Source organism: Hemibagrus wyckioides, linkage group LG09 (assembly GCF_019097595.1).
Source record: "Hemibagrus wyckioides isolate EC202008001 linkage group LG09, SWU_Hwy_1.0, whole genome shotgun sequence".
Classification (NCBI taxonomy): Eukaryota; Metazoa; Chordata; class Actinopteri; order Siluriformes; family Bagridae; genus Hemibagrus; species Hemibagrus wyckioides.
Genome location: NC_080718.1, coordinates 12,541,955 through 13,118,670, shown reverse-complemented (window position 1 = coordinate 13,118,670; position 576,716 = coordinate 12,541,955). Strand labels below are relative to the sequence as shown.

The following is a 576,716-nucleotide window of genomic DNA, read 5'->3' as shown; positions in this document are numbered from 1 at the left end:
TCACTTGGTCTTCTTGCAGTTGCAGTAGTTTTGAGATGCTACAAACTCACCTTGCTTAGTCCTCAAGTAGGATTGAGGTGTCTATTCATGTTTAGCTTACATTTAGTAAGTTCATGTAAATATGAAGCATTGAATATGGACATGATTGTAATTTGTAAGACACAAGACAGAGAGAGAGAGAGAGAGAGAGAGAGAGAGAAGAAGAAGAAGAAAAGATAGCTAGCTAGATAGATAGATAGATAGATAGATAGATAGATAGATAGATAGATAGATAGATAGATAGATAGATAGATAGATAGATAGATAGATAGATAGAAAAGAAAAGGCTAGATGCATATAATCATATACTGCCATGTTATTTGGTATTCTCTGTTGAAGAGATATCCTTTTAATTTATGAACACAAACTCCTCTACCAAGGGCCTCATTTCTCCCCACTTTGTACACACTATACTTGTGTAGTCTTTGGAATAGAGGACTAATTTGAAAGCAGGATGTATATATCTGTGCCTGGCAGGGCAATCTTTTCCGAGGAAGATTTAGAGATGTAGAATCCAGTTTTACATTTGTGAGGTAGGAGGAAAGTTCATTTAAGGAACTCTTTAATTTTCTATATCCTCCACTTTTGGCACTTTGCCTCCTAACTCCTAACTGCCATTCATAATGAAATCTATCTTGATGGTGGAAATTTTACACACACCCACACATACACACACACACACACATATTTATATATATATATATAATATGATATCCTTACAGCTTTATACATAGAAGCCTCATGTTGAGCCCCATCCAGTCAAGCATGAAGTCTGCTCACTCACATAATGAATGAATGTGCTTCAGCCAAAGAGTTATTAGGCTATAATAACTTAGCTTTTTATATTTCCGTACTGCATTACACTACTCTTTCCATCCTCGTTCGGCTTCATTCTTGCTCCACTATTCCTGCCAGGTGCAGCACAAGCTTTCACAAGCCATTGAATTCTGGGGTCCACCATGCATTCAGAGAGAAAGACAGAGGGAAGGAAACAGGTTTTGTCTGGAGTTCCTGAGTCGCATAGTCACACAGTTGTGGTGGACTAAACATCCACTTGCAGGAAGACCGGATCTGTACAGTAAGTAGATGGGAATAGAAAAATAGAGGAATTTACATGGTCATCATGGTCAAACAAGATGGTAACCAAGGACAGAAAAGTCTCCTGGGACCTGGGGGAAGGGTTGAAGCTTTATCATGTTCTCCTTCAGACCTAGAAATATGTCTTCACATCAGTTTACACAGATTCAGCACAGTTAGGAGAAGGGTATCTTTGCTGAGCCAACATTCTAGGAGTCAAACACTGAATCAATTGCTGCACCCAATCCTAGCCTTTTAAAACAAGCAACAATCGAAACTTTTATAGTTTATTATAACTTGTAAGTAAGAGTAATAATAATAATCATCATCATTATCACCATCATCATCATCATTATTATTATCTAGGTAAATAGTCCAAAAATGTGAGACAAATCACAATCTCAAAACAGGCCATGCAATCAACAAACAGGCCATTATAGGCAATGGCAAAAACACAAGAAATCAAGAAAAGGAAACTCTGGTCCAGACAGGGGAATCAAAACAATGAGCAACTGCTTGGTTTCGTCAGATATAGTCAGTTAACTGAACAAATACTTTGTTAAATACACACACAAATCTATACATGAAATGAAAAAAGGTGAGACTAATCATTACAAACAAAACATATCAAACAAGGAACAAAGCAGACAAAAGCACCATAGCGCTCCTCAGAGCGAGGCTCACAGTGTTCAGCATAATGGAGAGATTTGTGCCACTATGAATTTTGGTCAGGCCATAAAAAAGTGAGAGCATACGATGTGCCTGTATGCTTGCATAGTTGCTTCCAAACGTGACTGTATCCTGGCCTCTCAGTGATAAATAAATGCTCAATGCACTCAATGCACCAAGTGCTTCACCTTTTTTCAGATGTGTAGTCAGTGCAGTCATCAAATTTCAGCTATTGAATCTCTTGTCATAGCTAATACACACAAACTGCACCTACTAGAGTCTCTCCGTCTGTCTTAATTTGGGTTGTTCTAACAGAATATAGACCCAGTGCCAGAAAACTTCAGTGGTGCAAATGTAGTGACAGGATGTATATACACTGTGATCTCAGCACATCGACTATCCCACAGAAAACTGAGCATGCTGCCACTGGACCGAAAGCAGTTTCAAGTTTACAGAGTAGCTTTGTGGTGTTCTTGGAAATAGGGGGGGAAATGATTTTCTTGGAAATACTTTTATATTTGACACTAAAGCCGCAGACATGGTTGCACACAGTATGCAAACAACATTTTAAATGAGGTTTGTTCGGACTTTAGATGGTAAATAATTGTCATTTAAATGATCATAGCCATAAAACTACCCCCTGCAGATTCCATTTCACCCTCAGAAAACCTCACTAACCGTTCTCTCTTTTTTTTTCCAGAGAGATAAAAAAAAAATAATCAGCATGCAGTGAACTAGGCAGTTTAAATAGTTATGAAACTATAACTTGTGCAATAAACAGTTACATCATGAGGTAAATTGTTCTGTAACATATTGTGTGGGTAGTCCAGTTTATAGTGTTTTGCTCATACTATCATAGGTAATCTATCACCTTGTGCCCAGTTGTTTCACAATCTTAAATCCAGTTCATGAAGACTCTACTGATGCATGTTGATAGATTTGACATGTTCAGATTCATGGTTCATGACAGTATAATAATTGTTTTATCTAAGTAAACTTTATCACTACTTTATCTAAGTAAAGTGTTGCGTAATGTTCTCGACAAAACAATATATGGATCCAGTTTAATGTATGTAATATAATATGTAACCCACTTGAACTTCCATATTTTTTTGGAAGTGAAATGAACTAAATTAATTATACAGTACATAATTTGCCATAAAATACCTACATTTGTTTAGGTATAACCAGCTGCCTACAAAAACAGAAATATACAAAGTTCTGGGGAAAATATCAATATCAGTCATGCTTTGATTATAAAAATAATAAATAATTCTTTGCAGCATCATTAAATCTGTTATTAAGAATGGCAATAATATGTCACAAGTGTTATAAGGGCAAAGGTCAGAAAAGCCACCAGGAGACCAAGAGTAAAGCTCAACATGATGCTACCACTTCCATGCGTCACTGCAGGGACATTGCTTAAACAGTTTGGGGTGCCAAATATGTTCAGGATTTTCTCTGTATCATCACTTTGAAACCCAACTATGTGAAGTGAGCATGTTGTAGTTGTCCTGTGAACAGCTTTTCCCATTTGAGCTCTATGTGGACTTCATTATATAATATAACAACTAATTATCTGACTTACATCTAATTATATGATGGCTGATGGCATATGTTGCACCAAAACTAATTTACGGGGTTCATACCAACCGGGGGTGGATACTAATAATTTTCTTCCCTCTTTAATGTTATGGGTTGTGTCTGTGTGGATTTGTGCCATACAGTATAATCCCGACAAAGTTATAGTATAGTACTATAGTAGTATTATAATATTGTAGAATACAATAGAATGTCATATAATAATAGAGGATGCTGCTAGTATAAATAGTAGACAGTATATACATCAGTATGCATATATGTGTTCTTTCTACACTGTTTGAGCCATTGTGTTGTTATTGAGACAGAAATTGCAGCAGAAACCAGGTTTTAGCTTTCAGCCTGTGAAAATATTATTGTGAAATGAAATGAAATCTCAATGGGAAGCTTTCAAACATAGCAAGCTGTGCTTGCATTACATCTTTCACGCTCTCACTTTTATTGCAAGCTGTAGATCCTTTTTCTTCAAAAAAGTAGGTGTGATAAAAGTTTTAAGCTCTAATATTTGGAGTATCATATTTCTGGTATCACCAGAAAGTCCACAACTCACAAAATGGAGGTCAAAGTGACTCCAAATGATGGAGTAGGTAACATATAAACTGCAATGAAGTTAAAGGTTGTCCAACTACTCTTTGTCAAAACTAGCCAGTCGGGGCTCTTCCACTCTCTCTCTCTCTCTCTCTCTCTCTCTCTCTCTCACTGAGTTAACAATATCATCCAGGATCTCCTGGTCCACTGTCTGTGGGGGGTATTACACCTGAATGTGAGCTTTTTGTTTACACAGGCCACCTTTAATAAAAGACTATGAGAATTTATGACCTGTCTTGCCTCTGTATGAGTCTCCGTCAGGGTACAGAGATACAGTGCAGCCCTGCAGTGTCTGTTAATTAATGCAGGGAGGAAGCAGGAGACCTGGTGGATCATGTCAACTGCAGTGCAATGAAGAAGACAACTGATAGGAATGCAGTTGAAATAGGAATAGCACTGAAGAATGTATGTGTTTAGTGTACTCTGAGCTGACTTACTGTGTAGAAATATGGATATAGAATCATCTATATAGATAAGTTCATTTACTTACAAACAAACAAAATCAAATGAAATGTTTATAGGAGTGTTAGGATATAAAGGCTAGATTGTACAATATGCTGTAGATGGTGGATTAATGTCTATGGAAGTGAGGTGTGTATCTCTCTCTCTCTCTCTCTCTCTCATTTAGAGGCAATGGTGACCTGATTAAGGACCAGTAAGAAAAGGGTTAAGGAAGCCATCTGGGAGTCTGGGTTATCACTAATTGACAGCTGCTGGCCCTGAGGGCTTTTTCTTCTAACCTGGAGACCTCAGCGTAATAGAAGGGCAGTACTCCTTTGGCTCCATGTGAGAAGTGGCTGTGAGTGGAAGCCAGACCGCTGTTGCTGGCCTCTTCCTCCATGGGAATATCTAGAGAGGGGGTAGAGAGAATTACAGCGTCTAGCTTGTAACGTACAATTACAGTCACAGAGAACCATGAGCATTCTCGAGAGTGGAGGGTCTTGGTCCAATAGTGCCTACTGTTCTAAAAATGTTACTAAAAATACTTTTATTATAAAATTACAGTTTATGTCTAGTATTGTTTTATTGTATGGTGGGCTGTACTGGAGTTTACCAAAAGCAGTCTGTCTCAGTGATATGCACTTCTGTCCTTGGACTTGATGAGATCAGCTTGACTGAGGAGCAGCATTAAGTTTAGCAGCACTCACTGACAATTTGATATAATGAAAATATGGGGGGGGACTTGCAGACTCTGTTTAACTTTTTCTATTCTTTAAAAAAGTTGATAAAATACAAACAATACTTATTTTTTAAAATAAGCTGCATGAGTGCCTGGTCAGCTTGTCCTTTAATCTATGACCTTCTTGATACATGCCACTGACAAATCAAAATAGTGAATTAAAAACATAATAAAATCATGTACATTTTCTCTCTCTCTCTCTCTCTCTCTCTCTCTCACACACACACACACACACAGTTTCACCTCTCTCTTATGTCTTACCTTTTACCAGCTACACTAAATTGTTATTACATTACATTTTATATAGTTCTTGTAATTTGTTTATTAGAGTCTCTTGCTTACATGCTGCATTGTTTTGTAATTGACAGTATTTATTTGTTTGTTTATTTATTTATTTATTTTTAAAATGCATGATCTGCTTATTCAGTCCACACTTTCTGTCCTTTTGTGTTTAAAGGCAGTGACCTGGATGTTATTTAAACCCTCATCTCCAACACTTACTCAAGAAAAACCTGGAAACCTTGGAAGCGTGAATTACACATTAGTGATTTCAATAATTTAAACGGTCCGTCCAGTGTAAATATTGATGTAACTTAAGAGCTTAAGTCACCAACTCTGAATATAGCCTGGAGTTTGGAAGATCAGTGCATTTTAACTTCCATTGCAGCTTAAGAAGCTTTAAGAATTACTTAATGTGTTTTTTTTAGTTTAGAATAATTTCCGTGCTGTTGAATGTCCCCTTGTTGGCATTCTGCTGCTAGTGTGTCTGTCCTTGCATAATGTGTACTAATGTGAGATTCGTCTCACTGTTTACAGCTTAATGACTTAATGCTTAATCAATACTTGTACATTTCAGTACCTACTGTGTACATGCAAAAAAGCGTACATACTGAAACAAGTGAAGTGAGTAGAATAACTCATTTTGCGAATGTTTGTTTTTGTATGAAACCAAGAAAAGGACAATGTTCATGCGAGGTTTTTAAACTAATAAGTGTTATGAGTACACAGTAGGGAAGCCAGCCAACGTGTATAATAGGTTCTTATTGCTCAAAATGATTGCAGAAATGTTTCTGTGCTTTGCTACATTCCTCACAGAAATTCAGAGTTGTTTACTATTCTATTAACATTATGAATTACATCATCCTAATTCTGAATAAAAATATATTGATTCCTGTATAGCTGGAAATGTGGCTCCTGAGCATTTAAAATCCATAAATCCTGAAAAGACAATTGCAACTGTGTCATCTCTACTTTATGTATTTCAAATGAGTAATTATTTTTACAGGAAACATAAATTGAATTACATTAGTGAATCAGCCAGGCTATGATAAGGCTTCTCTTCTCTTCTAATTATCTTTATATTACTGTAATTATTCAGAAGTGTGCAAAACGGATTATTCCCCTAGCATAAGCCCCGCTGAGAGGTGATCCTCTTTCAGCCTGGGCCAGAACCTGTCAGATGTGCTTTTCCTCACCGTGCTTTAATAAGGACCCTGATATTTGCCAAGCAACTGATACGAATGCTCTTCTAGTGACTGGTTCTTTCTTTCAAGAATCCTCAAAGACCTTCAGTCTTTTTTCCTTCAATTTCAGATCAGATAAGAAAACTCATCTCATTCATTTCTAGTTGTAATTGTGTAGCAACTGCAATGAGCAATTAAATTCTTGTGAATAAAAGTGTGTGACAAATCTGCTACACCATTTAAAGAAATTTCTATATCATGAGTGGCTGCATTGGGCTGCACTAGCTAACAGTACTACTAACAGTAAACAATTGAAATATCCCACAGTTAATACAGTATGTATTAAACAGGTCATTAAACAAAATGTTCCTTATATAATTTTAGAGATGAATTCTGAAATGTTTTATTTCAGAAATACACCAATCAGCCATCACATTAAAATCACTGGAAGGTGAAGTGAATAACATTGTTACACTGGCACCTGTCAGAGGGTGGCATATATTAGGAAGCAAGTGAACAGTCAGTTCTTAAAGTTGATGTGTTGTAAGTAGGAAAAAAGGGCAAGGGTAAAGATCTTAATGACTTTGACAAGGACCAAAATGTGATGGCTAAGATGGCTGGGTCAGAGCATCTCTAAAACAGCAGGTCATGGGGTATTCTTTGTACATAGTGATTAGGAACTACCAAAAGTGGTCCAAGGAAGGCTATCCAGTGAACCAGTGACAGTGTCATGGGCTCCCAAGTCTCACTGAGTTGACAGTAAAGGCTAGATCATCTGGTCTGATCACACAGAAGAGCAACTGCAGCAAAAATGGCTGAAAATTAATGTCGGCTCAGATATAAAAAAAAAAAAAGGTGTCAGGACACACATCATCACATCACAGCCTGCTGTTTATGGGGTTGTGTAGCCGCAGAGTGGTCAAAGTGCCCATGCTGCTTCATGTCCACCACCAAAAGCACCTATATTGGGCAACTGAGAATCAGAACCGAACCATGCAGCAATGGAAAAAAGTGGCCTGATCTGATGAATCATGTTTTTTTGTTTTGTTTTTACATCATGTGGACAACCAAGTGTTGTGTGAGTGTGTGTGTCTGTGGCTTACCTGGGGAATAGAATAGACAGCACCAGGATGCTTTATTGGAAGACAATAAAAACAGGTAAAAACAGGTGGTTTTAATATTATAGCTGATCTGTGTTTTTTTTTTTTTAAATGACAACCGTCATGTCACACTACTGTCACACATTTTCCATGTGTGCTCTTTTTCATTTTTACCTGCAGTTCAGCTGACAGTATTTTAGTTCTATAAACAAGTTTGGTGTAAGTTACAGTAAGTAACAGCCAGAAAATGCTATTACTGAAGAAGGCACTTTAACCCCAGGCTGTTGTTTTTTTTCCACACTCCTCCACATTTCCTAATATCACCAACATATCTTGTTAGCTAACACTCTCTCCCCTCTATACTTTATAAAAGCAACTGGATATAAAATCTTTCTCACATATACTTAGTGATGTGACAGAACAGTCTGAGCAATTTAAAAATAAAAACAGAGAATGCTCTAGTTCAATGACGTTCTCTCCAAAATACCTTGCCATTGGTCAGTCAGTCAGTAATCAAATTCATATGCAATGAAACGTTATGCTTGGGTCGATATACCACAGAAGTGGGAAGTCAGATCTTGGAATTATGTCATGTTCACCATTTATCCTTTTGTGATACAAGGCTTTTGATAGCAACAAGCTAGCCAGCTATCATGTGATCTTGTGACAACTGTGATTGGTTTTATATATTTATATTTATTTACCTCCATAAAACAACGAGTTGTACAGTCAGCGTTATAGATTTAACAAATGAAAGTACAAGTGCTTCTTTGTTGCTTTGCTTACTTGTTGATGCTGTGAGCAAAAATATTGATTTGATGTCACCTGCTAAACTCAGGCTTGGTTTGGACAGGAAAGGAATTGAGAAGTTGAGTTTTTTTTTCTTAGATGAATTATGAATTATGAGTTACAAAGTTTAACTGAAAGCTTCATTAGTCCAGAAAATACTGGATCACCAAAATGTATTCATTATGTATCTGTGTATACATACATATGTCATAGTAGAGGATATATGTATATTTGAGTGAGATGTAGCATGACTTACAGCTGAATTATTCATAATATCTTCCTAATATCATCTCAGGGCCACCACTGCTAGTGGTTTGCTCGTCAGTGCACATTTACATAAACAGAAAAATACATTTTGATTTTATAATCTGATCGTTTGTATTCCTGTAAAACTGCATGTCCATTGTTAACTATACACTATATATTGTATTTACTATACAAATAAAATTGTATTCAATTGAATTATGAGATCATCTGCTTCGGAATAATAAGAAATATATTATTAGAATTGACAATACAGTGAAAAGAAACAGTCATTTTCTTTCAGAAACAAGGAGGAAAAGGCAAAAATGTAGTTGCCCGCTGTGCTGTAAATGGCTCAGTAAAGCTTCCTGCTGTGTTATGATTGGCTCAGTGGTCTACTGCAATTAAAAGGTAGAGCAGGTTGGAATACTTTTCCCCGAACTGTTTTATTCGCTTGCAGCAGGAAGAAGTATAATACGTGTTTTTTTTTTTCTTAACTGCTTAGTATGCGTCATTTATAATAACCACCAGTCCCACACCCCCAAACCTTTTGTCTTTACTTTTTTTAGGTGGGGTCATTGTGTTAATTAGGGAGGTCAGAAACCCCATAACCCTTTTCTTGATGGTTTGCACCTTTGTCACACTCCCAGTGTAACCAAATTAGTATGCAGCAACACAGGAATCATATATGCTCTAATCTCTTGTTAATGTACCATTGCTGAGTTTTCTGATCATTTGAAAATAGTCTTTACTGTGAATTATAAATCATGATTTATTGAATCTTTAATAAGCTCACTAAACTTATATCTAATAGATTTATTAAGAAACATTGGGATATGTTCACCACAATTAATTTCTGAAGATTTACAGAAGAGTCCAGACTGGAAATCAAAATGTCTGAGGTTTCATCAATAATTCAATTCAATTTATTTGTATAGCGCTTTTAACAATGAACAAAATAATCAAGGATTCCTCCCACCCGAGTCATAAACTGTTCAACCTCCTTCCATCCAGGAGGAGATACAGGTCCATCCTCACCAGAACCAGTAGGTTTAGGGCCAGTTTTTTCCCTCAACCATAAATCTACTGATCTATCTATCTTAAAGCAGCTTTAGAGAAGTATGGAAAAGGTATTAAAATACTAAAGATTAAAATTAAGTTACATTTTATCTCTAACATTTATCCCAAATGAGCAAGCTGGAGGTGATGGTGGCAAGGAAAAACTCCCTGAGATAATATGAGGAAGAAACCTTGAGAGGAACCAGGCTCAGAAGGAAACCCATGCTCATCTGGGTGACACCGGACTGTAAATAATGCAGATGTAAATAATGTCCTTTGTACAACTGTTTATAGTCAGGTGGAATTTATTTATTTTTGTATATAATCAAATCAGACCTTTTACACTTTTTTACAAAATTAAAAAAACAGCTTTACAGTAGTGAGTATTATCTGCAAAATATTGTAAATACTTATTTCATTTCATTTTCTCCTTTAGGGCTTTTCTGTCAGTGAGTTATTGCTGAAATCACACTGTATGAGTAAGAGTTGTGTTTGGCAGGAATTCTACACAGAGTAAGCGTTTCCAGGGTCAACAGATTCTTGTGGAGTTGTGAGACACATGGAAGGTCACCCTAATCACAAACTCAGTGGGAATTGCTCTTTGATCATCTTGCTGTAGCTAATCCACCAGACTTGATTGCAAGTTGTTCATGGCCAAACCCACCATTCGAATGCAGCCTGAAAACAGCCTTGTTTTCTAACACTGGTCCATTTCTGAAAATTGATTTCGACTCAAAGTGAACCAACATCAGGTAGCATGAAAGCAGAAAAATGATTATTGTAGAACTGAAGTCTCTCTCTCTCTCTGTCGGCAACAGAACTTATAATGCACACTTTTCCTTCAGCCTTGTCAGATGGGTTGATTGCATGTTTTTGAGGCCTCTCAGAACTGGAAACAACACAATGGCATTTGAAGCATTGAGTGTTTCTCATGTTCCTTCAAATGTAATGTCAAAAAAACAAAATCATTTCTCTGTGCTCTTTTGAACATGGCTTTTGTACAGTGTGTGTATAGAGGCATTAGGTAAAATTGGCACTCTAGCAGTTACTAGGTAAACTATTTAAATCTTTTGACATGAACATATAAGTGTTAAAGCTGTATTAACCAAAAGGTTTGGTATAGAAAAAAAAAATTTGTTTTAGCTCGCAGAGAAGAAACATATCTATCATCCCTGTAAATAGCAACACCATGGAGATATAAATTAAAATAAATTTACATATAAAAAAATCTCATTTGTATTCTGAATTTTTATATTAGTTTGAAGCTGCTTTGTGACAATGTCCATTGTTAAAAGCTGTATACAAATAAAACTGAATTGGATTGAATTGTACTTCTAGCTTCTTGTGTCATTATGTTTGCTGGCAGAAAAGCTTATAATTTTGCAGCAAAATACTGTTTACCAGTTTTTTTTTTGTTTCTGACAACTGAAATGGGGCAAAATGTCAAACAACACCCATGTTTTGATCTTTACTTCCAGAATTGTACTGTGTCAGTGCGTGGCATTAGCATCTTAAACGAAACAAAAGAACTGTTACATAAAACAAAGTGAAATAAAAGCATCCAGATAGCTTTCAGAGATAAAACTTTACTTTCCTCATACCACATGCTTCTCTTTTTGACCCAGAACAGGCATGTCAAGGTGTTCCATCTCTCTGACATCTCTTGACCAGGACAAGCATCTGTTCCTACTTCAGCACAGACCCAGAGATCACCCCCACAAGGGCTGCACAGAACAGCTCTGATCACGTATACAGAGTTAGAAGATCTCCTTTGATAACCTGACACATTTTACAGTGAAGAGTGATGCAAGTGATTTTTACTCTGGCGTTAGTGTTCTACTCATACAGAATGGAGAAAAGCTTAGATCAGAGGTTTACAAAAAAGTATTTTAAGTTATGCTACTGTACGTTCACACATGCAGCGATTTTATTGCCGCAAGTCTCCAGTCGCTGTACTACAGTATGAAGTCTTCAGTAGACATTCCTAATACTGGTTCCTATAGTAATATAGTTTAGCAGCGGGTGGTGCAACTAGCATTGAAAATCAGATTCTTGCCACTAAAATTAAACCTTCTAGAGAGAGATATGGTGTTTGTATATAAAATTCAGCAGTGTATATATGCATCATATTATTATACTACTATTATACTATTATTCTACTCTCTTTACTTCCATTTGTAGTCACTGCACTGCACTGAGTTGCTCCATATTTGCATAAAGTTAAACTTTTCTCAACTTTGGATTGCTGGTCACGCCCACATCTAGTCACCAATGGTTGCAATTGCTCATGTTGACAGAGGTCTGTAGTCGCTGTACGTGTAAACCTAGCATTAGAAATTAAACATTATGGGGTAGCGGTGTGATACACAGTGCCATAATGTCTCTGTTCTTGTGATTTGTAGATTCTGCCCTCACATTGATGTTTGCTGTTCTTCTGACCCTGTTTTTGTTTTTCAAATCTCTGCTTGCTGAATGTAATGCTGGATTTGTTTGCCAGCCTTGTGATTTAAAACTGTCGTTAAAACTGTCTCCGACTCCCTCTTCTGAAACATTACCACTCTAAAGTTGATTACTTTCCAGTCAAGGAACATCCCAAAGTGTTTTATTCCTTTAGAGTCACAACAATTTGTCAACATTATATATATATTTTTTATTTATTAACAAATGATATAACCTTATAACCGCTATAAACAATCGTTCTTTCAGCAGCCTTGCTTTTTTAGCCCTCTCTTGAAGGCAAAAACAATCAGTTTGTCATGTTACCGATAAACCACAAAGCCACACTCGAGACTCTGTTCAAAAATGTTCAATAAACATCTCTTCACAGAAAGCTTTAGCATATCAATGAATCATATCATTCCTCGTGTAAGTTGTTATGAAAATGTATTGGAACGAGCAAATTATTATAAACAATGCGGCTGTAAAACTTTACTCTTAGAGACTTCCTTATATGGGACATAAATTAAGACTTTCTGACAAATCACATTCTGAGGATGAAATAAAAGAAAAAAAAGAAAAGAATAAAAGAAATTTAGGATCTTCAGTAAATTTCTTTTCAGAATACCAGCACAATACAATAACTTAGGAACGAAGAGAAATTTATATGATGACTTACAGTGTGCTTCACTCCCAGTCTGCTGTACCATCCAACATGAGTGATGATGCAGATGGGTACTGTTTAATATGCTTCCTGAATTGAACAGCATGGACTAAAACCTTTAGCCTTATCAGCCATTGGTGACTAGGTAGAAATATCTGAAATATCTTGGCCCAAAATATTGACTGCATGTATTTCTGACCATTGGTTTTTTCTTAGTTTTGTACCAGCAGGGGTACGGTACATGAGAGAAGAGCTGCACGTTCGCTCTCTTCATAAAACCTGATAAAGAGTCAAACTGAGAAGGAGTGAGAGAGGAAAGGAGAGAGCAATCAGCTGTATCAGCAACAGAATCCTGTAGCCCTGGCTGGGTTTCAGCTCCAAAGAGCAGCATGGATAGAGGCAGTTACTGACCTTCTGACCCCTTCCTGAGTCAGGGATGGGATTGGATTAATTCAGTACTGGATCTGTGCCAGAGTCTACCCATAACAAATATGGCTCTGGATAACATATCTTTTAATTACTAGCTACTGCACCTCAGTCAGATTCCTCCAAGCCGGGCGCCAGCGCCTAGAGGGGTCATTGCTCCTACTGACTTCATACATCAAATAAAGGATAATGTGATTGTAGGCCAGGTACAGCTGCGGGTAATACAAGGCTATGAATGCACTGGCAGCACTGTTTGTCTTCTGCTTTATTGTGTCAGGGCGGGGTGGGGATGGTGGTGGTGGTGGGGTTTTGGTTAGATTGGAAGTGTTTACACTCTGTCAGCATTATTCAGCACTATGAGATGACTGGAGAATTAAAGACTTGCTGCTCTCGATCTGGATTCCATCCTCCATGATTACATATCTTAATGAATATTAGATGTCAAATAAATAGTCAAATGCATTAGTTCAGTAGAAAAGAGAAAAGGAACAGGGTTAGATCAATGCTCCTTTTTAAACTTCACACAATATTTTTCTAAATAAAGTAAGTAACCTGCTGTTATTCAGGAGACAAGAATGACTAAAAAATAAAGTGGTAATCAAGTCAATAAATCAGAAGAAAGGCCAGATATCTTTTTGAATGTTCTGCATCTAATTTAAGCATTTTTCATGTGCTTTCCATTTAAATTGTTATTTGAAACTGCACATCTATGTTGTGCTGTCTTTATTCTTCTGCACCTTAGCTGTGCGGTCACTGAGGTCCAGATTTTATCTTCTTTTTTTTTGCCGTACCTCCCACATAGCATATCTTTATTTGTCAAATTAAATATGGAAAAAACAGCAACATCCTGATAATGTAGTGGAGGAAGGTAGCTTAGTAGGAAATAATACCCAGTAATGATTTGTTTTTGGTGTGCTATAGACTTCCTCAGCCATTATGTTTAGCGCTAATAGAACATTATGCTGCAAGGTTTAAACTGGTTTAGAATTATGTAATGCACATCTATGCACATGCAGATGAGCTATGATACAAACGTCTAAATTTATGAGAGAGAAAAAAAAAATGCTAACTACTAGTTGCTATGCAAATCTGCTTGCTGGTTGCAGTAACATTAGCTGATTTGCACTGTCGTTTCTTTAGGGTATTCTGTATAAGAGAAGAGAAAAGGAGAACAAGCAAACACAGAGAAAACAAGAATGAGATGTTAACCCAAGAATTATGAGTGTAGAGACCATTCAGCATTGTGGGACTTCTTAGAAATATCACAGCAAAGATGCTGAGATGGACACAAGTCAGGTTAGTGCACTTAAAAACAATCCAGGTAAACAAATCCAAAAACGTTAGGCATGTCAAGATGAATAAACAGGTAACATTCAGGCAATCAGCAGTGCACAAAAACTATGAGGAAAACAGGGTCAAAAGCAGATAATCAGTAGCATGAACAAAAGTTTTGGTGTTGTTAAAACCCAGGGGAAAATCACTAAAATTATTTCTTGTGCATGTGGAGTTCTGCATTCACTTTCAAACATTTTTTTCAATAGTGTAACTTTCAAACTTTAGAAACATTTAATTCTTAAAAATTTATCTTTAATAAGAAAATGGAATTTATTGAATGCTACCTTGAGGAAGGACATTCATATGCCATGATTTTGGATATACTGATACCATACTACGGCATAAAGATTAGTGTGTGATGTCTAGAAACACACCTAAAGAACACAGGTATGTTTAGAATCAACTTTCTACTGCTGCAGCCAGCTGTACTTCTTTTATATATTGACTGACAGATGTCTCGTCCAATCAGCGGTAAGAATTCCTTTCGCAAACTTTACCTACCTACCTACAGTTTCTCTAATTTCTATTGTCGTTGTGTTTTCGGATTTGTTATTTTGATTTTGGATTTCTTATTGTGTTTTTTGATTTGTTATTTTGTTTTCGATTTCTTATTTTGTTTTGCACTTCTCAGCCGCCGTAGAAAATGAAAGCATACTATGCAATACAGTGAATATAAAGGTGTACAGGGGGTGAGTGTGTAATGGGGAATATTTTGAGTTGAACAGTTGAGTCTGGTGCAGCCATGTTTGCAGGCCACAGTGTGAGTCTGAGGTGTGAGTCCAAAATATCTTGAATATAGTAGAATGATCCAGTATTTTTTATTAAAAGATTACAAGTAGCCCTATATTTTTAGACATATTAAACTATTTTTAAGCCTAGAAATTGGTTTAATAATCATATATTCGGTTTATTGTCATCATTTTTAAAAGAAATGGTAGACAAATTAAATAAATTCCAGATATTATCACTTGCTAAGATGTCGTTTTTTGTAATGTTTATTTAACATGAAGTGGACCGCATTAAAATGTAGATTCTGGTTACATCCCTACTCATACACTTCAATTCCACTTTGCATTAGAATGAAAGCTCATTTGGTGAAAGGTCTCTGTCCCCTGTGTGGTCCTTTCATCCCATCCTGATTACAGGGTCTGTGACTGAAAATCCCAATGATTGCAAAGCTGCTCACGGTAGAATCAGGTAATAAGGCAATTATCTACATACCAGAATGTGTGCATTATTGAGGAGGTAGGAGTCAGTGCAATGATGCTATCTAAATGGTTAGCGAGTTACTGGAACAACTGCAGACAGAGGGAGGATTTTACACTGGCTCATAAAAAAAAAAAAAAAAAAAGCCTTTTACATTTCATGCCAAATAATGAAATCCAAAACATTTCGCAAAGAAGATGAAACCCGAGATGGTCGTGGGGCGCATTTTAAACACCACGTTCTAAAGCCTGCCTTGAGGAACGGCAATTATAAAAAAGGATCTGGCTCCATCCTTGCTGATAAGACCAGGGATCTAGACTTAATATGACCTACCAGGTAGTGTGTAAAGAATAAGCAGGTTTATCTCATGCATACACGTGCATTCACGCATGCAGACTTACAGACACATACACTGTGTAAGCATAATCACACAACCAGTAGGCTATGTGTAATACATTTTTCCCCCAGTATTTATTCCCGGACATAATCAATAACTCAAGGAGGATTTAGCACCGTGAAGCCGTATGCTCTCGGATAATGGTTCGAAAATATATAGCAACAGCAACAGTGGAGGTGTAACTCATGCCCAGTAATAGTTGTATGGATCAATCTGCCTGCAGTGAAGTTAACTACATGGAGGTGACCTGAGTTTGCTGAGCAGCAAACACACACACACACACACACACAGTGCCAGTCAGCAGAACAGGTGTGTATCTGACACCATCCCGAAGCGCCTGTCAATGTGTATCAAACCCCTGCTCAGGAGAAGGCTCGGGTTCTCCAGTGTAATGATACTGTTTAATTATTTTGACTCACTAAGTGGAATAGTTGTCTCAGCAATTGCTTTATGTAAGCATACAAAATGACATTTAAAACGACCTCTTCAGCAAAGTTAACAGCAAACTGGAACATAACAATGACAGCAGTAAGAAGAGCTGTCTGTCTACATGGGACTGTATGCAGAGTTGAGTTAAACGAGGGGGCAAACTAGACTTAAGAGCTATTCAGAGAGTTTGAGGTACATGAGCTGAGTTAAGCACACATTGTAATGTTTTAATAGCAAAACTCTGCACTAATAAAACTACAGACTACAGAAATTCAATCCTGACACAACTATTTGCATGATTTGGGCTCAAACAAGTATCATTAATCAATACAGCACCACCGTCTGACATTTCAACCCAAATATTTAATGCTGAAATATACATTTTGTGTAAATATATGTATTAAAAAATGACATTTAAGACTCTTTTTTCCTCATATTACATGTGACAGACAAGAAAATTGCAATGTCCTTCTTTAGTCCGCATGTTCTAGCCCTGAAGGCATGTTTTTGTGTTTAACAATGTCTAATGAAGCATTATTGCACAAGCAAGAGTTCGGCTATAGCGATCATAAGCATGGCTGTGCCATGTAATCACCCATATGTAATGATATTCAGTAGAACCATGCAATTGCAAGTTTGATATTGCTTTTATACACAAGTTAAATAAAATAAGAAATGATATCAATTCAGTGACATTTCTGACACAACGCGGTCAAAAGTTCTGTTTATTTTAGGAAATAGATCCCTAAGAAGTCACACTCACTTTATAACACATCAGCTAGAAGCAGATTTGCATAGCAACTAGTAGTTAGACGAGATCACGTTGATTTGTACATTGCTGTTAAAGGTATTTCCGGTAAAAAAAATCCTCTTCCTTTTTTAATCTTAAGCTGATAAGCTTTCATGCTTTAATTAAAAAATGAAATATCCTTTTTTTAATTGTATCTGAAACAGAAAAGTGAAATGACATGACATCTGATCTGATAAGAAATTAAAAACAAATTTGAACAAATGATATATAGGTGATACAGTTGGATTTGTTCAGTCCATACAAATAAAGTGAAAGGAAAAGGTCCAAACATTAACCCCATCCTAACCCTAAGCTTAATCTTTCATGTAACCTGAGTTGTGTGAATAGTTACGCACTATTAACTTGTCCGTGTGAGTCCATGTAGGACGATGTACAAGGACAAGTATCAGAGCGTTGGGAAAGAAAAGAATCGTTTTGACTCTTCGGTGACCTAGTCCAGTCTCTGAAAAAAAGAAAAAAAATTCCTTACTCACATTTGCTGATAAATGTGTGTGGGGTGTGTTGGTGTGACCCAAATAATTGATGTCTGAATATTTATCTGCTACAGATCACTGTCAGTTCCGAGTTTCAAGTTTCCTGTCTTCCTGCTTTTCTATGCTCTTCAAGTTAGAGTTTCGCATTTATTTCCAGCGGTGACCTTTTGCTATGAAATGCAACATTAGTCTTCTACTCTGCTGCATGTCCAACATGGACATAGACTAATGTGATGTTTGACCCTGCACACTGACCCTTTGCTGGCCGGTGCAATGAGCTCCACATGCCTCAAACTGCTTTGTCCTTTCCCGTCCAAGCCATGGCACATGTTGTGATGCATGTAGCCAGGTATCAGTACAACTCAGGGATAAAGGTCTCTAACATATACAAGAGATTTGGAATGAAACAGTCACCTGTGTTGGAAATAGATTTGGATAGGTTTAGATTATGGAATTTATTTCTCCTTTCTGAATGCTATTACGATCTACATGACGAAGAACGTTTCATAATGTGGGTTGTGCTGCACCTTTCTCCACTAAGCATACATAGTAATCTCACAGCCGAATGAAGAAATTCCAGGCTATGCCCCAAACTGCATAATGTACACGAAATAACTGTAACTGTGCTCATTCTGAATATAACAACTATTTAGCTAGCCAGATAAAATATGAGTTGAGGTGAGGTGAAGGAAAAATTTGCTTCTCTGTAGTCTGACAGAGTGCTGCTCAGGGACTGGCAACAGGTTGAATGTAGAGGCATTTCCCTGAGGCTTTACACTACATCCAGGACTGATAGCATCTAGACCTCTAACTCTAGGTATACCCATAATCATAGCGTAGAGAGCAAAACACAATGCTTTGATCTCCCTGATTTGTGTTCCCCTTGTGTTATCTATATCTAAATTGTTTGTTTGCCAGTCAGTGTATGGTGGTTAGTGTTTACCGTGTTTGACGTGTTTAAGCATTTTACCAGGGTTGGGGGTTTGATTCCGAACTCTGCCATGTTTGCATAGAGGTTGCATGTTCTCCCTGAGCTTTAAAGGTTTCCTCCAAATACACCATTTTCCTCCCAGTTCAGAGAAATGTGTTGTAGGCTGATTGGCATCTCTGAACTGTCAGTACTGTGTGAATGTGTGTGATTATGCACTGTGATGGATTGGCACACCTTCCAGAATGTCCCCCTGCCTTATGCACCAAGGTTTTTGGGATAGACTCCAGGATCACTGTGGCCCTGTGTAGGATAAGCATTTCAGAAACTTTAGCAAACTAAATAAAACCCAAACCACAGTATAATGAGATAGATTAGGCAAGCAGAAGACTCAAATCATTCGCTGTTACTCAACATAAATTAGTTTGAAAAACAAAATACTTAGAAATTCTCCAAGACCTTGCATTAGACACTAGTCTGCTATCCTGAACCACTGCACACTGATACAAACTCCGTAACAAATAATCTGTCATTTAATAGTTTTCCACCAAAATAAAGTATAAATAAAACACCTTATTTGTTTGTTTGTTTGTTTTTTCAGCACGAAAAAATGCATCAGCTCTGAATCCTAATTTTTATTGTAAACTATCCAAATCTTGTTGAGAAACAATAAAATACTGCAACAAAATAATAGCAAATAACTGAAAAAATACCCTTAAAGGACAAAATAACAGCCCTATTTATAATAGAATTCTAATCTTAATAATATTTTTTATTTATTTATATACTTGTGTGTGGGGTGGATCAATTTAGCAAACAGCAATTAACGTCTAATAATTTGACCATTCAAATTTCTTAAAAATAATGGCTGACAAATTTACACTTGTAAACACTTTACATCACATCTTGATCATTTCAAAGCGACATTAAATACTTTGAGATGAATTAGCATCCTAAATAAATGCCCTGATTTGGCACAACCATATTAATTAAAAGGAATTTATATGAATACATTCAGATAATGTATCGCATTATGAAGAACAGTATATCAGTGTATATGGTGTGCTACAACATGTATTATGTAACATGAAAGATAAACAAAAACAGCGTTTAATTCCTGAGAACTCACACATCAAGCGATGCTTTAATTATTTTCATTTCCAACACTGGTGCATGTCTGAGTTAATGATGAGCAATTTACCCTTCTAGGTTCTTAATGTGTGACTTCCTCATTTGTCTCTTATTATTAACTTATTACTTTCTGATGAGTTATTCCTTACTGAATGCTTTAATTACTTTCAGTTCTTATACCCTTACTGGAAAGTGTTACCATATCAGACTATTTTTTCCCCTTGCTTTCACTCCCGTTTGTTTATTCTCTTATGTTTTTTACTGTCTCTTCGCTGATTATTTGCTGGCTCACATTTGTCACTACGTAGGCGGACTTCGTTTATGCCAGAAGTTTGGGCGTGATGACTTTTGAATTATCCGAGATGGTGTACGACGTGTACAAATTTCCAACCAATTCTGACCCCTGACACAAAACTGACTGTGCGTGATTTACTATTAGGAGACTTTATGAACATCATATTTTAAAGAAAGTATTTTCTTCTCCTCTAGCTTGTTTTGTTTTGAAATAAACTTCCTGATTTATATTGACAATGTAAATGACCTCACAATGCTAGGTCTATTTATTCTATTTAGCCAGTCTTTCACCCACAGTGTGCCCTATTTCGGAAAAAAAAAAGAAAGAAAAAAGAAACAAAGACAACTGTGATTGACAGGTTCAAATACCTTGGCATATTAGCATCTTAATTTCGGTCACTGTCAGATGCAGTTAATGTCCACTCCTCAAGTGGCTGTCTAATAAAGAACTGTGATTTGTACTATTGAACAGGCCAGCCTTTATTACTTAATTGCTTTTGGTTGAATGACTTAAAAAGTAATTAATTACAGGGGGCACATTGTAATGGAGTCTAAGGTGTACATGGGCCTAACAGATTTGATGTGATAATAGCAGGTCTGGAAGAGAAATTTCCTGGGTCTTCTTTTCAGTAGCATTTGAACAAATACAATGGAAAAAAGTCTTTCAGGACATCTGCAAGGATGAAATGATAAAGAAATTCAAAATCGGAACATTTACGAGGCAGGCTAAGTGAAAAGCTGTTGAAATAATTGTAGGCTGCTATTGGAACTATCACAATGCCAAACAGCTCTCAAAGTAAAGTATAACAGGCTATCTATTGAAGTAACTGAAGTAAATCTCAGTCTCCTTAATTATACACCCTGTATTTTAGAAGGCTTCAAAGCTTTGTTAGAAAAAATACTGCAGTGATTTCAGCTTTAAGGTAAAAGGAATGAGGATTGGTATTTTCACCCTCTGGTGATGCTTTTAAAAGTTTAAAACACTAGCTTCTCGCATCATAACACCACTGTCTATAAGCTCCAGAAGTAAATAGCATGGTAAGAAAATGTTATTAAGAAGCAGAGAGGGTAAAGATTCCGAGTCCCTAAGAAACCTTATACACATTACAATGTTTAGGAAGAGAAAAGCATTTTATTAAGTCAAACTGAAATAATGAAATTATTTAAGCAATATAAATTATGCTGATTGGCAAAGGCTACCAGGTTGAAGTGACTACCTGCACTTTTCTGCTTTAATGTGACAGGTTTTCTTTCAGAACTGTGTGGACACAAAAATCTTTTCTTTTCTTCATATGTGGTCCAAGATTGGCCATTTGGCATGAATAAGAATGGTCAGGTCAGAATTCATGCAGCTTTTTCCCCAAAGCACTATTCTGACAAGTTATTAGGAATATCTGTACGCCTACTCATTCATGTAATTATCTAATCAACCATTTGTGTGACAGCAGTGCACTGCATACAGTTTGGTGTATAGAAATGCATACAAATTGTGGAGCAGTGGGTACAGTCTCGCTAAAACTGGACAGTTGAAGACTGGAAAAACTGATCTGATGAATCTTGTTTCCTGCTGATGCACAGTCAGAAGAGTCAGAATCTGGCACCAACATCATGAATGCATGAATCCTTGTGTCAACAGTCCAGGCTGGTGGAGGTGGTGTAATGGTGTGGGGAATGTTTACTTGGAGCACTTTGGGCTGAAAATGAACAGAAAATTCTTGTTGATGTGTTGGAAGCAGGAAAAATCATCAAGCATTAGGATATGAACAAGGACCAAATTGTGATGGCTAGAAGACTGGGTCAGAGCATCTCTGTGGTCTTGTGGGGTGTTCCAAGCATACAGTAGTTAGTACTTACCAATAACTGTTCAAAGCAGGAGAACCAGTGAACCTTGGACAGAGTCTTGGGCAACCAAGGCTCACTGATGTTGATGAGGACTGAAGGCTAGTCAGAACAGTCAGTGCACCACAGCTTGCTGCATATGGGGTTGTGTAGCCATAGACTGGTCAGTGTGCCTGTCCTGTCCACTGCCAAAAGCTCCTACATTGGACATGTGAGCATCAGCACTGAACCATGAAGCAATGGAAGAAGGATCTGATCTGATGAATCACGCTTTCTTTTATGGCTGGGTGAGCATGCATCGCTTAGGAAAAATGCAGTGTGATGTTCTGGGCAATGTTCTACTTGGAAATCTTGGGTCCTGGAATTCATGTGGATGTTACTTTGAGACATACCACATACCTAAACAATGTTGCAGACCAAGTATACCCTTTCATGGCATGAAAAAATAGTTCATGGTTGGTTTGAAAAACATGACAAAAGTTCAAGGTGTTGACTTGCTCTACAGTTTCTACAGATCTAAATCCAATTGAGAATCTGTAGGATGGGCTGGATAAACAAGTCTGATACATGTAGGCCCCACCTCGCACCTTAGAGGACTTAAGGGATCTGCTGCTAACATCTTGATGCCAGAGAGCGCAGCTTCAGAGGTCTTGTGGAGTCCATGCTTCAACAGGTCAGAGCTGTTTTAGGGAACTTATACAATACTAGGCAGGTAGTTTTAATGCTGTGGCTGATTGGTAATAAATACAGTATTAGTCTGTCATCCTCATCATCTAATGTATACAGTGCATCAAAACAATGCGAGACAGCAACAGCAGTGACTACATTCACTGACAGGAGAAGGAAATTTGAGATTTAGTTAAAATCCAGGGGACCAAGGAATGTTGGAAAGAACCTACTGAAACCAATTAGCTAAGAAATGTGTGTGCTTATGTACTGTATGGTATTTCAGGGGACAGGCCAATTTCAGTCACAGTTAAGAAACATCTTGGTAGCCAGCTCCAATCTGAGTTTTAAAAAAAAAAATTAAATTGCGGAAAGAAGCTTGTAATGTGGATGTTGCCAATGTGCCATTTTAAGGTGTTAATTGGTACCAAACTTTTAAAGACCTCAGTTCATTACTACTTTATTATTTGCATTGAAATATATCTGACAAGCAATGCAACTCCACTAAGTTGTGTTCTGTGCTTCAAAACTCACTGGAGAGACATGGCATTACGGCTTCCAGGAAACTTTATCATTCCTCTGCTTCTGTTTTTCAACAGGTCAAGCCTCACACAGGCAACTCAAAATGCCCCACTCATACAGTTTTGCTTAGTTCCCTCAGGCAGTTAGAGAGTATTGATTTGCAGCCAGAGAAGCTTTGTTTAGTTCCATTTTAACTGACCCTTGCCAAACCATGAAGCCAGGGTGTAGTGTAGCTCCATGGAGAGAGAGCAGAATATTACATGCCATACTGATCCAAGACCCATCATCATTTTCAGCACACTTTTCATGTTATTTATGGCTACAAGACTGCAAGTGTGAATTACAGTGGGCAAAGAGTTTATTATTTGCAGTTAGAATCTGGTTTGAATGAACAGAAGGGTTTTAAGTGCAGTTTCAAAAGTATTAGAATTTCTGTTGGAATTGTGTAGGATTTTAAATCCAATAATTATGAGCTTCATGAGATAAAGTAATTTCTAGGTTGAAATGATCAATTGCTCCCCAGTTTAGAGTCATGTGAGTCTGGCAAGCAATTTAGTGTGCAACTGACCTTATGCTTCCACTGTAAACTTAATTCAGATCATATTCCATGTTACAGACAGCGCTCACGTCTATTATTTGATTGAAATTCCCGTTTGTTTGTTTTTTTTTTCATGTTATTCACAACATTTCACTTGTGAGATTTCTCTGTTTTTTTTACTGCAAACTCAGCTTTTGCTTCCAGGTCTTTTGACTTAGATGATGCCAGACGAGTGCACTCATGACTTTGGCTCAGATCAGGGCACTTCACCTTTAAACACTAGTGGAGATAGTCTTTCAGGAGGAGGGGGAAATGTCTTAGCTCAGCGGTTTGTTTTTTTGAGGGGCTCAGAGCATTTCCTCTGCCTGGTTCAGGTTGCCGAGCAGCAGCGGCTCATTGTCTCTTCCGCAAAAAACTAAGTATGGGTCTGATTGACGGCACTGGATCTTAATAGGCAATGGATTTTCCTGCTTAGGCCCAATATACCCAGTTCAGTGTTCTCTTTGTTCCTGCTACATGAAACACTTATGGTGCTGTGGCTTACCACAGCCGGACGAAATCAAAGCTGGGCCTCAGCCTTTTGAGAGCCTGAAGCAGAATCTGTTCTGGAGGCCTCACTATTACAAATCAGGTCACATTAGAAATCACAGACAGGACTGAAGGGCGTCTAATTATATGGTTTACCAATGTAGGACACTAGATGGCAGACTGAAGGTGTGGCTGTAAAAAAAAAAAAAACTATACAGACAGCTTCAGCTGTAGTGTTGGTTATTTCAACAATGTTCTTAAAAACTATACTTTGTATCCTTTAACCTTATTTGTACCTAGAAATAATAACACAGTTATAATGTCACTGGATCGACCTGTATGTGCTGTGACCATGAGCTGTGTTCTAAATGATGTACTACACACTATGCACTTACTGTCTCGTGTATGAATTTGAAAACGGTAGTAGAGACTCATATGGAGAGCTAATGGCTAATCAAAAGTTTAAGCTGTCTCCCCGTCTATGACAAAGCTTTAGCAGAATACAGTGGTTTTTTGAAATTTTGAAAAATAAATCACACAATATGGACTCATTTTAAATACATTTGTAAGATGTTTTGTCCAACAGAATGTCACCGGCTATCTTGGAAAATATTATTCATCCAGCATCAGCACCTGGTAGTCCCGTCCCTCATCCGCTACATAAGCAAAGCTACGAGTGAACTTTTTCAGTTGAAGTTCACTTCTTCTTGTTGGAATTTGGCTTTAGAGCAGATTTTATCTGTTATAACAGATTGATACGGCCAATCTTAATCACCATTAAATGCCTGGCCACCTAACACTTAACTTATGATGTTATATGATCTCTAAACATCTTCACTTTTATTCAGTTTTTTAAAACTTGGCTGATGTTTTGGGTTTGCGAGTTAAGTGACTGAATAACAATTGATTGCATTGCATTAGCATGCTTCAAGCGCTTATGTGAGATAAATGAATATTTCTAATACATAAACATTTGTAATAGTGATAGGTGCAGATGTCATGTGCAGGTTATATAGTTATTTGATGAGCGTTTTCTTTGCTAGATGAAAGTAATTCACTCAGCAATTTGAAACAAGGTTGACCGCAGTAGTGCCATTTCTGACAGTTGGCAATTTATTTATTTATTTATTTTTGTAAAGTAGTAATCTGGATGATACATAACAATAAAAGCAAGTACTTTAGCTCTGCTCTGTGCATTGTCGCAAATTTGAAAAAAAAAAAAAAAGATCTTGTTATTTATTTCTTATTTAATATCACCCAAAAAGAAAAAAAAATCCTGCACCATTTCTATAACATATAAGGAGTAAACAAAAGAGCTCAGTTAGACAAAAGACAATTTATAAAAAGAAATAAACAAAGAAAGAAATTATTTAACAGATTGAAGTCTATCTCACATATTACCATGAAAAAATGCTTCCAGATGGTATAAAAAATTTAGGACACAACCTCATAGAGTGATGAATTTTCTCCGGTGTCAAATAAAAAATGTAATCTCTGACCCACTGTTTAAAAAAAAATGAAAGAGTTTGTCTTTTTCTGTTTAATTAGTGCAAGTCTCCTAGCTATAATGGTAGGGGATGCTATCATGGCAGAATTCGATATAGCAAGTTCCTCTGGAACTGCAATAATGGGAGTAGTTTCAGTGATCATTCCCCAAACCTGTCATCCTTATCAAACCAAAACATGTGAGAGAGAGAACCTGACTCCATTTTACACCTATCACAGTACCATAATATCAGCAATGTCGATACTATAGACCATTTCGGATAATAAGAATTATAAACTGAATGGCTGTATGATGCAGACAGATTGAGACTGACACATTTACTGGCATGTATCACTGACTAGGAACACACACACACACATTGTTGAGATGTACGTAAAGTGGTCACTCTAACTGATTTTTAAGTGTCTGCAAGTTCTAACTGATTTGATGAAGTCCAAAAGATTTAACAGGTTTTTTAGACCTTATTATATCATAGCAGTGAGACTTTTGATCGAAGATAAGATCTAGGTCCCATTCTAAGTGCGTGCACTGTGCTATAGCAGAGCAAAAGGTCATTTATAGTCTTATGTGAGGATTAGAAATGATTAACAGCTAGAGAGAGAGAGAGAGAGAGAAAGAATGAAAGCACCTGTCTCTTTTAGCTCTCACGCTGGGCTCGGGAACTCAGAGGTCTACCATGCTGCGCATGTTTGGAGCCCTTTTTTGCAGAACACAGCACTAGTAACAGTTGTTAATTACCACTACTCACAGCTTTAGTGCAGGTTTGTAATTTACAGAAGAGATCATAGTGTGCATGAGATAGATTTAGACTCCATGGTGTGAAAAACAGAATGACCTAATGTGCTCATACAGTATGCAGATTATTTATGAAAGTTCTGCAAGTGCTCTATTAAAGCTCCAGTTAAAACTGTTTTGCAATTGTTCTTGATTCTTTAGGCATCTTAGGAAAATAGTTTGGCTCAGATATACACTCACTGTCCAGTTTAATAGGAACACCTGTTCGCCTTTTTAATTATGCAGTTATCTATTCAGCCAATCATGTGGCAGAAGCACAATGTATAACATTATGCAGAAGCAGGTCAAGAGCTCCTGGACAGTTGAAGACTATAAAAATACCAGATTGGTTTTTTTTTTTTCTAATATTCAGCTGCTCAGGTTGGGTAAGTCTGTGCCCGTGAGAGTCTCAGATTCATGTTCAAAACTGACAGGTGTTGAACCTGATGAGGGGCTTATTGGTTAAGGTGTTGGACTACTGCTCAGAAGGTTTTGAGTTCAAATCGATGGGCCACCAAGCTGCCACTTTTGAGCCTTTGACCTTCAAAGTCACTTTGGATAAGGATGTTTGCCAAATGCCAGAAATGTAAATGTGTCTCTGCTGTTGTAGAGACACCTTAAAGTTCGACATGTACATTCTGAGATGCTTTTATGCTCACCACAGTTGCTTATTTGAGCTGTCATAGATTTCCTCTCAGTTCAGACCAGTCTACTCATTCCCTTCTGATGTCTCTCATCAATAAGATGTTTCAGCCTTCAAATCTGTCACCTACAGGATCCTTTTTTTTTTTTTGCAACATTCTGTGTAAACTCTAGAGACTGTTGTGTCAGACCATTTCTAAAGATCAGAAGTTTCTGGAATACTTAAACAGCCTATCCCCACATAGCAGACGGGTCTGGGACAGATCTGGCACTACGCCGGCACTGCTGGCTGAGTTCTGGCAAGGCAAGTGGTATGTCAACCAGATGTGGACCAGGTCTGGCAGTGATGGCACTGTTTAAATGTGTGGCCCAGTGCTGGCCTTGTGCTGGCCCATTTTGGCCCACCTTTGGCAAAACAGATATGGGGTTAGGGTTAGGGTCAAAGTCACTGAATCAAGTTTTCCCAATTCTGATGTTTGATGTGAACATTAGCTGAAGCTCATGATCTGTATTTGCATGCTTTTTTGCATTATGATGCTGCCACATGATTTTTTTTCTTTAAAAAAAATTCTTGTTATTTGTGCAATTCTAGGATCCATCACTTTGCAAGAAACCATAAGTCAGACCAAAAGGGCTTGCAGGCAGGTCAGAAGCATCTCAAGCAAGAGCTGATAACATTCTAAGGTAGACGATAAGCTTGAGGCTGACTTGGAGCACTTGTAAACTTCTAACCTTTGAACACATGCTGTCTGTTACTAGTGAGAAATAAGTGGTTCAAACACTGGGCAAACTAACGCAATGTCCTGTGTTCTACAGCCAAATTAGATTAAAAACGACTCCAGTCCACTGTGAATGAAAAAAGAGGTGGTTAACTGTGTTAGGGCCAAGAAACGCAGTGTCCTGTGGTCTGGAGATGGATATACAGAAGCATGCAATCTTTTTCTCATGTCTTTCCTCTTTCCCCATACTAATAATTGGATATGTCTTGTTTAATATACACATACACATACATACACACATGTGAACACCGACAGAACACACAGCACAGACTAGAGCTCTGTCCCGCCACCCCTCCCTGGATTTCTGAAGCTGACATTCCTGGCAAGCGGAGGACTTTGAAGTGGGCAATGGGAGCTGGCTCGACTTACAGGGCCAAGCCCTGAGAAAGAGGATCTGTCTGGCTGCGGAGGGCAATGCTAGCTCAGGGGTTAATCACAAGCACAGCACACTGTGCTTGCTCTGTCCCTTCTGCACAAGCCTCGATATATTTTGGGGTTAAGAAATCCAGCACACTCCAGGACTTTGAAGTTGAGTGGCAGCTATGAATTGGACTAGGAGATGAGAAGGCTTTTTTTTGCTTGCTGGCTCTGTGTGTATAAACATACAAAGGGTCATAGGGTGTGTGTGTGTGTGTGTGTGTTTGTGTGAAGTGTGTGTTAGAAATGAAATGTGTAATCTCTCTCTCTCAGACCACAGCACCCCGCTTCCCACCAGAAACCTTTCTGCTCTCGTCTTACCTATTAGGGCGGATTACCCCCTTAATCACGTCTTGCTGCCACAGATAGTTTCAGTCTACATCAAATTGTGTGTTGTGAGAATGTATCACAAGAAGCTTGCTAGTGATACACCAATTTCTAAAATCTATAAAAAAACAAAAACAAATCTATGCTAACAACTATGGGCCTGCAAAATCCCTTCACATGGTTGTGGTGTTTCATTTTTGAATGTATCTCAGTGAAGTAATATTCTAGCATTTTATAGCAAAAAGGTGAAAATCACAGCTAAAGATTCAATTCCAGTACCTCTAAAAGGCACCTTTAACTCTGTATTTATAAATTTAGTATTATTTTCTACAAGTCAAATTTTAGAAAATTCAATTTTACAATGTGTTAAAAAAGTTACCACTAATATCACATCATCCGCATCACCCTCTGTCTCATCACCTGAGGTGAAAAAAAAATTACTCGCCTGTCCTTCGCCTCTCCGCCAAATGGAAATGAACTGCTGATACGTTCAATCAGTTCTATTCTGTTGACATTTTAAAACTTTGTCTGCTGTCATCTGTACAGAGTCTGTAAGTGCTTGACGTGATGGTGAATGAGCACAGCGGACATTCTGACAGCTGTTATCTGATCACCAACTGAATCGCTTAGACTTATGTCCATTTTATTATGACATACAACTATTTAAAACCTTGATGAAATAATGAGGAAATTACACTGACTAAATTCACTGCTCTGATCTTCGCTGGCAGACACCAATTCAAGGTTAGAAAGTAACCTAAATAAAACATTTCCACATCCATTTTCTGTATTACTTATTCTGCACAGGGTACAGTGCAGTGGACACTCAGGACACAGTGTCAAATCATCACAAGGCAAAATCCCACACACACAGGACAATTTAGAGATGTGAATCAGCCTACAACACGTCTTTGCACTGGGGAGGAAGCCAAAGCACCTGAAGGAAACCCCTAAAGCACTGGGGGAAAAACACAAACTCCACACACACGGCAACTCCACACACACCACACACACTAACTGCAAAGCTATCATGCCACCCAGTTCCACACCAGGTTAATAAAACACATTTCTAAACTCTTTGTCAAAGTATTACTGGCCTAAAAATTAAAATCTTTGTTTGCCATTTCCAGAATGCACCCACAGTGGCATCCCACTGCTTTTTATCCTGAGCCGCTTCACATAGAAACTTTCTTCCTGATGATCTTTGCAGCACTGTAACCACCGGAATCCCAAGTCAAACAAAACAGCTCTTGTGGAGAAGAGTCACATATAAGAAGCGCAGTCGCCTAATGGCAATCTCCAGATGACGCTGTGCTATTATTCTGAAATTATGAAACCATTAGTGATGTGCAGCCAGCATGGCTATGCTGCATGTTCACATTTAAATGCCTTTTATTTTAACTCTACGCTTGAATGAGAGCGAGGGGGGAGTTTTGCATTTTGCTAATAACGCTATGAAAAGAGACTGAAATGTGGTGCGGCAACAGATAAGAGTGTGCAATGTTGCCACTGAAAAACACATTTAGGAATAAATTACAAATTTCATGCTTCTGCCCAGTTCTTTATCAGTCGTCACACAGAGACTATCAGTCGACAGGGGAAACGACAGATATTCATGAATGTTTTTTTTACTTCAATCTAACAAATCTATTTGTTATATATTGCTTCATTTTTCTAATTATGTACCTAAGTTAACTTGAATAATAATACTTCTTCTGTAGTTGAAGGACCTCATGAGGAGATTCACTCCAGGTCGCTGCTTTTTTACAATATAATACGTAGCAGATTCAGGGAATGAAAACATGCCTTGTATAGTCAGATGTGTTATGTGCTAGGGTTTATAGTAGGTCTTGTTTTTATAGCCCTGAAAATACTAGTTTCATGGTATTTTAACTGTCTTCTTTTGGTTACAATAAATTGACTCACTGGCTCTGAGAGCCATAAGCACGTCCACAGTTTTTGTTTTGTTTTCTTTTGGTTTTTTTCACTTCATCTTGAAGCTTATTGGAGAAAACACTGCTGTGTGTGTTGTACCCATACTCCCTGAAATATGGGGAGATAAATGTTCTCATGTCATTGTACAAGTCACTGATGATTCCGCAGTACATTTGTAATATTAATCATAATGTGAACATGCCAAGCTAGCTCACATGGTCACTGGCCTGTAAGAGGCGGTGAAAAGATTTTCGGTTCTGGCAGCTGTTTGAGCATCGTCTCCAGCAGCTTGAACGCAGCCAAGACAAAGATTCACAGTCTGAGCTCAGTGTATCTAGATGCTCTGTGTCTCCCCCAGGAATCCCAGAACAATGAAGACCTGGATATGTGGGTGTGACTAAAACACAGCATCAGGATAATAAATCACGTAGCGAGCATCTGCATGTGGAAAACCTGGTGGACGGCATCCAAGCACCAACACCAATATGATGCATATATATTGATGAGCAATAAATATATGCGCTGAGTCAGTGGACTGATGGTGTTCTGAAAAGCGCAGCTTCTGCTTAACTTATTAACACTTTGTCAAGGCCATGGTTGCTTTTCTCAATGAGAAGATTCGTGCAGATGTTGCAGTGCTCAGTGTCTAAGTGTCTTTCCACAATGAGTATTATATTAGCACTGCTGAGCCAGAATTACATTTCAGCTTGACCCTGTGCCAGGCTTAAGCCAGCAGGTCCCCATGAGGGAAATTGATCTTGAGTCAGAATGACTAATTTTAGACTCTTTGCAATTTTGGGCCTGATCTAATCTGTTTTCTTGGTTTTTGGTCTGAGGGATGAACCAGTTAAAGGCCAGGTCAGGAAGGCCAGTTCCCTTCTTAGGCTCGGCCAGCTGCATGCTTCTTTGACAAATGAGCTCCGTGAGCAGTGTCCCACTCTAAGTGCATTAGCAGACATGAGCCTGCGATTCACATTAAGTTTGTGTGTTCAATGTTCATGATATATATGATGGCCTTAAATGCAGGCTATGCTCCAGAGCACGTAGTCGAGCACTGAAGTGCCTGCAGCTTCATGTTCCTGCAGGGGCATTTGTTTTCTTCTTTGTTTACCCAAGGCTATTTGGAGGAGCCCTGTACACGCATATATATCTGCATAACTCTGCAATTGAACCTAGACAGCATGCGTTAGTTGTGTGATTGCCCTGATTTGCATGAGCTCTATACATGTTTGTGTGGAACAAAGGCAAACAGCATGTAAATGTTTAGCTTAGATTTGCAGTTGCCCTTAAACCTCTGAGCGATTGTCATGCCTTGGGTTGTATAAGCAGAACATATGCTGGAGGGCAGCAACAGGAAATGCTGGGAGAGCATGTTTAGTATCATAGTGCTTACTGCTGAAGATTCGCTCCCTATGAGACCTAGCATTTAAGACATGCCTAGTACAAACTGAGAGGTTTGTATTATTCATTATGGTGGAGGGCATATTATGGGTGACTGTGTAGTGTATCTTCAAGTGAAACTCCTCGCAGGTCTAATACTGAAGTGGCGGCTATGCTCAACTGTCTCTGACTGGGAATGAGAGAACAGTGCAGATAATCAGAACAGCTATCCTTGAAGTGTTTCAGCATCCTGATCAAGATGTCAGATCCCTTTCTTTTGGTTCTAGGGGCACTTTGCATCCAGCAAGTTGTATAAGTGCCGTGATAATGATGTTGACTGACAGTTTGGAAAAGTGAAAATTCACCTATTATGGTGGTGTATGAGACAGATCTCCTAATCTTTTTCTTATATACTTTTATATATTCCTCTACCTTTGGGGTTGTGGGTTTGAGTCTAGCCTCCACCCTGTGTGCATGGAGTTTCTCCCTGAGTTTTGGGTTTTCCTCTGTGTACTCTGGTTTCATCTCCTATTCTAAAAAAATTCATTGTTTATTCTCATATCTAAATTGTCTGTATTGTGTGAATGTGTTTGATTGTGCTCTGCGATGGACTGGCACCCCGTCCAGGGTGTCTCATGCCTTGTGAACTGAATCCCCTGGGATTAGATTCCAGGCTCCCCTGTGACCCTGTGTAGTACAGAAAATAAATGGATGGATGGATGGATGGATGAATGGATGGATGAATGGATGGGTGGTTGGATGACATTTATACAGAAGAATCCCAGGAGGTAATGAACAAGTGGTGAGTACAATTAGTAAATGGAAAATTTGATAGTCACTATTAAACATAATGCCTTTTAGAGAAAAGAATATTATGATAAGAAACATATGATTTCTAGTTGAGAAGCTCTTTTAAACATTACAAACTGCACCTAATCTGTAATGGACTGGCCAGAGTGTATTCCTGCCTCGCACTCTGATACAGTGGTTAGTGAAGATGAATAAGTGAATAAAACTGCACCTTATAGGAGCAGTATGACTTTGAGCTTCAGATTTTGCTAAAGTACCCCCTGTCTCTAGTGCCACAGAGAGTGAGTGAGAATTTTTCTGCAGGAATGAGACAGAATGTACTTTAACCTGGAGCTCCTAGGAAGTCCTTCTGCAATCTCAGTGACGAAAATCCAGCCAGTGGGACAATGTCATCAACCGTGTCCTCAGCAGCGCAGTTCAGGAAAGGGAAGCGGGGCTCCTTTGAAATAACACGAGTAAGTGACACGTTTCCTCCCCCACTTTTCACACTCTAACACGTTTTTCACATACGCACATCAGAGCCATCCGAGGCTTTAAAAAAAATGGCTTTCATTTCCTTGGACAGCGTCCACTCCTCCAGATCCTCGCCGCACTTTCATTTCATGGTGCATGATTATTTCTCTTTCTCAGGTACAGGGGGAGAGTTAATGTCTAAGGAAACTGATGTCCCTATCAGACGCCTTGCTTCTCCTTTCCCCCAAGTTCCTCTCCTCCCCCATATAGCCTGTCAGCCCATATAGTGCTGCATTCATATCCAAATAAGAAGCTCCTCTCCCTGGCTCACTGCCTCACACACTGGCCCACACACACAAGAACTCTCCTGACCCATAATTTTGCCGAGCAAGCAAATGAAGAGCCGCTAAGCATATGTCATCAGGCCTTGCATTTCGACCCTTATTTACATGTGCTGAATGAGGAGCCATCTACTTAAACCTGGCTGGAGTGGTGTTTAATCTGGCACTGAGATGCACCGCATCAGCATCGCACAGCTGCCACCTGCCTGCGGCAACCAGCCAGTAGCTATGAGATGAGGTCATTCATTGCAGAGCTTACAGTTTCAATTATGCAACATCCACCCATTTTCTGTAGTGCTTATCCTACACAGGGTCACAGGGAACCTGGAGTCTATCCCAGGGGACTCTGAGCACAAAGCAGGGGACACCCTGGATGCCTCACATGGTACAATCATGCACACACTCACACACTATAGACAATTTATGGATGCTGATTAGCCTACAATGCACGTATGTGGAATGGGGGAAATCAGAGTATCCAGAAGAAACCCCAGAAGCTGTGAACTCTGTAACCACTAACCCACCCACTATAAACATATACAGTGTTCTATAAAAGTAAACAAATTTTATTTTAGCTTGTCTAAGTTCAAGTTTCAAATAAATATTGTCCAGGTACATAATATTCCTTACTAGTTAGTTCTGAAAAACTCTAATATTGAACAGGGTAAAAATCTTTTAAAAAACAATAAGAAGTTTCTTTTCATAGTGGTGCTTCCCTGTCTAATAATCTTTAAACTCTGTTTTTGTCATTGTGGTTAGTTTCAAACACTGATGCTTGCCTACAAAGCCAAGAATGGACCAGCACCATCTTACCTCAAAGCTCTTATTAGTCCTCGCACTGCACCTTGCTCCTTCTGATCTAGCACTGCTCGTCTTGTCCCACCATCTCTCAGGGTAAGAGGTAGATATACATCAAGACTCTTTTCTGTTCAGCTGAGTCACTTGTGGCTGACAGGTGAAGACCTACCTCTTCCTGAAACACTTAAGCTAGTTCTTATTTTCCCTGTTTGTATTATTTATATATAAATTTAGGCTGATGGTATCTGTGACCTTTTAATTTTTAGAGACTTTTGTATGTTGCTCTGGATAAGGACTTCTGCCAAATCCCAGAAATGTAAATATAAATATAGTTTGTTAATCATACCAAAGAAGGCAAATAATAAAAAATGTAAATAAGTCTTTGACCAGTCTCAACTTTATGCAATTACCATCTTAGGCCCTGTAGGATAAACCACAACAAAGCATCTGCTATAGAATCCAAGCTGGGTCATGTGTTGAAAACTAGCCACTAACTATTTTTTCACATGTTTATTGTACCTGCTGCGGTCTTTTAAAGTACCCCTTTTTGTCAACTGGAAAGTGGGATTCGCTGGATGATGACCCCTGAGCTGTGCAGTGTAGATCCACAGCCTTATGTAATATACACAAATACCAGATTTTTAAATGTTATCTTTTAGATTTTCTACAACCTCTAATTGTAGACCTATTTATATTTGCAAAATGCAGAATAAGCAGTCTGTGTATTTCTGTGTATGTCTGGGCAAGAAAGTGCTTCACCTGCCTACAAATGTGTTTCTACACCAGGCTCTCACTCTGAGGCATGTGCATCTTTTGTGCCACCTGGGACGACTGGTGTTCTCAATACCTGAGTCCTAAATGACACACTCATTCATAATTAATTTCCATATCATTTTATTGCTGTGTAAGCCTTTCCATTCCAGTTTCTCCTGTACTACAGCCACTTAATATCCAGATGCTCTTTTTCTTTTCGGCCTTGATGATACAGAACTGTTTGCCTGCAATAGTGATTAAGTGCATCTTGGATGGTTTTGCGTCCAATTTGCACTGGAATCTTGAGGAGAGCCCAGTCTTTAACTTTTCCTATTTGAGTTGAGCAGCACAGAATGCGTGCTGTATTTCCTTTCACATCTGAATTTAAATTAGTCTCATCATCCTCTTGATTGCACTCAATATTTCCCTCCCTGGCAACAGATCCTAGGTGACCTGACAGCTCCTAAGACAAATTATTTCAAATGACTGAAATAATCCTTCACACCACTCTGGCTTAAGCTTTAGGAAACCAAAAGCCTTGAGCCAAAGAGGTACAATGAGAGGAAAGAAATAGTCATTCAGGCCAGAGAAACTTTGCTGCTCCTGGTATGACCACGCTAGTGAAAGAGAGAGCATCCACAATGCACCTGCGACAGCCGGCGCACTTACACACTACTCCTATAGAGTGGCCTATACTGATGACGATGTTGCTGATAAGGCCAGTGTTATTTTAGGAGTGCTCCTGCATGCACTTCTGTCATCACTCCGCCACTGTCATTAGGTTGGGAGCCGGTGCTGTATAAAAGCCCCAGAGACTGGCTTGGTTCATACCGTGTCAACACATAATGCAGTGTGAGAACTGCAAACGCCTGGACATCTCAGCAAAGATAATTAGAACATCTAGCCATGCACTACTGTGAATATGAAAAGGAAATGTGGGTCAGGTTGATGTACTATCAGTATCCGGTCTTTCCAAACCTGTGGTGATTTGTTTGATATATCATCCTAGCCATTATAAGAAAAGAGAACAAAATAATAAATGATCACATAAAATGTCAAAGGTCTAGTGTTAAATTGTTCTCGTTCTTATAATCAATAAAATTCACCTTGACAGTACTATGAATCAGTTTTAATCACTGAATTAAAAAAAGAAAATAAGAAATTGATTAAACAGAGTGTCTCAGTGTCTCTTGAGCACATATTGTTGATCTATGAATTGTTTTTTTCCATCACTAGTTATGTTGATGTATGTGTATGTACGTGTCTGGATGTGGCTGAAAATCTTAGAAATTATGCACACATGCTGCTGAATTAATGCATTGTGTTTGCCTAATATTTGTACAGTGGTATATGTGTATGTATGGACTTGCGTATATACAGTATGCATGCATGTCGTGTGTATATTCTCCTCACATGGTCAGCTCTGGTACTGCAAGTTAAGGTCAGATGTACAGACACACAAGAGTGACTGTGGTGTGTGTGTGTTGTGTGTCCAAACATCTCACCCCTTGTGTGGCATTCTCACTGATTTAGCAAATCAGTAATGCTTGTCTGAGAATTAATTAAATGGATCAGTGCTGGCAGATTCTTTAGGCAGCTGCTGCAGTTACAAGTGAGACAGAGAGAGAGAGAGAGAGAGAGAGAGGCCTTGAACATCAGACAGCCCACCCGGCAATCCTGCCTAATCACCCACAATCTATTTCAAAGTCAACTTGATTGGACTTCTATCTAGAGAATAATGGAGAATTAAGCAGCAGCCAGACAGTAACCGCTCATATTTGCATACTTGTACATGCCAGATGAGCTCATTCGCCCCTCAGAGAGCCCGAGAGGTGAATGCTAACTCTTGCACCACTGCTAATGTTTGTTGCTTTCTAAGGCTTATTAGATAAGTAATGGTGTAGAGCATATTCGTAAGCACATCCCCCACGCCACCTTACAATTTAATCCGTTGTTCGATATGCTTATTATTATAAATGGGTAAATATGTTCGAGCCTCGTGGCACTTTACCTGAGAGCCAAAGAAATGAGGCTGTCATCTGATGGATGAGCAGGAATATTCGGAAAAGCGGCATCAACCGTGCAGAGACTGAGCAGGAGCGCAATTGGAATTAGTGATGTTCATTTTAATTCATGCTCTTCTAATGTCATGTTTGTGGATGAACAGAAACAGCTGCAGGACGAGAGGAGAATCATGTCAGTCTCCACTAAAGCATACAGCATGTCTGAACTGACTGGCCTCTCCTCTCCTTCATGCCCACATACACACACATATACAGCATGCACACACGCATACACGCGTAGATGGAGAGCGGTTGAGTGCTGACAAGTGTGGACTGCAGTGTACATGTAACCCTGACCCAGACAAACACAGGCATCAGCACACACACAACATTTCATGAACAGACATATCCCCCGCCTTACCCACTCTCTCATTCTCTCTGATATTCATAAATTCAGCACTCGGAATACTCCATTCCTTTTACCTTGCTCACGGCAAAGCGCAGTCGAAAAGTCATTCTGCTTTTATCAAGTTGTCATTTCACTCTCCTTTTTTTTTGGCTGCCAGATTTCAGATTTGAGCTGCCACTCCAAGCCCTGGCCACATGAGAACACCATTGTACAACAGCCTGAGGATGGAGTTTTGCACCACACCGCACAAGATTGCAAATAGCTTTCATGCTCAGCTACACATACACACATACACCCCACACACACAAACTCCCCGCACCCTTTTTCCTGATAAATGACAATGATGTGAACATTTGTTTGGTGATTGGCTTCAAAAGATGAACAGAACAAATTAGTTTCTGCTACCAGATAAATCACTCATGGGGCATTATTCAAACTATCAAATGATAAAATATTGCAGTATCCAGTGTAGTATTATGATGAACATCTTGTTGTTTTGCCTAGCTTCCCTCTGGCTATTTTATGCCCCTTTCATTTATTTGCAGTTTGTACATCATGAATAATTGCTTTAAGACAAATAAATCCTCTGGCCTAAACAGATTCTTTATTTCAGTTAGCTTTATTTCCTATGTTGTCTTTTTTTATCCTCATTTATGGTATGTGTGCATTATTTTTCTTGTCAAATGCATTTAAGCATTAACATGATCTTTTTTTTCTCATTCATTTCTTCAGGCACAACTCTGTAGCCAGTTCCTGTTTATCATTTGCTGCAAATAAGTACTATTATTGGGCCTTTCATTTATAGTATGCATGCTAAAATAATTAGAACACCTATGGCGATGTGTCTTCTTTGATGATATCATAAGGAGCTTGTTTTGAAATTTAGTCATTTGAATTAATGTTTAATAGCAATGATGTCCTCTGGCCAACTGCATTTTTGCATTATATCAAGTGCTTTATACTGAATTTTAAAATATTAAGCATCAACTCAACATTTTCCCCCAGGTTGTCCTAATTCTTTTATTATTATTATTATTATTATCATTATTATTATTATTATTATTATTATTATTATTATTATTATTATTATTATTAGCAGTAGCGGTAGTAGTAGTAGTAGTAGTAGTGTCATTGTGCAAACCATCAAATTGTTTTAGTTTGCATAATTGAATGCACAACTTGCAAGATCCATCAAAAAGGTTTCATTAAAACATCTCAGCCTTAGCCTCGCATATAAAATGACTCTAGGCAAAACTGAAGATCAAGACACTGAACAGAAGTCTCTTTATAGCAGAAAGATATAGACCATTGTACCACTGATGCGCTGTAATTTGAAAGTAGACTGATTTCAAACCCCATGTTGCTGAGCTAACTGTGTTCATTACATTCTTTTTTTTCTCACTCTGACATATTCAGCTACAGCTCACAAGAAACAGCATCAGTGAACACAACAGTGTTTGGGGGGCAGGCGACAGTTACAGTTTTTATCTTCATGGCTCATTGTGGGCTCGTGGAAAATAGCTCAGCCCTTTTCTCTACTCCGCCAAAGCACTGCTTTGTGGATTGGGATTAAAGCCTGACTGATTTTACTCTCTCTCTCTCTCTCTCTCTCTCTCTCTTCCTTCAGTAAAGACCTCTCTCCTTCTTTCTCCTTGCCTCTCCTTACTGTGCTGCCACACTAGCCAGTCCTCAGTGTATTACATCATCCTGATGTAATGTCTAACCAATCACATGACTTCTCTGCTAAACCTTCAAGGATTATGGAGCCCAGTAGCTCAGACTCCATAATAAGAGAGAGACAGAGAGAGAGAGAGAGAGAGAGAGAGAGAGATATTCCTGGGGCTAGCTTTTGGATCAATTTTCCCCTGCTCTTCCAGTTTAGCTTTACCTGAAGGAAGAAATAATGCAGCTGGATCTCAGGCGTATCTCTTAGACAGAGTGTAGGCATCAAGGTCTCTGTGGATTTTTTTTTATTATCTTTGGAAATGTGCTCATAAATTTCTTATTTATCATGAGTGAAAATTTGCCCTTTAGTCATCAGACGGGCATCGCATTTCACCCAGTATTCTAATCATTTATATATTAATCAAGGGTTCTTTAATGTAGTCCTGATTAAAATTAAATTATTTAACAGTATCTTAATCTCAAACAGCAGCAATGATTAGAATCCATTCAACCTTTTACTATTCCGTTTGCTTATGGTCTGGGTCACATTGGGAACAAAAAGGGTGGTGCAGAGAAGGAGAAAAAGGAGAAAATGGAAGAAGTAAGTGTGGTCAATTTGGTGTTCAATCAGACCTGGGGCACTGAGGCATCACTGTAGATTGAGGCAGTAACACAATAGGGCACTAAGATGGAGTAATATTGGGTTTCGCCAGGATTGGTCTTGAAGGAGTCAGTTACAATTCTTTGTTGTAAAGAATGAGTCACAGATCGTTTCAGTATTCAGATTAAAACATAACGCAACAATATACACATGCTGTGATGGACAATACCGCATGGTGTAGTACCATGATGAACTCAGGACAATTGCTAGGAGTCATTTCCTGTTTTTGGCCTGTTCTTATTACCCTTGCCTCATAATTCTGATTTTAGCTCTGATCTGTAATAAACAAACTTTACCTGCACATGGATCCTAACTCACTGCCTGAGTCGGACTTCTTATATGTAGTATGATTTCCTCATATTTCTATCTATTAACCAATCAGCAGCATCTAATACCCTCAGTGTGTGCCCCCTGGTTCTCCAAGCTGCTAGCTCAGCAGGCTAGCTCCTGTATCTGCTAATATGAAGTAATATGAGTCATAAATCAACGATGAAAGAGGTTCAATTTGAATATACTGAATAATTAATTAAAGATTGTGGAACATTTTTATGAACAAAAATTAAGAACTCCAGAATGCTTTACCCATCGGAAAGAGCTCTTAGGGGGGTAGTTTAAAGAGCTCAGATAATATTAACTACTAAGCTTCTAAGCATGCTTAATATGAACAATATGGATATATTTTCAAAATTTACAGTTTGCTAGCTGAAATGTAGTGTGATCTTCTGGAAGATGACTGGTGTGTTCTGAAGTGATGATGGTGACTGGTTAATAGAAATGTTATTTCTACAACAACAATGAAGTATTTATCCAGGACCACTCCCGTATTGACTCATCTTCAGTAACGACCTTATCTTAGACAGGGTTTTGGTGTTTTTGGGAATACTGGACAGTACAATTCACCCAGTGTGCCAGTCCATTCCATGGACCCTTGCATAAAATTTATGCACTTATTCACAACTAGGTGCAATTTAATCTAGCCAATCTGCCTATCATCATGTTTTTGGATACTGGGAGGAAACCAGCGAACTCTAAGGAAACCCAGGAGATCATACACAGGGACTCAAACTGGAGCAATGATCTGCTGCACCACATTGCTGTTCTAATCCAGGAACATGACTTAGCTATTCATTCATCCATCCATTCTCTGTACCCCTTCACCTTCAACCACCAAGAGTCATGAGGAGCCTAGAATCTATGCCAGCAGACTCAGGGCAGAAGGCAGGGGACACTCTGGACAGCCAACCCATTAGACCCACCGAGGACAGTTGATGGCAATCAGCCTACAATGCATGTCTTTGAACTGGGAGAAGAAACCAGAGTACCCGGAGGAAACCCCATGCAAACTCAATGTGCTCTCCATGTGGAGTAGGCATTCAAACCTCCACTCAAACCCTGGAGGTGAAAAGCAAAAATTCTACCAATATGAGGGCTTTTAAAACAGCAAGGTTAAATGACCTGATCAAATTGATTTCTTGATTTTATCCAATTATCAATTATTATTAATTATCAACATTATCAGTTATCAACACACGGATGACTGAATCGTGGTTTAAAAATAAAAATGGACAATATCTGATTAGACATGATATTAGAATTAACATATGTAAATGAGATGGGGAAATGAATAAGTTGAAGCAATTAAGCAAGCCTTTAGTGCTGCTTAGCCATCAAAGGTCCATACAAGCATGTAATCTCCAGTCCTGTGACATGACAGATAGCCTCGTGACTTCACATAACCCTCCTCATCTCTCTTACTCTGTGTCACCTTGGCCGAATTTAGACATGGAGTAGTGTGAGACATGGTGTCATGTCCCTGTATGTATCAGTCTTCTATTCTTCAACCTTGTGCTTTAAACTGCACATTACACTTTAAAAAGTTACAGAAGCAAACATGATCGGATTGGATCAACAAGCAGAGCTTCCAAAATCCTGCACATGAGGAGAGAGAGAGAAGGAGAACATGAGAGATTAATGTAAATCTCAAAAATAAAGAATGCATTAATATTTCATTTGCACATCTTAATTTCCCATGTGAAAGACACCCGGGTGCAGATAACAGAAATAAGAGATTTTATTTCTTCTGTCTTTCGCTGCCGGTGTCACTTTCTCTCCTTTCTCCTCCTGCAATACATCAGCACTTGGATCCTTTTTTTTTCTAAAATCTTTCCAGAGCCGACAGCACTGTGTAATTACCACCAGCTCTGCCTTATCTCACAAATGAGAAATGATGAGATATTTATGAATCGAATGCATGTGGCGTCTCGTGCACACAGACATGCCGTGACCTCCTGCGTTCAGACGCAAATTCACTTTAACATTTCACAAACAGTGAGGTATAAAATATGTGTCCCAGTTAATAGTAGAGTTAATTTACCAGGATGGGGTGCCCTCTGTAAGCCTTCCTTATAGAAATGATATTTTGCGTATAGATAATGCTGTTTCGATTATCTAAGGACTCAGAAATACATTTGTGGTCTGTTAAAGGACAGTTCCAGTTAAATCTTAATGTGCTATTAGCCATAAACTATGACAGTAGGTTGTAGCTACAAATAAACTAGCAATGAATCACAAAGTATGTAAAGAAAATTCTCTGAAACCACTATGAGAACCTTTCATTCCGCTGCTGGACTGGAAATCGCCTTTTCATTCAGTATAAACAAATGAATTATTTCATTGTTGTAAGACTGTTATAAAAATGAGTCAGGACACTGTTGGTTTTCAGTGTGAGATTATATCTCTTTTGGATAACCTTACACAGAATTTTAGTAGCTGAAGATAACACCTTCAAATTTTAGATGCTTATGAACTTGGAGCATCTCAGAGAGCAGAATGGGTTTGATATGATTTAAAGATATAAACGTTGAAATAAAACAAGCCGTTTTTGGTTTTTTTGGAACTTTTCTATGAATATATTCCCTCTAGTAGGTTAGTTATAAATAGTTATAAAAAAAGCTCTGAGTATACTGTCATATGAGCCATTAACACGTTAAGCCTTTAAGAAATTCAATGCGGAACATGTGCACCCTAAAAAAGGCCAAAAAATTTGTTCACCTCTGGTAAAAAAGATTATTTTGCACATAGTGCATGCATCTTTGCTAGTGGTAACTGTAAAAAAAAAATATTCATTTCAAATAATGTTAAAGTATGAGATCAATTACTGTTATATAAGTGTTGTTATTCTAACAAATGTACTTATCTAAGATTTTTTCATTTGACAGGCAGAATCAATTAAGTAGGAAAAACATTTTTACCTACATAAAAAATGTTCCTTCAAAAACAATTTTCTAATATATTTTTTTATTTTCTAGTGTATTTTTTCTATTTATCTTACACAAACTGAACTATCATTGATCACTGAACTTCAGTAATTCATAGCTTTTGTGACACAAGAATACCAGGTTCGAAAAAGCTTTTCTTCACCATGTTCTGTATCTTCAATCCACACCACGTATATAGAATGTGTGTAAAATATATTTCAATGAAAATTGCTGACTGTATTTAATTGTCAAACTGACAAACTTGTTCAAATCATCTGTCATCTAAGTCATATTAGGTTGCTTAATAGGGTAAAATTTACCTCCAGGACCAACTTCTGAACATGGAGCCGACGTTGACTGACAGTGATTAAAAAATGAAACGGTGAGCAGTAACTTCTTTTCTAATTATTCACAAGAAAAGGCAGACTGCTTCTGTTTTTCTTTATTCTCTTCATTAGAAGTCGAATGTGATTATTCAGCAGAACGTCTCTTGCTCTTTGTGTGTGCCAGGACCACGGGGCCGTGTTGTGTTTGAGTGTACCTCTCATGAAATATTAAACATTCTTCCCACTTGCTACATATGATTTATCTTTTCATTAAGTTCCTCCCCTTATTATCCCTGCATAATTAGGACCTTTTATGCAGAGTATTCATAAAACAAAAGGCACATGCATTTATCTTAACATTTCGTCCCCTGAAATGCCTGTCGAGATTAAATTTAATTTGAGGTGTAAAGATCTTTTTAGTTTTCATTCTTTCATTAATAATACATGATATATTAAGGCACACCTGATGCTATAGTTTGGATATTATTGGAGATTTTGTTTTAGTACAAAAATGTTTTGCTTTTTTCTATCCTCAGTAAACCATATGTAAAAGATTTCTTTATGGAAAAATCACATGCATGTGTTGTTCACATGTGATAAGTTTAGGAAAATGTGAAAATAAGTGAAATGTGAAAAACATGTGAAATTGTATTTCAGCATATTATACATTAGGGATGTAACCAAATACGAATAAATTACTTGGAACAGATAAGGTATCCTAAAATACAAATACAGATATGAATACTACACTATTTTTTTCTTTCATAAATCAGAAAGATTCACTGGGGAACTGGTTGATACAGGATGTGTTCATTGGGACTGGGATCATGCAGCATGTAACAAAAAGTCCCACAAGCGGGTGATTTTATTATTTTTATACTTTCAGACTCATAAAGGGCACGGTAAAATGACAGCATTCATTTCTGAATAGACTCACAACTATATTTTTTTACAATATTTATCTTTAAACTGGCCCCAAAAAATAGCAGAGATAGTGTACGATCTTTGCATTAGTCAGTGAAACTTGAAATAAATGACTGTACCTTTATTGCACATGTTTCCTTTACTTGCCTAGTTTGCTTTGTCGCATTAGATAGAAGTCTTGACCACAGGGCATCTGGCTCAGAGTAATTCTGAACAAAAGTGAATTAGCTGAGGAACTGTACAAGTTCAGGGGTTGAATGAATTTGTGTTCTGCTATTTGTTTGCTATTTGCTGTTGGAACTATGACTTCATATTCCCAGCATCCCTGATTTTTTGTTTGGTTGATTTATCAGGACACCATAGTTGGTCCATGCCCACTTCTGGTTTAAACAGATAAACAGATACAGATAATGACATTACATTACAGCCCTAATATACATGATGGAAGCGATCTTTCCATAGAGAGGATCCTTAGTTTTAGAAGAAAAAACATAAATATGCTCATGATAGATAGATAGATAGATAGATAGATAGATAGATAGATAGATAGATAGATAGATAGATAGATAGATAGATAGATAGATAGATAGATTTGTAAGCATTTGTATCCAAGTGTAAGCAAGGCACTTGGACATTGTGCAAAAAAAAGTGAGGAAGTGTTCCATGAAGTAGTTCTATTAGTACTACTAAATAATAATAATAATAATAATAATAATAATAATAATAATAATAATAATAATAATAATAATAATAATAGTAGTGTCCTGGTTGTGTCTGGTCAGTGGGAGGTCAGTACTGTTGAGGCAGTGACTCATTATGCAGTATAACTGCAGTGAGTGAGAGTGACATGGCATGATGCTCCTTAGTACAGTGCAGGTGCATCAGTATGTCACTGAAGGTGCCTCTGAAGGTGTTTATCCAGTGTGTGATGTAAGGGATTTGTGGTGTTGTCCAAAATGTCTAGCAGATGAGTATCCTTTGTTGTGACCAGTGAAGTGACCTTCAGAAACAGCACCATGTCTCATCAAAGTTTAAACATGTCATGCCTTGAAGTGGCTTGTGTCTGGAACATGAACATGTTATGGTCTTGAGAGAAATGTCATGCTGTGAAGAAAGGATTGTGTAGTAACATAAGGTGAAATAAGATGCAGATATAAGATCCTCTTTTTACCAAACCAATTACACAGATTCATTAGTGATGCTTCAGACCAGGACAGCTGCTGGAAATGTATGCATCCTAGACATCCAAACTGTCTGATCTGTACCGCAAAGACTGTGACCACCTCGCTGCCGGAGATGTCACCTTTGATTAAATAGTGTGATTGCCTCATGCAGTCATTAGGCAAAGGGAGAATGAAAACATGTGTTTGGCTTTCGGATATACAGCCTCCATCGACTGGCATCATTAAATCTCCAATAAAATTGGAGTCTAAGTGCTCTTATAAATTCATCTGCAAATTCAGTTTGGCTCTGCTGATTAGGCAATAGCTCATTCATACCCAATTAAAGTATGCCTCGACACTACGTTAGGCAATTGTGTTGCACTGTTATTGTCACATATTTGCAATCTTTTTTTTCATATACATTGGATGCTTTTAATAGGGAACAATGTTTTGTGGCAGTTACAGCTGTCATCAGTGTAAAATATGGAGATCATTTAGGAATTTTAATCAAATCTGTGTCACATCACCAACATTTTGAATGGCTTGCTTGTATTACTGAAATAAGTTATTATATAATGTCAAGCAAAATAGCTTATGAGACGGATACATTTAAGTGTTTTCCAAAATGCTTTTCGTTCACCCTGAGAGGAAGTATGCTGTTTGAGGCTTTGTGCCAAGTAGCAAGCAATGTACCATTTTAAACTGCTAATTATCTAATTAGTTTCAGCAACTGCACTTAGCAATTTTCATTAATGGTTCTCTTTATATTGGTGTTAATTCTATATTAGAATAATTACATAACTCACATTTATCACTTGCCAGTCATCCATCAGTTTAGGCCTGACATAACTCAGCTTTGGTGTGTTGATAATGATGGACGTGTTCCTCAGATCCACCTCCAGCAGCGTACATGATTTATGAATTTTAAGGAATAAAGCGGTATGTTTTATGTAACACTGGCTATTATTTTGTCCTAGAAAATGCCATATTCAACTGGCAGAATGTACTGACATAATTTAATACATTTATTAAGTTTTCTGGCTCGTATATCATATAAATTATATATATTTAGATGGTTACAAATGCAGATAAAAATCTCTCTCACTGTTTCTCTCTCGCTCTCTCTCTCTCTCTCTCTCTGTCTCTCCATTCTTTTGCATGAGAAATCAATAACGTTTCACTCCACCAACTAATTGGATTGCATGTATGTTTAGCCCAACATAACCCTGCTAAGGCTGTTGATGGTGATAGAAGCATTCGGTTCTCTGATTTAGTCACCTTGTCTGTTTTCTCAGAGCCGCATCATCCAAGGTCGACTTCAGGAGTGTAAACGTGTCGCATTCTTAAGCACTTTCAATTTAAACATTAGGACATGACTTGAAAGACACAGCTGGCTTATAATAAGTAAATAAATAAATAAATCTCATGGTCAAAATTCATATTGCTACTCATTGAATCGAATATGTGACATGTGTGTTGATGTCACATAAACAGCGCCTAGACTGAACAGCAGTAAAAAATAAATTTTAAAAAAGTCCATAAAAAGACTAAGGTCATTTCTGTGCAATCCTATGGAGTTTTAATGTAATGAGAGCTCCACATACTTACAATTGACCTGACTTGAAAATGAACTGTTTAAAAGTACAATAGAAACTTTTAACACTCCTCTTCTCCATTCATCCTTACACGGAAGTCGTCCCTTTTGTCAGCGCTTCCTCATGTTCTAATGATGCTTTTGAAATTCCTGTTACACAATGGAAGTCATACCTTTCTGAGGCAAGTGTGGTGAATGAGTTATGGAAATTGCATGCCTGCAGAACCCTTTTAATGGAATGTTTCTCCTACCTTAATGAAATGTCTCCCTCTTATCACAGGCACTCTACTATCCATATGTTAATGTCTAGTGTTGAACTATTTATCTGTTCAATTTGCTCCCTTTTCTCTTCTTGTGTTATCTGAAATTATGCTGTAAAGTTGCACGGGGGTGAAACGATAATGCTTATCGACCCACCCCTAAACCTCATATTCAAATTTTTGGTTGCATGATTAGTCCTATTTATCTGGGTAATTGGATTGGTTTATTGCCCTGCATGTATCTGCGAATGGAGGCTTCAGATTTAAAAGCCCCAGACCAAACCCAGAAAGAAAGGCTGGAGAAGACAGGCTTTCATAATTGCATTCGAGATTAATTATATTTGTTTAGAATCAATAGTTTTACCCTTGGATTTTCTCGGTATAATCAAGTTATTCTTGACTATGAGATTATATTGAAGAGAAAAGACTGTCACTGGTGACAGAATGTGAGGGAAGGATTGTGAAGGATTGTGGGATGGATTAGAGTTTGGGGCTGTGGTAGCTTTGCACTAGAAAAAAAAAAATGGAACGGTGCTGCACAATTCTAAGCAATTGTTTTAAGTCTGAAGTAATTCATGCAGCCATCCACCAGTCTATTTATACCTTCAATCTAATTGTGTCATAGATGAAAGCCAAAATTAAAGTGATTCTGGCACAGGGTCAGCTTTTGTTTGTAGGAATGAATATTCATTGAGTTCTTTATGTGCAATGTTTCTTTATAGGTTCTGTTAGTGGATCTGATTTATGAATTTAAAAGAATAATGCAGTATGTTTTATGTAACACAGCCTAGCCTGCTGTTATGATCCGGTGAAAAAAAAAAGGATACAGTGTATTCTGATACTTGAATTCACTGATGATTAACATGCTGTCTTGTGCAAATACCTTGCATTAACATGGTAACATGGACAAAAAGACAGACAATGAACAGATAACTGGCTTTAACAATTTATTAGACTCACTCTCTGTCTCTCTCTCTCTCTCTCTCTCTCCTTTTGTACCGGAAATCAATATTGTTTCACTCTGCCAACTAATTGGATTGCATATGTGTGCCAGGGGAGATCAGTATGGCAAGGTAACATAAACAATGTTTTTATAAAATTACTTTCTGCAGAGGAAGACCTTAATCCAATGAATAATGTATTTTGTTTTTTATTTGTCTCCTACAAATGAAATGAGTTTTGAAACTCATGACAAGCAGGTCTTCCGCCAGCATAAATTACAGCTATAATAACCTTACCAGGACTTATGAGCTGTTCCACTTCTTAATGATGATTCCATAAGGACCTCAGAGTGAGTCCTGTTTATTTATCAGTGAATAATAAGTCATTTGTGTAAATTACTGGGTACCTGGCTGAAATGGGCAATGCCCTTTCACCTGCTTGGATATACATTAGTATTTAATAAACAAGGAAAGATTTGAAAATGAACAAACAAATTATGAATCATCGTGAGTATATTGGGCGACATGGAGAGAAATAGTAGCTTGCACACACATCAATAAGATTCGGGAGTGCACAGTTATGTGTGATTGATCAGTCATGTAACTGCAGTAGACTGTTGCAGTTTCTCTAGAGTAACTAGATGATTGTTGGATTAAATCCATGACTGTGTGGCTCTGAGTACTGGCAGCGTTGGAGGGCTGCAGGTCATGCATTTCCTTATCTACCCTGTTCTTAAGAAGGAGTTTTATGGTGAGGTGGGGTGATTCCATTTTTTATAGGTGTTACTTATTTCCTCCTTCAACCCCTTAAAAACATTAAATGTTTACTGTTTTCCTCAGCAGTATTCAAAATATGTTAATTGTGTTTCTGCACTTCGGCTCATGCATGCCAGAAACTTTTAGATTGATGTATGACAGTATTCACAACAAATACCACTGTTATCTTTTCTTTTATCCCTTTCTCTTTCTTGCCCACAAGTACACCATATGGATATATGCTGGGCAGAGTGGGGCTACAGTTGGAGCTAGGATTTTGTTGAGAGTTTTAGGGGATTTGGACAGCAAACCCACGTCTGAACTCTGTGGCACATGTTCTATCTAATAAAATGGCTCTTGAGCAGGTCAGGCTGGGCCAAACTCCTGCCACTGATGTCTGCATCTCATTACTCTCACCAGTCTAAGCACTACAACCAGATGTTTGCTGCCAAAGTGCTGAATATAGACATACTGATGATGTTATGGCATGCACTGGCAATATGTTACTGTTAGCACTGGAGCAAGCACTCTCTCTCTCTGTCTCTCTCTCTCTCTCTCTCTCTCTCTCTCTGATCGATACCTAAAATATAAGAAGGGGGTGACTATCTTTCATGTTCATTCACACCGTCAAGTGTGGTTAGCACAGTTTGCTCTGACAGAAGTGTGCAAATTAACCCTATATAATCTGCTCTGTGTACTGGGCCTGATAGAAACCCTAGTTAGGAAAGTGTAAGTTGCAGAATTATAAATTCAGTATGGTCAGTCAGACCATCTGGGCTAATTGCCGAACCCAGTGCACCATTCCAGTGCTCAAAATAGTCTTGCACAAGCCTTAGGCATACATGCACAACAGGGCAGATCGCGCATTTCCCTGTGTATATTATGCCGACCTCTGACACAGCATGACTGGCACTTTGAGAAGATAACCTTTACCCTCCAGCTTGGTAGCTGTCCTATGATATGATAGAAAAGACCTAACTGGTGGGTGGGCCACACATTAACCAAGGCTAAAATTAGGGAGAGAATCATGGAGGAAAAAAAATTCTTGATTTAAATGCCTCCTTCTCATCTTGTAGCAATGTCTCGAAACAATATTCCATCCTCACAGAGCACACTTCTAAAGGGCAGCTCCTGGCGACAGGATGTTACACAGCAGAAAACATCACTCATTCAGCAGACTACATTAGATCTGTGAATCCATCACAGTATCAAAAGTCTTTTTAAAGCTCAGGGTGTCTTTGATATCAGACCCAAAACATTACAAAACAACAAAGCTCTGATCTGAGAAGTTTTTTTTAGACTTTACAGTTCGAACAAATGAGTTTTATTCAGCTTGCTACCGTTGGAAGGAAGAAGACATGGATTGTTTCATCCAAATCTATATATAACAGGGTTGGATTGGTTCTTAAGACCATCCCTTTTCATATTCAAAGGTTGTCAGATGTAGTTCAAGCCATGCAACATCAAGATGGATTCATATGTGTGGAGCTGTGTGATGCCTCCATGTCCCCAATGCCCCAAAAAATCCGACTCTTTCTAAGGTTTGTGTTCCAAGCCCTTCAAAAAAAGGCATTCAAAAACAGCTCACACTGAAGCAGGCCACACAATTCATCAGCATGAGGCTAGTTTGAAAATGAGGCTAAAAAAGGAAATCTAGCCTTGGTATGTGGCAGAAATTATTATGCTTGACTGTCAGATTAAGCCAGGTGAGAAAATGAAAGGAAGCATGTATTCAGAATAGACTTCTTGTTTTTGTCAGATGGCCATTCAGTGGATTGAGCCTTACACCACAGGTGGGTTTGAGATATATGCACTCAGCCTTGAATTTCCTGGAAACCAGTGGCATGGAGACACTTCAATGCTATTTCCACAACTGGTTCCTACATGCCCCTAGCAAGGACTAGGTCATTCAGAACATGTAAACCCTCCACATAGACTGGAACTAGGAAAACAGCTCCCTAACACTGAAGCAAACCACACAACTAATCAGCATGAGCTTGCTTGAGTATGAGTCTAAATAGAGAAATCTACATTAGTCTGTAGACATCATTATGCTTTGCCATCGGATTCCGCCAGGCTCTGATTAGAAGATTGAAGTCCCAACACTGCAAAGCTTCCACTCTTTGGCCCTTGAGCAAGGCCCTTAACCCTCTTTATATAAACTACAACAATTTAGATGTGGTCAACAACATAATCACCATCAGATATCTAACTTTAGCAGATCGTTTTTTTTAGCTTTCCAAACTTACAGTACAATTAGATTTCACTCAACCTAAATGAATTGAGTTTCCAATAAAATTGTCCAGAAGCATCAGGTGGTTTTCAATACAAGCAGCACTTACTGGATACAGACGATCATCATGTACTCAGCACGCTGTCATTCTCTATCAATCTTTTTCTGATGGATATCTATCATCCATTTTATTCCCTGGGGCTATCATATTAGATCATGTGTCATGAGGATTCCCCTAGCAGGAGCATGAAGAAATTTCACCACGATTTCACAGCGAGCCAATATGCCCAGGTTCCATTTGATGAGACAGTACTCTGTAATATTTTTTGTGCTTCGAGAAGAAGTGCCTCAGGTGTGTTGTCTTGTCAAAGCTTCCTAAGAAAGAGAAAACTAGCAGTTGGTGGTGAGCTGAACTCATAACGTAACATTTTTTCTCCACCTCACCTTGATCTAGATCTATTGCTTATTATTTATACCAGACACTCCAAAAAGAAGTTGTCGATGAAATATGCAGGAAACCGTCTGTTACGTTTTCACTCAGGATGATGAAATTGCACTGCAACGCTGAAATAGGAGCTTGTTTGAAGTGGCCACTTTGCTGACCAGAGACATGTCTCCGGTGCCTCGGAAAATCAAATTATCAGAGGGATTCTGTGAACCATCACTGAAAGGAAATAATGGAAGGGTAAGAAAATAACAGAAATGTTTTCAGAATGGATTTCTTCTTTCTGTCAGATGGTCATTTAGACCATCAGAGATGTTGCATCAAACTTTAGATGCTTTAGATAAAGAAGAAACTGTATATAGTGCTAGAAGCAACTAGTAGGTTCTGCCTATATGGGTTATCAATGATGATGCATATTTGCCAATTTAATAGGTAAGAAAATAAAATTTTACATGTCCATTTCTTCTAACTAGTTAAAAGTCATTATATTCTAAACATACACAAAATGTACTTTCTTGATCTGTGTAGCCTGTCATAATGAAATTAGCAACAGTAGCCTCAGCTCCCTGGGAAGAATAGCATGCTTGTAAGTCATCCATGTTGTTTTACACTCTGTTGGTTTGTTTGCCAGTTTATGTGTTCAAGTCATTAGCTGTTCAGCCCAGCATGCAGCTGGCAAATGTTATCTGAAAACAAATTAACGTTATTACTATGCACTTTCTGCCATATAGCTGGTGGACGTAATAAATGCACAAAAAAAATTCTCTCAATTTTTTTTTTGCCTGTATCAATTATACCGGTTGCGCAGCCTGTTTTCCTATTTTAATTTTGCATCTGCCACAGTACTAATGCTCTAGAAGTAAGTTATGTTGAAACAGCTACAGTCATGCCATTTCCTTTATTAAGTCAGTTCAGATATCCAGTCCTGTATAGATTCATATTTGACAATAAAGTCAGCATTAATGACAGGCAATTAATCTCAAATATTAGTTTAAACCTTCCACACGAGAACGGAGTATTAAATCTAATGTGGCGGAAAATATTTGAGCTGATATTTAAGCCCTGGAGGCTGGGTCAATATGAGCAGAGCAGATACCAGACTTTTAACTGCTGGTCTGTGCAAGAGGACAGGTGGAGGTTAAGCGCCTTAATCCATCTCTCCATCACATTAGGCTTGACTGTGGAACATACACTGCATTGATCTGGATAAATGTGTATAATTCAGTGTGGGCCTCATTTACAAAATTGTGCATGGTAAGTGAACATGGTGAATAGAGGATGCCTCTGTATGGAAGTACACTCTCATTCTCCTAGCACACAGTAAATGGGATCAGTCTGATTAGCTCTGAAGTGACCGCTACGGCAGGCCTCTCTCTACATTTCCATGGGGAGATTAAATGGACCTGGTCATGTGAGCACAGGCTTGGACAGCTTTTGGGGTAGATCTACATTAGGAAATGGGGGCAAACCTATATTGTACGGTAAATTTTATCTATACAGCCTAAGCTATTGGGGCCCAGTCTATTAGATGTTATCAGTAAATTCTCCTGAGGTGCAGTGCCTTCATGAATGTTTAAATGATCATTATGTCTTAATGGCATATACTTTTACACATATGCAGTTCATGCAGCTTTGGGTTAATTTTGGTGCAGACAAAAATCTCTTTTTTAACAAAGTATTTGGCCATATGTTGAGACCGTAGAGTTCACCAGTGGCTGATTTAGTGCCAATGTGACCTAAAAAGGTAGTGTGAGAAAAAATTTAATCGAACAGTGCGAGCTCTTTGTAAAAGATCCACCAGGTGTAGGATGTCATAGATTGATGCAAAAATTGAAGCGCGAAATGTTTGTCTAAACACGCAATAATGTTTAAGCAAATTTCAAATAATGACCTGCCCACATTAATTAATATATCATTACCACTCTACTTGCTTGAGATCTCATACCTTGTGCTTCCATATTCAAGGTCACTATGGAGAATGGGTATTCCACATTGTTGTCTTGTCCTCCGTTACCATGTGTTATCACGATTTACCAATAATTTCTCTTTTTAGCCTTTTAAAGCATGTTTTCTCAAGGTTTAACATTATAATGCTAAGGGTACATTTTTGGAATGAGACTGGATCATGCTGGTTGATGACGCAGGCAGGACTAAATCAGCGATAGCTTGTTTTTCTTTTGTTTGTTTTTGAATGTTTGCTCATTTTTAAGGATTCAAACATTTTTGAAACAAAATCCAGTTACTTCAAGCTTCCCACATGAAATATATTAAATATAATGTTATATTTTACAACTTTCATATGGGGATTCAAACCACAGCATTCTGCTCTGTGCCTGTTTGTAATAAAGTCAAAATCCTGTTACCTTTAAAATAATTACAGCTGCATTCTCAAGTTAATCTATATGTACCACACCTGTTTCTTAAAGAAATTAGAACAAAAGAGAGTCTGTGGATGTTTTTTAAGGGTTCACGACTGAAAAAACTTTAAAAAGCCCCCCCCCTCTTTTTTTTGCAGTTTTTGTGGCAGACAATAAGCAATTGTATTAAACTGTACTTTTACATTAATGTGAAAATACCATTTTTATATTAACATTTATATACTACCAATCAATATATTTTTTATAATGTGGCAAAAAAAATGAAGACAATTCTTTCATGGGCAGGTTTGTCTTTTTAACTGGTAGTGTATAGTGTGGTGTGTGTCAAGTGCACTGGATATTTTTTAAAATCCTAGTAATACTACTGAAATATTTTGTGCACATTTTTACATCACTATGTTTCTGACTGAATGAAGATGAAATTAAAGTACTTTCAGCCTTACATGTGTTATTTAATTGATCCTGGTGTTAATGTGTTAATTAATGAACTTTAGATTTGATTAATCCAAGACAAGTTCAAATCATTAAATAAGGTTGGAAATTCTCATCATAGATATTTGACTTCTGTATGCATCATAATTAACAGTGATGAGGCAAATTTAAACCAAAATTAAAACTCGTGAGCAAGCTGATTAAACAAGACGATGAATCTTAAAGTTGAATCTTGAATATTGTTCGTATGGCAGGAAATATGTGGTATTTTGAATGAGTTCTGGCTTTGTTTTAGTTTCAAACGTTGCTTTTCTTGCATGATTTATTTGGAATTCATGAGGTGTCCAACGGCACAAGTTGACACAAGTCTCCATGGAGATTAATTATTGAGTGAGGCAGTTAAAAGTCTTTTTCATTAATAATGCACAAGCTTGTGTACCTTCCATATGTTATTATTTCTTTTACAAAGGCATATGTTGCTTGCTGCTTCCAGTGCTGTCATTATATCATTATTCCTGGGCTTAATCATGATACAGTGTCTATTTTTGAGGCCTACAAACAAAGAGATTCGTTTCGATTTGCCGTTGCAATCCCCAGCCCATCTACTAGGCGCAGGGCTTAACTGCCTATGTTTCTGTGAGGAAATCCTTGTCTCGCCTTTCAACGAGATTATGCCTCTGCTCACTTTGCTTTCCATGGCATTACCGTGAAGAATGAAGTATAAAGCTTAGGCAGCATCTCTATCATGAGATCATTCGGGACTTTCTAGAAGTCATCAATTGTCCTTTCGTGCTTGTAGTCACACCCTGGAGGAGCTTTATGATTTGAACCGATTGCTGCAGCATGTGTGTGTGTTTGCATGCCTGATTCCTATGGACAAAAAAGCAGTAGGACAGGGAGTTGGGGATTGGAAGAGGTGAACCAGTGAAAGCAGAAGAAACCTCTGATGGTGCTGCCAGCCTTTTCTTCTGTGCCCGCTCGTCCTGAGACAATCGTGCAGCTGTCTACCGTGCTGGCCGCTCCGCAGGGGAGCCAAGGCACATCCATCATGCACACTGCTTGCCAGTGCCTCTTCTACTCAACACTCCCTCAGTCTGGATGGACGCCAGCCGTTCCCCTCCTCAGCCCAATCCCAAGCTGGCACTTCTCAGCCGAGATGCTTTCTAGAGACTCAATAAATTGGGATTGGTCCATATGTGCCAGCAGGGGTTGTTGATCTCTACTGTACTCTGGGGTTTGGGCTCATCTATCTAGAGGAACCATTTTTGGAAGATGCAGAACCTAGCATTGTTTCATATAGACACAAATATGGCAGCTTTTGCACCTACTGCATGTTAGTAATTAGTGGTTATGTTTATCCCAATTGCTGAGCTGTGTTTCATGGGCAGGGATTGATACTGTGCCTTTAATGGCTGTCTTGTTTGTTAGGACATGTGTACAAACTCTGGAAATATTCTGTAAGTCTTTCCTCACTGTTAAGTTCTAACAAGCCACACTGTGTATAATACAGCTGAAGCACTTTGGCAAGACAGATGCCTAGCAAAATTTCTTAAGGCACTGTCAATTAATCATTTTCTAAGAGCTAACAAGCTGTGGTGCAGTTTGGAGGACATCAAGAGTCAGACTTGACAACAGACTTTCACAAGTAATTTATTTATTTATTAAATAGGACAGCATGCACACACACACATATATATGTGTATATATGTATATATATATATATCTCATGAGGAAAATACATCTGTTGCACTGGTCCTTAGTTATACAAATAGGTTCATTTTCAGACTCCGGATAAGCCCAGTCTTCCGATTCTAGGGCCAGTACAAAGTCTGTTCTGTCTCTAAGAAACAGGTGAATACACAGCATATCTTCACATCTGAAACTGTTTTATTCTATAACAAGCACCCAACTATATTGAAAGAAAAAATAAATTCACAGTCAGGATAATGTAGGAACAATAGCAGTAGGTACAGATTTATATATTTTTGCCATTTATCCAAAAAGACAGAAACCAGGTTTTCACTTGGGGAGTTCACTGTGTCTCCACTGTGCAGCCACTACTGAAAGATCAACTCTATCAATACCATCTCACATGTTGTGAGAGCCACATAAAATTTAGAACTGTTACATTTTGGAAATCAATCCTCCTTCAGGCAGACACATTTTTCAATACATTTTTTTATATTCATGGTTTGTGTTAGCTTGCCCTATAGGTTCTATAATAAATGCTCTATATACACTATATTGCCAAAAGTATTCGCTCACCCATCCAAATAATCAGAATCAGGTGTTCCAATCACTTCCATGGCCACAGGTGTATAAAATCAAGCACCTAGGCATGCAGACTGTTTTTACAAACATTTGTGAAAGAATGGGTCGCTCTCAGGAGCTCAGTGAATTCCAGCGTGGAACTGTGATAGGATGCCACCTGTGCAACAAATCCAGTCGTGAAATTTCCTCGCTCCTAAATATTCCACAGTCAACTGTCAGCTGTATTATAAGAACGTGGAAGTGTTTGGGAACGACAGCAACTCAGCCACGAAGTGGTAGGCTACGTAAACTGACGGAGCGGGGTCAGCGGATGCTGAGGCGCATAGTGCGAAGAGGTCGCCAACTTTCTGCAGAGTCAATCGCTACAGACCTCCAAACTTCATGTGGCCTTCAGATTAGCTCAAGAACAGTGCGCAGAGAGCTTCATGGAATGGGTTTCCATGGCCGAGCAGCTGCATCCAAGCCATACATCACCAAGTGCAATGCAAAGCGTCGGATGCAGTGGTGTAAAGCACACCACCACTGGACTCTAGAGCAGTGGAGACGCGTTCTCTGGAGTGACGAATTGCGCTTCTCCATCTGGCAATCTGATGGACGAGTCTGGGTTTGGCGGTTGCCAGGAGAACGGTACTTGTCTGACTGCATTGTGCCAAGTGTAAAGTTTGGTGGAGGGGGGATTATGTTGTGGGGTTGTTTTTCAGGAGCTGGGCTTGGCCCCTTAGTTCCAGTGAAAGGAACTCTGAATGCTTCAGCATACCAAGACATTTTGGACAATTCCATGCTCCCAACTTTGTGGGAACAGTTTGGAGCTGGCCCCTTCCTCTTCCAACATGACTGTGTACCAGTGCACAAAGCAAGGTCCATAAAGACATGGATGACAGAGTCTGGTGTGGAGGAACTTGACTGGCCTGCACAGAGTCCTGACCTCAACCCGATAGAACACCTTTGGGATGAATTAGAGCGGAGACTGAGAGCCAGGCCTTCTCGCCCAACATCAGTGTGTGACTTCACAAATGCGCTTCTGGAAGAATGGTCAAAAATTCCCATAAACACACTCCTAAACCTTGTGGACAGCCTTCCCAGAAGAGTTGAAGCTGTTATAGCTGTAAAGGGTGGACCGACGTCACATTGAACCCTATGGATTAGGAATGGGATGTCACTTAAGTTCATATGCGAGTCAAGGCAGGTGAGCGAATACTTTTGGCAATATAGTGTATTTGATAAAAATGCATGAGAAGTAGAAAAGGTGTTTAAGAAATCTGATCAAAATGCAAGTGAGAACTGTTCCTTTCATTTGATTTAGGATGTTTGTCATTTGCCATGTCTTTTGTCATTTATGATTCATACTTTAAACTACATAACATTTTGGCCCTGCTTAGTAATAAACATGGTTGTACAAAAATGTAAAATTATTTATGAATAAATAAATGAGGCCATAATTGAAGTCCTTGGTGAATAGGTCATTTACTCAGCCATCCCGTCACTTCCTGGTTAGGGAAATTCATTCTACATTCGATTACCAGGTCAGAGGAGAGTCATGATGCATTTGTACATTTAGAGATGGGTGGTCCAGTACAGCTGTGTTAGAGGTTTGAATGGAGTCTGGAGAGAGTGATAAGTGCATTAAGATAGCTGGCTACTGCGGTAGAATCTTGAAGGGAGTGTGGAAAGAGTGATAAGTGCCTTAAGATTGGTGGGTACTGGTTATTTTTGACCTTGTTGGCAAGCATCTGTGTTTTACATCTGATGGAGGCAGCTGGAAACCAATGAAGGGAACACAGCAGTGTGGTGGTGTGGGAGAGCTGGGAAGTTTAAATAAAAAGTCTTGCATTCTGGATTAGTTGCAAGGGTCTGATGATGTGCTGAGACTGGCCTTCCAGGAGAATGCTGCAGTAGACTAGTCTCAAGATAACAAGGGAGTGAATAAGTACCTGACTGGCATGCATGGATATAAATAATTGGATCCTCTCAAAAGAGTAAAGGTGAAACCTGTATAATTAAAGTCAGATACCTATTATCACTTAGTTGGCATAAGCACAGTCTAGTTTTGGTAGCTGACTAAGTTGCCTAATGTTACTAAATTTCTATTTTTTTTGCATTCTATACATATTGAACCACAAGTACATTACATAGTTATCAGCTTGTAACTATAATTAACAGACATCCTTTCCATCAAAGCCAGTGAAATATCTCTTCTGCTTTGGTGGGAGTAATTGTATACTGTTGTGTTAACTAGCTTCACTAGATCACAAATCAAGCATGGCCAAGTGGAACCTTCACATGGTATTTTATATTATCAAAACCCAATTCCACATTCCAATCCACACATGTTACAGTCCACTACTGAACCCCAATCTTCTCAAACCTTAGGCTTATGAATATCTAACAATAAAAATATGTTGCTCTGAACAAGACATTTGTTTTTATTGTTACAAAGACAGTGTCAAAATGGGTTGACACTGCAATGCAAAACAAGGGTTTCTATTTAACAAACTTCTTTGTTTTAAAGGACAGCAATTTCATTGCAATTATATATTTGAAGGCATTGACTTAGTAACTAAAGACCCTCCTTTTATCATTTATTATCTATGCTATGTAACTACAGGATTATTTCATTGCCATGGACCTGCCCTACACCTATTTTGTGTTCTTAGACCACAGATGTTTGCTTTTTTAAGGTTTCAATTCAAACTTCTACCCTTTGATCTACAGATGTGGTGTTTTCAAGAGGTATGTGAGTGGCCTTTCCTGCTGATGGCCAATGGCATCAAGATAATACTTGAAAGACTGTCTCTTATGTTCCCCCACCAAGGAGCATGCCAATCAGGACAAATACGTCCTCCTCCTGTGAACTAATGTGTTGCAGACATTATTATGCTTGTGAATCTGATTCATCCAGGTCACTGTGTACAATACTTGCTCCAGTTGAGGATGCTAGGATTACTGAGAGCAGTTACATTAATTATCTCCAAAAACTTGATGACATTACAAATTTTTCAGAAATTGGTTTCATCCAATGGCTGGTACAGGCTATAGATACCTGGAGATGCAAAAATCTTTTTAACAAAAGAGGTACCATTAGGAGGAGTGCCCTACAATATGTAAGAGAAATGACCACAAAAGCTTCCTGTACTTGCTGGGGAGCAGTGTTTCAACAGGGGTCACAAAGGGTATGTGGTACCCTAGGGAGAGATATTATTCACCTCTAAAGTTTAACCTCTCATACATGTATGATGACATTTCTGAAACTGGTGCATCCACCATGATTCTTCATGAACCCTGTGAGGGATTTTTCCCTTGTGCTGGTTCCCCTCCAGACCCCTCCTTATGAGCCTTTACAAGATTGAAATAAGTGTCTCTCAAGATGTTTTTGCTACTGTAGCTTCTGCAGCCTTCTCTAGTGCTCAGACCACCCTGGTGACCTCCTCATCAAATACAATTGCTATCCCAAAGGGTGGGAGAGATTTAGCAACCCTATGTAGGTCACCTGCAGTTAAAGCATTTGACTACTGATCGGAAGTTTGTGAGTTAGAATCCCAGGCCCACCAAGCTGCCACTGGTGGGACTTTGAGCAAGGCCCTTAACCCTCAATTACTCAGCTGTGTGAAATGAAATAAAATATAAGTTGCTCTTCATAATGCCATATACCAAATGCTGTAAATGTAAACCTGTGCTTATGGGTTTGGTCCCTCTGAATAAATTTGAAGACATCACCCTAGTCCAGGAAACCTTTGGATGAGTGACTTTCACAGTTAACACCCATCAATGCCTTGGATGTGTTGGTGGTAAAATGACCTTGTGGTTGAACCTGGCATTTCTGTGTAAGGTCAGAATACCATATTACCAATGCATAGTGTTACTGCTTAGTCCAGTGTATATCCTATGGTGCTATTTAGGCTGGGCAGCAGCCATCCCTAGACCAAATGTTTTTTTTGCCACATAGAAAAAACAAGACATGGGGTGAATCTTTACTCAGGAGATAATATAGATGGGCTGAAGGCCCAGCCCCTACCACTACATGCCACTTTATGTCAAGTGCCTCCACTTGATGGGGATTAGTTACTGGTATGCCACTCCAGGAAGTCTGTGCTGCTAGTATCTGGATGCCACCATGCACCTTCTCCAGTTTCTCATGGAAAATGTCAGAGTTCCATGTCACAGAGAATCAAAGTCATCGAATGAGTTTAAAAAGTGGCTGTATGACCAAAATAATTTACTGTTTCCCTTTGAGGACACAGAGTTTCTAGCTGGCTCTTGCCATGACTAGCAGTTATCTATTTTTATTAAATTATTTTTACATACATGACAACCTTTTTTTGGTATGAATAATAAACAATTCAAGGTATGATGGTGAACACTGAAGAAGGCTCATGAAGAAGGCTCATGTCCATAATTTTAAATAAATCATTTTTGGATTATTAGATAAAATGACAGATTAACTTTTTTTTTAATCACTGGATTCACTTTTTTCATCACATGCTTTATAAACAATCTATTTTATAAAAATCATTTATCTTATCACACTAGTCATCACACTAGGTATGAATGGGGGAAATTAATCTGGTGTCAAACTTGACCTATTCCTTTAATGGTTACAACTATTACCTGATTGTTGTTTTGTTGTTGTTGTGTCTTCACAATGGCTTGCTGCACCTCTGATCCAATCAAAATGAAACAGAGGCACTCCATGCACTGCAGAATTCTTTTTGATTCAGTCATCACTCTACAAGCGAAGGATGGTCAACATAGGGCTACTTTTATCATTCCAGCTTCTGATGCCTTATGTTGTTGTTTGTACAATATTCCCCAATTTAGTCATTTTATTGTGAAAATGGAGGTCATAGGTATTCCACACTCTGAACTCTAACCCAGGGGTTAGCTTCTCTGCTCTGCCTGACCAGGTGTAAAATTAGGAGCAAGTGAGGTGCTCGTTTTAAATCATAGGGAATATCTATGTTATTCTCAGGAGTGAATTGGAAAAAAAAAACAGTCCTAGCAAAACACTCAGTATCCACCAAGGACACCTATGAATAACTGCAGGCCAGCTGAGGTTCAAAAAAGCATGCACCAGGAACACAGGCTTCTAGATATTTGATGATAGAAGTGAAATCTTTGCACAAATATATCCAGGAATATTGCACTGCAATATGGAGCAGTGCAGCAGATCGTTTCTATTGGCGTCTTTGTTGGATTCAGAGACGGAAGCGGTAACCCACACAAGGAAGAGGCAAAGCTGATCTAATACAGTATCAAATGCTAATGAATTATTCTAAAACTACGTCAAGCAGATTTTGTGGCTTTCTGGAACTCAACAAGCCACTCAGTTAGTATTCTCTAAATTTAGTTTGGAAGAGTGGAAGTGAAATGGATACATTTTGGGAAGATTATTATACATCCCATGCTTAGACTGTGCTCATATCAGTAATGCACTAGGGTCGAACCTTTCGTGCTGGAGCATCCTGTCATGAAATGTTACACCACATGACAGGAATTACTCAACAGACCCCATCTACATCTGATCTATAATCTGGACCCAAAATGATCTAAAGATATTAATGCCTCACTCCACTGATTGGTGAGTTTGATTTTCTTAATGCAATAGTGTTCTAAATGTGTATGTCTCAGTAATTTAATAATGGCCATTTCATGCTGCTCTGACTTTTCAAACAGTTTGCCGGAGGCGACCACAGGGACTGAGTATTGATTGAAACCCATAAGCCTAGAGATGTGAGAGAGCCATTGCAGAAGGTTTCCCAGAGAGCAGTCATCACATGCTCTGATGTAGTAACCTTCTCCACTCTTCTTCTTAACTGTTCAACATGACATAATGCATGTGTGTGTGTGTTAGTATACATGCGTTCACATATGTTAGGGAGTAAAAAAGAGAGAAGTAATAGAGATAAGAAGAGAGTGATGGAGGTCGAGAAATGAGCCGGCCCCTACACACACACTCACACACACACTAAGCAATTGTTTGTTTACATAAGGTGATGAATAATTTGGCCCCTACTGACTTTGACTAATGTAGCTTTTAGCCTGTTCTCCTTGTGCAATGACTTACAGCTACATTTTAAACCAATTCTTCACACAAGCTTTGTATAATATCTACCACTGACCCCCTTATTCAGCAGAGTACTAAATGCCCTACAACACACTCACTTACAAACACAAATCTTTTTAAGACAGCCCTCTTAAACATGGTAATCTCACCAGACATGCACTCTATAGACTCAGTATGAACTTTTCCTGGAATGTACACACATCCCCTTACAGGCGGTACTTTGAAGAATAGTTTGTGGTGCAATAATTATGATTGTGCATTCTAAAACAACATTTAATACAAATGTCCTGTGTCCTTGACTTTGATCTTTCTCCCACTGCAGTCATTTAAGCATACAAAGAAGATCTTTACTTAATCTTGCAGTAATGTTGGGGAAGGAAGAAAGACTGAATAATCTCAAACGATGGTCTGGTGTATGGTCTAGGGAATTGAGCAATTTTAACAGGAAGCCTGCATCACAGTATGTTAATACTGTAATATTCATTGTGCATGTGTGCCTAGTGGTAATGAGCATCTTTAAATAAAGCCACAAATAACACTTTCCTTGCACACACTACGCTTTTTAAATGTATAAAGGATAATCACATTGTTGTATGAATGAAAGGGACATACAATTCATTCAATACTGCACTTTTTAGCTGATTGTTGCTTCTTAATCCAGGTGCACTTTTTAGCTTGCCTAAGACTGGGCTGAAGTCTTAACCAAATCTAAAAGCAGAGCCATTTGAGGATCAGTCAGATAAATAATTCAAAGATAGCTTTCCTGCTGAAATGCTTAAAAGACCCCTGATGTGATGTACTGTAATGTATAAGCTCCAAAAAAAGACAACATTCACTTCACACATTATCAAGTTTTTCCTTTTAGCGTTATAATTCTTATTACAGAGCATGATTTCCTGCCTTGTTTCGGTACAATTAACTTCTTAAAGCATGTTTAGGGAACATGCAGGACTGCACTGTGGCTTTGTATCTGTACAGAATGGCTCCTGGTTTTGCTTTTATGCTCTTTGTGGGAAATGGTGCAACCTTTTATTGATGTTGTTTGTCTATTATGTAATGAAACTGCTATTTGCTCTGTAATTCGACAAATCATCAAGTAATAGTTTTAAATATCCCAATAAAAATTACTGTAGGGAGAAAAGTTATGGAGTTAATTTTGTTCCAAATTAAAATAAAGAAATTACAACTCCAGCAAGCTAAATATTAAGTGTCACATACTAAAAATAGATGTTGCAAATAGAAATAATTAGAATTGCATCATCCATATCCTTTTTTTTAAGTTGTTTCTTTTTTTTCTGGAGACCCTTTAGTAGTTATTGGTAGTTATTTCTATTTAAGAATTTAAAGAATTTGTTTCTATTGAAAGAAGAGGTTTAAGAAAAAGCTCACACCATAATTTAGTTCATTGGCATTTGGAGCAATGTGGCAATTAATAGTGGTAATGTGGCAGTTAATGTAAACCACTGGTATGTTACTACAGCTAACGAAGCCCCTACAAACCAGTTTATTATATTACACCAGTACTATTGGCATCTGAAATATAATTTATTAATCAGTTGTTTCTGGATGCACACGTTAGTCATACAGGTGTCTTCACCACATTCAGTGGATAGATTAATGTGGTAAAGAACAACTAGTGCCACTATAGGCTCTGATAGTTTAAATAAACGTGCCTTGTGCCAAAAACAGATATGTCTGCATACAGTTACATCGGATTCCCTGTTAGATTTTTGATGTGTCCATATGCAAACACATACACTTACTGTACACTTTATTAGCAACAGCTATACATCTATACATTTATGCAATTATCTAATCAGCCAATCATGTAGCAGCAGCACAATGCAAAAATCATGCAGAAACAGGACAAGAGCTTCAGATAATGTTCACACCAAACATCAGAATGGAGGAAGATATGATCTCTGTGATTTTGACCATGGCATGATTGTAGGCGCCAGATGGGCCGATTTGATTATTTCTATAGTGTATTTATATAACTGCTGATCTCCTGGGATTTTTACACATAACAGTCTCTAGACTTTACTCAGAATGTTGCAATAAAGTAAAAACATCTAGTGAGTTTGCTGCAGCTCTGCCAATGGAAACAACCTGTTGATAAGGGCAGACTAGTTCTAGCTGACTGAAAGGTTACAGTAACTCAGATAATTACTGTGTACAATTGTGGTGAGCAGAAAAGCATCTTAGAATGCACAACATGTTGAACCTTTAAGTGAATGGACTACAACAGCAGCCCATCACATCAGGTTGTACTTCAGTTAGCCAAGAGCAAAACTCTGAGCCTGACCTAGCATAGGCTCAACAAACCTCCCGTCTTCATGTCTGGTCCAGTGAATCTTGACTTCTGTTGAGGCACACAGATAATAGAGTCAGAATTTGTAACCAACTGCATGAATCCATGCACCCAATCTGCCTTGTGTCAACAGATCAGGCTGGTGGAGGTAGTGTAATGGTGTGAGGAATGTTTTCTTGGAACACTGTTAGTAACAATCCATCATTGCTTGAATGCCCCAGTCTGTTTGAGTATTGTTGTTGTACATGTGCATCCCTTCATGTCAATAAATTTCTAATGGCTACTTCCAGTATGACAATGCACCATGTTTCAGCAAAAGTTGTTACAATTTGGTTTTATGAACATGACAATGAGTTTGTTGTTCTTCAGTGCTCTTCAGTCACTGGATCTGAATAAAATAGAACACCTTTGGTAGAACAGGAGATTCACAGCATGAAAATGTAACTAAAAAATCCACAGGATGCAATCAACATAGACCAGAATCTCAAAGAAATGTTTTATCCTGTGGAATCCCTGTCACAAAGAGCTGAGGCTGTATTGCAAAAGGGTAGAGCAACTATACTGATTCTGGGTAGAGCAAAAGGAAGCTCTACCCAGAATCAGTATAGTTTTTCTTATAAAGAGATCAGTGAGTGTATGTTCTTGTATATGCTCTTTGGATGCTAAAAACAGAACTCTAAATACAGAAAAATGTGTAATGACAAAATGAATTTTGACCGAAGCTTGCAATATCTGCTGCTGAGCATCCTGCCCAAGTTCCACAATGTTGAATGAAATATTTCCACAATGTTGTAATGAATAACGTTTTGTTGAGTGGACATGGTTGTTTCAGAGGTCTTGTCATTCCATAGACATTGTTCAATTTCCTCTAAGACCCACACGCCCATGAAAATGCTCAGCTGAGTTGAGATCTTGTGAGTGCATTTGATTCACAGCATTTTCAGACTCATCAAACCACTGTGCCTTGTGGGTGGGGGTGTTGAAAATTTTGTAATAGGTTGCACCCATCAAGATATTTTATCAAATATTTTATCATTGGATAAAGGTGATCAATCAGACAATAATATTTTTTTTATTGATTTGTAGTTGCTACCTAGGGGACTTTCTTAGGGGACTGTGTTTCCTTCACATTTCAAACATATGAAGATCTACCACCAAGCCATTCACTTTAAGTATTTACTTCACCATAAAAATACCCCTAGACCTTCCTATAGGCTGTACAAAATCATTACATAATCATTTAATGTCAATAAATCAAATCAACAAATGATTTATGGTAATTTTCTAATCTCTCATTCTTTAACTGTGACAAAGAAGCTTACAGTGGTACAGGACAGTACATTTCCCTCTTCTCAATGAGTCAGACAAGTAAGCATTTGTCCACTCATCACTGACTACATCATAGTCTTGTAGTCATCACCATGGAGCTCAGCTTGATGTTTGTTTTGTGGCAAGCTGCGTGGCGGTGTAAATACAGGTTTGTGTTAAGCTGGGTGTTTTATTTAAAGTGAGCCAGTGTTCAATAATCCTGAAAGGAATGAAAGTTAATGAAAGGCAAACACAAGCAGAAGATGATCTTTGCTCAATATGTGGAAGATGAAAAAGCTTTCTGCAGTTGAGCTGCAAGGGTTAGCATGAGGTTGCGGTTGTTCACAGGTTCATGGTGGTACAGTTGAACCCAAAGCAGAAGAGGTAAATGTCAGATAAAAAAAACAACGTATTTGTTGGTGAAAGTTGCTCTCACATTATTGTAGTATTCACCCTCATAAAATAAGGGGTTACAACTATGGATAAAGATTATGGATGATTATGGAGAACTTATTTTTAGATTAGTGTTTTAATTTTCAAGCAAAATGAATACAGCATGAATACAGAAACCTGAAATCAGTTCTCACAGGTGCTTTGTATAAAACTGTATTGATTTTTTATTGTTTTTACAAATAACATGAAAATATCTGGGGAATAGTGATACATGGTGAAGCAAGGACAGTCATGTGAAAAAGAGAAAGTACAACGCTTTCGTTTACACGCTAGCAAATAACCTCAGGTAACAACAAAACAACACAACAAATTTTAATATGCAGTCATTTTTCCCCCAAAAAAAGTAAACCAACACTTAGAAATCAAATAAATATATATAAATACACCCATCCTACTTCCGCAATCATTAAGTAAATAGCAGTCACGTGTTACTAATGTAAAAGATTAGATAATCATCAAAAAGTGTGACTCTCTCTATAAAAGCAGAAATTTATAATAGCAGTTTTGGGCGTTTTGAAGAAAATGCTCTCAAAAACATAATGACTGCATTTATTTATTTATTTATTTATTTATTGATTGATTAATATAGGGTAAATTAGCTAGATTTCCCCTGGACAAGACTTGTGAATATAAATTAATAAACTATTTGGATCTGGGTGTGTTAGGATTTTGCATTTATACCTAATGTTGCCATAACTGTACATTCTCAGTTTTACATGGATAAATGGGAAAGTTGGACTAGTTACAGAAGATCCAATGACATGTACAGTAGACTTGTTTGAATAGTAAACTCCATGTTGGATTTCTTTAATGTTTTTGTATCAACCAATCATGAAGTTATTCGATACAGAATGTCAGACAGGCCAAATAGAATAAAATGACTGACAGCTCTCTGTCAAAGAGCAAATAAATCATTCCAATAGTTTCCTTACAGCACCTAAAAAGTTCCACTTCTACCCAAAGCACTATTAACTTGCCACAATTTTAACACTTAAACGTTTAACTATTAATTCTACATGAGGTCCTGTCAGTTTAAGTAGATAACATTAGACAAGCATATGTCCAACCGTTTTTCCCCATAGGGAAGGACAATCACCAGGAGGAGCATAAACAGACAGATGTGGCTGCCGTCGGCTGCAGAACTTCACTGTCTCAAACAAACAAGTGAGAGAACAGCGTGAATAAATCTCCTGCCTTCTGACAGCACAAACAAGGCCCTGAAAGAACAACAAAATCTTCTCAACTTTTCAGCACTAATGAGTGGGTGAAGCCTTTTAAAATCTCAGACATTGTCTTAGAAAAATGTATTCAAATTACATTAAATCACACCTCTCCTTTCAGCCTGTCATGCTGCCATTATTTTTCTGATATGTGTGTGCATGTGTGTGTGTGTGTGTGTGTGTGTGTGTGTGTGTGTGTGAGAGAGAGAGAGAGAGAGAGAGTTCAGGCATGTGTGTAGAGCTGTCATAGGAGTGCGTCAGTGTCAGTGAAGTGCAGCTTTGCCTGTGTAAATAATGCATGTGTTTCAGTGGAAGCTAAGCTAATAGATCGAAGAGGTTCATTAGCTCCCTCTGTGGCTGTGGCTGAGTCTCTGGTGCTAAAGCAGATAAGTGCGCCTGTCATTGACAAGGCAAATCCCACTTCTGTCCTATGAGATGCCTGAAAGAGCACTGCATACCAAACACTTTACCTTTAATATCAGCCACTCTCCTTACATTAGCATTAAACACAAGAGTTCTTAAAGAAATACTTTACTTAAATATCCTAATGCTGCTAAAGAGTAATAAAATGTCTCTATGGGCAAGTGGTGGCCCGACATCTTAATTGGAATTATTATTTTTATTTAAAGTCGGAAGAATGTTAAACTGAATGTAGATCCACCATGATCCTGACTAGGATAAACAATTACAAAATCTGAGATGCCTTAAAGCTATACTTTATTATTTATTTTTTCTAAACAAACTTAAAATATAAATATGTGACTCTGGACATTGATCAATATTCATAGTCCTTTCTGAAGGCTAATATAGAGCTTGATTGAAGAAATTACAAGCCGATAATATTCCCACAATGATCTGCGTGTTTATGCTGCATATAAATGAAGGATTAATTGCCTGACTGCTGGTATTACCGCTACGATTCTGAGGGTTAGTAACGCTCACTGCCTTCACTGAACTCCAGCCATTAGCACTCTTATGAATAAGTCACTTTTCCATGTGTGTGTGATATGTTGCATCATCTATAATAGCTTTTCAGCTAAAAAAGAAAGAAATGTCAAATGATTCAGATATTAACCAAATTAATTAAAGCCTAGAATAGTTTGCTTGAAACAAGTGCTCAGTAACATTGTATGTATATAGTCTGTGGTATATGCATTCTTTTTATGTATTTAGAAGTAATTATTTGTTCAGTTCTACATTCCTCGAAAGCTAAGAGTGGACATTGCTTGTTGCCAGGGACTGAATGAGTTCAGTAGTACTACAATGAATGCTGAGTTGTCCTGTGGTCCCATTCAGAGGACAGGATTGCAATTACGAGAGTGCCACCATCTGCCCATATACAGCATTTCACCCACAACAAGTGTACACACTCATACACACACACATACACAAACACAGATGGAGAGAGGATTATGATCAGTATGAATACAGGGCTGCTTTTTGAAATAATAACTGTCAGAGCATGAAAGGGCCCTGTTGTTCATTTCTCTTCTCACTGATCTCACTGTGGTGCATCACCGTTCCCATATCTGAACAGCATTATTTCTTATTACGTGGTTTTATTCTTGATTGAAAGTTGTAATTTATTCAAAGACAGACAGACAAACAGGCAGACGGATAGATAGATTCAAGAGTCTGGCTTCTAAATTTGTAGCTCCCCTGCTGGCATTACCAAGGGCCACTGGAGCAGAGAGGAACTTTTGTTCCACTCAGTCAGTACAAGCCCTCCACCTCACTCCCCTGCCCCATCCTCGCTTTGGGCATTTAAAACAGACCATCAGAGCAAAGGGGGGCACAAAAGAAGCAAGGTTCCTGCACACAGACACTTATTTACCCCCTAAACCCCCACCCCCAATCCCTAGAAGGAGGATAGTGTTGTGGAGCTATTGATCCCAATTCACTGGAGCAGTAAGCATGCAACTTTGATTGATTCCGTCTGTTGTGCAGGCCTCAGTGCACAGTCCAATCCTCCCTTTTCCTTCCCTGTTCTCTCTCTTTCTTTCTCTCATAAAGCATCAATATGCATTGCAAGAGAAGGGTGCTAAATTGAGCAGAAGAGGGCAATAGGTGAATAGACAGGAGATGGGATGTACTGGATATAGCAGCACTGGAGATTCGTGACACAATATTGCTGGAGATTTTTCAGGGTTTTTTTATGACGGTTCTTAAATGCTGCATGTTCTACAAAAGCTTCCAACTGAAGTAGCATGAAATGTGTGCTTGTGTGGTTGAATTATTGGTCCAGCAGTTATGAAAGAACTTCTGTTAAATGAAATTAAATTCTGTGAATACACCAATCAGCCATAGCAGTAAATCCAATGTCGGATGACGTGAACAACACTGAACATCACGTTACAATGTTACCTGTTAAGGGTGGAATATATTAAGCAACAAGTGAACAGTCAGTTCTTGAAGTTGATGTGTTGGATGCAAGACATATGGGCAAGCATTTAGATGACTTTGACAAGGGCCAAATTTTTATGGCTAGACAACTGGGTTAGAGCATCTCCAAAAAGGCAGATATTTTGGGGTGTTTCTGGCAAGTAGTCATAAGTACCAACCAAAAGTGATCCAAAAACAGACAACTGGTGAACCACTGACAGAGTTATGGGCTTCTAAGGTATTCATTTGGGTGCTACATTGACTTCTACCACCTATCTAAACATTATTGCAGACCAAGTACACCACTGATACCAATGAAGTGATCTCTGTTAGCCGGATAATGCTCCCTGCTACACTGCAAAAATTGTTCAGGAATGGTTCAAAGAACATGACAAAGAGTTCAAGGTGCTGAATTGGCCTCCAAATTCCCAAAGATCTCAATCTGATTGAGCAACTATGGGATGTACTGAATAAATATGTCTGCTTCATGGAGGCCCCACAAATTACAAATTATAGACAAGAAACTGTATCTTTGCCAGATACTACAGCACACTTTGAGAGGTCCTTGCCATGACAGGGAAACCTACACAATACTAGGCAGGTTGATTTAATTTTATGGTCGATTGGTGTATATGAGATTTTGTTTTCACTAACCCTATTGTAAACATGCCGTTAAAACTAATTTAAAATATGCCAGGCTGCAGTCCTGAACATTCTTTCAGTATACTTTCAGATCACTCAGAGAACCAGAGAGATGCACATGTACATGCTTCTTAGAAGCATGAGGACAGAAATCCTACAGGATTTACGTCAGCCCACTGGTATTCCCATCAAGGATGTATGGAAAAAGCATGTCTTCGTGAGATATGCAGGGCAATAATGGCTATTCTGTTTAGCAGCAAGGAGCATAAAGGAGTAGGCATGAAAATGTTTGAATTTGTTCCTTTATCCTGATGTTGTGGCTAGCCATCTGAACAACAGCAGGCCATATGCTGAAATAAAGTATCAATTAAGTAGTGCAGCTAACAGATGTGAGCAGCACATTGGCTCAGCAGGTAGTGTCGGTGCCTTACAGCTCTGGCGTCCCATTCAGGGTGTGTTCCTGCCTTGCTCCCAGAATTGCCTTTACCACAACAATGATGAAGCAATTCCTGAACATGATTAAATGAAACAGACCATTGTAGTGAAAGAATTCACAGTAAGGTCACACTATAACTATCTCAATATTTCTAATTTATTTTTTGTTAGCACGAGAATTAAAACTGACCAGATTCATCAGTAAAGATTTTTACAGGCAGATGAAGAAAGAGTGTGGTTCCAAGGTTGTTGCAACCATCTATCAACTAAAGATCTTTCCTCCATTTCTCTTCCACAGTTCACATAACCAACATCAAGCTGTCAAGTCGTGCCAGAGTTTATCCATTGCACCACTCTTGCAGGGGTGGCTCTTGTATTGCAGGAGCATCTAGTGCAAATTAAGCATTGCTAGAATATCTCGTGGCACTTGACTAATGGTTCCATATGGGAGGAGACCTCATTTTCAAGAGAGATTTTCAGAAATAACACACTAATGACAGGAAATTAAAAGGCAATATGCTCCACATCTCTATGATCATAACAGGGGATTTTGCCATGCGCTAAACTCTACCCGAAATATCTTAGATGCTTGTGGAATTCGGACGATAAACTTCTAAAGATATGCCCATCAATTTAATCAAAGGCAATATGACATGATGCAATGGACTGTCAAACACAGCCAGTGCTGGGTAATGGGCAACAGTGTGCTGTCTAATGAATGCGCTGCTCCCTCCACTGGGTCATCCTTTATTTACTAGTGAGACACTTCCTGAAGTAAAGCCAGTGAGCACTGATCATGTGTAAACACATGAGTCTTTTGCTGCTTCGATACAGGAGTTCTATTTCTACTCTGACGCTTGATCTTCATTCACTGGATGCAAGGGAGGATTGCATTGAGCATTCAGTTCAGCACTACTGAATGACAATTTGCTGTCACCGTGACATTTAACCTTGACAGACACTTACAAGCCACTTTATTAGGAACACCTATAACCCTGCTTATTCATGCAGTTATCTATTCAGACAGTCATGTGGCAGCAGCACAATGCATAAAATCATTCAGGTAGAGGTTTTCACAGATGAAGATCATTCAAACATCAGAAAGAAGAAAAATTGTACTCTGTGACTTTGACTTTGAGGTGACTGGGCTACAACAGCAGAAGAACACATCAGGTTCCACTCTGAGTTTTTGTTTTTAAACTCTAGAATTTGTTGTGCGTGAAAAGCCCAGATCAGCAGTTTGAAATACTCAAACCAGCCTGTCTGGCACCAGCAACTATGCCACAGTCACAGTCACTGAGATCACATTTTTTTCCATTCTGATGTTTGATGTGCACGTTACTGAAGCTCCTGACTTGTTTCTGCATGATTTTAAGCATTGCGTGGCTGACACTTGATTGGCTGATTAGAGAAGTGCATGAATGTGTATGTGTGCAGGGGTTCCTGATAAAGTGATCAGTGAGTGTGTTTTGCAATGTAAATACAGTTTTAAAAAAAATGATACAAAGCAGATATTAAATATATAAATATAACAAAATAATGCATTATAATTCATGTTAATTATTACAATTAAATTACAATAAAACATTTTAATTATACTGATATTTAACTAATGCTTTCATAATGATAAATTAATACATGCATTAATCATTGTGCATCAGGAAATAAGTAGGCGTTGACATTAACAACCAACTGAGTAAATTATAAATCACCATTAATCATGGTAATAGTTAAGTATAATTAATATCATGCCTTATTCATTAATAATAAAGATAATTTGCATTATATTTGGAGAGCAATGTAGGTTAATTTTATTTATACTCTATAATGTTTCAGTTTAAGAGTTTTTTTCTAGCTCTTGTGATTCTAATCTAAATCATACCACAGCATTTATTAATATGATTTAAATAAATATGAATTATATATCAGATCAACCTCCTGTGAGATCATCATACCCATTTTTATAACCTCACACTTAAAATGTGGCTTGATTTAGATCATGTGATCTAAGAGCAACTCAGAAAGTGTGATGTCTTGCTTAACCTAAAATGTGTACAAAAAGATAATGTAAGTGGTTATTATTTATAGTTAAATCATTATATTCATTAACAGAATGAGGTTACAAGGTGTGGCTATTAATGGATATTCATATATGACCCAGTTGGCTGTTAATGTTCTGTATATTGTGTGTACATGTCTACTATCTATGTATACTACATTATTTCCTGATGAACCAAGTACTAGTCCATGTATTGATTTATTTATTTTGACAGCAATATATTGATATATTCTTTGGGTCCCTGTATATGTAACTGCTGGTCCCAAGCCTGGATAAAAATAGGAGGGTTGCATCAGGAAGGGCATCTAGCCTAAAACCTGTGCCAAATAAAATATGCGGACCAGATGATCCGCTGTGGCGACCCTGAACAGGGAGCGGAGGACAACAACAACAACAAATTAATATATTAAATTTACATTTATGGTATTTTGCAGGTTTCCAAATGTTATCCATATTGACTTACAGAAGTGCTTTGATGTCTGTATCAATAGATAGATAAATGTTGTATTGGATAATTGGGTAATTTGTTGTCAAGTGAGCTGTATTGGATGATTAGTTGTCTCTGGCAACAAAGAGATAAAGAATTATCCAAAATGTGGGCAGAATGTAATGTCTGAGGAAGACAAATTTGAGATTCCAAAAAAAGTACATTGTGGTGCAAGCATTGGTTTGATTTGATAATCCTGATTTTGTCATATTGACATAATTTGTGCACACAATTAGTATGTTGCCACAGAAACACAGTTTAAGAGTTGAATTTGAATTATTCTGATATATGTATATGGCTCCACTTAACTCTGTGTCTGAACTATATTTTAATAAAAACTGACAAGTAACCGATTAACAGGCTGATGTGACAAAGACATGTTGCTTAGGTTGGCAAAATTGTACTCATCTGGACAAGCAGCAGCCAGACAGTTTATTGCAGAAGAAGCAAAGGTGTGGATTCCCCTTGTGCCAAGTGTTTCACTGTTGATTCAGGCTCTTTTAGACCCTGATTTATTTGCACATGGCATCTGGTGCATTAGCATAGGGTTAACACAGTCCTGTTAAAGAAAAGAAGTGGCCTCCCCAGAGTTCTGCACAACAGATCTGCTATGCAAATCCTTTCTGAAACCTCTCTGTTTTTCTTCTCCAATCCAAACTGCCAATTCTGTGGAGGAATAAAGAGGTAACAGAAAACAGGCTCTAATATGGGTCTATTTTGCTGAAGATGGAAAAGTGATGTATGGAGATGAGAGTAGCTGAAGTCTATTTATCCATTCCTCTCTCTCTCTCTCTCTCTCTCTCTCTCTCTCTCCAATGATCCTAAATGGCATCAGCCACTACTGGCATCTTGCTTGTTATTCTCTAACACCTCCCATTCCTGGCTGTCTTCCTCCTCGTAATAAGACACTTCCCTAGCAGGGAAGAGTGCTTTGTTGCAGGGTACAGCGTGGCCTCCAGCTGTGCCAAGGCTTAGCGGACCACTAGTGTTTCAGCAGGAGCAGAAAACAGTGGCCGAGCTTATCTTCTCCCTCCCAGCAGCAGTGTGACAGAGGGCCACTGGCTCATTAAAGAACAGGAGATCAGAGCCCATCTAGGCCCATGTCATCCACATACACACTACAACATGCACCACTGATGAGACAGCTAAGGATGATGTAATGTTGACACCGTTTCTTACATTTTTCAGTTGTTGTTTTGTTTCTTAATAAGAGTGAGGACAGGATTTGTGAATATGATTCGTTATATGCATACATTTAAATGCTTATGTGTTATGTATATATTTAAACACTTAGCTTGGCTTTCTATGAGTGAAGTAGATGCTCTGAGAAACTTATCTTAAGCTCTATAATTAACAACAACAACAACAACAACAAAAATCACATTATGCAACCATGAGCACACAAAGCTATCTGTGCCTGGCTGTCAATCATTTTGCAGAGAAGTGCAAGCCTACTAGGAGAAAACAGCAGTAGGCTAATATAAATGCTGGGTGGCATATAAAAATGACAGATGGCAGAGCAATATGTCCTGTTTTGCCAGTAATTATGAGAATTAAGATCTATAAAGAGTATTGGAGTGAGGGCTAAAAGAAGACGGTGTAATCTTTAGTTATTTGTTTTCAGTGTTTCACTTGAGTAGGACTTTGTGACTATATTTAAGTATTCTTTTGTCATACTTCACTTGAGAAAAAAAAAAAAAACCTCAAAGTACTAGATACGAATCATGTGTCTTCTCTCATCTAGCCAATGACTATAAATTATACATCAATCTTATTGGTTTAGCACACTGAACAGTTTAGTATACAATTAAGTTTATTAATATGATAATAATTCAAGAATCATCCCATCTTATCATCTTCTTATCATCTTATGTAGCTATCCGGTGTATGTTTGAACATGTATAAGCCAACAGACTGCGTTGTTGAACTTGAGGATGAGCACCTTGTTTCTATTTTAGTAAAAATTTTTAGTATGCTGGAATAAGTAAATTCAAATCTAAAATCTTTTTTGCCTACCTAGAATTCCAGCTAATTTGGAAATATTATTCAACATTTTTACTGAGTTTAAAAATAATTTATTATATATTATAATATTTATTGTATTTTATATTTTAATATAAAATAATATAATATATATTTTTTATATTTCTCAGTACTTTTTTTAACTTTTACCTAAATCCTAATATCCAACTATTTGAACTTGCAAATGTGGAAACCTGAGTACTGAACGTCCGATTCCAAAAAAAATGGGTATAAATATTGAGTTGTTTCCCTCAAGGATTTTCCACTAGATTTTGGAATGTGGCTATGAAGAGATTGTACACTGATGTCGGGTGAGAAGGCCTGGTCCACAGCCAAATCCAGTTCATCTTAAAAGTATTCAGTGGGGATGAGGACAGGGATCTGTTCAAGCTGCTCGACATTTTCTAGTCCACATTTAGCAAACCATGTTTTTATTGCTTACTCTTTGTTCACTGGCATAATGAAACACATTTGTGGCTCTTAGATCCAATGTACAGCATGCAAAGACATTCTAGGGAATTCTATGCTTCTAAATTTGTGGCAACAGTTCAGGGAAGTCCCTCATATGGATGTGATGGTCAGACATTCACATACTTTTGGCCATACAGTGTATTTTCCATTTGTATTGTGAGGTCTGTTTAAACTGGAAAGGTTTAAACAAGAGGACAGATTAGCTATGTGTAAAGAATGTGGAAAAACATTAGTACCCTTATCCCATTTTCTAATAAATATCTAGCCATGGCTTCTGTTGCTATAGATAAGGATGGCAGTTTTTCTTTGTTAAGCACACAGGTAAACATCCACACAAAGCTTAATAGCTCAAATTATTGATTTGTTAAGTAGCACACCATGTCTAATCCTCCTCATCCTGCTCCTGCAACAACTTCCCACTCAGGGAATCCACTTGACTAGATCAGTCTCAGCATGAAGACAAAAACATACGACTAAATTTTGATACCAATATCAAGCGCTTTCACATGTGTCCAATTATCTCCACTGTTTTGTTTATAGTGAGTCACCCTAGTTTTTTCTCCCTATGGTTTATCTTTTGTGTGTGTGTGTGTGTGTGTGTGTGTGTGGTGTGATATGCGTGTGTGCAGAGGGTAATGCTTCACAGATTGATTGCATGATCATTCTGGCTTACATTATGCTCCATTTATCACAGTCTCTCAGGCATTGTTGTTTTAACACATTAACTCTGGTTTAGAATGAAGGACAATTACATGTATGTGTGTATTTTTGCACTGGGTTATGATTTTGTGTGTGTGTGTGTGTGTGTGAGAGAGAGAGAGAGAGAAACCTAGCAGAAGCAGATGCAGACAGCAGGAAGGTTGATCCAGGGCCATCTGAGCCTCAGGCTTACTGAGTGGATCTGCTCCAATATCAGTTCTGTACTGTGGTTACAGTGGCCCTTCTAACCCAGTATGCACGCACACACACACACACACATACACACACACACACACACACACATTCACACCGAGAAAGAGAGAGGAAAGGCAAGAGGCCAGTAGGGTGTCTGATCCTGTCAATTGTAGTGATGGGAATGGTGGTCAGTTGGCTGATCTGCCTGTGTGGATGTTCCAGATTTCAGCTAAAACGCAAAAGAATGTATCACAGAGGCCCAAGAAACACAATGAGATCTCATTAAATCAGCAAAATTGATTTTTTTCCAATAACAATGTCTCAGTGTGTTTTATTCCTCTTATCCCACAGCAAATGGCCAACCCTATATCTGTTATTTATTATAGAATGTGACATGCTGTTTCTTCATTTATATTTCCATTTAAGTTATTGAACATCTGTGAATAAATAAAAAAAGAACACCATCTTTACAATGGAACAAATAACAGAATAGTCTGGTTGTATTTATTTTTATGACAGCACAAGTGATTTTAAAATAAGACACACTGTTCCTATAGTGAAAACCCCTTTCTTTTTTTTCCGATCCAAGAACTCTTGAAAAAGGACTGCTATCCCCCTGTTAGGTGGCAGATGGAAGTGTTCTCGGGTGGGATCTCTCCTGATCCAAAGGGACATCTGAGCTATTAGCAATGGAAGCATTAGTCTGTTTTTGATGAACCACCAAACATCTCAATGGGAAAGGTTGATTGGACTTGCCCTTGGCTTACTTACAGTCTTGGCAACCTGCATAGCTCACAAAGTTCAGGCACACACATTCACACTGATGGATCCACTTTTTAATCTGTGTGTATACATATTACTTTAATTCAGGAGGAAATACAATTTGATAAATTACACTGCAGCATATCGTCTTTTCATGAAGTGAAGATGTCGTGCCAGTGGAATCTGCACAATTGCACAGAACCATAGATAATCATATCATATTTCATTTAATTATAATATTATATCAAATTAACCCAAAGACATGAGACTCTGCAGTAACATCAGTAAAATTTTACAGATTTTGTCTTGACAACACAGTTTGTCCCTTTTCTCTTTCTGGTACATACATTGCATAATACTCAGAACAGAGTATTCATCAGAGTTCTTTAATGGAACTATATGAGTTTAAGGATACAATCTAAAGTAAACAAAAGTCAAGCCAAAAATCAGTTGTGTATTAGAGGATTTTTCAATATAATGGCAGATAATGGACACATTTCTCAGCAACCAATATTTTTTTACTCCAACTTCTCTTACTTTCAGAGAATTTGTAGTCATTTACCCTTTGTAGAATTTGTAGTCATCTAGAAAATGTATAATGTTGATAGCCCACCCCCACCCCCACACACCTTTTTTTAATGTTAAAGCTACCAAAAATGTTGAATGTTAGCCACCAAACAATTAGCAAGAGCAAACAGAAAGGTATTCCTTTTTTTTTCTTTCTAGTGTTGCAAAAACAGAAAGGGCCAGGCTATTTTAGGTGGGGGTCTTGCGTTTTCTTGCTTCAGTCTGAGCTGGCTCGCTGCCTGCTTCCATTCTGCAAGAGCTACGTTATTATAACTGTCAGTCATTTGTCTGCATAAAGGCTTTCATTTGAAAGGCTCAAAGCAAATCTCCTATTTCACATGAAACAGTCTTGATTTATGTCCTCCTTCCATCCCCAGACTTGATAAATCTATGCATGGCTCGGAATCTATGCTTTCTACATAGGAAGGAAGTTGTGTAAAAAGGGATCTTGCACTTTTTGTCCCTTATTCAATAACTGTCCAAAACCATCACTTATGCAGAGGTGGAGAAACTATGAAATGAAACAGAACCTGGGGTATTTCTTTATGCTCTGAACTGCCAGGGTGGTTTCCTTTTAGAACTAGTGGAGTCTTTCCATGAGCTTGATTCTTCCCAAGAACAAATTTCATAGTCGTCACCCTGTGACCATGACTGCTATGTCACATTTGTCCTTTTTGTCTATTCTTGTTTGGCAAGAATTTGAGAAAGTGTATTCAAGATGCCAAATAGAGCATACTCTTCCGTTCAAAAAAATGGAAATTGGTAATCAGTGGTGGATTGCCTTTTCCCTTTGCAGTGGACTCAGTGGGGTTTTATAAAATCGGATCATTGGCTACTAAATACACCATGTACATGATGATTTATAATCACTGTTAACCACTATCAAAGACAGGGATCAGCCCCATCAACCACTTTGGCTATAGCATGGTTGTGCAGTCACAAGTTAGTATTTGTCTTAGACCATGATTGCCTGGCCAAGGTTTTTTATGATACTTGTCTTGGCTTCAGAAAAGTGCTGTTTTGTATACTACACATAACAAATGTATACATTGTTCCAAAGCACTTTTCATTTCATTAAATTATGGCCATTGGTGTTCTCTGTGTGAAGAGGTCATTTATAACAATTGGCAGCTCTAACAACAGAAAGGTTGAGAGGGGTGTGTGGAAAAATCTGAGAATAAAAGCACACTAAATATATGTGACCGAGAGGAAATGAGTGAAATGACAATACCATGGTAATATTTTACAACAACCACCAATGGGACAAACAATCTCTGGAAGAAGGCAAATTCTATGCCTAAGAGCCACTGACCTTCAGGTTGATGCTTCCAAATAGACTATATGTTATCTTGTATCCTGGGACTAGCACCTACAGCAGCATGGATGCTGTCCAATGTGGCTCACAAACAGCAAATGCATTGGTGCACAACTGGCCAAACCTAAGCCATATGCTTGAGCATCTCTGCCAGTGCTCTGGTTGACACTGCAGTGCATCCAGCCACCTCATCACACCACTTGTCCACTATTGATATGGCAGTCCCCAATTCAGGGATGACCATGTGTGCGGACAGCTATGCTGGTTTGTTTTTGGCAGAGGGGACTAGTGGACAGGTTTTGCCTCTTGCAGGGAGCTACCAGAAGAAAAGACACATGCAGGCCTCTGCCAGACCATGCAAGCCACCAACCAGGCATCTGTTATGAAGCCCATTCATAAGCCTCAACGGTGTGACCAGCCTCAACTGGCACCACATCCGAAATAAGGACCTGGTTGCCAGTTGCCAGTAATGCCAGGTGCTCCCACAAAGTGCCCTTGAAATGGCATGAATGTGGTGTAGGTCTGTGATCACATGTCTGTTTGTTGGTGGAATCATAATGTTTTTCTTTGCTTTCTGAAGTTGCTTGAAAAATATTAAGCCACAGGTTGCTGTTTTTCCAGATTTGTTTTGTGACTGCATAACAGATAACTGTGAATGTTTGTCTGTGGCTGTTTACAAGGATAATTTAATCTCATAAAGGATGGAATTCCACAGTGTAGCCCCCTCCTATGTCACATTAGGGCACTATTTTATCTCAATACTCTGAACACACTTAACTCTGATCAAATTATTTCCACCTTTATGTGGAGTGTTAGGCTACATATGCTACAGATGATTTTCCTAGTGAAAATGGATTTACACGGCTTACAGTGACTAGATTTAGGAACAGTCCTTTATAATGAATGGTGCGACTAAATCTCTTTGCTGGCGCCTATCTGTTTCTTCTTCAAGCTTTAAAATCGTTTTCGGAAACTTGCTGAAGCTTTCCCTTAAACTGCATCTCTATTGATGTAATATCTTTCTTCCTCTCTAAATTCTTTTCCTCCAAAAATAATGTCAGTGATGAAATGAATCTTGGATGAGCGAGTATCCCACTGCTGCAGCCTTCAGAGGTATGTAATCACAAACCTCCCACAGCGAGAGATTATCAAAAATAGTGTGTACCAATTCATCTCTCTCTCTGTATAAACAAAAAAAAACCCTTGAGGCTCACAGAATAGCATGCATACATTGAGACGATTACCTAAGCTTATCATTATGCATTCAAGAGGTGCAATGTGCCATAACAACAACCACAACAGCCTTCGTTTATATTCACTACATGTCAGGGCAGTTCCTCGGGCATAGCATCAGTCAGAGTAAAAGCCAGTAGAGCTTGTTGGAGCATAATCACAAAGCAGTGTACAGAGAATACGCACAAGTAAACAACAGGACTCGGTGCATTAGTGTGCTATTATAATTAACATAAAAACAAATTCCAGGCATGTGAACAAATCTATGAATTTTTTGATATCCAAAATCCCCAGCTCATACTTTGAATTCCAGAATGTTTATTGTTTCAATTGCAATAAAATTAATTATGTAATAGATAGCATATCAAATCTAGGGAAAAATCCAGGTATAATCTGAAGTGCGCAAACACTCAGCACTAAGCTTGGGTAATACGGTAAGAACATATATAGAAATATATATGATGATATGACACACATGACCTCAATAAACCATTTCTGTGTTGCTTTCATTCAAAACTGAATTTTATTGGAGCATTATACAAGAGTGCTTTTACTCCTTAGTTTTGTCATCAAAACTAATTGCACAATACAAGCGACATTAATCATTTTTGCACACAGCTCTTATATAGAATTAGCTAATAACGCCAGAGGTTCCTCCAACTCCAACAACTGATTGTTGTTTATTAACCTTGCTGTTTTTTAGCCTCTAACATAGCTTTTATATTAGCATCTACCCTCAAAGGGCACTGATGTGTTTCGTGAATATTATATTTGATTTAAGCTGATTGATGTTATTGTCTTGTCACAATACAGAAATATTTGAAATACTTTTAATTGTTAGAGCTACAAAACTTTGCATAAGGGAAGGCTAATGTTAACATTTTAGAATTTAGCATTTGCCCACTCAGTCATTCAAGCACTTGTGCACAAAGCAAGAAAGCACAAAATTTGGCTCCTTATGATTAATGACAGTTATCAGATATCACATCCTGCATGACAATGTTACACAGGTACTGCAGCTAGCATCAGAGCTCTGTGTCTCTGGTGCTAATGTTAACATTTTAGCATTAGGCCTTTAACATGAATGAAATCTGGGTATAGCACTATAGGGAAGGGGAGGAGTGTCTATAAAATGACACCCAAACTATTCTGTTTCCGACTAAAGTGCAGTTTTGCTATTGTCTTTTCAGCCACAAAATACATGTGTGCTGAAGTCACGGCTTAAACCATTATTTTTATACTGTTCTGCATATTTTCCAGGTAATGTTTACGTTTCCACACACCTATTTCCCCTATTCTCTCTTTTCTATCTCATTAAACACAAATTTTGCGTGAACAAATTATATACACACATACACACACACACATATATATATATATATATATATATATATATATATATATATATATATTCAAGTCCTCTAAGTTTTGATGTGGGGCCTCCATGGATCAGATTTTTTTGTCCAGCACATCCCACAGATGCTGACTGAGATTGAGATGGATATTGATATCTGAGGAATTTGGAGGCCAATCAACACCCTAAACTCGCTGTGCCCATCAAACCATTCCTGAACCATTTCTTTGTGGCATGGCACATTATCCTGCTGAAAGAGGCCACAGCCATCAGGGAACACCATTTTCTATACCAATTATCAGTCCAGGCCACCATCATCCATTGCTCAGTGGTCCAGTTCTCAAATGCCCATTGTTGCCACTTTCATGGGCATCCTGACTGGTCTGCAGCTATGCAGACCCATACACAACAGTGATACTCTGTATATACTCTGTATTCTGACACCTTTCGATCAGAATCAGCATTAACTTCTTCAGCAATTTGAGCAACAGTAGCTCGCCTGTTGGATCAAACCACACAAGCCAGGCTTTGCTCCCCAAGTGCATCAATGAGCCTTGGCCGCCCATGACCCTGTCACGGGTTCACCACTGTTCTTTCCTTGAAACACTTTTGATAGATACTGACCACTGCAGACTGGGAACACCCCATAAGAGTTTACGTGGAAGGGGCACGGCGTCTGAGGCTGTTACGCTGTCCTGCAGACATTGCACAATGTAAATGAGTAGAATAAAGTATTAATTGATTAATTAATACTTTCCACACCAAAATATTCTACTATTTTTGCCAAGTGGACCACAAACATGGACTCAGCTCCTTGCCTATTTCTAAAATTCTATATATCTAAATTCTTTATTCACCTACATATAATATTTATAATTATTATGTTTTCCAATTTGAAAGGAGGAACTGATGAGAAACAACTGTTTCTACAATGTATCTGTTTATTAAGATCACTATTCCTCATTGATAATCAGGTATCAGATTTAATCTCATACGTGAAACACACTTGACATTTTATCGCTACATTCATGAAACATTATATATATTATGATAACTAAAAGTCAATGCAACACAATTACCCTGTGGATGGTAGCATCAGTAGACAAATTCATCTTCCTGGATAACAGAAACATTGTGGGAAAAATTGTGTTATTGTGCATACAGATCATTATTTATATTTACTGACAGTTGACTAACAAAGCTTCCAAAACGTACAATTAAGACATTAAGGATTTTGTCCATGGACCAGACAGAGAGAGCTTTGTGACACTGGGATTTGAATTCTGAATCTTTGGATCAGGTCCAGTAAGACTTAACAACCAATACACTGTTGTGCCTAACAACAAAACAATTTGAAGTTGCAGCCAGACTTGATGCAAATTATTAAATGTTTCATAATCACACACCCATCAAGTCATATAACTAACTCAGGTTGCTTTCTGTAGTTTAGGATCGACATGCACATGGTAATTGTCTAGTCCCATGCTTAATTAAAAAGCTAAAAGGCTAATGGTGACTTGACTTATTGGCATTCCTTCAGCAAAATATTGTAGTCCAGTCTAAGTAAACTGTGTAATAGCAAAGTCCACTCACAACCATGCTTGTGCTATAAGCCCTGGGAGACTTAACTGACCCCAGTGAACTCCACAGTCAGAAATGTTTAGCTAATGTAATCAAGGTTGACCAAAATTACCTGGTGTTTATCAGTAGATTTATGCAACACTGTTTTTAAGTTTCTTAATTTGTCAGCTTCACTTTGTAAATAATATTCCAGCTAACCACAGCTCGAGCCATGAGGAGGATAGTTTAAAAGTAATCTAGGGTCTGATAAACACGCTAAATTATACTGAGGTCCTTTTTCTTCTTGTTCCAATTTTTCAGCTCCCATATAATTCCCTAGTGAAACAGTGTACCCTTCCTTTAGTTACATAAGTGTCTGCATTTCATTACCACACATAAGCTGAAAGTGGTTCTCAAATGCTTCCCTGCTTCCTACAGTATATAAGGGCCTTACATAGGGCATGAAATAATGATTTCTAACCCATATGTTATGTCCAATAGGGACCAATATGGGATTCAGCCAGGGGTTGTGCAAGTGTATAACAGCATGATGCTAATGTGAGAATTTGATGAGGAGTTCTTAATAAGAGAATTGTTTTTATCAATCGTATATATATATATAGGATTTTAACATGAGCTTTAAAAGAATTTGTCTTTTAACAAATTGGATTATTAATTATCTCCTATTTCAGCTGCCACATGTGCAATACAGTACATTAATATTATTACAGTTAAATAATTGAAGGCAAACTATTTGCATGCCCTCTTTATGTACTTCTAAATCTCTAATAGACTTTCAGGTTAGGTGAATGTCTCTGCCTTATCTCTGTGCTTGTAGTGCCTGTCTGTCACTTGACTAGCCCTGAGTGTTTCAGCTTCAGTGCCTGCCATCATAAATCAGGCTAATGGCATATCCAGAGATGGGTGGAGAGGGAAAGAGGTTTACCTCAGCATAGCTCTAGAAAACATCATCATCTCTGACATCTTTGAGCAACTCGAGCACCAAGAAAATAAACTGTTGTTCATTTTCATACTCTAAACTTTGCCAGTGCTGGCTGACCCATTTAAATAAAAAAACATTTACTGCTTACCTTTTAAAAAATGTATTTAATATTTGCAGTACTTAATTTCAAAGTTAATCGAAATGAGATATTTGTCACTAAGCAACCTCCTCATGCCTGAATAGCCAATGTAATTCTAGTCGAAGGAAAAATTGCCCTCAGTGTGCCAAGTGAAATTGTGTAAGGGCAGACAGCCATGTTTTTTTTTTTTTTTTTTTTTTTTTGATGGCACACTGCACTGTGTCAGAGCACACAGATAGCAGTTAAAGAGCTTATTTCCCCAAATCTCTTTATCCTCTCCAGACCTGTGAGATGCTGACAGAAAGTCAGCTAACTCTAGCCAGTGGCAGCTGCCTTGGTTTTGCATAATTAATTATTTATTCCACACCAGACACCATAATTACCATCCAGATGAATATGATATTCTAATCAGGCATGCTTTAATTTTAATTGCCCTCCAGCATTGAACTGTCAGCTTTGGCTTGGTTTGATAAAGTAGAGGGGCTCATGAAACTCTATTAGACATCTGCTTTAAGACCATTGCCTGTGTTAGCCATCACCTGCTGCCCTTAAAATCAATAGTGCTAGTGTGTTTGTATATCTATAGGGAAGAGAGAGAGAGAGAGAGAGAGAGAGAGAGAGAGAGAGAGAGAGAGCTTATGCATTTCTTAGTGGAAAGAATATTTTGTCCCTGAGTAAATGTACACTGGAAAGAGGATTTTTATGGAAGGAGGTTTTCCTACTGCAGGATCATTTTGGTTGGCTTAGATTTACTGTATATGAGAGCTTTAGAATAATAAGCCAATGACAGATGGGGTTGTGAAGACAATCAGCCAGCCTCATATGGCAGTGAGTGTACGTGCCCAGAACATAGGAGGATTACTGGAGCCTCTTGTCTATGTGTTCTATTATGGTAACTTACTTGGAATTTGAAACAAGGAGCAAGTTACACAGTCATGAAACTATTTACATTTATTTATTTATTTATTTGGCACTTGTTTCATTTTTTTTATTTCACAGCTATGACAAGGGCCAACTTTCATGCAAAGCTCCACAACTAGGAGGTAAAATGTCATACTAGAGTGTAATGCCAAGAGCTACAAAATAGAGTGAGTACTGATAAAAAGGATCAAAGTCTATTTCATATAATGAGAAGGACAGCATGCTAATAGCGGATAATTTAAGCCAAAAGGATGATTGTATTGTAATATTCTGTAATATCTGCACATTCTGAACTGTTACTACATGAAACATAATTGCACATTATGCACATTCTTTTTTTCACCTTTTTTTAAACTTTTAATGTATATAACTGTGTATGTGAAAAATTTTGAATTATCTTCAGTTACTAATGGTGGTGCAGCTTATTAGTGTTGAAGCTTCACAGATCCAGGGTTTCAGGTTCAGTACTGAGCTCAGGTTACTTTCTATGTTCTCCCTGTGTATGTGTGAGGTTCCTCTGGGTTCTAAGGTTTCTTCCCAAATCCTAAAACATGCCTAAAATGTTCCATGGTATGAATGACTGATGAATGTACAATGAACTGATGTCTACCCAGGGTGTACTTCCACCTGTGTTTACAGGTTAGATGTCAGATTCATTGATATGACCAGGTTAAAGCGTTTACTGAAGATGAACGAATGAAAATACAATAAAAGGGAGAAACATCTAATGCAGCATAATGCTGAACATAAAAACAAGTGAAAGTATAAGTAATAGTTTATTAGGAACATATGATCAAAGAGTCTAAGATTCTTAAAGAGATTCTACAAGATGAACAGAGATGTAAACATGTCTTTATTCACAAAGTGTGTAGGATGGAATACAAGGTTGAATGAGTGACATTGTGTAGGTGGGTGCCATTCCACTGACAGCACTGAAAGCGGTCAACTGATGAGGATGATACTGGATGTGGGTGGATAGATCTGTGTGATGCGAAGAATTGATCATCACCAGTCAATGAGGTGCCTGGTAGAGGTAGAGTGTGGTGGATGTAAAGGAGAGTTATTGCTGTTATTAATGTTCTGAAAATAGGTATTAAAATGGTATTGTTGGAAGAGAAAGAGGATTATAGAGTTCAGTTCTCAGTCAGATCTTTAACATCATTCAGCCTTTCTGCAGTCTCAGAAGCATGGGGGTGCATGCACAATATTCTGGAGAAGAGATGGCTAATGAAAAGTTTTCTTTAGTCAAAAAATGGACCACCATGCTTCAATGCACTAGAGGACCTTTGCTGTGTGTCGATTGTTTGAGTGTCTGGGCTATGGATGTCCTGTGAACAGTTTTTTCTGCACTATGGATCTCTGCAGCTCCTTAAGAGATTCCCTTGGTTATAACACTGCAAAATGCAGATATGTTTGCAGATAACCTTAGGCCACTCACTGTAAAACACAAGCACACTAAACTGACACTGACATTCTCAAAGCTTTTTTTGGTCATGATCAAACCCCAAGGATACCCCTTGAGGACAATGATGTACACATTTATAAAAAATCAAACTGGATCCCTGAACAGAAGGCAAAGTCTGCTGCACCGATCTACCCTGCAAAGTCCTGACAGACCAAAGCAAAAAAACTAAACCATAGAACATGGAATATGCCACCATGGGAACCATAACGCAAAGAGGGATTTCATGACACATAGAGTAGCAGATATGTTTGATATATGAATGATAATAATCATTTTAATATGTACACTTGAACTGTTACAGATAAAACAACAATTATTTTTTAAATGAAAAACCATTCATTCTTCCTTAACACTGTAATCACTTCAAGTAATGACAGAAGTACACTGTTCCTACTTCTGTGTTTTGGCACAGTTTTTGTGCTGAGAGCACCTCAGTCAGAGTTTGATCTGGCACTTTCTGCTGTTCAAGGGAGCAGCGTTGAGTTTCTGTCTAAGGCTTCAGTAGCAGCAGCTTGCTTTGCCTTACAGCCAAGCTTGGCTCTAACAGTGGAGAGGAACAAAGCAGTCTGTTTCAGTGCTAATCCTGCTTCCAAAGGCTCATGTTCAGAAGTCACAATAAAGCAGCCAATGAATTTGAACCTCTGGTTGATGAGAGGCACATGGTCCTTTTTTGCCTTAGGTCAACTCAGAAAAGTCTAATGAGTCTGTTGATTGGCTCCAAAACTTCACTGAAAATGCCATTCAAGGTGAATTTAGGCTCTGCTCTTCGGCAAAAGGTCTACTTTTCATGACTGCACACTGACTATAACTCCCTGGAAAATAAGTTTGGAAGTTTTCAAATTAATCCTTAATAAATATAAACTTCTCTTGAGAAGTTATATCTGAAACTAAACTTTTTCAGTGTGCCTGATGTTTTGCTGATTTCATTTTGCTATAATTAAAAGTGTTGCTCATATCATGGTGTGCATTAATCGTGAGAAAGGGTAAAGATGGTAATTAGTGGTAAAAGATTGACTGATTATATGGTGTATGGGGAAGCTGGAGATGGCATTAGCAACAAAGTTGGGATACATTTCCACAGATTGCCCTGAAGCTTTTAGTGGGAAGTTTGCGAGTTCGGTTAAACTTGATTAACTGACTTTTCATAGATTTTCCCAATATAGCATGTTCTGTTTATCCATCTGGAGGCATACTTGGTCATCTTAAGTCTCATATGTTTGAGTGACACCAGAATTGAGCTCATTGGAGCTTTGCTGCACTAAGCTGACAGTCTTTCTCATTAATGTTGTCTTATTACCATGCTTGCCTTTATCTGAAAGACCTGAACTGTAAGGATGACCTACAAAGCTTCACAACCAGCTTAATTTATGCTAATCCACCCACAAGCCTCGGGTTATCTATAGACATTCCTTGAATACATATTGGATGCATCACAAAAACAAGCAACCAGGGAATCCATAAGGTGTGAATATGACTTTCTTTCAAAGTTTTATATGAATATTTTCCCTGATAAAACACCAATGCAGGAAGTCCACGTTTGCTTGTGCTGATAACAGGTGCTGCCCACATTCCCATGTTTCACGGTTGTTCATGCTAATGGATTCAGTGTTATATCCGTTATGGTTATCAATTTGTTTCCCGTCCTTTTAAGCCATGTTACTAAATGAGGCTTCACAATCCCTCTGAATGTGGCTGCTCAAAGCAAACAGTCAACACTGGCGTACGAATACATAGTCTAAATTGAGCCCTCTGAGACCACTCACCAAGACCGAATGATTGTTAGCCAGCTGCCAAGACTAGAGGTGTTAGTCCTATAACTTAGGAATAAAGCAGAGGATAACAGTGATGGTTGCCGAAAAGCAAGATCACGATCAGGCTGGCTAAGCTCAGCACAGGAGGCAGACCTAGCCAATATAAACTGAAGCTTGTGATGGTGAATAAGTGTGGACAGACAGGCTCAGATCGTAATGAGAAAATGTGAGCAGCATACTAATAAATGCTACTAAAGGATTAGATTGCAGGGTACAGGATGAAAGAAGAGCTCTTCCACAAATGGGTAAAGGCTTCATAAGGATTTTTTTTTTTCAGGAACATCGGGGAAAAAAAGCCTTTTTTCCTTGACAAGATGAAATTCAGCAAACATTGTCATAAATATTAGGATGATATTCAAGCATTGCGCTGAAAAGGCTAAATATAATATGTTTCCGTCTGTTTTATTCTAGAAGCTTCTCAGTGTTAGAGAGAAACCAGAAACCACAAACTCATCTGTTCTAAACTCATCTTTTCTTGCCTTTTTTTTACAACCTTAACCATGATTGAATGTTTCTCTTTGTTACATGTTTTATCCAATTATTTTATAGGCTACTACAAATTCAAGTCACTGTGAATGATCTCTTAATAAAGAAATGATAACTTACTAGAAAAATCATGTTAACACAAACCAGTCAATTATGTTACAGACAGAACTACTGTATTGTCGAAGAAAACAAATCCACTCTTGATCCAGGCATCAACCAGAACTGTGGTGTGATTCATTACTATTGACATCTGGTTTTAACAAAGATTTTTTTTTTTGTAAAATATTAGATTTGTCTGCAGTGAAGTTGTCTTACTTCTGAAGCATTGGGATTCTTCCATCCAGCCTGGACATTTCCATTATTGTGCTTGTAACCACGTTGGATGCTACTGATTGTATGCCTACACACATCTGTGTTCTTACTGTGCCTGTTTTGAGTGGGTTCATCTCATAAAGTGTCAGTATATTGTCAGTGCACATATGACAATCTGTCTAACAGAAACAGTGAGTCGTATTATCACACGGTATATACTAGTAATATACTGTATGTCCAAGTCAATACATAAAGCAGTGTTTCACAGAGCAGTGTTTGCTCAGGAAACTGTCCTAGTATGATTAATATATATATTTATGTAATGATTTCAGCGATGATGTATATGACCAATAGATACAGAATGATGGATATTACAAATATTAAAAATGTCTACCCTCACCTCTCTCTTATTCCTACATTCTCATCTCCACCTAACTCACCTGACAGTTTAACTCCTTCAACTGGCACTGCCAGTTAAAAATGATTTCCTCACTATTGCGTTGTCGACTGCAATTATAATCCGACACAAAATTAATATTGACGTTACAATCATTGGAGTTACAATTATCGAAGTTTCTCCATTTGCTTGTTTAGCAAGTCATTAATTTTTCTAATGAATTCCTGCATTTAAATCGCAGTCTCTCATTTAAATTCATTCAGTGTACAATGCTCTATACCGTTCCGTGGCATACAGTCTGACTGATCCAGTGTGGATCATAATCAAATCTTCCTAATATGAATGAGTAAAGTACATCTTGTTCTTATATTTATGGTAAATATTTTTAGTAAGATTTTAAGTCAATGTTGTTTTTCAGAGTGTGGGTGCAAGATGTAATCAAGTCAGAGGTTAGCAACCAAAGTGTGCTTAAATATGTTACTATATAGTTTTTAACACACTTTGTAAAACGAATCTATTAAAATCTATTTTAATATCAAATGTATTTTTTGTGAAACTTAAACTAACTAATGTATGTAAGTGTATTCTAATTAGTTTTTTTTACCGTGCAATCAAATTATATTTCCTAGAATTTGAGATTAATTTGACTATTTTTTCATATCATTTAATTGACTACACAAGTTTGATCATATATTTACAACATATTTATACTCAAAACAGTATATTAATATGCATGAGACAAGAATGTCATACAGACCATCACATCACGTACCTTAACTGTTTTCCTTTGCGTTCCTATATTTTAGTCACTAATGTCTTTGTTCGAGCTCAGTAACTTTCTTTATTTGTCTTTGTAGCTGCCAGGGGAGCGAGTGATTGCTTATCTTTCACATTTGCATATGGAGATAACTGTAATATGGCACAGGCTAATCCACCCTCTAAGCAGTAGGTAGTGGATCATTTTTAGTTTGCAATCCCTTAATGAAATTTGTTTGAGCACTGAGTTGTATCATCAGCAATAATTACTGGAAGAAAGTTATTATTTTCAGTTATCTATAATTGTGTGTTTGGTTCTCCGCATTTGCATATATAGATTGCAGTAATAATGTCTCATTAAGTGATATAATTTGTTTAAATGGACTTCTTGGTTATGTACAAAGGCAGTAAGCTTATAGCATTGGGGGGAAATTCAAACCGTGTCACTCATAATGAAGGATTTTTTTTAAATATATGTTTATATCATTTATGGCACTCAAATTTAACGGTTTTACATCTGTCCATACTATCAGGAATCTTTCATCTTTGTTATATAACACAGAGGTGAACCGTTCACTCAGCTACATTTTGCTTTTGCTTTTTTTTACTCTAAGCCTGTTTCTTATTTCAGTGAGAGATTTGTGGAAGGAGGATGTTTAGACAAGCCATCAGGTTCACTCCAAACATGGAAAGTGCTTGTTGAACATGGCTATAAGTGTGTACAGGGTATTAAGTGACTACATTGGAAAACACAATTATCATAACGCATCGTGAGGTCGTATCGTGGCGGATTCCACTGTTTACTGCTTCTCTGCAAATAAACAGCTCACTGCAAGTTTTATAAACTAAACTGGCTTTTTTACTGACTCAGAATTTTCGAGCTGTGAGTTTATGAGTTTGAGGAGGGAAGAATGTTGTAACACATTCCTTTATGTTTGACAATGACAGCACTGTACCCTTGTTGATCAGGAAACACATTATTCTGCTGCAACATATTACTCTATTCTAATCATGGTAATACTTTACAATTACTGTACTTTTTTAATTATTAACTGTTAATAATTAAAAATGATGTAATGATGAGTTAAGGTATGTATTAATCAATAACTAATGAAGAGCTAACCTTAACTACTACATAAGTCTTAGTTATGCAATGCGTGATAACGAACAATTTAAGTAAAGTCCATGTTAGCAAATGTTTGCTAATTAATGGATTAATTAGCCTGTAGTGGTACTCTTAATCAAACATGTTCTATCTAAGACCAAATCACCAGGAAAAAAGATTATTGAACCAGGGTTTTAAATGTTAATAGATAATAGCATCTGCTAAATGAATAAATGTTACTGTATTAATTTCACCCTTGTGGGCAAAGGAGCAAAGCCCCAGGGCTTTAACTCATCGTTATCAGTCCCTAGAGGGTTTCACAATTTTCCTCTAGGATTTTGCGATGGCAGAAAATAACGTAAAAGCAAGCAAACTCCAGATATTCTGAGGAGCTTGCATTTTTTTAGACATACTAGAAATTTTCTACAGATTTGAGCAAAGGCACGGCATGTGACATCATCAAAATGTGCATTCAGCTAAAGCTGAATTCGATTCACATGCATCAAACATGAGTAGAGCTATCATAGAAAGTAATTACATATGTATCTTTACTTTCTACCTAAAAGAAGAATGAGCTTGCAATTTCAACAATTCAATTTTTGGCTACACCAAATAGAAAATAACTCAAACTCCTGGAGGGATTAATTATATTCCAGTATTAATCCAGGTATTATTACATGAATATTCATGTAGTGTTACTGTAAAATGTTACTATGGTATTATATCCACACAGGCTGACCATGAAATGTAAAGTGACATAAAGTAATATGTGTGATTATATTCTGGTTTGTTTCTCCAGATGTTCACAAATCAAAATATCTTACTAGATTTTTTTTCCAGTCTATGTCCATCAAACAATAGCAAAAGTTAGTAAGCAAAAAAAGTTACATTATGTAATTGGAATACTTTTGAGACAAATAATAAAGAAAAAATAATAAACCATAATAAAGGCTGTAAGGATTTATCTGCAAAAAACACAAGAAAATGCAAGAGTCTAACATCTCCAGAAGAACTCGAGCGGATTCTCCAAGATGCTTTAAAAAAATCTACCCAAAAGCATCTGAGAGACTACTAGTGGGTTTAAAAAAAAATAAATAAAGCAAAAGGATGTTCTACCAAATGTTGTTTTTGAATGTTTATTTTCATTATAAGTTAACTGGTGTTTTTTACAGCATTTTTTTATTAAGAGTTTTGTACAGTAATGTATGTTACTATACAGAAATACAGTATGATGACTATGAAAAAGACATAATTGTAAAGTACTAAAATTTAAAATCATTTTAAAAATATGCCCATTGTATCTGAATTCAGTTATCAGTGATTCATATACATGTGAAATGCAATACATTAAGGCATACAAACTTCAAATTATTGTCAACATTTTGAGCTTATATATGATATAATAGTTTTCATAAGAAGTAGCATTTAGTCTGAACAGCATTGAGCATCTAACAAGACTGGATCTTAGGTTGCTCTGCTATGAAGAACACACTCCTTCATAATGTTATGTAGACTACCTCCTTTAATCTTTCTCTTCAGACACACAATTTTTGCAAAACATACATATATTTGTGTCCCACAACAATTTCTTTGTGGTCAATATCTTGTAGAAAAATGTATCTACAAAAAAGTCTTAAAATCTAGCAGAGGTAACAAGGTTTTGGGCAAAAATATCCTAGAATTTATGATGCCCCTGGATGTGGTCCCCATAGTATTAATGATCCACCATCATTTGTTCAGTGGGTATCAAGTGCCTTTCCTTGTTTGCAGTCTTTTTTTTTTTTTTTTAACCAAACATGCCTGTGGCTTGTGGCTCAGTGGTTAAAGGCTGTGGGTTGCTGATAAGAAGGTCAGGAGTCCAAGCCCCTCCACTGCCAATTTGCCACTGTTGGGCCCTTCAGCAAGGCCCTTAACCCTCTCTGCTCCACGGTCTCTGTATCATGGCTGACCCTGTGCTCCGACCTCATCTTCCTTACATACTGAGACATGTGAAGAAAAGCATTTCACTCTGCTGTAATGTATATGTTCATAAATAAAGGTTTTCCTTCTTAAAGAAGGCTTCTTCTTTCTTCTGGTACTTTCATTGACCCTTGATGACATTTGAGAACATATTGCACTGTCCCTAAGGTTGTTAAGATGAATACAATTACAGGTTAGTGTTGTTTTAGTGACACTTCAACTCACAGTGTAAAACATAAGGCAAAGTAAATCGGCACAGGTCAGGCGATCGGCAAACAGTACAGTACAAAACAACAATACATGGGGTTTAAAAACACAAACTATTCAAGGAATAAACTTAAAACAGCTGCAGGGTAATAAAGGCATGTAAGAGAAACAACAAATGGCAGGACATGGGTGGAGACAAGACCAGAATCAAAACAAAGACACACATGGAGACAAAGTAGGCGTATCTCAAAAAAAGGTTTCTTTCTTATAATCCTTCTAAACAGCCTTCCTTTCCACCCATTTTTGGATATATTACATTCCATTAAGTTTCAAATGATATTCCACATCAGTGCTCATTTTAAATAGGAGATTGAAATGACATTTCGTGAGATCATAATACTGCAAAAATTGCTGAAGTCACATGAAAATTTATTGCGAATTCATCCATTCTTTCACCTTCAGTAACTGCTTTATCCTAGTCACATCACACTGGATCTGGCGTCTAGTCCGGGAACGCTGAAATACACTGTGGATGGGATGCTACTTCATTAAAAAAAAAATAACATGGACCCACACATTCACACATACAGACAATTTAGCATATCTAATCCACCAAACTGCATGTACCCTTAACTTTACCATCCACCAACCATTAAGAACGGATATATATTTTTCACAAGAGCATCACTGAATGTCAGTTTCCTAGTACACAACCAACAATACCTTGTTTTCTTACTAATGTCTATATATATATATTTTTTTCAACTTTATTGCCTGTGAACTATAAAAAATAACACCCAGACTCATTAAATTAATTGAGTAGTAAAATTTGAAGTTAATGACCCTGTGAGCAAATCAACCTCACCTGACCATGCTTTTGGATTACAGTACGCATTCTTCCATCAGAAATTATGCCTATTTGACAGCATAGTATTGGGAGTGAACCTCTTATTACTGAGGGAGGTTTTCATGTTCAGTGTATGAAGGTAGATTTTGGATTTATAAGCTACAGATTATACAATCTAAATTATGCAAGCCTGGTTCAAATGAGCATTTTCTTAAAGGTGCAAAAAGGAATTTGGGGAAGGATTTGTTATATTGCATCACAGTCCTTTCTTCTTCTTTTCAGGCTTTTGTTTAGAAATCGATTTAGAAATTTCAGCTGGAACAGAGCTGCTCTGCTTTTTCAACCCAGGTCGGTTGGGGAAAATGGAAAAGGCAAAGGCTTGTTAGTTTTTTCATTATAAATATGAGTTGCCTCTTAAGCATGGGGTATACTTGATGCGTGATTACATGTATGTGTGCAGATGTGGCAGCTAAACAAGCGTTATTGTTCACATGCTCGCCTGTGTACAATGGTTGGATGAAATAATGAAAACACCACATTAAGCGTATCAGCTATGAAAGAGATCTGACTTCGATAGCACTTCTGTATATGTGAGATTTCAAAGCAACATCAAAGCATCCATTCAAAGCATCTGGATAGATTTATGTTCAGAGGAAGCCAAAGGATGCTTTCTGCCCACACAGTCTATTGCCAACTGTTAAGTACAGTGGTCCAGTGATCACTATGCATGGTTGTATAACAGCCAAAAAATATGAGGTAATTTAACAGGACCAGGTGCACCATCTAGTGCAAACATTCTCCCCATATACCAAGATCATAATACAACCATACATACTGCTACAATTATACGAGAGTGGTTTGATAAACACCAGAATTGAGTGAAGTGCCTTCCATTGCCTTCTCAATCACCAGATTTAAACATCATTGATCCTTTTATAGGAAATTCTGGAGCTCAGACTGCAAAGCAGATATCGACTTTGTTCATCCCTCAAAGAACTGGAAGATTTCCTTTTTGATGTATGGTCCAATATTCCACCACAAACCACTCACAACTTTCATGAATGCAATCCAAGAAGGATTAAAGGCAAACGGTGGTCCTGCTCCTCATTACATCCTTGATATTAATATACAGTATTGTTACACATTTCCCTTATGTTGTTCATCATCTGTAGCTGAATAAATGAGTTGAGAAACATAATGAGTGCAAAAGCTTCCAGACAGATGTACTGCATGACACAATTAACATTCTACTATGCTCTTTGGCACATAAAAAAATTGCTGAACAGGCCCAGCTGACCTGGATTTTGAATGAAGATGGCAAGAGGAAAAGATCTAAGTGACATTGAAAGAGAGTCTTTATTAGGGCTGAATGGCAGAAGCTTCAGTTACAAAGACTGAAACTGGCTGAATTTCAACAGGAACCATGCCTAAAGTGACAACTGCATTTATATCAGGAATGGGTTCGGAAATTGTTGTTGAAATTGCGCATTCAACTACTGCATTAGTGTGATTTGTAAGGAAAAAGAGAAGTGCTGTTTGTAGGTGAATGAGAAAGTCAATGCAGGACGAAATCAGACTATCAGCAGGAACAGTAATGTGGCTGGAGACCTTACTATGACTGCACAAAGTGTTGCTTTTCCCTTTAATTTGTCATCCATTTTGTGCATAGCTACAGCCTAATGCTTAATAGCTTTTCTGATGGACAGGTCCACTCCTGTGTTAATACAGAATATTAAAGCTTTGCATATGTGCCAGGCATCTGCCGAATGAGCAACGAACTGTCAAAACCGCCGTCTGTCCATGAGTGAGTAATTGGCAGGAATTAGAAAAGATGAATGCATGTGGGTATGTCTCTATACTGAGTTGACTACTTACCCCCCTTCCCTGTAGGCCTCCTGGGAGGAGTTGAGCTCAGACCGGCCCCCACTGCTCCTGGCTGTATGTGTATGCATTACAGCCAATATCCTGCTCTTGCCCACAAACTTTAAGTACCCGAATAAAATATAATTGGTCGTCTGGAGGCAGACGCTATATGTCATACATACATTCTGAATACCGAACCTTCTTTTTTTGTTTGTAACAGATGGTATTTGTCCACGGGTCTTGCGGAACTAGTGCCTCCCAGATAATGGCAGAGTTTAAAATTCAGCAGCATATGTGATCCAGCCGGGGTGTTAGTCATGGTGTACTAGCTAAATCCCAAACAGGTTGTAAAACCAGGTCTGCCACTTGTGTCTCTGTCTCGCAAAATGCCCTACTTTCACATAGTATATATAAATTTGCAGAACAAGCATCGCTACAGGCTAAGAGAGTTAAAAAAGAAAAAAAGCCCTGATCAGGGATTCAGCACTGATGCAGCAGACATGGTACTACTGATAAGCCAGGCCAGACTATCTTGTACTGAGCACTCCTCTTGCATGTATGATACTTATTAATTCATATCCCTGTTCACTTTCATCATTGAATCCATCTCACTGACGTCAAAAATTAGTAACAGCATCAGTCTGAATGTTTGCGCTCCACTGTGCTCTCCCAAACATTACCAAGAGGTAAGCCAATCATGCCTGAGCTGCACAACGCCAAGCAAAACAGATTTATTAAGGCCTTTTAAAAACCTGGAATTCCTGGGCGCCCTCCAAAGTGTGAACAAATTTCTTCGAGGGCCAATGAATCTTTATGTATTGACTGAGAAGATATAAACTGGCTTAATAAACTCAAGACAATGGGAGACCCTGCGAAATAATTCATCTTCAGGCGGAATGAATTACACCATAAAAGTTGGTGCTTTTACAGAAATCCTTCACTTCTACAACCTCTCTGCAGAGGACTGAAATACTTTCAAGAGATGCTTTTAGCTTTTACAGACCACTTCTTAACACCTAAACTCAGTCATACACTCAGGAAGCGCTTATCCTGGTCAAGGTTGCAGTGGTTCCCAGGAAAAAAGATGAGACTCCAATCCATCACAGAGTACACACACATTTACACCTTTATCCACCTAGGGACAATTTAGCAAAGGCAGTCCACCCTTTGGTATGTTTTAGGAAGGTGGGAAGAAAACAAAAAACACTGAAGAATCCTAAATACAAAAAACATACATAATTTTACAAACAAGATAACCCGAACTCAAGATGAATCTTGGGACCCTTGTGCTATGAGGTAGCAATGCTTTTCACTGTGCTCCTCTATCACCTAGACTGGACATCCAAAATAGTTGCATAACATTAGTAAGGAATTAGGAAAATAGGAAAATAATTCCGCATGGTGGCACTTTATTCCTCTTTTACCACAAAAAATTGCCAATGATTTATCTTCTTTATAAACTGACTGTTCATTCATGCAGCACTATACAGCAAAAGGACAAATGGAAATTCAACAAATTAAAATTGATATTCTGAATAGATATATTTCTGTAAAGCTGCTTTGTCAAAGTTGTTAATACTGCTATACAAATAAAATTGAACTCAATTGAATTGAATTGAATTGAATTGAATTGAATTGAATTGAATTGAATTGAAAGCCCTGAAGGATGTGTCACTAATAACATGATGAGGTGATCCATCCATTGACTCTCCTTCTGAAAGCAAGAGTCCCTGATGAGCCCTTTCCAGCAATCAGGACAGGCCTCTTAAAGCTATTATACAATCCTGCACCTAACATGCTGCTGCCCTGTTAAAGCCTACTTAAGCAAATTCCATTAAGAAAGTTACAGGCCTCTCATGAGGTTCTCATCTCCAATCACCTAGGCAACTTTAATGATCTTCAAATCTCCAGAAATGCCTGGATGCTATTAATCCAACTATAGATCTATAGAATTAAGTTTCTGCTGCCCACTAGCTTAAAGCATGCTGGAAAAATGTTTCTCTTTATGTTTGGGCATTTCTTATGTGGGCTCTACTAACCACCAAAAAGACTTAAAGGCCTCTATAATGGCTCTCATCCTGTCAGAGGGTTTTTCGGGATAACCAAGCCATTAAAAAGGACTATGGTGTGAGAAGGCAGGAGGGTGGATTCACATCTCATTAATCTTGTTATTTTTTACATAACAACTTGAAATGTGCTCTAAGGGCAGGAAAATGTGAATGCTTCCCGATGTGGAGCAGGAGCTTGTGGACGTGCAATCATTTCCCCAACTGCCATTACCAGCTATTTGGGCTACACACAGGGATCATGCATGGCTCTTGGGAGTGCCACATGTGGAAATGCACACTGGGGCAGCAGAAATAAATTCTAAGTGGCATTACACAACCCTCCCAAGAGAGTGGTCTTGAACCAGACTGTAGATTTTGGTCTCACCGTTCTTCGTCTTAATAGCCATCCTGTTTAACACCATTCACACTGTCTGAAGGAGTTATTCCAGACTGGTCAAGGCAATGCAGCAGGCCACATCAATTTTGCAAAGAAGGAATAGAGGGGATAGTGTTCTGTTCAGTGAAAGCTGGGGCTACTAATGCACAAATTATGTATCATGGTCTCCGCAAATATTGAAATAACTTATTCTACCATATATTCCAAAACTTTTGGAATAAATATTTGAATTATATAAACATAAGTAATTATTTGTCCAATATGCATAATATTTAACTAATGAGATCTCTTCATAGCATGCTATTGATTACCGACAGACCTATTTACTGTATATGAATTGCTCTGCTTTTATAATGGAGGAATTTTTGTATAGTATTTTTGGCATAGAACTCCTTTTGACCATTCTTAGTTGATCAAACTGATTTGACAGATCACTTTTGAATGACATTTAGCAGAGAAGTACAGAATTCTGTATTACTCACCTTATTACATTCTTGTGTTCCAGATTAAACCTAGTCCATTCATCTATTTTCTGTGCTGCTTATCCTGCACACATTTGTGAGGAGCCAGAGTTTATCCCAGGGGACTCGGAGCACAAGGCAGGGGGACACCCTGGACAGTGTGCCAACTATCACAGAGCAAAATCACACACACACTCACACACCCACAGATTATGGACAATTTAGAGAGCCTAAAATGCATGTCTCTGGACTGTGGAGGAAACCAGAGTACCCAGAATAAACCCCTCAAGCAACAACATGCAAAGTTCACACACACAGGGCAGGGATTCGAACCCGCAACTGTTAAAATGTGCTATTCACACTAACCACCATGCCCACAAGATTAAGTCTAGTTTGACTTAATTAAACTGACAGTGGGGTTTATCCTGAAAACTTTTCTACAGAATGAATCATTTTAATCTCTCTTCAGAAAAACCATCTCTATGGTCCTAGACCTGATTTCATTTGTTGCTCTGTAGTCCTACAATATTGAGTTATTTTGCCACTAAAAAAAACACATGCAGGGCTCACTTTCAATGCCTTCACACCATAGAGAGTTCTCATTTTTCTACTTGATTAATCAATAAATGCCCTGCAATTTTGCCCAATTAGTTTCACACACACACTTTTCATCGATTATAGGAAAAGAGATGGAAAAAAACATACTCCATTTTGATGCACACCACTGGCAGCCTGACACCTCATCAGGTGGTATTGATTAAGCTTGGCCACACAGGCTGAACCGAGTAGTGCTACAGCCGCATGCAGATCATTAAGCCTCAGTTTTGAGCGCTGTAGTCCCCTAGAGTGAAGCCACCCTTCCCACCCTGTCTGCACTCATCCTAATGTAGCGGCAATGACCCCCTGTTGGCGATAATGGGGTGAAAATCAGGCCCTGGCGTCAGGATGCATCTCATCCCCTAGGGTGATGGACCGCTGGTAATGAGGGCAGGCGCTGTCATCCTGCATATCAATGTATGCGCGCACACACACACACACACATTGGTGACAGTTGAACAAGAAGCTGCACAGGTCTTATGAGTTTGATATCGTAAAAGGCTGCTCAGAAAAGAATTCCCTGCTTCTGGGAGATGCCTAATTAAATTGCTTTTACTCTGTCCTCCAATGACTGTATTTTCATTTTGTGAAGATTGTGTGGTTTGTTAAGCATGTGGTGCAATAAACATCTCTATGTTTATTGGTTATTATTCATTTAATAGTTTACAAAAACTGCACTTGGTGTACATTTGCAGCAAGAGGCAACCAGTGGAAGCAGACAGATCAATACTTGAATTGCTAAACAAATTAATGCGCCTGTGTCGGCAGCCTGGGGAAGAAAATGAGTCTGATAGTACAAATTACAACTGCACTTACAATCTGACCCCTGACCTCTTCCATTTGCAGTCCCTGTCTTTACTATGCGTTTTATTAATCACCAAAGGATATACGCCCGTTGTTTTCATATATACAGATAAAATCGGATGCATGGATTACAGTGTTTTACTCGCCTTTAATGACACAAAAGATGAATGTTTACCTTAAGCACCAGACCTAAAATTTGCACCTATTCCAGAGGTCCAGAGTTGGATCTTAAGATTGGGCTGCTTTCAGTCTAGTTATTCATATGTTCTCTGAGTGTTCATGTGAGTTTCCTCTAGGTTCTCCGGTTTTCTCACATGTCGGGAAACATGCTGTTGGGGAACTTTATTATAATTATTAAATTTCACCTAATTATGAATGAATGTATATAATGAATGTATGTTATGTGTCCATGGTTCTGTGCAATTGACTGCCATCCCATGCAGAGTGTATTCCAACATCATGCACATTTTCCCCAAGATAGACTAATCTGATTGATTGATCTGGATAAAGAAGTAACAGAAAGTGTCTGAGTTGGGTGAGAGTGACTAAATGAGTAAAAATAAATAAAAGAAACTTTGATGCAATAGGCTACCAATCAGCGGTCATCTGGGAGACTTGTGTACATAGCATATTTATCCATCCTTTCACTTAATTATCTTTGCTAGAACTTAGCTGCATCCTTGAACTCAAATATGTGCAGCTCAGAAAAAAAGACAACAATTTTCGCAAAAAAACGATGTTACAATATAATTAAATGGCATATCTATAAAGGTATTTATACAGCCAAGATGGACACAGGCATGGGCATATTAAAACACTCCCAACATGCTAGACGAAAAAACACAAAAACTATATCTTGCCTTTGGCTAGAAAACACTTCCTTCATCCACTGTTGTCAGTTTTGAGGCAAAATCTTAACCACAACCAGCAAAGACAAGGACTCAGAAAAGCTTCACTGCTGCCTGTATTGCTACCTGTTTGATGGGAACTAAATGAATTATGCATTGATTGATGCATGTAAGGGCCTCCTTTTCAAACTCAGTGTTGTACATCGCCACCTCAAGATATTTTAGTACGCAATCGATAAGTCCCAATCAAGTGGATTTCAGAGAGACCAGTACAGATGGTTTTGAAGTCTCTGGACAAGCTTAACATGGTCCGGTGCTCAGTGTACTAATGGACACACTCTGAGGAATGCATTTTTTAAAGGCTACTCATATTTAAGTAATACAATAGTATGGCATCCAGGGTATTAGACCGGCCCTGATAGTGTGCATCGTGGTAGAAAAAAAACTCCTATGCTTTGAACACAGTTCGCCCAGAGCAAGAAACAAGGTCCGATTCCTCCCCACCAGCACTTTTGAAAGGTTTGACAGCTCCAAATACAATCACCAAAAAAAAAAAAACCTGTTATGATTTTTGTGGGTTTATTTTGTGGGAAGGAATAATGCCCTCTGGCAGTGTTCTCCAAGAGAGAACTGTGTCAAAAAAAGCTTTAGTTAATGAAGCCAGTCAGGCTCTTAATTCCTTGAACAAGCCATTGATCAATTCGAAAAAGCTTCCTTTTGCATCCCTCTGTGTCTCATTTACAGTGTGCTTTGATTGATACACTGATACAAGCATGAATAAAAAACAGCCCCAAGAGATTTCTTTTGTGCACAGAAGACACAGAGATTAAAAAAGAGATTTTTTTCCCCTTATATCTTTTTGCAAAGGTAATGCTATAGACTGGAGGCTCTTCAATATGGTGTAACTCAGTGACAGTGCTGTATGATATTTTTCCCAGCTCTCTTCAAATCCTATTTCTGACTGTGGTGTTTGTCAGTTTCAAGGCGACCTGTCAAACTCTGAAATGACACTTTGTCATTGCTGAAAGAAATGCTGCTGTGAAGCTGGGGAATAATGATCCAGTTCTTGGTACGTTTAGAAATAAATTATTTAAGACGATCACAGAGGCGGTACAGTAATTTTGATACTAGAGTTGTTGCACTCTTTTTCAATGATTCCATAAAAAAGTGTAATAAAGTTGTGTTGGGTTGTATTGTAAAGGTAAGCCCCAATCAAATGTTTCTCAAACTTTTGATAAGAACTCTCCTTTGCCAGTAAAGCAGTGTGTATGTGTATAAGGTATATTATTAAGAGTATGTTGTTTATGTGTGTAACGTGTTATTTTATACAGCATTAACTATACAGCATTAATTTTATTCTATTTTGAACATCAGAAACCAGAACACAACAGAGTCAATTTGTCATGTCCTGGTGCTTTAACTGTTGGATGTCTAAAGATTAATGTGCTCCAGATTCAGCTGTGCTTAAAGGTATGTGGAGGCCACCTCTTCCCCATCCCCCATCCGGCCTTTAGATAAACCTAGTTGGGACTGACTGCTGATACTCAATTACCTCTCTCACTTTGTGGGCTTGGACTCTAGAGGCCATCCGCAGACACTCGCCTATGGGCAAGACAACGTATTCCTTCCACATCTCTTGATGCAAGAACGTGACATCCAGTGAGTGAGAGAGAGTGAGAGTTGTCCATCACTGACAACTCGCAATACCTCGGCCACATCAGGCAAAGCATCAGGGACAAGCCGCAAACGCTGCTGCAATTGGTGCTTCCTGGGTTGGAACCTCCACCTGACTGGTTGCCAGGCAGACTCTGCTCTCTCCATGAGGCAGTTGGCAGAGATCTCTTTCCCCACAGATGAGCAGTTGATTGCTGATGACAGCTTACAACACTGTACAATGATGGCTCTTTTTTCCCTAAGTGTGAGACCCATTTTAACCTTTTCACACTTTTTTCTTGTGTTAGACCCAGAGTGGTGATTGATGAAAGCTGTGTACAAATACAACAGCTCAAACACGGAAGACCTTTCAGACACTGAAGACACTTTAGTCAATAGTTTAGTGCGTTTGAACCGCTGTTGTCCCCAAAGGTACCTTTCAAAAAAACATTTTATTTAAAGCGACACATTATTGGAGCACTCAGAGTTTTTTAATAAGCAACATCAACATCATTATTGTGTTTTTGTTATTAGACAATTTAGTAGAAATTAACCTTCCTGACTTGCTGAACCTAAGGTATTTATTTAAGGTAATAAATTAAGGTTGAATACATTTATAATTGAAATTGATTAACATATTCCAGGCTAAAATATTTCTATTGTTGCAGAGGCTTTCTTATAGCATTTCAATATATGGCTGCTGACTAGTTGTCACGCAGTGTAATGAAATTAATGTCTGCTGGGAGTTCCCATGATGGCTTTGAATACCCCAGGTTATACACAAGAGAAACCACTGGATTAAACTCTCTTTTTTCTTTCTGTGTCAGAATGCACATGAAACATTTAAACCATTATAAATATTGTGGTGACTGGGACAACTAGAAGACCATGCAATGCAAGAGACAGTAAAACAAGACATTTGGGATGAGCTTTCAGACAGAGACTGTGAAATAAATTTGTTTCTTCAAGTTCTAAAGTCACAAAAGTGTCACTATTGTTGAGGCTTCGAGGCTGTTTTATTTGCTTGGGTGTTTCAACAGTAATATATTCAAGATAGTGCTATGACTCATTAATTAACCTGGCCAGTGAAGCTTGTAATTTGGCATGTGTGGCCTTTCTGTCACTGTGAGTTGCTGATATATGACATAAGAATGTACAGGTTCTGTGATTGAAACCAATGACTTATCTCATCTAAAGTTATTCAGACAGCCTATTTTTTCCTCTTTTGTCCAAAGATGAAAAGATGAAACAGCTGTATTTAGGATGAGAAACGACTTTTTTTAACCTGACATATTGATTGCAGCAGGACAATGGAACAAATTGGAAAGTGAGGTGATTGAGCTCCATCTACATGAAGGTTGTAGCTGCATTTGATCATGGCCTCCTAAAAGGCAACGACTTAAAATCTGGATCTCAGTAGGACTGCAGTCAATAGCAGAGGAAGAAAAGAAGAGAAAGAAAAGGTCCCAGATACTGCAGCTTCTGAAGGCTTGATTCTCCAGGGGAAGGTCTGCCTTGGAGTAAGGCTTTAGCACAGCTATATGGTAGACAGATGGGAAGCAGAGGTACACGTTATCTCTAAAAGAAGCCCACAGCATTGTCAGCAGTACATGGAAGCACACATGGGTTTCTGAAGGATCAATTACTTGTGTTTTGCTTTGGATCTGTTGTGCAATGCTCGGGGGAATGGAGAAAGAAGAAAGCGTGATCAATGCAGTTTGCCTTGAGCACATGTTAGACCACTTGGTAGCACTGACCACTCTATATGTTCCTATATACTGTATGTTCTACAGCCTCCAGGTTATTCATTGGCAAGTTATTACCCAACCTACAAGGACACAGTTTGTTCAATTAGGTATATATTACAGGGTTATATTACATGAAACACATGGCAATATCATCAGTCACTAAAATACAGCCTAGTGTGGATAAAAACATAAGCAGCAGCCATTCACATGGTCTAATTTTGACATTTTCTACTACGTTTTATATTAACATAAATACTTTTAAAAACTAAACTGCAGGCTTTCCTAAACTGATTTTGCTGTAGATCACTTAAAATCTTAAAAAGCTTTTAAAATCTGGTTAGCCTTAGTGCAAAAGAAGAAAACTACATTTAAATGTTCCATTTCCACAGAAATGTGTCGAAACACCAACTATCGAAAAGCATCTACTTATTGATTTAATTAGAATTAATTAGAAATAAGATCATGAAAATGTTGATGCTGATCTTTATAGCTTTGATGTTTAGACTTCTTACTGACACACACTTAATATGGTTAGCAAAATTTACATCTTCAAATTTTCCATCATGGGGATATCAAACCCATTCCTGCTCTTTGAGATGCCCCAAACGCTTGTTCATAAGCATCTAAAATTTGAAGGTGTTATCTTCAACCACTAAAATTCTGTGTAGGTTTGTCCCAAAAGAGAAAAACATCTCACACTGAAAACCAACAGCGCCTGACTCATTTTATATCACACTTAAAATAAAGTAATAAAGTAATTCATTTGTTTATACTGATTGAAAATGTCCAATGTCCAGTGTACCGGGTTAAACAGGTTTAAAGGTTTCTCTGATGTTGTATAATGTGTATAGTATATGAGCATGTTAGCTCTCTTCTCTCTTTTGATGATGATGTAACTGATCACAAATTGAATTGATCATGATTGTCTGTTTCCCAATGTAGATAATAATCAAATATTTGAATTAAAGCCTGACATTGTTTATGTGAGGAATTCATATTTAGCTAGCAGGCTTTTATATGTCATTAGGCAGACTGAGTTTATTTACTGCTGTGGTTCTTAATGGCTCCTTATCATTATTAGCTCAGGCAGACACGGTAAGAAAGTAGCTTAAATAAAGACATTTATTTATTTAACATTTATGTATCGTTTCTTAAAATAGAGATGTCAAAGTAAAATAGTGGCAAGAAAAAATCTGTTTTGTTTTGGGGTTTTTTCCAGAATTCAGCCATAGCAATATTTGGAGGGTTTTTCCAGACTGCCACATGAGGTAAACCACCTGATATCTACTATTGATTTGCTCTGCGCCCTGTATATGCAACTGACTATGGAAATGATTTTTTTCTGGGACAGTTGACATGCTACCACAAAATACCTTCTAGCCACCTGTGTATTCCTACCAAACGCTGACACCTTGTTGTAGTAAGCCACCTGTGTTACCTTCCACCAAAATCAAAGTGATGAGGCTGTCAACTACCTGTATGCATGCATTACTGTCAGAGCCCTGAATAGTCCTGAATATATTTACCATTTCAACCCATTACTGGAGCTCACCACTTCATAATCTCACCATTTAAAGGGTTCATTCAGTGCCATTAATTGTTGCGCTTGTGGTATGTCAGCATCTCGTTAATGAGTAAGCCTGTTATGTGGTCGCCGTCAGTTCTGCTCCACTGGGCACATCTGCCCGTGCTAAAAACCAGAATCACAGAGGTGTCAAGTTGAGAAGCGCACCCCACCAGGTATTAGCATATTGTCACCTTGGCTATTAAAAGCAAACCTGGGCTGATTATGATCCCATTCACCAGGGGGGAATGACATGCACATGTGAATGATGCCACATCATAAGATCGTTCATAAAGCGAGTGTGAGGAGTGTGGAGTGGAATACATAATGCCTCATGCTCCAGACTGTCTCGACGGTCTCTTTCTCCTCCACTGTCTCACTGTCTGCCTCTGTTTCTCTCTACGTCGGTTCTGATTTCTCTTCTTCCTTATCGTCTATTCATTCACACACACAAACACGTCTCCTCCCCCTCGTTTCTCATGTCTGTACTTTCTCTGGCGGAGGTAGACTCTGGAAAACGTAAAAATAAACCAGCGTGATTTACTCTACTCGGTGTGTTTACCCTGAGGCCCCTAAGGGCTACATCGATTTGTTTACAGAGGCCTTCGTGTTGGTCATGAAAAATGAAGATTCCTGTGGAATCAGGACATCAAAGGTACCTGTATATTCATGTGCAACAAATTGCCTGCGTACTAGTATGGCAACAGTTTAGCATGAGACGTAAAGCTCTCCAGTAAAGCTTCATCTGTTTTTCATATTTTATCTGGAGTGTCTGGTGCAGGCTGTAAATGCTGGAGGCTAAGTGAGGCATTTAGACCTTTCGACAATGTCTCTCATTAAAGCCGCTCCTCAGACAGCAGGACAGGGATGGTGATGAAGAACAGCAATAAAACATTCCTAGAGGAAATCAGTGGGCTGCATCCACGCAGGCTGAAGTGCAACTTTTAATATGTCAGCTGTTTTTATCGCACAGCAGAGGAGTTTATGCTAGTGGTTTCATTGCATAAGGCTGCATCCTGGGGGGCAAAGAGAGGCAGGTTTATGAGATTAGCACAAGTAAACTTGTCAAAGTGAAGCACAGAGAGTTTTGGATTTGCAGGAAATCTAATTTGTAAGCAAAACCGTCCTTTACACCGGGGGTGATTTTGTGTGTGTGTGTGTGTGTGTGTGTGTGTAGTTGGATCCATGTGTTGGAATTAAGTCATTTTTTGGCGAGAATTACACTAAAGTTAATGAAAAGATGAAATGTGGGCCCTCTGTTTTGTGTTTACATTTTATGCTCTTTTGTGGCAGTGTGGTTTGTGCTAGGTATGTACACTTATCCATACATAACAAGCTGTGGTCTTTTCACCTAAAGTGGACATGACTTAGTTCAAACATTTCTGGGTAACACTTCACAATATTTATGTCTCATGCTGGCAAAAGAAGATGGATGAAGGTCTGTGCTATTAATGGTGTTTTTTTGAAAGGGTAGTTTTACTTGACCATTATTGAAAGGTAGCCATGCAGAGCAGCAGACGGACACTTTGATTAATCTAGCCGGGAGGTAGGGGTGGAGGGTGAGGGGATTTACACAACTACTGTAGACATTAATACACTTCAGGAATGTCACAAAAGCAGAAAATTGAGCACATGTAAAAACAAAAACAAACTCTTTGATGTTATATTTCCTGCATGTGATCCTTGGTCATATTGAATGAAATTTAGGGATTTGCTTTTAATGTGATACTAATACATAACAGTAGACCTTAAGTGTATATGATAACTTTTTTTCTCTATGTTCTCCCAGTTTGGTCATTTTGCCAATTCCCTCTGCTAGCTAGCTCCCCCCTATCACAACATCTACCACCCAAGAAGACTGAGGTTACTATTGCAATTTGAACTTTGCAATCTCCTGACAATAGGACGAACACTTTCCCGTTGCTCCATTCCAGAGTCCATATGACATCTTTTAACCCCTTCAATATCCAGGACTGGTCAGCAGGTTTGCACTTATGTTCCTTTCTGTAGATAATTTATAGTAGCTACCAGGTGAAATTCTTTAAAATTAATAAAATAAAGTGAGACATTAATGGGGTTAAACTATTGATAAGGTAATGAGGCTTAACAGGGGCCATGCTGTGTCAAGCTTTAGTTCCATGTAACCTCACACTTTTGTTTAAGTGCCATAATATAGAATGTCTTGAGCCATTGAATGAGTAAAAGTGTATAGAACCTGTAATGTCTGTTTAATGATTCAGAAAGATAATTTTAGTCACAAGTCAGAAGATTTTTTATAAATGTGGTCAGATTTCACCAATGATTTAACAGGTCTGTTTTTTTTTAATGGGTGGGGTTGTTTTTACATATCTCATGATCTAAATCAACGACATGATCCTAGATTACTATAATAGATCAGTCTCTGTATGCACAGCAACAGCTGCTGACTCTGCATACTTATAATCCTCTTTATTACAGGCCCTGTCAGTGGCCTCTGTAATTAATGAAAGAGTTTTCTTGATGAGCTTTACCCTATTGAGGGCTGGGACAGATTGCATCAGCTGGTCATATGGAGTGTGCTGTAAATATAACGGTTATATTTTTATTATGTAAAGCCACCGAAACCTTGTTGTAGTCTTTATAGACTTTAGGAAATGGACAAATTATTGACAGACAGACAGATAATTGATTTTTTTTATAATTAAGAATTGATGATGGCCACATAGAGAATGTTATGGTGTTCAATACGAAATCCCCCCAAGGGTGGGAATATCTAACAGTTTTGACCTTGTGGGGACATTTGAGTAAAAAAATTATTTAAAAAGCTGAAAGAGTCAAAATGTTTCTTTTTGGTTAATGGAGTTAAGGTTAGATCCCCGCAAGGATAATAGGATGTGCATATGTTTGTGTGTGTGGGTGTGTGTTTGGTGGGAGTGTCATAAGTGTTTTCAGAACCATTTTGTTTTCTGCATGATATGAAGAAGGCCTAAAATGTATTCCAGTGCTCTAAGCTAAAACAAAAGACACCATTTGTTTTTTTGATGGTTTTTCTCTCTTGAATTATTCCTCACAAAATATTTAAATATTTTAGCCAACCAGTGACACACGCTCCTCTGAGTAATCATTCTCTGAATATAGAAACTGGTAACGAGTTTTATAATTGGCAAGATTAATAGTATTTACAGCATGGCAATGCAAATTGTTTTTGCACACAGGAATAATGAAAAGTATGCAATTATTTTGAATAGTTTATATCTGAGACTTCTTTAGCGTGATTCTTTTAACAACCAGCGGGCAATTTCAGCTTCTCTCTCTCTCTTTTTTTTTGTGACAGCAGCACTAGGTGTTGTAATTACCCCAGTGCATCAGTGCCTATTAATTGCTATGAGAAAGTTCTTCTACACCAGTAGGGAATTTCTTCTGAAGCGTGGTAGGCTAGAGATAAACAAGAGCTTGCGGCTTAGTTGTGGAAAAAGGAGCATAAAAGCTTTGTGGCTTTTCTACCCGAACCATACACACACACACACATACGCTCACACACATACTGGCACTGGCCAGCCCTCACGAGCAGAATATTGATGTTGAGAATTAATTACTTGTTTTTACATAGATCAAGACAAAGCCCTCAGAGGGATGTAGCGAGCTCAGAGGGAGCTGAACAGACATTGACGGAGGTGGGAAATTAGAACAGGGCTCTGTGTGTGAGCAATGGGAGAGAAGCTAATGGGCTAACAGAGTTTGGCAATGATAACAGTAAGTGCTTCCGGTGGAATAGCTTGGTGCTGTGAGACCTGTTTGGCAGACAGCATTGTTAGAACTGTTTTTTTTTCTTATTCAGGGACTCATTTAGTCTGAAAATTACCATATATATAAAAATTATACAATTGTGACATTGTATAGGTTATTTAAAAACAACCATTGTATGTGTTGCCTTTAAAGCTATGTTCCTTCTTCTAAGTGCGTGTGGGTGTGTGTTTAATTCCTACTGAATACTACTCTGGATCATGTCAGTCACCAAGGCTTTCAGTGCAGGCCTTTCAATTCCCCTTGTTTCAGACTTGCTCTAGCTAAACCATTCCAAAATGTGCAATCGATTGGCTTGCCGTAATGTGTCCAACAGATTTCCTGAATCAGGTCCTGATCTGGAAACCGCTGCTGCTGGATTAAGGGAACCATGGATGGTCATCGATTTCATCTGATGCAATCATTTAATTCAGGCTTAAATCCTTTTGCTGTGGCATGGAGGCAATCTCTTCACAGATCTTTTAATTCCAAAACAGGGCCTTAATTACAACACCCACCAAACACTACATGTTGGACAGGCATTCTGGGCAAAAACCATCACTACTACCAAACTTATTAATTAATCTGTAATTGGCAGCTAACATCTTGCTTCCATCATGTTCATTTAAACATGCTCTCAATTTCTAAGCTTTATGATAACTATTCAGGATACCTATAAGATCTGAAAGTTGCAATACACAATAAACAAAAATGGATTTTTCTAAAATGCTACACAATCCAGGGCTCAGTGGTTCACACATTTGTCTCGCACCTACAGGGTTGGGGGTCTGATTGCTGCCTTTGGCCTGTGTGTGCAGAGCTTACATTTTCTCCCAAAGCTTCTGGGGGGTTTCCTCTGGGTACTCCAGTTTCTTCCCCTAGGCCAAGACTTTCCCTAGGCCAAGACTGCCAAGACTAGGCATGCACTGTAGGCTGATTGACTTTTATATAGAGTGTGAATGGGTGTGTGAGTGTTGTGTGGTTGTGCCCTGTGATGGATTGGCACCCCATCCAAGGTGTCTCCTAATCTTCTGTTCTGACTCCCCTGTGATAGATTCCAGATACCCTTCAACCCCGTGTAGGATATGTGCTACAGAAAATGGATGGATGGATGGATGGATGAATGGATGGATGTATGCTGCAATGCTAACTGAGAAATGTTTCCTTTCTGAATCTACATTGGATAATTCCTCATGAGTTGCTTATAATGAACAGATTCTTTCACACAAGCCTTAAAAAAAGTTTGTTTTGTTTTGTTTTGTTTTTTACCCAAATTAACTACCAAGCTTAGGTATTGTAATAGATCAGCATATCTTGCTACATTATAAAACAGATCATTTTGGGCTGCTGCTATTAGCTAAGAGTCAGAATAAAAATTATCTTGTTCACTAGCATGCACAGCTATGCCCTACTCCTAAACATGACGACTAGTGGCTAGCATACATTTAAACATATTGGCTACTTCTTCCATGCTAATCATTACTGACCTTTGTTTACTTTGGTGAATTTATTTTCCTTTGCATGTTTTTTTCAGCACATGTTTATATTTACCATAAAATCTTTCTATAAATATATAAAGGTTAAAGGTTTTTAAATGTCACTGGTATGTTCTAGCGTAACTAGAGTATATTTTGCTACATAGAATCCTGAACATTTTCTGCACATCCATTATACTGATGCCTCAGATTAACTGCAGCTGACTCTTGTTCTCATCGGAAGCAGCTCATTAACCATCCCATATATCACACTGACATAGACTGGATTTAGACATTCTTCACTTTAGTCCTTAATTTTATTTGGTAAAATTTGTGATTCTAATTAGAATCCTAATCATGAAGTCAAGCAAGATTAGACTGTATTGTTATTCTTCAGTTTTGGGGGATTTTCTAAACATTTCTACAACTATGAATGCTACCCTTTATTATGTCAGCACATGAAACCCTCTTTCAACCTCACAATATGGCTTCATTTCCCATCAGCTTCACAGACTACAGCCAGATCACATGACCCAATCACATGCTATAGACCTTCTGATTACACTCACGTGTTTTGTGTTTCCACTTGATTACTGTCCTAAATTACAAGACGAGAGTTCTAGTGCTGCGTATCAAATGACGTACTACACACTACTCACTTACACTATGCACTATGTATTCCATCGTCTAGTGTATGAAGGGTAGAATCGTCTCAGATGGAGCAGTTTTTGTGAAGCAGAAGTATAATCGTATTTCCCAGTTGATGGCGAAAGATGTCAAACACATGTAATGGGACGCCTCTAGCTTTAGCAGAATACAGTGAATTTTTTAAAGTGTTGAAAAATAAACTACACAACATAGACTAATTTATATTCATAAGACATCTTGTCCAGTGTTATCGGCTGTCTTGAAAAAATTTTTCGTCCAGTATCATTGCCTGGTAGCCCCACCCCTCTTCCACTATGTAAGCAAAGCTGTGAGCTTTGAGTGCATGAAGTGTCCAATAAACTACACTTCTTTTTTCAGTTGAATAAATGCATCATCCAGGTACTTGAGGTGGACATTTTCTTGCTGGAATTTTCATTGTACACACAATTCTACAAATTACATCAGTATAATATATAAGTATGTGATTTGGGACCTTTTGTTACATTGCTAAGCTTCTTTTCTATGTTGTATGCTTCAAGCCATGTTCATGAACCATTTTGTTTTTAAAATGTATTTCGGTGCTCTAAGCTTAAACAAAGGATGCTGTTTGTTTTTCTGAGAGTTGAATTAATCCTAGTACCATTTTAAAATATTTTAGCCAACCAGTGACACACAGTATCTAAGACTCTATGTAATCAGTCTCTGAATGTGGAAACTGGTAACAAGGCTCATCTGGCAAGATGAATAGTATTTACAGAATATAAATGTATTGTTCATTAACATTGTGCCTTTTTTTTAATCTAAACTCATATTCATATTAATCGCATTAAACATAAATAACTACTGCATATTTTTAGCATATTGTTTATTTGGTGATAATAAGGACAAAAGATCTTGACTAAAAATATATATATGCATTTTCTTTCATCTACCAGATTTGAACCCTTTTTACCAGTATGCTGGTGGACATTATCAATAAGTACAAACAAATGAATTATTTTATTGCAGTCTGATTTTAATTAGTTAGGACACTGTTGGCTTATTATTTTTTCTCTCTGTTGTAATAACCTTACACAGAATTGTAGTGGTTGAAGATATGAATATATGATATAAATATCTAATAATCTAATCTAATAATATAAGATATAAATCATGAATATATTTGTGAGCTAGGTAAAAACAAAAACACTTATGAAAAACTACAAATCCTTAAAGCCTGGTATGTCTACTTTTATATGAGCCATTAATCGTCACTGTGGAGTGTGACATGGGAGAGATATTCAGTGCTCAATGCTGAACGTCATTCAACCTAAATCAGGCCAAATTTCATTTTTTGGCCCCTGATAAAAAGATTTACTGAAAAGACACTTGGTCACCAAGCTTGCAGAATGGGAACAAGATCACAGTAGGTTCACTTTTTAATCAGTATGTTATTATATAAGATACCAACTAGTGCCATGTAATACATGCTCAGACACTTTATCAGTATCATAATTTACATTTATTAAATTTGTATTCATGGAAAATAAGACATGGTGATTAGATAACTCCCTGTTGAGCACCAGTATTTACAATCAAGTCCCTTTGAAAATACATCTGGCCAGTGTAGCAGTCTGTGGAAGTATACAACCTCACATCATATTAAAAGCTTTAGGTACTCAATAACCTTTATCAAAATATCCAGTGACTATATTGACTGACTATATTGAAGTACTATGTTCTATTTAAACAAAATCTAAAGAGTTCAGGGTCTCATATGGATAAGCTTAGATAGTGATTCACATTCTCTCTATCCATTCTGCTCATACAAATGTTAATCTGATTGGACAGAGGTCATTATAAGCCCATTTTTGGGGAGCAGGGATGACTGTGGATGTACTATTTGGTCAATGTAAAAGTAAAAGTTGAATGATTTGGGATAACCTGAATAAGGCAGATGCAATTGATTCCTCCCCAAAGGCCAGGGATGGGCTGTCTGTTATATTAGTTTATAGACTCTTTGGCTTCCTTCCCATTATTGCATAGTGTCTCTCCCACGCTTGCCTGATATTCCCTGTGCTGAATATGTTCTCTAACTTGTTTTTCAGCTTGAGCTTTGCGTTATTTAAGTTTCATCTTTCTTTTTCTTCTTCAAATCAAAACCCTGTAACCAAGCAATGCTACATTTAGAATTCTTCGGTCAGCTCTAGCTTATTATTTGGAAATATGTTTTTCAGTGTTTATGAGCTGAATGTGTGAGAATATGCAATCCCATGTGTTAACCCATGAGGATCTGTACACAAGTCAAAAACAGCTGCCACTGGTTTCAAAGCAGTTCATTAGTACCATCATCTTCAGTTTCACTTTTCCAAGTCTGAGAGATCTTTTCGGTTCCATATGCTGCCTATAGCTCATATTGTCCCAGGAGAGAAGGACTGTCAACCATGTCTTAACTCAGAAGGTATGTGATGATAAATTCTGTGCTAGTAAAGACTTTTAAATTGATCACTGGAAACCTCTAGTGTCATTATTTCTTTTTTTCAGAAATACACCAGCATGATCATTACTTTTAGCAATTAAATTGCTGAATGAGGTTTTTTTTTTTTAGGTTTTTTTTTATATTTTGAAAACAGAAGTAGGGACCCGTGCTGGTGGCATGTACAGTAGTTGAGGGTTAAAGCAAACATAGTTAGTAACAAAGTAAACTGGCCCACTTCCATGCTGACATGAATATTATCTCAGGAAATACAAAACAGTGCTCAACAAATACAATTATTAAGATTCACTCAGGCATCATGCAGCTTTTAGATTCTGCATATAATTTGATTCAGCAGGGATGTCAGCTAGCATCTCCTGTATCCTCAATTCACACTTCTTCCTCGATTAATGGTGGTCTCAGCAAGAAAGTGAAGGGGCCTGTGGATGTTGAGAGGAAGCCTGCAAAACTGGCTCCTCTCCAGGCTGTCGAGAAAAACTTTGGCTCAACGGTCGTATTTGACCCCTCATATTGATTTATTGTAATCAACTGGGGGCAAAGAGGAATTCAGGATGGCCATCTAGCACGCCATGGAAAGGCACCTTGGGACAGCAACAGACAATCTGCTCCTCTCCATCAATTTCCAGATGACAGGAGCGAGTGCTGGAGGAGAAAGGTGGAGAACGAGGGAGTAAATGAGCAAACGAACAAGACAAGGAGCGAGGGAGGGGGAGACGGGGCGTGAGGAAATGAAGAGGATCCCTCAGGCGCTGCTAGTTAATTAGCTTTGTGAGGAAACAATCAGACTAACAAGCAAAGCAAAGTTTTTAAGCTCTCTTATTATCCTGCATGGTCTACAGAGCCCTGTCTGAATGAAGAAGCCTCACACTTCTCATCTAGTAACTACTGTATTATTTATAGAATACATATAGGAAATTGATTAATCTCTAATTTCATAAATCACTCTTCTCCTCTAACCTTTCATATCGATAATGAAAACAAACGATAGCAAATGTAGATGGCAAATTTTGTTATCAAATGTAATGTCAGTACTTTTGTGCACACATGTAGCATTAAGTCTCTTGTCTTAAGCAGAATCTTTCCTAACTGTGGAACTTCAACCAATAGACTTAAAGTAGTTTGAGGAAGCACAACTGGAGTCTGTGATAAAATGAACTCAGCACATAAAAAGGCAGCTGCCCACACACACACACACACACACACACACACAAACACACACACAGAGTGATGGGCCCTTGCTCTGGATTACAGCAGCCACACTAGATGTTTTGCACTCCCAGTACTGGTGTAAGGTTCCACTTAAATCGACGGAGATGAGAGGAAATCTCTAATTTGGACCAATCCCCAAGCAAACACTAGCTCGTGTGGGCTTGTAACTTAAGCTGGCCGCTCTATTGCAGAACACTGCTCCATGCAATGAGAGATTTGCTTCATTTATGGTAACATCAGTGAGACCCAGCTATTTTCAGTACAATGTCTGCACCAACTTTTATATATATATATATATATATATATATATATATATATATATATATATATATATATGCATAAAACTGATGTGTGTTATGGTTGATTAGTTGGGGCTTGGGGAAAAAAAAAAACAAACAGATGCCATGATTCAGGGGTGCGGTTGGCAGAGAGCTACTTGGCTTGGCCAGAGGCCATCTTCTCCTTATGTTCTGGAGCCAGCAGGGATGCTCTTATTATAGGTTTACCTCCCTGCCACTGGGACTAGGGGATCCAATTTAATACCAGCCAGCTGTCTTAGTGGTAAGGCTCATGCTGCATGCGTATATATCTGTGGGTATGTCTGTGTATGTCAGCCTGAGCTCAACACAAATGTGTGTACAAAGCCACAAAACTGAAGTGAATTCACTCTAAAGTATGGCAATTTCTTACACAATGCCTGCTTTGGGTTATATGTTTAAAAGAAGCTCTTGTACTGTTTCCAAGAAGATGCAGTGAGCCAGCTCTGCTCTCAAACCATCACGCTGGTGCTTTTTGTGTCACACACAGTGCGCTGTGTTCCCATTTTTGAATAGTGCTGTTGAAATCCCAAACTGGTGCCTTTTAAGCCCCTTCAACAAAAAGACAAAAAAAGTCTAAAGTTTTGCATTCCTCTTCAGTAACATTTTATTTTATATTGATTACCATATATGCTGCTTATAATTATATATAATTAAATGTGTGTGTGTGTGTATGTATATATGTATTAATCAATAATTTGTTCATGTGTCCTATGTTTAACCAAACTCTACAAGCAATAAAAACACTTGAATTATTGTTGTGTAACAAATGATTAAATACAGGTATTTCCCTATAACTGCTGTCAGCCCTGATGAACACCCCCCTTTATAATAATGGATGCTCCCAAATGTGACATGAATTCAAGGAGGTGACATTTTCATGGAGGGAATACAGCTGTAGAGAGCATTTTTGTCTGTTCTGTCTGATTTATAATGTTTTAGACTGTGTAACTGCTGGTAAAAGCATACAATGACTACTCTGTTACCTATATTTTGGAGATTAGGGCTGAGATCCAGCGAGTGTGCAGGAATCTGAATATAAATGTTTAATAACTTCATCGCTTCATGGCTAGAGTTTAGCTTCTCTTGGCTACTTCTAGTATGATAATGCACCATGTCACAAGGCACTAGGAACATAAAACAAGTTGCTACAGATTGCTGAAATTCCTGAATCTCAGTCTTATCGTCCAAAAAGTACATTATATGGCCAAATGTATGTGGACACCTGATAATTTGTGATATGTTTCCCACAGTTTTGGAGGCACACAATTGTCAAGAATGTCTTTGTTTTCTGTAGCATCAAGTTTTCCATTCAAGAGGCCCAAACATGACGATATACCTGGACACAAAGCGAGATCCATAAAGACATGGTTTGTCCAGGTTGGAGTGGAAGACCTCGAGTGGCCTGCACAGAGCCCTGACCTCAACCCCATTGATCACCACTGGGATAATTTAGAATGCTGACATCAGTACCCGATCTCACTAATGCTCTCATGGCTGATTGAGCACAAATCGCTACAACCATTTTCCAAAATCTAGCTGAAAGCCTTCCCACAGTTGGGGTTATTATAGCAGTAAAGGAGGGATTAAATCTAGAATATTATTTTCAACAAGGACATATGGTTGTGATAGGTCAGGTGTCCACAAACTTGGACCGATGTAGTGTTACTGTATGTAGTGTCCACCTGCCAATGTGGTGTTGGACATTATGAGTTCAGTGTTTTTTTTTCTTGTAATATTTTCTTAAATCAGCATGGCTCCATGATCACTCCTTCATTAGCATGATGCAAAAGAAACCCAGTTTCATCTGCACAAATTTTCCACGTCTCACATCTCCATTGGAAACATTTTTTTCACAGAAACTTTTATTCTTGCTAAGCAGCAGGTTCTTAGATGACATATAGCACACAAAAGGTTGAATTCAGGTGGAATATGTCCAGCTGTGGTCTGTCTGTGTGCCTGCATGAGTGCCACTATTCTCTTTTTAGCCTTTTTGATCCACCATAGTATCTCTAACGACTAGTAGTTAAATGAAATGCTTAAACCAATTGCGCATAAAAAGCTCAGGGAAGCAGGAAGATTGGCAAGTTGGTATTGGGAAGCCTAGTGCCAGCCATTATGTCACAGTAACTAATGCCACTTATTTTTGCCCATTTCACTGCTGAACAATAACTGATGCTAGAAGAGCTGTTCTGCCCGATATATGTCACACACACACACTGCAGTAAAAGAGATGTATGACTTGTTGGAATGAACAAATTGTGTGAAGGTGGGGGATGTAATAAACTGGCAATTCTGACATAGCATACGAAGAATAAAGTAACATAACTCTATCACAGCTCTGCAAAGACCCATAAAAGGGACTCACAGTTTAAAATAGAGTAAGGTTTTAAAACATCATCTAAAGCATAACATGCTGAAACACAGCAACTAAGATTCAAGCAGAATGTAAGAAACTGCATTATTTTATATGATTAGATTGATGTTTATCAAATTATATAACAAATATATAATACCTTATGAGATATACTGAAGAAAATAAAATTCCAGATTAAACATTCATTTGGACAGTACACCAACACAGCAGCTAACATTGCCACCTCTTAGCTGCAGGGTCCCTTCCTGTCTATGTGATAACCCAAGGTGAATGAGAGTGGTAAGGGTGCAAATGTAGGGCAATAGGTTATAGCTGCTATAGGCATATAAAAGCAAGATGGCACTGTATGGTCATACATCACTGCCCTTACTCCATTAGGAGACGTATGAGTATATGGGTCATATGTCATCAGATTTCTAATTATAGCAGATGTAAATACACCTCCAGTTGTTTGATTAAAACAGACTACTAGAAACTTGAGCAAAACTGTAGGATGTAGGTTAATGTAAATGTACATTGGGACACAAATGATCATAAAATCAAAAATTGCCCGCCCCAAAAAAAATTTTTTAGTCTCAGTGATCAAGTGTAGATCTACCAAGACTTAGTTTAAGACTCTGTAACTACACATATAGCCTAAAAAATAATAAATCAGACTAGTTTTATTTAGTAACTGTAATCTACATAATATGTAATATAAACTACATAACATCAGGACATATAAGCTTCACGAAAAATGCAATTATTGTAAAATATTCATCTAAAGCACTTAAGCTAGCTTAGTTACATCATGAAAAACACAACGTACCTGACTAACTAATCTAAGTACTAATCTAATTCAACAAGCGCTAGCTTCACTAAGGAACTGGCGTAATATCATGAGAACTAAGAGAACAAGGCAAATTAAAAGCACATATTGTAGACTTGTAATGTTGTAATTTGAAATGATTTGAAGTTATTTGAATTGTTTTTGGAGTACAAACAGCCACAACAATTACAGTGACTGGTTAGATGTTCATGCCAGGAATTACAGTACCAGTTGAGTTATATAACCCTATAAGACTGTTCCCATCAAGAGACCAGTGATGTAAGAGATTATATGTCATGTTGTCCACAGCTGGGCATCTGTTATGTATATTTTTACACAATTAAACTTCCATGGTCTTTTCTAACATCCTTACTCCACTATAGAGTCTGCATAGGTGTTTGTTTCAACAGTGTGTATGATGACATCATCCTATGCTGTGAATGCGTATAGTTGTGTTTTACAGATCAAAAAAAAAGAATAGACAGTTTTTATTTACTGCACAGCAATATTCACAACTTGTTAAACAAGCAGCCAAAGGCGGATAAATCTTCATACAGTGCGTATTATTGCTATTTTTTTATTCAGGAATCTTTCTGGCTGCACAAACAACATTTGCTTTAACACTGCAATCTGTTTCTCCCGGCAGCCATTTTTAATGGACTCTGTACGTTTCATATTCATAGCGGCGTGAGCAACAGATAGCACAGTGAAGGTTATTAACACTACCCTCTCCAATAATCCATTGAGTCACATCAGTGATCATTTGAAGAGGCTGTACAGTGAATTATGTAAAATGTTTGGCAACGTTTCACCTGATATTACTGCAGTAAATCACAGCAGCTCCTTATGAAGAGTCAGGAGTTCTCTGTAAATCTATTTAGGGGAGCTGCGACTACACAGGCTTTCTCCCTGATAATTAGGGTTGGGCTGCAGCTTTGCTTTCTAAAACACAGTAATCTGTTTTATCAGTTTGCCAAAGGAGAGGGCTCAAATATAAATACAGTCTTATGTTATTTATTGCCAGTGATGCTGGGGTAATGAAAACGTGAAATATGCAAGCACATTGCCCTGCACAAATAGTAACTGATGACTTCCATGCCCTTTACTAGCAATAACACATACAGTGTAGAATGCTTTCTTATAAAATGCAATGGAGATTTTAGAAAGGGACCGTATATGCAGTATAGAGTTTCATTTTTAAGTCTAGAAATGTTAGGGAATATTAAAATGTGAGATTAATCTCCTAAGTGATGGGTTATCCATGAAGAGTCATAGTGCGTGTGCATGTTTGTGTGTGTGTGTGCCTGTCTGTATGTCTGTCTGTCTGAGCATGTCTATCTGACTATTTGTGTGTGTGTCTGTCTGCCTGTCTGTCTGTCTGCCTGTGAACGTGTGTGTGTGCGTGTGTATGTCTGTCTGTCTGTCAGTCTGAGCATGTGTGTCTGACTATCTGTGTGTGTGTGTGTGTGTGTGTGTGTGCGTGTGTGTGTGTTGGTGTGTATATGTCTGTCTGTCTGTCTGAGCATGGGTATGTCTGTCCTGTCGGTCTGTCTGTCTGATCATGTCTGTCTGTATTTCTGTTGGCATGTTTGCATGTGTGTGTGTGTGTCTGTAGGACAGTCTGTCTATCTGTTGGAAGGTATAAGTGTGTGTGTGTGTGTGTGTATGGAGGGGTGTCTAGGAGGTGTTCTAATGAGGTCAGTTTCAAAAGGTGAAAACTATAATCCATCACCCCAGCACCCCTCTCCCCAGTAACCCTGCTGAACCCCAGGTCCAGGGTCTGTTTGAAGAAAACCAGAGGTTGCCTGTCCCATAAGGAAATCCCTCCTCCCCATATATAGGACTACAGGAGAGATACAACATCCTGTGTTGACAATATGTAACTCCAGGGCTTATCTCAGGGCAACATTTCAGTTTTAGCAGTGAATTAATCAGTGTGATGTCACTCTGGAGGGCTGCTAGCTGGTGATGGACACAGTGGCTATTGCACATACTGATTGCTGTTGTTCACTAGTTCTGTGTTCAGAAGAGTGCACAGTCTGCTGTTTATGAGTTTTAGCTTCAGTGCCAGGATGTTGTTCAAAATGATTTCTATATAATGCAAAAGCATGTTCCTTTTCCTTAAAAAAATAAAAAAATTTTAAAAAAAACGAGAGCTCAGACTGTCTGCGTTTCTATGGAATGAAGCTCACAGGTAAAAAGTAGAATAAATAATATTTCATTTAAGCCTCCTTACTAAATCTGTTTTTTTTTGTTTATTATTATTTTCCTTGTTTTTCAGGAAAGCAGAGGTTTAACATTGTGAGTTAGTTTGTTAAAATGACTTAGCCAAACTTGCTGGAGGGCAGCTTTCTCCATAGCAGAAATGAAGGTATTAAAGGCTAGGATGGCTGCTGGCCCGAGGAAGGTCGTGCTGGCCTGCATTTTTATTTTTTTTTAATGAGAACAGCTGCTCCCTCTGCTCCTCTGTTCACATGCATGTTTGGTTAATCATACAGTCTCCCCTGCAGGGTGAAGATAATGTGGGCAGCTTAGGTAGCAAGAAGCCAGTAAAGAGAGCTACAGAGGTTATGAGAGAGAGAGAGAGAGAAACGAGTGGAGAGAAAAGATGATGATGGAGAGAAAGATCTCTGTCAGAGAGAGAGATAGGGAGAGAAGATTTCTGGCATGATAGCTATAGTACATTAGAGAAATGTGTGGAAAAAAGAAAGTCATGGTTGGGAGAATGTTAAGCGCCCCAGGTTTTCAGGTCTTCAATTCTATTTATTTGGACAAAAATGGGGAAACAAAGGAGATCCTTTTCTATGGAAGATAGAAACGCTGACGTAGCCCAGGGCTATGAGTCCTTGCACCTGTTAGCCTGAGACCTTTCCAACTATCAAAATATGGATATAATAAAATAAGAAAACAGTCAATACACTTCTTTTCCCACTGTCTGAATAAATGCTTGTATGAAGTACAATTTAGGATATGTGACTGAAACCAGAGTAATCTGTTTGCTGCAAAAAAAAAAAAAAAAAAACACAACAACAATTTTTTAGCAACTAAATATTTTGAATGTAGACAAATCTGGAAGGAAGGAAGGAAGGAAGGAAGGAAGGAAGGAAGGAAGGAAGGAAGGAAGGAAGGAAGAAGCAGCAACATAACTAAAAAACACTCACTTCCAACTAAAATGAACAGAGCCTTAATCCTAGATTGGCTTTACCACCTGTTTTACCTATATTCACTTAATAAATTCATACACAAAACTATGACAGCCGCTTCTTGTTTACACCACAGCTGTGTGTATGCATATGTCTTCATAGAGATTATTTATCTATGCTTGAATAAATCATTTATAATGTTAGTGAGGGAGAATGTACCACTACAAATATCACTGCACTTGATTAAATCTTTAGTGCTCCAATTAATGAGATAATACATTCATTGCACTGTGTGATGAAGCAGTTTGATTATCTGTCTTGACAAGCAGAATTCAGTGCTGAGCTCTTAATACTAGAATTAGCAACAGAGACGGCCTGCAGTAGAGTCTAAGTCTTCAACTGCTTTTACACAGTGACTATGTAGCCATGATTTTTCTGCCATCTGTTTAACAATATGTATATTTATTTTTAATCCTTATTGTTAAAGGTATCATTTCTGAGCATGTCTGTCTGACTATCTGTGTGTCTGTCTGTCTGCCTGTCTGTCTGTCTTTGTGTTTGTGTGGGTGGGTATGTCTGTCAGTCTGTCCATCCATCTGTCTGAGCATGTGTGTCTGCCTGTCTGTCTGAGCATGTGTATGTCTGTCCTTTTTTGTACTGTGATTCTAATGGTTATTAGTATTAATCACCTGTAAATGGATACTTCAACACATATAGACAACTTAATTCAACTTAAGATTCAACTTTATCTGTGTGCACCACACCTGTAGTGCATGTGTGTGTGTGTGTGTGTGTGTGTGTGTGTGAAATTAATGTTTGATAAAAACAAATTAATGTTTGATAAAAAGTTCCTTTTAGCAAACGGTATTTACTACATAAATAAGTGCATTAAAAATCCATGGACATTAGAATTAAGTTTTGTTAATGATTTAATTCATGTTTGTTTAAATCACTAGTCAATCCATGTCTAAAATTAAGTATGAATAAATAAGTAAAAAAAAAAAAATAATAAATTCAGGTCAAGTTCAGGTCAAAGTGACACAAATTTGATTTTCTTTTCCAATTTGAATTTTTTTTTCTTTTCAGACCAAAAATCTGTTTGTTTCTTTGTTTGTTTTACAAATTAAACCTCAGTCACTCTCAAATGTGTTGCTATATCATATCTAATGAGTGGCCATGAGGCATGAATGAATCAGTCAAAATGGCTCCTGACTATATCTGTGGTTTTTTTCAGTAATAAAGATTATGTAGTCAACTTTTATCTATTCCTTGTTCACATTGTAAATCTAACAGACATCATACTGTTACTGTAGCTAACCCTAAGTCTACCTTTCAGCATCAGGGCCTCTCCAACAATGAGATTCTTTAAAACTTGTCTTATAACTGTGCTCTATAAAGTTTGGCTTGACTTTATTAGCATTCATATGCATTTTCCTAACATGCATGCTAATACCACTGCCTTCATCATTATCCAATGTTGACAGTGGAGCAATGCAGCAATGGAGGACACCAAAAGTGCCATTCAGTGGAATGAAGGAGCGAGAGAAGGAAACTGGTTATTTACTTGATATCTGGGGAATCAATTCAAGCACAAATGAAAGAGAATAGTGAAGCAAATGCCCAAGAAATCTATTTGTGTATGCATGGTGTTTCAGAGGACAGGTGCATTCAAATTACAGACAGATTTGGGTCACTTGCAGTTATGAATGCGAATTGTCGAGATAGATAGATCCAATTTGAGACAAAAATCAGAACTGTGCAAAGAAGCATGTAATGTGAACACAGCATTAGAGCATGTCCATGCAGAAAATGTTAATACAGTAATTCACTAAACTCTGGTCTACATCTGTGCAATACAATTTCACTTCTGATTTTTGCCACTTAATAAGTAAAGAACCACAAATCCTGCCTTGGACCATTCAGTAGTGTCCAATTCACTGTTTTCACTAATGCAGTTTTTTTTCTGAATCAGGTACAGTAACAGAAAGTGTATCATGTGTCACCTGAACGTATCACAATCCTGTACAAATAAATCATTTAAATTCAAGATGTCTCATAATAGCTACTGCTGCATGTCTAAAGACACAGGACTCGATTTCAGTTACAATGTTACAAAGCATGAAATGGTGTAGGCCAATGTTCCAGGCACAAGGCTAAACAGCGGCCAAACGCTGTCTTGGCTTGATATGCATTGGCCCAGATGTCAACAGCTGGCTGCTGAGAGAATGCAGCAGAGGCAAAGAGCGAGTGGAGTCAGTCTGTGTCTTTTATAGTCGGATTTTGACAGCAGAGCAATCTGAAACAGAAGCCACTGAGCCCTGGAAGTCTGGCAGCGTCTGCAGACCCACAGGGAACCTCAGCACTTATGGGCAATTAGAGGGACCCACTGCTGTTGTTCTTAGGCCGTGTGTGTTAGTGCTAAACTGTAAATATACTTCACAAGCATCCATACTCATTCAGAATGCATTTATCATGTCATCACAGGGACAGTGAGGATCACATGCACATATACATACATTGTCCTGTTTGGTTTCTCTATACAGGGCTGTAGGGAGACTTCGGGTAGTGGAGGGGTGCTGGTTATCATTGTCATTGTATCATGGCTGTATGTGTTATATTAGGCTCGTTTTGGACATATCACTCTGCTGTGGTTGCTCTGCTGCACCTTTCTGCTGTACTGAGTCATATGATACACTGCTGAAGATCAGATACAATGCAAAATATGAGCATAACAGGGATGAATGTGGAACCCTGTGTCTATATTACTATGCCTCACTGTTACTTGCCCTTCTCTATCATACTGTATGGTGCTACATGGTGCTCTAACCAGTGTCATTGTCATTGTTTCCAATGCCAAGTAAGCTCTACTGGAAATAAGTACCAGGTACCAGGCATGCCATACTGGGTTTTATAGGTGAAACTAAATAGTGGAGACAGAGTATTACAGCAATCTTCAATAGTAGTATTTGGACCAACTTTCTTTCTCTTTTATCACACTAATGTTTTCTTATCACTGATTATAAGCTTTACCCTTTTTTTTACATTTACAGCATTTAGCAGACACTATCCAGAGTGACTTACATTCATCTCAATTTATACAACTTAGCAGTTGAGGGTTAAGTGCCTTGATCAAGAGCCCAGCAGTGGCTGCTTGGTGAGCTTGGGATATGAACTCACAACCTTCTGATCAGTGGTCCAACATCACTGAGCCACCACTTACCACCTACTGCTTCCCCATCTGTACAAACTACATTTTGCATCTGGAAAATCCACAATCTTTAATCTACATTTTCACTGCTTATTACAGAGAGTATAACATAATTGTTGACATTGTACACCATACATGTGTATATAGTGTGCTATATGAACTAAAGAATGCCATTTCAGTTTCAGCCACCAAGAAGAATTTAATTTATTTATATAATATGTTTTAGCATTTTTATTTCATTCCTGTCAAAAGAAATTCTACCCTATATAAAAAGTGTGCTAGTCACCATGACATTCTAAACACATCTCCTATTTTCATGGACAGCATTATGCAACAGATATTTTGGCCAGGGAATGGACAGTTCTGGATACAAATTCATATCCATACTGTATGTGCCTTACTTGGTTGTCTGGTACTATTAAAGAGCAAGCCAAAGGACACGCTGAGAGATATTCACATTGAACTCATTTCACACTTTTCTCTAACTCGGCAGGTCATAAATCCTCCCTGCTTCAGCTGGATTGCCCCTGCTGGCACTTTCACGAGCTCACACATCGCTGTCTAGGTGCATGCAAGCAGCCGTGCTGTGCCGTAACAGAGAGGCACTGTGTTACTGAGCGTGCTCAGGACAGTTGACTAAATCACACAGCACTCTGTATGGGAGCTGAGGAAGAAGACTATTTTTCTTAAGGGGCAACACAGGAAAGGAGACAGTTTCTCCTTTAGAGATTCAACAATATTGATTTGCCAGTGTTATCCTGTCTCCCCTGTGGTGAAAGTACAGAGGGATCATGTTGTAGTGGCATCTTGGGCCTTTCTAACTCTCTTTCTTTTGTGACATCTTAACATCATGCTTTACCAAGTTACTGATTTACCTGGATTAAGACTATAATGGTAGGGAATTTCTTAAAAGTTACATGAAGTTGCATTACAGTTGTTCTCATTGGTTTCTTCCTCACAATACTGTTCTGTTGATTTGTCTAGTCCCGTTCTGTGTATTTATTGTTCTGTGTATATCTTACACTTGTTGTGTATTGGTACTTTATGTGGTCCTGTTTTCTGTGCTGCTCTATTATTACATATTCTGAAGGAACAACTTTTCATTTCAATGTAAACAAGTTATAAGAAGGGATGGCAAACTGAACTGAAGTTCCCAAAATGTTAATTTAAACCAATGAGAATTATGCTTATTTGGTGGTGGTGTGCCCTTTTGGAAAAAATCACATACATGTTACATGGATTATTTTTTTCCACATCATGTGAGTAATATATGAATTTGTGTGACATCATCCAAAATTTTACTCATGAAGTTTGTGTGACTTTACTGCAAGGGTGTGCCATAACTTTAAAACCAATGACAGAGTAACATCTTGTTACAATGGCACCTGTGAAGGCGTGGAATATATAGGGCAGCAAGTGAACAGTCAGTTCTTAAAGTTGGTATGATGGAAGCAGGAAAATAGGCAGAGAGTCTCTGAGAGACTTTTGATAGCTCAACAACTGGATCAGAGAATCTCCAAAGCAGCAGGCCTTGTGGGTGTTTAGTGGTAATGCAGTCCAAGAAAAGACAATAAAGAAGGATGCTTTAAGCTTTAAGCTGGTTAACCTCAGGTCCTGACATTCATGTGGATGTTACTTTGACACCTACCACCTACCTAAACATTGTTGCGAGCCAAGTATATCACTTTATTGACAACAGTATTCCCTAATGGCAGTGGCTTATTTCAGCAGGATAATGTGGTATCTCAGTGGTTAAGGTGTTGGACGAGTGATTGGAAGGTTATAAGTATGAATCCCAGGTCCACCAGGCTGCCACTGTTGGGCCCCTGAGCAAGGCCCTTAACCATTAATTACTCACTTGTATAAAATGAGATAAAATGTAAGTTGCTCTGAATAAGGGTGTCTGCCAAATGCCAGAAATATAAATGTAAATAATGTCACACTGCTAAAATCATTCAGAAATGGTTTGAGGAACTTGGGAAAGAGTTCAAGGTGTTGACCTGGCCTTCAAATTCACCAGATCTCCGTCCAGTTGAGAATCTGTAGGATGTGCTGGATAAACTAGTCCAATCCATAAAGAACCCAGCTCACAAATTACAGGACTTGAAGGATCTGCTGCTAATGTCTTGGTGCCATATTCTACTGTTTAGAGGTCGAGGTCTTGTCGATGTCTCAATGGGACCTAGCTGTTTTGGTGGCACAGGGGGAACCTACACAATATTGGGCAGGTGGTTTTAATGTTGCAGCTGATCACAGTGGGATGCAAAGCAGATTTTTGTGAATAGGGAAATGGTGAACATACAGTATATGGATATGAACAAATTTACTCGAAAATATATTCACAGGACCAATTACACAAGAAATTTGGTGCTGAATTTCAGAAAAACACTGGCAAATTTATAAAGGTTAATGTGTAAATTGATATCAAGCTCAACTTGATCAACTTCAAGCCACCTACTTTGCATGGATTACTGCTTCATATATGGATTAATGTATACTGTAAAGCATAAATTGTTTACATTTATTACATATACAGCATTTAGCCAACACCCTTATCCAGAGCAACTTATAGAAAACAATAAAAGCAAATGAGCTGTGTCAGGATCATGCTTTGCACTTTACGGGTGACTGGCATTCTTCAACAAACGCATCCGAGTATGAAGAGAATCGCTCGCTTTGGCTTACACAAATGTTTACACTCAACTTTACTAAAAGATTGATAAATGAGGCCCAGCGTTCCCACTGAAATCTGCCTCAAAACACAATGTAACAGCATGTGGAGTTTAGATGTGAAGTATGTGCATACATTGAACTTCTACAGCATTCATGATTTGGTGCCAAATCCTTATTTCTTCCCTGTGTCATATTTGCACAATGTAAATGCAAACTGTATTAATGACCTTCTATGCGTTGCCGTGCAACCCACCTCTTTAAAAGGTCTTCATCAGAGACATTTCAGATTGATGGCTTATCAAACTGTGCGACCTCCGGTGCCTTTTTCAGCCTCCGAGGGACATACTTTGAAAAGTTACCTTTGAAAATAAAGGACAGAAGAAGAAAAATGAACAGAGCACTTGGAAGTTGGCAGAAAGCCTGCCCTCTTGTTAGCCTGCCTCGTTCTTACCCACCAAGCACACACACAGGATTGATTATTGAGATGAACGGCTATAAACTCGCTATTTTAACATGGTGGAGTGAAGGGGGCTGTGAAGTAAGAAGATGCCTGGGTCTTAAGCTCACGGGTGAGAAGGCTAAATGGGTGTAGAGGGATTCAAGGGCTTAGTTGGGATAAGAAACTGGGATCTAGATAGTCTCTCTCTCCACCCTAGGGGCTTTCAGCACTGCACTTTCCAACAGCCTGTGACAAAAAAAAACGATAGTTTAAAGGAAATCTGGGCAATGTCCAGACTGAAACACTCTCTAACGGTGACAAGGGGCTTGTAAAATATTTACAAACAGGCATGATTAGTGGAGCATGGTTTTACTGTAGGGTATCTAGTGATTTGATTAGCATTCATGTTTTCAGTTGCTGTTGCAGATGTAACCAGGGGTTAAATTTCGGGGAAGATTTCAGAAAGTGGAGCTTATGTCTGGTTTATGTTAATTGAAGAGTGGAATTTAGCTCCTGTATTTTAATTCGATGCATAGCATGATGATGATTATAATATTAATGATGATGATGATGATGATAATGGAATAAAGGTTCACACCGCTTTAAAGAAAAATGCTTACATTTCAACATGCAGCCTATCACTTAAGGCAACTGTTAATACGTTTAATCACTAAAGTAATATGATCTTGTAGCTGATTTTAAGGCTTTACTGTATTTTGATGCCAAATCTGATAAACTTGGAATGCCAAGATGATAACTGGCAATCTGGCACATCATATTAAGCTAAGCTACTCAATTGTATTAAATGACATTAGACGCTTAGTGCAGATACAAGTATATTAGCTATAATGTTTAATAACTGCATTCTACAATATAGTGAGTTGGGGATTGCAGTGAAATTGTGCTGTTGTAGGAATGTAAACAGTTTAAAATGTCTTTGTTAAATGCATTTAATATGTTTAACTATTCAGGGTGATAGATCTTACTGACAGGTGATCTATGTAAGGTATACTAGCTAGTAAACTCCACCAGGCCCTAATAACACCCCCATACACCCCCCTCTCCTGCCGTAATGTGACTTATGGTGTGGAAGTATGGGATTGCCACATACTAATCATATTTTTCTTTTTTTTTTTTCTGATTGTTTTTTATATATACTCCTAATGATACACCTCTCCAGGTCTCATGACAGCTGCTGGTTATAAAAGTTCTGCTTGCACCACCTGACGTTCCCTACTGATCACTAATGTTTCCCAACAGCCAGTCTGATCCTGTTTGTTTCCTAATGAGCGATCAATGACCACCACATGCACACTGCACACTGGTTTTCAATTTAAACTCTCTTTATTTGCAGTGCAAGTAATAAAAACTACAGTAAAGTAACCCTTTCCTTCTTGTTTTTTTTCCCTAACAACTACTTGCCACTGCTGCTTTTTTTTGTTGTTGTTTTTGTTGTTGTTGTTGTTGTTTTTTTTGTCTTTTTGATAGACATGATAGCATTTTGTAAATATGATTTAAATGTAAATATGACTTGACTCTAATTTGTAAATACATAACCATTTTTCTTATTCAGGAACATGTTTGCTGTTTAATAGTATTTCAGCTTGCTCATATATTAGTTTACAATGCCTTAATCTGTATGAGCCCTAGATTAATTCTACATCAATCTGAATTCATTCCCAAAGCTTTCTGTTGCATTTGTAACTATAGCATGCATGCGTTGAATAACGAGATCAAACTGTCAACACATTTTCATATAATAGATATATGCATATACAGTATATAAGACGTTATTCTATTTATTATGTGTTTATATATAAAGAGTAAGGATCCATTTAGGATTCAACCAGATACTTATGTTTTCCCCTGACACTGAAATTTAAATACAAGATACATATCAAGTGACTTCTTTTTCATTTGGGTAGCTGGGCAATGTTTGAGGTTTTTTTTTTTTTTCTGATGTTGCTACCATTTTATTTTCAGCATCTGTGAAAAGAAAAACATTGTCATATAGGGCAAAACATGCCATATACCAAAACAATATGAAAGCTGGAATTTGAATCTGAGCTTCTATGACAGTTGATGGAGCTTTAAACAGGTCTTGCCATTAATGGCAGCAAAACAAAAATAGATCTTTTTTGTCTTTTTCTTTTTTTTAAGAAAAAAAACGGATACACAGCTGTGAAACAACTCAGCAGCCTTGGTCTTTGATTTATTCCTTTGGGGAACAGAGAGGATGCTGTGTGAGTAGGGGTTGAGAGAGAGAGAGAAAGAGAGAGAGAGAGAGAGAGAGAGACCTGGAGCACAAAATGAGCGTTCCAAGCTTGCCACATGAAATCAATTACTTAGAGTGGTCAGCTAAAACAGAAAACATTGACAATACAGTGAATCAACTGATTAACTGCCGAGACATTACTGTGAAAACATTTAACCGAGCCAAATTTTATTCGCAACTTGTTTTTTCTTGTTATGACTCATTGGTCTAGTTGAGCTGTCAGCAGTTCTATATTTTTCCTCATTCTCCATGTTTTTTTTTTCCCTGAATATTATTTTTTTCACGTTCAGTAGAAAATCAACTGATGCTGATTTTATGAATGTGCAGTCAACACTCAGCTCGTTTCCTGGAGCATGATGACACATCGAGCTCACGGTAGGAGAGCGAAGCTGTGGATAATAAGGTGTGTTGTGTCACACTTCGGTGAGCTATGACTGTCGGAAGACTGGACGAGACAACTGAAAAATATGGAGATGAAGGTTGGATGTGGTGTTATACGTTTTTAATGACATTTCCTTGTGTGTTTAAATATTTAACACTTCATCCTGTAGAATCTCCAGGAACACGCTGTAGGGTTCCAACCCAACATCCGAGTAAGAGTAGGCTAATCTTGCTGGTGATAAAACCTATTTCTCGATGAAAGGAAATGCTTTCGACAAAGGTGAGCTTATCAGCAATCACTACAGTATGCTAAGATGTTTGGCAAGCTAAGCTGATTAATTTGTCCACTTATTTTCAGTCTTTAGATGTTTTTATTGATTTTTCCAGTTCCTTTTTCCAGGAAATGTAGTGAGACAAAACTCCACACTGCCTTTCTCTTTTCAAATAATTAAAAATCTTAATGTACCCACTGTTGGAGTATCCATCTAGAGCTAAGACCAGGGCTCCTAAGAAAAATACCAGTACCAGAGGATGTGTTCTTTTAATGATAAAAACAAGACTATCAAACCTCCAATGCCAAATATATCAACTTCTGGGACTAGTAAATATTCACACACAACATATATGTTGTAACCTATGCAAACCAGTAATGGAAATATTGTTGCATGTTAAGTTTAATGATTAAGTATTAATTTCATCATTGCTTTTCCTCAGTTTGACAAAGTAACTTCAATGTAGTTAGCTACTTTTGCTTAGTAGCTTGTTATGAGTCAATGAATCTAATGTAGCTTTCCTCAACACTGTGTATCACATACTACTAAAATCACCAAGGAATTCAATCACCCTGGTAACTGTTGCAATCAGCCGTTCTGTACGATGATGGCTAAAACTGAGAGGCTCATGAGGAGCTTTTTCCCCTCAGGCCATCAGACTCCTCAACACTGACATGCCCAATGTAAGATCCCTAAGGAATCCATAAAGACACATTTACTCCACTGCCATTCTGCACAATGCACTGTTACTATTACTACATGAAATTCACCTTCATGTTAAAATATCACTTTTCATTCTATAATGTTTGCACATTTTCTATCATATTTTATTATTTCTTATTTCCATTCACCCTATTTTTAATTTAGTTCCATAAGCTTAGATATTTATATGCACAGTCTAAGGAGGAGGGGCCGGGTTTTCAATTCACTGCAAGTTATATACTGTATACATGACTGTATTGATATCTATATTTTAGACTAGGTACTTACAGAATAAAGTGTAAATTAGATATATGTATATATTTTTTACAATATACTATCGATGTACTGATAATATACACTTACCAGCTGCTTTGATAAGAACACCTGGACTCCCACTCCTTCATGCAATTTCCAGATCCTCCAATCAGGGAGCAGCACAATCCATAAAATCATGCAGTATTGCCTGGCCTTTTTTCCAGTCCTCAATCATGCAGTTACAGTAAGCATGTAGCCAATTGTAGCCTTCTGGCTTTAATTATCAAATATAGTGAAACCTGGTGTGGTCTTCTGTGGCTTATAAGTTCACTAAGTAAGCTGCTTTTCTGCTCACCACGGTTGTTTAGAGTGGTAAGTTAGCCTTCCTGCCAGCTCGAACCAGTCTGTCCATTCTCCTCTAATCTCTCTCACAAAGTATTTCCACCCACACAATTGCTGTTTACTGTTTTTTTTCTGTATCATTCTTTATTATCTTTAGAGATTGTTGTGTGTGAAAATCCCAAATCAGTCTCTGAAATACACAATATGTTGGCCCGTCTGGCACAAACAACAACAGATATTTCATGTAAACATTACTAGAAGCTCTTGACTGAATGATTTTTTTTTTTTTTTGCATTGTGTCGCTGCCACATGTTTGGCTGATTTGATAACTGCATAAAAAAGCAGATGTACCTGTGTTCCTAATAAAGTGGCGGGTGAGTGCATAGTGTGTGTTTAACAAAATGTGATTGGATTTTATACAGTCCTAGATCATTATATTTCATTTATATTCAACGACATCTGCGTTTACATGGATAACCGTTAATTAGTTATATCAATTATGTCAAGCCTCCACTCAGGCACTCAAGTCTTAAATGTAACAGGAAGTAGCGAGGAACAGATCTAGTAGCACACACATGATCTGAAGCCAGGAATCCCCAGTGCTTCACAACCACATAAACACACACCTTCCCAAACTGTGATCCACCCTGTAACCCTCAGTTTGGCAGCTCATCCTGGCTTGGTGGTATTAGTGCATTGGTGCCAGGCTTCCAAGCCTTTAGGACCAAACTCTTATAGCATCAGCCAATCACTCACACCACGTTTCACATTATTCAGGGTCTCATGGACAGCTTCCATTTGATCCAAAACTTAGGTGGCCCTTGTTGACTTTCTTGCTTCTGCAACTTTAATTAAGTGTGGGTTTTTTTCCTGGATGCAGTGATGAAATATTGAAGGAGTCGCTACATGGTGTGCGCAGTATATGTGGAAGAGAAGTATGTTGAGTTTCCACTCTTTCCCGGATGGAGCATACTGATATGGGCCAGCTGTTGCATATTTCACAACACACACATGACCAGATGTGCATTGCAACAGTCGGTGTAGATCTGTTTGGTCGGATGTGTGATTATTTATGATTACAGGAAAGTCTCTGGTCATCAGTTGTGCATGCTTTGATCATAGGCTACTTTTTAGTGTCTGGTTTCATGTGCTCATGACTTTAATGTACACAAGTATGGAAATGGTCAGAAGAAATGGTCAGAGATGTCATTTTAAAATCTGTCTGTTGTAAATGTAATGTATTTTGTCTTTATGAGCACATGAGGTCTGGACGTACATTTGTAATGCTATAGTGTATTAGGTACCGAGACATGTTTACTACCAGCACATAGACTTTCTTCTGTAGCTTTTGGATAGTAAATACTGCTGTTCACTTTATTGCAAAAAGTAAAGAAATAACTGAGCTCCTGTAAGGCTGTGAGCTTCTCGTTGACAACTGAACCTAAGACCCTGGGGCTTCTCTGTGGGAATTAATGTAAATAGTTGGAAAATTGGTGTGTGAAAAGAGAGAGAGAGAGAGAGAGAGAGAGAGAGAGAAAGAGTGCTCAGGAATCTAAACTAAAGCAGAAAAGTTTCCCCTCACATTCATACTAGTCAATGTCTAATAATGATTAATGCACATGAAAGTTATTGTCACCAATCTCTACTATAAAACCCATGAATCGTCACTGCACGGGAAAAGGTATGGATATAATATATAATACAGTTGTGTTAAAGATGCAGTCTGAGTAATTGGCTGAGGGGAGTGTGAGAGTGTGCAACGGCGTGGAAAGACGTCTGGCAGTGATCTACAGGAGTCCATTAATTACTGTATGAATGCTCCTCTCACATACATCTCCCCAGTGCTGCTGCGAGAGTTAGAGAGAGAGTGAGGGAGAGAGAGAAAGAGAGAGAGGGAGAGGGAGAGGGAGAGAGGAAGATGGGTCACACTGTCTTCCCCAGCCCATATCCGTGCCAAACTCATAATGACTAAAACCCCTAATTAATCTTGCTATCATGGGTAACTATAAGACTATATAGATGAATTATAGGCCTATTTGCAATGGGGAGTGTGTGTGTGTGTGTGTGTGTGTGTTTGTGTTTGTGTTTGTCTTCAAAGCAGGACTAGCACTCTCTCAGACTAAGGATTTTTTTGATTAACCAAAGGCATGATTTTAAAGTTAAAGCAAACGACCTCTCCACAGGAATCAGTTCACTTCAAATTTGTTTGCTCCTTAAGCTTGAGTGTTGAGACTTGAAATATATACAGTACATTACATAAGTTGGTGCACTTTAGAAGGACCTTTAGAAGACTTCAAACTTTGCAAGAGTTTCCCAGGAATATTTTCTTAATCTTGGTTCCTCTGTGGGTTCCTTAATGGTACTTTGGATGTTTAACAGATCTTGCAATGTTATGGTTCCCTGAGAACAACAACTTAAAGTACCTGAGGTAAAGTATCTGTTAGGTTGCTAGATGGATATTTCTTTGGTTAATTAAAGGGAAGCTTAGCATGGCCAGGTAAAATTTAGCATTACAATGTCTTGCACATGCACATTATAAAATTGTGAATCATATTAAATGCTTTATTTTGGTAAGAACAAATCTTTAGAGTTTACATTGTACTTTCTTGGAATAATCATTACAGATATCAGATTGCACTTACTTACACATTGCACGTTAATTATTTTGTGTTGTAACTACACTGCAATGCAAAGAATTAAATAAGGAATACGTGAAGGAAGAAATAAATGCTATTACAGATAAATATTTAGTCAGCCAAGAAAGCTGTTTACTTCTTAGAGGGAAGAGCTTTAATATCGGTTATGTCCACTGTTAAATAGTAAAGTGCATATCATTTTCATGGTGAGGAATCTTCCAATATTTGTAAACAAACCAGTAAATATATAACTTACTCTGAAAGCACGTATTGTGTATAACTCAACTGGACAGTAATCTCAAAGTATTTTGCTTTTTGAAAGCTGGAAAGTGGAAAGTATGTCCCACACTAAACAGCAGGGAGAAATAAAACAACGTTCCTACAGGATTGCTCTTTATAAATGCTGAGAAACACCTACAACTAGAAGAATTTCCTGGCCCACGAGGCCCTGATAGCTCTTAATGTGGCGTGCTCTCTGAGCTCTCCGAGGACTGAATGCTGCGCTGACCAACAATGGGCCCTTGTGCAGAAATCTAATTGAAGTGATTGATGAATTCACTGAGCCCTTCGGTTCAGTTCCTACACTCCGGTGTGAGAGGAAAAACATAACACTGAGCGTATGGAACATGCAAGGCTATAACCCTGTGTATGGGAGTTGACATCTCGTCCCAGCATTCATAATAACTTTCTCTCTTGTGTCATCAGTGTTACTCTGTGGGAAGTGAACAGGTTGTGACATGTCAGGATACAGGATTTTGATGCCTGCTGGCCATTAGCCATCAACCTCTGGTGCGGCCAATGCTGTCTAAGACCTGAGAATGTTTCGGGGGGGGGTTGGAGGACTGATTTGTCCAGGGAAAATGTGGGATTATACTACCATCTTGTGGAGATTTTAGGTATTGCAGCATCAAATGACGTTCACTAGTGGCCTGGGGTTTGCAAGTTGTATTTGTTTCTAATTAAACCCAGCACTTGTTGGAGCACATGATCTGGGCTGGGATTGGCATCCACGACGATACAGGCAGGGTTCTGGATCCTCTTGTAGGCTTCATCCACTCTAGAAATAAGCAGACAAAGTGAGTAGTGGATTTAACATGCTGAAATGAAAGATATGATTTTTAAAATCAGTGGTTCATTTATTTTTATGGACTCCTATTTATCATAAGCAACATTCTTTTTGATTTCAAAAAGCAAGTCATAGCATTGGCACCACCAGATGTTTAACTAACATACATGACATCCTTGTGAGTTTTTTGCAGGCAAAGCCTGACAAACTACATTGTTTATGTCTAGTGGTGTATTGTGTAATATGTTACTTTCTTTATTGACATACAGACATTTTTCTGTAACATTTCAAGTTCTCTTGGAAAAGTAATGTTTGGGAATCTAAAATGGTTGACAATACTGACTTGTTTGTTTTTACTGACCGAAGTCTAAGAGTTTTTTTTTTTTTAATTGTTATATTATAGTTCTATTATAACATACTTGCACATCACATTTTATCATATCTTCTTACTTCTACTATTTCTATTCACACTTTTTTTTTAAACTTAAATCTTAAGTTTGGTTTTGTTTATTTATATACATAGTATAGAAGGAGTGAGTGGGTTTTCATTTCACTGCAAGTTGTAAATTGTATAAGAGTGTACATTAGCTACAGTACAATAGTTTTCAATTGAGTTATCAAGTCTCCTCCCCATGTAAAACTAATCCAGTCCAAACAGGGATTGAGACAGAAAAGAAAGTGAACAGAGAAAAGTTTCTGTTTCATTATGTAATCAGTGTTTTGCATTTCACAGAAACCATGCCTGTTAAATGGATCCATAGACTGAACCATATGTTGCAGTTTTTAATAAGCAAATCCATCTATTCTGCACATGGTTTATGAAGCACCACAGGTTGCGCTGCATGAAATTTGAACAGGATTGTGGAAAACAGAAATGAGTTGACCTACTTGCGACGAAACAGGTGATTGATCTCCAGCTGGCTTTCCTCCTCGGTTTTGTCGAGCCCTCTGTGTGAAAGTCTGCGCAGCCTCTCCTCAGGGCTTACACTGAGCAGCAGGACCATGCTGGGCCTCAGCAGGTCATGGGGCCACTCATAGATCTCTGAGCCAACAGCTGGAAGGTTCTCCTCTCGTCCACTCACTGCCGTGGCTATCGCATACGCTGCAGTGCTGTGCCAGTACCTGAGAAGAGAAATCGCTCTACTTTTAATTATTTTTAAAATAATAATTTTTTGCTGGAATGATGTAATTTCTCAGTAATTCAGTTTTTTTTCTGTGTGTCAAGTTTTCTCTTTTTTCTCTGTTTGTCTCTCTCATTCTGTTTATTCGGAATGAACCAGATTGAAATCCAATAGATAACACAGTTCAGTTTTAGTTTTGGCTACACAGATCAATATTTATATTCTCTCTTTCAGTCTTTTTCTCCCTGTCTTTCTCTCTTAATCAGAGTTTCCATCCACTTGTGCAAACTCTAATTTTGTCTATTCCAGTCTTTTCTACCTTTTTCACGGTTACATAAACTTCTGTATTATTTAAACATACTGTTTAGTGTTAGTATATGACTTGTTGGATGGCATTTGATGGTTACTGTTGATTACATCATCTTGTTACTCCCTCTACAGAACATTTTTTCTAGGTGCATTTGATGAAAATATGACAATTTGTACTTTCTTTTATCTGCTTCAGTGATATATAACATTTGGACTGTAGCATATCTTTACACTTTACTCTTTGCCTCCCTTTTCTGTTTCACTTATACACTCATTCCCACATATCTCTAAAACAAGTGAAAATTATTATGTACATGTCTGCTACAGTTTGTACCTGTCTGCAATCACAGGAGCATGTGATGACTCTCTGGCTATCTGTGCTGCAGTGATGTAGTTCCCTAGGGCATAGAATGCCCTGCGAATGAGTGGTGGCTCTGAGTCAAAGCGTGGTCTCAAGTGAGCTAGGCACTGAGGAGGAGATTTTAGTAGAACTGCACCCAAGGCCTTCTGCAGACTGCAGGTGAGAGTAGTTTTACCTGTTTACATTGATAGGAGTGAGAGAAACCTGTCAAATCTCTTTTGTCTACCTTAAAAGTGGCATACACCGATCAGCCATAACATTATGAGCACTGAGAGGTGAAGTGAATAACACTGATTATTATCTCATCATGGCACCTGTTAGTGGGTGGGATATATTAGGCAGCAAGTGAACATTTTGTCTTCCAAGTTTATGTGATAGAAGCAGGAAAAATGGGCAAGCGTAAGGATTTGAACGAGTCGGACAAGGGCCAAATTGTGATGGCTAGACGACTGGATCAGAGCATCTCCAAAACTGCAGCTCTTGTGGGGTGTTCCCGGTCTGCAGTGGTCAGTATCTATCAGAAGTATCCTTTAAGCCCTGTAAGTCCTTTAGGTTCTGTAAGTATCCTTTAACTCCTATAAGTTGCGAGGTGGGGCAGCAAAAGTGGGACCAACACAATATTAGGCAGGTGGTCATAATATTATGCCTGATCGGTGTATGTCAGTGCAATTAAGTTACACAAAGATCCTTGTATGCAGCCGCACAAGATACATACAACTATATATGTATCTTCTAACTACAGCTGTTCAAGTACTCTTCAACTCTAAGTCTTAATTCAATGACATGACATTTGTTAAGGCTTACTGACTTATTCCTCACCTGTAGCATCCAGTCCCTCTATTACAATGACTGGAAACCTTTCATCATGAATGCTGTTTAATTCCAGCTGTTGCGCCTCCACCAGCTCCAACACTGCCTTGGACTCTGGTATGACATCACTGCACTGGGGACCCAAAAGCACAATCAGGGCTTTCTCACATCTCACATCTGGGCAATGTATTTGAATAGCACAGTTTTCCACTACTTCTGGACAAGATTATGAGTTTTGTATTTGTATGTGTTGGTGTTACTATCCGGTGTAAAACCTGTGCCAAATCAAATATGCAGACCAGACGATTCACAGTGGTGACCCCAAACAGGGAGTAATCAAAACAACAACATGTGTTCGTGTTGCCATAATACCAAACATTTGGCTTTCACACTGATACAATTTCATATCTCCAATCTAGAATATAGGACATCCAGTAAGACTGCGATATGATGCAAAAGGTTTGATTATTTATTAATTTGGAAAGACGTAATGCTTTAAAAGAAATAAACCAAAACAGTATCTGACTATTACCTCTTGTAGCACTTTGTAAGCATCTTTCATTTGGTAGAACACGTCCGAGTTTATAATGTTCAGTGTTGAGGGATGACGCAGTGGCGCGGGTGCAGGGGTGACGTAATACCTCCGCTCGCGCTCCGCAGGCTCGTCAGCCTCATCTGAGCAGAGATAATCTCCGTTTTGTCCGCGTGTGTAAGTGAACACACATACTGAACCTTTCTGCCGGAGGTGGGTTACAACTCGCTCCGCAGAGGACAGTACAGAGTTATCCCGCAAAAAGAATCCCCTCACGAGCGAGTTTTTGACGTCAGGGAGAAAAGAAGCCGTGTCTAAAAGCTGGCATCCTGGCGGCAGGTCTTCAGTCAGGGCGCTTTTAAGGTGCGCGTGAGAGCGAGCGCTCTGAACTCTATCATCGCCAAGCGCGTGCACAGAAAACAGCTTCCCGCTCCCGAAAAGCGCCTCCAACTCCTTGTTACGAGCACTTGGTGTTGAGCTTAATGCGAAATAAATCGGCTCTGTCTTCTGGTTGATTTCCACCATAAATACTCTGGAGCACCATTGTGCTAAACGGGACATGGATCTGTTCGCCATTCTGTATACGAGTATACGTTCACAGTGCAGTGTGAACATGATTGCACGAGCGCAGTTTATTAGGAGGCAGAAAGCGAGAAGCGAAACTTATAAGAAAAGCGAAAGTGCTGAAGGTTAAACTGCTGAAAGAGCGCCTCTGTGCAAGACGAACACAAATGCTGATCTGCAAATGCCCTCAGCTTGTCCTCAATTTCCTTGAATAAACAAATCCAGGAGTTTTCTAGGGTTGCTTAAAAATGTTAAAAACATAATGTTGTGTATTCAGTTCTTTACATGTTTAAAAAACATTAACGTATAAACATAGCGGAAATACAGAAGAAGAAAAAAAAGCATGCACATGCACTAATGAGTGCACTTGTACAGAGAAAGGGGGAATAATTCAATATTTTTTCCAGCGCAAATTTTCCCGCTTTTTTATTAGCCTGTCAATCTCCTGTAACAACTACTATTCATGCATTCAGTGTATAATTGAATAAACACACACAGCTCTGTTTGTCTTAAGAATCCAATACTAATTATATTCATTTATATTCAGTCATGTGTATGTTCCTAGGTTTCTATGTCTCTGATAACTCAGTGTTGTGAGTAATATGAGCTGTGAAGTTGCCATAATAAAGTGTGTGTGTGTTTGTGTGGTTGGTTTGTGTGTGTTTGTGTGTGTTATTAGAAAACGAAACTTGTCCTTGCAACTTTGGTACCGTAGGAAATATTTTAACTCTGTGTAATGCTCCTTGAATGTTTTACCATAAAGGGTGAGGTGTGTGTGTGTGTGTGTGTGTTGGATGAGTGTGTGTGCGCGCGTGAGCGTTTGTTTATGTAATCGCCTGATCTTGGTGTGAATAGGTTTCGATTTGCAAGAATAAGCTCTGGTTCAAACTGACACACTTTCGTTTCCCATTCTCCACCTCGTCTATTACACTGCTCCCTATATAAACACAGCTCAGCAGTCAGCTAAACACAGTGGTGAGACACGGCAGCTCAACAACATGTTGCTTTCCAATCAAGCAGCCTTGGTGAGGATGCTCCTGCAGCTGTGTATTAGTAATGTGCACTCTATTCTTTCGGAAGTGGTGAGACGAGTGTTTTCTTTTTGGATGAGAGAGAACCGGACGCAGGTGAGCATGCAGCCCAAACGCCCTAAACTCAGCAGCACGGCGCCAAATGAAGTCACAACACCGAGCAGTGTGAATTATCATTTTACCCGCCAGTGCAATTATAAATGCGGCTTTTGCTTTCACACGGCAAAGACGTCCTTCGTCTTGCCTCTAGATGAGGCAAAGAGAGGGCTACTACTCCTGAAAGAAGCAGGTAGGTGAATAATGCAGAAATGACGCATGGACTTTATACGAGTTTATATGAGTTGCATATGATTTGCCCTTGAGGGATGGATGGAGGGAGGGAGGGAGGGAGGGAGGGATGGATTTCACTGCAAGCCACAAGAGACATCATTTCATTAAATACCTTTTAAGTTTATACTGGGCAGCTGTAAAGGGGTGGAATATGAATAGAGTTTGCCACAAAAGTAACTGACTTGTCAGTAGGGCTAAAATTTCTATCATCCCTAATTTAGATCTTAACCTTTTTCTCCTGTTCTACCTATCAACTATTATTTTCATTAGGAATGGAGAAAATCAACTTCTCGGGTGGAGAACCTTTCTTGCACCAGAAGGGTGTCTTTCTGGGAGAACTGGTGCAATACTGCAAACAAGAGCTTCAGTTACCGAGCGTCAGTATCGTCAGCAATGGAAGCATGATCAAGGAAAAGTGGTTCCAGAAATATGGTAAGCTGTAGGAAACCATTTGACCAGTAGATGGCAGCAACACCTCATTCAATAATCTCTTGCTCCGGCTCATGATTTAGACAAAATGTTGACTGCTCTAAGAGCATGAGAATTGTTATCAGTGGACTAAATGTGATGACGTTAATCTGTTTTTATCTATCATTCAAGCTAAGATTACAGCAAAATCTATAAACATAGAAAAATCTAATGACAATGTACGTCATCTGTGTCTTTACTAGGAGAGTATTTGGACATTCTAGCAGTATCCTGTGACAGCTTTAATGAGGAAACCAACCAAGTAATCGGTCGAGCCCAGGGCAGAAAAAGCCACATAGACAACCTGTACAAAGTGCGGAACTGGTGCAGACAGTACAGAGTGGCTTTCAAAATCAACTCAGTCATCAACACCTTCAATGTTCAGGAAGACATGACTGAGCACATCACTGGCCTTAATCCTGTGCGCTGGAAGGTAGGGAGCATTTATCTCAGCATCATGTAGTAGATGTAATGGGGCTTCACATATTCTGCAGGTACAAAATATCTAATGTGTTCATGTATCCCGTAGGTGTTTCAGTGCCTCCTGATTGAGGGTGAGAACACAGGCGAGAATAGCCTTCGAGAGGCAGAGAAATTTCTCATCACTGATCAAGAGTTCCAGGATTTCCTAGACCGCCACCAAAGCATAAAATGTCTTGTCCCAGAGTCGAATCAAAAGGTAATATAAATTAGAATGATCTATATCAGGTCCAGATCCAGCATCTAGTTTAACAAGCTTAAATATATACAGAGCATTGCATTGCAGTATATATTTTTATTTATTATTATTCATTTTATTTATTATTAAGTTACTTACAGTTCTGAGATGTAATGTATTATTCACCTTTATTTTGCAGATGAAAGACTCCTACTTGATTTTGGATGAATATGTAAGTGTTTATTAAGTGTTTATTCATACAGAATACTATGCTAAGTCAGTTTTGAATTTAGTTTTAAATTTCATGTATATCTCTGACAAACTATAATGTAATGTAAAGAACAATTATTTCCTGTGTATATATGACGAACATACTTCAACATAGTTATTTTTTACTCCTGCAGATGCGCTTCCTTGATTGTCGAGCAGGCAGAAAAGACCCATCAAAGTCCATTCTGGATGTCAGGGTAGAGGAAGCTATAAAGTTCAGTGGATTTGATGAGAGGATGTTTCTGAAAAGAGGGGGCAAATATGTGTGGAGCAAAGCAGATATGAAGCTTGAGTGGTGATATCCCGCAGTGTCAATCACATGTAATAGTTGTTAGCCTAAAGTTGACTGCACTTTTATTTAAGTTTCTATTTTAACAACCACTTAAAGGAAGCAATTTTATTTCATTTTGTATTTATGTTTTAAGGCTTTTATTGTTATTAATTTCATTTTAACAGTCACTTAAACAGCATTATTTTAGCTTATATTTATTAGCTTATTATTATTTAAGCATTATTTTATTTTATTCTATTCCATTTTTCCATGTTTAAAGCTATTAGTATGCTATTGGTAGCAGTTCTGCAAAATACTATTTTATGCCCTTTTAAAAAAACAAATGTATTGTGCCTATATGTCTCCTAAATAAAGATTTATATTTGTAACAAAATGCTCTGTTATATTAGATTTCATAAGAGGTTTCATTTGTAATATTTTTTATTTCTTTTGTGTCAGATCTGATCTTCCAGTAAATAAAGTAGGTACAGTAGGCAACATATTCATATCATGGCATAACAGGCTCTCTCTAGGCTCTACCTGCATATACCTATGTGTTGTATTTCTGTCAGTTTGGCTACAGTATGTAGACTGGTTGCATATTTGCTTCTTAAGTTGCTTAGTTACATCTTCGTGTCTTCAGTATTATTTAGTATTCTTCAAATACGGTATATACAAGAATTGTGTTATCTGCAGTCATTGTCTAAAAAATACTAATCCTTAAAAGAGGTTGTTGCCAACTTCAACCCTGTATACTGTAAACATGTTTGTAATAATCTTGGTCACACACATGCTCAGTAAAGAAAGGTTTCTGTAATGCTTATTATCATTCTATCATATTATCAAGGTTCTACCTGGAACCTTCTGTAAAAAGAAATCTTTCACAAAATATATAAAATAATAAATAAAATCAGGGGCAGCATGGTGGCTTAGTGGTTAGCACTGTTGCCTCACAGCAAGAAGGTCCTGAGTTTGAGTCCCAGGTTCGAACAGGCAGGGACCTTTCTGTGTGGAGTTTGCATGTTCTCCTCGTGCCTGCGTGGGTTTACTCCAGTTTCCTCACACAGTCCAAAAACATGTACATCAGGTTGATGGGTAATTCTAAATTGCCCGTAGGAGTGAGTGTGTGTGGTTGTCTGTCTATATGTGGCCCTGCAATATGTACCCCTACCTTTCACCCTATGTGCGCTGGAATAGGCTCCAGCAGACCCCCATGACCCTAACTAGGAATAAGCGGGTATAGACAATGGATGGAATATATAAAATCATTATACACAATGAAATGGCATACAGAAATGATTAGATAATGTATTATAACAATAATATAGAGATAAATAGAAGGTGACATTGCATTTTCATAATTCTCCCTTCATAGGGAATTTGGTGGAGATAAGAGGTGTACAACTGGAATAGAATCCCACAGGACAAGTTATTCAAACAGATGTTTTGCTGTAACAAAGTTAATGATACAGAGACTACTTTCACATGTTGCACAATGCAATGATGCTATTCTTTAGGGACTGTCCGGCCAGGATTACAGGAGTTTATATTAGTTTGATTGTGATTTTATTGTGGAATTGACCAAACTAAATTTGTTAGAAACAAACAAAGACAATAACTTCGATAGGGTGACGTAAAACAGTCCTCAATCTAAAGTTTTGACAATTTATGAAGTCTGGTGAAGTAGCTAAGGTTAACAAACTGTCAGAGAAAGAATTCACCATGCTGACAGAGCTGTCTTTTTTTTTTATCTTATTCTGTTTTGTCCCCTCAGTGTTATTCAGTGTTTCCAGAGGCATAGTCCAAGGGTTAATATTTAATGTTAGCTCAGCTGTTTTGGGTTTAAATCCACAGGCATGGTTATTTGTGGCAGTAAAACATACATCTCTTGTTCCCTCGGGCCAAGGGAAGGTCCAGACGGCGCTGGTGGAATTCGTCGAGTAGAGAAGGATCGAGGATGTCATCATGATCCACCCACGAACGTCCCTCCAATCCGTACCCTTCCCAGTCGACCAGATATTGCAGGCGGCCGCCCTGACGCCTGGAGTTCAGGATGTCCCGGACCTGGTAAACGGTGTTGTCCAACATCGATCTCAGGTGGCGGCGACACCTCGGGCTCTGTGGAAGGAGGGAGAACAGGATTAGCAAATGGTTTCAACACAGAGACATGGAAGGATGGTGAGATCCGGTAGTGCTCCGGCAGGTTGAGCTCATAGGTCACTTCATTAATGGGCCGCCGGATGGTGAAGGGACCTATGTAGCGGGGACTGAGCTTTTTGCTAGGGAGCTTAAGCCGGATGTCCGTTGTGGAGAGCCAGACTCGGTCGCCCGGATGGTATTGAGGTGTTTCTTTCCGGCGCGAGTCAGCCTGGCTCTTCTGCCGGCACACTGCGCGGCGCAGGTGTACATGTGCCGATTCCCAAACCCTCTCACTCTCTCTGAACCAGTGGTTGACCGACAGTATTTCTGATGGTTCACCCGACCATGGGAACAGAGGCAGCTGGTAGCCGAGTACGCACTGAAATGGAGTGAGTCCGGTGGTTTCTTGGCGGAGAGTTCTGGGCGAACTCGGCCCAAGGGAGGTATTGGCTCCAGTCGTGCTGGTGATCGTGGCAGTAAGCTCGGAGGTAACGTGCCACTTCTTGGACCTTCCGCTCGGTCTGACCATTAGTCTGAGGATGGTAGCCAGACGACAGACTTACGGACACTCCCAGCTGTTTAAAGAAGCTCCTCCATAATCTGGAGACGAATTGCGGTCCCCTGTCGGACACAATGTCTTCAGGGAGGCCAAAGTGCTGGAAGATGTGATGGAACAGAGCCGCCGCTGTCTCCCAAGCAGTGGGCAGGCCCTTGAAAGGTAGTAACTTGCACATCTTGGAGAATCGATCCACCACAACGAGGATGGTGGTGAGGCCGTTGGACGGGGGTAAGTCTGTGGTGAAATCGATTCCCAGATGAGACCAGGGACGATGAGGAACAGGAAGGGGCACGAGCTTACGCAGATGGCGTGGTGTAGATGTTATGGCACACACTGGGCATCCTCCCACGAAACGAACTACATCGTGAGCCAACTGAGGCCACCAATACCTTCCCTTTAGGAGTGAGAGGGTTCGTTGTCTGCCCGGATGTCCAGAGCCCGGAGAGGAGTGTACTGAATCCAGAAGAGAGATACAAAGAGATGTTGGCACGTATGTCTTCCCTTCCGGACCTCCTGGCGGAGCAGGTTCGTTGGCTGTGGCGGCACAGATCTCCTCGTCGATGGCCCATATGAGAGGGCAGACAAAGAGATCAGGAGGGAGTATGGGCATGTCTTCGTCCTGCTGCGGCTCGGGGGAGTGAATACGGGAGAGAGCATCGGCCTTTGTGTTACGGTTTCCTGGGCGATATGTGACTGTGAAATGAAACCTGGTGAAGAATAACGCCCAACGAGCTTGCCGTGGATTCAAGCGTTTCGCTTCTTTGAGGTACTGAAGGTTCTTGTGATCCGTGACAACCTCGAATGGGTGGTTAGCTCCCTCCAGCCAATGCCGCCACTCTTCTAGGGCCAGCTTAATGGCGAGTAGTTCCCTATTGCCGATGTCGTAATTTTGCTCCGCCGGGGATAACTTCTTGGAGAAGTACGTGCACGGGCGGAGCGCAGGCGGTTCACCTCCTCTTTGTAATAGCACCGCCCCTATGGCTGAGGCTGACGCGTCCACCTCTACCACAAATGGTCGCTTGGGATCTGGGTGCATGAGGGTAGGTGCTGAGCAGAAAGCGGCTTTTAACTTCTTGAAGGCCTCAACCGCTGGAGCCATCCAGCATAGTGACTTGGGGTTGCCGCATAAGAGGGAGGTGAGAGGCGCGGTGTGTGTGCTGAAGTTGGCGATAAACCGACGGTAAAAGTTCGCAAACCCCAGGAAGCGCTGAAGTTCCTTGATTGACTGAGGTTGCGGCCAGTTCTTCACCGCTTCCACCTTGGATTGATCCATCTGAACACCTTCTGCGGAGATGATATAACCTAGGAACTGGATGCTGGGATGGTGGAACTCGCACTTTTCAACCTTTAGATAGAGGCAGTGATGGCGGAGACTGTCGAGCACCTGCCGAACATGAACGATGTGCTCCGACTGGTTGGATGAATAAATAAGGACGTCATCGATATAAACAATCACAAACCGGTGGAGCATGTCCCGGAATATCTCGTTCATGAAACTTTGAAATACCGCGGGGGCGTTGGCGAGACTATACGGCATGACTAGGTATTCATAGTGCCCGGATGGAGTGATGAATGCTGTCTTCCACTCATCGCCGCGCCGTATGCGGATCAAGTTGTAAGCACTTCTCAGATCAAGCTTGGTGAAATGGCGAGCTCCCCGTAGTTCCTCAAGCGCCGCAGGAACTAAAGGCAGGGGGTAGGCGAATTTTACCGTCTGGGAATTGAGACTCCTGTAATCTATGCACGGCCGAAGCCCACCATCTTTTTTGGCTACAAAAAAGAAGCTAGAAGCCGCTGGGGAGGTGGACGGGCGTATAAAGCCTTGGCGTAGTGCTTCCTGAATATACTCCTCCATGGCTTGTGGCTCCGGCATGGACAATGGATAGATGCGCCCTTTAGGCATCTTAGCTTCGGGCAGAAGGGTTATGGCACAGTCCCAAGGTCGGTGTGGTGGCAGTTTTGTCGCGGCGGCCTTACTAAAGACATCCTGGTAGCTCTTACACTCAGCAGGAACATCCACATTGCTGTTTTGTTGGGGACTCTCTATGGTTGTTGCCCCCAGAATGGCTGTCTCAGGGACCGGAATCGGGAGAGCTCGCAGGCAGGACTGTGAGCAGAAATCGCTCCACTCTTTGATATTCCCGGTGCTCCACCTGATGTAGGGTTGGTGGAGCGCTAACCAGGGGCATCCCAGGATGATGTCTACCCAAGCTTCCTCCAACACCAGAAGGGAGAGTGTCTCTTCGTGGAGACAGCCAATTCGGAGGGTCAACTCTGGGGAGATCCACTGCACCAGCCCATGACCCAGCAGTTTTCCCTGGATAGTTGTTATTTGATAACGTGTCGGGCTTCGGTGTCTGGGGAGGTGACAGGTGGACAGGGCACGCGAGGAGATGAAATTCCCTGACGCACCAGAGTCGAAGAGCACGGTAACTGGATAAGATCGAGAGTCATAAATTAAAATGGCTTCATGGTAACGTGGGTTGGTGATAATGGAACTTAGATGGAGGGTACTCACTGCTGGGCATGGAGGATGGACTGGGCAGGTATGGAGAAAGTGACGGAACTCATCGCAGTACCCACAGAGTCCCAGCTGGAGACGACGCTGATGTTCGACCGGATGTATTCAGCCTTCCGCATGGCCGCGGGCGCGGGAGGATCAGCGTGGGGTGAGGTATCGGATTTGGTGCAGGAGGTGGTCCGGCGAGGATTTGCTGCAAGTCCGGCATGGGAGGCCCGTCGGAATTCAGGGCTTGCATGTTCAGGTGAGTCTTTTCTTTTTATAGCGGGGCGAGTATTTCTGTAAGGACAGGACTCAGAAGGCAGAGAGAGAATCCAAACGTGCTTTAATGAACTCAGTCAGGAGCAGGAAAAGCATAACTAAAAAAGGCAAACGGGCAGGTAGGTAAAATGTAACTCAGATAAATCAGAAAAGGCAGGTTGGCTGACAAACGGAGCATGCACTTATGGCACATGCACCTAAACAGTCTTAATACTCGCCGCTGACGTTAGCGAGAGGGGGCTTTAAATAGACGCCGAGATGATTGCGTGCAGGTGACGTGATTAGTATTCCGGTGATTGAGAGCGGAAACGTGTAGCTGGGGCCGGCATGCCCGTTACATTATTATTATTATTATTATTATTATTATTATTATTATTATTATTATTATTATTATTATTATTATTATTTCTGGAAGCTTTAATTATTATTTATAAATTTTATACATGAAGTTTATTCAGAAACTCCAATCTGTATCTCAAACAATCCCACGTGGGGTCGCGAGCAATCTCTGCACCTCTGACGTCACCTGCGTGTTCACTTAGTATTGTTTATTTGGGTTTAAACTGTCTCCATGGTGATGATGCAATCCATCCAATACTTTTAAATCAACACACAGCATTTGGACTTCTCATTGGATACGGATAAACAACTTATCTCTACAGCATCTCATCTCTACAGCATCTCAACTCTATAACAACTCATCTCTACAAACAGCGACAACCGACAAAGAACTTCAGACAGCGATGGATACTTCAGTGCTGGAGAGCAGAACAGCACCTGCTGTAATGTTGAGGACAACAGTACAGACTCCTCCATCTCCCAGTCTGGGGTATTGTACACTGCTGCAGCTGAGATACAAACACACACACACACACACACATTCTACTAATGTTGAGTTTTGTTCCTTTATTTCTAGACAGTCCAGAGAGTCGGCTCCGCTGGCTTGAAACTGCTCACTGCTGGACTCTCGAGGTAATCACAGTATTTATTACTCTCATGAAGAGATTCCACTATAACGTTTATTAAAAGAGAACTTAAATGAACTGAAGTTGTAGATCTTGAGTTTCATCTAACTGTCGTTTGCAGGGATTCCCTTTCCATAACATCTGTGAGGACAGTTTCCATGGCATTCAGGTAAGGGGTTGTTCATTGTGTCATCACTCAATTGTGTTAATTGCAGTTACTGATTGTGTTTGTGTGTTTTAAGGTCGGTGAGCCAATCCTTCAGCTGCTGCCAAACGAACACCACCAGGAATCTTCACCCGTCCTTCTGGTAACCAAACCTTTCATTTATTTACTAAAGCTGATCACTGGATTTCACAGGGTTGTTTTGACTGCAAGGAAAGTGAGAGAATGTTACTTGTGTTATTATAAAACTGCTGTGATAGGAAGCAGTTATATTCATCATGCTCTTCATTTCACAGACGCTTGATGCTGGTGAGCTGATCAGCGCCTGGCGAGATATCCAGTTCCTCTCTGCACGCACCTTTACCTTCCTGTCTGGGGTATTCTACAGTGCTACAGCTGAGATACAAGCACACACATCCTTCTTTACAAGTTCTAATGTTTAGTTTGGTTTCTCTATTTCTAGGCAGTGGAAGTTAAGGGATACTTCCTCGGGATGATAAGGGGTCCTGAGAGTCGTTTTTGCTGGTTTAAAACCACCAAGACGCGCTACATCGACCAGCTGGTAATCACCATCTTTGTTACTCTGATGAAGAGAATTGATATTAATGATTATTAGATGAACACTTTTGAGAAGTAGATCTTCAGTTTCAGCTAATTGTCATTTTCAGGGATTCCCTTATCAGACCACCATCGAGGACAGTTTCACTGCCATACAGGTGAGGGATTATCTGTTGTGGCATCACAAAACTTTTGTTAGTTGCAGTGACTAATTGTGTTCACTTCAAATTGTTCTCTTAAGGCTGAATTTGGGAAGGTTACAGAGCTCCTTTCCTGTAACCGGGTGGAAACCATCATGGAGCCACTTGAGGATTTTCTGGTAAATTTATTGCAATGTCATGAAGTCTGTATTTTAGATAGTAACTCTTGAAAACTGGTAAACATACGGGTCTAGAGTGTTAATTTTTTTTAATTTAACAGCGAACCTTGGTGTCCTGCACGTTCCTGCATGTGGCTAAAGATGGTCAGGTGAACATCTCCACCTGGGAGCAGGAGCAGGTTGACTCTCCCCACAGTGATTCAGAGGAACAGTACGACTCTGAGGTAATTCTGTATTTCAGACCTGATGTGTATCTACAGATGCTGCTATTCCCCTGAATGATAGGCTGTAACATTTACTGTGTGAGTTTTAATGATTTATTGCTAATGTGTCTTGCAGGAGAGTGAGGAGAGCCTTAGCCAGGAGGAGATGGAGGTGCCCTTTACTTGGTACGATTCTCTTCACAGTTTAATGGTATAAAGGTGTAATGTATGTTTAATACACTAAGCATGTAAATCTTTGTTTCTTAGGGACCATCTTACAGAGAGAGGGGTAACTGATATCAGCCTGAAGCTGCATGCTCTCCGTGAGGCGTTCGCTGTGAGTAAAATATTTGTTTAGCTGCTGTTTTTGTGCAGGTAAAGTCCACTCTGTTTTAACTTACATTGTGTGCTGTCTTATATTCAGATTCATCTTGACTGCATCGATAATCAGAACTTCTTGTTCGTTATGGGGAAGAAGATCGTGATGCGTCTGGCAGCAGTTAACAACCAGGTGACTTCAGAATGATGATAGACTGTTTCCTTGTGCAACATACTTTCAGTTACTGGGCTTGAAAATGATGTAGTTGTTATAAAAATGTGGTAATGAGGAATCAAGGAATAATAATTATAATAAGAAGCATCAGTAGCCCATTTTTTTTGCTTTATAACAATCACAGCCTGCTAAAAGTGAAAGACATTCTTAGGATAAATATTAAAATAAAATGTTAATAAATGTTAATAAAATTAAAACATAATGAAGATGGCTCTGGGATATGAAGTAGTTGGACATTTGGCCCATGTAGAACATCATCTTTGTATCTTTAGTAAAGTACTGGACATGCTGGAGGCTTACATACTGCTTCTTGTCAGGGTTTAAAATGAGTTGCCACGTTGAAAACTATAGCCAATGTGAGTTACAGAGATTTATTTTGTTTGTTTGTTTTAACAGGATGCAGGTCGTGTACAGCTGGCCTACGAGGCTCTGATTCGGTTCCTGAAGACTCCTTCTAATCAGGACTCGATTGCAGCAGAGCTATGTAAGCTTATAAATGCTTGTGTAACATGACTCATGTTTAAATATAAAAGATTTTGATGTGATAGAAAACAGGACTCCATTATATAAAGCTAATTTCTTTTTGTAACTTTTCTCTTCTGTGCAGGTCTACCACTACAACTTCGTGGACATCTTTTTCGAGGTGCTTCTATTCAGCTACTTCACAAACAGCTCAACACCTGAGACAGTAAGAGTCTTATCAGGAGATTTAAAAGCCATGCTTGAATGTAGTTTCAGAACATGGCTTATTTGATCTCATTTTGTTTTTCCATGTTGTTAACCCTGATATGACATGATATTAATGGAGCTTGTCGTCTTTCTTTGCTAAAGCTTAAGGGAGGATTCTTGGAGCGCCTGTTTGCCCTCATCAGCATGTGGGAGGTAGACGTGTGGAAGCCTGCAGCAAGGACCTACATTAAAGTGCTTATTGTAAGTGTCTAATATCTTCTGATGCTGTGATTCTCAGTATTGTATCCTAAACTCAGTGACACTGTGTTGGATTGTGACAGTGATCATGTAATTTGTCTATAGGACCAGCTTACAGATCTTGCTGAAGTACTGTTTACTCAGCCCCCGGAGTTCTACCACGACCCAGCAGCCATAGCCAGCAAACTGAGACCTTTCCTCAGACGGCGTGTCCAGACAATGATGGACATTTTGTGGAAGCTCTGAGCAATGTCCTTCCTTCTACCCAATTCCTCTTTTCTTCCTTCTTTCCATTTCTTTTCTATACATTGCTCAAGCTCTCCACACGTAAGTAGAAATTAATTTTATTCTCATTTTTGTTTAACTTCATATTAAAGTATTCTCTTTTCTTCCCTACAGGTCTGTACAGTGAACCCAGCACCCAAGGATTAGTTTTAATTTCCCTCATCCCTCATAGAGCTTCCCTTATTAATCTATCCCTCTGTCTTTGTCTATTTAGATATATGTAAATTGTAAATAGTATAAATAGCACCTGCAGGTAGAATTGTTGTAAATAGACTTATAGGTGTGTATTGTTTATATAATTGACTTTAATAAATGTTTTCATTTGTTCCTATGACAGTCTCATTCTGATTATTTTTAGTCATCAGTATGTCTATAATTTCCCTTTAAAAAGCAACACAACACTAAATGAACTTTTCACTCATATACAAATCCTTTTTAAAGAATTTCAGAAACTTTGTAAGGTTTACTAAAATGTGAAAAATGACAAATAACATCAAACAAAATCCAGATATTTATAGTCTTGGAAAGTCTGTTTAAAGCCCCAAAATATAGAAAAATCTGTAATATTTGGAGAATCACACGTTTACATTTAAGCATCCAGAGCACAGTTGTGTAAAAAAAACTCTAAAATCTTTAGATAAAAATCTGAAAATCTAAATTGTAGAGGACTAAAACAATGTGGATTTACAGTTTACACCAAATCACACCACTGTAGCACATCATTTATAATGCAGTTACTCTGAACGCTCAAGGTTACTTTTTAAGAAGAAACAGTTTATAATATCAGCAGTCTTTATGGTGTTTTCCAAAATAAATAAATAAATTAAAATCCTGTTTACAAAAATGAAGGTTGGTTAGAATTTTAAAATGGAATGGAATGCATTTTTTCTTTCAGTCATTTCCAAACGCACTGTTAGAAAAACACCAGTGATTTAATTTGTGTGTTTTTGTACTTTCTAGTTTCTTAACAAAGTACATTAAAGTACAGTAAATAAAACAATAAATAAAATTGAACTCTGTTTCTTTCTCCAGTTTGGCTTTAAGCAGTTTTATTATTTAGAATGGGATGCTCATGATTTTTGCATAACTTGCTGTTCTCTAACAAGGTGCTTAATGGCAAAATTCACTACTGGTGTTTGATCCATGATTCGACCTATAACTTTTCTGGTTCACTTAGAATTGGTATTTAAACAGTCCTCTTCATCATGCTGTTCACATTTTGACATCATGAGACCAAGACCACACCTAACAATTGATCAATAGTACCTCACCATTGGGAGGCTTCAAACAGGATGTTCTCAGAGGGAAGTGGCCACTGAGCTTAGAGTGTCACAGAAAAAACCTATGGGATCAGCTGAGTGCGCCGTGTAGAGGCTCGTAACCCTGCACCCCAGAACCTCAATGACCTGAGGGCCGCCCTTCAAGAAGAGTGGAATGCCATGCCTCAGCAGACAGTAAATCGACTCGTGAACAGCATGAGACGTCGTTGTCAAGCTGTAATTGATGGTCAAAGGCACATGACAAATTATTGAGACACTGACATTTTTTGTTGTGGTATACCCACCACTGTTGTTGGCTTTTGTTTCAATACATTGTTGAGATGAGGAAATCACCACTGCATGCTTCTACTTAAATGCCCTACATATGATATAATATCACTTTAGTGTGAACTTTTTACAATGTTTTATCCTGAATTTTGCCACCGGAGTGTAGAGGAATTAAGTAAATGTTGAGTGTTTTATTAGAGCACTGTGGCCGTTTACTGTACACGACTTTGACTGACATCTCTCTCCGCACACTCACACACACACACACACACACACACACACACACACGCTCGCGCCAAAATACCGCGAGAGTGTACACTCGAATATGCGCTAGAATAGCTCTCGCGATACTTTAATGTCATACACTTATCGGTCTGCGCAGCGCCGCTTTCACACCACGTGACTAAAATACCTTACAGCCTTTGAGCAGGACAGCAATAAAAATGTCAGAAAACACAACAATCTTATTATTCAGATAAAAGTCTAACTTCTAATATTTAATGTTAACACAGTTGATAAAAGCAGGCTAACAAATGTATGTTGTGTCAAAAAGGAGGCCCACTGTCTCTGATTCTGAAAACCCCTGACATATAGGACCCGTTTGATTATTATTCCATACCCAAGACGTAAAAAAGCCTTAAATTAAATAAGCCTAAGATAGATCTAAATAAAATATAAACTGTTAAAGTGCTAAGATATTACAGTCTGAACATCATGACTTTCTATTATTCAACTAATGCAGTATTTAAGTTAAAATACAGACATGGTTTAGGTGAACAATGGGCCAGAACAGACTCCATCATTCGGCTGTTCTGTCAATAGAAAAGGAATTCTCAGCACTATAAATACTAGTATGGTGACTCAAGTCTCGGAGATACTCTCTGATGATTTCACCCTCAAAGAAATAGTATAGAAAAGTCACCAAGAGCATGAAGTAGACAAGATATAAGCAGCGAGACAGATGAGAGATGAGAGAACAATAAGAGAAGAGAAGCTGTAAAAAAAACAAACAAAAAAACAAACAAAGAATAATTCATACAGTAGTGGCAGCATAAATCAGGAATCTTCTCCCTGAGAAGATGCTGGTGAACTACACTGCCATCATCGAATCTATCCTCACATCCTCCATCACAGTCTGGTTTGCTGCAGCTACAGCCAGGGACAAGGCTGCAGTCTCCCATCTCTCCAGGAGCTGTACCTCTCCAGGACTCGGAGACGCGCAGCCAAGATCGCAGCCGACCCCTCTCATCCCGGAAATGAACTTTTTCAGTCCCTCCCCTCTGGCAAGAGGCTCCGGTCCATCAGGACCAGGACCTCACGCCACTAACAGTTTCTTCCCCACTGCAGTCAGCTTGCTGAACAGTGCCTCACTTACCCCCAGATGATCCCCCCAACCCTGACACTCACTTCCACATTGTAAATTGCACTACTGTTCATTCAAACTCACACTTTTGTACACCATATTTATCTCATTCTAGACTGTGTACATACCTCACATCTGTATATAGGTTTGGACAGTCACTTTCACTTTTTACATTCTATTGCACTACTTCTCATGCAAGTCACTTTATACAGTATTTATTTAACTTATTCTAGCTCTTTTCTAAAATTGTGTACATTTGTACAGATATCACATACCTGTGTACATGTTTGCACCTGACACCAAGACAAATTCCTAGTACTGTAAAGTGCTCTTTGCTGACGCTTTGCTGTACCTGGCAATAAAACTTTTTCTGATTCTGATTCTGATTAAATAAAAGGTGCATGTATAATATAGATTATTGTAAAATAATAGAAATAATAAAGGATCTCCACGGCACAGCTACACACACAAGCTGTAAAACAGATAATATTGCATGGCACACCTGTGTGAGAGAGAAAAGTTAAATTAATTAATGAAATTAATGAACTCCTTTTTTAGTAGCAAGACTCTGAAATGATGGGAGGAGTCAGAAAAAAGATTGAACTTGAAGTTGCATACTGTTTGTGTTAATTTGTGTTTATTGTTAAACATTATTACATAAAAATGCTTTTACAAAACATGTTATTCTTGCTTACCCCCTCTCTCTAAGTAGCCCCTGATGTTTCAGGCTCAACCCCTGATGTATTCAAATCCTAGATATGCAGGTGAAGGTGGGACTTCCTTTTCTGCCATGTTGTGAGATGAAGGTAAGATTATTTACTTTGGTATTCTAATTTAAAATGAGATTAATTGTAAATTAAAAATATATGTGCATGCATGAAGGCATAAAGAAGATTTTCGTCATGGTTTAATGTTTTTTTGGTACTTTGCATGTTTAGAAAATAAGTTTTTCTTTTTGTTGCCTCAAGGCAACATTGTGTGATAAGGGGTAGTTTTTAAGGAAGTGTTTTGATGTCATCACAAGTATTTATGCACAATATAAAAATATTTATTTTCTCTTTTGGATTTAATTTTACTTCTTTTAACACATTGTGCCAGAAAAATGGACATAAAGTTGTTCTATGGAAAGCAAGTGCAGAATTGGAATGTTAGGCAAATCATATCTGACAGTGAGGACAGTGAGGAGGAGTGGAATGGAGAAAAAAGGTTTATGCAGAAGAGGAAAAATAATTTTCATTTAGGGTTTGGATTGTTGAGCTCATTTGTACACAACGAGGTCTAATGAGTTGATTTATTTCCTGTAGTAGAATGGTTGTGATAGGTTTATGCAGGAGACAGCATAAAAAAATAGTAGTCAAATGTCACACTGTTTTATTTTTGCTGTGCTTTCATTGGAAACTAACATTTTGTATATTTTTATAGATAGTCAAGATAGATGTAATACCACAGAGAATGATGAAGGTGAAATTTTGTCTGAAGATGATGAGGTTCTTTCTAAACCCCTCAATGGAAAACATGTCTCACCACTGCCTCCAGTTCACCCTGTATGGTTACAGATCCCTCCATCAGCTGGTGAAATTCAAACTACTTCTCTCTGATGACCTCTATGATCTTATTGTTCATATTTTGGTGTGATTTATACACATGGGTTTATGCATTCTGACTTTTGGAGGCTTTATATTTATATTTTATGATGAAACATGAAAAGACTTTAAAGGTCATCTGTCTTGTTCTGATCATGTTAAATACACTACATTGCCAAAAGTTTTGGGATGTCTGCCTTTACATGGACATGAATTTTAATGTCATCCCATTCTTAATCCGTAGGTTTTAATATGGATTTGGCCCACCCTTTGCAGCTATAACAGCTTCAACTCTTCTAGGAAGGCTTTCCACAAGGTTTAGGAGCGTGTTTATGGGAATGTTTGACCATTCCACTAGAAGCGCATTTGTGAGGTCAGGCACTGATGTTGGACAAGAAGGTATAACTCATAGTTTCTGCTCTAATTCATCCCAAAGGTGTTCTATCGGGTTGAGGTCAGGACTCTTTGCAGGCCAGTCAAGTTTCTCCACACGAAACTCACTCATCCATGTCTTTATGGACCTTGCTTTGTGCACTGGTGTACAGTCATGTTGGAACAGGAAGGGGTGATCCCCAAACTGTTCCCACAAAGTTGGGAGCATGAAATTGTCCAGAATGTCTTAACGACACATTCTTTCACAAATGTTTGGAGAAGCAGTCTGCATGCCTAGGTGCTTGATTTTATACACCTGTCGCCACAGAAGTGATTAGAATACCTGAATTCAATGATTTGGAGGGGTGTCCCAAAACTTTTGGAAATACAGTGTATAAACACAACTAGACTGAAATATACCAGTATGATATGCAACTAATTGTTAAACATGAATTAACTAAGGAAACCAGTAGATATCAGTTTATACCAGGCTCAGCAGTATCACTCTCAGTTATGATCAGTTAATTCAATAAAAAATTCATTAGGCAAGAGGAATTTAGGGAGAAACTTATTAATTAACTGATGAGAAACTGAACAACTGTGTTTACTCTAGTGATCCACTGTGGACCAGCAGAGCCAGCATCCAAGCACACCTCCTTTAATGCATCAGTTGCATTTCTGGGTTTAAAATGTGAGTGAAAGCAGGAAAATCACCAAACTGGATGCTGGCCTTTCAGGACTGGAGTTTGTACCTACGGATTAGTTTATAACCAGTGTCCATCTGCTGTGTGACAGACATACGAACATGTGTTTTAAATGTGGGGTTGGTTGTCTGTATTGAACCAGGGCAAGAAGACACCGAATAAGGAGTGAGAGTGTGAGAGAGTGTGTGTGCATGAGAGAGTGACGCAGAGAGCAGTATGTCATCCTTTGCTTATATCTGCATGGAGACATACAGAAGGGTCTGATTGGTCCTTTCCTTCCCTCCCCTCTGACAGCTGGGTCTGAGTTCAGCGTGGCTTTGAGTTGTTTCATTCTCTTCATTCGTAGTAAGTCATTTTGCATAAAAGCAACCAGCAAATCCACTAGTGAATGCTGCTAGAAAAATGACAGTGATCCGAAACACACCAGCAAGTCCACCTCTGAATGGCTACAAAAAAAAAAATTAATGTTTTGGAGTTAGCTACCTAGTTAAAGTCCAGACTTAAATCTGATTGAGATTCTGTGGCATCACTTTAAACAGACTGTTCATACTAGAAACCCTCCAATGTGGCTGAATTAAAACAATTTAAAACAATTCTGCAAAGAAGAGTGAAGCAAATTTCTTCCAGAGTAATGTGAAAGACTCTAAATGCCTAATAACTAAATGCCAGTTATTGCTTATGCTTGATTGCAGTTGTTCCTGCCGAAGGGGCCACAAACTGGGGCAATTACTTTTTCACATGGGACCAGGCAGGTTTGGACAGTTTTTTACCCTTAATAAATGATATCATAATTTAAAAACTGCATTTTGTAATTACTCGCATAATTATCTTTGTATAATAAAACTGATGATCTGAACCATTTAAGTGAAAAAAAAACTTTTCTTTTTACACTGTATATACATATATATATATACATACAGTGCTGTGAAAAAGTATTTGCTGATTTTATATAGAATAATATTGCATAAGAAATAAAGCTCAGATATTTAGCGATAGACGGCCATGTTTTTTTTAGCGTGAGGGGAATCCCCTCATTACGTCACAAGATCCCTTGACGTAATGTTTATGTTTAAACTGAATTTCTAAGGTGTCGTGGTTGTGAAGATCGCAAGACTTGGATTATCCTTTGCTTTGTGATTTTTCTACACGCCTGTTTGGGATTTCTTCTTACTCCGCTACTGGACCTGACTTCTACACCGACTCTACAGCAGTGATGATGAACTTCAGAGGAGGAACCGCGCTTCAGCAGCACCAGGATGTGGAGCCCGAGCCCGGATGGAGCGGACTGGACGACCCCTGGAACGGTCAGTTACTGACTTTTCTCTTTTTCTCTTAAGTAGAAAGTCCTTTAAACACCGCGGTATTAGAAAAAAACTGCAATTGGGAATATCGTTTTATTTGGTTAGATGATTTGGAGAAAATCTGTTCGGCTAATCAATATTTGGCTAATCGCTTTACGGACACGATCATTATGCTAAAGCTAGCAGACAAAGTGGCAGACTCCGGTGAAACGAGCAGGGAGGAAATAAACAGTGTTAATGTTTTCAGATATGTTAAAATCAGCTTTTTATAAAAGTCGGAATGTTTATTTGACTCTTATTAAAGTTTACTAAGACAATTATTATTATAATTATTATATAGAGTATTAGCAAAGATTAGCTAGACCGCTAGTTAGCATGTAGCTAAGTAATTGTTTTTCAGTGTTCATATTTTTTTTAAAGAGTGAATAAAACAAGTTAAAATGTTTACAATAACATGATCTATTTTATTATTTGAACGATTTTTCATTGTCCGTGTTTGTCGAGTTGTTAAAGCGGAGAGAGGAAGGGGCTGTGAGGAAAGGCAGCTAGCTGAACAAAACCAATCGCTAGAAATAAATGGAGCTAATGTAGAGTGCAGCTTAGGCAAAAATATCAAGCTGTTTGTTTCACTTCTGTTCAGCAAGGATTTGTTTATAGCTGTAATGAATAAAATATTTAGGAGTAGTGTCATTTACGATAACGGGCGAATTTTTGAGAGGAGACACAAATGGACTCAAAGGGGATGTGAAGCGTTGGAGTAAGGAACTGATAAAGAAACACTGTAATAGAAATGTAGTTTAATCTGCATTGTTTTGGGGAAGATACTTTTGAGCATTGAGATAAGTGACCAGTGTGAGTAACAGTGAAGCCGTGATAGCGTAAGTAACTCCTATAAATGCAGAATATAAATACTGAGTTTTTCTGCACTGTTATAGGAAGATTACAGTAATATAGCTTGTGTAAATACGTCTTGTTTTGATAGGGAGGTTTTCCTGCTTTACAAAACATACACAGTGCTATTAAAAAAGGGTTTCTGCTTCTTTTTATGAGATGTTTTTAAATGTGCTGCATTGTCTGTTCATCTTGTTTGACACAGGGACACAGAGGGAGACGTTTGTGTTTCCGGAGGATGAGGACGATGACAACTGGCCTATGAGAAGCCACTCTCCTGTATGGATCCCACCACCTGTGGGGAGCCCAGCCCCACCTATGAGAGGTCCCTTTTCTGTATGGACCCCACCACCTGTGAGGAGCCCATCCCCACCTATGAGAGGCCTCTCTCCTGTATGGATCCCACCACCTGTGAGGAGCCTCTCTCCTCTATGGAAACCACCACCTGTATGGATCCCACCACCTGTGGGGAGCCCATCTCCACCTATGAGAGGCCTCTCTCCTGTATGGAGGAGACCATCCCCTTGCAGAAACCCTTCCTCTGTGATGAGTCCATCCCCAGTAATGTAACCATCCCCATTGAGGAAGCCATCACCTTCAGGGAATCCACAGAGTTTCACAGTTCCTCTGCCCCAGCCTCATGTCCAGATTAACCCCCACCACATAGTGGCTGGTCAGCTGTACGTTCCTGACCCACGCCAGGGCATAAGGAGGAGGAGGGACGAAGAGGATGATCAAGAAGCCCCTCCAAGTAGACGGCAGCATGTGGATCAGGATGGGTAGCTGGGTTTCATCAGGAGGATCATCCGATTCCCCGTTCACTGGGTTTCTATTTACATGGGAGAGCTGTATGTTCAGAAGCTCAGTCATCACCTCATCTTCATCACCTCATATCCATGATGTATGGTAAGTATCTGTGGTAAGTATCTGTGGTAAGTATGTGTGGTAAGTATTTCACCCCTAGATTTCAGCATTTGTCTTTTTCAGCCTTTTAACATGTGGGGTGGTGAGAATCTGTTGTTTCTTTTGTATTTTGCATTTGCATTTAGTTTGTGTTAAATGTATAGGATTTTTATAATATTAATTTTGTTTATTTATATATTTATATATAATATTTTATATATATTTATATATATTAATAAATAAATAGAAATTGTATTGTTGTAGAATCATGCCTTGTTGTAAATATGTGAATATTACATTTTTAAGATTTAGATTTTAATATTAAGTTATAGAAATGTAGTGTTGCATTATAAAATGTTAAAATAGTGTATAAAATATTAATATCTGTAATAGGTCCGTGTACTTTTTGGTATTTGCCAAATTACCAAAAAGTACACGGACCGTAATAAGTGTACAGTTTGTCATTGCTTGTAAATAGTTAATAAATTATTTTTTGGTTCAATTCACACGTGTCTCAAGTGTCTTTTTTTTATAACACATCATAAACATTTCTCATTTGTTTCTCATATAATTACACAGTAAAAAGAGTACAGTATTGCTGTATTACATATCAGTATTTTTCTAAAACAACAGCCATGTTACAGTGTGAAATGCTGTCAGACTGTGTGTGTATGTGTGTGTGTGTGTGTGTGTAATGAGATGAATTCATTGAAAGCTAAATAAAATCTGAAGGAATTCCAATCCCAGATCCACCACAAGGCCCTCAACCCTCAATTACTCAGTTGTATAAAATAAGATAAAATGTAAGTTTCTCTGGATAAGGGCATCTGCTAAATGCCAGAAACGTGAATGTAAATGTCTGATATCTGCCTCTTGTCTCCTCAGTTCTGGTTAAACCTATGAGAGTGTCACACTTATTCAAAACACACGTCACTAAGACCTGTTACAAACATATTCTGTCTAATTTAACTCTGAATGAAATAAAACTTCATAAACCTCCTGATATTAATTATACTTTTTTCCACCCTCATCGTCCTGACTCCTGACCCTGAGGCTGACCAGTGTGATGTTATCCAGTGTGACAGTGCTGTTAAAGATTTAATATAATTTGGTAATTTAATATAATTTAAAACAGCTTTTACTTGTACTAAAGATTTTAGGAGTACTTCTACTTTTATATATATATATATATACAGTATCTCACAAAATGTGAGATAAGATTGTTGTGTTTTCTGACATTTTTATTGCTGTCCCGCTCAATGGCTGTAAGCAGGGGCGATTCTAGGATTTTCATTTAAGGGGGGCCATTTCATTTCAGCCCCCAATGAGGGTATAATAGTAAAAATAAATAAAATAAAATAAAATAAAGGTTTGTCTAACAGGGTATAGGTAAACTTATTGCAGCATTCCACTGTATTGCATAGATGTGTATAACATTTGAGTACTGAACAAGCCAAATACAAGTCTTCCTGATCACACACAACCGCGGTGAAGTTAGTTTGATATTCGGACATTAGACGGACATTTGGAAGCGGTATTTTAGGGACCGTCGACAAATTTCTGTACGACTGAAATGTGGTACTTATTACTTACCTGGCTACGTTCCCCAGTTATTCTAATTTCTTCTTAAATATACATATGGCATGCGTCATTGCAAACAGATTTTGTTTATTTATAAATAAGAATTTAATTAATAGATAGTATTAATTATGTATAATGTGAATAAATTTTTTATTATTAATTTATTTTTTACTATAAAAATTAGGCCCTATTCCTTCAATAGCTGGTAGGTCATGTAACCCTGTGACCCCAAACTAGTACCAAAATAATATAATTGGAATCCCCCACAAGATACATCTTTGTATCTTCTTTTATTTTTATTTAAAAAAAAAAAACACTATTTCTTCAGTAGCTTCTAGGTCATGTGACCCTGTGACCCCAAACTAGTACTAAAATCTATCTCTATCTCTGTCTTAATTATTAGTAGATAGATAGATAGATAGATAGATAGATAGATAGATAGATAGATAGATAGATAGATAGATAGATAGATAGATAGATAGATAGATAGATAGATATGCACAGTGTGTGGGAATGGAAACTTTGCAGCTTCAAACAGCCAGAAAAAAATATGGAAATGCTGTTTGTGTGTTTAAGAAGACCACTGAGTAATAACAATAAAAAATTGTGTTTAATCGTGAGAAAAAATGACTTGTTTATTTAAATAAGAAAGGAATTAAACAAATGAAGAAAATAAACAAATAAATAAAAATCAATGAAGACATATTTTGGGATAGCAAGTGGAGTACTTTGTAGGGATGACCATGGATTATTTTTGGTACTAGTTTGGGGTCACAGGATCACATGACCTAGAAGCTATTGAAGAAATAGTGACTTAATACAATTAAAATTAAATAAAAATCAGTGAAGATGTTTTTGGATAACAAGAGGTGTACCCTGTGGAGGTTTCCAAGTAGATTATTTTAGTACTAGTTTGGGGTCACAGGGTCACATGACCTTGCAGCTATTGAAGGAATAGTTTTTTTTTTTTTATTAAAAAGTAAATTAATAATTACAAATTAATTCACATGATACATAATTATTGCTATCTATTAATTAAATTCTTATTCATAAATAAACACAATCTGTTTGCAATGACGCATGCCATATGTATATTTAAGAAAAAATTAGAATAACTGGGGCACGTAGCCAGGTAAGTAACAAGGACCACATTTCAGTCTTACAGAAATTTGTCGACGGTCCCTAAAATACCGCTTCTGAGTGTCTGTCTAATGTCCGAATATCAAACTAACTTCACCGCGGTATCCAGTGTGTACAGTTTATGGAGAATCGCAGAATTTTTAGGGGGGCTGAGTAGAAATGTTAGGGGGGCTAAAGCCCCCCCCTAAAAATGGCCTAGCGACGCCCATGCTGAAGAGACATTGTTAAAAACATTCATCTAATTTCAGCTTTTGTCTAGACAGGCACTGAATTCTGCAGCCCATAAATGAGCACCTGTTGTGGGAAGTAGTAGCTCAGTGGTCAAGGTGTTGGCTCAATGATTTGATGATTGTGAATTCAATTTCCAGGACCACCAAGCTGCTGCTGCTGCTGCTGCTGCTGCTGCTGGACCCTTGTGCAAAGCCCTTTACCCCATAACTGCTCTGCTGTGTAAATGTGAGTTGAGTTGGATCAGAGTATCTGCCAAATCTTCTAAATGTAGATGGTACTGTTTGTTTGTAGTCAAATAAAGTGTAAAGCTGATTTTACATTGAAAGTGTAGATCATTAATTAACTGTGTTTTTTTGCACTAGTTTAGTAAATAACTATACAACATCTAAACATGTGTTACCATTTAATATGATCACATAATGTTAGTTACATAAGTTACATTATTCCTATGCACTGTGGCAGCCAGTATAAACTAGTACTAACCAGTATAAACTAGTACTAACCAGTATAAACCAGCACTAACTATAACTAACTTAAAATCTATCTATATCTATTTTGCCAGATCAAAAGGGCAGAAATATGAGGTGTGTCTGAGTTTATTTGATGTCCAGAGAATGCACTCATGGAAGATCACGTCTGATTATTTTTTAAGGCTTCATCCAGAATCTATTCAGCTTCTGTTTCTGTTGACATGTGAGTCAGAATATAAAACACTCTTACGGCTGACAAGTGCATGAATTCTACACACTGTCTCAACACAGTAGTTTATAAAGATTTAGGTCACAACAGAAGATGATTTTTACCTATTCATAGTGTAAAGACTGAGCTTTATGTAACTACAGTGATTGGTACAAGCCTCTGAAATGGCATGTTCCGTTAAATATCTACACCAATACAAAGGTCATTGGAAATACCAAGATCGTGTGCACATGTGCGCATGTTTGTCTAGACATGCTGGATGGGAGAGTATGTGATGATAGGATGATATATTTTAGTTTGTAGTGGTTCAATTAGAACTCCATCACCATATCACACAAAAATAATAATAAAAATAATTTATTTAGAGTAAGCGCTCTGTGTGCTGCCATTGTCCAGTATAAAGTCCACTGTGATTAACTCATGTTAATAAGAAGAATATGAACAATAAAATAATTACAACACAGGACAGCTGTTCTAAATGTTAGATAAGCTTTATTTGAACTCCACTGATCAAAATGTTTGCTTACAGTTCTCTTTTAGTCCTACTGCCAACACAATTTTTCCATTTTCAGACAGTTCACATTTATCTAGGACAAGAAGCAAGATATGCCACAAATGATCTAAAACCACACCATCAGACTGAGCTTTGTCCAGCAACTTCCATGTACATTAGTGTCTTAAAAATCAATTTCACCCACAGCAGTATGTCAGAGCTTGAGATACATTTCCTCAAAACACCTGGAATCAGTTATAAATGTTGCCTGCACAGACAAAACAAGGACATTTTAAGACACATTGAGGCAATTTCTGTCATAAATGAACACACTTAAATTAATACACTAGCCTTCAAAATAAGGAATGTACAACTACAGGTCAAAATCAATACAGAACAAAAATAAGTAAAAGAACAAGTTTCTTGCTCAAGGGTACAATCAAGGAAGTTATGTTTTGTACTGGGTCTTGAACACACAACCTTCTTATCAGAGACTCAAAGCCATCACTACAGCTAGCTTGCACTGCTTCACTGGAATCTTTAAGTGCCATTAATTCAGTGGGAATAATAGCTGAATCAGTGCAAACTAGTTATGGTGTCAACTGCTGTAACATTTAGAGCGTTTTGGTTTCTTATGTTCACTAATCATTAAAATATTTAATACACTTCCATTTCTGATTTAAGGCGAGTCGTTTGGGTTGTAGTCTATACACTCCCAATATCACATTCTGAATGCCCTTAAAATGCAATTTGAGAAAGGATAGCATTCTCACAAACTTCTCCACAGGCCAGCCCTGTTAGACATGACGGATAAGATAAAAAATATTACCAGATACATTCTCAGTAGATTGTCCTCCTTTTCTCTCAGAAACAAGGGAAGGCCACAAAGTGCTGCAGATCTCCTGTGTGTCAGGATAGCAGTGGTCTAAAACACAAATAGGAAGCAGGAAGAACATGGACAAAGTAAATGGCTTTTACTACAACTAACATTTGTAGTATGCAGTTATGTTTTTTAAAACCTCACAATTTGAAGTAATCTGATGTTGTTACCCGTTCATCAAGTCTGTCTAGGAGTATTTGAATTTCTCCTCCCAAGGCTCCACTTCTTGATCTATAGAGCTTGATCAATCGTGGTGCAAGTGAGTCCAAGGAACTAAGAAAGATCTGCCTGAGAAATAGTTCAAATTCACTACCCTAATGTTATGTTTGGGGATGAAAACATCCACTAAAATAAACTGCTGTAAAAATATATCAGATGATTTTTTTTCAACTTTTGTTTGCATAAATCTGTTAATCAACCTCAGTTCTGATCAAAACTACTAAATGTTCAAAACAATCCAGGACTTTAACTCTTTAATTGCCAAGTTCATAACTGATGTCACTGATTTGGGAAAAAAAACACAAAATGACTGATTTTCAATATAAAAAGTGATTGTGGACTGGATATTTTTTTACTTTTTATCACAGTCTTGGACATGTCAAAGATTAATAACAACATTATATTTGATGCATTTTTATTTTTTTTTTGCAGCATCAGATTAAATTTTTTCTCCCTAATTTACTGTTGGTGGCTGTTTTTGCCCAATAGACTTCCATTATAACCACATTTTTTGACTGCACAGACATGACACTATGTAATCATGCATGCTTGATTGTTGCTGGTTTTCCCTGTTGGGAAGAGGTAAAATTTGTGATTTTTACTGTTGATGACCAAGTGGCACCATTAACCCTTTAGACAGGCCTGTGCAAAGAAAGCTTAGTTCCTGCCTTTTTTATATGGAGTTATATGGAGTATATCAGCATATTATAGTGTGTGTGTGTGTGTGTGTGTGTGTGTGTGTGTGAGAGAGAGAGAGAGAGAGAGAGAGAGACCTTTGCACACTAACCTTGTTGTGTATGAGAAAATCAAAATATGTACCTCAGCTCTCAGAACTACATGGAATACACAAAAACAAAGTGTATTTATGCACCTGCAGCCTTTGGATGGTGAGAAGACTAAAGAAAAACAAGGTAAGTGGATTTAAACACTTGCATATCGTCCTGCTGGTCATTTAATGGTGAGAAGAGCAGCAAGCACCATGAGGAAAGGCTTCACTTGTACCAAAGTTTTGGAAATGATTATGCAGCCTGACCCCTCCAGCAAGCTGAAGGATATATTGTCTTATCCCTCTGACACCACAGACTCAGGAGAGTCAGATCCTGATTTTGTTGTGGCATCCTCATCTTCCTCTCCAACTTCTTCCATTGAAGGCTATGAGGATTCAGAGGATCTTGGATCTGGGTGGACTGGGAGAAACTCCCTTTGTTCAGCCTGCTAGAGGCGTGACTCCAGGGCTAATGTGTTATGCCATCGGAAGGGTCCAGAACGTGGATTCTGCATTCAACCTGTTTTTTATGGAGGAGATGATTGACCTCATTGTCAGAACGACCAACCTCCATGGGTGCCGCACAGTGAGAAACTGGACCAGGGTGGACTCCACAGATCTCAGTGCCTACATGATTGTGCACATGATGATGGGGCTACTGATTTTGGCCGGCATCTACAGGCGAGGGGAGTCCACATGTTGCCTGTGGAATGATCGCAGTGATGGTGCGATTTTCAGAGCCACAATGTCCCTCTCAAGATTTCATGAAATCAGCAGAGCTCAGAGCTCTATTTGACGACAAGCTGCAGAGACCAACTGGCCATAGAGAGGACAAGCTTGCCCCGATCAGATCCCTGTGGGAAATGTGGACGCATCGCCTTCCCCTCCTATTCAACCTCGGCAAAGATGTCACAGTGAATGAGCAGTTGGTGCCATTCAAAGGGCGATGCAGCTTTCGGCAGTACATGCCAAAAAACGTCCAAATATAGGCTAAAAATTTGGGTGAGTGCTGATGTCGCCACATCCTATTGCAGGAGGTGTGATATTTACCTGGGAAAGGCAGGTGATGCTGCAGAGGTGGGTCAGAGCTAGCGTGTCATCATAGAGATGACAGAAGGATTCCAGGGCGTCACTGTCACTTGTGATAACTGTTTTACCTCCTACTCACTTGCTCAGGAGCTTCTGCAGAAGAAAGTAGCCTTGGTCAGGACGATCAGGAAAAATAAACCGGAGTTGCCACCCAACCTGGTGTAGGTTAAAGGATGACTTGCTCTCTCCGCCATCTGCGCCTTCACGAAGAACACCATGGCCGCGAGTTACATTCCGAAACGGGGGAAGAATGTGATCCTCATCAGCACAAGGCACCGCGAGGCAGTGGTGACAATGTTCATAAATCTGATGCAGAGTAGATTTTTTACAGAAAAAATAGAAAAGTGTATCGCTGAAGGATTTTAAGGTAGTTTCAAGCTGGCTTTAGATAGTTGTTAAGTTAGTTATAGTTATAGTTAGTGCTGGTTTATACCGGTTTATACTGGTTTATACCAGTTAGTGCTGGTTTATACCGGTTTATAGCAGTTATTGCTGGTTTATACTGGTTTATACCAGTTAGTCCTGGTTTATACTGTCTCATATAGAGTTCAATTTTTTTTTTTACTTAATTTACTGTACTTCAATGTACATTTGTTAAGAAACTAGAAAGTACAAAAACACACAAATTAAATCACTCTAGTGTTTCTCTAACAGCGTTTTGAATGACTGAAAGACAATATGCATTCTTTTCCATTTTAAAAATCAACCAACCTTCATTTTCGTGAGCAGGATTTTAAAATTTTTTTTATTTTGGAAAACACCATAAAGACTGCTGATATTATAAACTGTTTCTTCTTAAAAAGTAACCTTGAGCGTTCAGAGTAACTGCATTATAAATGATGTGCTACAGTGGTGTGATTTGGTGTAAACTGTAAATCCACATTGTTTTAGTCCTCTACAATTTAGATTTTCAGATTTTTATCTAAAGATTTTAGAGTTTTTTTTACACAACTGTGCTCTGGATGCTTAAATGTAAACGTGTGATTCTCCAAATATTACAGATTTTTCTATATTTTGGGGCTTTAAACAGACTTTCCAAGACTATAAATATCTGGATTTTGTTTGATGTTATTTGTCATTTTTCATATTTTAGTAAACCTTACAAAGTTTCTGAAATTCTTTAAAAAGGATTTGTATATGCGTGAAAAGTTCATTTAGTGTTGTGTTGCTTTTTAAAGGGAAATTATAGACATACTGATGACTAAAAATAATCAGAATGAGACTGTCATAGGAACAAATGAAAACATTTATTAAAGTCAATTATATAAACAATACACAACTATAAGTCTATTTACAACAATTCTACCTGCAGGTGCTATTTATACTATTTACAATTTACATATATCTAAATAGACAAAGACAGAGGGATAGATTAATAAGGGAAGCTCTATGAGGGATGAGGGAAATTAAAACTAATCCTTGGGTGCTGGGTTCACTGTACAGACCTGTAGGGAAGAAAAGAGAATACTTTAATATGAAGTTAAACAAAAATGAGAATAAAATTAATTTCTACTTACGTGTGGAGAGCTTGAGCAATGTATAGAAAAGAAATGGAAAGAAAGAAGAAAAGAGGAATTGGGTAGAAGGAAGGACATTGCTCAGAGCTTCCACAAAATGTCCATCATTGTCTGGACACGCCGTCTGAGGAAAGGTCTCAGTTTGCTGGCTATGGCTGCTGGGTCGTGGTAGAACTCCGGGGGCTGAGTAAACAGTACTTCAGCAAGATCTGTAAGCTGGTCCTATAGACAAATTACATGATCACTGTCACAATCCAACACAGTGTCACTGAGTTTAGGATACAATACTGAGAATCACAGCATCAGAAGATATTAGACACTTACAATAAGCACTTTAATGTAGGTCCTTGCTGCAGGCTTCCACACGTCTACCTCCCACATGCTGATGAGGGCAAACAGGCACTCCAAGAATCCTCCCTTAAGCTTTAGCAAAGAAAGACGACAAGCTCCATTAATATCATGTCATATCAGGGTTAACAACATGGAAAAACAAAATGAGATCAAATAAACCATGTTCTGAAACTACATTCAAGCATGGCTTTTAAATCTCCTGATAAGACTCTTACTGTCTCAGGTGTTGAGCTGTTTGTGAAGTAGCTGAATAGAAGCACCTCGAAAAAGATGTCCACGAAGTTGTAGTGGTAGACCTGCACAGAAGAGAAAAGTTACAAAAAGAAATTAGCTTTATATAATGGAGTCCTGTTTTCTATCACATCAAAATCTTTTATATTTAAACATGAGTCATGTTACACAAGCATTTATAAGCTTACATAGGACCCGGAGAGCTCTGCTGCAATCGAGTCCTGATTAGAAGGAGTCTTCAGGAACCGAATCAGAGCCTCGTAGGCCAGCTGTACACGACGTGCATCCTGTTAAAACAAACAAACAAAATAAATCTCTGTAACTCACATTGGCTATAGTTTTCAACGTGGCAACTCATTTTAAACCCTGACAAGAAGCAGTATGTAAGCCTCCAGCATGTCCAGTACTTTACTAAAGATACAAAGATGATGTTCTACATGGGCCAAATGTCCAACTACTTCATATCCCAGAGCCATCTTCATTATGTACTTTTTATTTTAATATTCATCCTAAGAATGTCTTTCACTTTTAGCAGGCTGTGATTGTTATAAAGCAAAAAAAATGGGCTACTGATGCTTCTTATTTTAATTATTATTCCTTGATTCCTCATTACCACATTTTTATAACAACTACATCATTTTCAAGCCCAGTAACTGAAAGTATGTTGCACAAGGAAACAGTCTATCATCATTCTGAAGTCACCTGGTTGTTAACTGCTGCCAGACGCATCACGATCTTCTTCCCCATAACGAACAAGAAGTTCTGATTATCGATGCAATCAAGATGAATCTGAATATAAGACAGCACACAATGTAAGTTAAAACAGAGTGGACTTTACCTGCACAAAAACAGCAGCTAAACAAATATTTTACTCACAGCGAACGCCTCACGGAGAGCATGCAGCTTCAGGCTGATATCAGTTACCCCTCTCTCTGTAAGATGGTCCCTAAGAAACAAAGATTTACATGCTTAGTGTATTAAACATACATTACACCTTTATACCGTTAAACTGTGAAGAGAATCGTACCAAGTAAAGGGCACCTCCATCTCCTCCTGGCTAAGGCTCTCCTCACTCTCCTGCAAGACACATTAGCAATAAATCATTAAAACTCGCACAGTAAATGTTACAGCCTCCCATTCAGGGGAATAGCAGCATCTGTAGATACACATCAGGTCTGAAACACAGAATTACCTCAGAGTCGTACTGTTCCTCTGAATCACTGTGGGGAGAATCAACCTGCTCCTGCTCCCAGGTGGAGATGTTCACCTGACCATCTTTAGCCACATGCAGGAACGTGCAGGACACCAAGGTTCGCTGTTAAATAAAAAAAAAATTAACACTCTAGACCCGTATGTTTACCAGTTTTCAAGAGTTACTATCTACAATAAAGACTTCATGACACTGCAATAAATTTACCAGAAAATCCTCAAGTGGCTCCATGATGGTTTCCACCCGGTTACAGGAAAGGAGCTCTGTAACCTTCCCAAATTCAGCCTTAAGAGAACAATTTGAAGTGAACACAATTAGTCACTGCAACTAACAAAAGTTTTGTGATGCCACAACAGATAATCCCTCACCTGTATGGCAGTGAAACTGTCCTCGATGGTGGTCTGATAAGGGAATCCCTGCAAATGACAATTAGCTGAAACTGAAGATCTACTTCTCAAAAGTGTTCATCTAATAATCATTAATATCAATTCTCTTCATCAGAGTAACAAAGATGGTGATTACCAGCTGGTCGATGTAGCGCGTCTTGGTGGTTTTAAACCAGCAAAAACGACTCTCAGGATCCCTTATGATCCCGAGGAAGTATCCCTTAACTTCCACTGTCTAGAAATAGAGAAACCAAACTAAACATTAGAACTTGTAAAGAAGGATGTGTGTGCTTGTATCTCAGCTGTAGCACTGTAGAATACCCCAGACAGGAAGGTAAAGGTGCGTGCAGAGAGGAACTGGATATCTCGCCAGGCGCTGATCAGCTCACCAGCATTGAGCGTCTGTGAAATGAAGAGCATGATGAATATAACTGCTTCCTATCACAGCAGTTTTATAATAACACAAGTAACATTCTCTCACTTTCCTTACAGTCAAAACAACACTGTGAAATCCAGTGATCAGCTTTAGTAAATAAATGAAAGGTTTGGTTACCAGAAGGACGGGTGAAGATTCCTGGTGGTGTTCTTTTGGCAGCAGAAGAAGGATTGGCTCAACGACCTTAAAACACACAAACACAATCAGTAACTGCAATTAACACAATTGAGTGATGACACAATGAACAAGCCCTTACCTGAATGCCAGGGAAACTGTCCTCACAGATGTTCACAGACGTGAATCCCTGCAAACGACAATTAGATGAAACTCAAGATCTACAACTTCAGTTCATTTAAGTTCTCTTTTAATAAACGTTATAGTGGAATCTCTTCATGAGAGTAATAAATACTGTGATTACCTCGAGAGTCCAGCAGTGAGCAGTTTCATGCCAGCAGAGCCGACTCTCTGGACCCCTAACCAACCTGAGAATGTCTCTCCTAAGCTCCACTGGCTAGAAATAAAGGAACAAAACTAAACATTAGTACTTGTAAAGAAGAGTGTGTGTGTGTGTGTGTGTTTGTATCTCAGCTGCAGCAATGTACAATACCCCAGACTGGGAGATGGAGGAGTCTGTACTGTTGTCCTCAACATTACAGCAGGTGCTGTTCAGCTCTCCAGCACTGAGGGGCTGAAACAAAACTAAATATTAATACTTGTAAAGAAGAGTGTTTGTGTGTGTGTGTGTTTGTATCTCAGCTGCAGCAGTGTACAATACCCCAGACTGGGAGATGGAGGAGTCTGTATTGTTGTCCTCAACATTACAGCAGGTGCTGTTCTGCTCTCCAGCACTGAGGGGCTGAAACAAAACTAAATATTAATACTTGTAAAGAAGAGTGCTTGTGTGTATGTGTGTGTGTGTGTGTGTGTGTTTTAGTATCTCAGCTGCTGCAGTGTACAATACCCCAGACTGGGAGATGGAGGAGTCTGTAGTGCTGTCCTCAACATTACAGCAAGTGCTGTTCTGCTCTCCAGCACTGAGGGGCTGTGAAAAGTAGAACATGAATCATAGCAGTTTCACACTAACACTTTCAAACATTCTGTCACTTGTAAAACCGAGCGATCAGATTTAGTAAATAAATGACAAGTTTGGTTACCAGAACAACAGCTGATGTGGGGTGAGTTTCGGTGGGCAGCAGCGGCAGGTTTGTCTCAACAACCTTAATACACACACACACACACCCTTAGACAAAAGCAGTCTACACGTTTCAAATGTAGTTGAAATATTTTACTGACACATACCTGGAGGACTGAGGGAGTATCTGATGATTCTCCCAGCAAATCCACAGGTTCTGCAATAAATTAGTTTCATGTAAGTTTAATTACAACTAATATTTTCTGTTAAATGTACAACATTAAAATGGCCAAATTTATCAATTAGTAGATAGGTAGAGAGAGAGAAAGAGAGAGAAAGAGAGACAGAGACCTTGAAAGTTTTCCTCTCCTTTCTTTCTAATGCTTAAACGTTAATAAACCTGTGAGTTAGTTAGCTAGTTAATTTGTGAAGAAACAGACTAATTGTAGCATTAGTAGCTTGTGTAAATTCACTGTACATGTGACTGATTAAACTCTCTAAATCATCAAGTCCCTTTCCATCACCTAAAATCTATAAAAGATATATTGTATAATTATTAAAACAGTAAGCTAACTACTTTTATACTCACTATGATATTGTGTAAATGAAATGATTAGTAAAGTTGTCTCGGTAGATAACATACATCTGTAACTAAGTCCTTTAGACCTGACTAAATCACTAGTCTAGTCATGATTTAGTCTAAAACCAGTACTCAGGGGTGGGAAAAGTCACCTATTAAATAAGTAAATATTATATTGTGGAAATAAACTAAATTCTCGTTACTCGAGCTCATCAACTCGGTTCAGGATTTTAGTGTGTAATTTAAAGCAGCAGCATGTTCACTAGCAGGTGAACTATTATTAGGAGAAATATCATATTCACATTAATATAACCAATAAAGTGTTAAATAATTACAACAAATATACAAGTTCTCTCGGTAGATATGATTAGTCCAAATATTACACTGTCACTGAAATCGCTAAAAATCGGCTAAAGTCCGTTAGCGCGCTAGCTGCTGAATCACAAAGCTAAGCACGATTTATTTTATTAAAACCAGGAGAAGGGGTTGTTAAGAATGGACTTCTAATGGGGTAAATATTTCATTGTGGAAATAAAATAAATTCTTAAACCGAGCTTAATGATTTTATTGTGTAGTGTAAACCAGTAGCCAGGTTCTCTAGCATGGTAACTAACATTAGGCTAATTCGCCGCAACATGACGTCACTTGTGTGCTACATAACATTAGACTGTAACACTGTCACTAACATGATTTATTGTAGAAACAGTGTGGCATTAAAGGATAAAGATCATCCTACCTTGAGGAGACTGAGTGTGTTCCTCAGGAGCTCCTTCTCTCCACAGGCTGCGGTAAACGAAGTAACCCGCACCGGCTGTGAAAGCGGCCAGACCCGCAGCACAGGCGATCTCTCCCAGAGTCCAGCTCTTCAGGCCCTGCAGAAATCGCCGGAAATCCATCGCTGTCTAAAGTTCTTCGTCAGTTGTCGCTGTTTGTAGAGTTGAGATGTTGTAGAGATGAGTTGTAGAGATGAGATGCTGTAGAGATGAGTTGTAGAGATGAGATGCTGTAGAGATGAGTTGTAGAGATGAGATGCTGTAGAGATGAGTTGTAGAGATGAGATGCTGTAGAGATGAGTTGTAGAGATGAGTTGTTGTAGAAATAAGTTGTTGATCCGTATACAAGGAGAAGTTCAGATGCTGTGTGTTGATTTAAAAGTAGATGGGTCGCATCATCACCATGGAGACAGGGGTCATAAGTTGATTGCAATTGGTCGTTTAGGGGCCAATCAGTGACCTGGCATTTTTCAAATTCTGAAAAGATACATTTTTATTGGTTTACAGAGAAAAACATGTGATGTCCATTCCAATGGACGAAGGGACTGAAAGGGTTAAAGACAAAGAAACAATACTAAGTGAACACGCAGGTGACGTCAGAGGTGCAGAGATTGCCGGAGCACGTGACCCCACGTGGGATTGTCTGAGATACGCATTGGAGTCTCTGAATAAACTTCATGTATAAAATTTATAAATAATAATTAAAGCTTCCAGAAATAATAATAATAATAATAATAATAATAATAATAATAATAATAATAATAATAATAATAATGTCAAATTATTTTAATAATGATAATAATAATAATAATAATAATAATAATAATAATAATAATAATAATAATAATAATAATGATGTCAAATTATTTTAATAATAATAATAATAATAATAATAATGTCAAATTATTTTAATAATAATAATAATAATAATAATAATAATAATAATAATAATAATAATAATAATAATGCTTTATTATTATTATTATTATTATTGTTATTATTGTTATTATTTATTATCGCTGTTGTTATAATAAAATATTATATTGTTATTAACATGAGTTAATCATAATGGACTTCATACTGGACAATGGCAGCAAACAGAGCGCTTATTCAAAATAAATTATGTTTATTATTATTTTTGTGTGATATGATGATAGATTTCTAAATGAAACACTACAAACTAAAATATTTCTGCTGTATTATTGTAGTACATGCCCACAAACTAAACAGCACACAGGTGATACTTCAGGAGTTTGGTGTCTGTCTGTAAACAGCTGTCTGTATTTTTAACTCAGATCAAATCAAATCACTTCATTGTCACATCACCATCCACACATGTAGAAGTGAGTGAAAGTCTTGAGTACAGCTCCAGACATTGCAGAAGAATATGTAATGTACAAATTTAAATACTTCTATATACAGTCTGTAATCAGCCTGAAAAGTCTAAATTGCAATCTAAACATATACCTTGGATAAACAGTATGGTAATGACATATGATACATTATTGTAGAGTATACACAGTAGACATGGCACAGTATATTACAGTGTGATCATGTATAACAGTGCAGTGTGTTACAGTGTGATCATGTATAACAGTGCAGTGTGTTACAGTGTGATCATGTATAACAGTGCAATGTGTGTTACAGTGTGATCATGTATAACAGTGCAGTGTGTGTTACAGTGTGATCATGTATAACAGTGCAGTGTGTGTTACAGTGTGATCATGTATAACAGTGCAGTGTGTTACAGTGTGATCATGTATAACAGTCCAGTGTGTTACAGTGTGATCATGTATAACAGTGCAGTGTGTTACAGTGTGATCATGTATAACAGTGCAGTGTGTGTTACAGTGTGATCATGTATAACAGTGCAATGTGTGTTACAGTGTGATCATGTATAACAGTGCAGTGTGTGTTACAGTGTGATCATGTATAACAGTGCAGTGTGTTACAGTGTGATCATGTATAACAGTGCAGTGTGTGTTACAGTGTGATCATGTATAACAGTGCAGTGTGTGTTACAGTGTGATCATGTATAACAGTGCAGTGTGTGTTACAGTGTGATCATGTATAACAGTGCAGTGTGTGTTACAGTGTGATCATGTATAACAGTGCAATGTGTGTTAGTGTGATCATGTATAACAGTGCAGTGTGTTACAGTGTGATCATGTATAACAGTGCAGTGTGTGTTACAGTGTGATCATGTATAACAGTGCAGTGTGTGTTACAGTGTGATCATGTATAACAGTGCAGTGTGTTACAGTGTGATCATGTATAACAGTGCAGTGTGTGTTACAGTGTGATCATGTATAACAGTGCAGTGTGTTACAGTGTGATCATGTATAACAGTGCAGTGTGTGTTACAGTGTGATCATGTATAACAGTGCAGTGTGTGTTACAGTGTGATCATGTATAACAGTGCAGTGTGTGTTACAGTGTGATCATGTATAACAGTGCAGTGTGTTACAGTGTGATCATGTATAACAGTGCAGTGTGTGTTACAGTGTGATCATGTATAACAGTGCAGTGTGTGTTACAGTGTGATCATGTATAACAGTGCAGTGTGTGTTACAGTGTGATCATGTATAACAGTGCAGTGTGTGTTAGTGTGATCATGTATAACAGTGCAGTGTGTGTTACAGTGTGATCATGTATAACAGTGCAGTGTGTTACAGTGTGATCATGTATAACAGTGCAGTGTGTTACAGTGTGATCATGTATAACAGTGCAGTGTGTGTTACAGTGTGATCATGTATAACAGTGCAGTGTGTGTTACAGTGTGATCATGTATAACAGTGCAGTGTGTGTTAGTGTGATCATGTATAACAGTGCAGTGTGTGTTACAGTGTGATCATGTATAACAGTGCAGTGTGTGTTACAGTGTGATCATGTATAACAGTGCAGTGTGTTACAGTGTGATCATGTATAACAGTGCAATGTGTGTTACAGTGTGATCATGTATAACAGTGCAGTGTGTTACAGTGTGATCATGTATAACAGTGCAATGTGTGTTACAGTGTGCTCATGTATAACAGTGCAGTGTGTTACAGTGTGATCATGTATAACAGTGCAATGTGTGTTACAGTGTGCTCATGTATAACAATGCAGTGTGTTACAGTGTGATCATGTATAACAGTGCAGTGTGTGTTACAGTGTGATCATGTATAACAGTGCAATGTGTGTTACAGTGTGATCATGTATAACAGTGCAGTGTGTTACAGTGTGATCATGTATAACAGTGCAGTGTGTTACAGTGTGATCATGTATAACAGTGCAGTGTGTTACAGTGTGATCATGTATAACAGTGCAATGTGTGTTACAGTGTGCTCATGTATAACAGTGCAATGTGTGTTACAGTGTGATCATGTATAACAGTGCAGTGTGTTACAGTGTGATCATGTATAACAGTGCAGTGTGTTACAGTGTGATCATGTATAACAGTGCAGTGTGTTACAGTGTGATCATGTATAACAGTGCAGTGTGTTACAGTGTGATCATGTATAACAGTGCAGTGTGTTACAGTGTGATCATGTATAACAGTGCAGTGTGTTACAGTGTGATCATGTATAACAGTGCAGTGTGTGTTACAGTGTGATCATGTATAACAGTGCAGTGTGTGTTACAGTGTGATCATGTATAACAGTGCAGTGTGTTACAGTGTGATCATGTATAACAGTGCAGTGTGTGTTACAGTGTGATCATGTATAACAGTGCAGTGTGTGTTACAGTGTGATCATGTATAACAGTGCAGTGTGTTACAGTGTGATCATGTATAACAGTGCAGTGTGTGTTACAGTGTGATCATGTATAACAGTGCAGTGTGTGTTACAGTGTGATCATGTATAACAGTGCAGTGTGTTACAGTGTGATCATGTATAACAGTGCAGTGTGTTACAGTGTGATCATGTATAACAGTGCAGTGTGTGTTACAGTGTGATAATGTATAACAGTGCAGTGTGTGTTAGTGTGATCATGTATAACAGTGCAGTGTGTGTTACAGTGTGATCATGTATAACAGTGCAGTGTGTTACAGTGTGATCATGTATAACAGTGCAGTGTGTTACAGTGTGATCATGTATAACAGTGCAGTGTGTGTTAGTGTGATCATGTATAACAGTGCAGTGTGTGTTACAGTGTGATCATGTATAACAGTGCAGTGTGTGTTAGTGTGATCATGTATAACAGTGCAGTGTGTGTTACAGTGTGATCATGTATAACAGTGCAGTGTGTTACAGTGTGATCATGTATAACAGTGCAGTGTGTGTTACAGTGTGATCATGTATAACAGTGCAGTGTGTGTTACAGTGTGATCATGTATAACAGTGCAGTGTGTGTTAGTGTGATCATGTATAACAGTGCAGTGTGTGTTACAGTGTGATCATGTATAACAGTGCAGTGTGTTACAGTGTGATCATGTATAACAGTGCAGTGTGTGTTACAGTGTGATCATGTATAACAGTGCAGTGTGTGTTACAGTGTGATCATGTATAACAGTGCAGTGTGTTACAGTGTGATCATGTATAACAGTGCAGTGTGTTACAGTGTGATCATGTATAACAGTGCAGTGTGTGTTACAGTGTGATCATGTATAACAGTGCAGTGTGTTACAGTGTGATCATGTATAACAGTGCAGTGTGTTACAGTGTGATCATGTATAACAGTGCAGTGTGTGTTACAGTGTGATCATGTATAACAGTGCAGTGTGTGTTAGTGTGATCATGTATAACAGTGCAGTGTGTGTTACAGTGTGATCATGTATAACAGTGCAGTGTGTTACAGTGTGATCATGTATAACAGTGCAGTGTGTGTTACAGTGTGATCATGTATAACAGTGCAGTGTGTGTTACAGTGTGATCATGTATAACAGTGCAGTGTGTGTTAGTGTGATCATGTATAACAGTGCAGTGTGTGTTACAGTGTGATCATGTATAACAGTGCAGTGTGTGTTACAGTGTGATCATGTATAACAGTGCAGTGTGTGTTACAGTGTGATCATGTATAACAGTGCAGTGTGTGTTAGTGTGATCATGTATAACAGTGCAGTGTGTGTTACAGTGTGATCATGTATAACAGTGCAGTGTGTGTTAGTGTGATCATGTATAACAGTGCAGTGTGTGTTACAGTGTGATCATGTATAACAGTGCAGTGTGTGTTAGTGTGATCATGTATAACAGTGCAGTGTGTTACAGTGTGATCATGTATAACAGTGCAGTGTGTTACAGTGTGATCATGTATAACAGTGCAGTGTGTGTTAGTGTGATCATGTATAACAGTGCAGTGTGTTACAGTGTGATCATGTATAACAGTGCAGTGTGTGTTAGTGTGATCATGTATAACAGTGCAGTGTGTTACAGTGTGATCATGTATAACAGTGCAGTGTGTGTTAGTGTGATCATGTATAACAGTGCAGTGTGTTACAGTGTGATCATGTATAACAGTGCAGTGTGTGTTACAGTGTGATCATGTATAACAGTGCAGTGTGTTACAGTGTGATCATGTATAACAGTGCAGTGTGTTACAGTGTGATCATGTATAACAGTGCAGTGTGTGTTACAGTGTGATCATGTATAACAGTGCAGTGTGTTACAGTGTGATCATGTATAACAGTGCAGTGTGTGTTACAGTGTGATCATGTATAACAGTGCAGTGTGTGTTAGTGTGATCATGTATAACAGTGCAGTGTGTGTTACAGTGTGATCATGTATAACAGTGCAGTGTGTGTTACAGTGTGATCATGTATAACAGTGCAGTGTGTGTTACAGTGTGATCATGTATAACAGTGCAGTGTGTTACAGTGTGATCATGTATAACAGTGCAGTGTGTGTTACAGTGTGATCATGTATAACAGTGCAGTGTGTTACAGTGTGATCATGTATAACAGTGCAGTGTGTGTTACAGTGTGATCATGTATAACAGTGCAGTGTGTGTTACAGTGTGATCATGTATAACAGTGCAGTGTGTGTTACAGTGTGATCATGTATAACAGTGCAGTGTGTTACAGTGTGATCATGTATAACAGTGCAGTGTGTGTTACAGTGTGATCATGTATAACAGTGCAGTGTGTTACAGTGTGATCATGTATAACAGTGCAGTGTGTGTTACAGTGTGATCATGTATAACAGTGCAGTGTGTTACAGTGTGATCATGTATAACAGTGCAGTGTGTTACAGTGTGATCATGTATAACAGTGCAGTGTGTGTTACAGTGTGATCATGTATAACAGTGCAGTGTGTTACAGTGTGATCATGTATAACAGTGCAGTGTGTGTTACAGTGTGATCATGTATAACAGTGCAGTGTGTTACAGTGTGATCATGTATAACAGTGCAGTGTGTGTTACAGTGTGATCATGTATAACAGTGCAGTGTGTGTTAGTGTGATCATGTATAACAGTGCAGTGTGTTACAGTGTGATCATGTATAACAGTGCAGTGTGTGTTACAGTGTGATCATGTATAACAGTGCAGTGTGTGTTACAGTGTGATCATGTATAACAGTGCAGTGTGTGTTACAGTGTGATCATGTATAACAGTGCAGTGTGTGTTACAGTGTGATCATGTATAACAGTGCAGTGTGTGTTAGTGTGATCATGTATAACAGTGCAGTGTGTGTTAGTGTGATCATGTATAACAGTGCAGTGTGTGTTACAGTGTGATCATGTATAACAGTGCAGTGTGTGTTACAGTGTGATCATGTATAACAGTGCAGTGTGTGTTACAGTGTGATCATGTATAACAGTGCAGTGTGTGTTACAGTGTGATCATGTATAACAGTGCAGTGTGTTACAGTGTGATCATGTATAACAGTGCAGTGTGTGTTAGTGTGATCATGTATAACAGTGCAGTGTGTGTTACAGTGTGATCATGTATAACAGTGCAGTGTGTTACAGTGTGATCATGTATAACAGTGCAGTGTGTGTTAGTGTGATCATGTATAACAGTGCAGTGTGTGTTAGTGTGATCATGTATAACAGTGCAGTGTGTTACAGTGTGATCATGTATAACAGTGCAGTGTGTGTTACAGTGTGATCATGTATAACAGTGCAGTGTGTGTTACAGTGTGATCATGTATAACAGTGCAGTGTGTGTTAGTGTGATCATGTATAACAGTGCAGTGTGTGTTACAGTGTGATCATGTATAACAATGCAGTGTGTGTTACAGTGTGATCATGTATAACAGTGCAGTGTGTGTTACAGTGTGATCATGTATAACAGTGCAGTGTGTGTTACAGTGTGATCATGTATAACAGTGCAGTGTGTGTTACAGTGTGATCATGTATAACAGTGCAGTGTGTGTTAGTGTGATCATGTATAACAGTGCAGTGTGTTACAGTGTGATCATGTATAACAGTGCAGTGTGTGTTAGTGTGATCATGTATAACAGTGCAGTGTGTGTTACAGTGTGATCATGTATAACAGTGCAGTGTGTTACAGTGTGATCATGTATAACAGTGCAGTGTGTGTTACAGTGTGATCATGTATAATGGTGCAGTGTGTGTTACAGTGTGATCATGTATAACAGTGCAGTGTGTGTTACAGTGTGATCATGTATAACAGTGCAGTGTGTTACAGTGTGATCATGTATAACAGTGCAGTGTGTGTTACAGTGTGATCATGTATAACAGTGCAGTGTGTTACAGTGTGATCATGTATAACAGTGCAGTGTGTGTTACAGTGTGATCATGTATAACAGTGCAGTGTGTTACAGTGTGATCATGTATAACAGTGCAGTGTGTGTTACAGTGTGATCATGTATAACAGTGCAGTGTGTTACAGTGTGATCATGTATAACAGTGCAGTGTGTGTTACAGTGTGATCATGTATAACAGTGCAGTGTGTGTTACAGTGTGATCATGTATAACAGTGCAGTGTGTGTTACAGTGTGATCATGTATAACAGTGCAGTGTGTTACAGTGTGATCATGTATAACAGTGCAGTGTGTGTTACAGTGTGATCATGTATAACAGTGCAGTGTGTGTTACAGTGTGATCATGTATAACAGTGCAGTGTGTTACAGTGTGATCATGTATAACAATGCAGTGTGTGTTACAGTGTGATCATGTATAACAGTGCAGTGTGTGTTACAGTGTGATCATGTATAACAGTGCAGTGTGTGTTACAGTGTGATCATGTATAACAGTGCAGTGTGTGTTACAGTGTGATCATGTATAACAGTGCAGTGTGTGTTAGTGTGATCATGTATAACAGTGCAGTGTGTTACAGTGTGATCATGTATAACAGTGCAGTGTGTGTTACAGTGTGATCATGTATAACAGTGCAGTGTGTGTTACAGTGTGATCATGTATAACAGTGCAGTGTGTGTTACAGTGTGATCATGTATAACAGTGCAGTGTGTGTTAGTGTGATCATGTATAACAGTGCAGTGTGTGTTAGTGTGATCATGTATAACAGTGCAGTGTGTGTTAGTGTGATCATGTATAACAGTGCAGTGTGTGTTACAGTGTCATATATACAGTGTGTTCACAGCCATATGCTTTTTTGCTCTGTGTGCATATGCTTGCCACAGAGCAAAAAAATAAAAATCACATTTCGAGGTTGTACACAAAAGCTGAAATTAGATGAATGTTTTTAACAATGTCTCTTCAGTCGGATTAGCTGCAGTGGTAGAGGCATCCAGGTATCTAAATGCTTCATAGATAACAGAGTGATACTTATGAAGAATATTTAGAGGGAGAAAATAGTAACTTCATTATTATTAGAGCAGAAAGTGATGTAAAAATACAAGTATTTGCTTCCGCTTTACACCGATCAACCTCTGGTGTATTATACCAACAAACAATGTTTTGGAGGTTAGCGGCCCAGTAGTAGTTCATAAAATTAGGAAGAGCTAGAGTCCCTCCCAGGGACCTGTGTCTTTCAAGAAGCTCCTTATGAATTCTAGGATTCTTCCCCCTTCACAAGAATGATGAACTAGGTTTATCTCTTTTATCCACACTAAGTATGGAAAAAAGCTTTATGGAGAAAAACTGGAAGGGACAGAAATAAGCACAAGAATCAAGGTAAGACATTCATTTTTATACAATTCACTCTGCCTGCTAGAGATAAGTATAGTATGTCCCATCTCTGAATATCAGATTTTATTTTACTTATTAGAGGTAAAACGTTTTTCACATGTAAACCTGAGCTCCCAAACGAACCAAATGAACTCCCAAATATTTAAATCCAGATTGAGAAATCCAAAATGAAAGGAATGCTGCATTAATTTGTGAAGCAAGGGAGATAATTGGGGGAAACATTCCCTCTTAGGAAGGTTTCATTTATATCCTGAAAAACAGCCAAAATCGGATAACTTCTCTAGTATCTTTGGGACGTTTTCCACCGGATATAAAAATGTATAACAACAGGCATCTGCATATAAAGAGACACTGTTTTCCATCCACATTCGATCAATGCCCTGGATAGACTGCAAGAGTTTAAGTATAATGGAAAGTGGCTTGATTGCTAATGCAAAAAGGAGAGGGTTTAAAGGGCAGCCCTACCTGGTGCCCCTCGATATTGGAAAGAAATGCGAAAGTATTTTGTTTGTTATAACAGATACTTTGGGATTAGAATACAGCAACTGGACCCAGGCTATAAATTTTGGGCCAAAGCAAGTTTTTTTTTTACAACTGTAAATAGATATCTCCATTCCACTCTATCAAATGCCTTCTCTCCATCCAGGGACATCACTACCTCTGGGGCCTCCCTGGATGCAGGAGAATACAAACTACCAAGGAGTCTCCTTAAGTTAGTAAATGAGTGGTGACCTCTAATGAGGCCTGTTTGAACTGGTGATACAATTTCTGGTACAATGGTATCAATTCTAGAGGCTAATCATATTTTGCTTTAAGTTCCACTCTCTTTTTGAGTAGTTCTTCAGAGGGCGATAGAGAAAATTGTTGATCTAATTTTCCTATTCAATCTGTTAGTTGTTAGTTTTGCATGTTTTAACCTATTTATAGATACAGAATAAGATTTCGCCCCTGATGACAACTTTAAGTGTCTCCCACAGAACCCATGGTGATACCTATTCTGAAGCATTTGTGAGCAAAATGTTATCTATTGCCATTAATATAAGCCTATGAAAATTTTTATTTGCTAACAAGTTAGAGTTTAATCTCCAGGTAGGACGCTGGGTGCAGTGGTGAGTAAATCGTAAATCAAGAAGCAATGGTAATCTGATATTATAATTGTAGAATACTGTGTCTTTTCCACTGAGGGAAGTAAATGTCTTATCTATGAAATAATAGTCTATTCTTGAGTATGAAGAATGGTCAGGGAATAAAGGTTGATAAAGCTTAAGATATTTCAGACTGAGATTTCGTTTTCGGATTAATGACACAGTTCAGATCCCCACTAAAAATTAAGCAATATAAGTTTAAATCAGGTAAGAATTAAATCTTTTTATAGGATTGCTGATCCTCTTGCCTTGCTGTTGAACTGGGAATGGAAGACCTGACCAATCCAGGGTTTTCTGAGTCACATATGGTCTGCAAGCTGCAAATATGTTTCTTGCAGAAATGCTATTTCAGTATTCATTTTTTAAGGTGAGCAAATATAAAGGTATTTTGTTTGGCCCAAGAAATAGAGTTGTGTACTTTGTCCACCTCTGGACCTGAGAAATACCTTTGAATTTCTAGAACGCATTTTGATTTTGACTTTAAAAATGGAAAACTTTCCATTATTATTATTATTATTAGTAGTAGTAGTAGTAGTAGTAGTAGTAGTAGTAGTAGTAGTAGTAGTAGCGGTAGAAGTAGTAGTAGTACTTTTTATTTTTATTTATTTAATTTTATATTTTTTTTGGTGAGAGGAGACATAACCCTGGACATACCTGAAGGGTGAGGATGTTATGGAGATGGTTAACAATTTTAACTTAATATTTTAAAGACACACACACACACACACACACACACAGAAACATTTTCTTCTAGCAAAATCTTTGAAACTAAATGAAACAAACTTTTACCACTGTAAAAACAAATACACTGACTGAGCAAACATTTAGGTGACATAATAAGAACATTGTCCAAAAAAGACCATCCCAGGGAAAGGGTGGGGGATGCTTTCATTTTACAACAAACAGAAGGAAATCAAAGTCAAAAATCTCATTTATACATAAGTTTACTTGCATGTCAGCTTATGACCAAACTAAATGTTTATATTTTTGTTTGTATATAGTTTATATAAATTTCCCCAAACTTCTAAATAATTTAAATAAATTCCCATTAATTACCATAAATTTCCGTAAATTCCCATAAAGTTTTCAGCTTGGAATATTTCCAAAATTCCCGAGATGAAGTTCCCGTGGAAATTTCCATCCATTTGCGGCAATGAGGTCGGGGAAATAGATGATTCAAGTTCATCAGCAGTTTCCTATTGTGTCAATAACACAATTACACACACTCAAAAATACAGTAATTCTGTTCCAAATGATTTAAACAGGTCAATTGTATTTTGAGGGAAGGAGAGATGCTTTTCGGCCACTTGGTATCAGTCAGTTAATACATTAACTGCCACCTACTGGAGGTTTTTATTTTCTTACTACATCATTTTATTTTATACATACATCTCTGGAAAAAAAATAAGAGACCACTGCCCAATCTCCAAATTTGAACCCTATTGAAAACCTCTGGAATGTCATCAAGAGGAAGATGGATGGTCACAAACCATCAAGCAAAGCTGAGCTGTTTGCTTTTTTGCAAAAAGAGTGGTATAAAGTTCCCCAACAGCAATGTGAAAAACTGGTGGACAGCATGGAGCCAAAAAGCATGAAATCAGGGTTATTCCACCAAATACTGATTTCTTAATGTTAATTTAGCCAAAGCATTAACACAATTTATTTACAAATTATTTGCATTTTGTTTTATTTGAGTTATTAAAGCTCTGCAAATACTGCATGATCTTGGGTTATTTTGATGTGTTGTCATTTCCTTTAAATATACACTCTAATAGTTATATGTTGAATTTAGGAGAAATATTGTCAGCAGTTCACAAAAAAATGAAACAAAACTCTTCATCTCAACAATACATGCACCTGTAAGAAAAAAACTTAAGAAACTGATCTTTTTGCTGTGGTCTCTTATTTTTTTCCAGAGCTGTATATATATAGAGAAAGAGCCCCCACCCCCCTGGCCCACCTGTGATATTACTTGGCCCACCCTTCATCTCGTATCTGGAGCCGGGCCTGAACAAAATTGCTGATACTGATTCATATTTAAATGGATCATAACATCACTTCACAGCATACACAGGAATTTAAAAAAAAAAAAAAAAAAAAAACCCTCAAAAGTCATTTCTGACTTCTGCATTTCATTTTCAGGAAACCCTGCTCAGAAACGACAATACGGTGAAGAGGAGGAGGAAGAAGAAAAACAATAGAAAAAAAATCTATAAACACCATTATTATTATTACAATATTGTTCTAAGTCATATAACTGATTGAATTTTTATTAAATTTTAAAAATAAACTTTGTTATTTATTTCCAACTCGAGAATTTAAATCTAATAATTTAATCATCTAATAAATCTTATAATCTAATAAAAGTTAGGTGATAAAAATATAACAATAATATACAAATATATTAAATATCATATAATATATATATTATATAGATTAAATATAGATTAAAAAAATATAATGTTAGAAATAGTAGGATTTTCTTGAAGAAACATCATACATACATATGCACAGTACGAGCACTGTGTCAGAACACTGTTATGCCGTTTTGTGGAGGAGGGTGGGTGTTTTAAATAAAAAATAAAAAAATCATCATAATGCCTGTTGTCATCTCTGTTGTCAGTGGGTTTGTATAGGCTATAATCTAAAACAAGACAGTTGGTCAATTTTAAGTTGATTTAGTATTTCATTTCCTCAGTATGGCATTATATAGTTTACATTTATGGCATTGGGCAGACACCATGATCCAGAGCAACTTTGAGCAACCCTGATAATTTATACAACTTAAGGGCTTTGCTCATGGGCCCAGCCATGGCAGCTTAGTACATCTTGGGATTTTAAACTCACAACCTTCCAATCAGTAGTCCAACACCTTAACCACGGCAGACTAGTGCACAAATACTGCAAGATTAGTGCACAAAAACTGCAAGATTAGTGCACAAATACTGCAAGATTAGTGCACAAATACTGCAAGATTAGTGCACAAAAACTGCAAGATTAGTGCACAAAAACTGCAAGATTAGTGCACAAATAGTGCAAGATTAGTGCACAAAAACTGCAATTGCCTATTGCACCCCAAAGCATTAGTTACTAAATACTAAAATATTGTTTGAATTTGAACTGTTTTTCCTGAATCTGTAGAGCACCACTGTTAAAGTAAATCTGCTTAGATCCTTGCTTGTCATTTGTTTAAAACTGATTGGATCGGATCACACGGGCCAGCCTTCACTCCCCATGTGCATCGATGAGCTGTGGCCACAGATGACCCTGTCACCGGTTCACCAATATCTTTTGATAGATACTGACCACTGCAGATTGGGAACACCCCACAAGAGCTGCAGTTTTGGAGATGCTCTAATCCAGTGGTCTAGCGCCCTTCATCAACCTTGCTCAAATCCTTACCCTTGCCTATTTTTCCTGCTTCTAACACATCAACTTTGAGGACCAAATGTTCACTTGCTGCCTAATATGTCCCACCCACTAACAGGGGCCATGATGACGAGATAATCAGTGTTGTTCACTACACCTCTCACTGCTCATAATGTTATGCCTGATCGGTGTATAAATTGGTAGACCAAACTGCTGCCCCCCCAGGTCAATAAACTGATCAATAAATCATTGAGATCTAATTGCCCGATTCTTGTGATATATTCTTAAAACAACTTGGCTGTGATAGTTCATCAGTGGCAATAAGATAGATAAATAGATACTTTATTCATCCCAAAGGGAAATTCACAATAATAATTCTCCATGAACATATTCATTCACACCTGAGAGTCACTCATTTATCCAACTTGCGATTGTTTTAAGGTGTAAGTTAACCCAAGCAGACAAGACAAGCCCACTGGAAGAGTTTGGATTCTTGTAAATAAAACAACTGTAGGAGAAATGTTGCGTTTAATCCGGCAGGAGGCGCTCGTGTGCAGTGCGTTAGGAGATGTATTGGCACTCATTATTTTCCCCTGAAGCGCTAACTAGGAAGCGGTCAGACAAATGGCGTCTTCATAACACATCGGTCTCATCAGCTGATTCTCCCAAACTGCGTGGAGACCTGCGGTAAGCAAAACAAGCCCGCTGAGCTTGACTTCGACCTGACATTGCGTGGATAGAAATACTGAAGCTTTAACATGCATGCTGGGTTCATATTTTAATCTCTAAAGACGGAATTTCCGTCTCACAAACACAGGCAGGTTAGCGAGGTGGGTTTTCCCGTCTCCGGCTAGCGCCTGGGTTTGTTTTACTTCACAGGAGCTCGGCGTGCTGTCTCACATTATATTATATTTTATTATATAGCTGACAATACAATACGGCTTTTTAACGTCGACAGCTAGGTAGCCAATAATATCTTTATACGTTTTCATGCGAGTGAATAATTGTTTGTTTGTTTGTTTGTTTTTTCATCGTTTCTTATCCACAGGTTATTCAGGTGCTTCTCCGTGAGATGAAGACCTCTCAGGGCGGATGGTTCCTGGCTGAAGTCTGGCCATAATGTTGTACATTTAAAGCCTATGGAGCTTCATGGTGCTCACATTGCACAGGAAGCTAACCAGCGCTAGTGCACTAAAGATAGCAGGCTACTGTTAGCTGCTCCACATCCTTTGGCAGTAATCTGTTGTCTGAGGATAACACACACACAGAGAGAGAGAGAGAGAGAGAGAGAGACAGTTTGTAGCTTCTGAAGCTAGGACTAACTCGGACCATATCTCTGAAGCTAAGGTGAGTAGTTCTTTAATAATAATAAATACTTTATGGCTACAAGCATGATAAAGAAGTGATGAGCTGCATGTTAAAAAAAAATTGTTTTAATCTTGTCCAATGAAATACAGATGTTTTTTTTAATGACATTCTGGTGTACTTGTATTTATTTATTTATGGCTCGCTACATGCACAATAGAAGTGCCAGTGCCCTTTCATAATCTCTACTTAAAGAGTCAGTCTCTACTCTTTAGTCTTTTCAGCTCTCTCACCTGGGCGCTCTGTTCAAACTAACAAGATGGGGTTTTTTTTGTGGCTCATTTGCCAGCTGAGCAGAGCCTCTGCTGTAACTCCTAGTATTGCATTTCATTGCATTGCATTGCATTTTCTCACCGTTGTCCCCTTCTGACATCAGCAAGGCTGCTTTTGTTGTTCTCGTGGGAAACAAATTAGCATCCAAATTTCCAAACGCCCCACAGATGTTTTAACATCAACATGTTTAGTGTGCTTCAGGTTGAATTTGCCCTTGGAACTTGCACGTGGAAGATGATGTGTGTGTTTGTTTATTTGGGGAGGAAAGTCATTTTAATATAGAAATCCCCAAACCATATCTGGACATGATTCACATTCACATTAATCCATGACTCGATGGACAACCCCCCTGATGTGATTTGATATCAGATCAGTTTCAGCTATCAGTCAATAGAAATAAAAATGTGGAATAAATGGGATTAGTGCATCTCTAGTAAAATCCTTTGGGTGGATCTTTGGTGAGAGAATGGAAGAAACCTTATAAGGTAGAGCTAAGGGAAGGAGTCAGCTTTCTGTGGATGGGTAGGACGGTGAAGAAAGTAGAAAGAGCAATTGCAGATATACTGAGTGCAGAAAGATGCATCAGCATTGCATAGCAATAGGAAATGTGTCTTTTCAATCTTAACATTTGGCGAACAAGGGTCCTGCTGTGTTTTTGCTGACGGTAAACGGACGGTTGTTTGTGCTTTGTGTTGAACTGCTTCTGTCTCAGCTCCCTATACTGTAGTTTCAACATGTTTTTACATGGTATATGCCTTTAGCTTGTATACTGGAATGTAAAATGTCTTCCTGTTATGGGTCGGTGTTAGTGACTTGAAAGTTATGTTCAGATCACTGGTCTGTTAGAAAGCCATTATCTTTCAGATTTATTGTGCCGCACTTGTAGATTTCCTTCTATAAAAAGTATCAGCCAGATGAATAAATGTAAACATCTTCCTTAGTGACCTACTGAAAAGCACAAGTGGTCCTATTACTATTGCTTATTATGATCAAATTGACCTCTGGTCAGAATACAGCCCCATTTTTGTTTTAGTATAATCTAATTTATTTTGGCTCACCGCTCCTGAAAGGATATTGTCATACTCCTTATATTAAACTGTTTCAAATTGCGTAAGGTTACAGACAGAGAAGTCGGAATGTCCCATTTTCTCTCGAAGTGCTCTTAAAACCACAGCGTTTGTGCTCTTTATCCTTCGCAGCCATGTCTGCCCAGTATACTGAAGTGCTGTGTCGCTGTATTCCAACGGATAGTAGGTCACTCATGCTGTAAGAGCATCAAAATGGTGTAGCGGCAGAGGCAGAGACCTTCTCTTGCCAGGAGAATAATGACTCTAGCTTTGGCAAAAAGCCTGAAGTTTTCTGCTTGATTGGAGAATGAGGAAACAGCAACTTTATTTTTCCCTCTTTAGCACCAGTCATTTGATATTCGGAGAACTGTAAGACATCAGTCCTTGAGGTGACGCTCGAGATGTAATCGCTCCACATCAGAACTACTTGTGAGTCATGAGTCAGACTTGAAACCGTGCTGCCTTTTACTAAATTACTGTGTCTGTGATTAGGACTGAAGGAAACGTCTGGTGAGTACAAAGAGCATTAAGTTAACTGTTATGATTATTGTTATTAAGGTCTTAGGAATTTTATTTATTTATTTATTTTGATTTTTGAAGCGTTAATGTGGTAGTCATTTCAGCGAATGTAGAGTAACACTATAGGATAGCATTTGCCAAACTTATCCTTAGATCACCAAATTGTAGTTTTCCACTCCCCCCCCCCTTTTTTCCCTTTTTACAGCATGCCAGGGCCAAGCCATAAAGCAGGGGCTGTCAAGGGCGTGTTTTGGAAAGATTATAACAGAATAAGTGCTTTTTATGGATTATCCATTTACCTCTCATGTAGTTTAGCATAAACGGGGAAAAAATGTCTGATTTTAGTTGCTCATGTTTTCGTTTTTATCCAACACAAGCAACTTTTAAGCAACAATTAAGATTGGTAACACTGCAATTTGACCTCGATACCTTAAAAGATTTGGGTTTAGTTCTAAAAATTTGAGCTGAGTCACATTCAACGCTGTTGTAAATTCTGTATTCTTTTAAACCAAGCAAATAAAAGTGGTATGCTTAAGCCGTTATTCTGTCAATAATTTCAATGTTGTCTGTTTGTATGTTACTTAGAAACCAAAGCTTACTGTTAACACATCAGAGAAGTTTTGTTTATTGCTAATATTATTCATTATACACCGATCAGACATAACATTATGAGCACTGATTATCTCCTCATCATGGCACCTGTTAGTGGGTGGGATATATTAGGCAGCAAGTGAACATTTTGTTCTCAATGTTGATGTGTTAGAAGCAGGAAAAACGGGCAAGCGTAAGGATTCGAGTGAGTTTGATGAAGGGCCAAATTGTGATGGCTAGATGACTGTATCAGAGCATCTCCAAAACCGCAGCTCTTGTGGGGTGTTCCTGGTCTGCAGTGGTCAGTATCTGTCAGAAGTGGTCCAAGAAAGAACAGTGGTTCAGGAATGGTTTGATGAGCACAACGAGTTTGAGGCGTTGACTTGGCCTCCAAATTCCCCAGATCTCAATCCAGTCGAACATCTGTGGGATCAGATCAGGGCTGTTTTGGCAGCGAAAGGGGGACCAACACAATATTAGGCAGGTGGTCATAATGTTATGCCTGATTAGTGTATATGGACTTGTTTATTTACAGATTTTATTTTATTGCTTTTGTCACCTTTTTATTATAGGAATAAGCTTAAAGCCTCTACAGGATCAGAGACCAGAACAGGAGCTATAAAAGATGTATGAAAGTCAGTTGTACAGGAAAAATCGTTACTTCATAAATAGAACGACTTTTTACGCTTGCACCTTCTTACATGTGTCAAATGCCGTGTTATTAACGGTGTTGCTATGTGCGTGTGTTCATCTCAGACACTCCTTCTAATGACCAGTTTGTACATTGAGTCATGCAGGTAAGGGCAGGTTTATATATTTTTGTGGTGTTCTGGTAACTTCTATTGTGTAAAAATTAGGCTGCTTTCTAAGTTGGCTTTTTGTGAGCCACACGCAACCAAACAGAAGAATAAGCACTATGGCTGAAGTCCAAGATTAAAGTAAAGAACAAAGACGAGTCTGTCCGAGTATGTGCTTTGCGTCTCTACAGGCGAAGTCACAAGAATGGCAAAGAAGCCCAAGTCAGAAATCCGAGTCAGTGTCAGCGTTTCAGCGCCTCTAATGAAAACAAAATGACCTTTCGCTACTGGAGAAGTGAAGCACGAGGCTTTGATACGAAAAGAACAAAGTCTGTTGCAGTGAGTCATGTCTCAGTAGAACCTTCACCTCAATAATCAAATCAAAAGTCCATCACGTTATTATTGTTAGTGTTAGCACTACAGATATCAAGAATTACAGGCATACATAATTATATATTATCTGTCATAAGGCTAATTTAGGACAAATTGTACAAGGATCAGGACCTGTTTTCTGTACATTTAATCAAAAGGGTTTTTCTTTTTACATTGTGGGGATTTACACTGTTATATTTCTGTATTGTGTCACTTTTCTGGAAACATGTAGAAACTTGTCTAAAAAGCGGTGTTGTAATCAAGTTCTTAAGCTTCTCCCTTAATAAATTGCAGTTATTAATTACAACAATATTTTCAGATCGAGGAAAAAATATATGTGGACTGTTTCCAGGTTCAAGAATACAGACTGTTACGGTGAATTATTAAATAAGGATTATTTGGCTGTTAAACCAAATTATAGAATTGTGTAATTAAAGATAAAACAACCCCGTCCTGTCCCCTGCCCCACCCCCTCACGGTATGATCAGGTAAATGACTCGAACCAACTGTGTAATGTAATATTGCGAAAATAAATTATTTACCGAATTAAGGAAATGTGGACTAGTTATATTATACTAAGGTCCACCTATTCTTGTACTCTACATGTCTGTGCCCTATCACCTAGCCTAATACATATGGTTCCACATGACCCACATGAAAAAATAATGCTGGTATGATTGTATTTCAGCAGGAATTGTGTAGTCCTAGATTTCAGCCCTACTGTAGAGCACACGCGATGTGATTAATAAGCTGAAGTCATGTTTAGACGAGACCTTCGCTCCCGTTCGCCGTGTCAGTGACCGAGCATCATCTCTTTGAGTCAGAGTTTCGCATCTCCTTTGTGTTCATCTGGTTCTCCTGTAGTCATGTCACAGCTTCGGTTTGTCAGCATCTGTGGCTAGGAAGAGACTGATGTGGTATGTTGGTGAAATATAAGAAATAGGCCGAAAGGTGCTGGCTCATCATTTTAGAGAAGTATTTATTTCAGGAAGCAAAACGTGACTTTCTCCGTACTGGCTAGAGTGCTGTGTAAGAGGTTATCTCAGGGGTGAGAGAGGAATGGCAGCAAATTCAATTTGGGACCATTAAAAGAGGAGAAAACGTGCTGTAATGGATGAAAAAGCTGCTCATCTTTTATTTAGGGGAAATGTTAACGTGTTTGTTTGCTCGGATGCTTTAATGAGGTTTTTTCCCCTTCTTTTTTTAATGCAGTTGTTCCTCTAATTTTGTATGACACATGTAATGCTGAGAGCTGCATTTTGCAAAATGATTAGTAATACATCATCTTGATAGAAGTGGATTATTAAAAGTCATTATGCTGCACTATGAGGCTTGTGAATACAGCAGTAATGTCTCCTCTGTGTGTTTGTTTATTTATTTATGTTGACATTTGTCACCTTCTGGTCAGTCATCATCATACATTTTGTGTCATTTGTTATTTATGAGTAAAAAAAAGAAATATCTTGGTAATATCTCACAATACACAAATTACTGTACATTATAAAAAATCTCCAGAATTGCACGTCGTGCTGTCGTTTAAGAAAAGCATTGTGCCTCGTCCTCTCTATTCTGAGGTCGGCATCTGTCTATGTGTCTGTCATTGTTGAGAGACAGTAATGATGATTGTCGCTCTCACTGGGCTAAATTGCCTCACTGTGCTTGACAGTACCAATTGAAACCAGACTGGGAGATATTTAAAAAAAATAAAAAATATCGCTGAGTGTCTGCCAGTAATATAGCAGAACCAGAAATAGTGCTATTTCTTTCTGAAATGTATTTTACACTAGGAGTTTGTCAGTATTAATGTAGTCACTGTTGTGTGTCGAGACATGTGCATTTGTCAGCATGAGACAGAGAACGTGTTGAAAGGCTGAGTGAAGCTGAGGACAGCGAGTCTTCAGGCACTGGCCGAGTCATGCGGCTTTGTTTTCGGTTCAAGTGCATCTCTTGTACACAGAGCACCAGAGTGCTGCATGTCGAGAAGTAGCCACTCTACACTGTGTTGAAGCCTGCCCACTGTGCTCACATAGACTGGATTAGATACTGGTTAATTAGCATCTGATTTTGATTACGTTAAGGAAAGAGTTATTGAGTTATCTGTTTTTGGTTTCCTGGAAAATGTGGCCACTAATGTAATGAGGAGATAGTTAGCTAGATAAACACATTCATTTGCAATGGAACTGAATGAGTATGTAATCGTTGTCCTCTTAACAAAATTTCTAATCTAGCACACCGAGTTTCAGACCTTGACCAAGTGCCAGTATTATTAAGAAAAAAAAGTCTGGCTTGCAACTTAATTTTTTGAAAGTTGGTGAGCTCCTGACCATCACATCTCTGTGAGCTTGTTAAACATCCCATTCCAGATGAAATCCACCCTTTGCTGTTGTAATGAGTTTCAATTTCCTCACATTGGCTTTCAATTAGAAACCATAGAACTGTGGGAATTTGGTAATTAGAGCAATAGTGAGGTCAGGCATTGATGTCGACATTGGTAAAGAGGCCTGGTGTGCAGGAGAAGTTCTAGTTTATCGCAAAGATGTTCAGTGAGGTTGAGGTCAGGGCTCTGTGCAGGACCTAGTTCTGGCAAACCAGCCATGGCGAACTGTCTTAATGGACCGGACTTTGTTTTGTGCACAGGGGCATGTCATGTGGTACGTGTTTGGGCCTCTTAGTTTCTGAGAAGGGAAAATGTAATGCTGCAACACACACAGATATTGTATGCAAATATTTGGGGAAGGTGCATATACACCGATCAGGCATAACATTATGAGCACTGACAGGTGAAGTAAATAAGACTGATTATCTCCTCATCATGGCACCTGTTAGTGGGTGGGATATGGTAGGCGGCAAAGGAGGAAAAATGGGCAAGCGTAAGGATTTGAGCAAGTTTGACAAGGGCCAAGTTGTGATGGCTAGACGACTGGATCAGAGCATCTCCAGAACTGCAGCTCTTGTGGGGTGTTCCGGGTCTGCAGTGGTCAGTATCTATCAAAAGTGGGCCAAGGAAGGAACAACGGTGAACCAGCGACAGGGTCATGGGTGGCCAAGGCTCACTGATTCATGTGGGGAGCGAAGGCTGGCCCGTGTGATCCGAACAACAGACGAGCTACTGTTGATCAAATTTCTGTAGAAGTTAATGCTGGTTCTGATAGAAAGGTGTCAGAATACACAGTGCATGATGGGTCAGGGCTGTTTTGGCAGCAAAACGCAGACCAGTACAATGTTAGGCAGGTGGTCATAATGATCGGCGGTCAGCTATTCACAAGGCTGCCTGTGCCCTGGATTTAGTTACACCATCGAGGTGTATTGCACCACCACACCATGAGATGTTACGTGGGTTTTTGTGACACTCGGTAAGGAGTGGGTTTTTTTTTTCCACTTGCCAGGCAACTTTGAAAAACACAAACGAAGAGCCTGAACACAATAAGTATCTTTCTACCAATAGTTAGCCACTCCCTTCCTCTTGTGGTCTAAGTCATATGCTTGTTTTCACTGTTGCAGCTGAGGTTTTGCTGAGGTTGTTTTGGTTTGTTTTTTGTTTTTTTTCCTATGCACTTTTTGGAATGCAGAATACTGAGCGACACCAGATTGCAGCTGAGGCTGACCTCGCACTCTTACTGTCTGCACTTGTCAATAGAAATAAGCAGTGTAGCTAATGGTTGTCATTTCTTTTTAATTTTGTAGACAGAGATGATATGCCACAGGGGTTCTGGAGGAGATGAAGTCATTTATATGCTGCTGTTTCTGCCTGAAATGGTGGACGTTAATCATTTTTCTTTCTCTCCGTTAATAGCTTTTTTTTTTTTTTTATTTCAGTTTAGGCCACCTATAGGCAAACTGACACGTGATTTATACAGTAGATCGGCTGTATGTATTTTCACTTCATATTTAAGAGACCTAGATGTGCCGAGACTGCGATATAATGCTAGATATTACAACCATGTATACTTTTCTTTCTTTTTTTTGTATAAAGGGTGCTAGCTGCAGTAAGGCAGGACAGCAACGTAATCAGGTTTGGACAATGTCTGAGGCGTAAGCGGTACTAATCCCTGACACAATCATCTAGCATCCTGCAGAGCCCTAGAAAGGCAGGGCAGGGGAAAAATAAGAAACCAGTATGATCAACGACAAACAGGTTACCATGACAACCAGACTGTAAACAGGCATAGGTTTTCTGGTGTCAACAAAATGATCTACATGAAATTAAATTAATATATGAAGTTAATATAAAGCTCTCCATAAAACCTTTAAAGTTGTTTTATACGCTGTATGTAATTACATATTTGGAGTCTGCTGTTTAAACGAGACCGAGACCGACACAGACTTCTTCACACAGATTTCTTTATTGAAACAGTCTTTGTGTTTCAGCCCTGTTAGGGACAAGACAGGATTTGTGAACTGGGATTTTCTGCACCTGTAAAATGCTGCGATTTCCTGCGAAACATGTTCTTGAGTGTTTTTAGAAAACCGGAAAGTACAGCTGGTGTACTACATTAACCCATTTAAATGCTGAGATAACCTCTGCTAATTTCTCCAGGCAAGGAAGGCACTGCATTTCAACAAGGCGGTGGAATGTTGACTCAGGGTTGAAGACTTGATTTAACCTGTTTGGAACATTCATGATCATCAGTCTGCCCACTGTGAGATGCGAAACAACACGTTCTTTAATGGGGCTCGAGTCGAAATGACTTATCATTCTCTTTCAGCAGGTTTCATCATTTCCCTGAAGTGTGTCTCACCCATCAGGAAAGGAAATTCCCTACAGGAAGCTGGCATGGGTATCTGTTCAGCCTTTTTTTTTTTTTTTTTCTTTTTCTTTTTCTTTTTCTTTTTTTCTTTTTGTCCCGATGTCTGCTTACTTATCTTAACTAATCAGTAGATAACAGTTATAGTGTTTTTTGTTTTTTTACCTGACCTGAACCGAAACCTTGTTTAGGCAGTGTCTTTTGGCTGTGCATCATTCAACGTCATTCATTTTTGTATATTTTGAATAGAGTGGAACATTTAAATCTCACAGAGCCACCTCTGAGGAGTGTGACAGCACACGGTAGCAGAACAATTACGAAACGAGACCGCTTTTAATAGAAACGACACCTTTTAACGACGGCACCGTCGCATGGTGTTATGGACAGAGGGAACATAATTGCCAGCTCTTAGAGACGGAGCTGAAACACTGAAATAAAATAAAGATCAGGTGATGAATGCGAGACAGTCAGACAGGCTTTACATAAACATCCGTATGTGTTTCTTCTCCTCTAAATTGCCATTTGATTGCATATACCTACGTCTGTCTGTGTGTCATCTGATACACAGGTTTCTTTCTTGGTGTCTTCCTGAACTCTGCAGCAGCCTTTTTTTTTCCTGAATGAAGAAAAGAACAATAGTTTGGAAGTGCATGAGCGAATTATAATTCACCTGGTGCCTACTGCGATGTCTGTTTTACATAAAACCATTTCAGCGTCATGCAAAATAATTTGCAAAGGGTAACTTAAGGTTAAAATGACAAAACATGTTTTGATGCACCAGACAGCGTTTCATTCTTACGCAGAAGCTCACAGTAAGCTAACCACATTAATTACAGCTCACTGCTTTGTGATTCTGTGGTCGTGAGGCTGAGATGCGAGGGTGCACTTGTTAACAGGAAGTCTGGAAGATGTGATAATGGAGTGAATTTGTACACCGTCTACGCTATATGATATGATGTCAGGATTGTGATATCTTGTCATATTTTTCTGAGATATTACTGGCATTGTGATGCGTGTACAGCTTTTTAAATCATTATTATAAACACTGGAAGAACATTATTAGATTAGAAATGTGACATTGTGGTTATATACTGTAGATAGTGCTAACAAACCTGCATACACTCCCTCCCTGGGCACTGCTCCAGTCAGTTAATCATGTTGCAGCAGCACATACAATCATGCAAATCCTGGCTAAGAGTTTCACTTAATGTTCACATCAAACGTCAAAATATGCAAAACTGTAATCTAAGTGACTTTGAGCATTGGTGCCACACAGGCTAATGCTGAGAGTATTCCTCCTGGGAAATGCCTTGTTGACGACAGTGGGCAGAGGAGAATGCCGAGACTGACAGGAAGGTCTTGGATAGCTTGTATGAATAACCACGCTTTACGACTCGGGAGTCAGCATCATCACCAAACAGAAGACCTCGCTGGCTTCTGCTCCTGTCAGTCAAGAACAGAAACCTGTGGATACATTCGGATCAGGCTCGCCAAAAAGCTCGGAAAAACATTCATAGTATTGTTTAGCTGCTTTTGTGACTTTTATGCACTATACTGCAACTGCTGCTAACTATTTAACTGTTAATGAGGAGGTGTTAAAGATGTTCCTATTAAAGTGAGCGTGTGTCATGATGCATGTTATGTGTTTTGCGATGCAGGATGGTTTAGTGGTTAGCACGTCTGCCATCACCTCCAGTGATTTGATTGCTGTCTCCACTCTGTGGGCTGAGTTCACTTAAATGCATGTCCGTCTGGGGTTTCCTCTGGGTATTTCGGTTTCCTGTCCCAGTCCGAAGGCATGCATTGTAGTCTGGCATCTCTAAATAGTCTGAAGAGTGTGTATGTATTGTAGAAAAGTCTAGTAATGTGATATGTCGGTTATTGCAGTGGATTTCAACTGCATTTAAGGACCATCAGGAGGAAGACATTTACATTGGTGTAGTCTGGCTTTAATGCAGAGATTGGTGATTAAAACTCAGTGATCAGATAAGGGTAGCATTACTGTCTGGCTTCACGGTCTGGGTTTTTTGTTGTCTGTTCGGGGTTTCACATGTTCCTCCTGTGACTATACATTTCATCAGGGAGCTGTGGTTTCCTCTCACTTAGAATGATGAATATCCGTGTTTGCTTGTTTCACCAGATGAAAGCAGACAAACGTGCAGCTCTGTTTCTTCCCACACCATAATGAAATCTTATTTTTCGCATAGCAAACTAGTTGATTTTAGCTTCTAAAGTAGTTGTTGCTTAGCTGTCAGAGTTTGTGCTCTGTGTGTGGAGTATGAGATTATAAAAGCTCATTGACAGCATCAGTGTGAAAGAATTTAGTAGGCTGACTTGACAATCTGATAATCTCTGGCTTTAAGCAGTTTAAGGTGATTTACAGATACATATAAAACCAGATACATATAAGATACATATAATTGCTTGGTTCTATTTAGACCGAATGTGAGAATGGTAAGAAGTTCTGTTTTCTGAAGTTTCAGCACCTCGGGTTGCATTGTGCAAACCCCCCCCAGGAAACATGCATTGACAAGTTTAGCGTCAGAGTGCATCAGAGCTGTTGCTATGTTTGGAAGCGGAGACTGAGTGGTTGCTCTGGTAACAAGCCAAAACCTGCCTTTATAGCCCTGCTGTGAATGCGTGTAGTTTTAGCAACTATAGGTAGATCATGACATGGATTTCACACAAGCTTTTGGCACTGCTATAAAATGAGTGTCTACTGTGGATTAAAGATTAAATTAAAATCCAATCCACCTGCTATCCCTCAACAGCTTATTGGGTTTAATCAGAGGAAGATCACTTAATCACAGCTGTCTTATATGGTGATGGCGATTCTGCTGTAAGACATTTTAAAGACCAATGCCAAGTGTGTCTAGTTATCTGTCTATCTATCTGTCTACCTGTCTGTCTATCATTAAATACTTATATTTGGATATGTATCTATCTATCTATCTATCTATCTATCTATCTATCTATCTATCTAGTTAATAAGACAGATTTATTTACTAAAGATTGAGTGATGAAACCTTAAAGCGTTTCAAATGTATTATCATTAACCCTTAAAATTGATATGTATGTATTATAAGGTATGTATTTATACTAAATTCAATTTAGTTTCCCCTTAATCATTTTCATTCATGTTTTTCTTATAAAGCTAACTTGGTTCTTTTAAGAAGGAAGTGATGTCAGCACGTAACACGTCCTACTTTCTCCAAGAGACGCATCTTTCCGTAAATCTCCCAAGTTTTAGGAGGGCAGACTATTTATATAGATGATTATGTGCAAATTAACTTCAGAGTTTTGTCTAGAAACAAAGCACAAAGCAATTTGTGTCCCAGCAGGGTGGATTGGGGAGCAGATGCTCCACGCTTGCTGTAAGAAAGAGCCCAAAATGAGGACCACTTTCTTGCAAGGTGCTTAATTTTGTTGTGCAAGACTAAAAAAAAGGGAAGTTTGTTTAATAGCTATGTGAGCAGATAAATTGCTGTTTTCTCCTTTCACTGAGATTCCCTACCACAATAGAATTTTAATGTAGAAAAACGTTTTGGATGCTTTGTTGTTGCTGATGGCTTTGCAGAGGAATAATAAACCTGTGGTAAATGATGCAAGCGCAGGAGTTTTGAGCAGATGTTTACTACCATGTTCGGTTTATGGCTGTAATGAAAAGACAGTAGTTCAGGTTCATGTTGGTCTGAATCCCACGTTATGGCGTCGGTATTTCAGTGCTATGTCATTATTAAGGTCACTGTATTACAGGTTTTTTTTTGAGTAAAAAGTATGTTTTATGTTCTTTGTCACTATTGATCTCTATCTCATTAGTATTAAGCAATTAGGTGCAGCATTGAATATTTTACTTAGCTCTGTTTGTTTTTGCTAGCAACAAACTCCTAGTGTGAGGATATGGGTTATGTTTAAGATGTCATTGACTTTTAAACATTATCTTTAGAGAGAGCCAGAACACCAGTTCTGATCATGCAGAGAAGCATCAGCAAGCCTGGTCATTAAAATTGAACAGAGTGTAGACGAAAAGTGCACTCGCGGAACAGAAGTGCTTTCACGTGCATCTGTCTGCATTGCACGCTTCACTGCTCCATGGTCGTGACTAGGTTAGAGCGCATGCAGGTTTCCATCAGTGAACAGCTGATAACAACATGGACTCCATGTTAAAACTAAAATTAATCTCCATGTTTGTACTTTTGGACTACACCGATCAGGCATAACATTATGAGCACTGAGAGGTGAAGTGAATAACAGTGATTATCTCATCATGGCATCTGTTAGTGGGTGGGATATATTAGGCAGCAAGTGAACATTTTGTCCTCAACATTGATGTGTTAGAAGCAGGAAAAATGGGCAAGGGTAAGGATTTGAGCGAGTTTGACTAGGGCCAGATTGTGATGGCTAGACCACTGGATCAGAGCATCTCCAAAACTGCAGCTCAGTATCTATCAAAAGTATTTTTTAACTACTGTAAGTATCCTTTAAAGCTTAAAGGATCTGCTGTTAACATCTTGGTGCCAGATACCACAGCACACCTTCAGGGGTCTAGTGGAGTCCATTGTTCGACAGGTCAGGGCTGTTTTGGCAGGAAAAGGTGGCCCAACACAATATTAGGCAGGTGGTCATAATGTTATGCCTGATCTGTGTATATACTACAGTTATAGAAGGGAGTTATTTATAATCATAGTCTCTGGTGTCAGTCAGATCAGGATGGGTTCTCTCGAGGTTTCTTCATGTCATCTCAGGGAGTTTTTCCTTGCCACTGTAGCCTTTGGCTTGCTCATTAGGGATAATATATATTTCAAATTTGTATCTTGAAGTGATAGATTTTTGGAAAGCTGCTTTATGATAACAGCAATTGTAAAAAGTGCTATACAAATACAGTGGAATAGAATTGACTACAATTATCTCATGCTCACTTTTAATGACCACTCTTGCTTTACATGCTCAGGTTTCCCCTGCTCCTCTTCCTCTTCATTAAACAGCTCCATGAGATATTTTATCAGGACCCTCGTATTGATGCATGATGCTGTAGTTCCGCCTTTGGATATTTGCACCGAGCAATTTGCAGTCTGCTTTGTTTGCAGTGTTTGTAAGCATCACTTACCTAATTGTAAAAGAGTCCTAGTTCAAATCACAAACAAGATCAAATATTTTCCCAACATTTAATATCCGCTCCCTCTTGGCTGAGGTCGGTGCACATTTGCATCATGTTATGCAGTGTTGAAGAATGATAAGACTGTTAGCAGAGGTGGATAGGGAATGTGGCAGCGATGGATGGATGTGGAATACAGAGCAGCAGGCCGTGGCAGAATGAGGAGAGACTGAGGGATGATGTAAGCCTGGACTATGCATACAGAATTAGCCCTGGTCTCGTCGGCTTTGACTTGGGATTAGGTGCTACGCTGTTCCACGCCGAGGATGATGGAAGTCATTTATCACAAATAAAAAGCTTGTTAAGTGCCACAAAGCATCCACAAATCACCTCGTAGGCTCTGAATCACAGAAAACTTGTCTTGGTCAAGAAGGAAAAAAAAATCGTATGACCTTCTCTGACTTAAGTCAGCCATCTCACTGGTTCAACCGAAACATATTTATCAAATAAATGATGTAGAGAATGTCACACGAGCGGTCAGCAAAGGTTGTAGTACAACCAGTGTAGTGTATAGTTGCACGGTGACCTGCTTTTTCCAGACCAGATTTTATTTGTTCCACCTTCTCATCAAATGTGATTCAAAATAATTGGATAGTTGTTGCAGTGCAGTGTAAGTTCATGGTGTGTTTGAAAATGTTCTGCAGCTTGGTGTTTGCATTGCATACAGATTAGATTAGACGATTCGTTCATAAAGTTTTCATTATATTTTTGCTTTGAAGATTCTTTGGATTTTTTCCTCTGTGGCATTGAATATCATCAAAGCGTTGTGTAATTTCAGCTACTTTCACAGTATGTTCAATCTGCAACTGTTTTTGTGGAGGTTCCTCTAAATCTTGCACAAAATGAACAGAGTAATTTCAGGGTTAGCTGGCACACTAATCACTGATACAGTGGTATCACTGCTGTAGAGAAATACACTTTTTCTGCAGCTAAGATGTAAAGTCTTGTTTGTGAGGCTGAGGGGAAAACCCGTCGGGTATTACTGTAACAGAATTCTAGATTTTGTCCAAAAGGGACTTTTTCTGCGTGTAACCGACTCTACCTCAACACTTAAGACACCATAAACATATTTCACCAAAGACAATGCCGGAAAGTTTTTATTTACTTTATAATCTTCCTTACGCAAACTTCCTGCGAAGATAACGTTGGGTAATCAGCCAGTTTGTGGTGGAAATGTTGTCTAAAGATGTTTAACACCAGTATAAATGTTAGGCTTTGATTTGTATGTTTTGTGTTGTAGTGATATGAACAGTTCCTTTTCACTTTTAGGATAAGCTAGCTGTTAAAATGCTTTCAATTTGCATGTGATGGCTTAAAGTGTTTGGAGACATGACCTTTACACCAAAATGTGATTCTTCTTCAAAGTAGAGTGTCTAAGTATGCTGGAACATTGAGATTTCCTTTCTATGACGCGAACAGGCTCAAACATAATTTGTAACGGTGATGACTCTATGCACAAAACGAGGACCATCAAAGACGTGGTTTGCCCAGGTTGCTGTGGAAGATCTTGAGTGGCCCTGAAAATCACGCACTGAAAATCTTTAGGTTGAACTGGAATGAAGACCCAAGCATAATCCCTGACCTCACTAATGCTCTTGTGGTTGAATGGGCAGAAATGACTCGCTCCAAGATCTAGTGGAATGTCTTTGCAGCAGAGTGGAGCAAGAAGGGGAACAAACCGGTGTTAATGCCCATAGATTTGGATTGAGCACATGGGTTTGATGGTCAGGTGTTTATATAGGTCCTTTTGGCTATACAGCTGCATAAGATTGCATAACTTGCAGTCTCTCAGACTGACTGCCTCTCAGTATCTAATGCTATTGTTCCACACTCTGATTGAGCTACAGTAGGTTTTATTGGCTTCATCAGGCTTTCCACCACAATCTGTTCTGAAAAGAGTCTGCAAGGTCAGAAGCACTGCCCAGGTGTCAGCCTCACAGATTCATTCGGGTATTCTATCTCTCTCTCTCTCTCTCTCTCTCTCTCTTTCTCCCCCCCCCTCCCCCAGCTGTGTGAAAGCCTGTTACAGGTGCTTCTGCTCTAACCACAGAAAGCCCTTTGACTGCACTTGACGTCGACTTTCACATAAGCACTTCCTGTAAACACTTCAGACACAAACTGGTCTGTGTGGCGGAGCCCGGCTCACAATGAGAAACAGGAAGGCACAGAGAGAGAGATGCCTGCCAAAAATAATCCTCCTCCCTCGATCTGCAGAGGAGGACTTGGAGGCACAAGCAAGTGTGATTTCTGCACCTTTTTTTAGAGCCAGCGTGGAGTTCCAACTAAAGAAGTCTGAAAAGAGGGCCGTTTCCTCTCCGCCTCTCAGTCTGTTGTGTGGGCCTATGTGACTGAGCATTTTAAGCTCAACTAAAATCTTATTCCAGTACTGTTCCACTATGGAAAAAGCAAGCCCAGGCTGAAGTGAACTGACCTTTTTCTCAGTGGCATCCGTTAGACCTTTTCACACAGTCGTACCTTAATGTGCATCTGGAGTGTTGGACACTTTGTTAGTGTTGTTAGCGCTGTGCATTATGAAAGCACTTAGTGTTACAGCTGTCTCTACAGCTTGCCATCAGTTGAGCTGTTTGAAGGTCGTTTATGAGAAGGGGCAGATTGTTCAGTTCGAGAACTTGTGAGCTCCATTTCATTTAACTGACTGTAACCGAAAACCTATTTTTCTCTGCTGCCTTCCTCATAGCTTTCATCAGTCTGATCCCGAGACTAAGAAATGCTCTAAATATTATTCTTTCCTTTATCCGTTTGCCAAGCAGAGCATGTTTTTCTGTGGTCTCTTTAGTGTCCTTTGTAACTTGCACTGTTTGCAAAAAGCGCTTGGATCTCTCAGATCTCGGCTTGCACCTATCTTATTATTTTTTAAGCTTTGTAAGAGGAAAAACGTCTGTCTTTGCATTTGTGCTGTCAGGAACCATGACGACGGCTCGCTATAGGCCCACCTGGGACCTGGCTCTGGACCCACTGGTGTCCTGCAAGCTGTGTCTAGGAGAGTTCCCCCTGGAGCAGATGACCACCATCACACAGTGCCAGTGTGTGTTCTGTACACTGGTGAGTATAAGACATTTCATCCAATCTCCCACCAGGGCTGCTGTGCCAGACAGAGATGAGTTTAAACATGTAGACATTCTCAGGTAGCTAACAGTGTATGAAATTAAGCATTTGATGTATTTAGATTAGCTTGTGGAGGATGAAAGGTGGCATATTGCTGTTATTCTGGTGTGTTTGCTGCTTGCTGGCCCCGTGGTCGCCTCAGTTTACTGTTTACACACTGAATTTTCCTTCTCTGCTGTTTCCTGTCTCCTGTTAGAGCCAAAATCAATTCCAGTTATATTATTTAATTTTGTTCTGCAGTCTGTGTTTATTGGCTTTTCTACCACAGTTTTTGGCCTCACCATCATCATTCACTTTGTTAATATAGCACCTGAATTCTATTAAAATGCGGCCCAAACACGGCAGACCCAAAAATCAATTAAATAAACGTCTGTAACACGGGTTCGATGATGTGTAATATGAAGTGTGAAACTAATGAAGAGGTAAATACACTGAATTTATCACCGTCACGTATGTTGGATGCTGAAGTTAAATAAATGGGTTTTAAAGCTGGGAATATAAGGGGGGGTTGTTCAACAGTTTTAGCAGTGCAGTCCAGCGCTTAGGAAACAACAGTTACAGGCCAAGAAGACTGTTTGTTATGCCCACATGGCTGAGTGTGATTCAGTTCCAGGAATAAACATTGGAAGCAGCTCTTGTTCTCTCGTGCCCCCTGTGGTTGTGCACTGTGTTGGGACAAGCTGCCCCTTTACACTGATCTGAGGCCAGATTCATTATTCAGCATGTGATGCTAAAGGAAGAAGTGAAATGTGAACCTTTGCCAAGAGGAAAGGTTTAGCCTAGGTGTGGTTTGCTCACTCAAACACCAACAGCAGCCCGCTAGTGTGAACCATCACAGCATAGAAAAGCAATGTGACGGTTGATATTTTTTCTTAACAGTATAAAATGAATAAGCTGGAAAAATGTTAACAATGTGATGAAAAGAAAATCTCAGGAGAAAAGCGTCATGAGAGAACCTCTTTGGGCAACTGCATGTTTGTGTGTATATGCCTATACTGTCAGTCATTTTATAGATGCTCCCTCACAATCGCTCCCTGCTCATTGTGTTCTGCAGTGTGCATGAACGTGATGACGATCCTTGCTAATTTTAACTTTAGCTGAGCTTTGTGTTCATGAGTTAGAAAGGGGGGGGGGGGTGGACACCTAAAAGTAGAAAAATCACTCAAATCTTTGGTGGGAAGGAGCCAAGACAGGAAAACCTTTTGTCTGCTTTGCCAAACAGTAACAAGGTTTAATTTTATAGAGTAATATATATTCATTCTTGTTGTTGATGGTGAATGCTCTATTTGTTGCTGCATTGTAAAGCCCTTATCACTGTTCCCTCTCTGGAGATCAGTTAGTCTAGGAGAAGTGACAACTGTGAAATTACGCTAATTGAGCACTTATTGTTGCTGTCTGGTTGCAAGAGCAGCGAATTACTACGCATCCTGATTATCAGTACACGCTATATTACATTATTACAGTATAATCACGGTCCACAGACAGTGTATGTAATTAAGGGTGTATAGAAATGTAATACTCAGCAACCATTTTATTAGGAACTCCTGTACACCTGCTCATTCATGCAGTTATATGTGACAGCAGCACAACTCTAACTGAAGCTCGTGACCTGCATCTGTAAATGTTCACATCAGAATGAAGAAAAAGTCTGACCTCTGAGACTTTACCCGTGGCGTGGAGGTTGGTACCAGATGGGCTGGTTTAAGTCTTTCAGAAACCGCTGATCTCCTGGGATTTTCTCACACACAACAGTTTACACAGAATGGTAATCGGTACCGATCCAGAAACAGTGAGTATGTGACAGTTCTGTGGGTGGAAATGACTCGTTGATAAGAGGTCAGAGAAAAATGGACGGATTAGTTTGAGCTCCCAGGAAGGATATAGTTACTCAAATAAACACTCTTTACAACTGTGGTGAGCAGAAACGTATCTCAGCATGCACAAAACATCTTGTTTTTTTGTTTTTCTTCATGTGGAAAAACCCAGAAGGTCAGCAGTTTCTAAAATACTCAGAACAGCTCTGGCACCGAACTAACATGACACACAGATGACACTTTTTCCCCCCTATTCTGATGTAACATTACCTGAATCGAGCTCTTGATCTGTATCTCTGTGAGTGCTGCATTTTGCTACTGCCACATGATTGGCTGATTACATGACTACATAAATAACTCGGTGTACAAATGTTCCTAATAAAGTGGTTGTTGAGTGCATTACACTTATGTTCAGCCTTAATTACATACATTGTTTTTAATATAAACACGACATGTATGTCTGCTATGGATCCTGACCACCAAGTGTATTATTATTATTTTTTTACTTGAGACTTGCATATTGAGCAGATAAACTAAAAAGCTGTCCTTACTTTCTTCACAGTGCCTGAAGCAATACGTAGAGCTTCTCATTAAGGAGGGCCTTGAAACTGCTATTAGCTGTCCGGATTCTGCCTGTCCAAAACGAGGACATTTACAAGAAAATGAGGTAAATTCAATTCAGCCTTTTCTATTGCCTTGAGTGATGAAACAAACATTTCTTTATTTTTATTTATTTACTCGCCTAGTTGTTTGTGTATTCATTTTTAAAGCAACTGTAGTCAGCAAGTTTGGAGTTTTGCCCCTACAATATGAAAATGACATTTTGGAGCTCAGCAGTCTATTATGGCAAAAACTCCGCAATGACCATAAGCAATGAGCAAAACAGACCTCACTTGTCTTTCTGAAAAATGACCTCCTTTCAGAGCAATAAGTTAAGAGGATTTATTTCCCTGAATATTGGCATTTTTAGTGATGATTGCTTTCTTAGCGAACAGAAAATCTTCACAGTGTGTGGGCTGGTCAGCTCCTCCTGCAATAAGCATTACAATATTAAGGGAAGAGACCGGTCATGGACAAGAGCTTTTAAAATAAATCTCACTCACTGTGTTTATTTTTATACACACTGGATGTGTCTGTGTGAGGTAAGTGCTTTGGGTTGAGTGTTTGATCCCTGGTTACTTTGCAGAGGATTGCTGTGTGTATAACCCAATGTGTCACAGAGGCAAATCTGAGTCGCTTCATCTGGAAGCTTTAATTTCTTTTAATGCTATGTCTCTGTGTTTGTAGGGTCTCTTTAATGCTGTTACCATCTCTCTCTCTCTCTCTCTCTCTCTCTCACTCACACACAGATTGAGTGCATGGTGGCGTCAGAGATAATGCAGAGATACAGGAAGCTGCAATTTGAAAAAGGTGAGTGAGAAGCTCCTCTGTCCATTATGTTTGATGGAACTGATATTCGATCAATGCATAAAATGATGGTCAAACGCATTAAGTGCCTTTTAAGTACATCATAAGGAAGATGAGGTGCTTTTTGACATGGTCCAGCTTGTTTAAAAAAAACAACAACGAAAGGGAAAACAGCTGGCTCGTTCTATTAGTGCACACTCATAAACATATAGAGACCAAATGTTTGCACAGGTAGATTGGTACTGGAAATCTCTTCAAGGGGAGTAATACCAAAATAATCAACAAAATAATTATTGAGATTTGAAACTATCTGCAATAATGCAAAATATGATACAAGTTTATATTATGCAGCTTGCTTTTATCCCTACATGCCCAACCAGAAATGAGAGAAAATGCAATTATCCCAAAATAAATGGCACCAGAAATAACAAAGAATAATAGTATAATACATAAAACGTACAAGTTACCTTGTACAAACACTGGCAAAACATCATGACCTCAGTATTAGAAGCTTCTGTGCATTACATTTTGGTTGAACATGAGTTAACCCCGTATTCATGTAATCATCTTATTCCTGTGTTCTGGTATTCTTTGTTCTGTGTATAAAGCACCAGGCCAGCATAAGGGTGGAATCTGCAGATAACACGGTCAGCATAAAGCCCGAATCTACAAAGCACAAGCCATTCTTTATATACACACCCACTGCTGATAGACGAGACTCCATTCACAGGACCGATTGACCATGCACAACACCGGAGCACTCAAACGGGTGGCTTAGTGGTTAGCATGTTTGCCTCAGTCTTCACTCTGTGTGTGTGTGTGTGTGTGTGTGTGTGTGTGTGTATGTAGTTTGCATGTTCTCCCATGCTTCAGGGGTTTCCTCTACATACTCTGGTTTCCTCCTCCAGTCCAAAGACGTGTTGAAAGCTGATTTGTCCTCTGAATTGTCCATAGCTTGTGTCCGAGTGTGTGATTGTACCCTGTGATGGGTTGACACCTCGTCCAGGGTGTCCTCCACCTTGTGCCCCGAGTCCTCTAATGGTAGACATTTAATGAATTGTTTAATTTATTTATTTTTTTCTCATTTTAAATTGTTGCCTCATATTGCGGTTGAAAGCAAAGATATGTGTAAGTCAGTTGTTCAGACGCTGATGGAAACCAGTGTCTGACGTCTCTGCTGATCTGTCACAATTCTCAGAGGTGTGAAAAAATATGTAATTTGAATAATTTGAACGGAGAGGCCAGAAAATCATCTTCAGTGCTTATAAACCCTGATTCTGAATATGAAGAACTTTCCCTCTGTGTATACTGATGTTTACCTTAAAACTTAATTTGGCAATGCTGAATAGGGCCTCAGAATATATACAGTAAACCTGTTACAAGGCACTGATATGGCCGGAAGTTGATTACTGAATGTTCCCTGAGCACATGAGGGTCAGTGCTTATAAGTTGCTCTTACAGCATGTCTGGACCTTACAGATCCTACACACCTGACATAGAATATGAAGAAGACCTTTGATTAAACAGCAGCACTGGATCTGTATGTGTGTGTCAAAAAGAGCAAGAATGATTTTAATATGAACTGGATATTAAAATAAAGTGCAATATGTTCACTTTTCATATGTTCATATGATATTGAACATCTATTTTTATTTATAGAAGCACTGCAAGGTCACTTGGGCTCTACTGTTTTACAGATTGAAAATATCTGAAAAACAGTTTGATGGGGATTGTATGTCACGATGGCTCTCTCTCCCAGTGTGTTTTTTTTTTTTTTTTTTTTCTCCTCCTGTATTATTTCTCTTCGCTTTCACAGCCATGAGCATGGAAACGTGTGTGAGAGAGAGAGAGGGAGCAGGAGTGTGATTCAGTAAACCGGTGTCTGTACATGTGCATCCTGTGGAGGTCACGTTGCCTGAGTGCAGTCTCTTTCACCTGAAGGTCCCCGTGGTGCACACAGACACACACACAGACATGCACACCACCTACCACCTGCTTTCATTCATCAGTGTCAGCCAGAACTATATGCTGCCATTTTGCTCACACTGTTTTATTATTCCTGAAGCACAGGAGGTCTTTGGATTCCACATCCATTTCCGAAAGAGGAGTAAATCCTAAGCTTGTCTTCACTCCTGAGGATAAACACTTCTCACATGCATTGTTGGTCCCAAATGACCTGATTTACATTTAGCCAACAGAATCTTGCATGCTCATAGCAACCCTCAGAAATCATCAGTTGAAACTGATAAGTTGTATAGCTTGTTTATATTGTATTGGTCAGGCAAATTGGAATGAAAATGCATTGCAAATATCGTATTATTTATAGTGTATTGTGTAATAATCTCAAAGGTATGATCAGTGTAGAGCATAAATCAAACAAGTGGGTTCATTTCTGATAAACGATGGGGTTAGGGTTGGTATAGCTCTCATGATGATCTGCTGCCATTATATACAGTGCCTCCAGGAAGTATTCACCCCTGGTATTTCTATTTTTGCTGTATTTCTACATCATATTTAAGTATTTTTTGCTTTATTTGTGAATAAATAATTTAGATATAAAAAAAAATATATGCTTATTTTTTAAGCATTCAAAACTGTATATAAGTATCCCCCACACATTTCACTGGTCTAAATTAAAGTATTTAATTTTCTTAAGCAATCATAATAAATATGTTAACTATAGGGTGGTAAATATGTGATCATTTCAAATCAACCTGTGTTTAATTGTATGGTTGCAGAACAAATATCTCTGACCTTTGGAGGCCTCTCAGCTAAAATGACATCTGGTCTGATGTCATAAAGAGCAGGAAATTGCCCTTGAAGCTCTGAGATCAAAAACGTTGTCTGAAAAGTGGAAAAATATGGCACTGATCATACACTACCAAAATCAGGTCGGCTTTCCAAACTGGGCACGTTGTGAGAGTTCAGCTAGAACACTGAAGGGGTTACCTCAATTTGTAGACTTCAATATCAGTAGCTTTCTACAAATCTGGCCTCTATGGGAGCGTGGACAGAAGGAAGCCACTGCTGAGAAAGAGGTTTTTTGTTTGTTTTTTTTTTTGTTTTTTTTTTTGTTTTTTTCCCCCCTCAAAATCAGAGAGCTTTTGTAATATGCTTTTCAGGCATTTGCTCCAAAAGCAAAGCGAAGACACTTTGTGTTTGAGAACGGCAAAGTCAAAGAACAGACTTGAATCCAACTGAAAATCTGTGGCATGAAATTACTGTCCATCAGCATTCTCCATCTAGTCTGGGAGAGCTTGAGAAAATTTGCATTTTATATGGTCAGTATATTGTCACCTTGAAAACATGAAATCTCTCTTCAGCTTGTGATAGAAAATAAGAACTGTGGGATATCAGTGCACGTCTGATGTGTTGCTAAACGCTGACCACCTTATGACATGGTCAGCTCAGTATACAGAGTGTGTCTTAACTAATGCTTCAGAGCTGAAAGAACCAGCCCTGTTGCCAGGTTAATTGAGAATAGTTTTGCACTAAGCCCTCCTCGATGTTACCATGGTGATTTGACAGTAAACAGCTGGGCAGCTTGGGTAAACACACACTCGCTACTCTTGTGTTTCCCCCGATACAGAGGTGCTCTTGGACCCGTGCCGGACATGGTGCCCGTCATCATCGTGCCAGGCCGTGTGCCAGCTGAAGGAGGCGGACTCCGCCCGGCCGCAGCTGGTACGCTGTGGTAACTGCACTCTGGAATTCTGCTCAGCCTGCAAGGCCAGCTGGCACCCAGGCCAGGAGTGTCAGGAGAACCCACCCATCACCGCCTTTCTGCCAGGCGAAAGCAGGTACCGCTTGAGATCACAATCATCTTCAGCCTCAGTCTCGCAACTTTCCGTGTTCCTACATGAGCCCCAGTGTAAAAGCTTTTGGCATTGTGTTGACATTCAATTTGAATGTAGCTGTGAATGTACAGATAATGATCACACCCGTGTCCTCTGCTTTAGTTTTAGGCATAAGTCTAAATATATTTTAGCGCACCGAAATGAAAAGTAATGCAGCAGAGCTATTCACTGTACTGAAGAAAAAACAGTCTGTACTCAGTGACTCCAGTTTTTTTTTTTTTTTTCTCACGAACCATTGTGCTTTCTGTAGCAGATCTCTTTTTTTTTTTTGCAGCTTGTTGTAGCTAATGATGTTCTTTTATGTAACACATTTACCTGAAGGTATCTCCTAGAGAGAAGAGTTTTCACAGACTTTCATACTTTTTTTTTTTTTTTTGTATTATTTAATTTTTCTTCACTGATCTGATATTGTAACCAAGAATGTTTTAAAGATAATTGTGTTTATTCTTGGCTCAAAATAGATGCATCTTATCTGATAATAGTTTTTGGTCCTCCTCATAAGTGGAACAAAAATATGAACCAAAACAAAAGCACTACAGATCTGTGTGTCTTATTTATAGCCATGAGCTAATCATTAATGGTCATGTATTAGAAGGTTAAAATGTAACTGGTGTCAACATTGAGGCATGTGAGATACTTATCCCGACCTTTGTAACCTCACAATTTTCTGTAGCTGGACTTTCTCCAATTTTTAATTCTCTATACTGTTTACATTTATTTAGATTTGCAGCAAATTGTGAATGTGTTCTAAGCAAAATGGAAACGGTCTACGGTCTGTCAAGTTTAATTTGAAATCTAACTTTTACAGATGAAATTTAGTGCTCTACACTTTGGAGTCGGTTCAGTTAAAGAGGAACACCGTGATTAAATCTGCTCTCTGGAGATGATCATCATAAAAAAATGTTTTAACTTGTGATTTCAGTTTCTTGTGTTGATGGATGACAACCTGTCTCTTTCTGTCCCAGTTCTTTCTTCAAGAGCGACGATGACGATGCTCCGATCAAGCGCTGTCCCAAATGTAAGGTTTACATCGAGCGAGACGAAGGATGTGCCCAGATGATGTGCAAGAACTGCAAGCATGCTTTCTGCTGGTACTGCCTGGAGTCTCTGGACGTAAGTGTTTTTTAACCTTGTCCATCTTGCATCCTCTCACACATGCTTCCCAGAACAAACACATCCTTAGCATGCTTATATTGCTGCTTGGTGGCCATGTGCCTGTCACTCGTGCCATGCTGTGGCCACATCCCAAGCCTTTTGTGCGACTGTCCCACACACCCGCCGAGATAAACAGCGCCCTCTCCTGTGTTTGACAGGACGACTTCCTCCTGATCCATTACGATAAAGGACCCTGCCGCAACAAGCTGGGCCACTCCAGAGCCTCTGTGATTTGGCACAGAACACAGGTGGGCACCTCCTCTTCCTTTCTCCTTTTTTTCCCCCCTGTTATTTTCTCCTTTACTTTTATGAAAAGAGCACTGAGGAGAGCACACGTGCACATATATATGTGCAAAACCCATTTATCTGCTGATTCTAGGTTTGTAGTATACTCTCACCTAGTAAGAGTATAAGCTGTTATTTGTGTTTAAATACCCTTTTATTGTACCACTCACAGTATGACAGGTTGTCCTACATCACAAATTATTCTACAGTGTCTCCAGGGGATTCTGTTCAGTTCAACTCGGAGTTCAACCTCCCTCGTTTATAAGAAAGAATAACACATGCATGCATATGCAATATGTGCAACATATTTGATTATTATTTAACAAAAAATAAGACAACTGGGAAATACAATAGGATCACCGTTAATGTTGAATTCACAATTCTGTTTGTGGTCATATTCTTCTGCAACAGCACGGCTCAGACGGTAGTATCAACAGTGACGGTAAATTTCACACATTAATTCATCATGGTTTCCATGGCAACAGCTGATTCACAGGGAATCACCAAATGAGTCGACGGAGCTCCTTTGAATGAAAAGGAAAATGTCGTTCGGACGTTGCTATGGTTCGGTTTCACGTAGGAGGTGATTAAAATAAGGCTCTCATGGCTGACCCTGTGCTCTGACTCCAATCCCCTAGGATGGGATATGTGAAGAAAGAATTTGACTGTGCTGTAATGTAAATGTGACAGACAAAGGCTATTTCTATTTCTTTTCCAACTGTGACTCATGTCCAAAATTACTGGACCTCCATCCTAAAAGACTTTTCAAAATTGAGTAAACTGAACAGTGCACTCAGTTAGTAGTGGGCTGAACTCTTTACCTGACAGGACTACTGCTGTTATTAAGGCAAAATAGAGGCTTTACCTTTTTGAGTGTTGGGGAAAGAAATAACAAAAAGCTAATATTTTTGACTAGGGAGCTTGTATTCCTCTGACTGCATACCCAGCCATGCTTTATTCCTTATATATTCTGTATGTAATGCAGCTTTCTTACATCATTCTGGGAAGGCAAGTAAGGGATTTAGAGGCACTGTGTTACAGACCTACACAAAACGAGTCTGTCTATTTTCAATACAAGTCTAGTGTTATGTCCAAAACCTGTTATCTTTTAGACATTCTGTGCTAAACATAGCCTTCTTTGTGCATGCTAGTCTGTGCTGGGTTCTTGTTTTCTTTTCATTTTCATTACAATGACACAAGGCATGACATGCTAATGACCTTAGCAAGAAGCAGAATGAAAATTGAACAAAGAAAATACAGATAATGTTTTAAAAAAGGAGCGTTTTATTACAAGAGCGAGAATCTACTGTTATTTAGCGCATACTTTAAATCTGAAGCTACTTTCCCTGTTGAATAAATTTGAAAATGTCTCACAGACCGCATTAGTTGTACATTTAAACTACATGCAGTGCCTAGAATCCAGATTAAGTTTAGTGCTTACGTCCACATCGAAAAGGGCTGAAGTTGGGTTTTTTTTACGCAGAGCCATCTGTTGCTCAACAGGGAGTTTGGAGTCCACGAGCCGACGTCGACATCAACACCACCACCTTAGTCTCTGCAGTATTACAACTGCACCCTCGTCACTGAGCAGAGCTGCAGGACATTTTACCGATTCTCTTTCCTTTCACATGAGCCCTTTCTTCGCATTTCACTAAGAATTTGTAGTCATCTGTGAACAGATTAACAAGAGATGGGAACTTGAAGTTGTATATAAAAGGAAATACCAAGATTATATCTTTTCCCATGGTGTGTTTATGAATCCTGGTCTCCTGAGAACCTTCGTGGTCTAAGCCAAATCAAGTCGCTGTGAATTCAGAATGAGTCACGCATGGTGCTCGAGCATCCTTGGGTGACAGACACAGAAAAACGTCCTTTTGCAGTTGCTCAGTTTGTGGCACAGGAAATGAATGCACCTTTTTAGATGGCATTGTGAAAGCGCAGAAAGCTGTTGGGGTAGTTTAAATATCAGGTATTAGCAGATTTTAGAGCATGAGGCAAGCTCAAACCTCCTGGGCTGAATAAAAAAAGGCAGCAGCTCGTATTCAGCCTTGGAGTTTTGAGCACATGCTCTAAAACCTGTGTCTAAAACAGTTTAGAAACACATCAGGTGTATAAATGTCAAAATTTGGAATTACACTAGTGTAGAGGCATACTGTATGTCTGTTGAAAAGACATTGAACAGACTAAACAGTTCTTTTTTTTTTTAAATATTTTTCTTATCGTTTTAGATTTATTTGGGATCTGTTCATTTGATTGAATATATAAGAATAGGCTAAAATGAGTAGCCTTAGTTTATGATCCTTCAGGGGCTCATAAAAATGTTGACACCTTCTGTATGTGAGCTTTGCATTGAAGTTTTGTGTCCTGTTTGTTTTGCCTGAAGATGATATTAACCCGTGTGTGTATGTGTTTCCAGGTCATCGGTATCTTTGCTGGTTTCGGCCTGCTCCTGCTAGTAGCCTCTCCGTTCCTGCTGCTGGCCACACCGTTCGTGCTGTGCTGCAAGTGTAAGTGCAGCAAAGGGGACGACGACCCCTTACCAACTTAACGGACGCCACGGCTGCCATCTCTTTTTGTTTTCTTTTTTTCCTCTCCCCCCACACACTCCGGCTTGGAGCTCTTGGAGTGCATTTGAAGCCGCGCTGCGACCCATCTCACGCCACAACTTGGCTCAATTCCAGGAGACAGGTAGCAGATAGTGGGCACGCTGGCATGATGGCACCAGGCAAGACCTTACACATGTGCTGGATGTAACACAGTACATGAGAGCGGTGGGGTTGCCAAGCGTGCACTCTCGGGGTGTTCTGATTCTTAGGGGACGTGACTTGTTTAGCTTGATGCCTGTTCTAGCCGGGGGTTTTGGGATTATAGTGGTTCTGCTTGTGGAGAGCTCATTAATGAAATACATACTCACACTGCACTTCATGTAGCTCTGTGTGTGTATAGTAGCACTTGGGTCACTCAACACCAGGTTTCTCACGTGGACACATAAGGGGCTCTTTGGTCACTTTACAGCCTGCTGTGTGAGTAGGGTCTTTAATCAAATGTACAGCATGGTGTTTACTTTTTAACCCTTTTTTTTTTTTTTTTTTTTTTTAATCACATGGTCATGTGTTCTTGTTGTTAATGCAATGATTAACTCACATCAGCATTGCTGCTATTAGCAGGAGGTTCTGTTACATACCATTACTAAACTTCTTGCTAGCTGACTTTTTTTTTTTCTTTTTCCTTTACTTTCGTCTCCTTGTATCAGGTTAGGTTTTCTTACAGCATGTGAAATTCTTCACAAAGCACTTTACAAATTTGACCGAAGCATGTTAGTAAAACGGCCCAAGTTCCAAGCACCAAAAATATTTTTAAGATGACAGACGTTCAAACCTTCCCTTAAACAGATCCCTTTAATAGAACAGTGCAACCAGTGCCACTTGCATGTGCATTTCGTTCGTGTGACTTGAAAGAGAAAATCCACATAAAAAAAAAATAAAAACAGTCATCGTGGCAGGGATTCTAAACTCAAGACTGTTTTAGATTTATTCTAATTTAGGTCTTATCTATGCAAGTTTGGAAACTTGGAGATGTGGTTTGTGCGGTCTGTTTGTCCTGCAGGCGAAACAGCACCTCCGACAGGACACCAGGACGTGTTGCAGACGTGAATGTTACAGATGAGGGCCGGGGTCACCTTCCTATTAAACACTTTGAAGCCTGTATCAATTAGAAACTTATTATAATTTCTAAGAAAATTGTCATGCACTTACAGGGGGGCATGTGTAGTCAAGCTCTTATGCCACGTCATTTATTAACAAAAAATAAATAAAACTGAATTCATCACATCAAGGATATGAGAATGTGTTAATGTAGCTGGACAGTATGTAGTTCGCTCGAGCCGTGTGGATCTTTTGTTTCTGTGTTCACCGAGTAAAGGTGCCATATTAAGAGAATAATATAACAAAGCATCTGTTTTTGTTTTTTTGCAGTAGTAAATCTTTTTCCACGTTGTTAATTGGTTAATGTCGTTCTTGAGTAGCGATCAGCATTAAGATCATTTTAGCCTTAAGTTCTGAGTACCTCACTAACTCCCTCACTCTTGTAGCTTTGTTTTCTGTCATTTATTCTCAGGTCTACCTGAATGAAGCAGTTTGTCACTGATATTTTTTTAAATTTTTCGATGTAGATATGTTTTCAGGGCCATCCACAGATGACATTTGTGCCAAGCAGCTTTTAAAAAGGGAAGAGTTCTTGACACGCAAATATGTGCTTTGTATATTTTGGCCCCCTTGTTCTGTGATCCAAATTTTTCATCTGGCTGACTCAGCATGTCTTCGTTTTATTATGGATTTGCGCACACACACACACACACACACACACACTGCAAAAAGATGAGCGTCTTAGCAACTGAGAATTTCTTGAATATATCAGATTAGTATGTGACTAGTTTTTTATATTCGAAGATTACACTCAGCAAATGATATGAATATTGAATAATTTTCTAGACAATTTTACTCATTTCAATCTTGATGTAGTCTTGTTTGACTGGCAGATATTTATTTAAATTGTAAGCATTTATTTCTAGAAAGTTTAAAGAAATTTTACAAGCTTTAAATTCATAGAAGTGTCTAAGAACAGGCTGAACATGTAATTTATAATAATCTCATTATAAGAAATGTTAAGAGATTTTTGCTTGCTAAGATGCTTTTTTTTTTTTTTTTTGTAGTACTTCTAATTTTTTTTTTAAATCCTATACAATTCAGGGATTTTATTTGAGTTCACTGACTACACTGAGGAACATTAGCCAAATGACTAGATTTATTTGGTTAAATGTTCATCTTACTTCATCACTTTAATACCTACAATATTCTAGCTGCCGGTTTCCCCCACACAGGCAACAATTATGGCTCTTGCCCAGATATATACATGTATATTATTTGTTCAGCAATGTGATGTCTCTCTTGGAGAGAGTTTCTTTTGTACAGTTTTACAGTTATGGTTCTCTTTTTACTGCATGCCTATAGCTCTTTTTGTAGCTAGTTTGTTTGTGAGATTTTTGTGTCTTAACTCTCCAGCTTTGCCTATTCCAGACATTTGTCCACCCCTTACACTTGCTTTATAAGGAGAGAATGTATGACCATTGTTATGTAATTTCGGGGGTCTTTGGCAGTGTTGTAACCTTGCTCCAGAAACTGCTATTAGATGACCTTCCTTTAACGTGTAATTTTGTTTGATTTTGATACATCATAGAAATAAATATTAATTGTATTTTCTGAATATCATCCAAAAAAAAAATAAATGCACACCCCCTTTTCATTTGGATGGTAAACCTGTACATTTGCATGTGTGTAAAGTTCTACATAAAAAGAAATTATAGTTTGTCCCTTAAAAATTGTGTATTTGTTATTCTCTGTGCCATCAAGACTGAAATTGTACACGAATTTCTCATTTTATTTGTACCATTTATTGGTGTTATCAGGAAGATCTACAATGATCATCCATAACGGTAAAAGCGCCTGTCTAATATTGTGTAGGTTAACCCATGTGGATTCCACAAGACCAAGACAACAGATCCTCCTGTAAGTTGTGAGGGAAAGCCTCCATAGATCAGACATCAGATCAGTAGATCGGTTTATTCAGCACATCCCACACATGCTTGATTAGATTAAGATCTGTGGAATTTGAAGGCCAAGTCGACACCTAGAACATTATCCTGCAGAAAGAGGCCACTTCATGATCTACAGTAATATTTCGGTAGGTGGTACATGTCAAATTACTGTCGCATGAATGCCATGGTCCAAGGACGAACATGGCTTAGATGAGGCCAGTTGTAACAGACCTATGAAGTGGGCAACCTTGTCAAGGTGAGATCACACCTGCAGCAGGAGATCCATTTTGGGAATTAGGTCCAAGGGCGCACAAATCCTCCAAGGGATTTGAATATAATTGTTCTGCAGCAGCAGGAACAGCACATTTGTTGTAAAGAGTAGATTCCCATGTGTGAAAGGGTTGTAAGTTCACCCCAGATAGACTCCAGCATCTTCACCAGTATCTAACTTAGCCAGTCTGTAATTCACAGGGCCGAGCTTCTGACTGATGCGGAGTGGGCCTTCGAACAGTGGTGCCAGTTTTGCTGTGAAGTTAGTTAGGGCATTAGACTGCTGTGGAATCGGAGGATTGTGAGCCCTTGGACCATACTAATTCCTGACATGGATCTCCTGCTCCAGGCACGTGGTGTGATCTTACCTTGACATGGTAGGTTGCCCACTTCATAGGTCTGTTACACAGTGAGCAACCAAGCTTCACTGGTTGTTCTTCTGTGGGCCACTTTTGGTAGGTAGTGGCCACTGCATACCAAGAACACCGCCACAAGACCAGCTGTTTTGGAGATGTACAGACCCAGTCTTCTATCACAATTCGGTAAATAAATAAAAGTTTAAAGTGTTTTCGTACTGCGCAGTGCGGATCCACAGACTGCTCGGAGGACAGAAGAGAGGTTTAAGCCTCCATGTATGGGTTGAAAAGTTTGCATTCGTCTTTCTAAGTGTGATATAAACCTAATTGAATAACTTGCACTATATTACTGAAAGAATTTAATATGGAGTTGGCCCACCCTTTGCCGCTATAACAGATTCAACTCTTTTGGGAAGGCTTTCCACAAGGTTTAGGAATCTGTTTATGGGAATTTTAGACCATTCCACTAGAAGCACATTTGTGAGGTCAGGCATTTCACCCCAAAGGTATTCTGTCGGGTTGAGGTCAGTTCCTCCACACCAAACTCGCTCATCCACATCTTTATGAACCTTGCTTTGTGCACTGGTGTGCAGTCATGTTGGAACAGGAAGGGGTCATCCCCAAACTGTTCCCACGAAGTTGGAAGCATTAAATTGTCCAAAATGTCTTGGTATGCTGAAGCATTAAGACTTCCTTTCACTGGACCTAAGTGGCCAAGCCCAACCCCTGAATTCAATGATTTGGAGGAGTGTCCCAAAACTTCTGGTAATATAGTGCATGTCCACTCAAATCTTTTTTATTCCTGTCTCTATTCCTCTTTAACTCCATCGGTTGTAATACCCGACATCAGCCACAGGGGGCAGTGTTTTCAGCGTCGGCAAAAAGGGAATGTTTTTTCCTACCGCTTTCCGGTGGAATCCCGCCTTCTCCACCGGGATTGGTTAAGTGTTTTGTGTCCGTCCAATCACATTCCTGTCTGTAAGAACGACTCACTAACCGGTCACAGTGAAAATACGGGTGGGAAAAAAATCGAATCAAGCACCATATCCTGGTAAATATTTCTGATCCGGAAGCAGACCTACGGAGAAGTTCAGTGGACATTAGACAGTATTTCTGGCAAATGGTGGCTTATTTTATTTTCTAAAATTGACGAGAAGACACTAAGAGACACGTAGACCGCAAATATCACCATGGGTGCGGCTTGAAAAGCCAATTCGAGTGCGAATCAAAAGAGCACGAGCTGGAAATGATCTCCTGAGAGATCTGGTGGATTCCTGAGAGTGAGGTGAGACTGAGATAGAATGAAGTTTGTGGTCGTTTTGAGCCTCGCGTTAGCGCCTTTATGGGTGAAGTGTGCACTGCACCCCAGATCTGCGGAGACCGAGCTGAGAACACAGGAAGATGAGGAAGAGTTTGGTGAGTAGCTTTTAGCTGACAGACATTTTAGCTCCAGTTCCGTTTCTCACAGAAACACAAAGCTGATCTAAAAACAACAACAACAACATTCATTTCTCAGCGCGAGCTGTCTGCCTCAGTGACTTAGTTTCTCTCTGTTTTGGCTGAAAGCTGACATTAGTCTTAAAACTGTTTTTTAAAAAAATTAGTATTATTTTTTCCCCCTGTTTTCTATAGCCGTAAGGCTTTAATGTAAAGTAAATCATCCCAGAGCTGCAAAATGACATCCGGCGTATAAACCGCCACAAAAATTCACATTTAAATCACATAATTGCGTATTATTTATATTTATTTTTTCGCATTAAGGTCTTAAAAACAAAATAATGTTCCATGACTTCAATCATACGGTTTTCTGGGTTAAAGAAATGTTTAGAGACCATTTCAGCTAAAGGTACAGCTCAAGTACAAGGCCTTCGTTTTTAATGTACATTAATGAAATTAAAAAGCATTAGATTTTTTAAATTCAGCTTTTATAAGATTGTATGTCTCTCTTTTTTTCTGAAGCAGTCACAGTAAAGCTCAACAATTACTACAGACTCAGTAGAGATGGACATTCTGCGCGGTTTTAGACCACATTATGATGCACTGTCTTGCCAAAAGTATTGGGACACCCCTCCAAATCATTGAATTCAGTGGTTTGGTTTGGCCTCTTAGGTCCAGTGATACAAAGACATTTTGGACAATTTCATGCTCCCAGTTTTGTGGGAACAGTTTAGGGATGGCCGCTTCCTGTTCCAACATGACTGCACAAGGAGTTTGGTGGGGAGGAGTCCTGACCTCAACCTGATACAACACTGATGATGGACGAGAAGGTCTGGCTCGCAGTCTCCGCTCTAATTCATCCCAAAGATGTTCTATCTGGTTGAGGTGCAGGCCAGTCAAGTTCCTCCACACCAAACTCACTCATCCATGTCTTTATGGACCTTGCTTTGTGCACTGGTGTGCAGTCATGTTGGAACAGGAAGCGGCCATCCCTAAACTGTTCCCACAAAGTTGGGAGCATGAAATTGTCCAGAATGTCTTGGTATGCTGAAGCATTAAGAGTTCCTTTCACTGGAACTAAGGGGCCAAACAACACCTGAAAAACAATGCCTGAATTCAATGATTTGGCAATATAGTGTATATACAGTGAAAAAATGAATGGAATATATTTCAGTTGTGACTGCATTAGTTTGTCCATCATAAATTTTGGGAAATTAATACAATGTGCCAAGTGGAATGGGCAAAAATTGGAACATGTTGCGAAAATACAATACAATAAAATAAAGTAAATAAAGCTTCTCTCTCATGCTTCGAAGCTGTAGAAACAAATGCTCATGTTGCTATTGTTGTCCCTTCCTTGTCATGCCTGAGCGATCTTTCCCTTATTTTTTTCCCCCCTCAAAATCTTTATTTATCCATTTTTTTTTTTATGTGTTTTGCTCATACTTCTAAGAAGAACATTAAGTTATGGTGTGTGTGTGAATCTGAAGTGGACATGTGTAGTGGGAGTATTTGTACTTATTCCTCCCCTCACTGTATATGTACTTAGCCATAAGCTTTATTTTTCTCAGTTTATTCCCTGAAAGCTGACAACATTTTAATTTGAACAACTATGTAGTTTATCGTGAAATGAGCAAACTTTTGATAAAGTTGAACGTATAATACATGTTGCAAAAACATTTTTCCAAATGTGAATGAATCTCCTAGCTCTAATCTCTGAGGTTTATATATAAATCTCTAATATATGAAGAAGGAAAATAAAGCACTCATTTTTCCACCAAAATACCAGAAAAACACTGAGGTCATGCTTTGTAACTATTACACAAGAGATTACCTTAACTCGCTCTCTCTCTCGCTCTCTCGCTCGCTCTCTCTCTCGCTCTCTCACACACACACACCCATACCCACAGTCAGTAATGTCCATTACTCATGCCAACGGACCATGACACATGTGTGAAGTTTCGAAAGTAATGTAGGAAATAAAGATATTTTCTCTTGCAGAAAATGTTTTGGATTGTGGTGTTCTTTCTGTTCATGTCATTTATGTCATTTCCCTGACAGATAAAAGAGCATTTGGTTCCTTCCTTGTTGTTTTGGTTTCTAAAAAGATAGCGACATCCAAATCTGCATACTGCTTTATTAATACCGCTGCATTCAAATAACTGTCTGGCATGAATGGCTGATTGTTATAGCACTCTGTGTAGCGTGTTAGTATGATGGTTTTGACTGTACTACACACAACATGCACTATGTTGCCAAAAGTAATTCAGGTGTTGTTTTTCAGGGGTTAGACTTGGCCCCTTAGTTCCAGTGAAAGGAACTCTTAATGCTTCAACATACCAAGACATTTTGGACAATTTCATGCTCCTAACTTTGTGGGAACGGTTTGGGAACAGCCGCTTCCTTTTCGAACATGACTGTACACCAGCGCACAAAGCAAGGTCCATAAAGTCATGGATGAGTGAGTTTGATGTGGAGGAACTTTAGAGTCCTGACCTCAACTTGATAGAACTCCTTTGGGATGAATTAGAGTGGAGACTGCGAGCCAGACCTTCTCATCTAACATCAGTGCCTGACCTCACAAATGTGCTTCTAGTGGAATGGTCAAAAATTCCCATAAACACACTCCTAAACCTTGTGGAAAGCCTTCCCAGTTGAAGTTGAAGCTGTTATAGCTGCAAAGGGCCAGCCAAGTCTATATTAAATTCATATACATATAAAGGCAGGCGTCCCAAAACATTTGGCAATATAGTGTTAACCACTTCATGTGTCAGGCTGATTAATTTTAGCCTATTACTGAGTCATTAAAATATGTAGGGATTTGGTTTGCCAGCTGTTTATTGACCCGATGATTCGGTATGTGAAGAAAAACAGATGGCCTGTCGTTTATTAATGAAGGAATTAAATCTGACATGATGTTATTATAATTCAAAAATAGTCACCAGTGTGGTAGAGTGATGCAGTCCAACAATCTATGTAGTTCAGGTTAATCTCATGGAAAATCCATTAGACAAATTAGATTGATGGATGGATAGATGCATAGATAGATGGATTGATCGATATTGATCCCATGAGGGAAATTCTTGTTACAGCAGCTTGGTTCCTTTGAAAGTTAGTCACTTTCAAATTCTAAAATATATGTAATAAATGATAATAATTTGCCTGTAACCCTAGTACTTATAGAATGGTAGGTTTACCCCAGATTCGCCAAATTTTACTCCACTATTCAGTCACCAAATGACTGATTCAGTCACCTTTACCCCACAAATCAGATATCTCCAAGACTGGAATAAAATTCTGCTAATCAAAAAAGGTGGTTAGGTTTTCCCATCATAATGACAATAAACAGTACGATGCCTGACTTTGTACCTATAGCTAATATAGATGTTTAGGTTTAATTGTTGTTCAGTTCTGCTTTGGTTTGTGTTACGTGATTGATTTTCCCTCTGCTTTGCTCGGTTACAGAGAGCCTCAGCTCGATGCTGGCAGACTTCGAAGTGCTTCCTGCGTCCAGTCTCCAGCAGCACTCTTTAAGGAAGAGAGACGTGAACTCTGTGTCACACGTCGAACGTCTAGTCAGCTTCACAGCACTGAAGAGGTAAAGTTGTGAAGTCCAGAGAAGGTTTCTACCATAAAAGTAGTTCAAATAGTACTAATTGTACTAAAAACTCTTATTAGTAACCTTACCAGTGTGTGCCGTATCACACTGTTATTAGCCTGAAGTTCCAAGTAGCATGGGCTAAATGTTTCTGGCGAAAGTTTTGTTTTGTGATTTAAATGAATCTTGAAAACACTGAAGATGCGAGACTGTCCATAATAAAAATAACCATTTTGTTTGATTTACTTCTCTCTGTCTCTCTCCCTCTCCCCCTCTCCCCATCAGGCATTTCAAGTTGTACCTGACCACCAACACTGAGCTTTTCACGGACAGTTTTAAAGCCGTGTTCATTGATGATAAAGGGAAGGAGGAGAATTACGATATCGAAACGCAAAATTACTTCAGAGGGCATGTAGTAGGTGAGCTTTTCAGTTAGGAATTGAAGAGAGAGACAGACATGAAGACTGATCACTCTGTGTGTGTGCGCATTTTGATTCAGGAGTGAAAATATTAATAATAATTAGTGTTAGTAACAATTATAATCATTTTATTTATAAATTATATTGTATTTGAACTTGGTTTAGAGCCAGGACCTAAAGAATAAACAAGTTCTGCATAAAACAGCTAAACAAAAGCAGACAAGATTAATGTGAGAATAACTTGATGATCCTTCACTCTCATATCCTCAGGTGAGGAACATTCGCGGGTGCAGGCCCACATGGATGGAGACGAATTTTCAGCGCATATCCTCACTGATGAAGCCGAGTACAATGTGGAGGTAATTATGAAGCACGACAGGAATCTTGCCTCAATGTGGCTTCGTTCTTTTCTGCCTTGGGGCATAAGTCAACATGAAAGTACAGCTATGAGTGTGTGCGTGTGAGAATTATCTGAATTCACGTGTCCGTGTGTTAGAATTCATGAGTGCAACTCTCTATCTCCCTTTTTCTCTTCTCTTCACTGCTGTTAGCCTTTATGGAGGTTCACAGAAAAAGCCCCAGACAGCCGCCTGCTGGTCTACCGCTCTGAGGACATCAAGAACATTAGCCGACTGGCCTCATCTAAAGTATGTGGCTACGTCAACGCTGAGACTCCACAGTTGCTTCCTGAAATGGCCAAAACAGCAGCAGAGGCACAGAAAGACCAAGGTGAGCATCAGCTTCTCTTGAGACCCTATGAGAAGAAAAAAGGGTACAGTTTAAAAGGAGTGAATCAACAGTATTTGGATTTTATAAACCAAGTGAGGTTTTGCTCACGTTTCATCCTGATTTGGATTACACTGGCAATGAATGTTACTTTGCTCAAAGTGCTGCGTGTCATGTGTTACAACAGGGAGCGTGTCAAAATTTCTAAGAAGATGAACTTCACTAACAGGGTTGCACTGATGTGTAAAGTAGAGCTAAACAAAAATATTTTATTTGGCACGTGTTCAATAGTTTGTCTGTTCTTTTCCGCTGCTGGTTATGATGCAGTTTCAGTACTGAATTTTTGGTATTGCGGTGTGGGCAGTATGAATGATGGTATGATGTGTCATTTTTCAACTTGTATTTGTGTGAGAAATTGCCAATTTCTGTTTGAGTCCATCTGTGGTTGCCAAGTCCTCTCAAAAGCAAGAAAAACAGGAAGCAGCGTACCAGACAAAACACAGAATATATATTTTAACCCCTTTGAAAGGAATTTGGAAAAATATACTTATAGAGGTCTGACCTTTAGCCTCCAATAAATCCCTGATTATTCACAATCATGTTTTTTGCATTAATCTGTACAGAAAGAAGCCAGAGAGTACGGAGACAGACACACAACCACAAGAAGAACACCTGCACGCTGCTACTGGTGGCTGACTACCGCTTCTACAGGCACATGGGTCGTGAAGAGGAGAGCACCACACTGAACTACCTGGTAAACAATAATGGCTAAAGCCACTGAGCAAAAGTGTGAGAGAACTAAACTCTGTTTATGAAAAACAAGCAGGCAGTTTTGATCTTTATCTGTAGAGTTTTTAAGCAAAGCAGCATATGGTTATTTCTTGATTAAATCCAAGGCTACATTCATGTTTGCCTTTGTATTATACCATCATTAACTGAGGTGACAAACGGCATCATAGAAATATTTACATGAATCAATTTTTCATGATGAATGAATTTAATGTCCACTCGAGCTGGAATGGAATCAACAAATTGTTGTATAACCTGATCAACCTCCATGTCTGGTGAAATCCATCAACACCTGCTTCAGTGAAAATGATATGATAGCTTTTCTACAACAATAGTCACATGGTCAATATCACAGATCTGCCTAGACATAGTAAAGATGCTCAAACATGGGATATTCAAGATTTTGAACATTTCCATTATTTGAAAATTGATGCACATGGACAGATTTCAGTGAACAATGTCTGGTGAAACAAAACAAAAATGGTGTAGGGCTTTCTGTCTATAACATGGGTTATCCACAGAAAGCTCATTAGGCAAGTAAAGGAGTTGTATTTAACAAACCGAGCTTCAAAAGCAATGGTAGGCAACTCATAAAGGTAGGAATAAAGATAGATATGCCATATACAAAACATATTTCAGTATAGGAAAGTGTGTAGTTTTTAAAACATTATAGAAAAACCTCACAGTGTGAAGAAGTTTCATATATACTTTAGGAATATCCTGCCTTGCTAAAAATGTTCATAACGCATATTTATTTTACAGATCGAGCTGATTGACCGAGTGGATGATATCTACAGGAATACGTCATGGGATGATGAGTTTAAAGGCTATGGTGTACAGATTCACCAGGTCAGTACCACACAGTTGACAAGAAACCTATTATACCAGGAAGCGGCCTCCAGCCTGTAATGTTTATGGTCTCGGTTGACACACGGTTTTTAAACCTTTTCCCGTCTTTCTCTGACTGACTTTTCATTATCCATTTATCATGAATGGTGAAATGCCATTCTCCACTGAGTCATTCCTCATATGACATTCACTCAAACAAGCACAATGTCCTCAGTGTCTTCTTCATAATCATGATGTGGTTAGATTCTTCACTGTGTGTAGTGACTGTTTTGATATTCAGCTGGTGTGTGTGGTGCCCTGTAATACCTCCTGCTTAAGCTGTCATTCTGTTCCATGTAACAGATCATCATAAACAAGTATCCCACTACAGTGTCTACAGGACAGCTTCACTATAATATGGAAGGCAGCCCACGACCAAAAGACAACCACGTGTGGGATGTGAAGAAGCTTCTAGAAGTGAGTGCTCCTATTTTAACTATTATATTATATTATATTATATTATATTCTATTATATTATATTATATTATATTATATTATATTATATTATATTATATTATATTATATTATATTATATTATATTATATTATATTATATTATATTATAACACTTTTTTTGTTTATTTTAGTACATTTATTATCTGGTAAATGTATTAAGGTATTATTAAGGTTTTCTGGTTTTGTAAATAAATTTTTTTAAATGTTTTTATTAAAAAACACACACGGTTATTTCTCTAATGCCTAGAACATAGCATGATCTTACACTTTTGTCATTTTGACAAAAGAATAACTAAGTTTGTTGTAAACAAAACATTTTTATACACACACACACACCTGTCATCAGAAGGATACTCTAATATGTCCAGAGGTTTTGTGTGTCTTTGCCATAAATATTGATTATGGTCCTGATATTTGAGAACATGCCAGTAGGGTCACACCTATTTGCGTATGCATGCATCTGGTACTCTGTGGTGTCCTGGTGTGGGTGTGTTTGTGTGAGACCAGTGTTCTCTGGATACCATGATCCTTACCAGAACAAGTATTTTTCATATTCAGCTATATTGACATAAAGCCAAAATAATTGGCCAACAGCATGGCTAAGTGGTAAATAAAATAAGACTTTCTTTAATTCTGTCACTGTTGACCGTCTGTTCTCAGCAATTCAGTTTGGACATAGCGGATAACGCCTCAGCCGTGTGCCTGGCTCACCTGTTTACCTATCAGGACTTTGATGAAGGCACTCTTGGACTTGCGTATGTCGCCTCCTCCAGAGACCAGGCCTTGGGAGGACTCTGCTCAAAACGTATGTCTGGGTTTCAAATTAGTCAGAATATACCTTTTCAAAAGCAGGCAGAGGTTAACAGGTTAAACTAAGACTTTTTTCTTTTTTTTTACAGCTTACTATCCGTCCCCATCAGTGAAAAAAGCCAGCTACTTGAACACTGGATTAACCAGCACTAAGAACTATGGCAAGACCATTCTCACCAAGGTTTGTGTGTAAATACATCACATGTGACCACATTCTACTTGAGCATGTTTAAGAGGAGTGGTTTTTGGTTCATTCAAACATGCTCTTATTGTGCAGGAAGCAGACCTGGTGACCACCCATGAGCTTGGGCACAACTTCGGAGCAGAGCACGACCCCGACAACATTGCTTACTGTGCTCCTAGTGACGAGCAAGGAGGCAAGTTTGTAATGTACCCCATCGCCGTGAGTGGAGACCATCCAAACAACAAGGTATCAGTCTACATACTCTATGTCCTCTGATACTGACGGGTTTTTCCTGATATTGATGGCTCTCATAGATTTTATAAGCTAACTGGAATGTAAAGCAGCAAAAAATAATTAACTAGCTTGAATCATACAAACTTAAGATGAGGTTAAAAAAAATAAATAACATCCACACAATTAACATTCTTTCATCTGCTCATATTAAATAAATTTTCCCAGTGGTTTAATACAGGTTATTTGTTCATGGCCTATTATTTAAGTTCTGGGTTATTTATATCTATTTCAGCGGTTCTCCAACTGCAGTAAAGCCTCAGTGAGCAGGACACTAAGGGTCAAGGCTCCACAATGCTTCAAGGTACGCACCAGCAATTTGTGTGGCAACTCTCGGGTTGAAGAAGGAGAGGAGTGTGACCCCGGGCTCCTCCATCTCAAAGATGACCGCTGCTGTACGGCCAGCTGCAAGCTGAAAAAGGGCATGCAGTGCAGGTATGCTGAGAGACAAAGCAGATTCATGTCAAACATTTGAAAGAAACGGATGGATCAGTTCAGGATTCCGATATGTGAAAACAATCATTCACAAATCCAGTAAAATGGGAAACTTTGAAGACACTGTTCTTGTATTTAATCATATACACCCCAAAAAATCTCATGTATATGATTCTCAAAGGCATTTTGTTTGTATGAGTTTGTTGACAATACATTATCTTAAGAAAATCCTGTTTGATGCTTATTTAAAAGCAACATTAAAAAATTGTATATAAAGCTCACAGGAAAACAGATTGTGACACAGTTAACATGATATTAATATTATATCATCATGTTACCCAGCCTTAGGGGTTAATTTAATAGAAAATTATCATTATGTATAGATATTATACGTCCAGCAAGTTTTGATCTATTGTTTATTTTGTCTGTACCTCAGTGACAGGAATAGTCCATGCTGTTTCAACTGCATGTTCCAGGAAGCTAATAAAATCTGTCAGGAGTCCATCAACGCCACATGTAAAGCGAGCTCATCGTGCACAGGTGAATCAGAGTCTCATTATTATCCAGAGTTATAAGCTGTACACATTTATACAGTTATATAATGTATAACTTCACACAGCAGTGCTTTAAGACAAAAAAAAAAACACTTTTGTTCACGTGGAACAATAACAATTAACAGCAGTCTTCAGTGATTTTTGTATATTACTTTTTTTCCCTATCGATTTTCTCACCAATTTGGTCACCTGACTGTTTGCACCCAGCTCTCCCCTATTATATAACAGTTACTATCCGGAAAGGGTGAACGCTAATACTGCCCTCTTCCTTTTAGACTGCTTCTCATACGGTGTAATTCTTTATACTGGTTGTAGAGGAATTCTCTGTCGCCATTCAAATCGGTCAAATGAAAACTAAACATGTGCTTTTGTCTGTATTTTATAAGTCTGTTAGTTCTGGATAGAGACCTCTAACATTTTTTTTGTCTCTAGGCAACGGCAGTGAGTGTCCAGCTCCTGGGAATCTGCCTGATTCTACAGAGTGTGTGGATAGAGGCCGGTGCCGCAGAGGCGAGTGTATTCCTTTTTGTGAGGCAACACAGAAACTCAGCTCTTGCGCATGCAATGGTGAGAATCTCAGCTGGTACTGTATCTCAGACACTCTGACCCAACTACAGTATTCTGGTTTCATGTGCTACCAGAATGATCCTACTTCCAACGCACTCGTAGTAATGTTTTGTTTCTTTTTCCATTTTTTTTCTTTCACCTGACGCAACAGTTAGCTAGCTTGCTGACGATGATGTAACTGAAGCTATTTTCAAGGTGTAAAAATGTACAACATGCATAGAATGGTTGCTGATGTACATAAATGAATATGAACAAAACGGTAAGTGCTAGCAATTAGCTGAATTTAGAAAATTTAATAAAACCTGTCAAAGTCCTCTGCCATGTTGAATATTTAGGACTCCTGACATTTGGGGAAACTCTGCTCAAAATTAACCTCGGAGTTTCCAAGTGGTGATTAAGGGTCATTCATGTGTAACTTCCTAGTGTAAAACCAGTATTTCTGTGAAGTCTTGCATCATACACTAGACTGTAGTCAAGTTTGCAGATTTATTTTAAACCTAGTGTTGGACCTATGAATAAATTAGGGTTAGTATACTAGTAGTAGGAAGTATACTTCCTGTTTCTGTAGAGCAGGGGTTTCCTAACATTTTTATGCAAATGAATCTTGAATTTCCAGTGACCCTGTGTCTTGACTACCCTGTTGTTGTTGTTGTTGTTGTTGTTATTATTATTATTTAATTATATATTATATAATTATATAATAATTTATTATAATTTATTTATTTATTTATTTATTTTTTTTAAATTTCCAGATTTATAATTTAAGACTTTTTTTGTATGATCATGTTCGTAGCATGTGTTAGGTAAGTAACAACTAAAAGACAAAGGAATATCACTTGCACTGACTTACCGGACTAATAGGAAGGGTGAGTTTGTATTGCTTGATGCATCTTGTTGAAGGCAGGAGATGTACTGAAAAGGCACATGAAGCAACGACCTTGAAGGAGACCATCTTTTTCAGTGCGCTCACAGAAATAGCAAGGGTTTTTTTTTGGTACCAAATTGTACCACATATAAGGCATTTTAGTTTCTTGCACTTATTTACTGTCAGGCTTCTAAATCTATATTCAGTACATTTTTCATATGCATGTTTTTGTTTCTGTTTATCATACTTTAGTCTCTGGGTGTTTTCAATCAGTTAGAAGTGGTAGCTGGAGAGACTAAAATAGACAGAAATTTTGAAATGTCCACCTAATTCAAGCTTTGCTTTCTTACAGATACAGACAGCTCATGTAAAGTGTGCTGTAGGAACTCCAACGGAATGTGCACTCCTTTTAAATTTCCCAGTGGAGATTATCTGTACCTGCGGAAGGGGAAGCCTTGCACTGTGGGCTTCTGCGATGGCCATGTGAGCGCCTTTATTTCCCTCTCCTTCACTTTTTGTGGTGATGCATTTTGAGACAATTCTGTTTAATTATTGCCACAAAATATTAACCTGAGTCTTTGTCTCGTTTAGGGTAAATGCATGAAGCAGGTCCAAGACGTTGTCGAGAGGTTGTGGGACTTTATCGACAAGCTGGACATCAACACATTTGGTAAGTGGTGATAGTTGATTAATTGCTTTGTTGTTTGACTCCAGCTACAGTCGGAAAATCACAAAATGTAACTGTAGCTTGTTCCAGTGTATATATATATATATTCACTAGAAAGGTGATCAACCCTAAGTGCCTGTTTGACTTGGGTGTAAAGATAAGGTCATACAGAAGCCATGTTTCCTTAGCCATCAGGGTGGAAAAGATTTGGAGAAGAGATCAGTTAAACAAGCATTGGCTATTGAGCTGGAAATGCTCGTATAGAATGCTAGAGCAATAATTAGGAACCAGAGCTGTAATGAACCTGCCTGGGAAAAGTGCATACTTCCCCCATGCACAGTATGGAGGAAGTGAGAGAGGCAATCATTTCCCCACGCATCACAGTTGGAGATTTGCAGACACGTATTTGGGATAACTAAGTCAATCTGCAATTAGACGCTGCATCAGTGGCAGTAAACTAATCAGAAGGCGTGTCAGAACGGCTTATTTCCATCTAAACGCAGACATATAAGCAGTTTAATAGGAGCTGCTGAAACCTTGACTGGAAATGGGATTTGTGGTCAGATAAGACAAAGCTAGAGCTTTTTGGCAATTAATCAGTCAAGGTGGGTTTTTTGGCATGAAAGGAGGGACAATTACACAGAAAACTCTGGTGTTATGGTGGAAGATCTGTAATGGAGTTGTGGTTTTCCCTCTAAAAGCCCTAGAAATCCTGATACAGAATATGATCCTTTTAAATGAAAATCTGGCTGCATTGCCTTGAGACTGCAAACGCCTCATGGTTGGATCTTCCAGCAGGACAATGATACAAATACACATCCAGATCTATGCCAAAATGATCATAGAACCTTTTGAGTGCTGCATCCCAGACCCCGGAAAATGTAGAGTCCACTAAAGAGTATCTAGGACCCTGAAGGATGTGGAGAGATTGTGTATAGAGGAACGGCTCTGAGTTTTTTTTTAGAATACTCTGTATTCTCTAATCTCATCAGGCTATTTAGGAAAATACTCTGCTGTTCATTTAGATGTTACATAAAGTACTTACATGCAGGAATGTTAATATACAATATTGCCAAACATTTTGGGACATGCACATGAATGTAATAGAGTTGGCCCGCCCTTTGCAGCTATAACAGCTTCAACTCTTCTGGGAAGGTCTAACTACAAACGTTGTCAGTAATTCTGAAGCTGAGTCTAACCATCTTCTTTCTTCAGGAAAGTTCCTGGCTGACAATATAGTGGGTTCTGTGGTTGTCTTTTCCCTCCTCTTTTGGATCCCTCTGAGCATTCTGGTGCACTGTGTGGTAAGTGTGTCCTCTGTTTTTATTTATTTATGTATTTTTTTTTTGTTAAGGAATAAATGACCGAATGGGCTGTAAATAACCAGACGATGCACTATATGGCCAAAAGTTTGTGGACACCTGACCAGTCACACCCATAGGTGCTATTGGTATATAGCATTCTGGATTTAGTCCCCTTTTATGCCATTATAATATACCGTCCGATCTTCTGGGACGGCTTTTCACTAGATGTTGGTGTGTAACCCTAAGCTATAAGATCATTAGCGAGGTTAGGCACTGTTGGGTGAAGAGGCCTAGTGGGCAGTTGGCATTCTAGTTCATTCCACTCCAACCTTTTCACACCATGCATTTGTAGAGCTTGATTTGTGCACAGGTGTATTGTCAGGCTGGAACAGGTTTGGGCTGATCAATTCCAGTGAAGAGAAATCGCAAAATACTACACAATACAAAGACATTCCATACAACTATATGCTTGTGGCAACAGATTAGGGGAGAACCAAATATGGCTGTGATGGTTCAGGTGTGCACATACCTTTGGCCATTCAGCCTGATACATGTTTACTATCCTCAAATTAATCATTTTCCAATGGCAGCACATAACATGTGTTTTATTCCTTATATAGCACAGTAATTTGCCAGTGATTACAATTTTTATGTATAAATAAATTACATACATTTTAGTTTAGCATACAATTTATGCTCCTCTTATCACATTCACTAGCTTGGTAACCATACAAGACCTTGTTTATGAACTGTTAATATAGTAACGATAAAGCTTCGGTCCTAACCCGAGACTTTCAATGCCATGCTGTTGGGGAAATTAATCAACCCCTTCTGACAAAACAGATTTGAGAACCTAACAGTACCCTGGTGTTTATTATTATTATTATTATTAGTGGATAGAATGGTAAGGCTTGGTCTAAAAAGTCTTTTTTATCAACGTTTTATCTGTCTGTCTTGTTTGCAGGACAAGAAGCTGGACAGACAATATGAGGAGAACTCCAAGTCTCTAATATATCCAAGTGTAAGTGGCTGTTTACTTCACCCATGCACCATTAGTCCAGAGATGAGAATCATTTTAAATCTCTATAATAAGCAGGTCAAAAAGACAGCCAGCATAACTGTGTGTGTGAAAGTGTGTAAGCTGCAGTTAGCATGGCCTTTTCAGAGGAGCTAAACACATTGTTTGAGTGTATGAGTGAGTGCGGCTGAAGATGTGACCTGTGGCTCCACTGTTTGCTCTGAGCCCCGTGGAACTGCAGCAGATGATGGTGGAAGTGTGTAGTAAAGCCTGAGGTGAGTGTGTCACATGGTCTTTGCCCGTGTAGAGTGTAGTGTGTCTGTTAGCTAGTTGTTTTCTAAGGTGTGTCGAATGCTGAGCACGGTTGCGGTGTATAGTGTTGTGCAGTTGGTGTCGATGTAAATGTTTACCGAAGTGTAGAAGTGTTATGAGTGCATGGCTTTTTGAGACAAATGGCACAACCCCCAAGAACGCTCGGTGCCCTTGGAACCTGAGATGTGGATGATTTGCCTGAGCAGCTCATGGGTGTGTAAGAGGCTATGTCAGTGTAGCTAAAGGAATCTGGCATGTTTGTCATGTTTACAACATTTCTCGTTGTTCTAGTCAAATTTCTTAAGCTCTAGTTTGCAATATGTCAATTATTCCTAAAACCAAAAGAATAATTCGTTTTATGTTTGCTTTTATGAAACTAACCTCTATCACTGAGGGCACTGACTACTTAAGCACTATTTTTTATTTATTTTTTTTACTGACTGTTATTTTCTCAGTTTTGTTGATAATGACTTTCTCTTCCTCTCTCAGAATATGGAGATACTGAGCAGCCTGGAGGGGGCTCCCATGCGCATCATCAAAGCCCCTTTTCTTCCTCCTCCTCCTCCTCCTCCTCCTTCTTCTGTTTCAGCAGCGCGACCCGTACAGGGACACCCCAGCGGCAGCAGCACCTCTCCGCCTACAACCTCCTCTTCCGAGCCCAGAGCGGATCCTCCGCGTATGGCCACCATCGAGGAGGACTCCAGCGGTGACTCTCCACCAGGGACAGCCTTCCCCACGAGCTCTGCGACAGCCAAGTCGTTCGAGGACCTCACCGAACATTCACCACTAAACCGCCAAAACAAGCGACTGCAGAGACAAGCACGTGTTGAGAGTAAAGAGACGGAGTGCTGAGAGACGCGTGACTGGTCAATTCACACAATTTACACACACACACACACAATCTGTCACAAGTATGCACTTTGGTACACAACAAACAAATGAGCCTTTGTAAAGAATCCGTTTGGAGACAATCCAAACTCAGTATACTCTAGTGCAGGTGTTTTGTGCTAACTGATGAGTATTTTTGGTTAGTTGTTGAAATTTGTGTGTAAATTATAATTGTATTTTTTAAATAGAAGAGCAGAAAAGTAATGTATAAATGCCTGAGGCTGCAGTCTACATGCCTGGATATTAAAGGTGCCATTTGTTGATTGTGCTAATAAACACAGTTCTCTTTTTATCTGATCCCACCCCATGCATTAAAATTTATGGCTTGCCTTTTAGGAATAAGCAGCTGTGCTGAGCAGCACTCCTTTTTGTTGTGGGACAGGGTTCATTTCAGGGCCAGAAAATATGTAATCAGAAACCTGAATTGAGCAAACTAGCCTGATCTGTTGCTTGGGCTTGTGAACATGCATTAGACTGTACTTTTAAGCATTACAAACTGCACCTTTAAATTATAGATATGATGTTAATGAATAATACATAAAAAAGTGCCTTGTAGATCTTCTGCCGAACCCCATTAGAAATTAAACGCAGAAAAAGCTGGAATAGTTTTACTAGTCACTGAAATGCCTGCAGTGTGTATGGATTCTTTACTTGGAAGTATTCTTCCTTGCTTTTGGATGTGATTACTCCGTATTTTTGAGTAAAGTTCAGCCTTAAAAATGCATGTTAGAATCTTTTCCTTTAAAATATTCATTAGCGGCAGACCTGTGCTGAAATTCAGTCTGCTCCTGTCTAAAGGCGTGATATTTCAGGTGTAGAATTGCTGCAGGAAAGCCACCAGTGCGTTGTGACCACTACTTCTACTAACTTCTGCTCGAAACGGTGATTTGATTATGAATCAACAAGAAAAAGTTACTCTTAACACTCTTGCCATTCCTGTCTCTGCTCTGCTGTAGCACTTCAAGCTACCATGCTTAAGATTTTCTATTTCATAAACTGCCTGGAAATTTTAACTGGAAGAGTCAATGAAATATAAATACACTGAATTCTAATTTAAACGCACAGACACAAACATATCAGGCGACGTGTGTTTTATGTCCAGGCACTGTGTGTACTTCAGGTGTTGTTTAGGTCTTAGTGTCTGTGGACTCCTCTGTGTGTGTGTGTGTGTGGTCCATAATGATTCAGAGAACAGATAACATTATGGCTTTATGATTAAAGCACTATGGATGTGAATGTCATTTTACTCTTGACACTGACTTTTGGAACATGTTTGCTGTGCTGTGCATTTTTCGGTTATCATCTCTAGATTTTGCCTTTCTCTTGATGTATTTTATATCCATTTTGTTATGTATGAAATGCTACACTCAATACCACTCTAATTGTTACTTAAGTGTTATCAATTATGGCTTAGTGATAGGCCATGAAATATAAATTTACTGTGCCATAAACCCATGGAATACTTTCCGTGGTGTTTAAATGTTCACTTCTAGATGTATATATCTTTATATACCTACATTGTATTTACTTACACAATAATAAACTCGACCACTACACCCTTGTACTGAACGTGACTGCAAACACACTGGATAGAAACCTGTTTAATCAAAATCACATCAATCACTGTGTATCAGTGCAACGAGAAATGAATAATTGAGAATATGAAGAAAACCTGTCATTACAGATTAAACACTGACTTCAAGTCTCAGGTTTAGAGCATTTCCTGCATTTACGTGTTCTGTGTTCCGAATAATGCCTCAATTATCTAATATTGCTATTTACACATTATTGTATATTCACATAGATTCATGCTGGAATTACAGTCATTGGGTCATTAATAGGAATATAAAAGCAATAGTGAACTCTATACATTTCTATTATTTATTGACAAATAATAGTGTGAGTTTGTGTTAGCTTTAGAAACTATTCAAAATGAGTCCAGGGAGATTTAAAAAGCTAACAGCAGAACCTCTGAACCGCCGGCTTGTAATTCCAGCATGACGTGAACACACTTGCTTGAGCACCCGGTTCTTATATCTCATCCCTCCCTTAAATACAAGTGCAAATCAGACTGAAAAAGACCTAAAAGATGGAACCATTTACAGTAAAACCAGTCAGATCAGATCAGAGATTCGGTGGTTTCTGACTCTAATCACACAGCAGGCTGTTCTCAGGGTTCTTGCAGTCTACATCAGCCCAGTACGGCAGGATGAAGGGCAAATCAGCTACTTTGCTCTCCAATAATCTCCACACGTGCTCGGCTACAAACTGGTTGCCCTTCTCGGAGAGATGCAAGCCGTCTGACAGGTACACTGAGAAGTCCTGAAGGAAAAGGAATAAGATAAGGTTTATCATAGTTATACTGCTGTTGACGTATAGACTGCACTGCTACTTTAATAACTCACACCAGCTGCTTATATCTACAATGTTTACACTCCACTGCACTACTACATTAAACTCTTGCACTTTTTTTTTAATATATATATCTATTTTGTTTAACGTGATAAGTAAATACTTTTAGTGTAACAATAGCTTCATTTCTGAAATGAAGACAGAGAGAAAGAGAGAGAGAGACAGAGAGCGAGAGAGGGAGGGGGGAGTGAGAGAGAGGGAGAGAGAGCGAGAGAGAGACAGTGTGTTAGAGAGAGAGAGAGAGAGAGAGAGAGAGAGAGAGAGAGAGAGTGTATGTGGGAGCGAGAACTTTTTTTTACATATTCTGAAGCTGGTTAAAGCCTGGGTTTGTCCTCTGCTGACCAAGACACAAAGATGAACTTTGTGACTGCTAATACTGTAACACTTTACAAATATACTGTGAAGCCCTTAATACATGTATTCATACAGCTTGTATTTTTGTTAATTGAATTGGTAAGTGTAAGTGTAATCATAGGGGTGTGTGTGTGTGTGTGTCTAGCACCTCTCCATCTTTTTGCATGAGAGACCAGAGGTTGATCACATCCACACCACACTGTCCTGCCGTCTGGACACAAACCTGAGCATACTGACCAGCCACAGAGTTCAGACGGTTCAGGGAGAATCCTGGAGAACATGGGGCAAAATTGATATGCTTCATCTTAAAATGCAAAGAAACTATCAAATAAATAAATAAAATGGTGACTGACCTTTTAATATGCACTCTTTTTCCCAGAGCTTCTCTTGAATTGGTGGAGGAGTGATGAATATGACTTTGTCCTTAGGCACGCCAGCTGAGGCCAGATATTTCACTATGTCCTTCAGATTCTCCGAGTATTCCTCACAGGGAACATGCTGCTGTGGGTCCTTATCTAAGTGAAAAATAGAAAACGTCCAATAGTAGTAGTAAACACAAATAAAGTTAACTGAGTGAGAGTTAATGTAATTAAATGTTGGAAGCTAAACCTTCCAGGGCTGCGTCATTGGCGCCGAAGAACACGGTCACTGCTGCGATGGAAGGATGAGAAGCACCATGATCCGGGATGATCCGGGGAAGAACCAGCTTAGCCCATCGAGTGTTATATCCAGATAAACCTCTGTTCACCACGTCACACTTTCTGACAAAACAATATAACAGATACAGTACAGCAGAGCGATCGGACACATAGAGGAAGACTTTTCAAACTATTTTTTTAACCAAAGAACTATTTAACTGTAAAATAACTCTACACAGAATATATATAATAATATAATATAATATATATCGATCAGGCATAACATTATGACCACCTGCCTAATATTGTGTTGGTCTTCCCTTTTCATGGACTCCACTATCCCTGATCCTTGAAGGTGTGCTGTGTTATCTGGCACCAAGATGTTAGCAGTAGATAAGTCCTGTAAGTTGCTCCCATTGTTGGTGCTTTTGGGCGGTGCACAGGGGTCAGCATGGGCACGCTGACTGGTATGCAGCCCCATACGCAACAAACTGTGATGCACTGTGTATTCTGACACCTTTCTATCAGAACCAGCATTAACTTCTTCAGCAATTTGAGCAGCAGTAGCTCGTCTGTTGGCCTTTGCTCTCCCACATGAATCAGTGAGCCTTGGCCGCCCATGACCCTGTCACCGGTTCACCACTGCTCCTTCCTTGAGCCACTTTTGACAGATACTGACCACTGCAGGCCGGGAACACCCCACAAGAGCTGCAGTTTTGGAAATGCTCTGATCCAGTCATCTAGCCATCACAATCTGGCCCTTTGTCAAACTCGCTCAAATTTTTCCTGCTTACATACCTATACACAGCTCAAAAAAATTAACTTTTCATTTCAGTGGGGAAAATATCATGCTGGATATCTGATATGGACTGAGTAATGTGTTAGGAATGAAAGGATGTCACATTGATGGACATGAAAATAATCAACCTGAGTCCATTTGCTGAAATTTCATTTCAGCAACTCAAAATGGTACTCAGTAGTTTGTATGGCACCCACGTGCTTGCATGCATACCTGACAATGTTGGGGCATGCTCTTAATGAGACGACGGATGGTGTCCTCCCAGATCTGGACCAGGGCATCACTGAGTTCCTGGACAGTCTGAGGTGCAACCTGGCGGTGTTGGATGGACTGAAACATAATGTCCCAGGCAAGCACAGGTGCCATTCACTGGTATCAATTCCTTCATCCTCCAGGAACTGTCTGCATACTCTCGCCATATGAGGCCAGGTATTGTCAAGCACCAGGAGGAACCCAGGACCCACTGCACCAGCGTTGGATCTGACAATGGGTCCAAGGATTTCATCCCGATACCTAATGACAGTCAGGGTGCCATTCTCTAACTGGTAGAGGTCTGTGTGTCCCTCCATGGATATGCCTCCCCAGACCATCACTGACCCACCACCAAACCGGTCATGCTGAACGATGTTACAGGCAGCGTAATGTTCTCCACGGCTTCTCCAGACCCTTTCACGTCTGTCACATGTGCCCAGGGTGAACCTGCTCTCATCTGTGAAAAACACAGGGCGCCAGTGGCAGACTTGCCAATTCTGTTGTCTAGAGGACGTTGGGCCGTCAGGCCACCCTCATGAAGTCTGTTTCTTATTGTTTGGTCAAAGACATTCACACCAGTGGTGGTAAAAACAATTCTTTTTAAAGACTCGGGTTTCGTCGAGTCACTTACAGAAATGAATCGAGTCTGTGATTTCTTTTGAGTCAGTGATTCTTTTATAGCCCTCGTTTCTTGAACCTACTCTAATCATGGTGGCTAACCACGATAGTATTGGCCTATACAACTGCTTGTTTATAACATATTTGACTTCAGTGAATTCAGTATGTATCTGAAAACTGTAGACTACAGACTCGTACATTATGACTGATTAATTAAATTAAATTATTACTGGATGGTATATTACTTTACAGTATTACTGGATAAATCATCACGTAGTCTACAATGTGCTGAAACTCAAGTCTGACTCATGATCAGTAGGTCTACTTCACGCTGACCGTGGACTACTAAACGTAAGAGTCTCAGCTGAATCAGTCGATGAACCGGCTCCGCGAGTCAGCTAAGAATCAGCTAAGAATCATCTGAATCAGTCGATGCACCGGCTCCGCGAGTCAGCTAAGAATCAGCTGAATCAGTCGATGAACCGGCTCCGCGAGTCAGCTAAGAATCAGCTAAGAATCAGCTGAATCAGTCGATGCACCGGCTCCGCGAGTCAGCTAAGAATCAGCTGAATCAGTCGATGAATCGGCTCCGCGAGTCAGCTAAGAATCAGTTGAATCAGTCGATGAACCGGCTCCGCGAGTCAGGTAAGAATCAGCCGAATCAGTCGATGCAGCCATAGGGCAAATAAGAATCGGGTTAATTTAGACCTCGGACTCATGAATCACGAGTTAATATGCAGAATCGGTTCATTTAACTCGGGTGAGTCAGTCAGGGCCAGTACTAATCACACCAGTGGCCTGCTGGAGGTCAGTTTGTAGGGCTGTGGCAGAGCTCATCCTGTTCCTCCTTGCACAAAGGAGCAGATACTGGTTCTGCTGATGGGTTAAAGACCTTCTACATCCCTGTCCAGCTCTCCTAGTGTAACTGCCTGTCTCCTGCAATCTCCTCCATGCTCTTGAGACTGTCCTGGGAAACACAGCAAACCTTCTGGCAATGGCACGTATTGATGTGCCATGCTGGAGGAGTCGGACTGCCTGTGCAACCTCTGTAGGGTCCAGTTATCTCCTCATGCTACCAGTAGTGACACTGACCCTAGCCAAATGCAAAACTAGTGAAAAGATGAGTAGGGGAGAAAGCATCAACGGCCTCCACCTGTAAATTTCCCTACTCTTTATAATGAAGATTATAAAGAAGTAAACTCACCTCGCGAGCCTGTTGGCGATATCAGAGCCCCATCCTTTCGCTTGGAAAGCAAACTGAAAGACACGAAGTGTGTGTGAATGGAGGAAGTCTGTGCACCTGTCTGTGTGTGAATCTGATCCGATCCTACCTGTGTGATGGAGTCTCCAAACAGAACTACCTGAGGCCAGACAATACTCTTTATTTTCGACATTGTACTAAATGAAAGTACTTGGGTATGTTTTTTAAAGTCTTCTTCCCTGTTTCAAGCCGCCGGTGGTTCAGGGCAGGACTTTCTCACCTGCGCCCCCTAACGGAGCTTTGGACATCTCCAGCAGCAGTGTTGTTTCTTTATTCACTTGGCCTAAATAACTCGGTGGTTTCTAGTACTGATCTTTCATCTTTCATCATCTATTTCAAAATTTAGTCATGGAAACATATTAGGATAGTCTGAATACAAAAAGAAAGAAAGAAAGAAAGAAAGAAAGAAAGAAAGAAAGAAAGAAAGAAAGAAAGAAAGAAAGAAAGAAAGAAAGAAAGAAAGAAAGAAAGAAAGAAAGAAAGAAAGAAAGAAAAGGACGCTGTGTCTGGGTGTGAAGTACTGTCCTATTTTTCTGTCCAAGCTTTTGTCTATAGTGATATTTTCATTAAAAAATGATCTCTTTCTTTTTTACAGCAGGCTTTAATACTAATCTTGATCATTACTAAGCAAGCTTTCATGTAAGCTCTGCAGATTTCCTTTTCATACGCGTGTATTTGCATTCAAGTTAAAAGATTGAGTCCTCCTTATTAGCTGAACTCCATGTTTTTGTATTTCCATGCATGTTAATAACGTTGATTATTACCTCTTATTTCCTGTCATTAAGTTGCACTGAAGTTTGAAGCTTGGTTGCTTTTCACCTTGATCACAAATCCATCACGCTATCGAGCTGTAGTGTAAAAAGTTAGGCTCGCGCACTGCGGCCCCTTTAAGCGCAGCTGGGTGGAGTCGCAAAGGAAGTGAAGTGTCAACGCTAAGGCTCGCCAAAACACAGAGAGAGAGCCGGAGACGCGGTGCTTTTTCTTTTTTTTTTTTTGATGGTCATCGCCTCGGTACGATTTTACACTGACCCACCCCAAGTCCAGAGCAGAGGTGAGACCCACGACGCCATTACACCGACCCCGGTCCGCGTGTGTTTCTTAAAAAAAAGTCCACTTTCTTTAAAAGAATAATAAAAGTCGGCGGTAGAGTGTGTATATATGTGTGTGTGTGTGGGTGGGGCAAAGGGGTTCTCCTAGCAACGAGCTTCCGTTACTTCCACGGTAATTTCATTAATGAGAAAGCCACGACGGGAGATTTTTTTAACGCTCGCGCGCACTGTATAATCCCAAGAGAGCGCGCGCGCCGGTTAGAAGCTCGAAGTTTACTATACGATCAAGAAGGGTGTGGGTGCGTGAGCCTCGAAACAAGCACGTGCCGCTGTTGAGGTTTCGGTTTGTCTCACAGTTACAGTAACATTAATGCTCTTTATCAGCACTTGATCCATGAGCTGTGTGTAGGTTAGAGTCCAGGGACCGCACATCAACAACAACAACAACAACAACAATCACACCGCCGAGCCGCTGTGAGGGACTGCAGGGGTGGATGGGGGTGTGCATGGACAACTGGCTTTCGGTTATATATGAATAAAATGAGAACTGGTTTGTTTTTGACCCCAAAGGAAAACGAGATTCATGTTACAGTAAAGTTATCTGTAGTTACTTTGATCCACAGTGGATCCTGGAGCCATGTCCTGGGAGTGTGAAGGGAACACACACTTGTTGTGGGAAGCCAGTTCTTTGCAGGGCACCACACACACACACACACTCTCTCTCTCTCTCTCTCTCTCTCTCTCATTCATAGCCAGTAAACTTAAACAAAGAACCCTGGAGTAAACCAGACATAGAGTCTTGGAGAACACACACAGAAATGCCACATAGACAGAAACCTGAGCTCAGGATTGAACCCCGGAGCTGTGAAGTGTCTACGCTACCTGATACCAACACTCACTTGCTGTAGTGTCTGATAAACTGTCATTTGTAGGTGAACAGTTCCTGACTAGAGCCACATCCTTCTTACATGTAAAAGGACTGCTGCTGACCCGACATTATTTCAGATCAATTCAGTTTTATTTGTAGCAATGGCCATAAAGAAGCTTCACTACACAAGAATGACTTCTGATTTTAGCAAGATTTAAATTTTCGAATTCTATTGGCTGATTGTTCATTTATTTGCTCAATTATTCATTTCTAAAAAAGAAACAAATTATCTGCCAAAAATAGTGAAATATTTCTAGAAATAGGCTTAGTAGTCTTAGATTTTCTTTATTATAATTTTTATGATAAGAAATGGTACCTACATTTGACTAGATCCAAGATATCGCTTGCTAAGATGCAATATTTTTTGCAGTGTTTACAGAAATGCCATATTTATATTTATATATATTTTTTTTTCCAATGAGAAAGCCAGAGGCGAAGATGGGAAGGGAAAACTTCCTGAAACGTTATGAGGAAGCAACCTTGAGTGGAAGCAGACTCAAAAGGGAACTTATCTTCATTTAAGTGACACTGTGAGAGTGTGATTCGAAATCATTCCTCTTCTAATAACTGTGTATTATTGATCCAAGAGTGCAACTGTTTAAGCAGGAACTTATACCAATCAGGCATAACATTATGACCAGTGACAGGTGAAGTGAATAGCACTGATGATCTCCTCATCATGGCACCTGTTAGCGCGTGGGATATATTAGACAGCAAGTGAACATTTTGTCCTCAAAGTTGGTGTGTTAGAAGCAGGAATGGACAAGGGTAAGGATTTGTGCGAGTTTGACAAGGATCAGATTGTGATGGCTAGACGACTGGATCAGAGCATCTCCAAAACTGCAGCTCTTGTGGGGTGTTCCTGGTCTGCAGTGGTCAGTATCTATCAAAAAGTGGTCCAAGGAAGGAACAGTGGTGAACCGGTGACAGGGTCATGGGCGACCAAGGCTCATTGATGCACGTGGGGAGTGAAGGCTGGCCCGTGTGATCCGATCCAACAGACCAGCTACTGTTGCTCAAATTGCTGTAGACGTTAATACTGGTTCTGATGGAAAGGTGTCAGAATACACAGTGCATTGTAGTTTGTTGTGTTTTGGCAACAAAAGGGAGACCAACACAATATTAGGCAGGTGGTCATAATGTTATGCCTGATCAGTGTATGAGCAAATTCTGACTATAAGCATAATTTTGGTTTTAACTTAAAGTGTATCATATCAAACATGGAGACTTGTTAGCAAATGCAGTCCTAAGACTATCCGAGGACATCTACATGAACAGCTAAAGCCATGTTGATGGATTCTCTGTGGTGCCATCCACAGTAATGTCATGGTGATGTTAAGGCTGTGTGTGAGAGGCCATCCTTAGCAGCAGTGAGTGATTTTCAGGTGATGAGAACTCCAAACAGTAATTTGGGTAGTGGTCTATTCTTAGTACAGAAGAGACACAGATATGGCTGTGTGGGTGTGTGTGTGTGGTGATGTGACAAATGTTTCAGCACAGCAGCATTGTTGGGATTCTTAAAATACTGTATAGTGCTTCTTTATTAGATACACCAAAATTACTGACTTGCCTTGTATGTGTAGAACTGAGACTATAAGACTTTTAATGCAAATCTTTGTTAATTGTCCTCTAGTTATTCTTCATTTTTTTGGAAATCTTTTGCAAAAAATTCTCAGCTAGAAATAGATCCAGAAATCGATGCCTTAATGTCAGCTGAGTGTCTGTACCAGCATAGAGACAGCAGAACTCTCCACTGTTTATGTACAAAGGCAGACTGATTAACGATCTGCTTTCTTCTTTACTCCTTTTCCAAGCATTGCTTGGATTGTGTTTAGAGGACTGGTGTCAGGAGGCCTGCAGCGCTGGCGTCATGGTGAAGAATGTGGTGTCGTGGTGAAGAATGTTCCGCAAGGTCAAGAAGCGCCACAGCAGCAGCAGCTCCCAGAGCAGTGAGATCAGCACCAAGAGCAAGGTGAGCAGCGCTGCAGTCATGATCTCCGCTGTGAGTCGACTTCAGTCATGACATTCACGCCGGTTCTCTTCTTATCTAGTCTGTAGACTCCAGTCTGGGAGGCTTGTCCAGGTCCAGCACAGTCGCCAGCCTTGACACAGACTCCACCAAGAGCTCAGGTTATCTGTCATACATTTGATCTAAACAATACAGCATTCATCTATACCTAATCTATAATAAATAACAAATTCTACGCTGAACCTGTAGGTAACAGTGCGTCTGAGACATGCGCTGAATTCAAGGTTAAATATTTGGGAGCTGTTGAGAAGCTGGACTTTGAGATGAGCAAAACCCTCCAGGAGCCGTTAGACCTGATCAGCTATATCGATGCAGCTCAGGTAATTCTTCCCGTTGAATCGAAGCATTCTGGAAAATATCCACAGCTCTAGAAATTTTTTTTAGGGCAATGCACAGATTGTCTTGTTGCCCTGATTCTCTATTATTATTATTATTATTATTATTATTATTATTATTATTATTATTATTATTATTATTATTATTATTATTATTATTATTATTATTATTATTATTATTATTATTATTATTATTATGCTGACAGGCTACCAGTTTTCTGACTTTAATTCTTGGAAACTTCTGTGTTCTCTCCAAAGCAAGACGGAAAGCTGCCATTTGTGCCCGGAGAAGAGGAGATGATCCTGGGAGTGTCCAAGTACGGAGTCAAAGTGGCGTCTTTGGACCAGTGTGTAAGTCTCCTTGTGATGCTCTGCGTGTCTTTAAAGAAAATAACACGATAAGGCAGTTCTACTAAAGGGAAGTGCAACATCCTCATGTGTTTTTAGTTACAGTAAAATCAGATTAAAAACATTTAGACAGTCCACACACACTTTGCTGCATCCTATATTTGAATCTTCATTTATTTTACAGTTAAGGGCCTTATTTTGCATTGCCTTCTGTAAGAGAGTGACCACCACATACACTGAGTATAGAATAATACATGATGGGTATGATGTTGTCAAAGAATATAATCCATGAAAGAATATAATCCATAATCCAAGATCTAGAACAGTTAACTTATCTGTTTATATGCTAGAATATATCATTATTTTATTTTTCTTGAAGTTAATAAGAGTTAAAAAGAAATCTCAACACACAGAGCACTCTGTAGTGGAAACTTTACTGTTACCAAGGACACTTAAATGGAAATCTCTACATTGTTATAGAATAGATATTTTAATTTGTTATATAACGGCATGGTTTTTTTTGTAATGCGTTTATTATTAGTCTGAGATTATGTGAAGTGTCCACCGTACAAGACCAAGAACATTTAGGCCTGTGATCTGCCTCAACACTATCATTAGAGCCGTGCTGTTATATGATATGACTCTCTGATTCGAACGTTCAGCAGTGCTGTGCTATAATATTCATTAGATTGTCATTTCTCAAGGATTTTGCACATCAGCACCAGCAGATGTTTTCTCTTCTCTCAAGTCAGTCTTTTGTAACCAGCTGCTGTTTCAAAACTGAAGCGAAACAAGCATCGTCATTACCGAAGGTCATTCTGATGTCTACAATAATGGAGACCGAGATATTACAGCAAAAAAAACCAAACAAACGAGATTTATTTAATATTAATGAACGCTAGATTTCTATCCCAGCTCTTTTTACTCCTTATTTTGAGCTAGCAAAATGATCACGTTAACTAAAGATTTCGCGTCTCATCAAAAATTGCACAACCACATCGACATCGGTTGTTACTTCATGTCATGCAGTAGCTTTCTACTCAGAACAATAATATGCAGTGCTGTGTAGCTGCATGTTACTTGGCCAACATGAATCGAACTAAAAAAGGAAAGGTGAACTGAACTGATGAAAAGTTACAGCAAATGCTCTTTCATTTATCTCTAAAACACACATGCTGCTGTTTGTCTTTCCGTTAGGACGTGTTACACCGCCACCCTCTCTACCTGATAGTGCGCATGCTGTGCTATGATGACGGTCTTGGAGCTGGGAGAAACCTCCTGGCCCTCAACACCACCGATGCCAAGCAGCAGGAGTGCAGCATCTGGGTCTACCAGTGCAGCAATGCGGTAAACTGATACACCACATCACTGACTAGCCTGAGGACTTCATATTTAAGTGTTTTCCTGTTGGAGTCAGGAATTCATATCTGGTTAAGATTCTTATCCTGTGGTTAAATTCCCATTTTGACAGTCTCTGTATTTACATTATCATGTTTAAAATCCAAAATCAGGGGGCTTGTTTACCTTCAGGGTTCGATTTTCATCGACACCTTGCGTGTGGAGTTCTCCCTGTGCTTCAGGGGTTTCCTCCCCCTGTCCAAAAAACAAGGCAGATTGGCATCTCTAAATTGTCCGTATTGTGAGGGTGCCCTGTAATGGGTTGGCACCCCATTCAGCCTTGTGCCCTAATTCCACTGGGATAGACTACAAGTTCCTCACTACCATGTGTAGGGAGTGAAGGAAGGATGGATGGAAGGATAGATGGGAGGATGGATGGATGTATGGAAGGATGGATGGATAATTTTTCATTTCTTAAAGAACCACATTGTACTGTATCAGTTGTGCCTTGTATTTGTGCCTAATGAGAAACAGAGATCAGATTTTTCTAGACATATTCAGTAGCCATACCTGTACAAGTCTTTGTATTGAGTTTCTCTTGTCATAAAGTTTATAAATTTGTTATTATAGCTTTAGCTGATTTTAAAACTGTAGATATGTTCTGTATGTGCTGCACTCACATCAGAATTGTGAGAAAAAGAAGGAGGGGATTTACTCGATTGGGTGTAAAAGTGGGCTTCTCACTATGAAGAATAAGTCCTTGTGTGTTGGTCAGGACGAACTATCCAATAAACACTCATTCTATTGCCTGTGTGGAGCAGAACATACAGCAGAAACTTGTGTTGAAGCTTTTTGAAATAAAATCTTATTTCCATGATGTCCTAAAGTCACAGTATTATCCGACACTTGATTCTCTCCACTGCAGGAGCAAGCTCAAGCCATCTGTAAAGTACTCTCCGCTTCCTTCGACTGTGTTCTGGCCTCAGACAAATCCTGAGGCTTGTGCCTCCCGTCAAATCCACACCTCTAACAGACCGTCAAACTGCCATGAAGGCATGATCCCTGGATAATGCTCAGAGTGTCAGAAGAAATCTCCTCGTCTTGTAGCGGTTAAGTTCAGGATTACAATACAATAAATCTGCTCCACGATCAGTATATAAGAGCAGCCTCTGCAGGGAGCAGTGTTTACATCAGCCATGTACATTCTGCTTCTGATATTACAATCTCTGTCACCTGAAGGCCTTCCAGGCAAATCATTAGCCTAATTTAATTTTATTTAATGTAAATATACACTGAGCTCAGCATACGGTTTCTCCAGTAACTGAGCATCATGTGGGATTAATGCTATCAGCGGTACAGTGAGTACGAAGGAGTACAAGGGATTATTCATCAAACATGCTGTAAATTCCAGCTATCTGTAGCCTTGAGGGAGGAGGGTTGAGGGGTCTGATGTTCAGTGCTGTGTGTAACAGATCACCCTCTCCTGTCCTCTCATAAATCCTGGTCCAGATGCTGCTGGATCAGTTCATACGGTACTATAATCTAAAAAAAAAACCGGTACAATAAACTTTTCAATTGATTGTTTTTTAAAAAGAAATCATATTGTCTTTGTCCTTGATAAAAGCCTGGTATGGTCCGTCTCACCAGTGGAGGTGGATTTTTCATCGCTGTAAATGTCATGTCATGTAAAAAATTAAAGAAAGCAATGTGTTCTTTTAAGAAATAGGACTTATTACTTATATATAAAATAAATAAGGAGCCTCTTTCTAAGTTATGTTATTAAATGGGTTTGTGTAGATTTCATACAATGAAACTGTAGCATTTTTCCCCAAACTATTTACAAATTTGATCCGATTGCTTCCAGTACATATAATTATATAATAATCTTTTGATAATCTTTTCATTTTAGCGCCATGTTGCCATACGGTAACCCGTGTACAACAATGAAAACAGGCCATCCACTGAATCCACATTTCTGTACGTGTGTGAGGTTGTGACAATGTTTTAGAAATCACTGATACACCTTGAACACATTTTTTTAATCATTACAAAAGGTTACACATACATGTTCTAATACCACTGAACTAATTTACAGCTAAATGTGATGTGAGCTGGAAGGACTATAGGGCTTTTGACAGGTTACAGTTTTTATTCTTGCTATAATCCTAAATTTGAGCTCCGGAGTTGTCTCCACTTCCCTTCTGGCTGTAATTTTCTATCCGGCTGAAGTTAAGCAGGAGCACCGCTAGCCAGCAGGCGATTATTTGATCCACAGGGAAGGACACCGGACACCTACACTACGCTTTACGTCTGTTGCAGAGCTCATCGTATAGAGGCAGTGCTTAGCTCAGTGTCCGCGCCGTTGAAAATAAAACCTCACAGCTTCATTGGGCACACAGTATGCATAAGGAAATTGCTGAATTGTGAAACTACAACAAGGCCAAGCAAAAAGTATTAGTAGTGGGCTACTGATCAGAAGGATGGGGGTTCAAGCCCCAGCACCACCAAACTGCCACTGTTGGGTCCTGTTTCCGTAGAGCTGGCTGACCCTGGCTTCCTGAGCTGTGAAGAATATGTCCTGTAATGTTTGTGACAAAGGCTTCTTTTTCCACAGCAGGACTAGAATAAATAAAACGTAGACATGATGGTGGATTTATTATTGCGAACTAATGAATGATTTCCTCATGTTATTCACTGATACTTTAACATCTAACAGTGCACCAGTGTCTATCGCTGTACTCCACTAGATGGTGATCTTGTTATAGTCTTCAACAAGGGGTCAAGGAACAAGCTGGCCAGTGTGATTGTTTATGGATAAATTAAAAAAAGATAGATCCTAGTGAAAGTCTCAAGCTCCATTTTCTTTGCAAACACATATTCAAGCAAAATAAATCAATAAAATCTCATTAAGTTCTAACAAGGCACAGGTTTGATTTAACTTCCAGTTTTCCCATTTTATTTATACAATATTAAGAGTCAACAGTGACAGTAAATGAGAGTGAAATGTTCCTCCTTGCTTCATTTTCGAAATATCCGGACGTCTACACACCCGGTGTAGAATTTGATACACGATATCATTGCTCTATCGGTTCAGTTTTCTGTTTACAATTAAATATACACATAGAAACTCTTCAGTTATTTACAGCGCCACATAAGACAGAAGGTCGTATTCGTTTCCAGTGAGTTAAAAGGCAGAGGAAGATTCTGGAAGTTAATTACACGGCTCTTCTCATTGCTAAAGTTACAGGTCACTGTGTTTCAAGCTCAACAGGGACTATGTAGAGTTTAATTAAAATGTCATAGAACATTCTATAGAGTTGCTCTGCAACCAAATGAAGACTTCATCACATAAAACGTATTGCTGTACAATATTACACGTGCAACCTCCACTTCAGGAAAAGAAAGGAAAGAGGGAAGGGGAGATTCGGGGTTAGGGGTCTGGAGATGCACGGTTACTGAGGAATGCTTTTCTCCATTAAAGGGTACATCAGGAGGGTTGGTCCTACATATCCTAAAACCTGGGTAGAAGTTAATTACCCAACTCTAAAAAGTATTAAAATCTCAACGAGAACTACAGGACATAAATATGAGCATTGGTCATATTAACATAAAGCTAGTATAAACTCAGTATGAGACTATTATTAGAGGAGTGAATTGAAACAATGCGATTGTGAAAAGATGACAAAGCTGCAGGAAAAAAAAAGGAAGACAGCAGCAGATCAGGGGAACAGCAAACTGCTCAGGCCTTCAGAAGACGCACGTCTTTTTTAACACCCAGATGTTTGGATAGTTCTGTGATCTGTGCTGGTTGTCCCAATCGTCTCGATCTCTCATGACGCATCAGGTACTTGCTTCTTTCTTTCAGTCTAATATCATAGTATGTAATATCTCACACGTTATATTACTCCGGTCGACCGTTTCCTTCCAAAACATGCATGCTGTGTATGTCGTTCTCATAGAAATGTAGTGTAGTGCAGCGCTCCCAGCTCCCAGGTTTGAGCATTGGAAGATCTATTTATAAGTTTTGATGTGGGGCAGCGAGTATGGAAACGGGGACAGTGAAGGATCCCAGGGGGAGGCAACAGCAAACTTTCCCTTTCTGCTCCAGTGCAGTGCTTTTAAAGAAAACCACCTCCATTTCTCCTTCTGTCCAGTTCCTTTAACCAGGTGAAAGACGGAAAGATGCTATATCACTCATATTCTCAGATCTCATGAAGAAACCAAATCCTCCTGAATCATCTGCATCTAAAAGCTGCATGGATGGGAATAGTTCATTGTTGAGATCCATAAAGATCCCCCCCCCCTTTTTTAAGAACTACATAAAAGTGCATCATTGACTACAATTTTTTTTTCCTACTCAACAAAATGAGCTGAAACACTCAAACTATTTACCGTCTTCGAACATAAAGGAGTCAGGTGTTAAGACATTCAGGAAGAAGAAACCTCCAGTACATGAGTCGAGCAATGCTCGCTGGTGCAAGCTAATTGTCTGGGAAGAGTCAGTACAGGCACAAGCTTCATGATGGAGGTGAAACAGATGATGAGAATTATTAATAAAGTTCAGGTGTGTGGAGTTAGAAACATGCTAGGGGATGATCAGATCAGCCTGGGTCAGCATCGGAAATCTTTGACTGTCAGTCCACCATGAAGTGTACGAATGTGACGGGGAAGGCACCTCTCCTCATCGGTTCACCTTCTATATGGCCCAGCTGGAAGAAAAACAAGAAGAAATGAATTATTATTTAAACATTAATGCTCATTTGTGCAATTATCCAATCAGGTAACAGCAGCACAGTGCATAGGATCAGATAGATGCAGATCAGTTAATGTCTACAACAAACAGATTTCAAAGCCAAAAACACATCCAGTGACCAGCACTGAGGTCAGAGGAGAATGGCCAGACCGGTTCAACCTAACAGAAAGGCTACAGTAACTCAACTAACCACACTTTACAACTGGGGTGAGCAGAAAAACATCTCCCAAATACACAAAATGTCAAATGTAGATCCCATCAGCCATAAACATGAATCTGAGCCTACACTTAGCCCAGGTTCACCTAATCATGACGGCTGAAGATCGGGAAAAGAGTAGGATCGTAAATACTAGGCATAACATTATGACCACCTGCCTAATATTGTGTTGGCCCTCCTTTTGCTACCAAAACAGCCCTGATCTGTCGAGGCATGGACTCCACTAGATCCCTGAAGGTGAACCAGCATTAACTTCTTCAGCAATTTGAGCAACAGTAGCTCGTCTGTTGGATCGGATCACACGGGCCAGCCTTCGCTCCCCACATGCATCAGTGAGCCTTGGCCGCCCATGACCCTGTCGCCGGTACACCACTGCTCCTTCCTTGGACCACTTTTGATAGATACTGACCACTGCAGACCGGGAACACCCCACAAGAGTTTTGTTGATGCTCCGATCCAGTCGTCTAGCCATCACAATTTGGCCCTTCATCAAACTCGCTCAAATCCTTACCCTTGCCCATTTTTCCTGTTTCTAACACATCAAATGATGAGGAGATAATCAGTGTTATTCAATTCACCTGTAAGTGCTCATAATGTTATGCCTGATCGGTGTACATTGCTGCTACAGATCCTCACGTCAACTGAGATACCCCCCCCAACCTATTTTGGAGTGCCAATAACAATACACTTAATCTAGAAGCACTTCACTTCACATTAATCATGCAAAAGGGAAACTGTCTATCTGTGTATATTTTACAACAAGCAAAAAAACCCCCAAAAAACAAGAGCTTTTCAGATGGTTCCCACGATCGAATTATGCAATGAGCTTTCATGAGAGTTCACAGTAGGAACAGATTTTAACCAGCAAGAGCATTAAAAACCTTGATTAGGATTAAATATGCCTATACTGACATACTTCTAGCTGTAGCTCAACACCAGGTAATTTCAAATGTCTGCGAAATAGATTCATATGAAATAAATATACACATAACATCATATTAAGCCTAAATTACAATATGTTCAAATTCTAATTTAACACAGCCTAATAGTTATTAGGGAACTGAATCCATAACATGTAACTTCGGATTGTTTTCAAGTCCCCAGTGATTCTCTAGATTTTGAATAACTGCCCTTAGTGTAAAGCTTTAACACAACACAGGGCTTATACACAGCCTGATGCAGTCAAGAGCTTTGTGGCATTTCCACTGGAAACAAATGACCTCTTGTTCACTTCCTGTACTAAACATGTGCACAGCTCGGCTGCTGATAAACAAAAACATGAACACAGCATGGTCATGTATTCCCCAAAGACTCACATCTGTATACAACTGAAATGTTCTGAGATGATGATGATGATGTTGATGATGATGGTGGTGATGGTGGTGTGGGTGTGCTGTTGATGAGGCTCTGTGGAGCTCGAAAGATTAATTGCAGCCGTTGGAACAAAGATATGAGGAAAGGCAAACAGCAGCTGGCCTGCATTCCCAAACCAGAAGGAAAGAATGAGGTCATCGCGTGTGTCCAGGCCACCATGGCAACTGGAAGTTGATAAAGCCTCTATCTCACCCTTATTTCTCGCACACTCTGTTCTAAATCCTGACCTCCTTCATTCTTCCTACTTACTTAGAAAGGCCAGCTCTTCCTCCTTCTCTCTCTCTCTCTCTCTCACACAGACTCACCCACCACTCCTGATCCTCTTCTCCGTCTACAACGATCACCTCGCCCTCAGTGAACGTCAGCTCATCAGGGTTATCAGCCACACAGTTATAGATGGCCTTCACCCTTTTCGGCCTCTGCTTCTGATACACACACACACAATGCGCAGAATAAACATCTGTAATCTGGTCTGTGTTGCACACATGGAAACATCTGTTTACAGTTTAATCACATGAGGTTCAGGTATTTCCTCCTGATATGATGGAACTTACCGGGTATGTTTTCCTGGGTATGTGGCCAGGAGCCAGAGACTGACCACTTGTGCTCTGAGGGCATCCAGGAACTTCCTTTGCTGCTCATCACAAGACAGGAAATGACATCGCAGTGAAAACAAAGCAACAGCCAACATGGCAAAACTTCAAGCAACTCGATTCTTGAGGCACCCGCACCCTTTATTCAGACCGCACACAGAGTACAGTTGTGTGATTTCATACTTAATCATTAACTCACAGATTAAGCCGTTTCTCTGACATCTACCTGGTCTCTCTGTGGTGTCCGAGTGGGAGGGAGGACCCTTGCTGTAGCTTTTGTCCGAGCTGAATACAAAACAAATAAAACACAACTTTATTTCAGGGATCATTTAAACTACTGAATTTTCTACATTTTCACACACACACACATACACACACACACACGCATACATGTATGCGCACACACACACACACACACGTATGCACACACACAAACGTACGCACACACAAACACACACGTATGTGCATGCCCACACACTTGTACACGCGCACACACACAGACACACACACAGGTGATCAGATAAACATTCCCACTACATCATTCAAACTATGTGGAGAAAACATCAAGCTCTAAAAAAAAAAATCTATATAATCGACTGAATCGATTAACTGATTAAAGTTAGAGCCGTTTTTACTGAAGCTAGTCCAAGATAAAGAAGGTAAAGATGACTAGAGAAGGTAGATCAGCTCTAAAATAACTCACAGCATATTTTGTATTATGGAAGAAGTAGATTTATCAACACAGTGGATCAGAGAGGTGACTGAGAAACATCCTTATTTGATTTAAACATGAATAGCATACAGACGAGTGACAAATTAAAGCAAAAACCAACATATGTGACTTAAGTCAGTTGTTAGGCCACTATAACCCTGAAGCTTTGCTGGATGGATGAACATCCTTCTTCCTAAAAATATTCCCTCCATTGACGATGATGTTGCAGAGCGCTCACTCCAAAATCTCCCACAGGTTCAACATCTCCTAACTGTAAAGCCCAAAAACTACAAGCATCATCATTTCCATCCATTGGTAACCTGTGGATGGGGGTGGGGTCACCCTGGAAGAGACCACTCCCATCAGGATGGAACCATTTCAATACTGATTAACTTCGCAACGAACGCACTCAAACGCAGAGCAACAAAAACTGAAAAAACAAATCCATTACTTTTTTTGGACCGTTAATCTGTCACCCATCTGTACAGTGTTGATTTATTCTGCATTATCTCCATGATGATCACTGTAGTCATTCTTGTGCAGCCCTATTTAGCACACTATGTGGCTTACTTCTCTGCCTCTCTAGCATGTACGTGCTTGGAAAAAGTCCTTGAAGAGGAATTAATGATCTGAACAAAGCCGCAGTTCCCTGTAGGCCTTTTCCACCATTTTTTTGCATTATATATGTGCAAAGTGACCCTTGTGTTCACTGATGAGATGTTAGCTGTGGGCAACAAAGACATTTCCTGTAAAAAGAGCCTCGATGCTGACGCCAGCGTCTAACTCTTTGATTCTGGTTTAATCTTATTCTGTCATTAAGAGCAGTGGGGGACGAGCTAATGTTGATCGAATAAACAGAGGCTGCAAATATTTAGTCAGTCATCACATGTACGTAGAGATGTGTGCCTTAATCATATATCTACAAATACATACATGTGTAGTGTGATGTAGTCACAATTCTGAATAGTAACTGTGATATAAACATTCTTCATGGAATTTTTTTTAACCTAAAAATGACTATGAATGAATATTTGAATGTAAAGCTAATGGACACTTTTATATTAATAATAAGCATTCATAATTCTGTCTAATCTTGATGGCTGTATAATTTGCAATAAAACATGTACAACAACCTTATAATGAACGTATTTGAAAGATTCAGAAGGCACACCAGGGCTGTACAGAAGTTGCAGCAGTTTTGCCAAGTCTCTAGGAACGTGATTTCATATAAAACATTCTTTCTGAGACTAAAGATCAGTCATTATATAAATATACGTCCTTCAATAATAAGCATTCGGCATCAATTAAGCATCAAGGTAACAGTATGAAGCTAATTATAAAACCGCATGACATTGCAGGACTAATTTATCAGCTATATATATCTGAAAATCTTAAGTGGTCTGTGTGTGTGTGTGTGTGTGTTATATTTCTGACCTTGTAGCAGTACCCCTGGTAATGCCCTGGCCCTGAGGCACCGGTCCGGTTTTGCTCTGCATGGTCATGGCGTCCATCACACCGGCTGGTTTAGATACAGGAGGAGGAGGAGCGGATGGCGCTATGACTGCAGAGAGCACAGTATTAATGGTGCAACGTAACATCAACACCATTCATGTTTACTGTGTAAATCTTCATGCAGAATTCCAAAAATGACACTTGTGTATCTTCTTGTGTATCGTTTAATCTCCATGCAGCACAAACTCACAGGAGGATGAAGTGACTCGCATGGGTGGAACAGGAGGATGCATGTTCGGGGGATCTGAGGAGGATCTCTGCCTGCCTGAGAGATCTATAGAGCCAGGTTTCCATGCTGGAGAACTTTGGAGAACTCCGCTGTGACCAGTCAGCTGCCCTAAAGAGATCCGAGAGACAACAAGAGAGGCCTTAGATGTTTCAGACTGAAATGGAAAGTTTGCTTCCCCAGAGTCCCCACACACCCCCACAAGAGGCTGCTTTTTGTTTCTGGAGAGGAAGACGAAGTTCCCGGCCGATTCTTTTTCTGAGCGGTGGCTCGGCTCCAGGTCTTAATTACATTAGAGTGTGGGAGGACACGGCACAGTGCCACAATGTGAACTGAGTCATGTCAAGACGGCAAAGAGACTCGGTCCTGCAAGAGACAAACCTAACTAAAGTCTAGGTTGGTGAACTATATTATATACACACACATAGTTTATGATGCTGCAACAGTCCTGCAATATAAACAACCCACATACCATGGATATAAAAAAGTCTACACACCCCTGTAAAATGTGAAGAAATGAAATCGTCAGAACTTTTTCCATCATCGAGATGAAATTACAATATGTAAAAGTTAAAAAAAGCAATCAAACGTAAATAGTAAAGTTTTTAAAAGTAAAAAAGCAAAAGTTAGTAACCTGGTTACATAAGTCTTCATGCCCTTTCATAATTGGGGGCATAGTAATTATCATATAGCTAATATCAATGAAATGATTCTGATTAACCCCAAATACAGATCAGCTCTTTCTGTTGAATTTTCTTCTTTAAGTCTTTGTGGTTTCATCCGACTGCTGAAGCCAAGGTCCACAAAACATGCATGATATCTATCTTGTTGAATGATGATTGATCAGGAGAGGAGTATAAAAGAATTTCCAAAACATTAGATGTGCCATGGAACACAATAAAAGCCATCATCAACAAACAGAGAAAATGGAGCGACACAGTGACATCACCAAGAACAGTGACGTCCATCCAAAATGTATAAAAGGAACCTACAGCAACATTAAATGAGCTGCAGGAAGATACTGACAATTACTGAGATATATATATAGCTGCTTCAACAAAGTATTAATTTAGGGGTGTGCAAACTTATGCAACTAGGATACTTTTCCCTTAAAAAAAAAAAGTCTTCTGTTTGTTTTTCAATTAATTTTTATATGTTGTAATTTCACACTGAGGGTGAAAAAAGTTCGGACACGATTTATTTTAGCTCAATTTTTTTAAGTCACAAAAACCTGCCATTATTTTATTCTGCCATAATTATAATGTGTTCTACACAGCATTACAAAAAAAACCTCTCAAGGGTTAAAAACTACAAATTCAATGGGAGTTATCGGTATCCTTTCAAATAAAGCGTGCCACTAAATTTGGAAAAGCTTGTGCGCTAAGATAGAAGGCAAAAACCTGATCCTGGATCCTGGTCTTGCTTAAAGGGGAATTATTAATATACTGGCCTTGATAATGTGAGATGCTGCTATAAAGGATGTTGGGTACTTATAGCTTGTGCTGCTGAGTCATTCATCCTCGTCTGCTGTCGAATATGCGGTCATGGCTTTTAGCCTTTCCGCCACATTCTATTGTAACAGTACATCAAGTAAAGTAGCTTTAATGATGGATATATTTTCATTCAACTTACGCAGAGTCGATACTGACCTCAAATACTGGTCAGTTATTAGAGCTGATTCGACATGTTTTCTGTTCTGATACGCCGAAGTTTACGCTCATGTACACCGTGTTTTTGAACATTTTGACTGACAGATTTTACATGACTCCAGTGAGTCCAGATTTTGCTCTAAAAAGTACCATAAGACAGCATCAATATTGGATCAGGGTCAAACTGTTCAGTACTCAGAGTCTTGGGATCAGAATAAGCTTTTCAAGCAATTTCTTGAGAAGGATATTTAACCCTCACATCGTGATGTTATATATTTCACAATCCCACCGAAACAAGACTTCATACAAATTTCTGAACCACAGATCTATGTAGAACGTATCAAAAGCTAATCATCTGCCATTAATACATGTGCAATTAATCCTTAATTAATGTTCCAGTCCTCACTGCCAACTATTAATTCAACATTAACTGATACAACAAGTGAACAAATAAGCAGCTCAGCAGAAGGTACCGATATTTCTGGGAGGCAGTGGAGGTGCTGATGTTGATAAGACCCCGCTGGAGGGGCTGGTGTTGACAATGGTGCCATACGTCTCATTGTTGACCAGGTTTGGGACGTAGCAGCGCTGTTGTTTGTCCTTGGACCCACTGGTTGCACTGGGCTGCATCACTGAGCTGCCAGGCGTGTAGCAACTGACCGGCCTCTCCTCTCGTCGGAGGGGACTGGACTGGACATAGGAAGGTTACAGGTCAGGAAGATATTCACAGTATTATCAGCACACACGTCAATAGTCTTACAGCTACATCCGGAAAAGTGTCAAATGCAAAAACACACACAGAGTTGATAGAGAGTACACTATATCTAAAATCCTGGTCTTCTTGCTATGTCTTAGTTTAATTTAATTCTAATTCTAAGCTTATTAGATAGGTGAAGCTATATCACACAACATTGTTCAGTTCCTTATCTAACTTGAAACTGTAAATTAAAAAAACAAACAAATGTCAATTCTATCTAGCAGCTATTTTAACTAAATAGTTTATTTAATTATTATATTTATTTATTTTTCCAAAAATTTCATTTTGAATCTCTGTCTTTTAACAGTGTCATTGTTTTTCTTTGAGTAAAAAGTTTAACTATATAGTTTATTTAATTAGTATATAAATATTTAATTATTCATCCATTCATTTTTCCAAAAAGTGGCATTTTGAATCTATATATATATATATATATTTAACGTTTTCTCTCTCTTTTAACAGTGTGACTTGATTTTCTTTGAGTAAAATTTTTAACTAAATAGTTTATTTAATTATTATATAAATATTTATTTATTTATTTATGTATTTATCATTCATTCATTTATTCATTACTCCAAAAAGTGGCATTGTGAATCTATCTATCTATCTATCTATCTATCTATCTATCTATCTATCTATCTATCTATCTATGTCACTGGTTTGATTTTCTTTGAGTAAAATGTTTAACTAAATTAATTGTTTATCTATTTATTTATTTATTTATTTATTTATTTATTTATTTATTCATTCATTCATTCATTCATTCATTTATTACTCCAAAAAGTGGCATTGTGAATCAATCAATCTATCTATCTATCTATCTATTGCTGTACTCTTTACCAGTATATGTACATTTACATAATGAGGATTATTGTAGATTTGATTCATATACTGAATCTGTGCACTGACTTTATTGATCATTTTTTAGGTTCGAGAACTCTTGGACTAGAGGAATACTGGGGTACCTTCTCATCCAAATCTTCATCACTCTCGTCTAGGTCTTCGTGCTGTAGCCGCCACTCATATTCAACGTGCACGTGTGCATTAAACTTGCCAGCGAGCGCCTGGTTCAGCTGTACACAGAACATAGATAGTGTAACCCTCTGGAATGTCCAGCTACATGAAACCATATGCAGTGTTAAACACAGTGAAGGTGACTCACCAGTTCCTCACACTGCAGATGTTTGAGTCTCCTGGCAATGTCCAATGGTGTTTCTCCCGCCTCGTTAGCTGCACACGCCAATTCAATAGTTTTATAGTTTTATACTCAGACGTATCATTAGCAGCTCTAAAAAAATCTACACCGGCAGGATGAAGTGAAATGGAAGGGGATTTCACACAATTCACACTCACTCACTCTCTCTCTCTCTCTCTCTTATTCTCTCTCTCTCTATATATATATACACATACCATACACACAAATACACACACCCACACCCGCACACATACATTTACACGCACACACAACCATACACACCTATACACAAACACACACACCCGCACACATACATTCACGTGGGCACACACACAACCATACACACCTACACACACACACCACAGAGCCATGCTACACTGCTTCTAGCTCTTTTGCCTGTGCCGAAGAGCATTAATTAACTCAACTCCCACAGACAACACTGGGGATAAAGCCAAACACAAATCCTGTCTCTTATCACTACAACCAGCTCTCAAAACAGCCCAAGCAGAAGAACGTGAAAGAATGAAGCCAAATAAAAGGAAAACAACTTGAACAGACACACTGGAAGCCTTTCTGATTTTCCCACAAGAGGGAACGGAAAAGCAGGACACGTTAATTACAGGATCAGTCGATGCTTTCTTACCGATGTCTATGGAAGCTTTGCCTCTTAGGAGCAGTTTGAGACACTCGCTGTTATCTGTAAGACAGCAGTAATGCAGCGCTGTGCTTCCCTTCGCCGTCTGCTTATCCAGATTCACACTTGAGGCGCAAAAGGACAAGGTTCGGTCACTCGACTCAACATATCAACATCGACATCAACTCCCACATGAATATCTTAAGCGGAGCTCTGTCACTAGAAAAAGAACAGTGAGCTTGTGTGGGTCTGCAGGTCATTACCTGTTCTGAGTCAGGAAATCTACAATATGTAGTGAGGTTCGGTCTACCAGCCTCACTGCCAAATGCAGTGCTGTCTCTCCTTGTTCCTGCAAAATAAAAACAACAACAAACTCAGAAAACATTTCACATTAATATCCTGCAGAGTTCCTGCTCTTTTGTAATATTATATAATGACAGCTCTCATCGCTCCCATCTGCCGATAACAACAAAGTCAAACAAGCAACTCCTAACGATCTCTTACTGAGCGAATGAAATGTTTTACCTATTAATCATTTGTACAAAGTGTCTAAAAAGTACTAATACAATACAAGAAGTCAGGATTTTGTTATCTTTTCACAAATGAACAAAAAAAAAAAAAAGACTCGAGGACATTTGGAGGAGCTCGTGATTTATAAACAACAGACTTTCCGCAGATACAGACCAAGACGTGTGATGTGACGTCATCACGAATCACGACGCACAAGCTCGATTCATGTGCGTCAAACAAGACTACAGTGATCATAGAAAGTAATTAGATATGTCTTCAGTGAAAGGAGTTCGAAATAAAATTCATGTACTTGCAGTGTTAACAATCCAAGTTGTTTTCTACAGAAAAACACACACACTCGATGTAGATTCACACATTTTGAAAAAGCACAAAATCTAGCATTTTTGGCTGCGTCAATCCCCAAAAAAACTCGAATACGACCCAAACTTTAGCTCCTGAGCGGTGACTCGGTGAAGTGCTCAGCTTTCATTGGGAGATCATAAATTTGATGCCACTGCAGTTTGTAGCAAAATTGCTCTGTAGATGTGAGGGATGAATACTATCTCTTCCCTGTCAATCACACTAACACTAACTGATCCTGGGCATCTCTGACTGCTCTAACTGCTGAATACTTTGCATGAACCTTCATGACTAATTGGGGATTTTTGAGATCAGATCAAAACAATCTTTGATAACAACTCAAATCCAGTCCAGAATTGTCCAGGTTTCCTTAACCGTGTTCTCCTGCTAAACTAAAGCAGTGATTTTTAACCGCTGTGCCGAGGAACACAAGTGTCGTGAGAGATCGTCAGGTGTGCCGTGGGAAATTCTCCAATTACACTTAACTCGCCCCCCAAAAAATTATTATTTAGTTTATTACTGGCAGAGTAATAATTTTTTTTTTTATGTAAAAAAAATATGCCAAGGTTGAAAAATACTGAACTAAAGTGTGATATATAACTCTATACAATATAATGATAATATAATTATTTCTATTATATCGAAACCAGGAGCTGATTTAATCAAAAAGCATCAAGACTCACATGTCCATTGGCCAGAGGAATGGGCTCCATTAAGTCCACTCCCTCAGCGTAGACCTGGATGAGGGAGAAGATGTCGCGGGCCTTCACAGCTTCACACAAGGTGTGCAGTCTGGATGCGGTGTCTGGGCTTTTCTTACGAGCAAAGCGTTTCTCAGTGTATTTGGCTGTGATGAAGTCTTTCCTGGCCTGCCTGAGAGACACAGAGAAAGGAGAGGTTACTGTCAAGGAAAAAACACTTGAGAGGGGTCCAGAGCTCTGGACCTCTGACACTGTAGAGCACCAGTGTTTTGTCCGTTTATATAAACGACACACCGGCTGTGATAACCTTGTTTATTTAAAAAATGTTTATTTTGCCACTCCCAAAACTAGAAAGGCAGTTGAGTTAAACCATGCAGCTTCACGTGAGGTGGTGTGGCTGCAGAGAAAAGGTGTGATTGCTTTCTCCGAGTTGTGCAAAGTCCCTGTGATGAAAAATCCATGCACACAATGCACTTTGTGTTTATTTGTTCCAGAGTTTGTTTCAGTGCAGTTTACTTGATTGTTTAAACAAATCCAAACACTGTGTGCTAATGGGGATATTCTTGTTAATGCTCCAGAGTGAAATTAACATCTATTTATATCACATGGCCAAAACTGATGTGTACACTATTTTAGACTGAAAACATCTGAGCTACATCATCCATCTTTAGTGGCAGCTGCACACACACACAAAGAAACAAAGAGGAGAACGTGAGAGCATCACTTACATGTCACTGGTAGGATTTGGTTTGACCGTATCTTCGGAAGTCAGACACGCTTCCATGATCTCGTTAAAGCCAGCATTCCCTACGTTTTTGGCCAGCTGTAGGGCGCACACACACACACACGCACGCGCACACACACACACCAAGTTAAAAAAGGGGCTGCCACAGTCATACTTCCATCTACTTAGTCACAGCTTACATTTTTATTTATTTATTTTATTTTAAGGCTTTTATTAGTTTCAGACCAAACAAGAAGTAATTATAATTATAAATACTACTGAGTCTTTATCATCTGATGTAATGATCCACATCTGGCATAAGGTCATCAGCATGAAATGCACTTACAAAATTGTTTTAATTATATTTTTAAATAAATAAATGAATAAAGTCACTGACCAAGAGTTCTGATGTGCTGAGGACATCCAGCGTGAGGGACTGAATTCTGGAGTAGTGCACTCCCAACTCTCGGTGGATCCCGGAGCATTCTATACAGGTGAGAATTCCCAGGTTGGTGGACAGCCATGTGGGACCTGGAGAAAAGACATGGAGTGTAATTTTTCACAGAATCAAAGAGGATGTTAAAACAGGGGTGTGTCGTGTGATATACCGTGCTTTGCACATTCCTCTTGATTTTTACCTGGACACAGACTTTTGTTGGACAGTATTGTCTAGGCACAGTCACGGTTGTACCAAATTCCTACTTTTTTTTAAAAGACGGATTTATTTCTGCTCCAAGTGAGCTTCAAATCTGGTCATAAATCATTTTAGACACATTTCTAGAACTTATCCCAAAGACTGCTCAGATTGCTCCTTAGTCTTCATGACTTGTGTATTTACATTCTGTATGTTCACTTATGTACTCTGGAACTTTCCAGGAACAGCTGCATTTATAATGACATTATAAAAAACTTCATTGCAGACATTTAACCAATTACTTGATGTCTGAGAGATCTAGATCTTTCACAGTAAAGCTAATGCAATCACACCTTTTTATGGGTGTTTTTATTCAGAAATAATAATACTAACTATATAGATTTTCAACCAACTTCTCTATTAAGGGCTATTTTATAGAATTGTGACCCAAATAACCCCATTTTGAATCCAGGTTGTAATACGACAAAGTGTGGAAAAGGTCAAGGGGGTAAATACTTATGCATGTAGTTGTTTAGGAAAAAATGATCCTCGGTTGCACACCACTGCAATCAGAAATATATCTACATCACCATCAACAAACAGACGGAATAATTTCAGTCTATGAAAAGACTCGTCTTTTGTTTTTGCTCTGATCCATTCTGGATCTCCTCTTGTAAATCTCCCCCTCCCTCTAGTAATTCCAAGCTGTTTACGAGTCCCTCACCAGGAGCGCCGCAGTCACAGCAGACGTCGTTCCCGGTCATGCGTTTGACCTCGCCCAGGATGGCTTTGGTCAGCTCCTGAACGATATTGTTCTCGCCAACGTGCTGGTCTCCCTTAAAGGCGTTGTTAAGCGCTTCCTCCTTACTGTTCTGCAGCACAGAGATCCAGCTGAACAGAGATGAGGCAGAGGAAGAGGAACACAGGAAGACAGCGTGAATGAAGAGGAATGAGAGAGTACTTTAATGAGAGACACTGAGAAAGGTAATTAGGAGGCCAGGAAAAGGAAATGCACAATGAAAGCTTTCCTCTCGATACAAAAGACACACATGCTTACATTTGGCACTCGGCCTCATCCTCTGCCTGAAAGTGATACGTTCGGTCATCTGCGAGATGGAAGGACAGTAAGAGGGGAGAGAGGGAGGGAAAGAAGAAGGAAAGAAAGGATCATAATAAAAAAAAATAATCTGTTAAATTTTTACATACAGTGGTGTGCGCGCACGCACACACACACACACAAACACACGTACAGCTAAACTCCCCTAATTATAGGGGTTATAATAGCTATAATTAACATCTGTTTTTACTTGTTTGCTCTGCACTAAAAGAAATTTCTTTTATTATGTGAGAAAGGCACTGATGGGCTCTTAATCGAAATCAAAGGTGCAACACCCTTAGCCTAAATTCCTCAGCATTATGCTTGCACTGTTATAACACCTTATAACATTCCTTAATCCAAGCAAAGGACAATCATATATTATATACACCGCCATGGCAGTTTATGAAGTAACAATGACATGTTATAGTATGTTACTAGATGATGACAGACGGTATCACACACACATACAGTATGGACAATGTTTAATGATATTAAAATCTGCTCATGGTGCTCCTGCCAGCACTGACGCAGCCATTTTGAACTGTGGCTTAGATTACCTTGACAGAAACTGTCATAACAGCTCATAACACCTGCCATGATGTGTTGACATGATCATGAGAGACTCATGATGCAGGGTTTAAATAATGTGTTACTGAAGTCAATCTCAACGAAGAGTCTAAAGTTCAGCGTCAGGCAAAAAACCTCAGTATGTTCATTTCTAAAACAGCAGAAATCCAATGGAGAAAGAAAGCAGGAAGCGGCCTTATCATTGGGGAGTTGTGGAGTGCCTTTAAAGAGTGTCGTGATTCAATAAGAAAACACATGACAGCATTAGAATATGTGGCTGTGAGTGTACACACACTGTATCAACACACACACACACACTAACACACACACAGAGCTACACTATCCTCCAACACACTGTGCAATGGCCAGGAAAAGTGAACAGAGCTACAGTGATTATAGCCAGGATTGTGCCTCTTTAAGGAAAACAAGTGACGTTATTAAAATTTTCAATTTTGAATCCTTTACAACAAAATCTAACTAGTGGGAATGAGAGAGGAAAATCAAACAACTGCATAAAAGAGATTTTGCCCTCGATTGCCAAATTACAAAATCATTTGGAATCTAGTGAAGCCTGAGAGTGAAGAAACTTGGATTTTCAAAAGCAAGCCAAATGTGTATCTGTCTGTCTGTTGTTTGTAGACAGACAGACAGACAGACAGACAGACAGACAGACAGACAGACAGACAGACAGACAGACAGATAGATAGATAGATAGATAGATAGATAGATAGATAGATAGATAGATAGAATAACTGGGCCTTTGTAAATCAGAGATTTTGCAGCTTCACAGAGTCAGGACTGTGTGTGAGTGTGTGTGTGTGTGTGTGTGTGTGTGTGTGTGTGTACTGCCATACGTGAGATGAGGTCAAAGCTTTTCTTCTCGTCTGGGTTGTGCTTGACCTGGCAGGTTAGGAGATTGAGCTTGGCTGGTGGTCTGTTTGGCTGAGAGCACAATAGAGAGAGAGAGAGAGAGAGAGAGAGAGAATGAATTAGGCAAAAGAATGTACGATAATGAGGGAGACTTGCATCCAACATGACAAATTCAGTATCAGTTTCTTGTGTTTTTTCTTTTTGCGAGTCAAAAAAAATAAACTTCTTCCTTTTGAAGACGCAGCTGTAAGTCCTCTCCTGAGGATTGACGGCATTCTGGAGTTATAAAAGCCATGCTTCTGCATGTTCTAAAAGTAGGTGCGGCTCCGTTTCTCTCTTTTCCTTTTTTCTGGGAAAAGTGGGAAAATTCCAAGCAGAAAGAAACAGAACAAGTTTGTAGTATTACTCAATCCACGCTCCAGTCTCCAGGAAAAAAGTAGACGCGGACAGAAAACGGTGTGCCGTTTGGAAGACATGAAAGTGGGATATACAAATACACAGTGAGAGGAAAAAAGAAAGAGAGAAAAAATAAGCAGTTTATGAACACTTTGGCTTACCGTCCCGTGTGAGATGGTCAGGTAGCCGTTCTTCACCGTGCACTTCCTCTTCTGCCACACTTTCCGCAGACTACAGACAGGAAACAGGAAGAGTCATCATACCACCGCTGCCCTTCAGTCTTTCAGTTCCGTTTAATAAAGGCTTTTATGACATGATTAGCGTACTCGTATCCTGTAGGACATGATGACGAAGTTAACTCACTCACCCATCACTTTTTTTGTACAGGTTCCCACTTCTCTCAGTGCCGTGCTCCTTGTTCCCCTGCGGCTGGTGCAGACTGTAAGTGGTGCTTTGCCGCACCTGGGAATCCTGGAAAATTAAAAAAAACGATGCATGTAGATGCTTATGCGAATTAATCTTTAAAAAAAAAGGACAGTAAGTGGTTATCCCCAGGGTCAAAGGAAGGGGAAAAACTTGCACTCTCATGCGGTCACTTCCTTTGAGGAAACTGTCACAGTGGATGTCCCAGAACCCCGTCGAGAGGCGACCGCATTCACAAACACATTTAGAAACTTAGGGAAAGTGGTAAAGCCTGAGAGTGCAGTATCAGACTGAGATTTCAACAGTGCTTTTCATATGTCCAAGCCAGCAAAAATCAGATCGCTCAACAGAGACAATTATTTGATGTATATTGAAAACTTTAAACCACAAGGAAACATCATTAGTGAGGTCAGGAATATGATAGAAATAAAAAAGAAACAACACATGAAACTAAGTCTGATTTCTGCACCTGAAGGCATACCAAAGATACTCTCTGACTTGATGAAGCTACGGATAATTAAACAACGGGAATATTTCTCAAACTTCATGCAGAGGTGCCGACATCGCTAACAAGAAACTCCTACAGGTAGAGGAACTATTCATCTAAGCGTATGACAGAGGGCAGGATTGCTCCGCGTCAACAGCCGAAATGATGAAATGTCGATTGTTTGAAACGTGTATCTGCAGAAATGTTTAGGTGGACTTTTACTATTATTATTTAAAAAAATCCTGGATATCAGCCCATGATATATAATTAAGCATGCAGAATTTGATGACCAACAAAAAATATTAGATTATTGACACAAAAGGAAAATATCGAACATCTTGTCTGCCGAAGAGAAACAAGAAATCAGTCCCTCTAGAATTTCGCAATCACTGAAATCAAGCAAACTTCACAATATTCAGAATGGTTTGTGATTTTTTCTTAATAGGACCACAGATTTTCTGCAGATTTGGGGCAAGACGTGTCATGTGACATTATCACAACACACATCCAGGCAAAGCCCTGTTCCATTCACATGTGCTGAACATTACAGCTCTCAGAGAAAGTAATTATATATGTCTCTTCACTGTATGGAGTTTAACATTACCAAATTTGCACATCGTGTTGAACAAAATCAAGTATTTTTGGCTTCAACAATCACAAAGAAAAAACTCCACGGAATCCTGGAGGGACTGAAGAAATCGTTGAAAGAAATCGTTGAAAGAAATCGTTGAAGAAATGGTGACGCACTGCACTGCAAATAGAATGTCCTGTTTGTTATCAAAGTGAAAAAGTATTCACTCTGTGTTTTTGTTTACAAAACCAAGACTTGCGATTTCACAGGTCATTAAATAAAGTGAAAGCAACTGCAAATCTGTGGTTGTCCGACGTCTCCTGTCCTTTCCCCTTCGGTTAACCGTCTGTTCTTTTAGTACATCGAAAACGACATTCATACAGATGTTGGCACCTCTGGACATGAACTGCGAAGTTAAAGGTACAGGGGGTAGGAACTTTGTGGTCTCCCACGGCCTGCACCTTTCTTCACAAAAAGTGGACGTCAAGCAGGCACTTACTCTCCTAGACTTCGTTGGCAAAGGGTGGAGGCATTGAAGAAGAGGGAAAAAAAGCTTTCCATCAGACAATTTAAACACAACACGTTTAACAATGACAAGACCAACACAACAGCACAGTCATCTAAATCTATACTCTAACTCTCTGGGCTACACCGTGGCCACTCAGAGAGTTAAGAAGGTTGTTTGCATTTAAATTAGGCGCACTTAATTGCATCATGTTTAAGGATTGCACGAGCTAAAGCTGTTTGTTTGAGGTAAAGAGCAAACAGTGTAAGCTTTAAGAGCCATTTCCAGATAGACCTCGCTATGTACAGTATTTATTAAGTCCTACTACATTAATGTGAGTGACATAACAAAAAAACATCCACTTTACATGACACACAGCCCATGAAGCCTAGCCTTACCTCTTTCTGCTCCACCTGAAGCGCCGTCTTCAGCACGTCTCGTAACTGTGTGAGCTGCCGGCGTTCCTCATCCTGAGCCTGCTTGATCTAAAACAGAACACCAACAAGCACAAAATACGACTACTATTAATAATAATAACAAATTAATTCATAATGAATAATTATACACTTAGGTCAGGGACTGTTAACACATAGCTGTGCTGATGTTGTGCTCACCGTATGCAGATCAGTAGCCAGTTTCTCTATAGAGGGTTTCAGGTTGTCCACAGCTTTTAGGCCGTCCTGAAAGAAACTGAGAGGCAAGCGATCCAATCAGGTGTAAAAATACATCACATTAGCATTAAACCTCCACTACTGTCTTGCCAGCCATCACACACACACACACACACACTCTCAAATGGTCTAAAAATCTCTTCTGGGAAGAGCATTTTCACCTGACTTCCAAAATAATTGGGAAAAACCTACAGGATGAGGCCACGTCTAAGAGCTTAATGTGGAAAATATCTGTCTTCTGTCACACTAGTGGAGAATAACAGGAATATTTTTGGCATGCATCTTCCCAAACAGACAGTATTGATCCAGAACCTTTTCAAGCTTTTCTCCCATGGGCCTGATGTATGTATGTGAGAGAGAGAGAGCTTGGCAAAGTGGACTTGACCTAGCTGTTATGTGTGTCTAACATTAATGCTGATAAACATATACATGTACCGCAGCCTATTACAGTTCAGATATCTATCTGAAGAAATCACACTTAGCTAGTGAGGTTTATTATGTTTCCAGCTGATGGCATATACAGCTCATTGTTCTTACTCTCATAATATCATAATCCTAAGATTAAATAGTACATTTTTATAAATAAATAAAAAAATAAATAAATAAATAAATAAATAGACAATAAAACAATCATCATCATCATCATCAATCCACACAGGCAGTTTAAATGTAATTCAATTCTGGGGGAAAACCACAAACCTGGCAACACTGTTCCTAGCAGTTCAGTTAATTTATGTCTGCTTTTAAAAGGGGGAGGAAATTATGCGCAGAACTGACTGTTGCTAATTGCCCAAACCTTATTAAATCAAACAGAATATCCTAATAAGATGAGATGCGCGAGATGTTCTTGCACAGCAAAGCTCACTTTAAAATGACTGCAGTTCACTTCGGGGCATAACAAATCCTCATACATGCGACGTGCTGCGATTACACACCGAATAAAAATGAATATATTATTGCAGTCGTACATGCTGCAGTTCACACACTTTCCAATACTGATGTTTTATTCTAACTCTGCATGTTTTACACGTTTCAACTGACTTTTTTCTAAGGTTTTATTATCCCTTATTTTTTTAATCAAAAGATCTAAATCTAATGGGCCCAATTATTATCTTTATTACTGTCAGGTATATATATAAAAAAAAGATTGATGTTGGCCTTTCCATTGAAATGTTTCTGAAGTATGTTTTAACAGCTTCAGTGATGTTACTTACTTGCATTGTGCATGGAAATACTTGATGAGGTTCTGCAGTAGATCCACGCCCTTCTTGATTTTAATCTCATTCACTTTCAGAAGGTACTGAAACGAAAATAAGTAAGTAAGTAGCCGTTATTTGTCACATATACATTACTGCACGGTGAAATTCTTTCCTCGCATATCCCATCCTTGGAGGGTTGGGGACAGAGAGCAGGGTCAGCCACGATAGAGCAAGGGGGGAAGGGGGGGCAGCAGTGGCAGTTTGGCGGTACTGGGGCTTGAACCCAGCTCTTCCAATCAACAACCCAGAGAACATGAGGAAATACTAGTCTAAGTGTGCGCTCTTACACACTTTAGCCATTACAAAACACATCAAATAAAGAATATACACTTTCTGCTATTGCTCAGTATCTTGAAACGTTCATGAACCTACTGACCTCACACATCTGCAGCTGAAAGAAGCGCCTCTCCTTCTCCATCTCCTCTGCTATCTCGGCCCCGCTGATCTCGGTCCGGATCATTCCGTGCTGCCGGGCGTGCTCCTTTTTCTCTTTCTCAATCTTGGTGCTGCAAAAAAGCAGAAAATCTTAAAACCTTGTGCACTATATATACACATGCTTACATTTACATTCTTTTAAAACAGCACTCGTGAAACAGAGCAGTCCTTATAGATGCAGCACTTTATCTTATGGAGCGCTGCATTTCCTTTATATAAAGGAAAGCCAAACAGTCACAGGATTCCAAAATCAGCATCAATGATGGAGTTAGGGCTTTCTACTTCAGGCAAGGGATCCATCTGTACCACTGCAGCACTTATCCTACACAGGGTTACAAACCTGGAATCTATGCCAGGGGACTTGGGGCACAAGGTGCGAGATGTTGTAGACAGGGTGGCAATCCATCAGAGGCACACACAACCATTCACACGCTACAGACAATTTAGAGATGCCAATCAGCCTTCAGTGGATGTCTTTGGACAGGGGAGGAAACCGAAATGCCTGGTGGAAACCCCTGATGCACAGGGAGAACATGCAAACTCTACAAAGACCATTTTTGTTACTAATTCTTTAAAATATCCATATATTTGTAAGGATGGTAATGGAGGTGAATCCTATCCCAGGAACACTGCGAGTGAGGTGAGAATACACAATCTATCGCAGGGCAGCATGCACATATATTCACACATTCATTCACACACAAGCGTGTCACCATGCTGGTTGGAATGTCCCTTGCCAGACAAATTCATCACTAGCACTTTTTTTCTGTCTGGATGCAGATTTCCACGATCCTCAATGTGAACACAGATGTAAGCTGCACAACAACAGTGGGTCTAAAGGCTTTCTTTTCTAGATACTAACATTTGACACAAGCAAAACTGGACTCTCAGTATCACTATTTCCCCTTATTTTCCAATACAGTTTCAACTTTAAGCAGGAAGATGTATTAAAATTGACACTGCAGATAAATATATGAGTATCTTGAGTATATAGGTATTTGTTATGCCATACTAGAGTATACAAAGTACTAGAGTATACAAAATTGGTTGATGGATAGAGAAAACTATTAACTGTAATCATGGCCACATCTGGATCCTTTGCCTGCGAGTCAAAAGCCCAGCGGGTTTTAATTAATTTGTCAACAGCGTTGACAAAACCCGAAGCCAAAAAAAAAAAAGATATATAGGGAATGGAAATAGCAAATGGCAAAAGAGAGATTCAGTGTATAAAGAGTGGTGTGATAGCATGTGCTGGCACTGTGGCATATTTAGCAAAGTAAGCAGACTACAGGCAGACTGTAAGGTTGAGAACAGCCGACCACACACATGCTTCCACATCACTTCTAAAAACAGCTGGAAATGTCAACTGTTTAGTAACCTCAGGTTTACTCAGCAATTTCCTACCAGATGGAGTGCCGCAAAAGACAGGGTTTCTAACATCAGGGCAGGTATTACAAACAAAATGAGTCAAGAAAAGTATCACAGTGGCTTGGCTATAACAACTAATTTCATTATCAATTAGTTGGTCTTTAATAGGAAGCAATTCTGCTGTATGCACTACGCCACTTCACACTATAAGAAGCGAAGCTATTTCAATCCGTTACCCTTCAAAGCAGCGATACATCATTAAATCCATTAACAGCTACGTCACCATCCTGTTTTCAGTTCACATAGAAGATGCTGGGAGTCAATCCCTAGAAGAGTCAAGTAAGAACCGACTCCAAAGCTTCAGAGTTGATTCCATTTTGAATGATTCACTAAGTGCAAACAGTAAGCAACAGGAATTAAGCTTTTGTGTGTTTTCAAAAAAGTAAAAATAATTGGCCAGTGTATATGTGCCTTTATTTTGAATTTAACAAAAAATCAGGATGTCCAGTGATTGGTCCACTGCTCACAATGAGATACAGTAGGCAAACGGTATACAGAACAATAAAAAATAATCTATAAAATTCATCTAGATAATAAAAAACAGAGGTCGATTAAAGCACTTGATACTGTCATACCATTACATATTGTCAATAATAAGTACTGTAGCTTGTGTTATCTGTTATTTGGTTAGTGAATTATGTCTAATTAAGAGCTGTGTATAGTATTAGTTCACTAAAATCCTGAAAAGACGTTTAAGGGAAAAAAAAAGAAAAGAATTCATTGGTACTTGTATATTTCTCAATCTGTTTAATTAGATTAATAAGAATTAGAAAATAATCCTTCGACGTTTATATAAACCCAGTTTCTGCTTCTTTAATCAATAAATTTATCCGTCCTGGCTAATCTTTTCAGTCATGTTATTCAAGCTTGCTGTGTTTTAAGCCCGTCTCATCTGTGCTACAGTGCTCACATGGGCACACTTAGGACTCTGCTCTTCATTAGACAGACATCTGTTCACAATACTCTACTACTTCAAACCTTTAAGAGTGCTCAAAAAACATCTGCACAGATAGCCAGCAGCTCTCGTACAGCTCAGGGATCAGAACCGAATCAAACCGTAAGCAGTGGCGGTGATGAGAGTCTGTGCTTGTGAATCAGAGGCGCACCGAGGAGCATTTCAACTCCATTATTTCATCCAGCGTAATCTGGAAAGTCAATAATGATCAAATTAAGGAGTTTTAGAGAAACCCCATGGACAATGAGAGCTGATGGGACCAGGAAAGGGATCTCATGAAGCTCTCTCAGAGCTCAGCAAAAAATGAAGCAACTGATGACAGGAAATGATAATGAACTCAAACTGAATGGCACATAAACAGCCACCCTTGACTTTACCAAAATGGCACGGTATAGGGAAAAAAATATTACCCTTTCAGTAAAGAATGTCCTTTGCTGCTTGGAAAATATATAAAAGCTATCACAAATCTCATACATTAAAGGAAGGAAAAAATAAAACACAATTAGAGTGAGAGTCAGTAAGAGAAGAGGAGATGAGGAGATGGAACTAACAGTTTTTTGGTAAGTGCTGGAGTATGGCTTTAAGGAAGTAAACTGGAGTTTGGTGATCATTAAAATGATCCCCACAGAGGAGAAAACTGACACTGTAGTTGTCACATTGTGCTTCTTTTCATTAGCTAATCTTAGATTTGCTGTAAGATGTTCAAATGCAAGACTAAGCAATTATTCTGAGTACATGAAGGTCAATGCAATAATTAACCTCTACATGAAAACGGGAAGTACGAACACGTACTGAATTTTTTATACATTTTCAGTTCTCACTCAGTAGCAGAAAGTTTAAACGGCTTACACTTTCGTCTCGTAGTCTTTCCAGGCCTTATCAAATGGCTTTTTCAGATCCTGCAACAGACAAAACAGAAACATGTAATGAACAGTAAAAAGGTTTACATTGGCATAAAATCTTCTAAACCTAATACTGACATACAGTGTGATGTAAAAATAACAAAACCAGAGCGTATTGCACTAGAAGACTAATAAACAGGGCTTGGTGTTTGACGTACTTACTCGATATAACGGACATACACCATTACTTCACAGTTATAAAGAAAGCACTTGCAGCTCTTATATTATTGCTCCAAGTGGAAAGGTTGGAACTGATTCTAACCAAATACTCGTTTTTTTATTGCTCTATAAAAAATCTGACCATGCTACCCAGAAGGGTGTGGTTACTGAGTGAACACCATTAAATAAACACTGTACATCGTGTACGCTGATCTGACGTTATATAAGCACGATAATCCAGATGTTCAGTAGAACTAATAGAGTTGAAGCAAAGTAAATTTCAGTATATGTGACAATTAAGACAACAAGAGAATGCTCTCAAACACGAGAGCACTGAAAGAACTGCTAAAGACTCACTAAAGATTATATTCATCTGAGATCAACAGAACATCATTATTTTATAGATGAGATGTAATCTCAAAGTGTAAAAGCTTTTGTTGTGCATGTGCTTTCCTATAGAGGCGCCATTCCGGCTATCCTATTTACTAGAACATAACGCGGCTTTATGGTCAGTTCAAGCTATATTGAACATCTGGACCATTTTTTAGGTCACTCTCAAGTCTCTCAGTAGGAAATATTAATGCGCTCGAATGTGAGGAGGTGTTTAATAAAGTTTAGACTCAAAAATCTCAAGACTCAATAGTTCATGTGTTATTCATTTTCACAAAGATTCATGTGTTATTCATTTTCACGAAGAAAATTGTGTAGAATTTGTACAGCTAATATGCTTGATAGATCATCCGTGTAACCCACACTGACACTGATAAGATTCTCATGATCTGAGTCACAGAGTTATCATAAGAGCTCTGTGGGAACTCCATAACTCTAGAGAGGAGGGAGGTTAGCTAATGCCTGCATGGGTGAGCTTCACGAGTCAGTGAGTCTCAACAGAGAGGCTTCCTGTATAGTAGTAGATCTATTTGAGAGCATCCAAAAATGGAAGAGCGCAAATGGTTTTCTTGTAAATGTCTGCATGACTGGAGGCCAAGCAGAGGATTAACGGCATACACACACAAGTGTGTGACAATAGAGGTCTCTGGGGGGCATACAGTGGGATAATGGGATTTGGAGATTTGGGTATGACATCAGCTTTGCAAGAACCACAGTGCTGCTCCAGCATATCCATTCCTAGATATGGGTGACTTTTACAGAAAAAAACACCTTTATTTGATTCCTTAAACATGCTACTGAAACAGTGTCCGACTAATAAGCATGATATGCCCCCAAATAGATATATAAATGTTTTATATATGTACATTTTAATGACTTATCAATATACATGTACTTATAATGTGCATGTACAATATAACACACTTCTACCAAATAAAATCACCTCACAGAGGGCTGTGTTTGAACTGAATCTTTATAAGGAGCAACAGTTAAAATTCACATTCATTTAGCCTCAGGTTTGCCATTTGGCTGCAGCGACTGGAGCGTGAAAGACACAGACCTGGGTTAATGGTTCGTGTGACAGCTCACATCTAGGCCTTTAATTTCAGTCCATTAGTGCATGTCTCCATCTTAGAGCAAAATCAGCATGCCTTCAGGGAATGTTAACATGCAAAGCCTGGTTGTTTTACAAACACTCTGTAAAACCAGATAAAAACAAACACTTTATAAAGCGCCATTAAAAACAAACGCTCTATAAACCTCCATTAATAACAAACACTTTATAAAGCTCCATTAAAAACAAACACTCTATAAAGCTCCATTAAAAACAAACACTTTATAAAGCTCCATTGAAAACAAATGCTCTATAAAGCTCCATTAAAAACAAACACTTTATAAAGCTCCATTAAAAACAAACACTCTATAAAGCTCCATTAAAAACAAACACTTTATAAAGCTCCATTAAAAACAAATGCTCTATAAAGCTCTATTAAAACAAACACTTTATAAAGCTCCATTAAAAAACAAACACTTTATAAAGCTCCATTAAAAAACAAACACTTTATAAAGCTACATTAAAAACAAACGCTCTAGAAAGCTCTATTAAAACAAACACTTTATAAAGCTCTATTAAAAACAAACACTTTATAAAGCTCTATTAAAAAACAAACACTTTATAAAGCTACATTAAAAACAAACACTCTATAAAGCTCCATTAAAAACAAACACTCTATAAAGCTCTATTAAAACAAACACTTTAAAAAGCTCTATTAAAAACAAACACACTATAAAGCTCCATTAAAAACAAACACTCTATAAAGCTCTATTAAAAACAAATGCTCCATTAATAACAAACTCTATAAAGCTCCATTAATAACAAACACTTTATAAAGCTCCATTAATAACAAACTCTATAAAGCTCCATTAATAACAAACACTTTATAAAGCTCCATTAATAACAAACACTTTATAAAGCTCCATTAATAACAAACACTTTATAAAGCTCCATTAATAACAAACACTTTATAAAGCTCCATTAAAAACAAACACTTTATAAAGCTCCTTAAAAAACAAACACTTTATAAAGCTCCATTAATAACAAACACTTTATAAAGCTCTATTAATAACAAACACTTTATAAAGCTCCATTAATAACAAACACTTTATAAAGCTCCTTAAAAAACAAACACTTTATAAAGCTCTATTAAAACAAACACTTTATAAAGCTCTATTAAAACAAACACTTTATAAAGCTCTATTAAAACAAACACTTTATAAAGCTCTATTAAAACAAACACTTTATAAAGCTCCTTAAAAAACAAACACTTTATAAAGCTCCATTAAAAACAAACACTTTATAAAGCTCCTTAAAAAACAAACACTTTATAAAGCTCCATTAAAAGCAAACACTCTATAAAGCTCCTTAAAAAACAAACACTTTATAAAGCTCCATTAAAAGCAAACATTCTATAAAGCTCCATTAAAAACAAACACTCTATAAAGCTCCTTAAAAAACAAACACTTTATAAAGCTCCATTAAAAGCAAACACTCTATAAAGCTCCATTAAAAACAAACACTTTATAAAGCTCCATTAAAAACAAACACTTTATAAAGCTCCATTAAAAACAAACACTTTATAAAGCTCCTTAAAAAACAAACACTTTATAAAGCTCCATTAAAAACAAACACTTTATAAAGCTCCTTAAAAAACAAACACTTTATAAAGCTCCTTAAAAAACAAACACTTTATAAAGCTCCATTAAAAGCAAACACTCTATAAAGCTCCATTAAAAACAAACACTCTATAAAGCTCTATTAAAAACAAACGCTCCATTAATAACAAACTCTATAAAGCTCCATTAAAAACAAACACTTTATAAAGCTCCTTAAAAAACCAAATACTCTATCGAGCTCCTTAAACTCAAACACACTATAAATCCTGGTTTAAAACAAACACTTTATAAGGCTCTTTCAAAATATAAAAACACTGTGAAACCAGTTAAAACCACTATAAAGTTCCTTCAAAAACTCAAAATCAAAAAACCTGGTTTAAAATCCAACACTCCATGATGCTAAGTACAAACAACCATAAGGCCTGGTGGAATAGAAACACTCTATAAAGTAAGGTAAAAAACCGACCACCCTATAGAGTCTGGTTAAATACAAACACTTTGTAAAGCCTGTAAAGTATTGTTAAGCTCAGAACATCTTAGCTTTTGCCATCGTTTCACTGTCTTTAACAGTGGTAGGGTTTTTTATGTTAGAAATGTTCTTTATCTGTCACATATATGATAAAACACTCATTTTAATACATTTCCCTGTACCAGAAAAAACTTACAAAACCACTAGCTTTGTAGTTTACTTACAAAAACACTAGCTATCTGAAGGCAGTTATGGGGCAGATGTTGTTACTACAGTACATGTTCATTCAGCCTGGTACACTTAGGGTTTTACGGTCTTATAGAATGATAATGATTTTAGAGTTTAGATTATTAAGGTCCAGGCCAGCACTCTAACACTACAGCAGTACAGTAAAAAGCCATCAGATAAAAACTGAAGTGTGTTTAAGTGATGTCTACAGTACATCAACTACCTAACCACAAATTCTACAAAATGTAAGACTAATCCCATCTGGACACATAAATATAGCTTAAAAATCATCTTTAGTCAGTTTTGATTCACGAGTTTTTTGTCCACTCATTTCACACTTCAGCAAAAATGTGGCAATGTGTTAAGTGTAGATTAGGTTACAAAAATTTTAAGTATTCATTTGAACTTCAAGAACTTTGTTGGAGCTTGGGTTTCTAAAAACAGTGTCTAAATTATTTTCATTCTAACTGACAGCTCATCACTGCAGTTTGGTAGGTCAGAAGGTCCGAAGTGCTCTAGAAAATGGAGAGGGTTTTTTTTTCTAAGCAGAGAGTAGAACAGGCCCAGTGTGTTAAGTCTGGACTTTATCCCAATTAGAGCCTAGCTAGGAGTGCCTAACAACTTTAGTTATACATTCATGAAAGAACATCTCCATGAGAGCATTTTGCTGTACTCAACTCCGGGCCCCTTCACCACATGAAACACAGGGAGGGAGGGGAGGGAGAGAGAGAGAGAGAGAGCGCGAAGGCATAAAGCAGGGAGTCTCCAGGGAGACGAGACAGTAGCGGTGAGAAGCGGTCTCATTAGGAGAAAATCGCATCATGCTTCATGTAGAAGCTAACGAATCGTAGTCACATGCTGCCAGGGAGGGTCAGGAGGTCAGGACTGATTTTAATATACTGTAATCACAGCCATCTGTCCATCTGCTGTCTCACACACAAACTCAGTGTGTCACTCACAACTGACTCGATCAGATGTATTTAACTTAGGGACCCCCTGCTTTCACTAATTGCGTCAATTACTATTAAGAAATACTTTGCTTCACATTTAATAAGCTAAAGAGCACAGACTAGAAAATTCTCAGCTCCCCACATGAAAAGAGAGTAATAAGAAAGCTGCTCTGTTTTAGACTTTATGCAAGGGGGAAACGTGTTAACTGTGGAGACTTGGACCTATACTTCGGATGAGAATTGATGCATTCCTTAACTGTATAACAGACTTTAAGTCTCTCTCTGGTTTCTATGGCAGTCCAGTGCACTGCTTTGTTCTCTGAAATTTTATTGCCGCCATCCAACACACCATATAATTACATAAAACATCCTAAGTTTAACATTTATTGTTTATTGGATGCAAATTACACGTGCAATTTAAACCTTTTTACAGAGATTTGGGATGTTTATTAGTTTCTCCCTTTATTACACTTTACTACCATGTTTACTGCTATGTTTTTACCGTATTGTATATTCAAGGAGGCAAACTAAGGCTTCACTGAATGTTGTAATCTCAACGCAACAAAATGCACCAAATAAACCTCAACATAATAAATACTTACCCCTTTCACCCCTTTCAGATCGCCCTTCAGCAGACTGTCCAGTGGAAACGTGATGATATTGTTCATGTTCTGAAACTGGAGCAAGAACCAGTATTAAATAATATTTCTCCTAGAATTCCCCGCTGCAATGGAGATTATAATCACGTGGAGAGGCACAGAAGCCCCTTACATTAGGACCGCTTTCATTACATTAGGATTCTCATTAGCATTTGAAAAGAATCCATCTTGAATACAATTTCGGTGTCAGTACACAACCACTTGGCAAGCTCAGAAAATCATTCGAGCCCATCGGATGTGTTCTGCACGCATATACGGACCATCCGTCTAATCCACATGACACGTATCCGCACACATCATCATCATTATTATTATTATTATTATTATTATTATTATATAAAGGAAACTAACTGAAATTGTGTCCGTAAAACATTAGAGATAGGGATAGTTGAATGTTATGCCAGCTGTATTTACAATAGTGTTATGTTTATTCTTGTTAGCTGTGAGCCGTGTAATTATCGTACAAACACATTGTGGGCTAGAGACAGACCGTCAAACAAACGCAACAGGGCGCATGAGCTCACGTTTTACACGCCTCACAGAACTCTTTCAGACTGTGCCTCAAATATATGTGTTTCATGCAGTGTGTCTGGAAATGCGTTCAGTGTTAAAGGATCAACTGCAAATGCAGGAACACATCAGCCACCGTAGCAAGCTAGAAAAATATTGGAAACATTCTTCTTTATTACTACAGAAACGAAACTGTGGTATGTTTTGTCATTGGGGGGGAGGGGGGGGGGCACTATTGACTGATGCCTAGACTATAGATGCGTTTCTAATAATATATTACTATTATTAATATATTATTAATATATATAACAGCCATGGATTATGGCCCTTCAGCAGTTTACGAAAATGAAATTAACTTCACCACATTTACTATAAAGCCACGAATTATGATGATGTTGCCAAGTGCTTCGGCATTTTAACAACCAAAAAGAAACGTATGCAAAAGTTCATTTGCTCTTCAAGACCTGAATAAAGTATACTGCAAGAATGAGATCTTAGCGAGTGAAAATATCTTAAATAAGGTCAAATTTAACTAGATTCCAGTTATAGAATTACTAAAACAATTTCTATACTTCTTAAATGAATTTCATAGTTTAAATAGTCGTGTTTTAGTGGCGGATACATTTGGTCATTTTATTTCAAGATTAAAATGAATTAAAAATGTCTAGTAATATATGTAGTTTATTACAACCATAAATCCTATATGTGGTTTATTACAAGCTGAATATGATAATAAGAAAAACATGGTTATTTTGACTATGTTTATGATATTTTCACTTGCTTAGATGCAATTTATTTTAACTCCATTCACACGCACAAACAGCTCTCACCAGATTCTTGAAGAGGGCGGTGAGCTCCTTGGTAAATACAGAGAACTTGAGGAAGGCTGAGCCAAGGTCAGGGTCATCCCGGTACACGCAGTTCTCACCGAACTTCTCCAGAGCTTGAGTGTACTGCTCCTCATTCTCAACATGAGCTGAAAGGAGAGAAGTAAAAACATGACCTGTAATACGGTCGGCAGTAAACTTGAGAGAAGGCAAGACCTTTTTAACCTATTACAATCAGAAATGTTAAACAATATGAGCACACTTAACACAGCACATGACCATAATCATTTGAGGCATAAGACTAAAGCTTGCTCTATACAGTGTGATTCCAGCAGTCTTTTTCCCCAGTAGGACTTATTACTTACACGGTACACAATAATCCCAATAAGAGTTGTATAACAGACTGTGAGATAGCATGTTCTTTATATTGGAATAAATGATGGCAACAGCTACTACATTTTGAGATTCTGCATGTGCACTGACACAGCACGGACCTGTAGCCATTCAACTGGGAAGCTTTAAAATCTCATCTCACAATGGTAAAAAAAAAACCTCTATGAACTAAGCCTTGGCATATGAATTATCTCACTACACACCTAGAAGCTGTAATTGATCCTCTATTTCTTTGCAGGTCATGTCCTTTTTTGCCTTGTTGTTATACAAATGTGATGAGACATTATATAGAGACGTCTGTAATGACAGTTAGATAATAACAGAGGCAGCTGTGAGATTTTAAGAACAATTTTCTGACTTTGTCATCCGCCGTCTTTGCTCGCAAGTGACACGTAATCAGGCAACTGGAGAGTATCTGACTTTCTAAGAGCAAAAAGACACAGCTCATGACAAAAGATAGTCCTTTATGATGCAAGACTGTAGAAGCAAATGCAAAAGGAGGCTGAATATTATACGACTTGAGGCATCTGAGCGGCCAAAAAAGCTGAAAGATATGTTACGAAGAAGAAGAAGAAGAAGAAGAAGAAGAAGAAGAAAAAAAAAAATTGGCCAGCTCATACTGAAACAGATTGGATTTTCACTATCAAATGGCTCTTCTATCTCACTTCCCGTTGTCTCCTCGGATTTGGGCTTTTTTTTCCTTCTCACTCCTATTGTGTTAAACCAGGCACATGGAATTCGCTTATTATTTTAATCCCTTTATTTCCACTCTGCATGAGATGAGACCAAATGCCACAGATAGCAGCCAATTTAAACATGTCCCAAAAACCCAGAACTTCCCCGTGTCCAGTCAAACAGGATTAGCCTTTCCTTATCTACATCCCCTTGCTCATGTTAACATGAGAGAACATGCAAAAAAAAAAAATGGCAAAGCGGAGTTTAGTAATTCCCCTAACCACACTGGAGACTATCTAGTGTTAGCAATTAGCCGTCTTTTCAGTTTGCCTCGGGGAAAGTGTGTAATGCACAAGCCTAAACATGTAGTAAAAGCGCATCTCAGGCTATACGTGTGTGTCGGTGGGGGTTGTAATCAACACCTGCAGTGTTTATAGGTCCTGCTTATATGTGTTATGTCTGCTTTTGTGGTCGTCAGCTCAACAGTTACTCATACCTATAACGTCCGTCTGGGTTTCCTAATATTCGGAACAACGCTCAAGCACATCATACAGCATCAGACGAAACAGACACAGAAAAGAAAAGAAACAAAAACACCATTTTGTGTCCATTTTTTTTCTGAACACCTTTTCAGATTTCATTATAGTGTATCAGCTACTGGCAAGTAAACAAGGAGAAAATTTACACAGATGCTTAATCAAATCCATAAATATGCAGAAGAATCTTATTCAAGATTTTAAAGGGAGATTGAAGTAGTGCTTTATTAAGGGCAAGTGCACTTGTTTAATGAAGCGGTCAGTGTAAGACTAAGTTAGACTATATTCCTCTTACTAGTAGACAGTATTACTGTCCAACTTTAGCCTTTTCAGTTAGAGCTAGATTGTTTGTCCTAAATTATTTCTTTTTACATCACAAACATTTTTTTATTCACGTTCATCAATTTCTTACATAGATTTGAATTATTTACATTTTTATGCTATTCACCAGACGCCAATTTATATCATTTACACAACTGAGCAGTTGATGGTTAAACAGTCTTGCTCAAGAGCCCAGAAGTACTAGCTTGAAAGAGACTTGAACTCATGGCCTTCTGATCAGTAGCCTATTGTCTCAACCACTGAGCTTAACCACTTCACTTAATAAAAGATTATTTAACTAAAAAATAACCAAAAACAAAAAAGATTTTAAAAAAGGGGTTACATTGAATTTGGACTTAAGAACCCATGCAGTCCTAGTGTTAAATTAATATTGCACAGCTGGTTGGCTCATTAATTCATTATGAAATTTGACATCAATATAAATACTGGTACCATGTGCTTGATTTTCTTTTTATGCTCTTGTTCAATAGTTTTTGTACAAACAGCTATAAAAGTCACGAAACTATGGGATGTCAAATGGGACGTAAATTTAGCTGAAATGTTTCAGAAGGTGATTTCTGTCCACTCAAAACATTTAACGACATAAATACCATATACCGATCAGGCATAATGCCTAATATTGTGTTGGTCTCCCTTTTGCTGCCAAAACAACCCTGACCTGTCATGCACTGTGTATTCTGTCACCTTTCAATCAGAACCAGCATTAACTTCTTCAGCAATTTGAACAACAGTAGCTTGTCTGTTGGATCGGATCACACGGGCCAACCTTCACTCCCCACGTGCATCAATGAGCCTTGGCTGCCCATGACCCTGACCCTGTTCACCACTGCTCCTTCTTTGGACCACTTTTGATAGATACTGACCACTGCAGACCGGGAACACCCCACAAGAGCTGCAGTTTTGGAGATGCTCTGATCCAGTCGTCTAGCCATCACAATTTGGCCCTTGTCAAACTCGCTCAAATCCTTACCCTTGCCCATTTTTCCTGCTTCTAACATCAGCTTTGAGGACAAAATGTTCACTTGCTGCCTAATATATCCCACCCAGTAAGTGCGTGCTTATAGTGTTATGGCTGATCGGTGTATAATATCATGATAACATTTTTTAATGATCTATTAATTCAAACTAACCCACAGTGAGTAACACACTTTTACTGACTGTGAAATCGAGCTCAACAGCTCAGTTACTTACCCCTAATCTACCACCCTGAAAGATGGACACACAGACAGGAATTACTGGCCTCTGATGAATAATACATTAGGCTAAAGTGGAGTTTGTGAGGATCAATGTCAGTCGCATTCTTTCTTTCTCTCTCAGCCATTGTCTCTGTATTGAGAGGACATAATGAGGCAGGAAATGAGGCAGTGGCGTGCTGTCATTTTGGAATTGGCCCAGAGCTGGAAATAACAAAGATATACCCAAAAACAAAAGAGCAAAAAATGGGAGGCCATCCTTTCGACAGATTCATGTTTTCATCAGTGTGTTCAGATTCTTCTAAAACAATAAAGAAATTAAAAAACAAATAAAGAAAAGAAATAACACTGAGCTACTGAAAAATTAGTAGCTATAGCACCAATTGTAGCCGTAGCACAAATGTACTGGCAAAGTAAAAATGACTACTGCGACTGCAAAAATGTACCAAAACTAAATAGAAGGCTTCTCAATAATTAAATAAACCTGTATTTCCTCAGTACTGCATCAAAACTCCAGATATTCCCCATGATGGTATCCCAAACTACAGAGGAGCACACGGTCATATCAAGTCTCGGTGCCACCACATTGAGATTTAACAGCTAAAAATCAAGGCAGCTCATTCACACTAGAAAAGACATTGTGTCACTGCTGCGCTCTGAAAAGGAGAGAAGCTTGAGGGGGTGTGAGAGAGCAAGCAGGAAAGTGTGAAACGCTGCTACTTCCCAAACATCTGCTTCTGAGCTGTGACTCATCAGACTGAAAAACTTAGTGTGAATACACTGAGAATAAAACCTGTACTGGATACTGACAAGGGCCTCAGAGCTTAAAGATCCTCAGCACTGAAACATTTCTAGATATAAATACAACAAATAAGATATACAAAAAGAAGAATGCCTAGCAGTCTTAGAGTGAGTGCGTGTGTAGGGACGAATTTAAAATTAGCCTCTTGGTGTGACATTCACAGTTGGAAACTTAAGATCAAGACCCTTCCCTGGCTTAAAATAAAATAGTACCTTATGTTATGACAATAGTTCTACAAGCTTAGTGGTGTATACACTGTCTACAGTGACTCTGTTTGGACTGGAAACATTTTCTTTCTATCTGTCTTTTTAACTCACTCACACACTCAAACACACACTCACAAACACACACTCACTCACACAAAAACACACTCACACACAAACATTCTCACATACGCACAAACATTCTCACACTCTCTCTCTCACACGCACTCGCTCTCTCACACACACTCACAAACACTCGCACACATACATTCTTACACACTCACTCACACATTTTCATACACTCACGCTCACACACACACTCACTCTCTCACTCTCTCTGCGCCTTGTGAGCATTTTTTGCTATTTTGTTACACTAAAATGAAACCTTAACAGCTCATCCGTGACTGTGGACTGCTGAGCACTGAAAACGGTTCTCTCATTTCACTTAAGCTAGCAAGCAGCTTATGATTTAGCGTTGCATCTCAAAGAGCTGACGACTAGTTTTGTCTTCCGCTGTATCTGCATTTCTTCAGCAGTCCCTTAAAAAGTCACCCACTGAACACTAGCAACTTAACTCAGGCAGATGCATTATGTTAATAATGTTTGGGTTAAATGTGTTAACACAGCACTAAACCCACACAATTTATACAGATTTTTCCTCAGTAGCTCTGTTTAAAGAAATGTACAAGGTCATTTAGTGAGGTTAGAAGATATGCTTCAGACCTAGCTTAGCTTAGCTAATCAACCAGGACAATGTCGTTTTGATGGTTCAATGGAGATAGGGGGAAAAAAAAGGAAAATGAAATATGAAAAAATGTTACATATAGTTTGTATAAAAATATCACATCTCAACAAAACGAAAAGGCATTGCTTATACTAAACGTCATTTAAAGATGTTTCTAATGACTAGTTTGAATGACGTAGAGTAAGAGTGATCGATTCCCGCAATTTTATCTAAACCAGTTACAGTGTGATATCTTACGAGGATGTTGGTGCTGATGTGAACTAGAGATACAGTCATCAATCTAGGCATTTAAAGCATGCATGGTAGTATAGCCCAATGGTCTACTGCATAACACTAGCTTTTCTCAGCAAAGGTGTTAATGTTACTCAATTCAATCACATGGAACAGATATACATATATGAATTAAGCTTTATTTCCTAACCCAATTGTGTCAACCTCTGACAACTGTAAACTAGATTATTATCTAAACTGTACTACATGGTATATACAATGCTTGCATCAACACCATTTATTCCAGACTAAAAACAAAGTCATTTTTGGCATTTGTTGGTATTGAGAACAAATTGAGGAACTTACTTGCTGATAAACACTTAGGGGCATTGTGGAACATGTTCTTTATCTCTGTTTGTTTTCCTCCTATTTAAACACAGGCCATGAAATCTACACACATGTGCATGTCCACACATGCTACTAAGCTTGTTAGCTAGTTGAAAGGAAGTAAGGTACATTAGCTACGTATATTTGTGACCTCTGATCGAGTAGGGTTTTAGCCGAGAGTGCACGAAAAGGTGCTTTTGTACAGCATGTTCCTCTGTTTTCATTGCAATGAGTCCCATGGGGCGATTGTGACTGATAATATATTGTGTAAGAACTGTTATTCTCACTGACCTAACCTTAATCTTAGATATTTTCACCGACCTACTGTGCTGCTAAATTGAAGACATTTTAGCAGGTTGCTCTGAATGCTACAGTACCTCATCTTGATGTTTTTATGTGCAGTACAGTTTGCAGTCTGCTTTGCTTTTATTACCATCATTAATTGTGATCCAGATACATCCAGATAGTGATCGATTCTGTCGTCTGTTCATTAGTCCCCAGGCTTACGTCACTTATTACCACACGGTACTTGGATGTTAGGGTCAGAGCATGGCATCAAATAGAAACCTGAAACCAGTATCAGTAATAACATTCCTAGTATATACTCTTAAACTCGAGATCTATCACTGAAATCTCAGAAGCAGGTAGAATTTATTGGGAGTATGAACAGCAGGTTGAATAGAGTGACACAATCATGTACATGCTTCAGCAAACAAAACTGATCAGCCAATCACAGAGCAGCGTGCCTCTTAAAATGATCTAAAAAAAAAAATCTTTTCTGCTTATATATTTTAATCGTTTAAAACTGACATATTCAGGACTACTGTAGGAGTCTAATTATATCTCGCACAGCACAGGATATCCTGACGTTATCTCAGTGCCCAGCCGTGAGTTGTAACTTATCCGTGTTTAATTATGTGAGAGTAGATAGACGTATTTCCTTGGCTCAGACTCACTCACTTGGTCACACTATCCTCACCTGTCATGCACTATGTATTCTGACACCTTTCTAACAGAACCAGCATTAACTTCTTCAGCAATTTGAGCAACAGTAGCCATCTGTTGGATCGGATCACACGGGCCTGTCTTTGCTCCCCACGTGCATCAATGAGCCTTGGCCACCCAATGACCTGTCGCCGGTTCACCACTGTTTATAGATACTGACCACTGAAGACCAAGAACACCCCACAAGAGCTGGAGTTTTGGAGATGCTCTGATCCAGTCGTATAGCCATCACAATTTGGTCCTTGTCTCACTCGCTCAAATCCTTACACTTGTCCATTTTTCCTGCTTCTAACACATCAACTTTAGGACAAAATGTTCACTTGCTGTCTAATATATCCCACCCACTAACAGGTGACATGATGAGGAGATAATCAGTGTTATTCACTTCATCTCTCAGTGCTCATAATGTTATGCCTGATCGGTGTATAGTAACTAGAGTTCCTAGTTCGTGCTAATACCACAGTCCCTCTATTAGCCAAGGTCTTGTTGTTAGACCACATGATCCCATAGAAAGGCATACGGGTGCTTTTTTGTTTGGTTTTGTCTTTTCTCCCTAGTTTAATCATGACCAATCCCAACCCATCAGGCAGCTCTCCTGTATCACAAGACAGCTAACATCCAGGCAGAGTGAAGGCTATTTAATTGCTTCCTCCGAGGCAAGTGAAGGCAGCCGACCTCAACTTTTCGAACTGTTGCTCATGCAACACAAACTCGCAGACGTCCATGATTGGCGATTGCGAATGTGACTGATGGGGGAGAGAGTATTCCACCCCTCCATTTCTTCCTCCCTCACTGGGAGCACAGGCAATTTTGTTCTCTTAGACTCCTGGTCATGCTGTGACTGGCTGTGGCATCATCAGGATTCAAACTTGTGATCTTGGGATGATGGGGTACTCTTGCAATTCTGTTGCACCACTCAGGAGTTGTTTTTGTGTTAGGCGACAGAATACTGGCACTATGTATGTACAGCAACTCTTGAGCTTTTTTTAAAGCAAAATATGAAGCAGTCTGACACGACTTTGTTTTCACAGCGGAATAAATAAGTGGAGTACAAAATGTGCGTCACTTAGACAGGTCCGAGTTCATTTGTTGTGTTCGTGGACGCGCTAAAAATACTCATCGAGTCACGGTTCTTACACTTAAAGCAATACAACATCTTTTAAATCATTCATAGCAATTAATTCGTTACTTATTTCCCGCTGTCTATGTTTAATTAAGTAGATTTCCATCATCATAACTAACGGCGCTAATGGCTAAAAATTTCTCCTCAGTAAATGGGGGATGGGAGACGTTGTGAGTAACGTGAGCACTACACCTGTCCTCGCTGCACCTGGAGACATATTTAAAACAAACAGCCATGTCATTCAGCCATTATCTGGAAATCCCTCCGCCTTTCTATAAACACACAGAACAAAAAAAATCCACGAGGAGATGTAAGTGGGAGAGAAAAAAAGCAACTTATTCAGGATGTCGAATAAAATGGTGTGTAATCACGTATTTTTGTTGAGTCATGATGTCAATATTCCCCTCTGTGGCTACTTTTCCCTGTAGCTTGTACAGCTCTCTACACCCTGCTACTAATCACACTTATGGTGTCTAGCTCAAGCCCTGATGTCTATCCCCAAAGTGTAGGTTTATGAGGTTTTTACCCAGAAGTCTGTTCTGCAGAACGTGTGCTTTCCACCGAGACACACAGTCATCTGTAATTGGGAGAAGTCATAGCTAGTGCTATACGATGACAGCTCACACAGTAGTCAGGTATCTTCAGCAAACCTCAGGTTCGCTACAAGCAAGGACAATGCATGCTCCAGTTCTGTCAGTCTCTCTCTCTCTGTCTCTTTCGCTCTCTCTTCCCATCTCAACATTTCTTTTTTCTGACCCAGCTCTCATTATCATTATCAAGTTTTCCATCCAGAGTTTAAAAATGGCACAAAAAAAACAAACCGGCATGAGTCTGAAATTTGGAAAAAGTGTTATATATCTTAAGCTTGGCTGAAGTGGCAGTTAGTCTATAGAAAATGCTGGTATTGTTTGGATAGACAAAGAAACTGAGGTTTTCTCAAACTTTAATGTATAGAAGGATGACGGATGGATGGATTTATGGATGGATGGATGGATGGATGGAAGATAGAAAGGAAGGACAGAAGGAAGGAAAGAAGGAAGGACGGAAGGAAGGAAGGAAGGATAGACCAGTGGAGTAATTTAGGGAAGGATAGAGCAATGCATAGAAGGATAATGTGATGGATGGATGGATGGATGGAGTGACAGGCAGACAGACAGGCAGGCAGAGAGGCAGACAGGCAGACGGACAGACAGATAGATACTTTCCTTTTGAGACACAAACCAAAAACAGCTTTGCACTTTGGATATTGTTGTCTTGTTGGATGTGATTGATAAAAACATTCATTCATTCAGCACTTGTGGTCATCTTTCACCCTTTTTATAATTGAAAATAGCACAAACACACCATTCCCTATTCCTGCATGCCAGATAAAGCACTTGGTATTCACTGCAGTGAGAACAGCCTCTGCATACTCAAAGCCATTATACATAACTCATTTCTTCTGTCCTTTAACCCATCTGTAACTGTCCTGTGTCCTTAAAAAAACACCTTACTGTTGCATCGATTCCTTATCTTCCTCCATGTCTGCACCGGGGGCTTTTTTTTATTGCACCCAGGACACCTGTGAAAACATGTTAACTAGCCAACAAGCTCATTATGAGTTTACAACAGGTGCGTCAGAGCAGGGGAGTACACCAAAATAATTCTCCAGAACATCCAGTAATGGTGAAACCCTGACCAAGAGCAACAGCATGTTAACCAGATTTATAGAGCGGTTAGTTTAGCTGGCTGAGAACACACAGAACTAGAAAAGTTCAAAGTGCCTTAGCAAACAGCTAAAAAAATCCTCAATCAGCCTGAATGAAAATAACAAAAGCCTGGCGTGACTAACCTTTAGCTGACCTAGCATACATTCTGGCACAAAGTTCAGAATCTACACTCCCAAAGCGCCACTTTTCTCCAAAGACACTGAGTCACCATGTTACAGCTTTGTACTGCTCTGTGGCAAGCTTTTTCAGTTTCACTTAAAACTGTCAAACGCTGGTACTGATTCACCGAAACGAAATAAAACACTTAAACCATACAATCGAATATAGCACTATTAAAGTCTGCAGAAAGCAAGTGTGCACCGCTGGACACAACTTCATTCATTATTCTAATCATAAACATCGGTTCATTTCCACTTCAGTTGAAATAATGAATGCAGTCTATATTTTTCCTGTTTTTATGCAAATTTGGAACATTTGCATATGGAAACGTAAACCGAAAGATTCGAGATTTACATCACCTGAACATCTAAACACTGAAACAGTGGAAAACTTAACTGCCAATAAAAAAGACTGTGCAAATAAACAGAAAAAAAATATATCTAACATTTAAGATTTTTAATAGTAATGAATGAGGTAGGAAGTACCTGTGTTTCCGTCCGCATGAGAGCATGTGTTTGGCTGGGGCGCTTGGACTAAAATGTTCATCTTGCTTACTTAACAGCACTGGAGTAACAGCAGTTAATGGAAACGTGCAATGTTTTCCGTTTTCTTTAGCCAACATTTTTAGAAATTCTATTAAAATGAGCAAAATCTGGATGGAATCTCATTAGGTGAGAAGCAGCCATGAAAGATGCAGAATTCGAAATATTCTCATACACGGACTCCATCTGCCCTATTATATGCTACGCTGGCTTCTATTTTGTGCTATGAATTGTATATATGATGCTAATAATGCAATTTCAGAGGCACTTGAACAAGAAACCAGATATTACAGCCGAGACTCGGGGACAAGCTACAAATATAAGAGTATGGTGCCTCCTCCTCCTCCTCTTCCTCCACCTACTCCTTTACAAAACTATCCACTTCTGTGTATTACAAACTGATTTTGACAAACTGATCGCACCATTACATTATACACAAAATGCAAGCTGGCTTATAGCACAATTGAGGAATTCCAATTCGGTCCATCATTTATCTCTGTACCAAACCCACACGGTCCTCTTCAAACCCTAACCGTTACGTGAAATGCTAAAGTGATCAGTCTTTATATCTGTTAGTAATCTAATAATGCCTGAAGAAGGCTGAAGATTTTGTATAGGGCCATAAATAATTATGTACTATTAGTAAACTACAGCATTTGGACACCAAGAGGCTCATAAATCAGCATAAAACAAAGAAGCTAATAACTTATAAAAGCCTCGGAGTTATCTAATGGATTGCGCCGGCTCCAGAACATAAGTGTGGACAACAGCAATTCATTATGTGTCAAAGCTAGTTCACGGGTCACTGCTCTCTGTTTACGTTCGGTTGGTAGTGGTAGTGGTTGTACATTACCTTTGGAGTGTAGAGTGGACTGTTTTTATGCAAATAAGGCATTTGAATGTGCTCCACTCAAGCCAGCGAGTATACAGGCTACAGAAAACACTTACATATGCAGAATCAAAACCTGAAACAGGCATGTGCCTATCTAAAGCGTCATATGTTAGCATTAGAGAGGTTTTTGTGTGGGAGTAGTGAGGGATGGTGTAAAGCCACCCAAGCCTAAGAGCAGTAGAAGCTCAGTGGTTACGCTGTTGGACTACTGATGTGAAGGTTGTGAGGTCGAATCCCATCACCGCCAAGCTGCAACTCTTGGGCTCTTAACCCCCAACTGCTGAGTTGTGTAAATATAAGTCTGAAAAAATGGCATATTATCTGGTCAGTGATAAATTCTTGGTCCAAACAAAGCCACATGGCCAAGACTGATAAACATTGGTGTACAATTCCAGTGAATAATATCAGTGTTTTACTTCAGTTGAATGGCTTTCTATGTTGGAATGGCAATACCCAAAAAAAGGCTTTAAGCAGTAATATATTCTTTTAATTGATCTTGTTTTCCTTTTCCTCATCATAAGGAAATTTATTTCAAAAATATGTCATCGTGTAATATCCAGCCACTGGAGTAAGGCCAAAAAGGCTTTTAGGATCAGTGATTAGAAGAATTAAAAAATGATCATACCTTTGAGTGTGCTAATATAATACAGTAGTTGCTACAAGAATACTAACGATTCTATACTTAAGGCTGTGATGTTGTGATGAAGTAGATCAGTAAAAATTTAAATGCAGGTGTGGGCTAGATGCCTTGCTACACATTAATTTTAGCACCAGCCCATGGCCTGTACATTTGCTTAATCAAATAAGGCTTTTGTGCTCCTCTGGAGACTCCTGGAGTAATGACATGAAAGCAGCTCTGGGAACCCCGTTTGCGGCGTAAATAAGGGTTTCACACACACACACACACACCAACAGAGGGTGTGTTTTGGCACAGCTGTCCTTCTCTATGGAACACAACTGTGGTGTCTGAACAGTGCTCGCAGTGTTCCTGAAAAAGCCCAGCTCAGCAGTGTGAGGCTCCGGCTCTGTGTGTACGTGTTTTGTAAAGCGTTCCCCAATACAGTTCAAATAAAAGGAACCATCAGAGCTAGCGGAACAAGCGAGGCCAGAATAACACACACACATGCAGGACAGCTATCAGGATTGACAATCCACACTGCAGGACAGAGCTCACAAATCTCACAGTGGGGATGACGTCGCTCAATTCAGGCTTGAGTAGTCAAATATAATTAAAAGCTTTAAAGCTTTGTCAACACTGTAAGGTAGCAAGGGTTGGATTTGTGTGTAAGCAGAGAAGCACTGTGAAGGATGACCACCCTGTTTCTCTCCAACTCAGCTCTTAACACGTCCGATCAGCATGTGTGTTGTCTAATCTAGAGTAGTTTAGAGGCTCCACAAGGCATGTGTGAGGCTACGACTTAATCCATTATCTGTCAAAGCCAATTCAGTTCCTTTTCCCTTCACCTGCAGTTTTAAAGGAGTCTTCATTACTGTTATTATCCACCTGCCTTTTTTTTTTTAAACCATTTTTAAATACTAAACACTAACCTGGAATACCAGATAAAGCATATATAATGGTAAAACACAAAGGAAAATATCTACACTTGGTGTATTATTTTTTTTCTTATCTACATGACCATCACAATGTGTAGAGATCACCGGCTGTGACTTGTCCTCCTTCACCAACCTTTATGACAGCAGGGCCAAGAAAAGAGCAGTTAAGACCCACCATTTCAACGTTTCTAATTTACGGCTTTGTTTCTATTTAATCTGTATTAACCAAGGGACTGCCAAGTCAAATTCTTTGTAAGTGAAATCCGACTTGGCCGATAAAAATCTTTCTGATTAAATCACGGGTTTGGATGGTGTTCTTTGGATTACTTCAGCATGCTGTGACCTCTTGAGATGACTTCTCTTCAGTCTTGAAAGCTAGACATCAGTTTTCTTTTACCAACATCACACAAATTCACTTCCACTTTTGCTTTGTACCACCAATTTGTTTCCTGTTGCAACGTTCGACAAATCTTCCGAGCCTAGCCTGCGAGTTATCAGTCACAAAGGTATAGAAGAACTGGTAGATTGGTAGAACTGGAAGGTAGGTTTACCAAGAGGATTTCAAAAGACTTCCAGAGAGTAGAGAAAGCGTCTCCGATGTACTTGTATCCATGTAAGCCATAAAGTCAACAGTCTAATTCAACAAGGCATCCATGCAGAGACCACAGTAGGAAACAAGGCATAACACACCACTGAATTTTATTAAATATTTCTCTACAGGCTGCCATCGTTTTCCACGTCATAGTAATTGAATTTTATACTGTACTTCAGTTACACATTATCTTGTTTTAAATCTGTAATATGAAAAAACAGGCTTCATTTGAAATTTATAAAACGGACATCTGGGTTTATGTACTTTGTTGTTCTGACAGGTTTGAAGAGATAATATCGTCCTGCATGTCATTTTATACAGGTCTCTTTCTGGCATAAATGCACAGGGTTTGTTTTGTTTCTTAAGAATCTCCATGGTACAAAGAAAAAGGTCTAGCACCTTCCAAGATCCACGTGATCCAGCACCTTCTAACCAAAGGTCCAGGGGGTATAAAGGAAATGGTTAGTGTGTTGAATGTGTTGTTTGTTGTGCAGCCTTATGTACTTAGGTTTGAGTTTATTGAGCTTATAGGAGGAATTCAGCCTCTAGAACTATCCCAAATGATCAACTTTAGAAGCCATACATTGTCAACTTACACACATCATATAGCAACATACTTTCAATTCAATTCAATTTAAACAATGTCACAAAGTGGCTGTACAGAAATGCATCAATTCCAGATATACATTTTTAATTTTATCCCTATATTTTAAAGTCCTAATATACGACTGGGCGAGTCGCATACGACTGGTCAATCCAAATTTATGGGAGGAGTTTAGTACTCTTGAGAGAGTGTCTGCAGAGAGATAAATGAAGCTCAATACTTAACTCATAATACTGAATAAATGTTGACTATAAACAGTTACTTCTAGGCTACTTGTTGTAACCATCACAGTAGTTTAGTCACATTGTTACTTTTTACTGGATGCATTGTATTCACAAGGCCATAGCTACACCAATCAGGCGTAACATTATGACCACCTGCCTAATACTGTGTTGGTCCCCTTTTTGCTGCCAAAACAGCCCTGACCCGGCATGCACTGTGTATTCTGACACCTTTCTTTCAGAACCAGCTTTAACTTCTTTAGCAATTTCAGCAACAGTAGCTCAATCATCTACTTCTGTTGTATTCTTTTAGATGAAGCTTTAAAAAAAAGTCCCAAACTAACCATATCACACTATTCACACACACGCACACGCTAACCGAACAAAACAGCATTAACAGCAGTGCGCAAAGAAACCAGGGGACATACTGGCGAGAGAGAGAGAGAAAGAAAGACAGAGAGGTGTTAATGGAAAAGAATTGCAATCACTCACCTAGTCCTGAGGTGTAAATAGCCTTCACTGACTTCTTCATTTTGTAGAGCACACTGCGATCCACATCTAAAGCCTACAGAGAGAGAAAGAAACACATTTAAACATATATTTTCTAAGTTAGAAATAGCAGGAATCACTCCAGGCCTACCTTACATAACCTGTAAATTAACTTCAGTTTCATTACTGTTATTGCAGGATACCTGGATAACCCAGTAAATACTGATTAATCTATCCTAAGAACTCGGTCTATTTATATCCTCTGTGCTTTCCTGTGAGATGAGATTTAAAACCTGTTATGCAAGGGGAGACTTAACTACTGATGTGACCCATATTAAAGACTCTGATGACCTTTGTCTTATACTTTAAATACCTCTGTCTCTCTTACAGACTTGGTCTCTCACACTCTCTGCCTTTCTCTCTTTCTGTCTCTCGCTCAGTCTCTTTGGCTCACTATCATTAGTTCACTCTCTTTGGCTCACCCTCTCTCTCTCTGGCTCACTCTCGGGTGATCTATCTCTCTTTGGTTCACTCTTTCACTCTCCCTCTCTCTTTGGCTCACTCTCGGGCTGTCTCTCAGTCTTTGGCTCACTCTCTGTCTGTCTGTCACTCTCTCTCTCTGGTTCAATCTCGGGCTGTTTCTCTCTCTCTGTCTCTCTCTCTGTCTCACTCGCTGTCTCACTCGCTGTCTGTCTCTCAGTCTTTGGCTCACTCTCTGTCTGTCTGTCACTCTCTCTCTCTGGCTCACTCTCGGGCTGTGTCTCAGTCTTTGGCTCACTCTCTGTCTGTCTCTCTCTCTGGCTCACTCAATGTCTCACTCGCTGTCTGTCGCTCTCTTTGGCTCACTCTCTGTCTGTCTCTCTCTGGCTCACTCACTTACTGGACCAGATGATTGTGCTTCATGGACCCCTGGGTTTCCCGAATCCCACTTAAAGAATCACTGCATTAGGATATGGTAGCCACACAGTTTAGTCACAGTCGAGTTAATGTAACTACTAAGGTACTTTTTGACCATCTCACAGTTACAAGGGTAACCAAAACACATTATGGGCCCAAACATTTGTAGACACCTTACCATAGCACTCACATACACCATCCCATCCCAGATTTACTACTACTAGAAACATGGATTTGTTCATTCAGCTATGAGAGGTCGGGTGCTGAGGAGGTCTGGGACTGGGTGTTCAGTGGGTTGAAATCAGGTCTCATAGGGAAACCATGTCTTTACTCTTCATGGTGCTCTTATTTTGTTACATCATCTTACTGAAACATATTTGACCCTTGAGGTCCAGTGTGAGATCTTAAGCTGTACAAAACATTATAAAGACATTCGAGGCAACTGTGTGTTTCTGACTATGTGGCAACAGTTTGAAGAAGACCCACATCCGGGTATGATGGTCAGGTCTCCACAAACCTTTGACCATATAATGTGTCTATATCAACAATGAAGGGTTTGAGGAAAATGATTATAAATAATATATTTCATATTTTAAAATGACCCAAACACCCAGCTGTAGTAAGAAGAAACTCATTTGCTTAAATGTTATGAATATGAAAAATAATATTCTAGCTAAAAAAGGTACATTTTCTCACATTAAACAATCATTGTAGAATGTATAAAATGAATGAATGGCTTGATTGAGTCATGACTTGCTCAAAACACACCAGTGATATATTATACATTAAGACTTATCCATAGGAGGTTTGAGTTACTCTCAGCAATATAGAAACACTAACATGGGCAATTTTTTAGCTAGCCGTTAAAATAATGCTCGATTTATTTTAACATGGGGCAATTTTAAGACTTTATGAGTAAAGTGTAATGCTAAATAGCAGTTTTGGATATTGCGGCCCAAATGCACCAGAAAAACATTCATTCAAAACACAGATGAACCCTCATTCACAAACATCCGCTAGGAAAATTAATACAGAGAGAGAGAGAGAGAGAGAGAGAGAGAGAGAGCGAGAGAAAGGGTGTGTGTGTGTGTGTGTTGGCATCCCCACTGTCTTCAGGTAATTCATTATTCAACAGCCTAAAAATATTCTGAAACAATCTCTACTCTGTAGGGGAGCGAAAGGAAGCAGGCAGGCAAGTCTCTCCAAAGAGAAAATGCCAAGGGCACTGCAGTGTGTGTCTGCACTCACACACTCTCTCAAAGTATTAACCGTCACAAATCATGGTATCAAACATATTCCAGCATCCAATTCGGAACAAGTTGCTCCTTCGCTATGTCTTGATAAAGTGTTAAAAATCCCATCTGGTCTTTAGCCTAGTGACCTCACACTATTGTAGTTCAGCTGCTGCCGTTTTGATTGACAGCTCCTAAACACCTCTCAATCCCAGACTAAACCCTGCTCTAAATCCCTCAGCGACCCGGATCCTGCAGCACACACACAGTCTCCCAATCCTCCAGAAACCGCTCTTCATAATATTTCCTCCCTAAACATTTCATACTCGCTCGGTAGCTCAGAGTGCAAGGCATGGTTTTGAAAGGCGTCGTGTTTCAGGAGAGTCTGCAAGAACGGACAATGCCCTCGTTCACATTCATGAGCTAGGCAGTAGCGAGAAGAGGCCAGCACAGCACAAAGAGAGCTTTCGGACCAAACAACGGGGCTATAAATAACAGTCTTGAGATGAGAGAAAAGATATCACATATAAAAATTCCACCCGGGAAGCAGAGAACGGAGAATAAGAATCTTTACTTTTTTGAAAAAGGCTGGCCGCTGAGAGGAAACTGTGGGGATTAAGATATGCAGGCTTGCGTTTCAAGAGGCCAGTCTTATGAAGCCACTGAGACGTCTGGCCTCGAATAAACAATAATCATAACAAGTGCAGCCAAGCCGTGAGGGAAAAGTGGGCGGGGCATGACCTGAACTTGAACCTGCATAAAAAGAGAGACTGTTTAACCCTGGACAGCCCTACTGAATGTCCTACCAGGGCTTAACAGAGCACAGATAAAGCAACATTATGTATAATTACCTCCATTGTGGATGTCCTATTCCTGACCATTCACCTCATCCATAACACTCCTCAGCCCCATCACTGTCTCCACCCTGCACCATCTAAAAATGTCTCAACCTACATATAGTTTCTTTATTCTCAGAAGTGCACCATCTCATAAAACATTCTTTAAGCATCTCCATCACTGTTCAGAGAGTGAGTTAGTGAATCATTTAGTAGTGAAGGACTATGAAGCTATTTCTTCTAGAGTCCATTCGTTACCAGAGACAGGATGTGCATTTATAATTACATTTTTGTTTGTCATAAGGTGATGTTGTAGCACCTGACAGCTACAATAAGTAGCTTTAACAGATATGACAGCAAAAATGTGACCTAATGTCCATCACTGGACTAAATCTAGTGCGACATGCTCAGTTTGTATTGTGTGAGCGAGCTATTAGCATTCGGCTAGTTTGTATCATGCTAGCTAACATTTGAGATATTGCAAATAAAACTGTAGTTAGCTAGCCATAGCTAATATTCCTTGGTGAAATCCAGTTTAAAAGTGAAAGGTGAAAGTAAATTTAATATTAGTTTATACTTTTTACAACATGTAAAAATCCCATCTGGTATTTAGCCTAATGACCTCATGCTATTGAGGTCCAGCTGCCGTTGTTTTGATTGACAGCTCTAAACACCTTTCAATCCTAGATTAAGCCCTGCTCTAAAGCTAACATTTAAAATAATTACAAATAAATCTGTAGTTAGCTAGCCATAGCTTATATTTTATTGTAATTTATCATGTAATTTATTATCATGTAATCATGTAATTTATTTTAAAAGTGAAAGGTGAAAATAAATTTAACATTTATACTTTTCTAGTCTCACTTGACTGAACTTAAACTTACCAGAGCATTTATTTACTCAGGTACGAAATTGGGGTTCTCATACCAATTTTTTGTTAATTTACACTTCGATACGGGAATACTACAAAGCCGTTTCTCATTCCTGCTATCAAGAACATTTTTACTGCCCATGACATTGCAGTCCCCGATTCCTCACAGATTTCTAGTCTGTACCAACACCAACCCACACATGCACACACAGTGACCTGGTTTACTGGCATCTGGACCATGGTTCTTCGGTTAGTTTATAAAGCAGAGATCAATTTATGGAGACGAAAAAAAGAAAAAGTAAAAGAACAGCCATAGTTCAGTGGCATAGTTCATGACTAGCACAGCTGTAGCATATTCACTACTGCAAAACGTTGCAGCCAATCACATGCATTTATGCAGACTGGTCACTGGACCAAAAAATGGCCAAGCCAGAGACACTTTACATTAACGGGAGACATTTTACAAATTTGCGAGGGTTTTATTTATTCACTCTGGTCTGGTCTGAAAACAAATGAACAGACAAGTGTGTGTTTATTTTCCTCACATCAAATCATACCTTCTCAGGGAGTGTTTCCTTGCCACAGTCACTTCTGGCTAACTCATTAGGCATACATTTAAACTTTACCATTTAAATTCTGAGTTTATACACACTACATTGCCAAAAGTTTTGGGACACCCCTCCAAATCATTGAATTCAGTTGTTGTTTTTCAGGGGCTGGGCTCGGGGATGGTCCATTAAAGAAGTCAGAAGTGGCGACATTAAACTGGCATTATTAAAAAAAACATAACTTCTCTGAACAAACTAATTTATAGTTTTAATTTAAATTATTGGTTAACCATTAAAAATAAAGCGAATGTAGATTTCAGTCAAGCCAGTTGTTTATCTTTGTGGATCGTTTGTAAAGAAGGAAATCTACATAACTGGACCTTTACATATTTTATTTAAACCCTGGTTGAAAGCTTTCCAAAACGTAATTAGAAAAGAAAGTCTTTTCTAAAACAAAGCAGCTGATTAAAGCTAAAAAACGATTTATGCACAAAACTGTGCTCTCTCGAACAACGACAAAGCAAGATAAAAGAAAGAATCTGTTTGTGCTGACAGGAGCATCTATCACCGAACCCTCTCACTTCCAAGCCGCAGGGCTTAACTGCTCGCAGAGCTCAGAGTATCTTTATAATCACATCTAATGTAAGTGCTTGAGGAGTGCTATAACAGAGCGATTATCAGAACAATCTCTGCGTAAACTGAAACTGTATCCAGCAGCTCCTATTTAGCATCACCTCAAACCCAGAGGTTTAAACGCTCTGTGCATTTAGACGCTTCGAGTGCTATCCGATCCCCTCTTTACTCCCCGCTCATTAAGGCACTCAGCACTGGACCTGCTTGAAAGCTTCAGCAACACTTCTGTGAGATGATGGATGATGAGAAGCTTCTCCACTCCACCAATCTTCCTGAGAATTTTGTTCAAATAAGCCCCAAAGCTTCATGCTGGAGAAAGATACTTTATTTTCACAATCTTAAATTATGCGTCATAATTAAGATGTATGATTTAAAAAAGTTTGAGTTAAAAGTTATAATAGGTAGTCCTGTAACGGCAGGTAAAAAAAAAAAAGTAAATGTATATCTGTGACAGGGTGCTTTAATGCAATCCAATGCAATTTCTAAATTTTTTTATTTATCTAGTTTGCATTTTTAGAAGAATTAAAATGTATCTTATTTATATAACAAAGCAGTTGAGGGCCCAGAAGTGGCATCTAGGCAGTGTTTGGATTTGAACTCACAACCTTTCAATCAGTAGGATGGATGGATGAGTGATTGATCCATCCATCCATCCATCCATCCATTTTCTAGCCCCTACCCATCACAGAGTTGTAGGGAACACATCTGTAAACTGTGGGGGGAAAGGTGGGAGGTGGAGGCAGGAATCGAACCTTCAACCTCAGAGATATGAGTCTACCCTCTCAGCCATTGTGCCCCAGTCTGTGTTATACAGTGCTATGTATTTTATATATCATATTTGCTTCATGCCTCATGACTTTCAAGACTCTGAGTAGCAAGCATGAGATTTACATACTGGCTTTGCTTCAGATTTTATTTTGCTCAATATCTTCAGGGATTTCATAGACATCATGTTACCGATTTTGAAAAAACTGTCCACATGCTCATAATCTGGTGAGCGAAAACGGTTCGAAAATCAGGGCAGAGGCTGTGTGTGGTGCAGATGGTGGGATTGAGGTGCATGGCTATGAACTGCACTTGAAAAACGAAATAAAAGGTTGTGTTTTTCAGAAGTCAATAAGGAGTAGGGTTTTTTTCCACAGTTTTTTCTTCCTTAAACCTACTTATCCTGCAGGCAGCTTCAAATAAAAATCGAACAGTTAATCCAAAATCTACTTGTGCCAGAAGCCTTAACCCTGGAAATGATAATGCTTGTAAATAAATAAATAAATAAATAAATAAATAAATAAATAAATAAATAAATAAATAACAAAAAATAAAATCTACATTCATAATAATTTCAAACACTTAAGCCGCTGAATTTCAGGCATCCTGTTTCCCAAAATCTTTGTGAACTGGCAGAGAAAGTATTTTTCTTTTACTGTGTACTACAATCTCAGCCCTATTTTTTATGTTGTGTGCGATCAAGGTTGGATCCTCAGGTTCAGTACTGCTGAGACTGAATTAAAATATGTCTAGATGTCAGATCTAGGTTTCCCATTAGGAAGTTACATTGGTTTTTCCAAATAGATATTTACTGATTTCAAAGTGGAAATGATTTAAGTTGAAATCAATGATTTTCCACTGCAATGGCTGTAGATCACCTTCAGATGGAAGGCGACAAACTTTTGGCTCAGTTTCTTTTAATCTACTTGTTATGACTACATTTCTGTACTGAAGACAAAATCATTTCGAAAAGGAAAACTGCTGAGTTGATCTCTCTCACTTTCTCTCTCTCTCACACACACACAAAGATTTTCAGCATCACTACAGCATTACAGCTATTAGCTCTTCACAACCTTCCACCATGGAGAGTGAGGGTTACATCCTGTCATCCACTGAAGTGATGTTATGACAACACGCTTTTTTGAAGTGGCATTCCTTCATTCTTTTCCGTCATCATGTTCCAATTGACCCTGGAGGACTTAAACGGGGTAATTGAGGTTAGCACTTAAAAGGCTGGCCTGGGTGTTCATTTAAACATAAAACATGGGTATAGGTTACATCTGTCGCTTTATGGGGCGTGCCGCAGAGTCTGCTTGGCTTATAAAATGCTACTCGAAAGAAACCGGAGACAGCTTTACTGCACCGTCTTGATGTTGTGAACACTGTGAACCTGACAAGTGGGCTGGAGAACAACGAAATTCCATTCTCGTGCCTGTGCCAGGTTCTACACATAATATACTAGAAGCCTACCAGAGACACCATTCTGTTGGTGTTTTGGTTCTATCAATTGGCTGTGAGTTATACTTAAATGCATTTATTTTCCATTAATCATGTTCTTATCCAAAACTGGACACAGGTTTTTTTTGGTCAGGAGCCAAAGTGGGTCTCAGATGGTTGCGGCACTTGAACTAACAGCCTTAACTTGAACTAACACATACATTTGTTCGCATATCCCAGCTGAGGAAGTTGGGGGTCAGAGCACAAGGGCAGCTATGATGCAGCACCCCTGGAGCAGAGAAGGTTAAGGGTCTTGCACAATTGCCCGACAGTGGCAGTTTGGCGATGCTTGGGCTTGAACCCTGACTTTACGATCAACAACCCAGAGCCTTAACCACTTGAGCCACCACTGCTCACCCAGTACTCTGGTTTCCTCCACAGTCCAAAGACGTGTGTTGTGGGTTGCTGACATCTCTAAATTGTCCATAATTGTGCATGAGTGTAAGATTGTGCTCTGCAGTGGGTTTACATCATATCCAGGGTGTCCCCTGTCTTGTGTCCTAGAGTCCCCCTAGAGGCTCCCTGCGACTCTGTGTAGGATAAACAGCCCAAAAAATGGATGGATGGATGGATGGATGGATGGCTGAATGGATGTACGTATGGATGGAGGTATGGATGGATGTAGGGATGGATCTATGAAGGGATGTATGGAGGTGTGGATGTATGGATAAAGGTGTGGATGTATGGATGGATCTATGTATGTAGGGATGTATGGATGGAGGTGTGACTGTATGGATGAAGGTATGGATGGATGCATAGATGAACATGCCAATGTTGGACGGATGCAGACTACAACAATCATGAATGGCGAGTTAAAACAGAACAATATAAACTTTCTTTTTTAAGTTAGACTTCTTGTAGCTACATATCTTTGCTGTGCCTTTTCTCTGGGCTGTAATTACAGATAGCTGCACGAACACTTCACTCATTAACCAGTGAACAGTGCCATGCAGTCCTACAAAGAATTAAATACTGTGTCACACACTCACTGATCTGGAACGAAACTTATTCTGATACAGACACTTAAGAAATCTCAATACACCCTAGACAACATGGTTACTAATCCTCAAATGTAGAAGGAATTAAAATGTTGACAGCAATGAGGTCACGTAAAAACATTTATGCAAAGGAGATAGAAAAGGAAGATGGTAGTTTTTACACAAGGGGATGACTTTCAGACCAGGGACTATCATCAATCAAGCCCTGATTAGCATACGAGTCAATCTAAAACAATAAACATGACATTTTTTGCCACTTCCCAAGAATATTGAGTAAGTGTGCACTTTGGGAAGTGATAACTTAATGATTAAGATTGAGTTGAAATCCCAGCACCACTAAATTGCAACTGCTGGGTCTTTAACCCTCAACTGCTCAGGTGTATAAATGAGATAAATGTCAGTCGCTTTGGATAAGGGCATCTGCCAAATGCCGAAAAACTAAATGCACTTAAAAATGACAATGATAATGCCATATTTAACAGCCTCTATTGGCTTTTATTATAGTTTATTGTCTCTTACGGTGTAACTATTGATATGTATATTTATTGTTGTTGCATCGTGTTGTTTCTTATGTCCTACTACTTTGTTGTTATATTATATACTATACCTTACTACCTTGTTTTATCTGAAAGAATTGAACAAAATAAGAATTTCATTGTACTTAAGTACAGAAGACGATAAAGATTTTGAACTTGAACTAGTTTAATCTGTGCTGAACTAGGTTGAAACTTGTGCAAAAGTCTAATGTTCTCACTGTATAAATTCGTCAGCAAACGTTTTGCTGAGTGAGTGTGTGAGTGAGTGAGCGAGTGTGTGAGTGAGTGAGCGCGTGTGTGAGTGAGTAAATGAGTGAGTAAATGAGTGAGTGAGTGAGTGTGTATGTGTGAGTGAGCGAGTGAGTGAATGAGTATGTGAGTGAGTCTCTGGAAAAAGTAAGTAAACGAAGGTTGGATGACGTCAGGCACCATCTGCACCGGGAAAGGAAAGCATCACACAGATCTTCTGCCAGACCTTCACCAGGGGTCAGTGTCACTATAACGGCCTGTACGACTCCAACCTTCACACATTTACAACCATGATATTTCAGTTCCTTAATACAAGTGCTGTTCTTATAAGATTTGAACATTGCGTGATTCCCTTCATTTCCTACAATAAGGCAAACTACTTACTTATACACAGCTCACACACACACACCACCAACACACTTCCTGCCTGTACTTCTGCCAGCATCCTGCTTCCACGTTTGATTACCAACCTCAGCGAAATGAAGGTGAAGACTACATGATCATCTTAAAATCCCCTGGTGAGCCCACACCATAGTCAGTCCTCTAATGGTTCCTCAGGATATAAAGATTCCAGGGGTTTTTGCACATACTGGGGCCAGCGATGCCCCGGTCTCCATTGTTCCCAGTTCCACAACTATCTGATGACGGCACGTCTAGCGTAGGCCAACCCCATCCCCCCTCCAGCACTGTACATTAGGCAAAGAAAACAAAGGAGTTATGCTAGCCTGGCATATTTCAGATACTTTTCCTTCCCCCTCAAGCTGCAGTGAATCCTTGAGCTTTGAGCACTAATACAAGAATCGCTCACTTTGATCTGTGAGAGAGATAACAGGGTGGTCCCGGTTCTCGGTTGCCAGGTTTATGCTTACAAAAAAGCTCATTTGAGAAGAAATGAGGTCTCATTTAGAGACCTGGATTGTTGATGGATTTTCAAAAGAATAGCAGATAAAATGATATTTAGTTGATGTCTGATCGAGCTAGGGTTTGCTTTGATCACACTCTTTCACACTTAGTCACAGTCTTTGACTAGTCTTACCTCAACCAGAATTTTGCAACAGATAAAATTCTTTCCTCTAGTGGTTTTCATCCCTTTTGTATCTGGACGCAACCTCACAAAAAAAGTCTACACAAATCTACCATCTATGGACTCCCTGTTTCTCTCTGCAGGGGACTTTGGGCCTCACTGAAAACCCTTTAGCTGTGTAATTGCAACTGTTATAGAGAATTCTCTGTTGCAATTCTCTGAAGCATGGGCACAGTTTTATCATGCACAGACAGTCACACTGCCACTTTAGTTTTGTCTCTGTCTTTTAGCTTAGAATAAAAAAATACTGATAAAGGGCCTCGTTTATCAAGCTATCACCCAGATTATTTGGAAATCATTCCTAGAAGAATTGGCAAGAAATGTTTGGGTTCAATTGCTCCTGAGTGTGTGTAAATAGACATTTATTTATAATAAAACTAGCTTTAATCCTTTAGAAGTAGTTCATGTTCTTCAGTTACACGCACAAATTGAGTGAAACTTCTGTGAAACCCATATTAATAAAGAAATAGCATACAAAATTTTATTTGTTCTGGAGGAAAGTTCTTAAGGGGAAAATTTGTATTGCAAAACAAATTTTCCCATAAGAAATAATGCAGATAATCCGTTCCAGCCACCCAAAAATATTACTAATATTACCGATACGAAGTGTATGGAAACTGTATGGCTGCTTACAAAGAATTGACCCAAGCCAAGCATTCCATGTCAATGGTCCTCACAGGAAGTCATGCCACCAAGCCTGGGCTAAAAATAGAAAAATCACATTGACTTTTTCGAAACAGCTTTCGCGGACTAAAAAAAAAATATCAAAATTCATAACCTGGCATTGGTTGGCTTCACTTGGCTTTCCACTGACGCAAACAAGTTTTGAACGGCTTCCATGTACGTGCAATTTAACCAGTGTTCGCTTCAGTTCATTCGCATGGTGAAAATGCTTTTTATGCCGACGCAAATTTCTTTTTCAATTCTTAATGCGAAAATTCATAAGGGAGGGCATTCGTATGCAGAGGATCCAGTGTATATTAAAAATGACAACAAGCCAATATAAGTCCATAAATTAGGATAAATAAAACATTTCATTCAGTTAAGATTGTGCAGAGGTGTAAAAGGCATTGGGCTGCACTGGTTCAGGCGATGTGTAAATCGGTTGAGTTTGCTGTAACATCTTCCTTTAATGCTCTGACCGAGTTGGAATGTCTCAAGCTACAAGGTGTTATATACACTCCCTAGTGAGCAGCATGCCAGTATCAGCTTCCTATGACGCATGCCCTCCTTCTTTTCCAACACTGCATCAGGAAAGACAGGTTGGTTCGAAAGAAACATTCAGCTGAGTCATTGATGTACTTGAATGAAAAAAACCTCTGTGTTTCCCAGCTTGGATCATTTTTCTCCATTTTCGATGTCACATTTGATTTCCTTTTCACCTCACATCTTATTCATCTTTTTGGTCATTAGTCTCCAGTTTTGAGGCCTTCTTGCACTAATTGTTACACTATTAAATATTAGATTTTTTATTGGTATAGGAACGAGTCAATATAACTTCCACTTTTAAGATTTTTTTTACCTATTGTCATCATTTTAGCTTCATGAGCTCAGGCTTTCATGAATTTTAATTCAGACAGGTTACACCCATGCACAACTCAACCTAAACTGAAACAATTAAAAGGGGAAACAACTATGTACAGTATGTATACCTATTGCAACACCCTAACCCTAACCCTGTTCTAATAAAATCTTCATAAAATCTACTAAAAGCTTCAAGGATGTTATAGTTCCTAGAAAATAAAACCACATGGGCCACTTCTTCTTTGTGAAGCTGCTTGATGTAAAGGTGCATTCATTGTGAAAATGTCCAGTACAGACAGACTGTTCTGTTACTCAGAGGGATTTTCCAAACTGCTTCGGCCCACTTCTCCAAATTACTTTCTGAAGGAATCTTGTTCTGAAGCAAGCCTTTAAGTCCATGCCATTACACCTCGACCTAACCTACCCACCTCCTTTTATCCTCTCTCATTCCCTTCTTTGGCGCACAGACCAAACACGGTATTGAACTGCAGCCAATGACGGCGGCCTAGAAAGCAATTACCTACTTCACTGTTGGGGAGAACGAGCACTAGCTGATTAACATCTAAGCATCAGTGAGGCACCAGATGTTTCGGTTAAGCTAATAAATGCCCCAACAGAGTGTAATGGATGTGTAGTGGTTTTGAGCTGGTTCGTTCTTCATGTGATATCTGACACTAATGCGGCCTCTACGAGTCAGGACTGAAAAAAAACTGGTATGCTCTGGAATAAATAACTTGAGACCGAAGGTGGATGGCGGGATGTCTGACCGTGTCTAAAGCGCTGTAGAATCGCCAATCTTCAATCAGACAGGATTAAAGTGGACAGAGATGAAGTCAGAGAGTCAGTTTTACACAGGGGAGTTTCCTGTGGGTGGTCTAGACTGCACTAAACAGTATGGAGTATCTGATTAAAGACTAACACAATGCAGAACGAGACTGCCTTCAAAGCACAGGAATAAATCTAAAGGAAGGTAAAATGTTCGCTAAATAAACTGCATGAAGACAGGACATTTCTTCATAATTTATTAGCAGCAAGACTGCCAAGTAAAAAGGACTACTGCAGACTGCTACTCTTCTGAAATGCGGTGCTTTCGTTGTGACCTGGCATTTAGCATGTAGACGTCTACGCATACTTAAAATGCTTTCTTTCAACTGCTATCATGGATATTCTGGCATTGTTCAGAAGATAACTTCAATAGATGTGAATTAAATACCATGCCAGATGAATATTCATCATTGATATGACATGCCTAAACTAAACTAACTGGCAGGCTTCTCTTTGTTATGTGGTTAGGACAGAATAACTGCATATCTGCTTTACTTCATTAAATTAAATTGAAGTGAATTAAATTACTTATCTGATTATAAATAAATAAATAAATAGCATTGGCAAAAGTCAATATAAAATTGACTTCTAAATTAAAAAATGAATTCTTGAGGTTTGGCTAGACTTCACAGGGTATAATTAATACAACACATGCAGGGGACATAGTGATTAATCCACAGCCTGGGTGACTCGTCCTGCCTCCACCCTGTGTGCATGGTGTATCTTCATGTTCTCCCCATGCTTCGGAGTTTCCTGCAGGTACTCCAGTTTCCTTCCCCAGTCAAACGTGTTGTAGGCTGACTGCTATATCTAAACTGTCCATATTGTGTGAGTGTGTGTGTGTGTTATTATGCCCTATGATGGATTGGCACCCCCATCCACCTTCTGCCCGGAGTCCCCCAGGATAGATTACAGATTCCCTGTGAAGTATATGTGGTACAGATAATGGATAGATGCTCATATGTTTTTTTTTTATCTTTTTATTTGCTATGAAATAAAAAGTCTCACCAACATGAATATCACATTCCATGATAGCTAACTAGCTAACTAACAGACAGCTAGATTAAATTCCATTAGTGTTAATCAAGAGAGAGGTACAGCATATGACATCATAAAATTCATTGCAAAGAGCTGAATGCAGACATGGCATTTCTAAAACGCTTCCCTTTGCTGACATGAGAGGAAAGGAAGGCGTCTCCTCGGATGTTGAGCGAGTGTAGTCCATTAGTGTGATTAGAAAAAGCCCACACACCTCCGTTCTAATTCTCTGGGGACTCCATTGGTGCCAATTTAGATAAAGGATGCAGGATGAATTCCAGTCACTTTTCATATACACATGCAGCTAAAGCTGGAAAGGACATTCGACAAAACCTAGCCTCACTATCCAGTGATTGTCCCAGTCTCAAAGACTGTCCAGAACATTACACTTAAACAGCCAACAGCATTCCCCAGCAGAAATCTCTTGTGTAGGTCAAACTGGCCTAAGGGGTGTAGAGGGTAGTTTAGTGTCAACATAGCACATGACAACGTATTCGGAGAAGAGAAAGAGAAATGAGGGAAGCTGCAAGTCATTTAGAAAAATACGATTACAGATTTTTTCTTGATTCTGCAGTCCTCTACTTGGGCTGGGCCAGACATTAGTGCTCTCTGTAACCTACACCATGTTCCAGTGTGCATTATTTTTTATTTATTTATTTTTAAACAAACAGATGTCCTTGTAGAAGGACAGCAGCTTGACATGACAGATTCCCAGCTTCTCACACAGAGATGTATGGCCTCATGGGGATTAAATAGGCTGGTCAATGTGTCTCTCAGGGAGGAAGTTTTTATTGTCCTGTGAGCTCATCTGGCTCTTTGCAAAGACATGACATCAGTACGAGTTGGTTCCAGCATGAGAGAAATGGTGTTTTTTAGCCATGTACAATAATACTTCCTGAGAAATAGATCTTTTTTTTTTTTTTTAGAAGACAGATGAACCGGGATGAATGCTATCTATTACATCACCAGCTCGGAGTTTGTCAGTCGTAATAATGTGAATAAAGGTTATACCAGATATTTTAGGGGGGTTTTTATATGTGAGGTGTGTGTGGTCACAAACCCTAGTGTGTTTCCATCTTTGCAGTTAGAACATGATTTGACCTTCAATCTGCATGAAGAGAACCAAACATATTACATATTTTGGGTTGTGGATATGTTTTGGGGTGTAACTTTAACATAAAGAAGAAAATAAAGGAAAATATGCGGGCTAATAAACAGTTTTTAAAAAATGGTTATTTATTCTATTATTCCAGTATTATATTATGTGACAGTGGCTCAGTGTTCTGTGATATGATGGCTGGATGGATGGATGGATGGATGGATGGATAGATACTTTATTCATCCCAATGGTAAATTTACAACTTCCAGCAGTATCCACAAGCATGTGTAATAAGGTAATAAATAAAAATAAAATACAAAATTTAACAAAAAAATACTAAATAGTAGAAATTTGAAAAGGTACAAGAGATAAGGTAATGTGCAAAATCCGGGCATGTGCGAAGAGTGTGTGACATCCATCAGTCAATGTTTATCGGTTCATTTAATTCATTAAAACAAATCATGAACCAAAAGCACAAACTTTGATTCAGACTCAGAAAATGGAGAATTATTCCAGCACATTCTTCACTCCTGTAAAGACAAGCCTTATAAATTAACACAGCACTGGAACCATACACGTGGTTTTCCATGTTGGCTCCAATTGTTCACATTAAACATGTTTTGTTCCAGACATTGTAGACTGTGGGGGAGGGTTCGAGAATCCCACGGTGTCATGGAGTTGACCTGAGTGCTGCCTGACGTGAGGCAAACAAACACAGTCTCTCCCAGTACAGCTGCTAATTACACCACAACAAGGTTAGCAAGATTAGCACACAGTGTTCTCTCCTGTTTCTCACACACACACATACACACACACACAAGCACAATCGTTGCCTGTTTACAAGATAAGTAGCTTTTTACGAGAGAGAAAACACCATAGACTGACGCTCGCTGGGATGTAACAGTTCTCCAGAGCATGCTAGCTGTAGGTTTACCTCAACAAAGACTCCATTGTTTAAGCTGAGAGAAAGAAAAATGCACACAAACATACAGAACCAGGCTGTAGAAACTATTAAAGTGAACTGCACACTGGTCACTCAGCTTACAGCATCCAACACCAATAATCACACCTAGGTGAGGATTTAATTAGGATAATTAAACTGTAGAGGCACTCAGAGAAAATGACTCCCCTGTGTGTTTTCTATCGCTTGCAGTGTGGTTTTACATCAACAGCCAGCTCCATTTGGGCGACGCAGAAACACTTGTAAGCAGGAAGACCTTTTGCCCTTCAAAGCAAAACTTCAAAAGAGAGCCATTGTTTTAGCTTCACACTTCTCCTTATGCTGCGAATGCAAAAAACACACACCATCTCTGACCAGTGAAAACATGGGAAAAGGTCTCTGGTTTGACAGGAATGACTTTACAGACCAATTCATAGGAGAATTCAAGGGTGAAGGCTTAAGACTGGTTTGTCTTAGGATGCAGTGCAGCATGCCCACGCCGGTCGATTTAATGCCATAGTGACGGAAGACAACAAACAACTAAAAATGCGACAGGGTCATGGGCTCACTGATGCACTTGGGGACCGAAGGCTGGCCCGTGTGATCCGATCCAACAGACGAGCTACTGTTGCTCAAATTGCTGAAGAAGTTAATGCTGGTTCTGATAGAAAGGTGACAGAATACACAGTGCATGATGGGTCAGGGGTATTATGGGAGCAAAAGGGGGACCAACACAGTATTTGGCAGGTGGTCATAATGTTATGCTTGGTCTATGTATGATTATGTAAAACTGAAAGGCTAGCTACAAAAGTAGTTGAAATAATGGTGAAAAAGAATGCTAATGGACAGAAGACGTATCATTATGCTGCATTTGATTTAGTGGAGAAAGGAAACATGGAAGCGTTCATGGTCATCTTCTAATCCATCCATCCATCCTCTACACCATTTATCCTACTGTGTCACAGGGAACCTGGAGTCTGTTCCCGGAGACTCGGGGCACAAAGCAAGGAACATCCTGGACAGGATGCCAGGGCAAAATCGCACACACACACACCCACACACCCATTCACACACTAGAGACGATTTCCAGATGTCAATCAGTGCATGTTTTTAGACTGGTAGAGGAAACCAGTGTACCTGGAGGAAACCCTCAGGGCATGGGGAGAAGTAAAGATTTAAATATGTTGATTAATCTGAAGCAAACACTATAAGATTTAAAGGTTAGAAGTGCAGTTGATTTGATGTCACTTGCTGAATTCAGAGTTCCAGAGTAGGAATACAGAATACGGACTTCAGGAAGTCCGTATTGAGTTCCAGAGTAGGAATTCCAAGTTGACGGAGCGTTTTCTTTGTTTTTTTTCCAGGTTGTAGGTTGGAAATTACGACTTTCCGATCTCTTGTCAAATGTGGCACTATTGTGTAGTTTCTCATTATGACCTCCCCCATCACAAACTGCTTATTGTTGTCATTTTCTTTAATGGCACATATACAGTCATATGTAGAGCTGTTAGAGTATTTGTCCAAGATTTTATTGGGATTTTCTTGTACTGTGTGACACATAATAATCTTAAAAGTCTGCTGAAATTGTACAATTAAAAACCAGCTTAAGCCTAATTGTCTGTCCTGAAGCGTTAAAACCCCCTTAGGCCAGAAAACCAGCCGCTACATGCCAAAGCTCAGAGTGGGAAATAAACAACCAGCAACTATAAGCCACCTGTAGAAACAAGACACCCACACAACTGGTAATGCAAGTTAAATATGATACGAGTACAGAACCATGATCATCTGAATCTTATGTTGGTTCATGGAAATTGGACATGACTTTCTAAACACATGAATAGTTCCGAGGCAGGAAGGGTCATCCAGAAAAGAAGCAAGTGCTAGGGGAAGTGTGTAAACTGTAGAGGGGAAAATATAAACACACTATCAATGAAGAAATGAAGTCCAGATGTATCTGGATGAGGAGTATATCATCAGGACAGGTGCACTATAATGATCAGTTTTCCTCTAATTTACATCCAGCATTCTCTCCTGGTAGCTCAAAGATCTGTGATATAGACTGGAAAATTGTGTGGTTCAATCTGAGGACTACCAGAGAGCATCTGCTGAACATTTAAGCAAGGTCTTTAACCCTTAACTGCATAAGTACAAGTTTGTGAGATAGAAGTGGAGATGCATGATGTGCTTATGGGGAAAAAACTACAATGGATTATAAAAACATAGAAAGCAAAGTTGCAGATATACCGTAGAAGAACAGTATTTAATGTAATTTCCGCCTTTCAGTGGAGTTTACTGGAATATACAATTTCACACAGGCTGTGATGGTTGGTGGATTGATAGAATTTGCACTAGCACTTGAAAAGAAAATGGGGGGAGGGGGGATCCTGTCTCATCCATATGTGACATCAGTGTTAGTAAAAGTGCATTTCCTCGCAACACTGAGACTAATAAACTGATCTCTATAGTAAAATATTTCTATTTATTTCTGGTTACGTTTCCATTTTTTTTAAATTAAATTCACCTAAAAGAATAGACACTCAAGCCAAACTATCTGGAAATATAAGTGAAGGTGTGCAGGATCATTACTCCGCTGGGTATCTTGTATCTATATGCCATTGTTTGGGATTCCCCTGCAGTATGGTGCGTTTACACAACATACACTTTGATTCTGAAGTATTAAAAATGTTCTCTAAGTTCTTGCTGTATATCTGAACATGTTTGCAGCGTGTAAATTAAAAACCAGCCCTTTTTAAATGGCAGAAGGATTCCATAATTTGTCGATTTCCATGCTTAGTAATGTTCTTAGTAATGTATCTTGTATAAAGTTTTGGGACGTCACATGCACATGATTCTATTATGGAGTTGGCCCATCCTTTGCAGCTAGAACAGCTTCAACTCTTCTGGGAAGGCCTTCCACAAGGTTTAGGAGTGTGTTTATGGGAATTTTTTACCATTCCTCTAGAAGCGCATTTGTGAGGTCAGGACACTGATGTTGGATGAGAAGGTCTGGCTCGGTGTCTCTGCTCTAATTCATTCACTGTGCAGGACAATCAAGTTCCTCCACATCAATCTCGCTCATCCATATCTTTATGAACCTTGCTTTGTGCACTGGTGTGCAGTCATGTTGGAACAGGAAGAGGTCATCCCCAAACTGTTCCCACAAAGTTGGGAGCATGAAATTGTCCAAAATGTCTTGGGATGCTGAAGCATTAAGAGTTCCTGTCACTGGAACTAAGAGGGTCAAGCCCAACCCCCAGAATTCAATGATTTGGAGGGGTGTCCCAAAACTTTTGGAAATTAACATGAGAAATGAGAAATCAAAAATAACGTGTGGTAGCATGGTTCTCTGCCAAGAAGTGTTTCCCAGGTGTTTTTAGCAGTATTATAGAGCTCTTTTTGTTGGTATTAAAATCATACAGGATTTTGATTGCTCTTCAAAGCTGGGTCCAGTTGATGTCAATATAGGCAGCGTGAGGCACACACTGGTGCTCTGCACTTGCCAGGCAAACGCAGGCTCGGTGATCTCAAAGATTTCACAGCTTTAAAAATAGAACTGGTGCCAAACACCAGGGAGTCTGACAAACTGAGGATATGCGGGTGGCATCTCGCCTTATACGAGTCCACAAGGCATTTCACAGCAAGCTGAAGAGTGCATCTGCTTTTATAGTGGGAGATAAAAACATGAAATCAAAGGATGACGTCCTAAATTACAGAACAGTTCTTCATTTTATTGGTGTATTAAAGCTCAAATCACTCTCCCAGTGCCAGTCATGCAGTCATGAAACACTGCAGCTGAATACACACAAGTACATTTTCAATAAATCACAGTAGATTTTTCTGCCAAGACATTTACTAAGCAGCAAAAAGTAACCAAAGTTACTGATATATGTTTATTTTTTAATGGGTTACATGTCCAGGACTATTAACAATTTGAGGACCTGTGATAGATAGATAGATAGATAGATAGATAGATAGATAGATAGATAGATAGATAGATAGATAGATAGATAGATAGATAGATAGATAGATAGATAGATAGATAGATAGATAGATAATATAAAATAAAAAATAAAATTAAAATTAAAATAAAAGCATTAAAATAATGAACCTTCCAATAGACCATATTTTTGTTACAACAGTTATTATATTACAGTTATGATTATTTACAGATGTGATTCCCATGGCTAGGCTTCTCAGACCACTGGGAATCCCTGGACCTCACTTAGGGTCTTCAATCTATTCAAATATTCATAATCTTCACTGGCATGAGACATTATTGACTAAGTGAACAAGATCTTTTAAAAATCAATGCATCGACCGGTCAAATGTGTCAGTTTCACAAGATGCTCAGAAGAAGGTACCTCTGGAAAAAAAATATGTCAAACTTCATAAATCAATAAGAGTTCATTAATGAAGAGACACAGCTCGACAGCAGACAATAGGTATGAATGGGAATTGTTTTTTGGAAATCTGGGACAGACCTCCTTAACAGAGAGCCTCCCTGCCCCCATTAATAGTTCCTAAATAAAGGCCAGTTGCACTCCTGACCCCTCCAGGGTCAATGCCCACCCCTCCACCCAATTAATGGGATTTCCTCATTCCCACAACTATGTCATCAGAGAAACTATAGCCTATAGCCAAGGGACTTGGCAAATCTATAGGACAGCACCATGACCTTTCCCCTTCCTGCTCTTAAGCGTAGAAAGGGAAGACTGCAGCTGTTTAAGAATGTGCTGACCAAGGGTCAAAACTCAAGGCATGTATTCAAACAAGCACAAAGCCAATGAGAGATTCAATGACTCACTATTTCACTAACATATACCTCAGAAGTCATGGTGACTTCAGGACACCTCACATTATAGCCAATAATTCCCACAGTACCCACAATGCAATCTCAGTCTGAAAGACTTTAAATGAGGGAACGCTATCTAGGGTCATCAGCCATCCCAAGTCCTCATGCTACCCACCTGTCTGAGTGACAGTAGTCCTAAAACGTTTAGATTCAGGCTCACGTCTGCAAACTTAATACTTATTCCTGGGTGCTCATTAAAACTTTCCTCCCTCCCACCTGTTCCACAGAGCAGCTGTTCTGCTCGCCTCAGCTGGCCTGTTCCCGCAAGCACAGCCTGGAAAGATATCAGCGGAGCACAAAGCACACCAGCCTACAGTCAACCAGGAAAAATGACCCCTTTAACCTTCGTCAAATCATTGTCGACAGACATGGCCAGTCTGAAACCATAACTGCCTTAAAATGGCCAGTGCATCTATTTAGAGTTAGTTTATCTTGACCTTTTAAGGGCTTACCAAATAAACTGATTCACAAAGCAAAGTCAGACTGGTTCAAAATATCTAAAAACTGTTGAAAGCACACAGACTGGATGAAAAACTGCAATGTAAGTGGCTTGGGCGGGTTTCAGCAATTGGCAAGGCCATGCAGTCTGACAAGGCAGATTTCTAGCATTTGCTACGTCACACTTTCACTGGAAAAGAAAATTTGACCAAAGTGGCAGACGACCAACCACAGACCTTTTCCTGTTACCCTTGAGCAGAGATTATCTCATTATCTCATTTATTGAACACTAACAGCTTTATACAAAACTTCCACAAACTGGAATTCTACAAACTTTCTTCAGTCCAGAGACGATCCTTGCTTTCCATGTGACGTCACCACACTATAAAGCTGTCGTTCTGAGCACAGAATAAGAGACAGACTGGATTATTGTATCTGTTCTTCACAAAGAATCCTGATCACTGCAGCAGATCTTTCCCTTCATACTAGCTCATAGCTATGCTAGCGAGTTAGCTTTGGGACAATTGGGAACTTTATCTCAGGAGCAAGTGTTGCTAAAAGTTCTTTATTTAGCCAAATTCGACCTGACCTCCATGTAATGAGAGTTTTTTTTCTCTTGTTCATGAAATACAACCTGGAATTCCTTACCCACCTGGACATGAACAGCCCATACACTTACAGCCTCCCAGGTGCCTCGAGGCTCTCTACACAATAGAAGGAAAGGTTGCCTAATGACATATCCTCTGACCTCTCTCATGAACAAGGCGTTTCAGTCAGCACTACCACTCAATGGATGTTCTTCAGTTAACGTGCAATTCTTTGTAAGTGCTAGAGTTGTGTTTGATATCATCAGTTCCTGAAATACTCAAACCAGCCTGTCTGGCACCAACAACCAGTCAAAGTGACCGAGATCACATTTTTACCTCATTCTGATGTGAATATTAGCCGAAGCTTTAAACCTGCATGACTTTACGCATACACTGCTGCTTGATGACTGGTCGATTGGATAACTTCATGAAGTGTACAGGTGATCCTTAATAAATGGACAGCGAGTGTATATCAGGAAAACTTCAATACATTTGCTAGGTTTTTAAAGATAAATGCATAAGAATCAGCCTCACCATGTACTGGTTATCTGTTATGTCAAAGTACCGTTTATTCTCTTCCAAAGTAAGGCGAGTAATTTCTGTTGAGACCAAAACAGAAAGATCACATGACTCAAACTCTACGATAAACTGGTTCACGTGTTTGTTCTCATGTTGAAAATGTGTATACAAAGAAGTGTGGAAAACCAGTCAGATCGCAACCTTTAACATTGAAGCCTGTGGCCATAAAAATGATCTAATACACTCCATGGACTATGATATATGAGACTGAGACTAATTTCCAGCATGCTCCATACAGAATCATGATGTGAGGTTTCACCAGTGCACTGTCCAAACAGCAACATGCCAAGAAATGTTGATGAATATCTTCTGACAATAGGTGAAATTGCATTATTTGAAAGAAATTATTTAGTTCACTTGCTGTAATGGGTCGAAGCTCATTAACATGAGATGATGCCATAGCAGGAAAAAAGAATGATGCAAAATTTGAAATAAAGGAGGCAACGGTTTGTACTCGGAAAAAGCAAAAGATAATCCCGATTCCTCTATTCCGCTTAGTCTGCTCGTAACTAACCCAACTTTGATCCTCACTTGGCTAATGTTTTTTCTGTAGGCCTGGGTGGAAATAATAGTGACAGTGGAGACATGCGATGTAGTACAATAGGAAATTCACAGTGTTCAACAGAGCCTCTTCTGAGCCGGACACAGCACTCAGCTGGACGATAGCCATGAGCACTTTGTCTGGTCAGAGCAGCCTTTAATTTAATGAAAGTGTTGATGCCTTTAAATAAACACAAATAAATAAATCATGAAAGCTCAATAGATAGATCAATATACGGGCAGACAGACAGACAGACAGACAGACAGACAGAGTCTGGATACCTTCCGTGAGGCAAGTGAAAGGCTGCATCATAGTAAAGGGAGCTTTATAAATCACATGAAGGACACTTATTGATCCAGAGCCCACATAACCTTAACTCACCTTGCAAGCAGACAAGGACACATCTCATGGCCCAAAAACATTTGATAAGCATGAAATGGATGTGCTACACTGTTAGGACACTGTGCAATAAGGTGAAAACACCAGTATGTTGACAGTATGAAATAGGCCTAAATATATAAAGCTATGCTCTAACGAACCGAATAAAGAAGCATCTTTACTAAATGTAGGACAAACCATGTTTCCGGTCGTGAAAGATAGCTCTAAATTGGATGCAAAGAGGATAAAATGTCTTTGTGACTGTTAGGGATCTGTAATTAGTGTACTTCTATCGACCGGTTAGTGCACAGCAATAATCCTGTCAACTATTTTGCACATGAATAAGCAGCCCATACTGGGATCAAATGGACAGGAAGCAATGAGTTAGCAGGACGGATAATAAATAAGCTTCAGATGATGGCTGTATTGTGATACAGTTTTACCTGCTGTTCAGCCTAGCAGTGAGCCAACATGGAAAAGATGTTCCATTCGATGAGGACAGATGAGTTACAACCGGAGGTGAGGAAGGCAGCCTATTGACAAGTCATGCAGTGTTCAATATTACAGAGAAAGTAAATTTTGGCAATGTATATGAGTGAAGATGATTCATTTAATCATTAGTGGCAACACAGGGGGATACGTAAGGATACACCATACATAATTCACAAACTCATTCACACTGATGGGACAACTAAATCCCCAGTACATGCAAGTCTACCAGCATGTTTTTCGGCATGGACACAAATCTCAGGATTGATCCACTGACCCTGGAGCTGTAAGGTGGCAGTACTATCGGCTACACCATCATGGGACCTGGATTTTTTAGGTTCTTTGTCAAGATGACTAAACAGACGTCAGATTTTTCCATTTTCTACAATGTACCATGTTGTACAATATACACTATATGGCATAATGTACGTGGGCACCTTCCAACCATTCAAAAATGACATTGAGTTTGTAACCTGTACTCTTTGGAAGGCTTTGGGGCACTGGTGGCTCAGTAGTAGGTTTCTCGCCTACCATGCGGAAGGCCTGGGATCGATTCCCAGCCAGTGCCCAAACCCCAGCCTCTGGATGCAGTGCCGGTCCCAAGTGTAGATAAAAAAAAATGGGAGCGTTGCGTCAGGAAGGTTACCCGGGGTAAAACTTTTGCCAAAGTTGTTGTGTGGCCCAGTTAGTCCACTATGGCGACCCCTCACACAACAACTCTTTGGAAGACTTTCCACTAGATTTTGGTGCATGCCTGAGCGGAAGCTATGTCTTGCTAATGGTTTGCCAAACCATGGTCATACTGGGACAGGTTCTGTTCAAGGGAAAACTTAGGTTATTCTGGTCCGCATACATTTGGCCACAAATGAGGCAAAAACAACTGATGCTTGGAGTAACCTCTCTAAAACTACAGGAATTTATTGAGTTTGATTAGTGCAGTAACTTAATGTAACTAGACACATATTAGACATGTACATAAACTATATAGAGAGTTACCAGGTATGCTTCTATGCTCCAAGAGAACACAATAAAACATAGCGTCATTAGCTTACAAAGCACCATTGTGGGTTTCACTACTGATCCAGCAGCACACTTTCTATATATTCAGTGTGTACTGTATATTTCTTGAACTGATCTTGAATCAAGATCAAAGACCTACACTGGATTATTATATGGGACATGACGCAAGGTCAAGGGTTAGGACCAAATCACCAAGTCTCTTGTAGGTAACGTTTCAGGAAGGTTCTCTTGTTCAAATATTCAAACATTTGGTATGGCCATGCTTCTGAAATTTCTGAAAGATATCTCGCCTATGAGAGAGAAGGCAGGAAAAGCAGGACCTATTAAGAAAATCTTCATGCATCAGCTTCCATAACCAAACTTAAACAGCTAGAGGCCACTGGTGCATACTACACTTGATACACAACCTCTTCAGACATTGTTCCACAATATATGGACGCATTTCCCATATCCTTAATGGAACGCAGAATCCGCTGCACTTATCCACACCACAGCTGGTCCAGTGCACTCTGGGACTGTATTCTGAGGTCATGGAGACTTTGTGACCAAAAAAGTAGAGCAATAAAGTGCAAACATGTAGGCGTCACTACAGTCTGTAGTTCCATCCCTCATCTTCATGAGTGCCGTGCAAAAAAACAGCACACGAAACAATCGTTTAGCCCCAGGGCGGACTTCCTGAGGGCCTCAGTGGAAAGCAGAGCCATGTATACAGCGAGCTTATTGTTTTCATGTCTCATGATAGCGTTGAAAATGTTTTTTCTAACACCCTATGGATTCATATTCTGACCCCAATTTCTACTTACATTTTTTCCCCCCATTTTTAGTTTTTACATGTTTATTTACTTCATAAATGTTTTTACCAAAAAATGAAATCTTTCTTTCATTATGCCATGTAATACTTTTAAGTAGCACAAGAAAGAGTTTAAATGACTGAAAAGTATTGGTAGTTATGGTGGTTTTGGTGATCGTGCATCATTTTCTTCCTTCCTTTCTATGTAACTGAGGTGCTTGTGTGGTTTGGGTTTGTTAATGCGACGTGCAGAACGACCGAGTGTTTGATTTACTTTATGATTCTAAACTTGACTCACGAGATCCTAAATAACACGTAGCTCATGAGCATCGTTGTGGTTTTGACTCACGTTTTCACCATTCTTAAGATGACACTCAAACAACATGCTACATTTACACCATAGACCAGTTGTACAAGCAGTGTGAACTCTCAGAGAATTAAAAATAGTTGTCACTGGGGTGTACTATTTATCATTTGCACATTGATTAGCATCTTTCAGGTGGAATTATGGGTATACCTTTAAAGAAGAAAAAAAGTACTGTAATAAATTTTAGAGTAAAGCTGGGTCTATGTTTCTAGTTAAAATATACAAGCTAAAAAAATTAAAAAGTTCAGATCAGCAACATAGAAAAGTACAAATTAGTACATTTTTTTGGACTTTGCGATTTTTCTCTTATAGCCATAAAAATGCAAGTATGCAATGCTAGAAGATTTGAATACAAAAGATGCAGAATATATAAAAAAGCGCTATAATTAGAAATGCTACTGATTATCAAAGTTCAATTCTGACTGGAGGCCTTCATTGGCTGTAAAAGCAAAGTGTATGTAGAGATGAAACCTTGACATTATAATTTAAGTTATGAAGCAAATCCTATTAGTTTACATATTAACAGCCTAATGGTGATCGTTACATGACTAGAAAAGTCCTTAACGATAATATTTAGAAGGTTTTTTTTTACTACATAGCAATCATCTTGATGGTCAAAGTCGGACATCAGTGTTAATGTTAACACCATCTATAAGACCGTGAGATAAAACTGTGACATTTAGACACAAAAGGCACAATTAAGGCAAAAGGGAGTTGAAAGACATGTAATAAAATCATGTTTCCTGTTTTGTCGGTTGAAAATTTGCCCCAAATGCAACCTCTGTTTGTGTGGCATTTATATTCTGGGCTGAGGGTGGTCTGTCTCATCAAGGTTGACTTGTGGCTGTGTTCTGGCAGCCAGATTCAGATGAGTTCATCACCGTCATTCCATTGCAGTATGTGAGCCAGATGAAGGCCAGCTTTTGACCATTAACCGTTTAATAACACAAAAGAAACCCACTCCAAACTTCACCTCCTACTTCACAGCTAACTTCAATCCAAATTTACCAATACAGATACCAATAGCTATAAATATCCATGGTTTCATATATTGTTCAGCAAACACTGTCCATATCCAAGTTTCATTTCCTTTTAGATTAACAGACAGATGGAGAGATGGAGTGTAACCTGCCTGGTCTCACAGCTATAAAGTACTTACTACAATGCCAGCACCAGCCGCTGAGCTCCTGCAACTAAAAACAACCTCCATTTGATTTAGGGCACTAAATCAGTTTAATCCCTCAGCCGGTGTTTAGTCCAAGCCCTGCATCAGCTACAGTGGTGGTAATGCACAGATTCTGATCTTAAACAGCAAAGGATGAGGTGCACACCGCTCTGCAATGAAAGGCCTGTTTAAATAAGAATAGAGATGGAGAGATTGCTCGGTTTGTGTTAAAGGAGGGTCTGTGCAATATAATATTGCAACATCTGGAGTTGAACTAGTGGAGATATTTTAACTGCAGGACAGCACAGCAGATAGTGTTGCTGCCTCAGAGCTCTAGTGTCCCTGGTTCGATCCTGAGCTTGGGTTACCATCTATGTGGAGTTTTGCACATTACTGTTCAGTTCTTTTGTCGTCCAGCCACCTCACAAAAAGATGCCCATCACTGCATTGCTCCTAGGTGGGAAAGGGTGTGTGCATACTGCCCTGTGGTGGACTGGTGGTCCGATTCAGGGTGTGTCCCAGACTAACACCGGATTAAAACGCTGATCCGGATTAAAGATGAGGAGAAGTTAATGAGGCGGTGCTACAGAGGCATAACTCTAGGACCCAAATGTGATTTGGGAAGAAGTGTACCCTGTATATAGACTGGGGGGGGATGGGGGGGATTTTGGGGTCAAGGAGACACATACAGGGGTTTCCAAAAGTCCTCTGGTATTAGAATAATGAAGCTTCCAACAACTTACAGATTCAGCAACTAGGAATAGACAAGGCCTAATTATTTATACTAAAGTTTTTACACTCAGTGAATAAAGCTGGCTGTATTGGACAGTGTGTGTGTGTGTGTGTGTGTGTGTGTGTGTGTGTGTAGTAGTGTATCCGGATGGACTCACCTCCTCCAGAGCGGTCACTGTGTTCCTACAGTGCACCATTCGCGTGGTGAAGTTGGAGGCTGTGGGTGATTTGTAATCTTCATTCGTCTCGGCCACAAACTCCGCCACCGTGATCTGGTCAGGCATTGTATATTCCTCTTTGTTTTAAAAATAAAAATAAACCCCGAGCTTAATCCCAAAATCGCGCGATGTGTATTGTTTGTTAATGCACAAAGTCAGGAGGACAGCTTATGAAATGGAGGGACGAGAGTCCCGGAGAGTGGTCATTTCTGTATTAGGTATACCGAGTGGAGACTGGGACTCATCGGAAGGTCTCTTTCTCTCTGTCCTGCGACTGCAGTCGCGGCTTTTCCCCGCCTGTGTGTCCTTCAAATTGTCGGTAGAAACCAAATCTGGCGCGTTTTCTTCATTTATATCCACCCAAAGTTGGCTTCTCGGGCGCTGTGAAACAGTCAGGAGTGTTCGGGTCGATCGCTGCACTTTGCAGTCCGCCGCCGGTCAATTCAATGAAAGCGCAGAAAATTGACAAAAGTGAAGGTGGAAGCAATTCAATGGAAAGGCGCTGGCCAATGACAAACTAGGACCGCCAGAGCCTAGCCAATCAGATTAGACGTGGGCGTGACTCATCGGCACAACCTTAGGAGTGGGAGCGTCTTTAAGGTGGAGACTAGAAAAGAAAATCCTTAGTGTCCACGGGAAGACACATATCCTTCAACTTCTGTATTACAGAGCATACTGAGACTGAACTTAATGTCTGAATATATGAAATGATAAATGTTTTGGGGGGAACCAGGAAGATCTACCTGATGTCTGGGGATGCTTCTACTAGCAGGTGTGTGTAATGAGGTCTGAGTGGAAACAAGACAGGAAGTAGTGTTACACTGAATGAAAAAGTTTTAGAAAAAAACAAAAAGGAGTTGGTGTAAACTGATATTTTACAGAGTTTCTGGACTAAAATATATCAAAATGCAATGTCAAGTCAAGTCATTTTTCTGGACAAAAAATATCAAAGTATAAATATGAAGATGGGTCTAGCAGATGCACCGAAATGTGTCTCTTTTCAAGTTCAATAAAATAAAAAGAGACACAATTCCCTTGCTACCAGATCCACTTTCAAAACATACAGCAGGGTTTATGGGTATTCAAGCATCAGATTTTCACGTTTTCTTTCTGCTGTTGATGCTTTTATCAGTACAGTATATATCCTGGTGTATGAACTGTGTACAGTGTTACTGCAATTATTTCTACACTGTTTTTCTTTTGTTAGTGATGATCCAAAATAATGACCTAAATGATATCATGTTCATGAATTAAAAATGACTTTCTCTGTGAGCTGACAAAATAAAAAATAAACATAAATATCCCAAAAGGGAAAGACAAGTGTCACAGTGTTAATAGTAAATAAATTAAAAAATCAGAATTCCAATTATTAAGGAAGGTTTATATCAATTACATATAGATACAATGTGCAGAATGAGTAAATAAGTAGTGCAAAAAATTGTATGTTGTAGCAAGACTTGATATTCAACTGATAAGGATTGATCTGCTATGAAGATGTTTTGCATTTTATAGGCTAAGAGAAAAAGATACAATATGTTTACTGTGTTTAACCTGTGTGGTTTTACTCAGTACGTTTACATGCAACCATATAATTTGTTATCTAATACAGCAATGATCACACTCCAGGATGCTCATCCCTTCATTTTATAAGCTCTCCTTCTCATATAAATGCCTCAACTGATCCTATTGAGCTCAATCAGATTGAAAGTGGTGGTGTATATCTCAAATAATCTGGTAAATCGGAACAAATTAGCCAAATTAGCTATTACCTTGCACACATTTGCAGTGCAGTGGTGTCAGTGTGACATCAGATGCTCTGTAGAGAAGCTTTTTGTGAACATATTTAAAACCGTACTTCTGCAATCAGATTGAATTCATTTGCATTGACGGAAATCTGCACTTGTAAACATGCCTAATGTAAGACAATATCCTGCTGATGCAGTGCTTTGATCAGCGAGACAAAAATATCTAGGAAATATCCCAAATCATTTTTCTGTGTTCTTTCTTTTTGCCCATTATCAGTGTAGCTCATGGTGGTGTGGAGCAAGATAAGCAACTAGAATATGTGTTATAGCAGCAGGAGCTTAAAAGTTCTCCAATTTTAGCGTACGAGGCCTGTTTGGGAAGTGAGCCGAGCATTACGGCCTTCTGCCTCCAGAACAAAAGACTAATTAAAATGATAATGAAACGAGAACCATGATCTTGATTACAGCCCTCTTTACAAAAGCAGGCCTTCCCAATTATAGCCAGACGCATCATCATTACCATGACAGAGGGCCATTTCAAGCGAGCAAATAGGCAACTGCTATTCATGTAAATCATCTCCAACTAGCTTAAATGTTAAATCATTCTGTTATAGACTCTCCAGTTTGGATCATAATTCTATTGTATAATGAAATCGGTCTATTCATCAGATTTGGGTGAGCCAGGATATAAGCAGAGATTTAGTATGCCCTTGGTGGGCCGGTTTTGCTTTTCTTGTTGGGTAAAAATCTGCTGACAAATAATCTCCACACCGCTGATCAGCGACAGAGTCATCAGCAATCCTGCCACAGTGGCGTTAAACCAAGATCTGTCTCAATTCAATATCGTGTCCAAAACAGATTCTCCTCGCCCAGCAGCATATGAGAAATCAAAAAGATGTATTTGAAAAAAAAAAAAAACCCGTTTCAGATCCCTGAGTGAAACATCTGCCATCCAGAGCACCATCTGTAGACCTACTACCAAATATGCCAATTGGTCTATCACTGCCAAAAATCTTCAAACCGCATCAGCAGGCTACCCTACACAAGAGCCAAAACAAATGAAATTAAACCACACACAGTATAGAATAGCATACATTGTGCAGCAGCTGCTTGCATTTTGCTGTCAGTGAAAAGCTCAGCAAGATAGGAACCTCTGAATAGTGGAGCCAAATTTGGGGTTTCTTGTTTGTAGTTTCCCTTCCACAAATATTCAGACAGTTTAGATTTGAAGTCTTAAAGTGAGAAAGTATGAAGTTCACCTACAACAAACTGAAGCAACAATTGTAAGAATATACAGGTCCAAACGTCTGAGAGAATTAATGTTGTATTACATTAGACATTCTTGTTAAATTAGACTTTTTAAATTATATTACTTATGAGTGAAAAGTCGATTCTTAGATACATTTACATGAGTTTTAAGTATTCTGTTTTATTTTAGAAGAGATTAGACATTGAGGAAAATCTGAGCTTTTAATAGATGCAGGATGTTGAATATTGTATTCAAGATATCGAACATTTAGATTATTATATACATATAAATCCTAAAAGCTGTTTATTTCCTAATCTTGGATGCCACTGTATGTTTTGTCTTGTAGAATAGTAGTGATTTTATGGACATAAAATGTTTATAGAACAGATGTTAAATCACATGAAAGCCTACATGCTAAAATTATTATTATTAGGTTTTTTTGGTGTAAAAAAAAAAATGAAGGAATTACAAAGTATAAAAATAAAGTGAAAAACATTTACAACTTTAATGTTGCTGTAGGTTTCTTGACAGCCTCCCTGATCTTCTCCTTTTCTAAATTTAAAGATAAGAGATAAATTATTGTTTTCTTTATTGTCATTGTAGTCATACAGTGAAATTTGTTTGGTAGCTCTCAGAGACCAGCAGCAAAAGAAAGTGTAAAATCTACATTATAAAAAATGTACAATATTAATTTCATTGTCTATACCGCTTACCTGATCTATTCTCAGTTCACGGGGAGCCTGTGTCTCAGGCATCATCGGGCATCATGGCAGGATACACCCTGGACGGAGTGCCAATATACAATATAAAAATATACAGAGAAAATACAGAAGATACATAACTAGAATATAAAACATCACAGTATATACAAGGTGATGTATGCAGTGGGAATTGTAATGCAAAAACAGTGGCAATGCAAACAGGTATTAATGAAAGTGGGGAGATATTGCACAGATTATAATAACAGCAGTACAGGTCTGGGTGTAAAGTGATCAGTGCGTTAGTAGCAACTTGGTGAAGAGGAAGGTGAAGAGGGGGGTAACAGCTTGAATATTAGCCGTTATAATTTTGGTTGTGTGTGGGGTGGTGCAGGTTACAGCTCTGGGGAAGAAGTTGTTCCTTAGTCTGTTTGTGTGTGTCTTGATTGTCCTGTATCTTTTGCCTGATGGGAGGGGCACAAACAGTCTGTGTCCTGGGTGGGTTGGGTCCTTGATGATGTTGCTAGCTCTCTTGTGTAGACGGCTAGCATAGACCGTATCCAGATTGGGAAGCTTGGTTCCTACAATCCTCTGTGGAGGATTTTGGAGGGCCGTCCTGTTCTTGATGATGTCACTGTGCCGCTCCATTTTCTCTATTTGTTGATGATGGACTTTATGGTTTTCTATGGCACAGCTAAAGTTTCAGAAATTCTTTTTTATACTCCTCGTCTGATCGATAATTTTTCAACAAGTGAGATATCATGCATGCTTTACCATGGCTGCAGCAGTTATAAGAAAGCAAGAAACAGCTTATTTGTAGTTATTCAGAATGATTTCACTGATATCAGCTGTATGATAATTACTTTTGAACATGAAATTGAATGTGATTGGTTCATCCTGAACAAAACCACACCCCCAATCAAAAAAGGGTGTGCACACCTGTGCAGTCAAGTTATTGCAATTTATTTATTTTTTCCCTAAATAGTTTCTGATTGTTTTTTACTTCATTGTTTATCTGCTGTAATTTCACATTGAGAATGGAAAGTGGGCTTCTATCTTCCAGTAGCTTTCATCCAGCATCTTGAGTGAGTAAGTGTAAAACGGGACAACACAAATTATCTCTCATAAGCCAGTTTCCCCTTCGCAGACAAACTTCCTTCCACAATGTGGAGCTAAGTAAAAACTCCCAAAAGAAAAAAAAAAAAACTATAGTTACAGGAGCAGCCATAACAGTTACTCAGAAGCCACAAAAAGGAAACCCATTTTTAAACCAGCTTTTTTTTTTTTTTTTACCACATTATGACTATGTCTATAGATGGCAGTACTTTGAGGAGACAAGACGTCATGCAATTTTTACAGCATAGTACTAGTACTTTCTTTCTATTACTTTGTGCTTCAGTGATTAATTATTTTTTCATACTGGCATTCACTAAAATGAACAGTTCATGAAGTTTTATAACTTAATCACTGGATGGGATCTGTGCTTCATGAATGGAAAAATAAATAAATAAATAAATAAATAAATAAATAAATAAATAAATAAATAAATAACTAACAAGATTCTAGAAGCCTACAAAAGAATGTTGTCCTATCACAAAGTAGAACATTTTTAAGAAGCCAAGATCATTTATCACGAGCCAAATAATCCTTAAGGGGAAAGTAAGCTTTCGAGTAAAAAAACAAATCCCTGTAAAATAATTATATATATTTTATTTCAATGTGATTAGGGTTAGGGTTAGCATTACATGTTTAAAATCTGAAAAACACAACAAAGTGCACTACGCCATCACTGAAACATCATGTGAACTTAATAGTAAATACAAATGATGATTTCATGAGAAATTCATGAGAAAATAAAACCAACCAGAATGCATTAAATGTAAAACAACTGGAAAGCAACGATCCATGTTAAAATATCACGCTAAAATTAAAATGTGCAGCAAATATAAAAATTTGAAAAAAATATATATATATGTGTGAAAATAAATTATGTAAAAAAAAACATTTGATTTGGAAATAAAAATATTTGCATTTCATGTGAAAAAGTAGTGGGAAAAGAAAAAAACATATAAAGTCTAAAAAAAAAAGAGTCATGTGATCATTTTGAAGCTCATGTGACTTTTCTGGTTCATGTGTACTATCACATTTATTCATTCAGGTTAACAAGATACGCAAACACAATAATAGACAAAATGATAGCAAAATCAATAAATACAATCAATACAGACAATAAATTATACAATAAACAATATAGGAAACACTTAAACTGCTTTACTGTACTGTAGTAGTATGATAAAACTCTAATAATCTTGAGCAGCAGCATGAACATAAATTGACTTGTGCATGAGGATTAGGAGGAGTATGTAGGGTGAGCAGAAATGAGTGAAATGAAATGAAATGGCTATCAGGCAGATCTGTTTAACAGACTAATGGGCTGTCTAATGGGAAATAAATGTTACGGGAATCTCATAAACTTGGCCCGGATGCTTGTAGTCATCTTCCAGATGGGAGGAGTGTGAACAGTGCATCGTAGGGGTGAGAGGGATGGCTGTTGATGCTGCAGGCTGTCGTCGTGTAGTTGATCTCGACAGCAGGAAAACATGACCCAGTTATGGCCCGAAAAGAATTCCACACTCGCTGCAGTGATTTTCTGTCAGAGACGAAGCATTTTCAATACCAGAGATCAGGATGCTTCTACTGAAGCCATGAGAAGTTTTACTTCACATACGTTCCACTCACAGGATCTAAACCATCTATCAAATTATCGATTGGTTTCCATTTTCAGTGCGAGCCACAGATACAGTGGAGTATATTTGTACAAAGAAGGAAAATTTCATGTTCTTGAAATCAATAATTTAGTTCTGATACCCCCTCGTCATGGTTTAATGTCTCACATTACAGTTATAAGTGGTATTTGTTAGTTCCCGTGTCTAAGTTTTAATAAAAAATTTGTAAAAAATTGTCTGAATCAAAAAATTAATAAAAAATTACATAAATTATAATCACCATTCCATTATACACACCCCAAAAACTAAGCTATTAATAGGCAGTCGTTTTCAAACCAGTCAAAATAAGGCAGTTTCCTGTCAAAACTCTACATTTCCTGCAATAAATGATTAGCGGCAATGTCTTGAGTTTTAAGGCTTGAAAGGCAACAGAAAAAAAAAACCCTGAAATATGGTCAGTTCACAACATCCACCCTGCAGCAACATGTAAACCATTAGCTTCTTGAGCTAGCCTTTTACTAGCTGGCTGGATATTTTGGTGTTTTATAGTATGAAACCTCTTAAAATGTCACTGTAGTGTTTAGCAGTGGTTGCCAGTTGTGTTAAATATATGCAAGTGCTGCTCAGGCTTTAGATAACACCCAGGACAATGTGTCATAGACTTGATTGCTAACATGCATGAATGAACAGGAGCTAGCTAGCTAACTAATGAACCTTAACAGCTAGCCAGTTAATGTTAGCTTTCTTTATATATTATTGAAATTCAAGCTGGTGGTCATTGTTCTAATTGTACTAATGTTTCAGATTAGTTGTGTTAATTTTAGACAAATTTGTTAACTAATTACTAAAGTAGTGATTCCCCAAACAAATTATTTACTCCATTTTTTTGCTGTACTAATATTTTACTTTGTATAGGATAGAAATGTTTGAAGTAGTTTGGCCGTGTGATATTTCGGATATAGAGCATAACTAGATAGATAGATTTTGCTGGCTCTTATTTATTTGTTTCTTGACAAATACCAGAAAACAGTATTTTCTTTTCGGCTGCTCCAGTTTTTTCATATCAAAGTGATTTATACTGATTATACTCTCTCTCTCTCTCTCTCTCTCTCTCTCTCTCTCTCACTCTTTCTCAATGCGTAGGTTCATCAGGTTCAATAAATATAAAGGAACATTCACAGTGATTCAGGAGCTGTGGGATTCACCGGACAAATTACTCCTTCTGTTATTTTTTTTACTCAAGTGATCACTACATCAGCAGTATTTTTTTTTTCCTTAAATCAAAAAGTAAACCAGTGCCTGAATGTTGTTTGTGGTAACTATTGTTCTGATTTTCATCTCGAAGTGTCTATTGGCCCAGGAATATTCCTTTTTTATTGTTTAAATTATAGATGAAACCCGTTACCTCAGTGAAAGTGTCCAGCCAATTCAGCAACTTTGCATAACTGCACTATCATGTTTAGACAATTCCAGATCTTATGGTTATGCTTCACGAGCCACACTGAGAGAATCATGGCCTTAATGAACACTTTTGTTTGTATGATGGGGGGGGAGAAAAACAATGAAAAGGAAAATAGTAATTGATATTATTATGTATCAGTGGATAATGCTATGGATATAGCGAATCATTCTAGATAGAACTCTAGCATATGCGCATGCACACTCATGCTATTATTTGTATTATTTCTATTTATCTTATACTCCTATTTTTATCTTTATCTTTTATTCCTCACTATTTTTGAATTGCACCTACAGGGGATTAATAAAAGTACATCTCATCTCATTTCTCTCATCTCCTCTCGTGTATAGAATCCTTATTAAAAGTTTGGTGGGTGTCTCAATATGAAGATTTTTAAAACTTAAAATATGGCATGTATGTATGTCAGGAAAAATAAAAAGAAAGATTATTGTGCTTCTGCATTGCTTTTTTTTTCTTTTCAGTGTAAAGCAATAAACTTAAAATTGGATTTTTAAAAATATCCCACTGGTCTTATCAACATTGCACATCATTGTTTATATCAATCCTCTGCATCGTTTTATTACACTTGGGTCATCTTGATAGGAAAAAAAACAACTTATCAGATCCTGTTATATTCCAGAAATACATTTTTCATAATGTTTTATCACTGTATCTCTACCTACAGCTAATATTGGATGTGTCAATGATTTGCATAAGCCAAAGGCTTTATTAAATGAGCTTCACAGCTTTAGAAATAATCAGGAAGCCCTGTATTGACTGATCTAACTGCAGAAGTGGCAGAATTTCTACTACAGCAAAGCCCACAGGTTCATCGAGTATATTAGCATTAAGTGGACTCTGCTAAGTAATGCATACACAAGCTAAAAGCTCAAATCAATGGCCCTCAATCACAGTGTGAGCTTTGGTGGTTTTATGGTATCAGAAATCTCTCTGTCTGTAGCATGTTACAGTAAGCAGCCACTAGATCATGACCTCCTGAGAGTGCGCTCCATATGCTTCTTCCCCTGAGTAGGAAAATTCAGGAACACGTCGTCACTATTCACCTTGTTAAATCTCTTCTTGTATTTTGTCTTGTTACTGAAAAGTAATTGGAAATGACAAATTGTGTTTTTTAAAATCCTGAAAGATTCTCTTTAAAAAAATATATAAAAAAAAAATAAAAAAATATATGTGTATATATTCAGTACATATACATATAAGTACAGAAAATACTGACAGTAAAAAAATTAGAATTTAATTTTGTTGATTTGTCATTAATGCTTCAAGCAATTGCTGCACTAATGTACTAATAGATAGATAGATAGATAGATAGATAGATAGATAGATAGATAGATAGATAGATAGATAGATAGATAGATAGAGTATATATATATATATATCCTATATAGATATACTATGGGTGATGAGATATATACTCATCACCTATATATATATATATATATATATATATATATATATATATATATATATTCATAACCCAGAACAGTATTACCCTCTCTACTGCTCCATTTTTTCATATCTAAGTAATTCTCTCTCTCTCTCTCTCTCTCTCTCACTCTCTCTCTCTCTGTAGGTTCATCAGGTTCACTAAATGTAAATATCCCACAGGGAAAGTGATTCAGTCTCCCATGGGAGTATCTGCTCCAAGGAACGGAGCTTTCATTTCACGTAACCGAGGCAACCCTCAAACATGCTGGGAAATGAAATCTCTCCATCAGATATTTTTAAATTGAATTCTAATTCATTGATAGCGCTAGCTCACTGTGATGCGATAATGAGAGTTGTTTGTTGCTAGATCAAAATACACTCACCTTTTCAACTCTCAGTGATTCATTTCACATCCTCATGCAGTGCTTACGTCTTACCTTATTGCTGAACGAATACATGCACTGCTACACAACTGAACACTGCAAGAGCTAACTCCGCACCAGGGATTGTCCTGGGTGATGGAGAGAAGCTGTGTAATTGGATATGTTATGTTTTGTGGTATATTATTTAGGCTTTGTTAAGAAGATCTTCGATGATACCTCACAAAATGCCTTGTTACATTTGATTGTCAGTGCATTTTTCCAACATAATATAGAGGTTTAAAGAAATAAATATAAGTTGCTTATATATACATAATCCGAAGCCTAAGCCTTCTGCATAGTATAGTATGATGGTAGTATTGGTTTATCGATCTCACGATGAGGTAAAATGCATTAAATATCTGCCCTCTGGGGGGAAAAACAATTCTGGGAAAAGCTCAACCAAGCGCCTATAGTCTAAACAATTTCAAGAGCAAAAGAAAGCATACAATTTTCTAAGAAATGGTTACAGGAGTCATATTTGTGTGTTTTTGTGAGTCGTGACTGTGTTCAGCACGGTTACAGAAGACAGTAATAACACAGGATCATTTAATCCTTTCTGGTAGACTGTGATGCAGTTATTTTACCCTCATTTCTATTTTTATCTCCAGTGCTGTGGTCCTCTTGACATTTTGGACAGTCACATGGAGAGGTATTGAACAGGAGAAATAGAAGGATCTGGCAGAGAAGCATACAGTAATGTGTGAATGTGTGTCAGATGCTTCTTATTTTCTAAAGCCTTAAACTCGGTGTGGTGTCATTAAAGATGCACAGCAGTTCTTGAGATTTCTTGAGGTCTTTGCTCACACATGCTTCTGGTTGAGACACCAGTAGCAGGGTGTGTCACTGAGATATGGGAAGAAAATAGAAATCACGATGATGGATCTGAACAGAAATTGATACAATAGCCTAGAACTGCAGTTGCTAGGATAGCTTTTGGACTGCAATTACCACATACAGTTTTGCACTCAAGTCTCCATCAGTGACCAGACTTCAATACTAAAACCAGAATGAATCTCCTGGTTACACAATTGCAATTTTTTGCAACCATATAGTACACAGTTATGGAAGGGAAATTATTATTAATCACACACTGGTGTCACCCAGATGAGGATGGGTTCCCTTTTGAGTCTGGTTTGTTCCTCTATTGTCTCATGGAGTGGAGTTTTTCCTCACCAGTGTCACTTCTGGTTTGCTGATTTTTACAAATTAAAACATGTATATCCTGAATTAATAGATTTCTGTAAAGGTGCTTTATGACAATGGCCATTGTTATCAGTTCTATAGAAATAATTCAACTGAATTTGATTGAAAATGATGGATGAGCCTTTCATCTGACTTTTTCTGCCAAATAATAATCATTTTTATGCATTGAATCGGTAAATGTTGGTAAATAACATCCATCATTTTGGGAATCATTGCTGCGATTTCAAAGTGACCTCATCAGTCAATCTAACAAAATTAGAAATAAAGACAGGGCTTAGTTTTCTTCTTCCCACAATCGTCAGAAACTTCATGTTGATTGTGTGACTTATGGAATGTTGAGGGAATGATGGGATATTTTCATCTGCTATATTGAATGACTCATGGAAAAGAACATTTCAAGCCTGATTCCATCCTGATGCTCTATTTCTGCTTGGAGCTTCTTTCATGTGAGGATTACTCACTGCTACTGAGGATGGTGCCTAATGGATAGAGTAATGTTTGTGGTGATATTGCTGTGGATGGTACCACATGGATACCCAAAAGATAGCTGTGGATGGTCTTACTTGAATGGCTTGAGAACTGTACACTAGGATACTACAGATGGATGGATGCTATATGGATAATATATATACTTTTACTAAAAACTCAAATGAAATCAAAAATGACTATGATGCTCATACTTCATCATTTTAAGACATTCAGTGCTGCTTGACTCAGTTCTGGCACATATAATCTCTCTTTCTGGTGTCCCCAGAAGAACATGGATTCCTTTGAGACTGGTTTCTGTTAATTTTTCTCTCCTTCATGTTGCCTTGGAGTTTTTAATTGCCACCATCACCTCAGGCTTGATCATTAACGATCTAAATCTAACTATATCCAGATTTCTGTACTGCTTCTTTGTTACAAAAAGCACTATATAAATAAAACTGAATTGATTTGAATATGTTTAATTAATTAATTAATTAATTGGATGGCTTGGTGGCCTTGCACTTCCAGTATTTTGGAGTTTTTTTCCAGGTAGTTTTCTCCACCAGTCCAAAGACATCATGTAGGCATCTCTAAAATTGTTTATAGTGTATGTGTGAGATTGAGTATGTATGATTGTGCAATGTCCAGGGTGTCCCCTGATTTGTACCAAGAGTTCCCTGGGACAAACTCTAGGCTTCCCATTACCATGTGTAGGATAAGTGCTACAGTAAAAAGTTGAATGATAATATAATTCACATTAGTGTATTGGAAACTCCGCCACTTCCTGGCCCTAAACCCAGGATGTGAAAAGAGGAGGGTTGCACACTGGGCTCTTGCTACAGAAACAATGACTACATCTTCAAAAATCCATCAAATCCAGGGCAACACTTGCCCAGGACAGAAATGGCTGGAAAAGATTTATCGATGCTCCATCAGGAGTGAAGAGGATTAAGTTAAGTAAGTGTGTGGGGGAAAAAACTGAGCAGAATGTGAAAGTGACCAGAGATCATTCCTTTTAAAGAGAGCTGGCAATGTCAGCTGCCTCGCTGACTAGATGTGGGTGTGTCCGGTGACGTGACTAAACTGATGAAAGTTGAACTTTATGAAAAATATGGAGAGACTTGGTGCAACGACTACCAATGGAGCGTACATGATGCGTCTACTGCCAGATATGTTTCTGACTGCATACAAACAAAAATAAAACGTGCGTGAAATAATGTATCTAAGCATTCTAACTTAATCCACTAATCCATTTAATAGCCTGGAACATTAGCTTTTAATTATTAACCATGTCGGCCATGTCTGACGTGACAAATAGCTATGCTGCCTGGGGGTCCAAACTGTTACATGGACTCAGACAGTCTGGCGCTTGCACTTTCGCCACAGATAGATGGCCACAATGCCAAAGAACACAAACTGCTTCTGCTTCATCTCGTATGATAGGACGCAGATATACACTGGTGGAGTTTTATATACAAACGCCAAATCTGCTTCAAGAGAAGTGGCAAGAAAACATACGTGGTACCCAAAGATATGGCAACCAGTAACAGGAACGCCTTCTGATGATGTCATAGTAATTGCAGTGATCCGAATGTTGAATATAAAGTAACTGGAGGTAAAGTAAGTGTGAAACAATGTATGTGTGTTGTTGCATAAGACACAATATCTATCTCCTTTACATTTGTGAATGGAATGGACACAAAATGGGCCACTGATTATTGAGTCACTCTGATTATTCCTGGATATAAGCCGGTTAGCTGCAGTACACCATTGTTTATCATAAAGAAAAACTCAAGCCTGTGATTAAATTTACAGCAGGTGATGATCTCGGACATTAAGCGGGCAGTGGATCGTCAAGCACTTTTTCCTTCCCATTGGTGAAATTGTGAAGGCAGGCATGGCCAATTTACAAGCCCTACAAAGGGAAGGAGACTATTTTTATCCCAAGGGATGTGGACTAAAAGCAAATAATCAGTGTTTGACTATTTTGATCTTGTGTATTAGGTCTCACTTCACTTTAGACACTTCAGGAGTTCTGGTGCCATGTTTATAAAAAGAACAGTCTAAAGAGGGAAACACACACACACACACACGTAATGATTTTCTGTGGAGACTTTATGAGCTGTAAGGGTCATTGAGCTGGACTCTGGAACTTTCAACGGGATTTTTTTCTTTTTGCTTGATCATGGCCTCCTCGGCTCCTCTCTGACTGTGTGCTCTGTTTAAGAAAGCACAAAGGAGAAATTCTTCCATGGCTGGGGCAAAGTTGCCATGGAGACACCACCGTCAACCTGTCATCTCTTCCTGACGAACGTATAATTGGTTCTGCACTTGAGTGCTCTGAAGAGAGAAAACTCCCTGTATGTGTTAGTCTATCTGAATATGTAGGTATCCTCATGCTCTGTCTGTATCCTTCTCTATGTCTGTCTTTCTGTCTTAGCATATCAGTCTCTCTCTCTCTTTCTCTCTCTCTCTCTCTGTCTCTCTACTAACTAACTAAACAATAGCAAATCTTTCTCTGTTTCACTTTCATTACGACAAACCACACAGCGCTCAGTAAATACCCTTCCTTATGGAATAGGCACACACAGTTTTTCGCATGTGATTATGTGAAAAATATGTGATTGCATGTGGGGAAAAATGTGAACACGTATTTCAACACCTTGTGCCTTGAAATTGCACGTTAGCTCAAGTAAACACGTCATCTGAACAACGTGCTGCGCTGAACAATGAAGGATTCTTTCATGTGAGAAATCACATGTGGTAAAATACAGGCATGTGCCATTTATACAACATTAAAAAAAATGAACATATTAAAATAATTGAATCACGGAGAAAGAAAATCACACTCAGACAAAAACATGCACTACATGTGAAGTGTGGGGAAACATAATATGTGAAGTTCATGTGACTCTTTTTTGGAAATTTGATGAAGATTTATCAGGCTACAACTTATAGTTAGAACTATTCCGCAAACACACACGTTATTTTCATCAGAAAAGCAAATCTAGCTCAGAAAAGATCTTAAGATACTCGAAAGAAGATACTCCTCTGCAGAGCAATAAAAATCTGGTTCAGATTTCAAACGCAGTAACACACTATGAAGCTCCCCCACCTTGAACCCAGAGTCTTCTGGGATAGACTCCAGCTTCCGAACAACCCTGTGTAGGGTAAGCGCTACAGAAAATGGATGGATGGAAGGATCACACCCAAATGATCAGATTTACAATAAGAGTAACTAGAGTAGTTAGAATTAGACACAAAATGTCTATATGACATAAATTAAGAGATGTTACAAGCATGTGTGCAGTGGCCTCAGGCTCGATCCTGAGTCTGTGCAAAATTTCGCATTTTCTTCTGTTCTCATGTTCTTGCTAATTCTGAAACTGACCCTGTGTGTGTGTGTGTGTGTGTGTGTGTGTGTATGTGTGTGTTGTGCCCTGACTTGTGTACGATATCCAGGGTGTATTCACCATGATAAACCGGATAAACCGTGTACTGAGGAATAAAGAATGAATGAAGCAAAGTATAATGTGGATAGAGTGCCCCCTAGCGGCCATATATTAAATGCAAAACAGTTTCCATCTTGAAATGTAATATCTCTTCGCCTATCAGCTGTTTCTTAAATTAATTTCTAGTAGAACCCATATGTCATAGGTCAAGAATGTAGGATGCGATGCATAAACCTATGTTAATAATGAAAGGCAAGTGTTGTCTCTATATAGGATAGGATAGACTACAGGCTCCTTGTGACCATGTCCCCCTTTTGCTCCCAAAACAGCCCTGACCCATCATGGCATAGACTTTACTAGATTCCTGAAGGTGTGCTGTGGTATTTGGCACCAAGATGTTAGCAACAGATCCTTTAAGTCCTGTAAGTTGCGAGGTAAGCAACTTATAGGACTTAAAGAATATTTACAGGAATTTAAGGATACTTTTGATAGATACTGACCATTGCAGACCGGGAACACTCTGCAAGAGCTGGAGTTTTGGAGATACTCTGATCCAGTGGTCTAGCCATCACAATTTGGCCCTTTGTCAAACTCGCTCAAATCCTTACACTTGCCCATTTTTCCTGCTTCTAACACATCAACTTTGAGGACAAAATGTTCACTTGCTTCCTAATATATCCCACCCACTAACAGGTGCCATGATGAGGAGATAATCAGTGTTATTCACTTCACCTGTCACAGCTCATAATGTTATGCCTGATCGGTGTAGGAAAATATCATAAGCAGGAAAACAATGGGTCAACTTCAGTCATTTTTTGGGCCTAACATTGGTAGGGTTGTTATGAGAAGATCTCGTTTTCCAACAGAGGCTCAATGCTGATCCAACCTTCTTTTTAACAAAAAAATTTTAAAAAAAAATTAAATTAAAAAATACTCCTTTGCCTGTGATGGGCCAGCAAATTTAGCAGGAATATTATAAATAGTGCTCATTTTCCAACCTTGCCTGAAACCCATGTTGGCACAATGGAGTATAAAAAGAGCCAATCCACAATGATTGCAGTTCCCTTCCTGGGAAAAGGATTAAACAAGATTTTTTGTTTTCATTCTTGTTGCCAAACACAGAAGATAGAGATGTAAATGACAGGAATTTCCCATGCTGATTTTCACTTTCTGACATAACCACACGGTGGCGCTGTCTGACTGCAATAGCTGCAGTAATGCTCGTGTCACTCTCACTCAACATGCTCTGAGAAACCTGACACCTTTCGCATCCAACAAGGTTACGGAAGTTCATTATAAAATCCTTCATAATATCCTTATCTATTTTTAAATATTGACGAGACTTTTGTGGCTTATGGAAGAAACAGTTGCTCATTTATTTATTCATTCATTCATTCATTTATGTATGTTTATTGTAGCTTTGTTTTTTATTAACCCTACTAATAACATTTGGGTTGCTTTATACATGTGGTTCACAGTTTGGTCTTCAAAAATGTTGCTTGTTGTTGTAAAATACATTTTTGTGTCTTCTGTTTTTTTCTTGCTGAGTTTAACCCTTTAATATCATCTCTTAGACTTATAAACAACAAAAAAAGCAAATTTTGGTGCTTTATGAGGACTTGTCCATTTATGAGGAATGTGCCTTTCTCTCTCTGTGTACGTAAATGTTTTAATAGTGATATGACTGAATTTTTCCCTAATTATTTCCCCGATTGTAGGTATTGTATGTTCTACAACTTATAAAACTGAGAGAGAGAGAGAGAGAGAGAGAGAGAAAGAAAGAGAGAGAGAGAGAGAGAGAGAGAGAGAGAGAGAGAGAGACAGTCGATTCTGGTCCATCTCAGGGTAACATCACACACACACACACACACACAGATACTCATTCACACCTATTTTTTGTTATGTGACAAGAAACTGGGAAAACTGTGTAGAAACCAGAGCAAACCAAGGACCTTGGAGCTGTGAGACAACATCACTGCCTGCTCCACCACTGTGCTGCCCTACAACTAATTTCATTCTAGCTAAATATAGTTCTAGTGTTATCTGTAATCCTTTCAGCAGTGCTGCAACATGACCTTTAGTGATATGTTTCTTAATAAGTAGTTTTGGATGGGAAATGATAAAGCAAAATATATTGCTTCTTACTTTTTTTAATCTAAAGATTGATACCAACCCAACAGTCCAAAAATATGAACTGTGCTTATGCATTTTATCTTGGCACTGTAGTAATTGTCATTCATGTAGATCATTTATGTTTCTGTACAGTTTTTACTGTTGCAGTGTTGTGAAAAACATGCATGTGAGAATTTCATACAAGAGTCCAGACATGTCGCTTTGACTTGTCCCCATCACTGTCACTGCTGCACTGTGCTATTGGTTCCCCACCCAAATAATATCAGGTTGTGTGTAATTACTTTTTATTGAAAGTGCTGGGTTAACAAATTTTGCATAGCAATTGTAGCTTAACAGTTAATACCTGTGTATGTACAAAATGACCAATATGGGCGGCGTAGCTGGGAAAAAAAGGCCACAGGATATGGCCAGAAAAGGTTGATTGGAAGGTTGTTGGAGTTCAATCCCAGCTCTGCATGGCAGGGCCCATTTGAAAGGTCCTTAACCCTCATCTGCTTGGTTGCATTAATAGAATAAAGGTCACTCTGGATGCAATAAAACTATATGTACCTATATAACACCAACATAAGCTTACCTATAATATCCTTACTGACCACAGAATGTATTATTAGTACATCATATAGAAGTTTTTGGACACACATGCTATTAAAGCTAATAAAAGTCTCAGTGTAAGAGTTAAACAATAAACTAATGATTATAAGTAAATTACTGTCATTACTGCTCTATAAGCGAGGCAAAGCAGCCAGCTGATGGGCGGGGTTAGCTGAAAAGGGAGGAACAAACTCCTAACCCCGCCTATACGGGCTCGAATACAAATAGGTTGGTACTCCTTTTATAAGTGCACTACTCACGATAGAAAATAGTTCTTATTCTACACTACATGTAGTGTGCTATATGTCCAGATAGGCGCTATTTGGGATTCGGTCTGTCATGGAGGTTTAGAGCTGTTGCGCCTCAGACAAGTTCTCGAGCGGAGAGATATCAGTCCAGCAGCGCGCAGAAGAGAAGAGGAGAAAGGGAGGAGAGAAGAGAAGAGAAGAGAAGAGGAGAGGAGACTGGATAGGGGGATTCAGGGGATTTCTTTTCTTACCGAAACGGACAAAGTAAAGGATCCATCAACAGTCATGGCTACTGAAACGACGTCTTGTACGGGCTCCACTTTGCTGAAGCCCCTCAGCGACATGGTTGACCTTCCTTTAGATCAGGTAAACTGCCACATGTTTTTAAAGACAGAGCTAACAGTGGCCAGTTCGGTAATGTTGACGTCTTAATACACAATTTAACGCCACTAGCAGGTTAGCTTTCTTCGTCGGATTCCACTGAAGTGTTGGATGTGTAATCTTCTCATCCACACACAAAGCGCTTGGTCAAGCAAAACCTTTTGTATGAGTGCATGTCGTCCTCCTTTCACTATTCTCCTCATCAGATTAAACGAGTAAGGCAGCAGTAAGGTTGGAGCTAGCTATCTGATATAGCGAGCTAATCATCACTCAGATGTTTGCAAGTCCGATGATGTGGAAAAGCAGAAGTCTGAAATAAATACAGCCGTCATCACAATGTCAGGCTGTGATCTGCTGGAACAGGCAGAGCTGAGATGAGGCGATGAGGCAGTGCGTGTAGCAGGTAGTGCATGAGGGACAGAGCATGTCAGAATGTAGTCAGTATCAGACCTCAGTCAGGATCAGACACCTCTGAGGATCAGACCTCAGTCAGGATCAGACACCTCTGAGGATCAGACCTCAGTCAGGATCAGACACCTCTGAGGATCAGACCTCAGTCAGGATCAGACACCTCTGAGGATCAGACCTCAGTCAGGATCAGACACCTCTGAGGATCAGACCTCAGTCAGGATCAGACACCTCTGAGGATCAGACCTCAGTCAGGATCAGACACCTCTGAGGATCAGACACCTCTGAGGATCAGACCTCAGTCAGGATCAGACACCTCTGAGGATCAGACCTCAGTCAGGATTAGACATCTGTCAGGATCAGACCTCAGTCAGGATCAGACACCTCTGAGGATCAGACCTCAGTCAGGATCAGACACCTCTGAGGATCAGACCTCAGTCAGGATCAGACACCTCTGAGGATCAGACCTCAGTCAGGATTAGACATCTGTCAGGATCAGACCTCAGTCAGGATCAGACACCTCTGAGGATCAGACCTCAGTCAGGATCAGACACCTCTGAGGATCAGACCTCAGTCAGGATCAGACACCTCTGAGGATCAGACCTCAGTCAGGATCAGACACCTCTGAGGATCAGACCTCAGTCAGGATCAGACACCTCTGAGGATCAGACCTCAGTCAGGATCAGACACCTCTGAGGATCAGACCTCAGTCAGGATCAGACACCTCTGAGGATCAGACCTCAGTCAGGATCAGACACCTCTGAGGATCAGACCTCAGTCAGGATTAGACATCTGTCAGGATCAGACCTCAGTCAGGATCAGACATCTGTCAGTATCAGACTCCTGTCAGGATCAGACATCTGTCAGTATCAGACTCCTCTCAGGATCAAACATCTGTCAGTATCAGACATCTGTCAGTATCAGACTCCTCTCAGGATCAAACATCTGTCAGGATCAGACATCTGTCAGTATCAGACTCCTGTCAGGATCAGACATCTGTCAGTATCAGACTCCTCTCAGGGTCAGACCTCAGTCAGGATCAGACCTTAGTCAGTATCAGACTCCTGTCAGGATCAGACATCTGTCAGTATCAGACTCATCTCAGGATCAAACATCTGTCAGTATCAGACTCCTGTCAGGATCAGACATCTGTCAGTATCAGACTCCTCTCAGGGTCAGACCTCAGTCAGGATCAGACCTTAGTCAGTATCAGACACATTTCAGGATCAGACATCTGTTAGTATCAGACACATCTCAAGATCAGACATCTGTCAGTGTCAGACTCCTCTCAGGGTCAGACCTCAGTCAGGATCAATATTTATCTCATGTCCCTAAGCTTCAGCTTGATTGTGAATAAACAAGTGGTGAATTTTTTATTTTATTTTTCTTTACAAAAATGTCATCACCTTTCCTTACCTGAACTCTCCTTCACATGACCTCGACCGGTTGATGACGGGAGCACTCTGACATGTAGGGTGTGTCAGACCTGCTCTATTGAGCGTTGGATTGTAAATTATTAACACAGCCTCAGGTCAAATGATCCATCTGTCAGTCTGAACAAAAGCGAGTATTTAATTTGTTTCAGTCGCCTTTGCGTGGCGCCGATGGACACGACAAAAGCCAGATGTTGACTTGGGAATGGTGTTTATTAGAAGTCTCACAGTGGGTTCATTATTCTGTAATTACAGTTAATTATTTGGTAAATGCTTTCATGAAAACTTTTTTCAGAGAATCTAATATACAAGCTTCAAAAATGACACTATAATCAAACCCGTGGTGTTTATCAAAACCATTGTAACATTTCTGAAGGCAAGAAAATATTAATCGTAGACCATGTTGATTATTGATCATAGATCAGCTTGACTGTTTGGGTGCAGATTTATTGAATAAACAAGTTTCTGTCATCTCTGGTGAGAGAGCTTGCACGCTCGCTTCACGTATTTTATTTGTATTATATGTGTTGAACGCTTGTTAGGTAGACACCTGTAATCCAAGCTGAAAGGCAGGATAAGTGGGATGAGTAATTCGTCAATAAACAGCCTGGCTGTAATTAGCGTAGGCTAGCTCGTTGTTCCTGTGACTCACTCGAAGTTGACATACCCCAGCAGAACCCTCTCGGAATAATCGGTTTAACGAGGCTGCCGCTGTGGTACACACGCCTTCGATTAACATCTGCTGGGAATTTTTGCGTCTTTATAATCAGTGTTCTGGTTGGTCAGATTCGAACAGGATAAGGAATGCACTCGGTCATCTCCACCCAAACTCAGGAATGTAGAGCGAGAGAGAGAGAGAGAGAGAGAGAGAGAGATTGATTGTCACTGAGAAATCCACCTTCCTCTGTTCCTCTTTACGTGATATAATAAATAAAGGATAAAACGCCTCGACATTCTCCTGCTGACTTTGCTTTTTGTTTTTCCTTGCCCTGTTTTTGACCGGCATCCTGTAGCGTGTGCGACAGCTGAGGCATGGGGTACTCTTCTGTGTTTTTTGTTTTTGTTCCATTGTGAATGAAGCTTGGACGGGACAGCAGCATGATTTCATGCTGTTAGTGTGACAGCCTTTGAAGATTTCTCTCCTGGATTTCACATAGATGTAAAGAGAAACATAAACCCCTGTGCAGACAGGATTAAATTTGGGGTCTTTTTGGGGTCAGTTTCCTGGTCCTGTCTGTGATTAATTATTTTTTTTTTACATCCGGATCGTCAGAAAAGGGTTTCTCGTCATTGTCCTCTGAGGAAATTACAGACAGATTTCCCTAAATATTTATTTAGTTTTATAGCATGTGTGTCAGTGACCCTTTCTCACTGCTGATATTAAACACTTCCTGAATCATGATATGAAAAAATGTGATTATTAATTACGTCTCTCTGGAATCTTGCTTCACCCCAAAATGAAGTAAGAATCAGCGTCTTGCATCACTTTCACAGCCACGCGGACACCATGTGGTAAATGGAAGGTGATCACATGACCAGGTGATGACCTGTACACTGTATTGGCAAAAGTTTTGGGACACGCCTCCAAATCATTGAAGTCAGGTGTTGTATTTCAGGTGTTGTTTGGCCCCTTAGTTCCAGTGAAAGGAACTCTTAATGCTTCAGCATACCAAGACATTTTGGACAATTTCATGCTCCCAACTTTGTGGAAACAGTTTGGGGATGACCTCCTGTTCCAACATGACTGTACACCAGTGCACAAAGCAAGGTTCATAAAGACATGGATGAGCGAGTTTGGTGTGGAGGAACTTGACTGGCCTGCACCTCAACCCGATAGAACACCTCTGGGAAGAGCAGAGACTGTGAGCCAGGCCAAAACTGGGACGTTTGCCTTTACATGCACATGAATTTATTATGGAGTTGGCACGGCCTTTGCAGTCAAGGTTTAGGAGTGTGTTAATGGGAATTTTTGATCACTCCTCTAGAAGCACATCTGTGAGGTCAGGCACTGATGTTGGACGAGAAGGCCTGGCTCACAGTCTCTGTGTAGTAGGGAGCATGAAATTGTCCAAAATGTGTTGGTATGCTGAATCACTGGAACTAAGAGGAATTGAGAACCGTTCAAATGTCTTCTTCCTCTCACGTCGCATTAAAAGCCCAGACTAGCAGATCTTGCACTTGGAGAATGTTTTTTTGCAGCTATCTTGAAGATCAGTCATTATGTTTGGCCAAAACTTCAGATCATCACATGTCAAACACGTCTGGATGACAACTAGAAAACTGTTGTCTTTGCTACACGACATTCATAGAGAGTCATTGCACCTTCTGGTTCACGTGACACGTTATTGATTAGAGCTTGTTTCTTTAGCCCTCTTTCCTGGCGTGTGAGCATATGCTCAGTTCTGCTCCTCCGTCTGCCCTTTGAGCACAGCGGGAGCCATGAGGCTACGCTCTGATTTCTCTGAGGAGCCACAGCCAAAGCGTTCCCCTCTGTCTAAATTGTGCATGTCTAGGGACTCGCTGGCTTTGATTGATTTCTATCTGCCGTAAGCGTGCTGCCGTGGTGTTAACGTTATTCCTCCCCTGATATGCCAGAGTTCATTTTGGTTATTACTGAGTTAGAATTACATCATCCGACTAGTGCAGAGTCATTCATTAATAATGCGTCGAGCTCGTAAGACATAGTGCTTCAGTGCCAGGAATGGCCGTACTTTCTCTGAGCTCATCCTCACACTAATGGAGACTAACCCAATTACTGTAAGCAGGCTTAGCATGTCAGGTCTGAACGCTGAGATGTCCATCTTTTAAAGATCAGAGGCTTAGTCTGGCTTAGAACAGTCTGAATAATGCTGCGTTCACACACACAGCGGCAAAGCTCATTCATTTGCAATCAGACCTGCCGACTTCTGACCACGAATAGATGTGGGCGTGTCCAGCGCCAAGCCTAAGTTCGGAAAAGTTGAACTTTATGTAACTATACTTTAAGCGACTTCCAATAGGAGTGAAGCACACATGATCGGTGAATTTTATACACAAATCTCCTTCCAGATTTTTTGATTTGGAATGCGAATCAGCAAATCAGCACCAGCCACTGATATACATCATTACTATGGCAACCAGGAACAGGAACAGCTTACTGGTACAGATGACTTTCCTACTGCAGTGACTGGAGACTTGCAGCCATAAAATCGCCGTGTCTGTGAACGTAGCATGAGATCTTCAGACCTCCTCTGAAGAACGTCTCGTGTCTCTCTTACCAAAGCTGTATAGTTGTAATAGGGAGATGATGGCTTGTGCAGTCATGCTGTAACTGGCCTGTGACTGATTTGCATCCACTTTCCTCATTTTAAAGGAACACTACACCCTGGAGCACAGTTTTTGATTGAAATATTCTGGCCACGTGGTTGCCAGATAACCAACAGATGGAATTATGGAATCAATCCAAACAGGGTTAAGGCTTATTGCTAAGTTCAGATTTAAAAGACTTGCTAGCACACAATGTGTATTTTTTCATCTGTAAAAACACTGTAAATCACAGAGCATCTATTTTACCCTCATGAACTTGAACTTGATGAATTTGGACCATTGACTTATTTACAGTCGAAGCTGATGCTTGCTGTCACCAAGGTGCCTTGCTATTTTTACGCTTTACCCAAATCCTTGCCGTAAGGGAAACGGAGTGACAAATTGCTAACAAATATAAACAGACAGTCTGCGTGAAAGCATTGTGAGTTATTGTGCCACTCCTGATGCCCACAGTCGTTCTTAGCCTTGAGTGTTTGCATAAACTAACACACCTAGGAAAACCACGCTGAGCTGGTGACTTGATTCATTCCATCCACACTTGCATCCCATATGAGGAATGTAGCCTAGCAACCAGCAGCTTTCAAGCCTGCTTTCTGAGACTCAAGATATGTTTCAGGGTCTGTCTGCTGTCATTTCAGGTCCATATGTGGTGAGCAATGAATCAAAAAAACTGGAAACATTAAGTGGGTTATGCTTAAGGCTAAGATTCAACATCTCCTGTTTCTGTAGATGCTTTAGGACAGATTTTATAGTGTGTCTGTCATCCTCTTTAGAGGAAGAACAAAAGGGCTGTAAATGAGAGCATGCGACAAAGAGACACTCGCTGTCACATTCAAAGCCGTTTCATGAATACGGGATAAAAACATCAGACGGCTGCGTCTCTGAAAGAAATAGCTGTATGATGAAAGCCAGAGCTGGAGCACAGTGGCTTAGTTAGGTTAGGGGTTTAGTTCTGTGTGCATGAAGCTTCAGGGGTTTCCTCTAGCTGCTCCTCTTTTCTTTCCCAGTCCAAAGGCATGCAGTGTAGGCTGATTGGCACGTCTAAATTATTCGGAGTGTGTGAACTAGGATAGACTCCAGGCTCCACATGACCCTGTGTGGAATGAGCTCTAAAGAAAATGGATAGATGATTAATAGAAAGGGTCTGTGTGGAAAATGTAGAATTATACACCGATCAGGCATAACATTATGAGTAGTGAGAGGTGAAGTGAATAACACTGATTATCTCCTCATCATGGCACCTGTTAGTGGGTGGGATATATTAGGCAGCAGGTGAACATTTTCTCCTCAAAGTTGATGTTAGAAGCAGGAAAAATGGGCAAGGGTAAGGATTTGAGTGAGTTTGACAAGGGCCAAATTGTGATGGCTAGACCACTGGATCAGAGCATCTCCAAAACCCCAGCTCTTGTGAGGTGTTCCCGGTCTGCAGTGGTCAGTATCTTTCAAAAGTGGTCCAAGGCAGGAACAGTAGTTAACCAGGGTCATGGGCAGCCAAGGCTCGTGGGGAGCGAAGGCTGGCCCGTGTGATCCGATCCAACAGACGAGCTACTGTTGCTGAAATTGCTGAAGAAGTTAATGCTGGTTCTGATAGAAAGGTGTCAGAATACACAGTGCATGATGAGTCAGGGCTGTTTTGGCAGCAAAAGGGGGACCAACACAATGTTAGGCAGGTGGTCATAATGTTATGCCTGATCGGTGTATATTAATCATTGCTTCATTATCCAGTTGTAGCTTTTCTTTCCCAAGTTTATCACATTTTATGAGGCTTCTGAGTTGCGTTATAGAAGAATTTTATTATTATTATTCCTGTTGTTATTATTATTATTATTATTATTATTATTGGTTTTATTTATGTATTTTTTTGTGTAGCCTGCTGACTCTACATATCCACCAATAAAAAAACTATAAAAATAAAAATAATAATCTAGTTCTAGGAGCACAGACTGCTAATTTATCCATAAGGGGTTTGTTCTGTTCTACTTGTTAACAAAGCCGGGCTTGTTTACTGTCAGAACACACACATCTTACAGGCATTGAAAAAAAAAAAACATCACTTTTTATTGTAGTGTATGATATTTTTCCAACTATTTCAGCTACCACTTAAATAAATACAAATTGCAAATCAGACTCCTTGAATGTAATCCTCGAGCAGAGTAACATTGAAAAGCGGTGTCATTGCTGGGTGTCATGCAGTTGGTCCACCTTTTGTTTGCTGGCTCTCTAGTCTGTCGTGAAGCCTTGATTGCTGGACTATTTATAGCCGTGCACAAAAGCTGGGCTCACCGCAGCAGTCCCACACATGACTGAGACGAGAAAGCTTGATGCTTTGTAGAATATTAAAACGCCTCTCAATGTCGACACACAAGAGCATTATAACCTGCTTAATATGAAACTAATGTAATAAAGAAAACGACATCCATCAGTCTAATTACTCTGCACTCACCTTCCTCTTCCTTCTTTTCCTCTCCTCTTCCTCCTCATTATCTTCTGACTCTTCCTCCACCTTCACCTCCTCCTTCTCTTCTTCTTCCTCATCCCCTCATCCTCCCTTTTTCTTCTCCCTCCTTCTCTTCCTGTTCTTCCTCCTCTTTCTCCACACATTCTCTGTCTTTCTCCTCCTCCTCCTCCTCTTCCTCCTCAGTGAGACATGTCTTATGGGGTTTTTGTTTATAAGGGATATAGTGTGAGGTCACACACAATCTTTCCTCTGTCTCTCTCAGAAGGCATCAGAAAATAAGGAAACGATTCTACACTTCCCACTCTTGTTCTTTAACTCGAACCTCGAAGTCTTGCTAGATGCAAAAAAAATGGCCTCTTAGGAAGTGTTTCTTAAATCTAAACAGATTTAGGCAGTATTTATTTTGTCTAAGATTAGACCAGAACAGATCAGTTTATTAAACTTATTGCTAGATTATTTTCACACGTTTAAAGCTTTGAATCTTCTTTTCTATCGTCACATAATTTTGCTTCTTTCTAGAAATAAATATAAAATATTAATATAAATATTTATACAATAATTAAATGTATATATAATTAAATAATATTTAGAAATAATTGGAATATAAATATTTCAAGCTTGAAATTATTCAACACATTTAGAAATACTTTTTATAATCTTATTAAGTTTATTGTCATGTATATATCCAAAAGTTTTGGGACACCCCTCATTCAGGTGAATTCTGGGGTTGTATTTCAGGGGTTGGGCTCGGCCCTTTAATTCCAGTGAAATTAATTCTTAATGCTTCAGCATACCAAGACATTTTGGACAATTTCCTGCTGCAAACCTAATGGGAACAGTTTGGGGATGACCCCTTCCTATTCCAACATGACTGCACACCAGTGCACAAGCAAGGTCCATAAACACATGGATGAGCGAGTTTGGTTTCTTTCTCATGTCCAGAAATCAGAAATAACTTCCAGCTTTCTGACGTTCCTCATGTGCTTTATATATAGAGCGGTCCTGAGCATCAGCTGGAGCAGTTCCTGAAGGAGACACCGCCTGTATCACCTGTCTATGGGTTTGTATCTGCATGCTGCTCTTCTAAGCTGCTGTCATGCTTTTTCACTCACAGAGCCAGTGTGTGTTTATCAGACGAGCTCAGATTCTTCCTCCAAGCAACATAATATTACAGCATTCTCACTGTAGCGGTAATCTTTGTGCTTGGCTTTTAGGAGATGTGCCATGTTGTGACAGACATATCTCTTTAACAAGGATCCTGTTTCTCTGACTGAGACTTCCTGTTTGTTTCTGGCAGACAGAGATCACAGAGCTGACACTATACACTGCTTGTATTTTTAGGTTTTATTCGCTCAAATTATGGGTCATTTCACGTGGCTAAACAAGCAAAATCAATTTCTTAAAAAAAGAAAGAAACAAAACAAAGAAACACGTTAAGACCATGGGATTAAACAGACTGTTTTTGTGAAATAGTTTCCTCTGGCTGATTATAAACTCTGGGTAAATGAAATCCTGGGTTATCTTGTCTGATGTTTCACATTGCTCATACTTTACCCTGCGGTTATCAGTTAATTCTGGCTTATCATGAGCTGCAGTTTCACGCCGTACATTCCCAAACCCTGGCTTAAAAGGAGAGGTCTGCTGTTCGCTAATACCCAACTTCCTCTACTCAGTGTTTTGATGTCTGATGCTACCGAGCCGTTTTTGTTGCTAAGTGTACGTCTTGGTTTTCACATAATATGAGACACACATGCTGTTTGCACTGATTGGGTGTCTGCTGCTCAGCATCTAGCTGTAACAGCTACACTAACCTTTAGAATTTTTTTTACACTTTGTAGCAAAATACATCGTCGCTAATTTAACCGGATTCGATCACATCACTGTGTTTAAAGCATCCAGCATCACAGTGTACATTTTCTTGCCTCCGTTAGCTGTTGCTAAGCTCTCAGATCAGATCTGACACTCTGACTTCTTCTCAAAAGGATAAATCTATCCTGATTAAGTCTCAGATTAATATTCATAATATGTTTGCAGGTTTAGTTTAGATTACAATTCCATGTGAGAAATTCTTTCGTTGTCATGTTTGCCTATTTCGCTTTAGTTAAAGCTTTCTCAAATGACCCACGATGTCGTTCCCATGCCCTTCCCATTGCTAGTGACATTACGGGAAGTTGGAGCTAGGAATTATGTCACTTTTTTTGACCTCCATTCATTCAAGCTGCAAAGTGCTAGAAGCCAGATATCTAGCAAGCTAGCTGTGATGTGATGTACGTTTTCCTTCAGTAACACAGAACTGTGTCATTAATGTCATATATATTTAGCAAGCGAACATGTCTGGATGCGAATACTTGCATATAACTTATTTAATAGTTCTTTGTTTGCTGCTGATGCTGATTTGAGTTGATTTGAGGTCACTTGGTGAACTCTGAGAAACTCTACGAACATTCGAGTTGTGAACTTTCACAGGTACGAATGGTCCTCAAATTACAAACATCTGTAGATGCGAACAAATAGCGGAAGTAGCTGACGTGTCAGCCAGACGTTGTCACAATTGTGCAGCTGTGTGCTTACTGTACAGTGTGATAGTGTACAGTAGTACAGATCTCAATCAGAGCCAAGGATGTCCGGAAGCAAGAGGAAAAGCAGTAGTTATATGGAGGGGACTGCTAGGAAGCGCAAAACAATAACCATGGAAAAGTGAAAATAATTGAGAGATTGAGGTGAAAAGTTGGTAGACGTCACTCGTTCTTGTAACATGAATTCTATAGAACAAGGACAAGATCATGTTTTTTTTTATGCTTTATATTGTATATTTGTGTTAGAGGTGTATAAGACTCGCTTTAAATTTTTTTAGTTTTATCTCTATGTTTAGCTCTATGTTTGTCTGCGTCACCTGTACTTTGTCTTTATGTGTAGCACCTTTGGTCTAGGAGGAACGTTGTTTCATTTCACTGTGTACTGCATCAGCTATATATGGTTGAAGTGACAATAAAGCTTCTTTGACTTTTTGACTTTGTCAGACTTACAAATTAATCCGACTTACGCAATGCTGGTGGTCTCATGACTAATACTTCAATTCATAATGAATCGTTTGTGGGAATGTAAGAAACACTGAACGAGTAATGGCTTGTCTGAACCTTGCTTAATAAACACAAGTTGACTTGTCTTCTTTTGAAGCTGTGTCACACGTAATGTGCTACGTGAGTAGCTTGTGCAATTTCATCATTAGAAATGGGAGGAGGATCATTTCCACCATTTCAGGTCTAAGGACAGTAGAGAGAAGAGAAGGGTGTAATAATGTTACCATCTGTGCGGTCAGGAGCTGCTGGTGTCGCACAGGAATTCCGACTCCTCAAAGGGATCCGGCTCTGTGTGTTACATAGTAGACATTCTAGTGCGTGCTCCACAACATGAGACTTTGGCGTCGGTAAACAGACAAACTTTTGAAAAGAAATAAAGAACCTGCTGCATCAAATTCAACAAATTCATTGGTCCAGTGGCGGGATGTCAAGCTCTCACCATCGCAGCCTGGGTTCAATTCATGGGCAGGGAACCGACCCAGTTGCTGAGGGGTTAACTCTTAGTGCCAGTCCCAAGCCTGGATAAAATGGAAGGGTTGCGTTAGGAAAGGTATCCAGGGTAAAAAAATCTAAATATGATAATTGGATCCCTAAACAGGAAGCAGCCAAAGGACAACAACAACAACATTAAGGTTTTGGGTTTATTTTCAGGCTTAGGTTAAGACAAATTTGTCAACTGGAGGATGAGACAGCTGGTCATATGTGGTGGGGATTGCTTGGAGACTTGCTAGGTTGGAGTCGTGCTGAGGGTAAGAAATGAAGCAGGAAGAGTCGCTACATGTTTAGCAGGTTTTTCCAGAGAACTGCTGCATTCTGACACACTTAGTCTTCCTTCAAAAACCTGCAAAGACTGTTGCTGAAATGTTTCATTAATGGAAGAACTTTTCTGTTTACGTTCACAGCATTTGGCAGATGCTTTTATCCTAACCCAGAGCGACTTCCATCAGTCCTAAAACTCTGTTGGGAGGTAATACAAGTATTTCAGGAAGAGGTAGGTCTTTAGACATTGTGTGAAGACTGCCAGTGACATCTAGGGGAAGTGATGCATACTCTACTTTGTACCCAGACCAGTCTGGCAGTCCTGGAGGATAGGACAAGTAGATGAAATTATCCTTTATGTCATACAGAAAAGCCAAAAACAAGAGAGCAGGCCTTGAGGAAATCGTTTAGTATGCCACACTGTGAAATCAAAGGAGTTTTAGGAGTTATGTAAGGGATTTACTGTTCTTTGGCAAGGCTTTCCTCTGGCACCATGGTTGCTCTTGGACAGCATCTCTCACAAATGTGTCACCATCACATGGCCCCAGTGTAATAATATAGTGCCCAAGTGGTAAGCTGATGAGTCAAGAACATTTACATCACTGGGCTTCTAGTGTTGCTCGCCAACCATGACTGCTCACAGCCTCTGGATCCAGATATGGATCTATTTCTTTTGTTAAGATATAATCATGTATGAGAGCCCAAGCCTACTAAAGTAGTACTGCTGCTGAAGAACATGGTGAGGAACTTGGAGCCTGGAGCCTCTCATGGACGCATATCTTCGGACTGGGGCGGAAACCAGTGTTTTCTATTTGCTTGTTTTGTATTTGCTTCCTTACAGTAGCTCTCTCATCCGGCATTTTCTTCCTCTGTTGCTATTTTTCTCTTTTGCTATAAAAGGAAGGATTATCAGTCTTCCTCCAGCTGTCAGTGGTATTGAACATAGCGCTCCATTGTTCGTCCAGGAAAAAATGCGAGCAAATCAGGCTTTTCTTTTTAAAGCATCGTTTAGGTATGTTGTGCGTGTTGGTTGCTCGGGAACACAATTTAGAGGTCATCTGCCATGTTAGAGAAGTCTCCTTTGCTCGGTTCGAAACAGTTATCAAACTCCTAAAACTGTTCAGGAGCGATTTTAGTGATCCTGAAAATATCTCCAAACTCCTGAATTGTGGCACTGGAAATGTTAGCATAGCAAAATGAGACATAGATGCAGCTTTGTGATATCACAAGCCTGTTTTTTCCCCCTACCAAACAAATTATGTTTGATAATAGTGCACTTTTTTCATAGTTCTATAATTATTGGTACCCCATGAGTAATTTTTGATGTACAAACAGTGCCAGACTTTTTCCTTTAATAGAAACTCAGCTTACATTTAGAAACAAAAAAAAAAAACGTGTAGAGGTACAGTGGAGAACATTTGCTTGAGATTCATAAATTGGCTTATGCAATTAATTAATTAATTAATTAATAAATAATAATAATATAATTAACTATTTAATTTCATACCTGTGTTGCACAAATTGTTGTAAAATCAGGTAGAAAATAATAAAAAGTAATAAAATACAGAATAAAATGAAATGTATGGAGAATAGAATTGAATAATTAAAATACAATAGAATGAGGTAATTTAAAGAAGTGATTAAATAAAATGACAAGAATTCTATTAAATGCCAGAAATGCTGTGGATCTCGTATCAGTATTGGACTTAAGCCAGTAAAAAAATAAATAAAAAATTCAGATCAGATATTAGAGAAACTGTTGTTGGGCATCGGGTCCTGCAATAAATGACAGATTTGAAAAAAAGAAACTGCAAAATATTTGGAGCTCAAAATATATAATTTTTACTTTTAATTTTAATATTTATTTTAATATTATTTAATGTATATATATATATATATATGTATGTGTATGTGTATATATATATATATATATATATATATATATATATATATATATATATATATATATATATATACAATTTTAATTTTGATAGTGGTATCGAGTCATCAGTAATAAATTCCAGAACTCTTTTTGAGGAAGCTCTTTTAAATAAATGCTGAATTTATATTTATTTCAGTTGCGTTTTTAAAAATGTCCACTTAATGAAAAGTCGTCCAGAGACTGAAGCATTGTTGTTTTCTGCTTTTAGTATAAATATTGTTGCTGCACATCTTCAGGGTTGGGGTTTGATTCCGGTCTCCATCCTGTGTGCGTGGAGTTTACATGTTCTCCTAGGGCATCAGGGGTTTCCTCCACAGTTTCTTCCGCCAGTCCAAAGACATGTGTTGTAGGCTGATAGGCATGTCTAAATTTTCTGTGTGTGTGTGTGTGTGAGTGATTGTGCCATGTGATGAGTTGGCACCCTGACCAGGGTGTATCCCGCATTATGCCTCAAGTCCCCTGGGATTGAATCCACACACCCTGTGACCCTGCATAGGATAACTGGCACGGAAAATTCATGAATGGACAAATTCTTAAAATTTAACCCATTGTGCGTAGTGTTTGTTATACAGTCATGCTGGCGGAGATGTGTGTACTGTATCATATTCTATGACTGTTGTGCTTGATTCTTCTCTCAGTTCAGACAGGTGATATTTCTCTTTCCTTAGGCTGATTGTACAAGATGTTTTAGATAGAATTCTAGACAATCACAAGTCTGTTACTGCCCTCGCTATTGAAGCTATTCCTTTGAATGTGTGATACATATATTGAGGCTATTCCCTATTCGCTGAGGCTATTCCCTTTTCCACCCAGAAGAGCTCTACCTGTTGTTTCTGAAATCTCTCTCTCCTTTGTGTATTTCTTGTATAGACTTGATGGTAATTTGATGGTAAAAGCAAGAGCTGACGAGATCATGATAGATCGGGAAAGTTATCCGCTGCTCCTGTGATAAATGATTGCTATTTTAGAATAAAAATTAGGATGAAAATAGGAAGTCAAGAGAAAACACTTTTGGAGGTCAGACTTTTTTTTACTTTTTGGAATGGACACCCACTCATTAGTTGAACTCGTTGACTTGTTTTTCCCGAAGGAAATCTGGAACCACTGTCATGCTTCTCCCTCTCTGACTATGAAAAATAGTGTACAGCTGAGACAATTATACAGAGGTTATATGGCACAAGTGTCCCATCTGGCCCCTGGACGTGGCACAGATTTGCACGCTTTAAACCAGACCCTTTGTTAACCCCTCTGTTAACCACAGTGATTGACCACTCGTAGCTTAGCAACTGTATCTAGGCAGTGGTACCTCTGACAAGCTTTCAAGTCTTGTGTACTTGTAAATTGAATACCTATATGTGGGCAGTAGAAAAAGGATGGCAGGTTTTTGTGATGTAAAAAAAATAAGCAAGAGGAGAAATGTACAGTAACCTGGTTGCATGAATGTACACATTCCTTAACACTTGTATGGTGTTTAGAGTCTGTGAGACCATTTCTAATGTTTAGTAAAGGTTAAAGTACTTCTATACACCGATCAGGCATAACTAGAAAAGTTGAAAAAGTGATAAAGTGACAGCCCTAAGTACTTATGTATAAAATGTAAAATACTTATAATAATTTGTTCATTTGATTAATTTGATTTGAAGATGTTGTGTTGAAAAAGTCATTTTTTCAAATTTATTTTTTATTTGATTTTAATTTTATTTACCAGTTTACTAATTTACTAGTTTTTATATTACACACAAGGTGTTTGGGTGTACTGGCATAATGAGAGAATTGTGGGAGAAAATAAAGTTTATATTACATAGATTACAAAAGCCTTTCTGTATTACTAGTTTCTACTTTTCCCTTTCTCTCTCTCGCATACACACACACACACACACACATTTCAAAGATTTCCTGTTCTACTCAGCAAAATATAATTTCATAACATTCCCTCAGCTGCAAATTGGGGGCAGGATGGATATAAATAGCTCCATGTCACAGTGTGTCACCAAATTGCGAGGGGATCTTCTGTACCCAGTCCTCTTCAGGGTCATTCGACTGATATTTGATCGCATTTAGATCTGGCTTGTGATTGAGCTATTCCAAAATGTTGATCGTCTTCTGAAGCTGTTTCTTTATTGATATGGATTTGTGCTTTGGCTTGTTTTCGGATGTTGCTGGATGGTGAAATCTTTTGCCATCATCAGCTGTCTAACAAAGGATTGATCCATGATTCATTTTGGGACTAGAACCCTAGCTCCAGCTGAGGAGAAGCAGCCACATAGCATGACGCTGCCACCGACATGCCTTTCTTGGTAATGAGCTGCCATGTTCTACGTCCAAATTCTACTTTGGGCTCGTTTTTTTTAGGTTGGTCATGAGAAAGGGCTTCCTTCTAGTCCAGGCATGTGAAAAAATAAGAGAGATTGTTGGCACAGGCAGTGAGTCACAAGCAGTTGGCAGATATTCCTGCAGCTCCTTTAATTTTGGCGTCAATCTCTTGGCAGACTTCCTGATATGGAACGTCCTGTTCTTGGTAATGCCATGATGAAGACCTATTTTCTTCACTTCATGGCCTTCACTGTGTTTCCAGGGTAGATGTAATTTTTTTTCAAAATTATTTTGTTTATCATCTCTTTTACCAGAAGCCTCCTGTGTTGCGATTTCCATATTCGGTATTGGATGTCTTTGTCACACTCCATGGTGGAGGTTAATGGCTCATATAAAAAGTAAACACTCAGGACTTTGAGAATTTGTTGTTTACTACTAGGGACAATATATTTATAGAAACGTTCCACAAACACAAATGTGCTTGTTCATAACAACAGCACTAAAATTCTGTGTAAGGTTATCCAACAGAGGATAACACTGAAAGCCAAGGGTGTCCTGACTCATTTTTTGTGTATATACACTATATTGCCAAAAGTATTTGCTCACCTGCCTTGACTCGCATATGAACTTAAGTGACATCCCATTCCTAATCCATAGGGTTCAATATGACGTCCGTCCACCCTTTGCAGCTATAACAACTTCAACTCTTCTGGGAAGGCTGTCCACAAGGTTTAGGAGTGTGTTTATGGGAATTTTTGACCATTCTTCCAGAAGCGCATTTGTGAGGTCACACACTGATGTTGGACGAGAAGGCCTGGCTCTCAGTCTCCTCTCTAATTCATCCCAAAGGTGTTCTATCGGGTTGAGGTCAGGACTCTGCAGGCCAGTCAAGTTCATCCACACCAGACTCTGTCATCCATGTCTTTATGGACCTTGCTTTGTGCACTGGTGCACAGTCATGTTGGAAGAGGAAGGGGCCAGCTCCAAACTGTTCCCACAAAGTTGGGAGCATGGAATTGTCCAAAATGTCTTGGTATGCTGAAGCATTCAGAGTTCCTTTCACTGGAACTAAGGGGCCAAGCCCAGCTCCTGAAAAACAACCCCACACCATAATCCCCCCTCCACCAAACTTTACACTTGGCACAATGCAGTCAGACAAGTACCGTTCTCCTGGCAACCGCCAAACCCAGACTCGTCCATCAGATTGCCAGATGGAGAAGCGCGATTCCTCACTCCAGAGAACGCGTCTCCACTGCTCTAGAGTCCAGTGGCGGCGTGCTTTACACCACTGCATCTGACGCTTTGCATTGCACTTGGTGATGTATGGCTTGGATGCAGCTGCTCGGCCATGGAAACCCATTCCATGAAGCTCTCTGCGCACTGTTCTTGAGCTAATCTGAAGGCCACATGAAGTTTGGAGGTCTGTAGCGATTGACTCTGCAGAAAGTTGGCGACCTCTTCACACTATGCGCCTCAGCATCCGCTGACCCCGCTCTGTCAGTTTACGTGGCCTACCACTTTGTGGCTGAGTTGCTGTCGTTCCCAAACACTTCCACGTTCTTATAATACAGCTGACAGTTGACTGTGGAATATTTAGGAGCGAGGAAATTTCACAACTGGATTTGTTGCACAGGTGGCATCCTATCACAGTTCCACGCTGGAATTCACTGAGCTCCTGAGAGCGACCCATTCTTTCACAAATGTTTGTAAAAACAGTCTGCATGCCTAGGTGCTTGATTTTATACACCTGTGGCCATGGAAGTGATTGGAACACCTGATTCTGATTATTTGGATGGGTGAGCAAATACTTTTGGCAATATAGTGTATATATATAAACTATATTGCCGAAAGTTTTGGGACTTCTACATTCACATACACATGAATGTAATATGGAGTTGACCTGCCCTTTACAGCTATAACAGCTTCAGCTCTTCTGGGAAGGCTTTCCACAAGGTTTAGGAGTGTGTTTATGGGAATTTTAGACCATTCCTTTAGAAGTGCATTTGTGAGGTCAGACGCTGATGCTGGATGAAAAGCGCGCAGTCTCTGCTCTAATTCATCCTATAGGTGTTCTGTCGAGTTGAGGTCAGGACTTTGTGTAGGCCAGTCAAGTCCCTCCACACCAAACTGCTTTGTGCACTGGTGAGCTGTCATGTTGAAACAGGAAGCGGCCATCCCCAAACTATTCCCACAAAGTTTGGATCATGAAATTGTCCAAAATGTCTTGGTATGCTGAAGCATTAAGATTTCCTTTCACTGGAACTAAGGCCTAACCCCTGAAAAACAACACCTGAATTCAATGATTTGGAGGGGTGTCCCAAAACTTTTGGCAATATAGTGTATTTATTTGGGGGTTAATCAGAATAACTTAACCAATGACAAGGTTAGTTCCTGTATCACAGCAAAGATCTGACATGGATTTATTCTGGTTTCTCTCTTTGCTCGTTGATTAGACTTCTGAGCGTAGGCTTTAGGATCAATCTGCAGACATATGTTATGGATTGAAGATCTTGTACCTGCTTTCGCATAGTAGATCTTCTACATCGTCGTTGGTCAATTCCACCCGTCATGCACATGCTGGATCGGAAAGCTGTAGTGTAGCAACAGTAAGAGAAGGTGAGGTTTAGTGAATGGTCAGTTTAGATTTAGTGTCACTTATTGTAATGGGATTGCAGCTCCACTCACAAGTCTATTAAAAGACAGCATGAGAAAGCACTCAGTGGTTAGAAGATGCTGTGAGTGCCTCTGACTCGCTCTCGAGGTGAAGGTCTTGTTCTGAGCTCTCAGTGATTGAATCCAAAGGTGATATATTTGTTTCTGGTCTGAGGCATGTCCTCCGTGTGCACTCTGTAGACAGCCCTCACTCTCTTTTGTCTTCGTCTTGGTGTTTCCAGGTTTCTGTAGTACTTTTGGACTAAGTAGAACTGTTGTATGTGTATGAATCTGGATTAACTTAAGGTGTGTTTCATGTAAATTGCTGAAGTATGCATATGATGTAAATTTGTGAATGGGAAAAAAATTCTGAGACTTGGTTTACATACTACACAAAAGCAGAAATCTGTATGCTGTTGTGTAAAACTCATTTCTGTTTTTTTATTCATTTGCATCATGTGGTTTGGGGTGGCTTGGCTCAAAAGCTCAGTTTTGGCATTACATGTTCAAGGAGAAGTTCATTACTATTTGGCAGACACTCTTACCAAGAGTGACTTACATTTATCTCTTTTATACAGCTGAGGACTTGAGGGTTGAGGACCTTGTTTAAGGGCCCAATAGTGGTAGCTTGGCAGTGCTGCGATTTGAAATAACATCTTTCTGGTCAGGAGTTCAACATCTTAACCACTGAGCTTCTACTGAGGTCCACTGAGCATTGAGGTCTTAACCACTGAGCAGTAAAGTAGCTATTTTGAACTATGTAGTTCACACCCTGAGCGATTATAATAAGGTGTTGACCACTGGCAGGCCATGGTTCAGATGTTAAGCCTGCACTGATCAGCCATAACCACCTGCCTAATATTGTGTAGGTTCCCCTTTGCTGCTAAATCAGCTCTGACCCTTTGAGGCATGGACTCCAGAAAACCTCAGAAGATGTAGATTGGTATCTGGTGCCATGATATTAGAAGCAGATCCTCAAAGTTTCACACTCTTTGTCATGTTCCTCTAACCATTCCTGAACGACAGTGTGTCAGCTTTTAGAGAATACCATTGCCATGAAGTGATATGCTTGGTCTGCAACATAGGTTTAGATAAGTGGCATGTGATAAAGTAGCATCCACATGAACACCAGGACCCAATTTTACCAGCAGAACATTGACCAGATGAGCCCTGGGCACCCATGACCATGTCGCTGGTTCACCAGTTGTCCTTCTGTGGACCACTTTTGGTAGGTACTAACTACTGCATCTAACTAATCCCTGCATATATATATATATATATATATATATATATATATATATATATATATATATATATTGATCTCCATTTGTAAGTTATTGAACAGAGCAATCAAACAAATTTCCCCATCAAAGAAATATACTGTAGATCACCATGTGAATATCTTCTTGAAGAAACAGAAAAACATACAAAGGACACTGGGCCAAACCTAAAAAATCATGTTTGGATAGCCTGTTAAAAAATATTAAATGAAAAATGTAATAAACCTTTGAAGTATTTTAAAGTATAAATAAATGAAAAGGCAATTGACAAGTGAGTGAGTGTTTAAAGGTTTAAACACTTAACCCATTAGCAGAATTATTACATTTTAAAAAAAGGCTATTTAAAAAAAAAAATAATAATAATAATTAAAAATAAATAAATTATATATATATATAGTAGAGCTAAGAAATTGCAGTGTTTTTGACTGTTTTGATGGTTATTATATCCTTAACTGACAAATACATCATGGCATCTGTAATATCTTTCGAGTGTTTCCTTGCTTCCTCATAAGTAGTCCCTTTTTCCAAACACATTTGTATCCTTCAGTGCTGTTTCTGGCTCCGGTGCAGGACTTCAGCAAAACTGGTGGTGTGGTGGTTTCCTGGTGGTTTCCTCGATGCGCCTGTTTCATTTGCATATTGTGCAAACAACCGATGTTTGCTCCATGTCTGTCAAGTGTTGCCAAGCAAAACGAGGAGAAAAAGTGAGCTAAGAAACTGCCTCCTCTTGGTTATTACTGGTGTGTTTGTGTGTGTAAACATTTGAAGAACTGCTTTAATAGGTTTTAAGAGGTAATAGGTTCTGCCATATTGATTATTTTTCTCAATGCTTCTGGAGGTTTCTAATGTAGAAATAGGTGAAAAAATAAATTCCACACAGATGTAACTTCTTTCGGAGTCATTTACTTCATCTGGAATGATCACACAAACATTTTCAGCTTTAACTCTCTATGTCACACTTTCCTTCTTTTTTCTATCATAAAAACTCAAGCTGTCATGTGACATACCAAATTACTACAGAACGCCATGTGATGGCAAACAACACCAGGATACTCTTCATTCCATTCATTACTTGCCATAAGCGATCCTAAGACAAAACATACGCATCAATCCATTGTCTATACCTGCTTTATTCCTAATTAGGGTCACGGGGATCTGCTGGAGCCTATCCCAGCACACATTGGGCTAAAGGCAGGGGTACTGTACACCCTGGACAGGTCACCAGTCCTTCACAGAGCCACATATAGATGAACAACCACACACACTCGCACTCAATTCTATGGGCAATTTAGAATTACCAATCAAACTAATGTACATGTTTTTGGACTGTGGGAGGAAACCAGAGTACCCGGAGTAAACCATACGCATCCATATGTGGTGTATTATAAAGACAATGGAGGCACATCAGTAGTTATTCATAGCTTCTGAAAAAAGATAATATATTAATATTTGTTTTTACCCCATATTGTGACATCATATAACCATGACTACATCCCCTGGTGTTCAGACCTGGTATTAATATCCATTTTGAGTGACCTGATCCCAAGTGTACAATAGAAACACATAGCTATTCACAGCTGGCATTAAAAAAAAAAAATCCTAGAGGCAGATAGCTGTACCATTTAGCTCAATTTCCAAACAGTCTTGCAATGCTTATGTATTTTATTCCTAGTCAGTTCCTTTTACATTACAGACATAATGTGGTTATATGTGTCTCAGGCCACTTCTGAAAGGATCACAGTGCATTCTTGAGACCCTTTGGACCCTATCTACAGCTGTACTTAAGGGTGACCACTTACAATCTGACCGAACAGCATGCATGTTAATGCAGGTGTGAACAGGTGCCTAGTGCATCATATCGCCCAGCCCTTGCCCTTACTGTATGTCGTGTAAGTTATCTAGGATAAAGTAAACGTCTGATCTAGTAAACTCCGATTATGTAACATCCTCCAGTAAGGATGACAGCTGAGTATGTGGGACTGTAGTTGCTGTATTTTTATTTATTTATTTATTTAATTTTTTTGAATGACAGGGAGCTGAATAAAAATAACCGCTCACACACGCAACGTTATAATTATCCTCATCACAAAACAGTTTGTAGCTGTTACCTTAATTACCTGCTCCGGGTGCAAACATCTTCCACCATGATGCATGACATCTGAACTCCATCGCAGTTGTGTGTCTTTTCTCTGTTTTGCACAAATGATTTCTTTAAGCCACATAAAGTCCCTAGACTTGTCTGACAAGTAGAAACATTACACTAAGAAATGCTTAGAAAAGGATGTGGACGCTTGCTGAGTTTCGCTTCATCGGGTTGAAAATAGGCAGCGTATTTTTGTTGTTCTGAGTGATGCAGAATTATCCCCACTGTGCTATTTTTAGCACTGCAGGCTAGTATTATTTATAGCTCTGGTTAGTAGTTATGAAACTTCAGAACAAACACAAGGCCACTGGAGAATGATCTGTTTCACAGGCACGCTCCCCGAAGGCGGTCATGCCACTCGTGTACTTTTTCGCGAGGCTTTCTGTTTATAGTTAAAGCAGATGTAGAGTGCTTGATAGATGACGAAAATTGAGCTCTTGTGTCAGAAATTAAGTGTTTGCAGCACAATCAAGATTCATGATGATAATGATGATGATGATGGTGAGAATATCTGTTACTGCAGCCACTTGGAAAGTGCTGGAGGAAGGAATGGCGGTATTGGGTCAGATTGTGGCTGACGTCACACCTTGCTCAGGCTTAATATAGCCGCTCAGCTGGAGCCGTCACGTACAGAGAAAGAAAGAGAGTCGCTAAAGCTGGGAGGATTGGACAGCGTGTGTGGATAATCATTTCCAGCGTCGAGGTTTATGACTGGCTAGGCTTCTCTTTATTTTCTCACAGTCAGCCTGCAGGCTGTGTTTTTCATTAATGCCAATCATTTCTGAAAATAAGCTTAGGGGATTTCTGATTAACATACTCGCACAGCGGTCAGACTTTTCATGAATGCACCAATGACACAGGCTTGTTTATTATTAGTTTTTGGGATATTAGGGTTGGGGATGTTAGGTAGCAAGTGAACAGTCACTTCTTGAAGTGGATGCTTTGGAACCAGGAAAAATGGACAAGAGTAAGGACCTGAGTGACCTTGACCAGGGCCAAATTGTGACGGCTAAACTACTGGGTTAGAGCATGTCTAAAACAGCAGGTCTTGTGGTTAGTACATACCCAAAGTGGCCCAAGGAAGGGACCGAATGCTAGCCCATCTGGTCCGATCTCGCAGAAGAGCTACTGCAGCACAAATTGCTGAAATAATTAATGCTGGCTGTAATAAATTCAAATTCAAATCAAATTCAAATCCAAATTTTATTCATCACATACGAAATCATACACAGTACGACATGTAGTGAAATGCTTTTTACGACTGTCCTAAAGACAAAATAATTGTGAAAAACCAATGGTTTTCGGATATGCATATGCAAACATATTTCTATTTCTATTTCTATCTATCTATCTATCTATCTATCTATCTATCTATCTATCTATCTATCTATCTATCTATCTATCTATCTATGCATATGCAAACATATATATATATATATATATATATATATATATAAAATATAATATAATATTATATAATATAATAAAAAGGTGTGAGAACACACAGAGCATCCCAGCTTGCTGCATATGGGGCTGCATGCAGACCAGTCATGCTGACTCTTGTCCACTGCCAAAAGCACCTACATTGGGCATGTAAGCATTAGATCTGGACCATGAAGCAATGGAAGAAGGTGGCCTGGTATGATGAGTCACGTTTTCTTTGTGTGTGTGTGTGTCGCTTACCTGGGGAAGAGCTGGCACCAGGATGCACTATGGGAAGAAGGCAGGAAACAGTGTGATGCTCTGGGCAATGTTCTGTTGGTAAACCTTGGGTCCTGGCTTTCATGTGGATGTTAATCTGACACATCCCACCTACCTAAACATTGTTATAGACCATATACAACACTTTTCATGGCTATATCACTTCAAACTTGCTCTGAAATGGTGTGACGAAAGAGTTCAAGGTATTGATGATGTTGTATGTGTACATGTACACAGTCTATATCAATCCAATTCCAAAACAGAACCTGCTCTGACTCAAATACACTAAAAATGCACTGCTCCAGAGATTTATATCTGAGTGCATTAAAGGTGTCAGTGAGACGATTTTTTCCATACAAACATGCAACCTACTTAAACATGTGGTACCGGTTGGCCTGTTTTTTTCTATTTTTGTAAGTTTTCCATTGTTTTTGCTTCTGTTTACAGAGCACAGTGACGAACTGAACCTCCTGGGTCTATGGGGGCTTCTTTGTGTGTTTTGTGTGTGTGTGAGGGACAGGAAATAATGGTGGGTGAAGTGAAATGAGTGTGATTGTGCCACTTTAAGTGTAGTATAGTGTGATGAATAACATGTTTCAGAGCAGTTTTGCTCCAGGTTAAAGGCACAGTTTGAACTGATGCACTGTGAAAATGAGCAAGAAATGGATGATGGGAAAAGGCTCGAAGTAGTATGGCACAGGTTGGGGAAAATGTGGGCAGTACAGTTATGATTTCAGGCCAGTCTTTATTTAACCAGTTTGCATTTGAGGGGTCTTCTTGCTGTGTTGATCAAAAGGTGGTGATGTGAGAAATCATTTGTCAGTGAATGATGAATCTCTCAAATAAACCATCTGAAGTTTGGCCGCCTGCTAAGACACCGTGGGAAACACCTGAACAAAATGCGCTTTTATGCTTTCCGAGCTAAAGAAGTGGATTAGCTGGGGGGAAACATCACAGGAAATTCATGAGGAAGGATGGAAAGTTTTTTTCTTTTTGCACTCATGCTGTCTAGGTGAACCTGTAAAAATCCCAAACCACCATCTTCTGAGCCAGTCAAACCACAGATCTTATTGGCTCAGAAGACTGTGGTTTGGGATTTTGCAGGTTTGCCTCGGTAGCATGAGCAGAAAGAAAGCAACTTCTGCTTTCCCATCCTTCCCCATGAATTTCAGTGATGTTTTATTCCAGATTCTGGCAGGTTAATAGGCATTATGATGTGAGAGATTCTGGGAGTGCATCCAGATTATGATGTCAGAGATTCTAGGAGTTCATTATTATTATGATGTCAGAGATTCTGGGAATTTATCAGCATTATGATGTCAGAGATTCAGGGAGTGCATCAGCATTATGATGTCAGAGATTCTGGGATTTCATCAGCATTATTATGATGTCAGAGATTCAGGGAATGCGTCAGCATTATGATGTCAGAGATTCTGTGAATTCATCAGCATTACGATGTCAGAGATTCTGGGACTTCATTAGCATTATGCTGTCAGAGATTCTGTGAACTTCATCAGCATTGTGCAGACAGAGAGCGAGTTCAAAAGGCATTAAAAATGGCGGAGCTGCTAATCATTATGTATAGCTCACAGCAGATTTTTGCCATTCTAATTGTTCATGCTTGGTATGTTCCTGATACTTTGTGTAACAAATGTTATAAATGTTATCAAAGTCTAAATAACTGTACTTATTTTCAGAACAAATATCTTCCAGATAAGGCAGTTGATCCACAGTAAATACTGTTTACTGCAGCAATAGAGAGATTATTATTATTATATATTAAACTTAATGGACTTGGCCAGCAGATCAAAATGCACTTGTATTAATTATTTCACCCAATCAAATGTAAAAAGCTCCTTTTCATTCAGTTGTTTCCCACAGATTTGCATTTAAATATTCTAATGCTATTATTTTCCAGCCGTCCGCTCCATTGACATGCCCTGTGCTTTTTTTTTCTTTTTTCTTTTATTACTTCTCTCTCTGCCTGTTAGGATTTTCTTATAATCAGTGTCAGACCTCACCCACCCATCTTACCTCATCTTCTCTCTCTCTCTCTCTCCCCCTCTCTCTCTCTCTGTCACACACACACACACAGTTAGATTGAAAGCCAGAGTGCATTCACACCGAGAGAGAAATAAAATCTGTGTGGTTACTTGGTTACTCACTCAGCTCTCGCAATATTCACTTCAGAAGCAGTTTCAGGCTTTGCATTAGATTTTTAATGCCTTCCCCAACATAAGTAATATTTATATAAGCAAAACATATACAGCAGAACATTCCAGAAACTAGTTTCACAGGAGGGAGGGGCCTTGGTGGAGCAAGAGTCTCGGTGTCCCGGCGTCTCAGCGTCTCAGATAAGCAGTAGGTGTGTTTCACACGTGTGGATTGTACTTCGGTGAAGAGCTGATGGAAGTGAAATGCAGATCTGGAGGCTTTGAGATTCTCTCAAGAACTCTGAAGCAGAGAGATTTCACAGTGTTGAGTGTTGATGCTTGCAGTGATAAATAACTAGTCTTTATTCTTGCTTTTTCTAGTAAGAAAACTTCTTTTTTGAACCGGTGCTGTAATTAAGTGTCAGGTCAAAGGTGTAGCAGTCAGTATTCTGCTGAGCGACTGTTATTTTCGCTATAGCACAATAAAACAAAAAGGTTATCTGTGACCCATATCTTGATGGTGTGTGTATCACCATGTGATATAACAACGAGGAAGTGACTCGATGGAATGATGTCAGTAAATAGCATGTGCAGATATGGGTGTGTGAGTACATAGCTGCATTCTTATCAAAGCTCCGCCTTTGAGCACTGGGAACTGGGAGACGCTAAGCCATCATCCGTCACTGATAATGAGCACAGGGCTTTTGTTATCTTTCTTAACCCTAGCTATACGTGTGTGAGTCAGAGACAGATAAAACTTTGTCAGATCAGCGATTGTGTGTGAGATGTTGTTGTGAAGTATAATGTTTGTTGAAGGATAAGGAAACATGGCTTTATTGCCTTCACAATGATTTCGTGCACAGTGCTCTCGCTCATAGCAGGGTGTAATGATGCACAAAATTCCCGGATTAGTTTTGTACCGCAAGATCAATACGGAAAACAAAACACACTTGGACAGTAGTGCTCAGGTAAGGTGGCAGATTCTGCAACGTTTCACGTCAGATCTCACCGGCTTGTGTTGCAACATATGCATTAACAATCCATGTAAATATGAATTAAGCTACATTCACACATACAGTGATTGTATCTCTGCAAACTCGCTGTACTAGGAAGTCGTCAGTAGGCGTTCTTACTACTGGTTGCCATAGTAATGACGTTTATCAACGGGTGATGCAAGCAGCATTCACATTTACATCAAATCAGTTTTCTTGCTGCTAAAATGAAGCATTCTGGAGGTAAAAATTCAGCAGTGTATATCTGCATTGTATCATATATGAGATGAAGGAGGAGCAGTGTGTGCTCTTTGCCATGGATCACATGTGCTCTACTGTCTTCCCTTTCATTGGTTGCTCCATGTTTGCATAAAGTAAACTTTTCTGGACTTTGTCACGTCGCTGGACACGGCCACATCTAGTCACCAACACTCAGAGACAAATGTATATCACATTATATTCATATACACCGATCTAGCATATCATTATTACCACCTGCCTAATATTATGTTGGTCTCTCATTTGCTGCCAAAACAGCCCTGACCCGGCAAGGCATGGACTACTGTTGTATCTGGCACCAAGATGTTAGCAACAGATCCTTTTAGTCCTGACTTAAAGGATACTCACAGGACTTTAAGGATACTTTTGATAGATACTGACCACTGCAGACCGGGAACACCCCACAAGAGGTGCAGTTTTGGAGATGCTCTGATCCAGTTGTCTAGCCATCACAATTTGGTCCTTGTCAAACTCGCCCAAATCCTTACGCTTGTCCATTTTTCCTGCTTCTAACACATCAACTTTGAGGACAGAATGTTCACTTGCTGCCTAATATATCCCACCCACTAACAGATGCCATGATGAGGAGATCAGTGCTATTCACTTCACCTGTCACTGGTCAGTGATTGGTGCTGAGCTCTCCTTCCCAGCATGGCAGATTTTACCCTGTCAAAGATCAGAGCTGATCACTAGGCAGTAATTCTTAATATTTCCTTCCTGTCCCTTCACCTAGCTTCAATGTCTATATTCCAACTACCTTTTGTTCCATTTGTGTGAGTTTGATAAGCTCAAGTTTGATCTGCTTTACTAAAGATGCTGAAGTAGATGTAGAAGTTTTTATGTGCAAGTGATTAGATTTTGCTGAATCTCTCAGTTTTAGTAAAATGGTTCCTTTGTTTTATAATGACTAATGATATTTCAGGATCAGATACGATTCAGATGTCAGAAAAGTCAGATGCGAGAGTACTGAGAGGTAGAAACTCTTATTCTCTAGACCTCAGTCTCACTCTGCATGTCTCTTGTCTTTCTCAGGTGAACTTTGTGGCCTGCCAGCTATTTGCTCTGATCACGGCCTGCTGGTTTCGGCTCTATCTGCACCCCAGCAAGACCAGTCCCTTTATCCGGCATGTCGTGGCCACACTGCTGGGCTTCTACCTGGCCCTCTTCTGCTTCGGCTGGTGAGAAACACACCATGTTTGTCTGTCTGTCTGTCTGGGTGCTTAAGGTGTTATTAGGGCTTTGAAAATCCTAATGGCTTCCGTGATTTGTAGCAGTAGCCATTCTTGGGTGACCGTTTTCATATATTTTTTTTAAAAACCCATTTTGAGATAATGATCCATGACTGTGATCATGGTTAAAGTGTTGCACATTATTGTAACAAACAATTACATGGGCAGTTGAATAACGCATACTAATCACTGTCTCGGCAAATTCATCTTAATAACAAATTGGTTTGTCTATACAATTGCCAGTGTACTAGAGCTGTGAGGGCATTGAGGTCTTTTTGGTCCTCACAAAGGGCTAAGTGTCTGTACATGTACACACACACACACACACACACACACACACCCACTAGGTCTGTTGTCCTTTAGAAAAAATTACACAGTGAATTCCAGTGAATCTTGTCCAAACTTGTCTCACTACGTACTATAGTGTCTAATGTATGGATTTTAAAAGTCTAGCATCGTCTCATATGGAGCGCGATGGATTTTTCTACCCGGAAAAATAAGCCATTCCCCACTTGTTGGCCAGTGACATCATATGCATGTAATGCGACGCAGCTAGTTTAGCAGAATACAGTGAAGTTTTGCAATGGTCAAGAAAAAAGATCACACACTGTGGGCTGATTTAAAAAGATAATTGTTTGATATCTTGTCCACCAGAGTGTCTTTGGCTGACTTGACACCCGGTAGCCCCGCCCCTTTTCCACTATGTAAGCAAAGCTGTGAGCTTTGTCTAATGCATTTTTTTCAGTTGATTAAGTGCATCATCCTGGGACTTAAAGTGCACTTCTTTTCTTGAGGGTGTGACCAGTGAAACCATTACTGACATTAATTATATTACACAATGCCATTGAATGGATGTGATTAGGGACACACTCTATGTCAATATCGTGGTTTGATACAGGCTGAGGAGAACGAGCATGTGTATTCAAGTCAACAGCAAGTGATGATAAACACAGTATCATTAGCTGAGTCCTAATGTGTTCACATCAGCTATTAAAATAGAGCTCCTGTGTTGTGTAGGAGCTTTCTGGATGTAGGTTCAGGACTTGTTTTTAATTACTGTTGTGCAGGGTGTGCTGCTGCCTCGTATTTCCTCACCAATGAGCAGAAGATTTGAAGTCCCAATTAAAGTTACACTCCTGATCAGCTCTGTTCAAGCCGGGAATCAGCTGTAGGCTCGTGTTATACAAGAATCTCTCTCTCTCTCTCACTCTCTCTCTTCTTCTTCTTCTTCCTCCCTCTCTCTCTCTCTCTCTCTCACTCTCTCTCCTTCTTCCTCTCTCTCTCTCTCTCTCTCTCTTCTCCCCCCCTCTCTCATTCTTCCTCCTCACCTCATCTCTTTCTCTCTTTCTCTCTCTCTTCTTCTTCTTCTTCCTCCCTCTCTCTCTCTCTCTCTCTCTCTCTCCTTCTTCCTCTCTCTCTCTCTCTCTCTCTCTCTCTCTCTCTCTCTTCTCCCCCCCTCTCTTATTCTTCCTCCTCACCTCACCTCATCTCTCTCTCTCTCTCTCTCTCTCTCTCTCTCTCTCTTCTTCCTCACCTCGTCTCTCTCTCTTCTTCTTCTCCCCCCTCTCATTTTTCTTCTTCTTCTTCTTGTGTGTGTGTGTGTGCGTGCGTGTGTGTGTGCGCGTGCGTGTGTGTGTGCGTGCGTGTGTGTGTGCGTGCGTGTGTGTGCGCGTGCGTGTGTGTACGTGTGTGTGTGCGTGTGTGTGCGCGTGTACGTGCGTGTGTGTGCGTGCGTGTGCGTGCGTGCGTGTGCGTGTGCGTGTGTGTGTGTGTGTGTAGACTCTTTATTTCAGTCATCTCCACTTACTCACTCTAACTGCTGGAGATTTTGCTTTGATTTTTTTTAGTGATTGATTGATAGTTACTGATCTGTTTGCATAACACATAATATAAAATCTATTACTATTAGCAGCATGCCACACAGGTCAGTGTCACACACACTCATCTGTGCATCTACTAGCTGTCATAAATTCTCAACACTGATAAGAGACGACAGAAGATAACCGCCTTGTATAATACCTTACTCTCACTTTTCAACAGGGGTCAACTTCAGCCAATAAAAAGTCCTTCGGCTCAGTACTGATACCTTCGAGTCAGTTGGGAAAAATCTCTTTTATTTCACTTTTTCCAGAGATTCTGTGAATAAAAAATCTCCAACAGCAAGGCATTTTTATGCCACTGCCACGACGTCCATCTGAACGGCGTGATATCTCAGGAACGAGTGTTTGCATGTAGGAGTTATACAGAATTATCACTCTAACACACAGATGATTAGATTAGATTTTGGAACTGATCCCAACAATGGTCAAAAGTCCTGAAACTGCTTTCATGTCCTTCATGTTTGTTATACAGTGATTATATGTAAACTTTCATGTTCATGGTTCATCTTTGTTTTGTTTTTTTTTTAGAATAAATGTATATTGCCAGTAAGTTTTTCCTGGCATGTCTTTAAAATGATATGACGAGATCAACAAATTCTTACAAGAGATTACACATGCACCTATTTTCTTCAATCAGTATTCATTTAATCTGACTGCAGATTCTACAAATACTGTTTATATGAACCGTGACCACTGCAATCTGATTCATACACCGATCAGCCATAACATTATGACCACTGACAGGCGAAGTGAATAACAGTGATTATCTCCTCATCATGGCACCTGTTAGTGGGTGGGATATATTAGGCAGCAAGTGAACAGTTTGTCCTCAAAGTTGATGTGTTAGAAGCAGGAAAAAATGGACAAGGGTAAGGATTTGAGTGAGTTTGACAAGGGCCAAATTGTGATGGCTAGACCACTGGATCAGAGCATCTCCAAAACTGCAGCTCTTGTGGGGTGTTCCCGGTCTGCAGTGGTTAGGATCTATTAAAAGTATCCTTTAAGTCCTGTAAGTCCTGTACGTATCCTTTAAATCATTTAGTCTTACAGGACTTAAAGGATCTACTGTTAACATCTTGGTGCCAGATACCACAGCACACCTTCAGGGATCTAGTGGAGTCCATGCTCGATGGGTCAGGGCTGTTTTGGCAGCAAAAGGGAGACCAACACAATATTAGGCAGGTGGTCATAATGTAATGCCTGACCGGTGTATAGCGGAAGTTCATTTAGTCTCTGTTTGCTGTTAGTGAAGGCTTTCCACTAGATTGTGGCGTGTGCCTGTAGGGATTTGCTCATTCAGCCACAAGAGCATTAATGAGGTCAGGATGAGGAGAGAGGAGATGATCACAGTGGAGTTGAGTCTCAGTGAACTCTTTCACTCCAACCTTGGCACACTATGTGTTCACATGGAGCTTGCCTAATGCACAGGGGCTTTGCCATGCCAGAACATGTTCAGGCCACTTAGAAGAACAAATAGAAGAAAGAAAGAAGCCTTTATTTGTCACATGTATGTTACAGCACAGCTCACAGGCCCAACAGTGGCAGTTTGGCAGTGCCTGGGGCTTGAACCCTTGACCTTCCAGTCAACATCCCAGAGCCTCAACATCCCAGAGCCTGAACCACATGAGCTAGTTCCAATAAAGGGGAAATTGTAATGCTGCAGCATACCAAGTCTGTTTAAACAATTATGTGCTTCCAACCTTTTAACAACAGTTTGAGGAAGAAGCTAATGATACTATTTAAATGCCGTATAATGTTTTATCAACCCATTTGTACTGTAGGAAGATGCAGTTTCCCCTCTTAATATTTTTACACAGCATAGTGTGCATTGCTTTTGTGTGGTCTGTTCATTAACATAGCAGTGTACACTAGACTTACATAGTATCATCTGATACTTAATAGAAATAAAAATAAATAAATAATAACACTTGTTCAGTATCCATGCATTTTTTGTATTAAAATCACAAAAAATTCATATTTTTCTTAGAGCAGCTATCTATTTATTTATTTTGTCTCTTTTCTTTCTTTAATTATGCGTAGAGTTTAGCCTCTTTTAGACATGTAAAAGCTGGCTTGGACATGGGGTGGGGTGGGGTAGGGGGTGTAGGGGTGTGTGTTATAAATCCAGATAATACAGATAATACATGTGTGCCTTGTATGTTATGTCTCTGTTTAAAAAAATCAATAAAAATATTGTTGAAGAAGTTTCTATACTACACTACAGTGAGTGTCTTGAGAAGACCAGACTTCATTCTGCATTGTTGCGTGCACAGAACATGAGCATGAGCATGACCATGGGCTTAGATCTTTCTTGAGTTGATACTATGTCAGTACAGGCTTTGTTGAAAAGAGGCAGATCATTTCAGAACCAACGTACTCAAATTCTGGCATTGTTTAGAGATGCTCCTTTTATCTACACACACACACACACACACACACTGAAAAGATTTTTTAATTTCATGAAAGAAGACTTGAGCTTTGGTTCTGGGGTTTCCTCTGGGTACTCAAGTTTCCTCCCCCAGTCCAAAGTCATGGGTTTTGGCATGTCTAAATCGTCTGTGTTGTGTGAATGGGTGTGTGTTTGTGTCTAGGGTTAGGGTTAGCTGGCACCCTGTCCAAGGTGTCCCTCATCTTATTCCCTGGGTCCCTTGGAAAAGACTCAAGGTTCCCTGTGACCATATGTAGAATAAATGGTACAGAGGATGGATGGATGGATGGATGGTTGGATGGATGGATGATCTTTGGTTTTGGTTTCAGTACAGTTAGAAATCAGAACTATAAAACTGTAAATGTTAAGAAAAAAAAATTCTCAGTCCTTCGAAATACCTTTTATTTTATAAATTGTCTAACACTCTGTGCATGACAGTTGGCGTAAGGATAACAGGTCATCCTGATTATGTAACTGTGCATCACTGCACCTGATAACTGGGGGAAAAAAGGATTCTGGTGTATTCTGGTCAGTGGCCAATAGGTCTAATAGCTGCCATAAAACCTGTTCAGCTGTTCGATATCTGATAACATCCCCAGCTAGCATCAGTTTCAGTTGTGTGTCAGTATGACACAATGTCAGGAACGCAAAGTCCACACGTTTCACTTCTTCACTAAAGATGGCCCATTAAACAGTCATGATTGTGTGAGTATAAAGCATCTGCCCTGGCTTTTCCAGACTCCAAACTAATAAAGCTCTATGTATAGAAAAAAAGAAATCCTCTGAGCTGTATCTGAAGTTTGGGGTTGAATTTCCATCTCCACCCTTTGGGCTAGTGCTTCCTCCCTCAGTCCAGACACGCTCAAGGCTGATTGGTATCTCTAAATTGTATGTAGTGTTTGAGTGTGTGCCCTGTGATGGATTGACACCCTGTCCAGAAGATCCCCTGCCCTGCACACCGAGTCCCCTGGGGTAGACTCCAAGCTTCTCATACCCCTGTGTAGGATGGCGGTTAATGGATGGATAAAGCCTCTTGCTTTGGGCTGGGTTTTGCTTGCATGTTCATGCTAGTAGCAGAATGGAAACATCTCCCTTTTGATCCTCCCTCCAGGGCTTGTATAACACGCAGCTCACCAGTAATGAGATCCATGTTTCTCCTGAGGCACAACGAAGGAAGGCGAAGCAGGAAGTCAGGAAATGAAGTCTGCCTCATTCTGTGAGATTTCTGCAACTGTCCTGGTGAGGAGTGCTCAGGCAGTGGCACTGCTTCCGTTTAGTGTATTAAATCAATCTGAGAAAGCTGAGAGGATAGTAATGGGTTCAGCTACTCAGACCTGGACTCTTCAATTATATAACACGTAGTGTGGAATCTGCAGCGTTGTCCTGTGTAAAGAGTAAAACATTATGAAATCTGCCATGCAGTATCCCATATCAGCTCGATATCCATGACCAGATAAGACGACTAGGGCTGTTTGTACTGTTTTGATACAGAGCCAAAAAACACTTCCTACAAACTCCATCAAGTCATCAGATTAACAGTTTAAGCAGTCAAGTCACACATGGATCAGCTTACAGCAACATGCGATTGCTTAGCACAGGATCTTGTGATTGACAACAAGCCACACTTTGTTTATCATGTCTCAGTGTATGGAAATTCCAACTTTGCCCAAATGTACAGTCTGTACAGTTTGTCAACCCTGACCACAGAAGAAATAAATTGTGTCAATGTGAAACAGGAAGTAATGTGGGAAAGCGTAAGTATTGTGTTGCTCATGGCAGATGACACGATCCTTGGCTGCTTTGGCACTTCCCTGTTTTCATCAAGATTTGACATTTTTATTTTCTTGCACACATTGTTCAACTGTTTGTAAAGAACAACTCAGATCTATGTGATGTGTCTAGAGTCTCTAGTGTCAGCACTTCAGGCAAAGCTCTTTGTTTGATTACCATCCAGAGGGAGGAAAAACATGATGCCTCTTGATGGAATAGCTGTAATAACATAAGTGGTGCTTCATAATGTTGAAAATACCTAACTGAACAAAAGAATGGTATGATGTGAATTTCCTATTGGGAAAAGTATCTATCTATCTATCTATCTATCTATCTATCTATCTATCTATCTATCTATCTATCTATCTATCTATCTATCTATCTATCTATCTATCTATCTATCTATCTATCTATCTATCTATCTATCTATCTATCTATCTATCTATCTGCCATTCTTTCATACATAAATCATGTTTGGTGTGCACAGATTGTTGTATTATAAGTGAAATGAAACATTTTGGGTGTCCTCACTATGCTTCAGGGGTTTCCTCTCTGGTTTCCTCCCAGTCTGAAGACATGCATTGTAGGCTGATTGGCATCTCTAAATTGTCTGTAATGTGTAAGTGTGTGTGATTATCATCCCATCCAGGATGTCCCCTGCCTTGTACCCTGAGGTCCCTAGGGTAAACTCCAGGCTTCCCATGCCCCTGTGTAATATAAGCGCTACATGGTGGTTTATAGATGGATAAAGCCTCTTTCTTTGGGCTGGGTTTTGCTTGCATGTCCGTGCCAGTAGCAGAATGGAAACATCTCCCTTTTGATCCTAGCTCCAGGGCTCGTATAACACGCTGTGCAGTAATGGGATCCATGTTTCTCCTAAGGCTGCAGGTGGGTTCACATCCCAGTACAATGAGGAGAAGCAGGAAGCCAGGGAGTGAAGTCTCATTCTGTGAGATTTCTGCAACTGTGACCATGACCATGCTGAGGATGTTCCCAGACAGTGGCGCTGCTTCTGTTTGGTGTATTCAATCAATCTGAGAAAGCTGAGAGGAAGCGCTCATGGCTGAGTATGAATCAACTACTCAGACCCGGACTCTACAATTATACAACACGAATCTAGGCTCCCTGAGACCACTGGTCATTGGAAAATACTCATCTTCGGAGTGGGAATGGACCTGGTGGGGGCACAAAGTTAGAAGTACATTATTAACTAGAATGTATTTGTATGCTGCAGCATTACAGTTTCTCTTTACTGGAACTAAGGAGCTCAAAATGTTCCAATGCTCCTGTGCATAAACCAAGATTCATGAAGATCTGTGAGCTAATCTCGATCCCTCTCACCACCTTTGGGATGAAGTTGAGCTCTGACTGCATCATGCCAGATCTCCTCACCCAACATCAGGATCTGACCTCACTGGCTGAATGCGCAGTAATCCCTACAGCCACACTCCAAAATCCAGAAGAGTGAAGCTTGTTATAACAGCAAAGAGGGATTAAATGTGGAATGAGATTTTGGGATATGGTCACCACATACTTTTGCCTTATGATGTGTGACGTATGAATCTAACTAGGATTGAATAGAATAGAAAATAGAAATGAATATGACTTGGAAGTATGTTCTGTCAAAGAGTCAAAGATTTGTTTAAAGATTATACAGCAGCAGGGTGTTGTAATAGGCCAGTGTTTGCCAATGCAAATATGTGAGAAGTCTCTTCAGTTCAACATGTGATTCACAGCATTTTTTGTTTTGTTTTTTTAATTCTTAGCCACAGTTTAGATGATTTTTCCACACAAAATGTCCCGTTTTTCCAAATAGCCTTTTTGAACAAACACCTATTATGTGAAATCACAGTATTTATGTTGTTACACTATGCGAGGCTTGATTTTGGTTGCTACTCTACCACTGCTCTTTTGTGTCTCTGAGTCTTGTATAAACCTCCATTATGAATAGATATGATGATGGGTGCGATGTCCGTTTCTCAGCCAAAGCCACGTTCCTTTTGTGCCAAGTAGCAGCACTGAGCAGGTTTGATTGGCACTGAATGCATCCTCATTCATCCTGCATTGATTTATTGAATCTGGCAACAGCGTCACAGTGGCTTAGGGAATACGTTCCTGTTGAAATAAACGCCTGGTGTATTTCAGCTCCGTTTGATTCATGTTTCCTCTTACTTTTTTCAGGTATGCGTTACACTTTCTGGTCCAGAGTGGACTTACGTACGGTATCATGATCTTCACTGGGGTGGAGCACATGCACAGGTAACAACATCCTCACATTATGACTACTACAACTGTGGAAGGTTTTGAGATAGCGCTGAATATTCAAACCTTATGATACCTGTATCACAATTCTATATCTGCATCCTCAGGTTTATTGTCCATTTTGCTATTCTAATAACCTCCACACTTCTAGGAAGGCTTTCTTCTAGATTTCAGAGCGACAAGGGTATTAATGAGCTTAGATGCTGATGTTAAGTGAGGAGGACTGGGACGCAGTTAATGTTCTACTAACACCATCTCAATGCTGTTAGTGGGGTTGAGGTCAGGGCTCTGTGCAGGACCACACAAGTTCTTCTAATTGAGAAACTTAATTGAGTTTGCTTCAGTTGCACAGGAGCATTGTCATGCTGAAACAGCTTAGGCCTCTAAATTTCACTGAAGGGAAATCTATCAAGTTTGTTGCAATAGTTTGACCCACACGTAGGTGAGATGGTTAGGTGTTCACTTACCTTTGGCCATATACTGTGTTATGGTTGTGCCCCTGAAGTTTCTGATAAGCATGACACATAGATAAAGCTATAAAGTAAAGGTCAATGCAATATGAATTAATCCATACTTGTGTATATATGTTATAATTAAAACTTCAGGCAACAGGATTGCAAAAATGGTCACAAAGTTTGTTGCATACACAATTACACAGATCAGGCATAACATTATGACCACCTGCCTAATTTTGTGTAAGTTTGCCTAGCTCAGGCTCTGGGATGTTGAGGCTCTGGGATGTTGACTGGAAGGTCAAGGGTTCAAGCCCCAGGCACTGCCAAACTGCCACTGTTGGGCCTGTGAGCTGTGCTGTAACATACATGTGACAAATAAAGGCTTCTTTCTTTCTTCTATTTGTTCTTCTAAGTGGCCTGAACATGTTCTGGCATGGCAAAGCCCCTGTGCATTAGGCAAGCTCCATGTGAACACATAGTGTGCCAAGGTTGGAGTGAAAGAGTTCACTGAGACATGACTCAACTCCACTGTGATCATCTCCTCTCCTGGTATCAGATCCTGACCTCATTAATGCTCTTGTGGCTGAATGAGCAAATCCCTACAGGCACACGCCACAATCCTTCACTAACAGCAAACAGAGACTAAATGAACTTCCGCTATACACCGGTCAGGCATTACATTATGACCACCTGCCTAATTTTGTGTATGTCTGCCTTTTGCTGCCAAAACAGCCCTGACTCATCGAGCATGGACTCCACTAGATCCCTGAAGGTGTGCTGTGGTATCTGGCACCAAGACGTTTCTTTAAGTCCTCTACGTTGTGAGGTGGGGACCATGGACTTAAAGGATACTTTTGATAGATACTGACCACTGCAGACCAGGCAAACCCCACAAGAGCTGGGGTTTTGGAGATGCTCTGATCCAGTCGTCTATCCATCACAATTTGGCCCTTGTCAAACTCCCTCAAATCCTTACGCTTGCCCATTTTTCCTGCTTCTAACACATCAACTTTGAGGACAAAATGTTCACTTGCTGCCTAATATATCCCACCCACTAACAGATGCCATGATGAGGAGATAATCACTGTTATTCACTTCAACTCTCAGTGCTTATGCCTGATCGGTGTATATACAGTAATAGATAAGGTAAGTTAATAGATTTCTCAGAAGTAACATCCTGTAAGCCAGTTTGCAAAGTGAATCTGGTCAGAGCTGATTTTTTTTTACCCTTCTTCAGCTAGAAACATGCAGCTGTGTGTGTTTTACCTGGAAAGGTGATGAGATAAGGACGGCTTCTCTAGGAAGAGAACAGGGGTGCAGGTTCATATTGGGGGAATGAACCCTGCTGTATTGCACGTTCTCTCTGTAATGATCGGATACAAACACAAGTCTCTGGATCTTTAAAACAGTGACGTGTTTTGCTGGAGTTATATTTCGGCAACATATTTTCATACAGACATGCTTCTGGCGTTGTTTCTAATAGTCAGTATATATCCATGATTTTTTTTTAGCATCTTAAATAAGACACTTTAATAACACATTCATTTTTTGTCCTGCTTTGATCACTAGTAGTACTGATGTTTCATTATGCTTATGCTTTAATCCAGGTGAAATGTGCAACTACTGTTTACTCCGATATTAAAGTTTAATGATCCAAACGCTTTCAGAAACCAGACCCGTTATCTGTTTCCCATTAAAGCCTTCAGTCTCTGTGCAGTTGAGAGGAAAAGGGCATTTCTTACACTGGTGCAAATAAAAACATTTTCCAAATCAAGTCCTGACAAATGCAATTATCTGGAAAGGATTTAAGGCACGATGTTTTACACATATAACACATTTCATGCTGTTAAATAAATCGTTTTACTGTATAAACGGCTTCAGATTTTCACTCTGGTGCTTTAGGATATAGCAAATGTTCTCTTCCTACTGTTACTGTATTAGTGAAGGCAGCGTGCTGAGAAGAGAGAGCAAGCAAGATATAAAAAAAAAAAAAAACTCCACATTTTCTGTAAATTATCAGTATAAAATAAGAAATAAATAGAACTGTATATGAACAAGTCTTCAGAGTCAGTGTGAAGGTGGGAGTGTGGTGGCATTAACCTCAGAGAAGATAGCTAGCTACAGCATTATTAACACTTAAACTTCATAACACTAGAAAAAAGAAAATAGAAAGAAAAAGACATCAGACTTGTAGTTTTAGCACAGAATGCACTGGTTTGGTTTGGTTTATCATTCCCTGGCAACTCTGCAGGGTTTCTCAGTGCTGTAAAGCTTTTCAGAATGCTTTCTCGCTCACCATTTCACGGAATACAGATAGATCTAGCACTGACCTTTTTCAGGAAACACGTTGACTGTTGCTCCATCTGTGCATCAGCGAGTGCATTTCAAACTGTGGTTCATCTCGACACTGCACAGGTCAGAGGGGTCACCTTGACAAATTCCTGTTCTAAGGCCACTTGCATGACATGAAACACAGATCAGTAGGAGGTCAGTGGTAATAGTGTGTGTGTGTGTGTGTGGGACTTTTTTTGGTAAAATAGTAGGTATTAAATAACACTTTTTGGACTTTTTGTGGTAAAATAGTAGGTATTAAATAACACTTTTTGGACTTTTTTTGGTAAAATAGTAGGTATTAAATAACACTTTTTGGACTTTTTTTGGTAAAATAGTAGGTATTAAATAACACTTTTTGGACTTTTTGTGGTAAAATAGTAGGTATTAAATAACTTGGTTCATAGTATTTTAGATAGATAGATGGATGGGTGGATGAATAGATAGATGGATAGATAGATAGATAGATAGATAGATAGATAGATAGATAGATAGATAGATAGATAGATAGATAGATAGATAGATAGATAGATAGATAGATAGATAGATAGATAGTGCTGTGAAAGCAGTGCAGTACACAGACATTATAACACACAATAACAGAGCTCAGCAGCTCAGTGCGAAAAAGCTCGGAAATTGAAAAGAGAATGCGAAAAGTGAGGGTGTGTGTGTGTGTGTCTGTGGTTAATAGTGCAGAAAGCAGAATTTGTGTGAGGCTCAGGTTACTTGCTGTCTGGAGTTCCCATGGTGTCACCTTGTCTTCATCTTCTCTGCCTGTTTCTGCCTCTACTAACACTATACCCTGACCTTTATGTTTAATGTGTTCAATGTTGCACACTTCTGAATTTTTTGAGGAACTATTCTAATCAGACTTGAGACACTTTCATATCTGGTAGTAGATGGTTGGTAGATTGGATACGTGCTGCAGGGATGAAGTATTTTTGCAAGCCAACTTATACGTAATCGACCCCCTGGTTCCCTCGACAAAAAACCCATAGTATTTTTTGGATTATTGCAGTAAATAAACTCTGTGATCAACAAAAGTTATTACATGCTTTTGGTCATTGCAGTAATCTTCACTTCAGTCTTTTTTTTTTATTATTTTAATTTTTTTTTATTTACATGTCTTCAGCATCTCCACCACTAAACTTCCAAAAATTTCTTTTTAAACTTTATTTAAAAACATCTTCTCTGATAACATACACACATTGTACTCTTTTGGATGAATCTGAATGATTGGAAAGTTGGAGTTGGAAATTGAAAACAAATCGAGGTTGTAGTAGACATGTATTTCTGCTCAGCGTGATGACATTTAACGTCCCCGACAACAAAGTCCCATTAAGCCACTTGTTTGCACCCGGCTTTTTAAATAAACATTAAAGATTAAAAAAAATCATAAAAGTGAGGTACTGTATATTCACAGATCAGGCATAACATTATGAGCACTGAGAGGTGACATGAATGACACTGATTATCTCCTCATCATGGCACCTGTTAGTGGGTGGGATATATTAGGCAACAAGTGAACATTTTGTCCTCAAAGTTGATGTGTTAGAAGCAGGCAAAATGGGCAAGTGTAAGGATTTGAGCGAGTTTGACAAGGGCCAGATTGTGATGGCTAGACGACTGGATCTCCAAAACTGCAGCTCTTGTGGGTTGTTCCCGTTCTGCAGTGCGCCTTGGTGCCAGATACCACAGCACACCTTCAGGGATCTAGTGGAGTCCATGCCTTGAAGGGTCAGGACTGTTTTGGGGGACCAACACAATATTAGGCAGGTGGTCATAATGTTATGGCTGATTGGTGTATGTCGTAGAGAAAAAAGGAGACAATATTGAGCTTGTATTGAGCACAAATCTTATTAACCAAAAACCCTTTGGAAAATAAATTGTACAGCGGAAGTGCAAAAATGTGAACTTATATCTGGTATTCCTGCACTCCATATGTCACCCTGCACCATGATGGGAGGGTGTGGTAGCTTAGTGGTTAAGGTGTTGGGCTACTGATAGGAAGGTTGTGAGTTTAAATCCCAGGTCCACCAAGCTGCCACTGCTGAGCCCTTCAGCAAAGCTCTTAACCCTCAATTGCTCAGTTGTATAAAATGAGATAAAATGTAAGTCCCTCTGGATAAGGGAATCTTCCAAATGCTGTAAATGATGAGAATGTTCCCATTGGGATTCAAGCAGCTTTTCCCACACAACCTGGAGGACAGCAACAGGGACTATATTCTCCCTTTATAATTTGTGGAATGATGGAGAAATTAGTCATTAACGTAAATGAATCAGTTGTTAGCAGAACTGAACCGTATTCAAAACATTCGTTCAAGAAAAGGCAAAAACAGTTGTGGCTGTGATGCCAGAGTCTGGCTCTTCTCCTGTACCCACAGATCACTCAGCACCAACAAGAGGGAAAACAAAAACAGCAAAGCAAACCATCTGGCTTTTTTTTTTTTTTTTCTTTTCTTATCTCAGCTGCACACTCTTATGCAAATTGTAGGCTACTAGTGCATTCGTTTGCTGCTCCTACTATGACGTAGATGATGGTTTTTGTTGACGCACGTGAATCATGCAAAATTCATATCGAGGTGCGAATGTGGCATGTTTCAGCGGACAGTTGTGTCCACACATTATAGATGCTGCCAGATGTTAACAGGCAGTTGGAGTTTTGCAGTGGAGCTTATAATGTGAGCATACCCTGTAAACATGCAGTCTTTGGAAATGAAAGCTGAATTGGAATTGAAGTATACAGAGTTAAAGAACAAATGAATATACATAAATATAAATAGGAAATGAAGGCTCTAATGTGAACGCATTTCACAGGCTTTTTAGATACATAAAAAAAATCCTAAATTGACTCTATAATTGAATTTTGATCTGTTAGTGAGAATTTAAACTAGAATTTGTTAATATGAGCAGACAACATGGAGCCATTTACTCCCCCTGTGCCTTTCTAATCCATTTTTGGTCAACGATGTAACAAAAATTAGAGCCAGAGCTTGCAAAACATAGATACAGTCAATCAGACTGTGCCCATATTACTGATGGACTCTGAAATATTAGCTGAAGTGCAGCTTAAGATGTACACTGGTGTTCCATTATGACATTTTCAATTCAATTTTTAGAAACAAATGAATTATTTTATTGCGATAAGTCTAATATAAATGTGTCAGGACTGACTGGTTTTCAGTGTGAGATGTTTTTACCTCTGTTGGATAACCTTACACCAGGGTTCCTCAAATCTTGCCCTGGAGGACCAAAGCACTGCAGAATTTAGCTCCAACCCTGATCAAACGCCTTCTTAAATTCTTAAATCCCTGAGTGCCATTAATCACCAGTGTGGAGTGTGACATGACAAAGAAATCCAATGCTGAACAATGGATTTATCACAAATTATCATAGAAATAAAGGTCAAATTACAACAGAAAGCAACAGAACACTAGTCCTGGAAATAATTTACGGAGATTAGAATGCACTTAAAATGTAAGATTGGGTCTTTTCACTTACGTGGGAATAGGCAGGGTTAAAAAAATAGTACAGAAGGCAGCTGCTAGAGGGCTTCGGAGACTTTTTGGCTTCCCGTTTGAATCCCTGTTATGGCTTTCACACTTATGTACAGTCATTGGTGACACTGGTATGTTACAAGGGAAAGTATTTGGATAACAACGATGCGTTAATTTGTTCTGTGGATGCTCTGTTTATGATTTTCATAACATCGATTGCTTGTAACTTCTCAAGGGGGTGCGAATTATAGTGTGTGTGTGTGTGGGAGAGAGAGAGACTGATCTAATGGACACTCTGAGTAGCTAAAGTCTCACTAGAAGTTTCCTTACCCTCTTGTTTTCATTGCTAGCTTGCACTTGTGTAAGAAGCACTGCAGTGTGTGTTTGTGTACAAAGGGCGTGGTGACATTTCAAGATATTGCAATCCCAAAAGTCACAGCACCAGGAGTGCTCTTTAAGTCAATAGACTGAGTCACATAATTCCTTCAGTGGTCCCCCCCCCCAAACTACTTCAGAATGAATAGAGCTCATTGATCTGATTTGATTTTGCTTCCTTTATCATCCGGTTAAGTTGAAGCACTTTCTGTTGCTAGATGGGGAAAAAATTGAAAGCTCGTGTTTACAGGCTTTCGTTGTGGCAGACAGGCAGACGGGGTGGGAAAATTATAAAAGCTCTCTGAAACCATGGATTCTGAACTTACCGGTCGACTTCATCAGCAAGAAGGCCTGTAGAGACGTGCGAACGACTGGCAGGGAGGAAACCAGGCGGCAGCTCCAACAGTCTCTGACACTTTCTCCTCTTCAAACTTGTTTATCCAAATAGTGGAGCCAAACGATGTGTTTAAAGTGTGACTGGTTAATGACTGGTTTATTTCTTAATAAATTGGTCAGTTTGAGCGTTTTTTTAAATCCCTTACAGAGTGGCAGTTGTGCATTTTTGATAAAAGAGGACAGAGGTAAAAGATCAGACTGGTTTGAGCTGACAGGAAGTCTATGGTGACTCCAGTGACCACTTAGTGGTGAGCAGAAAAGCATCTCACTTTCAGTTCTTGAGGGCCTCTTTCTACCTCAAACTGACTTTTTACACAACTCTTTGTGGGGATGTGGTGGCTCAAGTGTTTAAGGCTCTGGGTCATTGATTGGAAGAGCGGGGTTCAAGCCCCAGCATTGCCAAACTGCCACCATTGAGCAAGGCCCCCAACCCACCCTGGTCCAGGGGTGTTGCATAATGGCTGACCCTGAGCTATGGTGTTGGACTATTAATCGGAAGGTGGCACCAATCTGCCACTGCTCGGCCCTTGAGCAATCCCTAATTGCTAAGTTAAAAATGTATGTCACTCTGGATAAGGGCCAAATGCCAGAAGTGTAAATGTTTGTACAACACTCTTTTGCACAGCGCACATTACATTTTTCATTTCAGCGCACATTATGTGCCCAAAAGCTGCACATAATTAAACATATGTACTTTATTCATTACAGTTTTTATAGTTATTTTTATAGTCATTCTTTATTCATATCCCCATATTTCATTAGTAACTCCACCATTTCATATGCTGCACTTTTTATATTTTGTCTATTAATTTGCCACTGGTCAGTTGTACAGCTAATGCCACTTTAATGCCCCAGCACCACCAAGCTCCACTGTTGGGCAACTGACCAAGGCTCTAAACCCTCCCTGTTTCAGCGGCACTGTATCGTAGCTGCCCCTGTGCTCTGAGCCCAACTTCCTCAGCTGGGGTATAAACCATATGCCACTTTTATAAACTCTGTATCTTTATATTAGTCGAAGTCACTTTATCAACACGGAGAAAACAAATCATTCGGGCTTTTATGAATAATTCATGGAGCCTTTTGTGCGCTTTAATATTCTTTTCTGTACCACAGGCTGGTAAGCTTATAATACTGTCTAATGCTGTGGTGGTTACATCCTAATGCTTTGTATGCAGTGAACAGATAATGCATGTGTATTTGCTTGACTGCACATCTGTGTGTGTGTGTGTGTTGAAATCACCGCCTCTTCACGGCCAGCTGAATGCTAAACGTTCATGTATTTTATAAGTTTGTACCAAAGAAAAAACACCTTTCCGATAGATGAATCAAGTGTTTTGGTCATGCCCTCAAAATGGAGATTCAAAACCATACCAAAGAAATATTGCAGTGATGATTTGTTGTGGAACAGTCCGTTTTAACATCTGTTTATCAGGGACTTTCCGTTTTCATTCGATTCTCACTTCTTTATTCTCAATAGAAATTTCTCCCCAATACAAAGTCAAAGCAGTTTCATCGATTCGGTAAACACTTTATTAATGCCGTGTTTCGTACAACAGTAAGCAGCTGTCATGAGCTCTCTGCGGGCCTACATTAGCGCACCAGAGGAGTTAAGCCTCATCACAGCTCACCCACGGAGCAAATCCGCACGCCCACCCAGCAGAACAAGGCTTTTCACAGTGAAGCCGTGGCCTGATAAAGAGAGCCAGTGTTGAAGCTGCTGCATCTGAATGCCTCCAGTGGGACTGGCGAGATCTTGCACTGGCACTGATGATATTACTATCAACAATCCACCCCTAAGCCCTTATCAGAGGAATCTGGGGAGGGTATTGAACCCGTCACACTTTACAGGCTGAAGAAAAGACACTTTGTCTCACTTAGTAGTGATAGAACGGATGCTGGAAGCTCTCTGGTGCTTTACAGTGATGTAGATCTAGCTGTATCTTCCCCAATCTATTTATCCGTAAGATTGTTAAAGCACTCAAAACTTTTTTTTTTTGCTGAAACAGAAGATTAATGACCAGGTCAGAGTTGTGTATGGTCTGTAAAGGTCAACATACTTGAAGGACAGCGTCTAATTTAGAGAGTGAACCTTCCAGATTCTTTTGTATTTCTCTCACATCGCACGCTAATTCATTCCTGTAGTCAGTGTGCAAACATCTTGCATAAATTAGCATCAACAATACCAGAGTGAGCCTGCTTTCTGTTTTCGGAGATGACACAATGACAGCCTGCAGACTTTTTTGTTTTTTTTAACTTCTGCTTAGCATACAACAGACATGTCATCTAAATATAGACGGTTTTATGTCTAGGGGATTTTAATGAAATCTGTTGGCATGTCTTTTAATAAATGAAGATGTTCACATTGTCTAGCCCAAACTATCAGCAACGAGGTGCATAGAAAGTAGGATTAATTATCCAGCTGACAGTTTTTAAGGTTACTTAAAACTTGCATTTTTCCCTTACTGCTAATTTGTCCAATTAATATCCACGCTAATCTCTTACAGATACTGCTTTGTGGTTGCTCTGGGCTATCTCACCCTCTGCCAGATCACCCGGGTCTATGTTTTCGACTACGGCATGTACTCGGCAGACTTCACCGGGTAAGTTCTTCCAGCACACCACTGCGACAGGGATTGCAATATATTCTTCTGTTGCTCAAGTGACATTTTTATATCGTCCTCACATCATCCAGATGTGCGGTATGAATCACTGTGTTTAAACCCTAAACATCATCTTTAGTAGATACAGCAGGTACCGTAATGTCTCACAGCTGCAGGGTTCATGGTTTCTGGATGTGTGAGTTTTGAATATTTTCTCATTGTGTTTGTTTGAGGTTTCCTTTCCTACTTCCCAGAAACATGCTGAAAGGATTGGCTACTGTAAATTGGCCCGAGGTTTAAACGATTTACCTCAGTATGTAACCTTTGGACGCATCTTTGTTTGTCTCTTGTTAGTGTTAAACTAACCAGCTAGCTGTGATGAGTGATGCATAGTTTCGCTTCGTTTCATTTTGGCAGATGCCCTTATTACATTTTATCTCATTTCATAAAACTGAGGGTTAAAGGCTCAGCAGTGGCAGCAAAATGGACAACGCACAACCTTCTGATTAGTAGTCCAACACCTTAACCGCTAAGCTAACGCATTTCTTCTCAAAGCAAACTATACAAACAAGGTTAAAGAGCTAAGAAGTGCTGCTTCATTTACACCTGATACTGCGTGCAGCCATGTGGATATGTTGTCACTTGCTGAACCCAGAGTTGAGAAAACTCGTGTTCTCGTGTCTCGTGTTCCTGAGTAGGAGTAGAAGCTGTAATCCTATCCTGGACATATTTATGCTGGATCCATCAAAACCCTGACCAGGAGGAAGCAGTTAGTGAATGAAAGTATTTAGTAAAATAAACTGTGCATACTTAACTATACATAATATTCATCATTAAGCAAAGAGGTATGGTGAAGGAGGACCAATCAAGTACATTAAAGACAAGTAGTCATAGACTCACAGGTCATTAGATGGTTGGTGAAGTGAAAAGCTGAGTGCTGAGTGGGACTTTTACCAGCGAGAGACTGAGAGAGAGGTGAGTGCCATACGAAGCATCAAGAGTCATTCAGACAGTGTGATGGGTGATTAAACATGACAAGTCAGGTAACAAGGGACCCAAGCTCAAGCTAGCAGTCACAGAGGTCCAGTGGACTCCGACAAATATTTACACTCGCTGCAGCCGGAAAGAAGCTAGGAGTCTGGGAGCAGAGTATCTATAGCTCCATACATGAGATCAGGCAATTGGTTGAGGAGAAAAGAAAGGGAAAATGGCTCCAACATTTTCATGGCTCCCACAAGCACTAGAGGTTATGGGAGGGATATTCTAGAGGGACGAATTGGACCAAATATCGTTAATATTAAAGAATTATTTAATGATTTGATGTGTGTTTATTATGAAGGTTTTAGATCAGTGTGTTGGAATTTCAAACCAGCATTTTTAGTTAGGAATTTTTTGTTGGGAGTTTAGTGTTCATGTTGATGGTTGGTGAGTACTGGCCAGGGCATAAACAGAATCGGATGCTTGTCAGTGATGCATGTGTTAGGGTTGAGGCCATGACTTTAATGATTTTTCTATCCTTTTGAAACAAATGGACCAAACAGAATTTGTCTGGAAGCTAAATCAGATCTAAAGACTACTTTCCCTGAGCATTGGCAGCAGTGTGCCGTTGTTTCTTCCCCAAGATAACCATCACATATTAAAAGAAAAGAGATGAGAGCTGTATGCTGTTCATGTGTAGTGAGCTGAAACTTTAATTACTGGAATAAATGATCTTGTGCTACAGTATATGCCAGTTCAGTTCGGATCTGCTTTAATCTTGTGAATATCTCATCCTTGAATATGTCTTTTAATCTGTGTAATACCCTTGACTAAAGCACAGTTTTGTCCTCTTTACTATCCTCCCCCTTGCCTGAATTCTGTTATGGCTTTCTGTACATGTACAGCCTTCAGCCATTGCCATCTGGCATTGTCCAAAGGGCAGAAACATGGCAGGAGCTTTTAAATAGGCGAAATGTTTGTGAGAACCAACTGAATTTCACGCTTGGCCAGTTGGAGGAATATAACAGGTGCATGGCAGTGGCTGGTGTAGTGGGAAGAATAATAATAATAATAAACGATGGCTGTGATATAGATGAGAACTGCAAAAAAAAAATCACAAAGCAGTGCAGAAAGCATCGAAAGCTTGAAATAGGCACATATCAAAGCTTCAGTAATTCTCAGAGTGGACAGAACACTTGTTAAATACCTGCTTGACCTTTACATAATTAGAATGATTGGTTGAGGAGTTGAAGGATTCTGTTTTTGTTCATCACTGAAGGTTGAAGATGTTTTTTGGGATGTCTGGACTATGGACTATGGAGTTTTGGGAGCACTTGATTCAAGGGAGATACCTGCCCCATTAGTGTTGGTTATTGAAGTAGTATGAGCAAAGGAAGTGACCACTCTTGTGGTTTAGTTTTTCCATCTCTCCATTAGAGTGCGGATAATAGCTTGAAATTATACTGACAGTGATGTTAAAGCCTTTTGCAGAACGCTTGCCTGACACATGAGACATGAATTGTACATCTTGATCAGGCACTACATCTTCTGTGAGGCCATATAGACTAAAGCACAAAATTAAACAAAATTTCTGGTGTTTCCATGACTGTGGGTAAGTTGGGTAAAGGGATAAGGCTTTTGGGAAATAATCTGTGGTGGTTAAAATAATGGTGTGGCCTTAGGAGTTGGGAAGATTAGTGATGAAATCAAGTGTTATGTACTTATGGGGCAGCATAGAATAGGCAGTGGCTGTAACAGTTTAGCAGATGGTCAATGCCAGGGTTTGGACTAATGGCTCTGTATTTGTATTCCATGTTGCTTTGAGGATGTGTGATGCGTGGTTTTCAGATAAAAGTTCCATAAACTAAACCAAGAAAAAAGTGGGTATCCATTGTTTGTTGGTTTGAACTTTCTTGGTTTGGTTTAGGTCAGTTTTATCTGTTGGGCATGCTAGCAGTGTGGACCAAATCTGGAAATTACTAAAAATGAAAGCAGGAAGAATATGGAATTGGGCCCATCTAGCTTGATGGGGTTGAGTCTTTTGTCTGTCTTGATGTATTCCAGATGTTTCATGAGAGTGTAGTTGTGTTTGAAACCTTTTACCCAGTGTGCTGCTTTACTGGTGAGCAGTTGTTCTCAGCTCTTGTAATTTCTCTTTGCTGGAGGTTTCTTTTTTTGGAGCACAAGGCAAATCGGCACATTTCCGAGAGGTTACTTCGTCCTTGAGGAAGAGTTGCTCCAATTCTGCTGTCCGACTCATCCACCTTGACCGCAAACTGCTGCTCAGAGTCCAGGTGGTGAAGAATAGGGGCTGTGCTCAAAACACCTTTTGAGAGTTTCAAAAGGAGTCTCAAAACACACTTTCCAAAAAGACTGGCCAAGTCAATCACCAGACCTTAACCTAATTGAAGTGGGCAAAATCCCCTCCAAAATGGACAACAACTGAAACAAGCTGAAACTTGGGGATGTAAGTGTGTCACTAGTGCGATGCAGTAATTCCAAGCAATGAATATGCGACCAGAGAAGTGTTATTTACTTTAATTTACATTAGAACTCTCTGACTATCCAATACTTTTGATCACCTGAAAATTGGGTGATCTGCCACCAAAGGTGCCATGTTTCAAGTCTCATGTAAATATCAGGAAATTTGGTGTCTTCTGAGATCAAAATATTCTTTCATTAACTCTGGCCTATTTACAGTTCTGTTTATTTGGTTAATTAAAGGAACTGCTCCTGACACTTCCTGACATAACATAAATTGCAATGTTTCTAATCCTCATGCAAGTGAAAGCAGTTTTGTTTCGCATGTTTGTATTTACAGTATACTCTCCATTCTCTCTTCTTTTTCTGTTTTCTCTCACTCTAGGCCCATGATGGTAATCACTCAGAAGATCACCAGCCTGGTATTTGAGATCCATGATGGTAAGCATCAGCTTCTGTATTTTCACTTCTCCATTTCTCTTTCGAAAACCACCTTGGCTGGAAGCGTATATCTTCTTAGTCTGTCTGTTATCTGATGTAGAATCTAACTAGGACTTTACACTGAAGCTAAGTAGACAGGCTGTAATATACATCTGACAGCTTTAGATGTGTGTGTTGTATCTACAGGAACAAGGTTCTTGTTCTTTATACAAAATTGTATTAGATAGATGGTGCTTTCCCCAACTCACTTCCACTATACCCTTATGTATACGTCGCTGTTTCAGCACTTCTGTATTTGTTTAAACATATCTGATTTGCATACAGCTATATACCACTTACACGCTTTCGCAGCATTTGGAGGAGATCATGGAGATTTATGAAAAACAGTGTGATTCCTTTTTAAATCCATTTTGATGTTAGTCTTCGCTTTACTTATCATGCTGGCCTTCATCACACTCATCACTAGAGCTTTTACATACAGGGTCAGAAACCCGGGGTTTTACAGACGTTAGAGGAGTCATTAAAGGAGAAGTTCACTTCCGGAACAAAGATCTACAAATAATTTTCTCATCCCCTTGTCGTCCAAGATGTTCATGTCTTTCTTTCTTCAGTCGTAAAGAAATTGTTTCTTGAGGAAAACATTTCAGGATTTTTCTCCAGATAGTGGACGTCAGTGGTGCCCACGAGTTTGAACTTCCAAAATGCAGCTTGAAAGAGCTCTAAACCATTCTAGCCGAGGAAGAAAGGTCTTATCTAGCGAAACAATCTTAGAAAAATAAAAAATTGTATACTTTTTAACTACAAAAGCACGTCTAGCACTAGCTCTGGGACGCGCGTCCACGACGCTACGTAGTATGTAATCACATTGAAAGGTCACGTGTGACATAGGCGGAACTACAGACTAGTGCTAGACGAGCTTTTTTGGTTAAAAAGTGGCACCTTTGGTGGCAGACCACCCAATTTTTTGGTGATTAAAGTATCAGAATAGATAAAAAAAAGTAAAGGACATGTAATATTTGGTTGCAGATCCCTGGCTTGCAATAACTGTATAAATTCTGATGACCCACTGAACTTATTCGATTTTGGAATCGATCCACACACAGTCAGGGTCAGAGCAAGGTCAAATGTGAGAAATAGCTTTTTGTCAATAGCTTCCTTCCAGTTTGAAGTAGATCTTAAAGGGTATTTTTTGATGTACAAGTGATAAGAACATGACTTATTGCCAGTGGAGACGTTCGCATTGAAATTGCAGGGAATTCTACTTCTTTTGAGTTGCATCTATTTTTAAAGCAAGTCATTTTTAAAGAATAATCCGACAGCAGTTCTGGTCATTCTTGAGCCCTTAAAAGTGATTTTGGGTCAGAATTGTTTTTCTGTTGTATTTGTGACATGTAGCATGAGGACATTTCGCTTTATGTTACATTTTACACCTTGTCAGTTTGCATATAACAATGCAAAAGTCATCTGAGAAGGAACATTTGACCGTACATGCCTCTTGACAGCGTAAGAGTGATTGAGATTTTTTTTATAGCTGCATTACAAGTATTGGCTAAGGGTTTTTGAGTGACATGGTAATGGTGCTGCCTTGGCAGATTTACAGCTTACGCATTTATGCACACCGTCATGATAGCATTAACGGCAGACTGGTGTGAATCACAGGTGAATCAGCTACAGGGATTGGTGTGTGCCTGTGTCAGTCCACTGATTTTAACCGTGTGTGAGCTATAGAGTAATGTGTGTGTGTGTGTGTATCTTTTAAGTTAAATTTAAACACAGGCACATCATTAATTAGCTACATTAATTATTGTCAATGGAAAGTTTTCACAAGGACAGTAAAAAGTAAAGTGTGTGTGTGCTTTCACAGGTCTAATAAAGAAGGAAGAGCATCTCAAGCCAACTCAAAAGTATCTCGCTGTCAGGTATGTGGGAAAGGTATGTTTATATCTGGGACAGGATTATGTACTCACACACTTCTTAGTAGCGTATCCTCTGTCTCTTCTGCCGTTTCACCAACCATTAGTCATTTCCACTGACCCATTTTTCAGACTGACTCACTACTCATCCTGTTGCCTTTTGCTCTACTGTAAATTCATTATATTTAGCTGTTTTTTTTGTAGGTTTCAGTAATCAGCAACAGAACACACACGTGTTAAAAAAAAAAATCAAGCGAGTCAGCTCAGTACTAATCCCCTCCTCCACAAAGCGAATGCTGTCGCTCTACCAGTCGGGAATCGAAGGCGTTCTTTCCCAACTGCCTCCAGAATCTGAGTCATATTGTGGTGGCCGAGGCTTCCTATTTCCACAATAGGGACTTGAGGGTTGTTGCCAAGCAACAGTGTGTTCCTGATGTGATCTGGAGCAAGGGAGGAAGGAACAGAGGCAGAAGTTGCAGAATGGATTTAACAGGAGTATAGAACAGGGATAATAAAAGTGTCTTCCTTTAAGAGAAGCAGTTTTAGCAATCGTAACATCATAAAGTTATTACAGCTAAGGTTCAAGACTTGGCCTAAGTAGACACGGCCTTGATACTGTACAATGACACACTGCTTTTAATTCATGCATTAAATTTTTATTGTTTCATTGTCAATATCATCTATGCAACGTCTCCACTCCTGCCACAAATAATGCAGAAGATTCTTTCTACTGATGAGAAAATAACATTTAACAACTCTGTAAATGTCCCATGTTGTTGTACTTGATGATCCTGTGTTTTCTGTGTGCTGCAGGAAAATGCCAAGTCTTCTCGAGTATTTGAGTTATAACTGCAACTTCCTGGGAATCCTGGCGGGTCCCACATGCTCCTACAACGAATACACGGCCTTCATCGAGGGCACGGGTTACCAGCACAAACATGTGGAGTCAAACGGCAAGGAGAATGGCAAATTCAAGCAGAGCGACCCCTCGCCTAAGGTAGACACCCTGTTAGCCCTCTGGATCCCCCTGGTGGCCATGTCTTAGCATCTGAATGTAAAGGCAGTATTATATTACATGTAGTTATGTGAGCAGTGACAGAACAGTGTTCCTTACTCAAGGCAGAAAAAAAATCCCTGTATAGCTGGCTCAATGTCAGGCTTTGCTAGTCTCCTCTGTATGGTCCTGTGGGAATCATTGGAGCAGAAGAGCATGGTTGCTCTCAGCAAATCCACAGAAAAACACAACTGCAGTGTAGGAAAGGATCAGGACGCTCCAGTTCCCCTGGGTTCCCTTATCACTAACAATAGCCTGTAGCCATCTGCTTTGTGTGCTACGCTGTTGTCTGAGTCTTCAGATCTCCAAGCAGTTGGCATTATCAGCTAAGCACATCTCCATTTAAAAACAGCCAATAACATCTGGATCCCATTGCGACATCTACTGACAGTGCTTTAGTCCTCTGTCTGTGTAGTGAAAAGACAAAGCTGCCGGATACATAGTGAGGAACAATACGTCTTTCCTGGGTGAAGAGAGAATGTGTTCGGCTCATGTTTGTCCAGCCGGAAACCCCTTTCAGTGTTTAGTATGGAGTCTATTTGCTGATCCCATGTAGCATGTAGATAAATATATACTGCCATGTGTACTTTTTATTTTTTTTTGCATAACTTAAACCAGGTAGATTGTGGTACAATATTCAAAATAGTATATAGTCTATAATCTAAGGACCTTTTAGTTGTATTAAAATAGCATTTAGACTTGGCACCTTTAATAATGATAACTATTATAACAAAGTTGCTCCTAATCTTCATCATTTCCACTTTTAAATAATTGCCTTAATAGAGTCACAGATCCACTGTGGGTTTTGGGGTGTAGGCGAACCACAATATCGGTTTCTCCTTTCTCAAAAACAGCATAGGGTGTTCTTTCACAGGAAAAAAAATCAATGATGAGGTGATGAGATATAAAGAAGTTGATTATTGTCCAGTAACCGCAAGTTCTGATGTAATTTATTCCTCTTATACCACAGGAACATGCCAGTGATTTATACATTTATTGCAAAATGACACGTTCAGATCATTTATTACAGAATGACTGATTTGATAAATTTATTACAGAATAACAGATTCAGTTAATTTATTGCAGAAAGACAGATTTATTTCATTCAGAACAGAATGAGATTTAATTAATTTATTACAAAGTGACACATTCAAGTAATTTAATGCAAAATTACATATTTAATTAATTTATTACAAAATGACACATTTAGTTCATTTATTACAAAATGCCATTCAATTAATTTATTACAAAATTGATGTATCCAGTTATTTATTTATTTAATTTGATTTTATTTATTTATTTTTCAAAAGGATGCATTCTGTTAATCTATAACAGAATGACATCAAATTAATTTATTAATGAATGACACATTTAGTTAATTCATTACAAAATGACATTCAGTTAATTTATAACAGATGCTCAACAATGTCTATTAAGTTAATAAGAAAAAACTGAGCCTATCATGTTCCAGAGAAAACCTGAATGCATAAATCTTGCTGTCCAGAAGACTATATCAGGGCAAATAAAAATCTAAAGGAACAAATTGACCTATTACTGTTACAAAACACTAACACTGGAGACTCCTTTAGTGAATATTAAATAAAGGTCTTTCAGAAAATGCTTGTTGGTCTACAGTACTAGCAGAACTTTTGAAGAAAAAATTCAACCGTGCTGTCAAACAATAAATTGAACTAAATTATTATAAAGCCATTCAAATAAAGATTTGTTTCGGCAGTAGCTCTGACAAAAGTCAAGTTCCCATATTATGCAATAAAGATTTATAGTTATATGCCTCACTTCCTTGTAGGATGTGTTAGAGCTTGTCTGTTACACTGAGCGATCTAGGCTACAGACCAAATCAGTGTTATCTCACAACAACAAAGATCAAACATACACTATATTGCCAAAAGTATTCGCTCACCTGCCTTGACTCGCATATGAACTTAAGTGACATCCCATTCCTAATCCATAGGGTTCAATATGACGTCGGTCCTCCCTTTACAGCTATAACAGCTTCAACTCTTCTGAGAAGGCTGTCCACAAGGTTTAGGAGTGTGTTTATGGGAATTTTTGACCATTCTTCCAGAAGCGCATTTGTGAGGTCACACACTGATGTTGGACGAGAAGGCCTGGCTCTCAGTCTCCTCTCTAATTCATCCCAAAGGTGTTCTATCGGGTTGAGGTCAGGACTCTGTGCAGGCCAGTCAAGTTCATCCACACCAGACTCTGTCATCCATGTCTTTATGGACCTTGCTTTGTGCACTGGTGCACAGTCATGTTGGAAGAGGAAGGGGCCAGCTCCAAACTGTTCCTACAAAGTTGGGAGCATGGAATTGTCCAAAATGTCTTGGTATGCTGAAGCATTCAGAGTTCCTTTCACTGGAACTAAGAGGCCAAGCCCAGCTCCTGAAAAACAACCCCACACCATAATCCCCCCTCCACCAAACTTTACACTTGGCACAATGCAGTCAGACAAGTACCGTTCTCCTGGCAACCGCCAAACCCAGACTCGTCCATCAGATTGCCAGATGGAGAAGCGCGATTCGTCACTCCAGAGAACGCGTCTCCACTGCTCTAGAGTCCAGTGGCGGCGTTCTTTCACCACTGCATCCGACGCTTTGCATTGCACTTGGTGATGTATGGCTTGGATGCAGCTGCTCGGCCATGGAAACCCATTCCATGAAGCTCTCTGCGCACTGTTCTTGAGCTAATCTGAAGGCCACATGAAGTTTGGAGGTCTGTAGCGATTGACTCTGCAGAAAGTTGGCGACCTCTTCGCACTATGCGCCTCAGCATCCGCTGACCCCGCTCCGTCAGTTTACGTAGCCTACCACTTCGTGGCTGAGTTGCTGTCGTTCCCAAACACTTCCACGTTCTTATAATACAGCTGACAGTTGACTGTGGAATATTTAGGAGCGAGGAAATTTCACGACTGGATTTGTTGCACAGGTGGCATCCTATCACAGTTCCACGCTGGAATTCACTGAGCTCCTGAGAGCGACCCATTCTTTCACAAATGTTTGTAAAAACAGTCTGCATGCCTAGGTGCTTGATTTTATACACCTGTGGCCATGGAAGTGATTGGAACACCTGATTCTGATTATTTGGATGGGTGAGCGAATACTTTTGGCAATATAGTGTATATCCAGGTTATTTAACCAAGATATTATAAAAATCTCACTGAGAAACAATTCCATACACACTACCATCAGTGATTAGTACCCAGGCTGACTGGAGCTACTTGTTGTTTCAGAGAGACGTACTGGTGAAGCTGGGCACTTGTGCTCTTTGCCTGCTGGTCTACCTTATGTTCTATCGCATATGTCCTGTGGATCGCGTCATTGACGACCCATACATCAACTCCCAGCCCTTTTACCTGCGCATCTTCTACCTCTACCTGTCCATGCTCTGTCTGCGGCCTAAGTACTATTTCGTATGGACACTGGGTGAGTGAAGCAGCTGCTGCTCAACATATGAAAATGTGTTTTATGTTATGATGATGCGATGCTGCCCTCTTGTGTCCAAAAAAGGAACTCTTCATATAGTACTTTTTAAGAAGAGGATATGCCTTGTATAAACTTTTACTATAATAATGACGTGTTATAGAAGAGACTTCATTCAATAATAAAAAAAAGTAACAATGTGTGATGGGGTTTGCTGTTATAGGAAAGTAATCAACACCTTGGTGGTTTGATGCAGCCCTACCAAAGCAAAGTTACTGATATTAACCCGGCTTGATCATTTTCCAATCAGTTTTATTCCTTTTATGACAGCAGTTTGCCAGTGATTATGGTTTTAATGAATGAACATGGTGTTTTTGTTATTTTTTTGGTCATCATGCAACAAAAAGCCTCAGTGTAGATACCAATGAAGAGGATGTTATAACTGGACAATAAACAGTGGTCATGCTACATTACTACACTATTTATAAAGTAGCTACTGTCACATTACTAAAAAAATTTAGTTAGTAATGCCGCTACTTTTAACAACTTTTTACCTTTAACTATTCCTCAAAAATGCTTTTAGTGTTGTGGAGCATCTGAGCGATCGTTTGCTCACTAGCCATTTTTTCTCTGCACACATTTGTCATGTTACCAAGAAACTAAGTAAATTTTAAATCAATAAATGTTAATGTTAATAAATGTTAAATAAACTCTATACGGAAAGCTTCACCATATCAACAATGATTTGTATATTGTGTGTTGTTACTATAGATTTATTTATTCTCTTCTGCTTTTTCTTTCAGCTGACGCGATAAACAATGCTGCTGGTTTTGGCTTCAACGGTTACTATAAAGACGGCACCCCAAGATGGGACCTGATATCAAACTTGAGAATACTGGACATAGAGGTTTGAGCAAGTCATGCAGTTCAAAATTTCTGATTTCTATTGTCTCTAAGAAGCTAATGGGCGTCTTTGTTCTCTCTGGTTTACCTGCAGCTTGCGACAAGCTTCAAGACATTCCTCGACAACTGGAACATTCAGACAGCACTTTGGCTTAAAAGGTACATTTTTGTTAATGTGAAATATTCTGTTACTGCTGTCAGGTTACGTTTGTGCTCACACTTTAATCGTGTTGTGTATGTTACCTGTAGGGTATGTTATGAGCGCTGTCCATACCACCAAACAGCAGCCACCTTCCTGCTGTCCGCTATATGGCACGGGGTCTACCCAGGATATTACTTGACCTTCGTAACAGGCACCGTCATGACACTGGCAGCCCGGGCAGTAAGTATCACTGATGGGGAGAGACAAATAATATGGTCAAATTAATTGGTTTATTATTTATTTTTCTACCACAGCACCGTTGAATTTCCAGTTCGGACTGGTCAGAAGTTATTGACTAAGATTTTTTAACACATTTACTTTTTGCACACCTGCTGACTGTTTACTGGTCAGCGTTATCTTTATGCATCTGTCCGGTATCTGTCGTTTAGTTTATTGTATTGTCTGTTTGCGCTGTCTCTCGTCTTGCACTGTTTGCACACATGCACAGTAAGATAAGATAAGATAAGATGAGATAGAACTTTGTTAAAGGAGAAGTTCACTTCCAGAACAAAAGTCACCCCTTTGTCATCCAAGATGATTACGTCTTTCTTTCTTCAGTCGAAATCCTTTAGTCAGAGATTGTTTCAGATAACACGAAAAAATAAATATAAATGAAATAATCTATATATACAAACTTATTCAAAGTACAAAAAAGGTGCGAGGGAACTAGAACATATTGCACATAATAAGATATTGCACATGATGTGATATTTAAGTCAATAGGTTCATTTTTTCTCACACTCTTTAGCCCTAGTTTTGTGTTGTTTTATGTAGCTCTGTGTTTTATGTAGGGTCCTGGACAACAATAAAAGCCTCTTGACTCTTGAGGCCAAAAAAATGAATTTGTGCCTGTTTTGGGGTTTCCATATTCAGCTATGAATTTCTTCCTGTCATGTCACACTCCACAGTTGTGATTAATGGCTTATATGAAAGGAGACACTCAGGGTTTGAAATTGTTTCAAATGTTTCTGTCGAGGTGAATGGTGATCTCAAACCCGTTTCAGCTCTCTAAGTGCTTGCTCATAAGCATCTAAAATGTGAAGGTGTCCTCTTCAGTCAGTAAAATTCTGAGGTAAAAACATCTCACACTGAAAGCCAACAGTTTCCTGACTCATTTTAGATCAGACTTAAGTAATTACCGATTGAAAATGGCTGATAACACGATGACCATTCCACCAGCAGAGAGGTATACCAGCATACTGGTAAAAAAGAGTGTTACACAGCAGCTCTGACTTCCACAGGGACGTGTACTATAACCTCTCTACATAAATTATTGATATGGTGAAGAGACATCTTTGGAAGGAGTCTCCAGTGTCAGCACTTATATAGCTGTCATAGGCACTTATCAGGACAGAAGCCTTTGCAGTGTCTCTATATCATGATATTTTTTATTTTATTATCTACTAAAGAGTGAAAAGGAACGATCAGAGCTCATACATCATATTTCTTCAGCAAGTGGGCATTATTTTTGTAAATAACAGCACGGCAGTAACTTCCGACTGTAATGTAATGTCCATATAAATATGCTTGATGTTTCTAAGATCTAAACACCTCACACGCAGGGACTCGTACTGTGGACTATCTACTTAGTCTAAGACTAATAAACAGATATGGTGATAGATGGTGCTCCTCTCCAGTTTGTCTTACACCACCCATATTTGTTGATTATTTTCCTGTAGCAGCATGCTATACTTTGCATCACTCCTCACATATCATTTGTAGCATCTTTGCGTTTTGCCTTTAGACCCCAAAACCTTGATATCCAATGCAGCTTCAGTGATTCGGTTGAGGATTACTTTCCGACTGCTTGTCTGTAATGATGGATGTTGTTGAAGTTTCTTTCTGTGTCAGAGGAATTGAGTCAGGCGGCGGAAAAGGGACCTTTAAATGTCAAGTCACATCAATACAATGTGCAGCGAAGAAGCTCAGAGCTCGTTAATTCAGTAAAAGTCAACATATTGTCTGCTTTGTTATTCCCTAATAGGCAGTGATCTATTATTCAGGGCAGGTCAAAAAAGCCGCACTTACAATCTGCCTACGGAAAAAATAATGGTGTAATATTCTTTTTTATCATTAATAAATGTTTGTCTTGTCTCTTTAGGTAAGACATAACGTAAGACAGTACTTCCTGGGCTCCTCTACACACAAGCTCATCTATGACGTGATTACGTGGGCCAGCACGCAGATCGCTATATGCTACACAGTGGTACCATTCGTAGTGTTGGCGGTTGGACCTTCACTGAAGTTTTACTGGTGAGTTTAACCGAACAACAGCTTAAGGTGATGCCGAGAAAATCACATGCACTCTCTCTGCTGCTAGATTTCACAGAAGTGAACAAACGCGTAATAAACCAAAGCCAAGATGGCTTAGGAGAGCGATTATCGCTGACAGAGGTGAAACAGAGAGCAGGGTTTTGTCTCTGTCTGCCGCAGCAACACCATTAATCAGATAGTTTTAGGGCTAGTGTTCAAGGGAAGAGCTGGTTTATGGCCCGTGTCGAGACCAAGGAAATCTATGGTGGTAATTTGTAGCGTTATTAAATTTCCCCCAGAATGTTATAAAGAACGCTTATTAAACCAGACAATGAGAAGAGCGATGATGATGATTGGTGTGCTGGGTGAGCTGAAGGGGATACGAGACCAGCCAGGAGAGTAGGAAAGATGCTAGTGCAGGAGGTACTGTATGAGCTTTATCTTCAAACAAACATCAAGATATGATGAAAATACATTCATTACCTTAACAGTGGTGAGATTTCATGCTCCATATCATGTTCCCCTTGTTTGGTCATTTTATATCAAACATCTAAGGCAGGAGACATCAAATGTCAGACCATGGTTTACATAGTTATTTCAGCGGAATTTAGTTTTCTTAACATGAACCAGATAAGCTTTTGCAGCAACTCCTCAGAAAGAGAGAGAAGACAGAGACAGAGAGAGTGAAGACAGAGAGATGAGAGAGACAGAGAGAGATTAGAGAGATAGAGATAGACAGAGAGAAAAGACAGAGATAGATGAGAGATACACAGAGAGAGAGATGAGAGAGACAGAGAAAGAAGAGAGAGACAGAGAGAAAAGAGAGAGACAGAGAGAAATGAGAGAGAAGACAGACACAAAGAGAAGAGAGACAGAGGGAGAAGAGAGAGAGAGAGACAGAGAGAGATGGAGGGAGAGAAAAAGTGAAGTGAAGTGAAGTGAGGTCACTATCATACTGGGCCATGTATAACACTTCATAGTAGCCGTATTCAGAAAGTTGTAAAATGTATTAAAGGTCAGGTTATATAAAATACCCCACTCCTCTTGCTAAACTTAGAGCTGGATAAGCAACTGATATGACTGAAAGGTATCATCAATTAACATTTAACGATTAGTTCGTGGCTATAATTGTTTCTTTGCGTTTGTAATTAATTTGTTTTTATAATAATTATTTATTAATAAATAATTGTAATAATTGCGTTTGTTTCTATTTGTTTAAAATAATTACTGCAATGGTAGAAATAAATCACACACACAGTATAGACACACTTCAGTTACTGAACAATGTTTTTGTTCTGCAAGCTTCATATCTGACTGAATGTATTAGAGTATATAAAGTGTCTGTTATCCCATGATGCACCAGTGCACTGAACTGATCAGACATTTGTTTACTTCTCATGTCATCAAATTTACTATTCAGAGCAGAAAGGAGAAATGAAATAATGAAATACTTTAAGTTTCTGATCTCTCTTTCTCTCTCTCTCTCTCTATGCTTCTCATTCTCTCTATCTCTATGCCCCCCCCTCTATGTCTCTGTTTCTCTCTCTCTCTCTCTCTCTCTCTGCCTCTCTATGCCCATCTCTATGCCCATCTATCTCTACGTCTCTGTTTCTCTTTCTCTCTGTGTCTCTGTCTGTTTCTGTATCTCTCTCTCTCTCTCTCTCTCTCTCTCTCTCTATCTCTATGTCTCTGCACCCCCTCATCTATCTCTCAGGTCATGGTACTACCTTCTGCACGTGATCTGTGCCCTGCTGGTCCTAGCCCTTCCTGTGAAGCACAGGTCATCACGTGAGAAGCTGCAGGAAAAACAGAACCGGCCAGCAGAGGCGAGCGACTTCTCCAGCACAGACAGCAACTGCAACCAGAAAGAGAAAACGTCCTGAAAGATCCGGACGCACACGTCCCTCCACCTCGTACAACTCAGAGCTGTGGAGAACTCGCATCAAGACCGACGAGCCAGAGCGGCTCTTTTCTCTCCCTCCAACCTAACCCGAAAGGGATGTTACTAAAACGTGATTAAGGACAGATGAACGAGTGCGGTGAGCCTCAGAGAATGACACTGGGGCTGATTGTGCTTCAGTTTACAATGGGGAAAAAAAATAAATCCTTGGCCAGTTCGAGGCTTTAATTGGTCGCAGTGATTTGCTAACAAGAGGAATCGATTGGGTCTTAATGGAGCTTAACAAATACAAGTTGCCTTAAAAACCCTCTATTTACTATCCAGTGCTCAGCAGACTGGCATTCGAGGAAGGAACATTTGAGACCAGCTCTCGCAGTACTTAGAGGGTTTTGTTTTAACCATCAACTATTCAACAATATACTTGTTTTTTTTTTGGTTTGTTTGTTTTTTTGTGGGGGGTTTTGATAAAGAAATTGATTTGATGCCAATCTCTCATAAGCCTTATAGCTTCCTGTTTTAAGCGGTGGTCTCTTCTTTAGATGATCTTGCTCTGTTGATCTGTTCAAGACAAATCTGCTGCTGTCAAACTTCATTTGGAACGAAGGGAAACTTCCTTCTAAACGATCGTCATTTCTTTTTATGGGGTTTGTTTAAGGGCTTTCTGTTCAAGGAAACTCACTTTAGAAGCTTTTCGCGTCTCTGCCATTACAGTCGTTATCGTCTGACGTCACCGAGACCGTGTATCGTGGTGTATTTGCTAGGAACTTAGAGCTTTTTACAGTACAACCGGATTTTTGTATTCTAGATTCTTTTTTCTACAGCTGCACGTTAAAAGGAAGGACCGTCGCATCGTTTGCGTCCTTGTTTACTATTACGGCGTACGTTCAGCATCGGTCTATATCCAACAGTTCAGATCAAATTTGATCAGGAGTCTGAGGGATGTTTGGCACTTGGGGGTCTTCAAGGACACCTTGGTCGAGTGTTTAGTCTTATGGTTAGTCCTACGATTTGTTTTGTACGTGTAACGGTGGAAAGGCCCAGCGGATGGGAAGTAGAAGTGTTAGCAGCAGATGCAGTAGAGATATCAGTAGTGTTTGAGTTAAACATCACAGTTGAGATTGACAAGATCGAAACAACAAGTTTTAGTAAGAACATGCACAAACAAACCGGCGTGGCAAATACAGAAGCACATTTCTGCGACATTAGAAACACATTTCCTTCAGCATCTCGTTATTACGAGAAAAGCATCTTGAAACTACAAGACATAAAGAAAAAAATTATTAATATTACAAGAAAACCAATTCAGATTATGAAAAAAAAAAAAATAAAATACATGAAAGCCTAGCTATTATGAGAAAATTATAGGATAATTATTTTTGATTATTATGTTATCATGAAAACTATTTTGTTATTGCGATTAATTGTTTTTTTAATAATTGTTTTTCTTAATAATAAGCTGTTTTTCTATAATAATGTGATCTTCATTATGAGCTTTTCTCATCATAATAACAAGATTTTCTCATTGTTTTATGTAATGGTTTCTCCTAATAAGAGGAATATTGTCTTGTAACAATGAGATATCTTCCACAACAGAAGATTTCTTGTAATAACGAGATGCTGATGATAGAGATCGTGTTGCAGGAATGTACTTCTATAAGCTCACGCTTGGCCAGTTAATAAGTAGCTGATTGATTATGCCGTATGTATTGGTTTCCGTATCCGATAATGTAAAACCAGCCATCAGGGAACTTTTTAGTTTACAGTAACATTATATCGTATTTCCAATCTCCTGTCTAGGTGAATCGTTTACCCCTGTATTTGACGCTTATATAAATCCATCTATGTTCAAATACCTAAAGACGTCATTGTGTCGGAATCAAACGAAATGAAACACTTAGCTTTTTGACTTCGTTCGCTTATCAGCACTGAGGAACAGCTGCCCCAAAGGCTGCAGGAAAAGAACCAGTAGATTATCTATCGTTTAAGCGAGACAAGTGTTCCAACCACATGACCAGCACATCAATGCCAAACTGCTTCGTATGTCCAAAGTGCCAAATCGCTGCACTGTGCACGCTATCTGGCTGAAAGCACACACTCACTGTGTTTCCACATTGCGCAACAGGGTGAGAGGTTTTGCACTAAACAAAATTTGGAAGAATGGCTCATTTGGTTCTAGAAACGAAAGATATTTTTAACTAAAAGAAAAATGATTTAAAGATATGGAGAAATTTCGGTTCTCTCTGCCATTTTTTTTTTTTTTTTGCACTTTTAGGAGGACGTTGTGTGGCTCTGAAGGAGACAATTCCAGAATAATACAGGAGAATATCATGAGGAATTCTTTTATTATTATTATTTTTTTTTTTTTTTGTTTGTTTCTTGAAATGTTGCAGTGGTAAAAAACACAGAATTTAAAGATTAAAGATAACATTACAATGCAAATTTATATCAAGAAGGTTTTTTTTTTGGGTGTGTGTTATTTTTTATTTTTATTTTTTAATGTATATTCATAAATGCAGACCATGACATTGTCCACATCTTTAAGTTTGAATGTGTGTGAACATTTGTCTGGTGTATATACTGACCATTTGTTCGAGTTTGTGTTTGTCGAGCCTAACAGCTGTTTGTCAGTCAGATGTCCGGCACTTTGGCGAGCTCCGTGTTATGAGTATATCGTCACCTGGTTTTATTCTGCTACTGGAATGGAGTCCTAGTCATATGTTTCACACTGTCATCTCTCACAGGACATCCAATGTGTCACGAATGGAAGAACGTGCTGAGAGTCTACTGTAAGTCAGGATCAGTTTTTCCACCCCCACTTTACCGGCCACTTTATTAGGAACACTCACTGATGCAGCGTTCTCATCAGCCAGTCATGTGGCAGCAGCACGACACAGAAAAAGTCATAGAGATGCAGGTCAACAGCTTCAGTGATATTCACATCAAACATGAATAAAGACTATGTGTTAGCTATGTGACTTGAACAGTACCATGGCTGTTCGAGTATTTCACAGAACTGTCACTCACGCAATGTTTTGGGGTTTTTTTTGTGGAGACTTTTGTGTGTGATAATCCCAGGAATTCAGCAGTTTTTCAATCACAAGCCACGATCACAGAAATCCCACTTTTTCCTCATTCCGATGGTTCGATTTGAACATTTACTGAAGCTTTTAGCCTGTATCTGCATGATTTTATCCACTGCATCGCTGCTGCCACACGACTGGCTAATTAAAGAGTTGCACATACAGTATAAAGCAGGTGTTCCTAATAAAGTGGAACATCATATAGAAAGCCGCACAAGTATTACACAGTGTCCCCTAAACTGATTTTAATCCATTATATGTAGTTAGTGTTTACTGGCTTATCAGGTTTGTCTTTTCCTTGACTGTTATATCAGCAGGTTCGAGCGCTGAGACTAAACTTCGGCTAAAGTGCAGCTGAGATGTAAGTCCATATGTAGATCTAATAAAAAGCTAAATGTGTGATGTTGCAGCAAACGTCCAAAAACCTGAATGAACAGAAAGCCAGTATCACAGCCAGCAGATGGCAGATGGGCAGGTCATTTATTGTGTGTCCCAAAAACCTTTATCTGTTGTATCCATTTATATAAAACCTGTACACTTTTTTACGACTTTCACATTTTTTCTCATCATGATATCAGGCATTGCATGATGGATACGATACCTTTGCTCTGGGACAGGGTCGGTTTGTTAGTTGCGGTCCACAATGCAGTTTATGGGTTGTTTTAATTTTGATTTTTTTTTTTTTGTCTATGTGCTTTGACATTTCTGCAAAGCCCAAAGATGTCTTTTTAAATTTGTAATGTATTGTGATTACTTATTATTTACATCATGATCATCATAATGTCAGATGGAGAATAAACAATGTTTGCCTTTGTGGGATTTGTTTAACCATTGTCAGTCTTTTTTCTGGGGAATGATCAAGAATTTATTTTATTATTAGTATTATTATTATTATTATTATGGTTTTTTTTTTTTTGTTTTGTTTTTTTAATCTGGCTGACCATTATTCTGAGATTGTTCTTCACACGTTTTTTCTAAACACTGTGATTTTTACCTCATCCAGATTATATTTTAAAGAAATAACTATAACATTCTATCGAGTCTAGGAAGTCGCTCCATCCTGTATCGTACGTCTTGTGTGTTTTGGCAGTGAGCTACTGATTTAATCAGATGATTAAAAATGTTTATGGAACGTGTTTCTAGTGAAGAGAGACTTCTTTTTTAATATTGCATATATATGTGTGTGTGAGTACGGTGAATGGCTGCTATCTCAATAACAGACGTGTGCACCCGTGCAAAAATGTTTGGGAAATGCTCAAACATGGATAATGTCCAATCATGCCGGAAATATTCTGCTCTCATACTTGCAGAGAAAAATGAACCAAGACATTTAGTAGGCTGTGAGATGAAATGAACCAAGACGTGTTAGGTTTCCAGATTATTCATCATCACATAAAAAAAAGACCAAAAAAAAAAAAACATTGTAGCATCATAATATATTGAAAATGAAGAAAACGTATCAGGTTAAAACTTTGCGTCTCCCCTTCTGAAAGGAATATATGTTTTAAAGTAATTGATTTACACTTTAGCACATCATAAGGTCAGGGTCTGAAGATCCAAAGGGTCAAAGCAAAACTTGAAATAAATAAATAAATAAATAAATAAATAAATAGAGAAAAATAGAGAAAAAATAGAGAAATCAATTGATTTTGCCTTTCATTGTTTCCTTGCATTAAGCTACTTTTTTAGCCTTTAACCTCTTGGGTATTGTGCAGTAAGTAAATCCTAAAATATATAAAACAAACATTTTACACTTATGTTTTTCAGAAAACCCATGCAGACCTTTGTATTAAACTGCAGACTTGAGTGGGCGGGGACCTAGAGAATCCAATGTAAGCCCCGCCCCCTGTCGCATACTAGCGTACTAAATAGAACGTCAATAGAAAGTAAAGGCTGTGTGCTGCGCTGTGAGTACTATTTACATACACTGTGCAGTGGGAGAGTATGTTTTTGACATAGGCTTTAATAAGACCACCCTGCTGTACAAAATGGCTGTGCTTCTGTAGGCAAACAAGTGGAACACGCTGAAGACTCAACAGCCAGAAGTCTTCCACTGACTGGACAAGGGAGGGGGGGAGTGGGGGGTCATTAGCGTTGCTTCTGACCACTGGAGAAAAAGTAAGTTGACCGCTATCTCTATCTGACGGCACTTGAGCAGCCACAGGACGTTGAATCGAGTCGGATTGTTATCGTGTGTTGTTTACGTGTTTGACAGCAAAAAAAAACCAAAGTGTAAACATCTGTAATAAGTTGTTTTTTTTTTGTTGTTTTTTTTTTTTAAAAAAAAGCTTTTAATAGATTAAGATCGGTCCGGTTCTCAGGATGACTTAAAAAAAAGGTGTTACACGTCATCACGTGACTAATCAATGCCGGGCTCGTGCTTGACCATATGTAGTGAAATGTGTGCTTTTCTCTGAGACTCTTGTGGTTTGCTGCTAAAACTCACAAATAGTGTATGTGGCATAAGACGTATGTTAGTTTTCACTGCTATTTCTTCTGTAACAGCAGGAGGAACTGTGTTGTGACACACACACACACACAGCATGGAAACACATCCTCAGCATCCATGTTCTGTGGCCACCATGCCTAATTTAGCTGAAGGTTTATATTTAGGGAACAATTTGGAAATCTTTGTCCAAAGTCCAAAACTGATGAGCAGTCAGTTTTTTTTAAGGCTCAGGGCAGCAGTGTAAAAGTCCAGGAAAAAAGAAATCAAAGAAACTCGTCTGGAACATTACATTGACTCAGTCAGTACGTTTACATTCAACCGGATAATCCGTTAGTAATCAGGTTCATAGCTCAATCGGTTTGAAAAAGGCTTCATGTGAACACCTCATTCGATCCAATTGAAATTTTCGGATCGAAAAGGTTGGTGTCGATCTGACATACAATGGTGAAAAGAAAGAAAAAAAAATAGCCATGGAATGTGACAGTTTTCCTAATCGGAATATAAAATACTTTGCGCACATGCTCAGTGCAGTGGTGTGAATGTGACATCAGCCACTTTGCACTTTCACAGACGTTTAGTTTGGAATATACATCGATCAGGTATAACATTATGAGCAACTGCCTAATATTGTGTTGGTCCCTCTTTTTCTGCCAAAACAGCCCTGACCCATCATGCACTGTGTATTTTGACACTTTTCTATCAGAACCAGCATTAACTTCTTCGGCAATTTGATCAACAGTAGCTCGTCTGTTGGATTGGCTCACATGGGCCAGACTTCTCTCCCATTGTGCATCAATGAGCCTTGGCCGCCCATGACGATGTCGCTGGTTCACCACTGTTCCTTCCTTGGACCATTTTTGATAGATACTGACCACTGCAGACCGGGAACACCCCACAAGAGCTGCAGTTTTGGAGATGCTCTGATGGCTGAGTCGTCTAGCCGTCACAATTTGGTCCTTGTCAAACTCGCTCAAATCCTTACGCTTGCCCATTTTTCCTGCTTCTAACACATCAACTTTGAGGACAAACTGTTCACTTGCTGCCTAATATATCCCACCCACTAACAGGTGCCATGATGAGGAAATCATCAGTCTTATTCACTTCACCTGGCAGTGGTCATAATGTTATGCCTGATCGGTGTATGAATCAGATTGCAGTGGTCAGGGTTCATATAAACAGTGCTTTTAGAATCTGCATACTGATTGATGAAAATGGGTGCATGTAAACGTAACTATTGCTAAAGTGAAGGAACTTAAAGGAGCAGTTTGTAATATCTTGTAAGAATTTGTTGATCTCATCATATTTAACTGGCAGCATACATTTATTATATGAAAAAAAAAACTATAATTATAAATTATACATTTTAGCAGCTTTACAAGTTTCTAAATGGACACTAGATATTTTACAATCATAAATAAAAGAGGAATTCACCCTGTCAATCAACATAAGAAGACACAAAATAGCTTTAAATATTGCTTACTCATTTTTCCTTTTTCCCTTTATCTTGCTTTTTCCATACTTCCTATATGACTAACTCTGAAAATCCCCCAACTCCAATCCACCCTGTGACACAGGAACATATTCACTGTTAGAACAAATCTGAAATAAATATCTCTTGCCCTCCTGTGGGCACTAGCTCCAGGCTCCCTAGTTTGATGCTGACCTCGGGTTACTCTCTGTGTGGAGTGTGTTTCTTTTGGGCTCTCGAATTTCATTCAACCTTCAAAAAACATTCAGGTTCGTAGATTATCTGTGCTGAATAGCTCCTAGTTGTGAAATTTTGAAAGTATGTGTACTTGGTTCCCTGTGATGAACAGGGTGTGATTCCACCTCATGGATAAGCTCAGGGTCCACACTGACCACTGACTTACAGAAGATGAATGAATAGATGGAGTATAACATATAGATATACTACTTATTTGGTCTGCTACAGTGCCAGCAAGTCAGCTCTTTCTGCTTCTGTGTAATCTCTGGAAATTTTATGTAGTTGTATATTGTATATATGAGTGTGTATCTGCTTATACACTGATCAGCCATAACATTATGAGCAGTGACCAGTGAAGTGAATAAGACTGATTATCTCCTCATCATGGCACCTGTTAGTGGGTGGGATATATTAAGCAGCAAGTGAACATTTTATCCTCAATGTTGATGTGTTAGAAGCAGGAAAAATGGGCAAGTGTAAGGATTTGAGCGAGTGAGACAATTGTGATGGCTAGACGACTGGATCAGAGCATCTCCAAAACCGCAGCTCTTGTGGGGTGTATCCGGTCTGCAGTGGTCAGTATCTATAAAAAGTGTCCAAGGAAGGAACAGTGGTAAACCGGTGACAGGGTCATGGGCGGCCAAGGCTCATTTATGTACGTGGGGAGTGAAGGCTGGCCCGTGTGATCCGATCCAATAGATGAGCTACTGTTGCTCAAATTGCTGAAGAAGTTAATGCTGGTTCTGATAGAAATGTGTCAGAATACACAGTGCATGATGGGTCAGGGCTGTTTGGCAGCAAAAGGGGGACCAACACAATATTAGGCAGGTGGTCATGCTATGTTATTCCTGGTATGTGTATATACACCATATTTGATTCGGACAATACAAACTAGTGTTTTCTTGTGTTGGAGTAAACATCTTGATAATTATATCTATACAAATATTCTTTGCCATTTACTTTAGAAATGATTCGTGAATGATGATTTTATTCCTTGCTTTATACACAGTGGTGTTCAGTACAAATAAATGTCTGTAGAAAGTTTCAAAAGTATCAAGCACTAGTCCTATAAAAAACCAAATTGTCTTTAAATCTGGTTAAATAAATAAATCTGGTTGATTGATAGAGGTGGATCCTTTGGCCTTTTTTATGGTTCTAAAATACTTAAAGTCTCTGTTAGTCTAAAGTCCACCTAAAGTCTTCTGTGTACATTTTTCAAGCCTAGAAAGAAATCATGTAAGCAGCCAGATCTGATCTGCTCAGCTCTTCACGCTTTTCCTTAAGAGGCAAACATTCAGAAAACATTCAGAACAGGAAGCGTGAGGGAGGACTTATGCAGGCCAAACACCAATGCAAGTTTTGGTGAAATGATGCTTAATAAATGAACGCTATGGCAGGATGAAGTAGTGTGAGGTGCTTAGGCAGTGTGATTTTATATTGCCATATTGGCATTAACATTATGAATGAAGTCCAGCTCTTTAGACCTCAAACACAAAAAGGAAAGATTTAAGGGAGTTTCTAGTCCAGATTAATGCTAGACTGTATGGAAATCTGACTTATGATATATTGATATTGCTATTGATTGCACAGCTGCTCAGACGTCAGAACCTAATCGTTAATAAACCTTGGTCCACTAAGATGACCCCGAACAGGGAGAAGCCGGAAGAACAACAACTATGCTGCCAAAGATGGTAGAAGATTGGGTGTGTGTACGGTGTGTTTTTCATTTCAAAAGAAAAATGGGCTTTTTTTTGCATAATAAAAATAGTTTCGAATATAATTTCCCAAAAATCAAATATTAAATATTAATTAATCTAAAATATTTGCTTTAAAAAAATATCTGCTTAAGATAGACTTCCAATACTTTACTTTACAATAGTAATGTATTCTTTTTCATAAAATCTATGTTACAAAATAAGATTAAGCGCATTTTGATATCATTTTGGTGTCATTTTGGGTAAATATTTTCAGGTAAAATATTTGTATTTGGACAAATGTCACCTACTTTCTGTTTTAATAAGTAAAATCAATATTTAATCAATAGATCAGGCATTACCAGCAGTCTTTAATTTAACCTCTGACATGCTGCTAGTTAACTAGTACTTGCTGATCCCAATTTTCTGAAGAATCTAGAATGATGAAAACAAGCAAAAGACATTTTCCACAGATTTGGGCCAAGAGAACACACATTCAGTCAAAACCCTCTGCGATTCACGTGTGTTGAACATGACTAGAGCTTATTGCTTATGTGTCTTTACTGATGCTTGCAGTTTCGCCAATTCAAGTAGTTTTCCACGAAAATAAAAACGAACAACTCTGCAAGTTGCATCGCAATTTTGTAAAAAGCTGCAACAAAGTTGAGCTTTTTCGGCCACAGCTGTCACTAAGAAAGTTCTGCAGCTGGATTGATTTTTGTATTATTTATAGTTTTAAAAGTTAAAAAGAATGAAAATCTCGAATTGAATGATTCTTGAGGTTTCACTTCATGTACTTTGCTCTAAAAAGGTAAAATTGCTGCAAGAAATCTGTCCACCATATGCGTATCTCAAACAAGGCTGAAGATTGGCTGAAGTTTTGCACACAGCAGTTCTCTCTCTCTAATTCCTTCATTTATATTCTTTCGCTTTGACCTTTTTTTTCTTTCATTTATGTCTTTTGCCTTTGAGTTTATAATATTCATGCCAGCACTACATTGCGTATTTGAGCAGAGAGAGAAAGTGATGCTGCATGACCGATGATGCTGGTGTGGTGTGGAGCTTTAATGTATGTTAATCCTGGCACGTGTTGGCATTGGGTCATGTCAGGCGAGGAGGAGGCGAAGGGGTGTTGCTCTGTTTGGAAGAGGAGAAGAGGGGCGTGGTCATGGATGAAAGGAGGAGGGGAGTTATTGTCCGGAAGAGTGGAGGTGGGGCATTAATATATTCAGGAGGACAGAGGAGGGTCGTTACTCTTTCATCCCTGAGCGAGCCTCATTAGTTACAGTAGCGTGCACTCTGAGAGACAGCGAGAGAGCATCAGCAGCACACAGCGCTGGCGGAAATCACAAGGTGAGGTCGAGGGTTTTGCACACAGAAGACGTTTTGAGTGATTTAGGAATATTGATTGTGTTATCTGTACTGCTGTGTGTTGTGGCTTTGTGCTTAGCAGTGGTGTGTGGGGAAGGGAGCTTGGGGTTGAACCTTGCTCCGTCAATATTAGGCCGAGGAGATCATCCGCTCAGCTGATTGGCCCTCGGCAGGCATCATGAGAGCACTTACACAGGAGGGAGCAGCTGCTCTGGGGCACTACAGGGTGTGTCAGGGCATCAGAGCTACAGACAAAAGCACAGCATGATTTTGATATCTTTTTTTTTTTCAGCTGAATGTGGTTATTTGACCTGTGAGCTTTTATAGCCGAATCAGCACTTTTCTTTCCTGTTTCTTTAATATTGGTGAACATGTAGCCCCGTTTATTTTAGGACTTAGAAATTTGAGGAAGGATATATTCTAGCTTTTAAACACTGAATCAGCTGAGAGTTTTAAGGGTTTATTGATATAGCCTGTGTGTAGTGCTATAAATGCTTTATTTAGTGTAAGTTATTTGGGGGAACAGTTTGGGAGCAAATTTGTTTTGTAATATTGCTGTTGTCTTGGACTTTTCACACAGTTAGAAATGGCACTGTTTAGAAAGGTAAAATAGGGCAGTTGGGATCAGTGACCTTCGAACCTGGACAGGATGTGACTGTGAATCCTTTGTACACTTATCCACAAAAGTTTCACCTCCCATAATTTGTGATTGAAAGCAATATCTCTGTCTTACAATTTCAGGATTTGTCAGCTTTTAACGTGGATGGATCCTGCAACAAGTCCGAATGTTAAACAGCTATGCTCAAATATTAGACGTTGATCTAGCCGAGGGTTTACAGGGTTTACTGATAAATGTGCAATGTAAGAAACATGCTGTAGATGACCATTTAGAGGACATAATGCACTACTGGGGCAAATGAGTCCATGGTCAGGCTCCCTACCAGCAGCGTTAATGGACTTGGTAATCATGATAAGCAGAATGAAGGCATTATACAGCAGCTTGGTTTCACTTGTCTTTTTCCTGTTCTGCTGTTTGCTTATTTAATGCAAATGTAGACTGGATAATAATAATAATAATAATAATAATAATAATAATAATAATAATATGGATAGAAACATTAATTTACATCGATCCATACAGAAATAAAGGGTAGTCAGAGATAAGGTAAAATAGACAAATAATGAAGTAAAATTAGAAGAAAATCGATAACAATATAAAATATAAAAAAAACCTACATTTTTCTTGCATTACAGCAAGCAATACTGCCTCAATACTTCACTTTAAGTTAGCTGTTCAAAATGTAGCTGGTCTTCAGTAAAATTTCAAGGCAACTACACTGACGTTACATCTACGACTGCTGTTTCTAAATAATAATGAACTGAAACTGACCGATTTGCTGACCTCGGCTCTTTTCTAACGCGGTGACGTTAATAGAAATGTTCATAAGGGTAAACTCTATCACTGACCTTGAGCTCAGTAATGGTATTTCTCAGTTAAATTTGATTCTTCTAGCACTTTCAACAATTGACATTATCACAAAGTTCAACCGTTTTTGACAGAAATAGAATTATTTCTAATTTGTCTACCAAGGTGATTCCTAATTTTAAAAAAAAGTAATGTGGGCATATAGACGACAACAATTCAAGCATGTTACAGTTAATACCGAGAGCATTCAATGCCGCTCGGAAGAACACGGAAGAGTTCGGAGGAAGTAATATCACGCAAGCAAGAGTGCAGTTACACGGAATCTAGCAAGAGTGCAATTATATTGATTATATTAAGAGCACAGTTATACTATATATATATATCAAGTGTGCAGTTATATTGATTTATCAGCATGACTTTATTCAACCATAGGCACAAGGCCGCAAGTAATCACACCCAGTATTCAGTGTGAGGGAGAGACTGCTGTTATACAGTCTTATAAATAAGAAATAAATACTGACCAACATACATTTCATAAATTTTTTGATCTACATTGATTTGTACATGTTAAAGGAGTGAAAACCAACATGTTGAGTGGGGTTAAGGTCAGGGCTCTGTGCAAGTCACTTGAGTTCTTCTTCATGCTGGAACAGGTTTGGGAAAATTAAAGCTACAACATACAAAGACATTCTGTACAATTGTGGGGCAACAGTTTGGGGATGGAAAAAACATACAGGCATGATGGTCAGGTGCAAGCATTTGCCATATAGTGTATTATGACAAGTAAGTAACTGCTCTGTAACTAATTTTAATATCTGTTTTTTTTAGTGGTAGTGTTGCAAACAGAGATTTGGAGGAAAGTGCCTCAGTTTTCGCGATACAATCGGCTCCCTAATTATTGACCCTTTTGATAAAGCTGGGCAAATATGTGAATGTCTTTTCTAGTTAATTAGCTTAACCTCCTGAGGAAAATATGTGAGAAATCCAACCTTTAACCTTGAATTTTCAGCATTCTTCTTCCTATAAGGATTTCTGAGATTGGTGAATACAGAGTAAGGTATTCGAGACCACTTCTCAATACACAGGTTTTTTAGAAGGGTTTAGTTTAGAGACTCGGGTTGCCACGTTAAAAGCTTCAATCCGCAGTCATTGGATATAAGATTTGGATCATTGTCTTGCTGGAAGATTCAGTCATGACCCAGTTGGAAGATATTTTTATTTAAATCTCCAACTAAATCTCCAGAGTCCAGTATGTATTATATCCTAACAAGTGCTACAAGAGCTTTGGTGGAAGAAACAAGTCCCTCATCACCACAGATCCATTTACTTTTCCATTTACTTACATTTACAGCATTTGGCAGACGTCCTTATCCAGAGCGATGTACAAAAGTTCTTTGACTCTCTATCAATGAATACATCAACACTGGTACACTAGGTCACAGACTTTGGATACCATCGATATAAAACTCTGATGGAAGGAGTTATGGCACATTTTTTAAAATGAAATGTATATAAACAAAGGAAAAATATAAGCGCTAGTTAGATCCTCCACCCGTTTTTAATGGGGGCAGGGTGGCTTCGTGGTTAGCATGTTTGGTTCACACCTCTGGGGTTGGGGTTTGATTTCCACTTCTGTCCGATGTGTGTGAAGTTTGCAAACTCTTTCTGTGCTTAGGGATTTTTCCCTGGGTTCTCTGGTTTTCTCCCCATCTCTAAATGGTCATCAGTTTGTAATAAGGTGTGTGATTGTATGGGTGTGTAAGCACTCTGGTGTGTCTCCTGCCTTATGTCCTGAGTTCACTACGATAGGCTCCAGGTACCCCATGACCCTGTGTAGGATGAGCAGTATAAAAAATTGATGGTCACTTTTTATGCAAAATCCAGTAAAGAGCTGATTGTTAGCAGGCGGTAATTTTAAGTCAATAGTACTTCCAACCAAACATGACATAAATTCTGATGCTACCACCTTGCTACTAAAAAATAGCTAGCCAAATATATAGCTTTACAACTTGTTGCAATGCTGCGACCCAGCATTGCCTTATCATTGTAAGCTTGAAAGCACAGTATTTTGTCTCACTACGAATATAGATAGGTATTTTTGATGATCAAGAGTGATTTAATTGTCAGTCCTGATTGAGTTAAACATAATACCAGGTCAGTTTTCCTACTTTCACAATGTAAGCTCTAAGTCCTCTTTTTAAATCTCGTCTGGATTTAGCTTTGCTCCTGGCTATGGCGGATTAAAAAGATTAGACCCCTGCTTGCAGTTTCTGAAAATGTGCATTGGAACTGAAAAATGCAGTGGGAGATTAATGTCAAACAACTTACAGCCTTTTAATTTCATTTATGTGGAACACGAGAACATCAGGCTATTACTTACCTTTGAACAGGTTGAATTGACGTTCTGTAACCACAAATCAGTCAGACTTCCTCCTAATCAGATTTGATAAAGCCAGAGAGCTTCTGTGTGGTTTATCATTAGCCAGTGTAGCCTTGGCTGATGCTCTGTGCTTCTCTGAGTACATTTCTCATTATTCCAGAGTAGAATGGATGAGTAGGGAACATCCTGTAGGCCAGGGCAGGAAAATAAGGTTCATTCAGCATCCCTAAGAAGCAGGCCAGTCTTACAAAATAACAAGGCTATCCTTACAGGAACACTTGTATAATATCTTTGCCAAACTGACCAGGTATGCCATTTTTATTCAGCTGTTATAACACAACTGGAAAAAATCTGTTTCAACAGCACAACCCTGGTAAATTATGTTAAACAAAAATGGTTTATTCTAAGTAAAAGAAGTTGTGACATCTATCTTACGTAATCAGATTTCGTAAGCCACCAAATTCCAGTAATTCAATGTAGTTTCAACTAAATTAATGTCAAATTAAAAGGCAACAAGGTTAATCAAGAAAAGTGGCATTAAGGACCAAAGTATTCACCACAATAAGGATTAAAGTGTAGTAGATCTATTATATTTCTGAATCAGGTCATGTAACTGTCACCAGTTAGAACTTACTGGCTTACAGATTTCCTAAAGCGGTCATCATAACTGGTAAAAACATTAGAGCATTTGGTATCTTAAAGTTGTTGTTGGTTATTCAATGAATTACACTCCTATTTTATGATATGTTAAAAGTAATGGTGCTTCTACCTTGCCATACCAGTAGCACTAGCAATTAGCGCAGACCTGTTGTTGCATGACTATAACGGCTGGCATGTTTGTCTGTTCTACTTGTCCTGACAGAGTTCTCACACTTTCACCGTATAATAATTCTAGTGGTTTAAATTTAGCTAGAAATCTAGAGTGGAGTTTAGCATTTGCTTAACATTAGTCCAGTTGCACCAAATATCTTGTAGTGACTCAGAAAGACACGCTAATGTTGACATTTTAACATTTCTATTACAGTTAAGACATGTTTCCAGCTTAAACCACAATTCACTTGAGATCTATTATCTGTACAGCTTTAACCTGCTGGTCCAATGGGCCTGCTTTAGGTATTATCAGCTTACAGCATGGCGTTTGACTGAGAAATTGAGCCCTAACATATCCTCTCCCGTTGTTCTTCAGCCTGAAACAGGCTTGGGGATTAACGGCGTAAATATGGACACCACAAGCTCTCTGAAGATGACTGCTATGGCCTCCCAGAGCATCTTCAGTTATGTGGAGGAGGAGAACCTGCCTGCAGTGAGAGCTTACCTGGACAAGCACCGTGATGTGGACAGCAGGAGTGAAGTGAGTGAGAGACCATGAAAAAGACTGGATGTTTATACACATTGATTTCAAAGCAGATAAATAAGGGAGAATGTTTTTGGTTGCTTTAGGAAATGCTAACCCTAACCCTTACCCTAGATCGGTAAATTGTTAAAAAAAAAATCCATGATTATTTGTGAATTCTCTATTAATATCATTATAAAAGGTTTTGTTTTTATTTACTGAAAGCATTAATGACTACAGTGCATAATAAAGATTACTTGTTTTTTATTAATCAACTCCATCTGGATATTCAATTACAAATTTAGATTTATTTGAAATATTCTTGATTTCAAGCATCACTACGGTAATGATGATTTTGTTATGAGGTCTGACCAGTTTTCAAAAGTTTCAGAGTATAGTGGATATGCACCACTCTTTTACCAAAATCTTATAGCATATGCATGTGATGCAGGTGCAGATGAAGCCTTCGGTAAGTTTTCATGCATTGGAAACGTCCACAGCCATACAAATTACATATAGTATATGTGGCAGACTGGGAAAGCCCATTAGATGTTGCTGCAGCTGAATTCTGACAAAATTTCATTTACTTATAGCTTACTTTGTTGCCTCGACTTTAAACAATCATGAATATATTTCACCAAAACATGGAATGTAAATGTTTTTTTTTTTAACTTCACACTTACAATATACTAGCTAAATGTGATTTTTTCCACATAGTGAATGCCAGGTTTTAATCGAGTTACTGGAAAGTAACATGCCATAATGAATGGGACTTGAGCAAGATGAGCAAACAGATGTTTTTTGCAGAATTGTTTTGAGAAATCAAGCAAACTCTGAAAACACAAAATCAGGCAAATCGCTGATATTCTGAAGAGCCTGGAAGTTTTCACAGTTACTGCAGATTTTCCACAGATTTGGACCAAGACCCATCATGTGATATCATCACAATACACATTCAGCCAAAGTCCTGTTCAGTTCATGTGCAAGAGGACAGCTATCAGAGAAAGTATTTACATATGTGTCTTCACTTGTAGGAGTTTAAAAGACGAATCCTGTAATCCTTGCAATTTTACCAACTCAATTAGTTTTCCAAAAATAAACACCAAAAACTTGGCAAATTACTTGAAAAAGATGCAGCAAAATCAAGCTTTTTTCTGTGAAACCCTGGAGGCGCTGAGGAGAATAACGAGTTGGTAATGAGATAGCAAATGTATTTTCAGATGCTATTTTTTTCACTTTTTGGGGTAAGCAAAAATAAATAACTTTACATGTGATGTTAAAGGTGATTATATGCTATTATATACACTAATCAGGCATAACATTATGACCAACTTAATGCTTAATACTGTGTTGGTCCCCCTTTTGCTGCCAAAACAGCCCTGACTCGTCATGCACTGTGTATTCTGACACCTTTTAATCAGAACCAGAATTACCTTCTTCAGCAATTTGAGCAACAGTAGCTCGTATGTTGGATCGGATCACACAGGCCAGCCTTCACTCCCCACGTGCATAAATAAGCCCATGACCCTGTAGCGAGTTCACCACTGTTCCTTCTTTGGACCACTTTTGACAGATACTGACCACTGCAGACCGGGAACACCCCACAAGAGCTGCAGTTTTGGAGATGCTCTGATCCAGTCGTATAGCCATCACAATTTGGCCCTTGTCAAACTCACTGAAATCCTTACGCTTGCCCATTTTTCCTGCTTCTAACATCAACTTTAGGACAAAATGTTCACTTGCTGCCTAATATATCCCACCCACTAACAGGTGCCATGATGAGGAGATAATCAGTGCTATTCACTTCACCTCTCACTGCTCATAATATATATATATTTATCTTTCCTCTAGAACGGACAGACTCCTCTGATGTTTGCAGCTGAACAGGGCAGCGTTGAGATCGTGCAGGAGCTCATAAGGAGAGGAGCCAATGTTAACCTGGATGATGTGGTACACACTGTTCCACACATGTTCCACCTCATTGCACAACAGTATCAATAATGAGCTTTGCACAGAAGGATTAATACCTCCACTCAAGTGCAGTTTACCAAGTAATGTCTAATTTAGATATTTCCAGCAAGCACAGATTGCATTTGAATAGCTGGTACTTCAGCATATATATACTACTCACAAAAAGTTAAGGATATTTGGCTTTTGGGTGAAATTCATGGAAAATGTAAAAAGTTCACGCTAAAGTGATATTATATCATGAAAGTCGGGCATTTAAGTAGAAGCATGCAGTGGTGATTTCCTCATCTCAAACAATTTATTGAAACAAAAGCCAACAACAGTGGTGGGTATACCACAACAAAAAATGTCAGTGTCTCAATAATTTGTCATCTGCCCTTGACCATCAATTACAGCTTGACAACAACGTCTCATGCTGTTCACGAGTCGACATTCCACTCTTCTTGAAGGGCGGCCCTCAGGTCATTGAGGTTCTGGGGTGCGGGGTTACGGGCCTCTACACGGTGCACTCAGCTGATCCCATAGGTTTTCTATGGGATTCAGGTCTGGAGAAAGTGCAGGCCACTCCATTTGAGGTACCCCAGCCTCCAGCAGCTGTTCCCTAATGATGCGACCTTGATGAGCTGGAGCATTGTCGTCCATGAAGATGAAATTAGGCCTGTGTTGTTCATTCAGGGCCACAATGACTGGATTAATGATGTTACTCAGGTAGTATTGACTTGTCACTGTACCATTCACAAGATGTAGGACAGTTCTGTATTGAGTAGACACACCTGCCCAGACTGTAACACCACCACAACAGTGGCTGATGCATAGCGCTCTCCTTTACGTCTCCAACATCGTTGGCAGCCATCATTTCTGCTCAACCTGAATCGACTTTCATCAGAGAACAGCACTGAGGCCCACTGGTCCCTCGTCCAGCGTAAATGCTCCCTGGCCCGATGCCTGTGCCTGGTGGTGTGGTCAGGTACCCTTGCAGGTCGTCTAGCACGCAGACCACGCTGATGTAAACGGATTCGAATGGTCTGACGTGACACTTGGGTGCCTCTCACTTCCCTTAAATGTGCCTGGAGTTGAGTGGTGGATGATGATTCATCATCCGGTTCCGCAGGGCACTGTTCACAATGAAGCGGTCATCAATGTGGGATGTGGCCAAAGGACGTCCACTTCTATGTCATTCTGTGACTCTTCCAGTCTCTCTGTATCTCTGTCTCAACCTGCTGATGACACTCTGTGACACTTTAAACTCAGTGGCCACTTCCCTCTGAGAACATCCTGTTTGAAGCCTCGCAATGGCGAGGTCCTGTTGATCAATTCTTAGGCGTCGTCTTGGTCTCATGATGTCAAAATGTGAACAGCATGATGAAGAGGACTGTTTAAATACCAATTCTAATTGAACCAGAACATTTATTGGTCGATTCATGGATCAAACACCAGTTGTGAATTTTGCCATTAAGCACCTTGTTAGAGAACAGCAAGTTATGCAAAAAGTACTGAAACACTGAACAGTTGGACATGTGCATTCAAAAGTGTAGAGAAGGTCAAATTAAGTTCACCTGTAAAGGTTATAGTGCATTTTAGGTGCATCCTGAAATTTCACCCGAAAGCCGAATATCCTTAACTTTTTGTGAGTAGTGTATATACATATTCTTATCTAGAACCCTGACATTACTAGACTAATTTACAGAGTGCAATTTGAACTCATTTCCTGTGTCTTGGAATGATGTCATTGTGGGTGGACCTGCACTAAAGTGCTAGATTCCCCCAGGTTCACTCATAATAGCAGGTGGCCTGGAGAGCTGTGTAATTGGCATGCAAAACTGTGGTTCAGCAAATGACTGGGTGATGACATTCAACATACACACACACCCTGAGGATCTCGCACACCTCTGGTATCATACAGTACCTCGCACTTCACTGAGCGTTGTTATCCATAGCGTTTAGGCACTCATGACTACTTGGTATGACCAACTGGTATGTTCTAAATCTCTCAAATTCTATCAAGTTAAGAAAAAGGAGCATCTTGCATTTAGACAAACTTCCGATTACCTTTTTGTCTCGTACCTAGGATTGCTGGACTGCACTGATTTCCGCCTCCAAGGAGGGCCATGTTGAGGTGGTGCAGGAGCTGCTGGCCAACAATGCAAATCTGGAGCACAGAGACATGGTAAACATCATATCCTACATAGAAAAGCAATGTGTATTGTTTAACAGCTTGTTTTAGGTCTAAACCCAGAGTGAAAACAGCTCGTCAGATCATACCTAATATTACAGAATACATTGTTTTTAACTGAGCTTTGTAACTGAACATTTTCTTAGTACCTCATATGAGATCAAAACATATGTGAACGTGCTTTTTGCACGCGGTTTGCTTCATCTGTTATATTTCCTTTAAACTGCGACACATTTATACTCTTAATACAGTTAATTTGCCTTATAATACCTTTTAACATATAATATTGATTCAAGCTTTCGCCATCAGTTAAACAGGATAAAGCTTTTAAACTTGCAGCAAACTGGTTTATAATATAGTTTAAAAACCAAAAAAAATTTCTTTAATAAGAAAAGAATAAATTTAAAAAGAAATGAAATGTACTTATTTTTAGCAGTGGTGAGTTTTATGTATATATATATATATATATATATATATATATATATATATATATATAAAGCAAATAAAATCTGAATCCAGGGCTGGTCATTTATGTGCTGTCGTTCTGTAATAATTTCCCTAACAGCTTTGCTGTGTGATTATCATCACACAGTGTCACTATCCTCATTAAGTGTCCCCGTTGAGGACTGTATTTATTCAGCAGGATTTTGTGGACTGTGTTTAGATGTTTTTATTTTATTAGATGTACTCTCCTATCTCTCCATGTAGGATGTTTTGATATGTGAATTCATGTGTATTCTCTAGCACACTTTTCATCTGCCTTGTTTTGAATTAGCAGCTTGTTTCTATCGATTGCATGGGTTTGACAAGTGTCTTCTATGTGTTTATCATTTCCTGTCACAGTGCTTGTCTGGAAAAGTGTGTCATGGTGCCAGTGTGTCGGTTGCACAGTGCTAATAATAACAGGCTGAGCGCTTAAAGCAAGCCTGCAATCTGAGTAACACTCTGACTCAGGCGATGTGTGTTTAGGAAAACAAGCCAGTGACATTACTAAGGACATTTAAAATACTGATGTGTGTGTGTGTGTGTGTGGTTGTAGGGCGGCTGGACCGCTCTTATGTGGGGAGCGTATAAGGGTCGTGTGGAAGTGGCTCGTCTTCTGCTGGAGAAAGGAGCAAACCCGAACATCACTGGACAGGTACGCAGTTCAGGAAGACATGACACCATCAGGCAGCTTCCAATTTTTAAAAGTGGCCTCATACTAAAACATCCACTCAAATAATAAATCCATAAATAAAAACCGTTTCCTGTGCACATATTATTGACTACCTTGACTAATCTTACAGTGAAATGAGAAAAATAAGAGGTGTTTGCGTGTTTGTGCGTCTTTTCCGTCCGTGCTCTTCCCCACAGTATGGAGTATACCCCATCATTTGGGCAGCAGGTCGAGGCCATGCCGAAATCGTTCGTCTTTTACTGCAACACGGTGCTAAAGTCAACTGCTCTGACAAGGTGAGTACCATCATCACCCCTATCTAAAGATGTTGCTGACTTCACAGAGAAGGGATTCAGCCTTATTTACGTAAACATACGTGTCAAACATTACGCGTCTCCTGTGCTCTAAGATACAGGAAAAAAAATTCCATTCCCACAAGGTTTTAGTAACCAGTTTAGATCGTAACCATTTACGTTACATTATATTACATTACATTTGTTCATTTAGTACATGCTTTTTATACAAAACGACTAACAAATGAGGAAGTACAAGGAGAGTGATATATCAATCAAAGGACAATGCAAGTAGTGTTATATTACAGTGCAAGATTATTAGTTGAGTGCTAGAGGAAATGTAAGAGCTAGCGTAAGTGTAGAGTTTTCTTTATCTTTTTTTTTAATTGGGGACGTCTTATGGGATAGTGACTGAGGTCCATTGCACTGCCGCAGGTTTTGGAAAGTAACCATGATGCTGTACGTCCTCAGCTGAGAATTCACAAACAAAACCACTTTTACTTTTCTAAAGATTTCAAAAGCTGCGTCTGTTTCAATGTTTGTGTGGTCAACATGGCAAAACACTTTGCTCTTATAATCAGTAAAGACTGAACAGTTCAGTAAAATTCTGTCATTTGTCTCCGGTGGCACTATATCGTATAATAATTGGCTCACTGTATCTACCAATGCACAAGTTTGAGCTTGTACAGTTAGTGCAGTTTGTAATTTGTAGAGATCTCTGCTGGTTGCGAGCAGTTTTTACAGAAATGTTAGCAAGACAACTCCTTGCCCTCGGATCAAACTCATACGAGTTGCCTTTTAGGTAAACGTGGCACAGCAGAGCAGCTCAATTGCAACAGGGGGTGGAGGGGCTTATTTCTGTAAAATGTACAATCCTGAAATGAAGAAACTACATTGTATACTGTTATATACTGTACATCACTGTTTTGTTTTTTTTTCTCAAATAAATTCGATTTAAAATGAGATCTTCAGAAACAAACTGCTCCTTTAATATATTTTTGTTAAATAAATGAATTTCTATCCTTGTATCTTTCAATCAGTATGGCACCACGGCATTGATCTGGGCAGCGAGGAAAGGTCATTATGACTGCGTGATGCACCTGCTGGAGAACGGCGCAAACGTGGACCAGGAAGGCGCGGTGTGTGTGTGCACTGATCATTTCAGAGGAATTTTTCAGGGATATTTAATAGGTTGTTATTTTAAGGAAGACTTTTTCTACTTTTGCGCTTCTCCGTACACAACAATAAAACACAACAGAGCATGCTGTTATAGTTGCTGACGGTTACAAGCACTGACACTGGAGACTCCTTCCATAAATGTTAAACAGATGTCTTCCTACAGAACACCTCACCTCGCTGAGTATATGTTTAATATATAATGAATATATTTAAAACATAAAGTTACTGTTAAAACATTTTAACGGGTTTATTATTAGCCTCACATTAAGTTGATAAATAAAACTTTTTTATGCATTTATTATTAGCCTTGGGTTATGAAAACAAAAATTATTCAAAAGTATTAAAAGTAGGAACTTGCTTTTATAGGAAATTAAGTAACATCTCATGATATCATTTTAAATTCAACAGCTCTGAGATATAAAATATTATATAATTTCTATATTATTAATGTTTCTCTGTCAGAACTCTATGACGGCTCTGATAGTGGCAGTGCGTGGTGGTTACACAGAGGTGGTGAAAGAGCTACTGAAGAGAAACCCCAACGTCAACATGACCGATAAAGACGGAAACACGGCACTGATGATCGCTGCCATGGAGGGCCACACTGAGATCGTGCAGGACCTGCTGGACGCAGACACCTATGTCAACATTCCCGACAGGGTGAATACCTGTTCCCATAGTTTTTGCTTTATTTTCTTGATGTGTTTTCTTCATGATGTGTTTCTTACCACGAACAAAAGTCACCATTGTGTTGATGCTTTGTATTTACATTTATCTGTAATCTATGTATTTATTTATTTCTTTTTTGTTTAAGAGTGGAGACACTGTCCTAATTGCGGCAGTGAGAGGAGGCCATGTGGAGATCGTCCGAGCTTTGCTACATAAATATGCTGACATTGATGTTAAAGGCCAGGTATTTCTATTTTTTGGGGGGGTTTTTTCCTCCTCAAACAGATCTGAACCCTATTTGTTTTAATATACTTATTAACTATACCTATAAACCATGGACTGTATCTGCCTGTACATTATTCCAGATTTGTGTCCATGTTCAGTCACTAGCCACTTTAAAAGATTAGGAACACTTACAATCATGTGTTAGCAGTGTAAGGCCTAAAATCATACAGATATGGCTTAAATTATGTACAGAATCAGATTTGGCAAAAATGTGACTGAAGCAGGTTTTAGTATTTCAGGAACTACTGATCTTCTGTGATTTTCAAACACAACAGTCTGTAGAGTTTACTCAGAATGGTGCAAAAAACATCCAGTAAGTGGCAGTTCTTCAGGCAGAAATCAGGAGAGAGATCAGAGAAGAATAACCACTTCTATTAGCAAAGAACAAAGAGACTACAGTAGGCACAGGATCACTGAAACTGGATAGTTAAAGATTGGAAAAAGGTCAAGAATCTTCAACTGTCCATTTACTGTGAGTCTGTGAGGATTATATCCTTCTTCCATGACAGGAGAGGAACCTGATGTGCTGTTTTGCAGTTGGAACCCTGTCCCATTTTCATATGCTTAACTGAAGTGGTGTGCCTTCGTTATAGACTATACTAAGACTTTTTGGACAATTCCATGCTCCAAACATTGAGGGAACAGTTTGGGGATGACCCCTTCCTGTTCTAACATGACTGCTCACCAGTGCATAAAGCAAGGTCCATAAAGACATGGAAGAGCGAGTCCTGACCTCAACCCGATAGAACACCACTGGGATGAATTAGAGTGCGAGCCAGGCCTTGTCTAACATCAGTGCCTGACCTTACAAATGCGCTTCTAGTGGAATGGTCAAAAATTCCCATAAACACACTCCTAAATCTTTTGGAAAGCCTTCCCAAAAGAGTTGAAGCTGTAATCCCAGTTGTGGCCTGGCTTGCAGTCTCCGCTCTTATTCATCCCGAAGGTGTTATATTCGGATTAAGGTCAGGCATTAAGGTGCAGGCCAGTCAAGTTCCTCCACACAAAACCTGCTCATCCATGTCTTTGTGCAGTCATGTTGGAACAGGATTCAAGGATTCAAGAAGCTTTATTGTCATTTCAACCACATATAGCTGACGCAGTACATAGTGAAATGAAACAACGTTTCTCCAGGACCTGGTGCTACATAAACATACAACACAGAGTTCAAACACAAAAAAACAACACAGAGCTAGGACCGAAGTTTGTCTTAGCCACATAAAGTGCACATAAAGTGCAAAGTGTGCAAACTAGGTGCAAACAGAGCAAAAACAAGACAGTGCAAAAACAATACGTACAAAAAGACAAAACAAAAAAAAAACAGACACTTGGCGCCGAAAAAGAGAACATGTTCAGTGAAATGTACAACTTTGAGAATTGTGAAAAAACCAGGTAACTAATAACATATATATATATATATATATATATATATATATATATAGCGGCCTGACAACACGTATTGTGCAAAACTGCAGTAGCAGAGGTTGAGGTAGTGTAAATAGAAATAAACATAAATATAGCAGCAGGGGTCATCCCCAAACTGTTCTCAAAAACTTGGGAGCATGAACTTGTCCAAAGTGTCTTTGGTATGCTGAAGTATTAAGAGTTCTTTTCACTGGAACTAAGGCGCCGAGCCAATGATTTGGAGGGGTGTCCCAAAACGTTTGGCAATATAGTGTATCATGCACTTTCTCTGCACAGGACAGCAAGACCGCCCTCTACTGGGCAGTAGAAAAAGGCAACGCCACAATGGTACGAGATATCCTGCAGTGTAACCCTGACACAGAGGCCTACACTAAGGTAAAGCCAACACTCTTGATTTCCAGTGAGGCAGAAATACAGCGGCACACAGAAATCACCATGTTTCTAACCTGTTTGTGTGTAATCCTATATTTTAGGAAGGTGAGACTCCACTTATTAAAGCTACCAAAATGAGAAACATTGAGATTGTTGAGCTTCTTCTCGACAAGGGCGCAAAGGTGTCCGCTGTGGACAAGGTAACAGTGTTCAGTACTCTTAAATCATTCAGAGTGTGCAGCAGCTAAATTATTTCAAATTGTGTGTAATGTATTAAAGGCCTTGATAAGTAGTGTATGATGTCTCACTTATGTAAAAAACTACACAAAAATAGACAGTTTCTTTCTTTCTTTCGAAATTCACATTATAGTATGTAAATGTCTACTTATGTAGGATTTAAAAAGTACTACATTTCAGGATACCTGTAAGCTTCCCTCATATACAAGAGATGTAACTTGCTAAGTGCTTAAACAAGTGGCAGTTGTTTTCCAGAATACAGTGAATTTGTATGTGGAATATCAGTAATTAGTAATTTCCTGACTGAATGCCGTACTTTCAGAAAGGAGACACAGCGCTGCATATCGCTATCAGGGGTCGGAGCAGAAAGCTGGCCGAGCTGCTCTTGAGAAACCCTAAAGACGGCCGTCTTCTCTACAAGCCCAACAAGCAGGGAGAGACACCCTACAATATCGACTGCACGCACCAGAAGAGCATCCTCACCCAGATCTTTGGCGCCAGTGAGTGCTTTCCTAACTAGTGAGCTTTTTCTTTAGCTATCTGATTAAAACTAAATAAAGATTCTGATATGGTTTTTTTTCTGTTGTAGAGCACTTGTCCCCTACGGAGTGTGACGGCGACATGTTGGGTTATGACCTGTACAGTAGCGCTCTGGCTGACATCCTTAGTGAGCCCACCATGCAGCCGCCCATCTGTGTGGGTCTGTACGCTCAGTGGGGCAGCGGCAAATCCTTCCTGCTTAAGAAGCTGGAGGGTAGGAGCACCACTGCAAATGAATCTCTTTATATACCAGTAAAATGCTGAAAAGATATGGTATATTTTAACCTATCTAATTTAACTAGGATGACAAAATGACCTGTCATGGTGTTTTCAGATGAAATGAAGACGTTTGCAGGCCAGCAGGTGGAGCCATTGTTTCAGTTCTCATGGCTGGTGGTGGTGCTGACTCTGCTGCTGTGCGGTTCTCTCGCTGTGATCCTCGGCTTCTCCGTCGATCCCAGGCTGGCCATCGCTGTGGCCCTTAGTCTGCTTGCCCTGCTCTACATATTCTTTGGTAGGAATCTTTAAGGAATTGATTAACCTGCCATGCCTAAAAGAGATACACAGGAAATGTACAGCATTGCACACGTTAAAATGTTTAATGACTAACCTTGATAAACCACTGATTAAGAGATGATTATGCAACTATATTAATTTCTTTGCTTATATCACCTTTATCAGTGAAACATGATCTGCATTCATCTCTTTTTTCTAAGACATTTAGCTCTTTAATATTTGCTATTTTTCCCTCTAGGGGACTCTCTGATTTAAAGTGAACTAGACTAGTGTAAAAATATATACAACGAAACAGCAAGCAGTTGTGTTAAAGCTTTTAAGGATGTTCATGTGCAGCCTTTAAGTTGGAAACTCATGTTCACAATTATTTCACATGAAGCAAGCACATGAATGCAGTACAAGTTCCATGTGCATTTTCAGTAAAGAGGTCATTTAGAGGATTAGACTGTTTCCATTATACTAACGTCTAGTCTTGTGCTCCCAGCCTGTCTCCATGCTAACTTTGTTAAGCTTTTTAGCACATGAGAGGAAGTAGCAGCTACAGCCAGACACATTCTATTAATCAGCTTTACAGCAAATCAAATTACCCAAACCCATGTGCTGTGGAGTTTATAATACAATGTGTAAAGCTTGTGAGTGTGTTTTTGTCCAACAGAGAGCAGTGTTGCACAGTGACAGAAATTGTCTGGTTTTGTTTACTGTGGTACGGCGACATCCAGACACGCGTGTGTGCATCTGCATCATGTTAGAGTGAACAGGGGGAAAGAAGAGCCAGACTTACACCCTCGTTAGACTTAAACCTGCATGAAAGCATGCAGGTCTTAGTACACAGTTCTTTCACAGGGAAGGATGCATTTAATACTCCGAGTCTGATTATTTACTCAAGGTGAAGATTCCTCGCATGAAGCATTTTACAGCCTTGGATTGCTTTTAATGGTGTTAAATAAGTTTAACTTTCCTCATCATCTAGGACAGATTTATTTAATCTAAAAAAATGTTTTTTTTAGACATTTAATGGTGTATTTATAATGTTCTGCCTATTTATTATGCCCAAGAGCTTGAGATTATTTATAGACCTGATGCTCCAACAGGCTTAAAATTATAAGAACTTAGTATTTCATTACAAAATATAAAAATCTGGACCTCACTGTGAGAACCACTGGTGTAATGCATGCTGGGTATTGTAGTGACTGAATAAGGAAGGAAAATGATGGAATTTTGGATTGTGCCAAAGTACTTAGGTGGAGAGATTTAATACTGTGCTTCAGAATAATACAGTTTTATGCCATAATTCTCATTTAAGCCCTTGTTATCTGTTTGCCATTTGCTGTTGTAGTGCTTGTCTATTTTGGCGGACGCAGAGAGGGCGAGAGCTGGAGCTGGGCGTGGATCATCAGCACCAGGCTTGCACGCCACATTGGCTACCTTGAGCTGCTGCTTAAACTGATGTTTGTCAACCCACCAGAGCTTCCTGAGCAGACTACCAAGGCCTTGCCTGTCAGGTACCCAACACAGAGCCATGACTTTACGATCAAAGTAAAAGCATTTTTAGTAATCAAGCTGTGATTACGTTTTTGCTCATTTGGCTGATGCTTTTTTCCAAAGCGACTCAGAATTGATACAAATACAACTAATCAGCTGTTGGGTGAACTTAAACTCATGACCTACTGTATGTTCAGTAGCTCAAAGCGTTAACCACTAAGCCTGTGTTCAGACATGTACATAATTACAGTTTAGATACTAATTAATCTAATATTAGTGAAGCTCTTCACCTATTTACAGATATTTAATAATTCAGTGTTTTTCAAGGTTTAAATTTCTGGCTACCGAGGTCGTAAATATCATGCTATGGGTGTGTGTGTGTGTGTGTGTGTGTGTATGTGTGTGTGCGTGTTTAGATTTCTGTTTACAGACTATAACCGCCTGTCGAGTGTGGGTGGGGAGACCTCCATGGCTGAGATGATTGCCACGCTGTCAGATGCATGTGAAAGAGAATTTGGTTTCTTGGCCACTAGACTCTTCAGAGTCTTTAAAAACGATGAGACACAAGGTTTGAAACTGCTTGCCTTAATTCCACTTCATTAATTTATTGGTGCTATAAAGTCTCATCAGTGTACTTGGTAACAGTGCATGAATGTTGGTGCTAATCATATTTGCTAGGTTTTTCTTTTTCTCCTTGCATTAAAGTATTACAGCATTTATCTTTGGCTCTGTTCTGTCCGTCTTCAGGAAAGAAGTGGAAGAAGACGTGCTGCGTGCCCTCGTTCGTTCTGTTTGCACTGACTCTGGCATGCCTGGTGACGGGTATGGCCCTCTTGGCTATATTTAAAGTGGATTCAGCTAATGTTACGGTAAAAGCGGTGCTAGTGGCCGTGGCCAGTGTGGTGGGCCTCGCTCTGCTGCTCAACTGCAGGACCTGGTGGCAAGTGGCCGACTCTGTGCTGCGCTCGCAGAGGAGGAGGCTGCACAGCGCCGCCAACAGCATGCACAAGCTGAAGAGCGAGGGATTCATGAAGGTATTGATGATCTTTAAACCTACAAGCGACTTGTAGCAGATCTTTGGAAGATTTGTATAATAAAGCCTCACCTCCAGGGTTTAAAAAAATATTAGAAGTGAAGAGAGCAGTAGAACTAACAGTAGAGCTGTGCTTTATCACATTAAGAAATTTTGAACAGGATGAGTGGAGTAAATTATTATTATTTTGTGTTTTGGGAAACACATCTTAAATACACTATATTGCCAAAAGTATTCGCTCACCCATCCAAATAATCAGAATCAGGTGTTCCAATCACTTCCATGGCCACAGGTGTATAAAATCAAGCACCTAGGCATGCAGACTGTTTTTACAAACATTTGTGAAAGAATGGGTCGCTCTCAGGAGCTCAGTGAATTCCAGCGTGGAACTGTGATAGGATGCCACCTGTGCAACAAATCCAGTCGTGAAATTTCCTCGCTCCTAAATATTCCACAGTCAACTGTCAGCTGTATTATAAGAATGTGGAAGTGTTTGGGAACGACAGCAACTCAGCCACGAAGTGGTAGGCCACGTAAACTGACGGAGCGGGGTCAGCGGATGCTGAGGCGCATAGTGCGAAGAGGTCACCAACTTTCTGCAGAGTCAATCGCTACAGACCTCCAAACTTCATGTGGCCTTCAGATTAGCTCAAGAACAGTGCGCAGAGAGCTTCATGGAATGGGTTTCCATGGCCGAGCAGCTGCATCCAAGCCATACATCACCAAGTGCAATGCAAAGCGTCGGATGCAGTGGTGTAAAGCACGCCGCCACTGGACTCTAGAGCAGTGGAGACGCGTTCTCTGGAGTGACGAATCGCGCTTCTCCATCTGGCAATCTGATGGACGAGTCTGGGTTTGGCGGTTGCCAGGAGAACGGTACTTGTCTGACTGCATTGTGCCAAGTGTAAAGTTTGGTGGAGGGGGGATTATGGTGTGGGGTTGTTTTTCAGGAGCTGGGCTTGGCCCCTTAGTTCCAGTGAAAGGAACTCTGAATGCTTCAGCATACCAAGACATTTTGGACAATTCCATGCTCCCAACTTTGTGGGAACAGTTTGGAGCTGGCCCCTTCCTCTTCCAACATGACTGTGCACCAGTGCACAAAGCAAGGTCCATAAAGACATGGATGACAGAGTCTGGTGTGGATGAACTTGACTGGCCTGCACAGAGTCCTGACCTCAACCTGATAGAACACCTTTGGGATGAATTAGAGCGGAGACTGAGAGCCAGGCCTTCTCGTCCAACATCAGTGTGTGACCTCACAAATGCGCTTCTGGAAGAATGGTCAAAAATTCCCATAAACACACTCCTAAACCTTGTGGACAGCCTTCCCAGAAGAGTTGAAGCTGTTATAGCTGCAAAGGGTGGACCGACATCATATTGAACCCTATGGATTAGGAATGGGATGTCACTTAAGTTCATATGCGAGTCAAGGCAGGTGAGCGAATACTTTTGGCAATATAGTGTATCTTACGTAGCTTCTGTTTCTGGGCAGTGCTAAATGGGAGAAAAATAAGATCTTTAAACAATATAATAACATTTTACACTGATTATCCTGTTCAAAATTTTACCCCCCACAGACTCTATAATGTATCATGTTACCTTCTCGAGCATGAGTGAATGTTTGCACCTTCTGTAACAGTCCCTCAGTTGTCCTTAGTGTGAAAAGATGGATCTCAAAATCCTATAGCTGCAGTTGGAAAGGGGTTAAATGCAGAAGATGCTGGAAAAGCAAAGAATGTGCAGGACCTGAAGGAACTGTGGGCAGGTTTGACTGCACAGGACAGATACGGGACTCATAAACAGCTATCACAAAACATAAAAACTGTCAGTAATCATCCATGTAACAACATAGGGTTTTAATAATCATGGGTTCATTTGTCTATATTACAGTTGTTGTCTTGTGGGCTAAATGTAAACATTTGTTATGGGAATTATCTTATTTAGGGCAGTACTAAATTAAAAAAACAATTTGCAATCTAGATCCCTCTTAAAACAATCTGCAATAAGATCCCTCTTATTTTTTAATTACTAACATTTTGCAGACTTGCCTCTGTGTGTGTGTATATATAAATATCATAAATATTCATAAATACACTACAATTATATTATATATACAGAGTGTATATATGAAGCAGTTTTAATGCCTGTATATATTGGTACACATTCCTATGATTATTTCCATCATTTCCACTAGCGATTCCTCTCTTAATGTTTGGATCTCTCTGTTGTTTATATTTGTTTTACTAAACTACATTGACTTTATACAGTACATCATGGTAGCATGTTTTTCTTTTAATCAGTTTGCCTTGTCTTAAAACTAGGTGCTCAAATGCGAAGTGGAACTTATGGCTAAAATGGCGAAGACCATCGATGGCTTCACTCAGAATCAGACTCGGCTAGTCGTCATCATTGATGGCCTGGACTCCTGTGAACAAGATAAAGTGCTGCAGATGCTGGATACGGTGTGTGTGTTTGTGTGTGTGTGTATGTGTGTGTGTGTGTTTGGTTGTACATTTGGCCAGATTTCTAAATTGTGCAAGAAGTGACATTTCAGGAATTCCTTGTGCTTTCTCACATCATTCCTTCATTTTTCTCCACTTAACACAAAATGCACCAATAACACATCTCAGTCTGACTGAGTGGTAAACACTTTCATCAATTTCTCATTAACAAAGCAGAACTACACACTGTAGCTATCAGAGTTCACCCCAGAAAGTTCAGATTCCTCTTTTCCGCCTGGAGTAATAGAATTTCCTTCAGCCAAACGTTATTATTTGGGGATATAATCCCCTTGTGTTGGCAGCCTGCTCAGTGCTAATGAAATCTCCCTCCTTCCAGAGCACCTGAAACCTCAAAGACCCCTTTGTGGCTCATTTAGTCACATCACTTTTTAAATTCTGAGCTTTTTTGCTTCTTGTTTTAATAGAAATTACAAAATTGAATTTTTATCGCAAGCTAAAAGTTTTCTAAGCTTGCCAGAGCCAAAGTTCCCTAACGGAAAGGATTTGCATACTGCTATGAATGGAAATGGCCTGTGGAGGATTATGGCATGTTGGGAAAGAGACAATAAGGTTTTTGTGGCCCACTGCAGTATAAACAAATATTTGAGCTTTAGACGCTAGCCCGAGGCAGCAGACAGCGGTAATTAACTTTTTAAATAGTGTACAAATCAGTGTCCTGTGACACTTGGCCATGCTTGAGTCTCTCATGAGTCTGGAAAGTCCCTGTCATTTCCATGCCTGGAGCTTCTTCACTAGACTCTGGCCTTTCTCTTTGGTGTCCTGTTTTGATAAAGGCTCTGTTTATTTTTTAATATGCACTTTTTGTGCAGGAATAAACTTTATGTACAGGAATAACTGAATTCTAACAAAGATGTTAACAATGGGCAATCTGGGCAGGTTCTTTTACTGAGAAACAGAAATAAGCCATCAACCTAAAGAAAAGTGAAACATTTACATACGGTAAAATACATGTGATCAAGCACCACTGATATTTTGCATCATGACGCTATTACAGTTCATACTATATCCATATATCTTATATCAAATCTCATATAGGTTTACATGACACAAGCAACCAACCCAAAGAGAAAAACAAACATTGAAATGTTCAGTTCAGGAAGAACTTCTAATGCATATCTTTCTCTGCAGGTGAGGATTCTCTTCTCCAAGGGCCCCTTCATCTCCATCTTTGCCAGCGACCCCCACATCATCATCAAAGCCATCAACCAGAACCTGAACAGCGTGCTGCGTGATTCCAACATCAACGGCCACGACTACATGCGCAACATAGTACACCTGCCCGTCTTCCTGAACAGCCGTGGCCTCACCACAGCCAAGAAGCTCTCCATGGCTGCGCCAAACAATGGAGATCTGCTTGCTGCTGAGGGTAAGCAGAAAACCATGACAGATCTCAAAAAGCAAATGATATGATCAATAAGGACAACTAACCTATGCTACGATTTTCCAATGATAACTAATCGTCTAGTAATAGTTGGGTACTTTTGTGTTTTTGTGCCTCTGGGTTCCTGCAGCATGGCATGAGGACGCAGACAAAAAGTTTCAGTCACAGAACAGTCTCGGAGAGCAGGCCAAGCAGGGCAGTAAATCGACTCTGAACAGGAGGGTAAGTTCTAGCTGATAAAAAATAAATGCTGTTGATCCCCATAACCAAACCGGTGGATCATGGATTCACTCAAGCTCTGTTAGTGCTCCTCATTTAAAAATCTTCCTCCTTCAGTGGAACAAGATGTGAACATCACGCTAGTACTCGAATATAAGTCACACAGTGCACACGCTGTTGGCGCGCTTGTGTTTGTTGTTCTCGTGTGTTCTCCATGAGGCTGGCAATGTGGAGAGGGATGCTGTCGGAGCCCCTGGATGTCGCCGAGGAGCGTCTGTAATTGATTTAATGTCTGTTTACCCTCCCCGCCGAGATGGCATTGCCTAATGACAGGGTGCAGCAGCAGTGGGGCTCAGTGACAAAGCTCTGGCACGGCCGGCGTCTAGTGGGAGGCTAAATGGCTCCGCTGCCTGCCCTGCGAGCGCCCCATTTGTTTGCCTCACTGATTTATCAGTCCGCTTTTCATTCGGCTTTCGGGGACACGATCTTTTTGTGCTGCCTCCGCCACTGGCACGCCTGGCAGTCGTCCTTGTTTTCAAGAGTGGAAGTTCATGTTTCGCCCGTTTACAAGAAGAAGAGAGGAAGAAGCATTGGCTGTAGCTCGTTACTGCTGATTTGGCTAATGGGAACTCACAGGATGATGAGCTGTGGTCAGTAGAAATCACATAGTTTAGGGCTGTCATAGATGTGAGCTGACATCAGAAACTTTTTTTTTTCTTATTCTTTTCCCTAAATCTCGTTTTTTAGTTTTTTTTTTTTTTAAGAACCAATCATGTGCAACCACATGTCTGAGTAGCTCAGAATCAGTCTTGGGCATTTTAACCTCTGCCCTCCTGCTGGCTTCAGAATTCAGAAGTGTTGCCTGTTTGTTCACTTATATTAGGAGCAACACTCTAGTCACAAGGCCACTTTCTGGAGCTTGTGATCCAGCCTCTGCTCCCACATCGTACCCATGCTGAATTATTTAGCTCCTGATCGGCAGCTGTTGAGTGACCTCAAGACACAAGTGCAGCATGCTCACAGCTCTTCAAGCTGAGCAACACCTGAAAAGTTATATAAGACACTGCAAGAACTAATCTGAAAAAGGAACTGTAGATCTTGTGATCATGTGACCTCAATTTTAATTCACAGAGTGTAAGAAGTGTTTTTTTTTTCCAGTGTTTCAGTACAATTATGTATTCTGTCATAAATATTACAGTTTTAGGCTAGCGGTCTTGTGATGCAATCAGTGATATGTATATCATGTTCTAGGAGATTCACTAAAAAACTGAAGCTTGGGGGATAAGAAATGTTTTTACATGTTTGATTAAAATTGAGTTTTACGGTTGTGGCTTTGGATGGAACAATAAATGTTTCACATTTCAAAACGGTTAGCTCACTCTAACTTCCACCAAAATCACTGACTAGCTGTCGTAGTGGAGTAGTAACAGGTCAGAGATGGACTTTCAGGTTATTGCATTTAATTATATTTTTGCTCTCGACACACACAGTCATATTTTTTAAAAGCGACATTATATATATAGTATAGTATAATATATAGCGTCTTTGTATGAAAATTATTATCGCCCACTGTTATTAATTTACATCTCCGTTTACATTTCTGGCATTTGGCAGACTCTCTTATCCAGAGCGACATACAAAAGTGCTTTGTCTCTATCAATGAATACATGAACACTAGTTCACTAGCTCACAGACTTAGGATACCATCAGCCTAAATTTAAATGTACGTACAGCAATACATAAAATAAACATGGCAAAATAAGAGCCAGTTTAAGTGCTTCAGGAGAAGGTACGTCTTCAGTCGTTGTTTGAAGATGGTCAGTGACTCGGCTGTACGGACATCTAGGGGAAGTTCATTCCACCACCTCGGTGCCAGAACAGAGAAGAGTCTAGATGTAAACCTACCTTGTGCCTGAGAGATCCTGAGAGATGGTGGGACCAGTCGATCAGTGCTAGTGGATCAGAGGGAGCGAGGTGCAGTGTGAGGAGTAATGAGAGCTGTAACTAGCTGCTAATTAATAGTAAACTGTTACTTAAAGTGCTAACGTGCGTCTCTTTGTCATGCAGGATACATACCGGAGGCGTCAGATGCAGCGTACAGTCACGCGTCAGATGTCTTTTGACCTGACCAAGCTGCTAGTTACCGAGGACTGGTTTAGTGACATCAGCCCTCAGACCATGAGGAGACTTCTGAACATCGTATCAGTCACAGGTTACTGCAGTGCCAGCTTTCTAAACTGACCACATCTTCATCATGAAATCTGAAACATTTAATGTAATATATAAATATGTAGTAGTGCAGTATTCTCTGAATTATGACATTTTAAAACAGTTAAACTTTGCATTTAAAGAAAAACCAAATATACCAGAAACATTTTTATTGGTAATAAGGGCTTCTAGAAGTCTTGTTATATGTTGTATCAGTTTCCTTGACCAAAAAATATAGCATTTACAGATACCATAATATACTGAATGCTCGGATCTTAACGCATCTCTATCATCCCACAGAGGTGTTTACTGGAAATGATTACACATTATGGATACTTTTTTCTTTAAAACAGCATTATTCTAGTTGTTATTCTATGGTACATTAATAGGAATCTTCTTTAATTCTTCAATACCTCTTTAACTTTTCATTATTAAAGTGATTTCACACGTATTATAATAATATATATTTGTTACGACAGGGCGCCTTCTCCGAGCCAATCAGATCATCTTCAACTGGGATCGGCTGGCATCATGGATCAACCTAACGGAGGAGTGGCCGTACCGGACGTCCTGGCTCATCCTTTTCCTGGAGGAGAATGACGTCGTCTCGGACCAGGTCACGCTCAAAACCATCTACGAGAGGTCAGATTGCGTGCCTGCTCTTCAGTACCCTTCTTGTGTTTATGTTAGAACAGCGTCTTCTAGCATCCCGTCTGCTCGAAATAGCTGTTAACAGCCCAATCAACACATGCACTTACAACAAGTTACGTTTCAGTTTGACACAAAAGTTCACAGCAGTCACAAGGTTTAACAGCGCGAGTGACTCCAGTAAACATTCGACACTACATTCCGCTCTTCCTCTGACCTGAAGGTGGCAGTAGAGAATTTTTTTTTTCTTGTAGAGGAAATTCTATCCCCTGTATCACTTCTGACCTGGTCAGGAAGAGACCTTTCAATGGAGTAATGGGTTTTGCCCTTTCTGTTCAGCCAGTGAAGCTGCTTTTATGTGTCAAATGTCACAGAAATTATTTTTTAAAATAACCAACTCACTGTTCTTGTAAAATACTGCACTGAACATTGGCATGCACTTGACTTGATAAGTTTTTGCCTAATTCATTGTTAGACTAGTGAACGCAGAGGGTAGAATAAGGAGGTGTGTGTGTGTTTGTGTGTGTGAAGCAGTTGCTGCTGTTGCTCAGGGCTTGGCCTTTAAAGGTTGCTTTCTGTCACACTGCACTAGCATGCTGTGACTCCCCAGGCTGTGGAAGTGTCGGAGCGCCTCAGTGTCAGCATCTGCTCCCTCTTACACAGCCCGACTCTCTCTCTTTCTCTTTCTCTCTTTCTCTCACACTCACACACTCTCTGTTCTTGAACCATGTTATTCCTGTAGCGCATAAATGCACCTGCTTCTCTCCTCCTCCCTCTCACCCAATCCTGTCTCATCTCCCCACCTGTTAAAGAGATTTAGTAAAAGACTTCAGTGCACTAATTTAGAGCAGAACATTTTTGAAACGTCTTCGAGTTGTGATGTCACCACCGTGGACACATTTACACGAACTCGACTATTCTGTCAGGTCCAGGGTGATGATGAGTGAAGGGGACTGCAGTTTGGAGCAAGCCAAAGACGGTTTTGCCTATAGATAAAGTTTATTTTTTTTCCCCCTAATGTTCCTTAGCACTTCAGTGTGAGAGAAACACTAACACGTTTCAGGCTTTTGAATAAGTCGTAAAACAGTTTGCCAGAAAGTTGCTGTTGAAGGGTGCATCAGTTAGTGTGACAGGAAAAGGGTTGAGAAGTCTTCATCATGCTAATGTCAGTTTTTAATGAACTATTAATCAATGCTTGCTAGTTAGATGTCACTTTAACACTGTTGCTAATATCATAGTGATTTTTGAAGAAGATAACAATACTAAAAATAGAGAATAGAACTGATTGATAGAATTTACCCAAGACATAAGCTAAGAATTTCTCCAAACGCTTCTTGGCTTGTTCTCCTCTTTTTTAGTTTCTGAATCAGTTTCTGGCTCAAACATATCAGGCTGCATATATTGAGCTGATGCCATTATCATATCTCCTGTACACTTCCACACACACACATACAGTTTGTTCACATGAAACGTTCAGCCAATCAAAGCAGAGGTTATTTACTTAAAGATTTAAAGACACAGCAAGAAAGACACCACTTTAAAGTCCTTAAGGTCACTGTCAGATGAGATCACACGTGTGTTTAACACATAAGAGCACACAAAGGTCATAAGTGGCTTCAGGGTAAAAAGAAAATTCAAGAAGTGTGCAGTATGGGTTGTTTTAAAAACACAGCCATCAGCAGCTACAGATCTTTCTTTTAGATCTAAGGCTAAAAAAGAGCTGACATGCGTTGTGTTCTTATCTGTGCCAGATCTGTCTCCTGATGATAAACTGTCAACTTTTTCTTGATGCTCTCTTTTCACCTCTGTTTTCCGTGTTGGTCACGTGGTCAAGCGGGTGCTTTATCTCTCTCTCTAGTTCTTTTTCGAGGCATGAGTCACGTCACTTCATGAATCCCCCGGCTGCTGTTTATGGGTTGCTGTTTAAGTAGATTCTAGACATTTTTTTTAAAAAAAATCCTCCCCCTCTTCTCCTTTCTTCCTCTGTATAACTGTCATTCTGCGGTCAGCTTCATATGAAAGAAACTGACCCACAAACAGTCCGTTTCAGAGTCCTGCTTCCCTCTCGGCCTGTGTGTAGGGGCATTGTGAAACATCACTGCCCATGTGGCTGCGAGGTCAACTTTCCGTATACGCCCCAGGCCTGTATGTCGCCCCAGACTCCTTAGCCTATCAGGGAGCATGTTACTGAAGGATCGGTGAAAGAGTGAGTCAGCAATTCATAGGTCAGCTGTCACTCTGAATCGCACTCACAATGTGGTTTCTCTCTGTTTCGCGTGTGTGTGTGTGTGTGTGTGTGTGAGCGCGTGTGGGTGAGAAAGAGGGGGCTGATGGACGCATCATGTGCTTGGGAAGAGGACATACTGTGTGTGAGAGCATGTGGGCGTATTGCCTAGTTTAGATTTGTTTTTATGTTCTCTCCTTCTCCCTTTTTCTCACACACATTGATTTCTGGAAAAGAGAAGTGATAAAATACCCTTTTACTGACCTTGTTCTCTCAGAGTGGATTAGAAGTCATGAAGCCTTTAGGCTTTTTCCTGCGCTTTACAAAGTATTACGCCTTGATCTTTCTTTTCAGTGTGGTTTCAAACTTCTTAAAAAAAAAAAAAAAAGGTCTCATGACGCTGAGATATGAAATATGCGTAAGTAGCACTACACAACCCACACGCACACACACACACGCACCTTACTATGCCTTAAAAGGAGTCCACACAGACGAGGTTCATCTACTCAGATATGATGCTGTCGGCTGTGCTACCCCAGACACCCAGACACAAAGCCTCTGTGATATATGGCTGTGGGTCTCATGGATAAGTCTGTATAATAGACTGGTGCTCTCAGCATGGAAACAACTCCTTTCTCTCCCACAGTGGCCCAGTGTTTTAATCTGCTGCAGAATGTGAATAATCTGTTAATAACATCAGCCTGTTTTATGATTAACACAGAGGCAGTGCAGGCTAAAGTAATCTGGCTTAGAAACAGTGTGTGTGTGTGTGTGTGTGTGTGTGTGTTGGAGGGGGCAGCTCTAAGCACAAAGATCGCTGTGTCCTCAGGAGACACAGGCCGAGTCTGCACCTACACACAAAAACACCCTGACCAGCGTGATTCATCCGTTCTACTGGGAAAACTACAAATTGCATGTAGGAGGCCAAGTCAACGCTCCAGCGGCTCCAGCACACTTAGGCAAATTGAAAGCAAAACAAATCCGAAACGTTGAACACATTTTGGTTATTTATAGCTGTCAAATCAACACTTGGGCTGTGTTGCTCTAACATATTCCATGTTTCTCGAATGATCTTTTAGCTTATGTTCTGTCCGTTTCTCTCTGCTGTGCCCTCGCTCACCTGCTCCTTTTCTCCCTCACCTCCGGAGGAGAAACGGAAAGAATGTAATTACATTCGGACCATAAAAAGTAAGTCCGCCAGCAGGCGGAAGCCCAAATCGAGTGCACCGGTGGAGAGGAAGTGAGAGTTCTTCTGACGGCTGGTGGCCGTGATCTGGTGTGGAGTTTTTGAGCGGAGTCAGGTCCAGCGGGAGGTTATTTCTGGTGCTGCGCTCCGATTTTAGCTTGTCGAAAGGTGTGGCCCACCGAGCCGGCTCTGCTCCGACATCTGGTGTCCTGCGCGTGCCAGCATGGCCTGACAGAACCCGAGCGGGCTGAGCACCATGCCCAGACTAACCTCTCCTCTCCTCACACACACACACACACACACACACACACACACACACACACACACACATACACCTGACTTGGGCCGCTAACATATGTCGTTCACCCTCCCATACACACACACACACCTCCCATACTGCCAGAGCCCCTTGTTAATTAACCGTTAGGAGAGCTGGTGACACACGCTCCCACACAACCTTTCACACCCAGGAGTGAGTGTGAAAGCTCAGGAAAGAGCACATGCCCCCTCACCTTTTGTCTTCACCTCACTAACCGGCTCTTGGCATGACTCCCTCACACTGTCCTCCTGTATTTTTATTTATTTTTACCCTCCTCCTGTCGCACTTCCTTTGTCACTCATTCATTACGATTACTCCAGTGCTGCACCCTAAGTGCCAGTTGTAAAGGCGATTTCTCCAAAACTTTTTAACTAATGACACTTGAAATGAATCTGTGCAAGGCAATCAGAGCTAATTAGAAATACTCCTTTTTGCAAGTACAGAAACATTAAGATGACATACTGTTCATTCAGGATTACTTTAATTGGACCAATTATTGTAATTTTGGTTGCAATTACCGTCAGAGATAAAGGCATTTTTTCTGAGGCACATTTTGTTCAATTCCCTTTATGCGTGCTGCCTAATAAGGCTTTAAATATCACTCCACAACAAAAGAGAACAGCTTCCTTTTTTTCACTACTTTTGAACTTTTGTGCCCTCGAACGAGAGATTCTTTCGTCATGGGCCGCCTTTGTGCCGTTTCCGTATTTCCCTCACGTACCGAGCTTGTCTCGAACAAGTCTGTGAGATTTGCCCCGTATGCCTCTCCCTCTGCCTCTTGTATGGCTGCTATAGCCTTCTTGAGCCATTTGGTAGTGGGAATGAACCTATAAATGAATAGCACTGTAAATGCTTAGGCTGTTGAAAAACCTCCATCTCTGAAAAGGAACTTGCTTATTGAGGACACACAGAGTCGTCGCTTGGCAGAGTGACCTCCAGATGGTTGAGATGAGCTGGGGAGTGGGAGAAAGTGAAAGTTAGAAACAAAGTGAGAGAGCTGTGTGGTGAACAGAGGGAGAGGAGAGTGGATCTAACACTGGTTTGGAGCCATGCTGTCACACAGGAATTGGTTTTTGTGCTTTGTAGTTCCCAGGCTCTCGGGTTTTTTTTTTTTGACATCATGATGACGACGAGAGTGGGAAATGAGTGAATGTTACACTGGTATTTGGCCAAAGCTCTGAAGTATTTTTAGGGATTTAAAGATTAAAAAATGAGTGTTTCAGTGCACTGGAAAGCAAATTTTGTCGTTAGCATAGAAACAAATGAATGCTTATCGTCATATCTTCTGTGGCATTCTGATCTGAACCATGTGTATTTGATTAATTCACTGGGATAATTGGAAGGATATCAAGATCTGTGTTCTGTGAAAAGTCTTGGGGCTTTGAGAAAATGATGCTTAAATCAACTTATCTTAATGCAAGCACAAAATGGCATGGCTTAGATAGTGCTATGGTTTTTACAAGTCAGTTGCTTTCTCTGATGAATCAGAATCCTTTTTATATACCTCCACTTTGAGATTCTTTGACCAGAAATCCTACATCTCCACCCCGTTATTCACGTAAACCAAAAAAGACAGGCATCACAGCTTGTCAAATAGTAACAAATACTAGACTGTAGACTTCTGTCTTTCTTTCTTGCATCGTTTGGATCTCTATTGATAAGCATATAGTACAGAAAGGCCATGATCTGAAGTTAGTACTGTGTTAAACAGGGGTTAGAATGATGCCAAGACAGAGAAGAGAAGTGATGATGAGACTTGAGGGATGGTGGGTTGTGTCTTGCTTTTGTATCTCAAAGGGAACGTGGAACTGAGTGGGCTTGACAAGTGTAGGTGGGAGCTGGTTTGGCTTTGACAGCAAGCATCAGTGTTTTAAATTAGCCTCAGACAGCTACAGGAAGCTGTTGGAAAGAACACAGTGATGAGGTGATGTTCGAGACCTCGGGAGGTTGAAAAGGAGAGGTGCCGCCATGTTCTGGATCAGTTGCCCGAGTACTGAGGACTGAGTTGAGGACAGCAGACCAATCTGGAGATGTCAAGGGACCAAGCACCTATGCATGGCTTCTGCTGAGAGAAAAGGTAGGGTCTGTTTGACGTTGTATAACGGAATACTGCACGACCAAATCAGGTTAGCAACGTGGGCAGAAATCAACAGTCACCTGTCTAGTACTATACATAGGTTTTGTGTGTTGTCAGATGTTCAAAGCGTTCTCCAGAGAGATGACAAGACCTTGCCGTGGGGCTTCATCTCCAGGAACATATACAGCAAGTCAATCTTTGTTTCAGATAATGAGCTGCCATGCAGATATGTGGCTTACATGCTGAGATCTGAGCAGGAGTATGTGAGTCAGAGAGAGGAAATGAGTTGTGTCATCAGCATAGCAGGGGGATGAAATATTAAGGATGATTCCTTATGGATAAAGTAGGTATCCACATACTCGTGGGATTCCAGTGGTGAATTTGCATGCGGTTGATTGAAGGATCCTTTACATGTGACCTGATATGTCTGTACCTTTACTAAAAGCCATGTTCTGGATCAGGTCTGTACCTTTACTAATTTCCCATCTTGTGAGAATAGATAGACAGGAGGCTCTTGTGACCATGTTAAATGTTGCTAAGAACTCAAGAAGGATTAGGACAGATGATAGTTTGGCTGATCCAGTGGCTAGTAAACCCAGTAACAGCTACAAGAACAATTTCTTTGAAGTGGATCTCTTAGGTTAGATTCCTAGTGGCAGTTCTGGGTATGAAAGAAAGACATTTGCTTTAAAACAGCTAAGAATTTAATCAGACAGAAGAGAAGTGAAATTAACGGACTTGTCCAAAATGGGTAAGACTGTTTGGGCTGCATTTTAGCACCAGACATGAATCTTAAATGCTGAACAAGTATTTGACTTTCCCAGTTTCTCCATATCTAGTTTGAACCGAACATATTTGAAAGCGAACTATTGTTTTAATAATATCCTTGATACAAATCTACAATTTTTCTGAGCATGTTGACTCATTGTTTGGTGATTAGTAATGGAAGTTCTGCTCCAAGGAAGTTCCTTGTTACAGCATCCTCCATCAAACCATGAGGAAAAGATTAATCCCAGCCACCTTTTAACCTTTAATATTCTTAGCATATGCTGAGTATCTATCTATGTTTGTTCCTCAGTAAGGGAAATCTTGTTTATCACGTTAGCAGCTCTCTGGAAAGAAGTGAGTAATAACCTCTGTTTGCCTGGAATCAACTCTGCACTTCCTAAAGTTCTTCAGGAAGCAAAGTGCCTTATGGTGTGTATTTAGTTTACTTTAGTTTAGGATATGACATCTTCCTGAGAGGATTTCTCACAGACTGTTACTAAAGTAGGAGAAGCTATTATTATATTATGATTGCTTACTTCATACCTTCATATCTTTTTTGTGGTATCATAAAAGCTCAACTATCGCTGGATGCTTTCACAACATTATTATTATATAGCACTTGAGTTCAAAGTGTACCTTGTGTTTTTGGATTTGCTGTGAAATGAATTTTGAATTCACCTTCAGCCCTTTAGCCAAGGTGCTGGTTTTCTGTAAGGACAGGTTTTCTGTTTTTTTTCACCAGGCTATTGTTTTTTTTTGTTTTTTTTTCAGGTTTAGTTTTAGTGATCAGCGTTCTTTACTTTAACATGCCAACATCTTCCAGTCTTAGTCAGGCGTAATTAATCTCGTTTGCCAAGTGTAAGTTAGATTCTTGAAAGGAAGTTTCCAGTCAGGGGAGCAGTAAAAGGAAAGCTTGAATTTAGATGTGTTTGTACTTGTATGTATTGGTCATTTATGTGTATCCAGCTGAACTGGAACCCACTGAGAGGTTCTTTACAGAGTACCGTGTCTTTACATGCAATTGCGAATCAGCAGCACGGCCATGAACATGTTTGCTCTGCTTGCTTGATTGAGCGCCTGGCAGCTCCTCACCCCAGGGAGTGTTGACGGACGCCTACAGCTCCACGTGCCAGCCTGCCAGCTGCTCTCTGAGTCCCGCCTCTACTAGGCCACCATTGGCTGCCACCAGCAGTCTAGGATGTGTAATTCAGCCACCGTTGCTCTTTTTGCAGCGATACCATCGAATTCTCCTTATTACTCTCAAAACATGAATACGTTAGCTTTTCTGCACGTCTGGGCATCTTGTGTAAATGCTGAAAGGCTCTTGCCTTGCACCATCATCACAAGGGTGGCTGGAAGCAAAGTCAAGTGGCACGTTAATCGGTCAGCCGGAGGGGGAAAGAGTGGGAGAATTATGCTCCTTCCCGTCAGCTGCTGCTGTGTAGGAGTTTTTCAAAAAGAGGAAGAGGAGGAAGAAAAGAAGGCTCAGTCAGTGTCAGGATTGATCAGCATTTAGAGAAACGCAGGCCAGAAACCACCCAAGGCAGCCACGCCACTAGTCTCAGAGCCACCACATGGCTGCAATCAATAGTGTTATTTAAATATGTAACGGCTACAAGACAGATAGCCTATGCACTTTTTTTTTTTTTTAAAAGAGAGAGAGGAAAAAAATAAGAATGTTTTCACATTCGGCTGATCCCAGCGCTCCCATGAAAGATGACTGACAGTGCCTTTGGTTATTTGCATATCTCTCCCAGAGCAAAAAGGAAAAAAATATCACAAGCAATGTTGGAACAAATCACTTGATGTTTGGGCCAACTTTTCCTCCACATTGACTGAAAAAATGCTGTCTTTTTGAAGCGGATGGGGTTCCACTGGTGCGAGCCAATATAAATAGCGTTCTGCATGTTTTAGCCTCAGTAAACGATGAGAGTCATTTCAACAATACGCTAGCAGCTTTTGTGATGTGACTAAAGTGTGAGACACGATGCTGCTCAGCGTAGCCTTTTTAATCCAGTCTGCAAAAAGCAAGCTTGTGCAAAAGGAAGAAAGACCAACACATATCTGTAAAAGGGGAAGATGAGTAACTACCCATATGTCCTCAGTGACTGACCAACAGCAAAGCAATCCCCTCCCCACACACATCCCTTTTCCCATCATTCCCTGTTTATGCCAGTATGGCTGCTGTCAGCTCAAGCTGTTAGAACTAGAGCGTTCTGATGGCATGTTTATGCTTTGGTCTGGGTGTTGTATTTGGATATGGCCGGTGTCAGGACATTGTGTTTTTTTGCTTCATGCCAGATAAAATAGAAGGGCCTTACTGGAGCTTTCACACACCACCACAACCATCCATAACAGTCACTGTAGTGTTGTAGTGTTGTGTTTTGGGTGTTTGGATTCCACACCTGCCAGCATCCACACATATCGCCCATGAGTGACCATGAGACTGTCTGACCATGAGAGAATCAAAAATATATATAATATATCAAAAATGGTTACTGTTTTCCATGTTTTTAACCTCCTTCTCAGGACCTCTATTTTATATGATGATGATGTTTTGTTGAGGGAAAATAAGATTTTCCCTCATTAATTTGCAGTGTGGAGCTACGTGACGAGTGTCTGGTATTCCTGAACACGTAGATAGTGTGGAAAAAATTTGTGTGCAAGAAATGGCAATAAAAAGATGAATTGTTGCCTTTCACAATCAGGTTAAAGTCTGTAGAGATCCTTTAGCATTCTAGAGTGTGAGTAAGATGATGGTCATTTTCCAAATGTGGAGCATATGCATAAGTTCTTGCTGGAAAGTCTGGTGTGTGTTTTTAGTATATTTAACTATGTGCCTAAAAAGAACTTCTTGAAAAATATTGGTCACTTTGGAGACAGGCTAGTAGAGGAACAACTCTGTGTTTGTATGTGTGTGTGTGTGTCTCTTGTGACAGAGGAAGTCTCTTGAGAGCCTCTCGTCACTGGCTCCCGTTTGTCTGCGAGCAAACATATATGCGCACACAGTCTCACACACACACACCAAATAAACAATTCCAGCTGGATTTCAGGAGAAGCAAGCCACCAGTTCTGCCTAATCTACTGCGTGGGAAAAGCACCAGCTCTTATTCCCTTAAAGGCTCCATGTACTCGGCATCCACACCCCCTACGCTGTGGTGTTGTATAAGTTTATTTGCGAGCAAACTATTCATACGTCTGTATTGCGTGCTTGTGGGTGTCTGATATACATCACCCCGTCCTTCGGCCCATCCTTTCATGTAGAGCCCATCTCCACCTCCACGTAATGTCATTGCGTAGAAGGTCAGCCGTCGGCTCACACGGCATCCACTGATGAGCCATTGACCCAAAGGCCTGCTGTAGCACAGTGCCAGTCATTGTGCAGTTTGTCTAATGCCTTCTCTCCCACCCAGTGGATCACGGACCATGTCATACCCATTCACTGCTGGAGAACACAGCTGTCGAAAAGTTCACTGTGCTCCAGAGCCATCTGTATTTGACTCGGAGGTCAGAAGAAGAAGGAATTAGATTACAAATATATGGACTGGCCATATATATGAATTTGAATCCCTTTTAGAAATTGTCTAAAAATTGTCTTGCGAGCCATAAGTGAAATGAATAATCCGGGAACGAATAGGTTTTTCTCTATTTAAGAGGCAAAAATCTCTGTTGTACTATTGTACATCACTACACTATTATGGGCTAATTTGGTTTAGATTTTTGATGATATCTAAGATGCTTTTGAAGCATGGATCATAGAGTATGTATCAATTGAATCTCTACAGTATTGTTAGGTTCAGACAGCCACCTCAGCTACACTGAATATAGCAGAAGCTACATCTTTCAATGAGAATTAGAGTAAGAACATTTTCCCACAGCAGGTAAGAGACTCTTAGGGATTCACTTACTCCATTAGCTCTCTCCAGGTGCTTAGTAGCACCTTCAGCGCGTCAGCTTGACCACTGAGCTCCATTGTGCTCGCCTCAAACTCAAATTGGATTACTTAACCCACTGCCATGAAAGCATGCTAAGTGGTGAGCTCAATCGCTACGTGCTAAAGTCCGGGCCCGTTCCCAAAAAAAAAAAAAAAAAAAAAAAAAAAAAACAAACTGAAAAAAGCCTGTGCTTCCCAACCAGCCAGTTAGTATATGGGAAATCCCAGCTTTCCTAACCCAGCAGAGCTAACCCTCAGAGTCCTAACAGACAGAAACGACGGGGAGATAAAAGAAGAAATATTGCATGCACCAAACGTCTGCATCCATCAGTAGCAAATCTTCTGATATTAACTCCCATGCCAGAAAGTGATTTATCACATACTGCCTGACATTGTGGTTTGTTGAGCTCTAGGCTACTTTCTGTAGAGACCGAAAAGCACACATATTAAAGCAGTACAGCTTAAGATTGATGCATGGTCTTTAGCAGGCAGTCTGAATCAACATGCGCATGTTGACTACTGAACAGAAGCGTTATGGCTATTTCACACTGTGTAAATTTCAGTAGGCTTTCTACTTTTGCACTGTAAATAATCCCAATAAAACTGTATTCTATTACATGTTCTCTATGCTAAATAAGACGATAGACCTGTAAATAAAGAAAGTGACTATGCATACATCATCAATCAGTATTATTCAGGTTCACGCAGAAAAGGGGTCACGTTACCAGAAATATTTCAAAGTGAGCTTGAGCTAATCAGGGTCATTTTTTTTTTGCAATTACCATTACTATATTTGTAGCTGTCCCATGAGTTTCAGATCATCCTCTGCTGGCTTTAGATGAGCATTGAAGCAGAGGTCACACTTTAGATTTGAATAATACACCCAACTGCATTTGGTTGGAATTACACTAACTTGAAAAATCAATGTTTAGTGTGTAAGAGTTTCCAATAAAACTCTTGTTGTTGTTGTTGTTGTTTTTGAGCATCGCATATTAAAATGATATCTAACTTCCACCAAAATCGCTAAGAGAATCTTTCATGCATTTTGCTCCAGGATTTCCAAAAACATCCCCACCACTAAAGATGTGGAACCCCTGCTGGAAATCGACGGAGACATCCGCAGCTTCGAAGTATTCCTGTCCTCCCGAACCCCCGTGCTCACGGTTCATGATGTGGAGATGTTCCTACCCTGTACCGTCAACCTGGACCCCAAACTTCGAGAGATAATTGCAGGTACAGTATACAGACACCTCACTTACCAGCAGCAATAAAACGATTATCTTCTAGATCTGCTGAGTTTCTAGTTACAGGACACCAATTTTAAACCATTGAGATGGCGTTCCCTGTTATTAACCGTTATTAAGCTTCCGTGCTATGTTTCACAGCGTCAGTCTCCTTTATGAGGTGTGTCAAAAGCTCAGGCCAGAACTGTAAATGATTCCACTTTTTAGCTACGAGAGAGAAACAAGGCTTCTTTTGTGCTTAGTTCAGGATGTGAAACATCACTCAAAATTGCCTCCTTGTTTCTGAGTTACTCTGACTGCTTCTTTCCCCGAGCAGAAACGTATGATTACTGCACACAGGAAAAAAGTGTTGTCAGACTTTTTTGGCACATTGTACTAGTAATCTACTGAATCTTTTGGGAGGAGACTGTTTGGTCATCACTGTTTGTTGTTTTGAGAACCAGCCCACAGAGCCAGGCCTTTTTTCTCCTTTCTCACAGGACTTACTAAAAATGCTATGCTTCATTTGGCTAAAGTAAACCATGAGTGGGAGTAAATGAATGCGTTTAAACACATGTTAAAATTATAATCTTCTATTAGAAATTCTCTCTCTCTCTCTCTCTCTCTCTCTCGCTAGATGTGCGTGATGCCCGGGAGCAGATGCACCTTGGAGGAGTGAGCTATCCCACAATGTCCCTGCAGGAGGCTCCGGCGAGGCCGCACTCAGTGTTTGGCCAGGGTCCTGCAGCCTGCTCGCCTACCGGCTCTTTTCCTGCACAGACTCACAGCAGCTACTTCAGTGGTCTCACTGGCCCACAGCACCCCTTCTACAACCGGGTGAGACACACACACACACACAGCCATAGGCCTTGACAGACATGGTACACTGAACAATATAACCTACTGAATAGGCTGAAAAATGATTGTGGCCATGTTCTTAATTGTAGACGTTTTATTTATTTGGGTTTTTTTTGCTTTTCTGATATATAGCCCATCCCGTCCTGTCCTCATTTGTTCATGGTCTGAACCTTCTCCCTCTCTCTCCTCCAACTCCATAGCCATATTTCCCTCCTCATGTCTATCACGTGCCCCGTCATTATCCCGGCAACCCCCTCCATGCCCCCTCCCGCCCTTCCTCCAAACGGGCCTTCCTTAAGGACCACAACTCTGGACTAGTAAGTACACAAATAACCCATAGCGCCATGTGAGTATTTTAGTGTAGATAAGTGCTTCTCAGCTCCAGTCTTGAGAACACCATTGGCTGCACAGTTTGGTCTTTTTCCCATCTCCATTACACCTAATTCAACACGCTGGCTACTTTCCAAGCCCTTCATGAACTCTGATGTATTAGATCATGGACCGCTTAAACATGTGCAGTGCCTATGCATTCTCATATGGGGTCTGAGAACTACTGTATATAACCACATAAAACAAATCTCTGTTGTTTCTTGGTGTTGTTAGAGGTTGTTTTTTTTCTCAGGTTTGAGCACCATTTCAGTTGCTACCTACATGCATCCAATAACCGATATAAAAGTGGCTTCATAAACGACTTCAGAATTCTTTACTGTGTGTGTGTGTGTGTGTGTGTTGTATAGCTGTGTACACCTCCCACCATTCTAAAGCTTTCTGTCTTCCTCTGCTGGTTCACTTTCACCCCTATTTTTACCCTCATCATGTCTCTCTTCGTCAGGGTGTTATCAGAGAAGATGCCTTCGAAGGTTCCCCCTTCCTCACCTACCCCTTTATGGTACCCATTAAGTGTTACTCTGTGTGTGTGTGTGTGTGTGTGTGTGTGTGTATTGCTCTCTTTTTTTATGCATTATAGGCCAAAATTTGGAAGAGACACTGAAAAAAAGATCCTTAACCAGAAAATGTTATTTTAAAGAGATAACAGAAAGCAAAACAATCACTGACACAATAGAAATTGTGCATATTTTAAATAGTAAATTGCAGTGAAAACAGTGGCCATACATGTCTTCTGATGAAACTGCTGTAAATCTGCTGACCTACACAAAGCTCCATATCTAAACATTTGCCCCTATGAACTACACTTCAGCCCCTCGAGTAATATTTGGAAGAGTTTGGAGCAATTTTTCAAACTTACTGTAGATTTTCTGCAGATTCAGGCCAAGACTTGTTGTGTGACATTATCACAACACACATTCAGCCAAAGCCCTGTTTGATTCAATTTGAGACCATTTGTTTCAATTCTAGTTTTCATATGATTCACCACTCATGCATACAAAGAGCATAAACAGGGTATATACAGTTGGCCTTTACTCTTCTAAACCTCTGTACCGTAATTATTTATAATTAACCCAATTAACCAGTGTCATATATAAAAAGGATGAGTTCCTTTTTGAATCTGGTTCCTCTCAAGGTTTCTTCCATTCCACTGTGAGCTCTTAGGGATACAAAATATATTTACATTGCTGTAAATAATCTTATATAATTCTAAACCACTTTGTGACTTGTCTGTGATTGGACAGTGTCTGAATTTAGATGCATTACGTAAATGAAAATGAATTTAATTGAATCTATAACTAACGCATCTTCGGAAGCTTAGAGAAGCATGATTGGTTATAAAACCCCAAACAAACAGTAAAATATCCACCATGTGCATCAGTGAGCCTTGGCCGCTCATGACCCTGTCACCGGTTCACCACTGTTCCTTCTTTGGACCACTTTTGATAGATACTGACCACTGCAGACTGGGAACACCCCACAAGAGCTGCAGTTTTGGAGATGCTCTGATCCGGTCGTCTAGCCAACACAATTTGGCCCTTGTCAAACTCGCTCAAATCCTTACTCTTGCCCATTTTTCCTGCTTCTAATACATCAACTTTGAGGGAAAAAAAACACTTGCTGCCTAATATATCCCACCCACTAACAGGTGCCATGATGAGGAGATAATCAGTGTTATTCACTTCACCTCTCGCTGCTCATAATGTTATGCCTGATTGGTGTACTTCAGGTATAAATCAATTAAAAATACAAGCTACTCAAAGAACCTTTTCCTAAAACTGCTTAAATCATGTATGCATACAATCTTTAGTGCAGGCATTCTGCATTTAAACTAGTTGTAGTAGTAAAACCATATGTGTCGCATTCAGAGGCTTTAGTCAAGTCAGGTGAAAAATTAGGAGATAATTGAATAAATTGGTGAATGTACTAAACATAAACTGTTATCCATCAAAAAGTTTTTCCATATATACTACATTCCATCAATATGCTGTGCTCCTTCACATTAAGGTAGATATTAATACGTTTGTTGTGTTGCTATAAAAATTAGAAAACAATTGCTTCCATACTTTTGGTCTGTAATGTATGTAAAAGGGAATCGTGTCTGGTTGCTCGTGCATCATAACCTTGACTTGCTTTTCCACAGTTGGCCATGCGAACGGCTTTTCTCCATCTCTCTACATCCGTATTCGTGTTTCGATCGTTCTCTTCTGTACCATTCAGCTCGAGCTCCAGGCAGTGTAGGTTTATTAGCCTGGTTACCTGACTGAAAGTCTACTAACAGTCCACAGTCCTCATGCTGTTTCAATCATGACTTTGTGCGCTTCTGAGCTGGTACTAGCCGCAGTTATGTGGCATCTGTTGTGCCTCAGTGATCACTTTCTACTTCCGTATGCCTTTTTGCATTGCTCTTCTCGCTTTTTCTCGTTTTCTTGCTATCTCTCTTTGTCTTACTCTCTTGTTATGCATGGAATAACTATTCAAGTGTACAATCAGAGCTGTATGTTCAGAGAGAAAGCATGTCCAGCTGCAAGGTTTTTTTTTTTTTGGCTGTAATCACTTTCCCTAGGCCGTCACACCAGGGTGGGTGTGTGCTTTGAAAATGCAACAGCTGCATCTCAGAGTGAGCAGGGGGCAGATACACCCTTCAGCATGTATTCACCTGCACCCCATTTTACAAATGCTCTTGGCTTTGACTCTTCATGTAGTCAATTTGCTTAACTGAATCATTGTCATGAAGACTTGGCATCTCAGGTGGGTTGCTGTGGAAGAGCCGATTCGGATAATTGTGTTTAATGATATGTGTGCACACAAGGGATGCATGTTCCATATTACCCAGCTATTCTCATCTTACTATAAAGGGTGTGTTTACCGCAAGATATGAGCCTGGAGAGTGTTTGCTTTTAAAGCTTGATGTTAAACAATATATAATGATCATAAAACATATACTAGTCCTTAAGGCCCTACTGTAGCTTATAAAAGATTTCATAAAAGTGCATGTGATTTTTCATGTCATTGGAAACATGTATATTTGAAACAATGGCAAAATGTTTAATGTTAAATCTGAATAGCTTCATCTGATACAGGATGGAGATCTTCCTAAACAATGTGATTACTATTAGCCTCCATATTACAGATATTTTCTAAGGAAACGTTTGTAAAGAAATTGTGAAACAGTTTATTTCAATTTAAACCCTTCCTTCAAACATTATTATTATTACTGTTATTAAGATATTGTGGGGTTTTTGTCTCTTGGATGTTAAATTAGTAGCTAATGCAAATTTTATACAAAACGTACAAGTAAATGTTTCGCTGTCACTCATCCCCTTCGAAGAATTGTGGTACAAGCTTAATTTCCATTCCTGAATCCTCCTCTGAACCTGATGATAATTTAAAGCATTTGTCTTAATATAACCACTCTTCCCTCTTCCTTTTTCTCCTCTCCCTCCCTATCCTCTGCTCTCCTGGACAGACAAAGTCTCAGCCTCCCAGAGTGAAGCAGGTACAGGCTCCTACACATGAAACTGCATTTTTCTTTAATCTGTAGCGTTCTTTTGCTTTGGCTGCTTCATATAGTAGCTAGAATGCCATTTCTGATACTGTGGATATAAAAAGTTGTGTAATTCTTACCCGACTCCAGCTAGATTGATGAGCTTGGTAGGTGAATCAGGTCTGTTTCAGTAGGAAAAAAAAAAAGCAGAACATGTGCATCCAGGTCTGGACAGGACGACTTTTCTCATAGAGTCATGTCAAACATTCAAGAAAAATTCTTTCTAAGTGTTTGGTAATGTTGTACACTAGAACTTAGAAAAAGGCCACATTTCATAGTTGCAGCTGGACACTGAGCTTTCACTTCTCGCACCAGTGACCTTTAACATAAATCTTATTCCTCATTCAGGCTTGCTGAGACAGTTCTAGTTACTGTCCCCAGATAACCAGCTTTCATGATCTGTTCCCAGAACAATGTTAGTGGCCTGGTTTGGACATATTTTCACTGTTATTTTCAAGGTGCATTAGCAGCTCTTGGGCTTTTGTTTTTGTCTTAAAATGATTTTTATTTAGGACGAAAAAGAAGTAAAACTTTTAGACCACTCCTGACATTGTACAATATAGCGTAAAGGCTAAACTGCATCATTCTTCATACTGAAGTCCGGAGCTCTGGGTTTTAAACATGTGATGCTAAATCCTCTCAGGAGCAGTTTTCTTGCCAATGTCTTTTCTTTTCTTTTTTTTTCCTTTTTCTAAATGTGCTTACTCTGGACAAAAAGACTAACACTTCAGAGTGCTGTTGGTGAACATAACGGAAGTAAAAATCGCCTGTTTCGTGATTAATCATTCATGGAATGTCTTGCATTATCAGCACCAACCCATTATATGCACTTGGCATCTCTCATCTCTTTGGCTACCCAAGACAGCGAGTGCGTATAGGAAGAAGAAACCGGTTCGATCTAGCTGATGATCCTGGCACCAGTCTTAACCGTACAGAGGCCATTAAGAATATATAGTTAGCGGGCCCAGCTGAAGCTGAAATGAAATTTGGCATCATGCTAAACGAAACACTTTCATCATTATGTAACTTTTTAATTTGTTTAATTCTCAGTAGAGAAGGGATGCAGTGTTCTTTCTCTGGGTTTATTTTGAGGTCTTTTTAGAGATCGAGATTTTTATTGGGTAGTGATGTCAGTAATATCAGAATCTTCCTCTGATCTCTGAAAGGTCTTTGTCAGATACTAGCTAGACAGGATTAAAATTAAGGTGGATTTTTTAGATTTCACACAACAAACCTGTACATATGTCTGATTCGACACAGAGGTGATGCAGTATTTCGACATTCCCTGTCAATGAAGGGCAAGCTTAAAGAGATGACAGCAATTTGTTTTGATGTCTGTAAACATCAGAGACTTTATTTGGTCGGCATGTCACCATTTTTTTAATGAGACGACTTTGAGCATTTGATTTGATTCACGATGCCTTATACTGATGCCATAAATGCCTGCTTCGCCATAAGGAACTGCAGTGTCGGCATTCATTCCAACCCTACATGCATCCACCTGATTCCACTAATGAGCACTCAAACACACAAGTTAATTAGGTGGAGTGGTGTATCGTTGGAACAGATAGACATTGGATCTCTCGATGTAGCCAGTTGAGCATGTGGGCCATAAATACACAAGCATTTGCTTTACAGTATCATCCTTCACTTGTTCGCTCACTGGCGAGTTTTATTTCTATTGAGCTCACTGCATTGGCCTGATCACTGGACATGGCTTCATACACTGAACCTACTGCTACTCTATATTCTTCATCATTGGTGCATTGCATATGCTACCACACAGTCTCTGAGACAGTAATGCATGGATGCATGAAAAAATAGTAATATTAGGGCTATGCAAATAACTTCCAGTGTGTGTGTGTAGGGCTCTGATTCTGCAGTACCGCCTGGGCTCCTCAGCTCTCTTAGCACCGACGGTGTATGTGAAAGATTGCGACAAATCGAAGGCCTGGACCCTAACATGATGGAGCAGTACATCACCACTATCAAAAAGGTACAAAACACACTCCAGGATGTCTAATTTCCAAAGTGTTTACAGTCTGGAACCATCCTGCACCTTTGACTGTAAAAGAGCCAGGTCTCATAATACAAAATTCAGCAGTAAAATCTGCTGGTCTACAAGCAAGAACCAGTGATCTAGTGAACGCGGAGTCATTTTCTTACAACAACTCAACAATTAAAATAAAGAACATTTTAACGTAAATTTTTAAGGATAATATTAAAAAAAGAATGTTCTGAATCAGTAGTCTATTGAGGAAACGTTCACAATGAACTAAATAAGAACTATCTAATTACTGATGCAAGGATTAATGCTGTGCTTTATTTGAGCTTCCACACACACAAACACACACACACTTTTCACAGCAACCTGTAATAATGGATGTAATCATGCTGTGTGTAAAAGGATTCTGAGACAAAATGGGAAAAACCCTGCACAGTTTTTATTCAGAAGCTGTGCATTAGGAAACTCCCACACCAATTTATGTAACAGTTCAGCCAGCGGAAATGTGGGCCAGATCTTTAAAATGTCTCTAAACATGCACCAACACCTTGTCTGTGAATAATTGGTGTGAGAGGTTTTAACATTTCTTTAACCGATATAAATAAACACATCCCCGCTATTTGTGTATGGCTCACAATCAGCGGGAAAAAACAACACAGTGCTGCAACAAATAATCAGCTTATATCACTTGTTTTTTATCTGCATCAAGAGAGAATACAAGAGATGGGAGAGGCTGCTGCTGAGCAAACACTCTAATGTTTATCGATTATAGTGTAAGTGAGAACAGGAATTAACTTACAGGTGTTACATACCGTTAAATAATTCAAAAGGCTGATATGCTGTACAGTAATAAATAAAAAATTGTAATGTTTAACAAGTCATTCTCATTTAAGCAAAATATCAGTACAGGCTGTGTTATTATATGAAGAGTAATCAATGCCAGGGTGAATTATTCCTCTGCTGCATGTCAGGGCATATCACATCACCCCTGTCTGGATTGTTTTCCTATAACACCACAGTCCATCGTGTGTTATTCCTTAATTATTTGGTCATGACCAGCTTTACCATCAGCCTCGGTGTATACAGATTTTATCGGCTTGTTTTCCTGCGATCACCATCTGAGAGTTGGCAATGACATGACTAATGCCTTCAGACCTTCATTATCCAACATAACAGCTGTGCAGCAACAGCTACTGAAAGATCTCTATTGTAGTACAGACGTGAGCACTCGGGCCTCCAGAATGCGCTAACATGCACCAAACACAAGCTCTCCTCTTCTTTTCCTGAAGACCATGCAGGTCCAAATAATAGGATAAAACCATAATCAGATAAAGTTTAATGTTGTATATGTTCCCATTCCCAGGCAAATGTGAACGGTCGTGTCCTGTGCCAGTGTCACCTGGACGAGCTGAAGAAGGAGATGAACATGAATTTTGGGGACTGGCATCTCTTCAAAGCAATGGTGAGGCTTTAACTAACAGGTTTGTTATTTATCCCTCGGATGAGTTTCAATCTAATTTCTCCTGTTACCTCTTCTGACTTATCTCCACTCTTAGTGCCTGATGCGGGTTTTTTAACCGATCCGTCTTTCGATAAAACATCCGGCACGGGGTTGCAATCAGGAAAACATGTAGCGTGTGTTGATCAGATCTCCATTTGTGCTACCACAAACGAATGTTGTGTTGCCAACAAGCAGGCAGCCATCTGGTCCAAGATGGCAGCTCTCAGAATGAACGAAGGTTATTGTCAGTGGGAGCTCAGCATCCACTCGAAGATCTGAATAGCTTGACTTTTACAAGAAAGTAGCATTTATCAAGCTCTAAATCATGTCTGTAGGAAATAGGAAGGACACAGGACAACTATGGATGCCTTGCATTTTCCAGACAGATATACAGACACACTGAATGACCAATATTCACTGTCTTTTAAGCTAAATCTTCTCATCCATACCCTTCCTTCACTGAGTCTTTGGAGCCTTCTATGAGGAGATTTATTAAGGATTTTTGGGAAAGAGCCTACAGTAGACTGTTACATTTTGTAACAGGTAAAGCAGTTCCTTTAAGTGTTCTGAGTCTTCAGAGTGGAAGTCTTTGCTCTCTTGGTGGCATGATAGGCTGCATTTTTATCTTGTTAACAGAGTGAGAAATTAAGAGGCCGATAAGGGAGCAGCCGTTTATAGCTCTATAGCCGTTAATGATGTAAGTGATAACAGGAACTTTTTTGTAATAGCTATATACAGACAACTATCATGTGTCGCACTTTTAATTAAAAAAAAGTCCCGATTTAACTTAACCGAATCTAGCACTCTAGTGATGAAACATTGCTAGCTTTCAGATAATCTGCCTTCTGCCATGTTTTCTTTAACTAAGGCCCAGGTGAATGAGTGTGTGGTCTTGTCTGTTTCTGTGGCCCTGTTCCCCAGGTGCTGGAGCAGCGGCAGGTGGAGAGCCAGCTGCTGCAGGAGGAGTGTGTAAGGGTTAGTGAACAGGGCAGCAGTGCATTGGTTCAACCTGAACTTCCTCCTGTTTGTACCGCAGCAGCCCCCCAAAGCAATCTACAGTACAGCTTGAACCTCAGCTTCGAGGAGCTCAGCACTGTCGGACTGGAGGAGCCTGCCAGACCCCCCAGCAACCACTGGATGGTGGGTGCAAAGATATAAACTCTATACTGAGCGAGTCAACAATCACATGCTATCCAGTCAATCACATGCTATCCATTCAATCATTCATTTATTTTATCATTACTCTACATCCATACTAGCAAGTCACTAATATTGTAGTTTATTCCTCGAGTTATTGTCCATATTTTCCCTCTGCCCCGATTTCCCGCACAAGTCCAGAGACATGCGTTGTTTGCTGCTTGACCTTCTCGTATTAATATGGGGGTGTGTGTGCACGTTTTTGCCCTGCGATGGATTGGTCCCTGCATTGTCCCCCTGGTATAGACTCCAGGTTGCCCCTAAAACCCTGTGATGGATAAGAGTTACAGAAAATAGACAGATGGATGCCAAATGCTAGGCTTCATATTAGTTTTGTTTGCAGATTAGCAAAACAAGTTAACTGTATTAACTACATACACTAACCAAAGACATTAACATCACAGCGACTTCCTTCTGAGATTTTTTTGTTCTTCATAATGTATCATACATATTTATAGAGAGGTCATATATTACATGATAAGATGAAACCAGAGTTGTACGTTTTTCTTTCATTTTTGCATCGAATAGTAAATGGGAACTAATTGCTTGTAGAAACTAAAGCTGTGAATGGGGAGTTGAAAAAAATGTTGGACCGCATGGGTCAAAAGACGCTATTAGTCAGAGAAATCATTTAAGCTGGTGGTTTGGAGCTAGTGTTTGCTTTAACACTTTATAAATTAAGCATGCTGTGATAAAGTATTGAGTAATTCTCCATTCAAAAGTCGGTTGTTGTGCCATCGCTGAACTCGCAGCCCTGTGTCGAATGCTCACGTATCGCTTTATCACTCCCTAATGTTAATGTAGGGTGAGAAAGTATTAACAACTTTAAATGTGTTGTACAGTGTTACAGATTAAACCGTTATTAACACAAAGGGAATGTGATCTTGTCTCCTTGCTATATTTGTTAACACATGCATAATGTGTGTGCATAAGTGGATTTAATTATAAGCAGAGGGGAAAAAATGGACCTAACAATCGGTCTGTCATAAACAGATTACTAAAGAAAGAGGCTGATGCAATCTGCAAGCTTCTAAAGTGCAACTTTGTGGTAAAGTCGGTCAGCTGACATCTTGAGAACAAAGGTGCTAGCACTGTCAGTCACACACTCAAGTTTAATGAGGCAAGGCAGGCGTTTTTGGCTCCATCTATAAGATAAGATGCGTACCTTATCCATGCAAGCGAGACCTGACTATCCACATAACAGCATGTTTATATATAGATAAGCGTTTAGACAGTCACTGCTCAAATACACGTCTATAATCCTAAACACATGCTCATAGTCAAAATCTATTAATATATAGCTTAGGTTCACTGGCCTGGCTAGGTTGCCCTATAGTTATAAATACACAAACACCCCCCACCCACCCTGTGCATACACACTTTCAGAGAAACATACATTTTCACCACAGCGGCTTTCTTGTCTAACAAAGAACAGACAGTAGCTTCTGCTTTTCAGTAGTTTATCAGTAGAGTGGAAATAGCCTGTGGTTTACTGAGTGAAAAACGGAGTGTTTTCTGACCTGAATGAGCAAAGGAAGTGAAGAGCTGGACTGCTGCACAACACCACACACACACATTTAATGTAGGGCATGTGAGGGGCTGTTCCTGACACATACAGTTGGCTATTTCTGCTCTCTCTGCTCATGCACAAAGTTGTCACTTCATATTTACCATGCACATCTCTCTGCAAAGTCTACCACTTGCTATTATAGTGCCTGGCCCTTGGATTTTTCCACATTTATAGTGTTACAACCTGAAAGTGAAATGGATTTATCTGCCACTATGTTACTAATCTACGTTGATATGTCATTAATCTATAATTGCTAAATTATTTACAAATAAAAAACAGAAATTGTGATCGCATAAGTATTCGTCCTGTGCTGTGAAATCACTAACCAGTTGCCATCAGAAGTAACATTATTAGCTGAATGGAGTCTACCTGTGTGCAAATTAAAATGTTACATGGCATCAACATAAAGTCATCTGTTCCTGGAAGTTTGTTGGAGAACATGCTTAAGCATCATGAAGACCAAGGAGCTATCAAACCAAGCCCAAGACATAGTATTAGTATTATTAGTTTGGTTCTGAAAAATGATCATCCCACTGAGCATTATTAAAACCACCAAGCCTTTTGGAGGCCATTCAGCAAAAATCAGTGACTGGGGTAAGGGCAGCAAAGAAACTCTCACCGTGATGCTCCCACCATCATGCTTCACTGTGAAGATGGTGTTCTTAGGATGATTTATTATCTCATCAGACCAGAGTAACTTTTTCCATATGCAGAGTGTCCAACATGTCTTTTGGTAAATAGGATTTTGTTTGGCTTGCCACACTTCTACAAAGGCCGGCTTTGTGTAAACAGCTTCTCTTCAGCGCCTTCAGACTTACCTTTGGCCACATGGTTTCAGAGTAGAGGTAAGCTGATGATGGTGATCGAATATTTTGAACATCTTTATTCATCTACTCATCTTTCAAATTAAAAAGTATCTGTAGAAAAATATATTTCATAAAAACACAACTATAATATTTCAAATCTGTGGGAAACAGTGACACATTTTGGTAGAATGCGTTTGTGAATTCCTCAATCAACGGGAGTTGTAAATCTGCATTAATTACAATTCTTGATTTTTAAAGGGAAGAATTTGTGGGTGTGTTACTGTTGTAATTGTCTGAAATGATTGTGTTCATGGATACTACAAAACCCTAGAGAAAGCAAACCGAACTCAAATTACTTCATACTGCATTGCTCCAATGGTGGAAAATTGGACGAAACAAGAACACCTGATGAAACAAGAACAGCTTCTGGTATAGCGCAGAGAATCTTGCCTCCAGCTTTGGGGATTTGCTGGCCTGCATAGTCTGAGGTTTTCCCTCAGCATACCTCATTAAGCACTTAATAATTAGCTAAATGGCTGCATTGAGCTTCTCTGCAATTGGGAAATCTTCAAGATCTGCTGGACAGGGGTATGAGAGCATTGCAGTTAAGAACCTCTGATTGAATATAGTGCAGTGATTGCATTTAAAAGCTACCCTCAGGCTAACCTAATACCAGAATAAGTCAATTCAGATTATTTTAGCTTACTCGTATTCCTTTACAACGTTCACAAACCCTTGGTCTGTGTCTCCAGGTCGTGACTCACAGGACTCCCAGCATGTCCAGTCTGAATTCTCAGGAGTCATCCAATGACATTAGTAAATTGACTGACAGGCAGCAAGCAGAGTACCGCAGTGCCTACCAGGACTACATCTCTCACATGGCCCAGCTGGAGGTTGGCGGATCTGGGGCTGAGAGATCAGAAGACAAGGCCAAGGATAGCGAGCAGGATGGCCGCAAAACCTTCAAGAGAAACTCTAATGCAGGAGAGAGTGTGATGGATTACTCCGCTACTCAGGATTCTGGTCTTCTGCATCCAATCACGGAGGAGGACGAGAAACCAGAGCGAAAATCCTCCGTGAGCCGCACCAAGGGACCGGGGCCACGCTACTACAGTGTACCCAATGAAGAGGATGAGGAGGAGTGCGTGCCTGAGGAGACTGATGCCACACCTCTCCTTTGGGACGAGCAGCGAAACGACGTGCAGGCAAAGAACTTTGTCTCGGCTGGGATGGACAAAAAAGAGTCGTCTGACTCAGGTATGAGGTCAAGCGGCAGCTCTTCTAATCATTCACTACAGGACGAGGAGAGTGAGGAGGCTCAGGAAGAGGATGAGAAGTCAAGAGAGGAAGACCTTGTGACCACAATACGCATGTCCATCTGCTCAGAAGCTATGTCTGAGGCCAGCAGCCCCGAGGAGAACTGGGACACCTCAGACACACACACGCAGGCCGTCACAAACCTGAACCAGGCAGCCAGCAGCATCTCGCCAATCAGCAACAACAATAACGGAGATGAGCGCAGCCTCATCATCTCTCCGGGATCGAGCACTGGCACTAGATCTCTGCTCAACCACAACCTGCTCGCAGTGCGAATGAAGAAGAGCACGAGCACCGCGCAGGACGAGGGCAGTGAAGAACGAGAAAGTGTGCTATAAAGAGCATAATGTTTTTATTTTTAAACTGAACTGAATTCAATATGGTACAAAGGAAGAGTTTGTCCTGCTTCTGGTTTATGACAAATGTGCAATTATGCAGAGTGGATGTGTTGAGTAACTAATTTTATGCATTTAATGGAAGATTTTCACATAATAACAGCCATCTGTGGTCAATAGGGTGCTATAAAACAATGCAATCATCAAATCATTTAGATCTGTGACTGTAGGCTGTATTGCAACTAGGATCCTACTCTGCTACGTGTGGAATTGTGTGGAATTTACATTAGGTCAGTGACAAAATGTAGAGGTGGATAATTAGTTAACTGTTATAATAGTAAAAAGGACAGTGTTTGTGTTGTGTTGTGTTGTGACAACCTCAAAAATGGATCATTCAGTGTACTGAATGTAGATGCTTTATATACATTATTTATGAATCACTTGTGAAGCTCTTCCTGCATGTTAGTGTTAGCTAGTAAAGTAAAAGAAAAATGATTCTGTGAAAATTTTGTGTGAAGTGTGATGAGTAGTTCCTCAAAATGCATGACCATGTTTCAGGAAGTAATAAACACTGCATTTCAAACACTTGTGTTCCTGGTCTTTCATGCTATTCAAGAGCACATAGTATTGTGCACGTGTGTGTGTGTGTGTGTGTGTGTGTGTGTGTGTGTTTGTTTAACGGCAGAAACCAATCCCAAATTGTCATGTACATACAATAACTAATATGAAATCCTCTCACTCGATCAGGAAAGAGGTTATGGTTATTGTTGACAGAACAGTGCAAGAGTTTTCTTTCTTTCTTAGTAATTAAACTAAACAAAACGGCATCCATATCTCCCTTGCATCATCATTGGTCAGTCATTAACAGTTAATTTTGTTTTGACGTCCTCTATAATTATGCTGGACATGCTATTATTATTATCATCGTGTATAAATAAGCCTGAGCTGTGTAAACTTTGTTAGACAATATGGACGTAACTTGTATTGAACGTTGAAGTGTTATGACCACACACACACACAGTTCTAATAGCCTGCGTGTTGATGTATTTAATTACAGCTTCTCTAATTTTCGAGCACAGATCATCATTTAATCATGGCAGGAACTGGTATTTAAATAGAGTGGATCACTGAACGCACATGAGGTCGAGTCCAGTAGCATTGTTTTCTATTAGTACACGGTAAATATGATGAGTCTGCCAGTAGGTGGCGCACTCTTCATAAATTCAACCAGTCTCCCAGTGTACATGTGAGTTGTGCTTAAAGAAAGAGCGCTGGTTCGAGAGTACACGCCCCTTATAATGACTTGTACTCAGACTGATTAAGCATGAACACAGTCCTGTTAACGAGACTGAACCCTGGGCCCTTTATTTTACAGAGAGAGACACTCTACTATTTTGGGCTGTAATAATTTTATTAAGCCTAAAATATATATATATAGATTACATGACCTGTTCCTGTTCAGTAGTCTGGAGTTTCATGATAGACATTTATCGTTCATAAGGTTCTGAAATGTCTTCATTTATTCAATAAAAAAAAAGCTTGATGGATCAGGAAAGGCTTAAACTGTTGAAGAGCCTTTTCTGTGCCCAAGTCTAAACTGTATCACACACACACACACACACACACACAAACACGCGCGCGCGTACTTCTAACTCAAACACTAACATACTGAACAGCCTGAGTTAATGCTGTGCCACAACAAGTGTACGAATATTTTTGACATACTAGAAAATGTTTGGTGCTTTAGTAAACCCTGTGGTTTAGTCATCTTAAATTAAGTCACAACCGGATAGTGAGTGAAGGAAGCATTTCAACACTTCAAGTGCCATGAGAAGAAAAAAAAAACCAAAAAAAAAACAGAAGTCTATAGGTGAGAAACTGCAAGAGATAAACCGGACACCCTGTAGTACTTCTCTACACACTATCATGCCTTGTTGCAATCAAGAGACACATTTAACCTAGCTTTTACATACAAAAATGCTACATTTAGGACGGAAATCATGGGCCTTAAAGAGTATTAAAGATACCAAGCAAAAGGTGCTGTTTAGTCCCCATTTTTCGGACCGTGTTCACTGTCAGCGTGTGTATGTTTTTTTTTTGTTTGTTTTTTTTAAACCATGTAACCAAACCAATACAGACGATTATAACAAGTTCTTTAATTTCTCCAGACCTCCCCCCCCCCCGCGGGCTCTTGACATAGTGGACACACAGGTTCAGGTGGACTAAATATACACTACAGCACTAACAGCTGTCCGGCACCTGCCACCAACACGGTGCTGCTTAAATATAGCAAGCCTATAGACTACAATAGACATGTCTGTTCAAATAAAGCCATTTGATTTATTTTTTTTTTATATATAAAAAGGTACGATTTACAATTACTTTTATAAAAAGTTTCAGCATAATTAAATACAGCATGACACTTTGCAGCGTGGTAAGTCCAGCGTCTGCAACTATACAAGATATAACTCAGAGAGTTCACGAGGTTTCACGCTCATGTCAGATTGGCCGTCCAGTCCTTCACGTGCCCAAAGAATGACGGAGGAGGAGAAGAAGAAGAAGAAAAAAAACAAAACAAAAAACAGACAAAAACTTTGTACAGTAACTGAAGCACACAGGCTTCTATTCACACCGTCTTCACCAAAACAGCCACGATCTCTCGTTTAAGAGAAGGCGAGATCTTTTTCTTCCATTCCTGTTTTTTCCCCTCCCATTTTTAGGGAATATAGTGCTTCTTCGTCTTGGAAGGAAAAAAAAACAAAAAACAAAAAGACTAAACGAGTCTTTAGATAAATAAAATCAATGTCCGAACCGAGAAACACATCACATACATTGTCCTCTTCGTTCAGGAGGGGTAAAAAGATCCAGGCGAGAACAGAAATTGAGAGCTTTGGAGGGGGAGAAAAGGTCGGTTCCCGAGTCCTGTGTGTTCACGTCTTAAGCAAACACCTGCAAGAGATTGAGAAAGAGAGAGAGAGGCGCATTTAGCACAGAGCAAACAGGCCGGAGATCCGGACAGCCTGGCGCCAGAGAGGAAGCCGCGGCTCCAGCATTTAACCAAACACTCCGAGAGAGAGAGAGAGAGAGAGAGAGAGAGAGAGAGAGAGCGAGAGCGAGAGCGAGAGCGAGAGCAAGAAAGCAACAGCGAGAAAGAGAGAGAGAGAGAGAGAGAGAGAGAGAGAGAGAGAGAGAGAGAGAGAGAGAGAGAGAGAGAGAGAGAGAGAGAGAGAGAGAGAGAGAGAAGCAAAACGCTGCGGACCAGATGGAGCTGCTCTAACCACGGCCAGAGGAAACACTCCTGCTGACTACTGATAGGACACAGGGTTGTAATTAAATCCGGATCCATCCTTATGTCCAGCATGAGCATTTCAATAGAAAAGCTGGGAGAGTCCAGACAGTCTGTTTATTCACAGCCTATTACTGGAGTTCAATAAATACTACGTTTTGCTTGCGTAATAATTTCAGATTTGATCAGAATTCCAGCATAATGTCCAGTTAGCATTAAACAGTAACATGGAGTTTGATACTATTTAATGCTTAGGGATAATCAATCAAACTGTCCGGTCTCTTCTTGCTACAGCAAATCTGTATCTCTGGTGCGTGTCCATGCCTACACCACTTTCTGTACACTATTGCGCGCCACAGGATTTACGATATACTGACCAGTGTGATGTGACAGAGTTTGTCGTTTGTTCTTGCTTTTGTGTATTTTAGGCTGTCTACACATTACATGTGCAATCGCAACACTTTCACTTGGAATAGCATTTCTCTCGTCATTGATCAGAGCTGTAAACTCATGGAAATAAAAGAAAACAGGAAAAATAATTTAAAAAAAAAAAGAGAGAGAGTTATTTACCTGGTTAACGGTAAAGTGTCCGACTGTCCTCTGTGATCAAGTCTGACTGAAACTCCGGCGTCTATAAGGAAGAGAGACGAGATAGTTAGGCTGTTATTCAGGTTTGTGGTTCATGGACTGTTTCAAAACATAAAATCATCTAATTATCGATATACGTGAGTCTATAGCATGAACAGTCACGATATCGTTAAATCAAAAGGCTTGTAAAGTGAAATAATGTCTCTTTCTGTGCCCTCGTGCACGGTGTTGTAAAGCACGCTATTGTGCTGCATGATGATGTCCAGTAGGTTTACCTGTAAAGACAAGATCCTGATGTCTGTGTTGATGGTGGTGAGCGGTGTTCTGGACGAGCCCTGGCCGGGTCGGGGGTGATGGAGAGTGCTGATCGCGGAATGGGAGTCGAGAGCGATCTGCAGATCCAGGATGTAATCGATGACATGCTGCAAGATCTCCATTTTGCTCACGTGCTTGTTCTGCGGGATGCTGGGCACCAGCTCTTTCAGCTTGGAGTAGCAGTCGTTCATGTTGTACAGCAAGCTGAGAGGATCGTCCGCGGGGGTCTTGCTCCGAGACACTCCGAGGCTTTGCTCCGTCACGCCGTTTTTCCGGAAAGACCTCACTGGACTTATAGCTTTCATGCTGAAGTTCGGCGAGAAATTCACGACGATTTAAAGATAATGCCTTTTTGTTATATAGAGAGATTATTTCTATTCGTTCTAGCTGTGCTCGCGGCGGTGTGGAAGCAAACGCACTGGATTAACAAGCTGTCATCGCTGAATATATACCCAGCTGGGTGGGTTTTGACGCGACGTTGTAGACCTCACGGATTGGCCTGATGTTTTGTGTCAATCGTCGCTCTCGCGCGACGCCATTGGTCCGTGACGCGCCCGCGCAAGTCCCGCCCCTCTTTTCCTCATTCTTTTTAACCAGTGAGCGCGCGCGCGCGAGGTGCTGCTGACTGCCTTCAGCTTTCAGAGCTAATTCCGCAATTCCGTGTACCTGTTTCTGATCAAGAGAATTACTCACTCCCGACCAGAGACTGGTTCAGTGTCGAGGTGTCGTTTTGTTATTCAAGTCATTTCAAGACTGAGAACTAGCAACAGCCACACACTTGAGCAGAATTCTGTTAATCCTGTGTCTATTTATCAAGTGTAAATAATTATGATTCCTGGAATATATAACTGGTTTAGATTATTCAATCAGTGTAGTGTCCTATTACTTCTCAGTGTGTAGGCTGCAATATTATAAAAGATGTTCATGTGTATTAGGTGTTGTCTGTAGTGTTCGTGGGAGTGACCAGGCTAAAAACCTAAATCAGGTGATTCACCCCAGACTGACAAACAGATTAATAACATTTTCCTTTTTTTTACTTATGATTTATTTTTGTTTTAATTGTTGGAAATATGTGACAGTGAACGCACTGCGTCCATTCCCACATCAGGGGCACTGTCATTGAGGCCCGTATTTAAGCCTTGAGGACTGTCCCTCATCCTCTCCACCAACCTGGTCATCAGGATTATTGTAAGGAATCTAATGCGAACGGCGATTGTAAGCCATTTCTAGAGAATGAAATTAAATGAAGTCACGCATGGTGAAATGCACAAGAACATTTTCAGTCAGTGTCGCCGCCGGATTATTAAACATTATGAACTAATGCATTATTTATAGGCAGTAATGATTAGACTACTCTGGTGCTGATGTTTAGTGTAAGAGCGAGTGTTTTAACGGAAAGTGTGCGTGCGTGTGTGTGTGTGTGTGTGTCACAGCCTGCAGAGCAAAAGCCCCAGTGTTGAATTAACACATGCACCACTGTAAATGTTAACATTGTAGATTTTGCTGTGTAGACGCACAATAAATCTAAAATAAAGGCAGACATGTCTAACATATAGCCTAAGTTTTATTATAACTAATCAGGCAATTTATGTGGGAGACAAATAAGGTTTCCTGCCCAACAGTTAACTCCCATCTGACCAAGGAGACGTCTGTAGAAATGTGCTGGAATGCGGTGCGATGCTGATGTGTTGGAATGCCCTGGTTTTTATGCAATCTCATTTTCACATCTCCAGAAAAATGGCACGTGCACGTCTGTATAACTGTATGAATTCTGCGTGACTGCACTTATTGCGCTTATATTTACATTTTCCCAGTGCGCCACACAATCCTTGGCTTATTTTCTATCATGATGAGATCTGGGACTCTTTTAAGATCCTGTCCACATCTGGTGAGATGGGGTTTTTTCTTCTTTCTTTCGATCGCTCCCCACCCCGCCTCTTTTTTTTCTTTTTGTTCTCACAGCTGTGTACATTTCGCACGGCGTCCTGACTGATTCCTGACAGGTGATGAATTGGCACCCGGTTAGACAGAGCAGATCAGCTCAGTGCAGTGTAGGGTGGAGAGGAGAAGAGAGCTCGTGCTCTCGCCGACTCTCTGGCGCCAGGCGCGTGACGTCACCCCATTGAGCGCGGCCCCGCGGCCCGTGTCTTGCGGCGCCGCTCGGGCGGCTGCTATGGAGACAAGGGGCCGCGGGTTCGCGCGCGCAGAGTGCTGAGAGATCCGAGCTGATCCCGACACCTCGGAGTCTCTCGCGCTCCAGGGCCCGCACACCTGCAGCCATTTGCATTTCTTGGGTTACGTTAAACTCGGAGAACTCGTCAGAGTTGTGCAAGAGCAAAGGAGAAGAAGAAAGAAAGAAAAAAAAGAGACAACGAGCTGCATTTAAACGAAACCAGGTGATCCTACTAAGCAGCCTTAAGTCACCCTATGAACACTAGCCTGCAAATAGTTGGCTTTACATAATGGTAATATGTATGATTACGCATGCAAACTAATCTAAGTGTCCTTCTTGGCTTACAATAATCTAAAAAATCTAAGATGCACTAAAAGTAGACAGGCTCTTAAACACGTCCTGTGTTCATATATTCCACTAAATTCAATGTCACGATTGTGTCCGCTGATCACCAGATCTGCTTGTTTTTTAAAGGTATATTTAAAAATGGGTGCATTTTCCATTCCGCAGTCTGTGCGGATCTTTTGAGACGTGCCGAAAGAAAAAAAAAATAAAAACATTACAAAGTTGCCAGAAAGTTGAGAAGTTTTCCGCGGGCCGGCGTCTGAGTGTCTGTCCCGCCCACCGCGCTGCTGTTCCACTTCAGTGCAGCTGCACGCGCTCTCTCTCTCTCTCTCTCTCTCTCTCCTCCACCTCCACCGCTCCCGTTCAATAAACCCGTCCTGAGAGAACGTGGGAATTCCCTGAAAACTAACAACACTCATTTTCCAACACACTCTCTTCTCTCTGAAAGTCATGTTTTACCCACATCACTCTTCTCCACAACTGCAATAGATCATCCTTTTAAAGAGACTACGGAAACCTAGAAATTTTGGGCTCGTTTTTTCTTTTTTTGCAAAGCCAAGTGCTCAGAATATAGACCATTAGACTGTACTTTCCGAACCGATTTAAACGATTCGCCGCGTTGTCTTATGAGACTGAATTTTTCGGTAACGTCTAGTTCTGGCAAAAAAGTGACTTTCTTTAGCAGTCCGGTTTAATCCAGATCGACACTGGACGCTCTTCTCTACTGCAAGCGTTAGTTTGAACAGACTTTCGCTTCTTGTTCAAGTCCAAATCCGAGTCATCCGTCTCTGAAGCGCTCCGCAGCACCCAAACATCTCTCTCTCTCTCTCTCTCTCTCTCTCACTCTCACTCTCCCACGTTCCCGGCGCGTGCACCACTACGCATATTAAAAGAGCGGCGCGCGACTCATGTAGTTACCTCGAGCCCTTGGGGGCGTGGCCTTACCCTTTATTGTTTTGTTTTGTGCCTCAGAAAGGGGGTGCCATCTTTTATTGTTTAAGTTCTCTAACATTATTCAGTCAGGGATCTCTTGAACTGTAAAATAAACCCCACTGACAATATAGATTTATATCATAATTATAATCCAAATAAATCCAAACATACAAAAATATATATTGAACAACATATAGCTTTTTATTCCAATAGGCCCAAGCTGACTCTATTTAAAGGCCTACGTGTTTTAAGCTAATGGGATTTAGAATAAAGCCATTCAAACCAAATGACCAGTTATAGAGACTAACAGCTATAATAACCAAACAATATCTAACTTTTATAAAATGTTATAAAATTTGTGGATTGCTAATTCCACCACACTGATTTATTTATTTTTTTTGAAACCCCTCTGCCTCTGGACCCTACTTTGTGAACTATTTATTTCAGACTTTTTCAGTCAGTGATCCCCTTCAGATAAAATTGAGGATTGATTAATTAATTTATTTTGTTAATTCATTGATTAAAAAGAAAGCACACCCAATGATATTTAGGTAATTGTGATCACATTGAAGATCTTTTACAAATCTGTTTATTTCTTGTCTCTCACTCTCTCTTCTGGTCAGGGTCACAGTGAGTCCTGAAACTCTCCCATGATCACTGGATGTGGGGCAGAAATACACACTGGATAGGATGCACACACACACATACACACACATACACACACATGCACAGAATCGTTCACATGTATAGGCAATCTTATGCACCTTCAGGCATGTTTTTTTTTTGAGGTGGGAGGAGAGAGAACATTTACAGAAACTCCACACACAGACTAGTACCCTAAACTCAGTGCTGAAGTCGGGACCATGATGCTGTGAGACACTAACACTACCTGCTGTGTCTGTTCACACGCAATTGTGTAGGGAACACTAATTGGTGCAGAACTACACTACCCATAAGTCCCAGCACGTGACACCTAAATCACTCTCACCGGTGTCTTGTTATACTTTGCCACAGTGCCACAGTTTGAGTTCTGTTTTTCAGTTTCTTATTGTAAGCTTTAGTTGCGGATGTAGTTGTCAGGTGTTGTTGTTGTTATTTATGCCACCGGGTTATAGTGTTTATGTCTCCTGCCTCATATTCACAGTTCATGTTTATGGTTTTTGTTTTCACAGTTTTTGGGTTGATTTGTTTGCCCCTTGCTTGATAAATTATCATCACTTACATTCACCTTCTCCTACAATCCTGGACACCACCACCGTCATCAATACAACTGACAGAATATTGTTTTAAATAATTGTCTTTGTTCCTCGAGTACATTTCCAGGAGAATCTATGCCAAGCTGTTTGCTGTTAATTAATTCATATAAATTCAAACCGCATCATCTGCAAGTTATCGCTGTATAAGTGGAATAAAACACTTTAAGGTGTGTTGTTTAGTTTTTCATTATGTATGCTAGTTTTCATAAAGTAGTGAACTTTAGAGTTGATGTTTTTAAATCCACTTAACTGTATCAACTAAACAATCAATCACTCAGATAACTATATCAGTAGTTAACTAACTGTGGTTAAATGACATGATTTAAAAATGTATGTATAATGTGAGACACATACTGCAGGACTGCTATATTTAGGAGTTGCTTGGCCCCCACTTTAAGAAGGTTTAAATGGTCAACATCCAGCAGCCAAATAGCTAAATATTTGGATATTTGAAATGATTAACATTTAAAGAAGCCTAGGTCTGTTAAAAAAAGAAGAGGAAGAAACAAAAAAACCTCCAGATAAATAAAAATAAATAATGTACATACAGATTGGTGACAAATTAAAGGAAACATCCTAAATGAAATGAGTGGAGAGACAGATGCTTCTGGACAGGTGCACTGCATGACATAATTAAACAATTAACATCGTACCATACTCTGTGGCATGTGTAACAATGCTGAGCAGACCCGAAATTTGTATGAATATGGAAAGAGGAAAAGATGTAAGTGACTCTGGAGTCATGTTCAGAGCTGGAAGAGACGTGATCCAGTCCCAAAGATCACTGCTCAACTGGCAGGAATTTAGACCTATGGGTTGCATCAGTGAATAGAGCATCAAAAGATGGTCAAAACCATCATAAGATAAGATACAGGTCAGTTAACATGCATGTAATCTAAACCACCTGCTCCTTTACACCCATCTATCCATCCATTTACTATACCTGCTTTATTCCTAATTAGGGTCACGGGGATCTATTCCAGCACACATTGGGCGAAAGGCAGGAGCACACCCTGGACAGGTCACTAGTCCTTCACAGGGCCACATATAAACAGACAACCACACACACACACACTCACTCCTATGGGCAATTTAGAATTACCAATCAACCTAATGTACATGTTTTTGGACTGTGGGAGGAAACCGGAATGTCTGTGTAAAGGTCCATTAACATGATTACGGGACCTAAGCTATACAACACTTAAGTAGGCTCTTAATGCAGTTGTTTTCTCCTGAATTCATGAGCTATTCTGTCAGTTTATAAGAGAATTATATGGGTGTCATATGATTTTTAGCCCGAGTTGGCTTTAGAGCACACTCTGAAACTTTGTAAAGACTGTGTTACTGTTCTCGGAACGCAACGTAAGTAAAATTGCAGTGAATTGCAGGAAATTCGGATCCCCAGAGACCCCAAATGGGTCCATTAGCGTCCTCAATAAGCCAAATTCCACAAACTTGCTCCTTGAAAACAACCAGGCGATTTCCCCAGTACGATACATCCAGTGACGTAAGCATGCGTATGCTCGTCTGTTAGGACATCCAGTTAATATAGTTCAAATATGCACACACTTACCTTCCTGCTCACAGGTACTGCTTTGGTAACTCTAGATTTTTAAAAAGTTTGCTTTCTGGCATCCACATAGATCCATGTAAAATAGTGAGTGTGGGCTGGCAGAAGTTAGAATATATTCCTGAAAAGTATCGTGTTCTCTTATGAGGTCATTACAGATGTGCAAGCTTGGATGTGATGTGTTCATATTCACCAGCTCATTCACAACCTCACAGCTTCAGCATCCCAGGTTACATCGCTGTGTGTGTAAAGTTTCACACAGTGTAAAGGTTTTGCTTTTTTTTCCAGGTTCTCTAATTTCCTCCCACTGCAGGTAGGTGCACTAGCTATGCTAAATCAACCTAGATACAGAAGGATTTGTATGTGTCTTGTGATGGAGTGCTCAGCATTTCACCTAGCATTACTAGGATAAGCTCAGGATCAACTGCGACTCTAAACAGGATACAGCAGTTACTGAAAATGAACGTATGAATGTTCATCAGGCTCGTTTGATGCTAGCTTTTGTCTTTGGTTTGCCTCATGTTTTTTTTTTTAACAAAATGTGATAACATGTAGGGAACTACTTTGTGTGTGTTTGCATGAGGGTCAGTTGGCTTGTAGCCAGTGATAGTTAATCAGTGAAAAGGCCATGGTGTTAAAGAAAACAACGCTTTCTGTTTCGAAGGCCTGTTAGCACTACAGAGAAAGTACAGAAGAGATGTGCATTAGGGAAGTTGTCCTGAAAGCCTGCTTTCTCGGCCCACATGCCACAGTCTTAAGTGTCACACGGGAATCGAGAGTTTTGTAGGAGATCTGAAACCGCCTGATGCTATCTGATCCTACGTCAGCCTGCAACTGGTTGGTTTTTGTGGTAGCGTTTTGCCACTCCGACTTCCCTGGCTTTGTTCTCGGGCTCCGTCGGTTCTAACGCTGCATACCCTGGCGCTGACTGCAGAAAACAGCAGGTTTCTCGTGCACCACTTCCTCCCTGGGTTTGGCTCTCTCCGAACTCTTACTCAATCCTCTGTCTCTTTATATAGCGCATGGGAAGAGCGGGTCAGTGCAGGACTCTCCTTTTTGATATGAAACAAAACTGCAAGAGGGGGGAGAGAAATCAAACCCTGCTGTGCCTCAATCAGTGTGTGAAACTGATACTGTTACTTTTAATTCACCGATTTAATGTCTCAATTTCGGTTAAAGTAAATGTTTACATTCGACTTGCTTTCCTTTTATTTTTTTTAGTTAAGTGAATTAAGCACATTTGTTTAACCAAACTTGGTCATGGAGAACTATTATTCTGAATAAAAACATCTGGTAGTTAAAATATAGCAATTCAAAGCAGAGCATGTTTTTAGTTTCAAGCATAATATATGATCCTATAGTTCAATATATGAACTTTACAAATTTTTATGAATATAAGCGTCATCTACATTTGAATGTAAGAATAAGCTCCTGCACCTGATTTGATGAAGATGATGTTGGAATTTTATGAAGAAGTCTAGCTGTAAATCAGTGCTGGACCTATGCTTTGAATAAATGAATATTTTTTCTCTTTATTATATATTAGATGAACATGATGGCAGCCACTGTGTCAGACGTCTCTGTGTACTCCTCCTGCACACAGCCTTCATCATATATTGTGTGTTTTTGACATATATTTTGTGTCTTAACTCCTTAAATTTAAATATACTATATATATCTGATTGCATATGACAGAGAAACTATGTCTTTTTTCTTAAATAATGTCAGAGTCTCAGAATCAGAATATAATTGTACTGTTTTTTTGTACATATGAATCTAAATGATTATTTTTATCAGATGCTCTGGTGAGTTTGAATGGTCACTTCATTTCGTGCTGAAAAAGACACAACCATAAATGGCATTTCATAAAGAAGTCAGTGATTCCCAAAGCTGTAATTGATGCCTCCTTGATTCATCAATCCTGCCTCCCTCATCTCTAGACCCGGAAAGCAAATGTTAAAGTTTGTAATCTTTAACTTTATACCAGTTCTTACCAGTAACAATTAACAAGGGGAAACAAGCAAGAACAACTGATATGAGGGTGTTTCCAATGCTAATTTATTTTTTGGGGTTAAACATGAATTTTCTTTTGCATATAAAGAAACCCACACTAAAATGATACAACAATAAAAAGTATTATAATAATTTGAACTAAATAACTAATAGATACGAATAAAGTCCTTGCAGGAATGTATGTGTTATGCCTTGCTTTAAAACCAGAGAATCAGGTGATGTGTAGAATCTTGTTTAGGTTACAGTTAATTGAACAATAATGTTTTAATTAAGGATAATTTAGGGTGTAATCACCGTTCTATACCGTTAATACAGCTGGGAAACATATCATCAATAAGTATGTTCACTGAAGGCACATTAAAGTGATGCTTCAGTGAACGAGAACATCTCATTTTGTAAGTACACTTATTCATCATGTTTTATTCCCTTGCATTATCATAAGAAGAGATATTGACTTCTGGGGTAATGAAGTTTTTCAAATCTTTTTAAAGCCTGATAATATATGATTATGATAAAGTATCACTGTCACTTGTCTTTGATTCTTTCTAAACACTATATACCCTCTTGACACTTTATTCAGGTGTGCTCTGTAGTCTAATAGAAGTGCACTCAGTTTGTTAATGGATTATCAGTATCAGAGGTGTAAGGGCATTACTGTAAACCATGTAAGGATCATTTTGTGTAGTTAGGAATTGTACGGAGGTTATGGAGGTGAGGATGTGGAGCTGAGCGCTCCCATATGGGTTTTCATGTTTCATTGAGTTTAGCAGTTGAAGGATTGGCTGGCTGGGTGCCAGCATGCACATGGGGATCACATCCAGCAGGTAATCTGTTTATTCAAGTGTTCTAGCCCTGTAAATGCAATTAAAGGAATGTTTCCTCATGCTAGAATCAACAGTTTGTTAGTTTTAATTGGAGAGCATCCATGACAATATTAAGAAATTAAGGAAATGTCATTGTCTCTACGGGTTTGATTTAGGCATTGGCCAGAGTGTGTCATTACATAATTGCTGAACTAAAGTGATTTTGCTTGTTTGTTAAACCATGTAAGCAGTACCTTAAAACAGCTCCCTTCCTCCCTCGTATGAAGAGCTGGCTATTACTAATTAGAATTGATTTATTTACACATTGATAGGGTGACCTTAACGCCAAGCATTCTCCAAGGTAGAGCTGAAATTCTTCTACTCTCTCCCATGCCTAATAGATACGGGGTCAGGAATGTATCACATAAGCTAATGTCATGCTGTATTGATTTCTGTCTTCTTCACAGAGGTGTGCACTCTTGAGAAAAGGGAATGTGCATGCTGATGGAAGTTGTTTCTCATTATTTGCTCAGAGTTACCCTTCCCCCCCATCTCATTGCCACATGAATTATTCAAACTATGGTAATGAGCCTCTGAGGAATTTCGAGGGCCTCTTTGATAGTGGTTCAATGCAGCACCACGGAGCGAAGGAGGGAACAGATCCAGAGACAAAGGCTGAATGACAGAAGAGCTCTGGGTGGGGTCAGGACCACGTGTTATTTTGCCCTCCTCCCCACCCTAAACACACAGCCCAGACGTTGCTGAAGGCCCTGTGCCTGCTTGTGCCGTGTCCCAATGCTCTACTACAAAAGGGCCACCTTACAATACTTGGAAAGGGGATGTGAGAAAGAGAAGGGGATGTAGGTCTTGACTCACGCCTTCTCCATGCTTCTCTCCTCAGCCGACCGAAGGGATGCCGCTCAAATCCACTCTCAGATCCAGTTTCATATCCACTTCTGGTCCCAGCATGAGGGTATCACGCCCGCCCGTCTAGGGGCGGTGCTTACTAGATCTGGTTGTTAGTCCTGACACAACTTTGTGCAAACTAAGTGGAATTTGAGATCATATATCAAACAAGTTGAAGATTATTGTGCACAGATTTTGGCCTAAAATAATAGAGCATCTATATATCATTTATTATTTATTAACACATACAGCCACTCACGTTTAGGCTGTGGTATATTCACTTGCCCATTTTGCTTAGATTTGTTGGAATGTTCATGGAGGTGCAATTCCCAGTTCAACCCTGAGCTTAGCTTAGTGTCTGTTTCTGATTTGAATGTTCTCTCCATGTTCAACGGGGCTTACTCTGGGTTCTCTGGTTTTCTCACACCTCCCAAAACATCTTGTTAGGTAGATTAGGTAGATAGTGACTCTAAATTGCCAGTAGGGGTGAAGCTGTGTGTGGATGGTGCCCTGTAATGAGCAGGTGTATCGTTCAACCATCCAGGGTACATTCCCTATTCACACCTGGTGTTCCTATAGGCACCGGATCCACATGACCCTGACCAGGATAATATGGCTCTTGAATGATTCTCTAAACAAATGCAATGATAATTTTTTTCTTTTTGCCGTAAACAACTACTAGAACCTGACTAGAAGCACTGTGGCCGATCGGACAGAGGGGGGATAAAGTGGGCTATAGTGAACCAGGCCAAACATGAAAGCCTGTCATTAGCCTTTCACAGATGCCCATACTGTTCCCAGCCGGTTTGAAGACTTGACCAGAATGTTGCAAAAAACCTGACATGAGACCAGTGGAGTCAGATGGTGGGCATCAGGATGAAGCCTGGAGCCTGGAACTCAGGCCTGCTCTCAGAACAGCTTCTCTGCTCTGCCGCTTCATTACCATATGAATCCCGAAGATGGGGGTAAAAAAAAGGAATGGGAGAAAGCCTGGGCCCAGCAGAGGGCCAGATCCATATGGAGCTGCCGAGTCCTGGAATGAATAGTGAATGGGACGGCTGCTGCTGCTGGAATCTGCCTCACAGCCCTTTTTTGTGAACAGGATGACCAGTGACAAGAGGGATCTTTCGCAGATGGCCCACACTATAAATAGGTAGATGGTCGATCTCCTTGGCTGTCAGTCTGTCTGTCCTGCTTATTCCACTCCATGCTTGGCCCTTGCCAGGGAATTAGGCCACACATTACATGGCTTTAATATGGCTGTGGGATTAGAAGCATGACACGTTCCGTTGGTCAGATATTTATTGTTCAGATGCACGGTCAACATGCACAACTCGATATCAATATTTTATCACTACCTTTTTAAATGTGATAAATAAACCTGCTCCTGCTTTGCAGATTGAGGGTTCATTGTCAGTAATGTAAGTCTTAATGCTGAATTCCATCTGGTCTGTGTGTGTGTGTGTGTGTGTGCATATGTGTGAGTTTGTAAATAGACTAGACACAAGGCACACTCCATTTGTAGTTGTGTGAGCACAGACATGCCTTTTAAAGTTATGCAGGCCAAAAAGAGCTGCACTGTATTCTTCTTCCCCCGTTTGGCTGGTAGTGAGATACCTCTGGCTCTGATCATTTAAACAAAGATATAGTGATCTGTCTTGTCACAAATACAAACTCTCTCACACACACATGCTCTGGCTGCACAATAGCACCTAAGATAATCATTAGGGCTGCTGTGTGTCCTTGGAAAAGCAGCTGTAAACACTGGTCTGCACGAGAGTTGGACGCTTTGTGTCTGGACCACACAGGCAAACATAATCAGTGGTGCTGCCAGGCAGCCGCTCGGCAGCCATGCCAGATAAGATGGCACCTGGCTTGGCACACATTGGTCACTCAATGATTACACACAAATGTGCGTTCCTAAAGACAAAAAAAAAGAGAGAACTGTGGAGAAATGATTTAAAAACATAAAAGTGAAAAATATATAATTTACTGGTAATGATAGAAAGAAATCAGTATGGAAGTCACTGAAACTTAAACTAATGACATGTTTCCTGTTAGAACCAACTTTGTTTAGAACTAGTCCCTGTCCCGGGACCCATATTAGAATAAAGTGACTAGATCCTTCCTTGTCTTGTGGTAGTACTGCTTTTGAGAAACTACATGATTGTCAGTTTTAAAATGCGATGACGTTTGTGCCGAGCGACTACGTGATTCTTGGCTTTGCTGAGTAACATTGCAGAACTTGTTAAAATACGTGTCTGCCATTTTATCAGTGCAAACCTTTTTCCTGCGTAGAAACAAACACAGATTTCAGCACGTGTCATGACGTATGAACGAATCTAAATCTGGTTCTTGTAACTGTCGTACATCAAAAACGAGTGGTGATTTAAGCGCAAATGATGAATCAGTCTCAACTGCATGCACGTAAGCTCCCGCCCACTAATCACGTATTTACATATCATATGCATACAACACGCTCCAATTCACCCTCATATGCATCTCATTTACATGAAGCACACCCTAATTTATGCAGGTGTTGTGACAGTGCGCCAATAAAAGGAAAGCTCTCAGCAAGCTACAGAAAGAAATTAATGGGCAGAAGAATAAATATGTTATAGCAGAGTTTATGATGCTTACGTCCAAGATTGCTGCAAATAAAAGTTTTTGGACCTTTCAAAAATGGCATGGATGCTGAGCACAAAATAAAACACAATTTCTGCAGAAAAACTGTGGAAAGGATGTTCCAAAAAGTTTGCTTTTGCAATCAATTGCTTTTGCTGAAATTACTGTTATTATGTACGTAGGTGTATAAAGACCTTTTTTTTTTTTAGGCAAAATCAGATTTAATCACAGCTTTATTTACAGTATAAGTATAAAAAATAGGCTGAAAGAAATGAATCAAATACTGCAAATGAGATGACCATATTAAACAAAACTGCATCTGGTGTGTTTTTGTGTTGTTATGAAATTATGTAATATCCTAAAAATAATGGTATTTAAGCATCTTTGAGCAGTCTGTCTGCCCAACACTCTGCCCACATCCAGGTCAGAGCTGCAGGTACCTCTTGTACACAAATGCACCTATTCACTCAAATGAAGGAGCAATGAATTTAAGCCCCAATGTCTACAGGCAGGTGAAAATAAATAAATAAATATAATCCCTCTACTGCAAAACACAGCCACCATTTTGCCTTTCATTTCTCACTTCTCTCTATATATTAGGCTCTATATATTCAGGTGCTAATTTGTAAATCAGCATCAGAATATGTAGATACAACTGTTTAAGTGCCAATATAAACAGGCACGTGACAAATTAAAGGCAAAATGCTGGCATGGTTTGGCTCCACTTATTCACTTACAACCGAACTTGAGAAAGTTGAAAAAGATGAATAAGGATGAACTTATGATGAACTTTTTACACACTGTAAACCTAATCAGTTAATGAAAGGGAATCACAGTAGATCCAGTGTGTCTTAATCAGCCTCATCAGTCTCAGTTTCTGACCAATGGCATGCGATCGGCTGGATATTATTGATTAATGGACTGTGTTGAAAAATCCTTGCAACCCTACGATCAGCTGCTCCCCTTGCAACAGCACAATGTCCACTCTCAGGTCAGTGACTTTTAGCTTTTTTTTAAGCTACTAATCTGACTTCAAATCCCATTTGCAATGTTGCCACTGATGCCACCTTAATAACGGCTCTTAATTCTCAACTACTCAGGTGACGGTATCCGTGTCTAGAGTTGCTTTGAATAATATCTTCAGCCAAATACATAAACGTGGACCATAAATGTACCCACTCTATACAGACTACACCAGAGAATAAAGCATTTGTCAGCAATGGTCTTTCCCACTGAGGAACAGTCAAATGTGTAACTAAATGTAAACAGCTACGAGCAGAGGAGCGCATAACAGGCTATTTCGTTCAAGCAGTACTCATGTAAAATCATAATTATGGCCAATTAAACATAATAAAAAATAATCAGAGAACCTTTGGGAAAACCATTTAAGTGCAATAAGTAATTAGTCACTTTTCACTAAAGGATTTGATTGTCTTGCTTGAGGGCAGACTGCTGGCTCCACTCACATGGATAACCAATTTTTAGAAATGTCTATGGCCAGTTCTGTTTGTGTGTCTGGCAGCCATTGTGCTTTACCTCATTGTGGGGTTTCTAAATATAGGGTGCAGCCTTGCCAAAATGCTGAGCCATCCTTAAGCCTTTTGCTTAAGCCTCGTTTCAACCATAAGAATGATATTTGCACCAATGGACGATGAATTCCCATGCAACATTCAGACAATATAAATATGCTACAATGTAGTGATGTGATGTGATGGTTTGAATTGTTGGGAATGTTATCAGTGTGTGACAGTGACTGTAGACATTGATGATAGGCTTTGTGTATGTGTGTGTGTGTGTGTGTGAGGGGAAGCAGACCTCCATTCTGTTGCCCAGCCTGAGCAGCAGACTTCAGGGAGAGGGCAGATGGACGAGGATCAAACTTCCTTCTCTCTCTTTCTTACTCGTTCTTGCATTACGTCCTTCATTCTATCTGTAATACATTGTTGTTTGCTATTACTGACAGGTATATAATAATCCACTGAACAAAAAAAAAGGATTGGATAAGATTTTAATTGGTAAAAAAAAATAAAAATCATAATATCAGCTCATCTATTCAATCTACAGCAAACTGGCGTAGAAAAATGATGGCTACAAACAGCATTACCATAAATCAAATACTTGTCTGGCATTCCCCTTCTGGCTCCAAAGGTTAGAACAGATGTTGGGAGAGAGGACAAAATGGACATCATCCCCGCAGAGAGGAGCTTTTTTTTTTCTCCCAGTGGCTATTGCAGGCTCCTTGATATGCTAATGCTGAGCACGAGTGTGGTCCAGACCCACATAGACAGACGGTGGGAACAGACCATGAACTCACTCAATGTACCTTTCCCCTTAATATATGTTCCTCAAGTCTGAGGTCATTAGGAAGTGGAAAAGAAAAGTAGCAAACCCTGTAGGTGTAACTCACTTTAAGACGGGTTTTAGGTCAGAAGAGTGTTTTTAGGGGATACAGTCGCTGCTGCTGATAACCAACAAAGTAATCACTGCTGTCAAACTTCTAGATTTAATTCTCCTTCAGCTACCTGCACCTGAAATTTTAACACTGACTCAGACTGTGTAAAAAATGTTGTCATGATTCCCTCCTTTCTTCGTTCTTCCATATTTTTTTTTATATCTCATACTTTTAATCACCATGTAGATAAGAGAAATGCATCTTGAAGTTATCTAGAATATTAATTAAAAAATAAACATTGTACATTATACATGGCAATTGTTGTAAATGTTCTGTATCCATTTTCACTAGTCATTATTTTTCTTTTGCAATTGCACAAATTTATCTTGCATGCTCCTATGCACACACACACACACACACACACACACATGCTGGTGGCCCCAGCAGCAGCTGGCGGGCCGGGCTGAGTGGAGCTCCTCTAAAGCCGGGCTGTAGAGGCCATGTGGACACTTTAAAGCTCATCTCTGCAGCCTGTGAAGTTGTTAAGGAGCTCTGTACATTGGCGGATGCCACTGAGAATTCCATGCCAGCTGTAGCACGTGGCCTGCACACTAACCCCCCCAGCACACACACTTTTCTGTCTGTCTCTCTTTCTGTTTCTTTCACTCTCCATCTCTGGTGTAGTCTCGTGTCCTGAATGCCATCTGCGCAGAGTAAAGTCTCTACCTGCCTGAGCTGTTTAGAGACCTTCCACAGAGGAGGAGACATTTGTTTCTGGTTTGTTCTGGAAGCTAGTTTAGTGTTTGTGTCGCTCATAAAGAGCATTCTACTGAATTGTTGAACATCTTACTTTATTCTACACCGAGGAACATTATCATAAAACACCATTTAATATATGATGCTCTCAAAGATGTTCTCTCCACAATATGTCATTTAATTAGTAATAAAACCGACTAGTCCTTGCATTCTTACCACGGTGAGAAAAAACCTCTGGACAGATGTGCTCTATTGTTAGGCTGCTGTCATGCTGATGCTAATGCTGAAAAACTCTCCTTTGTGAAGGTAAGGTCAGTATAGATCTGGTGTTCCACTCTTGTATTCACACTTTGTAAGTGTACCGGTGGGGCTCGTTCACAGTCGTGTCACTGCACAGCTGTTCACACTTCCCCAAGTGTACCCCTGTGGATGAGCAGTTCCAGCTGGGCTGCTATCCTCACCTGAGGAGAAGTGTACGAGGGTGTCGTAGTTGCAAACCTGTCCCTCTCACTATATCTCAACTTTTCCTTCCGCTTCCACAATTGCGCGCTTAAGCATGTGTGGCAAAGGCACTGCCACCAACAATCTGGCTCAGAAACGGACCTGGCAGGTTTCTCTGTAAGAAAAGCACTCGGAGCATTCTCGCTCCACCTGACAGGAATCGTGCATGTCTATCACCTTTCCCTTCCCTACATGTTCTTCCTTTCTTTTCCCACAGGAGGAGAAATTACAGCTCGGAGGGCTGTAAAGAAAAGTGTGCGTCCTCAGGATGGGTGTCCATCTGTCTCCAGGAGCGTTTCCTGTTCTCTGCAGCACAGGCTGTTCCTGCACTCACGCCTTCTGTAAGCCTGTTTACTCCGAACCACTTCCCAGGTAATAAAGGACATCTCCATAGTGGTATGCAGAAGGTGCAGAAAGTTCTATGTGAAAGCAGAAAGTTATACTGTATGTTAAGGGTTCAATATGACATATTTTGGAATTGATGTGAAATTACAACTCAGTTCAGAGGGAGCTAGCTAGGTTATGACAACCGATTGCTCCGCTCTCAGATTGCTCAGCTCTCAAAACTCATCCCAGGTATGAGACTGTAGAGTCTTTGATTCAACCATGCTTCCAGCTACATAGCAAATATACCCTTTACACATTATCCTGCTATAGCAGCACTTTATAGCAGCAGTTTCACACTGGCAGTTTAGTTCGAAACAGAGCACAGTTCACATGATAAACTGGTAATGTCAAAGCTGTTATGTGGAGCAGGAAGTGCGGCATGATGCCAAACCTGAGGCTACCTTACTGTAGGTCAGTTGCAGTGGAATTGTGCTGTGATTCTTGTAAATGTAAACACAACTCGTATTCAGGTCTGCACTTGTTCAGGAACTAAAGTATGTTTTAGCCGATGACGACATCATTAGTTTCCACAACATGTGTACCATGAGTGGCAGGGAAACATTAACGGGATACAGAAGAGGTGAAGCACCTTATTCAGGTTTGCAAGTCTTTTTGTTTTGAGAATCAAATCAACAGTCAGAAATCAGGCAGAGGATATTTGATTGATAGATCAACAAATGTCGAAATTAAAGAAAAAACAAGTCGGGGAAACAAAAGTGAAATCAGGAATAGGAAATAACGGAAACATTGATCAGGAATGCACAATATGTACAAAAAACAGAAGTGTTTTAATGTCTACTTTAAGGTGTGGTTACTCTTCATTTCTCGTGCCACTTAATGGTCAAACTACTCTAACATGTTAAACATGTGTACGCAAAGAATATAGTCACCAAATTCAACTTTCTTTCTTCTATTTAGTTAGTCTGGTAATTTATCACATTTGGCTGGATTGATTTTGTCAAATGTGAACTTGTCTAACTGTCTGTGTGGGCAGGCAGAGGTGAAAGGAACAAACAAAGTCATTGTATCCAGGGGGACATTGATCGCTTCTATTTTTCACTTTGCCACATGACTGAGGCAGCATGTTGGGCATGCGGCATCAGCGTCCGCCTGTTTCAAGATGTTCTTCCCTCTGCTATTTGTACAAGGAGAGCAGAGATAGGTTTAGCTATACTTCCCTACCATCTGCTCAGTGGACATATGGGCTGGGGTTATAGGATGGAATGTATGCTGGGTGGGGAAAAGAAAAAAAAATATTCTAGTTGATCTTTGTGCATCTTGTAGCTTAAGACTAGATTTAATTTCTTTCCTATATATACTGCCATTCAAAAGTTTTTGAGCACCTACATGTGCTTTTTTAAATTAAAGTTTAGTTACTAACTAAACAAAATGATACAGAATAGAACTTAAATGTCCTAGCTAGTCTTTAAATGAGTGCTTTATTAAAGACAGGAGCAAGGAGGGTATTCATTAATTAACTGTATAATGTCACAGCGTGCAACGCCACAGCTCCCGCTAATTCAAGGCCATCAAACATGGCCGCCACAGACTCCCACTCCCAGCAGCCACCAGCACTCACATGTTCACAATCTCTGGACGTTTAATCACACACACCTATTTCACATTTAGTCTGTTTTTCACACATCTTATATATATTCTCTGTGTTTTCTTCATTAATTATACACTCCGTGCTGTTTGCCATGACGTTATCAAGCCTTCTTTATTACTAATCTTACAGTTTTGATCTTTGTTGTTTCAGGGTTTTGATTCTCATCTGCCTTTGATAACACTTTGACTGACCCTGGACCGTTTGTTCCTATGATTTGGATTGGTTTTTGGACTGTTTTTCTATGTCTGTGGTTATCACTGTTTTGGGTTCCATTACTTTCGAATGTTCTTTATTTTGTTACGATTTGTATTCTGATTCATTTAGTTTGCTTCCCCTACTTCTTCTTCCTGTTTGTGGGTTCGTCTTTACATTTTGTTTTCTTTGTGTTGCCTTCTGTCTTGTTAAGTAAACCCTTCCCAGTCCCTGATTAGAGTGATAAACGTTTGGGCCTTTTATTATAAAAGAAGTTCAAACCATTTTTCTAAACATTTAATGATAATGATTTCCCAATTCACTTTTACCTCTTCTTCCATGTTGGCAGGTGGACATAAATTAACATCATAGTCAAAACTCAAGCAGGGGATAACTGAACAAATCTATGAACCAAAAGCAAAGGAGAAAAACAGAATGATGACAGTGGACGAATACTCCAGTGCTCCAAAATGCACACAGGAAATGGCCAAACCTCACAAAGAGAGCTGATACATAGCTATTAAGAGCTATAATTTGATTATATTTGATTTGAAATGTAACAATTTGAAACAGGTGCCATCATTATACATGAAATAATGTTTCATCTGAAGGTTCTACATCAAACTGTACAACAGAACATTTCTCTATCTGCTATTTTCATATAGCTTACATTGTTTAGCCCAGATCAGGTATTAATTATAGACAGTGATAACTGCTCGCTCTTCTTCTTGCTACAAATATCTCATTTGGAAAGCAGTTGTATGCTTGCAATCTAGCATAATTAAGTGCTATAATGATTGGGGGCATTATATTAGTAAGGTTTGCATAGCTAAGGGTAGGAGAGAGAGAGAGAGAAAAAAAGATGCTGTTGGATTACTCCGACACAGGTAGGTAAGATTGCAAGCACTAATAATGTATAAATGATCATAATGACCATCTGCTTGCTTATGGAGCTCATCATGTTAATTTAGCTTTTTGCAGATTTGCTTTAAAGCAGTGGTGGAAAGAGAGGAAAATGCACTTGAGTAAAAGTAATGCTACTGTAGTGATGCTACACTTGAATAAAAGTAAAAGTAATGATCAAGATAATTACTTAGTTAAGAGTAAACAAGTCATTACATAACTTTTTTTTGGACATGTCTAAACTATGCTGAAGTTAACTAGAGTGCTGCTAGCTAGCTAGCTTAGCCAAATGCTGTTGTTGTTCAGTAGCTTGCTAGCTGAGTTAGCTAGCTAGTTAGTGTTGATTAATACGTGTGTCCAGCTTCATAGTTAGATATCTAGCAAATAAATATGCACCTCACATATTATGAGTGTTACATGTAGGCTGTAGCAGCTGTAGCATGTGCTTTCACACTGGCAGTTTAGTCTCAAATAGTGAATGGTTCCACATGAAAAATTGGTAAATTGAAAATAAATAAATAAATAAATCAAAAAACTGTCATACGGATCAGGAAGCGCACGAAACGTACTAAACCTGAGACAACCTGTAGGAGGTGGTGTGAGTTTGGTTGCACTGGAATTGTAAAGCGATCCCCCTGAATCTGAACGCAACTCATACTTGCTCAGGAAGCAAAGTAAACTGCGCATGTGTTTAACAGCCTTAGTTTCCACAACATCAGCGTAACATTAGAGGCAGGAGAATGTTGTGGGACACAAAGAGGTAAGGGTTCCCTTATTCAGATATGAGGAGAGGAAACATACTGGAGCAGTTAAACAAAACTCACAAGAATGCAGACATAATTAAAAAAAAAAAGGTGCGTCAATGTGGTTGCACGCTTGTGATGACGTAAGATGAATAGAATAGAATAGAATAGAATAGAATAGAATAGAATAGAATAGAATAAACTTTATTGTCATTGCACAACGAAACTGTGGGTACTCTTCTGAACAACAGTGCACTGAAATATAATACAATGAAGAGCATAGCAATGGTATAGAAAAATAAAAAATACATTATAAAATAATAAACAATTTAAAGAAATACAAAAAACACTTAAAATGTACAAGGAATTCCTATGAAAATTATACAAAATCTAACACCCATGGTGAGGCACCGAGAGCAATCACGCTCAGATTCGGACCTCAGCAAACGTGAGCAGTGTGAAAAACACCTTTAACACAACAGGCATTAGCTACCGAACATTTGAATGATGTCTTAAGTTTAATACAGAGCTTTCATACCGTAATAAAACATCTAAAGAACTTCCTCCAGTAGCTAGTATAGCTCACTGTGTTACTCATTTTTTGCCTGTACATATTTTTTGCACATTGGATGTCAAATGCTGAAATCTCCACAAGTTGTGACTTTTTTAAAAGTTTGTAGATGCTTTTCATTTGCTTTTCATCCTTTGAAACATTTCTAACTGAGGATTGAAATCAAGCCAAGGATATTTATTTGTCTCACGGTCTCAGACATTGCTGCTCCTGCTGCTGACTAAGCAATTCATGAATGAAATGTAGAATTTTGGCAGAAATGATTGGATTTGAAATGAATTACTTAAACTTGACTGATAATCTTCTAGGAGTATATGCGTTATTTTCTAATGGAGCTATAAAAACTCAAGTAAAACTACAGTGATTTAATTATACAAAAAAAAAAAAACACTCTTTCTGTATTCAAGTACTATAACAAGAGTTCATTATTTTCCACCTCTGCTTTAAAATCAAACTGCATTACTTTTCAACATCTTGGCTACATATACAGAGTGAAATCAGTGGGAAATTTACCTTTGCAGTCCACCATAACCCTTATATTCATGAGCACATGTACACTCTCTTGCCCTCTAATTAAGTAAGAGAAAGATGTCTTCCATTTGTCATCTTGACTTATTTGACTTTGCACTCTAGATGAACTATATACACCCATCGCCTCCTGACTGACATCTGCCATTGTGTAAAGAAAGATTTTCTTCAGCCTTCCATATGTCCAGTTGAAGAAACCAAACGCGAAGTTTCCTGCTTGAATATCAGCAACTTTTAATAGCACGTGCAAGCCAAGCAGCTTAATGTCCTGCCACGCAGAGACTTCTAAGCCACATATGTCAGGGTAGGAGTTTTGTGTGAGTGTAATGACTACTGTGGTGCTCTCTACCAGCCCTTATCGGCGAGTTAAACGCATGCAGTCTGTCACGATATGTGTGGATGTGTGTGTGTGGGTAGCAGCAGATTAGCAAGCAGGAGCTGAGCAGATGGGTGCAGACCTCAGCATCCACATGCACAGAGCTGGAAGAGCCGCTTTACTGCTCCTAGCAGGGCCGTATCTAAGGACATTTAGGATGTATGCTGGCCCGGGCTGGGTGAAGAGGGACGGCGTGGTTGCTGATGCTGGCAGCTCGGCACTCGACAGCACTCTTGTAGACTTTGAGCAGAGAACAAAGGAAAATGAAGGAGTGTAGAAAAGTGGGATGATAAATGTAGTGTTTGGGGACACGGGTGGTGACCAGATCTCAAAGTCCTCTGAGAAACAAGTGTGTCATGTCAGTTTTGCTGTCTCTTACACGTGTCTCCTGTCCTTCTCTTCTTCTTCCCTTTTGATTTTTCTCAGTAGAATTGATGCTATAAACGCAGATGTTCACTGTTTTACAAGTCTCGTGAAGAACGTTTGAGGGGAATGACAGTGAGCTGGAAGGTGTGATGTACGGTAGACAGCTGCAGTCTGTACTGGATGTTTGCTGCATGTCTCTTGTGGCCAGGTGTGTGGAGTAGACTGGAGGGTGGTGTGTGGCCTGGACGCTACGTGTGTCTTTATTACTTCTGAAAACCTCCTGAAAAAAATTTGTAAAGCCTGTAAAACAATTTTTCATTAAATTGTTCGATATTGGTGTAGTGTATACACTTTTATGATAACTTTATTTGTCACTTATTCACTCACCCCATTCTTGTTTCTCTCAGTGTGTGGCAGGCTGCATTTGTCACCATTTCCTTACTGCACTGCATGGCTGCTCTGTAGACAGCAGAACTCCTCGGTGGAGCTGTTTCCTGGTTACATATGTGTGTGTATGTGTGTGTGTGTGTGTTGGGGTAGGGTGGGGGAGTTGGGTGTAGAGGAGGATCAGACAGCCATGCTCTAATAAGGACTAATTATCTCTCCTCAGTAGGGATGCTCTGCTCAGGCTCAGGTTTATTGCAGGGTCACCAACAAACATCACTGACTTGCACCAAAATCCACTATTCTAAATTAAAATCTTTGCACTGATAGTGGGGCAAACAAGACAAAGTTATTTCCAGGTCAGCAATTTCATACAGTGTCTTTTAAGTGCAAAACACATTATTCATTCATTTTGCAGAAACTACATTATTCTGAACTGGAGACAATCACAGGGTGCATGGTGGGAGGATTGACCTCAGATAGACCGGCCATACATTACAGGGCTGTGTATGTTGGGTGCTCTGTATACATGCATGTTTTTGACAGTGGAAGGACACCAAAGAATCCAGAGGAAACCCACGTGAACATGGAGAGAGCATGCGAAACTCTACAGACATCAAACCCAAGCTGAGGATCAAACCCTGGAGGTGGTAAAGCTACCCACTGTGCTGCCCTGCAAAACACATTAACAAAGCCAAGACTTAACAGCAAATCAGACTGTGCCAAAAAATATCAACCATAAAACATGAAAGCACATTCAAAAACACGATAACAACCATAACAGCAAATTAAAAAAACATTAAACTCAAAACAGACAGGGAAGTAGGTATTGGCTTTCTCAGCAAATGCTGCGTTCACACATACAGCGACTCACAGCAGCAAAGCAGCTGGACATCATTCATTGTCAATGAGACCTGTGAGTTCTGACTACATGACTGACAGAAACTGTTGGCGACTACATGCAGGTTTGTCCAGTGATGTGAGAAAACTTGAACTTTATGCAAATATGGAGCGACTCGGTGCACCGATGAGAGTGAAGCCAGAAGGGCACATGTGATATGTGACAAAGCACACACACACTGATCTTGTATGATATGATGTAGATATACACTGCTGGATTTTATACACAAACACTCTGTTTCATTTTAGCAACAAGAAAATTGTTTTTGAATGCTTGTTACTCCACCCACTGATAAATGTTATTACTATGGCAACCAGTTGTAGGAACACCTACTTCATAGTACAGTGACTGGAAATCACTGTATGTATGAACGCAGCTTCAGTCTGAGAGACTGCATTAAATAGAGAGCTGCAGGATAAACAGAAACAGATAGGTAGATCAATGTATCAGTGTTTTTATTTGTGTGCATCCAGGGCAGTCATATGAAAGAGATGTGCTGTTTGTACAGCATTAATATGAGTATATGGACACTGAAATCATTATAATAGGAGCTTGGGTTATTCAGAAGAAAGAACAGCTCATCTTTAATGTTGGGCATTAAAATGTTGGGCTTTTTTTCAAGGCCAATAGATGGAAAATGCACAGTTCTTTTCCCTTGACGTTAAGGTGTCCAATCAGCAGTGGGATTGTGATGTCCAATAAGAACTTCTTTCCCTTTCCATTTTGATGTACTGCTGTTTGTTGTTGGTTTTGCTGTCAGGGATTTTCAAGGTGACGGAGTGCAGACCTTCACGGCTAACACAGTGAATATAGACAACACAAAACATGCAGACTATGGGCAAGACTATGGCAAGTAAAGCATCAAACAGACATGTGTTCAACAAGTATGACACTCGATACATTTACATGCAACCATGTAATCTTTTAGGAATCGTATTGATGGCTTGATCAGATTGAAAAGATTTTCTAAAGGTTTGGCGTAGATCCAAAATAATCTGGTAAATAGGAAAATAATTGGCATATAAACACCCAAATCTGAACATTTTCCCAGTCAATAAAAAACCCACAAAGTTTTAAAGAGGTTTCGTTTGGAATCTATGTAAATGAATATCTGAATCAGACTGCAGTGTTTAAGGTACGTACATTCTGAATCAGTAATCTTATTGAATTCATTCAGATTGACAAAAGTGAGCGTTGTGTATTTATATCTAATGCAGAAAGCAGAAATTAGGTAGAGGTGCTGATTCTGGGAAATACAGAACAGGGAGATGTGTCAAATTACATACAGGGGTTGATGGGTAATGAAGTCAAGTGAATAACCGTGACATAATGACGTTTGCTATCATGTTTCCAAAGTTGCCCTTGTGTTTTAGTTCGGTTGTAGAGTTCTCTGATTTGTCTTTATATTTTTGGTTGGTTAATGTTAAATGTTGTGCACACAGGAGCAGCTGTAATTTCATCCTTTTCCCATGAAGTACTGTGGCTGAAGACCATGCACATGTGCTGCATAGACTACTCATCATACTGGAAAGTATACACAGATGCATCCTTTTCTTTAGGTTGTTTGACAATCCATTATAGAGCCAGCCGCACCACTGAGACCACAGTTTCTCCTTCAAGCAGCTACTTTATTGACAGCTTTTAGAATGTGAGGAAAACTTTCTGAGCTAAAATGTGTGAATAAAATAACATGAACAGCTTTTAATGCTTTATTTTCTGCTCTCATATTTGTACCTTGAATTGTTCTTCTCCTATATAACTTATAGTTACAGAGAAGAAATACATTTCAGGTAACTATCATGTTTTACAGTTCAAGTGCAATCATTCTAGTTTTAACACAAATCTATTTTGTTTTCTATTAAGTAATCAACTGTTCACTGATGGGAGTGCAAATATTCTATTATTATATTGTTACTGATATCTAAGGGGCAGTAGTAGCTCAAGTGGTTAAGGTTCTGGGTTGTTGATTGGTGTTCAAGCCCCAGCACTGCCCAGCTGCTACTGTTGGGCAATTGAGCAAGGTCCTTAACCCTTTCTTCTCCAGGGGCGCTGTATCACAGTTGTCCCTGCGCTCTGACCTCAACTTCCTCAGCTGGGATATGTGAAGGAACAAATTCCGCTGTAATGTATGTGTGGTGATAATAAAGGCTTCTACTCTCTATTATATTGCTAATCCTTGTTAAATATTTTCACTTGTGTTTCTGTGATTTTGTGTGACATTGTAATAGTAGCTCTGATATCTGATATCTGCCCTATTTTCTAATATAGCCTTTGACTACTTCTTTGACCCACTTTCCTACACTTATGACATATTATACTTGCTGTTATTGATGACTGTTCCTTTAATAAGGAACTGTCTGAGCAACAGTTTCTTCTTCCCCTCTGTGACAAGATAGCTGAACAGTGGAACTTACAGAAGCATAAAATTGCTAGTTCTTCTTCACTGTGTACATGTGTACTCGCTATCTGTTTGGGATTTAACAAGCAAGACTGGACTCTTGCCAAATCATTGACTGCTTAAGGTCCTCATGAGGATTAAGCTCTCACTTGAGGGAATTGAGAGGCCTTATGGGAAACCCATATTATTTTAACAACACATGCGTAAGGGCCTCTTCTTTATATTAACACCTTTATAAAAGAGAATCTACTGATTGCTTTCATTCTCTGCAGCAACAGAATGTGTTTGGCTCCACATCAGTCTCATGACCAGGACATGATTTTTACATTGTTTTCAATTACTGCTGTGCCTCCAAATCTCTAATAATGCAGTCCAAATAGAAAGCTGGATCTGGATTTCTTTGCAAATTTGATGCTTAACTGTTTTTTTTTCCAGGACACAAAAGGAAGTTGCTATCTGTGTTCCTCATTTTCTCTCACTTCCGTTATTACTGAATGAATGCAAATAAAGAAGAAGGAAACAAAGGACAAAGTGTGTCTCATGGCAGAAGCATTTGTATAGAGAAGCCTAGTTCCTTACTGGCTTGTTTGTTTTCTAGCTAATGCTGCCTAGAAAGGGCGCAATGCTAATTAACTAATTTAGCTTAGCTCGGCCCTCAGGTCCTCAAGATGACGGAGCCAAACTAATGCAGCATGTGCTTTAGGTTGTGTGTGTGTGTGAGTGTGTGTGTGTGTGTGTGATTATCTACACACCCTCCCCTGCTTCTTAGATCAATGGCACGGTCAATCCTCCCAATGCTGAGCCCATGTGACAGTGGGCATTAAAGAGGTGAGCAGTCTGCTTCTCACCTGCAGTGTGTGTGTATGCGTGTCTGTGTGTGGGAGAGAGAGTTAGCATATGCTAGCACACTGAGTAATGCGGTTAAAAGCAAGCTTAGCCACCATGTCCAGCTGACCTTCTGTGTTCAGACTAATGTCCCAGACCAGATCAGAGAAGGGATTTGTAATTGCAGACAACAAAGAGGAAGATGGGAGATAGACACATAAAATGACCCACAAGATCTTAGGATGAGAAGATGAGAAACCGTTGTAGATTATATTCATTGGTAGTGATTTCTCTTTTCCCCTCTCAGTCACATGCAAGTGCAGGAGCTTGGTCTTAAACCCATTAATGACATTCAGCTGTGTGTGTGTGTGTGGTTGAGATACACAAAAGGAGTAAGTGGCCAAAGCAGATTAGCAGGATCTCACATGTTGCATAACAGATCTTTCAACCATGTCTGAACCCAGTCTTGCCAACCTGGAAGATTCTCAGCTAAGCAAAGTAGAATCTACATTTTAATAACACCTGAAACACACACTGACACAGCAGACCGGAGGATCTGTTTGTCTGTGTTAACAACGACTAAAGTTCTTGAATGGCTAAAATGTATACAGAGCTCATAATAGGTGTATTACAGTAGATACTCTACAGTATGTCCACACATATGACGTTTCATACACAGATGTGGATTTTATGTTACTTACACTACTCACAAAAAGTTAAGGATATTCGGTTTTTACGCTGGACGAGGGACCAGTGGGCCTCAGTGCTGTTCTCTAATGAAAGTCGATTCACGATGAGCAGAAATGATGGCCGCCAATGATATTGGAGACGTCAAGGAGAGCGCTATGCATCAGCCGCTGTTGTCACCAAACGAGCCTTTGGTGGTGGTGGTGTTACAGTCTGGGTAGGTGTGTCTACTCAATACAGAACTGCCCTACGTCTTGTGAATGGTACAGCATCATTAATACAGTCATTGTGCCCCTGCATGAACAACACAGGCCTAATTTCATCTTCATGGACGACAATGCTCCAGCTCATCGAGGTCGCATCATTAGGGAACGGCTGCTGAAGGCTGGGGTACCTCAGATGGAGTGGCCTGCACTTTCTCCAGACCTGAATCCCATAGAAAACCTATGGGATCAGCTGAGTTGCCGCGTAGAGGCTCGTAACCAGAACACCCCAGAACCCCGACCTGAGGGCCGCCCTTCAAGAAGAGTGGAATGCCATGCCTCAGCAGACAATAAGTCGACTCGTGAATAGCAGGAGACGTCGTTGTCAAGCTGTAATTGATGGACAAGGGCACATAACAAATTATTGATACATTGACATTTTTTGTTGTGATATACCCACCACTGTTGTTGGCTTTTGTTTCAATAAATTGTTTGAGATGAGGAAATCACCACTGCATGCTTCTACTTAAATGCCCTACTTTCATGATATAATATCACTGTAGTGTGAACTTTTTACATTTTCCATAAATTTCACCCAAAAGCCAAATATCCTTAGTAGTGTATGTTAATGGTGGTGCAGCTGGTAGAATTGCTGCCTCGTTGCTCTACGGCCCCTGGTTCGATTCTGAGCTTGGGTTACTGACTGTGTGAAGCTTAACATGTGCTCTCTGTGTTTATGTGAGTTTCTTCCCCCTGCCTAAAAACATGCTGGTAATCAGTTTTGACTGGTAGGTAGATTCAGGATCCACTATGATCCTGACCAGGATAAAGTGGTTACTGAAGCTGTATGAATAAATTGTTATGATTGTGCATCTGAACAGATATTTGTAGTAATAAGGCTTTTTTTTTTTTTTTTAAATTGGTGTTCATCACTCCCTAGACAAACTTTAAATCAATGGAAATACACTTTCTGAACAATTTATTAAGAAACCCTGCATCTGTATTCATACATATATCTGCTAAGCCTGTCATGAGGCAGCAGCTCAGCACATAAATGCATGATGGCATGGGTCAGGAACAATAGTTAGTATTAAGATCAAACATCAGGTTGGGGGAAATTTATTTAGGTCCATGTCATAGTCGTTAGTGGTAGACAGGCTGATTAGAGTGTTTCAGAAACTGCTGATCTGCTGGGATTTTCACAAATAACCATCTCTAGACTTGTGGGAGGAAAAACACGCACACAAAAAACCCCACCCAGTAAGCAGTAGTTCTGCGAGTGGCACACTTTGTTAATGAGAGAGGTCAAAGGAGATTGGAAAGTCTTGTTCAAACTGACAGGAAGGATACATCTTGTGGAATCCATTCCATGAAGAATTGAGGATGTTTTGAGTAAAAAGGAAGGCCTTACCCAGTACAGAGTTCCTAATAAATTGCTCATTTTGTGTATACTTATAACTGAGATAACAGTTTCTATAAAGGTTAAAGAAATATCCTTAGAAAAGCTTCACCACATCAACTGTAAGTGTTTCTATGTCAAATTACAACATGGCTTTTTAAACATCTCCCCCACCCTTTTTATTAACTTTATATTATGTGGTATGTCCATCAAACGAGTCCCTGTGAATGAGTGGTTACTATAGAAACAATAGCATATTAGAAGGAGTGCATTAATATAAACCTGTGATTTGCCTTGCAGCCTGAACAATTGTCATTGCTACCCTTAAAGGAAATGATTCTTCTGGAATTAAGAATTCAACATCTCTGCAATGTAATCATAAATATCAGCGGATATATAAAACCCGGGCGTATGCTATAGTGCGCTGTAATGCAAGCTCAGACTCCACAGTTCCTTTCAGCAGAGTAGGAGTGTGCGGGGTGTATGGGGGTTTAAGTAATAAGCCTCATCACTATGGAGACAGCAGATGCAGCTGTGGTGGTGGCAGCAGCAGCAGCAGCAGCAGTATGGGCCCACTGAGAACCATAAACACAGGCAGGCCATGACTCCCACTAATAGATCTCTTAGGAAGGGTAAGAAGGAAAAAAAATAAAGGAAGGAAGAACTGAAATGCCTAGAGGTGGGTGGGCAAGCACATTTTGTAGACATCCATGAAAAACTGTGTGATCAAAGGACGCTTAATAATTCATACTGTAAATCAAAATGGTTCAAATTGAGCTGTGGAGATATGGCACAGCGTAGCCATAAAATGTATAATACTGAGACTGCAGAACATCCACACATCATATGACTTCAGTTTGTAACGTGACTACATATTAGCTCCATCATGTATTTTTGTCTTGGTTTAATTGAAAATCTTCATCAGAGTAGAAGGCATGAGGCTTCAAGGAAAGAAAAATGTACTTGGTGTTGTTATTCTATTAGCTTAGATTATTATTTAATAAGATCTATATTGGTTGTGTAATGTGTAAAAATCTTCATGTTTATAAAAATCACTACATGGAAATTCGAGTTGGAAATGATTTTTAAAAGGAAATCTTGGTGTTTATTTGAGCCAGAATCTTATCATATCCTCCTTTTTTGAATTACTGGCATGTCTATGTGAATTGGGAGGAAACTGTAGAACCCTGAGGAAACCTATGTGAACATGAGGAGAACTCTGGACCCTGGAGTTGTGAGGCTAGGATTGACCAGGTACGATTTTAAATAGATCGTAGCGAATATTCATTCTCCGACAACCTGAAAACTACAACCAGAATTTTATCATGATAACATACTGCATACAAACAACAACAACAAAAAATTACTGACTGCTCTAACAACTGCCCTTAGATGATCAAATTATGAAATGTGTATATTAAATTTGTTTTGCATAAATAAAACACATCGCAGGAAATTCATCTCTATGGTAAACACATAGCAATTAAACACATCAACACATATGCGAGAGATACATTACAGAGGAATTAGAGGAAAAATTGCTGGAGGATTCAATATCTGTATCTATATATTCAATATCTGTCTTCAGCCATAACAGTAAATGTGAGTAAAGTGATTGAGCTATCAACAGCAGTAAGATGTCAGATAGTGTATGGAGTAAATTATACGCATATAGCAATCTGGAATTTCACAGCGAATTTGTTCCAGGTGCATACTTCAGACACAATAGCTAACCAAAAACAATACAGTGTGACAAAAGTATCACAGAAAGCAGAAAGGTGAAAAGATAACAAAAAGGTGAAGTAGTTAATGACAGCATTGTGAAGGATACATTATTATTATTATTATTATTATTATTATTATTATTATCCACATACCCATTCACACACTACAGACAATTTAGAGATGCCAATCAGCCTACAACAAATGTCTTTGGGAGGAAACTGGAGAACCCAGAGGAGAACATGCAAACTCTACACACACAGAGCAGAGACCCCCTTTCTTCTTCTTCTTCTTCTTCTATTCCATTTTACTAAACAACAGGTACAGACTCGCACAACAGCATTCATCAAAATCAGTGGAAATGGTTGAGGTGCTATGAATATCATCGCTATCATACAGTCACTTGAAGAGGAAGCTGAAAATACTTCATCTTGTCAAGGCTGTCAGACTGGATAGTCATGAGGCCTTGTGCTGACATGTTGTATGGAGTGCTACAGGAACTGATCAACTTTGAGCCTGGAGTAGACCTCAGGCATAACAACAGACTAGATATGCTACTCAGAGAGCAGATTCAACTTGTGCTTAGATTTTTCTTATACAATATTCACTCGAGAATATTGAGAAGTATTACTCTTGTATTATCTGCCACTGCTACAATATATCATTCTGTAATTCACATTTGGGGCACAGGGAAATTTAGAATGGCATTCAAAAGCGATATATAAATATATAAATATAAGACTATTAATTAATTAAATAATGAATAGTATGATTGACAGAGAAAGTCAGTAGAAAGGTTTTTTTGCTGCCAGCAGAGACAAAATCTTAATCTTTAAATAGATAAAATTCTGATAGACTTTATTCATTATTTTATATGTTTACAAATAGAAATAACTAATTAATTGCAAGATTAAATTGTCTACACACATTACAGTTTCATGACCTTGCTTTAGTATCTCATGGCCACATTAACATCAGGCACAGGGAAAAAATATCAATTTTTATTTATTTATTCCCTGGCTGCAAGTGCCAACAGCATTTTTTTAATACAATGTCTAAGCTCCACACTATAGGTGTGTGCAAGATTTTTTATTTCTTTAGACTGCAAATACTATCTGCTTCTTCAGACTGCAGTTTTGGTCAGAGATTTTTCAGGCTTGAAGGCAAATGCATGTCTTTAAAGACAATGATCTAGATGCTATTAAAAACCCATCTTGGCCAGGTCTAATCAAGAAAATCTGGCAACCTTGGAGGAGTGATCTTTATGCTGGTAATTTAAATAATCAGAATGGGTAGCCCAGAAAATCAAAGCAATCTTAAGCACCTGTGTAGCACCACTTTGCATATGGGGATCTTTCTCTGTGAAAATATTAATATCAAGTAAGTTTTGAATTTAAGTCTTGTTGCTTCCAATCTGCTCCACCTCAGACCTCTGGTCCACCTCAGACCTCGGTTGAAGATCTTACATTTTTCAAATCAATCACCTGTTCAGTGTTGACGAGGTGAACATCTACATATTCTTGATGGCTTATTGATTATAGAGTTCATCTAACCATAATTTCTGAGGTATTAGGACATTATGTCTAAAAGGATAGTAAATAGCATGACCCATTTTCTCCCTTTCTGTTTACCCTTTACATCAGTACTGTCCAGTCTTATCCATGAGAAATCATCATGGCAATATAGAAAGTTTTCATTCCATCCAAGCAGGAGCACGCCTGAGACCTCCCAATAGTCAGCTGAAAACAAACACCAGTGGAAACAAATAGAATTAGGTGTGGCTTACTTGGTCTGAACGGAAACCGTGCAGTGACACCAGCTCACTGTAGATAACACTGGACACCTGTGCACTATACTTTGGAGTCATGTGACTTGCAAGACGGTCTCATATGATTATAAAATGAAGATGATGGCTGGAAGAAGGCAAATGACTCCTATGCTTTCACAGACGTAAAGCAGATATTGTACCTAAAATGATGTATCTGGATCTGTACCAAGACCTGACTTTACTTTTTTCCTCCATTTATTTGATCATTCTGTTCAAATGTTTCAGGTTTATTTTTTACACTGAAATAACTAACTGTAGACACTGGAATATGTATAGTATGTTAACAAAAAGTACAAAAGATAGTAAAATAAATATTAGCTATGTGTAGTGCCTGAGCAGTCTCAGAAGAGAATAATAAGCAGATAAAAGAAGCAAGCATGATAAGTAGCACATGTTGATGTCATGTAATAAAATGAGGCAATAAAATGACACCCTAAGAAGACATTTTTTGTCATTAGGTCAAAAGTAGATCCCTAGACAATTTCTCCCAATGACACACACATCAGTTTGATGAGTACCTCCAGCATTAGGCTGATCTCTCACATATTTATTTATTTTTTAGTTTTTAGTTTGAGTGGTTAAAAAGCCTGACCTTCTGGACCATATGGTGCTCCACACTACACCTTCTCCTGAGCCAGAACCTCGCCTGCCACGTCCAGACTGCTCACTAATATTCCAGTAATCCACATGATTATGGGAGTGGTTATTAAAACGAATATGGGTGGTAGCTGAGAAGCAGATGTCTGATGACCCACATCTGTGTGTTCATGCTGAGTGGAATGAGTGGGATGAGCATGTGTGTGTGTCAGCTATGGGCCGGTTGCTCTGCTGTCCACCCAACACTGCCAGTGGTGCTGTGTGCTCATCACTGCCCTTCAGAGAGCTCTGAGATTCACATGTTTAAAAAGGGATTTGACCTCCACAGCAGATCATCTCTAAATATCTTAAACCACCCAAAGCAATGTTCTCACCTCCTCCTGTATGTCCAAAAGTGTCTAATTACAGCATATACCAGAAAAAGACACAAAAACAGCAGTATGGACATACATACTGCAGTATGTCACTGTTCTGTCATTGTTCTATTGTGTCCATCAGATAAATCAGCTGTAAGACAAAAAGGTATGGATTAAGTCATGCCCAAGAGCATGTTTAGGATATGGGTATACAAGCAATGCAACAATAGGGGCTCTGTAGTGTTGATTTCTCCCTTTAGCTCTATTGATGTAACATAGTAGGCCAGATTCAGGTGTTTCACAACCACCATGCCATTCACCCAGCTCCTGTCTGACTTTCATTCACCACCCTATAGCCTATATAGAGCATTTGTGACCCTGGAGAACCATTATCAGCTGAAGGCTGCTAGCAGGGCAAACAGAACAGAAGGCTGAGACAGGTTTTTCAATTTAGCAAGTTGGATTAAGAGTACAGAGAGCAGAGAGACTTAAGGAAAAACTTGTTTAAAACCTGCACTGGCAGAAGAGCAATTTCATCCCCTCGTTTCATTTTTTTTCTTCCAAACTACAGAGTGGAGGTCATTGGTCCACATGAGTTAATGTCTTTTTTCAAGTGTTTAGGTTAATAGGAACAACCATTAGTGTTATTTTGTACTCATTCTCATTCTCATCCAGTCCTGTCAATACAGGACATCTCTCTGGATAGCAATACTAAAGACCTCTGTGTAAGATTGACAGCCAAGGCCAGTGGGGTGACATGGCACAGTGGCCCTATCATAATGGCTGCTCTTCCTGAACCCAACTCGGCTTGTAACAACCACTGAAAGCCATTTACTCCAGCCGTTGTTAAAGCCCCACCATCATCATCATCATCATCACCACCACCATCATCATCATCATCATCATCATCATCATCATCATCATTACAGCACAGCAGAGGGAGACAACCAGTGTTTCCTGAAACCATCTTCCTCCGACTGCCATAAATCAAAGGGAATCTGCGGGAACTTAATTAGCTTAATTGCTATGTTTGCTCTAACATAACACTGATCACTCCACCGATCCAGCTACAGCATTTGAATAGGGGTAAAACAGATGGCACACTTCAGGTTTTTTTCTGGCCTCATAGAAAAGCATCTGGGGAAGATGATCAGAGTTGTTGGGGGCCATAGTTTTCAGTGGGCTTGGGGGTTGGTTTGTTGGAAATATTTGAATTTTTACCCCTTTAGCCCAAAATACACTCTGGTGTAGTAACAGCATGTGCTGATATGTAAAGGCAGATTTCTCAGCAACGTGCGTATTGCTAGTGTAGAGAAGGGTCAATAAGAGCAGAACGATAATAAAAATAATAATCTGAAAGAACTATTTACATTCATTCAAAGCCTATTACTTACTTCCTCATTGCTGTGTTGCAATCTGACCCAGAGAGGAAGCATTCGTCTATTCCACTAAACACCTGACTATAGATCATTAACTGTGGTAAATGGCAAGTCAAGGTGACTGGACTTGTGTTGTAAGATGCTTTATACTCATTCAAGGAAGTTGTATGAAATGAATGAGTAAGCTTCACTATCTGTACAGTTAAATCCCAACAAACATTGAAAGATTCTAAAAACAAGTCCATGCACCTTGACATATCACTGCTATACATCCAGCTTGTACAAATATAATTTCACACTTTCCTTGGAAATTCCTAGAGTTTAAACAGATGATTAAACATGGTCTGTATCTTGTCTTGTGTCATTCTCAAAATATTATTAGTTGCTTTGCTGGAGGGTTGTGTGCATGTTCGTGGTATTCAGGGACTCTTCTTTAAAAAAACTCTTGTTTAACACCATTTTCAGAATTTAAAGTGCTTTGAGTGCTTGAGTGTTTTAGTTTAAAGCTTACAGCAATTAAGATATTTGAGTGTCTTGTTATTGTTGAACTGTCTGGTCATTCTCTCGGGCTACAAGCACATTTAAGGGTTCTTTTGAAGTAATCATTATGTTGGCTTGACAGAGCTAATACTGTCCTCCTTATTCAGTCTGCCCCTCAGCTTGCACTTATGACTTAGAGGGAGTTTGGTCTTAATGCCTTATCTAGTTTAGCTGGGTGATAGTCATAATGTATACACAGACAGGCATACCCTATTTTCCAGGAAATGTAAATCACATTCCAACATGATAAATTGTCCTTGGGGTACATGGGAGGTGAACTGACTTGCATTATCCTATCCATTAAAAAAAGGTTAGATCTCTGAAGAAAGTCAATAAATATAGTCAATAAATATAGTGTGACCATATTACCACTAGTGCGACCATATTATTATTATTATTATTATTATTATTATTATTATTGTAATTGTTGTTATTTTCAACAACTGCAATAATAATTCTAAAATAAAAACGCTTTGAAAAGGCTTCAAAAGTCTAATCAAGTGGACATAAGTGTTCTCCTTTAAATTGATTGAATTTGTAAAGAATTGGTTTGTGACCAATTTTTACACTGGAGCTAACTAAAGTAACAAGTAAGATTATAATCATCATTTCATGCCAATATGCCACAAATTATATTATAATTGTCTAAATGTTTAACTAATTAATACAGTAGTGCCCCGTTTTACGTTGTTTCGACTAACGTTGATTCCGACTTTATGTCGCTCATCCTTAAATATTAAATTGAAAAATTAAATCCAATTCACGGCGCTTTACACAACCTTACGGCGGTCCCTCCCTCACATAGTAACAATGAAAAATGGCTAATAAAACCAAACTAAACAAAATTCTTTTTATAAAATAAGAAAATTCGCATATTATATTATTTATATATAATAATAATAAATAATAATAATATTCAATATAAAAATAGTACTGATACCACACAGGAAATATTAGAAACAATAGTGTCATTATAGGAAATAATATGCAGCACTTTATAGGGGCATTTCCGACTTACGGCGAAAATCGACTTACGCCGTGTCTCTTGGAACCAATTAACGATGTAGGATTAATGTTTATGTTAATGTTTTCAATGATATAGACTTAAAGCACTTATGTATGTCGATCTGGATAAGAGTGTCTGCCAAATGCCAGAAATGTAAATGTAAATGTAGGGTGGGGTATGAATGTATGGTAAACATTTTTTTTCTTTCATTCATTCATTCATTCATTCATTCATTCATTCATTCATTCATTCATTCATTTATTCATTAATTTATTTAATCAATCAATCAATCAATCAATCAATCAATCAATCAAATAATCTTCAGTAAGCAATTTATCCTGGTCATAAAATAGAAAGTAAACTACACATTTTAAGTATATAGAGTAAATCCATGTCAATTCATGTTTCAAAGGGCCTTCCACTACAGATTTGTACTTTGGTTCTATTTGATATGTCACACACTTATTTATGATTAAACAATAAGTGGTTTTGAGGAGAGTGTGTGATACTTTTAGCATGACACTAACTGCTGCTCACAAGACTTGATTACGTATTAGCTGTGCTTCCTTCGTTAATTCAGCGCTAAGCTAACCGAGACTAACATCTTATTTGACTACTATTTAAGGTAAATTTGAAAACCTGGACATGATGTTAAGCATATCAGCCCCCATGACCTTAACAAAAGTTGTTACCACTTTGGCATCTCTCAGCAGGTGGCTGAACATACGTTTGCAAGTTTTACCCAGACTTTTTTTCCAAAACTTTCTATGGATACATTCATATGTTGAAAGATCTTAAACAAGGTTAACACAAGGTACATTTTTTTGTGCTGTATACATTTACAAAAGGACCCAAGAAGCATAAAAAATACTTGACAAAAAAATGTGGCTTTTTGAGAACAGATGCATTTTTAATCTAGAGCTTGCTCTCTGTGATCAAAACAGTTTCCACACAGGCAGTGTCTGGCTCCTGGGAAACCAGGCTCTTTTCTATAAGCTTCCCTTTTCTGCACTGGGGTTGAAGGTCTCTTAGTTCACCACCGCCACTGTGAAATAACAACGTGTTTATGGAAGAGGAGCCAGTGGGTTAGATAAGAACAGCTCTCTGCTGCAGCTTTACACAGTTTCTCCTACCCCATTGGTTGTGCAGTGAAAGGGAGGTGGAGAGGGCAGCATCGGGGTGAAGCTTCTCCCTCAAAGCTGTGATGAGCTTCAGCCTGTAGAGAGCTTCAACCCTAGCAGTACTGTTCCTTCAAAGCAGACTGGTGCTTGTCAAGGAAGTTCATGGGAAGGTTCAGAGTTTCAGAGACTTTGATTCCTGCATTCTGACCCTGACACCAAATGCATTTTTATGGCATGTACTAAGCTCCATTAGAAATTCAACATATTCTAAGTTTTCAAACATGACATTGAGCAATATTAGTGTGAATGAGATACAGCACAGAGAGGACCTTTGGTGATATTCTATCAGAAAAATGTAAGTGGCTATGTTACCTTAGGAACAACATTGAATATAAAGTGTTTGGCTTACTTCATTCAGCAGGTTTCTTAGAAATAAAATATTTATAAATTCACTGAGCATTTTGACAGCAGCTGAAGGCAAGTTTGATCTGCAGCACACTCTTTTCGGTCCTCTATTCTGATAGTCCAGACGCTTGTGTGTGTGTGTGTGTGTATGAGAGATGAAAGAGGAAGAGAAAGAGGGAAGCATTCTGTCTGGCTCTTGCAGTATTTTATAATTCTCATGCTCACTTTCCTAGAACATCCATGACAAACCTCCACTTCTTCACAATTTTTCACACTTCATGACTACATGACACAACAACTCATTATCATTTGGTGTAACCATTTCTATACAGAACGGTGTAATTCTTGAACAGATCCTATCAGTACACTAGTAAAATAGCCTTTCACTCACCTCATGCCTCTACATTTCCCAGCAGCCTCCCCAACCTCAGGCACTTATCTAATTAGCCCTGGGAAAAGCTGAATTATTAATGTCACCTAAATCATTCAGAGCGCCTGGCCAATGTCTGCCACGTTTTTCTAAACACAGGAGCCAGCGGAAGCAGGTCGATAACGTCTCCACCTTTTGTCCCAGCCTTTCTTTTGTTGCCAGTCTTTTGTTCTATGAAAGATGTTTGTCCAGATCTTCAGTTACATACCACTCTTGAGTGACACAATAGTTTAAGTAGATCCTGTCATATGCCTCTTCAGATGTGGTATTTGTTAAATGTCAGAAATATTAAGCTCATTTAATGACATGTTGTTGTGCGGGAATGATTGACATGTTTGTTCTTTTTCCAAGCAGCTTGATTTAAATGAAATGATTGGATTAAAGGCACAAGCACTATGAACATCTGCATATGTCAACTGTTTAAATTCAGACCGTATTCCTGGCTTTTTAGTGTAGTTTATCTGCTAATATATAAGTCCTTCCCTTGAAGCTTCTCTGAGGTCAGAAGGTTGATACTACCGACCACCTCTTAAATATCAAGCTGGAACGAAAAAACAAATGTGGCATTAACTATGTAACCGTTTGTTGAATATGTTTTGAGCAGAGCATCCTTCAGACCTGAGTTTCTGTGTTAGATTTGTTCTGACTTGATTCCAGAGACACTGCTATGGAGACTTTATCTATTCATAGTATGTGAACTTCGTCTTAAGATGTAGCAGGAACTGATCAGACAGATGGAGAAAATGCACCCAAGAGGAAGCAAAAAATTATCCACTCTCTTCCTGAGGGAAAATCTACTTGTACTGATATATTTTTTTTAAAGACATACAACCCAATCAAAGGGAGTAAAATTTATGTGAAATAAACTAACTTGTGTTTTTTCCTTGGAAAGCTAATTTAAATGTCTTGATTTTGAGAGAATCATGCAGTGAAACAGAAACATCCTGAAAACATGTGGTAGCTTCACCTTATGTTATGTTCATTTTGTGCAATTTTTGTGGTGATGAATGTTCACATTATGCAACTTTACTTTGAACAACTTGACTTTGTGTGTGTGTGTACATAGCTTTTTTTTAATGGTTGTCTGTTTACAACAAAAACAAGAACATTGTTTTTTAGCATGTAGAAGATACTAACCTGACCTTAACCCTAGACATCAGCTAATGACGTACTCTTTGAGTTCACTCAGAGTTAAAATACCCAAACCAAAAAGAGTTGAGTCTGATTAATCAGCTTAAGATAAAAACATGTGGAATATGATGATGTCAATATTTGAAACTGCATATCTTAGATACTTCAATTAATCTATTTAACATTCAAATGATGAGGATTTCAAAATGATGATGATTTCAAGTTAAAAAATTTCAAGTTAGGTTTTAACCAAGTAATGCCAAGTAATGAAATTTGTGCATATTTTTGGGAGCTCATTTCATTCCATCATGGTGATTAATGGCAAATGTAAAAGTAGACATTCAGAGCTTTAAGAATTTGTAGTGGTTCATAAGAATTTCTGTCTTTATCTAGCCTACTAGGAGCAATATTTTCATAGAAAAAAATAAATAAATAAAAAAAATCCCAAAACGTTTTTTTTTTCAAAGTAAATGGTGATATCAAACCCATTTTTGCTCTCTGGGATGCCCCAAGTGCTTGTTCATAAGCAAATAACATTCGAAGCTGTTATCTTCAACCACTAAAATTCTGTGTAAGGTTATTCCGAGAAAGAAAAAATGTCTCACACTGAAAGCCAACAGTGTCCTGACTAATTCTATATCAGACTTGCGGCCATAAAATAATCCATTTGTTTATACCGATTGAATATATCTGATAACTTGAACGCCAGTGTACTGATAATAAGGGCTGTATACAGGATATAACAGCAATTTATATTCACATGGTTTCAGGCCATATATATTTGGCTTCAAAAAAAAAAAAAAGGTTAGGGTTAGGGGTTAGGAGAACATTCAAAAGTCAAGACAGACAGTAGCCAGAGCTCAGGATGGAATCAGAGAACCTGGAGCTATGAGGTTATGACAATGCAACAAGCATAGCTCACATAACAAACATAACAACAAAGATTGAATCAGGCTGGGTTTATACATTTTGACCAATCAAAAGATTAAAACCTTGTATTACTGGAGAATAAATACTTAATATCAGCTGATGTTAACTTTAAAAATTCTCCTGTAACAGTGTTAGAAATCCAGTGCTTTCCTGCTCTTCCTTGTCATTACTGTCACTATCTCTGACAGCCTGATTTATTTATATATTTTTTGCCACCTTGTAGAAGACATTTATAATGGCACATAACTCCTCCAATAATAATCACATATCTGGGCTGAACAATATATAGAAATACAACTATAATTACAGTTCTGTCATGTTAGCCGGTTTAGACAGCCAGGTCTGGAGAGATTGTGTTCCTACAGTTGCTGTGAAATTGTGTCTTGGGTAGGGGGTTAAATTACTTCAGAGGTGCAATTCAAAGAGGTGAATTATTTGAAATGCATGTCGTGGAATGCTGATGATATGCTATATGTATTGTTCTGTTATTCATCAGTCTGGTTCATGCATTTATTTATCTCTTTCTAAAATATCTTTTACATTTCTGGGATTTGGCAAATGCCCTTATCCAGAGCAACTTACATTTATTTATACAATTGAGGGTTAAGGGTCTTGCTCAAGGGTCCAGCAGTGGCAGATTGGTAGACCTGGGAATCAAACTCACAACCTTCCAATCAGTAGTCCAACACCTTAGTCACTAAGCAGATCTTTTAGCATTAATTCATTCACCTTGATTTGCTTGATCTTGGTCAAAGTCAATCATGGAAGTAAAGATTTAATGTCCACTTTAATAGAAACATGTACACCTGCTCATCACACGGCAGCAGGACAATGTCAAGAGCTTCATTTGTTCATTGTTCACATCAAACCTCAGAATGAAGAAAAACTGAAATCTCTGGGACTTAAGCATGGCATAGATGCTGTTGCCAGGTGAGCTGGTTTGAGTATTTCAGAATTTTAAACAAAACAGTCTCTTTTGTGAACACAGAATGTCGCAAAAATTAAAAAAAAAAACATGCTGTGTGCAAAGGTTCTGCAGGCTGCAACATCTTGCTGAGGAGAGAGATCAGAGGAGTGATCAATTCAATTTCTCAGAAGTCGAGAAACAGAGAAGAAAATATATTTAAATTTAAGTTTAAATTAAAGGTATTACTTTTATCCCTAATTTATCCCTAATGAGCAAGCCTGTGGCGAAGGAGGCAAAGAAAAACTCCCTGTGATGATGTGAGGAAGAAACCTTGAGAGGAACCAGGCTCAGAAGGGAACCCATCTTCATTTGGGTGAAACTGAACAGTAAATAATGTAAATGTAACTAAATAATGTCCTTTCTACTACAGCAACCAGACTGATCAGACCGATCTGAGCTAGCAGGAAGTCTATAGCAACTCAAAAAAATCACAACTGTGGTGAGCAGAAAACCTCAGAGCACACAACACATGGATGAGCTACAACTGCAAAAGTGTATATCAGGTTACAGGCCAGTTAGGGTCATGATGATGATTTGTTTTCAAAACTTCAACCATGAAGAGCCTTATGTTTTGACCCTTATATATAAAGCTGATGCTTTCAGAAATTAAGCACTTCAAGCACTTCTAGTTTTTAGGATTAAATTAGATCATAGAAAATAATTCATGTTCATCTAATCGGGGAAAAAAAACGGCAGAAAACAGTGGTCTTCTCTTTTAAGCTTGTTATGAGAGCAACCCACTTCATTTTAATTATGAAAATTTTTGTTTAATTAACAGTGATTCATGCTTAACTGAGTAAAATGTATTAAACAATTAAAGCAGGCAGTGAGATTTCCTGGCTTACAGTAAAGCATTCTGGTCTCCTGGTTAAGGAAGACATATCGGGTCATCTTAGGCTTGGAAAGAAAGAAAGAGAAAGAGAGAGAGCGAGAGAGCGAGAGAGAGAGAGAGAAAGAAAGAGAGAGAGAGAAATAAATAAAGAAAGAGAGAGAGAAAGAATGTGAGAGAGAAAGAATGAGGGAGAGAAAGAATGAGAGAGAAAGAATGAGAGAGAGAGAAATAAAGAAAGAAAGAGTGAGAGAGAGATAGAGAGAGAGAGGGAGAGAGCAAGAAAGAATGAGAGAGAGAGAAATAAAGAAAGAAAGAAAGAAAGAGAGAGAGAGAGAGAGAGAAATAAAGAAAGAGAGAAATAAACAAAGAGAGAGAGAGAGAAAGAAAGAAAGAAAGAAAGAAAGAAAGAAAGAAAGAAAGAAAGAAAGAAAGAAAGAAAGAAAGCATTAGTTGAGGGGTTAATGGATGTCAGTATTGTGGGCTGCATTGCGCAGGATTGTTTTTTTTTTGTTAGAAATGAAGCCCTCTGTGTTCAGGCAACATCCTGAATCACATTTATGAACTCTACAACAAAATTTTATCACTCCGCAAAATTATTAGCAACACAAAATGACGGCTGATGCAGGACCATGACATTTCTGTAAAGACCACAGATGCTCCTTTGCTCTCTCTCTTTTTCTAATCACCTCTGTCTGTGCCCGACCGGAATGATTTATGCTTCCACAATTACTGGATAATCCCCACTGTCATTACTGTTAGCATCTGCTCTGTCACACTACTAAGGGCTTTTGGCTGCAGCCTCACTCGGTTGCTGCACGCGTAAAGCTGCGCTCCTCGCACACGCTGCCTTTTAAATGTGGTGTTTGGGAGAAAAAATAACAGTTCTATTGTGGTACTGCAGTGGTGAGCTGTAAGTGCTGATATTCCACTTCAGAGGCATGATGTTGAGCCCAATGAAGACAAAGTGACAGAAAACCAATGCGCTTGCAAATTTTTAACTTTGAGAGAATGTTCATTAAAGACTTATATGATATATATTTTACTGCTTTGGCTGTTTTATGTCAAGTAAAATATTCACAAGAACTCATTACATCTCTACAGACACAGTCCTTAGAAGCTTCCTCTCTTGATGAATATAAATTTCAAAAGCATTAAAAAAATAGCCTCATGCAGCACCTTGGCAAGTATTTCAATTTCTCATGAAGGTCTTCTTTTCACAATCCCCCGTGTACAGACCTTCCTTTTTTTTTATATTTCAGTCTCTCTTAAATCTATGGTATTCATTTTTTTTTATAATGATGAACGTCCTCTTCTGCAGTGCTGTGTCTTGTCTCCTTTATCATGTGTAGCAAGCTGGCCTTGATATTCTTGTATTTTCAAATCATTCATTGCCTTGAACAATTACACATTCGCAGCGGCGTCAGAGCACTCTGAGTATTTTTGTTCCACTCTCCCCTTTTTTTCCCCCAGTACTTTGATCAAATTGTTTCTTGTAAATTGCTTTTTTTTCTTCCCCCAGTTAGAGGAAGAAGGATTTCTTGTAGGGTCGCTCCGCTTCTTGCCCATTGGCGGATGTATAAACTTGTGCAGCATGCTCTGTCATGACTGAACTCTGTGGGGGTTTGGATGACACCAATCCAAGAGCGAGTGATTGAGATGAATTACCTGTTTTTGTCGGCCATTTTGCAGGAACACATTGTGACCCTCCGCTCCGGACCCACCTGAGGCCGTTGCTGGCAACGGGGCGAAGTGATGATTAAAGACAGGGGGGACTCACGGCAGAAATGTGGATTAATGGAATCCAAATGAAATTAATAGCTGCGATTTCCCAGCAGAAGAGCAAAAGCAAATGAAAATATGTCGAGGGACAGGGGGAGGCTTCCTGATTGTTTTGGTTACAAGGTGACAGGAAGAGAGTGAAATTATGTCTGGTATCCTGGACTGTGAAGAACTTATTTTTGCTGCAGTGCAGCGAGAGCACCGGCTGGAACCGCTTTGATCAGAAGGAGTAATAGAACTCGTCTAAAAATGTCGCCATATATCTCTCACTTTAATCACTGACTGTTACGAGTTAAATATTCAGCTCGAAGGCTTAAAGATTAACTAGCATTTACTGTTTTTTTTTTTGTGCTGAAAATAGTTTTAAAATGATTGAACAGTCTCCCTGTATGGCGCAAGTTGCTTTCAAACATAAATTGAGTAATATCCAGTTATAGAAAAGAAATACTAGGAATTTCTTTCTCAAATAAATGACTCATTTATTGGGTGCTGATCCATGAGTAAATGTTTAGTTGATCTTGGTTAAGTATTAGCTTTTTAAAAAGGGAGCTCCTCTTCTCATGGGAACAAGGTCGGTGTTGCAGCTCTGTTAGACCGAGAGCAGTTCCTCTAAACATGCTGCATGTAGATCCTTATCATAAATGCAGGGTAATGCGTACAGTATGTCCTGTTCTTATATGTGGATGTGTTGATTTTGTCTTTTTAGTTTGCTGTGTATGAGCATGTTATAAGTTTGCTGTGTATGAGTGTTATATGGATATTTATTTTTTGAAGTGTCACCTAATATGAATACATTATTAGGAATAAAAACAAAAAAAGGCCTATATAGATTTAGTTTTTATAAGAAAGCTTGTCAGGAAGAGATAAAAAGAGTCAAAACTGGAATCTTGCAGGATTTAAAAAATTGTGCATATCACATCACCAGTTGAAACCAATTATAATAAAAATATAATAAACTTGAGTGATGGAGCTGAGGTTGGGGAACTGAACCAGAATTCACACATCATGCTGACAGTGATGGCGTTTCTACTTCTGGGTTCGATTCAAAACTTTAGTGGTAAATTTCATATTTGACTAATTAAAACCCTTCTAGTTTAGACTTGAATATAAATACATTCACAACATTCGGCAGACACCCTTACCCAGAGCGCCTTACGCATTTAATATGACTGAGGAGCTGAAGTTTAAGGGGCCTTGCTCAAGGGCCCAGCAGTAGACGGACGGTTGTTCTGGGATTTGAACTCACATCCTTTCAAGCACCTTAACCACTAATCAACAACTTCCATATGGATGGTTTGAATGTTAAAACAGATCCAGATGTGTCACACCAGAGTAGCAGTCTATACATAAGATCGCAGATGCACAACATTTATCATCTTTGTAACAATGTGTCATTGATGCACATGGGAAGGGATTTTTTCGGGTTGTTAATACACTTCAGGCTGCAAGATGAAGACTCACTGGCCCCGGGCCTCAGGTGCTGCAGCTCTCCTCATTTAGCTTCTCGCTGTTCTGACCTTCCCAACCAAATACTACAGGCATATGAGGATTGCTCTGGGATGCACAGACCCCAGAGGCTTGGGTTTGTGTGTTGTGTTGGGTTTGTGGCTGCAACAAAGTCACACCGAGAAATTACCCTGCTTCTTTTCTAACCTTTGAATGCTCTTCTGACTTCTCTTATTTGACCCACATTTGACTTCTTCTAGCAAGACTGGTTCATACTGGAAGTACAAGGCCAGTGTAGACCAGAGGTTGAACAGTGTTGAGAGATGAATGTCAAAATAAGGGAGTGTCTCCATCTACAGTAATGTTGCCTTCACCCTGTTTGGCTTTCAAAGTAAGACAGGCAGAGAGCTCACTTCTTGCTCAGCTTAGCGTGAGAGCTAGAAACATGGATTTCAGCTTGCAGGTGTTGTCACCTCAGGGGATAGGCGACCATGACAAAGAGATCTGACAGGCTACATGTCTCACCTATTGTCAGGTGTCTCTTACACTGAGCCTGCTTCTGTTGGCAGCTTCCTCCTTGTGACTAAAACTAACAAGAGCGACAGCTTTGTTCTTGGGTGAATGAAGAAAAATTGCTCTCGAGAACAGCAAGAAAAACAACAACAAGAAAACAGGTTTCCTTTGGCTTAACATTCACCATATTCATATGCCGAAAAGGTGATCTTATAGCATTTTATTTGATTTAACTATTAAGGAAAAAAAAGCAGTTTGCAATGCCATCACTCATCCTTCTGTTAGACGCAGCAGCGTTCTGTCTTTCATGATGCTGTTTAAAGAGCATGACAGCGTGCGCCTGCTGTATCTGCTGTCAGCGATCACTCCGAATCCTTCACGTTCTACGTTTTTGAAGGAGTGTGTGTCCCAGCTGTTCTCTACACACTGCTGTTACTAACATCGCTGTTCACCATTACAAGCGCATTAGCACTAATCAGAGTGGACTCCTCTTCTTTGCAAACAGCCGGGCCCCCGTGACGCCATGACTCCATGACTCCCGCGGCAATCTCAGCCCGAAACAGCACCTGTGTCACCTGAGACTTCTGACCCTGTACTCAGCTTTCCCCTTGGTCTCCCTCCTCCCTTTTCTCTCACTCTCTTCCTTTTGCTCTCACCATTGTTTAACGGTTTGTCACTGCTGCAGTGTTCTGCAACCTGAGCCATTGACAACAAAACACTTTTTGTGGGTCTTGGAGGGAGGGTGTAGAAATGAAGCCAGTAGGGGGGACAGAGAGAGAGAGAGAGAGAGAGAGAGAGAGAGAGAGAGAGAGAAGCAAACCAAGCCTGGGAAGGTTTTTTACCCCAGGTGATTGGTATACCATCATGGCTGTGACTTCACCCAGTGCAGGTGTTGTTTTTATTGAACTTCTCTCAGGGGGCCTGGGATTTAGGTGTCAGAGATGACCTAGCTATTCAGCTTGGTCCATGTTTTTCAAAAATCAAGGGTACACCTTGTCACTGTACAATGAAAACTACACATCTACTCTTTTCATGCTGTTCCAGGATATTTTTCTATATATAAAGCCTACCTGTAACACTGAATGTCTTAAATAACCAATGAAGCACTGATAAAACTAATATGTCTATTAGTGGTCAGTCTATCAAAACTGCATACCTCCTGTCACCTGCTGTGTTTTAAAAGCTCAACATGAATCTGTTAATAATATTTATAATTATATATACACACTAGATTAACCTGCATTGTTGTTAATAAACTCAATATATTTGGCTTAACTGCTACTGACATATGGAGGCAAAAAACAGAGCTTATTGCAGTAAAATGTATTTACATATTGTTTAGGGGTGTGATTTCCAGTTCAGCTGAAACTTGTGCCTTTACACATGAATATTAGTGAAAAATGTACATTTTTTTTTGTTTGTTTTTTAAATATATATATTACTGGCCTCTTTTAAAATCAATGTAGCAGTTGTGTAGAATATAATCAGAGAGTTATGAGCCATGACCTATTAGAAACCATCAGAGGAAGACATGAATAATGTTTATTATGAATATAAAAATTGTACACTGCACAAAATTATTATTATTTTTTATTATTATTATTTATATTATAAAGTTCTCTCTAAATGCTCAAATTTTTCATTTTTTTTTGTACGATAACTATAAAAAATGATTTTGGGTTATAGGAGATACACATTTTTCTCTGGACACTGACCTTGAACGTGAAGGTTTGCGGGTGTGTGAAAACACATACAGCTCTAAAGAGGCATTTTGGGGCTTTTTAGCTAAAAGTGCAAAACACAAAGCAGGGTATTAGATTAATTTAGCACCTGCAGTGTGACTAAGCCTGAAAGTCACTTCAGGAGCAGTGACCGTGTGCACAAATGAATCCATAAGAAGAGCAGGTATTAAATTTGCAGAAATGTCTTTCCTTTCCTCTGGTTGAAGACAAATTAGGATCAGTATATTATTAAAGTTTTAGAAAATGATATCGTTGTATGCTGAGCAATGTTTTTTTTCCCCTCAAAAATGTAATGTTATATCAAGGTCATTAATTCATATTAAATGATATGTATATTAAATCATATCATCGATTATATGTCAAAATATGTTACAGCTCATGCATTCATATTTCCCCATTTCTTAACAAAAAATTGTGTTCATTTCTATTTTGGACAGCTTTGTGATATGTTACTGCCTTAATGTGTAATTACCCATATCTGTAGCAATTTTCAGTTTTACTGAAATTTCCCATCTCCCTGAGATCCAAACTTCTTCCATTTCTATATTTTTTCCCCCATCAACCTTGCATGTGATGCAATTTCCACATTTATTCTTTGTAAATCACTACAACACACTCACTAGCTGCAAATCAAATAAATGAGCTTGCACACACAAATGAGCAAGCTTTCTTTGAGATCGTATTAAATTAGAGAGCCGATGTGAGGAAGGAAGAGTTTTGATACATGCAGTCTCGAAAGCTTTTACAAAAGTACAAAGGTTAAATGATGGGGCTTTATTTTTTATATATTTAAATACGAAATGAAACAAAATCCAGCCATATTGAGGATGTGAGTTCTGAGAAGAAGCCATGGATCTCCAAGGTGGGGGACACAATGGATGGGGTGCCAACCCATTGCAAGGCACACACACACAAACACCATGGACTGTTTAGAGATGTCAATCATCCTACAATGCTTGTCTTTGGACTAGGGAGGAAACTAGAGTACCCAAAGAAAACCCCTGGAGCGCAGGGAGAACGTGTAAACTCCATTCAGACAGCCCAGGAATCGAACCCCCTGCAGGGGTGAGAAAAATGTATGAAGCCACATTTACTAGTTTACACAACTAGAAAAACTTTCAATATGAGCTTGCTAACATCAGCCATCAACTCAGAGCTTCAAAAGGCATGTCCAGGCATTTTTCCTAGCTTTGTCAGTGTCAGCACTGATGGAACTATTTTCCCCTTTCCATTCTTACCTTCTCATTCCTTTGCAATTAGGAAATGTAAATGGAGCAGGTGCTTCTGGCACCCGTTGGAATTCGTATTTGTCTTTCCTGAGGCCTCAGATCTTCCATCTATTTCTCTACAAAATGTTGTAGGAGCAGACACACACACACACACACACACATCTAGCAGCTTGTTGCTGTCAGTGCAGTCAGAGCGTCTCTCTTATGTGGCGCCAACTAGCTTCAGCAGCCCTTCTGTGGTCAAGGTTACTCATTCTCAGTCACTGGTTGTATTTTATTATTCACCCATCTTTGGTTCCATTTAGAAGAATAACAAAGTATTTTTTATTGCATCAAGCTCATTTGTTGCAGATAGCCAGAAAATTGCAAACATATGTGTGTAGTGCCTATAGCACTGAGGCGAAGAACCATAGCTCTGTGCAGAAATGCTGGAAAGGGTATCAACATAAGGCATTCATAAGCTCAGCATAAATATTTATAAATAATAAGTTTGTAGGGGTGGAAATAATTGTGACTTCAATTCAAGGTTTGACTTTTGTCATATTTTAACTGCAGAATGAAACTGATCTATTTTTTTTTTCTTTACTGATAATTCTGGAGCAGACTGTATTGAGCAGATGTGGAAAGAGTAATAAAATATCCTACTCAAGTAAAAGTACTGTTAGTTCAATGAAATTTTACTTAAAAACCGGTCTAAAAATCTACTCAAGTAAAAGTAAAAAGTAACTAAAAGCAGAGTAAAATTTACTGAGTAACTTTTTTAACATTTAATTCTATTGTGACATCAGCAGATCTACTCTAAAATATAACTCTGACACTAAATCGTGACACTGTTAATGTAAGTAGCTTAATTGTGCATTGACAATTTTGCCCTGAGAACCCTTTTTTTGCGCCTGTCTTGTCCATCTCCATCATTATTTCTTGAGTTAGCGTGCCGCGTTTGTTCTCCCGCCCATCAGTCAATCAATGCAGTAGTTTCCGGGGCGCGATTTTTCCCCCCTTGCATTATTTTTTATTTTATTTTATTATTTATTTTTTTTTACTCAGTAACGGATACAATTTAAAATGTAGTTAAGTACAATACTTCAATCAAAACATACTTAAGTAAAAGTAAAATTAAAAATTTTAAAAGCTACTTTAAAAAGTAGAAGTACACAAAAAAACTACTCAATTACAGTAATGTGAGTAAATGTAATTCATTACTTTCCACCTCTGGTATTGAGGCATATTATCACATTTCTCTGTGAGCTCATTATGAGTTGCTAAGACTAAACTGTGCATTGCAGTTCAAACATTCAATAAGATACACATCATACCACTAAAACATATTTGAAATCAAAGTTGTCCCAGTATGGATGGACAGACTGGGACCACATGGTTCACTGGGATTTTATATTGAACAATAGGGTTTTTTACTTAATAAAGCCTCCTTCTCCACACTAGTAAACACTAGTTTTAGTTTTTTTTAAAGGAAATTTTTTGAGCAGTCACGTATTTCAGAGCAGATGTTTTAGGTTTAAAATGATTTCCACATCCAGTTGTTTTAAGATACTGAAAAATAAAAATAAAACATTAATTTCTCGTGTTATTTTTTAAAATATGAATGCAGGTGTATTATTATTATTATTATTATTATTATTACTATTATTATATATAATTTGAGTGATATTTAGTGATCTACCTTATGCTACTCTATTAAATATATTGTTTATGAATTAAAAATGCAATTCTATTGTTTGTATTTAAGCTGTCAATAATATAAAATATTTAGTTCATGTGTCCATACCATAAAAAAAAATCCTTTAAAACAATAAAAAAAAATGCATTAGAGTGTACTAAATATTTAAGAGCCTTATTATGCAAAGGCTTTAAAATGAAGCCATGGTGGCATTTACTTCACAAGACTGCTTGCCACATGGCTAATTGACAACCTTAATAGGACTAGTTAAAAGCTGTGATAAATGAAAAACTGGTAATGAAGCTGTAAAACTATATGCGTAAAAAAGCAGTGGAATTCTCCAGTCAGCAAATGCTAACTGTGGTGCTAATTAGCCATTACTAAGTAACTCCTTTATTTCTTTCTCTATAACAAACCCGTAAGTGAATCTGTCTGAGTTTGATTGAATTTTATTTTATTGGACACTCGCTAAAATGACTAGCTAAGTGTGTTCACCTTGTCTTTAATCTATCTTGAGGTTGGGGCTTTCAAACACTGGTGCTCAATAGGTAAAGTGTGTTTTTTGACAAATCACAGCCTCCTAATTGTTATTCTAGTGCTCATGCCTAGAGTCAGAGATGCATTCTGACCGTTCCACAAAAAGCCCCCACCCATTGTTATTTCCTAATTATATTGGTTTTCTTCTAATTAGAAGCCCTTAAGGGTTTCCTTCTACCCCAAACACATGCAGACAAGGAAAGGGAAGATAGGATAGGGGTGGTGCATAAACATACAATACATAGCAATGTGCAGAAATTGTACGCTTGTATTGTAACTCTAATGTCTGTTTTGCATTAATTATTTTTGTGCCTTGCTCAGTGCATGTTTGTGGATGTCTACTTTTCGGTTGATCCACAATCATTCCAGTTTTTCTCCCCCCTTGATTTTTATTAAGAATCTTCGGTTTGTATGTGATGTGCTTGATCTTAAAGACCATTGCAACCTTGAGGCAGCTTCTTGATCCAGGCATAACGACCAATATGATTTCAAAATATTATTCTCTTGTAACAAGGCACTCTTAAAATCTATCTGAAAAACATATCCATCCATTTATCTATCTATCTATCTATTTCCCCAGTGTATGAAGACTTTTGGGACATCCTGTGAGACACATAGTATGCAAAAATTGTTTTGTTTGAGACAAAACGTACTTTTCTCATGTGGACAGGAAAAAAATCCAAAGTTAATTATTTTTTTTGGTCATTTGATATCCTCTTTGGGCCTCATTTATCAATCTTTTAGGAAAATTGGCTGCATTTTCATGAGCCAAACTGAAACGAAAGTCCCCCCGGAAATACAAAAGTTTTGGTACTGCTGATTTTTTCTCGTACTAACATGCCTATAATGGAAGATAAAACGCTAACAAAATGAATATTCACATTTAGTAAGGCCAACAATATACACGAAAGGCAAAGCTCACCGAGATATAAATGAGAAAAAATATATAAGGTCTAAACAGGGTTAAGAACAGCTTGTAAGCATAGAGTGTGTTAAATATAATGCAGCTCAGCCACTGCAATTGCTCCTGTATTCTCTTTCTGATTTAAAATGAGTGAATTTCCCTATTCATGTAGTCTTTGGGTGGCACTGCGGCTTAGTGGTTAGCATGTTCGCCTCACCCTCTCCAGCATCCTGGGTTCGAGTCTCGCTCCTGCTCACTGTGTGTGTGGAGTTTGCTCTGGTTTCCTCCTGCAGTCTAAAGACATGCTTCTAGACTGATTGGAGTCTCTAAATTGCCCGTAGTGTGGCACTCTGTCCAGGGTGTATCCTGCCTTGATGATAGGCACAGGCTCCCCATGACCCAAGGATAGATCAGATAAGCGGTACAGACAATGGTAAAAAAAAAAAGTAGTCTTTGTAAATGTATATGAGCTCAGGAGCTGTTTTAAAATGTTAAAGTTTTTTCTTTTTTTTTTAGTATATCAAAGATTTTTTTTTACCCCAAACTAACAAAATATTTATGAAATGTAAATGCTCTTCCAAAAAAAGAAGAAGAAGAAGAAGATGTGTATTCATATAGAGTTTGATAATTGATGCTCATTGACAGTTAAATATGCACAGGACGTTTTATAATACTTAAAACTGCATTTCTGTCACGAGTCACACCAATTATTCTGTTTGATTTAACTGTTCCGCTTAAGAATGATTTTAACCACACAACAATTATTTTTGCGATTTATTCACGTAATAAAAATATGAAAGGTTTTCAAAATGAGGCCTGGTGGGAATCCTAGGTGTTCATATTTGAGCTTTTATCATTGCGCACGTCTTTATATTCTACTGGCAAGGGTCCTATTCCCACCTGCGTTTTGGGAAGAAAAAAAAAAAGCATGGTGAATAACAGCATTAATTCTGCAGTTTGAGCCACCACTAATACACGTGTTTAAAAGTGCTTAAAAACTAGCAGCTGGTGTCAACAAGGTAATAAAAGAAGGCGCGGGGGAGCGCTCAGAACCATTAGCACACACAGGCTTTTTAAGCTGAAGCGGAAACACGAAGACGAGCTGCCTGGCATGTGTTCATGCCAACCATGCAAGTGTGGCAGCCATCAATCCCTGTCGCCTGGAGAAACCACACTCACTCAACCCTTTTGTTTCTTTCTCTTTTTTTTTACTGGTCATATGTCTTTGATTCACTTCTACCCCCTCTCTTTTTTTTTCTCTGTCTCTCATCTCTACACCCTGACAAAAGACCTCAGTCTAAAGGCCATGCAGTGGCTGCGAAGTAAATAGCATCCACTTTGAATATATGAGTACACCTTAAAACAGACTATGACCTAACTTCCTGTGAGGTCACCATCACCATCACCGTCACGATATTTCTGAATCCATCACAGCCTCTAAGATCTGAGGTGAATTCAGGAGTCAGATGGCATATTCGGTTCCATCATCTCCTCATCCACTGCCAGTCGTTCTGTCATCTTGCAAACACCATCACGGCCATATTTAGTGCATCCATTTTCGTCTTGACAATTTGCAGCAGTTAGTGCACCACCCAAGCCATCTGCTCCCCGATGCATCAGCGCTCCTCTGAAATACTGAGTGTATAATTCATTTAACAGATTATATTTGGAAAAAGACGAATACAGCTGTGGTGGCATATAAAAGGTCACTTCAATTACAGTAACTAGATAATATGATTATCACTGTTATTTGATAAGACCTCAGGGTATACACTTTGAATTGTCAAACGGTGTTGTTGTTGTTGTTGTTGTTTTCTCTTCTAATGATTGATAGGGAAAAAAAAATTAAATGTAATTAGTGAAGATCTTATCAAGACGCGTTGTCTGATCGAAACTTTAAAGAGCATTAATTCACCCAGAAACAGCAGTGTTGCTAATAATTAATGAAAGCTGACAGGCACTTTTCAGGTTTGATTTATTCTAATCTGCACAAGTTCACAATTTGTTTTAAGTTTTTTTTAAATATTTTTTTTAATAGTGTAGATTTGTGGAAAAGAAAGCTGAGTAGAAAAGTACAATTTGGAGGCAAAAACACGTCAAAGCTTTACAAATTACTCTTCGGTTTCAGGATGATGTTTTTTTTCTAATCTAAAAGAGACTGTGTAATTTTACATTTATCCTACTGAAGAATATTTTTTTTAAAAACGTAGTAGTGTTTATAATTGTCAAATTACCAGCACATGGTAAATCAAATGCAATCTGGTTGAACATCAGTTCTTCAATTATCCAATTAGGTCCTCAGCATTCAAGCGGCTCACAAACAATATACAGCAAAGACATACATTTTAATCTTCCATGTGGTTTTGATTTGCCCTCGTCTTACCTTTGAGGCATGGTTATGAACCATTCACTTATACTGTATGCCAATAGAACTGTGCTGATATGCAGTCTATACATATACTGTAGAGATTCTAACTTTCTAGCTTGTTAGATCTGTTCACACTCAGCGGATCACAGCCTAGCAATTGAGATTTAGTCAGACGATGAAGGTCAGTAAAGGTCAATGAGAAAGTCATCACATTATTGGACCCATGGGGACAGTTTGTATTAAACCTTGAACACGGCGATCATTTTCTGATTAATTGAACTGCTGTTCATCAGCATCAACACATGTTCCCTCTTTTCCCTCTGAGACATTCTGCAGTGTGATCTTGCTAACACAAGCTCTAGCAGCCGATTTAGATTTCCAACCTAACACAGGATACATGTTAGGAACTTGAGGCCCGGTCAGAGGCAGTTGTAATTTCCTGAGCTGCCATGACACTGGCTCATTCAGATGGGAACGTACACAGGAGCTGAACCACAGCACCAGCACCGGGGCACAGGGTTTTTTTTTAAGAGAGAGAGAAAGAGAGAGAGAGAGAGACAGAATATGATAATGAAGCTAGCTTGATAGAGTAATTAACTTGGCTAAATGAAAATCCCACGAGGTTGAGGAATGGAAAGCAGATGTTCTTTGAAATCCATTAAGGGGGAGGAAAATGTCTTGCGAAACGGTGTGTGTGGAGATAAAGAAAGTGAACAGTGGCATGGTGCTATGTGTAGAGCGCTGCTTGGGAAATGATGTGTGCATCCATATGGGAGGTTGATGCCATTTCATAATGGGAAAAAGGACCTTTATTTGGGTATGACCTGACTCAGCAGCTGGCTGAGTACAGAAATAGAAAAAAAAAAGAGAACGTAAGAAGGTAATATACTTGATGTGTGTCTCTGATAAACGTCAGTATCTAAGAGATGAAGTAAAAAGAATATAAATGGCTGTTTAGTATAGTCTTTTATTTCGCTCAAGCATTAATCGTAGATATTTGTATATTGTAATAAAGCAGAATTGTTTATCTAATGAAAGTGTGTGTGTCTGCATGTGTGTCTCTTTGTTGGAGGAGGGAACGACTGAACAGCCTGACTTCACCGGTTGGCTATTGACTTGGTAAAACATCAGTAGCACAACCAGAGGCAAAGTCACACTCCATCGCAAACCCACACAGAGAGGAGCCATATGCTGTGCTCTCGCAACTCTGGAACACGCACACACATACACTCACACACACTCACTCACTCATACACACACTCATACACAGCCACACACACACACACACAAGACTGTCAAAAGTTCCCCAAATGAAGAAACACAGCCTGACATGCTCATGTGTGTGCATTCACACACATACGCAGATACAGACTCACCAGTTGGGCCTCATTTTCCCTACTTAGAGCAAATGATGTTTTATTCGCTCCCATTGACTCAATCAACGATAATTGGAAACTTGACAGAAAATGCTCACCTCCGAAGCCTACTTAATACACAAAAATCCCATTTGAGGAGCACATGATGGATTATAGCAAAATCTCAGAGACACGTTTTCCGACGTGAGACGTCGCTCTGAATCTAATTCTAGCGCACAATTTTATGGGTATGGGATTTGAATCTCTTTCACTGGTTTGAGAAAATGGGAAGTGATGGCAGGTTTGTAGTATATCCTGGGAACACTTAGTACTCACCTGGGATGGGATGTGATGCCAGTCATTACAGGGCACCATGAAGGCAACTATGATTCACCCTCTGATGTGTGCTGTAGATACTTTTCATTAAAAAATGGGAGTAAATGTGAGACGCTACATGTTTCCGTCATGGCTTGTGATTTTTCTTTCCTCCAAACATCCCTATGCAATAGCTTGCTTCACCAGTTACAACTCAACATTACAGCAGCGGGCATAAGCTATAAAATGTATCTCGGATGGCCTGACAAGTTAGCCGTTACAGCACTCTTCTAGCTGCATGAAACCACAGATTGAACCCTTTTCCTTTTTCTCACATTATCTGAGCTGGGTGCAGGCTGTGACAAAGCGCTCACCAGTGAACTTCTCCATTAATTAGAGGAACTTTTAAAGACTTTCACAAGGGCAGGCATGTTGAAAGGATATTTTATTTCCAAAACATTTGCGACAAGATGTGAAATGCAGAGATATGATAACACAGTTATCAGTGTTACCAGACATCCAGAGCACCATAATTGCTGTTGAACTTCCTCATCAATGAAATACAGCCATTCAAACAGAAGTGCTAAATCACATTGCAAGGCCAAGCAGCTTTCCGTTTGGCTCAGAGCACGTGTGATATATAGCTCTTTTTTTTAATATATGTAGCCGGTGTATGTTTTCTTAACCTACAGGAAAAGTATCAATCAGTGTTTGGCTGAACTTCCTACAGAGCACCGTTAAATTCATCATTAAAATGTCTTGAATTGTCAATCCGTCCACCAAAAGTGATGAAGGTAGAATGTAGAATATTATAGTTGCTTGAGATTGGTGGCCTTTCACAAATCCAAGGTGTGTATGGTTTCACATTATTCTGATGCTGTAAAAATGATTTTTTTTTTCCTGTATTATGCTGAGCCAGTGATGTGAACCGCTTTGGACGCTCCCTTTGGGTCAGCAGTATGTGTTTTTTTTTTGAGTACATGCTGCTGCCAAGGAAACACTTGGAATGCTTCATTTAGAATCTCCATGGGACTCTGATCTACCTGCCGCTCAGGCTAAAAGCACCAATAACCTTCATAATGCAGCTGTTCTCTCTCTCTCTCTCTCTCTCTCTCTCTCTCTCTCTGCTGTCTCTCTGACTCTCTATCTCTCTTTGTATGTTTATTTTCTCCCTTTAGTTCTATTCTTCTTTGCTATATCTTCATTGTGACAAAATATCCATGTAGACCTAGGTTTAGGATTTCAATCACAGATCCAATCTGCTGTGTTGCGGCAGCAGTTTTTACACAACCCTATCTAAGCAGATTAACCCTGGTTAAGGATTTCTGCACAAAAGTCAATGATTCTCAGAAGTGAAATGTTAAGTGGATGAAGTTTCTCTCACTCCTCCTCTCTTTCTCTCACCCTCTCATGCGACGCTTTTACTTCATCCGGCCCTTGTTGACATCTGGAGTCCTGTGACAAAGCTTCCCTTTCACGTGGACCTGAGGCTGAAACTCTTGGGAAAGCACAGTGTGTGTATGTGTATGTGTGTGTCGCAAGTCCACCATCTGCCATCAGGCTGTAAGCGGATGATAAAGTTAGCATCATCTGCGCTGGCGGCTTTGTCCCACCTCATCTTCTTCTCACTGCTGGCCTTGCGCAGGAAGTGTGTCTGAGTCAGACACCCAGCTGAGAGCTAGCTGGTGCTGCTCAGCCTCTCCCCCTACAAGGCCCCGTGGGAGAGGGGAGGAGAGGAAAAGCAGAGAAAGCCGGGGAGAGATGTTGTGGTTGCAGGTGTTTGGCTTTCGTCAGGTCTGCAGGGCAAGGAACTGTGTTCTGTGCATGTGTGATGTGATGGCTGTGATGTGTTACTGCTTAAACAGTTACCAGGACAAGATTAGCAACCAGAAGCTCAGTACTACTGGCTTTAACACATTTTGCTAACAAAATATTTCTCGACTAATATTCCTTCCTCTCATACCTACAGACATTCCTATTAGTTTTGTTGTGGTTACTGAATAATCTGTAGTAGTTACTGGTTAATATGCCTTGCAATGGCTAAGTGAACAAGAAGCTAGGAGTTACAACTCGACCATGTTTTATAAAGGTATCAGTCTGACCTTGTTTAAAAATGACATCACTTTCCTTAAGCAATATTAGCTTATTCGTTTCTGGATTTATATCCGATGCTGATAATAGACTAATCCTTAATGACTGTCTCCATCGGCAAAATAATAATAATAATAAAGCCGAGACAGATTAGCTGACCAGAGCAGTTTGGCTTTTTCTTCATGTGCGGCATGTGTAGCTACGGCCACTCGTCTCCAATAGCAAGGCACTGGGAGCAAAGAAGCATCGGGAGATGTTTAATTAAGACAACAGTTCAATTAACAGCTCAATTAGCTGAGGTAATTAGAAGCTCTCTTGGAACAAAAGCCAGCGCACTCACTGAGTCCCTGTGTGAGAGCAGGGTGTCTCAGTTCTGCCACGGGTCTCATAATCCTACTTAAGTGAGGACTGAATTTTTGGTGTGGAGTGCCTGGACAAGAAAACAATATTATAAAGACAATAACATTGAAATCTTTGCTCCCAGTAGCGCTAGAAGAAAATTTGGATTACATCTGTAGTCCAAGCAACCTCTTGATTTTGGCTGATTGTTCCTGGCTCTTGAGACACTTCATGTAGTTTTCACTGAATATGTATCCAGATCATCTTGGCGTTTCTGCTCAGCAGGACTCCTGGAAAGGGCAGGGGTCTCTGGAGGGCGCAGCTGCTTGGTATTGCCTGCTCAGAGTGCGTACGCCCCGGGCACAGCCTCTCCCCGAGTCCCACACACCCAATCAACGCTATTGCTCAGCACCAGGTGAGCCTCCTCGTTTGTTTTGCACGTAGGCTCGGATCTCCTGCATCAGGCCCATTAACGGGTGCAGATGCACACCTGATGACATGGCTGTCAAAGCTTGGGCCTGTCTTAGGTCATGACCCCAGGGGCCATGAAGTGGGGTGCCTGCCTATGTACTGGCTGTCTCTGGGGAACGAGAGCACGATTGGTCCTGTGCCTGTAATGAGATCTGCTAGAGCAGAACCCAGCTGGGCAAATCAGGGCAGAAGACATAGGCAGAGTGGTGACAGATTCTCAGATGAGATGAGAGCATATGTGAACCCTATTACCAAGAAGCTGAGAGCAGAGCCATTTGTAATGGTACAAGAGTCATTTCAGTGGTAGCTTATGAGAACTAGTGATGCATGGAATGTAGATAGTGTATATAGTAGATCTTTTATATATAATGAAAATTCAGAAATTCAGGAAATGTATACTCAATGTGCATAGGTCTATAAAAAAGGAAGAAGGAAGAGAGAAAATATCATAATCTATTGTTTGTCTGTTTATTGAACTTCATTATTCTTCATTATCATGAAATCCACTTTATATAAAAGGAGTGTTAAATGCAGTGATTTGTATATGACTGTGATGAGTGTTTGCAAACATTTCTGTAACATTTGTATAAAAAATCTCAAATAACAATGGTGGCTTGTTGGCGTATGTGTCACAGCTCCAGAGCACCCGGTTCGATCCTGAGCTTGGGTTACTGTCTGTTCTGGGGTTTGCATGTTCTCCAAGTGTCCATGTGGGTTTCCTTCAGGTTCTCCAGTTTATCCTACCTCCATTAAACAAGCAAGGAGATGGACTGGTTGCAGTAAATTGGCACTTGGAGTGAATGAGTGTGTGAAAAAGTGCTATGATCCCATACAGGATGTATTCCTGCCTCGTGCTAGGATATGCTCCAGATCTACTGGTACATTGACCAGAAAGAATAAAAAACTAAATTAAGCTCCGATGCTCTGAATTAATGCTCATGAATGTTCCTTTTTTACATTCTGTATTTTTTTATATATATATATGTTTGTGGTTAAGCCACTGAGACATTTAACAAAGAGCTGTCTTTATTTTTCTCCTGAAAACCATTGCATACTCCCCAAGGCTTGAACTCAAGCTCTTAGCACAAATCCTACACCCACTGTGCTCAGATCTGAATCAGATCCCCCACCAGGCCCCCGAGTCATGGCAGGCAGCGGAAATGCCACAGTTGTGGTAAATCTTGTGACAGGATGACTTGCTGTTGTCGGTAACAGTTGAAGACAGAGGGCTGTTGCCACATTCGGGCCCGCACTTCCTCTACAGTTACTTCATCACCCCTCACCAGCTGGGCCTCTTGGCCACCATCGCCCCAACGCAGGTCATGTGACTGCACGGCCAGCGGCCTAGCTCCGGCCCGAACCCTACAGTTCCTGTCTCTGGCCTGCATTGTTTCCTGCTGTTAGCATCTTACAGAATAGCACAGAGCCACTGGAGCACGCAGGCGTGCTGAAGAACTCTGAGAGGAAATAACAGAAGGCTCACTGTTTGCCTTTTATACTAATAGACAATGTGGCCATTTTTCATGATGTGCTTTGGTAGAAGATTTTCTTTTATGTTAATTAATTCTTTATATCAATATCAATATCAAGAATTTTGATATGTAACAACTGGAATAAATGGTTTTATAGTATTTTAAAACAGACATACATAGTACACATCAGAAGTAAATTAAATTTTATCTCAAATTATGCTTGTGTCTAAAATAATGCCTATTCTTAATTTAATTATATAATACAGCTGAGCGCAATAGACCATATATTCAGTGGGTGGATCATGAAATACATAATTTACAGCAGCAAACTGTGTAGATTTGAAAACATGAATGTTTTTTTTATCGTTATAAAGCTTTTCAGATATTGTTCAGAACAGAGAATGTTTGTGGTGTATTGTCCCTTTGCAGGGTTACAGGGTTATGATTCTACATTATGGAGGCTAAATGAACAATAACTGCAGATTCTCTTTTAATCACACAGAACAAAGAGAGAAATGGTGGGGGAGAGAGAGAGAGAGAGAGAGAGAGAGAGAGAAGATATTTAAGGAGATAGTCACTTCTAATGGAGTCAGGCAGGGTTGTGCTCAGTCAGCTGAGCAATCAGCATGGTGTATTGCTGTTTGGCCACACACACGCACACACGCACATTTTCATGCATACATACACACACACATGCGTGCGCACACACACACACACAGGCATGCAAATACACACTAATCTCTCTCTCTCTCACACACACACACACATACACACTGATATTTAATCAATGTTCATATATTCTAATATTTTGCAGCAATATTTATCATCAGCCAATATAAGGACTACAGTAAAATATTACAAATGAATTGAATGTTTTCATTAGAATCAGTATATTTTTATATTACTTTTATCTGAGTGTCGCATTGAGAACACAGTCAGAGAGCAGCAGAAAGCTGAACTATGGCATTAATGGCAGCATTATGGCAGAAATAGGTCAACCATTTTGCCCTGGGGATACCTACACAATTAACATTTTAATGCTTTCCATCTCTTTCTCTCTCTCTCTCTCTCTCTCTCTCTCTCTCTCTCTCTCTCTCTCTCTCCCCCTCTTTTTTAGTCTGCATCATTTTCTCATCAGCAGCTTACTTTCTTTCTTTCCTTCTATTTTTTCTTTTGGCCTTTGCTTTCTGCACACTATATCGCACATTAATAATAACACAAAAAATATGTGTGTGTTTAAAAATGAATGGCATGACTGGGTCTGTGCATGCTTGTTTCTTTGACAGAAAAGTGCAGGCTCTGGAAAATTCCAGCGCTGGATTCTTTAATTGGCCTGAAGTCTTTCCTCCAGTCGTGTGTTATCTGAATAATGCATGGCCTTTCTTAATGAAGCGTGATGCTCTTGTTTCACGTGTATAGGATATAGGGTAAAATTAGCATAGCCCTGCGTCTGCATCCTAATAGAGCTTGATCATCAAGGTTAGTTTTGTTTACAGCTTCCCACTGGTCCACTGTTCTTATAGCCACTCCACAGAAATAGTACTTAAAATCCTCGTATTGAAATACTCTTGAGTGTCCTAAAAAATGATGATATCCCAGGATGGGTTGATGCAGCATAATGTTAAGTGAGAAGATTTCCTGATACACACTCAGTGTTTTTCAGCAAATTCTATAGTACAGACACGAGCTGTCTTTTTCACTGAAAAATAAAAAAGGAGTTAGCATGATAAAAATTCAAACCTGAATTCATTCACCTCATTCATGTGATTGCAAACAAACATTTTCTAAAATTTAAACATATGTATTTTCATTGTTTTACGGTGAATGAAAAACAATTAAAATTCAGAGTGAAATTGAGATGAATTTAAAAGATTATAGATATTGAATGGTTTAACTAGCAAGCTACAGTTAGCTAGTTAGCAAAGCTAATGTTTGTCAGCCAGCTTGTAAGTTACTTTTATGCTTCATCTGGATAACGACAAATTGAATGTGTTTTGTTTTGTTTGTTTGTTTTTTGGTCAACATTTTGGTCTTATATCTACAGTTTTCTAATTTATATGTAGGATAATTTACACCTCAACACAATAATATTGCTGAAATTCTCAACTGGGGCTAAAACCACAACAAACCAACATTTCATAGCTAGTGTATCACTTGTTTCAAGATTCAGATGATCAAACAAACTTTTAGCTAATTAAAGATTTATGCTAGCAAGTCAAGCAGAAAATAGTTCATTTAATTTTGACACTGATAGTCAGTTTTTTAATGATAAATCTGCTGGTTTGAATAATACCACCATTTTCAAATGAAAGTGAAGGCCAGTCACTGGGTCTTAGCCTTAAGTTAGCAGCCACGGCATTCAGTTTCATGTGTGTTTTGCACATTTCTCTGTTTTCAAAGCCTATATATGAAACACAAATCACATTTCAGTTCCACTGATCATATCATGCCCTCTTCCTAAGCAATATGGTGGATGTCAAGGTATTACTCACATCCTCCAGGCCTTCATTTCTCTACATTTTGGACATTGTTATTTTATTTTTTTCCCCATAAATCTTTGTTTATTGGATTCTTGCATCTATGTTTGTACTCCTTTATGTGTTCTTGTTTCTCGCCATCTGTATGCAAAATGCATGTATTAAGTATTATTCTAAATATTGGCAGTGGTAGTTCAGTTGTTAAAGCTAATAATCAGAAGGTTATTATTTTAAATCCTGGAAACAGCCACAGAGCCACTGTTACACCTTTAAGCAAGAACCCTAATCCACTAAACTGTATAAAGGATTGTTAAACTGTACATTGCTTTGGATAAAAACATCTGCCAACTGAAAGTGGAGTCATACATGAACCGTTGACTGAACATCTGATCTTTATGGCACACAAAATTGGACACTTCAGGAGTTTCGAAGTCGTCTTCTGATTGGTTAAATTCACCTTTTTTAACTATCCGCCTGGAAAAACAAATCCGTTGCGATGCTCTACTTCGCTCATGGAAGAAGGAAGCCATTGAGTTTACAACTGTGACAATAAGCACTTATGAGGATCAGCTAAATATTAGATTTTCCAAATAATTGTTATAATAATTATTAACGTTATAATAATTATAACTTTAATAATAAAGTTAATTTATCTAAGGTTGCATTCCTGTCTATTTTTGTACGGACGTCGACTTTACATTTTCACGGCCCTAAATGTGATGCTGAACAAAATGAACTGTGATTGGTTGCTTCACGCCAGTCAGATGCTCTCTTGTGTGGTCCTCAGCCAATAAAAGCTGCTGTACCTTCTGCTTCTGGTCTGGCTATGTGAGACTGACTGTATTGTAACATTACGGGTCATATTTTCCTGCTTGGAGGTGGATGTTTTCAGAATCACCAAAGCAAAGTAGGTACTAATCCTGCAACTGTGGAGCCACTTTCATCCGCCAGTGTTTACTACTGAATGCTTGCATCTGTGTCCAACAAAAAATGTAAAAAATCCTTTGAGGACGCAGGTAGCTCTCCTGAAGTGCAGCACACTAGCTGAAGCAAGTCACTGTTGCAATGACGGAGTTATTAAAGAGGTGACACACTGTTTCTCAAACCTGATCACTAGTTTTAAACGCTGAAATGCACATGTACTCAGCTTTATCTGTCTTGTTCTGTTTCTGCTCACATCCTGCTAAGAAATACATCTGGAAAGGTAGCTACATACTGAATATTCTGGTTATGACAGTAACTGAAATCACAAAGACACACAAACAGTTAAAAATGATAGTAATGAGTCAGAGGTAAGAACCATACTTCCAGTCCTGCCTCCTCTCAGTACACAGCTAACTTGACCTTGAACTTGAGTAAGTAAGACAACAATGTGACGAGGCACTGGATCTGGGGACTGTTCCTGGAATACTGGGCACAAAAAGCGACTACCCATGTACATACACACAGTCACACCTAAGACAATTTAGATTCATCAATCCACCAAAGAGAACCAGGAAGAAACCAGACAACCCAGATGAAACCAACATAGACATTTATTCAGACAGATAGATGGAAGACTTTCCTGGGTATTTTGATTAACATTATAAACAGTGATTATATAATAGTGTTATACATTTATTCATTCATTCATCATCAGCATTTGCAATATCCTGGTAAGACAGATCTGGAACCTATCCTGGAAACATTGGCAATATAAAAATCAGCCACTCCAATATGTCATCGAAAATAATGTGAAATCCACAATATTCAGAGGAACTTTTTCAAAATGAACACAAATTTTCTGCAAATTTGGGTCAAGACATGTCAAGTGACATCATCACAACACATTCAGACGTCCTTTTTGATACATGGGCGTCGAAGGAAGTAATAAGATATGTGTTTTTATTGGTTGGAGCTTAAAAGAAGAATCCAGTGCTTGCAGTTTCAATTAGTTTTATGTGAAAAAAGCACAAAAATATACATTACGTCGTATTTATTTATTTTTATTTTTATTTTTACAAAAAGCGGCAGGAAAATCAATCACAAAAAAATCCTGGAGGGACTGAGTAATAATACACCCTGAATTAGTTGGCAACCATTGCACCAAACACACACACACACACACATTCGCACCCTCATTCACACCTAGAAGTAATTTAGAGTAGCTAAGTGACCTTATGACTTTTTAGGAGGCGGGAGGAAACTGGAGAACCTGGGGGAAACCCACGCACACACACACAGACAGAACATGTGAAACTCCACACTGGCAGAAATCCGAGCTCAGGATCGAAGCAAGGACCCTAGTGCTGTGAGGTGCCAACTCTACCTGCTGTGCCTAGTGTTAACTTGTTAGAGGTTATTTGTTATAAAATCCCCTTCATCTTTTCTTACCAAGATTGCCCTTACCCTTTGAAGGATGTCTGTAAGTTAGCCATGTTAACACAGATATTTTGGAACAGCATTAGTTCCTTGTATGTCGGTGTAAAAAAAAAGTTTTTATCAGAGTACCTGACTTTACTCCAAGCGTGTCAGAGAAAGTGTCACCGAATATCCACTCACTGAATTATTTAAGGCAGATCTTGTGATGACAGAAGATTCAGACAGCTGATTTTGGCAGGCTATGGAATACCTGTCAATTCGCACATTTTCTGCTGTCTACCAGGTTTAGACAACTTTTCTTTTTCGTTTCTTGGATAGAAACACAGGCTGGCGAAGGACCAAAAAAAAAAAAAGAAACAAAACTTCAATCACAAGATGTTCCTTCTCCAGGCTTACTTTGCCAATCTAAAGTTCTCAGAGTGTGACTCTAAGTGCTGCATACTTCATTGCACCAGACAATATTTCTGTATCTTCTTTTGAAATCTCTCGCCTCCCTGTTCACTATTCCACAGGCTTTTTTTTTTTTGCTCCAACTTCAATCTCCACTGAACTGAGTGATTTATGTGCTTGTCGCAGCTTGGACCGAGGAATAACCAGAATAGTGAAAATGAAAGAAATGAACAGTTGTAGAAAACTTTGGCCAGTTCTGTGGTTGTCAAAGTAATACTTAAATGAAAATACAGTTTTTTATTGGAGCAATCTTGCTCCTTTTGCAAGGTTGAACCAATCATCTGTCTTGCTAACAGCTATGTGATTGGTACTAGTGTGTATGCTGGAAGTCAGGCAAGGAAGTAAGAAACTTTTTTTTAGAGAGTTGACAGAGTGATGTGTTAGAGTGTCAGTTAAAGTCTACAGATACATGTCTAAGGTAAACATTGTGTGAATTGCTGATGTCAGTGTTTTTTGCTTGCTTTATCACTCGTGATCTACAACGGCCCATCTAAACATTTATACAGCATTTTCTGCCCCCACACAGCAAACATGGACACGGAGAATACTCCCTGAGTCAACACTGAAGTACTTAAAACGAGTATCGAAAGCTTGCATTTACTGTAAAGGAAAAGGACAGATTTGAACAAAGGAAACATCTCAGAAATGGTATGAAGATAAAGTCCAAAGGCTTGAAAAATATGAAAAAAAAAAATGATGGAAAGATACAAAACTTTCCATTTAGGTTTATGGAATAGCAGACTCCCTTTTCCAGAGCGACTTACAGAAGAGCTTTAAAGTTTTTCTCAATGAATACATCGATACTGGTTCACTAGGTCACCGACTAGAAATGCCATGTCTTCAAAGATTTTCTGGAAACTCCAACTCCTAGAACCTCCAGCTCAATCAAAACCCCAACCTCACCCTTCTTATCTGATTTGCTCAAATTAAACTAGCACTTAAAAACATCCAAAAAAATTGTCTGTCATTTATATTTCTATATTTATTTATAGCTCTCTCCATCACTCATCTGTAAAGGTGCTTTGAGACAATGTCCATTTTTAAATGTGCTAAAAATAAAATATCTATCTATCTATTTGTAAGGTACTACCACTATCTACTTATTATACCAAATATCCATGTACACTATATTGCCAAAAGTATTCGCTCACCTGCCTTGACTTGCATATGAACAAGTCAAAAGTGACATCCCATTCCTAATCCATAGGGTTCAATATGACATCGGTCCACCCTTTGCAGCTATAACAGCTTCAACTCTTCTGGGAAGGCTGTCCACAAGGTTTAGGAGTGTGTTTATGGGAATTTTTGACCATTCTTCCAGAAGCGCACTTGTGAGGTCACACACTGATGTTGGACGAGAAGGCCTGGCTCTCAGTCTCCGCTCTAATTCATCCCAAAGGTGTTCTATCGGGTTGAGGTCAGGACTCTGTGCAGGCCAGTCAAGTTCATCCACACCAGACTCTGTCATCCATGTCTTTATGGACCTTGCTTTGTGCACTGGTGCACAGTCATGTTGGAAGAGGAAGGGGCCAGCTCCAAACTGTTCCCACAAAGTTGGGAGCATGGAATTGTCCAAAATGTCTTGGTATGCTGAAGCATTCAGAGTTCCTTTCACTGGAACTAAGGGGCCAAGCCCAGCTCCTGAAAAACAATCCCCCCTCCACCAAACTTTACACTTGGCACAATGCAGACAGACAAGTACCGTTCTCCTGGCGACCGCCAAACCCAGACTCGTCCATCAGATTGCCAGATGGAGAAGCGCGATTCGTCACTCCAGAGAACGTGTCTCCACTGCTCTAGAGTCCAGTGGCGGCGTGCTTTACACCACTGCATCCGACGCTTTGCATTGCACTTGGTGATGTATGGCTTGGATGCAGCTGCTCGGCCATGGAAACCCATTCCTTGAAGCTCTCTGCGCACTGTTCCTGAGCTAATCTGAAGGCCACATGAAGTTTGGAGGTCTGTAGCGATTGACTCTGCAGAAAGTTGGTGACCTCTTCGCACTATGCGCCTCAGCATCCGCTGACCCCACTCCGTCAGTTTACGTGGCCTACCACTTCGTGGCTGAGTTGCTGTCGTTCCCAAACACTTCCACGTTCTTATATGACAGCTGACAGTTGACTGTGGAATATTTAGGAGCGAGGAAATTTCACGACTGGATTTGTTGCACAGGTGGCATCCTATCACAGTTCCACGCTGGAATTCACTGAGCTCCTGAGAGCGACCCATTCTCTCACAAATGTTTGTAAAAACAGTCTGCATGCCTAGGTGCTTGATTTTATACACCTGTGGCCATGGAAGTGATTGGAACACCTGATTCTGATTATTTGGATGGGTGAGTGAATACTTTTGGCAATATAGTGTATCTTTCTGTATTTAGATTTAAACCTGGACTATTCATTGCCTAATCCTCCTCCTCCACTGTGCATATCTGCATTTAGATCCATTTATCACATTATCTGTTCATTCCAGATATTATATTCATATTTGTGTACATCAGCAGCAGTTGGAGAAATTCTCTTTACGTAGTAGAAAGGTATAAAACACTCAAGAAATGTAAATGATTTAAAGAGCTTGTTCTGTTGATGTAAGATGTCCAGGTTTTAAAGAAGAAAATATTCTTGCTATTTGGCGAGTTCTTTTATTTTATAAGCACTGTAGTTTAGTTTCCTTTAGTGAAAAATATTGCTGTCTGAGAACTAAGAAAAACTCAATTTTGTTGTTTTACATACATTGACAATAAAGTCCCTTACCTTAGGGAAAAAAAGAAAGAAAGAAAGAAAAAGAGAGAGAGAGAAACCCCTATTTTATGAAAAGTAAATTACATGTGAAACAGAATCCATGCTGAGATGCAGCTGATAATTTAAGGCTCTCTGACAGTCCTGGTTTGTTTACTGGTTGAAATGCAGATTTACCTGTTAGTAGTTTCTTTGTATTTGTAGTGTGTTATACTTTTGCTTTAATGAAGAACATTTTCAATGCAGTTTCCTGTAAACACTGTAGAACTATATGCTTCATTATTCTCATTTGACTGTGGGCTCTTTTGCGAGTCGTAGCTTGCCGTTTTTGCCCACACCTACATCGAGCACAACAGAGGGTAAGCCAAGCAGCTTAAGATTTGAATAGATATACCTGATTTTCAAGTATTTAAGCTGTGCTTAGCTAATTATCACTCACAGGAAAGCTCTTACTATAGGGACTGTCAGGACAGGGGCACAGGTAAGCGAAAGGGAGTATTTCTCCAGTGACAGGCTGATATCCGAGACAAAGTTCTTATGCTTTATATATTAATACAAACATTCAGATCCATAGTAAAGTCAAAATGTTACATGTCCCACAGGAAAAAGGAGGAAGAGGAGGAGGAGGAGGAGGAGAAGGGTCTCGGATGTGTAAAATGAAATATTTGCCTCCCCCCCAAAAAATAAGCAGTAAATATTTTTATTTGAAAACAAGTGAATTAAACTGGCTCTGTTTTTTCTGTTCTTCTTCTTTTTTTTTTAGTTTGCTGCATTTTTAGAAAATAATGAGCAGAAGACAGTCTGACAAAAAAAAGTCTCGCTTAAAACATTATATTTTTCATTTTCAAACAACCCATCTATTTTATTTACACTCGCAAATGTCGTATACCAATTAAATGAATCAAATGCAAATCATCAATGAGTTTGGATCCCAATGAACGTTAAATTAACTGGGAAAGCAGATGCCCTTTGAGCTGGCACACTTTTGTTGCTTTTGGTGAAAAACAATGAATAATTCTCTTTATGCTACACATGTGGGCGTGATGGCAAGATGGCAAGAGTACTATCTGTTCTGCAGATCAAACAGAACGCCAGCTTTTTAATAATCACACAGACTAACAATGTAGTGGGCACACAATCTCTGGAATATTTGTTTGTTTGCCTTGTTATAGCTACTCCTTAGCCACAAAGGTGTGTGTGTGTGTGTGTGTCTGGACCACATAAGATGACTTACTTTTTGTAGTGTGTTAACTGCTTCCTTTTACCAGTCTTAAGGGTGTTTGTTAATGTGTCTGCTGTAAGTGAACTCAGTTCATGTGAATAGTAATGTCTGGATATGCATTTCCAGGAATACACACCTGCGAAGAGATATTATATGATTCTCAATTAGAGTTTGATGGAGCTTTGCTTAAACACTAGAACATCTCATCGGCTCATGATCTGCCCTAAAATCTATTTTCCTACTTGTTGTAATTACACCCACAATGCACCTCTCCATTACTTGCCTGATGGATGCGTATGTGTCGAGTAGAATGTTCTGTACTATACTCTATAGCAATTCCTCGCCAGTATAGTTACAGACACAATTAAATAAAGTCGAATTTAACAACTTTTGGAGAGCGAGAAATAGAAATGGAGGAGAAACGCGAGACGAGAGATGTGTGGGCGCCCAACCTCACGAGGATGCAACTGAACCTCAAGTCTCTGCGTTGCAGTGATGCAAAAACAACATAGAGACACATCAAAGCCATAAAGGGTTATTATTACCAAACGTGCCAGGAGGCACAGTCACTCAATAAGAGAGTGATGCAGTGCATATGTTTACCGTGATTGGGTTTGGAAGAAGAATTCAATAAAGGAGATGAAGAAAGCCGGGTGAGAAGCATCAAGACGGACTGCTTGGCAGTGCATTCATATTAGGGAGTGTGGCGCTGGGAGGAGAAGTGATTACTGTCAGTAATTTCACAGGAAATGTTGCATCTTACTGACATTTTAGTAATAATTTCAGCAGCTGGGAACAATAAACAAAAGTACGATTGCACAATAATTGGCTCGCCGTGCAGGCTTCTGGATGCAAAAAGAGACAAAAAAAGCAATGCAATAACACACATTAGCTCCCAGCCCCCATTTTTTAAAGCTTCATCACTTACAAGAAACAAAAGTAGATTCAGCATTTAACAAGCTCAGCTTGTGTGTGGGTAAATGTGTTTTTGGCAGGGATTACTAACTGGGGGTCTGTTGGGAGGAGAACAGGATCCCTGAGTACTTCGAGGTGATTCAGATAGATAGATAATTGATCTCTTTTTCATATATAAAATTCTGTATGTGAAGAAACAACTCCTGAAGCAAATCAGAACGTTTTAAGATCATGTTAAACTAGAATGAATTTCCTGGTTCCTGGTCCATATCGAAGGGAATTAATTTTGGTCTCAGTCTGGGTCCTGTCAAAGTTTCTTCCTCATATTGTCTCAGAGAGTTTTTCCTTGCTAGCATTGCCTCTGACTTGCTCACTAGGGATAATTTCAACATTCAAAATTAATATTTGCAAACCGTAAACCTGTCTAAAGTATTCAAACTATTTGTACAGGTAATGTTTTTTTTCCATAAGGATTACTTCCAGATCTCTGTAAAAATCACAAGGACAGGCGCACACACTTTGGTGTGATGACAATGTATGCATTATTATTTTAACAACAACAACAACATCAAAAAATTCCCTGTGTAGTACGTAGTTTCACACAATGACACTTGCCACTAATGTCATAGGCACGACTAACTAATGACAACTGGATACTAATTGGATACTTCATTAAATTCCGTACTGCTTGTGAGCATGTACGGTGTGAGGGCAATGTGTTTCTTTCGAACTACAGGAACTTTTGTAACACTCGCCTGGGGCTGGATGAGAGGAGAGAGATCATGGCAAAACTGACTAAATGTTAATGATGGCATCCTGACATTGATGAACCAAGCATCATTGTTAAAACTGTGCACATCTGACTTCCTGAAAAGGCTTGTTCTGAGGAGTGTGGGTGATAGTTCAGGCATTAGCTGCGAGGTGTTCATCTATCTAGTCATCCATCTATCCGTCCGTCTGTCCGTCCATCCATCCATCCATCCATCCAGCCAGACAGCCAGCCAGACAGACAGCCAGACAGCCAAACAATGCAAGGGACATTTAAGGAATTTATGTTGAAATTATAATGAATTTAGAAATTATGCTGATGCCTAAACTTATAAGTTGCTTGAAAGCTCCTGTTTACACAATAGCACTTGACTATAAAACACAGTTATATAAAGGGAATTATTTATAATCACACTCTGGTGTTACCCAGATGAGGATGAGTTCCCTTTTGAGTCTGGTTCCTCTCAGGGTTTCTTCCTCATATCATCTCAGGGAGTTTTTCCTTTTACACAGTTGCCTCTGGCTTACTCATTATGGACACTCTGAATTTTTATATTCCTGAAAAGCTGCTTTGTGCAAATGAACCTTGTTATAAGTGCTATATAAATAATATTATTGAAGCTGAGCCTGATCAGTAATACTTTACAAGTATGTAGCCTATACCTATGCTAAGATATACTGCAATAACTTACTGTAAGCTGTGCCAGTACCTTTTCTGTTGTCCTTTCAGCAGAGGACAACAGAAAAGAGTGCTGTCCATATTTGTAGTTTGTCTGTACGATGGGAGAATCCCATTTCCCATTGGTTATGATGTCAAATCAGCTGGGATACAATATATGAGACAGACTTTCGTACGTCATTTTATAGAAGGTAATCTTTGTTGTTTAACACTAAAATTCCAGAGATCTTGTAAAACCCCACCTTACCATGTAAAACTAGTCCAATCTGAAGAGAGCTTAAAACTGTGAAGGATCCTGTAATGAAACCAGAATTATGAGCAGAATTCATCTCTTTCATGGAGTGTGGGATCATTTTGGATTGTGAACGTGAACACAAGCACCCGTTTATCTTTGCAAACACACTGTGAATGTGTCTCCCATAGGTGCACTGGGGACAGATGAATGTCAATGAGAGCACAGGGGCATGGCTGGTTTATGTGACTGGAATATTTTGTGTCTGCGGTAGTGTGTCTCTGTGTGAGATATAGCTGTGCAACTATTAATGATTGAATATCAGCTATGCCGTGCTGGTGCATAAATATCATTAGTCAGGAGATCGGAGATATTCTCTCCTACCACTGATAGAAAGCAACAACAATGTTCCTGCTCTAATAAACGTACTTATATTCCACACATGTTCATTAGACCAGCTATTACCCCAGTGTTCTGTGTGTGTGTGTGTGTGTGTGCGCAGATTGGTCCTGCAGAATGTGAGGAAAGGATTCAAAAATCACCTTAATTACATATAGTAGCTCTTTTTGCATGGTAAATCTATTGTCTTTGTGGTTTTAGGTCTGCATCTACATTATATCAGTGAAGTCTTTTCATAAAGGTATATGAGGTGTACTGAACAAAACAAAAATCTGTTATATGACTCAATTGTCTCAGCTTAAAATTCTACTCAGATTTTGCTCATACTAGGCATGGAAACAGCTTTGCTTCACTGTATACCTGCACTTCTGAAACGTGGGGTGACTTTTATTCAGAAGAAGAAAACAGGTGATTTCCCTGACTGGAGAAGAATGCAAGTAAGTAAAAAGTGAAGGAAGTGGAAGAACTGAAAAAGCAAAAAGTTGTGCAGCACACTCCGGAAGCCTGCTGTGCCAGATATAGCTGGTGAGAACAGTCTTCCGGGAGACTTTCTCTCTCCCCGTTAGGGCTTTGAAGAGGGTTATCAAAAAGCTGCTCTAACTCACTTTCATCTTCTCTGGCCCGTGTCTCTGCTGCCCAGGTGTTTTCCCCCTGAGGTCTCTCTTTCTCTGTCTTACTCTGTCTCACCTTCTATGTCTCATTTGACACCCAAACTACTGCCCCCAAACTGCTGAAAATGCTGAAGTCACAATAAGGTGTGTGTGTGTGTGGGTGTAGAGGCGTGGGGGAAGGAGGGAGGGTGTACGTGAGTATGTTTTCAAACCCACACCGAGTGGAGCTCTCTTGCTGATGGAAAGTTGCAGCTTTTTTTTTATGTTGTTGTTTGAGTCATACTGTGCTGCTGGTCCCTTCTCTGTTAGGGAATGAGATTTAAAGAGAAACCAGCCTATCTCTGGACCTGATGGCATTTAAACCTGGGCACTGGTCAATTGTGGTACATCCTGTTTTAATGATCTCTGCAACAAACACAAATACGTGACATGACACGAGAGAAAGACATTTCATAAATAAAACCCGTACAACGAAACGACTATCAGCAGGCCATCAGAGCTGACATTTGAAGCAGGATGGAAGTGTTATCATTGCCATATGTTGTGTAATGCAGCATGGAAAGTTTCTGTTTCAAGGTCACAGTATGGGTGAAGATCTGATGTGAGCACGATGTTGATATATTCACTTTGCACCCCTCCTTTTTTTAGCTCACATTCTACTCTATGCAAATTGATTTGCACTGTAACAACTCGCAATTTGCAGGGAAGTTTAGTGAAGAATGAAACGAAGTATTCACTTACACCTGTAGATCCTGTCACTCACTACACAGTGAGGTGACGATAGCTTTGAGTACAACATGCTGTGTGTGTGTTTAAACAGTAGAACACACTCTTGGTGGTATTTTTTAGACATACTATGCCATAGTCAGTCATCACTTCAACTTAAAATGTTATGCAACACATAAGATATCACCTTTGGACACTTGGATCAGGCAGTGTATTAAGAACAGCTGCACATTTATGTAAATATATAGTCAACCAATCATGTGGGTCATTTAAAACATTTCTGGTTCCTATCAATGTTTCTTGCTTATATTGTCTCAGGGAAGGGTTTTTTTGCCACCATTGCCTCTGGCTTGCTTATTAGGAATAAATATAAATTTAAATTTCATTTTTATTTATTTAGATTCTGAATTTTTATATTCCTGTGAAGCTGCTTTGCAAAAATGTCCATTGTCTTCAAATAAACTGAATTTATGTGAATGTGGTAGCTACACAATTCATCAAATCATGCTGGCCATAGGCTTCAATTAATAATCACAGTACACATCAAAATAAAGAAAAATGTTATCCCAGTGAGTGCAGCATGGTTTTGGCTGCTTCAAGTATCTAAGAAGCTGCTGATCTGCTAGGATTTTCATTCATAACAGTCTCTAGTGTTTACACAGAATGGGGTAAAAAATAACAGCAACAAATAAGAGGGGAAAGAAAGAGACTAGTGTGGATGGTACCATATAGAAACCATGGAAATGGCCTTGGACTACAGTTGCTATGATAGCGTTTGGACTGGAATTACCACATACAGTTTTGCACTCAAGTCTCTCCATCCGTGACCAGACTTCAGTAGACTTCATGTTAAAACTAGAATAAATTTCCTGGTTTTCCACTTTTTTTGGCCACACGGTGCACAGAAATTGCCCTGTTGAGTCTGGTGTCCTCCCTCATATCGACTCAGAGAGTTTCCTTCTCTGGCTTGCTCAATAGGGATAAATTTATAAATTAAAAATTTCGATTACAATTGTTAAAAATGTTATACAGAAAAACCGAACTGAATTGAATCTAAAAAAAATAAATAAAATCAATGTGTAACAACTCTGTGGGTGGAAATGCCTTGTTGGGGCAGGAAGCCTTTTATGTTCATGATGAGAAGAAAAACATCTCAAAACCTGCAGTATGTCACACGTTGATGTGGCTAAGCTCCAACCGCAGACAGAAAGTGGACAGTTGAAGATAGGAAAAAGTGTTTTTTTTTTTTTTCAAACTGTGCAGTTTTGGTCTGTCCATTGTAGCCTCAGATGTCTGTTCTTGGCTTACAGCAGGGGAACCAAGGGCACTCTTCTGCTGTTGTAGCCCATTTATCTCACTTTGTACATTCTGAGATGCTTTTCTGCTCACCATAGTTATACATAGTAATTATTTGAGTTGCAAAAGCCTTCCTGTCAGCTCTGACCTCTTGCATTAACTAAATGTTTCAGCTTTTTATTTTCTCTGGAAACTCTAGAGACCATTATGTGTAAGAATCACAGTAGATTTTCTTGAATCAGCCTATAAATCAGACTACCCCCCCCCTTTATTTGGATGTCTGATATGAATACTAACTGATGCTCTTGACATGTATCTACATGAAATTAAGCACTGAGCTGCTACCACGTAATTGCATGAATTAGAAGATGTACATGTGTTCCTATTAAAGTGGCTGGTTAACATATGTCATGAAAAACATGCATTAATTGACTCACAAGATTAATACATAAAAAAGTACATAAAAATCCCGATATTAGGAACCAAATGTTGTTTTTTCAGGACCATGGTGTAACACAAAACAATACAGAAACAGTACGGGCGATTAGAGGACGACGTACACTGCAATGCCATATGGTTTGTTGTAGCCACTTTAAGTTTTGCTATCTAGAAATGTCTACCATACTGGCAAATGTAGCCAAGGATTCACCTGCTGCAATCCATCTGGGCAGTCACTGATGACGTCACACCTGCGGGACCCGAGACGCTGTCCGGCCACTAAAGAACGTCCAAATTAAGCTGTGATTTCAGACCCCTGCAGGGAGGAAAGAAGTGGAAGAGGGGAGGAAAGGAGGAGGAAAACGAGAAGCGTTTGTGTAAAGAATGGAGGAGGCGGGTGGCAGTGTGCGAGTGTGAGCGTGTGGGTGTGTGTGTGTCTGTCAGCTGTGCTTGGCTCTGTCCTCTTCCCGAGCGGCGCTCTGGCCCGGGCCGCCCGTTTCCAAACAAACTCGCCGGAACATGTTGCGGGCTCGGCCGTCCCCGCAGGGCCCCCCGCCGCGCTCCAAAGCTGCCGGCCACAATGCAAGCAGGTGGCCGAGCCTGCCTCACTCAGAAAGCATGGCTACGCCGAGTGGGCGGCAAGCAGCAGCGCTGAAAAAAAGAGGGAAAAAAATCTCAAAAAATCCCCACTGACCTCCATCCTCGGTTGAGCTCGCCAAAATGAAAAAAAAAAAAGTTTTGGACTGAGTGTGAGTTTTTTTTTTTTTTCACTTGTTTTTTTTGTGCAATGAGCGTATTGTATGACATGAGCACGAGTTGTCATTTGCTCAGCTTGTTGTGGGAAAGCGAAGGCGGTGGGGTTGTTGCTTCAGTTGTTGTGAGTGACAACAAAGTGAAAGCTGCAGGTTAAACCAGTGCTTTGCTTCAGAGTGTAATATGTGAAGGAGAGGAAGCGGAGTGCTAACTCTAAGCTAACTGACTTTTCCTCCTCCATGGTGCTGGCAGGTGCTGTTCTAAAGACTCAGAGCGGGTGATTTCCACTGCCTGACTCAACATTCGCTCACGCTGCCTTACTCTCCTCTGATCGGCCTTCAGCTGCTCTCGAGACAGTTGAGGTTTCTTTCCACTGCTGAGGCAGTTACCGTTACCACGATACATCTGAGGTGTGATTCATGAATCTTTATAATGGAAATAGAAATAAAAAGAGAGAACAATGGTTCTAGATATCTAATATATACCGAGGTCTTCAAGCCTTTCACCTTGTCATTGCTGAGCATTTGAATATGAAGCCAAAATCTTGTGGCATTAAATCTTTTAACTCCACAGTTTTGGGTGTCTGTCCTCTGTCCATTGTCCCTGCAATCAAAGTATTGCATGAAAATTTGCAAAAAGGAAAGAAGAACAAACCAGATGGAGAGATGGAGACCCTGATTTTTATCCCTCCCTGCTTGCCCGCCCGCAAGCCTGTCCAAAAATAACAAAGAACAAAGAGGGATAAATGAGCGCAGTTTGAACGCCGGCCGCTACTTTGGCAGTGCACACAGAGGGGGTTGAGGAGCATGCGCTTGCGCACATCTGTCCACGCAGCACGGTGTTCCAGAGAGACGCCCACCCAAACCGGGCCCAAGCTCACCTCTCCCCCAACACCTGGTCATTAGCATGAGCCGTTCCATGTGGGGTTCGCAGCCATGTTCTCTCTCTTTCTACTCACTTTTTCTCTGAGCAATGGATTTGAGAAAACGAGCAGTGGAACGTTAATCTACCATCTGATTCAGGCTATGATGGCTGGGCCACCACAAGGAGGCATGGCCAGCTTTACTGGGCAGAGATAAAAAAGGAATTGATGAATTCTGTCTAAAAGCATGCAGCCCACCAACTCCAACTCCCCCCACCTCCACCCTGCATGCAGCCTCCTGATTCAAACATGCACACATGCATACTGACGCCCAACTCTTTATTTTTTATTCAAATTGTCATATTTTTAAAACTTCTTTATCATGGCTCTCATTAATCAACATTACACTACTTTAATGACTTCAGCCATTCATTAGACAGAGGAAAAGACTCATACACTAATACCTGAATTAATACCTACATGAATTAATGATGACTTAAGGTATGTACTAATCACAAACTAATGGATTCATGTGTAAATAATAACCACCTTAAGTACATGTTAGCACGTGTGTTAGTTAATGTATTAGTTAACACATAAGGTAAACACAGTCAAACTTGCTCTATTTAAGACAAACACTGACTAGACCATTTGCTTTAAATCATAACAGATAATAGTTGAATAAATGTTATTGTATTAATCTCTCCCTTTTGGGTAAAGCCACCCAGAGCATGTACGTCTGCTTAACTGGTTAAGTTGAAATGATCTGTGTTTAATATCAGTACGTCTTTCTATGTTCTAGGAGGATCAGTGTAAATTATGAAAGTAATCCAGCGCCTTCCAATAATGTTTGTGTACATAGCTGCATATGGCAAATTAAACAATATGCATCATTAATTCATATTCTTTCTTATAGAGCATGTTTCATTTAGTTTACTCCTACATTAATGTTAATTAATACATCAACTAACTGAAATGCATAACATTCACTTAATACATTCACATATGAATTCATAAGACCCACGTCATAGTTAAGGTTAGCTATTCATTAGTTAGTGATTAGTACATGCCTTAACTCATCATTAGTTTATATTGTAAGTATTCATTCAGGTACTAGTGCATGATTAATCATGATACTCTTATTGTAAAGTGATTTCTTTCAGTATCTTTCAGTATTTCTTTTTTATTAAGACCCCATGTTCCCCAAGTTAAGGATAAAACAATGAAAGAAATGGAATTTCTCGCAGAGGTAGAATGTATTTTGTATGTCTATCCCAAATAAAAGCATTATTTAGCAGTGTATGAGCACCTGAAAATGACAAAATCTGGAGAGGGATAACGGAAAAGGTCAATTAGGTGTGAATAGAAGTGAGGTGAAAGAAAATGGTCTGACATGAAAACATAGAGAAAAGAATTCTACCCACGTGATCATGGACACCACACACTTCACACTGGGAAAATACTGGGTTTAATTATTTTAAGTGTTTTTGTGAATGCCAGTCAGAAGTCTCTCTTCACATTTCATCTCTATGCTGTACTCTCTGACACAGGCTTGGAAATGAGGATGGCATCAATACACTCTCAAAAAACAAGGTTCCTTGGGGTTCTTTATAGAAACCTGGGGTTCTGTATTTGGCCAACAGAACCTTTTTCCCAAAACAAATGGTTCTATTTAAAATCCTTGGAGAGCAGTGATACTTATATATTAAAATGTTTCTAAAAATTCAAAGAATTTGTAATTATATATATATAATTATCAAATAGTTTATTAAATGTGTGAAATAATTAAAACTGATGATATGAGAAAGGATAGAAACACTTCAATAATTTCTGTTATCAGTATTAGCTCTGTATATTTTCTCATAATGCAATGTTGTTTTTGTTGAAATTCATTTATACTCTGTATGTTTTTGCTGTATTTTCTTTTCTAAATTTGTATATACTACAACTACTACTACTACTACTACTACTACTACTACTACTACTACTAATAATAATAATAACAAAGAACCCTTAAATTCCAATTCAATTTTAGTTCACTTTATTTGTGTAGTGCTTTTGACAATGACATTGTCTCATAGCAGCTTTACAGAAGTATAGAAACATAGAAAATTTTTAAAGTTACTATTTTAATAAATATTTTATTATATAAATAATTCTGAAAAGAACCATCTAACTTGGATTCAACAGACCCTACTTGGTTATTTTCAGCAAACCCTTCAAAATGGTTCTATACAAAGAAATGTCATGGAACTCCATATACAAAGCAATTTTAAGCTAAGAGTGTAGGAAACCTGGACAGAATTTGGGAAGAAATCTGGCGATGGCACGCAGCACACTAGGGTGTATAGAGCTCTTAGTAGTTTGAGATATATTTGGTGGCTTATCTCTCTTTGCAACATGCCAGTGTCAAGAAATGTAAGCACTGACCAAACCTGGACCTGTAAAGGATGGTGCTTCTAACATGTCTTGCATTAAGTCAAGAGATTGAAAGCCAGCTTTCATCCTCTAAATAAAATAATACCAGTTTTAAAATATCTCTTCCCTCGTAATCTTCCAATAGTTACTCTGACAAGCCACCACTTCTTCTTTTTTTGTGTTCAAGATTTTTTATATTTATTCAGGTTTAGTTCACATCAGAAACATATATCATGGTCCAGTGAACTATATAAAAATAGATGCCATGAAGCTGTTCAATTGAATAAAGGAAAGGGAGAAGAAAAAATAATGAAGCATAGTAAGGATCATTTTATCCTGTCTAGGAACATCACAGCAATATTTGACCAGCTCTGAATCGCGTTGTCCTTTGCACTGTTGAGCCTGGCAGTGGTGCCGTCTAGCAAAACAATGTCTCTAAACTATGATAGCCAAGTAAAAGTTGCAAGAGTGGATGGCTCTATCCATAACTTTAAAATAGTCTACCTGCTGCCAATAAGGTCCTTTGTTGATGAGCGTTCAGCTGGAGAGTGGAATCATCTAACAGCAGAAGAAGTTGAGGATCTCTTTATGTATTTGTGTTCTTGCATTCCTAAACTATGAATATATTTCATATTCCTTTATTTAATGCAATTAATACAAAACGACTAGGTAACATAACAGTAGATTTGTGCATACAATAAATTATTCAATATTCCAAAACTCTCTGCTAATTATATGATTTTTGAATCTGAGCAATCAATGTTCAGAGTACCGAGTCTCCTCACACTTAAAAGTACACAAGAGATCTCAAATGAACATTTTACCAAACAGGAAACAGCAAAATGTCTTGTTTACAATTTACAAATAAATTAATTCATATCCAGCTCGATATATGTGTCCCAATGTCCCTACAGTAGTTAGAAGCATATTTGTTTACAATGTATTTAATCTCCAATACACATAAATATCTTCAACTCTTGTTAATGGATCCATATAATAAAAGCAAGACCTATTCTCGCCCTTATAACTAAAGCAAATGACATTGACTTGCTGAGAAAATGAAAAGGCAGGTCTTCTCATTAAGCTCACAACTGAATTTAAGCAATGTGTTAATGATTTCAGTCTGTCACTCCAATTACCCTGCACCCCCACTAATAGCCGTGGCCCCCTGGTCGGGAGTCCTTCTGCCTCACTCGGATTGTGGCAATAATTCCCCACTGACATCCTGTTTCTTTAATTGCTTTTGCTCTGTACTCGGGTGATGACAGGCACGACTCAGCAACAACATCTCAATTTTCTTCCCCTCCCAGAACTTTCCATTTCAATTATCCCATTTTATTTTACTTTCTTGTACTTTCTTTCTCCTCTGTGCTTGCCCCCTGTATGAATGTCATTTTCTGAGTGCCATATTTGTCCATCAGTTGCTATTTCATTTGGTTTCTCCAAAGCAAGCTCAAGCACAGGAAGAAAGAACTTGACATCTTTCATCAGAGGAGAGAAATAAAGAGTGAGAAAGACAAAGTAAAAATCCCAAAAGTTGCCCTTTGACTCATATTTTAAATTCTTTTTTTTCTTGTACTCTGTATTCTTCTTGTTTGCACTACAATTCAGAACAGATAAAGAACACAAGATCTTTAACCCGGAGAGTTCCTCAACAAGGAGCGACTGATCCACAACCCAGGCTTTCTTCAGATAAGTAAGTGCTCTTTTCATTTGCCAGAATGGAGATTGAAAAGGAAGAGCTTTTCAGTTTAGACTTGTTTGCATGCTTTTTGGATGCGTGGATGAAACACAAGCACGCTGCTGAAGGAGGAGAGAATGGTTAGCAAGACGTGGGCAGTAGTGATTGTGTGTTTTTCATAGAGAGTTGGATGTCATGATTTTTGTTTTGTTGTTTCCAAATTTTCTGCATTACATACATTTTCAGCATACTTACTCTACGTCTGGGCCAACTTCAAGATAAAGACCCAGACTCAGCATCCACCTTCTGTATCTGATCTGCGCTGCTTGTTGGGATTTGTTTGGGATAGAAAATTCAGGCCTAAAATCTTCCAGTATTCCTGAAGGGGCAGGTTGTACATGCTCATCGGACAGCAGAGGACTTCCAGGCGAGACACCGCTTTGTTGTTATGAATGCAGAATTTCAAAGTCGTATTCCCACAGGATCATTTTCTTCTGGTCACTATTATTAGGTATCATTTTTGCTATGATTAAGATGTATTTCTGCCATATGGTATTGCTTTGCCTATTAACCATTCATTCATGCATTTTTTTCTCTGCTGAGAGACCTGAGTCACCTGAGAAGGTCATTCAGACATCTCTATACCCAGCCACAGACTCCAGATTTTACAAACCCAACTGCAAGGGCTTGGGTCTGTCAAGGAGGCTCTGTCCAGTGTTATGTGCCTGGAATAGTTCTAGCAGTAGTGACCTTCAAAAATTTTTCATTTCATTTCATTGTCTGTACCACTTATCCGATCTATTCTCAGGTCATGGGGAGCCTGTGCCAATCTCAGGTGTCATCAGGCATCAATGCAGGATACACCCTGGATGGAGTGTCAACCCATCGCAGGGCACACACACTCACTCAATCATTCACGCAATCACACACAATGGGCAATTTAGAGACTCCAATCAGCCTAGAAGCATGTCTTTGGACTGTGGGAGGAAACCGGAGCACCCAGAGGAAACCCACCAAGAACGGGGAGAACATGCAAACTCCACACACACAGTGAGCGGGAGTGAGACTCAAACCCAGGACCCTGGAGGGGTGAGGTGAACGTGCTAACCACTAAGCCTAAGTTTTTCACATACACAATCCTAAACAGTAAGACATGAAATACTTTTTACAGTGAAAAACCTTTTTACAATTTCTTTGTGTTTTATAAATATTAAAATAATCAAAAAATATAAAAGAATGGCTTAGTAAAGCAAAATAAAATAGAATGAAAATAAAAATGTAATTAATTGTACAATTAAAAAGGGATTAGCTATACAAGAAAAATATAGACAAAATATAGAAAAATATTTAATAGCATATAAATACAGTACAGTGACTGATGATATGAATAAGAATATGGTGATCTGACTGATATGAATATAGTATTGCTGTTTATGAATAAGGTGCAAATGTGTGCAGTTCCCTTTCAAGGGAACTCGTTTCCTTTTCAGGGAACCAGGTTACATATGTAACCTAGTGTAGTTTTTTGTGCATAACTATTAAGGCATCACTTGGAGATGCTGGAGTTTAAGCCCAGGACTTCATACATGCAAAGCCTGCACTCTACTACTGAGCTACATCTCCTGAAACCAAGGGTTCTACATGTAACATGTTCAGATAGTTGTTTCACTTTGCAAAGATCCCTTTTTTAACCCATATTCCAATTCCTATCCACTAGCTCCCATTTTACACAGTACCTACCAACTAAAAATGAAAGCTAGCTATGTGCTTCCTCTGACACACGTGAATCTTGTCCTACTTCACTGGGCAGCTGAACACACATGGAGAAAAGCACTAGCTTTCATATTCCAAATATATTAGCTCACAGATGCCTACAATTGCCTAGTACTGTTCTGATTGACCAGAGAGAGAGAGAGTAATTCAATCCCTCACATAATGAAAACATGGAAAATGTTTGTCTTGATAACAGGATTCTCTGGATAACAGTGTAAAAGGTTTTCTGTTGGGTGTCACTTGAAAGCCATCAGAGTTACTGTGTAACCAAGCTAATATGATGCCATAGGTTGCACAATGATGTATAAAATGTTTCCCCAAACATGTAATACAAAACATTTTAACATAAATGATGATTCACAGTGGATGAAAAAGTCTACACTCCCATGGCAGGTTTTTATGATGTAAAAAAATGTTAAATCATGTCAGGGCTTTTTTTTGGCAGCCTTCTTGGTATGCTTTTATCTTCTCCTCTTATAAATTTTGAAGGGACGTCCTGTTCACTGTGTCGCTCCATTTTCTCTATTTGTTGATGATGGCTTTTACTGTTTTCCATGGTACACCTAATGTTTTGAAAATTCTATTATACTAATCTCCTGATCAATAATCTTTCAACAAGTGAGATATCATGCATGTTTATGGACCATAGCTTCAGCAGTCAAACATAACCAAGAAGATGTGAAGGAAATCCTACAGAAAGAGCTAATCTTTATTTGGACTTAATCAGAATCATTTCATTGATGTCTGCTGTATAATAATTATTTTTAAACATAAGATTGAATGTGGTTGGTTCATTCAGAACACAGCCACACCCCCAATCATAAAAGGGTGTGCACACTTATGCAACCAGATTACGAAAACCTTTATTTATTTATATATTTTATTTTTTCTATATATTTATATTTTATATTATATTTTTTTCTCTAAAACATTTTTGAGTGTTTTTCACTAATATTTTATATAATATAATTTTACACTGAGGGTGGGAAATGTTGTACTTTATTTATATATATATATATATATATATATATATATATATATATATATATATATATATATATATATATATATAATTTCATTGTATAAAATGACATTAAATGTGACTGGACAGCTATACTGCATGTAGAAATGTCTTTAACAAATAAGCACAAGACAGAATTGGTGCATTTATCTTTGGTTTAAATAAAATATAATATAAATATAAAAACATATTTCCATCTAAACAAATTGTACAGCATATCTGCACATCTTTACACCAATCAGATTACAGTATTTAAACAAAGTACTCCAGCAACTGGAAAACCAAAGACACTTAAAACTACCCTTCCATAAATCTTTGGCCACAAATTCAAAATGCATTATTATTATTATTATTATTATTATTATTATTGCCTTTCATAAGCAATTTATATTACTTTATATTTGATAAGCTGCAGGGAAAGCAGATAAGACCCCCCCCACACACACACACATATGACGACTCTATGTATGTGATAGGTTGACGCATAATCCCTTAAAAATAACCAGCAACAAATTTAAGCAAGTCAAGGTATGATTACCTCCAGCATTTCTTCCCAGCAGTATAAACATAATCTCGAAGTAAAAATATCAGCAGGGTGGTGCCACAGCAATTATCCCACCATAAACACACGGCCTTAAGAATTTACCGCTCTCTGTACACACAATAATAAACATGTGAACCTTTGAAATGCATAGCTAAGCAGATAAGATAAGCCAGTTTTACAGGATTTTATTCAGTTAACTACCCACAGCTTCTGCTGTTCAAAGGTTAACACACACACACACATGAAGCAGCTTCAACAAAATGAATATTGTAAGGAGGGTGTGTATGGATAGATGGATGACAATGACTTAATTTTGGACGGATATGTTGTTTTATTACATGTCCATCAAACACTTTGCTATTTGCTTGACTTTGCTCAGTGTTACTGTTTAATCATGCTTCCCACGGTCTGCATCCGACACAGTGGGAAGCAGTATGAGGATACTAGCACAATATTTGGCGACAATTATAGTTAAGCGCTTCGTTGCAATTTGGTCTTCGGGAACTTTATGTTAACGATGATAATGAGTGAAGGTGTGATAGATAACCTAGTGTGATCCGGAGCTGCGCATTGAACCGCCCTCATTAACTTGAAACATGTTAACGAGTTTAGGCCTTACCCAGTGAATGGTCTCTAAGGCGAAGGCATGGCCGTAATGATGCCTCTTAATTGCGGAACGATTCTCAGAAAGCCAAGATACAGAGGCTGTCGTAAAAAAGTTTTCAGCCAGGCCGCTGTTCACTGTTTTCAACAGTATCGATGTGTTTGCTTGCTCTTGAACTGGGGAGTTATCTTCCTGAGAGCCAAGGATCTGAAGAGAAAAATCAATAAGACCGAAGATAAAGATGAAAGCCGGTTTTCTTGCGCTGGATATCTTGTTCCATGGGGCAGCTGAAGACTCAGGGACATAAAGCGACGATATAAAGCTGCATAGAGGGCTAGTTTCAGATACAGACTCTGTATTTGCTTGTGGGGAACCCACTGTATTTGCATAGTTTCAGGTTTTCCCTATTCCACTGATACTTGATTGAGATCCTAAGCTTTTTTTTCCATTCATTCATTGAATCAGGTGTGTTGGGAATATGGAAAATGTCAATTTGTGCAAAACTAAAGCTGATAATTATACTAACAGCCTGTAACAGGTAGTAATCAGATCTTCATTATAGCTCCTGGGTTTACACACCCTATCAGTCATTTGAAATGCCTAAACTGCTTATAAACAGTGGAGCTAAAATAACATTTTGCACTCTCACTTTATTTAAAATAAAGACCTCATTTTATTGTAATCCGCTGCTTGATCCTCAAAGCTAATTCTTATATCATCTCTGCTAGATCACTTTCGAAACCTTTCTTTATTTCTCTGCTTAGCTCTCTGCATAATATGCTTGACTCACCAAATGTCACCGGTGCAGCACCACAATTTATTAATTACAGCTTAATTACAACGTATCTCATTAGTATCCTCAACCGTCGCTAAAGTCATCCCCTGTTCCCGTTCTCCCATCATGCACTAGCTCTCAGAAGGCCTCCAGATTCTGTGTAGACCTTTACACTCCACCTGAATCTTATGACACCAATAAACTCGTTATCAGCTCATGAAATAATGGCAAACAGGTGAGTGCAGGTTTCTTCATAAGTCAGCGGCAGAGATTAACGGTGTTCCCTCTGTGGTAAGAGGGCTCCCACCACTGTTCCAGTTCCCAGTCTGCATTTTTTTTTTTTTACTGCACTCCAAAATCATTACTGGCAATTAGCGTTCGTCAGGGAAGACAGCAGCTGGATGTAATTACAGGTAGCCCCTCATTACTCCTGCATGTACTGCGGAGGATGAGGGAAAAAACGTGTTGGGCAAGCTGCTGTTTATCCTTATTTATTTATTTTTCCAGCTAAATGTTGTGCTACTTACAGTACAGCTATTGTGGAACAAGTAGTGCAGGTGCGTGGAGAAAATGAGAAATGTGGTATTTTGGTCGAAAAAAGTTTTGACATACTAATATAGTGTTTACCTTTATTGTAGAGTTTCTGGGCAGAAGGACAGGAGAATACACACAGATTGGTTGTCTTCACACTGGTCTTTATGCATGGATGGAACAGATCTGCAGAAGCGTATCTTTTAGTACAACTTTTTTATGTTGTTAAAGTTGCTTTGGAATAAACTCTGAGATCAGTACAAGTTGTCAGTTTAGTGATAAGAAAAGAAAACAGGATGAGGTTGATATGGCCTGATATCAGTGATGTGAGTGAGTGAGAATGAAACTGTTAGGATTAAGCAATACATTATAACACAAGGCCTCATCAGCGGCATAATATGATTAATATGAGCCAAGTTATTATACACACTTACAGGCAGATTGATAGCTGTATTTCTAAATCTGAAGTGCTTTAAGTATGTAATGCCCCACAATCTTCATGCTGTGTTTCCTCCAAATACCAAACCCCCTTGTTTAAGCCAGAAAAGGAAGACAGGAAGGAAAAAAGGAAGATAGAATATTTAATTTACATCCTTCACATTCATTATACCCAAAACTCAAATTCATATTTATTTTCCCAATCACTGCTGCTGATGTTATTCAATTCATTTCTAGTTTATTTGTATAACACTTTCAATCATAGATATTGTCACAAAGCAGCTTGACAGAAATGTATAATTTCGGGATATAGATTTTAAATGTATAAATGTATGTTTATGTATGGTGGTAAGGAAAAAATCCCTAAGACTATATGATCCTGTAAGACATTAGTTAAGAGTGGACTTATGTTAACTTGTGGATGCCAGTATATATTACATTCGATTCCATTTATTTGTACAGCGCTTTAAACAATGGACACTGTCTCAAAGCAGCTTTAGAGAAATATAAATACTTAAATACTAATATTAAATTAATTTTTATTCCTAACATTTATCCCATATGAGCAAGCCTGAGGCATCGGAGGCAAAGAAAAACTCCCTGAGATGATATGAGGAAGAAACCTTGAGAGGAATCAGGCTCATTTGGGTGACACTGGGCAGCAAATAATGTAATGAATTGTGCAACCAAGAGCTCCTGAGCAACTAATAGGTCAGTGTAATTTCTGAGTCCATTATAGACTTAACACTAATTCCTTCCTGTGGAAGTCTTGTTCACTGATGAAAAAGTTGGCATGATAGTCTCCAAGCATTTTTAAAACTGTTGTCTTTTTGTCTTTGAAAGGCAGTGCAATTTAGGCCTCTGACTCTATTTATACCAGCTGTCCTTTCATAATATACCAGCAAGACATATTTTAACGTAACATAATGCATTTTTTAAGAATGAGGTATAGGCTACATTGTCGAAACACTCCGCAACAAATTCTCCTAAAACACCTGTCAGCAAAAGGCATTCCATCCTAATCACTGCAACAGAATATCTCTGGTGCTAGAGAACTGCACTGTGATCTCAAGGTGAGCCAACTCATTAAACTGTGCCTTTCTTCAGCATTACTCATTCCTCCAAATACCTCCAACAAGCTCAAACTATCGCTGACTCACTCGAAATATATTCCAATGAATGCACTGGTTTCTATTGTTAAGGAATATGCTTTTTCCCCCCAAATCCTATTTGAAATGTCAGATTTAGGGCTGGCAATTTCAGCGGTGAATTTGTTTAAAAGGTTTTATGGGATCATTTGGTGGTTCAGAGAGCCAGTGTGCTTTTCATTTGAGTTTATTTTCATGAGGTCTGTGAACCATCTTGTTCTGGGCTGTTGAACATGTGGATCTTTAGCCAAATACTTACATTATGAGTGGTGGATCTGTGAACGATATTTATATCTATAATTTGTTCAGTTATTATACCCTGACTGCGCTTCAGTTTTACAACAAATAGCTGAAAGATGATAGCTAATCAATAAAATAAGAATGCAGTGTGTGCTTCAACACTTGGCACTTTCTTAAGAATCCACAGGACTGCACCCTGAGCTCTGAAGTAAGAAGCAATCGTCCTTAACCCTCATAGAGAGCACTACTGCTGTGCTTACCTTAGCGAAGACATGAGGGTCATGACATTGATTACAAGATAAAGGTTGAGCTCAGGATTAGCATTGCAGTCTTTACCTTGTAGGTCAGGCCAGCATGTTTATTAAAACAAAACCCTTGTTTTTCTTGTGTTTTAACTACCACTTTAGGTATAACATTTATATTGTTCAAAAAATGTAAGTAAACTAAATCTATACCTTCTCTCAAATTGTATTGAAACGCAGCATCGCAAATTTACCTGATTTTGTACACTCATATCTACCAGATTATCTTAAACTGAGCTCCGCCCACTTGGCACTATCAGATAAGCGTCTGAATATCCCTACTACCCTGTTATACCGAGTAGGTGAAAAGCAGCACACCAAAGGAAGTCCGAATTGTCAGTATTTTTAAAACAATTGGCGAGAAATACCAGGATTGGTTACTGCTTCAGTTTCAAGTGTATTGTCATGTGCATAAAGACTGCTTCAAGCATCCATATACAATAGCATTCTTATGCTACATTTGTACACTCCCATCCAGTGCAGAAAAAAATTCAAACAGTGTGTTCAGTCATAAAGTGGCATATGGAGATATTGCACATATTCAGTACTATAAATTATTAATTATATTAAGGAAGATAAATTACAAAGAGTACAAGGATAATCAGAGAGAGAGAGAGAGAGAGAGAGAGAGAGAGAGAGAGAGTCTGATATCAGTACAGAGCAGTAAATGATCATGATGAAGCCAATGTATGGAGTCAGAGCACACTGAGCAATCCCATAAGGCAACATGACTGGCATGTAAGAGCTGTCAGAATCCAAAATAGCAGAAGGCAGTGTGATGGCTCTTACATTATATGCAACTGCTATAGGTGTTAAATGTTGTTCCTTGTAGGTAAACCATACTTGAGTATATTGTTATTGTTAAAAAAGTTTGGTTATCATGTTGTTGTAGTTCACATCTGCTATTCATTACATTGATCATGCTGTATGTAGAAGAATATTACAGAAAAATGTATTTCCCCAAAATATTTGATATGTAATTGTTACATTTACATAACAATCGACAGTAAAACAGCTGATGTTATTTTTCCTGGTTAAACAATAAATACATTATTTTCCTAACAGATATAATGAAATTAAAATTTCATCTCAAAGACTAGTTTTTTTTGGTTTTATTACATTACATGGAAATGCATGCATAATTCATCAGATGAACCCTCATTTGCAAGCATAAATGTACATTTAAAAAAAAAACATACAGAAACCTACTTCCTAAAATATCAGTGATCAGCTGGCAAAGAGTGTAATATCTATCCTTGATATCTGCAAGAAATAGCACTGCTAACTGAAGTACATTGTTTTCAGACTGGCAATCAGGACTCTAAACACGACTTATCATAACAGGAAAAAATTCTTTTAAATACGAATACATAGAAATATCCACTAAATATGAAATATCCCCTAAGCGAAAGACATGGTTCTGGACTTGAGGAAACTATCTTGTAAATATTGTTTCACTCATCTTCCCTGAAGAATTTCTTCTCTCTCTCTGGTCATCCCAAAGGCCCTGATGTTGTCTCGCTGAAGAGAAGAGTGCTCTCTCCCATTTGAAACACTTTTCATATCTACCCAGCAGTCTGGCGGAGAGACAGTTCTTAATTTCTATCACATTTCTCAGTTCCACTGTAGCCCGGCCAACGCAAACACAAAGGACAACTGTCACGTTAAAAAATGTGGGAAAAGAAGGCTGCTGGATTTTTTTTTTTTGATTCATCTAGTTTGTCCGGTTTTCCTTTTTATATCTCGCCACGAAAAAAGTTGGAACTGAATAAGAAATGGCGCTTTAGAGGAAAGATCAAGTGTGTAACAATTTAACAGATGGATTGCTGACTAAATGAGCAGCTGATACATGGATAGTATTTATACATCATTGGCAGTTAGTTCCAGTGTGTTAGATTATTTGATATATGGTTGATATAAAAAATATTTTCCATCAGTTTAAAAGCAATAAAAAAAAAAACAAGCCTGACACAATGCTATGGTCAGTAAATGGTTAAGGCTCTGTGCTACTGATCCTGGGCCTGTAAGCGAGCCAGTGTTAGGCTTGTAAACAACAATTGCACATTTGTATTTGCTTATATTCTGTCTTAACTGTGCAGTTATTTTTGCATGAATAAATGTAATAATTAATCTAAGGGCATGGTGTGAGAGAAAAATAATCACTGACTCTGTTTGGTGGGAAGTGACCTTACACCAAGTTGATTATTTTCTAATAATAGCACTTATACCACCTCGTATACCACAGAAATTTGCTATAAAAAATGCTGAAAAACTAATAATTTTTACTAATTATAGTTGCATTTATTAAGTTATTGAAAATGTTAGCTCTTGTTATGACTTATGACACATTAGCAGCTACAAGCAATCTATTCATTTTTAAATGAATTAAACAAAAATACAACCTTTTCTGTGACAGAGAAAGCACAAATCTCTCTTCCAAAAGATTTTCATCATCCTTTACTGTTAGAAAAAGCTGATACTGGAGCAAAAATATTAAATAAACATCTCCTCAGAGCGTATTCCATCATATTAATGATAAATGTTTTTGTTTTTTTTAATAAAATCAACTTCATCATACAAGTCCTTGTGTAAGTTGGAACTATAGAAACGATCGTGTTAAAATATACCTGTGATTTGCCTTGCAGCCTTTTCAGGAATGCGCCTTCAGGGTTCAACTAGCACTGAGATTCTTCACACAGATCCTGGCAGCATCCATTTAGCATACAGATAACAGCTGAGCTTTCCATTACTCTACATGATGCCTTGCTTTAAGAATACTGTTGAAAATAAATTCATCGAGGAGCAACGTAAGTCTCTAATAAATTCCTGTGGCATTGTGGGAGTACGGTGATGACTTCCTAGCACACTGTTATGTATTTTATACAAGATGCTCACGTTTCGTTCAGCCGTGAGGCTCGACTTGAATTACATCAGTGTTTTAGCATTATCAGACATGTCAGGAGGAGTCTGAAAAAGACAGGAACGGCTACAGATGCTCAGTCCTGATCCAGATAACATACTGATATACTGCATGTAATGTAATATTGGGGTGATGAGCAACACTGTACACATTTTATATAAGTGTGAAATTTTTTGTTGCTTCAAATAGAAATACAAATAGAATTAAGAAATAGAAATGGCCTTGCCTAAAATAGTGTCTTGTGGTTGCAAGGATGTGGTATATGTAACATACATTTGTGTATGTGTGTGTGTGTGTGTGTGTGAGTGATACATGTACATTCATACATACATATGTACATAAATACACACACACACACATTTATCAAGCAAGAGCCTATGTGAATGTGTGTGTGTGTATCATGCGTGTATGTACATGCATCTCTCTCTCTCTCTCTCTCTCTCTCTCTCTCTCTTTCTCTCTCACACACACACACACTCATACACACACACACACACACAACCCTAGGCTATTGTAAGATACATGGTACATACACCATGTATCAGACAGTAACCTAGGTGCGTGTGTGTGTGTGTGTGATAGGCATTATTATATCTCATGCTGACACAATATACATTGTACAGGTGCACTGGGACACACACCCACTCCACATGAAGAGTAAAGCACATACCTAAACTGTAGCAATAACAAATTACATGTTAGTGCCTGAGTACCATCATACATCTCTGCACACACACACACACACACATGTGCACTTCTTTGAAAGAGCCAGAGAGTGAGACAGGATATGATGCTAGACAGTTACATATGTTTGTAGAAGCCACATCACATCAGCCACAAAATGAATGAAAGAAATACAGTGGAAGCAAAATAGCTAGAAAGAAAACCAATTTTATAGACAAAAAAAGTATGGGATATAAGAAACTGAAAGTGCAATAGACAAGAAGCAGAGAGAATGAAAGTGCAAAAGATAGACAGAAAAGAAAGGGAGGGGGATGGGGGTGGTGAGTAGAGCCAGACCTGAATCTCAATGGGAGGTAAAGGCTGATCATTTATAAAAGGTAAATGCTGTCAGGACGCGGGGCATTTAAGTAGCGCCCAGCCTCAGGTGTGATTTATGAGCACACTGCGGGGGTTATAAATCATGACGCAGCCACCGCCTCACACTCATACTGCATCACAAAACACACACTGCACAAGCACCGGACACCACGGCAGGAGATGGATGGAGGTGCAACGAGTGAGTGAAATGGAGACAAAGAGAGAGATGGAAAGTTACTTTAGATGAAGTCTATCAATATGATTGTGTAGTCTAGACAGAATAAATAGGCCTCTTTGACTTGCTCGATTTCTCTCTGTCGCTGTTTTGCTGCTTCTTTCTCCCTCTCTCACTCTTCTTCTTTGTCTTTCTTGCTCTCTCAGCACTATGTGATTTCCACAGCCTGGCAAAGAGACGCCCAATCATTTTCAGCTAGAGGGGCTTCTTCAGGTTGGGCGGAAAATGAGATCTGTCTGTAGCTCTTTATATGCAATGCCCTTAATTACCTGCATAATTACCTCCCAATAAGCACAGTCACACAGCAGCAGTGTACAATTATGTCAAAGTTACAGTGATTTCACACTAAATGTTAGACCTAGGGTAAACTCAAGTTGCAGGTTACATTTTTAAATCGTTCCTTATTGGATCTTCCATACGGATCATCTACCCTTCGTTTAGATCAATAGATATGCTCAAATAGATTTTTGTTAAATAAGGATTTTAGTTGGGGCCCTCTTTCAGTAGGAAAACACTCACAGAACTCAGAATAATGCTTGTTCTATAGATAGATCTGTGCATTTTCCAAATATCCATAAATATGTCAGCATCTATATATATTTATGATTAAATTAGAAGCGGACATGGCCTAAACCAGGAGTTATATATATATTTTGTTTTTTGTTTTTGTTTGTTTGTTAATACCTGCCCAGATGACATGACTCAACTTCCAGGTAACCGCACCTGGATGACTGAGAATCTTCACAGACAATACCTTCTCACTTTTGTCCCTGAATACAAACTTTTAACCTGTCATATACAGTTGCCTTAATAGACAGATAAACAGACATTGAAACTATCAGTATAGAACTATTAATACTTAATTAAATATGAACTAACAATAAGCTAAGGCATAAACTAATCTTGAAGTACTTAATCTTATGTACGTTAGTTCATGTTAATATATTAATTAACACTGAAGCTCATCAATCATGCTCTATAAAAAAGTATGTGAATTAAATGTGCATCATTTCAAATTGTTTACCTGCATATATTAATATAATTTGATTTCTTACATAATTTACACTGATCTTCCTTTACAAACATAGAAAGACACTCTAATAAACTCATAAACACACAAATTTCATTTCAACCTGTGTTGCGTTTTGCCCTATCCGTTTCTCTTCAAATCGCACTGTAGTACTAATAATCCTATGCTATTCAATGATTTTGAGTACACGTATAAAAATTTGAAATGATTTCAAATAATACGTTTCATTCGTATTCTTTCTTGAAGAGCATGTTTGCTTTAGTCCACTCCTATGTGTTGATTATACATAATACATTCACTAACAAAACATGTACTAACATGTACTTAAGGTGATCATTATCCATGCATGACTCATGGCAAAACTCATGTCATAGTTAAGGTTAGCTCTTCAATACTAAAGTCAGTATTAATTCAGGTGCTACTGCCGGATTACTAAAGTATCAATATTTGCACCATTTCTTTAATTTCTTGCCTCTCTAATTCTCTTCTGCTAAAAATCATATAGAAGTTATTCTCCCAAGAACCCTTAGAAAACACATCTGATAAAGACACGGCCTGTGTTCCTGAGAGCTGTGTGTTTGTGAGCGTGGGAGTGTGTGCGTCACTGCCAGGTCACTTGTCCCTTGTGATGCAGATGATGGATGCATTGTTGGCATTCTACAAATCTCGCCATGAACGTCCTCTTGTCGGATGCTTTTTTTTTTCACATAATAGCACATGTTGGATTAGAGAAATGAACTCTTCCCACCCTTCATGCCCATCATAGTTGGGTCTTTGGGGTGAGTCACTGGATGCAAAGAACAAACAGATAGCCTTTTGTTGTCTTTGTAGAAGTGATTATTCTGCTGATCTACTGATCGTTTCCCATGTCAGAGTAATCACTGGGAATGCTTGAGCTGAACAGGCAGTGTACTGTTTATTAGGCATGTGTTATAAGCAAGGTTGGAGCATTATGTGAGAACTATGGGTGATATGTAATCACAGTTATGTGTCTCTATGGGCTTCTGCTGTGGTTATGCGTATGATGAAAACGCCATTATGAGAAAATTGAGCACAACAGGACGTTTTATCGTGCCAGTGGAGATCAAGGCCTTTCTAATGACTCAGACTCGCAAGGCCACGGTTCCCTCACAAACAGAGAGCTGCAGACCTGCAGACACTATGGTATGAATTGTGTGCCCTCAGTGTAAAGGGCATTGGATAGAGGTCGATCCCTGTGCAGGCCAGTCCACCCCCCCATAAACACACACCCATGTTTAACGAGAAACCTTCTCTCAGAGATAACAGCTCTCTGAAGCTGGAATCACTCCCTTCACCACCACTCCTCTAGATGAGATGAGCCTTTTAAGTGCTAGAGCCAGGTCAAGCTGAACACGGAGGTCGTGGGCTCGACTGACCTGTGACTCCATGGCCCGAGGATACCCGAGGTGCACTCCCGAGTCGTGTCACATTGATTTGTGCTCAGCCATTATCTCAGCCATGGAAAACGAATGGTGTTAAATCTGAGTGAGTGACAGACAGTATACTCTTAGTCTTTGACCTAACATTTGTTGAATTTGTTCTGGGTTGGTAATTATTCTAGTAAGGAGCAGAGTGGAAGTTGCTCTGCGTACACACTTGAATTATTGTTTCTGAGCAGAAACCATTCCTTTTGTTTTTTTCATGAGCCTATATTTACTCCTATTGCCATTCAGCCCTCATGTATTAGGATGCAGGGGTGGTACGAGCGTGAAAAAGTGTTAGTTGAGCTGCAAATAGAGATGTAACACAGGATCTGACCTGAATTGCTGCTGATATGTTGATTTCCCCCAGGAGCTCCTCTCTGCCCTGCTACACTGTTTTAGATTCCAGAGGGAGGTCGTTAATGCATGGCCCAGCCAGCGGGATCCATATGTATGACCGAACCCTCTCGGCACAGTGAAAATGGCCTCTTTTATGTTTCTCTCTGGAGGAGTAAGAACAAGTGCACTGTAAAATATCATTAAGGACAAAGAGTAATACAAGCCTATTCTGTTTTGTATGAACATTATGCTCGGAATTTGTACTCCAGTGCTTAATGGTAGATTTTCTACATGATGTGCTTCACACACATTCGTGAATGTTGTCATATGACTGTAATATTACATTGTCACTACATGACATATGTATAAATAAACCCAGAAGTAAGGACATCACATATAAATTAAGAGTATGATTAGATAGTGGTGGCATTACAGGGTCCCTGGTTTAATCATGAGCTCAGGTCTGTATATACAGCAGGTGGTGCTTCCATGAGATCGACTGAAATCACATCCAGGGCATATTCAAGTCTCACTCCCAGTGCTTTCATTTATACTCCGGATCCACCATTCCAAGATAACACCATTCCTGAAGATGACCATATGAATGGATGGTACATCGGTATTATTGTGTAGTGGGAAAAGGATCTGAAAAATCATTATTCCTGTCATGCACAGTTTGAAGGTTTTTTCCTCTTTCTGACACACTTGATCCAACCCATGCTTGATAATTAGCTGATAAGCAAGAACAGGTGTGCAGAGAAAACTTCAAACTTCAGACTAATGCTAAAGACCTCTACTTTATTCCTAGATGATACTGATGACGGCAGCACTTGTGGCATGCACCTGATTAAATACTACATCAGTCTTTACAAGGGAGTGATCTACTTTTATTATTATAATTTTTTTTCAGAGAAAGTGCATTTCTGTATTGAACAAACAACATGTGAGTAGGAATGAATTTCTTAAGAAGCCTGTTAAGAAATTATCCATCCATCCATCCATCCATCCATCCACCCACCAACCTATCTATCTGTCTGTCTATCTATTTACCACCCCACCAACCCTCACCTATCTATCTATCTATCTATCTATCTATCTATCTATCTATCTATCTATCTATCTATCTATCTATCTATCTATCTATCTATCTATCTATCTATCTATCTATCTATCTACAAGGCTTATCTCTTGCATTCAATTGTACAAAATGTCCGGCAAAGCATAAGCAGAATCTAGCACTTCAGTAATATCTATAATATGATTTACAACCCAAAACTAATAGAAAGGATAGTCAATTGCTTTCCTACATCAACCCCAAATGAACAGACTCCTTTATCAGTGTGATGTTAATTTACTTTGGTAACTTTAGCAAGCCTTCATAACTTGCACTGCTCTTTTATTCTTTACCTGGAGAAATATCAATTTTTGTTGTGTCCTGTTAGGCTGAGATATCAGGTAACTGTAACTAGCATATCATCATCCCTTCACACCTCCAGGGTTGGGGGTTTGATTCCTGGCTCCATCCTGTGTGTGTGTGTGTGTGTGTATGTATACAAGTTCTCCCCATGCTTTGTGGTTTACTTTGGCTACTACAGTTTCCTCCCCCAGTCCAAAGACATGCACCGTAGGCTGACTGGCATCTCTAAATTGTCTGTAGTGTGTGATTGTGTGTGTGTGTGTGTGTGTGTGTGTGTGTGTGTAAGTGATTGTGCCCTATGATGGGTTTGCACTTCATCTAGTGTGTATAAACACATTTATTCTTTAATTTATCAAATCTTTTATATAACAAATTTTAAATCTTTTATAGAAGAACTGAAAAGTCTTTTGACTGGGTAAAACTCATTAATTTCAAACATGAGTTTTATAAACAAATAGGAATCCCAATAAACAATAAACATATAAATCTCTTGGAGAGACTCTGATGCATTTTGCTGTTGTATGAAGAGATCTCACAGCAAACCCTGCTAGCTAATGAGGGAAGTATGTCAAATCTTACTAGCTAGCAAAGCTTTGCTGTGAGATCTCCGCTAACAAGAGCAAAATTATCATCTTTGTCACACATGTGCATCACTAGCTAGCTTAACTCGGAGAACAGAGAGTTAAGCTATTAGTGATATTTTTTGTTTTGTTTTGCTTTTGTCAGGTTCCTGCAGGTCATTTTATCTTGTACAAATGTAATACTTTATATTTGTGCTGCAGCAGCTCTAATCTATTAACATTAAATATTGCCTTTTTTTCCCCATGCTACTGACTCTTATCTGCTTCTGCCTCAGAGTTATCACAAATCTTTGTCAGTGTTCTGGAAATGAAAATTTGAGGTGAAACTGCCGTGCTTGGATCTCGTATCTGCGACATTTGGCACCTGTCTGTTAGTCAGGTAGAGCAGGTGGAGGGGGTAGCGAGAGAGAGAGAGAGAGAGAGAGAGAGAAAGAGAGAGAGACAGAGACACAGAGGTGAAAGTATAATGAAAAAGATGAAGAGACATCATGTTTTGTCTGCTGTGGACAAATACAAATGATCATGTGTGCTTATTATGCTAGCTTGCACACATATTAGCATGTCTATCTATCTATCTATCTATCTATCTATCTATCTATCTATCTATCTATCTATCTATCTATCTATCTATCTATCTGTCTGTCTGTCTATCTGTCTATCTTTCTATCTATTAACCATCCCACCACCCACGTATCTATCTATCTATCTATCTATCTATCTATCTATCTATCTATCTATCTATCTATCTATCTATCTATCTATCTATCTATCTATCTGTCTGTTTATCTGTCTGTCTATCTGTCTATCTTTCTATCTATTAACCATCCCACCACCCACGTATCTATCTATCTATCTATCTATCTATCTATCTATCTATCTATCTATCTATCTATCTATCTATCTATCTATCTATCTATCTATATGTCTGTCTGTTTATCTGTCTGTCTATCTGTCTATCTTTCTATCTATTAACCATCTCACCATCCCACCACCCACGTATCTATCTATCTATCTATCTATCTATCTATCTATCTATCTATCTATCTATCTATCTATCTATCTATCTATCTATCTATCTATCTGTCTATCTGTCTGTCTATCTGTCTATCTTTCTATCTATTAACCATCCCACCACCCATGTATCTATCTATCTATCTATCTATCTATCTATCTATCTGTCTGTCTGTCTGTCTGTCTATCTATCTATCTATCTATCTATCTGTCTGTCTATCTGTCTATCTTTCTATCTATTAACCATCTCACCATCCCACCACCCACATATCTATCTATCTGTCTGTCTGTCTATCTGTCTGTCTGTCTGTCTATCTATCTATCTATCTATCTATCTATCTATCTATCTATCTATCTATCTATCTATCTATCTATCTATCTATCTATCTGTCTGTCTGTTTATCTGTCTGTCTATCTGTCTATCTTTCTATCTATTAACCATCCCACCACCCACGTATCTATCTATCTATCTATCTATCTATCTGTTTGTCTGTCTGCCTATCTATTAACCACCCCACCAGTTTTTCTCTATTCGCCTACTATTCCCTTCCCATGCCTTGCTTGCTCGGAATCTTCATTAACCACACTTATTTAGAGCAACTGATATTCAATATTCATACAGCAGGCAGCAAATGCTGCTGTGGGCTTGAGATAGCAGCATCCCACAGCCCCCCAGTCCCCCTTCATTGTTTTGTGGTAGCACGACCGCTTTACGCTAAGTCATTTTTCCGGAACAAATTGCAGTATCTAACCGGCGTCACAATATATTCGTCACATCAGGGCACATGACGAGAGCAGGCCAGTCAGAGGAGGAGAACTCCTGGAGATCAGGTCAGCAGCTCTCATCTTCAAACCAAGCAGAAAATTTAATTAATGCCTATGCTTTAGGGTTTGGGATGCAGGGGGAAGATACTGCCTTTCATGTGACGAGGAGGCCATACTATCAGCAGCAGCCTGCCGTCTTTTTGTGCTGCAGAGCATGCTGGGGTTTCTACAAATAAGAGGGAAAAGTGAAGATTAGCAAATTAAGCAGATTAATGTCTGACTGAAAACAGTGTTGTCACTTCTTTGCTGCCAAAATAAATGAGGTTTTAGATGGTGCTGTTGAGGGTGTGATCATATTACATACCATAATATGTATAAGGTGTTTGTTTATAAGAAAATTCTGGGGAAAAAGGCATTTGAAGCTCTCACACACAGCATGCACACGAGAATTAAATCAATAAGAGTGCTGGTTGAAATTTTTTTTTTTTCAAAACACAGAGGATGGATTAAATCGATCTTACCTTTGAAAATCTCGCTCTGAAACCATCTTGTGGCTCGATTGTTTTGCAGGTTGAAATGGAGTGTTATCGACTGCCTGTGCTGATACAAGAGTCATTGAAAAGGCATGAAGGTTGATCTTAGAAAAAAAATATGGCACGCAAATAAACCTTGAACAGATTTTTGTGTATTTCTCTTGTTTTAACCGCTTTTTCCTCCACCTTAATCTAATTAGTGAACACATTTTGTGATTAAAAAAATGAGGGAGAGGTTAAGCAAATGCCTTGCACCTCCTACCTAAATTCATTGTAGACATTTTTTTCGGTGATGGAGCATCCCTGTGGATATTACCATCACTTCAAAGAATACAATACCCACACTCTCCAATTTAGCACATAATGACGGCCTCTCGAGTGAGAAGGGCTGTAGTTGAGACACTGCCTCTCCCTGGTGTATGAATATGACAGCTCAGTATTAATGATGCCTATCACAACCAAGCTATGCCTCTACAGAAGTCAAGGAGTGCTGGGAGTCATTTCACCCAGTTACCAGCCTCCAATCTTCTCTGTTCCTCAGCTCCTGCTGCCGCCCCTTTAGCTGGCCTTTTAAATGCAGCTCCTGCTCACTGGGAGCCATCATCTCCAGTTAAAACAAAGGGGATTCATCAGACCTGTCTGTCCCTCCCCTTACCATTCCTCCAGACTAAATTACGCCCCGAGTGCCTGGCTGGAGGTGCTGAAAATAAATGGGCCCAGATATAATGGCTAGAGCCTATGGCTAATAGTCCTGAGAGAGGAGGGAGAGGGATCAGGAAAGAAATGAAGGCAGAGAGAGAGATAGAGAGAGAGAGAGAGAGAGAGAGAGAGAGAGAGAGAGAGAGAAATGACTGTATTGAATATGGTTGTGCTGGAGGGGCATTGAAATGTGTCCTTGTTTCAAATGAATACTTCTTCTGCCCTCTGTCTATGTCCAGCTTTTTTTTTTTTTTTTTGGGGGAACACAACCATCTCTCTTTGCTCCTTCATCCTTCCGGTCTGTCTGAGCTTGAACCTTTACACCTCATGGTGGTACAGATGGTTTCATTTTCGACGAGATAAAACCACGTTAGTTGGAACTGATTAAACAGAGAACAACATCCCCATCTGCCATTTAGGCCCATATAAAATTGCTTGGGCAGATGCTGACATCTTTGGAGATGATTGATTCACCTCTGAATGGAGGGAGGTGGGGAGGGGTGTTCTCATAGGATTCCAGCTGCCCATTACACACACATACACACACACACATACACACACATGGTCACTTCACCAGAGCAATCACTGGCTGCCTTGATTGGACTCAGGCAGGTGAGTGAGAGCCGCTTTAATCATGATCAGTCCTTGGCCTGATAATTCCTCCTTTGTGGCCGTGTGTGTGTACGGATATCAGTGAGAGAGACTGTCGAGGCTGATAATAGTTCACATTTAATAAACATGTTATCTCTGTAGCTTTGTTTTCAGGTATAATTAGTATACATATACTGTAATCTCTGTTTCCCCATCATTCACTGTGCATCTGCATCTTCGCAGAACCTTTTACACATTTTATTAGTTTTATGACACCAATTCACTCTCCTTTTACTGCATCCTCTTTGAAGACATCTTGACTCTTTTACTGAACTCACATTCAGTAATTACTTGTAAACACTGGTGCATTTTAAAATCAAACTAATGTTACCACATTGAAGAGCTTGTAAAACTGGAAACTTGATCCACACTACATAATTAAGTCATTTGTTTTAGTATTGTGGCTGAATAATGCCATGCCTGGCCAACATTATAAGATTTCTAAAATCCTAACCAACGTGAGAGGCCCCCTGGTATAACAGATAGAAGAGATACGTATATATTTGTCTTCTGGTGTCCTTGTGACATTATAGATTTCATCAAAATAAAATGTGAAACACTTAGAATAAAATATGTCCCAACACTTACCAGTGATCCTGACCCCTTCTGATCTCTGGACCTGCCTGATCCACCCTGATTGCTGTACTTCTGGTTGGAATTTCATCACCTAGAAACCATTTGCTGCTGCAGAGGATGGACTACATGAACAGCCTGGAGATACATGACATTATTCTGGATGGTAAATCTTTGAAATCCTGAAGATGGCTTTGGACTGAAATTGTTACAAACAATTTTGCTCTCAAAGATCCATCAGTAGTATCAATAGTAGATAACTTCATATGTAAGGGGATATATTTATAATATCTGGTGTCACCCTCTTGAGTCTCAGGGAGAATTAAATTGCCACTATCACCTTTGAGTTGCTCATTATTGACACAGTAGAGAACAGTAGAATAGAGTAGAGCAGTGTAAAGTACATTAGAGTTCAATAGAGTAGATTAGAGCAGAGGAGATTACAGTACAGAGTACAATAGTATAGATCAGGGGTAGGCAAGTTCGGTCCTAGAGAGAACCCAGTCCTACAGATTTCAGCTCCAGCCCTGAAAAAAACCTCACCTTCCTGTAGCCTTAGTAATCCTGAAGACCTTGATTAGCTTGTTCAGGTGTGTTTGATTAGGGTTGGAGCTGAACTCTGCAGGATTGTGGCTCTCTAGGACCGAACTTGCCTACCCCTGGTATAGAGTAAAGCATAGTACAGTAGAGTTAAACAGAGTAGAGTAGAGTAGTGTTGAGTTCAATAGTGCAGAATAGAGTACAATAGTGAAAAGTACAGTAGTATAGAATAAAGTACAGTACAGTAGAGCAGAGTAGTGTAGAGTACAGAGAAGTACAGTGGAATAAAGTTGAGAAGGGGAGAGTACAGTACAGTAGTATAGAGCAGAGCACAGTAGAGTGCAATAGAGTAAAGAACAGTAGTGTAGTGTAGAGTACAGCAGTGCTGAGTAGTGTAGAGTACAGTACAGTAGTAAAGAGCAGAGCACAGTAGAGTACAGCAGAGTAGAGTAGTGTAGAGTATAGTATAGTAGAGTACAGTACAGTAGTATTGCACAGAGCACAGTAGAGTTCAACAGAGTAGAGTAGTGTTGAGTTCAATAGTGCAGAACAGAATACAGTAGTGTAGAGTGCAGTAGTACAGAGTAAAGTACAGTACAGTAGAGCAGAGTAGTGTAGAGTACAGAGGAGTACAGTGGAGTAGAGTTGAGAAGGGGAGAGTACAGTACAGAACTATAGAGCAGAGCACAGTAGAGTGTAATAGAGTAGAGTAGTGTAGAGTAGAGTGGTGTAGAGTACAGTAGTGTAGAGTAGAGTACAGTAGAGAAGAGTAGAGTAGAGTAGAGTACAGTAGTGTAGAGTAGAGTACAGTAGAGTAGAGTGCAGTTCAGTACAGTAGTGTAGAGTAGAGTACAGTAGAGAAGAGTAGAGTATAGTAGTGTAGTGTAGAGTACAGTAGTGTAGAGTACAGTAGTGTAGAGTAGAGTACAGTAGTGTAGTGTAGAGTACAGTAGTGTAGAGTAGTGTAGAGTAGAGTACAGTAGTGTAGAGTAGAGTACAGTAGTGTAGAGTAGAGTAGAGTACAGTAGTGTAGTGTAGAGTAGAGTACAGTAGTGTAGAGTAGAGTACAATAGTGTAGTGTAGAGTACAGTAGTGTAGAGTAGAGTAGAGTACAGTAGTGTAGTGTAGTGTAGTGTAGAGTACAGTAGTGTAAAGTAGAGTACAATAGTGTAGTGTAGAGTAGAGTAGAGTACAGTAGTGTAGAGTAGAGTACAGTAGTGTAGAGTAGAGTAGAGTACAGTAGAGTAGAGTAGTGTAGTGTAGAGTAGAGTACAGTAGTGTAGAGTAGTGTAGAGTAGAGTACAGTAGT

At 39.3% G+C, this 576,716-nt stretch overlaps 10 protein-coding genes and 1 long non-coding RNA gene across 30 annotated transcripts; 6 read left to right on the top strand and 5 right to left on the bottom strand.

Annotated features, from left to right (window-relative positions):
• Positions 1-137,247: 137,247 nt before the first annotated feature.
• cmpk2 (cytidine monophosphate (UMP-CMP) kinase 2, mitochondrial) lies at positions 137,248-142,160 on the bottom strand. The gene is made up of 5 exons (XM_058398358.1): positions 141,528-142,160; positions 141,005-141,128; positions 140,159-140,360; positions 139,283-139,516; positions 137,248-138,385 (listed from the first exon to the last, which is right to left on the bottom strand). The coding sequence occupies exons 1-5, from the start codon at positions 142,140-142,142 to the stop codon at positions 138,250-138,252; spliced, it is 1,311 nt and encodes a 436-aa protein (XP_058254341.1). The 5' UTR covers positions 142,143-142,160; the 3' UTR covers positions 137,248-138,249.
• An 878-nt stretch (positions 142,161-143,038) lies between these two features.
• On the top strand, positions 143,039-145,470 carry rsad2 (radical S-adenosyl methionine domain containing 2). Its single transcript, XM_058398359.1, has 6 exons — positions 143,039-143,411; positions 143,723-143,884; positions 144,124-144,353; positions 144,450-144,599; positions 144,778-144,810; positions 144,983-145,470. The coding sequence occupies exons 1-6, from the start codon at positions 143,090-143,092 to the stop codon at positions 145,145-145,147; spliced, it is 1,062 nt and encodes a 353-aa protein (XP_058254342.1). The 5' UTR covers positions 143,039-143,089; the 3' UTR covers positions 145,148-145,470.
• A 45,623-nt stretch (positions 145,471-191,093) lies between these two features.
• Positions 191,094-222,308, top strand: rnf144aa (ring finger protein 144aa). Of its 4 annotated transcripts, XM_058399580.1 has the most exons (10): positions 191,094-191,183; positions 191,545-191,843; positions 193,544-193,711; positions 208,304-208,443; positions 210,883-210,987; positions 211,670-211,730; positions 215,317-215,527; positions 216,550-216,697; positions 216,898-216,987; positions 219,441-222,308. In XM_058399580.1, exons 4-10 carry the CDS (start codon positions 208,309-208,311, stop codon positions 219,570-219,572), a joined length of 882 nt encoding a protein of 293 aa, XP_058255563.1. In that variant the 5' UTR covers positions 191,094-191,183; positions 191,545-191,843; positions 193,544-193,711; positions 208,304-208,308; the 3' UTR covers positions 219,573-222,308. The 4 variants fall into 4 exon arrangements, with proteins under 4 accessions (XP_058255563.1, XP_058255562.1, XP_058255564.1 ...); XM_058399579.1 differs by lacking the exon at positions 193,544-193,711; XM_058399581.1 differs by lacking the exons at positions 191,094-191,183; positions 191,545-191,843; positions 193,544-193,711 and adding an exon at positions 195,181-195,447.
• Positions 222,309-224,269: 1,961 nt separating this feature from the next.
• Positions 224,270-241,006, top strand: adam17a (ADAM metallopeptidase domain 17a). The gene is made up of 19 exons (XM_058399711.1): positions 224,270-224,659; positions 228,146-228,278; positions 228,564-228,697; positions 228,968-229,056; positions 229,249-229,426; positions 230,047-230,177; positions 230,975-231,061; positions 231,404-231,517; positions 232,216-232,360; positions 232,455-232,546; positions 232,643-232,795; positions 233,076-233,275; positions 233,712-233,815; positions 234,262-234,396; positions 235,614-235,744; positions 235,853-235,931; positions 237,144-237,232; positions 238,197-238,253; positions 239,052-241,006. The coding sequence occupies exons 1-19, from the start codon at positions 224,545-224,547 to the stop codon at positions 239,412-239,414; spliced, it is 2,529 nt and encodes an 842-aa protein (XP_058255694.1). The 5' UTR covers positions 224,270-224,544; the 3' UTR covers positions 239,415-241,006.
• iah1 (isoamyl acetate hydrolyzing esterase 1 (putative)) lies at positions 240,613-246,009 on the bottom strand. The gene is made up of 6 exons (XM_058399712.1): positions 245,855-246,009; positions 245,728-245,780; positions 242,826-242,977; positions 242,570-242,731; positions 242,365-242,486; positions 240,613-241,772 (listed from the first exon to the last, which is right to left on the bottom strand). The coding sequence occupies exons 1-6, from the start codon at positions 245,915-245,917 to the stop codon at positions 241,599-241,601; spliced, it is 726 nt and encodes a 241-aa protein (XP_058255695.1). The 5' UTR covers positions 245,918-246,009; the 3' UTR covers positions 240,613-241,598.
• A 666-nt stretch (positions 246,010-246,675) lies between these two features.
• On the top strand, positions 246,676-254,650 carry itgb1bp1 (integrin beta 1 binding protein 1). The gene is made up of 7 exons (XM_058399713.1): positions 246,676-246,835; positions 249,576-249,733; positions 249,813-249,891; positions 249,980-250,110; positions 250,384-250,476; positions 251,671-251,820; positions 252,737-254,650. Exons 2-7 carry the CDS (start codon positions 249,662-249,664, stop codon positions 252,806-252,808), a joined length of 597 nt encoding a protein of 198 aa, XP_058255696.1. The 5' UTR covers positions 246,676-246,835; positions 249,576-249,661; the 3' UTR covers positions 252,809-254,650.
• Positions 254,651-256,070: 1,420 nt separating this feature from the next.
• Positions 256,071-328,370, bottom strand: asap2a (ArfGAP with SH3 domain, ankyrin repeat and PH domain 2a). 2 transcript variants are annotated; one of them, XM_058399709.1, is made up of 28 exons: positions 327,840-328,370; positions 300,175-300,247; positions 285,799-285,944; positions 284,402-284,476; positions 278,878-278,927; positions 275,587-275,716; positions 275,166-275,251; positions 273,895-273,970; positions 273,679-273,765; positions 271,662-271,765; positions 271,456-271,525; positions 270,883-270,970; positions 269,420-269,468; positions 269,087-269,253; positions 268,126-268,259; positions 267,733-267,827; positions 266,987-267,176; positions 265,697-265,782; positions 265,443-265,558; positions 264,767-264,834; positions 264,570-264,677; positions 263,321-263,537; positions 261,163-261,309; positions 260,895-261,021; positions 258,948-259,033; positions 258,710-258,789; positions 258,461-258,580; positions 256,071-256,520 (listed from the first exon to the last, which is right to left on the bottom strand). In XM_058399709.1, the coding sequence occupies exons 1-28, from the start codon at positions 327,963-327,965 to the stop codon at positions 256,446-256,448; spliced, it is 2,976 nt and encodes a 991-aa protein (XP_058255692.1). In that variant the 5' UTR covers positions 327,966-328,370; the 3' UTR covers positions 256,071-256,445. The 2 variants fall into 2 exon arrangements, with proteins under 2 accessions (XP_058255692.1, XP_058255693.1); XM_058399710.1 differs by having other exon boundaries at positions 258,975-259,033.
• Positions 328,371-345,788: 17,418 nt separating this feature from the next.
• mboat2a (membrane bound O-acyltransferase domain containing 2a) lies at positions 345,789-412,006 on the top strand. 2 transcript variants are annotated; one of them, XM_058399235.1, is made up of 13 exons: positions 345,789-346,108; positions 374,055-374,200; positions 382,511-382,588; positions 392,150-392,245; positions 396,090-396,145; positions 398,010-398,064; positions 398,872-399,055; positions 402,366-402,558; positions 403,359-403,462; positions 403,553-403,617; positions 403,708-403,840; positions 405,762-405,913; positions 407,628-412,006. In XM_058399235.1, exons 1-13 carry the CDS (start codon positions 346,028-346,030, stop codon positions 407,794-407,796), a joined length of 1,512 nt encoding a protein of 503 aa, XP_058255218.1. In that variant the 5' UTR covers positions 345,789-346,027; the 3' UTR covers positions 407,797-412,006. The 2 variants fall into 2 exon arrangements, with proteins under 2 accessions (XP_058255218.1, XP_058255217.1); XM_058399234.1 differs by lacking the exon at positions 374,055-374,200 and having other exon boundaries at positions 345,803-346,108.
• Positions 412,007-412,776: 770 nt separating this feature from the next.
• kidins220a (kinase D-interacting substrate 220a) lies at positions 412,777-469,393 on the top strand. 14 transcript variants are annotated; one of them, XM_058398283.1, is made up of 31 exons: positions 412,778-413,011; positions 423,115-423,269; positions 425,103-425,201; positions 427,288-427,386; positions 428,432-428,530; positions 428,746-428,844; positions 429,882-429,980; positions 430,483-430,680; positions 430,835-430,933; positions 432,676-432,774; positions 432,873-432,971; positions 433,331-433,508; positions 433,598-433,762; positions 433,883-434,062; positions 435,401-435,566; positions 435,963-436,114; positions 436,294-436,580; positions 438,901-439,041; positions 440,230-440,467; positions 440,613-440,704; positions 442,769-442,913; positions 443,389-443,551; positions 455,120-455,298; positions 455,926-456,125; positions 456,347-456,463; positions 456,979-457,035; positions 460,003-460,032; positions 461,948-462,076; positions 463,449-463,547; positions 464,508-464,726; positions 467,912-469,393. In XM_058398283.1, exons 2-31 carry the CDS (start codon positions 423,138-423,140, stop codon positions 468,812-468,814), a joined length of 4,962 nt encoding a protein of 1,653 aa, XP_058254266.1. In that variant the 5' UTR covers positions 412,778-413,011; positions 423,115-423,137; the 3' UTR covers positions 468,815-469,393. The 14 variants fall into 14 exon arrangements, with proteins under 14 accessions (XP_058254272.1, XP_058254274.1, XP_058254271.1 ...); XM_058398281.1 differs by having other exon boundaries at positions 423,105-423,269; XM_058398282.1 differs by lacking the exon at positions 412,778-413,011 and adding an exon at positions 417,965-418,094 and having other exon boundaries at positions 423,105-423,269; positions 467,912-469,392.
• A 1,734-nt stretch (positions 469,394-471,127) lies between these two features.
• Positions 471,128-475,230, bottom strand: id2a (inhibitor of DNA binding 2a). The gene is made up of 3 exons (XM_058398295.1): positions 472,961-475,230; positions 472,668-472,728; positions 471,128-471,760 (listed from the first exon to the last, which is right to left on the bottom strand). The coding sequence occupies exons 1-2, from the start codon at positions 473,303-473,305 to the stop codon at positions 472,672-472,674; spliced, it is 402 nt and encodes a 133-aa protein (XP_058254278.1). The 5' UTR covers positions 473,306-475,230; the 3' UTR covers positions 471,128-471,760; positions 472,668-472,671.
• An 18,112-nt stretch (positions 475,231-493,342) lies between these two features.
• On the bottom strand, positions 493,343-510,938 carry LOC131358915 (uncharacterized). 2 transcript variants are annotated; one of them, XR_009205711.1, is made up of 4 exons: positions 510,704-510,842; positions 500,167-500,736; positions 495,336-496,005; positions 493,343-495,228 (listed from the first exon to the last, which is right to left on the bottom strand). It is a non-coding gene; the product is annotated as an uncharacterized LOC131358915 (long non-coding RNA). The 2 variants fall into 2 exon arrangements; XR_009205710.1 differs by having other exon boundaries at positions 495,336-500,736; positions 510,704-510,938.
• Positions 510,939-576,716: the final 65,778 nt, after the last annotated feature.

Bases quoted from the DNA above. Each gene is read 5' to 3' on its own strand.
- cmpk2 (XM_058398358.1), bottom strand. From the start codon at position 142,142: ATGTTCACACTGCACTGTGAACGTATACTCGTATACAGAATGGCGAAC. The intron at 140,361-141,004 runs GTGAGGAATAAG...CAATGTAAACAG, and splicing joins AGAGGGACTGGATGCTACAG to GTAAAACTACTCTCACCTGC. The intron at 138,386-139,282 runs GTAGGTCAACTC...GCTTATTTCTAG, and splicing joins AATCACCTGTTTCGTCGCAA to AGTGGATGAAGCCTACAAGA.
- rsad2 (XM_058398359.1), top strand. From the start codon at position 143,090: ATGTTGCTTTCCAATCAAGCAGCCTTGGTGAGGATGCTCCTGCAGCTG. The intron at 143,412-143,722 runs GTAGGTGAATAA...TATTTTCATTAG, and splicing joins ACTACTCCTGAAAGAAGCAG to GAATGGAGAAAATCAACTTC. The intron at 144,354-144,449 runs GTAGGGAGCATT...TGTATCCCGTAG, and splicing joins TTAATCCTGTGCGCTGGAAG to GTGTTTCAGTGCCTCCTGAT.
- rnf144aa (XM_058399578.1), top strand. From the start codon at position 200,126: ATGCGAAACAACACGTTCTTTAATGGGGCTCGAGTCGAAATGACTTAT. The intron at 211,731-215,316 runs GTGAGTGAGAAG...CCCCCGATACAG, and splicing joins GAAGCTGCAATTTGAAAAAG to AGGTGCTCTTGGACCCGTGC. The intron at 216,988-219,440 runs GTGGGCACCTCC...ATGTGTTTCCAG, and splicing joins TGATTTGGCACAGAACACAG to GTCATCGGTATCTTTGCTGG.
- adam17a (XM_058399711.1), top strand. From the start codon at position 224,545: ATGAAGTTTGTGGTCGTTTTGAGCCTCGCGTTAGCGCCTTTATGGGTG. The intron at 229,057-229,248 runs GTAATTATGAAG...CACTGCTGTTAG, and splicing joins AAGCCGAGTACAATGTGGAG to CCTTTATGGAGGTTCACAGA. The intron at 238,254-239,051 runs GTAAGTGGCTGT...TTCCTCTCTCAG, and splicing joins AGTCTCTAATATATCCAAGT to AATATGGAGATACTGAGCAG.
- iah1 (XM_058399712.1), bottom strand. From the start codon at position 245,917: ATGTCGAAAATAAAGAGTATTGTCTGGCCTCAGGTAGTTCTGTTTGGA. The intron at 242,978-245,727 runs GTGAGTTTACTT...TTGTTTTGTCAG, and splicing joins ATCGCCAACAGGCTCGCGAG to AAAGTGTGACGTGGTGAACA. The intron at 242,732-242,825 runs GTTTAGCTTCCA...TTTTTCACTTAG, and splicing joins CAATGACGCAGCCCTGGAAG to ATAAGGACCCACAGCAGCAT.
- itgb1bp1 (XM_058399713.1), top strand. From the start codon at position 249,662: ATGTTCCGCAAGGTCAAGAAGCGCCACAGCAGCAGCAGCTCCCAGAGC. The intron at 250,111-250,383 runs GTAATTCTTCCC...TTCTCTCCAAAG, and splicing joins GCTATATCGATGCAGCTCAG to CAAGACGGAAAGCTGCCATT. The intron at 250,477-251,670 runs GTAAGTCTCCTT...TCTTTCCGTTAG, and splicing joins TGGCGTCTTTGGACCAGTGT to GACGTGTTACACCGCCACCC.
- asap2a (XM_058399709.1), bottom strand. From the start codon at position 327,965: ATGCCTGACCAGATCACGGTGGCGGAGTTTGTGGCCGAGACGAATGAA. The intron at 267,177-267,732 runs GTAAGTGATGCT...TGTGTCTCTCAG, and splicing joins CCAAATCCTACCAGTGACAT to GCAGGCCAGGAAAGACTTCA. The intron at 264,678-264,766 runs GTGAGTCACCTT...TTCTGTGTACAG, and splicing joins ATCTGCAGTGTGAGGAACTG to CTGAACCAGGCGCTCGCTGG.
- mboat2a (XM_058399235.1), top strand. From the start codon at position 346,028: ATGGCTACTGAAACGACGTCTTGTACGGGCTCCACTTTGCTGAAGCCC. The intron at 398,065-398,871 runs GTATGTGGGAAA...TGTGTGCTGCAG, and splicing joins CAAAAGTATCTCGCTGTCAG to GAAAATGCCAAGTCTTCTCG. The intron at 403,463-403,552 runs GTTTGAGCAAGT...GTTTACCTGCAG, and splicing joins TGAGAATACTGGACATAGAG to CTTGCGACAAGCTTCAAGAC.
- kidins220a (XM_058398283.1), top strand. From the start codon at position 423,138: ATGGACACCACAAGCTCTCTGAAGATGACTGCTATGGCCTCCCAGAGC. The intron at 430,681-430,834 runs GTGAATACCTGT...TTTTTGTTTAAG, and splicing joins ATGTCAACATTCCCGACAGG to AGTGGAGACACTGTCCTAAT. The intron at 456,464-456,978 runs GTAAGTACACAA...TCTCTTCGTCAG, and splicing joins AGGACCACAACTCTGGACTA to GGTGTTATCAGAGAAGATGC.
- id2a (XM_058398295.1), bottom strand. From the start codon at position 473,305: ATGAAAGCTATAAGTCCAGTGAGGTCTTTCCGGAAAAACGGCGTGACG. The intron at 472,729-472,960 runs GTAAACCTACTG...TCTTCCTTATAG, and splicing joins TCAGGATCTTGTCTTTACAG to ACGCCGGAGTTTCAGTCAGA.